Below are 481,413 nucleotides of genomic sequence, written 5' to 3' on the forward strand. Positions count from 1 at the left end.
CTCATGGCCTCAGAGGCCTCAGTCTGCCCATTAGGGGGCCTCCTATATTGGAAGGCCTCTTGTATAGGGCCTCAGCAGGCCCTCCTGTTTCCCTGCAACCCCCAAAAAGGGCTGGAAGGCCTTCCTGGTTCCGCACATTTGGATCACGACCCCCAGGTCCCACCCAACATGCTTGGCCAAACTCCAAGCTCGGAAATGGCAGACAGAGTGCCTGGAGCCTCCGATTCTCCCAGAACTTACCCTGTTGCAGCCACATGGCCATGGAGTCATGAGTCTGGAAGGACTACAGGTCACCTGATCCATTCCCCTGCCTCCCTCCCAGCTCCAGCAAGGAGCTCCAGGGCCTTGGGTCAGTTGCTCAGCACCAGCACCAGCTTCCCTCCCCTCGTCCCATGGCCGGCAGTGATAGGGAAAATTCGAGTGACCCTTCCCAGGGGTGGGGACCCTGCCATGTTTGGGCCACCCTTCCTCCTCCCTGCTTGCCAGCTATCCGCTCTGTGTGCGGCACCCATGAGAGCGTGGCATCCACGAGAGTGTGGTGTGTGTGCTGCAGAGGCAAGCAGACCTGCATTACGTCTCCACCATGAGGGCGCTGCCGCTTGGCTCTTCTCAGACTCCGTTTCCTGAGCAGTAACTGAGAGACAATAATGACATTCCTCTGAGAGGGCTGGGCTGTTTAGCAACAGCAGCATTTGTGAAGCTCTTAGCACAGAGCGGGCACCTATTAAACCTAGGGATGATTATTGTCATCGTTTGTCATTATGTAGCCCAGCTCCAGGCTATTTTCATTTTGCTCCCAGCAGATCCCTGGGACCTGGTCCCTTCCCCCCGACCCCTGCCAACTCCCTCTCCAGTACATTGGCTGCCCCTGTGCAGATCAGAGGCAGGCAGCTGGGTACAGGTGCTCCCCACACCTTCTCCTGGCTGAAGACTTCTTAGGATTTTGGCAGGAAATTAATGAATCTTCCACAGGGTAAGAAAACAAACCCCTGGTCTCCGCTCCTCCTGGCAGAGACAGGGCAGCTCCTGGCACCCTGGATCCCAGCAAACTGGTCGCTGACTGACGGAGGAGGCCTGGTCTCTGCAGTGGCCAACTCCCAGCTGAAGTGGACGGGGAGACAAGGTCAGGAAGGCCAGTCCACTCCCACCTCCTCCCAGAAAAAGTCTTGAACAAGCTTTATTTTGATGGCTCGGTGTAGTGACTAATGCCTGTAATCTCATCACTTTGGGAGGCCGAGGCGGATGGATCACCTGCAGCCAGGAGTTGGAGACCAGCCTGGCCATCATGGTAAAACCCCATCTCTACTAAAAATACAAAAATTATCCGGGCATGGTGGTACATGCCTGTAGTTCCAGCTACTCCAGAGGCCAAGGCATGAGAATCGCTTGAACCTGGGAGGCGGAGATTGCAGTGAGCCGAGATCGCACCACTGCGCTCCAGCCTGGGCAACAGAGTGAAACTCCGTCTCAACAACAGCAACAAACAAAGTTTTGTTTTGAGGTACAGATTTCTAGAATTATCACATCCCCCCAATGCCTGTTTCTCATGAACTGACCTCTGCCTAGAACCGCCCCATCGCAGAACATAACAGACACTGATTTCCCTAGTGCTGGTTCCGTTGGGCGGGAGTCAGGACCTGAGCCCTGGGCCGCCTGACTTTCTCACCCAGGGAGCCTGGTCGCTCCTCCCCTTGGCTGGCACACAGCTTCTCACCGGACAGATGAGCTAATTCAGTGCATCTCCAGCTACCCGAGGTGCAGGACCTGTGGGTTTTTTTAATTACCAGTCTGTGACAGATCAACACCTTAAAATATTTTTATTAAGATATAATTCACGTACTGTAAAGTTCACTCTTTTAAGATGTGCAATCCCGTGGTTTTCAATGTATTTCAGAACGTTGCACAGCCATCACCACTACCTAATTCTGCAACATTTTCATCAGCCCAGAAAGAAATTCATACCCTTAGTACTTACTCCTCATTTCCTCCTTCACCCAGCCCCTGGCAATCACTAATCTACTTTCTGTTTCTGTGGATTTGCCTGTTCTGTACATTTCATATAAATGGAAGCATGCAATATGTGGCTTCTTTCACTTGGCACAATGTTTGCGAGGTTCATCCATGTCATTGCATGGATCAGAACTTCATTCCTTTTTGTAGTTGAATAATATTCCATCCCATAGGCTGGGCGTGGTGGCTCATGCCTGTAATCCCAACACTTTCGGAGGCCGAGGCAGGTGGATCACCTGAGGTCAGGAGTTCAAGACCAGCCTGACCAACATGATGAAACCCCATCTCTCTAAAAATACAAAAAATTAGCTGGATGTGGTGGTGCACGCCTGTAATCCCAGCTACTCAGGAGGCTGAGGCAGGAGAATTGCTTGAACCCAGGAAGCGGAGGTTGCAAGGTTGCAGTGAGCTGAGATCGTGCTACTATACTCTAACCTGGGCAACAAGAGTGAAACTCTGTCTCAAAAAAAAAATATATCCATCCTATAGATATACCACATTGGGTTTTTTTCTGGCAGGAGTGGGGGGTTTGTTTTGTTGTTGCTGTTGTTTTGAGATGGAGTTTCACTCTGTCACCCAGGCTGGAGTGCAATGGTACAATCTCAGCTCACTGCAACCTCCACCTCCCAGTTTCAAGCGATTCTCCTGCCTCAGCCTCCTGAGTAGCTGGGATTACAGGTGTGTGCCACCACACCCGGCCAATTTTTGTATTTTTAGTAGAGATGGGGTTTCACCATATTGGCCAGGCTGGTCTTGAACTCCTGACCTCAAATGATTCACCTGCCACGGCCTCCCAAAGTGCTGGGATTACAGGTGTGAGCCACCTTGCCCGGCCTAGATATACCACATTTTGTTTATCCGCTCATCAGTTGATGTACATTTGGGCTGTTTCCACTTTTTGGCAATTGTTAGTGATGTTGTAACAAACATTTACGTGCAAGTTTTGGTGTGATCATACGTTTTCAATTCTCTTGAGTATACACCTAGGAGTAGAATTCCAGGTTGAACTTTTTTAGGAACTGCCAAAGTGGTGTTACCATTACTGTGTTTGCAAAAACAAGATAAATATTAATTATTAGAAAAAATAAATTTGAAATAACATACAAAACGCAAGGCTAATTTTTATTATTAAATCAAAAGGCATAAAATTAGCTTGTCAAATTGCTACGACCGTTTCTAAATGCTTCCTCTCAGTTTCTAGACTTGCTTGGTCAATGATGGGTAACACACAGTTCTTAGACTGGCACTAGCCCTCGGACCACACTTTGAGTAGCCTGGACCGTCTGCATCCTCTCCACTGCCTCCAGCATAAAGGGCAGCCCCTTGGTGTGGGGTGCAAGCCCCATCCAACACTGGCCCCTCTGGCCTCATTTCACACCAGCCACACTGTGTGCCCGTTCTGTACCCAGGACTCCCTTCCTGGCCCCCTTGGACTGATTGTTTTGAGATGGAGTTTCAGGCAGATCACAAGGTCAGGAGATCGAGACCATCCTGGCTAACATGGTGAAACCCTGTTTCTACTAAAAATACAAAAAAATTAGCCGGGCATGGTGGTGGGCGCCTGTAGTCCCAGCTGCTCAGGAGGCTGAGGCAGGAGAATGGCATGAACCCGGGAGGCGGAGCTTGCAGTGAGCCGAGATTACACTACTGCACTCCAGCCTGGGTGACAGAGGGAGACTCCATTTCAAACAAAATAAAAGTGATGAGAAGCAAAAGCTGTGTAAGGCTGGTGGCTCCCCTGGTTCTTGGGTTATGAAGTGGCAGGGTCTCTCTTGAGCTGAGATTTGTAGTTCCTGGTTAAATGCCAGGGTTTAATGGGCGTGCTAGGGAAAATGTTTTTTAGTGAGTGGTAAATGTCTCCCTGGTGCCTGCGGTGGTAATTACTTCAATGGCACCATCTCTCTTTAACATGCTCCTGGCCAGGGGGAAGGGAGGGGCTCTGAACAGAGGGACCAACTCTGGAAGCTGTGGCCAAGGGCATCTCTTGGAGGAAGCCGAGGGAGGGAGGAGGAAGAGACAGAGGTGAGCCCACACCTGGCCCAAGCCAGGATGACAGCGGCCCGGGGGGCCAGGGTTCAGGGCAGCCAAGGCAGGGATGTGTGTCATGTGTCCGCGCTTCAGGTCTGATTATTGGGTCATTATTGGGTCTCTACCTGGATGAGGTTACAAGGAAAAAATTTTTAAGTTTTTATTGAATTATAAAACACATACCTAAAATGCACGGGTGATAGTGTTTATTTAGCAAGGCAAATTTTCACAAGGTGAACCTTACAGCAAAGCAGCTCCCAGAGCAAGAAATAAAACAGAACAGAACAACCCCCGCAGAAGCCCAAAAGTCCTTCCCAGCCACTCCCCACCCCCAAGGTGACCATTGTCCTGACCTTTGTCATCATGTCCGTTTTGCATGAAAACTTTGTAATGTCACTGGGGATGGTCAATGCTAAGGAAATCACATATATGGGGGACTCAGGGGGCACAGAGGAGGGACATGTCACACAACCCACAGCTTGGAGAAGACTCCAAGAGGAAGTGATGTCTGAACCAAGTCCTGGAGGATGAAGAGACGTGAAGGCAGAGGTGGAGAAAGGGGGGGTGCGTGCGTGTGTGCATGTGCACGTGTGTGCGTGTGTGCGTGCGAGTGTGTGTGATGTGTGTGCATGTGTGTGCATGTGTGTGCGTGTGCGCGTGTGTGCATGTGTGTGCACGCACGTGTGTGCATGCATGTGTGTGCATGTGTGTGCGTGTGTGTGCATGCGTGCGTGCGTGTGTGCATGTGTGTGCCGTGTGTGTCATCATCCTGGTTTGTTGGTTCCTTCCATCTCTGGCTATTAATCTTCTTTCCATTCTGCAAAATTACATGAGTTCAAGAAGAACTTAGGGGCCAGGCGGGGTGGCTCACACTTGTAATCCCAGCACTTTGGGATGCCGAGGCGGGAGGATCACCTGAGGTCAGGAGATTGAGACCACCCTGACCAACGTGGTGAAACCCAGTCTCTACTAAAAACTACAAAAATTAGCTGGGCATGGTGATCAGTGCCTGTAATCCAAGCTACTTGGGAGGCTAAGGCAGGAGAATTGCTTGTGCCCAGGAGGTGGAGGTTGCAGTGAGCTGCGATCGTGCCATCACACTTTAGCCTGGGTGACAAGAGCGAAACTCCATCTCAAAAAATAAAAAAAGAAGAAGAACTTAGGTTAGCTTGAGGTTTCTCAGTATCCACACTATTTATTGACATTTCAGGCCAGATGGTTCTTTGTTATGGGGTCATCCTGTGCACTGTAGGATGTTTGGCAGCACCCCTGCCCTCTACCCACTAGATGCCAGTGGAAATTCTCCTCCCAAGTTGTCACAACTAAAAATGTGTCCCAATGTTCCTGGGGGAGGGGGACAAAATTGCCCTTCTCTGTCTGAGAACCCCAGATTAGCTGAAGAGAACTACCAGTGGCCAAAAACGTGGTGAATAAAGGACGTGGGTGAGCTGTCAGGAGGATCCGGGCAGAGACTGGCCTACCCTGTGCCTGGAGGCAGGGAGATGAAGAGGTTGTGCTTGGGAGGGCCTGCCTGACCCCCAGCTCCAACTCTGGTCAGCATCTCCCAGCAACCAGTGGGGACCTAGGAGGTTGCAGGTGGTCAGCCCTAGGACTGGGAGCAAAGAGGAGAGACAGGGAGGTGATGTCTGAACCAAGTCCTGGAGGATGAACAGATGCAAAGGCAGAGGTGGAGAAAGGTGTGTGCGTGTGTGTGTGTGTGTGTGTCTGTGTCCCTGAGTGGCCCAAGCCAGGAGCAGGACTTGCTCCCTGCTCTAGGGAGATAAAGGGGAGAATATCACAACGGAAGGGCCTTCCTGCTGCTGAGATCGGATTTCAATTAAAATGATTAGCTCTGTTTATTTAGACTCCACAGCTGCATACAATCTATTGCGTGTTATTGCGAGTTTAAAGAAATAAAGGAGGGGCATGGGGGGAGGGGAAGCATTTCAGCCCAAATTGAAAAAGTCCTCCTGTAATTACGAGACTGGAGAATATCCGCGGAGGGGATCAATAATGGGAAATCTAAGTGCCACTGTTTGCCGAGATTACAGTTTTGAATCGCTCCATCTTGGATTTTAATTTTCTTTCTCATTGTCGCATCACCCTGAGCTGTGATCCCAGCCCCACCTCCCAGCTTCAGAGACGCAGGCAGTAGGGCTGAACCAAAGCAGGGAAGTCAGGGCACATCTGACCTTCTTACAAACCTTTTATTGCTGTGTAACAAATGACCACACACTTAGGAGCTTAAGACAATACACGTTTATTGTCTCACAGTTTCTGTGGGTCAGGAGCCTGTTGATGGTTCAACTGGCTCCTCTGTTCAGGGTCCTGAGAGGCAGCACTCAATCTGTCTCCTGGGACTGGGTCTCATCTGAGGTTCAGGGTCCTCTTTCAAGCACATGGGATCGTTGGCACAATTCATTTCCTTACAGCTGTAGACTTGTGGCAGCTTGCTTCTTCAAAACCAGCAGGAGAGAGGCTCTGATGTCCAGGTCTTCTTTTAAAGTGCTTACTGAGCTGGGTGCAGTGGCTCATGGGCTGGGGGCAGTGGTGCACACCTCTAATCCCAGCACTTTGGGAGGCCGAGGAGGGTAGATCACTTGAGGTCAGGAGTTCTAGACCAGCCTGGCCAACGTGGCAAAACTGCATCTGTATTCAAAATACAAAATTAGCCAGGCATGGTGGTGCATGTCTGTGATCCCAGCTACTTGGAAGGCTGAGGCATAAGACTCGCTTGAACCCGGGAGGTGGAGTTTGCAGTGAGCTGAGATCACACCACTGCACTCCAGTCTGGGTGACAGAGAGAGACTCCGTCTCAAATAAGAAAATAAAATAAAATAAAATAAAATAAAATAAAATAAAATAAAATAAAAAGTGCTCGCCTGATTAGGCCAGGCCCATCCAGAATAATCTCCCTTTTGATCAACTTAAAGTTAACCATTTAGGGACCTTAATGACATCTGCAAAACCTCTTCAACTTTGCCATATTCTTTTAAGAGATGAGATCTTATTCTGTCATGCAGCCTCCACCTCAACCTCCCAGGCTCAAGGAATCCTCCCACTTCAGCCTCCTGAATAGCTGGGACCACAGGTGTGTGCCAGCATGCCTGGCCAATTTTCTTTTGTTTTTAGTAGAGACAGGGTCTCACTATGTTGCCCAGGCTTGTCTCAAACTCTTGAACTCAAGTGATCCTCCTGCCTCAGCCTCTCAAAGTGCTGGGATTACAGGCGTGAGCCACTGTGCCCAGTCATCTTTGCCATATTCTATTAAATAGAAGCAAGTTTCATGTCTCACCCACACACAAGGGGAGGGAATCATACAATGGGTGTGTAAGTCCTTGGGGTTCATCGTGCAATTCTGCCTAACTCACCTTCCATTGAGCTCTCTCTCTCCAGCCTCTCCTCCCCACATTCCCAAAGCCAGGCCTTGAAAAGACATCCCTTCCTGAGCCATCCTCACCACCACTTGCCTCCCTAGTCCCAGCTTGCTGAACTGACCCCAATAAACAATCCAGCAGCCAGCCTTGATTGAAAGTCTTCCCAAATAGGAGAAGAAATGAAGAAAACAACCAAGAATATGACATAATCCTCTGACTTTCTGTCCAGTGCTCTTCCCTGTAGACCAGGTTTGCTCCCACTGGTCTATGGTCTCCTCTATGTCCCAAACACCAGCCAGGATTCCTGGCTGCCCTGGCCCAGCAGCCTTGACCTGTTACCGTCCTTCTCAGGCTACTGAGCACAAGGTGAGATGCAACTGAGCTCTTCCATGGTGGATGAGGAGAGGAGCCCACTGTCATCAAAAGACCCACACTTCTATCATGTTGTTGCCTGGCTTCCAAGTCTAAGACGGCTGCTTCAGCTCCAGCCATCACTCCCACCATCCAGCCAACAGGGAGGAGGAAGGGAAGGAAAAGGACATGTGCTATGCTTTGAGTGTTTGTCCCCTTTGAAACTCAAGCCGAAACTCATGTTAAAACTTAATCTCCGGTGGAACAGTATTAAGAGGTGGGCCTTTAAGAGGTGATTGAGTCACAAGGGATAAATTCACGGGTTAATGAGTTATCCTGGGAATGGGTTAGTTATCACCAGAGGGCTGTTACAAAAGTTAGTTTGGCTGTTTTTTCTTGTCCTCTCACCCTGTGATGCCCTGTGCTGCCTCGGGACTCCATATAGAGTCCAAATGAGCAAGAAGGCCCTCACCAGATGCAGTCCCTTGACCTTGAACCTTTCAGCCTCCAGAACTGTAAGAAATAAATGTGTTTTCTTTACAAATTACCCAGTTTCAGATATTCCATTACAGCAACAGAGAACAGATGCCAGCTCCCTTTACACATCTCCTTACACCCCATTGGTCATAAGTTAGTCACATGGTCACAAATGACTGCAAAGAGTGCTGGGATATGTAGTTTTATTATGAACAGCCCTGTACGATGGGAGGATGTAGGAGTGGATGTGGAGATTTCTGGAAATCTCTGTTCTAACTTCCCTCTGCCTGGCTTGTGTATGCAATCTAAGGGATGGGATGTTTCTTTTGAATCCAGATCCTTACCCTCCCTTTCAATAGCGTGGCCTATGGTTCCATTGCTATTGATGGTTTCATCAAACCCATTATTCATGCATTCGTTCCTTCACTCCTCTACCTACTCATTTGTTCACTAGTTCATTCATTTAGTCTCAGAAATTCTCTTCCTATGTCTTTCACAATACCGGGCATTTGGTCAGCATTCCAGACGTGCAGAGAATGGTACAGACTCTGCACTCAAGTTACTCAGAAGCTAGCAGGGAAAACAGCCAAGGAAATGTATCATTTTAGCACCATGGCATAGGCACTATGAGAATGTGCAGAAGTCATGTAAACACTGTGGCCCTCATCCATGTGGGGCTGTGTGCAAGGTTTGCAGGGGAAGGTGACACCCCATCTGAGTCTTGGTCAAACAAACTGGCTGGGAGCAAAAAGGAAAAAGCATTCCAGCCCACAGGACTTTGAAGAACAGTGCTGGCCCTGTCCGTGGTGCTGACCCACAGGCCCAGCCTGGAGCCCAGTTTCAAGCTGAGATCAAGCCAGTCCCTGTTTCTCCCACCAACCTACCCGCTCTAGGCTGGCACACAGGGGTGGGCTGGTGGGATGGAAGTGAGGTGGTATTTAGCTACATACTTCATTTTCATAATGACCTTCCCGTTTCTCCTCGCTTGTCAGTCTGTGACCATTAAATTCCTCATTAGCAAACGAGATTTGGATGAGCCCATTAAGATGAGGGATGGCCTCACAGTGCAGCTGCCTGGGGTGAGCTAGAACTCACCTTCTCCCTCCCTATTAGAAAACAATGCACCTCACATTCTGTGCACATTTCTCCAGGTCTACTACCTAGTCCACACAGGCCCCTTGGAGTTATTCAGAGGACCAGCTTAAGGGACGGCCAGGGCACAACAGAAAAGCAAACAGCAGGACAACTGTTTGCTCACACATATACCCAGAGCCACCCAATCAGGGTCTGGGCGTTTGCTGCTTCATGTTAAAGCTCAAATTCCCAAATGTGACGTTCAAACCCTTCCCAGTCCTCTCTCAGTCCACCTCTCCAGCCTCTTCTCCTATCCTCCCCAAGTGCCTCTGCATTTTGGCAATGACAGATGACCTGATGCTGTGGCATGCTGGAAGTGGTTCATACCAGCACCCAGCTTGTGAGAGCTGCTTTGTACATACTCAAAAGTTTTGCAAGGCAATTGGCAGCTTGAAATCAGCCGTGGTGAGAGTATTTACACCACAGGAATCAGCAAATGCCACAGTTAAGGTTTTCTGGCTTTTTTTTTTTTTTTTTTTTTTGGTCAGAAATCTGGATTTTAGGCCAGGCACGGTGGCTCACACCGTGCACTTTGGGAGGCCTAGGCGGGTGGACCACTTGGGGTCAGGAGTTCCAGACCAGCCTGGCCAACATGGTAAAACCCATCTCTATTAAAAATACAAAAAATTAGCCAGGCGTGATGGCAGGTACCTGTAATCCCAGCTACTCGGGAGACTGAGGCAGAATTGCTTGAACCCAGGAGGCAGAGGTTGCTGTGAGCCAAGATCGCGCCACTGCACTCCAGCCTGGGTGACAAGAGCAAGACTCCGTCACAAAAAAAAAAATAAAAAGAATGAAAGAAATCTGGATTTTAAACATTTGCCAACACACCCCTGTCTGCAGGCCTCTGAGCATGTCACGCCCTTGCATAGCCCCCTCGACCTTTAATGCTGTTCCCTCTGCCAGGTTCCACTCCTTCTTCCTGGAATGCCTCGCCAGTCCCTCTTCCCTGCCTGGTGAAAACCTAGACATTTGTTCAGGCCCCAGGGAGTCATCCAGCTCCCCATTCAGTGTTCCCACAGTGAAAGGGTCTTATGCCCTAGGCAGGACTTCTCGTCTTCTCTTCCACCTTAACCAGGACTTCTCATTCGCTTTCCATTTTGGGGACCACAGGTGAGCACCACCATGCCTGGGAAGGGAGCTAAAGGAAAAAGCAGAACTATGGGGGCAGGAAAGTTCACAATACCCCGGGGCAGAAAGTACAGCTGGTTTCATGGGGACAAAGAATATGTCCAGCAAGCAGCTGCCCTTTTTATTATTATTATTAGTATTATTATTATTATTTTGAGACAGAGTCTCACTCTGTCGCCCAGGCTCGGTTCAAGCGATTCTCCTGCCTCAGCTTCCCAAGTAGCTGGGATTACAGGCGTACGCCACCACGCCTGGCTAATTGTTGTATTTTTAGTAGAGACGGGGTTTCACCATGTTGGCCAGGCTGGTCTCAAACTCCTGGCCTCAGGTGATCCACCCACCTCGGCCTCCCAAAGTGCTGGGATTACAGGCATGAGCCACCGTGCCCAGCCACAGCTGCTCTTTTTCTAGGGCCACCTGCTCTCTGGATTCTGCATACAACACCCCTTATGGCTTCCCTCAAATAATCACCCTTTGCCCCTGGTTTGCATAAAATCTCAGGCCAATCAACCACAAACCAGAGCATCTCTGAGTCTCAGTCCCAACCCCAGGATTGTCCCAGGATAGTCTAATCATCTGAGGCCATCAGGCAGGGTGTGGAGCTGGGAAAACAGCCCATCTCCCAGGCTGGAGGGCAAACTCCATCAGCACAGGGAACATGTTTCTTCATCTCTAAGAGAAGATCATGTTCTAGCTAAGAGAAGGTGCTTAGTAAATATTTGCAGAATAAATGAGTCACCTCACAGTTTGGGTCCTGCTCCGACGAACACATGACCCAGCTGGTCCCTGGAGAAGGAGGCAAAGGCTTTGAGGCATTCAATAAGGCAACGCTGCACACTCAAGTCACGAGGCTTCCTTGCCCTCCAGTTACTAGCTGTGTGACCTTGGGTGAGTCACTTAACCTCTCTGTGCCTCAGAGGCCTCATCTATAAAATGAGGGTTTCAATTTTGCCTAACTTAGAGCCGTGGTGAGGATTACAGATGATCTTCCTGGAACAGCTGGAGTGGCTCCTGGCGCATAGTAGACACTCGACACAGCGGAAGCTGTTGTTCCCTGTTCTATGCTGAAACCACAGGACAGGGTCCCTCTCTGCTCCACCAGCAGGCTTCCTCCCCAGGTCTCATGTGACTCCAGCCAGCCACACACGCTGACCCTCTGCCAACCCAGCCAGACCTCTGTTCTCAGGGCGTTAAATGCAAGGGGAAGGCCACGTTGACAACCAACTGCAGCCACGCCTCCTCTGCCCTCCCCAGGAGCCTGGGCTGAAGACTTCATCTGCTGTAATTAACAAGCCAACTGCAGCTGTCTTGCTCCATTAATAGCAGATCAGCCTGTCGGGCGAGGGCTGACAGGGAGGTTGTGAACAGAAAGGTAAGAAGGAAGTGGGCCAGGCACGGTGGCTCACGCCTGTAATCCCAACACTTTGGGAGGCCAAGGCATTCGGATCACTTGAGGTCAGGAGTTAGAGACTAGCCTGGTCCATGTGGTGAAACCCCGTCCCTACTAAAAATACAAAAATTAGCCAGGCATGATGGTGGGCGCCTGTCATCCCAGCTACTCAGGAGGCTGAGGCAGGACGATCGCTTGAATCCGGGAGGTGGAGGTTGCAGTGAGCTGAGATTGCGCCACTGCACTCCGGCCTGGGTGACAGACCAACACTCCATCTCAAAAAAAAAAAAAAAAAAAAGAAAGACGTGGACAGGACCAGGGGCATGAAGCAGTGGCATCCAGCCTGCCTTTCCACCTCCACCCCTTCCCTTACCCCTTCTCCTCCCTCCACCCCTGAGGCTGACTTTCCAGAAGCCACAGGCTACAGGGAAGGGGAAAGATGACTGAGTGACGGGAACAGCCCAGACCCACCTCCAAAGTGCTCCTGACAGCAGGTGGGGGTTAGGAACAGAGCCATGGCTTGGAGGCCCAGACTGTGGAGAGCAGCCATGCCCTCTCCAGAAACCCTTCCTCCCCAAGACTCAGCCAGGCAGGAGACTGGTTAGGGGTAAGGGCCACTTCTACCTCCATTCCTCTTTTTCCAAAGATGTTGCGATTCCTGCGACATGGGAACACGCAGCTGCTGGTGAGGAAGAGGTGGCTTCTTACCACTTAGGTCAATGACAGCCACTTCCTCCCTTTTTAACAAGCAGGTACATCTCCTCCCCATCCCCCAGCATTGAGTCTAGATTCGCACAAATTGTTTTGTTACTGTTGCTTGCACACACCAGAGAAGAAAACAGAAGAAAGAAGGAACACAGTGACCCAGGCCCCACCTGTGCTGAGGGGCTGCTGGCCTCTGCGGGTGAGTTCCTGGTGTGTCTCCTTCCCCCAAATCCCTCCCGGGTCTGGCTGCTCTAAGCACGTGTGTGCTCACAGGCAGGTACTTGTGGGCTCGTCTCTGATGTATGCAGCACACAGACCCCTCGAGTCCCTGCTTCTAGCCAGGAGCCGTGTCTTTAATCTCCTCACCTTGGGAGGCATTGCAGCACTCTGGTAATTGCTTTTGGAAACATGGTCACCAGTTTAATTGGTAGAACTTGTCCTGGGCGGTGTAACACCACCAAGCAACCTCAGGCCTATCTGTTTCTCCAGATGCCTTGGCAGGCACGTGACTATACGTGCATGCAAGCTCACCTGTGCATTGGAAAGTATGTCTGGGCTCAGCTGTGCATTGGAGAGGAGTGTCTGGGCTCATCTGTGTGTTGTGCAGGCTAGCTAGAGTGTGTCTCCAACCTCAGCTAAAGGCATGGCCAAGATCTACGGGATAAGGGAGTGAAGGGCTCCTGAGAGCTAGTGGGACAGGATGGAAGAGCACCAGCCCAAGCCCTGGGGGACTTCTCTGCCTTGTGACCAGAAAGGGGAGAGGAGATCTCCCACAAAGCCATCCAGACACCACCTTTGATGGGCTCCTTGCACTGTGCTGGGGAGGGGGTGGGCTGTATATCTTGCTCTGTGCCCAAGGAAGACCGCCTTGAACCTGTTGAGCTCAGCCAATGGGGTGCCCAGGCAGAACACTGAGAGAAGGAAGGGAAGATCGTGAGCTCAGCGCATTCGTTTCCCTGAGAGGCGGCCACGGGCTGAGGGCATTGCTCGGCTGAAAGTCCCAGCCCCATCAAGCAGACCCCTCCTCACTGCAGCGCTGTCTTGGGTCTGGTGACCCCCTCCTCTCCTCCGTGGTAGTAACAGTCCCCGCTGACACTCGCTGGAGCTCCACACTCTCCTCTCTGGTGTCCTGCACCTGCCCATGCCTGCAAACAGACCTTTTATGAAAATTACCCTCAAAACACACAGTCTGGCTGTGCCTCCACTTCCTGCTAGGACCTCGAAGGATCCCTCAGGTGGGAGGCGAACAGCATTTGGGGGAGACAGCCCCTCCTCTCCTGATTGTTTCTTCTCTGGTTTCCTTCTCTGTTGGGCCCCCATGGACAGATGAGCCCAGGGTGAGGGTGGCACAAAGTTATCTCGGGGGGACAGGGACAGCCCTTCTGCCCCTCGAACATTTCCCTCCCAAGCCTCTGCACCAGCTCTCCCACACCCCAAGCCAGGCTGGCCAGCCCTAGGCAGGACACAGAGGGGACCCACGACCACTCAGGCCTCCTCACAAGGGCCGCTGGCCCACAGCTGGAAGGAGGGAGCAAAGTAGGAGGTCAGGCGCGTTGGCTCATGCCTGTGATCCCAGCACTTTGAGAGGCTGAGGTGGGCAGATCACCTGAGGTCAGGAGTTCCACACCAGCCTGGCCAACATGGCAAAACCCCGTCTCTATTAAACATACAAAATTATCTGGGCGTGGTGGTGTATGCCTGTAATCCCAGCTAATTAGGAGGCTGTGGCAGGAGAATCGCTTGAACCCGGGAGGCAGAGGTTGCAGTGAGCCGAGATCATGCCATTGCACTCCAGCCTGGGCAATGAGACTGAAACTCCGGCTAAAAAAAAAAGAAAAGAAAAAAGAAATAAGGGAACAAAGCAGCACCTGGGGGCTCCACTGAAAAATGAGAGGGGCAGAAGGCAGGAACCTCTGGCAGAGGGAAGAGCAGGTGCCCAGCGGGCAGGACGGGCTCACAGACAGGGTGAGCAGGAGGAGCAGACACACAGGCAGCAGCGGGGGACAGAGGAGAGGCAGGCAGGGCTGACTGAGTGTAGGCTGCGGGGCTCTCCATGGGGTCCACTCTTGCAGCCCAGGGAGCGGGTCAGGGACGCGGCTTCAGCCGTCAGATGCCAGAGATTCCCAGGAGCAGTTACCAGGGAGCAAATCGCTGTGCTCCCGTGGAGATGCTGCAACCCACCCGCCTGCGCCCACCCAAAGGACACTCCACCCACACGACCCGGGTTATGAGATCACCTCCATTTCACCCTGTGCCCCCATGCCACGCCCCAGCCCAGCCCACACCCACGCCCTCCATCCCGGCACTAACACCAGCAAGGCCAGAGGTCTGCCCCGCCCTCCTCTCCCTCCTGCAGGGGGTCGGAGCCTGGGGGAGAGAAGCCCGCCCACGGGGTCACCAGCCTTCCCCTGGGGGACTCTGCCTAGCAGAAGGACCCACAACCCGTCCAGCACTACTGCTAAGACGCTCGTGTCATTCACGCCCGGGACGCTCGTGATTTATGGACTTTAATTTCCCCAGATCCTCAGTGGCTTCCCTCCTTTCCCTCTGGCCTGTCAGGGTGTTTGTCTCCCAGCACCCCCAGCACCCCCCTCCCTGGTTTTTAATTTGAAGCATCTGTCTGGAGCATCCCGAGGAGGAGACGCCTGCGAGGCTGAATGCATGAAGCAGCTGACAGCTCTATTGATTTCCTCTCTCCCACCGCATAATGCAAGATATATACAAGCCGATAGGCCAGCCCTCTTTGAAGGGTCTGTGCCCTTTTTTCTCACTCTGATGTCCCCTCACCCTGGCACATGTTGATCTATAGGAGGGGTGCTTGTCCCTCATGCTGAAAATGCATTCTCCTCTGCCTCAGTGTTATTTTTCTCACTGTTGGTGGATGAGGCCTCATCTGTCCTTTCTGTGCTTGCAGATTGGACACCCAGGAAGCAGTTCTTGGAGTGAAAGGGGCCAGTAGGGAAAAGCAGGGGAGCTGGGGAGGTGTCATCTGTCAAAACTGACTCTGCCCCCCATGGAGGAGATGGTGCGGGGCTTTCGGAGTGGCCCTCCCCAGCCTCACAGGTCTGGGCAAGGAGGGCTGCTTTCCACTCCAGCCCACGCCTCCACCAGGTTGCAGGTTTTTTCCTCCAAATCCATTGGCAACTCTTGCCTGGGAATCACATTCAATTAACAGCCACAGAGCCGGCTGCTGGGCTAAGCATTTTTCTATTCTTGGTGCCTTCTGGTTTCTCATAAGCAGGGCAGCTGCAGACAGTTGTGCAGGCTGCACACAACTGGCCGCAGTGGCCTGGATCCTAGCAGGAATTAATACTCAACAGAAACTGAGGCTCAGAGCTCTCAGGAGACTCATTCAAATTCTCCCAGCCAGACACTGAATTTGAATCTAAGACTTCCTGCCTCCAGGAAGAGTTTTCCTCCCACCCTATCATACTGCCTCCTCCAGGAAGACCACCTAGATTGATACCACTCAATCTGATGCTTCTTTCATTCTTGTCACCCTGGAACTTATTTGCTATGAGGGTTTGCACATACTAGCAGGCTCCTCTGGAGGTGTTGGGTTTTCAGGACAAAGCAATATTCTACTCCTCTTTGTGAATCACCATCGATGTTACTCCTGGAGGACTTTCCTGGCCTGTATCACCCCTTCCCCAGCCTGTATCAGACCCCCATGGCCTCCATCTGGTCCCACAATTCCAAACACTTCCTACACCTAGGGCCCAACCTCATCACTGCCTCCCTTACTATTCTGTGTGTCCCTTGAGATGGGAACAGGGACAGGATCTTATTTGTGCATCTTCACCACTTAGGTACCTAGAGGCACCTTAAAGACGTGCCCCATGCCTCTCCTCCCTTCTCCCACCCCAGCTCCCCACCCCATCCCGAGGCTTCCCACTGGAAAAGGTGTCCCCACCCGCTCTGGGCTGACATCAGCTGCCTTGCCTCCCAGAGTAGGGACGAGGCTCCTGGTAACTAGAGCCGACTGCACCCCGCCTTGCCACCCGTTGAGCCCGGGCAGAGGCAGCACCCAGGGCTGTCCTCCTTACAGCATCCACAGAAAAGCTTTGAAACCCTAGGCTAGGTGCAAATAAGACAGTAGCCTGAGCCCATGAGTTACCTGGCCATAGGCACAGAACAGAGATATCCATTATGAAAAAGAATGTCCTCGTGGTTTTGGCCTTCTAGTCAAGCGGCTCTCAACCACAAGTGGCATTGCCCTGCTTTCCCCCGGGGACATTTGGCAATGTCTAGAGACATTTTCGTTTCTCACAATTGTGAGGGTCTAGCATTAACCAAGTAGGGGCCTGGGATCCTCACAAGGCTCAGAAGAGCCTCAGCCCCTAAACAAAAAGTGAAAGTGACCCCATCCACAAAGGTCAACCATGTGGGGCGTGAGAACCCCTGTTCCAGTCTGCCTGGCCTTTCTTCGTGGCTTCTAGCTCAGCAGCAGGGAGAATGTTAAACCTGTCTACCTCTCAGGGGCTCACAGACTCTTTGGGGGCCAGGGGGAGAGTGAGTAACCAGTATCCCTTTAAACTCACCATCTTCAGTTTCTAAAAAAACACCAGTGGGCCGGGTACAGTGGCGCAAGCCTGTAATCCCAGTACTTTGGGAGGCCAAGGCAGGAGGATCGTTTGAGGCCAGGAGTTAGAGTCCAGCCTGGGCAACACAGGGGACCCCATTTCTAAAAAAAAGAGGAAAGAAAGAAAGAGAGAGAGAGAGAAAGAAAGAAAGAAAGAAGGAAAGAAAGGAAGAAAGGAAGAAAGAAAGAATATAAGACCACATGCTTGTGGTCCCAGCTACTTGGGAGGCTGAGGCAGGAGGACCACTTGAGCCCGAGAGGTCGAGGCTGCAGCGAGCAGCGATTGCACCTCTGCACTCCAGCCTAGGCAAGAGAGCAAGGCTCTGTCTCAAAAAAATAAATAAATAAAGCACCAACTCACCCCGCCACCCGACTCCCCATCCTTTCCCAGGTAAATGAGTTCAGTGCCAGGGACCAGAGTCCCGGCCTGCTGACAACCTTTAAGGTTTAATAAACAACTCCCTTCCGAGATGGTTTAAAGGCCAGCCCTGCCGGCAGCCAAAGGCAGGGGCCTCTTGGAGATTAAATGAGATGGTGGATATGAAAGCACTCCACCAGGTATGAAATCGCATACAAATATTCCCGATAATTTATGGACATTTCTCTCCGCCTGAGCTCCCAGGAGTCGCGCGGAAGGGGCTATTCCGTTTCCAGCCGCGGCCTCAGCGCCCCCGTGCGGCCGCCAGTGGACACAGCACCCAGGGCGGGCCTTGCCTGAGAGGTGCGGGTTGGAGCTTTGCGAATCACCCCATAGAAGCTTCGCTGCAACCCTGCGAGGCGGGAGAGAGGCGACAGCACACACACTCCCACCCCCAAAACATACACACACGTGCACGCACACACACACAGAAACCAGGAAACTAAGGCTCGGAAGATCACCGCTGGGCAGTGAAGGAGGTGCTATGGACCCCAGGGATGGGCCCTTGGGTGACGATGACCACAGCGGGCATAAGTGAGGCTGGAAGGGGAACTCCTGAAGGCCCTGAACTCCAGCCCAACTCCCCCTCCAGCCTCTTCTCCCCGACCCCCTGCCCCAGACCCTCCTTACCTCTGCCACACTGAACTTCCCACTCATTCTCAGAAACACCCCGCATTCTCCTGACCCTGGGCTGACGTCAGCTCCCTCCCTCCTTCTGTCTGGAAGTCCTTCTCCGGGCAAGCTGCTGCGCACCCCTCTCGGAGGCAGCAGACTGTGTCCCCTCCTCCACGAAGCCTTCCAGGACTCCCTCAGGAGGAATTAGACCCCTAGCCTCTGGGCATCCTCCACAGCTTATTATGGGATCCCAACAGTCATGAGTGTTTGGAGCAGGAACCGCATTCTGCTTATTCCCAAGCCCAGCCCGATGTTCACCAAGTGAACGGAATGGATTGAATGGGGGAAAATCCTGGAGGTTGGGAAGTCTTCCCAGCCATGTGCCGTGCCAGCCCTCTGCCCACCTGCGAGCTGGGGCATTGGGGTTTTTTTGACCCATCCTGGTCCTCTTTCCAATGTGTCCCTGAAAACTGAAGAGAGAACTCTAAACCATTTGGCCTTCAGAGGTGGCCAGAGTGGGGCTGCTGGAGGGAGGAGGGGAGGCCCGGTGACTTCTGAGGCCCTCTCTGCCCAGAGCCAGCAGAGTGAGGGAAGGGAAGGAAGGAAAAGGGTTGGATTGTGTCCTGTAGCTCCGGACATGCCCTCTGAGCCTCTCCTGCCTCCAGCCATGCTGCAACACACTGCTTGAGACCCTCCCTACCGCCTCTTGACAACAGCAATAGCCCTCACCATCCCACAGCTGCCAGCACTGGACATTCCAGCCTACCAATGGCCAGAGCGACCATAACAGGCAGCCTGGGCCATCCTGCCCTCGAGTCCGGGGCTTTCCTCTCCTGCAGGATCCACCCTAGGCCCTGGAGAGTTTTGTTTCATGTGTATATGGGAGTCATCAGGGAGGCTCATGTCCAGGTCAGCATCTGCTCAAGGTCTCAGGCTGTGGCACTCAGGGCCTAGGCTCTGCCCCCCTTGGTCTCTGACAGTCCCCGGCCACTCCAGGACATTTGGGGCTCATCTTCCCATGGAGCAGGGAAGCGTGCCCTCTGGGCACCTTGCCTCACTTTTAGTAGCTGCAGCTTATTTTGCTATTTGTCCCCCTTGGGGAGCTGGAGGTCTTTGGTACTTGAACAAATTTGCCATTGTGTTTTGCTACTACACGTCTATGGTCCCTTAAATTATACAACTCAAGAGGGTGAACATCTGTCTCCCTGGGATCGCTGCCAAAAGGGAGGTGCAGCTCCTCCTTCTATCCCCGTCCTTGTCCTGTCGGGCCGGCAGTGAGGCAAGAAGCACCAGTCATTCATTCAACAAATAGTTTTTGGACCTACTACATGCCAGGCACTGCTTCAGGCACGTCAGTGTCTCCTTCTGGCTCTCCCTGAATTCCTCCCTCCATCCACCACCCCTTTATATGGTGAGTGATCTCAGATGCCGCATCCAGCCGGATCATCCTGCAATGTTAGCATTGAGCACTTACTGTACAGATGGGTACTGCACTTCGAGAGTTATCGACAGAATGCTGAGCCCTGTCCTTGCCTTCAAGGAAAAGTGGTAAGGTGGGGCGTAGTGGCTCACACCTGTTATCCTAGCACTTTGGGGGGCCGAGGCAGGAGGATCCCTTGAGCCCAGGAGTTCGAAACCAGCTTGGGCAACCTAGGGAGACCATGTCTCTAAAAAAGTTTTAAAAAATTAAAAATAAAAAGAGTGGTGCGCATGTATGAAAAGTTAAACACCTCCACGCAGCCTACGGAGAAGTGATTGCAAGGAACCACTGTATGAGCGGCAAGCAACATAAGTCAAGGGTGAAGGGTCCTGCCTGAAAAAGGGGAGGCGGGAGCTGAGCTCGGAAGGACCAGTGGCACTTGGCATCAGAGTGGACAGCAGAGCAAATACCTGGAGGGCAGAAAGTGCCCAAAAGTGCCCCTCGGCTTGGCTGAAAGGGTGGTTGCTTGTGGAGGAGCAGTGGGGTAGAAAAGACCAGAAAGGCATCGCCTGAGATGGGAAGGGCTGGCAAAGCCGGGCTCTGAGGTATGGGAAAATCCTTCTCAGGTCAGAGCTGAAGCACTCGTGCTTCTCAGATCGGATCCGACCTTCAGACATCTAAAATTAGGCTTCTGCCAATTAACTTTTCCCACTGCTAGAACCCCGACACATTTACAGTTGCAGAGACATCGTTCAGCTTCTTTAAAAGACTCTTCAGTGTTATTACAATATTTTTGTGATCTCTCTGCAGCAAGGTCTATTGGTTCCTGTATCTCCAGCACCCCCAGGAAGGTGCTCAGCCTGAGCTTGTTAATGGAAGGGCAGGAGGGAGGAAGAAAGGAAGGTTAAGTTAAATAAGTTCTAAGTAAAGCTCATGGCAAAGTGTTCTTTCCCTTCAGGAGGGCCGCTCTGTAATAATAAGCACGAAGCAATTACATTCTGCCGTGTGGTTATTAAATTTTGGGGAAACAAATATAATAAAATGTAGACATTTGTAGGGAGGTTGGAGATAAAATAAAAATGGAGGATAAAAATAAAATCGATAACCGCAGGTTGCTCAGAGTCTAACCTAAAGGATGTTAGGGGGAGAAAGGAACGCTGCCCTCCCCAGGCTTCCCAAGCCTCCCCAGGAAGTGGCCGGAGCCTGGGCTGGGGAATCTGCCCAGCAGGGGTTCAACTCCTGAGTCCACCTCTCCCCTCTGGGGCCGCGGTGAGACCCCGCAAGAGCAGGAGCACTCCCACTCACCATCAGCCCTAGGGGTGAGACACTTAGCCAGGGGCAGCGCTGCGACAGCTTTTGGAAGTATTATTATTATTATCATTATTGCTAGAGATGGGGGGGGGGAGGTCTTACTAGGTTGCCCAGGCTGCTCTCGAACTCCTGGCCTCAAGCGATCCGCCTGCCTCGGCCTCCCCCAGTGCTGGGGTTATAAGCGTGAGCCACCGCGCCCGGCCTTAACTTGCTTTCATTGTACACCAATTCCTAAGGGAATTGGAAGCAGCAAGCAGGAACGCTCCCTCTTATGGAAAGAAGAGCCCAGGGCCCTGGTCATGACAGGTTCAGGTGCCAAAAAGGAGACGGGAAGAAAACGTGAGGCGCCAGAACAACAGGTTCTACAAGGTGCACACGAGGGTCCCTGCCATTGAATGAAGAATTTTCTGTGTGGATGCCCCTGCGCAGGTCCAATGAAAGCCGTGGAGAATAAGCGTTAGCTCTTCAAACTGAATCTGAGCTAAAACCTAGCAAAGCCAGGCTGGGGTCTGAGGGGTTGCGGGGGAAGACAGGAAGGGGTGGACGGGGAAGAGGCGGGGGTCCTAGGAGGAAGGGATGGGGAGGAGCGAGAGGAGGGAGGCGGAGGGAGGGCGGCAGCCAGGATGGTCCATTCCATTCTTGGAGCTGCACTGTTGACTTCGACCACAAGGGGGCAGGGCTGCTGAAATTGGAAGTGCGAACGCCTACATGAGTCTTGATCCTCGGCAGGCACCGTACCCAGTTTCCTCCGTTGGGAGGGTTTAACTGCCCGGAAACGGAAGTCTCGTTCTTTTTCGTCCTTTTCCCCGGTTGCTGCTTGCTGTGAGTGTCTCTAGGGTGATACGTGGGTGAGAAAGGTAATCTGGGGCAATCCACTGCCAGGTGAAATCTGGGGACCCCAGGTCCGCGTGGAGGGTGTCGGGGAGGAGAAGGGGAGTGCGATGGGGCCGATATTTCGGGGGAGAGCGGGAAAACGGGGTTCGCTGCCAGCCCCCGCGCCGTGTTAACGCCGAGGACTGTTTCCCGCAGGTCCTGGTCCGCGCCAGAGCCCAGCGCGCCTCGTCGCCATGGTGAGTACAGTCCCTGCCTGGCGCCTTCCCGGGGTGGGCTCGTGGGGCCCCGGGGCGAGGGCGAGAGAGCCTCCCAAGGATCTCCTGAGGCCGGGAGAAGCTGGTGGACTGGGCCATCGCCGGGAGACGTGTCTCTTTCCTCTCTGTTCACCCGCTTCCTTTGTGTTGCAGCCTCGGAAAATTGAGGAAATCAAGGACTTCCTGCTCACAGCCCGACGAAAGGATGCCAAATGTAAGTGGTTGCTCCGAAGGTTCAAGAAGAGCGGTGCCTAGCCTGGCACCGCTCCGGGAGCGTCTTCCCCGGAATGTCAGGCAGGAGACGGTTAGGCCGTCTGGGTGTGTGCCTGGCCCTCTGGGAGCAGTGGTTTCATCCTGTTTCCCATGAGAAAGACCTGTGGGGGGCACGTTGAGGCCCTGGAATTTCTAGGACCATCTTTAGCTAATCGCGATCATCTCAGAGGCCGCCCTGAGTTCAGTTTTCTTTCGTATAATATAGTAAATTGTCGGAACGGAATCTCCACTCCGCGAAAGCCTCAAAACACACGTCCCATAAACACTGTTTAGGTTCTCTGCAGTTGTGCAAAATCTTAACACAAAATCCATTTTGTAATAAAGTGCTGGATATTTGCATGTAATGTATCGAGCACGGCACACTGTGTAGTATGGTCGTTTACCTCGTGATCCTGTGGTCGCTGGCCAGTGTCAGAAGGTATCATACCTATCTAATCCAGAAAAATATTTAAAAAAATTTTTTTTTTTCTTTGAGACAGTCTGGCTCTGTCGCCCAGGCTGGATTGCAGTGGTGCGATCTTGGCTCACTGCAATTACCGCCTCCCAGGTTCAAGCGATCCCCCTGCCTCAAAGTAGCTGGGCGCGCCACCATGCCTAGCTGATTTTTGTGTTTTTGGTAGAGACAGAGTTTCACCATGTTGGCCAGGCTGGTCTCGAACTCCTAACCTCAGATGATCCACCTGCCTCCGCCTCCCAGAGTGCTGGGATTACAGGTGTGAGCCACTGTGCCCCGCCAAGATCAAAATTTGAAGCAGGGCTTCTACTGAATGTATATCGCATTACCACCATTGTAAAGTCACAGAGTTTAAGTTGGACTGTCATAGGTCTGTTTCCCAGCTTGTACATACAGGGGAAAGAAGGTGATTAATGAAAAACCTTAAACAGCAGGTTTTCGATGGATAGGTGCCAATCTCTGCTGCCCACTTACTTAAATTTTTACACCAAGTGTGAGAGGTAGTTGTGTTACTCCTTTGTGATACTTGAAGGAGATTGGGGGGGCTTGTGTTTGATACAAGCTAGGTCTTGAGTTATGTTGTTACTTTAACCCAGTCATCTTTTTTCAGCTGACTGAGAATCAGGTCACATGTGGAAGTGAGGTTGCATGGGACAGGCCTGTTAAGGTGGGCTAAGACACCAGCCGTCTCTAATGCTCTGCCAGCCGTGGTGCCAGACGGTGGTTGGTGTACAGGGAGAGTCTTTCAATGAGTTGGGGGTAGGCAGAGATGGGGGTCATATTTGTGTCCCCATTACCCAAAACAGGCTGTCACCTTTGAGGTAGTGACCACCTGTGGGGACAAATAGCATCTGGTGGGAATGATGACTGTTGGCTAGTGTTTTGTGTAAAGAGATGAGGTTATCAGGTCAGTTTTATTTCAGACCATATGGGGTCACTGCCTAGTTTGAAGCCCAACTCTACCTGCAGGTAACTTACCCTTCTCAGCAAGTTAAACACGACACCACCGTTTGATTGTGTTTTAAAAGGGTGGTGGTCCGGGCGTGGTGGCTCATGCCTATAATTCCAGCACTTTGGGAGGCCAAAGCGGACAGATCGCTTGAACCAGGAGTTCAAGACCAACCTGGGCGACATGGCAAAACCCCATTTCTACTAAAAATAAAAAAATTAGCCAGGCATGGTGGCACACGCCTGCAGTCCCAGCTACTCAGGAGGCTGAGGCAGGAGAATCAGTTGAACCAAGGAGACGGAGGTTGCAGTGAGCTGAGATTGTCTCACTGCACTCCAGCCTGGGTGACAGAGCGAGACTGTCTCACAAAAAAAATTGGGAACCTTCATTTTAGATGATGTGGCTTTAAAGGTAGTGGTCACAGTCCCCTGGGGACAGTAAAGTGTCAGTAGCTGTTTGTTGAAAAAACTTTTTAAAATGGTTGTATTAATTTTTAACGTGTAATAGGCATAGCGTAAAAGTTACCATTTACACTGGGTATGGTGGTTCCCATCTGTAATCCCAGCACTTTGGGAGACTGAGGCAGATGGATGAGACTAGCCTGGGCATCATAGTGAGACCCTGTCTCTATAAAAGAAAAAAGTTAGCCGGGCGTGTGCTGGTGGTCCTAGCTACTCAGGAGGCTGAGGTAGGATTGCTTGAATCCAGGAAATTGAGGCTATAGTGAGCCACGATTATGCTACTGCACTCCGGGCTGGGCAACAAAGCATAATTGTACAGTTCAGTGGCATTCAGTAAATACACATTGTTGAGCAGCTGCCACCATCACCGCCCATCTCCAGAACTTTATCTTCCCAAACTGAAACTCCCTCTGTTAAACACCAGCTCCCCATTCTTCCCCAGCCCCTGGCAACCACCTTCCAATTTGTCCCTGAATGTGACTGCTCTGGATACCCCATACAAGTGGGTCTGCTATTGCATATTTGACCTTTTGTGACTGGCTTCTCTTCACATGTCCTCAAGCATGTGTCAGAATTGCCTTCTGTTTTTTCTTTCTTTTTTTTTTTTTTTTTTTTTTGACATGGAATGTCACTCTGTTGCCCAGACTGGAGAGCAGTGGCGGAATCTCAGCTCACTGCAAGCTCCGCCTCCCAGGTTCATGCCATTCTCCTGCCTCAGCCTCCCAAGTAGCTGGGACTACAGGCGCCTGTCACCATGCCGGGCTAATTTTTTTTTTTTTTTTAAAGTAGAGACGGGGTTTCACCGAGTGAGCCAGGATGGTCTCTATCTCCTGACCTCATGATCCACCTGCCTTGGCCTCCCAAAGTGCTGGGATTACAGGCGTGAGCCACTGTGCCCGGCCTGCAATTTGCTTTTTTTAAACAGGGTCTCACTCCTGCCCAGGCTGGAGTGCAGTGGTGTGATCATGGCTCACTACATCCTTGATCTCCTGGGCGCAAGTGATCCTCCCACCTTAGCCTCCAGAGTCTCTGGGACTACAGGCATGCGCCACCACACCTGGCTAATTTTTGGTGTTTTAGAGATGGATCTGTGTTGGCCAGGCTAGTCTCCAACTCCTGGCCTCAAGCAGTCCTCCCACCTTAGCCTCCCAAAGTGCTGAGATTACAGGCAGGAGCCACCACACCCAGACCGGAGTTTTCTTTTGAAGGCCGAGTTTTCCATTGTGTGGGTAGGCCACGGTTTGTTTATTCGTCTATTGATGGACATTGGGTTGCTTCTACATTTTCGCTAGTGTGAATAATGCTCTGAACATGTGTGTGCAAATATTCTTCTGTGGTTGCTATCTGTTCTTTGGGGTATATACCTAGAAATGGAATTGCTGCACATATGGCAATGTTGAGTAAACTTTTTTTTTATTTATTTTTTTTTTGAGATGGAGTTTCGCTCTTGTTGCCCAGGCTGGAGTACAGTGGCGGAATTTTGGCTCACTGCAAACTCTGCCTCCCATGTTCTCCTGCCTCAGCCTCCTGAGTAGCTGGGATTACAGGCGCCTGGCTAATTTTTGTATTTTTAGGAGAGACGGGGTTTCTCCATGTTGGTCAGGCTGGTCTCGAACTCCCGACCTCAGGTGATCCACCCACCTCAGCCTCCCAAAGTGCTGGGATTACAGGCGTGAACCACCGCACCCAACTGAATAAACATTTTGAAGAGCTCCATATGTCTTTACAAGTGGTGTTCAGCTTAGTTCAGCTGCTAGGGGCAGTGTTATACTGAAATAGGTTAGTTTGGATGAATATCCAGGTGTCTGGATGTATTAAGAACGAGAGTCCAGGCAGCCCGTGCCTTGGGCAGGCTCTGAGTCACAGTGCTGCTTCCTCTGATGTGCCCCATTCCTATAGTAGTTACTGGCAGAAATGGAGTTGCCGAATTGCTAGGACAAGATCATCTTGTGTGCGTCTGCCAGGTTAAGTGCTGTGTGCTGTGTCTGGCCAGGTGCTTTCGTTGAAGTGTTAGAGCCCATGTTCAGCCCTCAGCCACCTGCTTCTTGATTGGCACATCACTGCTATTATAACAAATCCTGGGAGTATCTCTGAGCAGTTTTTAAAGAGTTGGAACAAGGCATTCAGTGAATACATGGAGTGGTAACTACTCCTGGGAAGGGGTTGTCTCACAGCAGCCAGATGGCCATGCATTGATACTGCTAGTACATAACCAGAGTGGTGCACGATTCAAACCCCACACAGCTGAATTTGAGGTACACAGTAGCTGTTTCTTGTCTGAGCCATGATCCTGAAATAGAACTTGGCAGCAGGAAAGAACCCAGAAAATGGATTCCACATAAATTCAAGGAAAACCCTGGGTGCGTGTTGTGCGCAGTGGCTGGAGGCATCCTGAAGAACGAGCTCTTACTGGCCCAGAATGTCATCTCACATGCGGAGGCCTGATTTCCGGGAGTGGAGTGCTGAAAAGCGCTCAGTCCCAGCAGACAGCCCGTCTCCTTACTTTATCACTGCTTCTATCCCTTTTTAAAAAGATAATAGGCCAGGTGCGGTGGCTCATGCCTGGAATCCCAGCACTTTGGGAGGCCGAGGCCAGCGGATCACGAGGTCCAGAGATTAAGACCATCCTGGCAAACATGGTGAAACCCCATCTCTACTAAAAATACAAAAAATTAGCTGGGTGTGGTGGTGCACGCCTGTAATCCCAGCTACTCCAGGAGGCTTAGGCAGGAGAATCGCTTGAACCTGGGAGGCGGAGGTTGCAGGGAGCCAAGATTGCGCCACTACACTCCAGCCTGGCAACAGACCGAGACTCTGTCTCAAAAAACAAAGTAGAAATAAGAAAGATAATAAGGTTGATAGAAGATATTCTGTAATGTTGTGTTCAGTGTACCCAATAAAAGTCCCAAGTTGGAGGAACGGGTAATAGTGTTTTCTGTTTGCACAGAGGGATGGTACTGGAGGTGGGTGCTGTCTCCTGCATGCTGCTTACTGCTTGAGTGTATTTGCACATGGACTGTGTCACATCTGTTTTCTGTGATACAATTTAATTCCTGATTCTGGTCTCCGGTAGCTGTCAAGATCAAGAAAAATAAGGACAACGTGAAGTTTAAAGTTCGATGCAGCAGATACCTTTACACCCTGGTCATCACTGACAAAGAGAAGGCAGAGAAACTGAAGCAGTCCCTGCCCCCCGGTGAGTGAGCCTGAAGTCACTTCAGGGGCGGGTGGGGTTTGGAAGGTTGCTGTGTGTGGCCATGTTGTATCTTGTTTTGAATCCCTCTCAGATTTCAGAGCCCATTTTATGGTCTAAGAATCTGCTCTTGCTGTTGGGAGTGTGAGGAATAGTTGTGATTCTCAGATTATATACAGTACCAGAAATCATTTCCTTAGCCAGAAGAGCGGTTAGAGCTCATTTAATCCTGTTCACGACCCTTCGAGGTTGGTGCTAGTACTGATAGTCCCCATTTTTTACAGGGGAACAGATGAAATATAATAGACCAAGTCTTTTTATCGAATATAATAGACCAAGTCTTTTTATCAAACACTAAATATTTTAACCGAAACTTCGCTGGTGGATCTAATTTCTGAACCTTGTGTGCTCTCTTTAGCTTAAGTACAAAATTTAGACAAGCAGCAGCAACTCAGATGTGTCTTCTGGATGGCTTACTTTTGTCTCTTTCCCTCTAGGTTTGGCAGTGAAGGAACTGAAATGAACCAGACACACTGATTGGAACTGTATTATATTAAAATACTAAAAATCCTAAGTGTCTTTCGTCTTTGCGGATGGGAAAGGGAAAAATGCTACCTCGTAGTGGCTTCTGATGGGAACAGGACGCGGGTTCTGTTGCTGCCTTCCTGTGTCTTTTTTTTTTTTTTTTTTTCTTTCTTTGAGACGGAGTCTTGCTCTGTGGCTCATCCTGGAGCACAGTGGTGCGATATCAGCTCACTACCACCTCCGCCTCCTGGGTTCAAGCGACTGTCCTGCCTCAGCCTCCCGAGTGGCTGGGATTACAGGCACACATCACCACGCCTGGCCAATTTTTGTATTTGTAGTAGAGACAGGGTTTCACTGCCTGCCTCAGCCTCCCATAGTGCTGGGATTACAGGCATGAGCCTCCGTGCCCGGTGCATCCCTAATCTTGAGCATGATCTCAGTCGGCAAATGAGGCCATCTGTTTTCAGCCTGTTTGAAAATAAGATGTGGGGAGGCCATGATGGAAATAGCACGTGGGGTTAAACATAACTGGCAGATGTGGGAGCGATGGTGGGGCATGCCATTCAAACAGGTCCCAAAATGGGTGCAACAAGGTATAGCACATCTACCACTCGCTAACTTGACTGACTTGGAGAAATGACTACACTTTTGCCTGTTTCCTCAGTTGGAAAATAGCCATATTAACACCTCTTTCATTGGCTTGCTGTCAGGGTACTGGGATGGGGGGAGGTGCATGGGTTGGGGTGGCCACCAGGTGGTGCTGTGCCACAGCGGGCAGCCCCTCTGGAAATGACTGGCATCATAAAATCTGTCTTCATACCCGAGGTAGTGTTTTTTGTTTTTTTAAGATCTCTACCTTTTAAAAGCGTGGCATACAGTGTGCTTGGTATTGTGTTAGGCATTTAGACGTGCTCAGGTTGTAAGGTTGAAGTGCCAGTCTTTGAATATTCTGTAAGGATTGTGAGGGTGTGAGGTGGTTTTGAGTCTGGTCACGGGTCTTGTTTCCTCCGGGAGAGGGTGGGTACACCAGCCCTCAGGCCCAGGTGCGGCACTGTGGGCGGCTTTCAGCCTTTCCCGTTCTGTAAGCATTGCAGATTCCCAAGGAAAAGCGAGCCTTTACCATGTGGGTTTTCTTTGTTCCCAGCACATCGTCCAGAGTTTCATCCCAGCTCCTAGGAGACAGGCCTTGCAGGGGTGTGTCCAGCCTTGTCTAGAGAAGGCCGCCTTTCATGCAGTGCTTCCCAGCCCTGGCTTGTGACTCAGTCATCTGGGGCACTTAGGCAGTTCACTGTGGTGGCCAGGGCTGACTGGAGATTGCGATTGCGGTGGTCTGGGGCATAGGTGTGTTTCCAAGCTCTCAGGTGGGCCTCTGCTTTGCTGGGGCTTCAGCAAGCCCTTAAGTGCTGCATACCAGGTGAATGGGGAGGGGGGAGGTGATGGGCTACAGCTGCTGGTGTGCCGACTGTCCTCCAACTCCCTGCTGAGTCTGTGGGAGGTCTGTCTGTTGTGCTTCAGCTTTTTGACACCTCTCTGGGTCAGCAGGCCTCCGGGGAAGCAGCTAGAATGGTCGCTGTCTGGCTGGGTGCAGGTGGGCTGACAGGTTTGGATATTCCAGGCCGCATTCCGGTGGCTGTGGAGATAGCCCTGAGGGACAGCCTTTGCAGTTTGTTTCTTCCAGTGCCGTGTGCAGGCCTCCAGCCTTCTGGGGCTCCCTTGCCCCGGGTTCAAAGTCAGTCCTCGGTGACCACCCACTGCCTAGGAGGCAGGCCCTTCCCACCTGGGGGGCCTCTGAGGGCAGGGGCTGTAAAAGCAGCTACCAGAAGAGTCCACTTTCCCCAGCAACTGCAGGGACTGAGTCAGAGACCAAGACCTTTTAAAAGGAGGTTTTCACCCAAAGAAGTTCCCTCCCCTGCCGCAGTCTCCAAGCTGATCGCCTGGCTCCTGCAGTTCTCCGGCTCCCTGTCCTGTTCTGGAACTTGCTTGCTTCCCCTTCCACTGGCCTTAGTCCCTGATCTCACAGGGTCCTGTTCCTTCTGCACAGAGGCCTCCCCCAGCACCCCCCTCTTTGACTCCCGATCATCCTTCAGCTCATGTCACTGTCCTTTGGGAAACAACCCTGACGCCCACCTTCCATCCCCTCTCCCTACAGCAGGGACTCTGACATTTCACAAGGCCTGCAATCGCTGTTTGCAGGATACAAGTCCACCTCACCTCGCCTACTAGGCTGTAGACGCCATGCAGGCGGGAACGTGTGTTTTATCCATTACTGTATCCTCTAGAACAGAGAACGTGCTCAAGAAAATTTGTTGAAAGACACCCCAATGAGAGAAGAATGGCTGTTTCCAGCCTTCCGGGCCCCTCAGCTTTGGGCTCCTGCAGGGCCCCAGAACCGTGGGATCACGGCCACGAGGAGAGGCCCCGAGGCCAGGACTTCCTCTAATGGACACAGGGCCTTTGAGCACCGGGTGACTGGGGCCCCACTCCCCAGCAGCCATATGTGTTTGCGAGCGTTTTCAGTCGGTCCGCATCCACCCGGTCCCTTCAGCCAGAACCCTAGGAGCCCCGCCCCGTCCTCCCGGGGCTCCTTTCTCACCCGCGTCCCTGCCGCGGTGGATACGCACCCCTCAGGCTGGCTGCCCAGCGCGGTTTCCACGCCCAATCTGCCGCGACCCCATCACTCCACCGCACCTACCCCTGACTCCTGCTTGTCCTGCAGCCTGGGCTCCTCCCTCCGCTGGCCAAGTCACGCCAAGCAGTTTGCGGTTACAGGACGGGTGGGGGCCTCTGCATATGTGCAGAGTACGGAGGGCCCAGGGACGCGAGGCTCCCCGATGGGCAACCTCCCCTGCCTTTGCTTTTCCCCAGAGCCCCCTCCTGGCCTGCGTTCGGCATCTTCTCGGGTCGTCATCGCCCTCTGCGGTGCCTGCGCTCGGGGTGAGGGTTTTTGTCGGCTTTTGTTACATCACCGATGTAACAGTGCCTGGACGTAGTAGGTGCTCAATAAATATGTTGTTGAATGCGCTTCAGTCTCCCCGAATGCTTGTCCCTTCCGGGCGCTCTCATCGCTCTCCTACCTTCCCCGCTACACAGCTCGAAGGTCCCCTCCTCCGGGAAGCTCACCCTGTCCCACTTGCCAGGAAGAATCAAGCAAATTTTCTGAGTGAGACACCTTGTCCTCACTCAGGCGTCCTGCAGGCGGCTTCAGCGAGTTGTTGGGGCAGATGCGCCGGGAGCTCCCGAGGGCAGGGACGGCGTCTTATTTCTCTTTTTAAGTCCACAGGGCTTGCACAATAGATGCCCAAAAAATGAGAGTGAATTTAGAATGAGTGACCGAGTGGCTGAAGATTGCCTCCTTCCTTTCCCAGTCTGTCGGTTACTTACCCTGTGACAAGCCCTTGGGACGGGCAGTCGCCCCTCTCTGGCCTATGACTGCTGGCTGCCCCCACTGACACCTTATACCCTTGATCTGATCATAAATAAGAAGCAGCCCGGGGACCTCGAGACTGAAACTGATTTAGAGACTTCTGGGAGCTTTTTTCACTTCCCTCCTCCCATCCGGCCAGGACAGATCCCCGCCCAGAAAGGGGCTGTTGACTGCAGCGGGCTGCGCGCCCAGAACTGGGACTGGGATCGCGGCGGGGCGGGGCGGGCGCGGGCCCAGGGAGAGGCGGGGCCGGGGGCGGGGCGGGCACGGGGCCCCGGCCGGGAGGTGAGCGCAGCTGTCGTTCAGCTTGTGGGTAGCACTCGGGCCGAGCCATGCAGGCGGCGCGCGTGGACTACATCGCTCCCTGGTGGGTCGTGTGGCTGCACAGCGTCCCGCACGTCGGCCTGCGCCTGCAGCCCGTGAACAGCACCTTCAGCCCCGGCGACGAGAGTTACCAGGAGGTAAGTTTACGCCGCCCCAGACCGCAGCCACGCGCGCCCCAAGTCCCCGCACTACCCCCTCTCCCCTCGAGAGCCTGCACTTTCCCACGTGCCTCTCAGACCCCTTCTCTCCCCGCGCAGCCCTTTCCCGTCTCCCCTCTCCCCTTTTCCCCCACCCTCCCAGGCCCGTGGCCCGCGTCCCCTCCTGTCTGGGAACCTGGGGGCCGGGAAAACTGAAGAGATCAGAGTGAAGCGAGCGTGGGGAAGGGGAGGAAGGGCGCAAGACCGCCTGCGGGGTGAGGGGCTGAACGCTGAGCGGGCAGGGCGGCGCGGGGGAGGGGTAAGGACAGGGGCATTCGTCTCGGGGTAATCCTGGCGCGCGAGGTGCGGGGATGCTGAGGGGTGCCCCGAAGTTTTCGACCGTCTGAGATTCCAAGATGGGGCGCTCTCTTTCCGGGGCTGAGTGGCCTAGGAAAGTTTGGCAGAAACTGAGTAGAGTCTCCCGAGTCGGTCTTCGCAGCACCCCTCCTCCCCAGCCCCGGCCTGCAGGGTGGGAGTCTCAGCTGGAAGGCTGCAGGGCTTGGGGAAGCGGTGTGGGTCACTTCCCCTCTAGCGCAGAGAACCCACAGCTGCTTGCGCTTGTTCCAGGGAAGGAAGGTGGCCTCCGTCAGCCCATCTCACACTGTTGTCCTGAGGACCCCCTTGCATTGACAGTCAGCTTCTCTGTGTCCCCTGGTCCTAGACTGGCCCATTCCTGTTCCCCCACGCCCCTCTCTCTACCTCACACCTTTAAGCCCTGAATTTCTGGCCTAGGGCAGTCACTCCCGGCTTCCCCGCCCTTTCCCTACTCTGCTGACCCTTGGCAGGATTCTGCACCCCACAAACAGGGCCAGGGCTCCCCAGACCTCCCTGCCCAGACAAACAAAGCTGCAGAATCTCCCAGCCCGTCTCAGGTCTGGTCACGCCTGCTCTGGCCCCGGGAGCCCACCTGTATCAGTTCCTTGTGTTGGGTCAAAGATTCTGGGGCCAGTGGACCAGGATGAGGTCCATTTATTCAGAGCCAGGCGCCCATCTCAGGACTTTGGCCCCCGGCGGCCTCTCCCTGTGTCAAGTTCTCCAGATATGGGACAGATCAGGGCAAAGCAGGGCCTCTTGGAGGGAATCCTGATCCAGTGTGAGGTGCCCAAGCGCCAGTGACAGGGAGTCTAATAATAACCCCTGACGACCCGGCTGCCATCAGGCCCAGGCAGATGGTGCCTGCCCTACCAGAGGGAGGGGAGCATCAGGACCCCTTCCTGGGGTTCAGTGGGCACTCAGGAGCAAGACGGCAGTCGGTGGACCCACCCCCCTCCCCCAGAGCCCAGCCTGTGGGAGTCTGTGTTCCCTGAGAATGTGGCTGCCTGGGGATAGCTCCAGGGAATCTTCCTCTCCCAGAGAATGCATGAAAAGAGGCGGATATGATTTCAGAAACAGCCGTGTGTGTGTGTGTGTGTGTGTGTGTGTGTGTGTCCCCATCCCAAACCCTGTGCCCCACATCCCACACCCGGGGTCTCCAGCCATAGTTTTCTCCTCTCCACTGGAGGAAATCTAAACTTTTCATTGGGTCAAGAAGACCCCTAGGTGGGGGTAGGGATGGTAAGGGGACTCCCTCACCCTGATGGCCCCAGAGACAGTTCCTATCAGCCCAACAGCTGTGGCTGGTGGATCCTGGGCCTGCCCACAGCCCCCTCAGTCCCATGGGCAGGTGGCAGTTGAGCCAGATGAACCTACCTCCAGCCTCTGCCCCTCCTCCCAGGATTCTGGCCCCGGCTCACTTTGTGCTGGGCATCAAATGGTTCCAGAGGGTGTCCCTTCCCATCGGCCACTGCTCCTGGGCAGCTGACACCAGCCCTGCCCACTGGCTCCTGGTCCCGCTCACCCCCTCACCACCACTCAGATCGCTGAGTAGGAGATGAGCGTGGTGGGCCAGGACCGGAAGTCTGGCTCTGGGTGTTATTTAAGGTGGCTCCTGTTTTTGGTAAGTTCCCCTGTTGTGACCACAGGTCTCTCCTGGATGTCTTCTTTCCTCCTGAGCACCAGTCACTAACAGAGTCAGGTGGACCGTCGGTCATCCCAGTCTTCAGCAAGCTTGACTGGAGCAAGTGCTATGCCAGGCGTGGGGTGACCGTGGTAACCAAGGCAGCAGGTCTTCAGGAGAAATTGCTGGGGATTTTCTGCGGCTGGGCTCTGGGCGCAGTGCTATGGCAGACACCAAGCAGTTTGAGGTGGGGCTCTGCCCTCCAGTTGGCTGGGGTGGATTCCCAGTTCTTTCCATGTGTGACCACGGGTAGGTGTCTTAACCTCTCTGAGCCTTGTTCCCTTCATCTGCAAGAATTAGATGAGATATTCCACATATCATGCCTAGTACAGAGAGTCCCATAGCACATAACAGGAGCCAGTGACACAGATCATTCAATGGAGTGGCTGAGAGGTTCAGGAGTGTGTCTCAGGACAGTACCCTGCTGGGGAATGGAGAGGAAGGAGATCTCTTCCACAGACTCTGATTGGGGGAGACTGAACAAAACGCCTGCAGAAAGGGCTTCAGCTCATGCCCCACATGTTCAAATGCACAGTGCTGGCTGTGTGGGGTGTGGGGGGTGGGTGCGTGTGCATCAGAGACTAAGCAAGGATGGAAACAGGCAGGTGCTGGCCTTAGGATGTGGGTGGTGCGGGGGATCTCAAAGGCAAGGGGGTTCTTGGAAGTGCAGAGATGGTGAAGAGCAGGTCACCTGGTGAGCTGGGATTTCCTGAGCAAGTTCAGTGTTCCAGAACCTTCCTGAGGAAGTAGGGGCTCTCACTCACTTTCTGGGGTGTTTGGGAGCCGTGAAAGCCCCCAGTCCTCCTGATAGTTGATCCTCACCCCTCTCCCCCCAGTGAACTTGAGCCCAAGTCCTCGCAAAGGCCACTTGGCCTGTGTCACCAGCCTTGTGGGGAGGCTACCCTCCAGTGAGTAGAGGCATGAGAGGTGAGCACCAAGGCAGGGCTGTGGACGAGGGCACCTTGGCCCTGGCGGGCACCCAGCTCTGGGCTGCCAGATGTGGCTGTATGTCTGGAAGGAAATCAGCCTAGACCTGCAGCCCAAGTCTTCTCACCTTTGACAGATGAGGGGGATTGGATTTGGAGACGATTCCTACTCTAAAGAGATGATAAAAGAACTAATGAGTTCATGGATTATGAAGCCTGTGGCCAGTGCCTGGCACACTGGAAACTGCTACAATCACTGCTTAGGAAGGAGAAGACTGCAGCCAGCCGGTGTCCACTGGGCAGTGTTGGGGAGAAGGGAATGGGCACCTGGCACTGAATCCAGCAATGTCTCTCTGAGCAAATGAACGAGGCACTTCGGTGTCCCTGCCTGAGCGTGAGTGCCACCATCACCATCCAGCCAGCCCCTCAGGGGAGACCAGACACTGATGAGCTCAGTTCTTGAAACATCTTAGTAAGCTCCCAAAGGCTGTGCAAATGTTAGTTATTGCTACTGTCAACAGGCAGGTGGCCACATGTGTGCTTCCTGTTCCAGCTTCCCTTGCCCAGGATCAGCCGACCAGCTGCTCTTTGGGGACATGTGTTAGGAGGCAGAGGAGATGTTGTTAATTTTTTTTGTATTTAGGCATGTATTTCCACGTGTTCTCTCATTGGTTGGTTCCGTTCATAGATTCGCCAAAGTACAAAGTGGAGGGTACACAGTTGGGGACTGGACCGGAACTACAGGACTTCCTGCTTCTGACCTGGGGGCAGGTCTGAGGAAGAAGGACCAGGCAGCAAGCCCATCCCAGCCGAGATCTGAGAAGAGCTGAGGTTGGGATGAGGAAGCCCCATTCATCCAGTGTGAAATTGAGTCACGGTCATCAGACAGTCATGCCGCGCCTGGGAGAGGGCTTAATCTTTCCCAGTGGGCCTGGGAGGGAGACTCTCCCTCTAGGTGCTCCTAGTTTCCCTCTCCCAGCCTCCCCCTGAGACCGGCACACCTCTCTCTATGTCTTCTGGGGCCAGGGCTGTTGCCCCCTCCCCTGCCCAGTGCAGAAGCCCCTTGGGTCCCGCTGCCATGGTCACTGCGGCCCCCAACTTGGGTCCCAGCTTGGCACTCTCCGCTCTGGGTTTTTCATGACACAGTGACAAATCAGAAATAATTGAAGTCCCTTTGATGAGGGGAGAGGCAGAGTCTGAGCACCAGTGTGGGAGCTGGGGGCCTGGTGTTGCTGTGGGACAAGGAGGTGGCTGCAGGGCACAGTGGGAGGCGTGGGGAGGCGTGGGAAATTGTCTTGGCAAAGCTCTGTCCATCTGAGCAGGGGGGCCTGGAAGCAGAACTCTTGGCTCCCTCCTCCATTCCCCTCCACCTCCATGCACATGGGGACATGCAGTGTTAATTAGGAGCAAGAAAATAATTGCCCATTAGGAGCAGCAGGTGCCACCAAGCTGGCCCTGGAAGAGGGTGCTGCTGGTTAGGGGGAGGGGGGTGGGCTCCTACCTGCTCCTCTTTTCCCTCCTCCTTCCTCCTCCCTTGCCCACCTTCCCTCTTCTTTCTTCTTCCCTTCCCAATTCCTTTTCCCCCTACACCCTCTCACCCTGTCCCACCCACCACCCCCAGTTTTTTCCCAGCACCTAGGTAGGGTTCCCAGGAGGGTTTGGGAAGTAACTCCCTAACAAAAGGCTTCCAAAGGCTGGGCAGGGTGGCTCATGCCTGTAATCCCAGCAGTTTGGGAGGCCAAGGAAGGAGGATCACATGAGCCCAGGAGTTGAAGACTAGCCTGGCCAACATAGTGAGAGCCTGTCTGTATTTTTTTTTAAAAAAAGGAAATCAAAAAAAAAAAAAAATGCCTCCGAGTTTGGGTTTCTCAGGCCTCGCTTTCACTGGAGCTGGACAGCATTATCAGAAACCTAATTGAGGCCAGCTGCCCAGCTTGGAGAGGCCCCAGGCCACAGGGGCTCAGCGGCTGCCGAAGGGGGAGACCGGGAGGCTGGAGGAGGCTTGAGAGAGTGAAACGGGGGAGCAGGCTACATCACCCACAGCCTGATCCTTCTCGGACGAGCCTTCCTTGCTGGGTGGGGACATTGGTAGATTCAGGAGCTTTTCCCACTGGGGATAAAATGATAGTGGGACTGTTCAGGAGGCAAACTCAAAGGGTAGCTGGGGGCAGGCTGGATGGTAACTGGGCTTCAGGCTACACAGGTTTGTCTGGGGCTCCCTTACATTTTTGTGTTATTAGGAATAACTTGGTTGGGCGTCGTGGCTCACGCCCGTAATCCCAGCACTTTGGGGAGCCGAGGCAGGTGGATCACTTGAGGTCAGGAGTTCGAGACCAGCCTGGTCCTTTTGTAGTAAAAGTACAAAAAAATTAGCTGAGCATGGTGGCACATGCCTGTAATCCCAGCTACTCAGGAGGCTGAGGCAGGAGAATCACTTGAACCTGGGAGGCGGAGGTTATAGTCAGCCGAGATCACGCTGCTGCACTCCAGCCTGGTGAGAGAGCAAGACTCCGTCTCAAAAAAAAAAAAAGTACAAAAAAATTAGCTGGGCCTGGTAGCACATGCCTGTAATCCCAGATACTCAGGAGGCTGAGGCAGGAGAATCCCTTGCACCTGGGAGGCGGAGGTTGCAGTGAGCCGAGATTGTACCACTGCACTCCAGCCTGGCGACAGAGCAAGACTCCGTGTCAAAAAAAAAAAAAAAAGAATAACTTACAGGAAAGAGTGCAGTCTTAAGTGTGCAGTTCAGTTCAATGAATTTATACCCTCGAGCACCTGCGTGCGTGGTATGTGTGTGTGTGAGCAACACCATCCCAATCAGATCGTATTCCTGACCCCCTAGAAGCCCCCTTCGTGCTCTCTTGAAATCCGCACCCTCCCAAAGGTAGCAATGATTCGGTGATTCACATTTCTCTGGCTACTCATGAGTATCTCTGACTTTGAACTTCATATAAATTAATCCATACAGTTCTCTGCTGTTCCATGTCTGGCTTTCTCTCTCAACCTGACTTCTGGGAAATTCATCCCAGAAATACCGTCATGTGTGGCTGGTTTCCTTTTCATGGCTGTATAGTATTCTAAGACTATAACACATGTTCTATATCTTTTCTCTTGTTGGTGGACGTTTGTGTCTTTTTGGGTGTAGGCTGTGACTGCTGTGTGAAGCTGCTGTGAACATTTGTGTATCTTCTGAGGGACACAGCCCTCCTTTCTGTAAAGCAGAATTGCTGGGTCATGGCATGCATGTTACACAATGATTTGCAATTTTTTTTTTTTTTTGGCTTGGTTGGGGTTTTTTTTGGGAGGTTGGGTTACTTTTTTTTTAAGAAATGGGATCTCAGCATGTTGCCTAGCCCAGGCTAGACTCAAACTCCTGGGCTCAAGTGATCCTCCCATCCCAGCATCCCCAGTAGCTGGGATTGCAAGTGCATGCCACCAGGCCTCGCTGGTTTGCAAATGATTAAGAGGATCCCTGGGCTTTAGCAGAGAGGCCTCAGGGGCTGCCAAGGGGCGGCCAGGACAGAACGTGGCATTTCTATCCACTCCTCACTCAGATGGAGCTCTGTGTTGCAGGGCTCTGCTAAGCAAGTCAGTTTGAAGAAAAAGTTAAGCTACTGGAAAAAGTTTGAGAACTTCTGTTGACACTAATCCAGTGCTGCCCAGACTTTAATGGAATATATGTTGCCTGGGATCATCTCTAGAGGCAGGTCTGATTCACTAGCTCCAGGGCGGGGCTAGAGATTCTGCACCTCTAACAAGCTCCCAGAAGATGTCAGGGCCACAGGTCACAGGGTGGTAAACTTTACTTCAAGGAAAGAGGCTCTCAACTCCCAGCTGTCTTGGCCTCCTCTGCCTGGGCCTGGGCTGCAGGGCCCTCTGGTGAAGGGGCATGGACTGAGGACCAGAAGAGGGGCAGTGACTTTCCACCATCTCTTTCTATCCCTGGGCTTGCTGGGGTCAGTCCCGGGGACAGGCCATGCTAATGAGTGGTCCAGGTGGGGAGAGCCCCAGCCCCAGCCCCCTGCCACACTGTGAGGTCTTTGGGAGAGGGAGGTGCCCAGATCTACTGGGCCCTGGCTTCCCAGCTGCCACTTTTTTTTTTTTTCTAGAAGGGATCTCCCTCTGTCACCCAGGCCGGAGTGCAGTGGTGCAATCATGGTTCACTGCAGCCTCAACCTCCCAGTCTCAAGCGATCTTCCCACCTCAGCCTCCTGAGTAGCTGAGACTACAGGCAGATGCCACCATGCCCAGCTAATTTTTTATTTTTTATTTTTTTGTAGAGACAGGGTCTCCCTGTATTGCCCAGACTGGTCCTGAACTCCTGGGCTCGAGCAATCCTCTCACCTTGGCCTCCCAAAGTGCTGGGATATAGGCGTGAGCCACCACACCTGGCGGAAAGCCACATTTTCCAAAGTCAAATCCATCTGTTCCCCTCCCAAGTGAGCCATCTCTCCTGCCTTTTTCTGGGCTGCCCCCATCACTTCAGCTGAGAAGTCTGTCAGCCAAGAGTGACCAGCAGAGCAGTCCATGTCAGAGGCCCGAAGACCTGCCCGCATCTCACAGGGCTGGCAGCGTGGCCTCCAGCAGGTGTCTGTCCCCCTGGAAAATGGCCCCAAAGCCCCAGACTGCAGAGCCCGGCCTTGGTTTGTCAGGTCTATCTCTGTGTGTGCCTGTCCCTGCACAAGTCTCGTCTCCCCCTTAGACCGCAGGGTCCTGGAGTACCCCCTTCCTGCTGATTGCCACCCCCTGCATAGGACTCCCTGAAACAGGCTTTCCCCAGCAGCACCCCCAGAGCACTAGGGATTCGGGACTGGGAACCCCTATTGGGGGTGCATGGGAAGCAGGGGCGGCTGTCAGCTCAGGAGCCTGACTTAGAGCCAGGTCCAGCCCTGGCTGGCGGCCGCCAATCCCGGTGCCATCTGGTGCCTATCTGGCAAAATCAAGAGATGAATGAGCAGAGAGTGGCACCAGGCCTCCTGACAGACTGGCTCCCATTGCAGGGCCCCGAGGTGCTAGGCAGGCCTCAGGCCCCTCCGGCCCCCTCAGAATTCTGGCTTTGCTGCTGCCTCTGGCACTGGAGGTTCAGCTGTCCCTGGTGGGGTGCAGTGGAAGGGACTCCAGAAGTTGCATATCCTGACTATCCCGCCCCCTCACACATCCCCCAAGCATGGAGCTGGCTTCTCGATTCTCAGGATGGACCCCAACACCTAGAACAAGCTCTTCACATTCTGGTAGAGGATGATGCCCAGCCTGGGACAGCGGGGTCCTTGCATGGAAGAGGCAACAGATACACAGGGCTGTCCTTCCAGGCCCTGCCTCAGTGGCACTCAGCGCCCGAGGCCTCTGGGTACTCTGGTCTTGGACGGTATCCCTCTCCTTGCCTTTTTCCCTTGGCCATGGAGCTCACCACCCACAGCCCTCCCTGCTAGCTGGGGATTCCTGCCTTGTCTCCTGAGTGGCTCGGACTCTTCATCAGCAGGGCCTGGTCCGTATCTTCATCCAGGGTCTGAACCAGAAACCGGAGACCAGCTCTGGCACCCCTCCCTCACTGACCACGAGGCCCACCACTTGGCCTCATGCCCTGTAAGCTCCATCACTCCCACCCAAGTGCCTCAGCGCCGGGCCCTCTGTTTACAGAGTAGGAGCTTGAACCCTAGGTGGAGCTTGGAAGGATGGACGAGAGATGCAGCTCAGGCAGTGGGGCACTCAGGGCCCAAGGGCAGGGCACTTCCAGAGCCCCGCACTGCAGGGATGAAGAGTGACAACAGGCCTCTGCTCTCTTCCAGTCGCTGCTGTTCCTGGGGCTGGTGGCCGCCGTCTGCCTGGGCCTGAACCTCATCTTCCTTGTGGCTTACCTGGTCTGTGCATGCCACTGCCGGCGGGACGATGCGGTGCAGACCAAGCAGCACCACTCCTGCTGCATCACCTGGACGGCCGTGGTGGCCGGGCTCATCTGCTGGTGAGTGTCCCTGGACGCTGGGCTTGGGGTGTGTGACTCAGTCTGCAAGGGGCCAGGGACTGTTTGACCATGTTCTGACGGAGCTCCAGCTACCTTGATGGAAAAGCTTGTCCCCAGATGAATGTTGTCCCTTTTTTTTTTTTTACCAAGCATCAGGAATCAGATGCCTGGGGTGGTGATGGGGTCTCCAGAAAGGTCTCCCAAGTGGCCCCCCACAAACCCTGCCCCAATGTGGGTTTGTCCTGTGCCCAGCAGCTGTGCAGGCAGCATTTCTGCACCGACACTGGGCATCTCCAGTCTCTGTCCCTGGCCCCTGCCAGCTGCTGCCCTGGGTCTGTGAGGTCAGAAGAAAGTTTGACTCCAGCACAAATCAATTCCATCTTCTTGTGAGATCAATAGCTTTTAGTGCCGTTAGCCAGTTCTTTGGTTTGGATGAGGAAGGGAGAATTTCTTTTATTTATTTATTTTAAAGATGGGGTCTCACTCTGTTACCCAGGCTAGAGTGCAGTGGTGCGATCACAGCTCACTGCAGCCACAAACTCCTAGGCTTAAGCAATCCTCCCACCTCAGCCTCCCAAGTGGCTGGGACTACAGGTGCACACCACCATGCCTGCCTGGCTTTTTTTTTGGGGGGCGGGGGGTGGGCGGGGAAGAGACAGGCTTTCATCAAGTTCCCCAGGCTGATCTCAAACTGCTGAGCTCAAGTGATCCACCTGCCTCAGCCTCCAAAAGTGCTGGGATTACAGGCGTGAGGCACTACACCTGGGCTGAGACTATGTTGCTCAGGCTGGTCTTCAACTTCTGGCCTCAGACATTGCTCCCCCCTCAGCTTCCCAAAGCACTGGGATTACAGGCATGAGCCACCATGCTGGGCCTTAAAGTGAGGATTTATAACTCCCGTGCAGGAGTCCATACCCAGCCCACCACACTGCCTGGCCACTCCACCCCAGCTGGCGTCCACATGCATGCTGGCTGTTTTCAGGAGTTGTTGCGTTTTTCTTGTTTTTAAATCTATAATGATTTTTCCAAAAGCCTCTAGTGTCCACGCAGAGACGCTTCTGGGGTGTGGTCACCCCAGAGAGTAGAGTCTCCCACTACCTGGCAGCAGGCTGGCAGCCAGGCAGGTCCTGGTCAGCCTGGGGGTGAGGATGCCTGGGCTCTCATACCCAGGCAGCTCACCTTGCCACTGCGAGTTTCTTCTCTGTTGGAAGATGTTCTTGATCTCGTCCTGCCTGTAGTGGGAGGCTCACCTAAGCCAAAACGCAGGCGAGACGCTAAAGCAGCCTTGTGGGGCGGACAAAGCTCTGAGCACAAGGAAGGGGACCAAGGCTGCTGCAATACATGGCCGGGGCTGAAATAAGAGACTCAGAGGACAGAGTTCTGGACAGGCCGGGAGGTCACAGTCGAGTGCGGTTCCCAGTACAGTGGAAGAGCTTTGAGAAGTGACTGGTGTTAAAAATCCTCCTGCATGGCCGGGCGCGGTGACTCATGCCTGTAATCCCAGCACTTTGGGAGGCCAAGGCGGGTGGATCGCCTGAGCTCAGGAGTTCGAGATCACCTTGGGCAATGTAGTGAGACCTCACCTCTACAAAAATGAGCCAGGCATGGTAGTGCATGCTTGTAGTCCTGACTGAGGCAGGAGGATGATGAGCCCAGGAGGCAGAGGCTACAGTGAGCCATGATCGCTCCATCGCACTCTAGCCTGGGTGATGTGAGACCCTGTCTCTTACACACACACACACACACAGATACACACATACATGCACACACACAGATACCCACACGACAAACTTGTTTTGGAAGAATACTTTGGAACAGTAAGAATGGCATGAGGAGTCAATTCTTCTAATATGGAAGAATTATCTGCAGTGTAGGGAAAACTCAAGGTGGAAGGAATGTGCGTGGCAGAATCCATCCCACAACATTCTGGGCGTGACTTGTACCAGGCAAGAGGGCACCAGCAGTAAGAAAACAGGCACCAAGTCTGCTTTCATGATCTGTCAGCAGAGGCTGAGAACTGTGTACCAGTTTGCTTTGAATCATTGCAACTAAAGAGAGAGGGCTGGGCGTGGTGGCTCACGCCTATAATCCCAGCACTTTGGGAGGCCAAGGTGGGTGGATCACTTGAGGTCAGGAGTTCGACACCAGCCTGACCAACATGGTGAAACCCTGTCTCTACTAAAAATACAAAATTAGCTGGGCGTGGTGGCGAGTGCCTGTAACCTCAGCTACTTGGGAGGCTGAGGCAGGAGTATCATTTGAACCCGGGAGGCAGGGGTTGCAGTGAGCCGAGATTGCGCCATTGCATTCTAGCCTGGGCTACAGAGTCAGACTCCGTCTCAAAAAAAAAAAAAACAACCAAAAAACTAAGGAGAGAGCTCTGAAGGAAAGGAGCAGGCATAGAAGTGGATGGCCCACCTGAGTCCAGGCGTTCCTGGGTGACATGGGCACCCAAACCCATAGGATGAGAAGGCGTTAACTTGGCAAAGGTGGGGGCAGGGGAGGCGGAGACACCTCCAGGCAGAGGGAAGAGGAACGTGCAAAGGCCCAGAGGCAGGAGCGAGCATGGGGCTAAAGGAAGCCAATGTGGCCAGAGCAGAGGGAGCAGATGAGGGGGTTGGGGGCACTGTCGAGGGTCGGGGTGAGCAATGAGTGGCAGTGGGATGGGGAAAGTGTCACGGGGTCAGAAGACACAGGGGGCAGATGGGATTCAAACCATGAAGCAACTCATAGGCTTTGTGAGGGGTCGGGGTCTTTATTCTAAGAGCCAGGGGAGCCACTGCAGGGGCTCTGCAAAGAGGTAGCGTGACCCGATAACTCAAGTTGAATGTAACCCAGGCCGGCGGGAGTATTCGGAACAGTGGGACTTGAATGTGAAGAAGTGGCCACCGGGTGACCGAAGAGCTCAGAGGCCTAATGAGGGCAGTGAGCGACCTTGGGATTAGCAATAGCAGGAGCCACCACCACCTGCAGGCCAGAGGGACACAGGGAGAGGCTATGTCACCAGGGAAGCTGGAGCCACACAGCCTGCCTATCAGCGGCTGCAGAACGAGGGGAGCAGGGCCCTGGCTGCCTTACCACCACCTCCAGTCTCCTACCAGCACCTCCATCGGCAGAAGCCAGCTGGCAGGGGAGCCCGAGACATTCCGTGTGAGGGATCAACCCCTGTAATGGAGAACAGGGCAGGGGACAGAGGAGGGACAGGTCCAGGCAGAGGGTCGCATAGATGCGGGCAAGAGTAAAATCAGGCCATCAGGGAGGCCCAGCTGGAGAGCAGCGGGCTTACACCTGGGCGTGGGCAGTGACCAGAGGGGAGTGCCCAGAGGAAGAGTCAGCTAGGGAGGTTTGGGGAGGAGCTGCTGAAGTTCATCTGCAGGTTTCTGGCTTAAGCCCCCGGATGGGGTGGCAGTGCTATCCTCCAAGGCAAGGGACATTGGCAGGGAACCGGGAAGAGAAGCAGACAGTCAGTTTGGTTGTACACAGATTGAGTTTAAGGTGCCTTTGAACCATCCAAGTGCAGTTGGAGTTATAAAGCCAGGGTCATGAGGGTGGCCAGTGTGGAAGTCACACACATGGGTGACCTGCCATAGGAAGCACAGAGTGAGAAGAGAAGGGGGCTGGGGCCAAGCCTGGAGGAAGCACAGTGTTTAACAGCTAGGACGCAAAAGGTGCCTGTGAAGGAGACCAGGAAAGAGTGTCCCACAAGGAAGGGCTGGGAATGCCACAAGGGCACAGGAGTCACTGGGCAGCGTGTTCCAGGAAGAGGAACCAAGCTGACCACTGCACGTGGGAGGGGGGTTGGGAAAAACCCTTGGGTTAAGTGGGAGGTCATTGGTCGCCTTCCTTGGAGCTGCGTCCACTGGGACACAGGAACAGCCAGATTGGTGTGAGTTATGGGAGGGGCAGGAAGGAGAGTCGGGACAGCAGCAGGAGAAGGGATGGAGGTAAAGGTTGGGGCACTGAGGTGGGAGGACACATGAGCTCTGCTGATGTGATTCCACCTGAAAGCGGGGGATTGAATCCGCAGAAGAAAAGACCAACAAGGGGTTCCTGAAAAAGCAAAAGGGATAGGAGGATATACCTCTTTGTTCTCCTCTATTATGGGGGAAGGGTAGTGATTTTATATTTGGGAAAGAGTAGTGTGAACACACCAGGGGGAAAGCAACACCACCAACTCGCTTATTCTCCCTCAAGCAGAACAGTTTTTCCTATGGCCCAGGTGGGATCAATGACCCCAGGAGAGACCAGGAGAACCTCATTAAACAGCCAAGGCGATTTTTCTTTCTTTCCTTTCTTTTCTCTTCCTTTCCTTTCCTTTTTCCTTTCCTTTCCTTTTTGACAGAGTCTCACTCTGTCGCCCAGGCTGGAGTGCAGTGGCACGATCTCAGCTCACTGCAACCTCTGCCTCCCAGGTTCAAGAGATTCTCCTGCCTCAGCCTCCTGAGTAGCTGGGATTACAGGCACTCGCCACCATGCCCCGCTAATTTTTTTATTTTTAGTAGAGATGGGGTTTTGCCATGTTGGCCAGGCTGGTCTCAAACTCTTGACCTCAGGTGATCTGCCTGCCTCAGCCTCCCAAAGTGCTGGGATTACAGGCTTGAGCCCCAAGGCGATTTCTGATCCCCAAAGATGAGGTGTAATTTCACAGCCCCTCCTGGCCCATCGCTGATAAACCCACAGGGCCCGAGAGAATAGAAGGATGGGAAAATGCTGGCTTCATATTGAATCCCTGGAAAACACTAAATCGTGACTCAGAGAGCTAGAAAAGGATGAACACAAGGAGTCGACAAAAGGGCTTCTCAGAGCACAATACAATTGGTTCATTTTCTTTTAAATAAAGTTACAAATTGGAGGGTCACGGGAAGACAATTCATTTAATGTATAAATATCTCAGCTGAGCACTTGGTGAAGCTCCTCCCCTCTGTGTGGATACAGTTGCATTTTCTATGATGGTGCATTTAACTGGGTTCAAAGCTAGTTACACAACTCTGGTTGAACCCAATGAATATTGACTTATGCAGTGGATTTCTAAACTGTAGAGGGGGTGTGTGTAAGAGAGAGACAGAGATACGTAAAGCATGCAGGAACCTTGTTTTTTTTTTTGTTTTTTTTTTAATGTCTCCTGCCCCCCCATCTTGGATGATACAGGAACCTCATTTTAAAAGGCACATTCCCAGACCACACTGATGGAATGGGCCGGGCTGCTTATCTGCACTTAACAGGCTCCCCAGGTGATTCTGTTCCCGTGGTCTGAGGACCACATCCTGAAAAACACTAAATTAGGAGTTGAGGGCGCCCTGGAAGGAGGTTTCTTTTCTTTTCTTTCTTTTTTTTTTTTTTTTTTGAGATAGAGTCTTGCTCTGTCTCCCAGGCTGGAGTGAAATGGTGCAATCGTTGCTCCCTGCAACCTCCTCCTCCTGGGTTCTAGCGATTCTCCTGCCTCAGTCTCCCGAGTAGCTGGGATTACAGGCATGCGCCACCACGCCCAGCTAATTTTTGCATTTTTAGTAGAGATGGGGTTTCGCCATGTTGGCCAGGCTGGTCTTGAACTCCTGACCTCAGATGATCTGCCTGCCTCAGCCTCCCAAAGTGCTAGGATTACAGGCATGAGCCACTGCGCCTGGTAGGAGGTTTCTATCACAGTCCTCCAGGGGGTTCCGTCCTAGATCCTGTGTTGTTTAAAGAACAACAGAACAAATATAAGTGTGGACGTGTACATTCATCTCCCCCCACCCCAACCCAAATGAGCATTTTGGATGAAAACTCAGGAGGCTGCTTAATCAATCTTCAGATGGTCTCAAGTGGTGCAGGTCAGATGGAATATGATGGATGACAAGAGTCAAGATTTGAAATGATTTGTTCATGCTGGAATGTTGGACTAAAACCAACTAGATGAGATTTCACAGGGATAGATTTAAAGTTCTGCTTTTGGTTAAAACAACACAAAAATCAATACAGCACTATAGGAAGGAGGAGAGACTGGGCTTAACAGCAATTCTTGGGAAGAAATTCAGGGGCTGTTTGTAGACCACAAGATCAGTGGGGGGCGGGGGGAACCAGGGCGGGTGCAAGTTCAGGTCAGTGCCCTGGGAAGTGGAGGACCTAAGGCATGACCCCTGCTGCGCTCAGAGCTGATGAACAACCTGGACTTGAGTGACTCACTCAGGCCACATTTAAGAGTGACATTAACCAATTAGACTTTCATTTGGAGGACAGTGATGGCATGGGCAAGGGTCTGAAACCTTAGTCCCAAGAAGGACACCTGCCCACTTGGAGAGCATGAGGTGAGAGGGTTATGAGGAAGCCAGGTTCAGCTGTCTGATGGGGCACGGTGCAGAACTGGAAACTTCTTCCAGGCTGCCCTAGAAGACAAATGAAGATCCAGGGGGTGAGTGGTTTAAGGAGGCAGGTGTCAGCTCAGTAGAAGAAGGAACATTCTATAAGTTGGGAGTTCACAGTGGAAGAACAGACTGTGACATGGGTGGCCTGAGGATGTTGGGGGAAAGGGTGGAGGATGTCGAGAGAGTCCACAATTCCTGGAGGTGTCAAGAGAGACCCAAGGTTGGCAATGAGTATGTGATCTCAGTAGACCTCAGCGATTCCCAGGCCCACCTGTGTCAGAATCCCCTGGGGGCTGGTAAAAGTGCAGGTAACCTAGGCCCTCCCCAGATCTACTGCATCAGCATCCCTTGGGCTGGCTACAGTCTCCCAACTTTTGGAGTCTTAGGACTAGAGGACAGTATTTTCCTATTGCCCAAATAAAATGTCCTGTAGAACCAGCCTGCCAGGGACCCTGAACCTTCACCTCCCCACCCCCAGCCCCACCTGCCAGAATGTGAGATGTCATCCACCTACTCACCGCAGCCCCCAGGAAAGAGTTCCTCAGCTCAAGTCAAAAACCTGCTCTCCATAGATGTTCACAGCAGCTGTATTCAGAATTGCCAGAACTTGGAAGCAACGAAGATGTCTTTAACAGGTGAATGGATAAGCTGTGGTCCATCCAGACAATGAAATATTATTCAGCACTGAAAAAAATGAGTTTTCAAGCTGGAATAAGTCATGGAAGAATCTTAAATCCATATTACTAAGCGAAAGAAGCCAGTCCGAAAATGCTCCACACTGTATCGTTTCAACTCTATGACATTCTGAAAAAGGCAAAACTAAGGAGAAAGTGAAAAGGTCAAGGGTTAAGGCCAGGTGCAGTGGCTCACGCCTGTAATCCCAGCACTTTGGGAGGCCAAGGCAGGTGGATCACCTGAGGTCAGGAGTTCAAGACCAGCCTGGCCAACATGGTGAAACCTCCTTTCTACTAATAATACAAAAATTAGCCAGGCGTGGTGGCGGACACCTGTAATCTCAGCTACTCAGGAGGCTGAGGCAGGAGAATCACTTAAACCCAGGAGTCGGGGGTTACAGTGAGCTGAGATAGCGCCATTGCACTCCAGCCTGGGCAACAGAGCGAAACTCTGTCTCAAAAAAATAAAAATAAAAATAAAGGGGTTAGAGGGGAGGGGGTACTTAATGGGCAGAGCACAGAGGAATTTTAGGGCAGTGAAACTACCCTGTATGATATGGTAATGGTGGACACGTCATTTTTTCATTTTTTTTTTTAATTTTTGCAGAGATAGGGTCTCACTACGTTGCGCAGGCTGGTCTCCAACTCCTGGGCTCAAGCGACCTATCCGCCTCAGCCTCCCAAAGTGTTGGGATCACAGGCGTGAGCCACCACACCCAGCCAACACATGTCATTATCCATATGTCCAAACCTATAGAATGTGCAACGCTGAGAATGAACCCTAGTGGAAGCTGTGGGCTCTGGGTGATGATGTGTGCATCTGGGCTCATCAGTTGTAATGGATGTACCACTCTGGTGCAGGGTTTTAGGGTGGAGTAAGAGGCTGTGCGTGTGTGGGGCAGCAGATATATGGGAACTCTCTACTGTCCACTTAATTTTGCTGTGAACCTAAAACTGCTCTAAAAACAAGCTTTTTTTTTTTTTTGGAGACAGAGTCTAGCTCTGTCACCCAGGAGGGAGTGCAGTGCCATGATCTTGGCTCACTGCAACCTCCACCTCCTGGGTTCAAGCAATTCTATGCCTCAACTCAACCTCCTGAGTAGCTGGGATTACAGGCATGAGCCACCGCACCCAACCCTAAGCTTATTTTTTAATATAAGCAAACATTCTCCTCTGTGTATCACCTCTAACCTCTGTTTGGGATCTTGCTTATAGTGCTGCGGTGGGCGTTGGTTTCTATGGAAACAGCGAGACCAACGATGGGGCGTACCAGCTGATGTACTCCTTGGACGATGCCAACCACACCTTCTCTGGGATCGATGCTCTGGTAAGGCTCCCGGGCAGCTGGCCGGGTACAGGCACAGCCCACAAGGTCAGCGTGGTCAGAGCAAGGGCCCCCGTCAGATCCCAGCTAGCTCAGCTGCACACGGAGGGGCTGTGTGACGCCTGAGGGCTGGACCCCCGCCTGCGCTGCAGTTGCCTCTGCTGGGGCAAATGGGCAATTGTGCGTTCCAAGCCTGCAGGGGTGGCAGGGATGGGGGTGAGGACTAAAGGAGGCAGCTGTGGGATCAAACCCCATTTTCCAACAAGCCGAACACTTTCTGATTTGTCAAAGGAGACCTTGAACATGGAAAATCAGCCCCACTGCATTTTTTGTTTTCATTTTAAGTGCTGCATATGGAGTATTGCAAGGTCCAGGAGATGCCAAGAGGAAAAAACTCTCTTCAGAGACAACTGAGGGCTGGGCGTGGTGGCTCACTCCTGTCTTCCCAGCACTTTGAGGGAGGCCAAGGCATGTGGAGCTCAGGAGTTTGAGACCAGCCTGGGCAACATGGCAAAACCCTGTCTGTACCAAAAATACAAAAATTAGCCAGTTGTGGTGTGGTTCCAGCTACTTGGGAGGCTGAGGCAGGGAGATCACTTGAGCCTGGGAAGCGGAGGTTGCAGTGAGCCAAGATCACGCCACCACACTCCAGCCTGGGCAACAGAATGAGACTCCATCTCAAAAATTAAAGAAAAAAAAAAAATTGAAGAGCCCCGTGATGTAAGGTAGTGGAGACCTGCCCCAGCTCCTCGGAGCTCTGGCTTCCAGGCAGTGACTCCAGGTGGGGGCTCACAGTGAAGGATGCTCTGGCCTGGCCAGAGGAGGTGTCAGACTCTTAGGGGAAGGGGAAGGCTACTCTGCCAAGCCAGGGCTGGATTTTGTGGCAGACGCTGCCTGATACACACGAGCCTTTTGCTGGGGCTGCCACCCCTCTGCTGGGGACCTGGCCCAGGGAGGAGCACGACAAGGGTGGACATCTGAGGACTTGGTTCCCTGAAAACTGCCTCTGCCTTTTCTACCCCAGCTGCCTGGAATTGGAGTTTTCCCACAGTTTGACCTTGGCCCCCACACACGTCATTCTCACTCTAAGCACCAGACCTTTTCAGCTGCTTATCCGAGCAGCCTCTGCCACAAAATCCAGCCCCAACAGGAGAATTTGGCCATTGCCCCGGCATCCTCCAGAAGAGGATTGGACCCCATTTGCCCCCCTCCTGCTCCCTTAAGCTCCTCTAAGGCTTTAATCCCTCAGTCAACAAGGGGGGTCGGGGGTGTCACCTTAAAGAGACAGCTGTGCTGCTCCTCCGTGCCCAAGTCAATTGTGGGAGGAGGCCCTGGCCTCCAGAAAGGGGCTGAGGGTGGCTACAAAACCAGGGGCCCTGGTCCTTTGCAGAGTTCATTCCACCGCCCGTGTCCACTGGGACCCATCCCCTTAGCTGAGCGCTGAGTCCCAGTGCGGAGATGCTAGTCTGGAACAGCCTTGCGCGGTGAGCTGGGGCGGCTGGGTTGGAGGAGCTGAGGGACAGCCAGCTCAGGCCTGGGAGGCAGAGGTGTGGCCTGCCTGGGGAGAACTCTCCCTCTGGGCACCCACCCTTGCCCCAGGCCCTGGTGGGGAAGGGCCCCATGGTCACTGCCCTCTAGGCTCTCTCTGCCCCTCCCTGCCATCCTGCTGCCTGCCTCCTCTTCACCCACCAGCACCAGGATCACTGGAGGAGGAACCTAGCCCCGAGAGGAAAATCCCCTGCCCTGCCCAGGAAGGCACCAGGGCCATGACCTTCACGGGTTTAGAGAAACTCCCAGAACTCCCTTATGGGAAAACATCAAGTCCTAGAAGTCCCTATCCCACAGGACGAGAGCTGCCAGGGAGGGGAGCTGGAACGGGCCCCCAGGCTGGGGCCTCCCACCCCATGGCCTGATGGTGCTCCAGGGCCAGGTTTGGACATTTCACAGCAGGTTCCACTCTCTGAAATCCCTGCTCCAGGGCCAGGTTTGGACATTTCACAGCAGGCCCCACTCTCTGAAATCCCCTGTGTTCCCAAAGAGAAGGGTTCTGTATCCCTGGAGATCAGCCCCTCGTCCTCTCCGTTGTTACCGAGAAGTGAGGTCAGGAGTCCCAGGGCTTCACACTGGTCCAGCCAGCCCATAGCTGCCTCCAGCCTGTGGGTGGTCACCTCCCCCTCTGGCGTGAACCCCTAGGGCCCAGGTGTAGCTGCTGCCTTGCCTCCAGGTGGAAAGGTGGCACTGGGTCCTTACTAGGACCTGTGAGGCTGGTTTGGGCCTCAGAGTGGACACCCAGCACACCAGTCCTCAGGGCTCCAGGGGAGGCAGCAGATCTTAGAAGACTTCCCAGATCCAAGGGGAGAAGTCCGGATATCAGATAAATGACTAGTGAGATAATGTCAGTGAAAGTGCTGGTAGACTGTAAAGTACACTCAGCTGTATGACTGTGATTATGAGTGCTATTAATTACTGTAATCACCTTGGGGTCAGCGGGAGGCTGGGATCCAGGACGCTGTGGGCGGCAGAGGCAGATGGGGGACTCGTCGACAGGTCAGGCAGGACCTGGATCTGGGCCTTGCCAGAGGCCAGATCATGCAGCTGAGTGGCCAACAAGAAGCCCTCTAGGGATGCACCCACAGAGTGGGGTGGGCCCTGCTCCAAGTCCTCCTTTCCTGGACTGGAAGCCCCATACCTATGCACGTCCAACTAGAGGGACACCTGTGCCTTGGTGGGTAGGGGCGGTGGTTCAGGGATCAGGCGGTCCTGGGAGGGCTGCACGCCCCAGTCTAGGGGAGTAGAGAGGAGTCGTTTTGGGATACCAAAACTTCCTGTACCTGGTAGCCAGCACGGCCCCTCCAGGCTCTCTCATGTGAGTCTGCAGCAGGCTGATGGGCAGCCCTCAGATGTAGAAACTGAGGCACAGGGAGGTTGCATTGCTGACCCGAGGTTGAAAATGTGTATGTTTCAGAGCAGAAACCAGAACCCAGGCCTCCTGGTCTTAGCCCCTTACCTCCACTGACCTGGCCCATCCACACTTCCAGATAAGCTCACTGAGCGCTGGAGAGTCCTCCCTCCCAGAAGTTTTCATACTTGAGCTTGCATCAGAATCACCTGGAAGGGTTGGTAAACACTGATTGCAGGGCCCTGCCCCCAGAGGTTCCGCTTCAGCGGTCCTGGGGCAGGGCTGAGAGCTTTTGCTTTTGTGAGTGAGTTCCCAGGGGGTGCATCTTACGCCCCTAGTCCCGGGACCACACTTGAGAACTGCTCTTTCCTCTAGACCGTGGTCTCCGCCACCTGTAGCTCGTCCCTAAGTCTGCCCAGCCTGGAAAACTGACCTGTCCCTCCTGTTCTCAGAGCTTTCCGTGAGAGAGAGCCTGATTCCATCTCTGGGTCATCCCACCTGTCCCTGCGGGGAGTATTATGTCCTGAAACTTTAAGGAATTGGGGATGGTATAGAGAAGTGGGGAGTTGTAAGTAGGTCACTGCTGTCATTCTTATTTTTTAAAATTTTAGGATCTTTTGAGCCTAGGAGTTCAAGAACAGCCTGGGCAGCATAGCGAGACCCCATCTCAAAAAAACAATTTTTTAGTTTTGTTTCCTGTGGGAAAATATCAGGAAGAAAGAGAAGGCATGACAAATACAAATACTGCCTTCTTTTTTTTTCCCCCTAAGGAGGAGTTTAAGAAATAGAGAAGTTAACTGTGAGAGAGTAGAACTGTGAGGGAGAAAACAAGTGGCCTCACAGAAAAAGTTTACAGATAATTTTTTAACAGCCCTTTACTCTGAAGTTTGTTTGATTTATAGAAATATAGAAATATAGAAATGTCACCTATTACTGGGTTTGTTCAGAATGGCACTATTCTTTGATGATAGTGCCATTTGTATAAATGTTTCCAAAGTGGTTGTACATTTATCTTATTAAATTGAACAGCCAAGTGTACTAGCATGACATTTAGTTACTGAATGTACTTTTACATGGTTTGGGGTCTTTTCCCCTGTGCTTCGGGCTGTCGAATCTGCACATGGTAGAGTGTCTCCGTACTCTGGTATCTCTTAGTCCTTAACCAACTCGTAAGAACCAAGCATAAGCCAGAAAACGGAACAAGCCGCTGACACTGAAAAAATAAAACAAAATGAAACAAAGAGAGCCATTCTCTTTTCTGGAACTAGGAACTCCCAGCGTAGCGCAGATGTAAAAGGCCACACAGCTGATGTGAAGTCCCCATAACACAGAGAACACCGTTGGCCTCCGAGAGTGGAATCTAATCGGCCTTGCTGATCTCACTGTGGGAAGTTTCTGCCTCTTCTTCTGTGTCGTTTTTATCTCCCAGACCCGTGGGAGCTGAAGGCTGCCGAGTGTGGATTAGTGCACACTGCCCCACTCCCGGCCCGTTGTGCTTCTTGGTTTAGTGTGACAGTTTCAGAACAACAAAGCCCTTTCTCCGCTCGCTGCCAGCAAGGGCGTGCTTGGGGCTGCCAAGCTGCACCCCGGGGTTCTGCAGGCACCCTGGGTCTGGGCTGTGGGAAAGTCCCGCTAACCAGTACGAGCCCTGCCTGTGCTCTTCAAAAGCCAGCTAGGGTTGACCACTTGGACCATTAGAAATGGATGCACATGGCCGGGCGTGGTGGCTCATGCTTGCAATCCCAGCATTTTGGGAGGCCGAGGTGGGTGGATCACTTGAGGCCAGGAGCTCGAGAGACCAGCCTGGCCAACATGGTGAAACTGTCTCCACTAAAAATACAAAAATTAGCCGGGCATGGTGGTGCACACCTGTAGTCCTAGCTACTTGGGAGGGAGGCTGAGGCAGGAGAATCACTTGAACCCGGGAGGCGGAGGTTGCAGTGAGCCAAGATTGCACCACTGCACTCCAGCCTGGGTGACACAGAGCGAGACTCCATCTCAAAAAAAAAAAAAAAACAAAAAAGAGAAAGAAAGAAATGGATGAACGGGCTACTCTGGCACACTGCCTAGAGGGTAGCCCTGCTCTGCAAGGAGCAGTACCTTTAAATATAAATAAATAAATAATGTTTTTAACTGGATGGCCAGCCGTCAACTTTCTATTTCTGTCTTGCATTGGCAGATGTTTCCTTCAGGGTCCACTCAACCCCAGGCCCTTAGGGCTCAGCCAAGGGACAGGAGCCTGTCTGCCCACCCAGCAGGACACACATCCAGGGGAGGATGTGAATACAAGGAGAAGGCGCCGGTTTCCTCCTCCTGCCTCATGTCCAGGCTCCTCAGAGACAGGATCGCAGCTGTTTTTGTTTTTGCAAAGTCCCATTGTCCTGCCTTCACTCAGCGTTCAGGACCCGGTGTGCTGCGGCTAGTGCCACAACAAAGCTTTTCTCTTATAGAACAATTAGAAATCCTATTGTGGGGATACAAGGTCAAGGTAGCAACATAGAGTCTGTTTCTCTAAAAGAGAATTTGTAAGCCAAAGTGCTGAAAGTTTTAAGAGAATCTTCAAAGAATAATGGATTATTTTGTTGGTTTCTCCATCTGGGTGTCTCTGTATATAGTAAGGTATAGTAATGAATGCATACGTTTATTCCAGCCCTTTACAGCAGGGGCCACGTGGTGGGCACACAGGATAGCCTCCTTAGTAGAGAGCAACAGAGGCTCCAGAGGGCAGGGATGTGCCCACACTCCCAGCGCCAGAGGCTAGACCTGGCCTCAGCCTGCAACACATAATGGTGTGCTCCTTTGGCGCCAGCATTCTCTCTCTCGGAGCCCAGATCCTGTTTAAGGCCAGGTCAGGGACTGCCCCCTGGTTTGAGGGACATGAGGACTGGGTGGGTAGTGGCGGCCTCTGTCTTCAGTCCTTCCTCCAGGGGCACAGGCTCGAGATCTTCAGGCCTGGGGCAGCATGGTGTGTTCATTCATGCCTAAGCAGGCCAGGCCAGCTTTTTTTTTTTTTTTTTCGACACAGAGTATCACTCTTGTCGCCCAGGCTGGAGTGCAATGGTGCGATCTTGACTCATTGCAGACTCCGCCTCCCGGGTCCAAGTGATTGTCCTGCCTCAACCTCCCAAGTAGCTAGGACTATAGGTACATGCCACCACACCTGGCTAATTTTTATATATTTTTTTGTAGAGACAGGGTCTCACTGTGTTGCCCAGGCTGGTCTCAAACTCCTGGGTTCAAGCAATCCGCCTGCCTCAGCCTCCCGAAGTGCTGGGATGACAGGCATGAGCGTAATTATCGCACCTGGCCAGGCCACCTTCTGCTGCCTGCAAAGACCTCTTCCGGGATGAGAATCAGAAGCTCTACCTCCATGGCTTTTGCCCCCTGCTCCTCCCTAGGTTTCCGGAACTACCCAGAAGATGAAGGTGGACCTAGAGCAGCACCTGGCCCGGCTCAGTGAGATCTTTGCTGCCCGGGGCGATTACCTGCAGACCCTGAAGTTCATACAGCAGATGGCGGGCAGCGTTGTTGTTCAGCTCTCAGGACTGCCCGTGTGGAGGGAGGTCACCATGGAGCTGACCAAGCTATCCGACCAGACTGGCTACGTGGAGTACTACAGGTGAAGGACCGGTGGGAGGCAGAGGGAGGGGCAGCAGCGGCTACATCAGCTTTGTTTATCCAAACCTGCATGTTGAGCTCCAGGTGGAGAAGGGCCACTGGAAAGTATTTTTTTTTTGTTTTGTTTTTTTAAGACAGAGTCTTGCTCTGTTGCCCAGGCTGGAGTGAAGTGGCACGATCTCAGCTCACTACAATCTCTACCTCCGGGGTTCAAGAGATTCTCTTGCCTCAGCCTCCCTCCCAAGTAGCTGGGACTACAGGTGTGTGCCGCCACGCCAGACTAATTTTTGTATTTTTAGTAGAGACAGAGTTTCACCATGTTGGCCAGGCTAGTCTCTCGAGCTCCTGGCCTCAAGTGATCCACTGGCCTCAGCCTCCCAAAGTGCTGGGATTACAGGCGTGAGCCACCATGCCCAGCCCACCAGAAAGTCTTGATAAGCCATTGGCCAAAATCAGGAGAACATGGGGGCTTACAGGGGCCACGTGGTGAGCATGCAGGATAGCCTCCTTAATAGATAGGCAGCAGAGGCTACAGAGGACAGGGATGTGCTCACACTCCCCGCGCCAAAGGCTGGACCTGGCCTCAGCCTCCCGCACACGGTGGGGTGCTTCTCTGGGACTAGCATTCTTCGTGGCTGGTGCAGGGTGGAAACGCCACATGCTTCATAGGTTCCTCGCCTGCCAGAGTTCATGGGACAGGATTTCTTGTATCCACAGACACAGCCACAGGGTTATGGGGGGTTGAGGAGATGAGCACCCGGCTAAGGGTGCTAAGAAGTTGCCATCAGGGGAGGCTCTGACCTACAAGTCATTGTGCTCCCAGGGCCTGGGCCTAAGCGTGGAGGAGGCACAAGGGAGGAATGAGGCTGTGTCCCCAGACTCACTTTTTTTTTCTTTCTTTTTAAGACAGTATCTCACTCTGTCACCCAGGCTGGAGTGCAGTGGTGTGATCATGGCTCATTGTAGCCTTGAACTCCTGGGCTCAAGTGATCCTCCCGCCTCAGCCTCCTGAGTAGCTGGGACTACAGGCATACAACCACACCTGGCTAGTTTAAAAAAATTTTTTTTTGCAGCTGGGACTGGTGGCTCACACCTATAATCCCAGCACTTTGGGAGGCCAAGGCAGGCAGATCGCCTGAGGTCGGGAGTCCGAGACCAGCCTGACCAACATGGAGAAACCCTGTCTCTACTAAAAAATACAAAATTAGCTGGGCGTGGTGGCGCATGCCTGTAATCCCAGCTACTTGGGAGGCTGAGGCAGCAGAATTGCTTGAACCCAGGAGGTGGAGGTTGCAGTGAGCCAAGATCATGCCATCACACTCCAGCCTCAGCAACAAGAGGGAAACTCCATCTCAAAAAAAAAAAAAAAATTTTTTTTTAGAAATAGGGGTCTTGCTTTGTTGCCCAGGCTGGTCTCAAACTCCTGGCCTCAAGCAATCCTCCCACCTCAGCCTCCCAAAGTCCAAGGATTACAGACATGAGCCACCATGCCCAGACCAGCCTCACTTATGTAGAACCTGAGTGATGGGGACTGAGGGGCACCACCCTCACTTAGGTGTACAAACTCATGCCCGTGTCATCTGACCTCTGGGGCTTTGTTTACATCTCCCCTGCCTCCCCATTTGCCAAATCCCAGCCTAGCCAGAGGCACTGGACACAATCGGCGGAGCAGGGACCTGCTGCCCCTCTCCAGGTGCAGGGTCCAGCGAAGTTTGCTCCGTGGAAAGCACAGGAAGGAGGCAGCAGCCCCAGCCTTTGGAGGGCTCCCGGCTGAATGATGGCCTGGGCTTGTGCTCCCAGGGCCCGGGCCTAGCATGGAGGAGGCACGTGGGGAGGGGAAGCATGAGTCAGGAGGAGCGAGTGTCAGTTCTTTGGATCCCTCCCCGCACCCTCCATTTGTTGGCTCCTCTTCAAGCCATTGATGAACGTCAGAGCCTTTAGCTCAGGGTTGCACAACTTACTTCTGTTTTCTGGATTTGTGTCCCCTTGTGTCATAAAGCCCCACTCCAGGAGGTCACTGCTGGACTGAGTCCAGGGGCCTCTCCCCTTCCCAAAAATAGGAGGTGGCAGGTCCCTGAGCAGAGGGAGCTCATGAAGTCCCCAGCTCTGGGGGTCCTCCCCACACCTTGCCTCCCCAGCCCGTCCAGTCCCTGCATCTCCGCCATGTCCTGGATGCTCTGGATTGAAGGGACCTTGGCCCCACTCCCCAGCAGATGGATGCTCATGGGCAAAAGAGCCTCCCTCCCAAGGGACAGAAGGAAACTGCCAGCTCTAAGGACTGTCTGTGACCTCCTGTGGCCCCAAAACAGGGGTGTCTGATGATTCTCCTGATGCATGGGCCATTCATTGCCTGAGCCTTCGAAATCTTATGTCAGGCAGGGGCAGGACCCATTTTAACGTCACTCTTCTCTGAGCACACCTAGCAGAGGACTGTGTATGTTTAAGGGCCTCATGTGGGCATTTTGTTAATGACACTGATGGAATTAAGTCAGAATTTACATATCAAAGGCGGCTTATTGTTAAGGCGATGGTATTAAAATAGTGGAAGGATGGTGTCAACTGCACATCAGCTATTTCAGCGTGGGTGATTGACAGGACCCCCTGTGAGTCCATCCCCAACTCCCCACTGCTTATTCGGGTTGAGGCAGAAGAGGTTTGGCTCATGCTGTAATCCCAGCACTTTGGGAGGCTGAGGTGGGTGGATCACCTGAGGCCAGTAATTCGAGACCAGCCTGGGCAACATGGAGAAACCTCATCTCTACTAAAAATACAAAAATTAGCTGGACGTGGTGGCGCACGCCTGTAGTCCCAGCTACTTGGGAGGCTGAGGCAGGAAAATTGCTTGAACCCAGGAAGCGGAGGCTGCAGTGAGCCGAGATTGCGCCACTGCACTCCAGTCAGGGCAATAGAGTGAGACTCTGTCTCAAAAAAAAAAAAAAAGCAGAGGTCTAGTCCAAGGTTGGCACCTATGGCGCCTGAACATCAGTGATATTCTACCCCTTCTCCTGTCTTTGCTTCCATCTGTGGCTTCTCCTCTCACCTGAGCTGCTCTGCAAAAAAAGCCCTCCCCTGAAGGGCCCCTGTCTTTGCTTTTGGGATAGTCCTTGAGCATAACCATGCAGCAAAGCAGATATTTCCTAGCATTTTTATACAAGGCGGGGCGAAGTATTGGAGGAGATAAAAAGCCAAGGGGCTCCTCTCTTTGAGAGGCTACGGTTGAGGGAAGAGGGAGCCGGGGTGGGAGTGGCTCTGGCAGGCAGAGCCGAGTTCTTGGTTAGGAATACATCCCCCAGTCCTCGCCCAGCTCCTCTGGGAAAACACATCCGCCTAGAGGAGATGTTTCCAGGAACCCCTGACAACATGAGGCGTGGAGGCAGGGAAAATACATTGAATCACAGCCACAGAGAGTGGGTTAGAAGCACCCCTAACTGGATTTCCTGCTGCTCTGCAGAGCGGAGGCGAGTGGTGAGAAGAAATCTTTAAGTTTGAAACATGAACTGGGTATTTCGAGAGGTGCCCTGTAGCTGGCTGTGTCCCTTGCAGGAAGCTTGATGTAGACAATGTGGAATTTCTGGGCCAGGCTCTCCCCACCAGGGGCCTTGGCTTTCTAATCTGTACTAATCTGTAGAATGGGATCCAGCTCACACCTATGATCCCAGCACTTTGGGAGGCTGAGGCAGGAGGATCTCTTGAGTCCAGGAGTTTGAGACCAGCCTGGACAACATAGACAGACCCGGTATTTATAATACGTGTGTGTGTGTGTGTGTGTGTGTGTGTGTGTGTGCGTGTAAAAATAAGAATGTGATCCAAACACTAGATGGTTTGCGAGGTTCCTTCCAGCTCTGAGCTAAGTCTAAGGAAACTGGCTTCTTGGTGGCAGCAGGCTCTGCCCACTCCCCAAAGCCCCCGGCTCCATTCCGGGGAACCCCAGAGACCTAGTGTGTGCTGCCCCCTGCTCGTGCAGAGACAAGGACTTTGATTAGTCCCCTTCTTTTGGCAGTAAGCCTCAATTCGGGGAGTCAGAAAGAACCTCCCTTGGCTGCCAGGCCTCCAGCTTGCTCCCTCCCCTCTCTCCCTCGGAGCCTCTTTGCCACTTTCTGCCAGCTCCAGGGCACTCCCTGCCCACGCTCCAAACTCCGTCTTCCCCTTTATGATGTCAGTGAAGCAGAAAACCATTGCTGGAGAGGAGAGGTCAGCGACTTTACTTGGCTCTTGCAGCAAGAGAAATAATGATCCAAATACTTCCCTCTTTGGGGACGGGGAAGCCCCTGTCTCTGTGCCCGCCCCTCCTCTGTCCACTCTCCCGCTGGTGCCCAGCACAGGGTAAAGGGCATGGCTGCCAGGGGAGACCACTGGGCCTTGTGAGGACCACCTTGGGGACCTGTGTGGAAGGGAAAGGAACGAGGGCACTTTGTTTGGGGTCTTCTCAGTGTCCGTTGGCTTAAGATACTTTGATTCTTCAGCCTGTTCTCTGGAGAAGCAGGAGGGCAGGGCCTTTGAAGTCCTTGGCTGCCTTGCCCCATCAACCTTTATATTTAGCAAGCACTTAATCCTTCCTCTGGCCCTGTGAGATGAGGGGTTCCAGCTCCCTCTACAGATATGGAAACCAAGGTCTCAAGGGGTGAAGTGGCTTACCAAGGTCTCCCAGCTGGGGTGTGACTGCCTTTCCCCATCAGTCCAGCCCTGGGGACAAAAAGGCCAGAGGAATGAAGGGCTTGGAGGAGGCTGGAGGTCTGCAGGGCTGTAGGTACCCTGACCTGGACTCCCGGGTTCCACACTGAGCCCTCTGATGGTCAGAAACGAGCCCACTCACCTGGGTATCCCTGGTGCCAAGCTCAGTGCCTGGCACAAATGTTGTTTAAAAATGAACCTGAAGTTTTTTGTTGTTGTTGTTTTTGAGATGGAGTCTCACTCTGTGGCCCAGGCTGGAGTGCAATGGCGCCATCTCAGCTCACTGCAACCTCTGCCTCCTGGTTTCAAGTGATTCTCCTGCATCAGCCTCCCGAGTAGCTGGGACTACAGGTGCCCGCCACCACACCTGGCTAATTTTTGTATATTTTGTAGAGATGAGGTTTCACCACGTTGGCCAGGCTGGTCTCGAACTCCTGGCCTCAAGTGATCTGCCCGTCTTGGCCTCCCAAAGTGCTGGGATTACAGGCGTGAGCCACTGCGCCTGTCCTGAACCTAAAAGTCTTAAGTTATGGATCCCATCCAGCAAGGGGGCAAGATGGGAGGCCTTGGGGAGCCAGGCTGAGTGTTTGTCAAAGAGGCAGGCACCTTAGGGGCTGTGTTAGATCTGTGGCTATAAACATCAGGCCTTGGCTGGTCTGATGCTGTCTGAGAGTTCTAGAAGCAAAGGGAAGCAGGGTCCTAGGCGATGCCTGCTGGGAGGCCGCAGAAAGACACTTCAGAGCTGTGCTGTCCAGGGTGGTAGCCCCAGCCATGTGTGGCTATTGAAATTAATTAAAATTAAGTAAAGTTTAAAATGTATTTCTTCAGTTGCACAAGCCATATTTCAAGTTCTCGGTAGCCACCTGTGGGTAGTGGCAAAGAAGAGAGTGGACAGCAGGGATTTAGAACAGCTCCTCCACTGGGGAAAGTTCTAGTGCACAGTGCTGGTTTTGACACTCAGCCTAGAGGTGAAGGCAGGGGGTGTGAATTGACAGCTTTGTCCAGGCAGCAGTGGGGGTGCAGCTCCCGAGGCTTCAGCCCACGCATGCTGGGTGCTTGCTGGCTCTGGGCAGCATGTCCATAGTAGAGGGTCCAGTGTGTCCCAGGGCTGCCGTGCAGGCCTCTCACGTGGCCAGCAGGTCAGAAGTTCCACCCTGCTGCTCCTGACCATCCCTGCCCCTCTACCCAGGTGGCTCTCCTACCTCCTGCTCTTTATCCTGGACCTGGTCATCTGCCTCATTGCCTGCCTGGGACTGGCCAAGCGCTCCAAGTGTCTCCTGGCCTCGTGAGTATCCCTACCCGTGGACCTGGGACAAAGAGCTGGGCAGGATGCCATCATCAGAGAGAGACGAGGGCCTGGCCAGCTCCAGAGTGTGGGGAAAATAGCCAGGCTGCCTGAGGCCACCTTCTGCCCCGTCCTCAGCACTCAGCAGAGGAGACAGACAGCAGCCACCAACTCACCATCTGGTCACCAAACGAGCAAGCATTAGGCTTTCCTCCTTCTCTGGGCCTGACTCTGTTGAGCAGCTAAGAAACATGGGTCCGTGCATGAAAGCCTCTGGCCGTCTTAGCCAACACTGCCCCCTTAGCCTGTGCTCTCACGCCTGGGTCTCTTTAGCCTCAAGGACCTGGGCTCCATGGTCCTTTCCTAGTAGTGAGCAGGGCCCACGTCAGGGCAGGGACTGAGGCTGCCTTTGGATCCATTGCAAGGGTCTGGGGGCAGGGTGGGTGGGGTGATGGCTGAGAGGAAGGGGACCCCGCCTGCCAACGTTGTCGCCTGCCTCTCTCCTAGGATGCTGTGCTGTGGGGCACTGAGCCTGCTCCTCAGTTGGGCATCCCTGGCCGCTGATGGCTCTGCGGCAGTGGTGAGTTGGGGGAGGGAGTGGGTGGTGGGTGGTGGTTGGTCTGCCAGGACACTCTGGTGTGTCTCCAAGCAGGGCCAGCTTCCGGTCCCAGCTCCTAACCTAGAATCCCAGAATCTCAGAACCAAAGGGACTTGCGTCATCTGAACCGGCCCCTCTCGTTACAGATGGGGAAACAGGCCCAGAGAAAGGAAGGGGACTGCCCAGGGTCAGAGCCAGGATAAGACACTCATGCTTCATACCCAGAGAGAAGCCCCCGGCTGCCCAGGCATGCTTAGGCTTACACGTGCTTAGGCTTAGGCGTGCCTGGGTGACCAGGGCGCTTCTCTCTGGGTGTGAAGAACTGACCGGGTCTCCTGAGAATGGGTAGGGGTCCAAGCCTCAGACTGGGGAATCCCTCCCGCATCAGAAGCTGCTGCTTTGCCAGCTCCCCAGGCCCTGGGACTGTAGAATGTGGTGTCTGACTTGCCTTCCATCCCAATGTCCCAGGACTCCCGCGGTCTGAAGCACACATGCTGTATGTTTCTGGATGTGATGTCTCAAAATGGCTTAAAAAAAAAAAGTTGGGGGCTTCCTATGCGGGTCCACATGATCTTTAAAGGACCTAACACTGGCGCTAAGCTGTGTGCATGAGGCTGTTCATTCACTCAGCTGACATTGTTTGCTGGGTGGCACTCGATGGTACAAGTTGCCTGGGGTTGCGGAAGCCAAGAGGACGTGATGTTTGCTGTTGACAAAGTTCCAGCCTTTGGAAGCAAGACTCATAGGCAGATCACTGCAACCCCAGGCTTTGATACAGTGGAGGTGCAGTGTGTGTGTGTGTGTGTGTGTGTGTGTTTGTGTGTGTGTGTTCATGCACATGCACGTGATAGAAGAGAACACAGTTTACCAGGGGAATTCAAGGAACCCCTCACTGATTCAAAGTCCACAGACTAACCCTGGGACATGCATCTGTTCTGCCATAGTGACCTGAGGCTTGATAGGATAAGATGGGGGTGGCTTGTACAAGAAGCTCCCTAACCACACTCACACCTCGTCCAGTGACTTGGGGGCTGGCCACTAGCTCTGGGCGTGGACACAATGCCCTCAGGGACTCTGGCACTGCCTGACTTAGCACCTTAGGCAGAGGCTTGTGCAGAAGGGAGAAGAGGGGGCATTTTCTGTCTTTGCCTCCTGCCACCCCAGTGCAGTGACCACGGACCAAGGAATGGTCGAGAAAAGGCCCAAGTCATGTTTGAAAGCATGCAGGAGCTGGGACGGCTGTAAACAGTGCCACTGCTGGCCAGGGTGATGCAGGCAGCTGCCTGGCCTCCAGCCTCTCCTCTGGGGCCAGGGCCACGCACAGGGAAGCTGCAGGGAGCACACGGCGAACTCCTCCAGGGCCCCATCCCGCTTTCTGGGCAGCCTCTGCCTTCTGGAGGCAGCGGTGGCTTCCAGCTTGCCGCTGTGAGCTGCCCTGTGGTGGCCGCCCCTCCCAGTGGGGGCTCCTCCCTCTCACCAGGCTTCAGTGTTCACGAAAACCAGAGGCCATTTAATCTCCCAGCTGGGCGCCCTGGAATGCGGGGAGCTGGGGAGAAAGGCCATTTCCCTAATTCCTCTAGTCAGGCCCCTGAGTGCGAGATGGGGAGCAGGCGGTGGAGCTGAATGGGCTTTTGACGGGCTGGAGATGCTGCTGCATTTTAATAGGAAGCCGGGTGAGGAGGAGCCAGGAGGGCGGGGAGGGCGGCCGGCTGTCCCGGGGTTGTTGTGGAGAGCTTTTGTGTGGCCTCCCAATGCCACCCTGCTCTCTGAGGCCTGTTTTGACAGCCATGGGGCCAGAGGATTGACAAGGCCTCCCTTCCCCACCCCCGACCCCTACCCCTCCCTGTCCCTAGAAAGGACTCCATGAGGACAGAGCACTGCCCTGGAGATCTGCTCTGGGTGAGGCAGGGAGAGGAGGGAGCAGCGGAGCTCCAAGCTTCCAGGCCCTGGGGCCACCCCTCGTGGTCAGCACTGCGAGTCAGGAGGTGTCTGGGGTGAGGGGCTAGAGCAGGCAGAGAGGCTGGGAAGCCCTGGAAGAAGGAAGGGGAAGGAAATGGGTTCAGCTGTGAGGGAGGAGGCAATGGCTGTCACAAGTGCTTTGGCCACCGAGCCTGGGGACAGAGAACTTCAGGGGATTCCTCCAGCTAAGGGGCAGCCAGGCCTGCCCCTGAGTCAGAGGGTGGGAGTGTGGCCTCTGCAGCCACCCTGTCTGGGCCCACATCCTCCCTTCACCCCTTCCCAGCAGTGGAAACCCAGGAAAGTTCCTGAGGTTTTCTGTGCCTCAGCTTCCTCCTAGGTGAACACAGAGAATAACAGGACTTACCTCAAAGGGCTGTTGCTAGGGAAAGATGAGTGGGTTCATCCTGGGAGGCACACAGAAAATGTCCAATAAACAGTGGCCACCACTGGCTTCCTGTGCATTCATCGTCATCATGCTAGGGTCACGGGGGTCCCTTCAGACCCACACCTCCATTCTCAGGAGCTGCCTGCAGGCTCAGCCATCACCTGGGCTGGTTACTGGGCAGCCTCTCCCACCTGCCCCAACTATGCTCAGTGACCTCCTTCCTGTCCCCTCTCCTGCCATCCCTATCACCATGGCATGAGTAATGCACACGTGTATTAGTCCATTTTCACACTGCTGATAAAGACATACCCAAGACTGGGCAATTTACAAAAGAAAGAGGTTTGATTGGACTCACAGTTCCACATGGCTGAGGAAGCCCCACAATCATGGTGGAAGGCAAGGAGGAGCAAGTCACGTCTTACATGGATGGCAGCAGGCAAAGAGAGAGGACGTATGCAGGGAAACTCCTGTTTTTAAAACCATCAGATCTGCCAGGTGTGGTGGCTCACACCTGTAATCCCAGCACTTTGGGAGGCTGAGGCAGGGGGATCACCTGAGGTCAGGAGTTCAAAACCAGCCTGACCAACATGCCAGAACCCCATCTCTAGTAAAAATACAAAATTAGCCAGGCATAGTGGTGCATTCCTATAATCTCAGCTACTCGGGAGACTGAGGCAGGAGGATTGCTTGAACCCGGGAGGTGGACGTTGCAGTGAGCCAAGATCACGCCACTGCACTCCAGCCTGGGCGACAGAGTGAGACTCTGTCTCAAAAAAAAAAAAAAAAAAAAATCAGGTCTTGTGAGACTTATTCATTATCAAAAGAACAGCGTGAGAAAGACTTGCCCCCGTGACTCAGTTACCTCCCACCAGGTCCCTCCCATAACATGTGGGAATTCAAGATGAGATCTGGGTGGACCATTTCGACATGCACACACACAAGGGCATCACACACATACATGCACACGCACACAGGTGCTTGTCTTCATTAATAGGAGAGTTGACTCCTCACTGAGTCCCACACCCCAAACCATCCTATGCACCTATCCCAGGAGATGGAGGCTCCAGGGTGGCCAAGGGGTGTGAAGAGCAGGCCTGGCCTGGGAGGGGAAGGAGGAGAGAGGCAGGAGGAAGACCATGTCACTGTGGAGCCTTGGACTGGAGCCTCCTGTCCCTCTCCTTTCTTGGTTCCCAAACTTCTTGGGGGTGACCCAAACTGAGATGGTGGCCTCGCTCTTTATTTCCCCAAGGCTTCCCCATCCTCCACTTGGGCCTGGCTGCACTCTCTGTCACTCCAGCCAGGGGGTGGGGGCACACCACCAGGCCTGCTGGCGCCGCAGCTCTGATAGGTAATAATAGGCCAGGTTGATGTATTATGAATGCTGGTGGTTTGTGTATAAAGCATTTCTCCCAGGGTCTTAAGTGCGTGCGTGCGTGCGTGCATGCGTGTGTGTGTGTGTGCGCGTGCGTGCATGTGGGGCTCTCGGGAAGCTCTGTATCTGGAGGGGTGTGTTATTCCGCACCCTCGCTATACACACATTTTCTAGACCGTAAGTGCTGTGATGCACTAACCTCTAGGTGCTAGAACCCTGCACGGCACTGAGTAAGTACTCCATAAATGTCTATCAACTTAGCAAGTTAGTGAGTGATGCTCTATTGTGGACCCCTGAGGCAGTGGCTCCTGAAGGAGGACGGGGCCACCGGCAGAGCAGGGCACTCAGAGGGGTCCCCTGCCCGGGGAGCATGTGCCAGAGGAGGGGGACATCCCTAAGGAACAGGCCAGAGGACCTGAGCTCTCCCTGGCTGCTCTGGAAGGCGGAGGCCCCCCAGTTTATCCAGTCCCTAGAGCACCCCAGGCCAGATCTGGGGTGCGCCTGGCTTGGAGGCCATGTCCTTGCTGCCGCCTCTCCTGGGGCCTGCGTCTGCTCCCACCCTGCCGCATGGGCCTTAGCAATCACTTAGCCAGGCCGTGCTGTGGGGCCAGGTCCTCCAGCTCATAAGTGGCAGCCGCCTCTCAGCTCCATGCCCTTCCCACCCCATGTCTTGGCAGGTGAGCACCTGCACCCAAGGCTCACAGATGCTTCAGCACCAACCTCATTCTTTAGAAAGAGTTTGGGGGAGGCTTCATAGATTGAACACCCGTCCCTGTAGCACTTGATCATAGCAAGACAAAATGTAAAACAGCAGATGAGGCCATGGTGTAACGAACTCCCACACACACAGCCTGCAGCTGCCCTGGGGCCCAGGATGCTGGCCCCCAAAGGTCTGTCCCAGAAGAGGCATTCGGGAATAAGAGTAACAGCATGCGCTCTGCCCCAGTCACTTTTCTGAGCACTTTACTTGCATTGGGTGAATAGCATTATCATCTCCATGTCACAGATGAGGCAACCGGGGCACAGGAAGAATAAGTAACTTGTCCAAGGCAACAGAGCTAGGAAGGGGCAGAGCCAGGTTTGAACCCAGGAGGCTGGCTCCAGACTGTCCTTTGCCACCTGGGAGGGAGCTCAAGGGGCTGGGGTGATGGGCTCCCGGCTCCTCCCAGGGCCCCGCTGTCCTGATACCTGATTTTCCTCCACCCCGTCCCTCTCTCCCTCACTCAGGCCACCAGTGACTTCTGTGTGGCTCCTGACACCTTCATCCTGAACGTCACGGAGGGCCAGATCAGCACAGGTAACTACACACTCTCAGGCTGCTGCTGTGGATGCATAGGTGGCCGGACTCTGTGCCCCTACTTACCTCTTTCAGCCCTGTAGCCATCCAACCCCTCCTCAACCCTGAACTTCAAGTCCAGCTCATGCTCTAGGCCATTTCCTAGAAAGTGCCTCCCTTGGGAGCTCAGGGACGGGGAGGGAGGTCTGGCTTGGCCACCAAGGATGATAGAGATCTCATCTGGTCATTTGTGAGCTGCCTAACGTTATGCCGTTGCCCTGCAGAGGTGACTCGCTACTACCTGTATTGCAGCCAGAGTGGAAGCAGCCCCTTCCAGCAGGTATGGCCCCCCGAGGCCTGCCCTCACCCTGCCCACAGCCGCTCCCCCTTGACCCTAAGCCTCACCACTGACCAAGATGGCGGAGGTGGCAGGGCCTTGCTTGCCTCACTGTGGTCCTCTCCTTAGCTGCTTCTGTGAGGGGGGCGTGCTTTTGGTCGTGGGTTCTAGATTGGTGGTTAACACATATGCAGCTCAATGCGGGAGCTAGTTCCCATGCAGATGCTGTCCAGGAGCTCTGGGGTGGGGCCGAGATTCTGTACTACTCACAAGCTCCCAGGTGAGGCCAGGGCTGCTGGTCCAAAGACCACATCTGAGCTGCAAGCAGGGAGAAGACTGTGCAGCTCTCAAGAAGCCAGAGGAGTAGGGGGAGACTTCCTGCAAGTGGAGGGGCCTGTGCAGCTGCAGCCAGGTGGGGGGGTGGGAGGGGCAGGAGCATAGGCCCCTCAGCCACTGTGGGGCTCCTGGGAGACGGAGCCTCACTGTGGGGCTCCTGGGAGACGGAGCCTCACTGTGGGGCTGTGTCTTTCCTGGCTCAGACCCTGACCACCTTCCAGCGCGCACTTACCACCATGCAGATCCAGGTCGCGGGGCTGCTGCAGTTTGCCGTGCCCCTCTTCTCCACTGCAGAGGTAAGGCAGCTGTGCAGGAAGAGGGGAGCCCCAGATGAACCCTGACAGCCCTTTCCCCTGCCCCGGCCCCAGGGCCAGGCTGTGCACAGCTTGCTGCTGGCTCTCTGTTCTCCCGCCCCCGTGACTCGGCTCCCTCCCTTGGCTCTAGAGGCCCCTGAGCACAGCTGCTGTGGTGGTTTTCTCCGCCAGCTCTCCTCCACAGCCCCTCGGCCTCTCTCGCTCTCTTCCCGCTTCAGGAAGACCTGCTTGCAATCCAGCTCCTGCTGAACTCCTCAGAGTCCAGCCTTCACCAGCTGACCGCCATGGTGGACTGCCGAGGGCTGCACAAGGTGCATGGGGACCCTGGGGTCACGTGGAGAGTGTGAGGGCACCCAGCAGGCCACACCTTCCAGAGAAAAGCCGGTAGAGGCCGAGGGGAGCGATGGCCTGGGTCCCCTTCCGGCCCAGGAATGGAACTGAAGCCAGATAATGGGAAGGGAGGGGGTGCCTGGCTTCTCCAGGGGCTGAGACAGGGAGACTCAGTACAAGGGACCAGGGGTTCGGGATGGGAGGGTTGGATGCGGTTGGCTCTGGGTCACTGGGGGACCCTGAACAATGCAAGGGAGGCTGTTCCCCATTGTCCAGACTCCTAGCCATTTCCTCAACACATCTGTCTCCCTGGGTTGCAAGTGGATGTCCCAATCCCATTGCCAGAGTCTTCTTTCCAGGAACTTGGAATATCAGACAGACACAATGATGCAGGGAACACATGGGGAGCACGTGAGAGCCCCCCACCCAAAAGCAGTGAGCCAGTGTATGGCGACAGCTTTCACATCCCAGATGGATTTAGTGCAGACAGTCTTTGTCATCATCACAGCTGTCAGCTCCATGCTTGGCCCTGTTCTGTGCATTTTATATCCAGTATGTCATTCAGTTCTCACAGTTATACTGTGAACCACACGTTATTTCCTAGGAAATTGACTTGCTTGTGCGTGTGTATGGATAGATCCATAGATACAGCTATGTGTGTGTGCACGTGCGTGTGTCTGTGTGTGTGTGCGTGTGTGTGCACTTGTGGTGTATATGTCTGTGCGTGTGTGGTGTGTTTCTGCGGTTGTGTGGGTGCACATATGTGATGTGTGTATGTATGTGTGTGGTATGTGCATGCTTGTGCGCATGTGTGCTGTGCATGCGTGTGTGTGGTGCATGTGTATGTGCCTGTATGTGTGTGTGGGGTGTGTGGTGTGTGCGTGTGTGTGGTGTGTGCATGTCTGTGATGTGTGTGGTGTGTGTGCATGTGTGTTGTGTGCACATGTGTGCACATGTATGTGGTGTGTGTGGTGCATGTGTGTGTGCATGTGGGGGGTGCATGTGTGTGGGGGGTGTGTGTGCGTGTATTTATAAAGTGGCTTACTGAAGAGTCCCGAGTTGGCACATCAGGGGCTTGGGTTTAGATCCTGGTAGTCTGACCTCAGAGCTAAGAACATGGCAGTCACCCCTGTCTCCTCTCTTCTTCCCCTTCTACATCTAATCCCCAGCAAGTCTTGGCAGCTCTCCTCTCAGCTGTACCCTGAATCCATCCATTTCTCTTTCTCTCCATGGCTTCCACCACGATCCGGTCCTGCCCCTCCAGCAGACAGTGGCCTCTTCCCACTTTCTCTTGCCCCCTCACCACCCATGAGCTTTCACACATGCAACCAGAGCAGTCCTTTTGCAGACTAGGTTGGATCACATCCCTTCCACTCCCACACCCTCCAATGTCTTTCTGACTCCTTTTAAAAGTCCGTACTCCTCTCCCGCATTGCAAGGCCCAGCACGACCCAGCCCCTGCTGGCCTATGTTCTCTCTCTTTCCTGAACAGGCCAAGCCTGTCCCCTTTGCCCCCTCTTCTCAAGGTGTGCTGCTTCTTGCCATCCTGGCCTCAGCTTCAGTGCCCCCGTCTCTGGTTCCCCACCCTGCAACCTCCTCCGCCCTGTTCAGAGCCAGCTTCTTAGTGCCCAGCTCACAGTAAGTGCTCAGCAAATGTTTCCAGCGTGAACCCAAGAAGCCCCATTGTGTTAGGCTCCAGAGTGTGGACCTTTAATGGTGCTGCAAGGCGCTCGGGATGGGGAGCAGCCAGGAGACCCCAGGTCCAGGCTCGGGGGAGAGGGACTTCCAGAGGAGAGCTCGGCCCGCAGGCTTTGCCCCCGCTCCTTCACTAGCTGCATGTCCCTCCTCTTCCTCCAGGATTATCTGGACGCTCTTGCTGGCATCTGCTACGACGGCCTCCAGGGCTTGCTGTACCTTGGCCTCTTCTCCTTCCTGGCCGCCCTCGCCTTCTCCACCATGATCTGTGCAGGGCCAAGGGCCTGGAAGCACTTCACCACCAGGTGGGCTGCCTAGTAAGGAGGGGAGCCTCCCACAGCCTGGAGTTCTGGGAGAGCAGCAGACAGGGGCCTCTGCTCTACGATTTAGCTGATAACCCAGGACTGAGGAGGGCAGCAGAGGGCCCGGGCATTCAGCCCAACAGGCTGGCTGACTTCTACAGAAGCTTCCCCAAGAGTCCACACAGACCCTCCAAAGGAGTTCGGTGGGGCCCAGAGCAAGAGCTGGGGCCCAGGGTGGTGACAGCCCTCAGGCCACAGTCTGGCCTCCCTTCTCCTCTCTTCTCACCAGGACTTTGCGATCTGGAATGAGGAGAGTTCTTGGTGCTGGGAGGGGTGCCCCAGGAATAGCAAGAAGGATACATGGGGTCACTGTTTTCAGGGAGCCTGCAGTCCCCTTGAGGAGATGGGCAGGGACACATGGTGTACAGGCACCTGGTGAGCGGATTAGGCAAGAGGACGCAGGGTAGTGGGGACCCACATGCGCATGGTCAGCGTGGTGGGGAGCCTGGAAGAGCTGGTCGTGAAGCTGGGAATGGGCCAGAATGATCTGCAGGAGGCAGGCTGGGGACCGCGTTTTAGAGGAGTCTCAAGGAGACACGCGTGGCCAGAGAGTCCTGGGAGGAAAGGCAGGGAAGTAGGACAGGACCTGGCTGCCTCGGAGCCTCCTTCACCCTTCACAGCCGGCCATCTTCTACCCATTGTTCTAGAAACAGAGACTACGATGACATTGATGATGATGACCCCTTTAACCCCCAAGCCTGGCGCATGGCGGCTCACAGTCCCCCGAGGGGACAGCTTCACAGCTTCTGCAGCTACAGCAGTGGCCTGGGAAGTCAGACCAGCCTGCAGCCCCCGGCCCAGACCATCTCCAACGCCCCTGTCTCCGAGTACATGTACGGCCTGCACACACACCCAGGCTGGGTAGCACTGCCCGGACAGCATGTTGGGTGGGGTCCACAGTGCCGGGTGTGGGGAGGAAGGCATCCAAGGCCACCCGTGGTCCCCACTACAGCCACAGGGTGCCTGGAGGGAAGGCCCCCGGGGAGCATCTAGTCACCCCTCCACACCCACATGTGCTGGGGGAAGAAACCACTGATGTCAGCAGCCTCTGCCACAAGCTGGTGGGACAGGTCTCAGGCCCAAAAAGCTGCATTTCTCCAGGCCATGCTGCTCCCAGCCTCCGTTGCCCATCAGCCACTTGTCCCCAGGCTTCCCAAGGTGCTCTTCTCCATATCTGCCCACTGCACCCCCTCCACTCTATCTGTGGTTTGGTTCCATCCCCCACCTCCCATGTGCTCACCCATGGGACCCTCCTGTAGAAATCTACACACACCCCCACTCCCACACCATCCCCTCCTGAGCTCTCCTCTCATCCCCGCAGGAACCAAGCCATGCTCTTTGGTAGGAACCCACGCTACGAGAACGTGCCACTAATCGGGAGAGCCTCCCCTCCGCCTACGGTAATTGGGGCTCTGGCCCTTCCTTGTTGGGGTAATACATAAAGACAAAACCTCCTGCCAACCCAGTGAATCCTGTCCACAAAGGCAGAAAAGAATGAAACTGTTCTGTTATTGAATATGCACTAAACCAGACCGTCGTGGGTATCCCAGGCAGTCCGCTAAGGAGATTGCAAAGATGCAAGAAATCTCACTCCTTCCCCTAGCCAGGCAGGAACAAGACACAGCCCACTGCATACCTGTCATCCAGCAAGAGGACTTGACGGCACTGTTTGTCACAGTAGTCCACCTTAATCCACTTGCTAATTGGGGTGGCCATCCTGGTTAAGTAATTGCCTTTATTTATTTATTTATTTATTTTTTGAGGCAGAATCTCACTCTATTGCCCAGGCTGGGGTGCAGTGGCGCAATATCGGCTTACTGCAACCCAGGTTTCAAGCAATTATCCTGCCTCAGCCTCCCAAGTAGGTGGGACTACAGGTGCGTGCCACAACGCCAGGCTAATTTTTGTATTTTTAGTAGAGATGGGGTTTCTCCATGATGGCCAGGCTGGTCTCAAACTTCTGACCTCAGGTGATCCACCCGCCTCGGCCTCCCAAAGTGCTGGGATTACAGGCATGAGCCACCGCGCCCGGCCAGCTAATTGCCTTTATCCAGAGGAAAAATAAAACTCCTATTTCCGTGACAATCAGATAGCTACAACTTGGAGCCAGGCCCCTAAGTGAACTGTCACTGAGAAGGAGATGAGGTGCTGTCTTCCTGATGTTTGTACTTCCAAGAGATGGCTCCCAGACCTGAAAAAACCATACCTGGATTGTAACACTGGCAAGGGCCATATTCAGCCTTTAAGAAGGTTTGCAGACATCTCAAAAGACAGAAATTATTTACAATGATAAGTTTTCTAAAGGAAATACTGCAAGAAGAGAGGGGGTCTCTTTCCCTTTTTGCTCCAGAGAAAATTAAGGAATTTTTTTTCTTTTTAGATTTCTGTTTACCTTAATCCTTGGTCTCTTTTGGGCTGGACGGTGGGTTGGCTGTGGTGGCGGGTCTGGGAGGGCTGAACCCAAACACAGCCTTCCTCAATCCGTCTCAGCTCCCCATGTCCCTAGGACTGTGCCCAAGTAGGGCCAGTGCCTCTTGTCCACCCCACCACCTCCAGCCAGAGTACCTGAGATACAGCCTCAGGGGAGTAGCTCAGGGTGGGCAGGTTGAGAAGGAAAGACTATGCTGTCTCATCCCAGAGAAGTATCCAAAGGACACAGAAATACTGGCTGAGACAAAGAAAGCTGTAAACAGACAGTGAAGTGACCGCCAAGGTTCAGGGACACGGACTCCAGTGCCAAAGGCCTGGGTTCAAATCCCAGCTCATGGCTTATGGCCTCTGTGACTTTGGACAAGCACTTTGCTGCTCTGTGCCTCAGTTTCCCCATCTATAGAATGAGTATGGGAATACTAGCACATTCCTCCTCGGTGGTGTGTGCAATGGGCAAATTGATTGTTATCAGAGCGTACGTGCGAAGCATCCAGTGAGTGCCGTAGGACAGTGAGCTGTTATTTGTGACTTTCTTCCACCCCACCTTCTCCACAGAGCTGTGGCATTTATCAATTTTATTTTATTTTTTATTTTTTATTTTTTTTTGAGACGGAGTCTCACTCTTCTGCCCAGGCTGGAGTGCAGTGATGTCATCTCAGCTCACTACAACCTCCACCTCCCAGGTTCAAGTGATTCTCCTGCCTCAGCCTCCCTACTAGCTGGGATTACAGGCATGCACCACCACACCTGGCTAATTTTTGTATTTTTAGCAGAGACAGGGCTGGCTGGTCTTGAACTCCTGACCTCAGGTGATCCACCCATCTTGGCCTCCCAAAGTGCTGGGATTACAGGCATGAGCCACCGTGCCCGGCCAGAGCTGTGGCATTTATAAGAAAGGACAAGGGGAATGAAAGGCCAGAAGTCTGCCATGGGGTGGGCAGAAGGGTCCTGGAGCCAGGCATCTCCCTTCATTGGGCCTGGCGAGGCATTTCAGTGCCCCGACCCAGATAGTTTGGAAGGGGACATCCAACAGGAAAGCAGAAGCACTGGGGCCCAAATACCTGGGACCAGCGTGATAGACCTGGGCCCTGAGGACCCAGGAAGTGCACGCACAGGCACCCAGGGAGTCAGCTTCCCGGTCATGGCGCTTGGTGAAAATCATAGTGTCAGACCCGAGAAAAGAGCAAGTGGAACCCAGTCCCTGTCTTCAGGAAGTTCCAGTCTATAGAAGGGGCACTCAAGAAGGCTGCCTGTAGAAAGTGCTACAAGGTACTTTGGGACCAGAAAGAAGGAGCCATCTTTGCTGCTGCTCTAGGGGATTCCAGAAGGTTCTATTTAATAGGTGGCGTTTGAGCCACAGTGTAGAGCAGGGGCTCACCCAGGGGCAGTTTTCCCCCCTGGGGACATTTGGCAATGTCTGGAGGCATTTTCATTACCACGCTTGGAGGCTGGGGATGGGGGCTGGATGCTATTGACATCTAGGGAGTGGAGCACCCACCACAAAGCACGGTGCAGCCCCAAATGCCCATAGGTTATGGGGCCTGTCCTCTGCGTGTGGGATGTTCAGCAGCATCCCTGGCCTCTACCTGCTAGCAAGCCTGCTGGAACCAATCCCCCTGTCATTCACTCCTGTGCCACCACCTTGGTGCTTTTGCCTGGAGCACCTCACCTGCTGTCCCATCCCACAGCTTTACAAACACAAGCCCCAGCCTCATGTCGTTCTTTCTTCCTGGGGTCCCCGGGAGTGGGCTGGTTGAACCTGTATTCAAAGTCAGCACCATTTATTATTTATGTTTATTTTTTTGAGACAGAGTATCACTCTGTGACCTAGGCTGGAGTACGTGGTGCAATCTCAGCTCACTGCATCCTCCACCTCCTGAGTTCAAGCAATTCTCATGCCTCAGCCTCCCAAGTACTTGGGACTATAGGCACGTGCCATCACACCCAGCTAATCTTTGCATTTTCAGTAGAGACGGGGTTTCGCCATGCAGGCCAGGCTAGTCTCTAACTCCTGGCCTCAAGTGATGCACCTGCCTTGGCCTCCCAAAGTGCTGGGGTTACAGGCATGAGCCACCACGCCCAGCCTAAAAGTCAGCACCTTTTAAATGCCAGCCTAGCTTCTCTCACTAATCAGAAGCCTCCCGGGTTCCTTTTTCCAACCACCAGCTGCCGTGGCCCCAGGAATGCAGATTGACTTTAATATTAATCTAAGCACAACGTAATTAGGGGAAATCTGCTGTGAAAAAAGAATTACTCTATGCACTGTGATGCCAAATAAAAATGATTTTCAGATTCCCTTCTGTTTGAAAGATCCAGGCCACTCATCCTGCCGTTAGCAGAGATAATCAGCAACTGACCTTATTTGCAAGGCTCAAGGACAGAAAACCCTTCCTCCCTAGATTTAAGACCTGCCCAGAAACACTTATTGCTTTGGCCAAGTTGACTGCCCAGTCCCACCTAGCCCAGCCTGCCCTGGGAAGACCCTTCCACCTCCATGCCCGGTAAGGGACCTAGAGAGACATCTAATGATGCCGCAGACCAAGGAACCCCACAGCATGGAGGGTGTGGGTGTCTGCCCCAGTAAAGACAGCACAGCTGGCTGCGCCCCACCCTCCCCGGGGCGCCTGCTCTAAACACTCCTTAGCACCGAGCAAGTTCGAGAGGTGGATAAACTCCTCCCTCTGCCGAGCACCCTCTCTGGGACAGTCAGGGGACCTCACTGGGTGGGTGATGTCACGCCTGGTGATCGGGATATACAGCCTGTCCCTTGCTGGAAATGTTTCTTCCCCCAGCTCTGCCTTCAAGGAATAATCTCTCCTGTCCTTTTAGGCACTGTTTCTTGGACTTGATGAACAAAAATGACCCAGGGCAGTTAAAGATACTGACGTTGAGACTTCTCTTCAGACTTACAGAAACAGAATATCTTGGGGAAGGAGCCTGGGAGATTCTAAGTTTAACAAACTTATTATCATTCAAGTTGGGAAATATTGCTTTAAGAAGGAGGGTCTTGGCCAGCACCATGCCTCATGCCTGTAATCCCAGCACTTTGGGAGGCCAAGGCAGGTGGATCACTTGAGGCCAGGAGCTCGAGACCAGCCTGGTCAACATGGTGAAACCCCGTCTCTACTAAAAATACAAAAATTAGCTGGGCATGGTGATGGGTGCCTGTAATCCCACCTACTCGGGAGGCTGAGGCAGGAGAATCACTTGAACCCAGGAGGCGGAGGTTGTAGTGAGCTGAGATTGCACCACTGCACTCCAGCCTGGGTGACAGAGTGAGATTCTGTCTCAAAGAAAATAAAAAAGAAGAAGGAGGGTCTCATACTTGCGTATGCATCAGAATCGCCTGAGGGACCCACCCTGTTTCTGATTCAGAAAATCTGAGTTGGAGCCTGGAGATGTGCCTTTTTTGTTTTTTTGAGACTGAGTTTCACTCTTGTTGCCCAGGCTGGAGTGCAGTGGCATAATCTCGGCTCACTGCAACCTCCGCTCCCCAGGACCAAGCGATTCTCCTGCCTCAGCCTCCTGAGTAGCTGAGATTACAGGCCCCCACCACCACGCCCAGCTGACTTTTTGTATTTTTAGTAGAGACAGGGTTTCACCATGTTGGCCAGGCTGGTCTTGAACTCCTGAGCTCTGGTGATCCACCTGTCTCGGCTTCCCAAAGTGCTGGGATTACAGGTGTGAGCCACCGTGCCTGGCCGGAGATGTGCGTGTCTGACATATTCCTAGGTAAAGCTGCTGCTGCTGCCCTGGAAACCACGCTTGGAGAACCACTGCTCTGAGGCCAGCTTCTTCAGCCTCAGTGCTATTGATGGGCAGCGTCATTCTCGGTGGGGGGTTCCTGTACATTGTAGGACGTCTAGCAGCATCCCTGGCATCTACTTGCTACATGCCAGTGGCAGCCCAGTGCCCAGTTGTGACAACCAGAATATCTCCAGACATTGCCTAATGCCCCTGGGAGGTAAAAACATCCCTGGTTGAGACCCACTGGGTCGAAAACCTCATGCTCCCTCCTCCCCAACCCCAGCCCAAGTGGAAGCATTCCATTCCCCCTGATGTGAATGGCCTGGACCCCTGAAGCTTCCCGGGTCAGGAGAGTGGCAGTTTCTGGAAGCTTGTTAGAAGTGCAGAATCTCAGGTCCTGTGGACAAGATCCCCAGGTAGCCTGTGTGCAGGGTATAGAGTGAAAGGCCCTCTCCACTGCCAAGGACGAGTAACTAAGTTCTGTCAGGCACCTACTCTGTACTGGGTCATGCTCCTCCAACTTGAATGCACACTGGAATTGCCTAAAGAGCTCTAAAAACACTGATAGCTCTTTAAATTCATTTTATGTTATGTGTGTGGTCTTTGTTTTTTTTTAAGAGAGAGGGTCTCGCTCCGTTGCCCAGGGTGAAGTGCAGTGGTGTGATCTTAGCTTGCTGCAACCTCCACCTCTTGGGCTCAAGTACCTTCTCCTCCTGCCTCAGCCTCCCAAGTGGCTGGGACTACAGGTGCATGCCACCATGCCCAGCTAATTTTTTGTATTTTTGATAGAGACAGGATTTTGCCATTTTGCCCAGGCTGGTCTCGAACTCCTGGGCTCAAACGATCCTCCTGCCTCTGTCTCCTAAAGTGCTGGGATTACAGGTATGAATCACCACCGTTATGTGCATTTTGCATCAACAAAAATATACATATTTATATACTAGTGGATGTGGCCTGGGCATCGGGATGTTTTTAGGCTCCCCAGGTGTTTCTGGCGAGCAGCCCAGTTTGAGAGCAGCTGTGTTATTAAGGCTCTTCCCTGCTCCATATCATTTCGCCCTTTCAACGTAAGAGCTGGGTGCTCTTATGTCCATTTTGCAGGTAGGGAAACTGAGGCTAGAAAAGGCTGGAGAACCTAAGCCAAGGTCACGGGGTAAGATGCACAGCTGGGATTTGAACCTGCTTCTCTGAGTCTCTGGGCCTCTGCCCTCAGCCTGCTGGCTGCTGACTGCTCCTCCGTGCGCTGGTGGACCCTGACGCTGCCCCCAGTGTGAGGGGACAGGCTGGATGCTGGGGGTGTGTGCTGGGGCGGAGTGGACATTGGAGGACAGCTGGTCTGTGTGTGCATTTTTTATTTGAGGCTGGGAGGCAGAAGTCTTGATGGATGTGGGGTGGAGGCACGGCCGGGTTTCCCTCTGACACCCGACCCAGTTCCACTCTGAGAAGTCCCCGGCACCTTTGCTGGTGCAGTGCTTGGCTGACTCAGCTCTGACCATCCCCTCTCTTCTCTCTTGGCAGTACTCTCCCAGCATGAGAGCCACCTACCTGTCTGTGGCGGATGAGCACCTGAGGCACTACGGGAATCAGTTTCCAGCCTAACAGACTTTCGGGGGTTCCTGCCTCCTTTTTCCGTTCTGGTTTTTAATTAGTGCAAATACAAGCTGCGTTTCTTTAATAGAAACCAAAGGCATCTGGAGCCCGAGAGGCCTCCTGCTGTGGCAGAGGAGCAGCTGGGATTCCCGACCAAAGCCCCAGGGGGTGCAGAAGACTCACCACGCGGGCCAGCCTCTCTCTTTTGCCCTGCTCTCCACACCAGAAATGCCCCCAGGTGCTTGGCTGCCTCAGAGGTACCATCCCTGAGCTGGCTGCCTGGCCCTGCTCACCCCTACGCCTCGCCCTTGCCAGGAGGGGAGTGGCAGTGAGGAGGGGGCCAGGTCAGGCACCACCATCAAGAGAGCTGTGTGTTCTCTCTGGTCCCACAACGATGACTCTGCCTCTTGTCAGCCCAGCCAAGAGCCCAGACGACCCCTCTGTCCTCGTTCCCTGTCCTCGTTCCCTGCAGGTAACATGAGAAGGGCTGATCAGGAGATGCTCTTTAAGAAGTTCGCACCCCTGCTGACACCAGAACAGCCCAAATCAGAGTTCCCAGGGCCAGACAGGCTCTTCCTGGGCCACAGAGGGGAGGCATCAGGAAAGCTCTGCAGTGGGGGGCTGGTGGCTCCGGGGCTGGGGGATCACAGGCTGGTGAACCCCGGTGGGAACAGAGGTGAAAGCCTGCCACATTCCGCCTGTCTCCCTAACCCTCCATTGCCTCGCCTCTATTCCAGAATCAATGCTGCAGAATGTGTTAGCTGCAGATAGGCATGGTCTCAGGTATGAACAGACACTTTGAAACGACTTTAGGTCTTTCTTTTCTCCAGTGTTTTAAACATGTTGATTATCCAAAGAATTGAAACTCCTAGCACATCCAGTTTTTACAACAGATTTGCAGCTCATTCCTTACCCTGGTTAGGTCACTACTTTTGCAGATTTTGCTGGCACTGATCTGGAGATCTGCAGATCTGGAGGAGACGGGAAGGAGTCGATTCTTAAATAAGGATCAGTGAGGCATCCTGTCCCAAGCTACTGTTTGGTGGGGATCTGGGTTCATCTCACCCACAGAGGGAGGATCTTTAAGAGGAGAAAAAAGCCAAGAGGGAAAGCCAGAGTTCCCTGTTCTAGGGGACTAGCCAAATGCCTACATCAGCTGTCCCCTCCCTGTTGTCTCCAAGTAAGTTTGCCAGAAAAGGTTTTAGCAAAGTGCTACAACTGTGTCTTTATAGGAGGATAGGCCTCTGCCCTGCCCCACCCCCACCACCTGTCCCCACCCAGTGTCCCAGGCCACAGGAGCTTATTGGCCAGGAGGGAATAATGTCCCCCAATACTGCCTGTTGAGGGACCAGAGTTGGGGTCTTTGGTGCTTCCAACCTCCTGCCAACCTGGAGTTCACAACACCAGAGCCCCACGGCCTCGCACACTGAAGCAGGGGCGTGCGGTGACTCGGTGCTTCTGTTTTGGAAGAACCACCTGTCATCAAAACATGGACAGCAGGGTGTTCTCAGCTCCCAGCGAAGCCTCCACAACAGAATGGGGCCACAGGGCAGCCGGGACTCCCTGTCTCACCTACATTAACCCATGCATACTGTATGCCATAAACTCACTTTGGTATATCCGCGTCACATGCAGAGAGGAACTCTGCGACGTCAAAGTGTTGCTTCTTAAAGTTTCATTATTGGCAACTAGAGGGTTGTTTTTAATGCATGGAAACTAAACAGATTCCTCGGGGAGTTCCTGAAGGAACCAGGTGGGCAAACCTTTGCTTATATACATGCGGCCTCACCTGGAAGAGAAATAAACCACTTGTACTAAAATGTGCGTTCCGTTTCTGACTTCCACAGCTGCAGGAAATAACGAGGGTATTGAAAGATGGAGCGCTCCCCTCCGGCAGGGTCATGTGGTGGGAGGCTTAGAAGCAGATTCCAGTCGCGATTTCCGTGCCAGGACTGAAAGAGGGGCTTGAACGAATGTCATGGTGCTCTTGCGTGGCTTCCAGCTGCTCTTACAGGACCAGGGACAGGACTTATTTCTGCCCTGATCTTTCTCCAGAATTCCCCCTAAGGGTCACTGTTCTTTTTTTGTTCTTTTTGTTTTGTTTTGTTTTGAGACAGAGTCTCGCTCTGTCACCCAGGCTGGAGTGCAGTGGCGCCATCTCGGCTCACTGCAACCTCCACCTTTGGGGTTCAAGAGATTCTCCTGCCTCAGCCTCCCAAGGAGCTGGGATTACAGGTGGGTGCCACCACACCCGGCTAATTGTTGTATTTTTAGTAGAGACGGGGTTTCACCGTATTGGCCAGGCTGATCTCGAATTCGACCTCAGATGATCCGCCTGCCTTGGCCTCCCAAAGTGCTGGGATTACAGGCGTGAGCCACCTCACTCAGCCGTTAACTGCATCTCAATACCCAAATGAGATTGGCTTTGGGGGGCTTCCATTGTCTCGGAGCTGGAGTGGGACCTGACTTGTAGGCCGGCCCTGCATGAACTAGGAAGGAAGCCTTGGGAATGCACAAGCCGGAGTGTGGTCTGATCACTACGCGTGTCATCTCCCTTTCTCATCTCAGCTGCATTAGTCTCTCCCGCAAGGGAAAGGAGTGGGGTGGGGAAGTGGGTTCTGGGCCCCTGTTTTGCCTGCCAGTCTGCAGGCAGGCCCACCTTTACCCTCCTAAACGTCCTCTGAACAGCCATTCTCTCAACAGCAACCTGACTGCAGACCCAGAACAGCCAGCTTAGGAGGAGAGACTGGAGCTTAACCTGCTCCTGGAGAGAGACAGCAGCAAACTCCACCAGACCCCTTTTGCCTGGAACAGCAGGTGGAGCTTTCACCACGAGTGTCCCAGGCTGTCATTTGGAGCCCACGACCTACCCACGGGGAGCAGCCAACAGAGTGGTTTCTTCTCCAAAGCTAATTCATCTCCAACGAGCTTTCTCCCCCTCCAAAGCTGTACAGTCTTAAATTTAGGACCAGCAGGGGTGTTTCCACAATCTCTTAACTCCCCACATTGCAGATCAGTCAAGAAGCCTGGTGTGTCTGTTGACAGATATACCCATATGGAAAATTTTACCTTCCTTTCTTCCCCTTTTCATTCATTTAAAAATGGATTGCCACCAGGCGTGCTGGCTCATGTAATCTCAACACTTTGGGGGTCCACGGTGGGGGTCAAAGGCGGGAAGATCTCTTGAACCCAGGAGTTCAAGACTAGCCCAGGCAATATAGTGAGACCCCATCTTTAAAAATAAATACTGCAGGGTGCAGCAGCTCAGGCCTGTAATCCCAGCACTTTGGGAGGCTGAGACGGGTGGATCATTTGAGGTCAGGAGTTCGAGACCAGCCTGTCCAACATGATGAAACCCCCATCTCTACTAAAAATACAAAAATTAGCCGGGTGGTAGTGGCGCACACCTGTAATCCCAGCTACTTAGGAGGCTGAGATAGGAGAATCGCTTGAGCCTAGGAGGTGGAGGTTGCAGTGAGCCGAGATCGCGCCACCACACTCTAGTCTGGGTGACAGTGAGACCCTGTCTCAAAAAATAAATAAATACATAAATAAATAAATAATGGATTGATTGATTAACACAGGAGCCAATGAACTAGAGCCAGTGAGCCCAGCCGGCCAGCTGCCTTGGAAGGCCTGTGGGTATAAAATAGTTTTTATATTTTTAAATGGTTAACAAAAAAATCAGACATTTGCAACTATTTTTTGGCTTTTGGTTTGTTTTTTTTTCCCCTCCTTTTTTTTTTTTGAGTTATTAAGAAAAAACAACAAAAAACACAACCAAAAGAACTGACGAGAGGAAGATAAAGCCTCGGGATCAGCCAGAGACCGAGTGGCATATGGGATGAGGCACAGGTCAGGTCTAGCTGGGTCTGTGGAGCAAGGTGGTGGGAAGTCCCAAGGCCTTTGGGCCTGTGGGGTCTGCGGAAGGAGAGGAGGTCACTTAAGAAAATACATATACTGTACACATCTATACGACGCGTCCCATGTTGGGGGAGTGGGGCGAGGTCATGGGAGCTGGTCCACTCTCTCCTCGGACCAGCCTCCCCGCAGGCTCACTGGCTTGGCCAGCACAGGGACCCCTGCAGCTGGCTGTTGTCTTCTGTGGAGCGAGGGAAGGTAACAGTTTAGCTCCCACCCATGGTGGGCAGAGGTCAGCGGAGGTCAGAGGCATGGAGATGGCCACCGCTCAGCTAGGAAATCCCTGTGCCTGGTGCTCGTGCCCGTCATACAGTCTGCTTTGCTGTCTTCTTTCTACTTTTTCCTTCTTTTTCTTCTGGGACGGTGACTCAGGGTCTTTGGTTGAGGATTTTTTTGAGACAGTGACTTGCTCTGTCGCCCAGGCTGGAGTGTAGTGGCACAATCTTGGCTCACTGCAACCTCCACCTCCCAGGTTCAAGCAATTCTCATGCCTCAGCCTCCCAGGTAGCTGAGATTACAGGCGTGCACCACTACGCCTGGCTAATTTTTGTATTTTTAGTAGTGACAGGGTTTCACCATGTTGTCCAGGCTGGTGTCAAACTCCTGACCTCAAGTGATCCACCTGCCTTGGCCTCCCAAAGTGCTGGGATTTCAGGCATGAGCCACCGAGCCCAGCCTGCAACTAATTTTGATGGTCGAGAACACTGTGAACCTCAATTAGGCAAAATTTATCTCCCTCCCCAAAGATTCTGTTCTTCTCAATAGACCTGTATTACCAAAAAATTGTACTTAATTATTATAACATTTTTATTTCATCAAGTAGAAAACTGTGGAAATTGGCCAGGCACTCTGGCTCACACCTGTAATCCCAGCACTTTGGGAGGCCGAGGCAGATGGATCAGTTGAGGTCAGGAGTTCAAGACCAGCCTGGCCAACATGGTGAAACCCTGTCTCTACTAACAATATAAAAATTACCCAGGCAAGGTGATGGGTGCCTGTAATCCCAGCTACTCAGGAGACTGAGGCAGGAGAATCGCTTGAACCCAGGAGGTGGAGGTTGCAGTGAGCTGAGACCACACCACTGCACTCCAGCCTGGGCAACCGAGCAAGACTCTGCTCAAAAAATAAAAAATAAAAAAATCTGTGGAAATTGGTTTCCTTTCTTGTCACATAGGTACCTATGCCAGGTATGGTGACTCACACCTGTAATCCCAACACTTGGGGAGGCTGAGGCAGGAGGAGCGCTTGAGCCCTGGAGTTTAAGACCATCCTGGGCAACATAGCAGGACCATGTCTTAAAATAAAATAAACATTAAAAAAGTAAGTACTTACATGTTACCTTTCATTTTGCCTCTTGGCCCAAAAAGCCTAAAATATTTATTCCATTTTCTAGTAGTTTACAGTTTGCTGGCCCCTGGCTGAGCACAACACCACGTTGTCTAAATTCCGGGACTACAGAAGTATCTAAGGCAATCAGGGTCCTTGACTTCATGTAGTTTAGAAATTAGCAAGGAAGACAAGTAACATTATCAACACTGACTTGCTTACATACAAATTCAGGGTCTCATCTGGACATTTGGTTAAACTCCTTGAATCTTGGGCCTCCTGTTTCGGCTTGTCTAATTGTCATCGTCTTTCTTCCTTTCTTTTTTTCTTTCTTTTCTTCCTTCCCTCCTTTTCTTTGCCCCTCTTCTCTCCTTTTTTCTTTTTAATTTTCTTTTCTTTCCTTACAGGGTCTTGTTCTGTCACCCAGGCTGGAAGGCAGTGTTGTGATCTTGGCTCACTGCAGCCTCCACTTCCTGGGCTCAAGCCATACTCCCATCTCAGCCTCCCCAGTAGCCGGGACTACAGGCACACCACCATGCCCGGCTAATTTTTGTATTTTTTTTTTTTTGTAGAGATGGGGTTTCACCATGTTGCTCAGGCTGGGTCTTGAATTCCTGGACTCAAGCAATCTGTCTGCCTCAGCCTCCCAAAATGCTCAGATTACAGTCATGAGCCACCATACCCGGCCCATCATCATCTATTCTGATTACAAAAGAATGTGTGTGGTGAAAACATTTCAAACTTTACAAAAATGTGTGAGAAAGTGAAAATCCCCCATAATCCATCAACCCAGAGCAAAATACCAGGACCAGTTTGGTTCACATTCTCCAGGTTTTGTCCTAATGGATGTGCAGAAATACAGTCACACTATACATATTCTTCTGCAATTGCTTTTTCTACCTCGTGCTTTATCTTGGACATCTTCTTTTCATTCTTTAAAACGTCTCTCCACTTTTGGGCCAGGTACAGTGGCTCATATCTATAATCCCAGCACTTTGGGAAGCCGAGACCAGCCTGGGCAACATAGTGAGACCCCGTCTCTACAAAAAAAAAAAAAAATACAAAAATTACTGAGGCATAGTGGTGTGCACCTGTGTGTGGTCCCAGCTACGCAGGAGGCTGAGGTGAGAGAATCGCCTGAGCCCTGGTAGGTCTACAGTGAGCTGTGATCGTGCCACTGCACTCCAGCCTGGTGACAGAGCAAGGGCCCTTTCTCAAAAAATCAAAATAAAAGAAGTAAAGCAATGGGCTCATGCCCCTGGGAGCCAATGGTTTCCCCACATACCCATCACCCAAAAGCAGCTGGTCTGACAGAACAACAACAACAAAAATGTGTCCCACTTTCAACCACCAATGCAGGAGTACAGAGAAGAGCGGAGACTGTGTCAGCACCAGAATCCCATTGAGAAAAAACACTCTGGCCGGGCACGGTGGCTCTCGCCTGTAACCCCAGCACTTTGGGAGGCTGAGGCGGGCAGATCACCTGAGGTCAAGAGTTCGAGACCACCCTGGCCAACATGGTGAAACCCTGTCTCTACCGAAAATACAAAAATTAGCTGGGCATGGTGGCAGTGAGAGGTGAAGCCAGCTGGACTTCCTGGGTTGAGTGGGGACTTGGAGAACTTTTCTGTCTTACAAGAAGATTGTAAAGTGCACCAATCAGCACTCTGTAGCTAGGACTGTAAAACGTACCAATCAGTGTTCTGTAGCTAGCAAGGGGATTGTAAAATGCACCAATCGGCACTCTGTAAAAATGCACTAATCAGCGCTCTGTAGCTAGCAAGAGGATTGTAAAACACACCAATCAGTGCTCTGTAAAATGCACCAATCAGCACTCTGTAAAATGCACCAATCAGCAGGAGTCTAAAAGTAGCCAATCTCAGGGAGGATTGAAAAAAAGGGCACTCTGATAGGACAAAAATGGAACATGGGCGGGGACAAATAAGGGAATAAAAGCTGGCCACCCCACAGCCAACCACAGCAACTCACTTGGGTACCCTTCCACCCTGTGGAAGTTTTGTTTTTTCTCGCTGTACGATACATCTTGCTGCTGTTCACTCTTTGGGTCTGTGCCATTTTTAAGAGCTGTAACACTCACCATGAAGGTCTGCCACTGCACTCCAACCTGGGCGACTGAGCAAGACTCCATCTCGAAGAAAAAAAAAAGAGAGAGAGAAAAAACACTCTTCCCGCCTGCCAACAAATTGTCGATTTGATGGGTGCTTTCTGGAAGCACAATGCAAATGCCTTCCTGAGGCTCACACGCACGAAGCAGCACTCATGTTTGTCTTTGAACAGGCGAATGCAAGTCAGTGCCCATGGTCATGGTAGTTATACACAAGTCTGTCACCCTGTTTCAGAGGAACTTCACAAGAGCTGTTAAGTCCTAGGTGATCAGGTGGACAAACGGGTGCTAGTAACCCATCAACCACTGGGGAGGAGCTAATGGGGAGAAGAGCACTCCATTGCTGATAGGTTTGAAAGAGTTTTTGCAACATCTGAGGGCAAGGTCAGGCAGGCAACTCAAAGTCTAGACTGATGAGGCCTGGATCTGGGAGACAACACATAGATGCCGTCACTAATGCTATGGAGAGAGTGGAAGAGCCCAGAAAGAGTGGGCAGAGTCCAGTATGGGACCCCAACATTTGAGGAGCAGGCCAGGCGTAGTGGCTGAGCCTATAATCCCAGCACTTTGGGAGGCTGAGGCCAGCCGGGCCAACATGGTGAAATTTGAGACGATCGAGGCCAACATGGCGAAACCCCATCTCTACTAAAAAAATAAAAAATTAGCCGGCTGTGGTGGCACATGTCTGTAGTCCCAGCTACTTGGCAGGCTGAGGCACGAGAGTCACTTGAACCCTGGAGGTCGAGGTTGCAGTGAGTCAAGATCACTCCACTGCACTCCAGCCTGGGCGACAGAGCCAGACGCCGTCTAAAAAAAAAAAAAAAATTAAGGAGCAGGCAGAAGAAAGAGCTGAGAAAGAATAAAGAAGCAGGAAGGAAACCGGAGAGCTGGTGTACGGGAAGCGATGAGGGGAGGCCTCGCGGAGGGGCACGGGGTGGTCCTCACCGACAAACCACCCCAGGTAGAACAAGGGCTAGAGAGCACAAGCGACTGGGCAAAAGGTCTTAGCCTTTACCTGGCTCTCAAGGGAGAGGTTCCTCCTCCTGTGGAGGCGGGAAAGAAGAGCTGACCAGGGAGAAATGTTTGAAGTTTGTGGTTGACAGCCTGGCACAGCCTCTTCCAGGACTCCCTCAAACTCCGGATGCCCTGTGGTGACCCAGAGCCCCACACCCTGACTCCGCAGTCTCCCGGGTCTCAGCCAGAATGGGAGGAGAGCAATCTGATTCCACCTCCCCTGCGATTCCTGGCAGTTGCCCCATCCCTCTCCAGCCTTCCCATCTCCACCGTTCCTAGCAGATGTGCTGTGCACTAGGGGCTTTTCAGGCAAAATAGAGGCGCCTTGTCAGAGAAGCAGAAGGTGCTAGCCACCCAGGGCTTACAAGGATGTGGGGTCTTCCCAAAATGCCTTAAAAGAGTTTCTGGCCAAGTGCAGTGGCTCATGCCTGTAACCCTAGCACTTTGGGGGGCCAAGGAAGGAGGATCACTTAAGCCCAGGAATTTGGGACCAGCCTGGGCAACATGGTGAAACCCTGTCTCTACTAAAGATACAAAACTTAGCTGAGCATGGTGGCATGCACCTGTGGTCCTGGCTACCCGGGAGGCTGAGGTGGGAGGATCGATTGAGCTAGGAGGTCGAGGCTGCAGTGATTGCACCACTGCACTCCAGCCTGAGGGAACGAGTGAGACTGTCTCAAAAAATAAATAAAATATTAAAGAGAAAAAGGGGGTCGGGTCTGGTGGCTCAAGCCTGTAATCCCAGCACTCTGGGAGGCCGAGGCAGGTGAATCAGTTGAGGCCAGGATTTTGAGACCAGACTGGCCAACATGGTGAAACACCATCTTTACTAAAAATACAAAAATAAGCCGAGCATGATGGCAGGCATCTGTAGACCCAGCTCTGTAGGAGGCTGAGGCATGAGAACTGCTTGAACCTGGGAGGTGGAGGTTGTAGGAAGCCAAGGTCGCACCACTGCACTCCAGCCTAGGGACAGAGCAAGACTTTGTCTCGAAAAAAAAAAAAAAAAAAAGAGTTTCAACCTTTCCAAAGTCTCCTTTTCCAGTTGATCCCAGAAATGCACTCGGATATGGCTCCTACTCTGTCTTCCACTCTCCTATTTTGCTTTCTTTGGACACGGACTACGAATGACTTTTTTTCATTCTGGGGCCCCTTATTTCCCAAGAAAAGCCACACCTGCATGAGTGGAGTATGTCCCTTGGCAAGAACAGCTGCCTCTGGTTAGTCAAATATTGCTCAGAGCTCTAGAAAAGCAGAAGGCAAGGGACCTTGAGGAGGGCTCAGCAGGACTGACCCCAGGACTACAGTTCCAGAAAAAATACAAGGGAGTTTGGGCATGGTGGCTCACGCCTGTAATCCCAGCACGTTGGGAGGCCGAGGCAGGTGGATCACCTGAGGTCAGGAGTTCGAGACCAGCCTGGCCAACATGGCGAAACCCCGTCTCTACTAAAAAATACAAAAATTAGCCGGGCATGGTGGCGCGTGCCTGTAATCCCAGCTACTTGGGAGGCTGAGGCAGGAGAATCACTTGAACCAGGGAGGCGGAGGTTGCAGTGAGCCGAGTTCATGCCACTGCACTCCAGCCTGGGCGAAAGAGCAAAACTCCGTCTCAAAACAACAACAACAAAAAGAATGCAAGGTAGCCTTGCCCTGGGGTGGCAGAATGGCAGAGAGAGATCTGGTCTGCATTAGCAAAAGTGCAACTAGTGTTACTTAACCGCTAGCAACATGAGGGCTTGGTGGGCTTGCCATTGATGTGATGAATTCCATCCTGGGAAGCTTTTACAAACCAGGCCCTCCCACAAGCACTGTGACTATGAAGATGAATAGAATGAGGTTTCCACTTTCTAGGCACTCACAGTCCTGGAAGGAAGCTGGCGAGGCAGGCAGACGCTTTGGTAAGGGGGTGCCGCAGCAGCGAGCCGGCAGAACGTGCTGCCTGCATCTCACTCCTGCAAACCACGTGCAGCTTGTTTTCAACATTGGCGGGAAGAGCAGATGGTTCCTACCAAATGTTATTGTATTGCACATTATGAGCCAAGCAAAGTTAAGTCTAAAAAAGTGACTAACGAATCTCTCATGCAGGATTCCAAATAATTTATCTAGATACTCTGCCTTCGAGAAGGTAGCACAAGGCTGGGTGTGGTGGCTCATATCTGTAATACCAGCACTTTGGGAGGCCAAGGTGGGTGAGTCGCTTGAGCTCAGGAGTTTGAGACCAGCCTGAGCAACATGGTAAGACCCTGTCTGTACAAAAAGTACAAAAAAAATAGCCAGGTGTGATGGTGCACACTTGTGGTCCCAGCTACTCGGGGGGCTGAGGTAGAAGGATTACTTGAGCTGGGGTGGGGCGGAAGTTGCAGTGAGGTGAGATTGCACCACTGCACTCTAGCCTGGGTGACAGAGGGAGACCCTGTCTCAAAAAAAAAAGAACGGTAAAACATAGGCTGGGTGCAGTGGCTCACACCTGTAATCCCAGCACTTTGGGAGGCCAAGGCAGGAGGATCGCTTGAGCCTAGGAGTTGGAGACCAGCTTGGGCAACATAGGGATGACACAGGGCAGGTAAGGCCCAAATTGAGGCTTAGCCCGGGAGGGTTCTTGGCTTTGCCCAGGAAAGAATTCAAGGGTGAGCCAGTGGCAGAGGAAAACTGCTTGATTGAGGTGGCAGTGCTACAGCTCATGACTGCTCCTGCAGAGCAGGGCTACCTGTAGGCAGTGTGCAGAGACTAGCAGCTCAGAAGCAGTTTTGCAGTCATATTTATGCCCATTTTTAATTACATGCAAATTAAGAGGTGGATCATGCAGACATTTCTAGAAAAAGGGTGGTAACATTCAGGTCATTGGGTCATTGCCATGGAAGGGGTGGATAACTTCCAGGTGTTGCCATGGCAATGGTAAATTGACATGGCACACTGGTGGGCGTGTCTTATGGAGAGCTGCTTCCGCCTCTTCCCTATTTTAGCTAGCCCTCAGTCTGGTCTGGTGTCTGAGCCCTGCCTCCAGAATCAAGTCCTGCCTCTTACCTGTGGCTACAAAAAATGAAAAAAATTAGCCGAGCATGGGTATGTGCACCTGTGTTCCCAGCTACTTGGGAGGCTGAGGAGGGGGGCTCGCTTGAGCCCTGGAGGTTGAGGCTGCAGTGAGCCATGATTACACCACTGTACCCCAGCCTGGGCGACAGAGCGAGACCAAAAAACAATGTGAATGAACTTAATACCACTGAACTATACACTGAAAAATGGTTAAGATGGTAAATTTTATGTGTAGTTCACCACGCACACAAAAATTGGGACTAAAGGGGGACACAGCAGTGGAACGGGTTGTGGCAATGCCTGGGGATGTCCAGGGCCAGGGGCGGCTCTCAGCAAAGAATTTCTGCTGCCAATTATGCTGTGATTGGGTGAAGATCTGAGAGGCACCGCAATTGTTTTCAAACTAGGTCCTTGTGAATACTTCTAATTATATGACCTCACGCCGAGGCAGCCGGCCAAGGGGTAACTGTTTGGCCAGTGAACAGAGCTGCCCTCTGTGGTCGGTGGCCTGCAGCCTTCTGGGTGAGGGTGGGGGTGGGGAGCCTGTACTAAATTGTTGGATAATATGGTAAAGGTGGCTGCAGTTTCCTTTCAACTTTTCCTATTTCCCCTTCTAACCCACTTTCCCACCCACAAAATAATGTGTCTTCAGAGAGCCCTCGGCTTCCCAGGGCTGGAGGTGGAGTGGAAAGGGTTGCATTATGATTGCAACCCCAGCCAGCCACTACCTCATCATGGAGTGGATCGTTTCCTATTCTTGGAGACTTTGGGTCTGATTCACCTCTGACCACACAAAGCCATTTCAATGCGTCTTTCAGGAGCTCCTCCACCCAGCCCCTGTCAGGACCCTCAGCACCCACCCCTAAGAGTTCTTTGTCCCGAGAAACTGGTGCGAGCCAGAACGGATCAGGAGAGATTGGTGGCAGCAGTCATTTAGGTGCTTGTCTTTGGTTAGTGCGGCCCTGCAAGGTGCCGTCTCATTGGGAATTTCCTTGCACCTGCCCCACTAAAGGCAGGTGGGTAGTGGTGACAACACATATATGGAGAAGTTGGGAAGTGGGAGAGAAACGTTTGCTTCCTTCCTGTCCTTTCACAGATCCCAAACCCGCTGAGGGCTTCCCATGGAAAGCTGTCTGGGCCCCTCAGCCTGCCTCTCTTGGGACCCCCCACAGACTGGCCCTGGCTGACCTTTGCAAATTCCTCTCTCATTTTTCCCCTGCAGGGACTCTCAACCCCAGCCAGACTGATCCACCCACCATCCTCGCAAAATGCCTTTCTTCCATGACGACTGCCCCTTCCTTCCTTGCTCACGCCATGCCCTCCCCCAATCTGGAACGCCCTCCCCACTCCTCTTCCCTGCAACTCATAACCATTTTTCAAGGCCCAGTTCCAACCCCAATCCCACTTCTTGGATGACGCACTCCTCTTCTGTCCCAGTCCAAATTTCCGATGTCAGCATCTGAACTCGGGATAACCTCATTCCCCGAGCTGCCACTCATTCAGGCACCAGTAGCTCTGGACGGGGGCTGGACACGCCCCTGTGTTGTCTCTCACTTAATCCTCCCCATTATCTAATAAGCACCGCCACTGTCCTGCCACTTTGCAGATGAGGATAGCTGAGTCTTAGAAAAGGAAAGGAACTTGCCCAGGGCCATGAGATTAGTAGGTAGCCAATCTGGGATTCAAATTCATTTTTTTCTAGCCCCAAATTCCCTTGTTTTAATTTACATGATCGCAATTGCCTTAACTCCCTGAGAAACATGACTCGTTTCATTCATTCAACCATTCATTCAATGAACACAGTACATTTCGTGCCAATCACCCAGCTAAGCTGTAAAAATCCCCAGCTTTGCCGGGCGCGGTGGCTCACGCCTGTAATCCCAGCACTTTGGGAGGCCGAGGCAGGCGGATCACAAGGTCAGGAGATCGAGACCATCCTGGCTAACACGGAGAAACCCCGTCTCTACTAAAAATACAAAAAATTAGCCGGGCGTAGTGGCGGGCACCTGTAGTCCCAGCTACTCGGGAGGCTGAGGCAGGAGAATGGTGTGAACTCGGGAGGCGGAGCTTGCAGTGAGCCGAGATCGCGCCACTGCACTCTAGCCTGGGCGACAGAGCGAGACTCCGTCTCAAAAAAAAAAAAATTCCCCAGCTTCTACTCCCAAGGAGTTTCCATTCTGGTGGTGCGGGAAGATGTCTTTATTACAGAAAGTGGAGGAAGGATGGTAGCAGAGGGGAGGGCAGAGTTATAATTCCCACTGAATGGATGCGGAAACTGAAGGAAGGCAGGACAACACAGTCGGCCAAGATGGTAAGCAGAGCCCGCCATCACCACCCAGGGATCAGGGCTTCCCAAGCACTGACTATTCTTCCTTGCATTTTCTGGGTGCCTTGCTCGATGCAAATGCATACAAACGTAGGCTTGGATAAGCGCCTTGGCAACGCCCCTACAAATATTCATGATCATTATTAGTATGTTACCAACCTATTGGTTAATTCTTCTCCTAACTCAGGAGACCTCCAAAAAGAAGAGGGATGGCCTGCGCTTCCGACGTGGCAGGAAAGGAGTCACGTGCTCCGGGGTCCTTCCGCGTCGCCCCGCGCGTCCGGAGCCAGGCCGGGGTTGCCAAGCAACCGGTAAACGCCGCCGTTTGAGGAGCACCGGAGCCGCGACCGTGGATTGAACGCTTCCCCAGAGACCCAGAAGCAGAAGGAGCGGACCCAGGGTAAGGGGCGGGCGCCAGGAGGACGTCGGAGGCTAAAGACTAGAGTGGAGAGTGACAGGGAGAGACTTACAGGGTAATAACCACCAAGAGTGCCAAACATTCCTCTTGGGGGGCTTCCTTCTGGGATAGCTCTGCCAGATGGTGGCTGCCAGGACTAGCGCTCCTAGTGCCCTCTTCCCCTTAGTCCTCGCTGCCCTGGATCCGCCCCAAGTCGCAGGACCCTGCAGCCTCTGTACACCCTGCCTCATACCCTCCTACCCACTCAGGTCCTGATACAGTCCTTGTCCTGGAGTGGACTGGAGACCTCTGAAGGATTTACAGCTGAATGGATGGAAAAAAAAGAAGAAAAACAGCCTCCGGCTAGGGTGATGGGAAGATGGGCCCTTTAAGAGGAGAGCTTTCTGCTCAGGATAGAGGGATGTAAATTAACAGTATTGCACACCTGCTAGGTGGCAGGTGTTTTAAGTGCTTTCTTTCATTTCTTCCTCAACCTGGGAGCTGGCGTTCTCGTGTGATCGAGGTCATACAGTTGGTGAGTTCCTCCGGAGCGTGTGCAGTTCCTCCTTCCTGCTCAAGGTCAAGGTTTACCACATTCTCTTGAACCACAGAAGTGCGTCTTCTCCCAGCTTTCAGACCCTATGTGTTTTCCTCTCGAATCCTTGGTTTCAAATCCTTTGCTTGTTTGTCACGGTCAGCAGAGGAGGAACAGGGGAGAGAGCTGTAGAGAGAAGCCTGGTAGGCGCTGGTATCACAGTCACTAACGCAGCAGGTGACAGGAGTCTTGGGCCCCTTCTATGTGCCAGTCCCTGGGGACGGGAGTGAATAAAAGACCACAGTCTTTCCGTCAAGGAGACCACAAGGTAGTTGTGAGGGCAGGTAGTCACTGACCCCCATCGGTCTCCAATTCTGGGGACCTCTTCCCAACTCGTCCTGCCCTCAACCTTCACTTTCCTTGGGGGGCTCAGCCATGCTTAGTGCTATCCTGGGGGAAAATAAATGGGGGCTTTCTAGGGAGGTCTGCCTCTTTTGAGGGTAGAGTGAGTCCCTCAGGACCCCGGAATTCCAGAAGGTGCACAAGGACATAAGAAAGAGAAAGAAAGCTGGGTGCGGTTTTCACACCTGTAATCCCAGTGCTTTGAGAGGCCCAGGAGGATGGATCACTTGAGGTCAGGAGTTTGAGACCAGCCTGCCCAACATGGTGAAACCCCATCTTTACTAAAAATACAAAAATTCTGGCCGGGTGCAGTGGCTCACGCCTGTAGTCCCAGCTACTCGGCAGGTGGAGGCAGAAGAATTGCTTAAACCTGGGAGGTGGAGGTTGCAGTGAGCTGAGATCAGGCCACTGCACTCCAGCCTAGGTGACAGACTGAGACTCCGTCTCAAAAAAAAAAAAAATTAGCCGAGTGTGGTGGCATGCACCAGTAGTCTCAGCTACTCAGGAGACTGAGGCACAAGAATCGCTTGAACTTGGGAGGCAGAGGTTGGAGTGAGCCAATATCACACCACTGCACTCCAGCCTGGGTGACAGAGCAACACTGTCCCAAAAGCAACAACAACAAAGAAAGAGGGAAGGAAGTCCTCTCCTGCCAGGTGCCATGCAGGGCCCACCACTCGCAGGAACCCAGTAGGGGCTGTACCAGGGACCAAGAAGAAGAGGAAAATGTTCTCATCTCCTTATTCCACTAGGGAGTTCAATGTGGAGGGCTGACCTTCCAGCTTGCCTCCTTCCCAGTCTCCCACGCTGACACTCCTCCTCCCCATCACTCCCTTGGCCTTCCTCCCAGCTTGGAAAACACACTTTCCCTTAAGCCACCGGAGGTTCTCTCCAGGAATTACTTTGCTCATTCTCACTGCACAAGACGAGTTTTGTTTTTATAGTGAGTGAAGGTTCCCATCTGACTGCCTCCCCGGGGATGCGGGAGACGCCTGAATCTTTGATGTCTGGACCACAGCGTCCCTGATTCTGCGTGTTCCTGTGTTTGAGACTCACAGTGGTGTTCTTCACGCCTCTGGGACTCTAGGTTCCCACGGGGGGAGGATCTCCCCCCAAAACTCCAGAGGGCAGTGACACTGCTCCCGTCCCCGCTCTGTCACCCCATGCAGACACTCCTGCTCAGGCCTTGCTTGGGGAAGCCCACCCTCTAGCACTAGTCTCACAAGAGGTTGGGGGAGACCTCCTGAGACGCCCTTTGCTGACCTTGCTATTCATCTGTGTGCCCTGCTAGCTTGTGAGAAGAGCTTGCTCTGGGTCCTTGAATGGGTTGTCTTCCCGTCACCAGGCCAGTCTTTAAATGTCCCCTCTGTCTGCCTCCAGACACAAGACAATGCCTCTGTTCTCACTCGGGGCTTGGCCTTGGGAAACACCAAGAAGGAAAGCAAAGCTGTTAAAAATCTGATCTGGGCTAAAGAGGCTATTTCTGTCTTCCTGGAGTTTCCTCATTCTCTTCAATCTCCTTGTGTCCCCTAGGAGCCAGCTGGCTTGCAGCAATTTCTTTTAAAAGTCAGAGACAGGCAGCCCTAATTGCCTGAGTCCTGCAGCCCCATGTGGGAGGCACAGTTGCTTCACACTGTGTTGGCAAAGGGGAGGATGCCACGGGATTTGCATGCTTTTTCACAAGGCCGTAGCTTTGTCCATGTGGTAAAAACACACTGGGGCACCCCGCTACAATCTGGGCTTCTCATCCCACCCTGTGCCCTCTAAGCCATTGCTCCCACCCAGGAAAGAGAATTTCCAAACTACAAGAAAGAGAAGAAAACAAGGCTGGGTGCGGTGGCTCATGCCTGTAATCCCAGCACTTTGGGAGGCCGAGGTGGGCGGATCACTTGAGATCAGGAGTTCAAGAACAGCCTGGCCAACATGCTGAAACCCTGTCTCTACTAAAAATACAAAAATTAGCCGCGAATGGTGGCATGTGCCTGTAATCCCAGCTACGGGAGGCTGAGGCAGGAGAATCGCTTGCACCCGGGAGACGGAGTTTGCAATGAGCCTAGATCTTGCCACTGCACTCCAGCCTGGACGACAGAGCGAGAATCCATCTCAAAAAAAAAAAAAAAAAGAAAAAAGAAAAAAAGAAAGAAAATGCCACTTTCTGCAACAGTCTGGTTAAGGTTGAGTTGCTCTGGGGCTAGGAGTGGGATGGGGTGGTACTGTCTTCAAGACACAATGTATATGGATGCAAAGGGTTAACCTTCCTACCCTCCTTCTCCCCACCTGCTGCCCCAGCTGCTCCAGGGCCCAAGTTCCCCCTGGCACATGCTTCTAGGGGCACACAGCTCCTGCCCTGCCTCTCAGGGGCCAGCGGCCAGGACCCACTGGTCTGGTGCCTTGTAGCCCTGGAGGCGGGAGAGGGTAGGTAAGACACAGGTCTGGTAGTCATGTTCACCTAGGGTGATTGTGAAAAACACGAATTGCTAGGCCCTGCCCCAGGCATCTAGTTCAGCATTTGCAGGAGAGAGGCCTGGGAGTCTGTGTATTTTTAAGGAAGATCCCAGGTTTCAGAAACGCTGGTTGAGAGATTAAGTTCCCTCACTTTAAATCAATGGTCCTCAAAGTTGGCTACACATGGAATTGCCTGGAGAATTAAAGAAAAAAAGCATATACTGATGAGAGATTCTGATGTAGTTGTTCTGGGGTTCAAACAGCATTGTGATTTCACAAAGCCCTGCAGGTGTTTCTAAATGTGCAGTCAGGACTAACAATCACTGCTTTAGAGCCAGACATGCCTGGTGGTTCTGCCTGAACTGAAGAACTGTGACCTTTGGCCCTGTATTAATACTTCATCTCTCCAGGCCTCAGTTTCTTCATCTCGAAAATGGGCTCATGCCTATAATCCCAGCACTTTGGGAGGCTGAGGCAGGAGGATCACTTGAGCCCAGGAGTTTGAGACAAGCCTGGGCAACATAGTGAGACCCTCAACTCTACAAAAAAAAAAAAATTAGTCTGATGTGGTAGTGTCTGCCTGTGGTCCCAGTTACTCAGAAGGCTGAGGTGGGAGGATTGCTTGAGCCTGGGAGGTTGAGGCTGCAGCAAGCTGTGTTCATGCCACTGCACTCCAGCCTGGATGACAGAGCAAGACACTGTCTCATAAAAAGAAATGTTAGTGAGAATTGTGATCACTCTTTGGGAGTGGTGCTGGGCATGCAGGAAGCACGCCTGGAAACTGTTGTTCATAGTGCTTGCAACCTGGTCAGTCTTTACATATTCTGGATGCAAGTTCTTTATCAAATAGATAATTTGCAGATATTTTATCCAAGTCTGTGGCTTCTCTTTTTGTTAACATTGTTGGCCGGGCATGGTGGCGCATACCTGTAATCCCAGCTACTCTGGAGGCTGAAGCAGGAGAACCACTTGAACGCAGGAGGCGGAGGTTGCAGTGAGCAGATATGCCACTCCACTCCAGCATGGGTAACAAAATGAGATTCCATCTCAAAAAAAAAGAAAGAAAAGAAAAGAAAGAATGAATAAGACCTACTATTTGATAGGACAACAAGGTGACAACAGTCAGCAATAACTTAATTGTACATTTAAAAATAACTAACAGGCCGGGCGCGGTGGCTCACGCCTGTAATCCCAGCATTTTGGGAGGCCAAGGTGGGTGGATCATGAGGTCAGGAGATCGAGACCATCCTGGCTAACACGGTGAAACCCCATCTCTACTAAAAATACAAAAAATTAGCCGGGTGTGGTGGTGGGCACCTGTAGTCCCAGCTACTTGGGAGGCTGAGGCAGAAGAATGGCGTGAACCCGGGAGGCGGAGCTTGCAGTGAGCTGAGATCGTGCCACTGCACTCCAGCCTGGGTGACAGAGGGAGACTCCGTCTCAAAATAAATAAATAAATAAAAATAACTAACAAAGGATAAATTCTTGAGGGGATGGATACCCCATTCTCCATGATGTGACTATTAATATCTAGTATTTGATAGCACAACAGGGTGACTATAGTCAAAATAATTTAATTATACATTTAAAAATAGCTGAAAGAGTATAACTGGATTGTTTGTAACACAAAGGATAAATGCTTGAGGGGATGGATGGATACCCCATTTCCCATGATTGTATATTGTATATTGCATGCCTATAGCAAAACATCTCCTGTGCCCCATAAATATATACACCTACTATGTAACCACAAAAATTAAAAATTAAAAAAAAATAGCAAAACCTGCTCACAGGCAAACCTGCTCACGTAATCCTGTTTTTGAGATAGAGTCTTGCTCTGTCATCCAGGCTGGAGTGCAGTGGCACAATCTCGACTCACTGCAACGTCTACCTTCCAGGTTTAAGCGATTCTCCTACCTCAGCCTCCTGAGTAGCTGTGATTACAGGCACGTGCCACCATGCCTGGATAATTTTTGGTATTTTTAGTAGAGATGGGTTTTCGCCATGTTGGCCAGGCTGGTCTTGAACTCCTGACCTCAAGTGATCCACCGGCCTCGGCCACCCAAAGTGCTGGGATTATAGGCATGAGCCACAATGCCCGGCCTAATCTCTTGGGCGTTGAAAGGCCTTTGGTTGTAAATCTACCAAGGCAAGCTCTCCTTCAGTTTATCTTCCTCCCACCAGCACCAGCCACTCATCCACATCTTTTGTCCTAAGGCTCTGTGCAACCCCAGGAGCCTTGCACAGATCCTCAATCTGAGCCCCTGGAAACTTGCTATCAAAGGCACAATTTCTGAAAGTGCAGGTGGCTGGCAGACGGAAATCTCTGCTAATTCCATGGTGTGATATGGCAGGTACACAGGTCAAAGCGCCAACCACTGAACTCATTGAGAAAGCCCTCAGACCCAGTGGAGTCTAGTGATGTCATGGGGGAGTCAGAAAGGTCAAGGGCAATATGTGGGAATGGCCCAGCCCATTGCATTTTTACAACTTCTAATCAGCATCAGTGAGAAACCCTTCCTTGCGTGGCCTGTGAACCCCGCCTCTGATGCTGCTGGAGCACTTTCATTTCACTTCTCAGCATCCTGTGGGTGTGTCAGGTCTCAGAAAGACTAAGTGGCCCTGCCTAGGTCACGCAGCTGGTGACGGGAGGCCCAGAACTTGAAATCAGGGCCGAGCCCAGCCCACTTCCCAATTCCCTGCTGTGTCCCATGACCAGTAGCACGCGTCAGAGGCTTTCCCAAAGGCCTCCATGTCCCGCCTGTTGGGGAAGCCCCTGGCTTTCTCTCTGTCTGGGATTGACTCTCAGCTCTGTCCTGGTTGGAGAGAAGAGATTTCCAGGATGGTACCCAGACAGTGGTGGAGGCCAGAGTCTGGCAACCAACGAGCCTTTTGGACAATTGGGTGGGGAGTTGGGTCATTGGGTTGGAGAGGAGGGGTTCAAGAAGAGGCCCAGGGGTCTCAAATCTGTGTCCTGTGTGTTTCATGCCCAGCATGGCAGGGAATTTAGTCCAACATCATCACCATCAATATTTCCTCCTGCCCTGTCAATAAACACTGATTCAGTAAAAACCGTATTGTACCACGTGCGATGGCTCATACCTGTAATCCCAGCACTTTGGGAGGCTGAGGCAGGTGGATCACTTGAGCCCAGAAGTTCAAGACCAGCCTGGGTAAAATGGCGAGACCCCATCTCTACAAAACAATACAAAACTTAGCCAGGCATGGTACTGCACACCTGTGGTCCCAGCTACTTGGGAGGCTGAGGTGGGAGGATCACTTGAGCCCGGGGGTTGAGGCTGCAGTGAGCTGTGAGCACACCACTGCACTCCAGCCTGGGTGACAGTACAAGCCTTTGTCTCAAAAAAAAAAAAAAAAAAAAGCCCTAAAAACAAAAGACGAAAACTGTATCATTTGGTGGGTAAGAGCTTTGGAATGGGGGCAGACCAGCTGCAGCATGCATTAGCTATAGGACCTTGGGCAAGTCACTGATGGCATCTAAGCATCAAATGCCTTCAAAGAAAATGGTGATTTTATTTATTTATTTATTTTGAGACAGAGTCTTGCTCTGTCACCCATGCTGGAGTGCAATGGTGTGATCTCGGCTCACTGCAACGTTCTCCTCCCGAGTTCAAGTGATTCTCCCACCTCAGCCTCCCGAGTAGCTGGGATTACAGGTGTGCACCACCATGCCCGGCTAATTTTTGTATTTTTGCAGAGATGGGGTTTCACCATGTTGGCCAGGCTGGTCTTGAACTCCTGACCTCAGGTGATCCACCTGGCTTGGCCTCCCAATGTGCTGGGATTACAGTTGTCAGCTACCGCGCCTGGCCAAAATTTTTATTGCCCTCCTCAGAGAGCAACTGCAATAACTAAACAGGGTAATGCTTAGCATATAGTCGGCACTCAGGATTTTTTTTTAATGCGGATGCAGCTTCTGGACAAATTCCTAGGATCTCCCCACCACCCCTTGCTTCCTGCCCCAACCAGATTGAGAACCTGGAGCTGTCCTGGCAGGACCTGTGGAGATAGGGAAGGGGCCGGTGGGGTCCCTCACCCCACACCCTCCCTCTGCCCCCCAGCAGCCGGCACCATGGAGATTGTGTACGTGTACGTCAAGAAGCGCAGCGAGTTCGGGAAGCAGTGCAATTTCTCGGACCGCCAGGCCGAGCTGAACATCGACATCATGCCCAACCCTGAGCTGGCCGAGCAGTTCGTGGAGCGGAACCCAGTGGACACGGGCATCCAGTGCTCGATCAGCATGTCGGAACACGAGGTGGGTCCCTGCCCCAAGGGCCCTGGCCTGTCAGGTGTGGCCAGGCAGGGCGGCCAGCTGGGGCCGGTGAGTGGTTCTGTGGGTCCTTGTCCACCTGAAAGCCAGTTAGAGTAGACCAAATGCAGATGCTGGAAGTGAGGGCAGAGGCTCCCCCTGAGTTCCACGCAGTGCTCAGGGTCAGAGGAAGACCCAGCACCCGCCTTCCTCGAGCCAGGGAAGTGCAAATCACAATGTTCCCTCTCCCAAGAGCTCTTGTTTCACCTCGAAGACACTTACCAGAGTTGTTTTGGATGTTTGGTGTAGCTGGGAGACATTTTTTTTTTAAACAGGGTCTCACTCTATCACCCAGGAGTGCAGTGGTACAAACTCGACTTACTGCAACCTTCGTTTCCTGAATTCAATAGATCCTCCCACCTCAGCCTCCCTGGTAGCTGGGACTACAGGTGTGCACCACCACGCCTGGCTAATTTTTGCAATTCTTGTAGAGATGAGGTTTTGCCATGTTGCCCAGGCTGGTCTCAAGCTCCTGGGCCCAAGTAGTCCTCCCGCCTTGGCCTCCCAAAGTGCTGGGAATACAGGCATGAGCCACTGTGCCCAGCGTGGGAGAGATATTCTGAGGGAGCAGAGATTCATATCTACAGGCAACTACCCAGCTTGAGAAAAGGGAAGTGTCCCACAGAAAGTTCCAGCCAGAGGGGCCTCCACGATAAGAGAACTTATCTTGAGGGTCATGGTCATGTGTTCAGAGGCCAAAAATTCCCTGTCTCTATGAACTAAGTGATTCACCCTAATTAGGTCAACAACTGCTGAGATAAAATGATAACGAAATCACTTGATTTGGCCAAAACACGTCCAACAGTCAGGTGGGTGTGGGTGGTTTCAGTGACTCACAGTTCAAATGAATTAGGTGCTTCTCTCCCAGGACCAACTGCTCCCCCGGGGATGAGAAGGACTGTGGCCATGGTGTAGCCAATAAGCAGAATGGCCGCTATGTGGGCCACACCCTGGGGGCCCTCCTGTCGTTTCCAGCAGCTCTGCCTTTTCCAGACTTGTTTTGTTTTGTTTTGTTTTGTTTTAACCTTTCCTATGGTGCTGATCCAGATTTTACCTTTTGTGAGAGCTGGCTTAAAAATGGAAAGGAGATGGGAGTGACTTCATGAGGATGGGGTTTCCATCCTGGGTGATGTAAGAGTTTTGGAACTAGGTGGGGTTGATGGTTGCACAGCACTGTGTATAATAACGCTGCTGCAGTGTACGCTTTAAAGTGGTTATGTGGTAAATTTTATGTTACATGTATTTTACCACAATTTCTTAAAAACAGGAAGGGCTGGGTGTGCTGGCTCAAGCCTGTAATCCCAGTACTTTGGGAGACCAAGGTGGGAGGATGCTTGAGGCCACGAGTTTGAGACCAGCCTGGGCAACATAGTGAGACTTCATTTCTACACTTTTTTTTTTTAATTACCCAGTTGTGGTGGCTCGCACCTGTGGTCCCAGTTACTTGGGAGGTGGAGGCGGGCGGATTGCTTATGCCCTGGAGTTCACAGCAGCAGTGAGCTGTGATTGCACCACTGCACTCCAGCTTGGGCAACAGAATGAGACCCTGTCTCTAAAAATAAATAACTAAATAACTAAATAAATAATTTTTAAAAAATAAAGTGAAAAGAAGGCAGAGGCGAGAGGATCACTTCCGCTCAGGAGTTTGACACCAGCCTGGGCAACATGGCGAAACACCGTCTCTACAGAAGAAAAACAAAAACAAAAATTAGCCACGTGTGGTGGTACATGCCTGTAGTCCCAGCTACTTGGGAGTCTGAGGCTGGAGGATCCCTTCAGCCTGAGAAGTCAAAGCTGTACTGGCCGGGCGCAGTGGCTCATGCCTGTAATCCCAGCACTTCCAGAGGCTGAGGCCAGTGGATCACCTGAGGTCAGGAGTTCAAAACCAGCCTGGCCAACATGGTGAAACCCCGTCTCTACTAAAAATACAAAAATTAGCCGGCCATGATGGCGAGCACCTGTAATCCCAGCTACTGGGGAGGCTGAAGCAGGAGACTCACTTGAATCCAGGAGGCGAAGGTTGCAGTGAGCCGAGATTCCGCCATTGCATTCCAGCCTGGGCAACAAGAGCGAAACTCCTTTTCAAAAAAAAAAAAAAAAAGCTGTAGTGAGTCAAGATCATGCCACTGCACTCCAGCCTGGGCAACAGAGTGAGAGACCCTCTCTTAAAAAAAAAAAAAAGGAAAGAAGGGAAAGTGGCGACACCCACGTGTAAAACTGTCCTCCCTGCTAGAGAGGATAGGCAAAGCAAATCCAAACTTGGAGTTTTAACGTTCAATTTTTGTGACACTGACATTGTCAGTGATAGGGTGGCATTGTTAATGATAGAGTGAAGAAAGGCTATTCACTTTTTCTTTTTTCTTTTTCTTTTTTTTTGAGACGGAGTCTCGCTCTGTCGCCCAGGCTGGAGTGTAGTGCTGTGATCTCGGCTCACTGCAACCTCTGCCTCCCAGGTTCAAGTGATTCTCCTGCCTCAGCCTCCCGAGTAGCTGGGACTACAGGCGCCCACCACCACGCCCGGCTAATGTTTTGTATTTTTAGTAGAGACGGGGTTTCACCGTGTTAGCGAGGACGGTCTCGATCTCCTGACCTCGTGATCTGCTCGCCTCGGCCTCCCAAAGTGCTGGGATTACAGGTGTGAGCCACTGCACCCGGCCAATTATTCACCTTTTCTTTGGATTCTCACAGAGCAGATGGACAGGCTTCTCTGGTCCATTAGAATTCAGATAAGGTCAGAACAGGATTTTCATGACCACAGCTACCAGTTGCAAAGCTGCTTAGCTCCACAGGGTTGCGCTGTTGCAGCTACCTGTGCCCACCTGATCACCAGGAATTTCCTTGCCTGCATTTGAAAATACTGTGGCTCCGGCCAGGGCGCCTCAGCATCCAGCCCTGGGAGCCCCCGTGGGACCTGGCTTGCAGAAGTGGCCGAGGGTTTGGGAGTATACCAGGGTGACGTCTTCCCTCCTGCGGCTCTCTGTTTAGGCCAACTCAGAGCGGTTTGAGATGGAGACCCGGGGAGTTAACCATGTCGAGGGGGGCTGGCCCAAGGACGTGAACCCCCTGGAGCTGGAGCAGACCATCCGTTTCCGGAAGAAAGTGGAGAAAGATGAGAACTACGTTAACGCCATCATGCAGCTCGGCTCTGTAAGGCTTCCTCCTGCCCCAGCTGCAAGAGCCCCATCCATCACTGCAGCTCCCCAAGGGATGCACTGCCCCAGCTGTGCCTGGCCATCGCTGTGAGGCTCGTGTGAATGCTGGGGGGAAGGGGACCAGCTGCTACCTCAAGGAGCCTTCTGTCTGGGAGCAGGCAGAGGTCCCAATCACAGACCAACAGGGAAGGCAGGGAGGTACAAGGGCTGACCAGGCATCAGGAGGAGTCTGACCTTGGGCAAAGGTGACTCCCAAAGTGCCCCACCCAGCAGCCAATAGGGATCATTCATTCATTTGACAAATTTGGACTGAACTTCAAGCCTCTGCCAGGCACAGTAGAGGTTGCAAAATGAATCTCATAATTGTTCTACATACTTGCCAGTGCAAAAAAAAAAAATTGTTTTAAGGAAAAAGAAATTTAAAATTTAAATTAAAAGAAAAAGAATCTCTTATACATCCTGTCCCAAAGAGATTGCAGTCCATTGGAGGTCAAAGACAAATACAGAGACATCACCAGATAACATAAAAAGAAAGAAATGCTGAAAGAGAAGCATGACTTGTCCTTTGACTCCATGAGGAGGGAGGGTCAATCTCCTGCTGAAGGGAACAGGGAAGGCTTCCTGGAAGAAGTGGCAGGGCTTGGTTGTCCTTTGGTGGACATTTGCAATAAAGGGGAGGGCATTCTGGATGGAGGAACCAGCTGTCTGCAAGGACAGGAAGAAGGAGATGAGTGCCATATACACACACACACATATATATATATAGAGAGAGAGAGAGAGAGAGAGAGAGATTAATAATTTTATTTGGGCTGGGCTTGGTGGCTCACACCTGTAATCCCAGCACTTTGGGAGGCAGAGGCAGGCAGATCACTCGAGCTCAGGAGTTTGAGACCAGCCTGGCCAACATAGCAAAACCCCATCTCTACTAAAAATACAAAAATTAGCCAGGTGTGGTGGCACATGCCTGTAGTCCCAGCTACTTAGGAGGCCGAGGCAGGAGAATTGCTTGAACCCGAGAGACGGAAGCTGCAGTGAGTCCAGATCGCACCCCTGCACTCTAACCTGGGCAGCAGAGCAAGACTGTGTCTCAAAATAATAATAATAATAATAATAATAATAATAATAATAATAATTTTGTTTGTCTAGCATGGTGTTCTTCAACCTTTTCTTCATTATTGGCCTTCATGTTTTTTCTAATGGCCTTCTGCCTCCATAAAATGTTTGTTGTTGTTGAGACAGAGTCTCATTCTGTCACCCAGGCTTGAGTGCAGTGGCGTGATCTTGGGTCTCTGCAATCTCCACCTCCCGGGTTCAAGCAATTCTCCTGCCTCAGCCTCCCAAGTAGCTGGGATTACAGGCGGCTGCCACCATGCCCAGCTAATTTTCTTTTGTATTTTTGGTAGAGATGGGGTTTTACTATGTTGGCCGGGCTGGTCTCAAACTCCTGACCTCAAGTGATCCACCCGCTTCGGCCTCCCAAAGTGCTGGGATTACAGGCGTGAGCCACCGCACCCAGCCCATCAAATGTTAATGCTATAGACATACTGTATATCTGTTCATGCGCTGCATGTATTTCCATGCTTTGTACCTAAAAAGCAATATTATTTTACCCCCAGGAACCAATTGAAAATTCCTCCATTGAAAGCACATGGTTAGGTGGATGGGAAAAGCCCCTGGCTATGTCCTGTCCCTCCCAGACTCCATTGCAGGCCTGGGCAATCTGAAAGGACCTCCATTTACTGCGGAGAACTTCCAATGTGTCCCCCCTAGATCATGGAGCACTGCATCAAGCAGAACAATGCCATTGACATCTATGAAGAGTATTTCAATGACGAGGAGGCCATGGAAGTGATGGAGGAGGACCCTTCAGCTAAAACCATCAATGTGTTCAGGTAGCGCCATAGCCAGGCAGGTGTCTGGCCACCCTCCGTCACCCCCATGCATGGGCGCCTCCAAAGGCAACTCCTTGCCATCGCTGCATGCCCTGGGTGCAGCACTGTCTGTGCTCTGAGCTTGATAAGTGACGTGGTGATAAGTCACCCAGCAGAGAAGTGGCCCTGCTCTGGGGGCGGGTCTGGTTGATGGAAAGGGAGTACAGACTCCAGAGAAAGTGAAATTGCCCAGCTGCGTACAGGTGGGGCATGTTCCTGCAGGGCAGAGTAAGTACAAGTACCAAGCATGAGCAGCTAGCAGCACTGTGGGCACACAGGCCCCCGCCGCGGCCTGCACTCATGCGAGTATATCCATGAATAACTCCAGAGGATAGAAGTTTGACACCAGGGATTCATCCCACAGGTTGTGTGTGTGTGTGTGTGTGAAATCACCGCAGGCGTGGATATTCACTGCAGAGGGTGTATGCCAGCCAAAGACTAGAACAAGCTAAGTCCATCCATAGGGGACTGGTTCTAGCAGTTCTGGCACACCCACACGACGGAATGCCATGCACCTGGTAAAGCGAGCGGGGCAGTCTGGGCATGGTGGCTCACGCCTGTAATCCCAGCACTTTGGGAGGCCAAGGCGGGTGCATCACCTGAGGTCAGGAGTTCAAGACTAGCCTGGCCAACATGGCAAAACCCCGTCTCTACTAAAAATACAAAAATTAACTGGGTGTGGTGGCACATGCCTGTAATCCCAGCTACTCGGGATGCTGAGGCAGGAGAATCACTTGAACCTGGGAGGCGGAGGTTGCAGTGAGCCGAGATCGCACCACTGCACTGCAGCCTGGGCAATACAGCAAGACTCTGTCTCAAAAAAAAAAAAAAAGCAGTGCAACTTCTTATGTGCTGATATGGAGTCATTTCCAGGATTCAGTATGTGAAAACCAAACCAAAACAAAGCCGGTGCAGAACAGGGTGTGCAGAGTGCCACTTTTTGTGGCAGTCCCCAACTTAAACCATTTTTTGTCTTTGCAAGGCTGCAAAAGCAATGCAAATCCAGGAGAAACCGTACTTCAAGTACCCATACAACCATTCTGTTTTCCACCCTCAGTACAGTATTCAGAAAATTACATGAGCTGTTCACCTCTTTATTATAAAATAAGCTTTGTGCTAGGTGATTTTGCCCAACTATAGGCTAATATAAGTGTTCTGAGCACATAGGCTGGACTAAGATGTGATGCTGGGTAGGTTAGGTGTATTCAATGCATTTTCAGCTCCTGATATTTCCAACTTACTATGGGTTTATCAGATGTAGCCAACATCATTAGATAAGGAGCATCTGTATATGTGTATAAATATATGCATATGTGTATGTGTGTATATATGTGTAGATGTATGTTTACATGCCTGATGTGAGGAGAACATCTGTGATTTTGGACTTCTGGCATCCGGAACTGTGATAGAATCAATTTCTGTTGTTTGAAGCCACGCAGTTTGTGGGACCTCGTTGCAGCAGCCCCAGGAACAGAATACCCCATCCCAGAGCACCTTTGTAGGGTGTACAAAAGAAGCTGATAGGAAGGAGAGCTTGGGAACAGGGATGGGGAGAAGCCTGGGGAAGAAGGACTCCTCGGCCTTGAAGTCTGGTGGAAGGAGTTGCAGAAAGTGGGTGGAAGTGAGAAAGACCATGCTCTGTGGCCTCGGTTTTGACCATGAAGAAAAAAGCAAGGCCGTCCAATCAGATGAGTGGAGATGAGCAGGAGGCTGGAATAGAGCAGCTGGGGAAATGCGGAGGGGAAGCCTGTGGACCTGGGGCAGAGGACAGACCTTGGGTCTGGGTGATGCAGGACTAGGGGTGTGAAAGGTGTTTGGGAAATGACTTGCCTCAGATCCCAGCTCTGGGGAATTCATTTCACTACCACGACTGACTTAGGGGCCTGGGAAGTACCTAGCCCAGTCCCAGCACAGCAAGAAAGAACTCTTTTCTGAGGCAGGGCTGACTCATGGTGTGCAAGCAGGGCCAGTGGCTGTCAGCAAGGGGTGTGCAGGAGAGGGCATGGCGGGGCAGAGGCTGCCCTTCCTGTTGCCCTCCAGCCCTGCTGGGCTCTAACCTCGTATATGGACCACCAGAGCAGGATGATGCATTAGAAATCATCCGAGGGGCCGGGCACTGTGGCTCACGCCTATAATCTTAGCACTTTGGGAGGCCCAGGTGGGCATATCATCTGAGGTCACGAGTTTGAGACCAGCCTAGGAAACATGGTAAAAACCTGTCTCTACTAAAAATACAAAAATTAGCCAGGCGTGGTGGTGTGCGCCTGTAATCGTAGCTACTCGGGAGGCTGAGGCAGGAGAATTGTTTGAACCCAGGAGGCAGAGGTTGCAGTGAGCCGAGATTATGCCACTGCCTGGGGGACAGAGCAAGACTCCATCTGACAAAAAAAAAAAAAAGGGGGAGAAATTGGGGAACCTCACATCCAGCCTTCTGCTCTCTTCCCTCTCCCCTGCAGGGACCCCCAGGAAATCAAGAGGGCTGCCACACACCTCTCCTGGCACCCCGATGGCAACAGGAAGTTGGCAGTGGCATACTCCTGCTTGGATTTTCAGCGGGCACCTGTGGGCATGAGCAGCGATTCATACATCTGGGACCTGGGTGAGAAGCAGCGGGGTCCTGGTGGCCTGGGAGGGCTGAGGGCTGGGACCAGCACAAGTGGAGGAGCGGGAGGGAGGGGCAGGAGGTCAAGGACACTCACGCGGTTGGTGCCTCAAGGGAAGGGCCCGCAGTCGAGGAGGAACACACTCTTCTCCTTCCTCTCTTGTCTGGTTTCAGGCAGAGCCAAGCAGAGTCAAATCAGAAGCAGGAAACCCCCACCAATTCCAGATTCTTAGTTCGAGGCATGAAGACCTGACCCCATGGGATCTCAATTCTTAGCTCCTAAGGAGCATATCAGGCCGGGCTCGGTGGCCCATGCCTGTAATCCCAGCACTTTGGGAGGCCAAGGCAGGTGGATCACCTGAAGTCAGGAGTTCAAGACCAGCCTGGCTAACATGATAAAACCCTGTCTCTACTAAAAATACAAAAATTAGTTGTGCTTGATGGTGGGTGCCTGTAATCCCAGCTACTTGGGAGACTGAAGCAGGAGAATCGCTTGAACCCAGGAGTCAGAGGTTGCAGTGAGCCGAGATCATGCCACTGCACTCCATCCTGGGCAACAGAGTGAGACTCTATCTCAACAGCAACAACAAGACAGAGTGCCCAGCAGACTGAGAAGGGACTCAAGGGGCGGCGGAATGGAACTTGTGCCTTTGTCCCATCTGTCCTGACACTTGCCTTTAATTCATGGCCTGCAGGGGCAGCGTGTCCATTTATTAGCACAAACCATTGTCTACAGAAGGGCTGGCAAGACACAGGCAGGGACAGGGTGGTGGTGGCTTCACGCTCTCCAGCTTCCCTTCGTTGTCAGCATTATTAAAATAAACATGTAGGTGCCAGGCAGAGAGCTAACGCCCGACATTCCAACAGCTCAGCGAGTTCTGGCAGCAGCCCTATGGGGTGGACTCCGTCATTATCTGCAGTCCACAGACCTGGTTGGAAGAAACCGGCAGAGAGTTGACTTTGTGTAAAAACTTTAGTATCAAAACCTCGTTTCACACCAAACCTAGGAACTGGACTAGAAATATAATTATCACACACATACGCACACCCCAATCCTGTTCACCAAAAATAAAAACCATCAGCAAAGCCCCTAGGGTCAAGAATGCCAGATTCTGGCCAAGGTGGACCAGGGGGTGCAGGCTGGGGAAAGACTGGAGGGGCTTCCAGGCTTCCCCCTCTGCCACCATGCCCCCGCTACCCACCCGCAGAAGGGGTGAAACTGGTTGATCCTGTCCTTTTCTTTCCGGGCCTGGTGGGGATAATTTTTTTGTGCTTTATAGAAAACCCCAACAAGCCTGAACTTGCTCTGAAGCCATCGTCTCCACTCGTGACGTTGGAGTTCAACCCCAAAGATTCCCACGTACTCCTGGGTGGCTGCTACAATGGACAGATAGGTAAGGAGGGACCTAGGCTTTTTTATTTTTATTTTTATTTTTTTTAGATGGAATTTTGCTCTTGTTTCCCAGGCTGGAGTGTAGTGGTGCAATTTTGGCTCACTGCAACCTCCGCCTCCTGGGTTCAAGTGATTCTCCTGCCTCAGCCTCCCGAGTCGCTGAGATTACAGGCACCCACCACCACACCTGGCTAATTTTTTTGTTATTTTTAGTAGAGACAGGGTTTCACCATGTTGGCCAGGCTGGTCTCGCACTCCTGACCTCAGGTGATTCACCCACCTGGGCCTCCCAAAGTGCTGGGATTACAGGTGTGGGCCACCACACCTGGCCGGGACCCAGATTCATAGTCAGAGCCAATCCTGCTGCTATAGGGCAGAGCCCACATGGCAGCCTGGGCTCGGCCACAGAAGACTAAGTGGGGTGAGGGCCTCCCATAGCTGACCAACTGCAGACACGGGTGAGGCAGGTTTGGCTGACACCTCAGCAGTGTCTCCTGTTACTACTGTAAGTCTAAAATTAGCTCAAAATAAACAGTTTTAAAAAACTATAGTTCAAGTAAAATCAGAGAATATTTGACTAGGGGCCGCCATAAAGGGATGATGAGAGCGTTGGGGAGCCCTATTTTGGGAGAGGTTTCTGGGAAACCTACATGCTAACGGATATGGGTAATACTGGCCTTATAGAATGAGTTGGGAAGTATTCCCTTCTGGAAGTTTGTGAAGAATTGATATTAATTTTTTTTTTTTTTGAGATGGAGTCTCGCTCTGTCGCCCAGGCCGGAGTGCAGTGGTGCAGTCTCAGCTCACTGCAGCCTCCACCTCTCGGATTCAAGTGATTCTCCTGCCTCAGCCTCCTGAGTAGCTGGGACTACAGGCTCATGCCACCACGCCTGGCTAATTTTGTCTTTTTTCAGTAGAGTTAGGGTTTCACTATGTTGGCCAGACTTGTCTCAAATTCCTGACCTCAAGTGATCCTCCCTCCTTGGCCTTCCAAAGTACTGGGATTACTGGCGTGAGCCACCATGCCTGGCCGCTATTAATTCTTGAAATGTTTGGTAGAACTCATCAGTGAAGCCATCTGGTCCCTGGCTTTTCTTTATTGGAAGCTTAAAAGTTACAATTCAGTCTGTTTATTTGTTATAGATCCTCTTCACATTTTCTGTTTCTTCTTTAATTGCTTTTGGTAGTTTCTGTCTTTCTAGGAACTTTTCCATTTCATCAAGTTGTCTAGTTTGTTGACATTTAATTGTTCACAGTATTCCCTTATAATCATTTTCTTTTTCTTTTTTTTTTTTTTTTTTTGAGACAGAGTTTTACTCTGTTGCCCAGGCTGGAGTGCAGTGGTGTAATCACTGCTCATTGCAGCCTCGACCTCCTGGGCCCGAGCAATTCTTCCACCCCAGCCTCCCGAGTAGCTGAGCCTACAGGCATGTGCCACCACACTCGGCTAATTTTTGTAGTTTTTTTAGTCACAAGGTTTCATCATGCTGCCCAGGCTGGTCTTAAACTCCTGGGCTCAAGGGATCCGCCTGCCTTGGCTGGCCTCCCAAAGTGCTGGGATGAACCACCACACCTGGCCTGATTTCAGTCTTTTAAAATTTATTGAGACTTGTTTTATGGCCTAGCATATTGTCTATCCTGGAGAATGTTCCATGAGCACTTGAGAAGACTATATTCTGCTTATTGTCCGGTGTAGTTTTCCTTTTTTTTTTTTTGGGACGGAGTCTTGCTCTTTCGCCCAGGCTGGAGTGCAGTGGCGCGATCTTGGCCCACTGCAAGCTCTGCCTCCTGGGTTCACGCCATTCTCCTGCCTCAGCCTTCCGAGTAGCTGGGACTACAGGTGCCTGCCACCACGCTGGGCTAATTTTTTGTATTTTTTTTTAGTAGAGACGGGGTTTCACCGTGTTAGCCAGGATGGTCTCGATCTCCTGACCTCGTGATCCGCCCGCCTCGGCCTCCCAAAGTGCTGGGATAACAGGCGTGAGCCACCGCACCTGGCCTGTCCAGTGGAGTTTTCTATAGTTGTCTGGGAGGTCTTGTCTATAGTGTTGGTCAAGACTTCTATTTCCTTGTTGATCTTTCACGTAGTAATTATGTCTATTATTGAAAGTAGGATACTGATGTCTGCCATTATTATTGTTGAATTGTCTATTTCTCCTTCAATTTTGTCAGGTTTTGCTTCCTGTATGTTAAGGCTATGTTATTAGGTACATGCACATGCTTATAATTGTTAAGTTTTCCTAGTGAATTAACCCTTTTATCAGTATATGATGTCTTCATTTGTCTCTAGTAGCATTTTTCATCTCAAAGTCTGTCTTTGAGATAAGCACTCCAGCCCTCTTTGGTTACCATTTGCATGGTATATCTTTCCCCATCCTTTTACTTTTAACCTGTTTGCCTCTTTGAATCTAAAGTATGTCTTGTAGCCAGGTGTGGTGACACGCACCTGTAATCCCAGCTACTTGGGAGGCTAAGGCACGAGAATCGCTTGAACCTGGGAAGCTGAGATTGCAGTGAGTCGAGATCATGCCACTGAACTCCAGCCTGGGTGACAGAGCGAGACTCCATCTCAAAAAAATAAAAATAAAATAAAAAAATAAAGTATGTCTCTTGTAGATTACATGTAGCTGGCATACAAGTGAATCATAGTTTTGTTTTGTTTTGTTTTTGAGACAGAGTCTTACTCTGTCACCCAGGCTGGAGTGCAGTGGCGTGATCTCGGCTCACTGCAACCTCCGCCTCCTGGGTTCAAGCGATTCTCCTGCCTCAGCCTCCCGAGTAGCTGGGATTACAGGTGCATGCCACCACGCCCAGCTAATTTTTGTAGTTTTGGAGAGATGAGGTTTTACCATGTTGGCCAGGCTGATCTCGAACTCCTGGCCTCAAGCGATATGCCCACCTCGGCCTCCCAAAGTGCTGGGATTACAGGCATGAGCCACCACGCCCAGCTTGGATCGTGGTTTTTTCCTTTTAATCTATTCTATCTATCTCTGGTTTTAAGTGGAGAGTTTAATCTATTTACATTAATTTAATTACTGATAAAGTTTACATCTGCCATTTTGCTTTTTTTTCCTATATGTCTTACATCTTTTTGTTCTTTCTCCATAACTGCCTTCTTTTGTGCCACGTATTTTCTAGTGTACCATTTTAATTCCCTTATCATTTCTTTTTTTTTTTTCTTTTCTTTTTTTTTTAGAGACAAGGTCTCACTCTGTCACCCAAGCTGGAGCGCAGTGCTGTGATCATAGCTCACTGCAGCCTCAAACTCCTGGGCTCAAGCAATCCTCCCACCTCAGCCTCCTGAGTGGTTGGGACAACAGGTGCACGTCACCACACTCAGCTACTTTTTTATTTTTTAATTTTTGTAGAGATAGGGTCTTGCTATGTTGCCCAGGCTGGTCTTGAACTCCTGGCCTCAGGCAATTCTCCCACCTTGGCCTCCCAAAGTGCTGGGATTTCAGGCGTGAGCCACCACACTCAACTTAAGCTATTGATCTTATTGATGATCCTGTGTATGTGATGAGTCATTTTTCTCTTGCTGCTTTCAAGAGTCTCTGTCTTCAGCTTTGATTATGATGTTTCTAGGTATGGATATCTTTGAGTTTATCCCACTTGGAATTCATTGAGTTTCTTGGATGTGTAGATTATTTTTTTAAAAATCAAATATGGAATATTTACAACCATTATTTATTCAAATATTCTTTCCTACCCTTTCTCTCTCTCCTCTCCTTCTGTGACTTCCATTATGTGTATGTTGGCATGCTTGATGGTGTCCCATAGGTCTTTAGACTCTGTTTTTCTTTGTTCTCTTTTCTTTCTATTCCTCAGACTACATAATCTCAATTGACCCATCTTCACGTTCAGTGATTCTTCTGCCTGCTCAAATATGCCATCCTGTAGCTTCTCTGCTATATTTTTATTTTGGTTAATGACTCCAGAATTTCTATTTTGTTCTTTCTTTTAAAAATAATTTCTGTCTCATTTGGATGTGGTGGCTCGTGCCTGGAAACCTAGCACTTTGGGAGGCTGAGGTGGGTGGATTACCTGAACTCAGGAGTTCAAGACCAGCATGGGCAACATGGTCAAACCCCATCTCTACTTAAAAAAAAAAAAAAAAAAATCAGCCAGGTGAGGTGGAGTGCACCTGCAATCTCAGCTACTTGGGAGGCTGAGGCAAGAGAATTGCTTGAACCCAGGAGGCAGAGGTTGCAGTAAGTTGAGATTGTGCCACTGCACTCCAGGCTGGGCAACAAAGCGAAACTCTGTCTTCAAAAATAATAATGATAATGATTTTTGTCTATTTGTATCTTTTATTTGGTGAGAGATCATCTCATGCTTTTCTTTAGTTCTTTTGATGTGACTTCCTTTAGTTCTTTGAACATGTTTAGCATAGCTGATGTGAGGCCTTTGTCTAGTTAGTCCAATATCTGGGCTTCTTGGGGACAATCTCTATTTATTGCTTTTTTATTCCTGTGTTTGGGCCATACATTTGTATTTCTTGGCATGTCTTATAATTTTTTTTTTATTAAAAACTATACTTTTTGTATGATTTAATGTGGCAACTTTGCAAATCAGATTGACATACCTCCCAGAGTTTGTGTTGTTGCTGTTTGTTGTAGTTGTTCTTTGTTTCATTAATACATTTTCTTAGCTAGTTCTGGAAAGTCTGTATTCCCTGTCACGTGTGACCACTTATAGTCTCTGCTTAGCTTAGTGATTAGTTAATGATTGAACAAAGATTTCCTTAAGCATTTGTCACCAAAAAATCTCCCCTTCTCTGCTAAGGGGCTCTGTGTGCGTGTGTGAGCATGCCTTTACACTCAGCCAGGCAGTTGTCAACTCTGCCTTAGTGTCTGTGCAGAGATGAGGTCAGCCAGAGAGTTTAGGGCTTTATCGGTTTTCCTGAGCATGACACAGCTCTGGGCGTGCACACAGCTCTATCCATGCTTGTGACCTTCTAGACTCCCAGGAATATGTCAGATCTTTTCAAAGCCCTGTGGACACATCATGCTTCAGCTTTTCCTTTTACTTATTTACTTTTGTTGTTTAAATGTAATAGAAGTTGAGCACAGTGGCTCACGTCTGTAATCCTAACACTTTGAGAAGCTGAGGCGGGAGGATCGCCTGCATTCAGGAGTTTGAAACTAGCCTGTGCAGCATAGTGAGATCTTGCCTTTAAAGAGAGAGAGAGAGAGAGAGAGGAGAGAGAGAGAGGAGAGAGAGAGGAAGGGGGAAGGAGGGAGGGAGGGAGAGAGAGAGAGAGAGAGAAAGAAAGAAAATAGGGACAGGGTCTTGCTATGTTGACCAGGTTGGTTGTGAACTCCTGGCCTCAAGCAGTCCTGCCTCAGCCTCCCAAAGTACAGGCGTGAGCCACTGTACTCGGCCCAGCTTTTCCTTTTAAGCTTTTCGGTAGGTCTATTCCTTTCCCCACCTGTTATCCACTGCCTCAGGAAGCTGCAAAGTTAGTCAGTTGCCTGCAATTACACCCTGATGAAAAGACTTTTCACACCAGGCAAAGGCTGAACCAAGTCAATTACAGCCAACCTTGCAAGAGGAGCCTTATCAGGGAACCACCAGACCGGTCAGATAATGACAGTTCTTTGGGCATGAGACTTGAAAGGAGCTCCAGCCTCATTCTGCTCCCTCTTGTGGCGCCAGGCTGCTGTTTTTCATCAGGAGTGCAGAATGTGAATTTTCAAGGCCACCACGGAACTGCAGAGTGTGCGATCTTAACTAGGGCAAGTGAAAATGCCACTGTTCTTACCAAGATTCTGCTGTTTTTCTTGAATAAACATTCTCCCGACTGCCCTAAGCCTCTGGCTAATTTCCAGAGTTCTGAAAAAGTTGATTCTGACCATTTTTGCCAGTTTTCTCACTGCTATTATGGAGGAGAGAATTTTTGGAGGTCCTTACTTCACGGATTTTGCTGATGGCACACCTGGAAAACTGATTTTTGTTTGTTTGTTTCTTTGAGACAGAGTCTCGCTGTGTCACCTAGGCTGGAGTGCAATGTCACGATCTTGGCTCACTGCAAGCTCCGCCTCCCAGGTTCATGCCATTCTCCTGCCTCAGCCTCCCGAGTAGCTGGGACTACAGGTGCCCGCCACCACGCCCAGCTAATGTTTTGTATTTTTTTTTTTTAGTAGAGACGGGGTTTCACTGTGTTAGCCAGGATGGTCTTGATCTCTTGACCTCGTGATCTGCCTGCCTCGGCCTCCCAAAGTGCTGGGATTACAGGCATGAGCCACCGTGCCCAGACTTTTTTTTTTTTTTTTTGAGACAGGGTCTTGCTCTGTCACCCAGGCTGGAGTACAGTGGTGTGATCTCAGCTCACTGCCACCTCCGCCTCCTGGGTTCAAGCGATCCTCCTGCCTCAGCCTCCCCAGAGGCTGGTGCATGCCACCACGCCTGGCTAATTTTTGTATTTTTAATAGAAACAGAGTTTTGTCATGTTGGCCAGGCTGTTCTCAAACTCCTGGCCTCAAGTGATCCACCCACCTTGACCTCCCAAAGTGCTGGGATTACAGGCGTGAGCCACCAAGCCCAGCCCAAACTGCTTTTTTTTTTTTTTAATCTCCAGTGAGATCAGAAGTCACCTGCCTGGGTTGGCTCTGAATGTCCCTACCTGCTCTGTTCCCCTGAACCTGGAGTCGCCAGACACCCAACCCATGACTACACCCAGGCCAGTCTTGACCCTGGGCGTAAAAAGCATTCCCCACTCCTCTCTGCTCTGTATGTTCTTATACTTTTGCTGCTTCTTCGGGAGTGGGAGCCAGGATGGCTGAGAAACTCCTCCTCTGAAGCTGTCTGTAGTCAGCTGCTTCCTAAGGCCCCGATCTCCCTCTCAGACCTGCTGCCTCCTGCCCAGGGGAGCTTTCAGATTATGGAATAGACCCGGGCTCCCATAAACGTCCCTGCCAAACTATCTGGGTGCCAGAGCTCTAAAAGACTGAGGCAGAGCCACTTTGCCATGATTAATTCAAGAGCCTTGACTCAGTCATTATTCATAACCTCTTTCAGTGGTTTTTCATGCCAGCTCATACCAGCCCAGACTCTGGTGCTCCGCTGCTCCAAGAAGGGCCCCTCTAGGGCCATGTGGGACCCAGTGGGACCTACTCTTGAGCACTGCTTTGCCAAAGTAGAACAGGCTTATCTTTTATTTTTATTTATTTTTATTTTTTGTTTTGTTTTTGAGACAGCCTTGCTTTGTTGCCCAGGCTGGAGTGCAATGGCATGATCTCAGCTCACTGCAACATCTGCCTCCCAGGTGCGAGTGATTCTCATGCCTCAGCCTCCTGAGAAGCTGGGATTACAGGTGCCTGCCACCACGCCCAGCTAATTTTTTTGTGTTTTTAGTAAAGATGGGGTTTCATCATGTTGGCCAGGCTGGTCTTGAACTCCTGACCACAAGTGATCCACCTGCCTCAGCCTCCCAAAGTGCTGGGATTACAGGTGTGAGCCACCAGGCCTGGCCTATTTTTATTTTTTGAGACAGGGTCTTGCTCTGTCACCCAGGCTGGGGTGTAGTGGCACGATCATGGCTCACTGCAGCCTCAACCTCCCAGGCTCAAGCAATTCTCCCACCTCAGCCTCCCGAGTAGCAGGCAGCCTCCCGAGTAACAGCCTCCCGAGTAGCATGTGCCACCATGCCCAGCTAGGTTTTAAATTTTTTGTAGAGACGGGGTCTCACTATGTTGCCCAAGCTGCTCTTGGATTCCTGGGCTCAAGCAATCCTTTTGCCTCGGCCTCCTAATGCGCTAGGATTACAAGCATGAGCCACTGTGCTTGGCTGAGCAGGCGTATCTAAGAAAACATATTTCTGGGCCAGCTGAGTTCAGGGAAAATGCCTTGAACTTGGAGAAATACTAAGTCAAAGCTTACGAGCTAAGTACTTTTGTTATTTTACAAAACGGCCTTTCCTAGAAACAGCTCTGAGTGACAGGGTGAGCCCTCATTGTGCATTCATGGGAAAATGGAAACGAAATCTAACAGGACAAAGGACAGATAACCTTTCCATCTTTCTTGGCAAAGCACTAATAACAGATCACAGTAAAGGCTAAAGCTCCTCTGTGAGTTTCTTTCCAACAGAGGCAGCAGAGGTACAAAGGATAAGAGGAAATGGGCTAATGTAGCAGAGAGATTCACCTAAATGGAGTCTTTCCACGTGCTTTTCCCTACGTTAGGGACTCGGCTCTCCTCTCGCCTGGCTCCCTCCATCCTGAGGCTCATCTTCCATCTCAGCTACCTGTCACTTCCTCCAGGAGGCCTTCCCTGACCACCCTCATGTGTTCCCCTGCCACTATGCCTGTCCTATCCCCAGAGGCTTGCCCAGGGCCAAGTGTTGGGTAGGGAGTCAATGCCTGGGAGGGGCTCAAGGAACTGAATGAAGCTTGCACTCTGGGAGTCTCTCCAGAGAGTCTGTAGAGGCTGGTAGGAAACTCAGGCTGATTTGAACCAAGCCCTGATTCTAGAAAACCACATACCTGCCAAACCAGAAGCAGCAGCCCCCTCTCTCCCCTGCTCCCTGCCCTAAGGAAGGAAGCCTGTGCCCCCTTCCACTCCTTCTTCATCTCCTTCCTCACCAGCCTGCTGGGACACCCGAAAGGGCAGCCTGGTGGCGGAGCTATCCACCATTGAGTCCAGCCACCGAGACCCTGTGTATGGCACCATCTGGCTGCAGTCGAAGACGGGCACCGAGTGCTTCTCAGCTTCCACGGATGGGCAGGTACCCACCAGCCAGACACTGGAGAGAGGAGGGAAGGGAGGGGCAGTAACTGTTCCCTGGTTCCCCATCAGAACCCCTGGGGACATTTCCTTTAACACATTTTATTTTGAGATGGAGTTTCACTCTTGTTGCCCAGGCTGGAGTGCAATGGCACGATCTTGGTTCACTGCAACCTCTGCCTCCCGGGTTCAAGCAATTCTCCTGCCTCAGCCTCCCAAGTAGCTGGGATTACAGGCGCCTGCCACTATGCCTGGTTAATTTTTTATTTTTAGTAGAGATGGTGCTTCACTATGTTGGCCAGGCTGGTCTCGAACTCTGACCTCAGGTGATCCACCCGCCTTGGCCTCCCAAAGTGGTGGGATTACAGGCATGAGCCACTGCGCCCAGCCTAACACTTTATTTTTAAGTTGAGTAGTGATAATACATGCCCACGGAACAGAATCTAAAGGGTGCAAAAAAGAAAATGCCTTCCTCTCACCTCTGCCTGCACCTCCTCCCCTCCCTCCCTCTCTTATGTCTGCCTTCAGAGCTAGTCTCTGCGTATGCAAGGAAACACACCTCTCTCTTCTTTACTCTTTCTTTTTGCACACTTCACACACTATTCTGTACTCGATGTTTTCCATTGTGTGTACCTTGGAGATAGTTTCATATTTCATACACCGCTGCCCCATGCCTATTAATAACTGCATCATGTGGGTGTACCATAATTTATATATGGATTCTAATATTTTGTTGCTACCCCCCAAAAAATACAGCAAAGAGCATCTTTATACACAGATTGTTGCACACATGCGGGGATATATCTACAGCAGACATTGCTGGCAGTGGGACTTCTAGGTCGGAGCACACATGCATTTTTAACATTGCCGGATATTGCCTTATTGTGGGGAGTCTTGGCATATACCGATTCTTGGCCTTGCACCTGGAGGTTTTGATTCAGTAGGTCGAGGGCGAGGCCTCAGCATCTGGGTTGTATGAAGCTTGCCGGCGACTCTGATGATCAGCCAGGTGTGGGAACTGTGGACAGAACAGCAATCCTCAAAGTGTATTTGCTCCCACGAATTGCCGGGAGCTCCATCCTTTGTGGCCCAGTGGCTGACCCCAGGACGGTGGGGTGAGGGCGGAGAAGGCAAAAGCCAGGGGAAATACAGGGCCTCGAAGTCTCACTGTCGCCCCTCCTCCCACCAGGTCATGTGGTGGGACATCCGAAAGATGAGCGAGCCCACTGAAGTTGTGATCTTGGACATCACCAAGAAGGAACAGTTGGAAAATGCCTTGGGGGCCATCTCCCTGGAGTTCGAATCTACTTTGGTGAGTGTCCCTTGCTGTCCCTTCCCCGACTTGCATTGACAGGGCAGCCAGGGCTAAAGACAGGCCATTGCTAGGATATCAGGTGCTCGTGGAACCCAGCACCAGCCCAGGGAGGCCACCCTCACTGCAGCCATCCTAGACGTGTGTGGCCTTTACAACAACTTTCCAGCAGGGGGCAGCAGAGCTTCTCGAAGAAGGACACCATAGTCATCATGGCACCAAGTCATCTTTTGGCCAGTGGCCCAGCTGAACACAGAGGGCAATCTTTTGACAGAACAATTCCAGAAAAGCCCTGTTTTGTGGGGAAGGTCACGCCCAGGACCAACATCGGGAGGCCTGGACTCCAACCCAGGTCCTGGCCCTGCCTGGCACGGGGTCCCTAGGCTGGTCACCTGCCTTCCTCTGGGGAAGGAAGAGGTACTGGAGAGGAAAATGAGGTCAAAGCAGGCTCCTTGGAAAACCAGAGCACAAGCATGGTCTCGGTGTTCAGTCACTGAGAATGACAAAGAAATATCAAAGTTCAGGTCGGGCAGGGTGGCTCACGCCTGTAATCCCAGCACTTTGGGAGGCCAAGAATTTAAGACCAGCCTGGGTACATAATGAGACCCCCCCCACCGCCCGCCCAGTCTTTACCAAGAAAGAAAGAAAGAAAGAGAGGGAGAGAGAGGGAAAGAAAAGGAAAGAAGGAAGGAAAGAAGGAAGGAAGGAAGGAAGGAAGGAAGGAAGGAAGGAAGGAAGGAAAGAAGGAAGGAAGGAAGGAAGGAAGGAAGGAAGGAAGGAAGGAAGGAAGGAAGGAAAGAAGGAAGGAAGGAAGGAAGGAAGGAAGGAAGGAAGGAAGGAAGGAAAGAAGGAAGGAAAGAAGGAAGGAAGGAAGGAAGGAAGGAAGGAAGGAAGGAAGGAAAGAAGGAAGGAAGGAAGGAAGGAAGGAAGGAAGGAAGGAAGGAAGGAAGGAAAGAAAAAGAAGAAAAATATCAATGTGAGGCAAGGCGCCGTGGCTCACACCTGTAATCCCAGCACTTTGGGAGGCTGAGGTGGCAGGATCACTTGAGCCCAGCAGTTCAAGACCAGCCTGGACAACATAGCAAGACACTGTCCCTACATAAGAAAAGAAAAAAAGGGCCAGGCACGGTGGCTCACACCTGTAATCCCAGCACTTTGGGAGGCCAAGGCGGGCGGATCACCTGAGGTTGGGAGTTCGAGGCCAGCCTGACCAATATGGAGAAACCCCATCTCTACTAAAAATACAAAATTAGCTGGGCGTGGAGGCGCACGCCTGTAATCCCAGCTACTCGGGAGGCTGAGGCAGGAGAATTGCTTGAACCTGGGAGGCGGGGGTTGCGGTGAGCCAAGATCGCATCATTGCACTCCAGCCTGGACGACAAGAGCGAAACTCCATCTCAAAAAAAAAACAAAGAAAAGAAAAACAGGAAATATCAGTTTGAGCATAGTGCAAATGTGTTAGAGGAGGGAAGCTTCCTAGAAGCAGTAAAGGAAGACTTCCTCGCTAGAGTAAGAAGACAACTTTCCCTTGTTGTTGGCTTTTGGTTTGGGCTGAGTCTTGGTTTACGTCTTAGTGCAGCCCAGGCCTGGTTCCCCCTTGGGGGTGTCACTTGTTTGCTTCGGGGTCATGGGCCATCATTCCTAGGGCTTTGGGAGGCCCTGGCCTCGAACATACCTGGGCAACCCTAGCTCAAGGCTGAGAGATGAATGTTGATGGAAGGAGGAGACAATTCCACTGACCCCCTCCCCAGAGGACAAGGCACTGGGCAGGGAGGTTGGGGTGGCGAGGGCTCAGGAAAACATTCTGTCCCAGAGGCAAGGCTTTCTAGGCCAAGTGCTAGACATGCAGCCACATCACTACTAGGGCCATCTCCTCCATGCCTGGCCCTTGCAGGGTGCACACTGTGTGTTGGACACTTGTGGCTGCCTGATTTAATAAGCTTGTGCAGTCGCCTACAACCATCTCGTGGGGTAATGTTATTATCCGTACTTGCCAGACACACACGATGAGTCTTCATGAGATTAGGTTGTGAGTCCTAGTACCTGGTAAAGCTGGGACTCAAACCCAGGGCTCCAACTCTGAGGCCCAGAGTGTCCACCTGCAGCCCACCATGAAGTCTGAGGCTAGAGGCACGATGGGCCACTCAGATCTGGGTGGCCTTTCTCTCTGGCTCACTGACGGGCGGCGTGCAGTCGGCTTGAATACTTTCTTCTCTGGACCTCTCAAGCTTGGTCTTTCCACTTGCCCTTGACGCCCAACTTGAAGCCCAGGTTTTTGTTTTGTTTTGTTGAGACATCGTTTTGCTCTGTTGCCCATGCTGGAGTGCAGTTGTGTAATCTCAGCTTACTGCAACATCCACCTCCTGGGCTCAAGCCTCAGCCTCTTGAGCAGCTGGGACCACAGGCACATGCCACCAAGCCAGGCTGATTTTTTTTTTTTTTTTGAGACAGAGTCTCACTCTTGCCCAGGCTGGAGTGCAGTGACATGATCTTGGCTCGCTGCAACCTCTGCCTCCCAGGTTCAAGTGATTCTCGTGCCTCAACCACCACACCTGGCCATGTTCTGGGTATTTTCTAGAGATTTTATATTTATCATTTTAGTAATTTTCTGGTAGAAGAAAACTGCATAATAAAACAATATGTTTTTTAAAAAAATAAAAATAAAAAAGCTGGGGGGCCAGGTGCAGTGGCTCAGGTCTGTAATCCCAGCACTTTGGGAAGCCGATGTGTGCAGATCACTTGAGCTTAGGAGTTTGAGACCAGTCTGGACAACATAGGGAGACTCCATCTCTACAAAAATACAAAAATTAGCTGACCCTGGTGGTGTGTGCTTGTGGTCCCTACGTGGGAGGCTGAGGTGGGAGTACTGCTTGAGCCCAGAAGGTCAAGGATGCAGTGAGCTGAGATCGCACTGCTGCACTCCAGCCTGGGCAATGGAGCCAGAACCTGTCTCGAGAAATAAATAAATAAACTAGGAGTTCTTTTTTCTTTTCTTTTCTTTTTTCTTTTTCTTTTTTCTTTTTTTTTTTTTTTTTTTTTTTTTTGAGGTAGGGCCTTGCTCTGTAGGCCAGGCTGGAGTGCAGTGGCATGATCTCGGCTCACTGCAACCTCTGCCTAAAACCTGGGAGTTCTATAGGGGCAGGTTCACCAGCTGCAGAGGACATCTGAGCCCGTTGACAAAGGCCCTCCCCTCAGTGTGCCCCTCCCCTACCTCACTCAGCTGTTCTTTCCATTTGGAATGCTGAGGACACAGCACCATTGTAGGCTCAGGCCCTGCTGGTGGAGGTTGTTCAGTCTAGCCCAGAAGTTAAGACAGAACAGTAAACAAGGAAGGGCATTGCGTGATGGAGGGGGTCATGCTCAGAGACGCGAGGGGAGCACTGGACCAGGAGTCAGGAGACCAGCCTTTGTGCATTCAGTCCGCAGTGAAGTGAATAACTACTAAAGCTCAGTTCGTGGGCGATGGACCCATGTCAGACAAGCTCGTGCCCCTCAAAGAGCTCACCCACCAGTGGTAGGGGGACGAGTTACATCACCGACTGCCAGGTAACTTCCTGAGTGCTGGTTGGTCACCTGCTCTGAGTTCTCAGGGACACCAGCCTGGACAATGCTATGACAAATGTCACTGTCTTGCCAGGGAAGGCTCTGCCCATCCCATGAGTGATCTGGGTGGGCCACCCTGCATCCCCTCCCTGGGTCTTCTTTACTCTCTCTGTAAACAAACATTCAGGATCTTTATGGCCAAATGCATCGAGGACACAGTGGTGCTCTGCAGAGGGGGCTAGTGACCTGACAACCCTCCAGGACTGGAGGAGCCAGGGAGGGCTTCATTCAGCACAGGCTCCTTGAGCAGCTTCCAAAAAGATGGGGTCTGAGGAGCCCGGGAAGAGTGGGGACTGCTCTCCAGGAGGGGCCACAGCCCTTGCCAAGGCTTGATCTGAGGGCCTTTCTAGCGCCTGCAGACCCCCCAAGCAAGCTCCTGTCCATGCCCGCTAATCCCAGAATTGATGGTTCGTGGAGTCTTCCCCTCCTGTGTCACTCCTTCCACAGCCCACCAAGTTCATGGTGGGGACCGAGCAGGGCATCGTCATCTCCTGCAACCGCAAGGCCAAGACGTCAGCTGAAAAGATTGTGTGCACCTTCCCGGGCCATCATGGCCCCATCTACGCCCTCCAGAGAAACCCCTTCTACCCGAAGAACTTCCTGACGGTTGGCGACTGGACAGCCCGCATTTGGTCTGAAGACAGCCGGGAATCGTCCATCATGTGGACCAAGTAAGAGGCGATGCTGGGGACAGGAGGGGATGCAGGAGACAGGAGGGGATGGAGGGAGCCCAGCTGGGCCCCGGAGAGTCCCGAGCCTCCATATGTAAAATGGAGAAAAACCTTTCCACAAACACCCGAGCTCGTGTTAGCAAGTGACTTGCTCCAGCCACTCCACAAAGTGATAAGCTTCAAACACTCAGTTACTAAAAATAATGGCCATGGCTTAATTTTATTTCCTTTTTTTTTTTTTTTTTTTTTTGAGACAGTCTCGCTTAGTTCCCCAGACTGAGTGCAGTGGCGTGATCTCGGCTCACTGCAGCCTCCACCTCCCAGGTTCAAGAGACTCTCCTGCCTCAGCCTCCTGAGTAGCTGGGACTACAAGCACCTGCCACCATGCCCAACTAATTTTTGTATTTTTAGTAGAGATGGGATTTTGCCACGTTGGCCAGGCTGGTCTTGAACTCCTGACCTCAGGTGATCTGCCCACCTCGGCCTCCCAAAGCGTTGGGATTACAGGTGTGAGCCACCGCGTCTGGCTGGCTTAATTTTCATAATCCTCAAACTATCCCCAGGAGGAGGCAGCATTGCTCTTCTCTTCATCTCATTTTTCATGTTAGGGAACTGGGCTACAGAAAGGCCAAGCCACTTGCTCCTGCTCTCCCAGCTAGTGAGGAGCCGAGATTGGGTGTGAACCAAGGAAGCTTGGCTGGGAAATGCGGGTGCCTTGGCACAATTCAGCAGTGAGGCATAGCCTGTCTTGCTCAGTGCCACTCCTCTGAGGAGAGCAACAGACAGGGAGCTTGAGACAGAGCTATGAGCACAATGGTTAGACCAGAGAAGCTTAGACTATCACATCCCCCTCCATTCTTCTTAGGGCCCATTTACCTTGTCTAAAAGTGCCCTTTCTCCTCCTCCCCTTCATCTCCTAAATTAGGTAATAAGCCCGAATTCTAACCACCCCCTTGAGTCATTCACCACCGAGCACTGCCATGTGTATTGTGCATTGCATGTATAAATAATTACTTTTTTCTCTTGCTAAAAAAAACATCCTGGGGTTCCTTTCCTGCCCACAGAACCACAGACTCCTGCAACGTCAAAGCCACCAGCAACCCTAATGAGCATCTTTGGTTCCAGTGCTTCCCAAATCTGGTTGCATCAGAATATCTTGGGAGGAGTTTTTGTTTGTTTGTTAAAATGCTTTTGAGATGGAGTCTTACTCTGTCACCCAGGCTGAAGTGCAATGGCGAGATCTCGGCTCACTGCAACCTCCACCTCCCGAGTTCATGCGATTCTCCTGCCTTATCCTCCTGAGTAGCTGGGATTACAGGCGCACGCCAGCACACCCAGCTAATTTTTGTATTTTTAGTATAGACAGAGTTTCCCCATGTTGGCCAGGCTGGTCTCAAACTCCTGACCTCAGGTGATTCGCCTGCCTCAGCCTCCCGAAGGGCTGGGATTACAGGCATGAGCCACCGTGCCTGGTGGAGGAGTGATTTTTTTAAAATCCAGATTCTCAGCCCCAACCCTGGGGGTACTAACATAGAATCTTGGGCTTAGCCCAGGAATGGGTTTGCTAAGGAGCAACCCCAGGCTTGTGACTCAGCCAGTCCTTGCTTTGGGAGCAGAAACCTGGTTCGATGTCCTCATTCTACAGGGGTGGGAACGCTGGCTGACAAGGGCAGTGCATTGTTCCAGGCCTCATAGCAAGTAGGGGGTTCCCAGTAGATGTGAAGCCCTTTACAGGCTTTAGGAGCCTTCCCAATGTCTTCAGGTCCTGCAGGCTGCCAGGGCTGTGTGAAAGGAGCAGGGTGTCGAGCACAGCACCCATAGGCCTTTCGCAGGGCTGGTTCCTAGAGGGACTTGGTGGACCTGTGTCGTAGAACCTGGGTCTCCCTTGTCCTCCTCCTGCATAAGGTTAAACAAATTTAGCAAATAAGAATATTTGACCCTGGGCCAGGTGCAGTGGGCTAATGCCTGTAATCCCAGCACTTTGGGAGGCTGAGGCGGGAGGATCACTTGAGGTCAGGAGTTCAAGACGAGCCTGGCCAATATGGTGAATCCCCATCTCTAATAAAAATACAAAAAATCAGCTGGGCTTGGTGGCTAACGCCTGTAATCCCAGCACTTTGGGAGGCCGAGGCGGGTGGATCACCTGAGATCAGGAGTTCAAGACCAGCCGAGATTGCGCCACTGCACTCCAGCCTGGGCGACAGAGTGAGACTCCGTCTCAAAAAAAAATAATATTTGGCACTTAGTTAAATCTGAATTTTAAAAAAAAAAACTATTTTTTTTTTAGTATAAGTATGTCCCATGCAATATTTGGTATATACTTATACTAAAAATTATTCATTGTCCAAAAATCTCCAGATGTTTCTTTTTTTGGGGGGATGAAGTCTCTTTGTTGCCCAGGCTGGAGTGCAGTGGCACGATCTTGGCTCACTACAACCTTCACCTCCTGGGTTCAAGCAATTCTTCTGCCTCAGCCTCCTGAGTAGCTGGGATTACAGGCGCCCACCAACACCCCTGGATAATTTTTTTATTTTTAGTAGAGGCAGGGTTCTGCCATGTTGGCCAGGCTGATCTCAAACTCCTGACCTCAGGTGATCCACCATTCTCGGCCTCCCAAAGTCCTGGGATGACAGGCATGAGCCACCGCGCCCGGCCCAGATCCTTTCTTTAGTCTTGATCATTTCTCCCACTGTGGTCTGGCTGTCAACACACTAGGTTTGCAAAGGTGACTGGGAAGTGTAGTCTGCCTTGCTCACCAGGGGCCCAGCTACAACTATATTGCAATGGAGGAAGGGAGAGGAGGTCTGGGTGAAAATCTGAAGGCTGCACTGTGTGTGTGTCCCTTTTAAAAAAATGTTCCGTCTTCACTGAAGAAACTCTTGAAAACCCAGATGAAACCAAGTAGGAAGTGACACTCTCCTTATCTCAGCGGTAGCAGCTTTTCTGGGCATGTCCTTCCTCTGACTCCCATCCGTGAGTCCCAGGGCTGGGACCAGGTCCAGCAACACGTGCCTGCTGCCTGGAGTTAGCAGCAGAGAAATGCCAGTGGCCAGCCCACGGGAAGGACTGTGCCCAGAGCCCTTTCTTTATTTTATTTGAGACAGGGTCTCACTACGTTGCCCAGGCTGGAGTACAGTGGCACAAACATGGCTCACTGCAGCCTCGACCTCCTGGGCTCAAGCGATCCTCCCATCTCAGCCTCCCGAGGAGCTGGGACCACAGGTGCTCACCACCACACCCGGCTAATTTTTTTATTTTTTGTAGAAACAGGGTCTTTCCATGTTGTCCAGGCTGGTCTCAAAATCCTGGCTTCAAGCGATCTTCCTGCCTTGGCCTCCCAAAGTGCTGGGATTACAGGCACATGACCAGCCCAGAGCCCTTTAAAGAACAGCCTGTCAGACACCTGAGGTCAAGAGTTTGAGAGCAGCCTGGCCAACATGGTGAAACCCCATCTCTAGCAAAAATAAAATATTAGCTGGGTGTGGTGACGGGCGCCAGTAATCCCAGTTACTCGGGAGGCTGAGACAGGAGAATTGCTTGAACCCAGGAGGCAGAGATTGCAGTGAGCCGACATCGTACCACTGCACTCCAGCCTGGGCAACAGAGCAAGAGTGTCTCAAAAAAAAAAAAAAAAAAAGCAACCTGTGAGCTGTGGATGAGTGAGGTCAGCACAGCTAGAAGTCAGACACAAGGAAGAACTTCCTACCTAGCAAGACTCTGAGATCCTGGAGCCCAGAAGGGACCAAGTGAGCCAAGCTGTGGCTCAGAAGCCTCTGTCCCTCCAACCATGATGTGGTCTACCTCCCACAGGTACCACATGGCTTACCTCACTGATGCTGCCTGGAGCCCCGTGAGGCCGACCGTTTTCTTTACCACCAGGATGGACGGAACCCTGGATATCTGGGACTTCATGTTCGAGCAGTGCGATCCCACCCTCAGCTTGAAGGTCACGCGCATGTCCCTCCTTGTGCATCCAGGTCCTCAGGGAGCCAGGTCCCGGCGTGGGTGTGAGTGTGGGGTGCTGTGAGCACGTGTGCAGTGTGTGGCCAGGTGTGTTTGGGCCTCTGTGGGGGAGCCGTGTGCAGGCTGACTGCAGCGATTGCTTTTGAGCGTGTGCTCCTACAAAGGTTAAGGGGCCTGGGGGATTTGGCATCCTGGTAGCACAACAGAACCACCTGGGGGAAATTTAAAAAGAAACAAAAGCAGGTACCCGGCATCTCCTACCCACAGGCCGATTCCTTCAGAGCCCCTGGGGTTTGGCTGCTGGACCTTCCCCTTCATGTCAGGGTGGCCAGAGCTGAGCCCCACTGGCTGGGGCCACGGAAGGGTGGGGGCATTGGGGAACCACAGGGTGACTGTGAGGCGGAACTGAAGGGGTGGGGCGGGAGATGAGGCAGGGAAGCCAGGAGCCTTGACAACCAGTCTCCGAGTTTGAACTTCATCCTGTGGGCAGAGGCGTCCTGAGGATGTTTGAATAGGGCCAAGTGGCTGAGCCTCCCCAGGGGCCAGTTAATCAGACACACATAACTTTGCTCCTCTCTCCTCTACCTGGGTCTGCCCGGCCCCTTCAATAGGTGTGTGACGAGGCCCTCTTCTGCCTCCGGGTGCAGGACAATGGGTGTCTCATCGCCTGCGGCTCCCAGCTGGGGACAACCACCCTGCTGGAGGTCTCGCCTGGGCTCTCTACCCTCCAGAGGAATGAGAAGAACGTAGCCTCTTCCGTAAGCACCGGGTGCCTGGGGAAAATCCCTCCAGCACGTCCCGACCTGGCCCCACAGCAGAGCAGGCTAGTCAGACAAATAGATGGCCCCGCCCTCCCACCCCCAGAACATAGGTGCACATTTTGGGGGAAGCAGTGTGGGCTCCATAAATAGGTGTTGGTGTGTCCATTTGCCTTTGCTCAACTGCTGGGTAGCTAAGTGGCCTTCAGTAAGTCACGTCACTCTCCAGGATTCAGTTTTTTACCTGTAAATCAAAGAGGTTCGACTTGGTCAGTTTGTCTAGTTTCAAATAACACTTTTTTTTTTTTGTGGAAACTTTCCAATGAAGGCTTAGTATTGTATTATATTATATTGTATTTTAATTTAATTATTTTTATTTATTTATTTATTTTTGAGACAAAGTCACGCTCTGTTGCCCAGGCTGGAGTGCAATGGTGAGATCTAGGCTCACTGCAATCTCTGCTTCCCAGGTTCAAGTGATTCTCCTGCCTCAGCCTCCTGAGTACCTGGGATTACAAGTGCATACCACCACGCCCAGCTAATTTTTGTATTTTTAATAGAGACAGGATCTCACCATACTGGCCAGGCTGGTCTTGAACTCTTGACCTTAAGATGATCTGCCCACCCTGGCCTCCGAAAGTGCTGGGATTATAGGCGTGAGCCACCGTGCCCAGCCTAATTATTTTATTTATTTTTATTTTATCAGTTTATTTTATTTTACTTCATTTTGAGACAGGGTCTTGCTTTGTTGCCCAGGCTGGAGTGCAGTGGCACAATCATGGCCCACTGCAGCCTCTACCTCCCAGGCTGAATCGGTCCTCCCACCTCAGCCTCCTGAGTTGCTGGGACCACAGGCATGCACCACCATGCCTGGCTCATTTTTTAATTTTTGTAGAGACAGGGTCTCCTTATGTTGCCCAGGCTGGTCTGAAACTCCAGGGCTCAAGCAATCCTTCCACCTCAGCCTCCCAAACTGCTGGGATTATAGGCATGAGCCACCACGCCCAGCCTGAAGACTTAGTAGAATGCTAATAGGGAAGCCAGATAGAAGGGGACTTGAAGAGGGGGACTGAGATCCATTCCTACATCCTTTCCCCAGTGGACAGCCCTGCAGGCAACCCCCCAGAACCATGGGGAACACTGTGGAACTGAAAACCCCTAGTGCTAGGGCCGGGTGTGGTGGCTCACGCCTGTAATCCCAGCACTTTGGGAGGCCGAGGCGGGCAGATCACCTGAGGTCGGGAGTTCGAGACCAGCCTGACCAACATGAAGAAACCTCGTCTCTACTAAAAATAGAAAATTAGCCAGGCATGGCGTCACATGCCTGTAATCCCAGCTCCTTGAGAGGCTGAGGCAGGAGAATTGCTTGAACGTGGGAAGCAGAGGTTGTGGTGAGCCGAGATCGTGCCATTGCATTCCAGCCTGGGCAACAAGAGTGAAACTCTGTCTCAAAAACAAAACAAAACAAAAAAGGAAAACCCCTAGTGCTGAGGCCTGGAGAGCCTCCTGGCTCTGCCTGAGACTGGGATCTCACCATTGAGCTGGTCCTTGTTGGGCCAAAGCCGCCATATTTCATAGCTCCAAAGGGCGCTCTTCTGCCTGTGGTTCTGGAACTCCATGCTCCTTGGCATTGAGTAACTCAGTGTCCCTGCTGCAGCCTTCCAACCCCAATATTCAGCCCTCCTTCCTTGACACCAGCCCTGGGTACAGACCTCTACAGTACAGGGACTGTATGGAGAGCAAGGAGAGCTCAGCAGAAGCCCCACCTGGCCCCAGCACTGGAGTCGCTTGCCATCCTGCCCTCTCCCCACCGGGCTCTCTCTGTCCCTGGGTGCCCAGATGTTTGAGCGTGAGACCCGGCGAGAGAAGATCCTGGAGGCCAGGCACCGGGAGATGCGGCTGAAGGAGAAGGGTAAGGCGGAGGGCAGGGATGAGGAGCAGACCGATGAGGAGCTGGCCGTAGACCTGGAGGCGCTGGTCAGCAAGGCCGAGGAGGAGTTCTTCGACATCATCTTCGCAGAGCTGAAGAAGAAGGAGGCAGACGCCATAAAGCTGACGCCAGTGCCTGTAGGGGCCTGGACAGGGGTTGGGTGGGTTGGGGACTGGGCGGGACACATGGCACTTGGGTTCTGCTTCTGCTTGCCGACTTCCTGGGTGACCTTGAGCAAGTAGTCTTACCTGCTAGATCTTAATTTATTCACCTGGCAAGTGGGAAGAATTATTCCCTTCCTTCCAAAGCATCCCAAGTCTCCAAACAGACTTCAGGCTCCTTACAGGCAGGAACCATACTCCATGCCTCCTGGTATCCTCCCCTCCCCCCAGAGAGGGCACATGGTGAAAATGCGTGTTGAGTGACTGAACGAGGGAACATGTGTGTTGAGTGACTGAACGAGGGTCCTAGAGGTAAGTGAGCTGTCAGAGAGGAATGGGCCTTGAGACCCCTGGAGGGAAGGGCTGGGACATTAGCGGTGTGCACGTCATGCTGGCTTACCCAGGTTTGGTGTCAGGAGTGTGACCTGTGGTCAGCTCATCTGCCCATGGCCCCAGCTCTAAAGCACTTTCTAGCTGTATCACCTGAGCTGGTCGCTTCACTTCTGGCTTCCTTCATTTCCATCTGGAAAATGAGGAGATGTTGCTATAAAGATGGTGTCTGGTCATCTTCCAGGCCCTCTTTTGTACCAGCGGAGAGAGGAAGAAAAGACATTGCCTGTCTGGGTCACCTCCTTCAGGCCCCACAGATAAGATGCCAAGATATGAAAGAGCCAAAGAGCAGCGTGGAAGGGAAAAGAAACAGCGGGTATATGCCAGGATTTACCCTTGTAGGCAAGACTGGCTGCAGACTTGGGGATTGCAGGCACTGCAAAATGAAAATGTGAGGGCCCTCGTTTAAAAAGTATTAATAATTTTAAAACAGTGACAATAGAGCGTTAAACCAAGCGTGGGCCCTGCTGAGACAGGGTCCAGTGTATCTGCACAGAGCACCCACCCATGACGCCTGCTTGAAGAAGAGCTGTATGGCAAGTTCTTGGTCCCTGATAGAGTGGACAGAGCGAAGGATGGTGCATGAGCACACAGGGAAGATAACTGGTTCCATCTTGTGATTTCTTCCCTCTTCTGCCTCCCTCCCCCTGGGTCTAAAGCTGTGATTTCCACAGGTGCATTTTGCATTTGGGGGTACTTGGTTATGAGATGTTTTCTTCTCACACTGGGTAATACAGGTGGGGCAGAGAGCTCCCTCCACTTCTGGTGGAGGCAAAACTAGAATCCTGGATTCTGACGCCTAATCCAGGGCTCCTCCCACTCACCACTCCTGGCCTATCCAGCCCTGCAGAAGGCAAAGATGACACTGGCCACCTTTTACAACGCAATGGTGGCTGGTAGGCACCATGCTTTGTGACATATGTCCCAAAACGTGCTCCTCACCATGGCTTGAACATTCTACATGAAGAAGTTGAGCCTTGGAAGGGGTTCAGGTTCACAGAACTTGGCCCCTTCCTCCTCCTGCCTGCCACACACTTCCTGTCTCTCTCTTAGTCTGCAATTGGCCCAAAACGCTGGTGGTCACAAAGTACCGCGTGGTACTGAAGCTGTTTTACATAGGCTGGGTCCTTATGCCCACTATTTCTAATCCTGGCCACAGCCCTGCAAGGTGTCCTGTCCTCTCTATGGGTGAGGGGGCCAAGGAGACTCAGGAGGAGCTAGCCCGAGGCCTCCCAGTCTGCATGTGGCAGAAGCCAGGCGTGAACCCAAGTCTGCCAGATTCCCCCAGCTCTGCCCACTTTCCGCACTGTCTGGGCCCTCACCAGCCGCAGAGCTGGCACCCGGGTTCCAGGGTGCTCAGCGACCCAGGCTTCAGCCATTTGGCTGCTTTGGTCCTCGTGGGGTTCACATCCCAGGGGAGTGGGGAAGGCCTGTCCCCTACCAACACCAACACTTCTGTGCTGTCTTCCCCTGCAGCAGCAACCAAGTCCAGAAGAAGACCAGGTGGTGGAGGAGGGAGAGGAAGCAGCGGGGGAAGAAGGGGATGAAGAAGTGGAAGAAGACTTAGCCTAGAAGTCAGCCTTCGACTGCGGCGCTATCCCTGTGTGCCTTCCTTTCCCACCTCTTGGTATTGCCCCGCTCTCACAAGTGGGAGGCTGAGCTCCGCCTTAAAGCAGCACTGGGTGGTGGGCTGGGAGCATCGGGCCCTGACTCCCCAGCCCCTACAAATCACTAGCCCCCACTGACTCACTGGGCACTGAGTCCTGAGCCACCCCTTGGAGAGAGGGAAGGGGCGGGGCTTGTCCCGGAGCTGGCTGCCCCATTGTCTCAGCCACCCTGAGCCCACCCCAAGGCCGAGGCCACCTTAGTCCTAGTCCTGGATGTCTCCTGGGATTCAGCTTCTCACAGGCTCCCCAGCAATCATTTTCGTTTGTAACCTTGCAGACCCTCAACCAGACTTGCATGGCCATGGCAGGGCCTCGGGAAGACCTTCAGGAGTGGGGAAGGGTTTCTCCTCCATGATCGACCCTCCTCGTCCACCTACAAATCAGGAACAGAAAGTCTGTCCACTTTGAAAATACCTTTCCAGGCAGCTCCCTGACCATTTGGACACATTGCCACGACAGGAGCCTCCAAGTATGTGGGAGGGGACGGGCGGGACGAGCTTGGCTGTTCTGCTGCACCTGAATGCTTTCTGTTATCCTAATTCTTGTAAAATTAAATGAATCGTAACAATGCCACGAGTTAGTACGTGTGATGCATCCTGCACCCAGAGCCTGTCACGTTATCTCGTGTAACTCATTCACGACATCCCTGGAACTGTGTGCTCCCATCACCTTTATACTACACAGGAGGTTCCAGGAGCGGTACAGGGACGTGCCCAAGTCTCAGAACTCGTGACGGGGCACAGCGGGGACGGGAGCCCAGGCAGCTCATTCCTGACCCTGCACGGTCATCAACTGTGGGCCAGGTGCTGTGCAGGCCTCTCGGGGACTCCAGGGTGGGAAGTGGGCTGCCCTGGGGGTGCCCTGAAACCGCAGCTCAACAGAGCAGTCAGTGACCATTACCAGAGACATTGGGAGGTCGAGAGGGCACTTCAGTGCCAACCTTGCACAAGGAACAATGCCCTGACCATCATCATCCTGTGGATGGCAGGTGACCTTGGCAGGGACCCAAAGTGCCCTTGAAAAATGCCCTTGAAAAATGTGTTGGTCAGGTTTCGTGGCTCACGCCTGTAATCTGAGCACTTTGGGAGGCCAAGACAGGAGGATCACTTGAGCCCAGGAGTCAAGGAGGATCACCTGAGACCAGCTTGGACAGCATAGTGAGACCCCCATCTCTAATTTAGAAAAAGAAAGAAAAATGGCCATGTTAAGAATCTCCTTGGCTGGGTGCAGTGGCTCACACCTGTAATCCCAGTACTTTGGGAGGCCAAGGTGGGAGGATCACTTAAGCCCAGGAGTTCGAGACCAGTGTGGGCAACATGGGGAAACCCCATCTCTATAAAAAATACAAAAATTAGCCTGGTGTGGTGGCGCACCACTGTAATTCCAGCTACTCAGGAGGCTGAGGTGGGAAGATGACTTGAGCCCAGGAGCTCGAGACTACGGTGAGCCACAATCGCACCACTGCCCTCCAGCCTGGGCAACGGAGCAAGGCCCTGTCTTGAAAACAAAATAAAATGGCCAGGCGCGGTGGCTCACGCCTGTAATCCCAGCACTTTGGGAGGCTGAGGCGGGTATATCACCTGAGGTCAGGAGTTCAAGACTAGCCTGGCCAAAATGGTGAAACCCTGTCTCTACTAAAAATACAAAAAACTTAGCCAGGTTTAATGGCACATGCCTGTAGCCCCAGCTACTCGGGAGGCTGAGGCAGGAGGATCACTTGAACCTGGGAGGCAGAGGCTGCAGTGAGCCGAGATCATGCCATTGCACTCCAGCCTGGGCGATAAGAGTGAAACTCCATCTCAAAAATAAATAAATAAAATAAAATAATCTCCTTGAGGAGGGACCCAGGGCCAGCTGCCCCCCGTACTCAAAGAGAAAAATGGAGCTGTCGACTGTGGTTAACCTTGATAAAAACAATAATTCAGGTTATGCTGAGTGCTTGATCTTCACAAGTGCCCCAGGAGTGATCTCACATTTCAATCCCCACGTTATGGATGTAGCAGGCGAGAGAGAGAGAGGGAGTAACTTGCTGAGTCCAGTGGGAGTGGGTAGCAGAGCTGAGACTTCAGCCCAGAGTCACAGCCCTACAGCTTACGCCATGCACACTGCACTCCCAGGACCCGGGTAAGAGGAGTGGGCTGGGCCATTCCAGCATCAGACGGAGGGGGCCACGAGGGAGCAGCAGGCCCCTCGCTGAGCAGGGACACACACAGCCTCAGTGCCGTCCTCAGGAACGCCCTGCCTAGAGCAGCGATTCTCTACTGGGGAAGATTTTGCCCCCAACAGGACATCTGTCAATGTCTGGGGACAACCGGTGAGGAGAGTGCTTCTGGCATTGAGTGGGTAGAGACAGGGACCCTGCTCAGCATCCTGCACACAGGACAGCCCCCTACATTTTGGACAGTGGAGTCATGCTAGAGAGGCCCAATTTAGAGAAAAATCTACCCAAATGGAGCATCCCAAGAGAAAGTACAGGCTCTGCACACACTAACCTGAGCACACCGAAGGCCCCTGTGAGAGGCTGGCACCATGAGCTCGAAGGCAGGAGGACCTTCTTTCACTGAACTGGAATTTTGACCTTTGGCTTGTGCCTGCAAAAGGAGGCTGCCTGATGGAATCAGCAGGTCCCTTGTGGGTGCAGAGAACGCCACTGGGCAGGGACAGCATTTGAAGAGGCATTTGAGGAGTGGCCGTGGAAGAGGAAAGGAGAGCCCCACAGACGGCACCCGGCAAAGGGCAGCACGAGCTCAGCGGGTGCGGTGCCAATGCTGCCAACCCGTACGATGACCTTCACTGACCTCTCACGCTGGCCTCACCAGGAATCTGTTGTTTAGTCCCTTCCTAAGAGGAGGCAAACCAAACCACGAGGCATCACTGGGGCGCCAGAGGTGCCTGGAAAAACCCACCCCGTGGGTGTGGACTGTGCACTGGGACCACGCTGGAGCCGGTTTGGGAAGTGCGGAAGCAGCGGCCGGACTCAAGTGTCCACAGCACAGTGACGTCCTTCCTGTCCGTGCCACCCGGAAAAGGGGGTGCTTCCTTGGCCTCTTTTGCTCAGCTGACTTAATGAATGCACCGCTTAACCAAAGATGCTTCCACTGTGACCACAACAGCCCAGTGGCTCTTGGGAGAATCACTGTCCCCTTTCCCCACCGTGTGGCTGCTGGGGACTGTAGGCCCCAAGGCAGGACTCTGAGGAGGGACCCCCTGCCCTTTATAAGTAACAAAATTAAGTGTTTCCCGGGTCCCAGAGGCCCCTGAGATGTTACTGATGCCCAAGTAGGAGGCAAAGGTGACTGCTGGCCTGACGCAGTGGCTCACACATATAATCTCAGCACTTTGGAAGGCCAAGGCAGGAGGATCACTTGAGCCTAGGAGTTCAAGACCAGCCTGGGCAAACTAAGGAGACCTCATCTTTATTATGTATATGTATGTATGTATATATATATATATAATTTTTTTTTTTTTTGCAACGGAGTTTCCCTCTTGTTGTCCAGGCTGGAGTGCAATGGCATGATCTCAGCTCACTGCAACCTCTGCCTCCCAGGTTCAAGTGATTCTCCTGCCTCAGCCTCTCAAGTAGCTGGGACTACAGATGCCAGCCACCACGCCTGGCTAATTTTGTATTATTAGTAGAGACGGGGTTTCACCATGTTGGCCAGGCTGGTCTCAAACTCCTGACCTCAAGTGATCCACCCGCCTAGGCCTCCCAAAGTGCTGGGATTACAGGCATGAGCCGTCGTGCTCGGCCTATTAAAAACTTTTTTAAGTGACTACTGATGGCCTACCAGGGTCAGCATCCAGAGACCCCCCAGCCAGCCTCTCTGTGTGCTGACGTCCTGGGGACGCCTGCAGCACTGGTGGGAAGTGTAGATAGAGGCAGTGTTTTCACGGCATTTCCAGGCAGGGAAGTCTGAACCCAGCTCAGGCGCTTGCCATCCGGGTAACGTTGCCTACACTCAGCCCTGTGCCAGGCACTTGCCATGAGTGGAGAATAAACCAGATGCAGGCCCCGCCTCCCAGAGCCGGTACACCAGTGGGAGGCAGGGAAAGCTGATAGATAGGCAGATACCTACAGAACGACAGTTGTGCAAAGTGCATGTTAAGGAAGAGTACAGGGTGCCGTGAGAGGGATAACAGGAAGAACTAACCTAGACTCTAGAGAAGAAGGAGCTGGCCAGGAGGCCTCCATGAGAAAGGGACAATGCAGCTGAGACCTTAAGAACAAGCATGAGCAGAGATGTGTGTACACGTGCGAGTGCATCTGTGTGCATGTGTGATGACGTGCGCATCTGTGTGGAGGGGCACCCCAGGCAGGGCAGCTGCACACACAATTCCGGAAGGAGGAAAGAAGCCGGTGCTGCTCTGTTAGACCAACAGGGAGTCATCAGTGTGACCGGAGTGAGTAAGGGCTAGAGCCTGGAACCAGCCAGCGACAGCAAGAGTCTGCTGGGGCAGGTCTTGATGTCAAGGATTTTGACCTTGCTCCAAAGATCACTGAGAAGCACGGGTGCGGCTTGATGAAGCCTTTGCTGGTGGAGGGAGGCCTGGAGGGAGGCACCTGGGGGTCGGTTGGGAGCACATTGTGGTGTCAGGCAAAAGAGATGGCAGCTTGGAGTGGGGCGATGGCCACGAAATTACTTACCTCTCTGCACCTCTGCTATCTACCTTCAGGAATTGTTTGGGTGAGTAAATGAAATAACACACTAGCCACTGGGTTCAAAATAAGTGCTCAATAAACGCCTATCACCTCCCTCACTTAGAAGCATCTGACGACCACCTGGGACAGGCCTCATGGCTGGTGGCAAGTTCTAGGTTAGTACAAGGAGCTACTAGAATGACTTGTGAATTTGTTTCTTGGGGTCCTTTCAGCATCTGCACCCCAAATTTGGAAGAGGATGCTGGGGCTTAAGAGAAAAGTCCTCAATCCATGCTTTGTTTTCCCAATAACTCTCTTCCATTTCCCCTCCCAAGTCGTACCTCCAGGAGCCAAGCCTGGGAGTAGCCATGCCCAGAACACAAGGAGGTGGGACTTTGCCCAGGTTGCCCTAGAGCTCTAGAGGGCCAACGGGCTTTAGAAAGGGCTTATCAAAACCAGTGGCTTCCAACTACAGGTGGGTTTGGGGGGAAATGGAGAATGTCATATATCTCTGATTGAAAAAATCAGGCCGGGCACGGTGGCTGACACCTGTAATCCTAACACTTTGGGAAGCCGAGGTGGGCGGATCACCTGAGGTCAGGAGTTCGAGACCAACCTGGCCAAAATGGTGAAACCCTGTCTGTACTAAAAATACAAAAATTAGTTGGCCGTGATGGCACATGCCTTTAATCCCAGATACTCGGGAGGCTGAGGCAGGTGAATTGCTTGAACCCAGGAGGCAGAGGTTGCAGTGAGCCGAGATCGCACCATTGTTCTCCAGCCTGGATGACAGAGCAAGACTCCGTCTCAAAAAAAAAAAAAAAAATCATTGCTACTTGGAGATGGTCACCGATGCCATCTACACTTGCTTTGGCAGCAACAGCCTTCTTATTAAGCAAGAGAAGTTTTGCCCATTGGAGGGCTCACTTCAGGCAACTCAATGAAGATTTCAATGAGCTCACAAAAGCCTGAGCCCAGGTAGGTTTTTAGTAACCTTTAATGTATGCGGTTTGACCATGAACAGGAGTTCCTCAGCATCCCTGAGTCTTAGGACCCTCATAGGTAAACAAAAGATTCTAGTGAAGATTAACCATGACAACACAGATTCAGCACCTAAAGTGGCTACCAGCAGATTGCAGGTGCATACTAAACCTTAGTTTCCTGGGCTGAGGTGAAGCTGAAGCGGTAAGTCCCCCTTTCTTTCTTTCTTTCTCTCTCTCTTTCTCTCTCTCTCTCTCTTTCTCTCTCTCTCTCTCTTTCTCTCTTTCTTCTTTTTTTTTTTTTTTGACACAGTCACGCTCTGTTGCCCAGGCTGGAGTGCAGTGGCACGATCATAATTCACTTGCAGCCTCAACCTCCTGAACTCAAGTGATCCTCCCACCTCAGCCTCCTGAGTAGCTGGGACTAGCGGTGTGCACCATCATGCCTGACTTCCTTATTTATTTATTTATTTATAGAGACAGCAGGGTGGTGGGAACAGGGGCGGTCTCCCTATGGTGCCCAGGCTAGTCTCGAACTCTGAGCTCAAGAGATCTTTCTGCCTCGGCCTCCCAAAGTGTTGGGATTATAAGCATGAGCCATCACATCTGGCCTAAATCCCTTTTCTGATGAGATGTCGGCTGTTTCCAAGGATCTTAAATGTCTGCACGTGGGTCTAAATCAAATGCTCCTGCTGTGTGTGGGCAGGTTTGCTCAAGTAGATTTTCTCACTCATTCATTGACTAAACTCTCACTAGATACTGTACTGGAAATATGAAGTTAAGAGCCAGCTTGGCCGGAGGCAGGTGGCTCACGTCTATAATCCCAGCACTTTGGGAGGCCGAGGCAGGCAGATCACTTGAGGCCAGGAGTTTGAGACCAGCCTGGCCAACACAGTGAAACCCTGTCCCTACTAAAAATAGAAAGAATTAGCTGGGCATGGTGGCGCATGCCTGTAATCCCGGCTACTCGGGAGGCTGGGACATGAGAATCACTTGAATCCAGGAGGCAGAGGTGGTGGTGAGCTGGGACAGTACCACTGCACTCCAGCCTGGGCGACAGAGCCAGCCCCTCAGCTCAGACAAACGGACAGATGGTTCTGATCTCCAGTTGTGAGTGCTGTTACAGAGAAGTATATAGAAAAAAGGACCTGGGCCGAGCGCCGTGGCTCATGCCTGTAATACCAACACTTTGGGAGGCTGAGGCGGGTGGATCTCTTGAAGCCAGGAGTTTGAGACCAGCCTGGCCAACATGACGAAACCCCATCTCTATTAAAAATACAAAAATTAGCCAGCGTGGTGGCGCCTTCCCGTAATCCCAGCTCCTCAAGTGGCAGAGGCATAATAAGAATTGCTTGAACCTGGGAGGCAGAGGTTACAATGAGCTGAGATCACGCCACTGCACTCCGGCCTGAGTGACAAAGCAAGACAGAGGAGAGAGAGAGGGGCAGAGAGAGAGAGACCGATCTAATCCAGTGGGATGCAGGCTGGCACCCCTGTATTTGTCAGGACTCTTGGTCACATGTTTAAGAAACCCATTCTAGCTAAAGCCAAGAAAGAATATTTGTTGGCTCAAGAAACTTGGAAGACCAAGGCTAACAGCTTCAGGTGTTGCTGGATCTAGCAACTCAGATGTTGTCATTTGGTATCTCTCTGCACAGCTTCTTTCTTTGCCTCAGTTTTATGAACTTCTGCTTTAGTGAAGCTGCTTTCATTGGATAAGGGGAGGGATTAGATATGACCCCACCCCCCGATTTTAGTCATTTCAGCCAGTAATCCCAAAGGCAGGAGAGAGCTCCTCCCTCCCAGTATAACAAAATTCCAGGGAAAGGCTCTGATTGGCCTAATGTGGGTCATAGCCCATCCCCTTGGACCAATCACTGTGACCACAGTCAAGTCTGGGTTGCATGCCTTCTGCCATGGCTGGGAGTGGAACAGGATGCTGTGATGGGCTCCATCAGAATGACATGGACTAGAGAAGAGGCAGTTCCCCCAAGGAAAGGGGAGGTGACACATAAGATGAGCTTGGAAGAAGGAGTTAGCCAGATAGATAAGTGGAAATGGAACTCCAGGACAGAGTGGCAGGAACAAAGCCCAGAGAGGAGAGAAGAGCTGCTCACGCAGAGGACTGCACTTGGTTGAGCACGGCCAGAGCAAGGGTGGTAGAAGGGGACGAGCCAAGAAGAGGCAGGGAAGGCTGCAACTACAGGCTAAAGAGCCGACCCCAAACAGAAGGCAATGGGGCACCATGGCAGGATTTCAAGTAAGGTCACGACACCCATCTGTCCTAGAGCAGTGAGGGAATGGAGTCAAACTGGAGGCAAAGAGACCACGCAGTGTACGTGGTCATCCAGATGAGAAACTGAAGTCCCAGGCTGCAGGCAGCAGTGATGGGAGTGGAGAGGAGGGACAGAAACGGGTTCCAGGGCAGGACCAGGATGCAGAGCGCATGGACTGAGCATACATCAAGTGCCTGGGTCTCTGCCCGTGCAGGGCTTACTTTGATTCAGGCTCTGTCAGGGCATAATGAGAGTTCTGTGGACCAGGAGAGGAGGGGTCTGATATGGAGGATGACGAGAAATTTGACAGAGGTAAGCTGGAAAGGGTGTACCAGGTTGGAGGACTGGCATGAGCAAAGGCCCCAGTGTAGGACCTGGCTCTAGCATACATTTGGGAATAAGCAAGTGGTGAAGGTGAGTGGAAGGCCGAGCCCACAGAGCAGAATGAGTTTAAATGAAGCCGGGCAGGAGGCTGAAAGGGGTTGTGGAGAGTAAAGTGTCTGCCTTTACTTCTGTGTTAGAGAACACAGGAGGTCTCTGCCTGTCAGATCGCTCCCCTTTCAAAGATCTCTGCCTGACAGATCTCTTCCCCTTTCAAAAGTGGGGCTGGGGCCAGGCACGGTGGCTCACACCTGTAATCCCAGCACTTTGGGAGGCCAAGGCAGGTGGATCACCTGAGGTCCGGAGTTCGAGACCAACCTGGCCAACATGGTGAAACCTCGTCTCTACTAAAAATACAAAAATTAGTCAGGCGTGATGGTGGGTGCTTGTAATCCCAGCTACTTGGGAGGCTGAGGCAGGAGAATCGCTTGAATCCGGAAGGCGGAGATTACAGTGAACCAAGATTGCGCCATTGCACTCCAGCCTGAGCGACAGAGCTAGACTTCATCTCAAAAAACAAACAAATAACAACAACAAAAACGGTGGGGCCAGGGCATAGCAAGAGGCCATGACATGGTCCAGGTGAGAAGGGGTAAAAACTGGAGCCCAGGGAATGGCAAGAGACGATGAAGAGAAGAAATATTTGCAGAAGTAGAATCTGCAGGAGTTGAATGTAGAAGATGAGAAAAAAAGATGCGGTAAAAAATGCCTTAAAGGCAATGGGTATAAAGGGGATGGTGGGCCGGGCGCGGTGGCTCACACCTAGAATCCCAGCACTTTGGGAGGCTGAGGCGGGTGGACCATGAGGTCAGGAGATCGAGACCATTCTGGCTAACACGGTGAAACCCCGTCTCTACCAAAAATACAAAAAATTAGCCGGGCGTGGTGGCGGGCGCCTGTAGTCCCAGCTACTCGGGAGGCTGAGGCAGGAGAATGGCGTGAACCCGCGAGGCGGAGCTTGCAGTGAGCCAAGATCGCACCACTGCACTCCAGCCTGGGCGAAAGAGCAAGACTCCGTCTCAAAATAAATAAATAAATAAAATAAAATAAAGGGGATGGTGGTTTAATTGACAAAACCCAAAAGTCAGGCAGAGGACATTGTTTGAGAATATACCTGACTTTGTGATGAGTCTTCGTGTAAGATGGGTGGGGACTTGTTACTTAGGAGCTTCTTATTTATTTATGTATTTATTTATTTATTCTTGAGATGGAGTCTCACTCTGACGCCCAGACTGGAGTGCAATGGCACGATCTCAGCTCACTGCAACCTCTGTCACCTGGGCTCAAGCAATTCTCCTGCCTCGGCCTCCCGAGTAGGTGGGATTACAGGTGCCTGCCACCATGCCTGGCTAATTTTTGTATTTTTAGTAGAGACGGGGTTTCACCATTTGGACAGGCTGGTCTTGAACTCCTGACCTCAACTGATCTGCCCGCCTTTGCCTCCCAAACTGCTGGGATTACAGGCATGAGCCACTGCGCCCAGCCAAGAAGCTTCTTATTTTTACCCATCAATCGCTATAGGCCCAGCGCAGTGGCTCACATTTGTAATCCCAGCACTTTGGGAGTCTGAGGCAGGAGGATTGCTTGAGCTCAGGAGTTTGAGACCCTGCCTCTACAACAATTAAAAAAAAAAAATGAGCCAGGCGTGATGGCATGCGCCTGTTGTCCCAGCTACTCCCAAGGCTGAGTTAGGAGAATCGCTTGAGCCCAGGAGGTTGAGGCTACAGTGAGCTGTGATGGCACCACTGCACTCTAGCCTGGGCCACAGAGTGAGACCCTGTCTTGAGGGGTGGGGAGGCAGAAGAAAAAAAAAGAGAAAGAGAGAAAGACCTTGTCTCAAAAATACAAAAACAAAAACAAAAAACACCCCACAAAAACAAAAATAACTATGGGGCATTCTGGGTGGGACTGATGCATGTGGAGGAACAGAAAAGAAAAAGAAAAATAGTGACAGCCCAGTTGACCAGGGGCCTGTTTGATTGATCCAAATAGGTTCTTTTCAGGAGCCTAAAATGCAAGCACAACACACCCCTAAAACTTACCCGATTCTCTTTCGAGAGGCTGAGGTGGGAGGATTGCTTGAGTCCAGGAGTTCAAAACCAGCCTGGACAGCACAGTGAGATCCCTGTCTCTACAAAATACAAAATGTTAGCCAGGCGTGGTGGTGCGCACCTGTAGTCTCAACTACTTGTGAGGCTGAGGCAGGAGGATCACTTGAGCCTGAGGGATTGAGGCTGCAGTGAGCCATCCATGATCGTGCCATTGTGCTTCTGCACTCCGGCCTGGGTGACAGAGTGAAACTCTGTCATAAAAAAACAGAAACAAAAACAAAAAACCCGACCCGATTCTTGTCACAGTATGCCCATTTGCAAACTGTCCAGCCTACAGCCTAGGCCAAGGAACAGGACAAAACCTGGGATCCCGGGCAGGAGAGTTTGGTTTCCACCAAGTTTTACTTGGTTTATCTATTTATTAAACCCAAGGCTGACGGCTGCTTCTTGCTGCTGTTTATTAATAACGATTCCCAACACAGGCTCCTCAGGGGCAGCCGGGGAAGCCAGTCCCAGGGCACAGGCTGGCATCACACTCTGCCTCTGAGGGACCCCAGGCAGTCTGAGGCAGCCCTGGGGACATGAGTGCTTCCTTTCCCAGCCCCTTCCCTGGAAAGTGAAACCCATCGTGGCTTCCTCTCCCAGTCTTGGGGCTGCCGGGCTCAGCTTCGGTGGGGGCAGAGGACACAGAGGATGGACATCAGAATTGGGAGAGGCTCCAACATCCCCCAGGAAACTGAGGCCCCAGGGAGGCAGGAAAAACCAGCTCCAGGTGGCTGGCCGAGTTGGAGGCGGAACTGGGACCAGAATCCAAGTTTTCCCAGGGCCTCCTGAGGACAGGAACCTTTCCCCTGTGTTCCCTGGGAGTGCAACCGTTGTTATTGTCGCCAAGAATGGAGGCGGTAGCGTCAGACCTAGACTTTCTTGCACAGTATTGTGGCTCTTCCAGCAGCAGGCGGGGAGCCAGCAGGGCACACGGACCCAGCCATCGTGACCTAGATTCTGGGTTCAGGGGTAGAGACTTGTTTGCTAGTGGGTCGCACTGAGTCAGGCTCTTCTGTAGCACACCCCAGGTAACAGAGGTGCTGGGCGGCCTGAGCAAAGGGACAACTTTTTGCCACCCATGCCAGTGGGCAGTGGGTGCAGACACTCACAGCACAGGCACCTGCTGCGATGCACGCGGCGCCCACGGAAACCCGAGGCTGCCAGCCGCCGCCCTGGAGACCCCAGAGACAGCGGCAGATGCGTGTGCTTCAAGGGGCAGCGTGGCTGCTGGGGCGCTCCCTAAAGGGCAGTGGCACGGGGTCGCGCCGCGAGCAGAGGGGCGCGGGTGGGCGCGCAGGAGTTAGCGAACTGACACGGAGGCGCCAGGCGGACGCACGGACGCACCGAGGGCCGCAGGGCCGCACAGCCGGGCACACATCGTCGCGCAGCGGTTCAGGCTCGGGGGCCTCCTCGGCGGAGGCGGCCAACTCTCACCCTCAGCGCGGGGAGGGGCGGGCGCCGGGGGCGGGGCGGCGCCGTCCGGGCCCTCCCCCTGCCCCGCCTCGGGTCGGCGTCCTTAGCCGCTGGCGCGTTGTTGGTTTCGGGTTGTCAGGCAGCGCGCGAGGCGGCGGGCAGCTAGCAGCTGGCGGACGCGACCCGGAGGCGGTGGGGGTGCGGCTGAGCCATGCCCGGTGGCGCGGCCTGAGCCCCTCCACCTGCTGCAATCATGAAGGACAGCGGGGACTCCAAGGACCAGCAACTCATGGTGAGACCCTTTTAGACCCTCCTCCCCACCCCGCTCCGTGGTCTACTTCAGTCGGCCTCCAGCGACAGAGTCCTGTCCCCTCGCCGCCACCCCACTGAGAGGACAGGCAACGACCAGGGCCGGGACTCTTCAGAGCAACTTTCCCCAAGTCCTGCAGGATGGGTGTCAAGAAGGGACCATGGCCTTTTTAGACTTTCCTGAGCCTGAAAATTACCCCAACTTCAACCCCACCCCCACCTTTCCACCCTCCCATTGGGAGATCCCGCCCCCAAAGCGTGCGCAGATGAATCTCGGCTCTCTCATCCAGAAACGCCAGGGGCAGGGAGGGCTTGACCTAACTGCCCCCAGAAGGAGGGTGGCGGTTTCCCAGTTAATCAGAGGCTGCTCCAGCCCTGGTGAGGTCAGGAGTTTAAAGGGATGTGGGGGTCACCAGTAGGAAGACAAGGGCCCCTGGTGTCAGGATGGGGCCCGGAGTGCCTGGTTCTTGGGCTGCAACACGGATGCTGCCCAAGTCCGGATTCGAAGTAGTTCAGAGAAGTGCTAGATGCAGCTACCATGGCCCCACAGAGCCCTGGGGCCTGGGACAGATGGGGAGGTGAGAGTGGGGGCTGTGGAGGGGAAGGTGGAATTCCTGATCATCAGTGGTGCCTGGGCCAGAGCAACAAGGGAGATGACTCAGTGACCTCGAGGCCACCACTAGGCTGTGGGTGGGTGGGTGTCTCTCTCAGCAAGCCCCTTCCTCATCCCCTAATTTTTGAGGTCTGGGGAAGGGCCCTCATCACCAGAAGGTGGGCAGTAAGGTAACTGGAGGATAATGTTGCTCCCAGAGTCCCCTACCTCTCAAGGGTGGGCTTGCTTCTCTGAAAGGAGCCTCAGCTCCAGCCCCCAAGCAAGCCCTGGGCTCTAGGACATCCTCTCTGGCTTTTTAGAATGTGTCTCTTTGAAAATCACTGGCCTTGGCATGTATTGTGTGCCCCGGGGAGCAGGGATGAAGGGTCCTCCCCTCCCGCCAGTGGAATTTGGCTGAAGATGCCACTAAAGGTGACCCGTCAGGTAGTGTAGTTCCCTCTGAAAGTGCCTTTTGTTTTGTTTTGTTTTGTTTTTCTTTTTTGAGACGGAGTTTCACTTTCTCACCCAGGCTGGAGTGAAGTGGTGCGATCTCAGCTCACTGCCCCTCAAGTTCAAGCGATTCTCCTGCTTCAGCCTCCCGAGTAGCTGGGATAACAGGCATGCACCACCACGCCCAGCTAATTTTTGTATTTTTAGTAGAGACGGTGTTTCGCCGTGTTGGCCAGGCTGGTCTCGAACTCCTGACCTCAGGATCCGCCCACCTCGGCCTCCTAAAGTGCTGGGATTACAGGCGTGAGCCACCACGCCAGGCCTGAAGGAGTCTTCACTCGGCCAGAGGGCCGTTCATTCTATCCCCACACCCAGCAGCTGTTGCCCTTTGATCAGCACAAGACGTGCTCCCCACTCCACCCTGTTCTTTAGGGAGATCCACGCACAGGATGAGACCCATTTCACACTGGCTGGAGGACAGGCAGATGGGGGTGGGCGCTCTAGGTGACACTCTCCTCGGTGTAGGAATGTGGTCACAGGCTGTTGGGATGATGGGGGACATTCCCTGCTCCATCCCACCTACCAGGCCTCATCCCAGAGCCGTGCCTGCACCTTCCTCTGCAGCACGTCATTCGCGGAAACACAGAGAGGCTGCTCCAGTGCCAGGGCCCCAAGTTCAAGCCCAGGGGAGCTGCGAGTGTTTTATTTGGGCGTGAGGCTGAGGCAGGCTGGAGGAGCAGACAGCTCTCTCCCCTGGGGCTCTCCCGGAGGCCAGGGCTCCTGGGGAGACTCATCAACTCAGACACAGTCCAACACTCTGTGGACCTGCTGCCCTCTGACCTAGGTAGAGTTTTACTTAGGACAAGGGAGGCCTGAGATGGCTGAATGCTAGAGAAGCCAGGGGCTTGCTTGAGGTCTCTCTGAGGCCCAGCATGGTCCTCTCCCTCTAATCCCAGGGGCTTGGTTTTCCCTCCCAGGTGGCGCTTCGGGTCCGGCCCATCAGCGTGGCAGAGCTGGAGGAAGGAGCTACCCTCATCGCCCATAAAGTGGATGAGCAGGTATGCAGGGCTCTGCAGCAGGAGCTGCAGGGCAGAGGTCTGCTCAGATGGCTCAGCTCACCTGGTGAGGGCAGAAAGGGCCCCTGTGGCTTGCAGCACCCTCCTTCCTCTACTCACTGAACTCTTGGCTGTGCTGTTGATGACATCACCAAGGAAGCTGGGGGCTCTTCTTCCAGGAAGCCTTCCTAGATTGATCCAAGGACAACTGGGAGCTTCCCTAGCCTGGGTGGGCCCTGATCCTTTACCTTTCACATGCTCATTGCTTGACTTTCCCACCCTAATATGCCTGCTGCCCACAGAGCACATATATATATGGTTGAGAGCTAAAGCTCGCCTCTAGGGTGTAACGTGTGGCAAAATCCTCGCTCTCTGTTTGCAATCTTGGTCCTCATGTCACCAGGATGAGGAAGGCAGGGCACACGAGGCAATAAGTGTGTATCAAGTACCAGCAGCATGCTGGGTACTGTTCTAGAAACTGGGAAACTGTGGTGAACAGAAAAGGCCCTGTCCTCTCTCCATTACCTTAAGTCTAGTGTGAAGAGATGAGGCATTCATCAAAGAATTGCATCACAAACAAACGAGTTTGCAGCTAACAAGGGCTTCAAAGAAATGCTTAGTGGCATGAGAGTAGGTAAGAAGGGGATAAGACCTAAACCTGGAGGTCAGCGAGGGCTTCCTTAAGAAACTGTGCTTGACACTTTGGGAGGCCGAGGAGGCCAGATCACGAGGTCAAGAGATCAAGACCATCCTGGCCAACATGGTGAAACCCAGTCTCTACTGAAAATACAAAAATTTAGCTGGGCGTGGTGGCACGTGCCTGTAGTCGCAGCTACTCAGGAAGCTGAGGCAGGATAATCGCTTAAACCCAGGAAGTGGAGGTTGCAGTGAGCCGACATCACGCCATTGCACTCCAGCCTGGGTGACAGAGTGGGACTCTGTCTCAAAAAAAAAGAGAAAAAGAGAAAAAAAAAAAAAAACTGTGCTTGAGCTGAAAACATAAGGGGTGAAGAAGAGGTCATTAGTAGCATGCATGAGGGGAGAAATGTTGACCTGAGGGGCTTGCATGTGCAAAGGGCCTGTGGTGAGAGGGACTGGGATGCAACTGGGTAGCTGAGAAAAGGCCAGAGTGGCTCAAGCAGGAGAGTAAGGGGCAAGAGGTGTGAATGGGCTGGGCCAAACCACATACTCTGTAGACCATGGCCAGGATGTTTGTTTGGGTAGGCAGTTGAGGACTCGTGCTGGGATGTACACAGGCACAGTGGTGGGGGCAACAGGAGTGGGCTTGGTGCCCAGGTAGGAGCATCGTGGTGGTAGGATGTGCTAATGGCTCAGAGAAGTTGGGTGGCACTGTACAATGCAGAGAAAGGCACACGTGAGCACCTGATGGGCCTGGGCTCAGGTCCCACGGGCTGGACTCATGAAGCCCTGGGCCCAGGATAAGCAAACCAGAGGCAGATGGCACACTTCCAATGCCTGTTTACCTCTGGGCTCCCCAGGGGCAGGGGCCCACTCAAGCCTCTTTCTTCAGCAGTGATGATGGAACTGTGGGCACAGTAGAGCCATGGGTAGCAGCATCCTCATTTCTTTGCCCATATTCCTTCTTGGAAAAGGGTGGGCTTCCTCAAAGACCTTGGGGAAAGCAGGGGATGACTGGGAAGACCTCGTCTAAATGGGTCAGACCCAGCTGGAGCAGAATGAATGCACATAAACAGTGGTTCGAGGAGGTTCTGCCATTTGCCAGCTGTGCAGCCTGGGGGGTTGCTTCCAGGAGCTTCAGTTGCCTCATGTGTAAGTGGAGACAGACATCATGATGCCTTCTTTAGAGGGTCTTTGTAGGCTAATGTACGCACATGCTTACCCAGTCCTTGGCACATAGGAAGAGTTTCATAGATGTCAGTTATCAACGTCTGCTAGAGACTGAAATTCCCCAGGGCTGCTGGGTTGGCTCAGGAGAGGAGCCATAGAGTTCAGGAGGAGAAACCTCCTTCCAGGCAAAGCCACTCTGTTTGTCCAACTTGTCCCGAAGACATCAGGTCCTCGGGGTTGGGACAATGCTGACTCTCTCTCTGCTACTCCTGGCTCCTGGCCTGCGTGGGGGCTGATAAATATTAACTGGTGCTGATGGGAACGCTCCCTGTCAAGGGGACAGCCCATTGTGTGCCCACACACGGCAAACACTGGTTCCTTTCTATCCCTGCGTGTGGAGCAGGAGGGGCTCCCTCTCTGGGTCTGGCCTAATCCAGCCAAGATACGCCTCCACTGCCTCCACCTCCAAGAAGGCCTCTGAGCTGGGTGGTTCTAACAGGGCTGCTCCTTTGTCAGCTGGAGGTGCGGAGAGTCTTGTCTGGGCTGGCACTGAGGAGAGCTCTCCATGCAAACTCCCTGTGGGCTTCTGGCCCTAAGCTCCTTCTGTCCCCAGTGGGTTCAAAGTTTGGCTTGCACCAGGGATCCAGCCCAGCCCTTCTAACGGAGGACTGTAGTTTAGGAGCAGCCATAACTGCCAGGCTGGGACCCTTCTAGTAACAAACACTGTCCCTCTGACAAATAAATGCCTGGCAAGTAGGAGACAAGATACATGAACCCAGGAAGCAAAATGCACATGGACCCCCCCTTACCCTTGTCCCCGACCTGACCAGTTCCCCCACCTCCTGACCTTCACCTGACCCTAGTGACCCCATAGCTCGCTCACAGCCCTGGCCCAGAGGGAGGCTTGGGGGTCCAGTCCTCGTCAGCTTCTCTGATGGGGCCAGCTGGCCCGTCAAAGCTCTGTCCTTCCTCCTAAGGCCTGGAGGCACCATGGACAGGTGGGTGTATTTGGGAGCTGAGCCAGGACATGTTCGTCCTGAGTGGGGAGAGGTGGACCGGGGACACAGTAACCCGCTGGGCTGGGCCACCGTGAGGGGTCCTGGGGCAGCTTTCTTTAGTCTAGGCATTGTTCTCCTGGGGACACTTCAAATGAAGGAGATTGTGGCAACGAGGCTTGGCAGAAGGGGACATTCCCACAGGCGGAGAGTCCTCTGGGACAGGAACCCAGGGTGCTTGGATTCTGGGGAAGCTGGAGTTCGGATTTGGATTTTTTTTTTTTTCTTGTGATGGAGTCTTGCTCTGTCACCTAGGCTGGAGTACAGTGGTGCAATCTTGGCTCACTGCAACCTCCGCCTCCTGGATTCAAGCGATTCTCCTGCCTCAGCCTCCCATGTAGCTGGGATTACGGGCGCGCGCCACCGTGCCCAGCTAATTTTTGTAATTTTAGTAGAGACAGGGTTTTGCTATGGTGGCCAGGCTGGTCTCGAACTCCTGACCTCAAGTGATACACCCGCCTCAGCCTCCCAAACTGTTGGGATTACAGGTGTGAGCCACTGTGCCCAGCCGGTTTGGATTTTTAATGGGGATAGTCCAGTTGCCTTGGAAGGCCAGTGATTCCAGGACCCCGTTCAATTCCATTAGTAGTCACAATGCCTTCTTTAGAGGGTCCCTGTGGCTAACGGAGGCACAGTGCATAACACAGTGCCTGGCATGTGTCTTCACAGGGGTTAATAAATGTGAATGTGTCTCAAGGGCTGAAATATGGGATGGCTTCGGGTCCCAGAGGTAAACAAAACCTGGCCCTTGAGCCTTCCTGCTCCCTCTTCCTGTGTCAGAGCACTCAGGACGGTTCCCAAATGAACACCTCAGTGTGTGTGTGTGTGTGTGTGTGTGTGTGTTTGTGTGTGTGTGTGTGTGTGTGTGTGTGTGTGTGTTCCTGGAAGTAAGGTGGGAGCTCCATGTCTTAGTAGCTCCTGGGGTGAGATCAGACCCTAACGTGTAAACACAGGAAGCGGGGAAGTACCAGGTGGGCCTGGTTTAATTTACCTCTGGGGCCCCAGAGGAGCCAGGGACAGCCTGAGAGGCTGGTGGGGCCTCAGCGTTCCAGGTGGGGGAAAAAGCTACAGATCAAACAGCCGTCTCCTCCAATCCCCCATCCCTCCCAAAGCCTGCAGCCCACAGACCCTCCTCCTAGCTCTCCCAGGCTGTTTGTCTGCAGGAGTTAAGTCAGCTGACCATGTGTATGTCCCATCATTAGCATTTACCTGCTGCCACCCCCCTCTGCTCCCGGGGTGCTGTAGAGCCAGGTAAGGGCTCCCACCAGGCCTAGCTGTGGGGCCTAGGCCAGGAGGGCTGGGTGAGGGTGGGAAAGGAAAGAGGAGCGAAGGCAGAAGGGCCACCAGGGGAGATCTGGCCGGACAGCGTGACTCCTGGGATGGAAAGGAGAAATGTAGGCAAGAGGAGCCCTGAGCTCCCGAGAACAGAGGCTATACAGCCTGGGACCCAGGAACCAGAGCACCCAGGCTCTCTCAGCCCTGCCATGTCCTGGTCGCATACTGGTGGGCAAGTTGAAACTCTCCCTGGGCCTCTGCTTCCTCATCAGAAGACAGGAGAACAGGAAACCTGCCCCACCCACCCCGAGAGCTGTCGAGAGGATTAAAGGAGATAATGTAAGGGGGAGCGCAGCCACGCAACTGGGAGGCTGTTGGGAAAGATAAATAAAGTATAAGGTGACAGATGTCAGCTGCCCGAGCCCAGAAGTGCTGCGGGAGCAGCTGTCTTTAGCCCACCTGCCTGCCTGGGGGCAGTGAGGTGGGAAACTCCCTGCACACCGACCATCTGGACGCTTCTTGGCCCTGGTTCCCCAAAGAGCTGAGCTGGTGGAGAGTGGCTAGGGGAGGGGGTCAGGATTCTTTACCTCTCCCCGCTTAGCCACCTGCCTGTGTCCCCAGCCCCTCCCAGCCCCAGGCAGCCACTAAAGTACTATCCATCTCCATATTGCCCCTTCTGGACATTGAATGTGAATGGAATCATGCAGTATGTGGTCCTAATTTTTTTTTTTTTTTTTTTTTGAGACACAGTCTGGCTGTCACCCAGGCTGGAGTGCCGTGGCGCTATCTTAGCTCACTGCGACCTCTGCCTCCCAGGTTCTAGTGAGTCTTCTGTCTCAGTCTCCCAAGTAGCTGGGATTACAGGTGTGTGCCACCATGTCTGGCTAATTTTGTATTTTTAGTAGAGACGGGTTTCCTCATGTTGGCCAGGCTGGTCTCGAACTCCTGACTTCAAGTGGTCCACCCGCCTTGGCCTCCCAAAGTGGTGGGATTACAGGTGTAATCTTTATCAACTTCACTCCTTATGATACAACTTCATTAAGTGATACAACTTCACTCCTTATGTTGTGCATAATCCTCTAGGTTGCAAGGATCCTTACACTCAGCATCTGGATGGATACAATCCACTGTGCCTGGCTGGTCCTAATATTTTTGAAGTTCAAGTTCATTCACATTATAGCTCCTATCAGAACTTCACTCCTTTTTTTTTTCTTTTTTTTTCTTTTTTTTTTTTGAGATGGGGGTCTCACTTTGTCACTGCCACCTTGAATTCCTGGGCTCAAAGGATCCTCCCACCTCAGCCTCCTGAGTAGCTGGGACTATAGGCACATGCCACAGTGCCCAGTTGATTTTTTTAATTTTTAGTAGAGGTGTGGTCTGGCTATCTTGCCCAGGCTGGTCTCAAACCCCTGGGCTCAAGCAATCCTCCTGCCTTGGCCTCCCAAAGTGCTGGGATTGCAGGTGTGAGCCACTGTATCCAGTCACCTGAACTTCACTCCTTTTGCTGGCTGAATAATGTTTGAGGTGTGGATTCACCGTGTTCTGTTTATCCTTTCATCAGTTGATGGGTGTGTGGGTTGTTCTTTTTGGCTCTTGTGCATAATCCTCTAGGTTGCAAGGATCCTTACACTCAGCATCTGGATGGATACAAGGAAGGGTGCTTGTTAACCTGCAGATTTATGGGCCCATTTCCCCACAGATTCTGACTGTGCGCGTGTGGGAAGTGCCTGAGAATCTGCATTTTATAAGCTCCCTGGGTGACTCAGGTGAAGGTATCTGCAGACCCTTTGAGAGACACAGCCCTAGTATATTCTTGGTTATACACACTCCCCATCCTAAGCCTCCAGGTCTCAGAATCGTATAGCCAGGCAGGAATCTGACCAGGACATCAGCCAGGTGTGGCTGTGTCCTAAGCAGCCAGCTGGGCTTTGGTGGCTTTATGAGCTCAGCAGGGTCAACTTTGGCCTTCTCCATCCAGCCTGAAGGCTGACAGGCCCCAGGGACACCCTTCCTGGGATCAACGTTGCCTTTATTGAGGACTCCCAGGATGGTATGTTTACAACTAGAAACATGGCCAGCAACAAATTCTCCTTTAAAGAAACAAACAAACAAACAAACAGAAACAGAAACAGAAACAGCCTTACAAGGCCTAGAATCAGGATTTGTTGTGGTTTAGTTTTACCTGTAAGAATGAAGGGGCTGTGGCCTGGCTCCCTGGGCTGCAGATAAAGCCAGAGCCAGATTATCTGCTGAGGCTTCCTGAGTAGGATAGGGGTGTTGGTATAATATGATTTCTCCTCTCAAGGCTACAGCCATGTTGGTCCTCCTGACTTCCAACTGGGAAAAACTTGAGGCCCAGAGAAGTGTTGGAGCTTCCTAAAAGTCACACAGCAATGTCAAACTGAGCCTCACTTGTGGCACCCCCTCCCTCGGAGATTTTTGCCACTAGCCTTGGAGGCTGTGGGAGGAATGGTCTAAGTCAGTGGTTCTCAACCAGGGCAATTTTGCCCCCAGGAACATTTGGCAGTGTCACAACCGGGGGAAGGGTGCGACTGGCATCTAGTGGGTAGCGGCCAGGGATACTGCTCAACATTCTACAATGCACAGAACTGCCCCCACAGCAAAGAATGATCCAGCCCAAAATGTCAACAGTGCCAAGCCTGAGAAAGCCTGGTCCGTGCTCAGGCATTTGGAGGCCAGAAAGAATCCTGTTAAAAGTGCAAAGCTGATAAATGCAGCTGCAGCCTAGTAGTGTGACATGCTTTGTGCAAAGTATTTCTCACCTAGATGCTTGGGATGAGCCTGGTCCCCCGATAGGGACACAGCTTATGGATGAGACCTCCTCTCCCTGGCCTGAGGCCCCCACTTCCCTACGGGATCTTGAGTTTCCAGCTTAAAAGACTCCGACTCCGTCTGGAACTCTGGAAAGGTCAAAATCTGCATTGAACTAAGAGCAGGGCTGGGAGAGGAGGCCGTGGAGGTGGGGTCTCAAGCCAGAGCCTCTGCTGAGTTGGGAGCCTGGAGCTGCAGCAGCAGATGGGCTTGGAGGGACAGAGCTCTGGCTTGAAGCTGCCCGCCTCCCATGTGAGCAAAGTTGCCATTGAAACCTCCCAGAGACAGGCACCCAGTATGAGCATGAGAATGCATTCCCCGGGGGGGCTGTGAGAGAGAATGCCCATGCTGAGCCCACCTGCTTAAGGCTGGGGGAGGAGCTGGCTGAAGCCCCACCTGGGGTGTGGCAACACTCAGCTCCCTATGGCAGGTGAGCCTGCCTTGGATGTTGTATTAGTTTGCAAGCTGCTGTAGCAAAGTGCCACACACTGTGTGGCTTCAACAACAGCCACTTACTGTCTCACAGTAGGTGGAAGTCCACAATCAACATGGCAGCAGGGAAGGGTTTGCTCCAGGCCTCTCTCCTTGGCTTTATGCTTATTTATTTATTTATGAAACAGAATCTCACTCCCTGACCCAGGCTGGATTGCAGTGGCATAATCTCCGCTCACTGCAACCTCTGCCTCCTGGGTTCAAGAGATTCTCATGCCTCAGCCTCCCAAGTAGCTGGGACTACAGGCGTGTACCACCACACCCAGCTAATTCTTGTACTTTTAGTAGAGATGGGATTTCACCATGTTGGCTAGGCTGTTCTTGAACTCCTGACCTCAGGTGATCGACCTCCCAAAGTTCTGGGATTACAGGCGTGAGCCACCATGCCTGGCTCCCCTTGGCTTTAGATGAGCATCTTCTCCCTGTGTCTCTTCCTAGCAGCTTCCCTCTATGCAGACCTGTGCCCAAATTTCCCCTTTTCATAACGACACTCGTCATAGTGGATAAAGGGCTCCCCCTACTCCAATGTGACCTCATCCTTCCTCAACTGATTACACCTGCAACAACCCCATTTCCAAATAAGGTCACATTCTAAGGCACTAGGCATTAGGGCTTCACAACATGAAATCTCGGGGGGACACAGTTCCACCTCTAACAAGCGGGTACTCCCCCCAGCCAGGCAGCTGTTTGTCCACTCGTGCCCTTGGAGAAGCATGGTGGGCAGGCTGGGTTCTGAGACCCACAACTCTGAATCTGCCCAGCTCTGCACTTTGCAGTGAGGCTGTGGGTAATTTACTTAACCCAACTGATTCCTCATCTCCAGGCAAGTGATAATAAGAGTGCCCTCTCTTTTTTTATTTGTTTGTTTTTGTTTTTTTGAGACAGAGTCTCGCTCTGTCACCCAGGCTGGAGTGTGGTGGCACAATCTTGGCTCACTGCAACCTCTGCCTCTCAGGTTTAAGTGATTCTCCTGCCTCAGCCCCCCAAGTAGCTGGGACTACAGGCGCGTGCCACCATGCCCGGCTAGTTTTTGTATTTTTAGTATTTTAGTAGAGACGGGGTTTCGCCATGTTGGCCAGGCTGGTCTCGAACTCCTGACCTCAAGTGATCTGCCCACCTCAGCCTCCCAAAGTGCTGGGATTACAGGCATGAGCCACCGTGCCCGGCAAGAGTGCCCACTCTTAAGCTGTCAGGGAAAACACACGCCAAGCCCTTGGCACCATGCCTGGCACAATCACCACTCCCTATAAACGAAAGCTTTATTCAGCAAACGTCTCTTGGACATCTGCTGTGTGCCAACCAGGGGGGCCTTTAGAGGGAGGCTCAGAGGATGTACAGAAGCCTCCCCTAGTAGGGACTGCATGTGCTCACGGGGTGGGGGGGGTGCCTGGGTGGGTGGGGCATGCGTGTGCTGGCCTCTGTAGATGCACACGTCAGTTCTCGGATCTGTGCAGTGAAGAGCCTTGGCACATTGAGTGGAAGGTGAAGCTCCAGCTCTCTCTTCCCGACCCAGTGTTTCTCACAAGAAACCCCAGTGATCTGAGCTGAGAACCAGTGCCACAGCCTGCCCATCGCCTCTTTGCCTTGCTCATGTAATAGTCCGAAATTCTCTCTCCACTCCACCTCTCTCATTCTTTAGGACTCAATGCTAGTGCCACCTCTTCCAGGAAGTCTTCCTCTAGGAGTAGGATTAGGTGCCTCCCTGTGCTCTGGCACTTTCCAGGTTATTGACATGATCCTTGAGGGTCGGAAGGCAGGAAACCTGGCCTCCTTTTGCACTCTGTCCCTGAGACCTTGCTCAGCAAGCGTGTTGACCTGGCCTGAGCACCCCATGCTGGTCTCCCTGGCAGCTCAGAGCACCTGTCCCCACCCCTCTCCAGCTCAGCTCTGGCTCACCTGGAGGAGGGGCACAAGGGCTCCATTGTGTGCTAGAGGGGACAGGAATAGGGTGATGCTCTCGAGGGTGGGGCGGGGGCTGGAGCCCGGACAGATGGAACCCAGACAAAGCCCTCTTTAAGCGGGGATCGTGGCAGCTGTGCTGACAGTGTACTACAGGAGCCTGGTTAGCTAAAGGAACCAAATGCCCAGGACGCTGTGAACTTGGCAGTGTCTGGAGGTTGTATGAAGGTCATGGGTGGGATGGGCATTGGTGCATGCCACTCACCCTCCCTAGCACTGAAGGCCCCCCTCCCAGAGGGTGCTCCTCAGGCCACTGGTCCTCCCCGTGTCCACAGGAACACCGGCATTGGGATGAGAGCGGGAGCAGCTGGCTGGGTTCTGGTTGCATCCCATGGGGACCCATACCGGGGAACTCAGAGCCAGGTTTTACCTTCAGTGGGGTCTGACACCAGAGCAGGGCTCATGCTGCAAGCTTTGGGGCCTGGGACAGGGGCCAGATCCTAGAAGAGGCTCACTGTGACCACCTAGCTTCTGGCCAGCTGGCAGGGAGCCTGAGTGAGTGGCCTCATTCTTTTCCCCGCACAAAGCCCCCGGTCCATCCTATCTAGAGCCCTCTCCTGTAACTGGCTGACCTGAAATCCCATCTGATTGGGAAAGACTTCCACATGAGGCTGCCAGGGTCAGGCCTCCTCTTCCCGCTTCCCTCCTCCACTGAGAATCCCAGAAGGGGCCTTGCCAGATACCTGATGGTCATAGGTTAGTTTTGATGCATTGAGCACAGGTATGAACCTATCCCAGGAGTCCAGGTGGTGAAGGAAGGGGGTTTGACCCAGGGCACACGTAGAATGCTGAGGGAGTCTGGTGGGAGCCCCAGGGCTGTCATCCTCCTGGGACTGGGCATTCTAAATCCGCAAGCTCGATCTGGGTGGACCCAGAGGGACCCACGAGGATCTCCTGGATCCATGGAGCCCGGCTGTGCTCACAGCTCTGCTGCCTGCTGCCCCCTCACCAGCCTCTCCTCACCCCAGAGCGGCCACCCCTCATGCCTTGTCTGTTCCCAAGCCCTTTTTGGGACTGTCACCAGCCCTGGCTCCCCTGCTGACCCAGGAAGGGAGCATAGCCCCTGTCTCTGCTTCTATGGGGCACCCCTATGACAGCCCACCCTCCTCAGTACCCTGCCCGCTGTTAGGACTCAGTTTACCTCCTTGGACAGTATCTTATCCCCGGTTGAGTTAGGTAGGGCTAATGCACACCCTGGGTGTTGGGGCTTCCTGGAATTACAGGAACTACTGAGGGACAGGGCAGGAACTCCCCTACCTGCCCCACCCCACAAGGCCCCTCGTGGGAGTAGGGGTGGAAGTGTGTGCGTGAGAGGCAGTTTAGAAGGGTAGCCGGAGCACCAGCTGGGACCCAGACTGCCAGGCCCCAGTCCTGGCTCTGCCATTTCCTAGCAACATGACTTTGTGCCTCAACTTCCCCATCTGAGAAGAATCATCGTGATGATTCAAATTGAAGTGCTCAGTCACAATGATCCATTGTGATTATGTGCTGGGAGGAGGGGGCTGCCCATGCCCTACCTCCCTCGCCACCTTCCCTCCCACTGAAAGAGGGGACCGATGAGACACCCATTCCCTACCTCCCTCGCCCCCTTCCCTCCCACTGAAAGAGGGGACCAATGAGACACCCATTCCCTACCTCCCTCGCCCCCTTCCCTCCCACTGAAAGAGGGGACGCATGAGATGCCCATGCTGGCTGAGGCTGCCGTCATGCACTCCGTTCAGCACCCACGGCCCCAGGGAGCATGCTCCCTTCTCATGAAGAGCACGGTGGTGGCTCATTTTCCCCTGGCTATCACAAGCCAGGACCCCAGGGAGCCCAGGCGTCCCCAGGCGCAGAGCAGCATTTAGAGGCGCCAGCTGCCTCTCAGGGGGCACCTCCGCGGTGCAGTGGTTGGGGGTGGTGCATGAGGACAGGGACTATGGTCCAAAGGGACCTCAGGCAGGTGCAGGGCCTGTGGAATCCCAGTGACCTTCTCCACGGTGAGGGTGGAGTTGTGGGTCTCGACTTGATGGCAGAGTCATGGGTGCGGGGAACAGGTGGCCACTCTCAGTCTCCACCCCTGCCCTCTTAACAGCCCGTTGAACAAAGACTGTTGAGCTCTTGGCACATGCCCAGCGCTGTGCCCAAGCACATTACACGTTGTTCCAGGGTCTTCCCAGCGCTGCAGGTGGATCATGCTGCTGTCCCATCTGACAGAGGAGGAGATGGAGGCTCAAGCAGGTTATACCAGGCCCGACCACCAATAAGAGGTCACAGGGCCCTCAGTGCCTACCCTGATTCTCCTTTGCTGCCCCTGCTCCTCTCATCCTAAATCCTCCAAACTCAAGCCCTCCCACGCATCTTTGAATGTCTCCCGTCATTTCCATGAATCTGGCATTGTCTCTATCCCCTCCCATACCCTAGACTAGGGCCCCCAGCAAGGACGCAGCCTCCTTCCTCTGCATCTCTGCATAGAGCTCGGGACAAGGCTGAGTACACACCAAGTGCACAGGGGCAGAGGCAGGGGCAGAGTGGAGCAGGCCCTGAGATAGTTCTAGAAAATGGGCCCCTCGGTTACCTTTGGAGGAAGGGAAGAACCCGGCCAGGACCCTTCTGTGTCTCAACACACGTGCCAGCAGGTATGCGCGCGCGTACACACACACACACACACTGCTGCCACTCCTACCCTGCAGGGAGGGGAGCCCCAGCTGGGATTGGCCCACCCATGGCCTGTCCTGGCTGCCAGCCCAAGCCCCTCTGCCTCCCTTTCCACCCTTTCCACTCCCGGCTCAGGCTCAAAGCTGCAAAGGGCCACTGGAGCAGTTCCCTCACAGCCCTCTCAGCTGCGAGTGGAGATCCCCAAGCCCAGCGTGCTGACCTCATCCCTCACCCAGCTGCCTGTGGCTCTTTGCTCTGTCCCAGGCTCTGCCCTGGAGGGGTGAGGCGGAGCAGGCAGGGCTGTAGCGAGGTGGATAGGAGTCAGTGGACTTTGAACTCAGAGCCTGGTTGGCACCCTGGGTCTCCCCTTGCTGATGTGTGACGACCTGGGGGGTGTGACTCCTTTGGACCCTGATTTCCTCATCTGTAAGGTGGGAGTCATAGCTGGCCTTAGCCTGGGGTCATGGCTGGGGTTAAAAGAGACTGTGTGAGGCCGGGTGTGGTGGCTCATGCCTATAATCCCAGCATTTTGGGAGGCCGAGGCTGGCGGGTCACTTGAGGTCAGGAGTTTGAGACCAGCCTGGCCAACATGGAGAAACCCCATCTCTACTAAAAATACAGGTGGCACACGCCTGTAGTCCCAGGTACGCTGGAGGCTGTGGCAGGAGAATCACTGAACCCAGGAGGTGGAGGTTGCAGTGAGCCGAGATCACACCACTGCACTCCAGCCTGGGCAACGAGCAAGACTCCGTCTCAAAAATAAATAAATAAATAAAAGAGACTGTATGTGTGGGTGCTTGCAACAGGTCCTGACACAAAATGAGCCCTGACAGATGCTGCCCGTTCTTCTGTTGCACCTCTCTGGCAGAGGCAGCATGGGGGGTGTTGAAGTGAGGGGCAGGCCCCCAGGGTCTGGGCTCGTGGTAGCCTGGGCATCACCTGTGTGTGCTCTGCTCCCCTGGGGCTGTACTGGCCTTGCAGAGGCAATTGCTCGTTGTCAGGAAGGTGTCCCCTTTGGGCATCCAAGGGCAGATGATGGCGAGCCTGACCCGACATGGGAAAGCTGAAGAGGACAGGAATGGGCTCTGGCTCCGAGACCTACCTCCAGTGGGACCTGGGCCCTGGACTCCGGCCTCTGGCCCCTCCCATCTCTTGCCCACATCCTGAGGCGACGAGGGCTAGATTCAGAGCCCAGAAGGGCTTTGTTAACTCTGATCGACAAAGGGGTTAACTTTGTTAACCTTCCTGAGGGTTGACCTCATCAGGGCCCGGGGTTCCCAGGTGACCGTGGGCCTCCCTCTGGGGACCTTGCAGATGGTGGTTCTCATGGACCCAATGGAGGATCCCGACGACATCCTGCGGGCGCATCGCTCCCGGGAGAAGTCCTACCTGTTCGACGTGGCCTTTGACTTCACCGCCACCCAGGTGAGGGAGGGCCTGGGCTGGAGACACGCAGGAGCCCCTCCCCCACCCTTAGCCCCACTCAGGAGGGGCCCTCCAGGGCCCCTGCCTTTGAACCTCAGCCTCCACTCCACCTGCTCACCCTCTGTTCCTTGAGCCTTCCCCATTCAGGAAGGTTCTCATGCACACAAGGCACACACACCCGGCCTCCTGCAAGGATGCACTGGGGTTGGCACTCAGACACCACCCTACACGGTACAACTCGCTTGGCTCCTACTGAGCTGGAAAAGGAGCTTGAAGGCCATCTGGTGTGGGGAGGACAGGGGCAGAGGGTGGGTTCAGCGAAGCTGACACCCTCCTCGAGGACCCCCATCTCGCCCATCTGTGGGATGCTCCCAGGAACAGATGTGATGCATCCTCAGGGCGGGGGGCCAGGAGCCAGCTGCGCAGGAAGGCGTCTCAGGTGTCCTGGGCTCTCTTTCAGCCTGACGTCCCCCACTGTGAGTGTAAGCAGAGACATCCCCTCCCCCACCCCCCACCCCCACTTATCTTGGGGCTGGGGCTCCAGGGACAGAAACCTCTCCTATCAGAGGTCAGGAAGAGCCAGTGGGTGCCTGTGCTGTGCCCCGCCTGTGTCCCGGCCCCTGACAGGCTTCCTTCCTCGCAGGAGATGGTGTATCAGGCCACCACCAAGAGCCTCATCGAGGGCGTCATCTCAGGCTACAATGCCACTGTCTTTGCCTATGGCCCCACAGGTAAGGGGAATGCCCAGACTGTGGGCGAGGACCGCAATGCCCCTGTAATCCCCGTCACCCTCCAACTAGTCTGACCCCAGCTGGAGCAGGAATCCAGGATGTGGTCGCTCCACATCTCACCCAGGGCCCTCCAGCCCCAGAGGCCCCAACCCGAGCCGGGGCATCATCCTCCCCACTCCCCACCACCTCCCTGGCCCTCTGAGAGGGCCCAGCCTTGAGGACAAACCCCGGTTTCCAGGAGTGCCTGCCCAGCAAGGCCTCCCTCCCAGCCCCACCCCGGTCACCCTCCACCTTGTTCTGCCCCAGGCTGTGGGAAAACCTACACCATGCTGGGCACAGACCAGGAGCCTGGCATCTATGTTCAGACCCTCAACGACCTCTTCCGTGCCATCGAGGAGACCAGCAATGACATGGAGTATGAGGTCTCCATGTCCTACCTGGAGGTGAGTCCCCCAGCCTAGGCTCAGATGGGGCTGGCCTCCCTCCCTGGGGCTGGTCACTGTGCAGCTTCCCGGGGCGCTCATCACTGCTGCCCTCCTGCATGCCTACTGTGAGCTCCACTTTACAAACATCGCAGGCTCATCAGAGAGGTTAGGCAACTAGGCCAATGTCACACAGTAAGCGAGGGAGCGGGGATTCAAACTCAGGACCCTGCAGCTTCAAGGCCAAGCTCCGCCCTGTGCCACGCTCACCACCTCACCATCCTCACAGGCCCATTCCTTAGAGCAGACCCTGTCTGCCCTGCCAGGCTGCCTCCAGCGATTCTGTGTATGTGGGTACAGTGAAAACTGAACATACATGTACAGTCTGGAACCTGTGGGCCTTTGCCACCCAGCCACAGCCTCCTGGTGCCCACCCCATGGGAGTGCTATCACCAGACAGTGATGGGATGTCAGGGACTGGGGAAGCACACAGAGTCCAGAAGAGGTGGGAGGCTGGACTTCATCTGGCTCCTCCGGGAGCTGATAATCTCCTGGGTGACATCTTAAGGAGGCAGTGAGGCACAGCACCAGCAGCTGCTGGCCAACAAGGTGTTGATTCAGCCAGCAAGACTCGCTTTACGGGGTGGGGGTGCCCCCAGAAGGAGCACAGGGGTTGCCTAGCAATGAACAGGGCTCCTCACTGGGTGGGGGAAGGGGGTTCTGGTCATTTGTCAGGTCCCCATGCAACTAGGTCAATGTCACACAGTAAGTGAGGGAATGGGGATTCACACTCAGGACCCTGCCCGGTGCCCAGCCTGTCTGGAAAGGGGTGCTCCTTGGTTTCAAAGCCTCCTGTAACCTTGGCTCCAGCAGCCCGATGTTTCCTGTGGATGCTGAAGCCCCTGACCCCATAGGAAGGAAAGGGCCTTTCCTCCTAATCAGGGCTCTTCTGAGAAGAGCCTGGGCTCAGGAAGGGTGAACTCTTGTCCCTTTCCTGCACGAAAGGAAAGGGGACTCAGCCCTGGCCTTGACCTCCTGCCCTTAGTCTCCCTTCCCCCACCCCTCCCCCACCTGTCCCGTCAGATCTACAATGAGATGATCCGGGACCTGCTGAACCCCTCCCTGGGCTACCTGGAGCTGCGGGAGGACTCTAAGGGGGTGATCCAGGTGGCCGGCATCACCGAAGTCTCCACCATCAATGCCAAGGAGGCGAGTTTTGTGTGGCCAGCCTGGAGCCGCTGAGAGGAAGCTCACCGCCTGAGGGGCAGGAGGGGCGGGGACAGAAGCCAGGGAGCTGCTCCCCACTCGGCTGAGGCTGGGACAGACAGGAGAATCCTGAGTGGCAGCAAGGAGGGGACTCACACCTGCCCCAATGCCCCCACCACGCTGACCCTGGGAGAGTAACCAGGCAACACTGCCTCTCCATTTACACAGAGACCCTGACCTCCAGAGAGCCGAGGCCCACGCCAGGCCTCTCAGCACACGGAGCCCAGCCCACTCCAGCCTGCCCTTTCCCAACTGCTCAGACATAGGACCCTCCCTGCTAGCCCCCTCAGGGGCTCCTCTCTGCCGGAGCACCTACGGCAGTCGCTAAGAGCTGCCTCTCCTCCCTCCCACCCAGATCATGCAGCTGCTGATGAAGGGGAACCGGCAGAGGACCCAGGAGCCCACGGCCGCCAACCAGACGTCCTCCCGCTCCCACGCGGTACTGCAGGTGACCGTGCGCCAGCGCAGCCGGGTCAAGAACATCTTGCAGGAGGTGCGGCAGGGCCGCCTGTTCATGATCGACCTGGCTGGCTCAGAGCGCGCCTCGCAGGTGAGGCTGGGACCTGGGCTGGGCAGAGGAGGGAGGGTTGACCCAGGCAACAGCGGAGGGCAGGAATGGTGACTCCCATGCAAGGCCAGCACCACAGGAACAGGGGAGACAGGTTGGGAGGTGGGGACAGGGACGCTGGCATCTCAGCTTCGTAGGAGTTGGAGCGGGGAGGATGTCGCAGCGAGGTGGAGGGGATGAGTGGAGACCCCCGGGTTAAGGAAGTGAGGAACGTTCCAGAGGAGCAGGGTTGGGGGGAATGGGGTAGGGCATCCCGGGAAGAGCCAAGGAGCTCTGGTGGGAAGGGGAAGGAGGATGGGGGTTTCTCCAGGGAAGGAGACTGTGGCTGCCCTAGGGGAGGGATCCAGGAAGACAATGAATGGGCCCAAAGGAGTAGTTGGAGGCAGGGAGAGACAAGCATCCCCTGACTGGGAGGACTTGACACATCCTGGGAGAGGACCCAGCCAGTCACATCACAAAGAGGAGAAGGTCCCCGTCACCCATTTCTGGCAGCATCTTTGTCCCCTCTCATGAAGCTTGGCTTTGTGGCAGCACCTTTGTCCCCTCCCATGAAGTCCTGCTTGCCGAGCTCTGCAGCCTTGGTGGCAGCACCACCCAGCTGGTGTAGGTCTGGGCTCCCTCGTGCAGGCAATCTTGGGGGTTTTATGGTCACCTGAGCAATGAGGCTGGGTGATGTCACCATTGCTGGCACTGGAACAAATGCAAGGGAAATGACAGTGCCAGAAAGAATGAGCAGTCTTTTGTCTTTGAACATCTGGGGTCGGATCCGAACAGGGCAGGTTCAAGAAACTTACCCCTCCCTTCCAGTAAAGCCTGGGGGGCTTCCTGGAAGGCACACAGGGGAGAGGCCTGGGAGGAGAGAGAGTGCCCTTCAGCCACTGGAGCGAGCTGGTCCCGGCTTCTCCAGGCTGGGCAGAGCCACCTCCTAAGGGGAGCTGCAGGCAGGGCCTCCTCGGCTTTGACATGCTCCTGCAGGCCCAAGAAAAGGAGAAGAACCTGCCCTCCACCACCATGCACATGTGCACGCACTTTCCTCCTTGCTCCCTGGAGCACCCTCTGGAGCACCAGTGGTCCTGCCGGCTCCCAGCTGAGCTGCCTGGAAAGCAACCTCCCTCCCATCTCATCCATGGCACTGTGTGTCAGGCCGTGCCACGGCACCTGCCCTGAGGAGAACCGGCCATCTCAGCCCTCCTCAGAAGCTGTCAGCCCATCACTCTTGTTCAGAGGCCTCTGGGTCTCTTAACCTTCTCCAATGCCCTCAGTGGCCTTGGCAGGAGGACGGCCACAAGGTCCTTGGGGGTTTATTACCCAGGATCACCAGGTCATTCATTGGTGGGGTGGCTGGGGAGAAACCCAGTCCCCTGCCTCATCAGGCCACACGTGTGCCCTTTGCTCGCCCCCTAGACACAGAATCGTGGGCAGCGTATGAAGGAGGGGGCCCACATCAACCGCTCACTGCTGGCACTGGGCAACTGCATCAACGCCCTGAGCGACAAGGGTAGCAACAAGTACATCAACTATCGCGACAGCAAGCTCACCCGGCTCCTGAAGGTACCAGCCACAGCTGGGCCTGGGCACTGGGCACCAAGGGTGAGGCTGCCAGATTAAACAAATGAAAATACAGGGCACCCAGCTAAATTCCAACCTCAGGATACACAGCAAAATTTATTTTAGCGTAAATATGTCCCATGAAATATTTGGGATATTCTTATGCTAAAACAAAGTAATTGCATATCTGAAATTCAAATTTAACTGGGTATCCTGTATTTTATCTGACGACCCTAACCAAAGGCTGGGCAATGGGAAGGAAAAGGAGCACGTGATACCCCCACCCAGGGCTGTGGGTCAGAGCCGTCTAGATTTGGGGGTGCAGGTGGGCAGTCAGCCTCATGGCCCCACAGGTCAGCTGTTTGGGGGTGGCCTCCTTTGTGCAGGGGTGTCCTTGGCCTTAAATTATAGCAGCATCACTGAGCGCCCACTCCTGGCTGGTCTCTTGAATTCAGTACTTCACTCTATTAGCTCCTTAGATCTCGTCAACAACTCTATGAGTTTGAGGGATTACATTTGCAGATGAGGAAACTGAGGCACAACTCAGTTAGGTAATGTTCCTAAGGGCTCACACTAGTAAGTGCTGAAAGTAGGATCCAGTCAGAGGCCTCCCTGATCTAATATCAGAGTCACCGCTTACTTAACATTGCCAGCAGCTGCCGTCATGACTGCACCTAGAAGCCGGGGAGGTGGGGACAATTGCAAAAGGACTGCCCCCTTAAAAAGCAAGGAAAGCCGGGTGTGGTGGCTCACGCCTGGAATCCCAGCACTTTGGGAGGCCGAGGCAGGTGGATCACTTAAGGTCAGGAGTTCAAGACAAGCCTGGCCACCATGGTGAAACCCCATCTCTACTAAAAATACAAAAATTGCCCAGGCATGGTGGCAGACGCCTATAGTCCCAGCTACTCGAGAGGCTGAGGCACGAGAATTGCTTGGACCTGGGAGGTGGAGGTTGCAGTGAGCTGAGACAGCGCCACTGCACTCCAGCCTGGATGACAGATCGAGACCCTGTCTCAAAAAAAAAAAAAAAAGAACTAAAGAGGTGAATGAGCTTTATTAAGGTTACACAGCTGGTAATTGCTGGAGCAGGGCTTTCTTCCTCCCAAGCCTCACACCATATGACGCTCAGCAGCCGGGTCCCTTAAGTGTAAAGAGACAGAGAGATTGCACTCGCCAGGGAGGGCATCGTGAACAGCCTGGCAGGAGGAAGGCCTGAGGAGGCAGTCCCCACTGACCACAGCCACCTCCCATCCAGGACTCTCTGGGAGGAAACAGCCGCACAGTGATGATCGCTCACATCAGTCCTGCGAGCAGTGCCTTCGAGGAGTCCCGGAACACCCTGACCTACGCCGGCCGGGCCAAGAACATTAAGACTAGGGTGAGGGCCCCTGGACCGTCCACCAGGACACACCTTCCTGGGCTGAGATTCAAGCCCCCGGGCTGATCCCTGCCACCCCACTGCACTCTCTGGAACCAGCCACTGCTGCACTGGCCTCATTCCCTAGTTGATCGTCACCTGTACACTTTCCCTGCACCTCCAAACCCTGCTCCTCTGCCGGGAAGCCGACAGCTCCCAAGGGTCCCCGCTTCCTCCAGTCCCAGGACTGTGCTCCCCCTGCCTCATCCCCTCTTCTCTTCCCTTCCTCGTCTTCAGATGCTCATTTAGACCTTTGCATTTCCAAAGCACCTCTTCATGATGGTCATCACAGGAGGCAAGCTTCATTGAGCACTTGCTCTGAGCTGTTTCACATGCTACCTCCTTTGATCCTCAAAAAACAGCAGTATTATTGCGGTTCCCATGTACAGATTAGGACAGCAAGGCTTAAGGAAGTTAAGTGACTTCCCAGCTGGCCAGTGATGGCGCTGAGGATGGAAATGAGATCTGCCCCGTTTCCAAGTCCGTGTCCTCACCTGTCTGTAAGCATGTCGGAACCCTTGCCATCCGCTTAGAAATCCATTTCCACCTGTTCGTGTGTGGAGGAGTGGGAATGGATTCATGTATGATAGCATGTAGGGAACATTCTCCCAACACCTAACACTTGCCAGCTGCTGCCCTGAGGGCTGTAAGTTTTATTCCAACCCCTCAATGGGGGACGGGAGACACATTCTTGAAACAGCTCATTGATGGTTCAGAATATTCCTAATAGCAGGTAAATGATGCCAATGGTAGGTGCTGGGGCAAGACAGGAACAGGAGGTGGGGGTGGCCTGGTGGGGTCCAGTGGAACTCTCTGGAGACTGTGAGTGGGACCCTGAAGGCTGGGAGGACATTCCAGAAAGGTGGGAGCAGGGAGAGCACAGGTTCCAAAGGCAGGAAGGGGATGGCGTCTGTGGTGGGTATGGGGAGAGCAGGACAGGTCTTCAACTGGAGTGGGATGTTCATGCAGGAGCGGTGAGCCCAGAGAAAATCAGAGAGATGGGGGTGGCCCTTCAACAACGGGTGGAGGAATGAGGACGTTCCCCGCAGGCATTAGGAAGCCACTGAAGGTTGATGAGATCTAGCAGTGAGTGTGACAGGAGGTTGTGGAAGTGGAGGAAAGGAGGCCATTACTGTCACCCAGAAAGACTGGGGGAGGCAGGGGGAAGAAAGGCCCTGCAGGCAGGCCTCGGTGAGTGCACCTGGGGTGACTGCATCCCCTCCGCTCCATACGTGTTCCCTGCAGGTGAAGCAGAACCTCCTGAACGTCTCCTACCACATCGCCCAGTACACCAGCATCATCGCTGACCTGCGGGGCGAGATCCAGCGACTCAAGCGCAAGATTGATGAGCAGACTGGGCGGGGCCAGGCCCGGGGCCGGCAGGATCGGGGTGACATCCGCCACATCCAAGGTGCGCCTGTGGGTCTGTGTGAGTGGCAGCCCCCTCCGGCCAGCCTCACGTTGCTCTGGGATCAGGCCATGTTGTGTTCAAATCCAGAATCGGGCTCTTTCTGGCTGGGTGGTTGAGCTAGGCACTCACCAGCTCTGAGCCTCCTAGCATTCAGCTGTTAAATGGGGTTGTGATCTCTGCTTCAGACAGTTACCAGAGATCACAAGCCGATTTCCCAACCCCACCTTGGAAGAGTAGGTGGGATCCCACGAGGGAGAGGCACGTGAGCAATGAGCTGCGCAGGGCGCACACTAAGGGCTGTGGCGTAGGGCTGCGAGGTCATGCCTGCACCCCCGGAATGGGCTCCGTTTCCTTGTAGACCTGCATATTTGCTATGATGGTTTTCCAACAGACAGTAAAGCTTTTTTTAAAAAAAAATTTACTAATATAAAGAGAGAGGCAGACAGTAAAGATTTTTTTTTTTTTTTGAGACAGAGTCTTGCTCTGTTGCCCAGGCTGGAGTGCAGTGGCATGATCTAGGCTTACTGCAACCTCTGCCTCCCGGGTTCAAGCGATTCTTCTGCCTCAGCCTCCCAAGTAGCTGGGATTACAGGTGCCCGCCACCACACCTGGCTAATTTTTGTATTTTTAGTAGAGACGAGGTTTCACCATGTTGGCCAGGCTGGTCTCGAACTCCCGACCTCAGGTGATCTGCCTGCCTAGGCCTCCCAAAGTGCTGGGATTACAGGTGTAAGCTACTGTGCCTGGCCACAGACGGTAGTTTCTAGGGGCACCTTTTTATAGTTGGCACAGAGGTGCTGTAAGGGTTAGCAGGAGCCCAGTTCATACCAAGGAGCTGGGAATTGCTTTTGGGCAACAGCTTGAAGACTCAATGTGGGAGTGGGGTCTGGGAGGATGTAGTAATCTAGGGGGTCTTCCTGGAGGAAGCAGTTGGACAGGAAGTGGGAGCACTGAGTTGGGAAGAAAAGGAGGGGAGGGGCCCAGGTGGGCCCAGGCTTTGCTAGCTGAACTTGCCGCCTCCTCTACCTTGCCCACCCTCACCCATCGGCAGCTGAGGTCCAGCTGCACAGCGGGCAGGGTGAGAAGGCTGGCATGGGACAGCTTCGGGAGCAGCTCGCCAGCGCCTTCCAGGAGCAGATGGATGTGCGGAGGCGCCTGCTGGAGCTGGAGAACCGCGCCATGGAGGTCCAGATTGACACCTCCCGACACCTGCTCACCATCGCCGGGTAAGCCCCCCTCCCAGGACCCTCCAGGCCCCACCCCTGTGCCTGGGACAGAGGAGCACGACCTGTGGCTGTACAGTGTGCCCTGCCCCCATGGCCTGAATGCCCTGTCTCTCTGGGTGGGGCTGCGGCAGCTGGAAGCATGAGAAGTCCCGCCGGGCCCTCAAATGGCGGGAGGAGCAGCGAAAGGAGTGCTACGCTAAGGACGACAGCGAGAAGGACTCAGACACAGGTGATGACCAACCAGACATCCTGGAGCCACCCGAGGTGGCCGCAGCCCGGGAGAGCATTGCAGCCCTGGTGGACGAGCAGAAGCAACTGCGCAAGCAGAAGGTGTCCAGGGTTTGGGGGGACAAGGAGAGTGGGTTTAGGGGACAGGGTGAGCAGGTTTGAGAGGCAAGGCGGAGGGGCCAGGGTGGGGGTAGCCGTGAGACTTGGGAACTCAGGCCACAAATCCTGTGTGACTTTGCTAAGCTCTTTAACTTCTCTATGCGTCACATTCCCCACCTGTAAAATGGGAGCAGTCCATGGTGCAGCCCTCATGGGGTTGCTGGGAAGATTACATAAATGCCTGGCACATACCAAGGACTCAAAAAATGGTAACTAATGTTATAATTAGGGTTTTTCAGGCTGGGCACAGTGACTCACACCTGTAATCTCAGCACGTTGGGAAGTTGAGGTAGGCAGATCACTTGAGGCCAGGAGTTCGAGACCAGCCTGGCCAACATGGCGAAATCCCGTCTTTACTAAAAATACAAAAAAAAAAAAAAAAAAGCCTAGTGTGGTGGCTCACGCCTGTAATCCCAGCTACTCGGATGGCAGAGGAATAAGAATCACTTGCAACCCTGCAGAGGTTGCAGGGAGCCGGGATAGCGCCACCGCACTCCAGCCTGGGTGACAGAGAGAGATCCTGTCTCAAAAAAGAAAAATAATAATAATAATTAGGGTTTTCCCAATAACAGATCTTTGCCTTCTGTTCTGGGACATACCCAGACCAAAGGGGCTTTAGGGTATCATGAGCCCTGAGGGGGTCACATGGGCTGGGGTTGAGCAGTTATCCCCCAAGCTGGTTCCAGGGGTGGTTTGCGGTCAGGATAGCAAGAAAGTGGACACTGAGGGGCCACCTTGGAGCAGTCCCTGATTGTAAGGCCCAAGATTCAGCTTTTAGGGTTGGCCTCAGGCTGGAGCTCCAGACAGATGCCTGGAGTCCAGGCGCTGGAGGGTCGAGGACGAGCTGGGCAGGCGGATCGGACCCCTCTCCCCGCTGCCAGATGCTGACCTGCGCCTCCTGCAGCTGGCGCTGGAGCAGCGCTGCCGGGAGCTGCGCGCGCGGGGCCGGCGCCTGGAGGAGACGCTGCCGCGGCGCATCGGCTCCGAGGAGCAGCGCGAGGTGCTCAGCCTGCTGTGCCGCGTGCACGAGCTCGAGGTGGAGAACACCGAGATGCAGTCGCACGCGCTGCTCCGCGACGGTGCGCTCCGCCACCGCCACGAGGCCGTGCGCCGCCTGGAGCAGCACCGCAGTCTCTGCGACGAGATTATCCAGGGCCAGCGGCAGATCATCGACGGTAGGGCCCACGCCCCCGCGCATCTGAGCCACCCGCGGGGGGGCCGCTGGCACTCACTGAGCCCTGCCCCTTCCCCAGCAGACTACAACCTGGCCGTCCCGCAGCGCCTGGAAGAGCTCTACGAAGTGTACCTGCGGGAGCTGGAGGAGGGCAGCCTGGAGCAGGCCACCATCATGGACCAAGTGGCCTCCAGGGCCCTGCAGGTGGGTGGGCGCCTGGGCGGCCTGAACATGGGCACATGTGCCCAGGGAGGGGCTGATGACCAAGGCAATGCCTTCAGGCAGCTGGAGGGGACAGGACCAGGCTGGCTGGCACCCCAGGGAGTTGACTCCCTTTCCTTCTTACCCCACCCAAAGCCTTGTCAAGCCTGAGTAAGACCCTCCTCCTTGGGCACTCCTGGGCATCACTTGCTCCCACCCAGGGTCTGAGGGTCAGGGCTGGCCATCTGAGATATCACAAATGGCTCCAGCTGCCCTCCCAGGAGACCAAGCATCAGGCAGTGCCACTGGGGAAGCCTAGCAGACCACAGCTTAACCCCGAGGACCCAAACACAAGCCCACTGCCCTTCTGGGGCTCCCAGGCCATCTTACAGCCCTTGTCACCCTGTAAGCCTTTGTGACTCTGTGCTGATTTGGTCCAGGACCAAATCTTCTAACTGTCCACCCTGGCTCCCTCCTCCCCAGGACAGCTCCTTGCCCAAAATTACCCCAGCAGGAACCTCACTGACCCCAGATTCTGACCTGGAGAGTGTGAAGACATTGAGCTCTGATGCCCAGCACCTGCAGAACAGCGCCCTCCCTCCCCTCAGCACAGAGAGGTGAGATGGGGGCCACCTGCCCCAGCCCCCACCCTGTGCCCTGTCCCAGAGAGGCCAACCCAGACTAAGGCTAAATGGGGAACACAGAGCAGCAATGAGAGGGAGCAGGTGGCCCAGGTCTGGAGCCAGGACTCCTGGGTTCTCTCTCCTTTCACACCAACAGCTTCTCCCCTGGGGTGGGGGTGGGACCTCGGTGAGATAGCCTGGTCTACAGCCACTCATCTTCCTCTGCCAACTTCAGTGAAGGCCACCACGTGTTCAAGGCTGGTACTGGGGCCTGGCAGGCAAAAAGCTCCTCTGTGCCCACCCCACCTCCCATCCAGCTCGGCAGCCTGGTGACGCAGGAGGTGAGCTCTCAGTACCCGATGGCCCCACGAGCTCCACTGCAGCGGGTGCGGGACATGGGGGTGGACAGCAGCAGTTGGGATGGACCCTTTCCCAAACGGCACCAGCTTGAGGCCCCGCTGTCTCTGCTGAGTGGGGCATGGGGTCCCTGCTGTGTTTAAGGGTTTCCTCCTCCCAACCACTCCACCCCACAGGCCCCGGCTCAGGACAGCCTGGGCAGCTGGATCAACTCTTCCCCTGACAGCAGTGAGAACCTGTCGGAGATCCCCTTGTCCCACAAAGGTATGTGTGCCCTCTGCTGCCCGGCCACCTCACCTGGCCTTGTCTAAACTGTTCAGATCACCCAGCTCAAAGCCCTTTCCTGCCCTCTGCACTGCCAAGTGCAACCAAGCATTGGGTGCTACACATTCTGTAGAGGCACCATTGCCCCTGAGGATTAGTCAGTCAAGGACACTTAAGAGTCTTCTCTAAGTCAAGGACATTTAGAGAGATGGGGGCAGAATCGGAAATTAGAAAAGAGACATGTGGCATGGAGACTTATGTCCCCCCTCCCCCGCCGCCTCCGCTCAGTAATCACTGTAATAGCAAATATCGATTCAATGTCTGCCCCCTGGATAATGTAGGTTGAGCCCATTTCCTCAATTAATCCTGGAAATAACCGATGGCATTAGTTTTACCATCCCCCATTTGCAGATGAAAGTGAGGCTCGGAAATGGGCCCAAGTTTCTTACATAGCAAACCCCTGGAAGTGCTAGGATTGAAACCCAGGAGGTCTGGCTCCTACCCACGTCTGCCATGTCAGAGGAGGGTGTTGAGAGGTGGCCTTGATCTCGGGTTGTATGTTCCCCGTGTCCCGCTGCAGAGAGGAAGGAGATCCTGACTGGCACCAAGTGCATCTGGGTGAAGGCCGCCCGGCGGCGCTCGCGGGCCCTGGGAACCGAGGGGCGACACCTGCTGGCACCCGCGACAGAGCGCAGCAGCCTGTCCCTGCACTCACTGAGCGAGGGCGACGATGCGCGGCCACCAGGCCCACTGGCCTGCAAGCGGCCGCCCAGCCCCACACTACAGCATGCTGCCAGTGAGGACAACCTGTCCAGCAGCACGGGCGAGGCCCCGTCCCGGGCAGTCGGACATCATGGGGACGGCCCCAGGCCCTGGCTGCGTGGCCAGAAGAAAAGCCTGGGCAAGAAAAGGGAGGAGTCGCTGGAGGCAAAGAGAAGGAAGCGGAGGTCCCGATCCTTCGAGGTCACCGGGCAAGGGGTGAGGCGAGGCGCAGGGGTGGGTGTCTAGGCACTCCCATAGCAGCTGGAGGCCTGAGGGCTGGATTTCTCCAAAGGCTCCAGGGCACCTCTAGCCTACCCCATACCTGGAGGCACCACCCTCCACAGTCTCTGTCCCCAGCCTAGCATAGTAGCTGGGACAGATCCTGGTAGCAGATCCCTGTGCCGCTCTCGGCCTCACCCCACTGTTCAACCATCACAGCTCTCCCACCCCAAGACACACCTCCTGGGGCCCCATCAGGCGGAGCGCATCTCGGACCACAGGATGCCAGTGTGCAGGCACCCAGCCCCTGGTATCCGGCATCTGGGAAAGGTCACGCTACCTTTGGCCAAAGTCAAACTCCCTCCAAGCCAGAACACGGGTCAGTATGGGCAAGGAGGGGATGGGGAGGGGAGGCCTCCACCAGGCAGGGGAGCAGAGAAGACACATTGCATTTCCTGCGCCTCTGGCTGCCCCTTGCTGGAAGCATGGTTCTAGCAGAATACTCATGGGACTGGCATCCTGGGGTGGTGCCCCTAGAGAGTTCAAGGCCACTGGGTGATGGGAGAGGAGTTGGGGAGGCATTCCGAAACCACTGATCCTGCCCCTTTCCCTGTTGCAGGCCCGGGGGACTCCTCACCCCTGGCTGTTCCCCCCAACCCAGGTGGTGGTTCTCGACGGGCTACCCGTGGGCCCCGCCTGCCCCACGGCACAAGCACCCATGGCAAAGATGGATGCTCCCGGCATAACTGAGGGGCCCTGCCTGGAACTGGCTCTCTCACCTCCCAAGACTGAATGGGGTCTAGCAGGGCATGGGAGGTGGAGGCTGGGCAGATGGAGATGACCAGGAAGTAAGCTCAGGATCTCAGCAGGCCAGGGCTCCTGAGACCCAGGAACTGGGGTCTCTGCCCAACCCTCCCATGCTTTCAGTGCCACTGGGGAAAAGAGGTGAGGCCAGGGGACATGGCCAGGACGGCTGGGCTCCCTGGCTTCCCAGCCCTGGACAGAATGCTGTTGCCAAAACCTGCACAGCCCTGAGGCCAGCCTCGGCCTTGGTAACGGAGGAAAGCAGCTGACAGTGAGACGGGGCTCCTGGCCCACGTGTGGGGCACGGGCATCCTGGATGGTTGGGGAGGCGCCGACAGGCACTTCACGTATTACAATTGGGGATGTGGGTGAGGGAGGGAATCTGGTTTTGTTACTTGGCAGTGGTTTTTTCTCACCCTTCCTTTTTAACAATAAAATCCCATTTGGGTCTTGATGGTTGTGTTGGAAATTTGACCTTGTCTGGAATGTGGGGTGGCCATGACTAAGATTCAACCAACTCCCGCTCCCCCTAGTCCCCATCTACCCCTGGCTCGCTATATAGCACCAACCTACAAATACCTGGGGGAGAGGGGTTTTTCTCTAGATCCTGAGGCCTCTCCCCATGGTGGGGCTAGCAAGATCCGTTATGTCCCTATCCCACTGGCCTTCACACCTGCCCAGGCACCCTCCCAGGAGAGGTCAGGGACCTGAGGCGGCCCAGATGCCAGAAAGTCTCACAACCCAGATGAGGCGGTTGCCCCTCGAGGTCAGGGCTCAGAAACTGCCCAGCTAAGCCCCTCAGCCTCAAAGTGAGGAAACTCCTGCAAGGGGAATGGGGTGCTCCCTGACTCCCCCGCAAGGGGAATGGGGCGCTCCCTGTCTCCCAGGCAGGTGGGTTGCTGTGACCATGTGGATGCTTTTACCTGCCCTAGTTCTGTGTCTGGGTGGGGGGAAAGCTCAACAAAGGGGAGTGAAACCCCTAAACCCCCTGGCTTGTGGGACCCTCCCTGGGTTGTTTTTACCCAGAAACTGAGTGGTTCAATCATCCCTTTACCACTCTGAGCATCGGTTTATTCAGGACCAAGAACGTTCCTTCAAGTCAGCTGTGAAATCAGCTCTTGAAACCAGGCATCTTGTCTACCACGCCTCACCTGGACTCCACCCCAGCCCTAGGGTGGCCGGCGCCTGGCCATCCAGGGGACCAGGCTTGTTGCCACCTCCAGGCTCGCCTTGCCCTTCCCAGACCCACAGGGACCACCTAGGCCAGGCCTTTATTCCCAGACCCCGAGGCTACTTGGGGGTCCGGATAAGGGTGTGGTATACGGGCTTGACGATGAGGTGCAGGTGCAGGGCGTTCTCAACCAGGTACTCGGAGTTGCGCCGCTGCAGGTCGGCGTGCGCCAGGAAGTCGCCGGCCTCCTCGCTGCTCTGGTGGAAGCTGTAGGCGTGGCGGACCAGCAGGCGGCCCTGCTGGCGCGCCCCCACCAGCACCGTCTTCTGGAAGCTCACGCCCGCCGCGTCGCCGCCGCTGCTGGCCGGCGTCACCACCAGCCGCGGTCGGCCGTCCTCCGGGCGCGCGGCGGGCAGAGCAGTGCCCGCGGCGTCCGCGTAAACGGGCCGCAGGCTGACGGGCAGCCAGCGCGGCGAGAAGAGCACGTTCCAGGTGACCCGGCGGCCCGCGTCGTGGCCACTCGGGCCCAGCTGCGTCTGGAAGCTGGTGCTGCGGTCGTCGCGGGCCGGGTTGTTGATGACCCACGGGGCGCCCCAGGCGGGCGCGAGGTAGTTGCGGGGCAGGAAGGCGCTGCCGTTGACGTCGAAGAACTTGGCGTAGTGCAGCGGCGACGCGGCGTGGAACTGGTAGGCCTGCAGCAGGAGGTCGGCCACCGCGGGGCCGTGGCGCGCCAGGGCTGCCGAGCGCGCCTGCAGCTGGAACAGCTGTGCCGGTGGGATCATGGGGTAGCGTATGGCGCGCAGCGCCCGCTCGGCCACGGCAGGGGGCGGCCGCGCGCGACCCAGCCAGGCCTCCAGCGCGTGGAACAGCTCCAGTTCATCCTGCAGCACCAGGTCCGAGCGTTGCAGGAGCTGCCAGAGCAGCTCGGGGCTCACGGCGCCCCACTCGGTGCTGGCCGCCACGGCCGACAGGTTCCAGGCCAGGAACTGCAGGCAGCTCTCGCGCAGGGCCTCGTCCCCGGTGCCCACCGCGTAGTGGTACCAGCCCACCGCCGGGCCCGCGCCTCCCGCCAGGTGCGCGCGCATGTAGTCGGCCACGCCGCGCTGCAGGGAGGACACGCCGTACTTGGTGGCCAGTCTGTGCAGGGGGATGGCCTGGGTCAGCAGCACGGTCAGCTCCCCGCAGTACAGGTACCTGCGGGAGAGACCGAGAGGTGGGGCGGGGTCAGGGCGGTACCCACCTCCCAGGATAGATTTTTTAGAGTCCACAGGGGACCCGGCCTGGAGTTGGAGCTTCACTGTCCGGGTGCAAACACAGTGGAAGCCCCACCCTGAGGCTTCCCATGTTTTCCTTTCAAGGACCCTTCCAGGCCATTCTTACTTCACAGGCTCTTCTTTCCGTTTCCGCGGTGATGTAGAAATTGCCTGCATTGACTGTGCCTCTACTAGGCGTGCAGCCCTAGGCTGGAACAAAACAGACGTGGCTCCTGCCTTTGGGGTTTCCAGTCTGGTTGGGATCCATGGCCTGCCTTCTCCTTGCCATGAGTCTGGGCAAGTCACTTAACTTCAGTGAACCTTAGGCTAATCAATCACCTAGGAAAGGGGGAGTGGCACACACCCCTCAGGGTTACTGTGACAACCAGAGGAGAATAAAGAATCTTGCTACAGGCCAGGTGGGTGCTAGTGGCTCACACCTGGAATCTCAGCACTTTGGAAGGCCAAGATGGGAGGATTGCTTGAGGCCAGGAGTTCAAGACCAGCTTGGGCAACATAGCAAGACCCTATCTCTACAAAAAATAAAAAATGTTAAAACATTAGTCATGTGTGGTGGTGCACGCTTGTAGTCCCAGCTGCCTGGGAGTCTGAGGTGGGAAGATAGCTTCAGCCTAGGAGTTCAAGGCTGCAGTGAGCTATGATCATCATGCCACGACACTCCAGCTTTTTTTTTTTTTTTTTTTTTTTTTGAGATGGGGTCTTTCTGTATTGCTCAGGTTGGTCTCAAACTCCTGGACTTGAGCAGTCCTCCCACCTTGGCCTCTCAAAGTGCTGGGATTACAGGTGTGAGCCCCCATTTCTTTTTTGCAGCCTCACCTTTCTTTTTCCTCTCCTACTGTTGGTGATCACTTCTGCTGAGTATCTCTTCGTCTTACTTCTGCCACTGTCCCATGGCTCACCTTTCCTGCCAGTCCCCACCGGCACACGGCACCGCACTTGCCTCTATAGGAGTGTGGCAGCCACTGCCAGCCATCTTCCCCAACGTCCATTTCTCCCCTTTCCCCTGCGTGATTGCCTCTGGGAATAAAAGACCACATTTCCCAGGCTCCCTCATTCTGGCCTTGGCCATGTGACTAACTGCTGGTCAATGGGCGCAGTTTGGGATTTGCAGGAAGGCTGATTAAATGCAACTGATTCCGGGTTAACAGGAAGACCCTTTTTGCCCTTCTGTCTTATCCCCTTTCCTGTTGCCTGGAACTTGGAAGCAATGTATGGAATTCTGCAGGCATCTCGTCTGAGCCGTTAGAACAGAGTTACTTTCTTAGACACTAGTGTGAATGGCACCCCCTGAGCAGCATCACGGCAGGAGGCAGGAGGTGGAGAGAGCCGTCTAACTTTTTCAGCTCCCTAGCCCTGTGGTTCCAAACCTGGCCAAACACCAAAACCACAGCGATGCTTTCAAATAAAAAATATTCGTCTATAATGGAATATTTAGGAAAATAAAAAGTAAATAAATAAAATAAAATAAAAAATGATTGCTGGCCCTAACCCTAGACCTGAAACTGACAATCCAGGTTGGGATCCGTGAAACTGTAGTTTTTTTGTTTGTTTGTTTGGTTGGTTGGTTGGTTGGTTGGTTGATTTTTTTCAGACAGAATCCTGCTCTGTCACCCAGGCTGGAATCTAGTGGCACAATCTCAGCTCACTGCAAACCCAAACTCTGCCTCCCAGGTTCAAGCCATTCTCCTGCCTTAGCCTCCCAAATAGCTGGGATTACAGTCGTGTGCCACCACACCCAGCTAATTTTCTATATTTTTAGTAGAGACAGGGTTTCACCATGTTGGCCAGGCTGGTCTTGAACTCCTGACCTCAAGTGATCCACCTGCCTCAGCCTCCCAAATTGCTGGGATTACAGGCATGAGCCACCGTGCCCGGCCCCAAAACTGTAGTTTTTAAAAGCTGTCTATGGCCAGGTTTGGAAACAGCTCTGAGGGGGTTACTAGGAACCGAAAGTGACATCAAACTGCACAGATGACACGGGCAAAGACAGGGAGCTGTACAGTGGAAGAAGGGATGCAGGGGTCACTGTCATCCCAGTGATGTCCGGGGAAATGGACATAACAACCTCTAAGGGCCTGGGCTTCCCTGACCCTGTAGGTGGAGGAGCCGGGGGCTGAGGAAGGGATGAAGCCATCCCCTAGTCTTCCGCGTCCCCACCTGATGAACTTGTCGAAGACAGCGGCGCAGTCCTGTGGCTCCTGCAGCACCGCCTCGCTCTGGTTACTTAGCAGCTCCAGGAACAGCTCACTGTGCAGTCCCAGCAGCAGGCGGTGGGCGTGGAATACCCGGACCTCATCGGTGCCCGCAGCCTGCACCCGCAGAACCACATCGCTGGCGTTGCCCTGCCGCAGCAGCTCCTGCAAGCGCTGGAGCACCGCCTGGGAGTGGTTGATGGAGGTGCCAGCTGCCTCCCCGCCAACATCGGCTCTCTGTGCTGCAGCAGGAAGGAACACAGCATAGCCTGAGAAGGTGCCCGGGCCCAGAACCTCAGTCAGGGGTGGAGAGGGACCAGCTGGAGACATATGCATGGGTGTGAGCAGAGGGCAAGGTGGGCCTAGGCGGGTTGTATGTGCATACCTGTTTGTGCCCACGAGGCGCGTGGATGCATCGGTGCACATACAAACGCACCCTGGGTGGGAAGGTCATGCCAATGCAAACCCCAAGAGGATGCTCTTGGAAGGGGGTGCATTCAGGCAGGGGGAGGTTGTGCTCAGGTTTAGGACAACATGCCCAGAACTCATCTCCATGCTGCCAGCCCCCCAGGCAAGGGTTGAGGAAACTCGTGGTCCCACCCTTCTCACTTCCTAAAGAATTATCCATCTAACCCCTTGGAGCAGTAGTCAGAAGTGGTGCATTCACTAACAAATATTTATTGAGCACTTACTATATGCTAGACATTCTCCTAAGAGCTTGGGATGTGGCAGTGGACAAAGCAAGCCAAGTTCTTATGCTCATAAAAGCACGAATTGACATATCAAACGGGTAAGACACACACAAATAAGCACTCCAGTTTTAAAGGAGCCAGCCAGGGAACCAGTGTCAAGGCAGGCTCCAGCCCCGCAAAGGCCCTTGAACGGAATGGGCCTGGGGTACTGGGAGCAGAGAGAGCATTAGGGAGGCCACAGCAGTAGCAGGAGAGAGGGGCGGGTGTGAGACGAGGCTGCGGGTGTGGAAGGGAAGCTGTTTTCCAGGCCCAGCCCTGCCCTCTTGGGTCCTGATCTCTGAGACAGAAGCCGATTTTCTGGGGTGGCCAGCAGGGGACAGGAGAAAGTGCGAAGGGCCAGCTGGTGCTGGAATAGAACTTCCTGGGTAACTGAGCATTGAGGCTGGCCAGGCCGGCCCTTTGCTTATGCTCCAGGATGCCCCGACAGTCAGATGGGGATATGCACTCAGTTATAGAAACTGTCAGCAGCTTTCCCAAGCCGAGAACAGCGAGGGGAGCCTCGCAGAGGGAGGCGGGCGGGGGCCTGATTGCAGCAGATGGGCCGCAGCCACATGTGCACGCACAGCACATGCAGGCCCGTGGTGCACACAGGAGAGAAGGCTCACACAGGAGCAGAGCATCTGTGCATGAGAGAGGGAGGCCGAGGGACAAAGGGAGGGTGAAAGAGAAGCGGGTAGTATGTTTCCCAGCACGGCCTTCCCCAGCTGTCACTTTGAAGGACCTGAATGCTGATGGCGTCCCCATTCAGCCTCTGCCCAGGACAATGGGCAATGGAGGGTCCTCTTGTCCTTAAGAGCCCTGCCCACCTGCCTGCCAGGCCCCTCCTTCCTTCAGACAGATGAGTCCGTGGAGCTGTCCGGTCCACCCCGTGCTCTCCCCAGCAGCTGGACACCGCCCCCTCCTGGCCGGCCGCGTGCAGCCAGGGCTGGGACGACCTGCCGCTCCACCCTGCCCCGCACCTGGCCCACTGCCCGCTCACCTGCATGGGTGACCAGGCCCACCAAGGTCAGCATGGCCCAGAAGCTGCCCCAGGACCCAGGCTTGGAGTAGCCTCTCCTAGGCATCTTTATGCTCAGCCCCCAAGTCCACTGGAGGGACGGTGAAGCCCAGACCACTCTGCTCACATCCCTCTTCCTTATATAGGATCCGGCACAAGGGGACGGCACCCCCCTTCCTGCTTGGCCTCCCTCCCCCACTCAGCCTCCTCCATGGATTGGTGGAAACTGGCCCCAGCTGTTGCCCAGGCAACCACTTAAGCCAGAGAGCGGCAGCCCCGGGGGCTATTGTGCTGCCTGTGGGCCCCCAAGGGGAACAGATCCGGAACCCTCCTCCCCCAATCTCCTTACCACCCAGCAGGGCTAGCCGTGCCTCTCCCTGGAAAGTTTCAGGCTCTCTGCAGAATAGGCGAGGGGCTCCAGGACCACTGGCAGCCATTGGCCTGAGGGTCCCCAGTTCCCTCCCCCAACCCCAGGCCTCGGCCCTGGCACAGAGCACACTTGGCAGCGTCGTGCCTGGAGCACCATGGTGAGCCGGCTGCAAAGGAAGGGCCTGGAAGAGGAAAGGAGAGGCGGCTGAGGCTCCCACCCCTCCCCCACTCCCATTTTGGGGTGGGGCAGCTCCTCAGAGAGAAGCTCAGAGATCTCTCGAATAGGGGCCCATGGGCAACTGATGTCAGTTTCATATTCTTTGTTGAAGAAGGTTCCTGGAATGCTGTGGGGAGGGTGATGGGCTGGCAGGAAAGTTCTGTGGGGACTGTGACTGTCGCCTCCCCCAGGGGCAAGCTGAGCCAGGTGGCAGGGCTGGGCATAGAGCAGATGCACCCTGCCCCGTGCACCACTGCATGGGTGACCCCTGCCCAGAGCGGGGCTGGCCACCTTCTAGCTCTGCGCTCCAGCCAGCCCAAGGCTGGGGACTGTCTGCCCTGCTATTTCCTGACTTGAATTCTCCTTCCCCAAGTGGCCTCAGGTCTCTGGGTTCACCTCCTTGGAAGGCTTGTTTTACCAGCTTCTGTCTTATTTCCCACTGTAATTTTTCCTTTTCCAGGCTAAGGAGGCATGCTGCAGACCTGGTGTTTCACTCCCAATGTAAGGAAACTGAGGCAGGGAGCTAGGTTGCAGTCTCAGTTGGGTTAGTGCAGAGGAGTGCTCTTCTAAAAACAAAGGCAACAGAGAGAGGAAAGTGAGTCTGGAGCTCAGCAAAAGCGCGCGCGCATGTGTGTGTGTGTGTGTGTGTGTAGGGTGGCATGCTGTGAGTCCTCACCTTTGCAGGGAGCCAGCAGGGTCTGCCCCAGTTCTTCGTGGGAGGGACTCCTTTGAGCTTGGCTAACCGAAGTGGGTGACTCCCAAGGGATCTGACTCCGAGGCAGGGCTCTAGGTTGGGGATGAATTAAATCTTCCTCTCCCTGGCTCTCTGGATCCCAGGGGCCAGCTCGATGCATTGATTTCTGCCTCTGGCTGGCACAGAGACCCAGCAGCTCCACCCCCTCTCTGGAGCCGCAGAGAGAGCAAGAACTGGGTCTGGCACCTGCCTCGTCCGGGTTGGCAGAGTTGGAGCTCTCCAGCCCAGCGGAAACCCCTCCAGCTGCCCTGAGTTTCATGCCTGGCTCCCCTCGTCCAAATCCACTATCCCTTGCCCACTGGCTGCCCGCCTGCCCTTCCCATGGGCTGTACCATGTCCTGGCTCAACCCAGCAAGTCCAAGTCTCCATGCAGCAGGGCAGCCCTGGTCCCTGAGGGCATCCCAGCTTCCAAGCACAGTGCTTTCGATAGGAATGTTATTGATGATAAGAGAACCCGCTACTCAGAAAACTGTCGTTTGATATTTGTGCCTCTCAACTCCAGCCTCCTTCAGCCTCTGCATCAGTCATTCTTTGTTTTGTTTTGCTTTTCTAGAGGCAGAATCTCTCAGTCACCAAGGCTGGAGTGCAGTGACACAATCATAGCTCACTGCAGCCTCAAACTCCTAGGCCCAAGCGATCCTCCTGCCTCAGCCTCCCAAGTAGCTGGGACAAAGGCAGTGCCACCACGCCTAGCTAATTTTGTGTCAGTCATTCTTGAAGGGTAGCCACCTGCATTAGAATCTCCCATGCTCCACCTTGGAACCAGGATTTTCAGGGGCAGGGTCTGGCTGTCTGTATTTTCTAAGTACTCCCAGACAATTGTTATACGCACCCCAAGACAAGCGCTACCTACTAGAGCTAGATTGGTGGCATTTCAAGTGTGAAGGAAGCTGGGAGGCCCTGGATCATCAAGAAGACCCGGAAGAGTCACCTCTGACTCCCCATCTCTGACAGGCCCCACCTCCCATTATTTCTAATCTCCCTTATCCCTGGCCCTCTTCGAATGATTTAGAAACTAGCTTTCCACATAGAGGCATTCTCTGTTCTCATTTTCTTTTTTTCTTTTTTTTTGAGACGGAGTCCTGCACCATTGCCCAGGCTGGAGTGCAGTGGCACAATCTTGGCTCACTGCAAGCTCTGCCTCCTGGGTTCACACCATTCTCCTGCCTCAGCCTCCCGAGTAGCTGGGACTACAGGCGCCCACCACCACGCTCAGCTAATTTTTTGTACTTTCAGTAGAGACGGGGTTTTACCGTGTTAGCCGGGATGGTCTCAATCTCCTGACCTCGTGATCCGACCGCCTCGGCCTCCCAAAGTGCTGGGATTACAGGCGTGAGCCACCGTGCCCGGCCTCTCATTTTCGTAACAGAGCATTGCTGGAGTGTGTGTGTGTGTGTGTGTGTGTGTGTGTATGGTATGCATGTGCACATGTGTGTATGCAGTGCGTGTGTGTGCATGTGCCTATTTATATGTGTGTGCGTATTGTGTGTGTCCATGCATGTGCGTGGTGTGTGTGCATGCATATTTGTGGATATGTGTGTGTGGTATGTGTACATGCATATGTATGTGTGGGGGAGTGTCCTGGGGCGGGAGAGAGGAAGCCAGGTATTTGCCCTGAGCCCTTTTTTTTTTTCTTTTGAGATGAAGCCTCGCTCTGTCGCCCAGGCTGGAGTGCGGTGGCGCCATCTCAGCTCACTGCAACCTCCACCTTCTGGGTTCAAACAATTCTCCTGCCTCAGCCTCCTGTGTAGCTGGGATTACAGGTGTGCACTACTATGTGCAGCTAATTTTTGTATTTTTAGTAGAGATGAGGTTTCACCATGTTGGCCAGGCTGGTCTCGATCTCCTCACCTCAGGTGATCCTCCCGCCTTGGCCTCCCAAAGTGCTGGGATTACAGGCGTGGGCCACGGTGCTTGGCCAAGTCTTTGAGAGGAAGAATCTGCAGCACTGCATATATATATATATATATATACACACACACACACACACACACACACACACACACACACACACACACACACATATATTGGCCCCATGGATCTGGGAGCGCCATAATTCCTTGAAGGCAAGTCTGATGAATTCACAAGCCAGCACCATCCTAGAGAGGAGTGTTACTTCCCGCCCCAGACGGGAGTGTTTATAGCCCAAGCCATGTGTCTGAGGTCTTATGACCAGGAACCTCAGAGGCAGGATTTATTTTTCGAGTTCTGAGTTGTGCTTGACTTTTCTTTTTTCTGATTTTTGTTGTTGTTGTTGTTAGATATGGGGTCTCACTCTTTCACCCAGGCTGGAGTGTGGTGGCACTGTCATAGCTCACTGCAGCCTCAAATTCCTGGGCTCAAGCAATCCTCCAGCCTCAGCCTTCCAAGTAGCTGGGACCACAGGTATGAACCACTGCACCTGGCTACTTGACTTTTCTTTCCACAACCCCATGTTGTGTTTTTGTTTTGTTTTGTTTTGTTTTGTTTTGTTTGAGATGGAGTCTCACTCTGTCGCCAGGCTGGAGTACAGTGGTGCGATCTCAGCTCACTGCAACCTCTGCCTCCTGGGTGCAGGCGATTCTCCTGCCTTTGCCTCCGGAGTAGCTGGGACTACAGGTACCCACTACCTGTAGTGGCTGGCTAATTGTTGTATTTTTAGTAGAGACGGGGTTTCACCATGTTGGCCAGGATGGTCTCGATCTCCTGACCTCGTGATCTGCCCGCCTCGGCCTCCCCAAAGTGCTGGGATTACAGATGTGAGCCACCATGTCCAGCCCATGCTGTCTTTTTGGGGAAGTTTTTCCAATTGTGATAAGTGATCCCTTTGGACAAGGAATCTCTAGTACTGTAAAAGCAACGGAAAACTCTTGCAAGCTTGGGACCAGATAAAGAGTTTCTGAATCTGCAAAGGGGGTGATCAGACACTGGACTGTGGTAACACCTCAGAGGGGTGGGCTCCAGACGCAGCCTGGCCCTACCTGGCACCCTCCCTTGCATCTGTAGTGCCTCCTGTCCTGACTTAGGGTTCCCTGAGTCACTGGGCCACTTGGACTGGGGACAGGAGATCATGGGTTTAAGTTCCAGGCCCCGTGTACACAGGGGAGCACATAAAGGTAAATATGAGGCCGGGCATGATGTCTCACACCTTTAATTCCAGCACTTTGGGAGGCTGAGGCGGGTGGATCACTTGAGGTCAGGAGTTCAAGCCCAGCCCGGGCAACATGGTAAAACCCCGTCTCTACTAAAACTACAAATATTAGCCAAGCTTGGTGGCTGGTGACTGTAATCCCAGCTACTTGGGAGGCTGAGGCAGGAAAATCGCTTGAACCCGGGAAGCAGAGGTTGCAGTGAGCTGAGATTGCACCCCTGCACTCCAGCCTGGGCAACAGGGTGAGACTCTGTCTCAAACAAACAAAAACTTAAATAAGAAGGAATCCTTGGCCAGGTGTGGTGGCTCACATCTGTAATCCCAGCACTCTGGGAGGCCGAGGCAGGTGGATTGCATGAGCCCAGGAGCTCGAGACCAGCCTAGGCAACATGGCGAAACACCGTCTCTACAAAAAATACGAAAATTAGCTGGGCGTGTTGGTGCTTGCCTGTAATGCCAGCTATTTGGGAGGCTGAGATGGGAGGATCACTTGAGCCTGGGAGTTCGAGGCTGCAGTGAGCTATGATCACACCACTGTACCACAGCCTGGGTGACAGAGTGAGACCCTGTCTTGAGGGGTAGGGAGGCAGAAGGAAAAAAAAGAGAGAGAGAGACCCTGGTGCTCAGGCCTGGTGGCTCTGGCTGGACTGATCAGGGCTGAAGACTTCAGAGACCAAAAAGGTCAAGGTGTGGCCGGGTGCGGTGGCTCACACCTGTGATCCCAGCATTTTTGGGAGACCCAGGTGGGCATATCACCTGAGGCCAGGAGCTCAGGACCAGCCTGGCTAACACGGTGAAACCCCGTCTCTACTAAAAATACAAAAATTAGCCAGGCATGGTGGCAGGCACCTGTAATCCCAGCTACTTGGGAGGCTGAGGCAGGAGAATCACTGGAACCCAGGAGGCAGAGGTTGCAGTGAGCCGAGATAGCACCATTGCACTCCAGCCTGGGTGACAGAGCGAGACTCTGTCTCAAAAAGAAAAGAAAAAAAAAGTCAAGGTGTGCGGCTGGGTCTTCATAACATCTTTCACCTTGCCCAGGCTGGCTCAGAGGTGACTGCCTTAGTGGATAGGATCCCTTCCACCGTGGGCTAGCAGCCTACCCTGGTCACTGACACCACACCATGTAGGAAAGAATCGCCACCACCAAGAAGGGGCCTCTCACCTCTGTATAGGCTGTGTGCTGGCTGATGACGTGGTTGCCCTGTCCTGTCTGCTGCTGCCACTGAGCTGGACATCTCCAGGCTCCATCTCTTGAACCATGGATCCCAGCGTTGTTAGCAATGAGTATTATGATGTTGCCCATGGAGCAAAAGATCCAGTGGGTCCCCACTTCCCTGCAGGACATCACTGCTGTCCTGGGTACAGAAGCATATACTGAGGAAGACAAATCAATGGTGTCCCATGCACAGAAAAGCCAGCATTCTTGTCTCAGCCATTCCAGGTGGCTGAGGTCTCCACAGGTCACAGGGGGAAGCTGGGACCTCCGAATAAGGCCATCCAAGGACTCCAGCAGTTTCCGCCAGGTGAATCCAGCTGCCTCCCAGAACAGGCCTTCTATGGGGTGGGATGGTAAGTTGCTGGAAGGACGTGCATGGGGCATCATTGTAGCAAACTCAGTCCCCCTCCTCCATCTCTCCCTCTCCTCGCTCTGAATCCAGGGAGCTCTAGTTTTCTGTGTAGCCTGTGTGACAGCCTTGGTTGAAACCCTTGTGTTCCGTCTGAAGAATATTTAAGGTTTCCAGTCAAGTGTACATCCCTCAAAGAAACAAAGTGGGCTTGGCATGGTGACTCACACCTGTAATCCCAGCTCTTTGAGAGGCCAAGGCAGAAGGACCACTTGAAGCCTGGAGTTCCAGACCAGCCTCGGCAACACAGCGAGGCCCCAAACTCTCTCTATATCTATACATAAAATTTAAAAAACAAAGTGTAGGGACAGGGTGGGCACTCGGTAAATGTTGGCAGGGACCCTCCTTGCCCCTCACCCATGGCAGCTCCTTGAAGAGAGGGTCAGCCTCCTCTCACCCCTAGCCTCCTGCTGCAAGGAGGTGGTGGCCTGGGGCGTCATCTGTGCTACTTGCACTTTCTGGGGCTGGGGTCCCAGCACTCCACCAGAGGACCTGCCCTGAGCGGGCAGCTCCGTCTCCAGTCCCACTGTGCCACCCAGGGTGCCTAGCCAAACCATGGGACTTTCAGGCTTGCAGGGTCAGGATGTGGCCACCAGGGGGCAGCAGGGCCTGCGCTGTGAGTATCCGAGGGGGGGTTGGGATGGGGAGTTCCAGGCTCTGATGTGAGATCTAACTCCCAGAGCTGGGAAGCTCCCTATATTTCCTGCCATATTTTCTGCTGCATTCCCAGAGGACAGGCCATGGGAGGTGATTCCAGGGGGGCCTGAGCTCTCCTCCCGAGACCGTCCACGGGGCATCCATGTCCCGGGTACCTGCTTGTGGGCTGCTCTGGTCACTCTTCCTCTAGGGCAGGAGAGCCAGTCTGGCCTCTTCTGAGTGCACACCAGCAACGGCTGTTGTTTATTTGCCAGGGATTGATATTCTTGAGGGATGGTCCATTTCACCAGGGCCAGGGAAACAACAGCTTGCAGGACTGTGGTTTCCCAGCACCGGCTGCAGGCAGCCTCGTCCGGCTGCTCCCAGAGGATGCCCCACCCTGTGCACGGCTGCCTGCCATCCTGCCCCTGGGGGTAGCCTCCACCTCCCCCACCATGGCCACTGCAGGACTGACCCTGTGCACCTGGTCCCCTGAGCCTCTTGGGATCATAGCCCTGTCTGTGGCAGCCTTACCACTCCTACCTGGCACGACTTCCCCAACTCCTCACAGAGGTGCCCTACTCTCTTCCCTTTCAGTCTGGATGCTCATAGAGTCAGCACCCTGAGTCCTTCTGCCTGTCCCCAAAGTCCTCAGCCCCAGGTTTGACCCCAGCTGAACACAGGCCAGCTCACAGAGTGCCCCGGGGCACGAGGCAGCCCCCCAGAACCCCCATCCTGCCATCCTGCCTCTTCTCCTCACTTCCTGCTCCCCCAGGCATAGACATACCTGTGAACCCCATGCCACCCTCAGCTCGTCTCTCCTGAAGCTGAAGCCCCTGCCCAGCCCGACCCCTTCCCCTGCCTGTGCGCCTTAGAGCACCCTGGTTTGCTCCACCAGCATCTACTCTAGCTCTTTCCCCGGTGCCTCCGCCCACCAGTTCCTTCCTCCTCCTTCCCCCGCCCCGCCCCCTGCACTAACAGGCTCAGTGTCTGCGTAAGGATCCTGGGGCAAACAACCACTTGGAGAGCCAAGGGGTGAGAGGTACAGCTGGCGATGCTGACAGGGAGCTGCGGGGACCCTCAGAAAAAGCCACAGGTGACCCAGGACTCAGGGCCCCAGAGCATGGGGCTTGAGGGACGAGAGACAGGTAAGGCATCTTGAAGTGGGGTGTGCTGGGGGCAATAAGGTGGAAAGGCAGGAGGGAACAGGAGGCAGGTTAGGGACCTAGAGGGTGGAGTAGGGGCCAAAGCTGAGAGTGAGTGAGCAGTGAGCCCCCCGGCCTCAGCAGGAAACGAAAAGCTGGAGTTCAGCCTGAAAGAGACGCGCAGTGTGGCTTCAGGGGAACAGGGGCCAGAGTGGACGGTGCTTATCCTAGACCAGCCACCTTACCCCTGTGGACTGAGTTTCCCCATCTGTGGACTTGGGCCATTCCAGCTTTAGTGGTGCTCACCTTTGAAGAGGGTATCTTTAGTTTAGAAAAGAGGGGGCCCTACCAACAGCCTCTCCTTAGAGGGGGACAGCTGTTGAGTGGAGCTGTGCAGACCTGGGGCCTCCACTGTGGACCTCCTAGAGAGGTCCCTGTGTGTGGCTGGCATCACCCGGGTCGGAATCACCCAGGTTGCTGATTACAAGCACGGCTGCTGCAACCCCGCTTCAGACCCTCTGGCCCGGAGGCGGCCCAGGAGCCTGCACCTCGACAAGTGCCCCCTGTTTCAGAGCCCCTGCTAGGCCGGGTGAGGGCCCATGGGGAGGACCCATGGGGAGCAATGGTCTCTATGGCAGCAGGCCGTGCTGCCAGGGACTTCCCATCAGTGGGGGAGCCGGGCCACTGAGGGAGTGGGGTGACATGGGGTGGGGGTGAGGGTGGTCTTGGCAAGAATTCTCACAGCAACAGACAGTGCACTCAGCTGGGTCTGACTAGAGGGTCTGCACAGAGCAGGGTGACTAGAAAGACCCCAGGTCAGGGCGGGGCTGCGCCCAGCCAGGTTAGAAATAGACCAGAGGCTCTGACTCTGCCCATCCGCACCTTCTAGCTGGCCAGCCACGAGTGACCCTGCTGCCCACGCCCCACGTCAGCGGGCTGAGCCAGGAGTTTGAAAGCCACTGGCCAGAGATCGCAGAGAGGTCCCCGTGTGTGGCTGGCGTCATCCCTGTCATCTACTACAGTGTCCTGCTGGGCTTGGGGCTGCCTGGTGAGTGGGGAGCTGGGGTCTGGGGACTTGGGCTTGGCCAGAAATGGGGATCCTCCTTCAATGGGTGCCAGTCCTCTGTGTTTGACCCCTGAGGCCCTGGATCATAGACCCCTGGTCTTTCCTTGCCATTGTCAGGGTGTTCTGGGTCACTGGAGGGGAATACAAGTAAGGGGCTAGGATTGGGGGTGCTCACAGCTAAACCCAAGTTTTCCCCAGCAGTGAGCGCACTCTTAGGATAACAAAATTCACATAGGAACTGGCTCAGCTCAGTACAAAGCTCCCCGTGCTGCCCATGCCTTCAGAGAGCAGAGCTTGGGGCAGAGGTGGGTGTGTGGATATGGGAAGGACGGGTGGTCTCGGCCCTGGGGATTTCCCCAAGTCTGATAGCTAAACCCATGCCTGTGTCTAGGGACGCCTCCATTCTGGAGGACACAGAAAACCTAAAAAGGACTTGGAGGACAATGCCATAGGACAGGTAGCTTTTTTTTTTTTTTTGAGATGGAGTCTCACTCTGTCACCCAGGCTGGAGTGCAGTGGCATGATCTCGGCTCATTGCAGCCTCCACTTCCCAGGTTCAAGCAATTCTCCTGCCTCAGCCTCCCAAGTAGCTGGGATTACAGGCATGCACCACCGTGCCTGGCTAATTTGTATATTTTTTTAACAGAGACGGGGTTTCTCCATGTTGGTCAGGCTGGTCTTGAACTCCTGACCTCAGGTGATCTGCTCGCCTTGGCCTCCCAAAGTGCTGGATTACAGGCGTGAGCCACCACACCTGGCCAGGACAGGTGGCTGCTGAGGACCCTTCCATGTGCACTTACCTGTGCATAACCGGGGTACAGCCAGTGGCCTGCAGTGGATGGACAGGGCAGAGCTGGCCTGGGTGGCCTTCTGGGCAAAGTGGGGTTTCAGAAGGATCTGGAAGGAGAAAAAAGAGAAGCCAGCGCAGCCTCTGCACATGCAGATGGGGAGGTGCGATGGCGACACCTTGGAAAGCAGAGTCTGAGCTCTCTTCTGATGCCTCTCCCCTCCCTCACCTCGGCTGCCCTCAGTCAGCCTCCTGACCGCAGTGGCCCTGGCGCGCCTTGCCACCAGGACCAGGAGGCCCTCCTACTACTACCTTCTGGCGCTCACAGCCTCGGATATCATCATCCAGGTGGTCATCGTGTTCGCGGGCTTCCTCCTGCAGGGAGCAGTGCTGGCCCGCCAGGTGCCCCAGGCTGTGGTGCGCACGGCCAACATCCTGGAGTTTGCTGCCAACCACGCCTCAGTCTGGATCGCCATCCTGCTCACGGTTGACCGCTACACTGCCCTGTGCCACCCCCTGCACCATCGGGCCGCCTCGTCCCCAGGCCGGACCCGCCGGGCCATTGCTGCTGTCCTGAGTGCTGCCCTGTTGACCGGCATCCCCTTCTACTGGTGGCTGGACATGTGGAGAGACACCGACTCACCCAGAACACTGGACGAGGTCCTCAAGTGGGCTCACTGTCTCACTGTCTATTTCATCCCTTGTGGCGTGTTCCTGGTCACCAACTCGGCCATCATCCACCGGCTACGGAGGAGGGGCCGGAGTGGGCTGCAGCCCCGGGTGGGCAAGAGCACAGCCATCCTCCTGGGCATCACCACACTGTTCACCCTCCTGTGGGCGCCCCGGGTCTTCGTCATGCTCTACCACATGTACGTGGCCCCTGTCCACCGGGACTGGAGGGTCCACCTGGCCTTGGATGTGGCCAATATGGTGGCCATGCTCCACACGGCAGCCAACTTCGGCCTCTACTGCTTTGTCAGCAAGACTTTCCGGGCCACTGTCCGACAGGTCATCCACGATGCCTACCTGCCCTGCACTTTGGCATCACAGCCAGAGGGCATGGCGGCGAAGCCTGTGATGGAGCCTCCGGGACTCCCCACAGGGGCAGAAGTGTAGAGGAGGGGGCCCAGCTAGGGAGCTCAGGGTGGCTCATGGCCACATGTACTGGGGCCTTTGAGGTTGTACCCAAAACACGTTTATCAACAGCTTGCTTTCCTTGGGTGGGGGTGGAGGCTCCTCCTTTGGGTGTGGCTCCCAGGTAGAGAGGAGGACAACTTAGCCAGCTCTTATGTTTGCTTCACCAGCAATCCCTATTTCCTGGGAAGATGAAAGGGCACTGCCAGGCACAGGCTAATAGCATCAGTGCTGTGGGCATTCCTTTGCGGGGGGCATTTTGCCTGGCTCATCGTGAATGCCAGATTAATGTTGGTTGAATGGATAGAAAAACGGACAGATGGAGGCCGGGTGCGGTGGCTCACGCCTGTAATCCCAGCACGTTGGGAGGCTGAGGCAGGCGGATCACGAGGTCAGGAGATCGAGACCACAGTGAAACCCTGTCTCTACTAAAAATACAAAAAATTAGCTGGACGCAGTGGCGGGCGCCTGTAGTCCCAGCTACTCGGGAGGCTGAGGCAGGAGAATGGCGTGAACCCGGAAGGCGGAGCTTGCGGTGAGCCGAGATCCCGCCACTGCACTCCAGCCTGGGCGACAGAGTGAGACTCCGTCTCAAAAAAACAAAAACAAAAACAAAAACAAAAAAGGACAGATGGATGGATGGATGGATAGATGGATGGATGGATGGATGGATGGATGTGAATTGTCTCCAGCCCACCCCCCTTTCCTGGTGCCTGCTTCTCATTCCCTGAATGGATCACCTCTCCAGCTCCTAGTGGCAATGCCAGAGTTTGAAAAGGAAGATATCTTCAGGACTTAAGGCATTTCTTAGGCTGGAGGAAACAAAGAAATTGAGCTGAGCAATGGGAGGGGGCTGCTTGGGGGATAAAAGCCCCCAGGGCCAGTCAGAAAGGGGTGATCTTAAATCAGATGTGAGGAGCCCAGGCCTGTGTCTGTCCAGCCACAGGAGACACAGCCCCTTAGGTCTCAAACACCCTGGTTGGATTCCACATTACTCCCTGCCCTAAACCAGTACAGGTTCATGGGCCCAGAACCAGCACTGGGGCTATAGTTTTTGTTGTTGCCAATGAGGAGAAAGAAAATGGTCTCTTAACCCAGGGTACTAGGAGAACAGGAAAGGAGGACCTAGCTGGAGATGACCCTGAGCTTCTGCTGAGCCCCCCGAGCTCACGCCCCTTGGGGAAAGGTCTTTTCCTCCACCACTGGGAGGCGGGAGTTGGCAGAGTCCATCAGAGCCATGAGGAGCTCTGCTCCCCACCCTCAGCCTCTCCAGGGAGGCTCTCCAGGGCCCCTCTCTCCTCTCAGCACCACCATCCCGGAGAGGCAGCTGGGAGAGATCAGCAGATGGAACTCCCAGCTGCTCCAGGCTGTGGGTAAACACATTAGCAGCTGAGCTAGGACCACTTTCTGCTTCCTGGTCAGGCTGAGCTGACCTTTGTCCTGAATGGGAGGTTCAGACCTGCCCCCACCCTCTTAGTGGGATGACATCAGTCAAAGAGCTGTTTGTGCACCCAGCACACAGTCAATGCAGAATCAATGCTTGGCTTTCCACTTTGCCTCTCTGCTTCTCCCCAGAGCAGGGATGTCCAGACAGGGAGGTTCAGCTAACCCAGAAAGAGGATAATGTGGGTCTCCAATGCATTTGCCATGATTCTCAACTCCAAAAAACTCTGAAAACCAAAACATGTTTCCGAAATGTGCCACAAACACGTTTAGCGGCACAGCGTGACCCGGTGTGAGGTGATTTCTGGTCCCGAAGTTGTCCTGTGATTGTGAGTCCTGCCAGCCCCACCAGGGACTGTTAGTGGAGTGATCATGTACTGCTGTCCACACCCCACGGAATCGTGATCGAACGCGCACCACTACATGCACACAGCACCTTCCTCTGCTCTGACGTATTCTGAATTCCAAGACATGTGGTGCCGAGTTCAGAGAAAGGACTGAAGACCTGTAAGCCCAACACTTCTGCTCCGGGGTGGTCTACACTGACCCTGAGCAGGTGTTAAGGATGGAGGACCCCCTCACCCGCCCACACCTCCATGTGCACACACAGATGTATCCCCAGGCAGGGTTGATGCACCTGCGCTTTATTCTTTGCTTAAGGAGGAGGGGGATGCAAATGCAGGTACCCGGGGAGGGAGAAGGTCCACCGGAGGACCAGATAATGTCGGCCCCAGCCCAGCCTGAGCCTGCCCTACAGAAGCGGGCACGGGAAGAAAGCACAAAGTTCCATGGATGAAGAACTAAATGGAACAACCTGCAGGGACCCTGCAGGAGAGAACCCAGTATCAGGGAAGAGCATCTGTGTCTCCATGGATGGCAACAGCAGCTGGGTCTAGGCCAGAGGCAGGATGCCTTCCTCAGCTGGCTGGGGGGCTGTCTTTCAGGAGGCCAGCTGCAATATTAGCTCAACTGTCTCTGAGCACCAGTGAAACCAGGAACTTCCAGAAACTGTTGGGGAGGCTCTTTCAAGACACAGTTTTGTTTTGTTTTGTTTTGTTTTGTTGACATGGAGTCTCGCTCTGTTGCCCAGTCGCTCAGGCTGGAGTGCAGTGGTGTGATCTCAGCTCACTGCAACCTCCGCCTCCTGGGTTCAAGTGACTTTCCTGCCTCAGCCTCCCAAGTAGCTGGGACTACAAGCGCACACCACCACATCCAGCTAATTTTTTTATTTTTAGTAGAGACGGGGTTCCACCATGTTGGCCAGGCTGGTTGAAACAATTTTGCATTGAGCCACCATAACCCCAGTGTTAATATTGCTATAACCTCACTTGTACCGACAGGCTGGGGCAGTCAGTGACTTTTTCAAACAACCCTGCATATGGAGTATTGTAACTGTTTTACAAACTTAGGAAATTGAGGCACAGAGAGATTAAATGGTATGCCCCTAGCCCAAAGCTGGTCAAGAGCAGCACTGACACTCAAACCCAAGTCTCCTGGTTCCTGGTCCATTGTCTGTTCCACCCCACACCTTGCAGGTGCTCTCAGATGTAGAAGATTAGAGGCAGACCGCTCTCGGGGATCTTTTGCATTGCTTAGAACTTTCTAGTGCTGGACTTATCAGATTTGAGAACCAGTATCACATTTTCCTAATAAAATGCATTAGGTGGTCAGGTGTGGTGGCTCACGCCTGTAATCCCAGCACTTTGGGAGGCAGAGGTGGGCGGATCACTTCGGGTCAGGAGTTCGAGACCAGCCTGGCCAACATGGTGAAACCCCATCTCTACTAACAAATACAAAAACTAGCTGGGCGTGGTGGTGGACACCTGTAATTCCAAGTTCTCAGAGGCTGAGGCAGGAGAATCGCTTGAACCCAGGAGACGGAGGTTGCAGCGAGCTGAGATCGCGCCATAGAAACACCATGGAACTCCAACCTGGGCAACAAGAGTGAAACTTCGACTCAAAAAAAAAAGAGAAAAAACACATTAGGTAACAGTTTCTTTTTAGCATTTGTGTAACCTTTAATAAAATAAAGTGATAATCACCTTGGTAAGCATGTCACTGAAATGTAAATGAAAAGTATTATTAAATCTGCCAAACTGGCTTCTAGAGGAGAGAAAGACTTAAATGGTTTCAGTTTCTCCTTCTTCCCTTCTCCCTCCATAGCCTACCCACTCATCTGCTGAAATATCTTAGCTAAAGAAAATCCTTTTTGAAATTCTGAGTTTCTTTCCTAACAATTCCCACCACAGGTTTGATGTGCTGTTTGATCTTACGGTCTATCATTTGTCCTTTGTTAATATCTGAGGATGGTTATTGCTCACATGTCTTTCATTTCTTCCCAAGGGTATATATGATTTTTGCTGTTTGGAAGTTGGTTGACAAATTGTTTTCTGGACTCTATTAGTTTTCAAGGGCTGCATTAAAAAAATACCGCAGACTGGGTGGCTTAAACAACATATGAGTTTTTGTTTGTTTGTTTGTTTGTTTTTGAGATGGAGTCTTACTCTGTCGCCCAGGCTGGAGTGCAGTGGCACAATCTCGGCTCGCTGCAACCTCCACCTCCTGGGTTCAAGTGATCCTGCTGCCTCAGCTTCCCAAGTAGCTAGGACTACAGGCATGCATTACCACGTCTGGCTAATTTTTGTATTTTCAGTAGAGACAGGGTTTCGCATGTTGGCCAGGCTGGTCTCGAACTCCTGACCTCAAGTGATTCACCTGCTTCAGCCTCCCAAAGTGCTGGGATTATAGGCGTGAGCCACCCTGCCTGGCCAGAAATGTGTTTTCTTACAGTTCTGGAGGCTGGAAGTTCAAAACAATGTATTGACCAAATGTAGTGGCTCACACCTATAATCCCAGCACTTTTGAAGGCTGAGGCAGGGGGATCACTTGAGCCCAGGAGTTCAAGACCAGGCTAAACAGCATAGGAAGACCCTGTCTCTACCAAAAATACAAAAACAGCTGGATGTAGTGGAGGATCACCTGAGCCTAGGAGGTCGAGGCTGCAGTGAGCCAAGACCACGCCACTGCACCCCAGCCTGGATGACAGAGTAAAGGGCGACCTTGTCTGAAAAGGAAAAGAAGAAGGTGTTAGCAGCTTGGGTTTCTTCTGAGGCCTCTCTCCTTGCCCTGCAGAAGGTCACCTTCTCCCTGTGTCCCCAGTACCTCAAAATGGGACGGCATTTGAAGATAGGGCCTTGAAAGAGGTGATGAAGTTCAAACGAGGCTGTTACGATGGGCTCTCATCCAACCTGGGGAAGGTCTTCAACATATGAATTTGGGTTGGGGGAAACTATGGGTATTTTAAGGACAAATGTTCCTTGGCTGTGGATCCAGGCTTTAATAAAAGTCACTTTTCTCTTGGCTGTATACGAACTATCCCCACCTTTCTCTTCTCCTTGGCTGGCGTAACAGGACTCAAAGCCAGTCTCGTATCTTTAAACATGATCTCTCCTTTCTTCCTGGAAGATCTTGAAGTTTTTGAAGATTCACCCTTGTTGAACAGGTACCTGGAGGTGGGCCTTTTAATTTCCACACTGAGAGTATCTTTTCATTCAGAAAAGGTTATTTTCTTTCTCGTTCGTTTCCTTCCTTCCTTCCTTTCCTCCCTCCCTCCCTCCCTCCTTCCTTCCTTCCTCTCTTTCTTTCTTTCTGAGTGGGGGTTGCACCATGTTGCCCAGGCTGCTCCTGAATTTCTGGGCTCAAGTGATGTGTCTGCCTCGGCCTCCCAAAGTGCTGGAATTACAGGCCTCTTTTCCTTTTAGGAAACAGGGTCTCGCTCTGCCACCCAGGCTGGAGTGCAGTGGCACGACCACGGCTCACTGCAGCCTCAACCTCCCAGGCTCAAGCAATTCTCTGGCCTCAGCCTCCCAAGTAGCTGGGACCACAGGCATGCACCACCATGCCTCGCTAATTTTTTGTTTGTTTGTTTGTAGAGACGAGGTCTCCCTATGTTGCCCATGCTGGTCTCCAACTCCTAAGCTCAGGCGATCCTCCTGCATCAGCCTCCCAAAGTGCTGGGATTACAGGTGTGAGCCACGGCACTGGCCTTCTTGACTTTCTTAATCACAATTGGGTTTCGGGCCCCCTTTTCCCTCGGCCACTCTTATGTGCTCTCTGGCGGGGTGTCCTGCTGCCACTGGCACCTTTCCTGGCTTCCTCATTGCTCAGACCTCAAACAGCTCTTTCCCTCTGTGTTGGGTTTCCCAGTCGCTCCGGTTTGCAGTGCTATCACTGCACACTCCCCCTTAGCAGCACGTTTCTTTCTTTTTTCTTTTTTTTATGAGATGGAGTCTTGCTCTGTCGCCAAGGCTGGAGTGCAGTGGCGCGATCTCGATCTCAGCTCACTGCAACCTCCGCCTCCTGGGTTCAAGCTATTCTCCTGCCTCAGCCTCCCGAGTAGCTGGGATTACAGGTGCGTGCCAGCACACCCAGCTGATTGTTGTATTTTTAGTAGAGACAGGGGTTTCACTGTGTTGGCCAGGCTGGTCTCGAACTCCCGACCTCAGGTGATCTGCCCGCCTCGGCCTCCCAAAGTGCTGGGATTACAGGCGTGAGCCACCGCGCCCGGCCTGAGCAGCACATTTCTTTTTGTCTCTGGAATGGATATCAACGCAACCAGGTTGCTTCCGGGGCATGGTCTCAGGCCCCACCACACACGCAGCCTCTGCCCCTCTCTCTGACTCCCATGCTCACTTTGGTCCTCCCCCATGAGTGCTCTGCTCCTCTTCCCCTTCCCCTCTTTTTTTCAGTCCGAAAGAGGAGGCATGCTGGCTGGATAAAAGGGAGCCACATCTGTCGCTTCTGCTCTGGGATCTTTCATGGGAGCTCCAGTCCACAGACATGAGTGTCCCTCGATTCTGACAAGGTGACAAGGCTCCCTTCCTGTCACCATGCCCGGGCCGAGGAGGTGGCTTTACCAGTGGTGGGGTGGGTGACATGATGGGGACGGGGAGACAAGCTTCCAGAGGGATCGTGCAGAATCCATTCAGCACCCTGGCCCAGAAAGCAAGACCATATTTTCCAAATTAAGCATTTAGCCAGCTGGGCACAGTGGTTCAGGCCTATAACCCTAGCACTTTGGAGGCAAGGCAGGAGAATGACTTGAGACCAGGTGTTCGAGAGCAGCCTGGGCAACGTGGCGAAACCCTGTCTCCACCAAAAATAAAAATAAAAAAAATTTAGCCGGGCATGGTGGTGGGCACCTGTAATCCCAGCTGCTCAGGAGGCTAAGGTGGAAGGATCACTTGAGCCCAGGAGTTTGAGGCTGCAGCGAGCTGAGATCACACCACTGCACTCCAGCCTGGACGACAGAGCCAGACACTGTCTCAAAAAAAAAAGAAAACATTGAGCACTTTGGTTGGCCAGATTACAGAGGTGCTGGCTGGCAGGGACCAAGGGACAGCCCTTGGCATGGGGGTGTCTTGGAAATCTTGCTTCCCTGGCCTCCTTGTCGCTGGGGGTGGCCTGAGCTCCCTGGCGGGTTTTCTGCCCACCTCCTCCTTTTGCATGTCCCTGTCAGCTCAGACAGCAGGGGGCGCTGCAGGACTGGCTGGACGGTCGGGCCAGGGAGTGGGAGGGCGGGCCTTTAAGCCAAGGTTCAAAGGAAGATCGAGTTACTGCAAAGAAACTGCCTGCCCTGGGCCAGCAGCCAGCACCGAGTAGTTGGGTGGGAGGGCTTTGTACCCTCTGTCAGTCTCCTCCACCCTAAAGCCACGTCTGCCACGCTGGGGCTGGCCAGCCACGGGGCTGCAGGGCCCTGCAATTTTCTCAGATGACTTTGGTGGTTTCCTGTGCAGAGTGGTGTGAAGGGCCCTTTCATCGTTCATCGCCCTCCTCTCTCCACTCTCCTTCGCAGGGTCCTGCCAGCCCCTCCTGCTGGCCTCGGGTTCTGCTCACCTGCCTTCCCCACTCTGGGGAGCTTGGCCTGCCAGGCTGCGGAGCCTCAGGGCTTCAGTCAGCGTCTCTGGGATCCCAGGACCCCGTCCTCCCAGCCTGGCGTGAGGGGCCGAGTCCTCCCATCCCCCAGCTGAGCCTGGGCAGGACTTGGGTACCCCCACTTCCCACTGCTCCTTCCAGCCTGCCCTCTCTCCACGGTGCTGGAGGTGAAAGAGTTAATCACATCTGTGGCGGCTCCTTCCAGGACTCCTCCAAGATATATATTTAGCAGGCGGGGCGGGGTGGGGCGGGAGAGGCGTGCCAAGATGCCCTGGCACCGCAGCCCCTGCCTTACCACACCGCTCTTCGGAGGGAGGGGCAGGCAGGCAGTGCCACAGGAGCCGGGTAGGATGGAGGAAGGGACCCATCTAGATGGAGGGAAGGGGCAGGTACGGGAGTTGGCTTTAAGTGGCTTTAACCACAGCCTAGGGAAGGCTGCGGTCTCAGAGAGGACTTTGAGGCCCTGTGTGTGGGGTTGGGGGAGGAGCTTGCTCTGTATCCATGAAAGAAGGGCCCAGTGACTCTGTCTCCCAGGGATGTCGAAGGATTGTGGAAAAGGGCTGGAAACAGCTTAACGGTGAAGGTGATGGGGCAGGGCTGGCTAGAAGAGCTTCTACCACCTATTGAAATGGCTGGGACCCCTGACCAGGGAGCACCGTGGGAGCATAGCCCTGGCCAGTCCAGGTGACCACCCTCTCAGAGCTGTGCTTTCATTCTGGGACAGCAGCTCTGGTGTGGCCAGTGGAGACAAGGGCAGACAGGTTTTTCTATGTCCTCCTTAGAGATTATTTCCAAGGACTCTGCCCTCAGGGAGAGCAATGTATTCAGTAGGTAACCACTAGGCGGGACTGGTTGCTAAGGGCTGTATTTTGACTCTAAGTGGGGAAACCTGTGATTCACCTTATTCCAATTCCTCCAAGTACCTGGGACCTCTGGAGGTTCAGTTCACAAGGAAGACGTTTGGTTTGCTCGCTTGCTTTTTTAACGGGAGTGTCTGTACCCTTCCCTAGGTCCCAAGAATAACTCTGCAGATCTTGGCTTCCCAGCCTCAGGATTGTCCCCAGGGACCAGGACAAAGGGCTTGGTCCTATTGGCTTGTCTCCATGGCGCCTCCCTTCTTCTTCTTCCCAGGTGAATGGATCAGCTCAGTTAGACCCAAGAGAGCCTCATGCTTGTCCTAGACCTCATTTTCCCGACCCAGTGGCATTCCAGCCACACCTGCTGAGGCCTTGGGTACCTGCGCATCAGAGTAGCAGCTCCTCCAGCTGGCAGAGAAAGACTTGATTTGCCACAGTTAGCGCGGCCCACTGTGGAAGCAATCCAGGGTTCGCTCACCACCCAGCCATGCCAGCTGATGCTGTTTTGATTCCCCTAACCAGGGGCAGTCACTTTTCTAGAACTTTCTGTGTCATGAACCCTCAAGGGAGGCAGCTAATGCAACCCTTTCCCAAAGGGCCCTCTCCTAATACCTGCAAATTATAAGGACACTATTTGACTTGATATTATTTCTGGAGGAAAATAAAAGTCAATAAAGGCACATAAACTGCTCTGTGATTTGAGGCAAAATGAATACAAAAGCCAGGCCCTTCTGCCACACCCACTCACCACGTGATCTTAAGAGAGTCGTTTCTAATCTCAGAGTCTCAGTTATCTTGCCTGTAAAATGTGGAGGTTGAGCTACATTAAATCTATGGTCACTTCTCTTACCCAGCTTCGTCCAGGCACGGTGGTTCACGCCTGTAATCCCAGCACTTTGGGAGGCCTAGGCAAGCGGATCACTCAAGGTCAGGAGTTCAAGACCAGCCCGGTCAACATGGTGAAGCGCCATCTCTACTAAAAATACAAAAATTATCTGGGCGTGGTGGCGGGTGCCTGTAAGGGCAGGCGCTGAGGTGGGAGAATCGCTTGAACCCGTGAGGCAGAGGTTGCAGTGAGCCCCGATCTCGCCACTGCACTCCAGCCTGGGTGACAGAGGGAGACTCCGTCTTTAAAAAATAAATAAATAAAATAAAATAAATGCTACCAAACTTACAATTCCCCGTGAAGCACCTAAGCCTTAGTTCAGAGTAGAAGCAGGAGAAACAGAGCTCACTGATGGGAGGCACCTAACAGAATACAGACAGCCTGTGAGCATCTCCATGTGCCAGGCACTGGGCTCTGTGTTTTTTTGTCTGTTTTTCTTTATTTAGAGATGGGGTCTCGCTATATTGCCCAGGCTAGTCTTGAACTCCTGGCCCCAAGCAATCCTTCGGCTTCTGCCCCAAAAAGTGCTGGGATTACAGGCATAGGCCACCACACCCACCTCCCAGGCTCACTTTCTTTCTTTCTTTTTTTTTTTTTTTTTTTTGGAGATGGAGTTTTGCTCTTGTCACCCAAGTTGGAGTGCAATGGCACGATCTCGGCTCACTGCAACCTCCGCCTCCTGGGTTTAAGCGATTCTCCTGCCTCAGCCTCCCAAGTAGCTGGAATTACAGGTGCCCACCACCACGACTGGCTAATTTTTGTATTTTTAGTAGAGACGGGGTTTCACCACGTTGGCCAGGCTGGTCTTGAACTCCTGACCTCAGGTGATCCACCCGCCTTGGCCTCCCAAAGTGCTGGGATTACAGGCGTGAGCCAGCACACCCCGCCAGGCCTAGTTTCTTATATGCACTGTCTCATTCCATTCTCACAATAACCCTACGAGGCAGGAATTCTTGTTATTTCCATTTTATACATGGACATACTGAGGGCCAGAGAGTTTAAGCAATTTGACCAAAGAACACTAGTTAGTGGGGAAAACAGGATTTTAATCGGCCGGTTGCTCTCTGCCTTCTGTACATCTCGCCATTGTGTGCAAGGCATAGGGAGATGCTAGAGTTAGCAGAGCCTGGATCTAGAAGGCAGGTTCAAGGTGAAGTCAGTCAGTCTTTTGTGTGTCTCAGCACACAGGAGCACATACCCCTTAACTCTAATGCTGGGAGTTAGATAAAAACGATGAGTAGTTTGGTGTGGCCGGGACCTAGTGGGTAGAAAGGGGGTGATGGAAGATAACGTTGGAATGATGGGCTGGTACTGACACTGAAGGTCTTCATACAGCACACTGAGCTCCTGATGGTTCTTAAGGGTATGTTCTAGAAAGATCCTGCTGGTGGTATTAGGGAGGATGAACTGAAACATCAGGAGGCCGGAGACCCCTTAGGAGGCCAGAGGGATAGCCCAGGCGAGAGACAGGGAGGCCAGGGAGCAGCTGGAGGGCTACCAGAAGCCTCTGCAGGGTACACTGGGTTTGGAGGAGACCTGGGGGCAGAGGGAGGGAATGCTCACACCCTCTGTGGTCCCTGGAACACTTCTAGCAAGAAGGAGGATTGTGCAAGAGGCTTAGAGAGAGAAGCAGCAGCGCTCCACTCTGTCATGACATAATCCCCTAGGAGATTTGAGAATGGGGGCTTCAGCTACCCCTCCCCGTGAGCATCCTGTGTCCATGGGGGCTTAGCCCTGGGTCCAGAGTTTCAGAGGTATCCCTCTGGGCTCTGGACATGTACCCAGAGGTGGTCGGAAGGGAAGGGTGATTGAGATGGACAGAGAGGCACTGCCCTGGCCGGCCTGGTAGCCTGGCCCCACCCTCTGAGGCTCTTCTTGCTTGGGCCCCCTTGCCCCACTTCTTTCTTTCTTTTTTTTTTTTTTTTAAGACAGAATCTTGCTCTGTCTCCCAGACTGGAGTGCAGTGGCACAATCTCGGCTCACTGCAACCTCTGCTTCCTGGGTTCAAGCAATTCTCCTGCCTCAGCCTCCATGTAGCTGGGACTACAGGCGCCCACCACCACGCCCAGCTAATTTTTGTATTTTTAGTAGAGACAGGGTTTCGCCATGTTGGCCAGGCTGATCTCAAACTCCTGACCTCTGGTGATCCTCCCACCTTGGCCTCCCAAAGTGCTGGGATTACAGGCGTGAGCCACTGCACCTGGCCTATTTATTTATTTATTTATTTGAGGCTGAGTCTCGCTCTGTCGCCCAGGCTGGAGTGCTGTGGAGTGCTCCCTGCAACCTCCGCCTCCTGGGTTCAAGCGAATCTCCTGCCTCAGCCTCCCGAGTAGCTGGGACTACAGGTGCCCACCACCACACCTGGCTAATTTTTTCTATTTTTAGTAAAGATGGGATTTCACCATGTTAGCCAGGCTGGTCTCGAACTCCTGACCTCAAGTGATCTGCCCGCCTCGGCCTCTCAAAGTGCTAGAATTACAAGCATGAGCCACCGCGCCCAGACTCCCTTTGCCCTTCTTCTGATGCCAAGGGGCGCAGGGTCCTGTCCTTACAGGGCTCGAGTGGCTGCATGTGAGGAGGCTGCTCCACACCAGTGTCCACGCCAGAGCTCGGCTCAGTGGCCTGGAGGAAGCTCCCACGGTGATGTGGAGTCTCCAGCTGCTCTCCTGCCCGTGGACTTTCCACCTCATATTTCTGGAGTTCTGGACTCTCACCAGCTCTTCCACACTCCCTCACTCCTCTACTCCAACGTGGAAATAAACAGAGAACATGAATGAGAAGGCGCAAAGGCCATGATTCAGGGCTTGCTGGGTAACAAGGGGGCAGCCACCACCACCTGTGTTTGAGAGGGACTCAAAGGCGGGCGGGGTAGGGAAGCTCTCGGGTGGCGTAAGCCAAAAAGTATCTGTGACAGAACTCCATCGATTCAGAGGATTATTTGCCAAGGTCGAGGACGCGCCAGAGGAAGAGAAACACGAGTTGCAGTAGGATCTGTGGCCTGTGCTTTTTCCCAGGAGATTTGAGGACTTCAACATTTAAAGAGGGGGCTGGCCGCGGTGGCTCATGCCTATAATCCCAGCACTTTGGGAGGCTGAGGCAGGAGGATCACCTGAGGTCAGGAGTTTGAGACCCGGCTGGCCAACATGACGAAACTCCGTCTCTACTAAAAATACAAAAATTAGCTAGGCGTGGTGGCAGGCACCTGTAATCCCAGCTACTTGGGAGGCTGAGGCAGGAGAATCTCTTGAATCCAGGAGGCAGAGGTTGCAGTGAGCCGAGATCACGATACTGCACTCCAGCCTGGGCGACAAGAGCAAGACTCCGTCTCAAAAAAAAAAAAAAAATTTAAAGAGGGAAGAGCAGGAAGGAAGGGAAGGAAGAAAGGACAAAGGGAGGGAGAGCAGGCAGCAGGGGAAGGAAAAGGAAAAGGGAGGGAGAGCAGGCAATGAGGGAAGTTGTTATGTTCCTGTGAGGCTTTGATTAGTACTCACTGAATCCACATTTTACACAGGAAAAGAGGTGTGCTTAATAAATATATGTTTTACGTAAGATAAAGTAAGCATGTGAGATGACAGCTGGCTATTTGGGAACAAAAGGAAGGTAAGTTTTTGTTTGTTTTTGTGTGACTCAGCCAGGCATGGGGGCTCCCACCTGTTATCCCAGCACTTTGGGAGGCCGAGGCAGGGGGCTCACTTGAGCCTAAGAGTTCAAGACCAGCCTGGGCAACATGGCAAAACCCCATCCCTACAAAAAATACAAAAAATTAGCAGAGTGTGGTGGCATGCACCTGTAGTCCTACCTACTTGGGAGGCTTGAGGTGGGAGGATCACCTGAGCCGGGAGGTCAAGGATGCAGTGAGCTGTGATCGTGCCTCTGAATGCCAGCATGGGTGAGAATGAGACCCTGAAAAAAAAGAAGAAGAAGGAGAAGAAAGAAAAAAGAGAGAGAAGAAAGGAAAGAAAGAAAGAGAGAAAGAAAGGAAGAAAGAAGGAAAGAAGGAAAAGAAAGAAAGAAAGAAAGAAAGAAAGAAAGAAAGAAAGAAAGAAAGAAAGAGAGAAAGAGAGAAAGAAAAGAACAGAAAAAAAGGAAGAAGGAAAGGAGGGGAGGGGAGGGGAGGGGGAAAGGAAAGGGAAGCTTCAGGTTTACCTTGATGGAGGCTGTGGGCCTAGGAAGCTGGAAGCAGCTCACTAGAAGAGGACAGGGCATCCTATGGGATTGGTTAGAGGGGCATACTTGGCTTTACTTTTTTTTTTTTTTTTTTGAGACAGTGTCTCACTCTGTTGCCCAGGCTGGAGTGCAGTGGTGCCATCTGGGCTCGCTGCAGCCTCAACTTCATGGGCTCAAGCAATCCTCCCACCTCGGCCTCCCAGGTAGCTGGGACTACAGGTGTGTGCCACCACACCTGGCTAATTTTTATATTTTTTGTAGAGATGGGGTCTCACTACATTGCCCAGGCTGGTCTCAAATTCCTGGGCTCAAGAGATCCACCCGCATTAGCCTCCCAAAGTGCTGGGATCATAGGTGTGAGCCCCTGCATCCAGCCCATATTTGGCTTTTTCTTGGAAATGGGGATAAATTGGAAGCAGGGATGAGAATTAGGGAAACTGTCGATTACAAATCAAGTCCTGGCCAAGTGGAGTCAATTGGTTGACTTCTTGGACCAGTCATTAGAACTGATCGCCTGACTTCCGCAAGTATGACTTGTAGCTAGCAGACAGCAGGCTGGCTTCCTGGGCTGGTCGTTGTAGAGGATGGCGGGGCTTCCTGGGCTGGTTGCTGCAGATTGTGGGTCAGAGATCTATTTTTATGTCTGGTCTGGCCGCTGGCCATTTGTAGAGTCAGTCTCTCACCAGCAATCTGTGATTATCATCCTAGTTTTTCAGACAAGTAAACTGGGAATCAGAAAAGTGAGCTGACGTAGCTAAGGTCACAGAACTAGTAAGTTTCAGAACCTGGACAGGAATCTGCCGGTCTCAGCCTTCCGCAGGCAAAGTTCACAGCTGACTCATTTTTGCCTCCTTGTCTCCCACTCTTAATTACCCCAGTACTTTGGGCATGTTCTCAATAAGTATTTATTGAATGAATGAATACAAATTTTTATGACGTCAGTGAGGAAACCAGAGAGGAAAGCCAGAAGAGAGTGAGGGGTCTTCGCTGAGGAGGCCCCTGTAATGAGAACGACGCCGCTGGGTTCTCTTGGCCACCTCTTCTCTGGCATCCTGCAAGAATCCCAGGTCCTTGGTTGGAGCCTGGAACCACTGGCTGAGAGACTTGTGGGTCTGGGCCAGCTTGGCCAGGAGGGACCTGGCGTTGGTTTGGAAGGGTGAGAGTCGGGGGAGCCTGCACCCCACGGGGTTACATTGTTATAATTAACATACTGGGGACGGCTGTCGGATCTCACTGAGAGGAGGGGCAGTCAATGGTGGGGAAGGGCACTTCCTCCCAGGAGCCGCCTGGGGATCCAACCAGGTGGGGAGGGTCAGGAGCCTCAGGCACTACGGAAGGCAGAATTCTAAGCCCGTCCCATGGACTCCATCCCTGTCCCCAGAGTTACTCCCTTGACCATATTATAGGGCTACACAGTGAAAGGGATTTATGGTGTAAGAACGGTACCCCAGGGAAACAGCGGTGGCTGGGGAGGTCAGGTGGACCTGGGGGGCCAGGTGTCCAGGCTGCCTGTCCCACCATGTCCCGGACTGGCCTCATGGCCCTAGGCCCCTCCCTAAGCCCCAGTTTCTACATCTGCGAAGTGAGGCGCTGGCCCAAGTAATCTAACCCTACCTGTTGTGATCCAGATTCTTTTGAGCCCCAGGGAGGCCAGGATTAAGGCCGGCTCCCCTGGGTTCCAGCCGATCAGGGGAGTGTGGGTGGTTTCTCGGGCCTGTGGAAGGAAAGAAGCCGAAGAAATCACTCTTGAAAAGTGGCCGCTATACGAGCGGGCTGGCTGGGTGATCCCTGTGGCATTCTGGTCCCTCTCCCTCCTGCCTCAGTTCCTCTATGACCTCAAGATGGAAGAGCCACACCTACAAAGAAAAAAAGACTATCTGTGAGAAACAGGTGTGCGTGTTGATTTTTCCAAGGGCTTGGCTCAGCTTTGGGCTGAAAATCCCCAGGCCATCCACAAGGGGTGTGGTCACAACCCAATAAAGACTTCAGTCTCAGAGCCTGGGACCATCCCATCAACCACAAAATATTATACAGGAGGAGCATGAGCCAGGGAGGGGAGTTGGCCCCTCACCGCCCCCACCTCAGTAGGTGGCCCTTCTGACTCTGCGCTGCTGCTGCAGGAGATGGCAACACGAGGGTCTCCGCATGCAGCCTGCAGGCGTCTCAGCTTCATGTCCTCAGCCTCCTCTCTTCCTTCTTTTCTCCAGAAAGGAGGCCAGCAGAAGGCTTGGGCCCTGAAAGCTAAAGGGAAAGGAATGCAACCTGGGCTGGGCAGGAGCAGAAGGAGAGAGGAAAACAGTAGAGGGTTTTTTTGTTTTGTTTTGTTTGAAACGGAGTCTCGCACTGTCACCCAGGCTGGAGTGCAATGGCGCGACGTGATCTCAGCTCACTGCAACCTCCTCTTCCCAGGTTCAAGCGATTCTCCTGCCTCAGCCTCCCAAGTAGCTGGAATTACAGGCACCTGCCACCACCCCTGGCTAATTTTTTGTATTTTTAGTAGAGAAGGAGTTTCACTGTGTTGTCCAGGCTGGTCTCAAACACCTGACCTCATGGTCCACCCGCCTCGGCCTCCCAAAGTGCTGGGATTACAGGCGTGAGCCACCGCACCCAGCCAACAGTAGAGGTTTGAAGATGTGAAGATGGAGTCCCTGGGAGAAAGGGGGCCTTAGTGGTTTAGAAGCCAGAAGGTTTAGAGGAAATGGGATGAAAACATGCAAAAACGAAGGAGTTGCGAGACAAAATGCTTCCCTGACAGAGCTGCTTGGTTGGTAACAACTCAAATTTGGCAAAAGGCACCTTGGTTTCATCCTAGCATCTACAGTGCTTATGGTCCTTACTGGGAGGAGAGGGAGCCAGGTCCAGAACCCTCTGTTGCCTCTCTGAGGTTCTAGCAGCAGTTCCCAGGCTCTCTCCTCCAGGCTCTGGTCAATCGGATACCTTCCTTTGGCTTCGAAAGGGCAGACACATCCAGCCACACCAGTCTTACTGCCCTTGCTGTGCTAAATCCTGTCCAGCTGACACCGCAGTTTCTGGGCCCCACGGAATCTTGGCTCCCCGGGCTCTCTGACCACTCACACCCCTTGTTCCTGCAGACAGTCCTGCCATGCCTCTTGCTATCCCAGAGGGAAGAAAAGGCCACAAGACCAAGTAGTTGACTTTGCATGGGAGTTTCGAATTAAGTTGTTTGACTGCAAAGAGGAGGGCCCTTTTCAAATCTTCCAGGACCTGAAACTCGACAAGGAAGGGGAATGCCAAGGTTGAGTCTGAGATATCAGCTCATGAGCCAGAAGGAGAAGGGAGCTGCGCAAATGGTTGTTCTGCTCAGTGGGGCCCCAGGGCGAGGCCCTGCAGCTAAGAAAACGCTTTTGGTGGTTTTCGCTGCAGGTGCCTACATTCTTGTGTAACTGTAGGGGAGAGGGGCCTGGGTGAGGGGAGAGGAGGCTCCCGCTTGGCCTTGCTACAAATAATAGCATTGAAGGGAGCTAGAAGCACGTTAAGCAAAGCCCTGGAAACGCGTTAAGGGCAGACTCTCAAGGAATCTGGATGCCCACAGCCAGGCAAGAGGCCAGGTTGAGAGATGGTTGTGGGATGCCCCGTGAGCAGGGTCCTCCCCCTCCTCTTTGCCCTGCCCTACCCTGCCCAATATCAGGCTATCTGCGGGGGACAGGCCAGGAGCTGCCTCTCTGGGCTGGGCACCATCTGGGTGGCCAGGAGGTGAGCCCGGGAATGCCCAGGAAGAGCCAAGTCCTGAAGTCACTGTGCCCAGGCCTGCCCTTCCCTAAGAGGGGGTATGGGGGGAGTGGGGAGGCAAGCAGGTGGGAGATTGGAGAACTCCAAGGCTGTCTTCAGGGCATGAGACCAGAGTTTGAGGGTGGGGGAGTATCAGGGAGGCAGGTTGGGGCCATTAGTGGGTGAGATCCCTGGTAGTGGGACCAGGCAGGCTGTATTTATCCCGTCCTTCCTTCCTTCCTTCCTTCTTTCCTTCCTTTCTCTTTCTCTCTCTTTCTCTCCCCCTTCCTTACCTCCTTCCTTCCTTTCTCTCTTTCTTCCTTCCTTCTTTCCTTCCCTTCTTTTACTTTTTCCTTCCCTTCTTCTTTCTTTCCTTCTCTCTTCCTTCCTTCATTCCTTCCTTTCTTTCTTTCTTTCTTTCTCTCCTTCCTTCGTCTCTCTTCTCTTCTTATTTTCTTCCTCCTTCCCTTTTCTTTCTTTCTCTCTTCCTTTCCTTCTCTGTTCCTTCCTTCCTTCCTTCTTTCCTTCCTTTCTCTTTCTCTCCCTCTTCCTCTCCCCCTTCCTTACCTCCTTCCTTCCTCTCTCTTTCTTCCTTCCTTCTTTCCTTCCCTTCTTTTTCTTTTTCCTTCCCTTCTTCTTTCTCTTTCCTTCCCTTCTTTTTCTTTTTTTCTTTCTTTCTTTCCTCCTCTCTTCCTTCCTTAATTCCTTTCTTTCTTTGTTTCTTTCTTTCTCTCCTTCCTTCCTTTCTCTCTCTCCTCTCATTTTCTTCCTTCCTTCCTCTTTCTTTTTCTTTCTCTTCCTTTCCTTCTCTCTTCCTTCCTTCTTTCATTCCTTTCTTTCTTTCTCCCCTTCCTTTCTTCCTTCCTTCCTTTCTTCTCTCCTTATTTTCTTTGCTTTTTTTTTTTTGTTTTTTTTCTTTTTCTCCTTATTTTCTTCCCTCCTCTTTCTTTCTTTCTCTTCCTTTCTTTCTGTTTTTATTTTTATTTTTATTTTTTGAGCTAGGGTCTCACTTTGTCACCCAGGCTGGATGGAGCACAGTGACACGACCACAGCTCACTGCAGCCTCCACATCCCACCTCAGCCTCCTGAATAGCTGGGACTCCAGGCACACGCCCCCGCACCTGGCGAATTTTTAAATTTTGGTAGCAACTTGGGGTCTCACTATGTTGCCCAGGCTGGCCTCGAACTCTTGGGCTCCCAAAGTGCTGGGATTCCAGGTGAGAGACACCGCACTGGCCACCAGGCTGTATTTCTTTTGGGTTCAGAGTGCTCCGCACAGTCTTGAGCCCCCTCTTCAGGATGTACGGTCTCCATGGGGCTCTGAGGGTGTTTGATGAAATGTACAGGAAGCCATTGGCTTGGGCTGAGCTCCTGCACGAGGCCCAGCAGACCAAACCGAAATGGAATCATTCATGCTGAAGTTCTGCGTCACCCAGCTGACACTAAGTTGTTTATCTGACATTCTGAGACATCAGGAGAGTGAGGGATAATAGCCAGATCCCCAAACAGGCCAGTTTTAGCCAGCATGATAAGGAAGTCCCCTCTGCTTTAATCTTACAAGGAAAATAACTTTGAAATCTGATGTTTGTTCTGTTTCTGCTTTCAAAGCCAACCTCTACTGCTCAGCTCAATCCGAACACTCATTCTATAGTGTAAGGTGAGATATTGCCCAATTCTAGAATCCAAGTAAAAGCCAATTAAGATCTTTAAATTTGTTGTAATTTTGTCTTTTGACAAGAGAAAGGAGCTTTCAGGGGGAGGGGCCATTTCCTCTCTGTCTCTAGATCTCCTGTGTATATGGGAAGAGCTGGGACCAGGCCCAGCAATTACCTCACCATGGTTGGGTGCAACCAAGTGGGGCAACTCTTTGGCCAGAAAGCAAAAGTCTTTTTAGCTTCAATGTAGGCCATTCTGGGTCCCAGACCCACAGCTTTGGACATTATGGGAATCAGAATTCTTAGATGGCTTCACAATCTCTGTCCCTGGGTGTGTTACTCCCTTGATGATATTATATTATATGGCAGAAGGGATCTGCAGTGTAATTAACATTACCAATCAGTTGATCTCCAAGTAGGTCAGTTATCTGAGTGGGCTGGATCTAATCCCACGAGCTTATTAAAAGCAGAGAGTTTCTCCAATAGCAGAAGGGAAGTCAGAGAGATTCTAAGCACAAGAAGAATGGGATGCACGTTCACTGGCTTTAAAGATGCAGGAAGCATTACATGGAAAGGACTTGTGAACAGCCCCAAGGAGCTCAGAGAGACGCCCAGCCAACGGCCAGCAAGAAAACAGGAACCTCAGTCCTGCAACCACAAGGAAGTGGGTTCTGTCAACAACCTAAGTGAACCTGGAAGTCGATTCCTCCCTAGAGCCTCTGGATGAGAGCCCAGGCTGACCAACACCTTGATTTTGGCTTCCTGACATCCTAAGCAGAGATCCAGTGAAGCCTGCCCCAGATGGCTAACCTACAGAACCGTGAGCAAATAAATGGCTGCTAAATTTGTGGCAATTTGTTATGCAGAAATAATACCTAATACAGGTGCCTGCACAGTGAAGGTTCCAGGGCATGGATGTTGATCCCAGGGGAGGAGGCAAATGAGGCCTTCTGATTTCTCCCACAGCCTTGAAATTGCAGCCTCACCCTGCACTCTGGCTGTGCCCCTCCTCCACAGAGAACCGTCCACATCTTTGCTCGCACGGTTTCTGCCAGAGGCCCAAGCTTCTGTGCTCAGGCTGGGAAGTTTGGGCATGAACTATGTACAGATAAACCAATTGCAGGGGAATCGCACAGCTTCTTATTATCATTATCCAGGTTTCTTATTAGTTTTCTTCTCTGTTAATTTTCCCCTGTATTTCTGCCCAGTTCTGATGCTGTTGGATCTTCCAATCCTTGGCAAAAGGAAAATCCTTTTTAGCAAGTTACTCAGGCAGGACTCCCTAATTAAAGACCCAGAGTGGCCAGGCGCGGTGGCTCGTGCGTGTAATCCCAGCATTTTGGGATGCCAAGGCGGGTGGATAGCTTGAGCCTAGGAGTTTGAGACGAACCTGGGCAACATAGGGAGACCCTGTCTCTACAAAATATAAAAATAAATTAGCTGGTCCTGGTGGCATGCACCTGTAGTCCCAGCTCTTGGGAGGCTGAGGTGGAAGGGTGGCTTGAGCACAAGAAGTTGAGGCTACAGTGCACTATGATCATGCCACTGCACTCCCGCCTGGGTGACAGAGTGAGACCCTGTCTCAAAAACAGAAACTCAAAATGACTTGCTCTCTCTCCCGGTCTTGTGACCTAAATGGCTTGATTTAGGACGTGTGGCAGAGATGGTTAGCTGTCTACCAAAATCTGCACACCCCTTTCATAGCACAGTATTGTCACTAAGAGCAGAGACTACATTTCCCAGCTGCCTTTGCAACTGGGTGTGTCCACGTGACAAATTCCTACCAGTAGAATGTGAGCAGAAAAGCTGTGCAGCCCCTCTGAGCCAAGGCATCAGAAGCAGGTGTGCTTCCTCCATCACTTCCCTCCTCTTTGCCAGCTGGATATAGGTACCAACGAGACCCTGGGGAAGGGGAGAGCCCTGAGATGGAAGGAGCCTGGGTCCCTGAATCACCACGTGGAGGAAAGCCACTGACCAATCAGGAACGCTCGTCTTGGTCTGTTATGTGACTAAGAAATAAATTCCTAAGGTATTTGAGCTATTATACATTTGGGAGTCTATCTGTGACTGCTTTTTAGCTTACCCTTCATAATACACATCCCTCTTTGGCCCCCAGTGTAAATCAAGTTGCACAAGGTGCTGACTAAACTCCCAGGATGAAAACCTTCAAATATCCCTGTACCTCACTTTCCTCGGCTGGCTCCCATCCCTGTCTTGGTTCACACTGCTTGCTCCAAAGTCTGGCTGACTCAGCTGGCCTGGGCCATCATCCATCTGCTGTCAAAGAGTGCCTGGCTCACAGCAAAAAGAACATTTATTCCCCCAAAACATAGGGTTCTTTTTTTCAGCAAAGGTGGTGCAGCAATATATTTGGAGACGCAGACTGCGAGTCAGCACATGCTCCCGGTTCCCTTGGGACACAGTCAGGGAGCTCATGTCTTCAGCCCCAGCTCCCCCAGCAAGAGCCTCCAGTGGTCGGAGGAGAGGAGAGAAGAGCAGTGGAGAGGGGGAGGAAAGCAGAAAGAGGTGACAATTCTCTCAGAAAGCAATTAAGCATTTCGTGGTGGCCCCAGGGACAACCTCAACTTTTTGTGTTTTTCCCCCAGAGAGACTGAAGAACTGGGGGGAGGAGAGCATCCCTAGCTACAGTTATTGAAAACTCTGCTTGGTAATGTGGCATTGAGAGACTCTGAGAAGCTGGCTTCAGGAAGGTGGCCCCACACTGCCTGCCCACCACCTGGGATGCCACCTGCCGCAACGGTGTTGGTCTCTGGTCAGGGCTGGGGTAAAGATCAGCAGTGGCTCATCTTCCCTCTGACACAGCAGCATGGGACACCTGGATGGAACTGAAATGGGGTCCCAGATACAGCAAACCTCTCTCCCTGTCCACTTCTGAAGTCCAGCTCGGGATTGCCGGCCCCAGCAGAGCAGGCAGGGGAGCTTTGACTGTGGATGGTGTTTGAGCCTAGACTAGGCCCCAGGGTCTTCAATGAAGCTCACAGATGGAAAAGCCCAGCAACCAGGGGTCAGAGGCCCTGGAAGTTAGAAAATTACAAGTCCCCATCCTTCAAGGAGCTCCAGGATGACTCTGCCTCAGCAATTTCCAGTGCAAATTTACTTTTTGTTTGAGTCAGGAAATAACAGGCTGCAGACTCCCTAGGGGCCCAGGAATCCAGCCACCAGCTTCTCCTGGCTTCTCTCATCCTTCCGTGAGCAAGACTCAGCCAGACGTACAGGGTGGCCCCGAGCTTAAATTACAACCACCTGACCAGAGCTGCCCCGCAGATGCCCAGACCCTGCTTAGAGAGGGTCCCTGTGGAGAGAGGGGCTTCCCCAGGCCTCTGGCTGGTCGCATGCGTGGCCTGAATTCTCCATGCACAGGCAAGAGGCTGTCTCTACTTCCCACCCTAGGCAACTCTTAGCACTAACCCTGAAGTGACGATGAGCCACGGAGCCAGGGTGGAAGCTACACAGTGCGTCTCACGTGACTTCCAGTGAGAGCTGTTCCCAAGTTTACCATCCCTCGGCGGTGGCTCACCACCCTCTCTGCCCAAAGTCCTCTCAATAGCCTAAGTCTCTTCCCTCCACTCAGCCTCATTGCTCTCATTTTGTCACTTAGAGCTTAGTGACATTTTGCTTTCTTCCAAATCCTCCTTCTTGCAGTCTAGCTGGGTCCTTTCATGCCTAGTTTACAAAGATGTCTGGCCTGATCCCTATCTGCCAGCCCCTATCCCTCCCAGGGGGACCAGGAAGCCTGGGTTTGACAGGTGCAATGCACAGGTGCCGGGCGCCCACTGGGAGTGCAGGAGGCCAAGGTCTTCCCAGGACTGGCAGCTCAGATGGCCCAGGCAGAAATAACCTGAGCCTGCTGCCCTTTCCTTCTTGGGAGTGACTCAGCGAGAAGCCGGAAGATAGAAACACAAATCTGGTCCTGGATCTTGCAGAGCCAGTCACAGGCAAGGCCACAGCCTTAAGGCTGTGTACGGAGAGGACCTGGAGCCAGCCATAGGGCTGGACGCTGAAAAGACGCTCAACCTCATTTAGCAGGAGACAAGTGCAAATGAAAACTATACCCAGACCCCATTTTCCACAGAGCAGATTGGCAGAGATGCAAGCTTTCAGGACACACTCACTTGGCAAGAAGGGGAGGCCATTCTCCCGCTTTGCTAGCAGGCTGTAAAATGATACAATCTCCTCGGAAGGCAAGTTGGCAATATCTATCCACTAAGTGCACAAATTCTTTGACCCAGCGATTCTACCTGTACAAACGGAACACCTAGCTATGCGTGCACATTTATGACATGACCCAGGCAGCATTGTTTGTAATAATGACAAAGGATTGGAGGCTCCTACATAGGTGACTGGTTCCACACTTGCGGTGTCCCCATGCGATGGATCACAGTAGGCAGAACAGATAATTGGAACCATTGATGGACGAGTATGGAACCGTGTCCTAGATACATTGGAAAGAGGAAAAACAAAACAAAAGAAATTGAGGAGCAGAACGGGCTGTGGGGCTGGCTGGTTTCAATTCTCGATGAATGGATGAAATGGCACACTCCCATTTGGGTAAAGGAGGGTAACAGAGAAGCAATGTCTATGCTGGTCTAATGTGTGTGCTAAGGAATATCTCCGGATGGATACCCCAGATTGGTTTCATTAGCTATACAGAGGCAAGCATATACCTTTTTGTAACTTGAGCATTTTAAAATATGTTAGCTGGGCCGGGTGGCACGTGCCTGTAGTCCCAGCTACTTGGAAGGCTGAGGCAGAAGAATCACTCGAAGCCTGGAATTCAAGGCTACAGTGAGCCATGATGGGGTCTATGAATAGCCACTGCATTCCAGCCTAGGCAACACAGTGAGACCCTCATCTCTAAAAACAATAAAAATTCAAAAAATTTTTTTGAACTAGGCAAACATGTTACTTATTTTAAAAAAATAAACAGTTTAAAAGGTGAGGCCAGGCATGGTGGCACACGCTTGTAATCCCAGCACTTTGGGAGGCCGAGGCAAGCAGATCATGAGGTCAAGAGATCGAGACCATCCTGGCCAACATGGTGAAACCCCGTATCTACTAAAAATACAAAAATTAGCTGGGCATGGTGGCACTTGTCTGTAGTCCCAGCTACTTGGGAGGCTGAGGCAGGAGAATCGCTTGAACCCGGGAGGCGGAGGTTGCAGTGAGCCGAGATCGCGCCACCGCACTCCAGCCTGGCAACAGGGTGAGGCTCTGTCTCAAAAAAAAAAAAAAAAAATGGTGAACCCCTGGCTCGGTAATGGAATAAAATGACACCAGTACTTGAGAGGCAAGCAAGTTCCAGGATAGAACGAGGTGGTGGAGGGAAGCGATCATTCCATTTTACATTCATATTTTGCAAACAGTTTCTCCTTTTCTGTTGCTGCTTTCAATCCAGAGGCAGTCCTTTCTTTTCAGATGAAGAAATGGAGGCTCAGAGAGGGGAGGTGACTTTGTGGAAGTCACACAGCAAGTGGCTGAGCCAAGACTCACAACCAGGTATTTTTGTTTTGTTTTGTTTTGTTTTGTTTTTTGAGATGGAGTTTTGCTCCTGTTGCCCAGGCTGGAGTGCAGTGGCACGATCTCAGCTAACTGCAACCCCCACCTCCCTGGATTCAAGCGATTCTCCTGCCTCAGTCTCCTGAATAGCTAGGATTACAGGCACCCGTCACCACATCTGGCTAATTTTTGTAGTTTTAGTAGCGATGGGGTTTCACCATGTTGGCCAGGCTGATCTCGAACTCCTGACCTCAGGTGACCCACCTGCCTCGGCCTCCCAAAGTGCTGGGATTCCAGGCATGACCACCACACCCAGCCTTGTTTTGTTTTGTTTATGAGACAGGGTTTTCCTTTGTCACCCAGGCTAGAGTGCAGTGGTGCAATCTCAGCTCACTGCAACCTCTGCCGCCAGGGTTCAAGCAATCCTCCTGCCTCAGCCTCCCTAGTAGCTGGGACTACAGGTATGCACCACCACACCCGGCTGATTTTTGTATTTTTAATAGAGACAGGGTTTCACCATGTTGGCCAGGCTAGTCTCGAACTCCTGACCTCAGGTGATCCTTCAGCCTCAGCCTCCCAAAGTGCTGGAATTATAGGCATGAGCCACCAGGCCCGGCTGCATCCAGGTTTTCGGGCTCCCCATCACATGGTTTTTTCTACCTCACTCTATAGCAGACAAGACCTGGGGTCTTGGGTCACTGCTATCCCCATTTCCACCTAGAACATGATCTAGACCACAGTACATATGGGCTCAGGAACCAGCTGTCAGAGAATGGCGTCAGATTCTAGCTCAGCTACATCCTACCTGAGTGACTTTTAGGGGAGTTACTTTTTGGACTGTGCTGTGGTCTGTTTGTGCCCCACCTAAATTCATATGTTGAAACTTACTCTCCAATGTGATGGTATTAAGAGGTGGGGCATTTGGGAGGTGATTAGTGCTCTTATAAAAGAGGCTGGAGTGCTGGGTGCGGTGGCTCATGCCTGTAATCCCAGCACTTTGGGAGGCTGTGACGGGTAGATCACCTGAGATTGGGAGTTGGAGACCAGCCTGACCAACATGGAGAAACCCCGTCTCTACTAAAAATACAAAATTAGCCGGGCATGGTGGTGCATGCTGTAATCCCAACTACTCAGGAGGCTGAGGCGGGAGAATCGCTTGAACTCAGGAGGTGGAGGTTGCAGTGAGCCAAGATCGTGCCATTGCACTCCAGCCTGGACAACAAGATGAAATACTGTTTCAAAAAAAAAAAAAAAAAAAAAAAAAGAGGCTGGAGGGAGCTTGTTCACTTTTGCCCTGTGAAGACACAGCAAGAAGGTGCTATCTTTGAAGCAGAGAGTGAGGCCAGGTGCGGTGGCTTATAGCGGTAATCCCAACACTGTGGGAGGCTAAGAGGAGAGGATCACTTGAGCCCAGGAGTTTGAGACCAGCCTAGGCAACATGACAAAACCCTGCCTCTACAAAAAATCCCAAAATTAGCCAGATGTGGTGGCACATGCCTCTATTAGGGAGGCTAGGTTGGAGAATTGCTTGAGCCCCAGGAGGTTGAGGCGGTAGTGAGCCGTGATCACACCACTGCACTCCAGCCTGGGGGACAGAGCGAGACCCTGTCTCAAAAAAAAAAAAAATTTTTTTTTCCTTTTTCTTAATTCACCTCCCCTTCCTTATTTCTATTTACTTTTAAATATTAATATATAGTAAAACTGGCCAGGCACAGTGGTTCACACCTGTAATGCCAGCACTTTGGGAGGCCAAGGAGGGCAGATCATTTGAGGTCAGGAGTTCAAGACCAGCCTGGGCAACATGGTAAAACCCTGTCTCTACTAAAAATACAGAAATTAGCCTAGATGTGATGGTGGGTGCCTGTAATCCCAGCTACTCAGGAGGCTGAGGCAGAAGAATCACTTGAACCTGAGAGATGGAGGTTGCAGTGGGCCAAGATCGCACCACTGCACTCCAGCCTGGGCCCTGGGTGGCAGACAGAGTGAGACACTGTCTCAGAAAATAAAAATATATAAATATAAATAAATAAATAAAATTAATATATAGTAAAGTTGATTTTTGTTGTTGTTGTTGTTTCGATTTGCATAATCACCTTCACAATCAGGATACAGCTAGTTCCATCGCCCCAAGAAACCTCCTCAAGAGTCCCCTTCAGGGAGCCACATTCTTTCCCCACCCCAGCCTCTGCCTAGAAATGGCTAACATGTTCTCTGTAATTTTGTCTTCTTGAGAACGTCATAGAAATGGACTTTTACGTGATATAACCTTTTGACTGGCTCTTTTCTTTAGAATAATGCCTTTGAGGTTCATCGCAGGTGTTGTGTATATCAATAGTTCATTTCGTTTAATTATGGGGATACCATAGTTTGTTTATCCATTCATTCATTGAAGGACATTTGGGTTGTTTCCAGTTTTTGGTGATTATGAATAGAGCTGCTATAGATATTTGTGCAGAGGTTTTTGTGTGAACAAAAGTTTTCATTTCTCTAGGCAGTAATTCTCAACTGGAGGCAATTTCGCCTCCCATGGGACATTTGGCAATGGCTCTGACATTTATGATTGTCAAGGCGAAGTGCTGCTGGTATCTAGTTGGCAGAGGTCACGGATGCTGCTAAACAACCTATAATACATAGGACAGTCCCTACAACAAGGAATGATCTGGCCCAAAATATCAATAGCACTGAGGCTGAGAAACCCTGGTCTTGGGAATACACAGAACTGAAGTTGTTGGTCATGTGGTATGATATGGTTTGGCTGTGTCTCCCCACCCAAATCTCATCTTGAATTGTAGTTCCCATAATCCCCATGTGTCATGGGAGGGACCTGGTGGGAAGTAATTGAATCATGGAGGCAGTTAGCCCCATGCTGCTGTTCTCATGATAGTGAGCGTGTTCTTACGAGATCTGATTGTTTTATAAGGGGCTTTCCCCTCCTTCGCTCTGCACTTCTCCTTGCTGCTGCCATGTGAAGAAGGATATGTTTGTTTCCCCTTCCGCCATGATTGTAAGTTTCCTGAGGCCTCCCGAGCCATGCAGAACTGTGAGTCAATTAAACCTCTTTCCTTTATAAATTACGCAGCCTCTGGTATGTCTTTATTAGCAGCATGAGAGCAGACTAATGCATGATACGTGTATGTTCCACTCTATAAAAAAATTGCCAAACTGTTTTCCAGAGTGACTTTACCATTTTGCATTTCCACCAACAATGTTGAAGGTTCTAGGTGCTTTACATCTTTGGCAGTGTTTGACATTGTCTATCTTTTTAATTTTATCCATTATACTAGACATGTGGTGGTATCTCATTATGCCTTTAATTTGCATTTCCTTAACGGCTAGTCATGTTAAATATCATTTCATGAGCTTATTTGCCATCTGTGTATCCTCTTTGGTAAAGTGTCTATTCAAATCTTTTGCCCCTTTTAAAGTTGGATTTCTTTATTTCTTACTGTTGAATTTTAAGGGTTCTTTATATATTATGGATGCAAGTTTCTTTGTGGAATATGTGATTTGCATCTTCTCTCATTCTATTGTTTGTTTTTCCATTCTCTTAGCAGTGTCTTTCACACAGCAAAAATTTTTAATTTTGGTGAAGTTCAATGCCTTACTCCATTTTGTGCTGTTATAGATACTACAGACTGCCTGGGCATGGTGGCTCACGCCTCTAATCCCAGCACTTTGGGAGGCCAAGGCAGGCAGATCACTTGAGGTCAGGAGTTTAAGACCGGCCTGGCCAACATGGTGAAACCCCGTCTCTACTAAAAATACAAAAATTAGCCAGGCACAGTGGTGGGTGCCTGTAATTCCAGCTACTCGGGAGGCTGAGGCAGGAGAATTGCTTGAACCTGTGAGGCAGAGGTTGCAGTGAGCTGAGATGGCACCACTGCACTCTAGCCTGGGCAACAGAGCAAGACTCTGTCTCAAAATAATAATAATAAAAGTTAACATTTGAGGAAGGTGTGAGATTTAGGTTGAGGTGCCCCCCCCCACTTTTTAAAATACGGATGTCAATCATTGCAACCATGTGTTGCAAAGATTGTTCTCCTTCATTAAATTACGTCTTTGTCAAAACTGATGGAATTGACGTCTTTGTCAAAAATCAGTTGGGCTTATTTGTGTTTGGTCTATTTCTGTGTTCTCTAGTCTCTCTCATTGACTGCTGGCCTCTACCCATTTGCCAATACCACATTGTCTTGATGACTGCCACTTCACCATAAGTCTTCAAGCAGAGTAGTGTGATTGTAAGTCCTGTTGCTTTATTATCCTTCTTTATCAAAATTGTTTGGTTTTTCCAATTCTTTTGCCCTTCCGTAGACATTTTAGAATCATCTATCTATATCTACAACCTTTCCTTCTTCTTCTTTTTTTTTTTTTTTTGGGACAGTGTCTTGCTGTATCGCCCAGGCTGGAGTGCAGTGGTATGATCTCGGCTCACTGCAAGCTTCACCCCCTGGGTTCACGCCATTCTCCTGCCTCAGCCTCCCAAGTAGCTGGGACTACAGGCACCTGCCACCACGCCCAGCTAATTTTTTGTATTTTTAGTAGAGACGGGGTTTCACCGTGTTAGCCAAGATGGTCTCGATCTCCTGACCTCATGATCCGCCCATCTCGGCCTCCAAAAGTGCTGGGATTACAGGCGTGAGCCACCCGTCCAGCCAACCTTTCCTTCTTTTTAACTTATTTTTACGAGGCATAGGCTTATGATGACCCCATTTTACTCTTTGTTCTAAGTAGGATTTTGACACTCAGAGTTCTAGGTAGAACCTTTGGGTAGGTTCCAAGGAAGGGAGAAATGCTGCTTTTATAGAAAACTCAAAAAAAAAAAAACAGCCATTCACCTGCTTCTTGGGAGAACAGATTGCCTTTTGCCTAAGGAACATGAAGTGTGCAGATTTGCTTTCTTTTCTCACTGTGGAGCTGGTCTGTGCATTTTGTTCTCCACTAGTTTGCAAGGCCAAGTTATATTCACTTTTTTTGACAGCAAAATGGTAAGAACACTTCTGACTCGTCTTGGAAGATATTATTTATCCTTCTGAAACATGTTTTTCATCAGGTCAAATAACTTGCCTGAAACTGCTCATACAATTTCTTCTAAAAGTGGAGCAAGAGTTCATCTTGTCTTGTTCTGGGATTGTCAGATCTGAACACATTGCCCTCCAATTCTCTGGTTTCTAGAACAGACGAGGCTGCCACTCAACACCAAAACTAAGAGAAGGATTGAAGTGAGTGGGAATCACTAAAAGAGTCCTACTGGCCTTCTTCCTGGGACTGGGGAGCCAGCTGTCCTTTGCCCCTCCACTCCCAGCTCCCCGGTCCTGGACCTGGGAAGACTCCCCTGCTCCGGCCCTCCCTGCATCCCTGAGAGGCCTGGAGAGCAGAGGCCTCTAGAGCTGGTCGCTGTCTTGTTTACTACCTGAAACCAGGCCTCTGAGTTTTCTGCTTGTGCAACAAGACGATCTGCTTGAGGAAGAGAAGTCATGGGCCACTCATTAAGACAGCCAGTCCCAGGGGAAAGAGAAATGGGTGAGGCCTGGGATGTAGGAGCTCCTTCTGGCTCTGTCGCTGGCTTACTGCTATACCTGGGACAAAGAATGACTTCCTTAAGCCCGTTGTGCTCACCTATAAACTGGCAACTATGCGATCTGACCTGCTCATCTCATGGAATTGTTGCAAGACTCAAATGATCAAGCAAGTTTTCTAGGAAACATCTGGAAAGAGGCAGCCCAAACTGTTCAGAATGGCTTCTCTAGGGAAGAGGATATGGGAGCGAATGGAGAGAACTGCGGTTATTCCGCTTTTGTCTTCGATTAATTCTGATCTTGTTTCCAAATGTTTTAACAAATACGGATTCCTTTTGTGATTGAAAAAGTTTGTAGGCCAGGCATGGTGGCTCTCACACTTGTAATCCCAGCACTTTGGGAGGCCGAGGCAGGAGGATTGTTTGAGCCTAGGAGTTTGAGACCAGCCTGGGCAATGTAGCAGGACCCCATCTCTAATTTGAATAATAAAAAATAGGCCAGCACGGTGGCTAATACCTGTAATTCCAACACTTTGGGAGGCTGAGGTGAGAGGATCCCTTGAGCTCAGTAGTCTGAGACCGGCCTGGGCAACAGAGTGGAACCCCATGTCTGTAAGTAATTTTAAAAATTAGCTGGGCAGTCGGGCGTGGTGGCTCAGCGTGTAATCCCAGCACTTTGGGAGGCCGAGGCGGGCAGATCATGAGGTCAGGAGATCGAGACCATCCTGGCTAACACGGTGGAACCCCCGTCTCTACTAAAAATACAAAAAAATTAGCTGGGCGTGGTGGCGGGTGCCTGTAGTCCCAGCTACTCAGGAGGCTGAGGCAGGAGAATGGCATGAACCCGGGAGGCAGAGCTTGCAGTGAGCCGAGATCGCGCCACTGCACTCCAGCCTGGGCGACAGAGCGAGACTCCGTCTCGAAAAAAAAAAAAAAATTAGCTGGGCATGGTGGTGCACACCTATAGTCCCAGCTACTTGGGAAGCTGAAGTGGGAGGATTGCCTGAGTTCAGGAGGTCAAGACTGCAGTGAGCCTTCATTGTACCACTGCCCTCCAGCCTGGGCAACAGAGCAAGATCTTGTCTCCAAAAAAAAAAAAAAAAAAGTTTGTAAATGTTCACATGTATGTTAATGTAATAATGTGTTTTGTGGTCTTCAAAAGTCTCCAGCCCTGCTAAGCTGCCAGTTACCCTTCTTAGCCTGTGTTGTGGGTTGCTTAGCTCAGAGTCGCTTGCTTCGGTTTCACAGCATGATGGGCTGAGCCCATGGATATCTGAAACCTGAGGGTGTTGATGAAATCAGCTAGGATGTGGACCTGGGTTGAGGTCCCCTCCATGGCTTCCTGTTGACTGTGAGTCTGGCTCCTGCCTCCTTCCTCTGAGCCTCCCAGGCATGGAGCATGTGTTTCTCCCTGGCTATCTGGCCAGCCCAGCCTGCAGGCAGGCACTGTGGTGCCAGAGAGAGCGCTGCTGCTGAACAGAATAGAGTCAGCACAAAACACATTAAAAAATCAATCGCTGGGACAGCAGCCCACCAGAGAAAGGGACCTGGGCGCAGAGGCCATCCTCCCAAGGAGCTGGTGCAGCTGGGGGCTCAGGGCATGCCAATGGCTCAGCAGGTGCAGTGGCCAGCCTGGCCAGAAGTACTCCAGGCACAAAGACACAGCCAGAGGCTGGCACAACTTCACCGGGCAGCAAGGAGCAATGGGGTCGTGTGCCTCTATACGTGTTTAGTTGCTGTTTGGAAGCCGCTTGCAGGTGGAATGCGTGTTCTGATCTCCCCATGTGGCTGAGATCCGTCCAGGGCAGGCCTTCGCTTCCCCAGAGCCCCTCCCACATCTGAGAAAATAGCTGGGGGTGCCGCCCGTGGAGAACCCAGGATACCCCAGTAGCAAGAAAAGGCACCCAAGAAAGAGACCACCGCTGTTCCTAATGGGGCAGTCCTGACTGTCACTCTGACCAATGACAGGAGGGCAGAACCCCTAGGACCTCTCTCTGTGGAGTGGGGAGAGAGGGCAGGGACGGCAGGGAGCCCAGCCTCTCTAGCCAGCCCCACCAACCAGGTCGCATTCACAGATGAGCTCATTAGGGGCTCACTCAGGAATTCACCTCCTGCCCCCAGGCTCTGCAGACATTTATGGTGGGGGTAGGATTCCTGTGTGCTGAAAACAAATTCTGTCCTGTCCTCCTACCACTACCTGGACCTGCGGGGGAGGGGGCACAAGTTGTCCTGCGCTAGCGGCTGTCCCGAGCCTCAGGGGGGCTACAGCTGCTCAGTGAGCAGGGTGGCCCCTGAGAAGGAGTGAGGAGGACCCAGTCCTGAGTCAGCACCACTCAGACCCCCACCCTGCTCCCCTCCTGAACAAGTTCAGCACATGGGGTTGGGACACAGACACAAATACCCCATCCAACGAACTCTCTCTGATTGGAAACACAAATCTCTCCCCTCTTCCATCAGGATCCCAGACAGAAACCATCTCATGCAGAGAGCATCCTGAGGCCCCACCTCCTCCCCAGTTCAGGGCTCAGCAAACTTTTTCTGTAAAGAGCCAAATAGCAAACATTTTCAACTACATTCGTGACCATGTGGTCCCTATCACTATTCAACTCTGCCAGTACAGCACGAAAGCAGACAGACAATAAGGCAACAAATGGGCATGGCCACGTTCCAATAAAACTTTATTTATACAAACAGATGGCAGGCTGGATTTGGTTTGTGGACTGTAGTTTGCTGACCCAGCTGTAATTCACCAGGCACGTCCTAGGGCAGGTCTGAGCACCCTTTAGGATCAGCCGTCCTCCCAAGGAGCTGGGACCACAGATGTGTGCTACCATCCCGGCTCATTTGTTTATTCTTTTATTTTTATTTATTTAATTTTTTGAGACAGGGTCTTTCTTTGTTGCCCAGCTAGGGTGCCATGACATGATCCCTGCTCACTGCAGCCTCAACTTCCCAGGCTCAAGCAATTCTCCTGCCTCAGCCTCCTGAGTAGTTGGGACTACAGGCACATGCCACCAAACCTGGCTAATTTTTGTATTTTTTGTAGAGATGGGGTTTTACCATGTTGCCCAGGCTGGTTTAAAACTCCTGAGCTCAAGCAATCTGCCTGTCTCAATCTCTGAAAGGGCCAGGATTACAGGCATGACCAATCATGCTCTGCCTGAGTTTGCTCTTTTTATCCCCATTTTACAGGTGAGGAAACTGAGGCTCAGAGAAGCAACAACCTGCCCAAGGGCACATAAATTTAGCTGTAGTCAAAAGGAAAACACAGGGCCAGGCGCCGTGGCTCACGCCTGTAATCCCAGCACTTTAGGAGGCTGAGGCGGGCAGATCACTTGAGGTCAGGAGTTCGAGAACAGCCTGGCCAACATGCTGAAACCCCATCTCTACCAAAAATACAAAAATTAGCCGGGCGTAGTGGTGCACACCTGTAGTCCCAGCTATTCAGGAGGGTGAGGCAGGAGAATTGCTTGAATCCGGGAGGCGGAGGTGGCAGTGAGCTGAGATCGCACCACTGCACTCCAGCCTGGACGACAGAGTGAGACTGTATCTCAAAAGAGAAAGAAAAAAAAAAAAGGAAAATATGAAAGCCAATATACAAGAAGAAAAGGACAGGAGTGGGTGAGGCGCCTTGGGAGGCTCCACAGACAAAAGGCAGGTAAGAAGCTGTATTGGGATAACTATGGCTTCATGTTTTCCAGAGGAAGAGGGGGCAGTGCCTCTGAGCCACCACGGGCTCAGCTGGGGGCCTGGGGGCCTGTCTCTTGCACACCTGCCGGGCTTTCCTGGGAAGCTGACGGCCCTTGGTGGAAAGGTTCCTTGGGGGTTTGTGGGATGAGCATCCCAGTGGCTGCATAAGGGGTTGGGTAGCGTCGCTCACTATTTAATAGTCTACCTGGAATCTCAGAATGTGACCAATTTGGAATTAGGGTCTTTACAGATAGAATTAAGGTAAGGGCCAGGTGCAGTGCCTCACACCTATAATCCTAGCACTTTGGGAGGCCTAGGTGGGCAGATAGCTCGAGCCCAGGAGTTTGAGACCAGCCTGAGCACCATGGCAAAACCTTGTCTCTACAAAAAATACAAAAATTAGGCAAGTGTGGTGGTACACACCTGAGTCCCAGCTACTCAGGAGGCTGAGGCAGGAGCATCGCTTGACCCCAGAAGGTGGAGGCTGCAGTGAGCTGTGATGACTGTGTCACTGCACTCCAGTCTGGGCAACAGAGTGAGACCCTGCCTCCAAAAAAAAAAAAAAAAAAAAAAAAAAAAAAAAAAAAGGTAAGGACTGAGATAAGATCATACAAGATTAGGATGGGCCCAAAATTCAATGAGAATGTCCCTATAGGAACCAAAAAAGGACATAGTGAGACTTACAGGAGAAGGCCCTGTGACAATGGGGCAGAGATTGGAATGCCAAGGATTGCTGGGAGTCCCCAAAGCTAGAGAAATGGAACAGATTCTTCCTAGGCACCTCCAGAAGGAACCTACCCTGCCCACACCTTGATCTTGGACATCTGGCCTCAGAACTGTGAGAGGATTGAGAGGATAAATGTCTCTGTCTCTGAAGTCACCCAGTTTATAGGAATTTCTTTCATCAGTGACAGGAAATGAATATTTTATGTGTGAACTTTGGTTTTTTGTTTTGTTTTGTTTCTTTTTGAGACAGACATTTGCTCTATCACCCAGGCTGGAGTGCAGCCTCCTGAGGAGCTGGGATTACAGGTGTGGGCCACCACATCTGGCTAATTTTTGTACTTTTAGTGGAGACAGGTTTCGCCATGTTGGCCAGGCTGGTCTCAAACTCCTGACCTCAGGTGATCTTCCCGCCTCGGCCTCCCAAAGTGCTGGGATTACAGGCATGAGCCACCATGCCCAGCATTTATGTATGAACTTTGGAGGGTGGTTCCCAATGTCCCTGGTTCCCAGCCACTCTGAGGTCCCCAGTGATGATTGTAGAGTGAGAGAATGGACAGAGAAAGGGACAAATAAAGAGAGAAACAGCTGGCGGGGCAGGGAATAGCTTGGAAAGCCGGGGAGCAGTGCCAGTTTAAGGGAAGCCACTGCAGGGGGCCAGGAGGGGGGCGAGGCCAGAAAACACACAGAAGAGGTGAGGCTGGCTGTGCATGGCACCGGCTCCTCTAGGCCTGAGAAATGCAAACAGGCAGAGCTGTGGCCAGTTCTTTATCCAAGAGATAGCCAGTTCAATGAAAGGCTTATTTGGACGGCTTTGGCGCCTGTGCCTGCACAGAGGACAGTCAGAAGCCACCCCCATGAAACCACCCAACTGCCTGGTCAGGGCTGTGGTCAGGATATGGGAGGGAGGCCAGGCTGGATGGTGGCCAGGGACAGGACTCTGTATCTTGGCCCTGGTCTTGGTGGCCCAGGGCTCTAATCCCCATTGCACCAGGCAACCCAGCAGCATCTGGAGAGCTGGGGAGGGGCTAAGGTTGCTCAGCGGCTTTTCTTTTCAGGGGTCTCCGCTGCTCCCCACACTCTCCAGCCAAAGCCAGGACCCCTACATTGTCACAGTGACAAACCTTCTAACCTGGGCAGCTCAGGAGGCTTAGGAGTGGGACTGGCCCTCATTCTGGGTGGTAGCGGGCACCACTTCCTCCCCTCCCTGTCACTGCCCCATTGATGGGTAGAGTCCCTTTCTCCACCACCCCATTCAATCTGGGATGTCTTGACCAAGAGAATATGGTGGTGTCAGCATGTGACTCTGTGCCAGATGCGCCGGGAGGCCTGGAGAGGACTAGCAATGTCTACCTGCTTTTGAAGCCAGGAGCTTACATTTGTGAAGCCTGGGGCTGGGTGCAGTGGTGCATGCCTGTAATCCTAGCATTTTGGGAGGCCAAGGCAGGAGGATCATTTGAGTCCAGGAGTTGGAGACCAGTCTGGGCAACAGTGACACCTCATCTCTACAAAAAATAAACAAAATTAGCTGGGTGTGGTGGTACCGATTTGTGGTCCCAGCTACTCAGGAAGCTCAGACAGGAGGATTGTTTAGACCTGGAAGGAGGCTGCAGTGAGCTGAAATTATGCTACTACACTCCAGCCTGGGCAACAAAGCAAGACCCTTTCTCAAGAAAAAAAAAAAAAAGCAGCCCCAGCCAGGCTGTACTGCTGAGAGGCCACGTGGAGGAGCCCTGAGTCACCACCTTGGACACCCAGCCTGGTTGAGCCTTCAGATGACCACAGCCCCAGCTGCTATCTGCTTGCAACTACCCAGAGATCCCTGAGGAAGAACTGGCCAGTTGAGCCCCATCAACCCACGCAACCATGAGAGAGAAAAATAAATTGTTGTGTTAAGCCACTAAGTTTTGGGGTAGTGTGTTCACACAACTGTTCCCTTTCCCATCCTCATTCACTGGCTACTTCGGGGCCACAAGGACCCCCAAGCTCCAGAATCCATAGTCCCTCATTAATGATTTGACCTAGTGGTATCCCTGGTGAGACCAGCCTGGGTGGCAGGGTAGAGTTGCTGGGTGGCACTCTTTCTGGGGTTGATAGAAATATTTACATTAAAATCCATAAATATTTGTAAAACGGCTGGATGTTTGCAGCACTCTGAGGAGTAAAACAGCACACAATACCTTTTATTTGAAGAGCAGTAATGAGTGTTTCAAGCACTCTAATATATTTCATCACATTTCACCCATGACAACCATGAAAGGCAGCCGGGCAGGCATCCTCCCTTTTATGATTGAGCAGGAAACTACATTAAGACCACACAAATAGAAATGGCAGAGCCAGGGCTGGAAGCCAGGTTGTCTGGCTACCGGTCCGCAGGCCTCCTTTCCCTGCATCCCTATTGTCTGCAAACCATCTGGAGAGCAGTTTTCTTTTTTTCTTTTTATTTATTATTTATTTATTTTTCTTTTCTTTTCTTTTCTTTTCTTTTTTTTTTTTTTTTGAGACGGAATCTCGCTCTGTCACCCAGGCTGGAGTGCAGTGGCACAATCTCAGCTCACTGCAATCTCTACCTCCAGGGTTCAAGCAGTTCTCCTGCCTCAGCCTCCTGAATAGCTGGGATTACAGGCAGGTGTGCCACCACACCCGTCTAATTATTTTGTAATTTTAGTAGAGACAGGGATTCACTATGTTGGCCAAGCTGGTCACAAACTCCTGACCTCAGGTAATCCATCCACCTCAGCCTCCCAAAGTGCTGGGATTACAGGAGTGAGCCACCACACCCAGCCTATTTATTTATTTTGAGACAAAGTCTCACTCTGTTGCCTAAGCTGGAGTGCAGTGGCACGATCTCGGCTCACTGCAAGCTCCGCCTCCCAGATTCAAGTGATTCTCCTGCCTCAGCCTCCTGAGTAGCTGGGATTACAGGTGTGCAGAGCTAATTTTTTATATTTTTAGTAGAGATGAGGTTTCACCATGTTAGCCAGGCTGGTCTCGAACTCTTAGCCTCAAGCGATCAGCCCACCTCAGCCACCCAAAGTTCTGGGTTTACAGCCATGAGCCACCACACCTGACCTTATTTTATATTTTAGAGAATGGGGTCTGGCTATATTGCTCAGGCAGGCCTTGAACTCCTGGGCTCAAGTTGTCCTCCTGCCTCTGCCTCCCTAAGAGCTGGGATTACAGGGGTGAGCCACCACGCCCAGCTGGAGAGCAGTTTTCGACTCGGACAAGCCCCCTTTCCCGGGCTGGAGGAAGGACAGGCAGTAGCCATGAGCCCTGGAGTCAACTTCCTGGATCCAGCTGTGGCTCTGCCCTTAGTTAGGATAACCTGGCAGCTAGTTACTGAAGCTGTAAAGGGAGATGCCATTTATCCAGCTGTAAACGGAGATTCACTGCTGGAGAGAGCTCTACTGCTGAGACCTGGTGAACCGGCTCCTCTAGGCCTGAGAAATGCAAACAGGCAGAGGACAGGCTTTGGGGGCTGCCTCAACTGACAGAGCACAGCGGAAGTGACCCTCTGTGATGCTGAAAGCCAGATCAAAGAATGTGTGGTGTCTGCCTTGCTCTCCAGGAAGCAGTCGGACTTCCCTAAGGCTGCCACACACTGAGGAAGCCCTAACTAGCCACAGGGAGAGGCCCTGAGGCCACATAAAGGAAGGAGGACACACAGATGCCTGCCTGTCCCCTGCTACCTCAGCCCCATGCTGTCCCAGCAGCGTGCACTGCCTGACTGCACCTGTCTGAAAGACCCAGAGCTCTAACCTGGTCTCTACAAAAAACAAACAAAATTAGCTGGGCGTGGTGGTGCATGCCTGTAGTCCCACTACTCAGGAGGCTGAGACAGGAGGATCATTTAGGCCTGGGAGAAGGCTGCAGGGAGCTAAGATCATGCCCAGCCAGGCCCTGCCTGGACTCCTAGCCCAAAGAAAGCATGGGAGGTAATAAGATGGTTGTTGAAGCCACTATGTCTGGATGTTATTTGTTCCACAGCAACGTCACATAACGGGGACAGGGTGGCTGGGGTAGAGTGGGTTGAAATGTGTCCCACCTGCTCCCCTAAAAGAAAAAAGAGGGAGAGAGAGAGATGTTCACCTGGAACCTCGGAAAGTGACCTTGGTTGGAATAAGTGTCTTCACAGATGTAATTAAAATGTGGATCTTGAGATCAGATCTTTCTAGTTTAGGGGAGGTCCTAAATTCAGTGACCAATGTTCTTATGAGACAGAAAAGGAGAAGACATAGGGAGCCATAGAGATGTGGGAGGCACGATGAGTCCATGGGAGCACAGAGGCAGAGACTGGAGTGATGAGGCCACAAGCCAAGAAACACCTGGAGCCCCCAGAAGCTGGAGGAGGCAAGGAAGCATCCTCCTCTTGAGTCTTCAGAGGGAAAGTAGCCTGGCTGACACCTTAATTTCAGACTTCTGGTCCCCAGAATGGTGAGAATGAAATTTCTGTTGTTTTAAGCCACTACGTTCATGACAATTTGAGTTTTTTGGGTTTTTTTGTTTTTTGGTTTTTGGTTTTTTTTTTTTTTTTTTTTTTTTTTTGGACAGGATCTCGCTTTGTTGCCCCGGCTGGGGCGCTATGGCATGATCTCGGTTCACTACAACCTCTGCCTCCTAGGTTCAAGCAATTCTCCTGCCTCAGCCTCCCAAGTAGCTGGGATTACAAGTGCCCACCACCACACCCAGCTAATTTTTGTATTTTTAGTAGAGACGGGGTTTCACCATGTTGGCCAGGCTGGTCTCAAACTCTTGACCTCAGGTGATCCACCTGCCTCAGCCTCCAGAAGTTCTGGGATTACAGGCGTGAGCCACCACGCCTCGCTAGTTCATGGTAATTTGCTGTGGCAGCCCGGGGGAATTAGCACAGGGGGCTAGAGGTTCCCACGCTGCTGTCATCACAGTGACTGTATTTTACAACTCCTAAGTCAGATGCGGAACTGCAAAACAGGATGCTCCTCAGGGAAATAAGAGGACAGCAGCTTTGTAATCAGGTGTCCTGGGATAATGGAAGATGCCTACTGGCCACAGCTAGAGTGAGGCCCAGAGGGCCAGAAGGCTTAGGGCAAGAAATACCGGAGAGGCTCGCCATCAGGATGCAGTCTGTCTCTCACAGCTCCTTACAGAAAAGCTCAAATGAAACAAAAATAAGCAAAAGTATGATTGACCCATGGGGGTCCTCAGTCTCTTCATCCTAGAGTTTAGATCATCTCTCTCCAATACCCACAGTGCATCTTTTTGGCAGAGTGAAGGTAGCCAAAAACCCTTCCCCCAAAGATCTTGTGTGGATTTGGGATTAAATCCCCACCTGGATAGAGTTGGGTGTTTTGTTTTGTTTTGTTTTAGAGATGGAGGTCTCCCTTTGCTGACCAGGCTGGCGTGCAGTGGCACGATGATAGCTCACTGAAACCTTGAATTCCTGAGCTCAAGCTATCCTCCTGCCTAAGCCTCCTGAGTAGCTGGGACTGCAGGTGTGCACCACCGCACCTGGCTAATTTTTAAATTTTTTTGTAGAGACAGGATCTTGCCATCTTGCCCGGGCCATTCGCAAACTCATGGGCTCAAGCGATCCTCCCACCTCTCCCAAAGTGTTGGGATTACAGGGGTGAGTGAGCCACCGCACCCGGCACTGTGGAGTTGGTTTAACCAAAATACAATTCTCACCATAAATACATTTTTGACTTAAAGATATTTCCACCTGTATGGTGGCATTGCACCCGGCCTCGACTTAGAATTTTTCAACTTTACAATGATGTGAAAGCAATGTGCATTCAGTAGAAATCGTACTTCAAGAACCCATACCACCGTTCTGTTTTTCACTCTCAGTACAGTACTCAGTAAATTACATGAGCTATTCAACACTTAATTATAAAATAGGCTTTGTGTTAGATGAGCCCAACTATAGGCTGAAGTTAAGTGTTTGGAGCATGTTTAAAGGACGCTAGGCTAAGCTATGATGATTGGTAGGTTAGGTTTAACAAATGCATTTTTTTTTGAGAGACAGGGTCACTCAGGCTGGAGTGCGGTGGCACAATCATAGCCCACTGTAACCTTGAACTCCTGGGCTCAAGCGATCCCCCGCCTCAGCCTTCAGGGTAGCTGGGACTACGAGTGCGCTCCACCACACCCAGCTAATTTATTTTTAAGTTTGTATAGAGTTGGGGTGTCATTTTTTTTTTTGAGCTGGAGTCTCACTCTCTCACCCAGGCTGCGGCACAATTGTGCGATCTCAGCTCACTGCAACCTCTGCCTCCTGGGTTCAAGCAGTTCTCCTGCCTCAGCCTCCCGAGTACTTGGGATTACAGGAGCACACCACCACATCTGGCTAACATTTTTCTATTTTTGGTAGAGAGAGGATTTCATCATGTTGACCAGGCTGGTCTCGAACTCCTGGCCTCAAGTGATCTGCCCGCCTCGGCCTCCCAAAGTGCTGGGATTACAGGCATGAGCCACCGTGCCCGGCTAGGTGTCTCTATCTTGCTCAGGCTGGTCTCAAAATCCTGACCTCAGGTGATCCTCCTGCCTTGGCCTCCCAAAGTGCTGGGCTATAGGCGTGAGCCACCATAAATACATTTTTGACTTAAAGATATTTTCAACTTATGATGGCTTTATTGGGCTGTAACCGCTATGTGAGTAGAGGAGCATCTGTTCTTCCCCTGAAACTACAATCCTGTATGTATCTTAATGACTGGTTGACATTTCTGTCTCCGTGATTAGATGAGTGTCTAGGGGGCAGAGGTGGTGACTCAGTTTCCCTTGTAACTTTTGCCTGGCTTGCTGGAAGTATTCATTAAGTATCTGTAGAAATGGGCCTGACACATCGGGAAGCTACAGTATGAAGGGCCAAAGGGACTTACCTGAGCTCACCTCGCTCACTGGAGGCAGAGCTGGGACTAGCAACCAATTCCCAATGCAGTCTTTTCCTGGCATGCACGTCCAAGTGCCTGGTTTGGCGGAGGAGTCAGTGAGCACCCGGAATGAGGGGCTGGGTGGTGTTTCTTGGAGGGGTGCCAGGACTCTGCCTAGAAACAGAGCTTTCAGAGAAATGGTGGCTTCTGAAACATAGAGGAAGACACGGGGCATAGAGATGTTTGGGATAGTCAGGTGGGAAAGTTCTGGAGCCAAATCGGCCTTAGGAGGATAAAACATCCAAGGAAGAAATCAATGGAGACAAATTCTGTCGGCAGAATCCAGAATCCACTGAAAGCCATGAGGACCCTCCAGTGAGAGAGGGCATCCACAGCTTGGAAAAATGGCCTAGGTATCAAGGGCTTTCGAAGTGACTTAAGGAGCTGGGTGTGGTGGCTGGTATGTGCCTATGGTCCCAGCTACTCAGGAGGCTGAAGCGGGAGGATCACCTGAGCCCAGGAGTTCAAGTCTGCAGTGAGCTATGATCATGCCATTGCACTCCAGCCTGTGTGACAAAGTGACACCCTGTCTCAAAAAAATAAAAATAAAGGCCGGGCCTGTAAACCCAACACTTTGGGAGGCCAAGGCGGGTGGGTCATTTGAAGTCAGGAGTTTGAGACCAGCCCAGCCAACATGGTGAAACCTCGTTTCTACTAAAAATACAAAAATTAGCCAGGTGTGGTGGCAGGCGACTGTAATCCCATCTACTCAGGAGGCTGAGGCACGAGAATCGCTTGAACTCAGGAGGCAGAGGTTGCGGTGGGCCAAGGTCGCACCGCTGCACTCCAGCCTTGGTGACAGAGTGAGACTCTATCTCAAAAAAATAAAATAAAATAAAATAAAATAAAATAAAAACAAATAAATAAATACACAAAGTGACTTAAAAGAATTGCCCGCCTATGCTGCTATCTGCTGATGATGTCATTGACAAGGCAGGTCAGTCTAATCATCACTCTTTCCTCAGCTTCCATGATCATGATTTCTCCCAGCACCTCAGTAATGAAGGTGACACTGACTCATATGTACACAGGGCTTTTCACATCATGAAGCCTGGGTTGTCGTTTAAATTGTGCCCCTCACCGCCCCTGCCCAAAGATATCTGAAGTTCTAACCTCCTGAAACTGTGAATGGGGAAGTTCTAATCCCCTGAAACTGTGAATGTTACCTTGTTTGGAAATAGGGTCTTTGCAGATAAAATCAAGTGACAATGAGGTCATAGTTGATTAGGGTGGACCTAATCCTATAGGACTGGAAGTGAGGAGACACAGAACATAGGGAGGCCATGTAACAACAGAAGCAAGCAAGCACGGAGGCTCACGCCTGTAATCCCAGCACTTCGGGAGGCTGAGGCAAGAGGATCGCTTTAGCCCAGGAGTTCGAGAGCAGCCTGGACAACATGGCAAAATCTCATCTCTATGAAAAATACATAAAGCAGCTGGGTGTGGTGGTATGTGCCTATGGTACTAGCCACTCGGAAGGCTGAGGCAGGAGGATCACTTGAGGCAGGAGCCTGAGGCTGCAGTGAGCTATGATTACACCACTGCACTCCAGCCTGAGCAACAGGGCAAGACTCTGTTTCCAAAAAAACAACAACAGCAGGCCGGGCACGGTGGCTCACGCCTATAATCCCAGCACTTTGGGAGGCTGAGGCGGGCAGATCATGAGGTCAGGAGATGAAGACCATCCTGGCTAACACGGTGAAACCCCGTCTCTACTAAAAATACAAAAAATTAGCTGGGCATGGTGGCGAGCGCCTGTAGTCCCAGCTCCTCGGGAGGCTGAGGCAGGAGAATGGCGTGAACCCGGGAGGCGGAGCTTGCAGTGAGCTGAGATGGCGCCACTGCACTCCAGCCTGGGCGACAGAGTGAGACTCCATCTCAAAAAAACAAAACAAAACAAAACAAAAAAAACAACAGCAACAACAACAAAAAAGAGACTGGGGTGATGCTACTGCAAGCCAAGAAGTGCCAACAATTGCCTGCGGCCACCACAAGCTGGAAGGGACAAGGAAGGATTCTTCCCGAGAGACTTCAGAGGGAACATGGCTTTGCTGACACTTTGATTACTGGGGTGAGCCACCATGCCCGGCCAATAGTTGACTTCTGTGTTTCCTTTTTATTTATTTTTTTGAGGCGGAGTCTTGCTCTGTCGCCCAGGCTGGAGTGCGGTGGTACAAACATGGCTCACTGCAGCCTTGACCTCCTAGGTTCAGGTGACTCTCCCAAGTAGCTGGAACCACAGGCACATCATGCCTGGCTAATTTTCCTATTTTTAGCAGAGGCAGGGTCTCACCATGTTGCCCAGGCTAGTCTTGAGCTCCTGAGCTGCTGACAGGTGTGAGCCACCGCACCTAGCAAGTTGACATCTTGACTACAACTTCATGACACCTTCATCCAGAACCCTCACTTAAGCCACTCCCTCATTCTTGATCCACAGAAATTGCATGTTATCCTACATGTTTATTGCTTTACACCACTACACTTTGTGGTAGATAGCTAATACCTTTATCCTATCCCATCAGAGACAGCATGCATAGTGGTTAAAAGTCAACTATTGGCCAGGCGCGGTGGCTCACGCCTGTAATCAGAGGCCAAGGCAGGTGGATCACCTGAGGTCAGGAGTTGACCTGAGACCAGCCTGGCTAACATGGTGAAACCCCATCTCTACTAAAAATACAAAAAATTAGCCAGGTGTGGTGGCACGCGCCTGTAGTCCCAGCTCCTCGGGAGGCTGAGGCAGGAGAACTGCTTGAACCCGGGAGGAGGAGGTTGCAGTGAGCTGAGATCGCCCCATTGCACTACAGCTTGGGCAACAAGAGCAAAACTCTGTCTCAAAAAAAAAACAAAGTCAACTATTGGCTGGATACAGTGGCTCATGTCTGTAATCTCAGCACTTTGGGAGACTGAGAGGCAGGAGGATCGCTGAAGGCCAGGAGTTCAAGACCAGCCTGGGCAACATGGCAAGAACCTATCTCTATAAAAAAAATTAAAAATAAAAAATTTAGCCAGGCATGGCGTGCCTGTGGTTCCAGCTACTCAGGAGGATCTCCTGAGCCCAGGAGGTCGAGGCTGCAGTGAGCCATGTTTGCACCACTGAGCTCCAGCCTGGGTGACAGAGCAAAACCCTGTCTCAAATATTGGCTGGGCATGGCAGACACCAGTAATCCCAGCACTTTGGGTTGCTGAGGCAGGAGGATCACTGGAAGCCAGGAGTTCAAGAGCAGGCTGGGCAATACAGTGAAATCCCATTTCTACAAAAGAAAAATCAACATCACTTACTAGCTATTGACCTTGAGTAAGTTGCTTCAGCCTTCTCTGAGTCTCCTCTTGTGAAAGGATAACTGTATCTGTCTTATAAAAGTGCCGGAAGGCTGGGTATGGCAGCTTATCCCTGTAATTCCGGCACTTTGGGAGGCCGAGGTGGGTGGATCGCTTGAGGCAGGGAGTTGGAGATCAGCTTGGCCAACATGGCGAAACCCTGTCTCTAATAAAAATACAAAAATTAGCCAGGCCTGGTGGCTCACACCTGTAGTCCAGCTACTTGGGAGGCTAAGGCAAGAGAATCACTTGAACCCAGGAGACAGAGGTTGAGTGAGCCGCTGCACTCCAGCCTGGGCAACACAGTGAGACTCTATCTCAAAAAAACAACAACAAAAAGACTGCTGGGAGGACCAAAGGAGTTAATATTTAACTTCTAATGGTCCCTGTGGCATAGTAAATGTGAGTCATTATAATTTGCATGGGTGACTAAGAAGCTCAAAAGAGGCGAAAAGACAACTCCAGGGCAACACAGCCCGTGACTCATTGGTCAGGCTGAGTCCTGAACCTGGGTCTCCTGGCTCCCTGCACAGTGCTCATGGTTCAACTGAAACCTGGAACTAGAATGGCCAGTGAAATCCGATGCTCTGTGTGACTGTAACTTCTGTTATTCCCTCCTGTGTGGCAGGCTGTTTCAGCAGCCGTGCACTGTCTCCCATCCAAGTACTAATCAGGCCCAACCCTGCTTAGCTTCCTAGATGAGACGAGATCGGGTGCGTTCAGGGTGGTATGGCTGTAGACGCAGCCATGCACTGTCAACAGCTGGCTATGCACCTGTGCTGGGGTGGGGAGGGCAGCCAGTTGGGTCAGACTGTGGCTCTGTGCCTGACCCTGAGAAGAGAGAGCCCTTGGTCCCTGCAGGAGGGGTGTTAGGAAGGTGCGCTAGGGCAGGCAGACAGCAGACTGCATAGCGTCTGAGAGGGGCTTTTCTGGATCACATTTCATTGCCAGAGCAGCTCCAAGGACAGGGAAGGCACCGAGCTGCTGCTTGTAGCCCTGGTTAGGAAATGGCCAGGAGAGCAGGACAACTGTTTTGAAAGGCAATATGACATTAGGGCAAAAGGGCTGCTGGGAATAAATCCCTGCTGCACAGGCTGCTTTAGTTTAAGCCGACCAAAATGACCTAGGACAGGCCAGGCGTGGGTGCTCATGCCTGTAATCCCAGCACTTTGGGAGGCCGATGTGGGTGGATCACCTGAGGTCAGGAGTTCGAGACCAGCCTGGCTAGCATGGCGAAACCCCATCTCTACTAAAAATATCAAAATTAGCTGCCCGTGGTGGCGGGCACCTGGAATTCTAGCTACTTGGGAGGCTGAGGCAGGAGAATCACTTGAACCTGGGAGGCGGAGGTTGTAGTGAACTGAGATCCCACCACTGCACTCCAGCCTGGGCGACAGAGCGAGACTTCATCTCAAAAACCAAAAACCCCAAAATGACTTATGACAAGCGGAGGCCCGGGAGCCACAGTTCCCCTGGAAGGTCTACTCCCTTCTTTCTTCTAAGTCTGTGGCTTCTGCCCCACATCTGAGAACAAAAAGCAGTGAATGGCCAGAGTGATGCAAAGAAAAAAGAGCAGAAACAAGACAAGCTAGTGGCCTGTGCAATTCACCTTTGAATGGGCAATATTCTCTATGAAAATTGGATGCAAAGAACCTCCAGGTGTGCTTGTAGCTTTCTAAAGACTCCTCATGGCTAGGTTTTCCTTAACGGAAAACATCAAGGAAGGTTACTGAGTGTGGTTTCTCTGAAATTGCCATCAGGACCTAAAATACCCCATAACGAGGAGCTCCGATCCTTTCGGCTGATTTACTTTTTCTCCGGAGCCTTACCATTTTCTAGAAAGAGGAAGTTAGGAGTGATGGGGCAAGACCAGACAACAGCAGATAATCATTCCATGATAATTGCCTTTGATGTCCCGGAAGAGACAACGTGCAAAGAGTCAGCTCCCAAAATATCTTGATAAGATCTTGCCTTTGGGGTTGGCTCATTTTCTCTGTGCTCTCTGCCCCTCCCTCCCTAGGGCTTCGCTTTGTGTGCAGCTAACCAAGGCTTCTCACAGCAAGCCTCCCCACCAAGGATTCCATACTCAGGCCGGGCGCGGTGGCTCACGCCTGTAATCCCAGCACTTTGGGAGGCCGAGGCGGGCGGATCACGAGGTCAGGAGATCGAGACCATCCCGGCTAAAACGGTGAAACCCCGTCTCTACTAAAAATACAAAAAATTAGCCGGGCGTAGTGGCGGGCGCCTGTAGTCCCAGCTACTGGGGAGGCTGAGGCAGGAGAATGGCGTGAACCCGGGAGGCGGAGCTTGCAGTGAGCCGAGATCCCGCCACTGCACTCCAGCCTGGGCAACAGAGCGAGACTCCGTCTCAAAAAAAAAAAAAAAAAAAAAAAAGGATTCCATGCTCTCTGACTCTCACTGCTTCTCTCCCCATCAAACCTCCTTTCCCAGGAGTTGGTTTAATCGTATTGCCATCCTACCACACACAATCCGATCACAGCTACGGCTCCTCAGCCCCCAGACTCCACTTTAACCCTCCTGGGAAGCATTTGCTTGTTTTGAACATGGATTTGGGCCAGGTGCGGTGGCTCATGCCTGTAATCCCAGCACTTTTGGGAGGCCGAGGTGGGTGGATCACCTGAGGTCGGGAGTTCGAGATCAGCCTGACCAACATGGAGAAACCCCATGTCTACTAAAAATACAAAATTAGCCGGGCGTGGTGGCGCACGCCCGTAGTCCCAGCTACTCGGGAGGCTGAGGCAGGAGAATCGCTTGAACCCAGGGGGCGGAGGTTGCGGTGAGCCGAGATCACGCTATTGCACTCCAGCCTGGGCAACAAGAGCAAAACTCCAACTCAAAAAAAAAAAAAAGAAAGAAAGAAAGAAAGAAAAGAAAAGAAAATGGATTTGTATTTCATTGGCTCTCAAACTTTATTAGACGTAACAGTCACCTGGAGCACTTTGATAAAATAAAAATTCTGATAGACAGGTTTGGGTGAGTGTCAAGAACAGTGCAAGGTTAGAGATAACCAAGCGCACGCGTGCTTGTGTCTTTCCACAATGTCAGGCTTTTACTGACGCATTTCAATCACAAAAGCCATGAGCTACATGGAGTTCCCAAGGAGGCAATTCTCCTTAGTACTTCCCGTTCGCCTGTACTTAGAGCCGCACATATGGGTCCATCAATACTGCAAACCATACATAATAATACACTTAAGCAATATATACACGTTATACATTAACCATTCCACAACAAACAAAGTAGCATTTAACATCGAGAGGAGAGAGATAGGAGAAAGAGTTAACAAACCAGTCCAGCAGGAGCAAAGAAGACAAAAGGAGTCCTGGTCTGGGCCCTGCTCTTCAGTCCTGCAAGGAAGAGTCTTTGATGTGGTAGAGGCTTCGAAGGCAGAGACTGGGTTGTTATCAGGAGGCAGTGCAAGGCTGTGCTAGGACCACTAGAAGAAGGCCTGCTCTTTTTTTTTCCCTGAAACTGAGGTTTCACTCTTGTTGCCCAGGCTGGAGTGCAATGGCACAATCTCGGCTCACTGCAACCTCCGCCTCCTGAGTTCAAGCGATTCTCCTGCCTTAGCCTCCTGAGGAGCCGGGATTACAGGCATGCGCCACCACACCCAGCTAGTTTTTGTATTCTTAGTAGAGATGGAGTTTCTCCATGTTGGTCAGACTGGTCTCGAACTCCTGACCTCAGGTGACCCACCCGCCTCAGCCTCCCAAACTGCTGGGATTACAAGCGTGAGCCACCGCGCCTGGCCGAAGGCCTGCTCTTTTAATGGTTACAGAATCCTTTGGTGAGAACTGATCGTGAGAGTGTGCTTCTTTGTCCATCCTTATCTGGTTGGATGCAGTCTTTGTTTGTTGATTTATTAAGCAAAACTTTTCTGGGGGTCAAGGGACAGGGTCTCACTCTGTTGCCCAGGCTGGAGAGCAGTGGTGCGATCTTGGTTCATTGTAACCTCTGCCTACTGGGCTAAAGCGATCCTCCTGCATCAGCCTCCTGAGTAGCTGGGACTACAGGTGCACGCCACCACACCCAGCTAATTTTTGTATTTTGGTAGAGACGGGGTTTTGCCATGTTGCCCAGGCTGGTCTCAAACTCCTGGGCTCAAGCAATCCATCCTCCAAGGCCTCTCAAATTGCTGGAAGTACAGGCATGAGACACGGCACCTGGCCAAGCAAAACATCTTATTCTCGTTGGGAAAGTACTCTATGAAATATAAAATGAAATGTTTTTCTAAGGTGGAGTTACTTATATTAAGGGTGTTTTATACAGTGGGTAATAGTCTTTTTAAAATTCATTCATTTTTCGTTTTTTTGAGACAAGGTCTCACTTTGTGACCCAGGCTGGAGTGCAGTGGCAGGATTTCGGCTCATTGCAACCTTGACCTCCCGGGCTCAGGCGATCCTCCTCTCTCGGTCTCCCAAGTGGCTGGAAACACAGGCATGCACCATTATATCCAGCTTATTTTTGTATTTTTTTAAGAAACGGGGTCTTGCTATGTCACTGAGTCTGTTCTCAAACTCCTCGGCTCAAGCAATCCTCCTGCCTTGGCCTCCCAAAGTGCTGGGATTATAGGCATGAGCCACCACACTGGGCCAGGTTATGGTCTTAATAAAGCTTACAGGAGATTGCGAAGAAGGTGAATCTAGAACTCCCAGGAACCATGTTTTCATAGGGATGACTTCAGACAGGCATGGGAAGTATTTTGGGAAGGGGGAAAGAGGGCACAAGAAAGGAGGCGATGCCTAATCCTTTAATTATCTTTTCAATAGTGGTAAGGCAAAAAACAGGGAAGAATAGAGAAAAAGAAATGTAAGGCTCTCGTTTTCTTTTCTTTTCTTTCTTTCTTTCTTTTTTTTTTTTTTTTTTGAGATGGAGTCCCACTCACTCACCCAGGCTGGAGTGTAGTGGCATGATCTTGGCTCACTGCCACCTCTGCCTGCTGGATTCAAGCGATTCTCCTGCCTCAGCCTCCTGAGTAGCTGGGATTACAGTTGCCTGCCACTACGCCCAGCTAATTTTTGTATTTTTAGTAGAGATGGGGTTTCACCATGTTCACCAGGCTGGTCTTGAACTCCTGGCCTCAAGCAATCCACCTGCCTCAGCCTCCCAAAGTTCTGGTATTACAAACGTGAGCCACCACGCCTGGCCAAGGCTCGAATTTTCTTTTTTTTGAGATGGAGTTTCGCTCCGTTGCCCAGGCTGCAGTGCAATGGTGCGACCTCAGCGTACCACAACCTCCACCTCCCAGGTTCAAGCAATTCTCCTGCCTCAGCCTCCTGAGTAGCTGGGATTACAGGCATGTGCCACCATACCCGCCTAATTTGTATTTTTAGCAGAGATGGGGTTTCTCCATGTTGGTCAGGCTGGTCTCTAACTCCTGACCTCAGGTGATTCACCCTCCTTGGCCTCCCAAAGTGCTGGGATTACAGGCGTGAGCCACCACACCCGGCCAAGGCTCTAATTTTCTAGAAGGTTTCATTGTGGACCCCTCTGTGCCACCTCACCTTGGCCCTACCCTACGCTGATCCCTGTTTCTCCAAGAAGCAGCCAACCTGAATCCTTCATGGGGCATCCACACTGTTTGTATTGTGGCTGTTTCTCCTTTCATTCCTCATAGTTAACATCCACAATTCTTAAACTTGCCTCCCTGGTTCCCAAGGCCAGTGTGCATCACTGCATTAGTCCGTTTTCATGCTGCTGATAAAGACATATCCGAGACTGGGCAATTTACAAAAGAAAGAAGTTTAATGGACTTAGAGTTCCACACGGCTGGGGAGACCTCACAATCATGGTGGAAGGCAAGGAGGAGCAAGTCACACCTTACATGGATGGGAGCAGGCAAAGAGAGAGAGCTTGTGCAGGGAAACTCTGACTTATAAAGCCATCAGATCTCATGAGACTTACTCACTATCATGAGAACAGCACAGGAAAAACCTGCCCCTATGATTCAATTACCTCCCTCCAGTTCCCTCCAGCAACACCTGGGAATTCAAGATGAGATTTGGGTAGGGACACAGCCAAACCATATCAATCACTAACCACATTTGGGTGATGTGGATGTGAAACAGGCTTGGAGGCTCGTCGGCTAGAGATTCCGATTCAACAGTTCAGAAAGGGGCCCAGGAATCCGCTTTCTAAACAAACAATGTAACTGGTTCTGAAGCTGTGCACTGATGCTGGAGGAAGTCGAGGGGCCGGCTTCATCACCGTTTTTGCCAGCTGCTTTCCCCACGACAGAATTGCGGAACAGAGGATGATGAGCCTGGAGCTAGCAGCACCCAATCACTAAGGTCCGCTACCAGAGGCTCTGGGATCTGTGGTTTCATTTAAGCTCCACAGCAAGCCCCAGAGGCAGGGGTCATTGCCCCGCCTTTGTTGTTGTTGTTGTTGTTGTTGTTGTTGTTTTGAGACAGAGTCTTGCTCTGTTGCCCAGACTGGAGTGCAATGGCACAATCTCTGCTCACTGCAACCTCCGACTCCCAGGTTCAAGCCATTCTTCTACCTCAGCCTCCGGAGTAGCTAGGATTACAGGCACCCACCACCAGGCCCAGCTAATTTTTTGTATTTTTAGTAGTGACAGGGTTTCACCATGTTGGTCAGGCTGGTCTTGAACTCCTGACCTCAAGCAATCCACCCGCCTCAGCCTCCCAAGGTACTGGGATTACAGGCGTGAGCCACTGTGCCCTGCCCATTGCCCCATTTTATAGATAGGCAAGTTCTGTGCTCTTTGGGCTCCTCTACTGCCCCTCTAGCTCTAAAACTGTGATTCCATGTGGGGAAGTCAAAACCCAGGCTTAAGCCCGGGCACAGTGGCTCACACCTGTAATCCCAGCACTTTGGGAGGCAGAGGCGGGTGGATCACCTGAGGTCAGGAGTTCGAGACTAGCCTGGCCAATATGGTGAAACCCCATCTCTACTAAAAATACAAAAATTAGCTGGGCGTGATGGCGGGCACCTGTAATTCCAGCTACTCGGGAGGCTGAGGCAGGAGAATCGCTTGAGCCCAGGAGGCGGAGGCTGCAGTGAGCTGAGATGGCACCACTGCACTCCAGCCTGGGCAACAAAGCAAGACTCCGTCTCAAAACAAACAAACAAACAAGCAAACAAACAAAAACCCAGGCTTAAGCTTTATGCCCGTCACCACGTGACCTTGGTAGGCTCCTCTCACCCTGGCCTCCAGCTTCCCCGTAAGGATAACGAAGTCAGCCCCATCGTCTGGGGGGTGCAGCTTCTCAGAGGCCAACCCTGGGGCGCTTTGCTTTGTTGGAAGTTGAGTTTGATTACAGCTCTAATCATTTGTCCCCCAAAGTCAACTTTCTTTTATTGCTTACACTGCAGAATCATCCAGTCTCAATTAAAAAAAGAGATCCCACATAGTCCAGTGGTTAAAAAAAAAACCAAATTTTTTTAATAGGAAAATAGACCCTCAGAGGAAATTGGTCACTGGGTTTAACTGGGAGGGATTGTCTCGTGCCTGTGAATGGGTTAATGTATCAGGGTGGGCATGAGGACAAATTATAAAACCAAAGGAAAATGCCGAAAGGCCATGTGAGTGACAGCAAGAATGAAGGCTATTGCATCCGAGGCCTGAAGTATAGACCCAGGTCCCACTTTAGCATAACCACGGCTGCTATTAAGACCCTCAAACGCACCATCAGTGGTTCTGAATTTTGCATAATGATTGAACTCTGCCGTATCATCAGAGGGGAGGAGAACGGCGTGGAAACCAAAGGGCTGAAATCTCAGCCCCTGCCAAGCCTTCTGGGGCTCCATCACACTCCCAGAATAGCGCGGCTAGGTTCCCGGCAGCCTCGGGCTGCGCCGCAGCTGGGCTTCCGGAGAGCGAGACGAGTCAAGCCTCAAGCACTGCCGGGGACAGCTGGGACTGGACACCACCCAGAAGCCAGCTGGCTGGCCCTGCCCTGCCCTGCTGGAGGCACCATCTCTGGTGAGTGGGGGCATGTCTGACTCCCCTGCGGCTCTCCCACCATTACCTGGGGCCCCAGCTGAGTCAGGGGTGGCCTCAAATCCCAGGCAAGAGGGTGGCATCAGTGAGTGGGTCTCCTGAAGTCTTTGGTGGCAGTGGCTGGAGAAGGTGTTAAAGGGCTGAATGGCCCTGCAGGTAGGGGAGGCTGCAGTGTGTGCCAGGCGGATGTGACTTTAGGAGGCCAGTGGCCACCAGCAGAATAGGGATGGGAAATGAAGATGGGCGGGCAGGGAGACACAGCCCTGCCACAGGCCAGGCAATTGCCCCGTGCAGTGCGGTCTTGAAGCTGGCGTCTGAAGGTGAAGGGATTGTTGGAAGAAGGGAGGGTGGCCAAGCCCGTTTCCAGCTTGACAACAGTTATGTGTTTTCCAGTATCCTCCTTCATTCATTTATTCCCTTACAAGTATTAATTGAGGCAGGGCCCCAGGGGAAACACAAAGATGGGTCAGGCACACATCTTCCCTTCCCAAGAGCTTATACCTTGGCTGGGGACATAAAGCATGACAGAAATAACCATCGATAAGGCAGAAAATGTCAGGGCTATATAAGAGATAAGAGAAGTGTACTGGGGAGCACGGTACAGTGAGGTGCAAGTCCAGCAGGCTAAAGGAAGATAGTTCTAATCTACAGCTAGCCACTGAGTCTCTATGAACCTCAGTCTTTAAATATATAAGATGGAGACAATAACATCTGCCTTATGGAGGCTTATAGGGTTGTAAGCATCAAATATATATAAAAGGTGCTTGAAATTGTACAGCAATATACAGAGGTAAGCTATTATGGGTATCGTATTATCCAACTAGCCAGCATCTCTCTGAACTTCTCCGCCTGGAATTCTGGGAGCCACAGGGAGCCCAGGATCTGAGTACTGGGTTCTTGTCAGCAGCAAAGCAAAGTCTAGACCCTGAGGCCTCCTTTCCCCTTATAGAAGGCTGACAGCCTCTCTCAGCTCTTGGCCAATCAATCCAATTGATCCACAGATATGTAGTGCCCATTTTTTGGATGTATAAAGCACTGTGCTAGGGACCATGGGCGTGGAGAGGCATGAAATCCAGAGTCCATTCCCTACAGACCTATCATGAGCCAGGGAGGCAAGATCTCTGTTTATAAGATACACCTGGCCGGGCACGGTGGCTCATGCCTATAATCCCAGCACTTTGGGAGGCCAACATGGGCGGATCAGCAGAGGTGAGGAGTTTGAGACGAGCCTGGCCAACATAGTGAAACCCTGTCTCTACTAAAAATACAAAAAAAAAAAAACTAGCTGGGTGTGGTGGTGGGCGCCTGTAATCCCAGTTACTTGGGAGGCTGAGGCAGGAGAATCGCTTGAACCCAGGAGGCAGAGGTTGCAGTGAGCCAAGATTGCACCACTGTGCTCCAGCCTGGGCAACAGAGTAAGAATCCGTCTCAAAAAAAAACGAAAAAGATACATCTAAGGCAGAGCCATGTAAGAGTAGCAAATGCATGCCAGAGGTGGGATCCCAGGAGAGCAGAGGGAGGAAGAGGACTACAGGGTGGGGGGTACCAGCAAAAGCCTCTGGGAGGAGCCAAGGGCTTTAAAGGGGGATGGAATCAAGAGGTCGAGAGGAGGAGAGAGGCATCCTGGATTGAGAATACGGGACATGTGAGCGAACTCACAGGAAGGCAAGTGCGGGGGCGAGGCAGACTCAGAGCAGGCTTCTCAGGCTGGAGTGACCATTTCCTGTGGGGGAACAGGAAGGAGAAGAGGCTGGAGTCAAGGCTAGGTACAGGTTGCAGAGGCCTTGAATGCCAGGCAAGGGAGCCTGGACTTTCACATAAAGGCACCAGGAGCCAGTGAAGGTGTTAGGAATGAAAGGTGTTGGGGTGAAGTCAGTGAAGGTCCTGCCCCGGATGGGGGTTTGCAGGGTGACTGGAGAAGACTGCCACCAGGGGCCATCACTCTGGGGGCTGGTGTAGCCACTGCAGCAAGGTAGAAGGAATGCTCCCCCCGAAATGCTCACAGATTGGGGTGAGACGCTTCCTGAAGGTAGGGGAACAAATTGCAGTGAGGGCTACACGTTTCCATTTTGATTTTGATAGAGGCAGGCTGACTGAGTGGCCTGGATCCCTGGACCCTTGGCCTTGATGTCTGGTTCTCAGGATTTGCGCAGTCTGTGGATGGAGGCTGACCAGATCAGAGCAGCTCAGGGGACCCCGTTCTCTCCTTCCACAGGGAGTTGGTTAGCGGCCACTGAGCCCTGGGCAGGGAGGGGGATGAGGGAGGAGCAGATTTTGCAGCCATGGGGGAGGGTTCAGCATCAGGTGACATTCCAGTGGACTCTGCCCAAGGCCTGCTTCCGGGTACACTTCCAGAGCGATCACCCATGGGCAGCCAGTTGTGGTGAATGAGGGTTTCACTCGCCTGCTCCCTGGCCCTGGCTTCCTCCTTCTTAAGGGGCCACGATGGGACCCGAGTCCTTTCAAAAAACTAGGCAGTTCCCGCTGCTCCAAGCAGAAAGTCCTATGAGCCTAAGAGAAAAAGAGATTTGGCCAGACACTGCAGCCAGGGCAGGAACCAGTTAATATGAGCCTGGGAGCAAGGAGAGGTGAAATGCTGTTTACCAGCAGCCGGCTGTGGGTTGCAGGGCACCCAGCCACCTAGCACAGGATTCCAGGCCCCAACTTGTCAGGAAGCAGGAGCCCCACCCTCAGCTCAGTGAGGGACTATTCCTCCCCATCTGGGGCCTGGCTGCAAGACCTAGGGCTCTCCACTCCCCAGGTAGAGGGAGCAGGCCTTCTACTCTGTGGAGGAGGAAATGGCTCCTGTTGGAGATTCTGCAGGGTGAGACTGCAATCCAGAACTCCTGCTGCCCAGGCAAACTGGGAAGTCCCTCTAAACAACACAACTGACCTCTGGCTCTCCCTGGGTAGGCCTCTCCATGCCCAAAGCCGGGGTGCCAGGGCCTCCTGCCCTCATCTCTGATGCAGGGCATTGCAGCCCCATGGCAGGTGACTTCTCCAGTAGGCACTGGGGCTTGCCTGCTTCTCAGAAAGTGGGGTACGGGAGGCAGGGCAGGGGTGGTGCTGTTTGCAAGGCTGCTGGTGTGAGGGGGAAGATCGGCCGTGGCCAGCCACAGAATAACGGATATTCCACAAGCATTTACTGAAAACATTTACCCACACCCGTCTGAGTGCCAGATGCCAGGGAAAACAAGATGAGTGAGACATGTCCCTGGCTCTCTAGAAGGGCACAGTGTAATTGGAGAAAAAACAATTTAGAAGGCTAATTATGATACACTAGGATAAATGATAAATAAATGAATGTGTAACAGGCTGTGGGTAAATAGGGCAACTCACAATGGGTCTTTCGTGGGAAGGTGAGGATCGCTTCACAGAGGAAGGAACATTGGAGCTGAGCTTTGGGGCAGGGCAGATTTTTTAAAACTTTTTGGTCACAAAGAAAAAGGATGGTAAGAGGCATAAAATGTTCGAGGTGGAAGGAACATCACACAGAGCATGGCATGGCAAAGCTATTCCAATCATGGTGAAACAGAACTGAAAGAATGCCAGCTTCTGCAAGAGTTTGGGTTAAAAACCATTAGGCCAAGCACGGTGGCTCATGCCTGTAATCCCAGCACTTTGGGAGGACAAGGAGGGAGGATTGCTTGAGCCTAGGAGTTCCAGACCAGCCTGGGCAACATAGTGAGACCCCATCTCTACAAAAAAATGCAAAAATTAGCCATGCATGATGATGCACTCCTATAGTCCCAGCTACTCGAGAGGCTGAGGCAGGAGGGTTGCTTGAGCCTGGGAAGTTGAGGCTGCACTGAGCCGAGATCGCAGCACCGCACTCCAGCTGGGGTGACAGAGTGAGATCCTGTTTCAAAAATAATTGATTAATTTAAATTTAAATTATAAATAAAAACTGTCAGACCTGTCAAGGCTTAGAGGGAATGACAATCATGCCAGGAAAGGGGAGGCTGATCGCTGGCTCCCTGTAAGCACCAGGCTTGTGTGAGGAACATTCCAGACACAGCTTCATTCTGGGGGTGATGTTATCATCCAGTTTTACAGTTGAGGAAAGCAGGGCTCAGAGAGATGAAGCAACTCATCCAAGTCACACAGCCGGCAGGTGGCACAGGTGTTCCCACCTTTGGGCCTTGTCAAGACCTCAGACATCTCTGAAGGAGGCTTTCCAACGAACAAAGGGTTTCTCACTCTGCCAGTAGGAATCCAACTCAGGTGGGGGTGGAGGTAGTTGGGTGGTGGACACAGACATGCTTCTCCGCAATCCAGAATCTTTTTTTTTCCTTTTTATTTCATATATTAAAAAAAATAAAATAAATAGGCTGAGCGCAGTGGTTCATACCTGGAATCCCAGCACTTTGGGAGGCCGAGGCGGAAAGATCGCTGGAGCTCAAGAGTTCAAGACCAGCCAGAGCAACACAGTGAGACCCCATATCTATTTTCTTTTTCGTTTGTTTCAATAGAGATGAAGTCTATGTTGCCCAGGCTGGTCTCCAACTCCTGGGCTCATGCGATCCTCCCACCTAGGACTCCCAAAATGCTGGGATTATAGGCGTGAGTCACTGTGCTGGGCCTCAAGATCTCTTTGAACAGTAGCACTCTTTGAACACTTCTCAGAGTGTAGTTTTTTGGTGAAAACAGAGTTTGCAATGGGTTCTACGCCTACTGGGGTATTAAATCAAAGTGAAGGACATTTGGGGGCACAGAGGACCCTGTGGCTGGAGTCTCGGAAAGCAGCGCCACCTCCCACAGAACTTCCCTTCCAGCATCACAGGCTCGCTGGGTCCAGCAGCCCCCACCAGGGTCTGACTCATGGTGGAGGGGTCTCATGCCTTCTCCAACTCTTGCCTCCCCACTCTGGACCAGCACAGGCCCCCGGGACTAGAGCAGAGACCAACAGGGACCCTGAAGGCTGAAGCCCATGTCATCGGCCCCAAAGGACTTGCTTTGTCCTTTAAAGGCAAATCCTGCCCAGGAAGTGAGACGGAGTGAACACAAAAAGAGCAAACAGCTCTCAGGAAACCTCCCTACATATCCGCCGCCATCTACCATGCAGGGCTGGCAGTGGGCAGGGCTCCGCTGCTCCGTCCAGGCCTCAGATGCCCCAGCCTTTCCCCCGCCTGGGTCGGGAGGGAGTGGTAAAGAGTTGCCTTTTTGGAGAATCTAGGTAGGGAAAAGAGATTCCCAAAGCTTGAAAATAAATTGAAACAGATCTGCCAGATCCACAATTCATCTTTGGCTTCTTAAGGTCACAAGCAGTCTCGGGGACTATTTCCATTCCACCTTCCTCTAGCTCTTAGCTGGCTTTTCACATATGCTAATGAGCGGCCCCTCCCAGCACACTGTGTTCAGCACCAGTTGCCTGCTTCACGAGAACTAGTCCCAGCCCACAGTCACGGATGCCCCTCGCCTAGGTCTGACCCGCCGTTTGCCTTTCTAGCGTTGGCACTCAACTGCTTGGACCCTACAAGCGTTTGCCTCCCTGGCATGGGGGCCTCTGAATCTTAGGGTGGGAGGTGGAGCTACGGAAGGGAGCCCAGGAGTGAGCAACAGATCAGCAGCAGCACTGCGCCCCTCTTCTTAATATTGAAGAGACTTGAAACAATTCAGTCTTCGCCACCCCAGACCAGCCCGTGAGGGCAAGGCCAGGAAGGGATACAGGGTTCTAGAGAACCAGGGCCTCACCGCCAGCTCCGGCCGCTAAGCAAACATTCCCTCCAGGAGTCCGAGAAGCCGGTGTGCGAGGGGAGGAACCAGCCTGAGGTTTATCGCTCCAGCAACTCCGGGTGATTCATAGAGTTTAGACTCCCGGTTGTCGTAGACCGCGGCAGGCACGCAAACAAGCAGCCCGGGAGATACCCTCCCCTTTCCCAGCCCCCGCTCCTCCACCTTGCTACCCCCTAGCCCGTGACCAGCTGCCTCCCCTCCCCCTCGCGGGCGCTCAGGGTTGAGCAAACACTCCGGGCCGCCCGCCCCGCCACCAGCTGGCTCCGACCGGCGCACCGCTGGCGATCCCCCAGGCAATTCGGCGTCATGAGAACCGGCACCCCGAGACTCGGCGCCCTGCCCTCCCTCCGCGTCTCCAGGGCCCTGGCCAGGCCCAACAACCTCTCCCTCCTCTGTGCGCCTCAGCCCCTACGGGCCTCTGGCGCGGGCTAACTAGGCCTCGCTGCGGGCCCCCAGGACTGCGCACCCCACCCCCCGCGAGGCCAGCAGCCCCGGGGGAAGGCGGCCGGAAAATCTCTTGTTTATCGGGCTGGATAAGTACCAGCCTGGATTCGCTTCCCAATTTCTGCGGTCCAGCTTCAGCAGATTCCTGGGGCCGGAGGGGAAAGGGTGGCAACCCACAGATCCACCCCGGAACAGGGAGTGGGGGGTGGGGCTGGTGGGAACCTGACCTCCTGGAAAGGACGGACTCGGAGTCAGAGCCAACGTGTCCCGGAGCGCAGAGGCCCAGGGGGTCGCGCTAAACACTGTACCTCGGGGAACAAAACCGTGAAGGCTAATTAGGACAAGTCGGAGCAGGGAACGGGGACGCCGGGAGGGGAGAGCGCGCTCCGAGTTGGGCAGAACCTGGAACGGTCACAGGAAACCCGGGCGCGGGGTAGTCGGGCCGAGGGGGACCTTTGCCCACGGTCCAGAGTGGTCTGGACTCGGCCCACGCGTGAGAGGAGCGCTTGGTGACGATCCCACGTACGCTTGGTGACTGGTGGAGGTCCCAGAGAAGGACCGTGCGTGCAAAAGGCGAACCTCGGTGTGCGGTGTGTCCACGTGTGCAAGCTGGGGAGGGGAGGGGGCGCAGAAGGCGTGACAAAGACGGACTCTGTCTTGAGTGTGCGCCTCGCTCCGGCCCGCTCCCAGCGAACTGTGCCTGAAGTGTGTCTCACGGGAGGGCCAGGACGAAGGTGACAAAGGCTAGGTGTCCCCCACGGAGACGCGCCAAGGTAGCCCCGCGCGTGTCCGTAGGCGCGCTCTCTGGAAGACGCGGTGGGGGGTGCGCAGGGCTGCACCCTCACACCAATTGCCCCGGCGAAGGCCGAGCCCAGAAAGTGAGTGCGCGTGAGTGTGCGCGCGCCCGCATGCGGGGGCGTGGCAGTCAACAGCAACAACCCACACGCCGGCAGGGCCAGAAACTCCCATCTCCCTCACCAGCCGGAAAGTACGAGTCGGCTCAGCCTGGAGGTGAGTCGGGGCGGGGAGGGCCGGGCAGGCTTTGTTCCTGTGTAAACGGAGCGCACGTACCTGGAGCGCGGCGGGCGCCCGATTAGCGCCCTGAATGGAGGTGATGTAACGGTGATGCAGGCTCCAGCCCACCCTCGCCGAAAGCAAGGAGCCCTGCCTGGGGACAGGCCCGCGCGAGAGCGAGCAACCCAGCGCGCCTGGCTCAGCCTCGGTCCCAGGGAGAGGCAGGCCCTGCGTCCCGGCCCGGGCCCCGCCATCCCAGCCAGGACCGGGCCTGGCCCAGCGCCCCGCGCCGCGTCCCTCCCACCCCCGCCCGCCCCCCGCCTGGGGCTGGAGTTGGCCCCAAACGCTGCGCTGGAGCGGGGCCGGCGGCGAGTCCCAGGTAAGGGCTGCTGCCTTCCCGCTCCGCCGCCCGGAAGAGTCGGGTCGGGACGGCGGGGAGTGGGCGAGGGCAGAGGCGGGGGGACTGGACATCCTGCGGGCTGGGGACGCCGCGCCAACTCCGCTCGGTCGCTGAAAGTTTTCAAACCCGAGCCGGCTGGGGACTGGGGGGGTGGGGGAGCCCGGCGCTGCGGCTCGGGCTGGAGGGAGGGGAAACCACTCCATAATCGGGGTCTCCAAGAGGAGCCCCTCCACCGCCTGCCTCTCGGTGGGAGTCCGCGGTCACTCTCTCTCGTGGGTGGCGTCCTCTCTGCCGCCTGCTACTGTGGATGTGGAGGGCAGGTTTCTGTGGCCCTAAAAATGGGAGAGAGTGACTGGTTCCCTTGCTCCCCATTCCAGCCACCCAGGGAGCGCAGGTGTAGACCCCAGTACCGTCGACCCAAGTAGGGACGAGAGGGTTCAGAATCCCCCTGAGGGAAGTTTGGAAATTCAGACTATCAAAGCGCCTCCCCTTCTGGTAGCCTGGCCCCTAGATCCCGAACCCCCACTCCCGGCTGGCTTTTCCAGCGTCCTTTGCACCTCCATCCCCAGGCCCGCAGTGTTACACGCTGGAAGACCCAATCACTTACAAACTCCACGATCAAGATCCTAAAGCCCGGGAGAGGAGACTGTTGGAAGTAGGGTTTTGTGCTCCTGGAGCTTCCTCTCCCCGCCGGCCCCCCACCCCTGTGCCTTCAACTGGACTGGGGGAGGGAGTGCATTGGGGGGTGGGGCGCATTCCAGAGTGACATTCCAGAGCAGACCCTTGAAGATTTCCAAGTCTCAGAGAGCTCAGGGCATTTTGGCCCAAATGCCTGGTCTTGGTGCGGGGCAGGGGCAGGGGGATAGGGGTGGGGTGTCTAGGCTGAGGTTCGAGGAACCCCAACCCACCCCCCACCAACCTACACACTGAGGCCGCTCCTTCCAGGCACAGGCGTCTCCTGTGCGCCTTCTTATCGATGGGGTAAACGCCTGAGCGCCCTGCACAGAGGGGTGAGACAGTGGGACCTAACCAGGGACTGGGAGAGACCGATAGGAGTGGAGGCAGGAAGGCTGTCAGTCGGGCCATCGTCTTTCCCTATAGGCTCTTGAGTGTGTGGGATGGGAGGAAGGCAAGTGCTCTGTGGTATCCCTGGGGGAACCTCCCTGAAGAGTGCCCTGGTCACAGCACCCTTGAAGACAGCCATTGGCCATGGGTCAGTGTTGAGTTTGGTTGGCCCTGTGACGCGCTGGAGCTCTCTTTCCAGTGCGGTATCCTTGGCCCTGGTGGGTGGAGGGGGTCTCAGGCTTGTGTGTGGATGATGCTGGAGCGAGGAAGGGAGTTTTGCTCTGGAGAAGTGAGAAGGCCTGGCTGTCTCCCCGGTTGCTGGATGAAGCCACTTGTTGCTGGGGGAAACCAGTCAGGGCTGCTTGGGCCTCTGGGCCTCTGAGCCTCTGAGCCCACCAGGCCTCTGCGCCCCCTGGAGAGAGAAGGAGGGAGGAGGGAGGTTCAGCAACTGGACTGCACTGACTCACAGGAGAGCTGGGGGCAGGGTGGCTGAGCCTGGGGAAAGGCCGATTTCGGAGGCGATTAAAAATATTTGTACAACTGATTCCAGGGAAGTGAAGCAAAAGGCCCTTTTGTCCAGAAAATAATCTGAGGCTGGAGCTGGGCTTCAGCTGTGGGGTGGGGGAGACTCAGGGCGGAAGGAGGTTCCCCTCCTACCCCCCTCCTTGAACCCTCTGAGAATCTTTAAGCAGAAGATGCAACTCCAACATGGAGGGGACAACCCTGGGTGTGGAGAAATGCACCTGGGACCATCCAGAGGTGACTTCCAAATGCCCACTGTGTTCAGGCACAGCACCAGCTGTGGCAGTGGATTCTAGAAGTCTTGTTCACCAGCTTCAAAGACCTTACAGCCCTGGAGGGGAGACACGGACATGATTTGAACGTTCAGGGATCAGAAGGCTCAGTCTTAGTGCAGGGTCTGGGGACCCACAGGAGGCAGAAGTTTCCTCCAGGGTCCTGAGGAAAAGCCTCTGACCAGAGCTGAGTCCATCTTGTCAGTCCCTTAGCCACCATCTTAAAAGGTGGCATTGGGCCGGGAACGGTGGCTCACACTTGTAATCCCAGCACTTTGAGAGGCTGAGGTAGGTGGATCACCTTAGGTCAGGAGTTTGAGACCAGCCTGGCCAACATAGTGAAACCCTGTCTCTACTAAAAATACAAAAATTAGTTGGGCATGGTGGTGGGCACCTGTAATCCCAGCTACTCGGGAGGCTGAGGCAGGAGAATTGCTTGAACCTGGGAGTTGGAGGTTGCAGTGAGCCGAGATCATGCCATTGCACTCCAGTCTGGGCAACAAGAGTGAAGCTTCGTCTCAAGAAAAAAAAAAAGGCTGGGCGCAGTGGCTCACGCCTGTAATCCCAGCACTTTGGGAGGCCGAAGCGGGCGGATCACGAGGTCAGGAGATTGAGACCATCCTAGCTAACACGGTGAAACCCCGTCTCTACTAAAAATAGAAAAAATTAGCCGGGCGTGGTGGCGGGCGCCTGTAGTCCCAGCTACTCGGGAGGCTGAGGCAGGAGAATGGCATGAACCTGGGAGGCGGAGCTTGCAGTGAGCCGAGATCACGCCACTGCGCTCCAGCCTGGGCGACAGAGCGAGACTCCGTCTCAAAAAAAGAAAAAAAAAAGGCATTGGCTGAATGTGCACTCCCGGCATCAGAGGGCTGGAGCTGTGCTCTTCTGAGCTTCTCTTTAACTCTCTGAGGGTCCCTGTCCTAGGCAGTGGATGAGAGCCACGCCCAGAAAGCCCAGGTTTCCCACCTGAGTCCATGTATTTCTGTCTTCCCACCTGCCCTTCCATTTCTGGGGGAACCAGAGAAATAAGATATTTCAGGATGGGACCAGGTTGTTTCCTCTGAGGCTGTTAAGTTACTCAGCAACTTACTAAAAGCAGCAGCCTGGCTGCTGGGCAGCAGCATGGTACCTGGATGCGGTGAGGGGCAGGTACAGGCTCCTCTCTCATTCCTTGAAAGTTTCTATATTGAGGGGGTTGGCAGGAGAAGCAAGACTTGAAGGGTCAGGTGCAGAAGGAAGTTGCTGGTCACCAACCACAAAATCAGGGGGAAACTGGAGGTGGGGGCTTAGGGACAGAGAGCTGTGAAGCTTTCCTGACCCTAGCCCAAGTGCCTGTGGGCTTCTTGGAGCCAGCAGGGTACAGGCAAGTATTTCTAGGGCAAGATGGATCAAGAAGAATGAGTGACATTGGTCCCTGGCTTGGTTTTCTGTAATGACATGCCTGTTAGATTTGAACTTGTAGTATGGGCTTTAGTATCCTTTTCCCCCACCTCCGCCATCCAACCAGTCCTTCGATTGTTTTTTGGAAAGGATCTTTCAGAGCTGGCCATTATGGCTTTACCTTTGGCCTTGACCTTTAAACTGGAATGAATGTGCCCCCCAACAAATCGATTGCCTGTGCATTTTTGCCAGACTCTTTTCCTAAAAGCGCAACCCTGGCTATGCCCCCATGATGCTAAAAGCAGCCTTCAGTGGCTGCCTGTTGCCTTTAGGATAATGCCCCCAGCCCCACCCCTGTAGCATTTCCAATGTGTCAGCCAGCAGCTGCAGCCTCCCTTTGCAGACTCAGCTGATACTTGGCAAACTGAATTCTTTTTTAACTTGCTCTGGACTTGGGCTCAAAGGGCTTTGATTCACACCATCTTTTCTGCCTTGCACGTCCCTCTCCTTGTTCCCTTCACCTGCTCAGTCCTTCCTCACATTCTTCAGGGCTTAGCTTTTGGGTGTCCCTGTCTCTTGGCAGTGTCTGGGACCTGGTATGTTTTTTTATTAGATTCTGAGTAAAACTCTGCGGAACAGTCTTTCTCTACTCTGCCTGTTTCTCTTCTGTGTTCCTGTAGCCCCTGTCTCTCTCCTGCAGGTAAATTCCGTTGTGTGGCCCTTAATCATATTCTTCCTTGTGTAATTTTTGTGAGTACCTACCTTATCTCTCTTGATAGATTTTAAATGCCATCAAGTCAGGGACTACGTTTGTTCATGTTTGTATTTTCCACAGCTCTGGGAACAACAGGGCCTTTCCTTCCCAGGCGCACAGTCAATATTTGCTGATTTGGAGTAATTGCCTGTTCTAAACTGGGCCCTGGCCGAGGGAGGTGGGGTGAAAAGCCCTTGAAAGTGCAGGTGTCCGGAGTCTAAGTGGCAGTTCTGAGGGTTCTCTTCCCTACGTCCAGCTTCAAGCCCAAGTTCTGGCTGGTTTGGCTGTGGAGCCCAAGATGAAGTTGAACATTTAGGATCCCACAGCTTGTTGTTATCCATAAATTATCTCCCAGGAGTGGGTCCATATTACGCCTTCCCTTTTTTGTTGTTGTTGTTGTTGTCGTTGTTGTTTTTGGTTTTTGAGATGGAGTCTCGCTCCGTCACCCAGGCTGGAGTGCAGTGGCGCAATCTCGGCTCACTGCAATCTTCTGCCTCCCAGGTTCAAGGGATTCTTCTGCCTCAGCCTCCTGAGTAGCTGGGATTACAGGCGCACGCCACCACACCTGGCTAATTTTTGTATTTTTAGTAGAGACGTGGTTTCAGCATGTTGGTCAGGCTGGTCTGGAACTCCTGACCTCGTGATCTGCCCGCCAAAAGTGCTGGGATTACAGCATGAGCCACCGCACCCAGCCTACTCCTTACCTCTTAGCCCTCTCTTACTCCTCTTTCCAGCACTTGTAAATAAAATGCAGTTGGTGCTTTATTGATTTACAAAGTCCCCTACAGAAGCTTATTTAAGTCCTGCATTAGAAGTAAAGAGAAACTAGCCATTAGAACGCCAGTTATTTAGGAAAACAACAGTACATTTACATGAGATAGTTAATTTTAAGAGTTAATCTTAAGCAAGCTTAATTGAAAGATGAGGTAGCTGAGATGGCTAAGACGACCTAAATATTTTCAAGTGGCATGGAGACTATTTGAAGGGACTTTGAAAATGGATCCTCTTTATTGTGTCCATTTCACTTAATTTTATGAGTTGCATTGCCCCTGATTTAGTAAGTGTTCTTTCACATAACAATTATGGACAGAATTTTTTTTTTTTTTTGCTTCTGTGTTGAAAAGAGGGACAATTTCTATCAACTGTGGGATTTAGGGCTTTTGTTTGCCTATTAGAAATTAAGTAGCCAGGAATGGTAGAAAACAGTAAGGAGGTAAACCATGTATAAACAACCTCACAATCCCCCTAAAAAAGGAAAAAGGGTGGCAGCCTCACAGAAGAGAGTTAGATAATGCCATTCCCCTGCCAGCCACTAGTGGTCACTGTCAGACCAGGAAAGCTTGGTTGCTGTTTTCCCAGAGAGTTCCTGATGAAGCTGGGTTACAACTAGTTATTTGAACACGTGGGGTGACTTAAATGTGGACTACCTGCATTCATAGAATTTTGAAACGTATAACCTGTTTCTTTAAGCATTTAAATTTTCTTTTTCTTTTCTTTTCTTTTCTTTCTTTTTTTTGGAAACAGTCTCGCTCTGTTGCCCAGGCTGCAGTGCAGTGGTGCAATCGCAGCTCACTGCAGCCTCGATCCCCTGGGCTCAGATGATCCTCTAACCTCAGCCTCCCAAGTAGCTCAGACTACAGGTGCATGCCACCACACTCTCTGCTAATTCATATATATATATATATATATATATATATATATATATATATATATATTTGTTGTTGTTGTTGTTGTTTGTTTTCATACAGAGTCTCACTCTATTGATCAGGTTGGAGTGCAGTGGCGCAGTCTTGGCTCACTGCAACTTCCACCTCCCGGGCTCAAGCAATTCTCCTGCCTCAGCCTCCTGAATAGCTGGTATTATAGGCGTGCACCTCCACGCCCGGCTAATTTTTGTATTTTTAGTAGAGACGGGGTTTCACCATTTTGGCCGGGCTGGTCTCGAACTCCTGACCTCAAGTGATCCACCAGTCTTGGCCTCCCAAAGTGCTGGGATTACAGGCGTGAGCCACTGCACCCAGCTGCTAATTTTTGTGTTTTTTATAGAGACGGGGTTTCACCATGTTGCCCAGGCTGGTCTCAAACTCCTGGACTCTAGCAATCTGTTCACCTTGACCTCCCAAAGTGCTGGGATTATAGGCATGAACCACCGTGCCCAGCAGCATTTAAATTTTCAGTGTTAGGTTTCCTCCAAGTACATTTAAAACTTTTGATTGGAAAAAAACTCATTGATTTGGTCTTTAATATTTCTTAACCTGTTAAATCCATTACCTCCACTTCACGTGGGAAAATCCAATTGGTATTGGGAGCAGGAGTTTGGTTTTCTTCTCTGGCACAGATCTGTGGCATTTGGTAGAGCGGCAGTCAGTAGATGGAGTGAAAATTACCTTGCTGGTGTTAATAAAAGCTAATTTTCTTGCCTTCTAGCTACAACGTCTTAAAGTCTTCTATTAAAGATTAATTCCTTTGGGTTTTGCATTGCCCTTGCCTGGTTCTTACTTTTAAAATGTTAATGCTCCGAAGGAAAATTTTTGCATTAAGTCATTAACTCCTTAGCTGGGGACTTCGTTTATTTCACCCTTGACTTCCGCTTCCGAGCTAGGCAAAAAATGGAGGATTCTGAACTGGAGACTTGGCACTAAAAGTGGGAAAATGACTGTCTCTTCATTTTTCCTGGCTGTTGGTTATGCCTGCTGCAGCTGCTTGTTAAGTCTATTGAATGAATGAATGAACACATAGCTGACTGGCTGTGGATTTAGGCCTCACAGGAATGGAGTTTAGGGGCATAGCAGCTGACCTCCTGAAGCCTGAAAGTCCCAGGGCAGAGAGGAGGTACTGGGTGGGTGGTATGCTTGGTCTTGACTTGTTCACAAGCCCCTTCATCCTCCACCGTGGCCGCCAGAGCTCAGGGAATATCTGAACCCAGGTTATGTTTGGTGGAAGGGAGGGAACTGAAAATTCAATGACAGGTTTTTCTTTTGCCATGGCTAGGAATAGGGCTGACAAATGGGCTTCATCTCATTTGCCTCTGTGGCCAGTTGAAATGCCTCTCAGGGGTTCTATGTTAAGAAGGATTCTGAGGTCCAGAGAGCCTCACGGTCAGCAGCTAGCACTATCTGCCTGGGTTTAGGTTGGGGGAAGCAGCACCATGTATATTGGAGTCTGATCTTGGAGGACTAATTTTGTCCCTTTTCCTTCTGTCTCTAGGGACCCAACCAGAGCCTGGCCTGGGAGCCAGGATGGCCATCCACAAAGCCTTGGTGATGTGCCTGGGACTGCCTCTCTTCCTGTTCCCAGGGGCCTGGGCCCAGGGCCATGTCCCACCCGGCTGCAGCCAAGGCCTCAACCCCCTGTACTACAACCTGTGTGACCGCTCTGGGGCGTGGGGCATCGTCCTGGAGGCCGTGGCTGGGGCGGGCATTGTCACCACGTTTGTGCTCACCATCATCCTGGTGGCCAGCCTCCCCTTTGTGCAGGACACCAAGAAACGGAGCCTGCTGGGGACCCAGGTATTCTTCCTTCTGGGGACCCTGGGCCTCTTCTGCCTCGTGTTTGCCTGTGTGGTGAAGCCCGACTTCTCCACCTGTGCCTCTCGGCGCTTCCTCTTTGGGGTTCTGTTCGCCATCTGCTTCTCTTGTCTGGCGGCTCACGTCTTTGCCCTCAACTTCCTGGCCCGGAAGAACCACGGGCCCCGGGGCTGGGTGATCTTCACTGTGGCTCTGCTGCTGACCCTGGTAGAGGTCATCATCAATACAGAGTGGCTGATCATCACCCTGGTTCGGGGCAGTGGCGAGGGCGGCCCTCAGGGCAACAGCAGCGCAGGCTGGGCCGTGGCCTCCCCCTGTGCCATCGCCAACATGGACTTTGTCATGGCACTCATCTACGTCATGCTGCTGCTGCTGGGTGCCTTCCTGGGGGCCTGGCCCGCCCTGTGTGGCCGCTACAAGCGCTGGCGTAAGCATGGGGTCTTTGTGCTCCTCACCACAGCCACCTCCGTTGCCATATGGGTGGTGTGGATCGTCATGTATACTTACGGCAACAAGCAGCACAACAGTCCCACCTGGGATGACCCCACGCTGGCCATCGCCCTCGCCGCCAATGCCTGGGCCTTCGTCCTCTTCTACGTCATCCCCGAGGTCTCCCAGGTGACCAAGTCCAGCCCAGAGCAAAGCTACCAGGGGGACATGTACCCCACCCGGGGCGTGGGCTATGAGACCATCCTGAAAGAGCAGAAGGGTCAGAGCATGTTCGTGGAGAACAAGGCCTTTTCCATGGATGAGCCGGTTGCAGGTGGGTCTCTGTGGATGCCCCCAGTGGCCCCTTTCTCCATCCCATGTCTTTTACTGCAGGACAGGGAGCCAGTCTCTTGAGCAAAATGGAAAGTTTTTGAGGTTTTCTGTAGTTTTCTGCCTAAGTGTCTCTAAATTCCATTTAATTTAAAGATTTTTTTTTTTCAGTTGGGCATGGTAGATCATGCCTGTAATCCTAGCACTTTGGGAGGCCAAGGCGGGTGGATCACTTGAGACGAGGAGTTCGAGACCAGCCTGATCCACATGGTGAAACCCCGTCTCTACTAGAAATCCAAAAAAATTAGCTGGGTGTGCTGGCTCATGCCTGTGATCTCAGCTACTCGGGAGGCTGAGGCGGGAGAATCACTTGAACCTGGGAGGCGGAGGTTGCAGTGAGCCAAAATCGAGCCACTACACTCCAGCCTGGGTGACAGAGCAAGACTCCATCTCAAAATAAATAAATAAATAAGATTTTTTTTCTATATTCATATAATTCATGCATACATTCTCACTGTAAAATTTCAAACATTACAGATAAAATGAAATTTTCCCCAGCTGCCTCCCCAGTCCTACCCGTCCCATCCTGTTCCATCCCCAGAAGTGACCACTATTGACTGATATAATATCTATGTGCCTTTGTTTCTCCATTTGTAAAATGGGGATAATGTCAGTACCTATTTCATAGGGTTCTTGTGAGGATTGAATTAATTAGTGCCGGCTGGGCGCCATGGCTCACACCTGTAATCCCAGCACTTTGGGAGGCTGAGGTGAGTGGAGCTTGAGCCTAGGAGTTTGAGACCGGCCTGGACAACATAGTGAGGCCCCGTCTCTACAAATAATTTCAAAAATTAGCCAGGTGTGGTAGTGCATGCCTATGGTCCCAGCTCCTCAGGAGGCTGAGGCAGGAGGATTGCCTGAGCCCAGGAGGTTGAGGCTTCAGTGAGCCGTGATTGCACCACCACATTCCAGCCTGGATGATCTCAAAAAAAAAAAAAATTACTTAGTGCCCGGCCCATGAAAAGCACTCTTGAAGAATTAGCTATTTGCTGTGTGTGCGTGTCTATTATTTTACATATTTTACTAATACTATCCTTCCAGAACTTGTTTTTCTATTATGTATGTATCCATAATCACCTTAGTTTTCTTTAAAAGGAAGTATTTTTCAGGTAATTTTTTTCTCTTTTTTTATTTTTTGAGACGGAGTCTCGCTCTGTCACCCAGGCTGGAGTACAGTGGTGTGATCTTGGCTCACTGCAACCTCCGCCTCCCGGGCTCAAGAGATTCTCCTGCCTCAGCCTCCCAAGTAGCTGGGATTACAGGCACGTGCCACCACACCTGGCTAATTTTTGTATTTTTAATAGAGACGGGATTTCACTATGTTGGCCAGGCTGGTCTCGAACTGCTAACCTCAAGTGATCCGCCTGCCTCGGCATCCCAAAGTGCTGGGATTACAGGTGTGAGCCACTGCACCTGGCCTTTTTCTCTTTTTAATAAAAGTATTTGGGGTGCCGTGTAGTGGTCTCAGCAGCGCCCTTGTTAGCTGTACAGCCCACTAGCATTTCCTCAGCACCTGCTCTGTGCCAGCCCCTGTGCTAATCCCCTTACCGATGTGGCCCATTGCACGCATCCCACCTGCTCTTCCTCAGCCTGCTGGCTGCAGCCCCTCATCTGACATGACCTGGAAATTTGGGGGTGCCATCTCAAAGTCCTGACCCTGCCCCCAGACTGTGCTGATCTGGAGGCCTGGGGGCTTCAGACTTTCTTAACTGCCCGGTTAACAAGCACCGGCTCTGGGGTCTCTGCTGGGAGGTCAGAGTCAGGCAGTGGAAGTTCCAGAATCAGAGACATTCCTTTCTCTTCTACACACTGTGAAATCCTCATAATCCCTGCTTTGGAGAAAGAGATGACCCTTGTCCTGCCGGGCACTTGATCTTTGATCTGCCCACCTGGGCTGAGGTGCTGGCCTCACCCCTGGGTGGCCCCTGTCACACGCACGGTGTGCATGGCGGGGGTGGAATTGGCAAAACCCACCAGAGAGGTGGGGCTTACAGACAAGTGCTGGGAGGAGCCTCAGGCCCCGCCCCCACACTGAATGCCGGTCGGGGCCAAATGGTTCTCAACCTTGGGGCTGAGTTTTTACTTCCTTTTTTTTTTTCTAAATGGAAAAATCAATAGAGTGAGCCCAGCCCCAGCACTTAGGAAACTCTATATAGGTTGCGGTCCCTCAGAACTGCAGGGCCGTCAGCCTTGCCGGAGCCAGACGTCCGCTGTGCCGTCCTCACAGCAAGGCCTGCTCCGAGGCCCCGGGGTGCGTCAGCAGCCCTCCTCAAACACCCTGGGAGTGCCCAGCAGGGCGGAACACACCGGGAAACCAACACCCCAAAGGCACAAGGAAGTATCCCTGGAGCTAAAAATAGTTCTGGAAACTTGCCAGGGGGCCACAGGCTGGGACGTGCGTTAAGGCTCCCTGGCCAGGCTCTGGGTTGGTGTAGTGGGGAAGGGGCGCCCAGGTCGGCCCTGGGAGGACATGAACAGGCTTAGGCCGAGGGCTCTCAGATGTATTTACCTCTGTGCCTGGCAGCTGGCCCGTGGTGACAGGCAGAGCTGGAGGCTGGCCATCTTGGAAGGCGGCCGAAGGCCCATGTGTCCTCTTGGCCTCTGGCCCCGGAGGGCGGATGGGGATGTGGAAGTTGCTGACAGAGCATTTTCTGAGCTGTTGGGTCAGGGGCTGGGGTGTCTACAGTGCAGGGAAGCTCAGCAGTGTTGTTCACTCCCATGCATCTGTACAAAGGGGTGCTAGGCTTGGGAGGGGGCCCCCGTGTTCACAACCTCACCCCCAAGTTGGCCACTCCTGGGTTAGAGACTATGCCAGGGTTGGCCTGCCCCCTTTACCTCTTCCCTGCCCCCAGAGAGCCTTGCTTGGTTTGTGGGAGGTGGGGAAGGGAGCTGAGAGCCCTGGGATCTTCAAACTGTTCCTGCTTTTCCTTGTAGCTAAGAGGCCGGTGTCACCATACAGCGGGTACAATGGGCAGCTGCTGACCAGTGTGTACCAGCCCACTGAGATGGCCCTGATGCACAAAGTTCCGGTAAGTGGGTTCCCCAGGTCCCCGTGACACGTCTGGGCTACAGAGACCAGCCTCAGCAGGCCAGTGGGAGAAGGCCATGTGGCCAGAGCTGGGTTGGGTGGAGGTGGTAAGGGGAAGGCAAGCTTCTCCATCTGGTGCTTTTACCTGGGGAATCCAGAGCCCCAGTTCTTAAATTCCTTGTCCTGGAGTCAGTGTACCCACCACCTTCAGCTGCACTGCAGTGGGACCCGCCCTGTGTCACTGGGGCATTGCACACAGGTTGTGTCGGGATGCTATAGGGAATGCTGGGTGAGCTCTCCCTGGTGGGAGCTGCCAGCTTTACCCTGGAGGGCTTGGGGAGGGACAAAGGAGGGTCTCAGCCAGGTGCTCCCAAAATAGACAGGGGTCCAAATGTCACAGGTCTGGATAGGTGTTTACTTCTCAACCACAGCTGTGCCAAGGGGGCCCACACTCTCCTCCCTCTCTGGCAGGCAGCAAGTCTCGACCTTACACCTCCCCCTGGGTTCTGGAAACTAGAAGCATCGTTAGCCAGGGGAGGGGGAGGGAGCAGGAAGACGGTGGGTTGGATTCTACTCACTCCTATATGTGTTCCTCCTCCCGGCTGGCAGAGGCTGTGGGGAGAGGTCAGTGACCCGTCTTGGCAGGACACTGGGAACAGGAAACAAGGAGGTCAGCTGGGTGGCGTTCTCATCCCCCTCCCCGCCCTCTCTGTGAGAGCCGCGGGGCAGGGGGAGGTGAGTGTGGCTGAAGCTTCCAATCCCAGCGCCTCCCCTCTCCCTGAGCCTGAACCTGAGCCTGGGCAGAGGAGAGCTTCCGGAGCACCAGGAGTGGAGGCTGCGGGCTGTCAGCTCTGGCGGGGAGTGGGCAGCCACAGAAGCCTTTGCTGAATAGCTTCCTTCACTGTTGCTGCACCTCACTCCCCAGCGCGTTTGGAGTCTGCTTCCTGGGGGATGATCTGGATTAACAGGGATATTTTATCTGACCGGTTCTCAAAACATGGTACCCGGACCACCAGCACTAGCCTCACCTGGGAGCCTGCTCAAAGTGCAAATGGGGGCCAGGCACAATGGCTCACACCTGTAATCCCAGTACTTTGAGAGGCTGAGGCAGGTGGATCACCTGAGGTCAGGAGTTTGAGACCAGCCTGGCCAACATGCTGAAACCTCATCTCTACTAAAAACACAAAAATCAGCCAGGCATAGTGGCACATGCCTGTAGTCCCAGCTACTAGGAAGGCCTTAGCCAGAGGATCCCTTGAACCCGGGAGGTGGAGGTTGCAGTGAGCACAGACTGTACCACTGCACTCCAGCCTGGACAACAGAGTGAGACTCTGTCTCCAAAAATAAATAAATAAGAAAAAAAAAAAAAAGTGCAGATGGGGCGGGGCCAGAGCTGGGATGGAGCTGACTGTTAGCATCCGTTCAGGGCGTCGGCACCATGGGGGCACTATCCAGCGCAGATCTGCAAGCCCAGCATTCAGCACTCCCTCCCCCAGCCCCAGCTGTTGCCAGCTGCATGGGGCCAGCTGTGTTGGGTGGGGACTGTGTAGGGTCCAGCTATGAGTTGGTGGAGTCTGCGTGGGGACTGTGTAGGGTCCAGCTATGAGTTGGTGAGGCTTAACAAGCAGTGCAGGTGATTCCAATGCACACTCATCTGTGGTTTTGGACCACAGATGTAGATGTTCCAGGGACCACATGGACAGGGGCCATTGCAGACAGGCCTGAGGACCTCCTGGGCCTGATTGACTTGAAGGCTAGTTTGGGGTCTGGGAGCTACAGAGATTTGGTGGCAGCTCTTTCCCATAGGGCTAAGACAGATGGGGCCAGGAATACACCTTTCCTCCAGCATAGGAGCCGGAACAGGTACCTCAGGACCCTCTTCACCCCACAGCTGGTGTCTCTCACCCACATGGGAGCAAGACCCAGCGCCAGGCAGAGAATTCAGGTTTCAAGACTCCAAATCAGGGCTGGTTGCAGTGGCTCATGCCTTTAATCCCAGTGCTCTGGGAGACTGACATGGGAGAACTGCTTGAGGCCGAGGGTTCGAGAGCAGCCCTGGCAACGTAGTGAGACCCCCCCCCCCCGCCCACCATCTCTACAAAAAAAAAAAAAAGACTCCAAATCAGACCGGCCAGACTAGATGCCTAGAGAGATGTGTGGGCACACCCAGAGCCATGTCCTCCGCCAGGGAAGCCAGCAACTGTGATGCTGGGGGTATGGTAGTGACAGGCGGTCGACTCGGGGTAATATTCTTGGAGGAGCCGGGCATGGTGGCTCACACCTATAATCCCGGCACTTTGGGAAGCCGAGGCGGGTGGATCACGAGGTCAGGAGATTGAGACCATCCTGGCTAACATGATGAAACACCGTCTCTAATAAAAATACAAAAAATTAGCCGGGCACGGTGGCGGGCTCCTGTAGTCCCAGCTACTCGGGAGGCTGAGGCAGGAGAATGGCGTGAACCCGGGAGGCAGAGTTTGCAGTTGGCCGAGATCACGCCACTGCACTCCAGCCTGGGCGACAGAGCGAGACTCCGTCTCAAAAAAAAAAAAAAAGATTCTTGGAGGAAGGGGGCCTGGGAGCTATGTCAGACAGGTAGTAGCAGCTCTGTGTGGCTGACTCTCCACTGGCCCTAGCATTTCCCTAAACAATTGGAAGTAGGAGGGTCTTGAGAAGGGGATCCCCCTCTGTGAAGCCCCAGCACCATCCAAGGTCAGCAGGGGCCTCGTTCCCATGCCCAGAGGCAGGGTGAGATAAGGGGCTCAGGTCTGGCTGTCCCAGGCTGCTCCTGGGGCCCAGCCAGAGGGGGCAGAGGAGCCGAGGGGGGAGTTGGGGGGGATCTGGCAGTCCCAGCCCTGCAGGAAGTGTTTGTGCATCCGCCCCGGCGGAACCTGGCTCCCAATCCCCGACTGTGAGACCGCCTGTTCTTCCTTCCAGTCCGAAGGAGCTTACGACATCATCCTCCCACGGGCCACCGCCAACAGCCAGGTGATGGGCAGTGCCAACTCGACCCTGCGGGCTGAAGACATGTACTCGGCCCAGAGCCACCAGGCGGCCACACCGCCGAAAGACGGCAAGAACTCTCAGGTCTTTAGAAACCCCTACGTGTGGGACTGAGTCAGCGGTGGCGAGGAGAGGCGGGCGGATTTGGGGAGGGCCCTGAGGACCTGGCCCCGGGCAAGGGACTCTCCAGGCTCCTCCTCCCCCTGGCAGGCCCAGCAACATGTGCCCCAGATCTGGAAGGGCCTCCCTCTCTGCCAGTGTTTGGGTGGGTGTCATGGGTGTCCCCACCCACTCCTCAGTGTTTGTGGAGTCGAGGAGCCAACCCCAGCCTCCTGCCAGGATCACCTCGGCGGTCACACTCCAGCCAAATAGTGTTCTCGGGGTGGTGGCTGGGCAGCGCCTATGTTTCTCTGGAGATTCCTGCAACCTCAAGAGACTTCCCAGGCGCTCAGGCCTGGATCTTGCTCCTCTGTGAGGAACAAGGGTGCCTAATAAATACATTTCTGCTTTATTAACTCTTGCTCTGGGATTGTGGTTTCTGACCTGGCCTCCTGGTTTCTGATGAACGTCTCCTCCACCATGGCCTGTGGGTGACTTCTCTTTCTTCCCTCCAAATCCAGCTCACATTTAAAGCTGCTGCAGATTTTTCCTGTGCAGTTAAGTAGCTGATGCCTCTCCCCAGTGAGTGGTTCTTTAGCAGGTCCTCTGTCTGTATTGTGTGCGATCAGAATGAACACCCAGGCTCAGTGCGTGCCTAGGATGCAGTCCCGCACCTGGGCTTGTCTGAGGCCAGGCAGCTTTCCTCTGGGAACCCCCCTCCAGTGGCTGTGGGGATAGGACTGGGAAGGTGAGCCTTGAGCCAGGTGGCTCTGTGTGTAAGGGAAGATGAACTCATTTCAGCTTCTCCTGGGATGAATGACAGTGAAGATCCCATAGCGGACAAAGTGGAGACTCATTCTGCTCCATGCTTTGAGATCACACCGTGTGATACGTGCAAAGGAATGGCCTAGAGAGGGTCAGGAATTGTTTACAAATGGGTTGACAAAAGTGCAAAGGGTTGGGCCAGGTCCTGGTTGGTTTCGTTCCCGAGCGGTCATTAAAATGTCCATTTATGCGGGGTGCGATGGCTCATGCCTGTAATTCCAGCACTTTGGGAGGCCAAGGTGGGAGGATTGCTTGAGCCCAGGAGTTCCAGACTAGCCTGGGTAACATAGTGAGACCTTGTTTCTACAAAAAAAAAATTTTTTTTTAATTAGCCAGACATTAGTCCTAGCTACTCAAGGGGGTGAGGTGGGAGGATCTCTTAAGCCCAGGAGGTCGAGGCTGCAGTGAGCTTTGATTGCACCATTACACTACTGCCTGGGCAACAGAGCGAGACTCTGTCTCAAAAAAAGAAAGTCAGTTTGTTCGGTACTTATACTAAGCAAAAGCCTTTCCTCAGCAGCTCATTTTTTAATTTAATTTAATTTAATTTTTTTTTTGAGACAGAGTCTTGGTCTGTTGCCCAGGCTAGGGTGCAGTGGCACAATCTCGGCTCACTGCAACCTCCGCCTCCCAGGTTCAAGCAATTCTCCTGCCTCAGCCTCTTGAGTAGCTGGGATTATAGACATGTGCCACCACACCTGGCTAACTTTTTGTATTTTTAGTAGAGACAGGGTTTCACCATGTTGCCCAGACTGGTCTTGAACTCCTGGCCTCAAGTGATCTGCCCACCTCAGCCTCCTGGAGTACTAGGGTTACAGGCATGATCCACCACTCTCGGCCCATCAGCTCATTTTAATCCCCAAGGCTGCCCTGGAAGGTGGGAAGGACTAGTATTCTATCCCTTTTCCAGATTCAAAATCCCAGAACTGTACCATTTTGGGGTGAGACAGGGCCTCAGAGTAGTTCTACCGCCCCCTTTTACAGGTAAGCGAACTGACCCAGAGAGGCCAGGCCAACACCAACCAGGTTTTCCTAAGACTCTGACGTCCAGCAGCCTCTCTCCGTGGCCCACCCTGGGTAAGCCAGTCCAGTGGGTGGCACTTCCAGCCATGTGGTTGAGACAGCAGGGTCCTGACCTTTGGACGCTGGCTCAAGACTTTGCCAGGGGGCTGCCAGGCCGGCCCCGGGGAGCCTGCTCCTCCCAGGCTTGGGAATGTTTCTCCCCAGCTAGTCAGAAGCTATTTTCTGATACCGGTTGTAGGGGAAAAAATGTTTTTGTTGAAAGGGAGAGAAAGGTTGCTGGGAAAAAAAAAATAAACTTGAAGGGGAGAGAAAGTTTGCTGGGAAGAAAAAATAAACTTCTCCCAAAATTCTCCTTCTATGCTCAGATTGCATTAGCCTCCTGGGGACTGAAACACTATTTTTAAGTAAAAACCAGTTCTTGGGCCCCACGCAGTAGAGTCCCCTTTGACTCTTGTTCTTTCTGGTCACTTTAGGCTCAGTCCCCACAAAGTAAAACGAGATGGTAGAAGCCCTCTTCCCGGGACTGCACGGCATCCTGATCCTCATTCCTCTGTACCCAGGCTGGACCGGGCCCAGCACCTTTCCCATCCTTGTCATTGGAGCTGGGAGGGGCCGGAGGCCACCAACCTGAAGCAGTGGACCGAGTGGGCCCCCGTGAAGCCCTGAGTGTGTGACTGGAGCGCCTAGGGCCACCTCCCTTTCCTGCCCAGCCCATCTTCCTGGTCCCCAGGTGGCTGCAGCTACAAGGAGCTGTCCGCGGGCCCCCAGGCTGCCTCCAACTCCCCTCTTGACACGCCCCCCTCCCCCCAAATCATAGTCCCTGTGTCCCCAAGCTGTGGTTCAGATTGCCTTCTTCCCCTCTGTGAACAACAGGCCTCAGTGCCCCGTCTTGACTCTGGACCTTCCTGGCCCTGCCATCTTGGTGTCTGGCACTGGCTTGTCCCACCCTCTGCCTAGATGGATCTCCTCCATGAGTCTTTGGAGCCAAGCCAGGGCAGAAGTTGGCCCTTGCCCTTCTCACCAGGGCCTCCTGCCACCACCTGGACTGTGGAAGGCCACTGAGATGGGGGCAGAGCTCAGCCCGAGGCTTGGGCACACTGCTTCTCTCCACGGCCTGTGGGTCCTGGATCTGAGCCCTTGGGGTGTTTCACTCAAGAGCCACTGAGCCGTCCCCATCTTCCACAAAGCAGTTTCCACAAGCAAGCCAGGGCCAGCCCTGCCTGCACTCTGCCCGCAGTGCCCCTCAACGTCTGGGATGAGGATGAGCCTGCTGAGATGAGGGCAGCTCTCTCCATCCAGCAGTACCTCATGGAGTGCTCACTAAGGAGTTAGGAATGGCAGGCCACGCTGGCATCTGGGGTTCAAGGTGGCTCCTGTGGCAGGAACAGGTGTCCATGACCCTGATTACCTGGATCTCACAGGTTCTGGGAATGCAATAGGGGCCTGCTGTGGCTATTCCAACATCTCTGGTCAGGGCCTGGAAGTACCTTAGGACACATGGGGTTGGGGTCAGGACTGCATTCTCAGGGACCAGTGGAGAGCCCTGGACCAGATGAACTGGAGTCTAGGCCTCTCTCGTGACTGGGACTTGTGGGACGTGGGAGGCCTGTGAGATCCAGGACTAAAGATTATGCTGTTTCCTAATGGGCAGATATGTAAGTAGGTAAGTGGGATCCTCAGGTAAGCGGGATCCAGAACTAAAGACTGTGCTATTTCCTGATGGGCAGATGTGTTGTTTCTACCTCATCTTGGGCAGCACCTGGATATGCTGGCGCTGGTTCATCACTGGAGGAGCCTCTTGTATTTTGAGCCCTCGGACATGCTCCAGAGGGTCCTGACGGTCACCCAGCAAAGAGGGGGTACCTCCATGGTGCTGGCACCAAAGACAGAGATGGGCACAGCTCCAGGCTCGTGAAAATGAGCTCTCTATAACATTGTCTTCCTGAGGTTTTTCCTGCCCTTATCCAAGGTGGGCCCTAAAGCTCAGTCCCCAGCCCAGCAGCACCTCTGGGTGCCGGGGTGGAGGATGACGACCAGAGCAGCTCTCTGGAGAGGTGCCCTGTAGTCAGTCCCACAGCTCTCTGGTGCTACCCCCGTCCCCAGCAGCCTGTGCCTTTGTCACTGGCATACTTTTCCAGAGCTAAATTGGGCGAGCAATCCCTGCAGAGTAGGATTGCAGCTCTGACTGTGGCCCCCGACCTCTCTGTGTTGCCTGTCGAAGTCCATGAACAGAATGTTATTTCCCTCCAGTGGAAGGGAAGCAGGGAGCTCTGTGGACCTCACGCTGCCCTTGGTCTAGCTTAGCGGCCCCAAGATCCCTTAGTGAATCAAGGCGCTGTGTTGCTTTCCTATGTGATAATTTCAAAGGAGTCCCCGGCAGGGCCTGATACCCAGAGGCTGCAGTCTCCAGTGGACGTGGGTGTGTGTATAGCCTGAGTCCTCTGGGGGTCTGCGCGTGAGGCTCAGGGAGGGATGGGATCCTAAAAGATGCAGGCCTGCCTGTATTCAGGAGTACCCACTGGCCCTGCTTACTCCCGCCCGGGCCAAGTGGAGAAGAAGTTAGATGAGTTCTTAGGAGGAGAGAGGCAGCTTCTTTGAGGTGGTCGAGTGGCATCACAAACAAGCGTTGAATGGAAAAAGACTAGAAGAGGCAGAGCCTGTCACAGGTTCACCATCATCCAGCCAACACTATGGGAAATCTCACACCCACCACTGTCAAACCGAGGACTTTGGACTTAATAACTGCTCAGAATTAAACGACCTTACCTTCCATGGGTGAGGGCTTACTGCCATTGAATTCCTGTGTGTTCATAAATTCTGGGAGTTACTAGTTTTTTTTTTTTTTTTTTAATTATTTTTAGAGACAGGGTCTTGCTACGTTGCCCAGGCTGGTCTCGAACTCCTGGCCTCAAGCGATTCTCTCATCTCAGCCTTCCATGTAGCTGGGATTCCAGGTGCCTGCTCCCCCACCCCCGACCCTGCCTCTGGGATTTTTTTCATGTGTATTTCCCTGCTAGACCTCTTGCTTTTTACACCAACAAATGCTGTTTGATTCCAACTAACCTTTTTCTCTGTTGGGGATTTATTTTAAGGGGAAAACCAGGCCTCCAAAAACCACTGAGCTCTCAACCCGTCAAGGCCAGAGAACTCTAACACCTACACAAGATGTGGGTGGGGAGGGAGGCGACCCCAAAAGTATCCCTGTTGCTGCCTGGCATGGCTGGAAGAGGCAGCCAGGATACCCATTGGGTGAAATTCTCAGTGCACAGAACCAGGGATGGCTGGTAAATCCCCTGGGCCATGAAGACCTGCCTGCCGAGTGCCTTTCCTGGCTTTCCAGTTTACTCATGGCCCTGCACTTGTTCGTCAGCCCCCCACAGCTCATAGAAGAGAGCAAGCAACAGAGGCTAAGTGCCTGCCCTGTGGGGGTGCTGCTTGGAAGGGTCTGTTGGCCCTCCAAGCCATTCTCGCCAAGGGCAGCATTTTCACTAGCCCCCGGAGGATGCGCCAAGGTCAGGCACAGGTGCCAGGAACCAGGATTTGTTTCCTGTCTGCCGTCTCCACTCTGGGCCCTCCAGGAAGCTGCAGCCCCTGTTCACAGCAGCTGCATGAATTATTTAGCATCTGCACCAGACCGGGAGTGCTCTGACCTCATCCTCCTTGGGCTCAGGGTGCGGTTCTGACCTCATCCTCCTTGAAAAAAGGTTGTTGATAGGCAGAGGCTGGAGCGGTGCGTCCCTCTGGGGTGCGGGTGATTAAAAGGGAGACACCAGTACCCTCAGAGAAGGAGGTGGGGAGCAGCGACCCATGCCCTTGTCGCAGGAGGCAATTCTGCAGCACGCAGAAAATATGACTTTGGAATCAGAGGCTGCGGGTTCACATCCTGGCTGTTAGTAGTTCTGTGACCTTCAGCAGCTCCCTTGGTCCTTCCTCAGTCTTCTCATCTGAAAAATGGGGGTACCAGCCCCCTGAGTTTGTGTTTGGTGTTCTGTCCCCTCCAGATAACCCCCACGAAAGTCACAGTCAAGGCAGAGCGTCCAGGCACCATCTGCCCAGTGTTTCCTGCCCAGACAAGCAGGTCTTCTGGCCAGATTTCAGTTTGGCACCTCCTGGTGCCACATCTTCCCTTCCCTCTATGCTGCCTCATGCCCTGGGTCCCCAGAGTGGGTGGCTTGGCAGGTTGCCACGATTGGAAGAGGATGCTAAGGAGAGAGACCCTTGGCAGTGCCCGCGCCCTGACTGGCAGGGGAGAAGGGCTAGCAGAGGCGTTAGGAGGGTCGCCAGGTGCACAGGAAGCCTAAGAAGCTAGGCTGAAGATCTGGGACGGAGCTGCTTTCTGCCAGCAAATGTCCACTGTCTACTGGGTGGACGGGAGGGAGTGGAGATGAGAGCGATCTGGTCTCTGCCCTCCTTTGCCAGGTCAGGCCTGAGGGCTGAAGTGGGAGTGGCCATGTGAGTCCCAGCAAATGCGTTTTGGGATTAAGCACGCAGGTGCCTTCAGCAAGCTTCCCCGGGTATCCCCTTCCCAAGCGGCACCTTCGTGGCAGGCAGGGCATCTCGGACCAGGGCCTGGCTCCAGCTAGCTCTGTGGCCTTGGACAGCTCCCTTGACCCCTCGCCCCCGCAAGGGTTTCCTCATCTGTAAAATACACCCCGATGTCTCCAGCTCTGTCTAAGCCCTGGAGTTGGTGTCCCCAGCAGTGGAGAGGGGACCTAAAGCCCCAGGGCTCTGCCGCAGATGCACCCCCAGGGGTTCCGACTCAAAGTCTGGAGCAGAACTGGGCAGACACAGGGTGACCGCCTGGCTGTGCTTTGGAGAGAGAAGTTGGGTCCCGTGGGGGTGAATGGGGCCGGTCCCAGACCGGTTGTCCGCCCCATCCGCCGACCCCTCACCTCCGCAGACTCCTCCAAGCCAGGGGCCTGGAAGTGGCTCCTTCTGATTCACCTAAAGGCAACGGTGGCTTGCCTCACCCCCAACTCCACCGACGGCAGGAGAGGGTCCGCGGGGGCCCGGGCCCAGGGAAGGTTTTACGCTCCGTCCTTAACCCAGCGTCCTAACCTGACCCGGCTGGGAGAGGGGGCGGGGCCCCGGAACCCCACCCGCAGACAGCCCACTCCCCCGCACGCACCTGGGTTGGGGGAGGTGGGGGGCGGTGGGGGGCAGTGAAGGTGGGGGGAGGTGGGGGTGGGCCCGAGCAGCCGGCGCGCCCACGTGCCTCTCCCGCGAGGGCCCGGCCACCCCAGCTCCAGCCAACCCGAGGCCGCCTCTCGTGCCCCACCCCAAGCCCCGCCCCGGCCCCTGCAACCCGATCCTCGCCGCGGGGCGGCGGCCGAAGCCAGCTGTCCCAGCTCCTGCTGTAGCCTGGGGGCCGGGCCGCCGCGCTCCGCCCATCCCCGCCCTCAGAGCTGGGCCTCGCAGCCGCTAGGGATTGCGGGGGCCGCATTTATCCCTGTGTCTCTCAGGCCCCGCAGAGACGGGGGTGGGGTGGGTGACGCCAGGGAAGCAGGCCCCTTTTCCCAAGGGAAGAATCCCCTTCCGGAGGCCCGCCGGGCCATGGAGTTTCCGCGGGTGGAGGTAGTGAGGCCAAGGGCACGGGGAGCCCTGTCGCTGCCTTACGTCTGGCTCTAGGCCGGGGTTCCTCGGCTCCACCAGCGACATTTGTGGCCGGATCGCTGTGTAGTGGAGCTGGCCCGGGAACTGCAGGATATTGAGCGGCATCCCTGACCCCCTCCACTGGATGCCAGGAGCACAGCCAGCCCCCTAACCCTACAACCACAAATGTCTCTGGACACGGCCAAACGTCCCCTGGGGGCAAACTCTCCGGGTGGAAACCCACTCCCCGAGGGTTTTTCGGTGGGCATTTGAGGCAGCCACACGGGCTGGGGGCCTGGAGCTCGAGGTCCCTGCAGCCAGGAAGCTGGTGCTGGCCTCCCCTTCTCCCCGGCGCTGCCAGCTGCTTCAGGCTGGCCTGGGAACTGTGACCCTTGGCCTGACAGTATTTCGGCAGCATGTGACCTGCCAGGCTTTCTCACCGTAGGGTGCCCCCACCCTGATGTGGGTGCTGGCACAGGGGATGCTGGGGACAAGCCCATCACTAGCAGTCAGGCCAGCTGGGGCACCGGAAAGAGACTCAGGCACTGGGTGTCCATGGGCAGCCTGAGGTTCCCAAGAGAAGCTGGGCTGAGGCCGCCGTGTGAGCCCAGGGGCTGTCCGGGCTGAAGGTCAGGGGGCATCCTGGCCCACAGGGTCCACCCCTTACGCGCACACACACACACACACACACACACACACGCACACACTGGGTGGGGCGTGGGAAAGACAAAAGGAGTCGGTCCCAGCTGGGGAGGATCCCGCCCTGTCCCTTCACCAGGCCCATTTGGGAGCGGTCATCAGAGCCAGGAAGGTGGTGAGAGGGCTGGGGCAGGGCACTGTTGGCCCCAACCCCCACTGCGTGCCACCCTGCCATGCAAAGCAGAATTTTCAGAAGAATCCAATTGCAGACTTAACGGGGGAGGTTTTAGTAGCTCCCCCTCCCCCTGTGTATTCACAATTGACTGTATTTGCATAGGAAATCTGGAAAGAGACAAAAGGCACCATAGCAGATGTTAAAGTGGACCATTGGGGGAGTTGGCCGGGGGCGTGGGGGGAAAGGGGGTCGGATGTGGGGGTGGGAATCCCCTGGTACCAAGCAGATGAGGGACAAGAAGATTTTTTCTGTCTCGTTTTGCTTTTTCTTTCTCTCCTTCCTTTCTCTCTTTTCCATAAAAATAAATTACATATTTTTAAAAAAAAATTCTTCTGAAAGAAAGAAAAGGGGCCAAAGGTAGCAGTGGCCCCCCACCAGCAGCTGCAGTGGCCTGCGACGTCCCTGCCCCAGCCTTCACAAAGACCAGACTGAGCTACCCTCGGCCACACTCCCTTTCCTCATCTCTCCCCCTGAGAAAGATGGGCCAACTTTTAGCCTGCCTAGATTTTCAACTCATTCTCTCCTTGGGAGGGTTTTCAAGGAGGCTGGGGCGGGGAGTGTGTGTTCATTGCATGTATGTGGCATGGGGCACCCACCCTCCACCCAGCCTTGCTGAATGATTCTTCGAAGGCTGAATTAGATTTACATCCGTGGAGCAGATTGGTGTGCTGTTTCTCAGCGTGTAGCTCATCATTATAAAACATGCTGTGTCCCATGGGGCAGACAGCAACAGACATGGGAATAGCATTTGGCTCATTAATTCATTCATTCATCAGGTTTTCATCCATATTTATCAAAGGCTGCTCCGTGCCATCATTCTAATTAACATCAATTCCCACACTGATCTCTCTCCTAGTATCCAAGTCTGTCTGGCACACAATTCTGTCACCTCCTCCAATCTGAGGCTTCCATCTCCACAACTCACTGCAGCCCGGTGTCCTGGGTCTCTGAGGGGAATCTCTTACTGTGTGTGCCAGTTCCTCAGCTACTTGACGGTGTCTGTAGATAGTGACCTGCTCTGAGGTCTGCAAGGGCAAAGTCACCCCCATCCCTGCATCTGTGTTCATGTCCCTGTGATGGGGATGATGGTTCACTGATGGGAACTTTGGTCACCTGGGGACAGCTGTGTCCTGGCTTTGAAAGTGAGGCTGGTTGGCCATGCATCATGGCTCACACCTGTAATCCCAGCACTTGGCAAGGCCAAGGCGGGGGAATTGATTGAGGCCAGGAGTTTGCGACCAGCCTGGCCAACATGGTGAAACCCTGTCTCTACTGAAAATACAAAAATTAGCCGGGGTTGGTGGTGCTCACCTGTAATCCCAGCTACTTGGGAGGCTGAGGCAGGAGAATCGCTTGAACCCAGGAGGTGGAGTTTGCAGTGGGCAGAGATTGTGTCACTGCACTCCAACCTGGGTGACACATTGAGACTCTGTCTCAAAAAAAAAAAAAAAAAAAGGAAAGAAAGTAGGCCAGGGAGATGGCCGGCCTGGGTTGCGGTGGGGGACTCTCTCCTTTGGTCATAGTCAGAAAGGTTAAGAGGGTGCTCTCCTGGGCACCCGTGAAGTGCCAGGTGTTCTCATAACCCCCGTGCACTCCAGTTCGTAAACTTGTCTGATTCTAGAAATCATCTGAATGCATTTGTTAAAATGACAGATTCCCAGTCCCCAACTGGAGAGACGCCTTATTCAGCTGGTCCGAGGCAGGCCCCAGAATCTGCATTCTCAGCCAGTACCCAAGGTGTTTGTTACATCAGTCAAACTTGGGCCCCACTACTGTAGGGGAGGCTGAGATGGGTTAATGCTGCCTCCACCACTGCCTGGGGGAGTCGGGAGAAGGAGCTGGGTGATTGAGTGACCAGGAGGCCTTTCAAGTCATCACCTTCTCACCTTTTCAGTGGTGGAGGTGGGAGCTTGTGTAGGGACTGTGGTGCAGGGTTGGGGTAGGAGAGAGAAGAGTCAAGAGATCTAAGGCTGTGGTCCCCCAGCTTCCCCCATGACTGAGGACCCATTTGAGGACAGGCTGGACGTTTTTCTGTATTTTTCAAGGGTTCTGTTCACTCTCCTTCCCGAATTCCTCAAGGGGGAGGGTGAGCAAGTGGGCTGAGAAGGAGGCACGGGGCTGGTGTCCAGGATCCCCGGGCCACTGTCTCCGGCCGTTTCCCTGCGTCTGATAGAAGGGGCCCCTTCCTACCCAGGCCCCTGGGATTTCTGCCTCTCACCTTTTAAGGCAATCCTTTGTTTTCCCGTCTTTGTTTACATGTTTCCCATGAAACCATGAGCTCCTGAAAAGGACATATTGCGGTATTTTTATCTTCATGTCCCTATCTTTGGACCCAGTGCCTGGCTCAATGGGGGCAGCCATTAATATTTGTTGAACAAATTGGCAGTGCCTGGGCACTGAGCGCCACCTGGCGGCGTTAGCGGGCATGGTGGTGCTTAGATATCAGTTGGAGCGGCGGACCTAGGGGGACGCGTCCTGGTCCCCTGGTTTGGGGCGGCCCGTCCAAGTGTGAGGTCATGTAGGGGTGGGGTAGGGGTCCCTGAACAAGGTCTGGTGGGGAGGCGAGGGGTGGGCCTTTGAAAGCTGTGACTCTCTCAGGATAACAAGGGGCAGGTGGGAAAGGAAGCCATGGACGCTCGGGATGGAGAAAGAAGAGGTCTATTCAACCATCTATTCATTCATTCATTTATTCACTTTCAGAACCAACTTTATGGGCAGGATTCAGCAGGAGGCTGGGACTTGTCATGCTGAGTCCTCCCTGAAGGGACTCCCTCCTTGTCTGCAGAGAGCTTAGGTAGTCCGGGGTTGGAGAATATCTATCTCCCTGAAGTGGAATGGCCAGCCGACTTCTGCACTTCCTCCACCCCGTCCTATGCACGGTCTGGTGTCTGAAACCTCTTTTCTCCCACTGCAGTGCCCTCCCACCCTCCCTCTTCCTCAGGGCGTGGAATCTCTGCCAGGGCTCCACTCATGGACTCAGGCATGGATGTTTTTATTATTCTTCTTTAGAGACAGGGTCTCCATGTGTTGCCCGGCCAGTCTAGGACTCCTGGGCTCAAACCATCATCCTGCTTCTGCCTCCTGACTGGCTGGGATTGCAGGTGTGGGCCACCATGCCTGCCCCCAAAGGCCCCCGAAGAATTTTCATGTGCACCCAGGCTTGAGACTTCTGCCAGAATCTGTGTAAGCAAATGTGGTCAGCGGGACCGGGAAACTGCATCGGAGTTATGTCTCTTTCTGCTTCACCCCACAGAGCTCTCTCCAGGTCGCTGCTGTTTTTGCTACACCCTGAGTCCCCACCCCAACATATACACTCTGACCTCCTGCGATGGTTGATATTGAGTGTCAACTGGATTGGATGGAAGGATGCAAAGTATTGTTCCTGGGTGTGTCTATGAGGGTGTTGCCAAAGGAGATTAACATTTGGGTCAGTGGACTGGGAAAGGCAGACCCAGCCTCAATCTGGGAGGGCACCATAAAAGCAGGTATGTAAAGAGCAGACTGGCTGAGTCTTCCAGCCTCCATCTTTCTGCTGTGCTGGATGTTTCCTGCCCTCAAACATTGAACTCCAAGTTCTTCAGCTTTTGGTTCTTGGACCTGCACCAGTAGTTTGCCAGGGGCTGTTGGGCCTTTGGCCACAGACTGAAGGCTGCACTGTCAGCTTCCCTGCTTTTGAGGTTTTGGAACTTGGACTGGCTTCCTGGCGCCTGTGCTTGCAGATGGCCTGTTGTGGGACCTCACCTTGTGATCGCGTGAGTCAATACTCCTTAATAAACTCTCCTTTATATCTACATCTATGTTAGTTCTGTCCCTCTAGATAACCCTGACTAATACACCCCCAAAACTACCCATGATAAAAGTTGACTCTCCTATTCTCTAGAAGCTAGAGATCTGAGCAGTATTTATTTATTTTTTATTGTTTGAGATGGAGTCTTGCTCTGTCACCCAGGCTAGAGTGCAGTGGCACGATCTAGGCTCACTGCAACCTCTGCCTCCTGGGTTCAAGCAATTCTCCTGCCTCAGTCTCCCAAGTAGCTGGGATTACAGGTGCCTGCCAACATGCCCGGATAATTTTTTGGTATTTTAAATAAAGACAGGGTTTCACCATGTTGTCCAGGCTGGTTTCAAACTCCTGACCTCAAGTGATCCACCCGCCTCAGCCTCCCAAAGTACTAGGATTACAGGTGTGAGCCACCGCGCCCGGCCACTCAGCAGTATTTAAGGTTGCAACCTTGGGTTCCTGCACCCATGGCCAAAACACATGTTCACAAAGGGGTCACTGCCAGCTGGTAGCCCTGGGGCAGTGTCCCTTGAACCCAGAGCCTTAAGGTAAAGCATGTAACCTTACTCAGGGCAGGGGAGGGAGGCTTGAAACCCAGGTTCCTGTCTTTGTCCTCTCAGTCCTAGAGGCAAGGCAGGCGTTCCCCAACTCCCCACCTGCACCCTAGCCCCTCCCCTCTCCTGGAACAGTCCAGCGGAGGCAGGCAGTGGAGTCACGGTGCTGCAGCCTGCTTACGCTAATGCCGCAGCTGGACAGTCCCAGGTCAGCCTCAGGGCTACAGGCCTTCTTGGGCATTGAGAGCCCCCTGGGTCTCCTCGACTGCCAACCAGGAGCCCAAGAGACCACAGAGGCCAAGCCGTGGCACCCTTGGTCCCTCCTGGGTGGCCTGGTCTGAAGGCTGGGCTCTGTGCCATTTCCTCCTCTGTGACATCTTTTTAAACATTTTTATAATTTTTTTAGAGACAGGGTTTCTCTCTGTCTCCCAGGCTGGAGTGCAGGGGCACAATCATAGCTGTCTGCAGCCTCCACCTCCCGGGCTCAAGCGATCTCTTGCCTCCGTCTCCCAGAGTGTTGGCATTACAGGCTTGAGCCACTGCGCCCAGCCCTCCCCTGTGACTTCTGCCTCTCTCTCTCCTTTCATCCACTCTTCCTCTCCCTTGGAGGGCTTCACCCTCTGGAGCCTTCAGATAATCTTCCAAAGGGGCTGGAGGCTTCCCCTGTTCCTGGTCTACTGGCTGGGGGATCTGGAAGGATCCGCATACAGATGCCTCTCCACTTCTAGACATGCAGAGATAGGAACAGATTTGCCTGTCCAAGAAAGCAGGCAGTTCTAGCAGCCAACATCAGATGGCAACAGGGGCTGCTTGTGATTAGCCAGTTTAGACTTTGCCTGGGTTCCAAGGAGAGCAGCTTCTTTAGGGGGCTGCCGACTGCACCCCTTGCTGGCTGCTGGGTCCCACTGCCTGATTTGCATCCCCTGGCTCCAGCCACTTTGGGAGTTAGGAACAGGACTGTGGGACCCCCCTCAAGCACCTCCCCACAACCCGCCTGCTCCAGGGCTAAGTTTCACCATCTGGCTCACCCCAGCTCCATTCTGTCCAGCTTCTGCTCACTCCCCTCCCTGCCACCCTAAGTTTTTAGGGCCACAATGTGTCCACTTGGGGCCAACCAGTTATGGGACAGACAACCAGGGATGGGTAGGGGGTGGGGACAGAGCCAAGGTGGAGTGAGGTTTCTTTTTTTTTTTTTTTTTTTTTGAAACGGAGTCTCACTCTGTCGCCCCAGGCTGGAGTGCAGTGGTGCGATCTCGGCTCACTGCAACCTCTGCCTTCTAGGTTCAAGTGATTCTCCTGCCTTAGCCTCCTGAGTAGCTGGGACTACAGGCGTGCACCACCACGCCAGGCTAATTTTTTGTATTTTTAGTAGAGACGGGTTTTCCCTATGTTGGCCAGGCTGCTCTCGAACTCCTGACCTCAGGTGATCTGCCCACCTCGGCCTCCCAAAGTGCTGAGATTACAGGCGTGGGCCTCCGGCCTGGCCCTGGAGCCAGGGTTCTGAAGCCAGGTGAGCCATCAGGAGTTGGAGCAGAGAGAAGATGCTGGGGTTTGGGGTGCCCTGGAGCCAGATAGGAATCTATTGGGCACACCTGGGTCCAGGCTAGGCCGGTACTGGCCAGTAGACCTTGCCTTCAGCTGTGTTGACATGCAGCACCTACACACAGCACTCAATTCCTCAACCCCAGAGAGGTAGGAAGCCCCATTCCTTCTGTTGGGAGTTTCTACTTTGGTACTTGGTTAGTTGACAAGCTTCCCTGTTTCCTCTCACTTTGCAAGAAGGAGGGAGTTAGCTCTTTGAAAAACTAACAACTAATTAGTGCCAGGAAGGGTCTAAGGGGGTCTGGCAGCGGAGGTGACAGAAAAAAAAAAAACAAGGGGAAAGGCTAGCAGAGGTCCCCCCCTAGGGAGTTACTGCACAGTGGGCTGGAGTTTGGGGTTCAATATGGTGGACAAATGTGGGTTCTTACAGGCAAGTGACCTCATCTCTCTGAGCTGTGAGGCATATAGATTCACGTGTGTACATGGTGGGAGTTCAACAAACACCTTCAAACAGCCCTGAAGGTTGCACAGGTGCATTCACATCTCTGATCTCATTTTAGGCCTCCCAGCAGCCTGAGGAGTACAGGGCAGGCTGGAGCGCTGTGTTCCCATTTCACGGCCAGGAAACTGGCTCCAAGCAAGGACGCACCTGCAGCTCAGGGCTCTGACCTTCCCCGCCGTGCGGCACCATTGTCATGGTCGTGGGGCTTCCCTGAGGCAGGCACCCTTTACCCGCCTCCCACCCCATCCTGATCCATGATGCTATCCCTGATAATTACCTGGGATTCATCGGAGACACCAAAGGGCAGTGCCAGACAGAGGCCGCCCTCTTCCCACCACCACCTCTATACATCCCTGGAGATGGGCGTGGGGTGAGGTTGAGAAGTGGCTTGATGCTGTACTGATTTTTTTATTTTTCCTTTCTTTTCTTTCTTTTTTTTTTTTTTGAGATGGAGTCTCGCTGTTGTTGCCCAGGCTGCAGTGCTGTCGTGTGATCTCGGCTCACCGCAACCTCCACCTCCCGGTTCAAGCGATTCTCCTGCCTCAGCCTCCCGAGTAGCTGGGATTACAGGCAGCTGCCACCGTGCCCAGCTAATTTTTGTATTTTTAGTAGAGACGGGGGTTTCACCATGTTGGCCAGGCTGGTCTCGAACTCCTGACCTCAGGTGATCTACCCGCCTCAGCCTCCCAAAGTGCTGGGATTACAGGCGTGAGCCACCACGCCCAGCCTGATTCTTTTTCCAGGTATGCAGACCACTGGCCTCTCGTTGAATCTGTTTTTTGTTGAGTTGTAACTTTGTTGAAATGCACAAATCTTAAGCGCTTCTGGTGCCTTGCTGAGCTCCACAGGCCCCCGGCTATTGAGCCAGGTCCCGTGCCAGGCTCCTCTCTCCAAAGCAGAGAAGTTATTTCCAGGCCAGGCCCCTGTGATTGGGTTTGGGGCCTGCATGGAGCAGTGGCACCGTGGACAGGAAACCCTGGGGGACGCTGAGGCTCCCAGGCCTCTGACTGTGACCACCACACATCTGCCTACAGCTTCCTCTTTCTCTTCCTCTTGACCACGGTACACCCAGGACCAAGCAGGAGAGCAGGTAACCAGTCATCGTGACCAGCTGGTGTGGACTGTGTATGGCCCGGGGACCGTGGGACATGCTGGGGCATGGGGTGCTGAAGCTGCCTCAGCCTCTGGGGGGTGCAGGAGGAGTGGGGAAGCTTCCCCAGAGATGGGCAGGAGGCCAGGGCATGGTCAGTCCCCAGGCAGCGTCAGGCTCTTGCAGCTGGTCTCACCCAGGCTCCTGGGGAAAGGAAGCGAGATCTTCCTAGTCCCAAACCTCTGTCCTTTCCTAATGCCCCTCCCCCTGCAAATCTCATTCAGACCCTGAGTACACAACTCAAAGTACACACAGCAAGAGTACCAAGAGGCAGTAAGTTCCCCCCAGAGGTCAGCCTACCCCCACTCTCCATCCTGTGCTCAGCAGCTGACAAGCTGTTCATCCCAATGAGGGGGCCACAGTCACGCCGCCCTGATCCCGCCTCTCAGCTCTGCGTGCCCAGCCTCTGGGCTGCCCTTGAGTGGCACCCATGGGGCCAAGGCCCTCCTTGCTTCAAGCTCAGGGGGAGGAAGGAACAGAGTGGATGGGGAACAGCCCAGGCTGCCCTGGCGGGAGGGTGGCTCTAGAGATTGGGCTGCTTTCAAAAGGGAAGTTCTGCTGAGAAACTACAGCCCATCCACTCCCCACATCTTTTCTGAGGACTGGGTGGTTCACAGGACTCAATGCTGCTGCTGCAGGTCTTCCCAGAAAGCACCCCTCATTGGCCTCTGAGCACGTGTGTCCACACCAGGAAGAGACTCCAGAGCTGATCAGAAGTTTTGTGGCTGCTGTGGGACCACTTCTCACCCTCACCCCTGGGAAATGGGCCTCAGCCCTGTGGCCTCATCTCCTCCTCCCCCTGAGTCATGTCACCTGATGGTTATCGGGACACAGCCGGAATGTGCAACTTCCGGCAAAAAACTCTCATGTTTTGTGGTTATTTTGCACCATTTTGTTTCTTCCTTTGGGTTTGTGGACAGGATGGGGTGAGCAGGATGGGCGTGGCAGGGTCTAAGTCCCCTGATCCCTTCTCCTTTGCAGTAAGTCAGGTGTTTCTCTATGTGCCTAAGGAGAATTGCATCCCATAGATTAAAGTGTAAAGCGCACTTCCTGTGGAATCCAATTTTCCTATTACCTTTCATCAAAAGTAGAGATATATTCCCTCAGAAAAAACTGACCTGAGGATGTTAAGGAACACTGACATTTCAGTATTTGTATAATCATAATAATATTTATTCCCACAGAGGAGCTGTCATTATTGACGTTTTACAGAAGCCACAGGCTTTGCTCAAGTTCATTCGGTGGTAAGTGGACAAGCCACGCCAGAACTTAGCCTTCTGCTTCTCTGTCTGGCCTGGACGTTCAAGATTGCAGCAGCGCCTTTTTGGTCATGGTTGAATCAAAAAATAATTTTTGAGAAACTTTGCAATGATCAGGCCACATAAGCCACCGAATATGACACATCTCCTGCATTTTTATGTTCAGCTCAACAGTGTCATGATCCAAAGTGTCTTGGATCTTTTTTTTTTTGAGACGGAGTCTTGCTCTTGTCACCCAGGCTGGGGTGCAATGGCACGATCTTGGCTCACCGCAACCTTTGCCTCTCGAGTTCAAGCGATTCTCCTGCCTCAGCCTCCCGAGTAGCTGGGATTGCAGGTGCCCGCCACATTTTTTTTATTTTTAGTAGAGACAGGGTTTTGCCACGTTGGCCCGGCTGGTCTCGAACTCCTGACCTCGTGATCCGCCTGCCTCGGCCTCCCAAAGTGCTGGGATTACAGGAGTGAGCCACCGCGCCCGGCCCGAAGTGTCTTGGATCTTAATGAGGTTTAGTTAATCTATGACTGCATCATCATGAAAATTTCCACAATGTCCACCAGGCTTTGTCATTGAATCTTCCAGCAGCAGAGCCCATAGGTCTCCTTGGCTTCCTGACACCTTCGTGGGCAAGGCGCCCCTGTGTTCAGAAGGAAGAGGAAAGTGACAAATTCCAAAAAGGGCCAGAGGGAAGGATATTCTTGGGATCCCATAGCTGGCACAGGGCTCCATGTGGGTGGACACTCTGAGCTTGGGGACTGCAAGCTCCCAGGTGACGCATTACACATTAGGAGTGGCATTTCCTGTGCCCACCTGGTCATTCTGTGCAAGCTGGGGCACCTACTCAAGGCACGTGTGTGAGACTGTGTGTGTGTGAGTGTATGTCACTGTGTGTGAATGTGTCAGTGTGTGAGTTTGTGTGTGAATGTGTGAGTGTATTTCAGTTGTATATGTAAGTGCGTTGTGTGAATTTGAGTGTTTCAATGTGTGAATGTGTATGTGTGTTTGTATCAGTGTGTGTGAATTTGTGTTTGTGTGTGAATGTGAGTTTGTGAATGTGTGTGGGTGAGAGTGCCTGTGTGTTTGTGTGTGTGTATATGTGTGTGTGCATGAACGTGTGTTTGTGAATGTGTGCGTATGTGTGTGTTTGTGAATGTGTGTGGGTGTGTGAATGTGTTTGTGTGAGTGTATGTGTGTGGGTGTGTGTGAATGTGTGTGTATGTGAGTGTGTTTGGGTGAGTGTGTGTGTATGTGAGAGTGTGAGTGTGTTTGTGTGTGTTTGTGTGTGGGTGTGTGAATGTTTGTGTGTGTGTGTGTATGTGCATGAACGTGTTTGTGAATGTGTGTATGTGTTTGTGTGTACGTGTGTGTATGTGTTTGTGAAAGTGTTTGTGAATGTGTGTGTGAGTGTGTATATGTGAGTGTATGTGCATGAACGTGTTTGTTTGTGAATGTGTTTGTGTGTATGTGTGAGTGTGAATGTGTGGGTGTGTGTGAATATGTGTGCATGTGAGTGTGTATGTGAGTGTGTGTTTGTGAATGTGTGTGGGTGTGTGAATGTGTGTTTGTGTGTATGCGAGTGTGTTTGTGAATGTGTGGGTGTGTTTGTGTGTTTGTGAATGTGTGTGGCTGAGTGTGTTTGTGTGTGTTTGTGAATGTGTGTGGGTGAGTGTTTGTGTGAGTGTGTATGTGAGTGTGTTTGTGAATGTGTGTGGGTGAGTGTGTTTGTGTGAGTGTGTATGTGAGTGTGTGTTTGTGAATGTGTGTGGGTGAGTGTGAGTGTGTGTATGTGAGTGTGTGTTTGTGAATGTGTGTGGGTGAGTGTGTGTGGGTGTGAGTGTGTATGTGAGTGTGAGCGTGTGTGTGTTTAGAGTCTGCACTCTGTGTGGATCAGGAAAGGGGTCCTTGCAGGCTCGCTGAGTCCCTGCTCTGTGCCCAGCCCCGAGTTGGCTCCAATGGGGCTATATAGAAAGGAAGGCATGGCCGGAGGACCTCTGTGTCAAGTTGAGGACACATTTCCAAGACTAGGAACCATTCAGGGACTCTGGAGTCACGATGACAACTCCCCTTCCCTCAGCCCCGAAGCCCAGGCCTGGACCTCCAAGGGACTCAGGGAAGGGACTCAGGAAAGGGGAGTTCCCCCTGGCAGCCTCCTCGTGGGCACCACCGAGGGTGAGAGGAGCCAGCTCAGCGGGTCCCACCCCCAGGGTTGCCCACCTTGACCACAAGGAAAGGAGGGAGGAGTTATTGGGCCTTCCACTAGGAGGAGACCCGGGGAAGTGAGAGTCGGGGATCAGTCCTGCAAGCTACGGAGTCACTACAGGGAGAGGTCTCATCACTAGAAATAGCCGAAGAACCTGCAGCCTCAACCAGCGTTAAGGAGGACGTGCCGTTTCTAGGGAGTCTTAGTCGGGGCTCACCAGCTTCCTGCATTTTCTGACCGGCTCCAGGAATAGAACCAAAAGAAGCTGAACAAGGAAGCAGCGCGGCACCAAGAAAAGCAGAAGTCGGGGCCTTGGAGGCGTGACTTTCCCCTCGGGTCCAGGTAGGGCCTGGAGCTGCTGCAAGTGCCGCCTGTGCTGGGGAAGGGACCATGTGGCTGCCTTGGGCTCTGTTGCTTCTCTGGGTCCCAGGTGAGAGTTTCCCTTCCCGGGAAAGTCTGCGGCAGGGAGGGAGGGTGCGAGGGGCAGGGCCGCAGGGCAGGTATCACACGAGACGCCCCGAGTCTGGACTCCGTGCAGAACGCAGAATGCGGTGCGCTCTGTCTACCACATAAGATGGACAGATGAAGGTCCACACCCCTGGGAGAGGAAGGAGCCAGGGCCTCTCCCGGCTCTGCACCCACGTACCTTGGCTGAACCACAGCGGGGCAAGTGATAAGGGGTGGGTGCAGAAAAGGGACCTTTTAGGTTTTCAGTTGAATTCTTACAGGAAGGGGGACGAGAGGCAGGATGTGTCAGGGTGGGTGGAGAGTGGCAGCCACTGACTGCGAGGGGCATGTGGTGAGGGTGGGGGAGATGCCGGGCTCACTGGGTGCAGGGTATGGAGGAGGGGGGTGTGGGGAGGGTGGGGGAGATGCCGGCCTCACTAGGTGCAGGGTACGGAGGAGGGGGTGGGGCGGTGAGGGAGATAGGGTCGGGGTGGGGAGCAGATCGATAGTCTCTGGAATGCGGAGATTTAACCAGGGCAGCCCAGCGGCTGGGGCCTGAGCAGGGGGAAGTCCCGAGGCAGCCTTGGCTGGGGTTAGCCCCTGCATGGGCCTGAGAACCAGGGGTCAGTCCTCTCCAAGAAGGGGATATGGGACAGAGGGGACAGAAAAGGTGGTGGGGAGGGCGAGGAGGGAAAAGATCGGGCAGAGAAGCGCTGAGATCTTCTTTAGGGAGAAGCGTGGAGTTGAGTCTTCCCTGTCCAAGCGCAGGGATTCCTCCCGCAGAGTCACCTGCTGTGCCTTCAGTCACGTCCACCGCTCTCCTCAGACAGCTCCTGTGCAGACTCCTCAGGCCTAGTCCTAGGGTATTGTACGTCTTTGTGGTTGCTTTCCTTACAGATCGGAGGTTTTCTGCAATTATATTTGCTAACTACTTGTCTGTGGGAAGGTTATTACTTTTGGTGTCTTGACTTGGAAACGGGTCATCCTCCCATAACAGGTGCTCCTGCGATTCTCTTGGGTGTTCTTCTGTTTCATAGGGTCGGTGTGCATGGGAAGGTTTCAGTTCCTGTCTAATATCTGTTTCTCTTTCTCCCATTGACTCATTGGCTGGTACAGCCGGAGTGAGGCCCAGCGGACATAGTGGTAGTGGTTGTCCCTGCCTTGTTGCTGACTCAGGGAAAAAGGACCAGAGCTTCTCATTATTAGGAAGAAGGGATCCACCAATGACTATTCACAAAGCATTTTTACTTTTATTTATTTATTTATTTATTTATTTATTTATTTATTTTTTGAGATGGAGTTTTGCTCTTGTTGCCCAGGCTGGAGTGCAGTGGCGCGATCTTGGCTCACTGCAACCTACGCCTCCCAGGTTCAAGTGATTCTCCTGCCTCAGCCTCCCGAGTAGCTGAGATTACAGGCATGTACCACCATGCCTGGTTAATTTTGTATTTTTAGTAGAGATGGGCTTTCTCCATGTTGGTCAGGCTGGTCTCAAACTCCCAACCTCAGGTGATCCACTCACCTTGGCCTCCCAAAGTGCTGGGATTGCAGGCGTGAGCCACCAAGCCTGGCCAACATTTTTATTTTTTTGAGACAGGGTCTCCCTCCGTCACCCAAACTGGAGTGCGGTGGTGCAATCACGGTTCACTGTAGCCTCCACCTCCCGGGCTCAAGTGATCCTCCCACCTCAACCTCCCCAGTAGCTGAGACTACAGGTGTGTGCCACCACACCCAGCTGGATTCTTAATTTTTTTTAGGGACAGGGTCTTACCATGTTGCCCAGGCTGGCCTCCACCTCCTGGGATCAAGGGATCCTCCCATCTTGTCCTCCCAAAATGCAGGGATTACAGGCATGAACCACCACACCTGGCCCCTACAAAACATTTTTTATTTTATTTTTATTTATTTTTTTGGAGACAGAATCTCACTCTATCACCCAGGGCTGGAGTGCAGTGGCTTGATCTCAGCTCACTGCAACCTCCGCCTCCCGGGTTCAAGTGATTCTCCTGCCTCAGCCTCTTGAATAACTGGGCTTACAGGCACCCACCACCACTGCTGGCTAATTTTTTTGTATTTTAGTAGAGACGGGGTTTCACCATGTTGCCCAAGGTGGTCTCGAACTCCTGAGCTCAGGCAATCTGCCAGCCTTGGCCTCCGGCCCCCACAAAATACCATTTTTATTATTTATAGAAATTATTATTATTATTATCCTTTCAGCTATGAAGGAGGTGAACTACATTAGGAGATCTGGTCAGATGTTTGTCTTGATTTATTATGCTGGCTTCATGGAAAGAATTAGGGAGATCTCCCTGTTTCCGTGTTCTCTGCAAATGTTTACATAAAATTGAAATTATTTGTTCCTTGAAGTTTTTAGAGAACTAGCTTGTAAAACTGTCTGAGTTTTGCTTCTTTTTTTTTGATGGAAGGGAAAGAATTTCTTAATAACACTCATCATTTTTGGTCTACATTAAAAAAAATCTAGCTGGGTGCAGTGGCTCACACCTGTAATCCCAGAATTTTAGGAGGTTGAGGTGGGAGGATAGCTTAAGCCCAGGAGTCCGAGACTGGCCTGGGCAGTATAGCAAGCAAGACCCCGTCTCTTAAAAAAAAAAAAAGTCTATTCTTGGCCTACATTGATGATTTATATTTTCCTAAAAAATCATCAGTGTCGCCCAGGTTTGCAGACTTATTTGCAGAGATTTGCAAATTTTTCTTTTGAATTTTATATCTGCGTCTTCTTTATTTTTGGTCTGACTACCTACTAGTCTAATTAATTGTTTGAGGCCAGGCACGTTGGCTCACGCCTGTAATCCCAGCACTTTGGGAGGCCAAGGCGGGTGGATCACTTGAGGTCAGGAGTTTGAGACCAGCCTGGCCAACATGGTGAAACCCCGTGTCTCCTAAAAACACAAAATTAGCCAGGCATGGTAGTGTGCACCCTGTAGTCCCAGCCACTCGGGAGGCTGAGACATGAGAGTCACTTGAACCCAGGAGGCGGAGGTTGCAGTGAGCCGAGATCATGCCACTGAGCTCTGGCCTGGGCGACAAGAGCGAAACTCTGTCTCAAAAAAATGAAATAAAATAATTAATCATTTACCCCTTACAAAAAAATCCATTTATTAATGTATATACTAACTCCACTGTTTTTCTGTTTCTTAATTCACTGATTTCTGTGAATTCACCAGTTCGTGAAAGATGACCTGGTTCTTTCTGTGTTGTGTGTGGGTGTGTGTGTTCCTCTTCTGACCTCTTGAGTTGGACAATTCAGTCATTTACCTGAGAGTTAATGGGTCAAGATTCTGTGATCTTCAAGGAAAACGTTAAGACGACAGAGGAATATCCTGGTAGAGGACCCTGGCCCCAAGGTGGTCCCCAGTCTCCTGTTTATGATTAGAGGGGTTTGGGGTGGTGATTCAGGTTGGAAGAGAGAAAGCGCAGAAACACAAGCCTGGGAGCACTGGGGATCCATGTGATCGTTCCAGGTAAGTGGGGAAGTAAATGGAGGGTTTTCTGACACTTCGCAATCTCTAAATTATAATGACACCCTCACAGGTGGAACAGAGCTTTGGGGAGATGATTGGGTGACAGTTTTTTATCCAAGATTTCAGAGAAGAGAAGTTAATCAGGAGAGAGAGAAAGAGAGAGAGCTAGAGGGAGAGAGAGAGAGGGAGAAAGAAACTAAATCCGAAGGGAAGTCAGACACTGGAGGTAGGACGAGAGACAGGATTGGGTGCAGTGGGCAGAGGTGGTGGGGTCACTGAGGTCAGGAGAGAAGCCAAAACATGGACAAAGAAAGATGACGATTCGCAGCCCAGGAGAGGCAGGGAATCGGGTCAGGACAGGGAGCAGGAACAGTGTCTTGGGTGAAGGAGGGCTGGGAACTGACAGTTTTTATTTATTTTTTTTGAGATAGAGTCTCACTCTGTCGCCCAGGCTGGAGTGCAGTGGTGTGATCACAGCTCACTGCAACCTCCACCTCCTGGACTCAAGTGATCCTCCCGCCTCAGCCTCCTGAGTAGCTGGGAATACAGGCACGTGCCACCATGCCTGGCTAATTTTTTGTGTTTTTGGTAGAGATGGGGGTCTCACCACATTGCCCAGGCTGGCCTCAAATGCCTAAGGCTCAAGCAATCCTCCCACTTTGGCCTCCCAAAGTGCTAGGATTACAGGCATGAGCCACTGCACCTGGCCTATTTATTTATTTGAGTCAGGGTCTCACTCTGTCACCCAGGCTGAAGTGCAGTGATGCGATCATAGCTCACTGCAGCCACAACCTCCTGGGCTAAAATGATCCTCCCACCTCAGCCTCCTGAGTAGCTGGGACCACACGTGTGCACCAGCACACCTGGCTAATTTTTGTATTTTTTTGTAGAGATGGAATCTCACTATGTTGCCCAGGCTCCATTTACTTATTAAGTACTTAATATGTGTCAATTTTAGTGATTTGTGTTTTTCTAGAAAATAACTTTCATCTAAGTTTATGAATTTTATGTAGAGAATTTCTGCAAAATATCTTGACTCTTCATTCTTTCTTCATCTATGGTCCTTTTCTCTTGTCATGTCTTATTTAGTCAGCCCAGAGGTTATCTATTTTTATTAGCTGGAGTCATGTGAAACCCTGTTGTCTTGGTCAAAAAGTTTAATATCAGCCATTTCATGTGATTCAACCTAATGTTATTTACCAGGCATTTTATACCTGTGATCTCATTTAACACCCTCAAAGGCCATATGAGTCAGGGACAATTGTCACCACTCTATAGACAAGGTGTCTGAAGCTCAGAGAGGTTAACTAACTTGCCCCAGAACACACAGCTGATACGTAATAGGGTAGAGATGTAAACGCAGATGGTTCTGAGGATCTTTCTGCTTTGTCCTGGCAATTGCTGCTGAGAGCCTCAGGAAGCATCACACCTGTGACAAGCTTAGAAAGGCCTTCTCTGCAGGGGGATGTGTACATCCAGGCGTGGAGAGGTTTGGGTGGGACTCTGGGAGAGGCACAGAGGAGCTTATCTTTGGGCAGCCGTGGGCTGGGTGTGGAGCTAGTGGGGTCCAGGAGAAGCTTGCACTGAAGTTTTTGTAGAGGGCCTACAGGTGCAAGGCACCTGTAGACGTTGAAGGTATAAGAAGGAGACCCCTACCAAAGTCTCATGTGTGAGGAGATTTAGCATCTGAAACAGTAAGTAAAATTAAAGAGTTCTGGCCAGGCGCAGTAGCTCATGCCTGTAATCCCAGCACTTTGGGAGGCCGAGGCAGGTGGATCACCTGAGGTCAGGAGTTCGAGACCAGCCAGGCCAACATGGTGAAACCCTGTCTCTACTAAAAACACAAAAATTATCCGGGTGTGGTGGACGCCTGTAATCCTAGCTACTCGGTAGGCTGAGGCAGGAGAATCGCTTGAACCCGGGAGGCAGAGGTTGCAATGAGCCGAGATCCCGCCACTGCACTCCAGCCTGGGCAACAGAGCAAGACTCCATCTCAAAAAAAAAAAAAAATCAAAGAGTTCTAACCCAAGGAAAGAAGAGCAAGCCCCCATCCCCACCATCCTTGAACAATATGGGGCCTAATCACAGAATTACAAGGGCATTGAGACACTGCACACACAACTGCCCAGCAGGCCTGTGCCCATCTGCCTGGGGCAGGGGCCATGTGTCCTCTGCTTGGCAGCCAACACTAGCTTCGAGCCATCACCTTACTCTCCTTGCTTTGCATCTGATAATTATTTGGGAAAATGTCAGACATAATTTTCAAGGAAGTTCATTTATTTCCGAGATTTAAGTCTAGGAGAGCTGGGCAAACTAAGGTAAGACACAGGATGAAAGTTTTCGTCAGCAAGCCTTCTGCGTTTGTGACTCTTTTTTTTTTTTTTTGAGACAGAGTCTCACCCTGTCACTCAGGCTGGAGTGCAGTGGTGCCATCTCAGCTCAACATAACCTCCGCCTCCAGGGTTGAAGCGATTCTTGTGCCTCAGCCTCCCCAGTAGCTGCAATTACAGGCGCATGCCACCACGCCCAGCTAATTTTTGTATTTTTAGTAGAGACAGGGTTTCACCATGTCGGCCAGGCTAGTCTCGAACTCCTGGCCTCAAGTGATCCACCCACCTTAGCCTCCCAAAGTGCTGGGATTACAGGCATAACCCACTGTACCCAGCCAGTATTCTTGTCAAAATGGCTTGACAACCCTATTACTGCCCGGGTTTGCCCCTTGGTGGGACCAGATCAGTGTGTGGGCCGGTCTTCCTCTTGCAGGGTTGCCCAGGGCTGGGGTGGCCCTCCCGGGAGTGCAGGTGCTTAGGGGTGAGTTCTCATGCTCCTGGCAGGTTTGGAAGCAGGAGGCCCCTGGTGGGTGAGAGGGGTGGGAAGGGTAAGGGAAAGGAGGCAGGGGGCTGGAGAAAGGGGCTACTATGAGCAAAATCTTGAGGGTGGTAGAGCAGAAAAGAGAATACTCAAGCTGTGATCTGGCTGATGGGGCTGATATGAGGTGAAGGAGTCAGGGGCTGAGGGCTGGGGGTGCTGATGTGGAGTCGGGGAATCTTTGGAGGAGGTGACTCCAGGGCACCCAGCCTGAGCTCTTCCGGTCTCCATGGAAAGCCTCTGCCCCATTCCCACCTGTGTGCGGAGGTAGCCTCTCATCCTCAGTCCCCGCTCCTGGGTGGACAAGGCCTCTCTGCCTGCCGCTGCCTCCTCCACACCCCCAGGGTCCATGCGGCCCTGACCCCAGGGCACCCCTGACCAGGCTCATCTGAGGAGGAGCTGGGACTCTGGCTTGTGTTTTCCAGGATGTTTTGCTCTGAGCAAATGCAGGACCGTGGCGGGCCCCGTGGGGGGATCCCTGAGTGTGCAGTGTCCCTATGAGAAGGAACACAGGACCCTCAACAAATACTGGTGCAGACCACCACAGATTTTCCTATGTGACAAGATTGTGGAGACCAAAGGGTCAGCAGGAAAAAGGAACGGCCGAGTGTCCATCAGGGACAGTCCTGCAAACCTCAGCTTCACAGTGACCCTGGAGAATCTCACAGAGGAGGATGCAGGCACCTACTGGTGTGGGGTGGATACACCATGGCTCCGAGACTTTCATGATCCCGTTGTCGAGGTTGAGGTGTCCGTGTTCCCGGGTGAGCCCCTCCTTCCCTCAGCGCCTAAATAGGCTCAGGTTGGAATTGTTGGGGCAGGAATCAGATCAGAGACGTGAAGCAGACAGTGTGTGTGTGTGTGTGCGTAAGAGAGAGAGAGGTGGGGGCCAGGGGAACACAGTCAGGGGGTCTCTCCTGGAGCAGCTGACATGTCTGCCCAGTATTGAAGAAGGGAAGGGTCCAGTGACAGGGAGGCTGAGAGAGCGTTGCCTGTGAAGGAGCCAGGAGCGCACCTGTGGCTCAGCCCCAACGGAAGTGCAGCTGAGTGGGGGAGGGGTGGGGCTGAACAGAGAGGCTGGGGGGCCAGATGGGAAGCTGCTGTCCTCAGGGGGAGCCTTACCACATGACAGGTCAGATTTGCAGTGTAGACAGACTCCTCTGCAGCATGGAGTTTCGCAGGAGCACCTGGACCCTCATCAGCAGGATGGAAAATCAGGACCACTGGGAGTGGCACCCGTGTCCTGTTCAGAAATGCCCAGTTGGCCCAGGAGGGTCCTGGAGAGACTCTAGCCCCAGGGTCCTGCATCCTGCCCCCTTCCTTAGTGGGCAGTTTGTGTGAAATCAAACCAAAAAGGCATCCTGAGTGGTGGGAGAGCCAGAGGACAGCTCCCTGGGTCTGACTTGTGGTTTTGCCACCAGCATCAACGTCAATGACACCTGCAAGTATCACTGCGGCCAAGACCTCAACAATCACAACTGCATTTCCACCTGTATCATCCACTACCCTGTTTGCAGTGGGTGCCACCCACAGTGCCAGCATCCAGGAGGAAACTGAGGAGGTGGTGAACTCACAGTAAGCACCCTAGCCCCTGAGACATGGAGGGGGCCCTGTGCTAAGAGGAGGAGCCCAGGGCGGGGACCTTGGCCATGTGGGCCAGCTGGAGGTGTGCATCGCTCCCTTTGCCCCAGGCCCAGGTTGGAAGCCATAGTCTGAACACCCCGGCTTGGACCTGCCCTTGGCTTTGGAAGGGGGCTCAGGTAGGGGGGAAGTTGGGGGGCAGATGGAAGGAAAGTGATAGTTACTGACAGCTGGTAACATCCTACGAGGCCCGTGTTAGATGCTTCACATGAGTATTCTCACTTGCCTTTCACTGCAGCCCTGTACTGTTGTCATTCCGTGTATTAGTCTGTTTTCGCACCGTTGATAAAGACATACCCGAGACTGGATAAATTATAATGAGAAAGAGGTTTTAATGTACTCACAGTTCCACATGGCTGAGGAGGCCTCACAATCAAGGCAGAAGGCAAAAGGCATGTCTTACATGGCAGCAGGCAAGACAGAGAATGAGAACCAAGCAAAAGGGGTTTCCTCTTATAAAGCCATCAGACCTCGTGAGACTTATTCACTACCACAAGAACAGTATGGAGCAAACCACCCCCATGATTCAGTTATCTCCCACTGGGTCCCTCCCACAACACGTGGGAATTATATGGGAGCTACAATTCAAGATGAGATTTGGGTGGGGACCCAGCCAACCCACATCAATCCCCATTTTACAGATGAGTAAACTGAGACTCAGCGAGGTGAAGCAATTTGCCCAGTCAAGTAGCTACAAGAGGCTAAGGCTAAGCTTCCAATTCTGGTTTATGTGACTCCAGAGCCTTGAGTTCTCCTCTCTAAATAGTGGTTCTTAACCTTTTTCGGGTTCACCAACCCCACATAGAATCTGACATCTATGGACACTCTCCCCAGAAAAACACATGCAGTCACAAACCTTTTCTGGGATTCACGGACTCCCTATTCTAGCACAAAACCCCACAATTCCATCCTGGCACTATCCACCCAGAGTTAGTGCAGACCCCACAGGTGAAGAGCTTCCACATCTAAATCAGATCCCACAAGACCGCCCTGATTTAGATGCCAGTCGAACTTTGGGGATCCCCAGGCCACCACACTTCTGACCAACTGGATGCAAATTTGGGGGTTCCCAGGACCCCCCCAGGTTCAATAATTTGTTAGACTCAGAACTCTGGAAAGCATTATACTTACAATTACAGTTTTATCATAAGGATAAAGGATAAAGATTAGGACCAGCCAATGCAGAGACACATAGGACAAGGCTTGGGAGGATTCCCAAACAGTTTCTGTGCCCTCTCCAGGTGGAATCAGGGAGCATCACCTGCACCCTCCCTGCGGCACCTCAATATATTTATCAACCAGGAAGCTCCTCCAAGCTTTGGTGTCCAGAGTTTTTATTGGGGTTTCATTACATAGGCATGATGTGATTGAACTGTCTCCACCTCCAGTCCCTCTTTGGGAGGTTGGGCTGGCTCAGGGCTCCAAATCTCTAATTACGTAGTTGGTCTTTCTGGTGACCAGCCCCATCCTATTGTCTCATCTCTTACCAAAGTCCAGGTGTGATTCATGAACAACAAAGACACTCCTAATTTTTGGGACATTCCAAGGATTTAGAGCCTCCCTCCTAAGAGCTAGGGACAAAGGCCAGCCAGATTCTTTACTGGACAACATCCATAAACCCCTCCACAGGCTTCTGCCAACATATAAGACAAGGCAAAATTCAGGCTTGAACATGCCACTTCCAGAAGTTTAGCCTGTAGATACACATAGGTGGCAGCGCTGAGTTCTGTGGGGCCTGAAGGTTGTGCAGTTTGCGGGGTGGGTTGGTGGGTGGGTAATCTAAGAAAAAGATGAGAAAATTATGAATGCAAACGTAGGCATGAAGGAAAGGGCCCAAGCAATGGAGGGACCTGAAGCTGGGCTGCATCAGCCTCCTGGTCAATCTGCTGCTGCGTGGTCAGGTGTGAAAAGGTGGAGCTGCAAGGCGATTTATAAGCAACGTTTACCATTGCAAAGGACTGGGGAAATGCCCATTCAGTGGGAACATTTAAATAAATCACAGTCTATCCATGTGTTGGAATACCCTGCAGCTATAGGAAAGAGTGAGGGACTTCTTTATGTACTGACGTGGAAAGACCTCTAAGATGTATTGCTAAGTAAAACCAGAATAGTGTTAGACGAGGCCTCCTTTGTGTGAAAGAGAAAGGAGATCCCGTACATTCGTATTTGCTTGTATACACATAAAGAAACTCTGGAAGGTTCTTAAGAACAGCACGTGTGTGTATGTGGGGAAATTGGGGAATGTGTAAATGGGGGGTGTGTAGAAAGGGGGCTTTATACTGTCTATTTTTTTTAATTGACCTTATCTATCTACTTAAAAAGTTAGAGAAGGAGACCAGGTATATTGGCTCATGCCTGTCATCCCAGCATTTTGGGAGGCTGAGGCAGGAGGGTGGCTTGAGCTCAGGAGTCTGAGACCATCCTGGGCAATATAGCAAGATTGAGTCTCTACGAAAAATTTAAAAATTAGCCGTGGTGGCCTGTGCCTGTAGCTGGAGGCTGAGGCAGGAGGATCACTTGAGCCCAGGGGTTCAAGGCTGCAGTGAGCCATGATCACCACTGCACTCCAGCCTGGGTAACAGAGCCAGATCCTGTCTCAAAAAATAAAAATAAAAAATAAAAATAAAAAAGTAAGTTGGAGAAGGCAAGTTGGCCCCGCCCTTACCATCCTGTGCCTCCTCCAGGCTCCCGCTGCTCCTCTCCCTGCTGGCATTGTTGCTGCTTCTGTTGGTGGGGGCCTCCCTGCTAGCCTGGAGGATGTTTCAGAAATGGATCAAAGGTGAGTTGGCTCCCCACACCCCTCTGCCCCACCTGGGGTGGTCAGACCCTGACCACAGACGCTCATCTTCAAAGCTATGTCCACGTCCCACAGTATTGCTATGACATGTGACACCCAGACCACACATCCTAGGTGATCCTACAGGGCAGGTCCCATGGGAGGCATCCTTGTGCGTGGTGGTTACAGGCTGTGAGAGGTGGCTCCCAAGCAGGAGGCTTTCCCACTTCCAGGCCAAGGGTGGTTGCCCCATGAAGCAATGACCCTCTTCTGTTTAAAACCCTGGCATGGTGTGCTGGGTGCAGTGGTGTGCATCTGTAGTTCCAGCTACTCAGGAGGCTGAGATGGGAGGATTGCTTGATCCCAGGAATTCAAGACCAGCCTGCGCAACACAACAAGGCTCCCGTGTCTATAAGATAAAATAAACCCTTGCATGGTCTCCCCCACCATAAAAAGTCCAGGTATCTACAGGAGTCACTGCCCTCCACGATCTGGCTCTACCCACCTCCCTCTCCCCATCCGCGCACCCTGGAAACCAACTTCTTGTATCTCCTTTAATGACAGCCTCAACCTCAGCCTCTCCTCTCCTTCTGGGTTTGCTCTGGGCTGGAGGGCCTCCCCTGCCCCCTCTCCCCAGCTCACTCCCAGTGGACTCCAACAGTGGTCCTCAGACTTTCTTTTCTCTGGGACCTTTTCTTTGACTCCAAAGAGTGGCTTGGGGCCCCTCCTGGCTATACCTCTGCTGTCACAGCCTTTTGGGAACCAGACTGTCATTGCTGGTGTCCTCATCTGCCTTCCCACAGGCATGTGCTTCAAGGAGGTACAGAACCAATATTTGTCAAATTAATGTGTTATTCAGTATCTCCAGCTGCAACGGGCACCCCAGGGGCCTCCAGGCAATCTCTAGTCCAGCTGCCCTCCTCTGAGCTCAGATTAAAAGAGAGAACAGGAACTCTTGGCACTCAGTAAGTAGATGCTCAATAAATAGCTGATAGGCAAATTGAATAAGCACAGGAACAGAGGAACAAGTGGAGGTGTGGCCACCAGTCCTCTAGATTGCAGATCCCTGGCCGAGGTCAAGTGTAAGCCTGAAGCTTCCTCCCTGTTCGGAGAGTTGAAGATTCCACAGGCAGAAGATTCTCAGGGGAATCTTTGTCCAAAGCCTTCCAAGACTGCAGTGAGACTGGGGTGGGAAGAGATGGGGTTATCCTGTCCCATAGCTGCAGGATAAGCTGCTGCATGCTTGGTGGGGGGCACTGCTCACACATATCCCCAGTGCCTCCTGTGGCGCCCAGGCTTTTGGCGGAGAAATCAGCCTCAGTAGATCTGTGCAGGGTGTATGGGAAGAAAACCACTTCCTCTTTCCCATCTGCTTTGTGTGTGTCATTTTCTGGTAATCCCATCCTAAACTTCAGCACCCACGTGGATGCCACTGGGTTGTCTCAGTTCTGAGCCCCTTTCGGTTTCCTTTGTGCCCTTTCACCCAGAAAGTCTCTGGCTCCTCAAAGAGCCTCCTCCCCCCTTGAAAAGGATGTATGTGATTATTGTAGGAAGTTTGAAAAATGAGCAAAAGCACAAAGAAGGAAATAAATCCCCCATCATCGATGATAACTAAAAACCCCACCACCTAGAGAAAACCAGCCACTGGCCCCTGAGGTATATCCTTCCAGTCTTTTTTTCTATGCCTATGTAAATGCATCTATGATTTCTTTTTTTTTCTCTTTTTTGAGACAGAGTCTCACTCTGTCACCCAGGCTGGCGTGCAGTGGCATGATCTTGGCTCACTCCAGCCTCGACCCCCCACTGCCCGGGGCTCCAGTGATCCTCCTGCCTTAGCCTCCCAAATAGCTGGGACTACAGGTGCTCACCACCACGTCTGGCTAATGGTTAAATTTTTTTTTTTAAGAGATGGGGTTTCACTATGTTGCCCAGCCTGGTCTTGAACTCCTGAGCTCAAGCCCAGAGTGCTGGGATTACAGATGTGAGCCACCACACCCAGTCATGCATCTGCGATGTCTTAACAAATTGGCCTCATACCACTCATTCTCTTTTAAACCTACATTTTTGCACTTAACATATGGTACCATGTTCCCAGCTAGTAAATGTTCTAAAAATCACAGACGCAGAGTTTACTGGTGTCTTAAGCTTCCTGTAACCCATCCTCAGTAACAAGATAAAGGCTTTCTATTCAAACATTTTTGACTCTCTGTCCCCTGCTTTGCAAGTCCGTGCCCCATCCCCTGACTGTGTGGCTGGGGCTGACTTCCCCTTGCCCTGCCTGGAGCCTGACACCTGCCTCATCACACCTACTCCCCACTCTTTCCCCCAGCCCACATTTGTCGTTCATTCATTCGTACAACAAAGCTGTCCTGAGCACCTACTGTGTGCCAGGCCTGTGCTGGGCCCTGGGGACAACATTGTGACTGGGGTAGACTGGGTCTTACCTTCAGTGAGCTTCCCCTACCGCTGGCTCCCCCAAACCTTCTCACTACCACCCTCCTTCCCGGGCGTTGAACTCCTGTCTCTTCCCCACCAGCTCTTTTTCTCCTTCCCATCAGAACACTTGTCCCAGGTGGGGACAGGGAGGGCAGTGTGGTGCCTGCGCACAGCACTTGGAAGCAGGGCACTTCGCACCCCAGAGTACCCGGCTGCGCACTCCATTAGGTCAGCTGTGGCTCAGCAAGCCCGTCACTATACGTGGTCTTGTGTCTCCCAACCGTGGGCTCCTCCCCTTTAATTCTGGGGGAGGAGCCCACAGATCCCCACAGCATCCAGTGCAGTGGGCTCTGGGGTTGCCTGGCTGTGGACCTAACCAAGGGCATCAGCAGCGTGTGTGTCACCCGCTGCCCACGTGGTCCGGGCTCCTGGGGTGAAAGGGTTAGGGTGTACAGGGCTGTGCTCATAGGCAGCACCCTTATAGAGCAGGTGCCAGCAGCCAAGGGCTGTGTGAGCCTGAGCTGGCGTCCCTGGGGCTGACAGGCCTCCTTCCCTACGGCCTGGGGCAGCAGGCAGGTGGGCTGTCTGGGAGGGCAGACCTCAGGCACGGGGATGGGAGCAGAGGCCCCAGCAACTTCCCACAGTCTGATGCAGCCCTAAGCCCCAGATGCACAGGGCTTTTCAGTGGCATCCTTCCTCCCCTGGAAACATTTGTGTGAGATCCCGTGTTGAGAGCTTGTTTTGGTCCCTCTCCTCCAGCTGGGAGCTTTCTTTCCTTTCTTTCTTTCTTTTTTTCGTTTTTGAGACAGAGTCTTGCTCTGTTGCCCAGGCTGGAGTGCAGTGGCATGATCTCAGCTCACTGCAACCTCCGTCTCCCAGGTTCAAGCGATTCTCCTGTCTCAGCCTCCCAAGTAGCTGGGACTACAGGGCGTGTGCCACCATGCCCAGCTAATATTTGTATTTTTAGTAGAGACAGGGTTTCACCCTATTGGCCCGGCTGGTCTCGAACTCCTGACCTCAAGTGATCTGCCCTCCTCGGCTTCCCAAAGCACTGGGATTACAGGCGTGAGCCACCGCACCCGGCCCAGCTGGAATCTTTCTATTTCTCCATTTATTCACTCATCCTGTGCTCGTTCATTCATTTACTAAGTCACTAATTCACTCACTCAACAAACCCTTGAGTTCCTACCATGCTTCAGGCCTGAAGGGATAGGTCCCCAGGGCTGAGGTCTCTAGGGAAAGGCCTTTTCCCAGAAGGCTTGTAAGGTCCTCCATCCTGGCCATTGTTCCGGGATTCAACCTCCTTCCTCTCCTCTTGTCTCTAGCTGGTGACCATTCAGAGCTGTCCCAGAACCCCAAGCAGGTAAGGGGGCTTTAGCAGGAGGTGTATCAGGTGGCTGGGCGGAGGGTACAGAGGCTGCTGGGGAGTTGGACAGTCCCATCGGCCAACGGAGGTTGGATGGAGCGGGGAGCTCACCCAGAGCAGGACGAATGATGCTGGGAGATGTGGTCACTAGGTCTTGTTCTGAGTCCTGGCCAGCCTGTCCCCTCCCCACCAAGGCAAATGGAATGAAGGGAGGCCCTCCCAGCCAAGCTGACCTGGGGAACATTAAACTACTGGACGGAGTGGGGTGGAGGCAGGAAGGGGAAGGTGGGGGCTGAGGTGCTCAGAGCATAGAGGAAGGGGAGACACATGCAGAGACGCAGGGACAGAGGCTGCAGGGCTCCGTGGACACCCACCTGGGACCTCCTGCCCACCCAGGCTGCCACGCAGAGTGAGCTGCACTACGCAAATCTGGAGCTGCTGATGTGGCCTCTGCAGGAAAAGCCAGCACCACCAAGGGAGGTGGAGGTGGAATACAGCACTGTGGTAAGTGCAGGAGCCCGGCTTTTGGGCATGCGGCCCCTGGGCTGTGCCAGGGCACCCCTGGGAGGGTGGGCAGAAGGGGAAGGAAGGGGTCGGCTTGGTGATCTTGTGCCTGTCAGGGACAGGGCCACATGGAGATGGAGCAAGTGTAGATTTTGCCAGAGCAGAGGTCCTTAGGAGGGCTTGGTGTCATTGTGGTGGGGGGTTTTTGGGGGTGGCCAGCAGCTATGGCTCTGACAGTCCGTGAAGTCCAGCATGGGTTAAGCACCTGCTGTGTATCGTGAGCCAAGCTGAGAACCTGTGACTTCTCACTGTTTTGGTCTCATCATCTCTTTGACATCAATTCTGCTTTCGGGTTTTTGTCTGTGACCCGCTGTGGGTCAACCCTTGGGCGCAGCCACCTTCAACTGGGATGATGGGATGGGGGCTGCCTCCCTGGGTCGTGACCCACCTGCTAGTGGGAGAGTTCAAGCAGAAGCTGGGGGTCACTTGGCAGAGAGGATCGGGAGGGATGTAAGCATCAGCAGGGAAGCTTAAAGTGCCCCCAGGCCTGGGAGCTGAAGAGGCCCCTCAGACAAGTCGTGTGGTGCCATGGAGGGCTGGCACCAGGGTGACAGGGGACATTGTTGCTGGTCTGCCTGGAAAAGTGGCCCAACTCCCTGGGATATCTCCAGCCTGGTACCGTTCTCCCCAGGCCGCCGTTTTGCACCTGACAGGAGAAGAGGGGATCCAGACCTGCCACTTCCGGGTCCCCTGATAGCCGCACCGTTCCCCAACCTCCCGCCAGCTGTCTGCATGAGGATGAGGGTGGTCTGGGGGCCCAGGGTCCTGGATGGCTCCTGGCCAAGTTCCTTCCTTCCTTCCTTCCTTTCTTTCTTTCTTTCTTTCTTTCTTTCTTTCTTTGGAATCTCGCTCTATCCCCCAGGCTGGAATGCAGTGGCACAGTCTTGGCTCACTGCAATCTCTGCCTCCCAGGTTCAAGCAATTCTCCTGCCTCAGCCTCCAGAGTAGCTGGGACTACAGACACCTGCCACTACACTGGCTGATTTTTGTATTTTTAGTAGAGACGGGGCTTCACCATGTTGGCCAGGCTGGTCTCGGACTCCTGACCTCAAGTGATCCGCCTGCCCTGACTTCCCAAAGTGCTGGGATTACAGTACTGAGCCACCACACCCGGCCAGCTCCTGGCCAAGTTTCTGAGCGCCCCTGCACTCAAGCCTGACTCCTTCCTTGCATGACATGATCTTGTGTCCACGAAGCTGCATGGCCTGGGACCAGCAACAGCCTTGTTCTAACTTGTTGTCTCATGATTTAAAGTGGATGGCACATGGTCTTACTCTTCTCCCAGCCCCCTTGGTACAAGTTGGGACTCATGCCCACAGTACAGCAAGTTAATCAGAGCTGCAGGGCCAACGCAGTACCCCTGTACTGGCTTCAACTCCACCTAGAGAACGAGGGGTCCTCTGCAGAAAGGGATCCATGGCTGCTTCGTTGTGAGAACTTTCCTTTTTTTTTCTTTTCTTTTCTTTTTTTCTTTTTTTTTTTTGAGACAGAGTCCCACTCTGTCGCCAGGCTGGAGAGCAGTGGTGCAATCTTGGCCATTGCAACCTCCGCCTCCCCGGTTCAAGCGATCCTCCTGCCTCAGCCTCCCAAGTAGCTGGGATTACAGGTGTCCACCACCACGCCCAGCTAGTTTTTGTATTTTTAGTAGATACTGGGTTTCACTATGTTACCCAGGCTGGTCTCAAACTCCTGACATCAAGTGATCCACCCGCCTTGGCCTCCCAAAGTGCTGGGATTAAGGGCGTGAGCCACTGTGCCTGGCCTCAAGAATATTTCATTAAGAGAAGCACAGAGGTGTCTTGGGGGAGCCCAGCCAGGTCTCAGGGCCTCAGTTTCTTCCCTGTAGAATGGACCAGGCTGGGTCAGCCCTGAGGAGCCCCCGGAGCCTCCTGCCTCTGATGCTGGGGATGTTGTGCTGCTGCTTGCCCAGTTGGGGAGGAGCAGCTGGGTGGACAGGATCATAGAGAAAAAGAGGCCAGGACAGTGGAGCCTCTACAGTGAGGCCTCCCCAAAGCCCCTCAGGTGTCCTCCCTCCTCCATCCTATGTTGGGGGTCCTTTCTTCCCTTGCCTCTCCCAAGTCTTCAGTTTCTTGGTTTCTCTCTGCAGGCCTCCCCCAGGGAAGAACTTCACTATGCCTCGGTGGTGTTTGATTCTAACACCAACAGGATAGCTGCTCAGAGGCCTCGGGAGGAGGAACCAGATTCAGATTACAGTGTGATAAGGAAGACATAGGCTTTTGTCCTGCCTCGCCATCGGAGCTCTCATGGGCCCCAGGAAGTCCAGGGACAGCTCCCTTATACCTGGCCCACGTCCTTCTCAGCCTGCCCTCGACAACAGTGACCAACAGACAGGCAGCTGGGTTTCCCAGGCCATCCCTCTGTTGCCATCAGCTTGATTGGCTTCCCCGAGGGCCAGCAGGGCTGGGGGCTCCGGAGAGCAGCAGGAAGCACTCCCAGCCACCAGTGCCTGTCACCTCTTTCCCCTTTGCCCCTGCTTCATCCCAGCTCTGTGTGTGGAGGACAAAGCTTCTTCCTGCGTGGCTCCAGGAAAAGATGTGGCTCACGTAGGTGGCACCTGCCAATAGCTTTGTCAATCACAGCCCCATAGGAACGTCTGGAATTGCTTGGGAGTTGGGGAGAACTGTCAAGAAGAGTGAAGAGAGTGCCAAAGCGGAGATCTGTTCACCTGGGGGCCATGGAGGGGGGACCCACTAAAGATCAAGATCAAAGATTCTCCCCATCTCACAGACAAGGAAACTGAGGCCAGAGGGAGGAGAGAATTGCTCATGGCTCCAGAACTGGTGGCAAGTTTCTCTGGACTCTTAGGTTTATTTTTAATATGAAATATAAAAACAGTTTCAAATATCTTATTGAGGGAGAAGTAAAAACTTATTTAAACAATGCCTGCTATGTGTCTGCAATCCTCTGCAAAAGAAAGCTCCCAGCTTTGATACCAGATGAGTGCAGAGAAGCCTTGTGGGTGCAGTGGGTTGGGGACATCCTAAGAGAAGTCCTCACTGAGTGGGAGAAGGTGGGTCACAGCTGCTTCTTGCCATGATGTCTGTTTGCTTGTGTGTTTTTTGAGATGGGGCCTCGCTCTGTCCCCCAGGCTGGAGTGCAGTGATACGATCACAGCTCACTGCAGCCTGGAATTCTTGGGCTCAAGTGATCCTCCTGCCTCACCCTCCTGAGTAGCTGGGACTACAAACACATGCCACCATGCCTGAATTTTTTTTTTTTGTAAAGATGGGGTCTCGCCATGTTGCCCAGGCTGGTCTTGAACTCTTGGGCTCAAGCGATCCTTTTGCCTTGGCCTCCCTGAGTGCTAGGATTACAGCATGAGTCACCATGCCTGGCAGTTTGCATGATGGAAAACACAGCAGTTTTCTTGTCGGGAGATTTGAAATTTAATGCAAAGAGTTGTCCAGGCTGTCTTGAGTCTGTGGCAGCTGCCAACAGCTTTATGTTTTTATTTTTTCATTTTAATTTTTCTTTTTTAGAGGCAGGGTCTCTCTGTGTTGCTCAGCCTTGAACTCCTGGAGTTGTGCAATGTGGACTCCTGGATCTGAAAGGTGAGGCTGCCATGAAGCCTATAATGTGGGTCGGGGCTTAGACATGTGCCTGGTACGGAGGGGAACCCAGAAATAGTTGTTGACTTCACTTGAATTGAGCCCGGTCACGTTTCAGTCCTGATCTGCAGTAACCCTTCTCAGGTTCCTGTTTCCAGAGACAGAATTCCACAGGGTGGTTTAAAACACAGAGGTTCGTGGCACCAGACTGACTCTAAGACTCAGGGGATTGTTCGAAGGACCCCTTCTCCTCAATGGGAGTGAACTTTAATTCTCTGAAATAGTATTTTCTCTTTAATTCGGTCTAAATTTCTATCAATTAGAAGTAAGTCCTCTGTAAAATGCAAATGTCTAGGCTATCAGTTGGTTGTCAATGCCGGCTGCTATAACTACCACAACCTCCACAATAAAACTGGGTGGAGTGGCGGGGTGAGGCTGGGGCAGGAGGGTATTGCAGCCACAGCCACACGCTGGCCCCAGCCCCCTGCCCCGTCAATCTCTAAGGCTTGGTGGTGGAATAAGTTCCCCGGTATAAACCATTTGCCCTGTGGAAGGTGGCAGCCCCTTGGGAGTCCTTCATGTCATTTCCTTGCCAGAGAGTCTCAGTTGGGACCACCCCCATTCTCCAAGGAGGCCTCATAGCAGGAGGGAGCGGGCTGGCTTGCAATAGTCTTCTGGAAGTCTTACTGTCCAACTCCCTTCCAGGATGCTCTGCATACCAAAGGACACTGGGAAGAACCATCTTTGTCAAACCAGAGACAGGGTCTTCATCTGTTGCCCAGGCTAGAGTACAATGGCACAATTATTGCTCACTGCAGCCTCGAACTCCTGGGTTCAGGCAGTTCTCCTGCCTCAGCCTCCTGAGTAGCTGGAACTACAGGCATGCGCCACCACACCTGGCTAATTTTTTGTAGAGACAGGGTTTCATCATGTGGCCCAGGCTGCTCTTGAACTCCTGAGTTCAAGCAATCCACCCACTTCAGCCTCCGAAAGTGCTGGGATTATAGGCATGAGCTACCATGCCCTGCCCACACTCAAAATTTACAGGAGAATATACAGTGAAAAGTTGGTCCCTTTATTTCTGTCACCAGGCATCCAGAGATAAACAAGGTTAATAGTTTCTTGTGTTTCTCCCCTGAGATAGTTAATCATTTGCACATATATCCATGTATATACGGCCTATATGTATATGCTCCTCCCCATTCCCATATGTGGGGATATCCTCCCCATTCCCACCATTCCTGCACAGTAGTATTTTCATGTCACAACCATCTTGGAGATTATTTTACCTTCTTCTATAAATGCTGCAGAACATCCCATAACATTCCATTGTTTGTACCATGACATACACATGCCATTTTGCACATTTTCATAGACAGCTGAAGGGTAAAGTTGGAGAAATTCAAAGTCCGTGCACTTGTAATTTTGATAGATATTGCCAAGCATATGGCAACTTTAAATAGCAATCTTTGGCCAGGCATGGTTGCTCACGCTGAATCCCAGCACTTTGGGAAGCTGAGGTGGGTGGGTCATTCGAGGTCAAGAGTTTGACACCAGCCTGGCCAACATGGTGAAACCCCATCTCTACTAAAAATACAAAAATTAGCTGGGCGCAGTGGCATGCACCTGTAATCTCAGCTACTTGGGAGGCTGAAGCAGGAGAATTGCTTGAACCTGGGAGGTGGAGGTGGCAGTGAGCCGAGATCATGCCATTGCATTCCAGCCTGGGCAACAGAGCAAGACCCCATCTCAAAAATAAATAAATAAAAAGGAAAAAAAAAGAAATAGCAATCTTTTTATTTATGTATTTATTTTTTGAGACAGATCTTGCTCTGTCACTCAGGCAGAGTGCACTGAGAGTGCAGTGGCTTGGTTACAGCTCACTGCAGCCTCCACCTCCTAGGCTGAAGCAATTCTCCCACCTCAGCCTCTGGAGTAGCTAGGACTACAGGCTCAGGCCACCATGCCCGGCTAACTTTGTTTATTTTTTTCTGTAGAGATGAGGTCTCACTAGGTTGCCCAGTTGGTCTTGAACTCCTGCACTCAAGTGATCCTCCTGCCTCAGCCTCCCAAAGTGTGGGGATTACAGGTGTGAGCCACCATGCCCAGCTTGAAATAGCAATCTTTAATTTCCACCTTACTAGTTATCCCTCTACACCCAAAACTGACGTATTAATTTTTACCAAGTGTATTAGTTTGTTTTCATGCTGCTGATAAAGACATACCCAAGACTGGGCAATTTACAAAAGAAAGATGTTTAACTGGACTCACAGTTCCACCTGGCTGGGGAGGCCTCAAAATCATGGCAGAAGGCAAGGAGGAGCAAGTCACATCTTACATCAATGGTGGCAGGCAAAGAGAGAGCTTCTGCAGAGAAACTTCCATTTTTAAAACCATCAGATCTCATAAGACCCATTCACTATCAGAAGAACAGCATGGGAAAGACCTGCCCCTGTGATTCAGTCATCTCCCAAAACAAGTTGGAATTATGGGAGCTACAAGATGAGATTTGGGTGTGGACACAGAGCCAAACCATATCATTTCACTCCTGACCTCTCCCAAATCTCCTATCTTCACGTTTCAAAACCAATCATGCCTTCCCAACAGTCGCCCAAAGTCTTAACTCATTTCAGTATTAACTCAAAAGTCCACAGTCCAACATCTCATCTGAGACTAGGCAAGTCCCTTTCACCTATGAGCTTGTAAAATCAAAAGAAGTTTAGTTACTTCCTAGATACAATGGGGGTATAGGCATTAGGTGAACACAGCCATTCGGTGAACACAGCCATTCCAAATGGGATACATTGGCCAAAACAAAGGGCCTACAGGTCTGATGGAAGTCTAAAATCCAGTAGGACAGTCAAATCTTAAATTTCCAAAATGATCTCCTTTGACTCCATGTCTCATATCAGGTCACGCTGATGCAAGAGATGGGTTCCCATGGTCTTGGACAGCTCTGCCCCTGTAGCTTTGCAGCGTACAGCCTCCCTCCCAGCTGCTTTCATGGGCTGGCGTTGAGTGTCTGCAGCTTTTCCAGGTGCACAGTGCTGGCTGTCAGTGGATTTACCATTCTGGGGTCTGGAGGATGGTGGCCCTCTACTCACAGCTCTACTAGGCAGTGCCCCAGTAGGGACCCTGTGTGGGGTCTCTAACCCCACATTTCCCTTCCACACTGCCCTAGCGGAGGTTCTCCATGAGGGCCCTACCCCTGCAGCAACCTTCTGCCTGGACATCCAGGCATTTCCATACATCCTCTGAAATCCAGGTGGAGGTTCCCAAACCCCAATTCTTGACTTCTGTGCACTTGCAGGCTCAACACCACATGGAAGCTGCCAAGGCTTGGAGCTTGCACCCTCTGAAGCCACAGCCCAAGCTCTATGTTGGCCCCTTTTAGCCATGGCTGGAGCGGCTGGGATGCAGGGCACCAAGTCCCTAGGCTGCACAGAGCAGGGGAACCCTGGGCCTGGCCCACAAAACCACTTTTTCCTCCTAGGCCTCCAAGCCTGTGATGGGAGGGGCTGCCATGAAGACGTCTGACATGCCCTGGAGACATTTTCCCCATTGTCTTGGGGATTCACATTTGGCTCCTCGTTACTTAGGCAAATTTCTGCAGCCAGCTTGAATTTCTCCTCAGAAAATGGGATTTTCTTTTCTATCACATTGTCAGGCCATAAATTTTCTAAACTTTTACACTCTGCTTCCCTTATAAAACTGAATGCCTTTAACAGTGCCCAAATCATCTCTTGAATGCTTTGCTGCTTAGAAGTTTCTTCCGCCGGATACCCTAAATCATCTCTCTCAAGTTCAAAGCTCCACAAATCTCTAGGGCAGGGGCAAAATGCCACCAGTCTCTTTGCTAAAACATAACAACAGTCACCTTTACTACAGTTCCCAACAAGTTCTTCATCTCAATCTGAGTCCACCTCAGCCTGGATTTCATTGTCCATATCATTATCAGCATTTTGATCAAAGCCATTCAACAAGTCTCTAGCAAGTTCCAAACTTACCCATATTTTCCTGTCTTCTTCTGAGCCCTCCAAACTGTTCCAACCCCTGCCTGTTACCCAGTTCCAAAGTCACTTCCACATTTTCAGGTATCTACAGCAGCACCCCACTCTACTGGTACCAATTTACTACATTGGTCCATTGTCACGATGCTGATAAAGACATACCTGAAACTGGGCAATTTACAAAAGAAAGAGGTTTAACAGACTTACAGTTCCACGTGGCTGGGGAGGCCTGACAATCATGGCAGAAGGCAAAGCAGGAGCAAGTCACATCTTGTGTGGATGGCAGCAGGCAAAGAGAGAGCTTGTGCAGAGAAACTCCTATTTTTAAAACCATCAGATCTCATGAGACCCATTCACTATCACAAGAACAGCATGGGAAAGACCCGCCCCCAGGATTCAGTCATCTCCCACTGGGTCCCTCCCACAACACATGGGAATTATGGGAGCCACAAGGTGAGATTTGGGTGGGGACACAGAGCCAAACCATATCACCAAGACTATATAAGACCTCTATGGAGAGAACAATAAAATTCCAATAAAGGTTACAGAAGATGATCTGAATAAATGGAGAGATCTTTTAGGCTCTTACTTCAGGTGACTTAATGACACCAAGATGTCGAGTCTTCCCAAATTAATCAATATATTTGACCGGGTGCGGTGGCTCACACCTGTAATCCCAGCACTTTGGGAGGTCGAGATGGGCGGATCACCTGAGGTAGGGAGTTCAAGACCAGCCTGACCAACATAGAGAAACCCCATCTCTACTAAAAATACAAAATAGCCGGGCTGAATTAGCTTGTTGGGAACTGTAGTAAAGGTGACTGTTGTTATGTTTTAGCAAAGAGACTGGTGGCATTTTGCCCCTGCCCTAGAGATTTGTGGAGCTTTGAACTTGAGAGAGATGATTTAGGGTATCCGGCGGAAGAAACTTCTAAGCAGCAAAGCATTCAAGAGATGATTTGGGCACTGTTAAAGGCATCAGTTTTATAAGGGAAGCAGAGTGTAAAAGTTTAGAAAGGTTGAATTAGCTATTTGTAGACCTTTATTCCATTGAATGCATTTTAAAATAAGCTTATTATGTTCCTCAAAAAAATTCCTTTTTATTAGGAGTGTATTGAATGTATTGATTTTTTTTTTGAGATGGAGTTTCACTCTTTTTACCCAGGCTGGAGTGCAATGGCACGATCTCAGCCCACTACAACCTCCACCTCCTGGGTTCAAGCGATTTTCCTGCCTCAGCCTCCCTAGTAGCTGGGATCACAGGCATGTGCAACCTCTGCCTCCCAAGCTCAATAGATCCTTCCACCTCAGCCTCCTGAGTAGCCATAGATTTGAGGAAATAATGAGGAGCCAGAGGAAACTGTCCCGTCTCAGACTAGAAAAGGGGTGGCCTGAAGCGGAGATGGGGAGGGGAGAGAGCGCGAGCTGGTGGGACCCAGGGCTGGGCCGACCTGGAGTTGCCAAGAGAATCTGCAGGAGACACTGCTGCCCAGTACAGCAACCACAGGTGAGCATGGAGCCCTCGGGACCGGCCAGTCCAAACTGAAATGGGCTTTGAATCTACGACTTACTGCAAACGACAGGATGTCAACTATCTCATTGATAACACAATGAGTACCTATTGGACTGAAGGACTTTGTGTGTGTGTGTGTGTGTGTGTGTGTGTGTGCATATACATTTTTTTTTTGAGACATAGTCCCAGGGAGGAGTGCAGCAGCATGATCATGGCTCACTGCCCCTTCAAACTCCTAGACTTATGTGATCCGTCTGCCTCAGCCTCCCAAGTAGCTGGGACCACAGGCGCATGCCACCAGGCCTGGCTAATTTTTTTGATTTTTTCTAGAGATGGACTCTCACTTTTTTGCCCACACTGGTCAAACTACTGGGCTCAAGACATCCTCCCCTCTCGGCTTCCCAACAGGTTAAGATTACAGGCATGAGCCACTGCACCCAGCCTGATAATATTTTGGGGGTAAATAAATATTGGGGTGAATAAATAAAAATATTATTTCAAATATCAGTTATCCAAATTGATTATGTAATATTTAATCAAATTGATTATTGATTATTCAAATATCAAAGGTGACTTTGATCTTGAATTCAGTTAATTGAGCCTTAGGAGATTACGGACCCCTGTAAATCCAAGCTCCCTGCTCCTTTCTATTCACTGGCATTCTAGACTCATTCACCACACACATTAACTAACAGACAGATGCCAGCGTCGTGCTTTACCTGTTAAACAGTTACGAGTCTGGTTGGTACAGCCAGACTGTCTCTGTCTGCATGAGCCGGGTACAGAAAGGGGCCACTCCAGTGTTTTACAGATGGTTCTAATATGTTATTACTAAACACTTGCCACAACAGCTTGCATAGGCAGCTGAGGTCACTCGGTCACCTCAACATTCTGTGATCAGCCACATGAGCTGTTGGGTTTTACCAGGAAAAGAGTGACTAGTTATGCTTCTCTTTTTTAATTTTAATTTTTTTTTTTTTGAGATGGAGTCTTGCTCTGCCACCCAGGCTAGAGTACAATGACACGATCTCGGCTCACTGCAGCCTCTGCCTCCTGGGTTCAAGCGATTCTCCCATCTCAGCCTCCAGAGTAGCTGAGATTACAGGCACATGCCTCCATGCCCAACTAATTTTTGTATTTTTAGTAGAGACAAGGTTTCACCATGTTGGCCAGGCTGGCCTCAAACTGCTGACCTCAGGTGACCCACCCGCCTCAGCCTCCCAAAGTGCTGGGATTACAGGCATGAACCGCCACTCCCAGCCTCCTCTTATAATTTATTTAAAAGGCCATGGTGCTTTATAGAACAGCTTAACAATTACTGAGAAGAAAGAAAGAAGGAAAGAAAGACAGAGAGGAAGAAAGGAAGGTAATTCACATGCAGAGAGAACATTCCACTTTATTCTTTTTGTTTTTTTCAGGGAATGGGTGAGCTGAGGGGTTTATTCACACAACAGAATGCTTTGCAGCAGTGACAACAGATTGCCTTTTTTTATTTTATTTCATTTTATTTTATTTGAGACAGGGTCTTGCTCTGTCACCCAGGCTGGAGTCCAGTGGTGCAATCTTGGCTCACTACAATCTCTGCTTCCCAGGTTCAAGTGATTCTTCTGCCTCAGCCTCTCCAGTAACTGGGATTACAGGTACATGCCACCATGCCCGGCTAATTTTTTTGTACTTTTAGTAGAGACAGGGTTTCGCCATGTTGGCCAGGCTGGTCTCGAACTTCTGGCCTCAAGTGATCCTCTTGCCTCGATCTCCCAAAGTGCTGGGATTATAGGCATGAGCCACCATGCCTGGCCACCTTCTTTATTTTACAGAAGAGCCACGGGCCAGAGAGGCTACTTGAAATGACAAATGCCACTCCATTGGGTGATAATATCTGAACCTTGAATCTAGGAATTCTGGATCTTAGCATTAAAAACAACAACAATGAAAAAAAAAACCTTGTATTTTGAAACAATTTCAAACTTAAGGAAAAATTGTGGAAAAGGTACAAAGACCTCCCGTATGTCATTTTCCCAGATTTACCCTTTTTTTTTTTTAATTTGCCACTTTTTTGTTACTCTGTTTCTATCTATGCGTTTTTCCCCAGAACCATCTGAGAACAGGTTGCTGACACTGTCTTTGTCTGCATGTGCCGGGTACACAAAGGTGCCACTCCGGTGTTTTCTGAAAGTAGCTGGTGAAGCCTTCCCGTAGTTGTGCCTTGTCTTTGTTTTACAATCCAAGTTCACCTTCAAAATACAGCGCCTCACTTGGCATGTCCAATGCCAACATGATAGATATTCGGAGGATTAAATAATGTTAGGTTAATCATCAATATGTTCACAATTGGTCCAAGGAGGTGAAAGACATTTTCTAATTAGCCCAAGCCTTTTAGAAAGATGACTCAGGGCTGAATTATCCACAGTTTAGAAAATGACCTCACAATTATGTTTCTTTGTTTTTAAAGTTTACTGTTTGGGCAAACACCAGCCCTGGTTTGTAGACCTGACTCTGCCTGGGAACCAAACATAGAGATTTGATAGCCACGTATCTCCACCCTGTGGCCATGCGGGGAATCACACATGCCTGGATTCCCAAGCCTGTTGAATTCGTTGGGGTTGGTCTGTCAACGCCAAAGGAATTCTGTACTTTCTGGGTCAATGCAGCTGAGAAGCGGGAGGGCTTGAAACAGGGGAACAGACAGAAAACTCCTGCATGGCTTTCCAGCCCCTCTGCACGCCCAGTCCTTGGATGTTTTGTGCCGAAAGAAAACTCAACTCCTTGGCCGGGCACGGTGGCTCACGTCTGTTATCCCAGCATTTTGGGAGGCCAAGGCAGGCGGATCACTTGAGGTCAGGAGTTCAAGAGCAGCCTGGCCAACATGGCGAAACCCCGTCTCTACTAAAAATACAAAAATTAGCCGGGTGTGGTGGCGGACACCTGTAATCCCAGCTACTTGGGAGGCTGAGGCAGGAGAATCGCTTGAACCTGGGAGGCGGAGGTTGCAGTGAGCCAAGATCGCGCCATTGCACCCCAGCCTAGGTGACAGAGCAAGACTCTGTCTCAAAAAACAAACAAACAAACAAAACAAGAAAACTCAACTCCTCTCTAACTTTGAGTTTCTTTATTTCATATCCAATTGTCCCTTCCCAATTCCTAGATTTTCCCACCCCGACTGCAGTGTGTCAAAGGCAAGGGCAGCCACCCCACCTGTGGTTGGTGTCATGGGTTTGGGGTCAGATAGAACAGGCCTTAAATCCCACCTCTGCCCTTGTGACCTACATGGTCTGGGGCTGCCATTCAAGGCCATCTGGGTCTCAGTTTCTTCATTTGTTCCAGCAATGGTCCAGTGCCCCTCCAGTGCGTTCACCCTCACCAGGCTCTGAAGCAAGCTCTTATTTATTTATTTCTATTTTGAGAGGGAGTCTCAGTCACTGAGGTTGGAGTGCAGTGGTGCGATCTAGGCTCACTGCAACCTCTGCCTCCCGGGTTCAAATGATTCTCCTGCCTCAGCCTCCCAAGTAGCTGGGATTACAGGCACCTGCCACCACACCTGGCTAATTTTTGTATTTTAGTAAAGATGGGGTTTCGCCATGTTGCCCAGGCTGGTCTCAATCCCCTGACCTCAGGTGATTCACTCACCTGGGCCTCCCAAAGTGCTGGGATTACAGATGTAAGCCACCGCACCTGGCCACTCTTATTTATTTATACAGACAGGGTCTCACCATGTGGTCCCAGTTGGGCTTAACCTCCTGGTCTCAAGCAAATCTCCCTCCTCAGCCTCCTGACTGGCTGGGACCGCAGTGTGACCCACTACACCCAGCTGATGCAAGCCCTTAACAAAAGGCCCTGCCATTCTCTCCCTGGGCATCCTCATGCTGTTTCGTCACCTCTGGGACTCTTTCTAAGCACCCCTGACCTGCATCCTCATTGTCCAAAATTTCTTTGCTGTCGATTCTTTCCTTTGCTCCTGTTCTCGGGTCCTTTGAATTTGACCTTTGGACTCTCCCCTTTGACCTACATTCTGCAAATCTGGCCACATGGTGCATTGGAGCCCGGGACCTACTCCTGAAGCCCAGGCTGAGGGCAAGCTCTGGGTTCCTATGTGTCTGGTAAGGAAAGTGGGAAATGGGAACAGCAGGTTCTACCTTCCAGGAGTGTTGAGAGTTACAGGAAAGAATTGAGTAGAGTCCTTGATCCCAAAGTATTCTCTCTGTATATGAATTACCTCCCTTTCTTCCTCCCTTCCTCTTTCTTTCCTGTCTTCTTTTTTTCTCTCTTCTCCGTAATTGTTAAGCCATTCTTTTTTTTTTTTTTTTTTTTTTTTGAGATGGAGTCTCGCTCTGTCACCCAGGCTAGAGTGCAGTGGCACGGTCTCGGCTCACTGCACTCTGCCTCCCCGGTTCACGCCATTCTCCTGCCTCAGCCTCCCGAGTAGCTGGGACTACAGGCGCCCGCCACCACACCCGGCTAATTTTTGTATTTTTAGTAGAGACGGGGTTTCATCGTGTTAGCCAGGATGGTCTTGATCTCCTGACCTTGTGATCCGCCCACCTCGGCCTCCCAAAGCGCTGGGATTACAGGTGTGAGCCACCGCGCCTGGCTTGTTAAGCCATTCTATAAAGCACAATGACCTTCTTAATAAATTATTAAAGCATAACTAGCCACTCTTTTCCTAGTAAAACCCAACAGCAGATGTGCCTGCTGTTGACCAGGTGACCGAGTGACCTCAGCCGCCTATGCAAGCTGTGGTGGCAAGTGTTCAGTAATAACATAATAGAACAATCTGTAAGGGTGGCAGCCGTACCACCCAGATGCAGTGGCTCATGCCTGTAATCCCAGCACTTTGGGAGGCCAATGTGGGTGGATCACTTGAGGTCAGGAGTTCAAGACCAGCCCAGCCAATATGCGAAACCCTGTCTCTACTGAAAATACAAAAATTAGCTGGGGTGGTGCGTGCCTATAATCCCAGCTACTTGGGAGGCTGAGGCAGGAGAATCGTGTGAACCTGGGAGGCAGAGGTTTTAGTGAGCTGAGATTGCACCATTGCACTCCAGCCTGGGCAACAGAGTGAGACTCTATCTCAGGAAAAAAAAAATATATATATATATATATATGGTGAAGCACGATGCTGGCATCTGTCTGTGAGTTAATGTGTGCAGTGGAAGAATCTGGAATGCCAGGAAACAAAAGGGATGATGGGTTATGAGGAAGGAGCAGGGCGCTTTGACTGACAGGTGTGGGTAATCACCTGACACACAATTAACTGAATTCAAGATCAAAGTCACCTGCAGAATATCAATGGGCTAAGCTGCTCTGCCTTCCACAGAAGCAGAACAGGATCAGAAAACTCCCTCTCTAAGCATTCCGTACCTGGGTTAGCAAGAGTGTCACGAATGTCCAAACTTGCTAGATTATCAATCTCACAGGCCATCAGCTGACCCAAAGGACATGGGGTCAGGAGAAAGTTCTGCATAAGATTCTCTACAAGTGTCAGAGAAAGAGCTCTGGGAAATGGGATTTTGGGGCCATTTTCACTCCCATCACAAACGAAGTAGAAGCAGCTTCATCCCCACTGAGACTGTAGCTGGCCTCTCAGAGCCTCAGGAAAACCTTGGAGTGTGAGGGGAGGAGGGGGAGCTTCATGACGAGAGAGCTGAAACTCCATAATCAACACGGTGTCAACTGGAACTTTCTCCTTAGCCTCTGGATTTCACATTTCCCTTAGGAGAATCTAATGTCTACCTCTTTATTTGGCAGTCTTATATGGAATTTATGTAGAATGTTGCTTTGAATCTTCTCAACTAATTCCCATTCTGATTTTTTTCAACTTAAAAATTTTTATTTTTATTTTTTGAGACAGGTTTTCACTCTCTTGCTCAAGCTTGAGTGTAGTGGTGCAATCATAGCTCACTGCAACCACAACCTCCTAGGCTCAAGCAATTCTCCCACCTCAGCCTCCCAAGTAGCTGGGACTACAGGCACATACCACCATGCCCAGCTAATTTTTTTGCTTTTGCTTTGTGTATGTATGTGTGGTTTTGTTTTGTTTTGTTTTGTTTTGTTTTGTTTTGTTTTGTAGAGACAGGGTCTCACTATGTTGCCCAGGCTGGTCTTGATCTCTTGGGTTTAAGTAACTCCCACCTCAGCCTCCCAAATTGCTGGGATTACAGGTGTGAGTCACTGCACCTGACCCCATTCTGATTTTTTAAAAATTTATGAATAAATAACCTATTTAGACATTTTGAATCAGAGGTACGTGGACCCAACTAATCATGTGGTTACTATCAGGAAGCCAGGACCAGGAATAGTGGTTAGAAGAAGAACCAAGTCATCCATTCATCCATCCATCCATCCATCCAGTAACGAATATGTATGATATTTTTCCTATATGGGGACACAGTCTAGAAGGAGCTTGGAGACCAGTTGGGGAGCCTGATAACATTAAGTGTCAAAATGTTACTACAAAATGTCCTGAGTTACAATGATAGAGAAAGTCAAGGAGTCCTGGGAGCAGGCAGGACAGGCACATCCCACTGTGGTGGAGGGCAAGTAGGCACCTGTGTAGCTTCCTGAAAATGGCTCTTGGATGGTGGATGGAGTCTTACAAGATAAGCAAGCCGGGTGCCTCTAAAGCAAAGTGCATGGCAAGAGGTTTGGATGAGGCAGGGCCTGGGGAGGAAGAGCTGGCCACTCCTTCCTGTTGGAGCAGAAAGGGGAGGCCTCGAGTGGTGGGAAGTGAGGGCGGAGGGAGAGGCCAGCTCACAGAACATCAGCTTCACTGACAGGCTTCAATTTCATTTTGCAAACAATTTAGAAGCCATTAAAAGTTTTTTTTTAGGCCAGGCGTGGTGGCTCACGCCTATAATCCCAGCACTTTGGGAGTCTGAGGCAGGCAGATCACCTGAGGTCCGGAGTTCGAGACCAGCCTGGCCAACGTGGTGAAACCCTGCCTCTACTAAGAATACAAAAATTAGCCAGGCGTGGTGGCGCATGCCTATAATCCCAGCTACTCAGGAGGCTGAGGCAGGAGAATTGTTTGAACCCAGGAGACGGAGGTTGCAGTGAGCCAAGATCACACCACTGCACTCCAGCCTGGGTGACACACTGGACTCGATCTCAAAAAAAAAAAAAAAATTTTTTTTATATTAACTACAGAAAAAAGATCTATTTGTTGTAAAAAAAAAAGTTAGAAAATACAGACAAAAAGAAGAAAATAACAATGTTCATATATCTACATTTTTTCCTTATAAAATATGGGTTCAAATAACATATACTCTTAAAATTTGTATCATGTTCCTTTTATGGATGTAATGTAATTTATTTAACCATATCTTTACTGTTGGGGATTTAGGATGTTTCTAGTTTCTTGCTATTATAACCAATTATGTGACCATTCTTGCACATAATTATTTCTTTAGGATACACTCTTAGAAATGTCTCGGCCCAGGGGTAGTATATTCGATAGGATTTGGGTGCAATTTATTCTCCTATCAGCCTGGTATGGAAATATCCTTCAGCATATCCCATGGCCAACATTGGGAATGGTGCCTTTAAAAAAATGATTTAAACTTCTGCCAATTACAAATAAATAGTTCTCATTGCTTTTAAATAAATACCATTAATTCTGGCCGGGTTCTGTGGCTCACGTCTGTAATCCTGGCACTTTGAGAGGCCAAGGCAGGCAGATCACTTGAGGCCAGGAGTTTGAGACCAGCCTGGACAACATGGTGAAACCCCGTCTCTACTAAAAATACAAAAAGTTAGCCAGGCATGGTGGTGCATGCCTGTAATCCCAGCTACTCGTGAGGCTGAGGCAGGAGAATCGCTTGAGCCCAGGAGGCGGAGGTTGCAGTGAGCCAAGATCATGCCGCTGCACTCCAGCCTGGGTGACAGAGCGAGACTCCATCTCAAAAACAAACAATCAACAATAACAACAAAAAGAATAACATTAATTCAGAAAAGTGTGTATCGTTCCATATCCAGATGATGTCTCTTAACACACACACAAAAAGAAAAGTAAAAATTATTTAATTAGCCAGGCGCGGTGGCAAGCTCCCATAATCCCAGCTACTGGGGAGGCTGAGGCAGGAGAATTGCTTGCACCTGGGAGGCAGAGGTTGCAGTGAGCCGAGATCGCGCCATTGCACTCCAACCTGGGTGACAGAGCAAGACTCCATCTCAGGACAAAAAAAAAAAAAAATTTTAAACCCATGTGCAATGGACAGAAAATTAAAACAGTACAGGAAGTTATAAAATTAACAAAAAAGTCTCCTTCCTCCTACCCTACCCCTAGTACCATTCCACAAAAGTGACTACTGTTAGCCATTTCTTACACAGCTTTCAGAAAACTTATTATTATTTCAAAATTATTTTCAAAAGGGCTAATCCAGGCGCAGTGGTTCACATTTGTAATCCCAGCACTTTGGGAGGCCGAGGCAGGCGGATCACCTGAGGTCAGGAGTTCAAGACCAGCCTGGCCAACTTGGTGAAACCCTGTCTCTACTAAAAATACAAAATTAGCCAAGTGTGGTGACACACACCTGTAATCCCAGCTACTTGGGAGGCTGAGGAAGGAGAATCGCTTGAGCTCAGGAGGCAGAGGTTGCAGCGAGTCAAGATCGCGCCACTGCACTCCAGCATGGGCGACACAGCAAGACTCCATCTCCAAAAAAAGTGGGGGGAGGGGCTCATAATTCTTCATACCTCACTTTTGCATATGTCCTAGAGACCTTGTTATACAAGTACACACAAATCTACCTCATTCTTTTATATGTGATTCCACAGTTTTAATTCATTCCGTTATTTACTCATTTACTTGATGACTTTTATTGAATACCTACTATATACCATGGAGCTATACAGCAGAGACATAGCAGTGAAGAAGATAAATGAGGCCCCTTCTGTCTGGTCCTTGTATCTTAGTGGGCAGTAGACAGAACAAACAAAACAAAAGCAAGCTTCGTTCAGATCATCACAGAACTGCTGTGTGAAGATCTGAATTGTGTACAGCTGAGAGTGATGAGAGGCAGGAAGGGCTGCTTGCATAGGGAGGTCATGGAGGGACTTCCTGACATTTGAGCTGAGACTTGAGAAGGAGCCAGCCACACAATAATATAGAGTGAGAGCATTCCTGGCAGAGGAAACAGCTCAGGCAAAGGCTCTAAGGGGGAACAAGGCTAGTGTGTCCCAGGCTTAGGGTGCCGGCCAGATGAGTACAGAGTAGACAATGTGGGGAGCTTGGTGGGAGGCAGACGCAGAAAGGCAGAGGCAGGCAGTGGTCAGATCAGGGAAGGGTTAATACGCAAATGTGTGGATTTTGTCCTAAGTGGAAACTCTGAAAAATTTCAAGCAAGGGAGTCACACAATGGCACCTTGGAATGGGGTGGTGGATGTGGCCATTGGAGAAGGTGGACAAGCTCAGAATGCATTCTGGCCGTAGAGCCAACCCAACAGGCTGAAGGATTGGATGTGGGAGGGAGTGAAAAGAAAGGAATAAAAATTGCAGGTGACTTCTACGGTTTTCACTTGAGCAATTGGGAGGGCAGTAAAGGTGGGTCCCTTTACGGAAATGGAAAGACTAAGAGAGCAGCAGTTTTGGGGTGGAATTGGGGAGAGGAAACAGGGACTCTGTTGGGCGTACAGATGCTCAAATAAAGATGACAAGCCCCCTATTGGCTGTATGAGTCAGGCGCTGGGGGAGGGACTGGAGCTGTAGGTGCACAATGCATGCCGATGTATCTGTGTGTCATACAAGGCCCCATGTATGACTGCGTGTGTATACACATGCACAGATGCACACATTGTTATGTCATCCCAGACCATGTTTTTGTATTTTTGTACCTGTATCTTGGTATATATCTGAGTATATCTTTTTTTTTTTTTTTTTTTTTTTTTTTTGAGACAGAGTCTTGCTCTGTTGCCCAGGCTGGAGTGCAGTGGTGTGATCTTGGCTCACTGCAACCTCTGTCTCCCGGGTTCAAGCGATTCTTCTGCCTCAGCCTCCCAAGTAGCTGGGACTACAGGCGTGCACCACCACACCCAGCTAATTTTTGTATTTTTAGTAGAGATGGGGTTTCACCGTGTTGGCCAGGCTGGTCTCGATCTCCTGACCTCGTGATCTGCCCACTTCAGCCTCCCAAAGTGCTGGGATTACAGGCGTGAGCCACCACGCCTGGCCTATCTGAGTATATCTTTAGGAGAAATTTCCAATAGTGGAGCATTAGTCAAAAGGTCCATGAATTGACTTTTTTTTAATAGATCTTGACAAATTTTCCTTCAAAAAGCTCTTGCCCACTGTCATGCCAAGCGTCAGGTTCCAGCCCATGTTGAGGTCTGAGGGGAGTGGGTGGATGGGTGGCGAATAGCGGAAGGAATATTTAGGGGGCTGTAGGCAGGTAAAATATGGTTTTATTCAGCAGCTTTTTCATCAGCAGTTTTTTTTATATACTTTAAGTTCTAGGGTACATGTGTACAATGTGCAGGTTTGTTACATAGGTATATATGTGCCATGTTGGTTTGCTGCACCCATCAGCTCGTCATTTACACTAGGTATTTCTCCTAATGCTATCCCTCCCCCAGCCCCCCACCCCTTGACAGGCCCCGGTGTGTGATGTTCCCCACCCTGTGTCCAAGTGTTCTCATTGTTCGATTCCTACCTATGAGTGAGAACATTCGGTGTTTGGTTTTCTGTCCTTGTGATAGTTTCATCAGAAGCTTTCTCATACAATTCACCTTTATCTCGGCTGCCTGCTCCAGCTTTGCGGCTCTTGCCATTCCCAGGCTTACAGCTGCATTCCCTGGCCTACAAGCCTGGCTCTCCCTTATGGGGTCAGCAGTTTTACTCTCTGCCTCTGGGCACAAGCCATGCCGAACCACATGTACAGCGTCAGCAGGGCAGTTATACCTTTTACAGACAATAGTGGCTCTGAGCCACTTACACAAACAGATTACATAACAAGTGGAGTTATGCGCCTGCGCGCCAGACTCCCTGAGTCACGCTGGCCCTGATGTTTGCCTCTGCCTGTTTTGTTTTTGTTTTTGTTTTTGTTTTTTGAGACGGAGTTTCGCTCTGTCGCCCAGGCTGGAGTGCAATGGTGCAATCTCGGCTTACTGTAACCTCCGCCTCCCAGGTTCAAGCGATTCTCCTGCCTCAGCCTCCCGAGCCACCACACCCAGCTATTTTTTTTTTTTTTTTGTATTTATAGTAGAGATGGGGTTTCACCATGTTGGCCAGGCTGGTCTCAAACACCTGACCTCTGGTGATCCACCCGCCTCAGCCTCCCAAAGTGTTAGGATTGCAGGCGTGAGCCACCGCACCTGGCTAACCTATTCTTGACCAAAGCACATCCATGTACCTTACACCCACTTACCTTCCCATCAAGAACACTCAACGATGTCCCTTTCCCTACACTCTCGCCAGTATTGGATATTTTCACACTCTATTTTCTTTTCAATCTGATAGAAGAAAATAATATCTTATAATTTTCAGAATTTGCATTCCTTTATTTGCCATTTTAGTTTTTTTCCTGTGAACTATCCATTTGCCCATTTTGCCATTGAGCTTTTAATCTATCTTACTGAGTTCCTCCGAGTGCTTTGTAAATTAAGAAAATAAGCTCTCTGTCAAATTGCCTGCAACATTTCCTTCATAGCTTGTCATTTTTTAAAAAACTTTCAAAGGTGTTTTCACCCAGTGATGTTTCATCTTTTTTCTGAGGTCAGATTTCTCAATCATTTGCTTTATAAAGTTTGAGTTTTCCTTAGGATGCTCCATTTCAAGAGTCTAATAAATTCACCCATTATTCTAAAACTTTTGTAAATTTCATTTTATATTTTCAGTTTATTCTAAAACTTGCAGTTTTCAGTTTATTCTAAAACTTTTAAATAGTCTAAGACTTTAGAAAGATTTCAGTTTATTCTAAAACTTGTGTAGTTTCTTCGTATTTAAATCTTTGATCCATTTGAAACTATTTTGGCTTACAGAGTGCGGTATGAACAGAACTTGAGTTTGTATAAGACTTAGCCAGCTGTCTCTACATCACTGATTGAGTAACCCCTCGTGTCCCATGCATAGTCCTAGGCGCCACTGTGCTGGATCAGAAGCGAAGGGAGAAGGTTAAGTGACTCACTCAGTATTTGACCACAACACTGCTTAGCTCAAAAGTCCACCTTGCTGCCCCCTTTTAGTTAAAATGAGCCTGTTAGTGAGACCCTTGATTTTTTTAGCTTTTTTTATTTTTAGTTTTTCTGGGTCATAGTAGGTGTATATATTTATGAGGTGCCTCGGGAGCATTCTGGACCATCACAGACGCTTTGGGTAACTCTTACATTGGAGGGTAAGCCCATCCCCTTCTTAATCAATACGGAGGCTACCCACTCCACATTACCTTCTTTTCGAGGGCCTGTTTCCCTTGCCTCCATAACTGTTGTGGCTATTGACGACCAGGCTTCTAAACCTCTTAAAGCTCCCCAACTCTGGTGCCAACTTGGACAACATTCTTTTATGCACTCCTTTTTAGTTATCCCCACCTGCCCAGTTCCCTTATTAGGTGAGGCATTTTAACTAAATTGTCTGCTTCCCTGACTATTCCTGGGCTATAGCCACACCTCATTGCTGCCCTTTTCCCCAGTTTAAATCCTCCTTCGCATCATCCCCTTGTGTCTCCCTACCTTAATCCACAAGTATAGGACACCTCTACTCCCTCCTTGGTGACCGATCATGCACCCCTTACCATTCCATTAAAACCTAATCACCCTTACCCCGCTCAACACCAGTATCCCATCCCACAGCACACTTTAAAAGGATTAAAGCCTGTTATCACTGGCCTGCTACAGCATGGCCTTCTAAAGCCTATAAACTCTCCTTGCAATTCCTCCATTTTACCTGTCCAAAACCCGGAAAAGTCTTACAGGTTAGTTCAGGATCTGCACCTTATCAACCAAATTGTCTTGCCTATCCACACCGTGATGCCAAACCCATATACTCTCCTATCCTCAATACCTCCCTCCACAACCCATTATTCTGTTCTAGATAAATGTAGCTGACCCCATAGATCCTAAATCCTTTCCCCACTCCTCTTTCCATTCCTTAAAAAACTCATCCCAACCCTTTTCATTACACACAGCTGAAGTACAGGACTGTGTGGTCGGAATTCTTACACAAGAGCTGGAACCACGCCCTGTAGTCTTTCTGTCCAAACAACTTGACCTTACTGTTTTAGCCTAGCCCTCATGTCTGCGTGCAGCGGCTGCCACTGCTTTAATATTTTAGAGGCCCTCAAAATCACAAACTATGCTCAACTCACTCCGTACAGTTCTCATAACTTCCAAAATCTATTTTCTTCCTCCCACCTGATGCATATACTTTCTGCCCTCCGGCTCCTTTGGCTATACTCACTCTTTGTTGAGTCTCCCACAGTTACCATTGTTCCTGGCCCAGACTTCAATCCAGCCTCCCACATTATTCTGGATACCACACCTGACCCCCATGACTCTATCTCTCTGATCCACCTGACATTTATTCCATTTCCCCATCTTTCCTTCTTTCCTATTCCTCACCCTGATCACACTTGGTTTATTGATGGCAGTTCCACCAGGCCTAATCACCACTCATCAGCAAAGGCAGGCTATGCTATAGTATCTTCCACATCTATCATTGAGGCTACTGCTCTGCCCTGCTCCACTCCCTCTCAGCAAGGCGAACTCATTGCCTTAACTCAGGCCCTCACTCTTGCAAAGGGACTACGCGTCAATATTTATACTGACTCTAAATATGCCTTCCATATCCTGCACCACCATGCTGTTACATGGGCAGAAAGAAATTTCCTCACTACACAAGAGTCCTCCATTATTAATGTGTCCTTAATAAAACCTCTTCTTAAAGCTGCTTTACTTTCAAAGGAAGCTGGAGTCATTCGCTGCAAGGGCCATCAAAAGGCATCAGATCCCATTGCTCAGGGCAACTCTTATGCTGATAAGGTAGCTAAAGAGGCAGCTAGTTTTCCAACTTCTGTCCCTGATGGCCAGTTTTTCTCCTCATTGGTCACTCCTATTTACTGTCCCACTGAAGTTTCCACCTATCAATCCCTCTCCACTCAAGGCAGATGGTTTTTAGACAAAAAAAAAATCTCCTTCAAGCCTCACTAGCCCATTCTATTCCTGTCGTCATTTCATAACCTCTTCCATGTAGGTTACAAGCCATTAGCCCGCCTCTTAAAAACTCTCATTTCCTTTCCATTGTGAAAATCTATCCCCAATCCACCACTCTTGACTCCCTCTTGGAGTGGGTAGATGATCTTTGCTGACAGGACACACTCCAATACTCTCACCCTTATGAAGTCCTGTTCTTTACTTTTATACTCACTCTTATTCTTGTTCCCGTTCTTATGCCACCCTCTCTACCTCTTCGCAGCTATCTCCACCACACTATCAATCTCACTCACTCTCTCCTAGCTGTTTCTAATCCTTCTTTAACAAACAATTGCTGGCTTTACATTTCTCTTTCCTCCAAAATCAATGAGGCCCCGACTTACTCACTGCTAAAAAAAGGGGGACTCTGTATATTTTTAAATGAACAGTGTTGTTTTTACCTAAATCAGTCTGGCCTGGTATATGACAACATAAAAAAACTCAAGGATAGAGCCCAAAAACTCACTAACCAAGCAAATAATTGCGTTGATCCCCCTTGGACACTGTCTAATTGGATGTCCTGGGTACTCCCAATTCTTAGTTCTTTAATACCTATTTTTCTCCTTCTTTTATTCGGACCTTGTGTCTTCCATTTAGCTTCTCAATTCATACAAAACACATACAGTCCATCACCAATCATTCTGTGCAACAAATCCTACTTCTAACAACCCCACAATATCACCCCTTACCCCAAAATCTTTCTTCAGTTTAATCTCTCCCACTCTAGGTTCCCATGCTGCCCCTAATCCCACTCTAAGCATCCCTGAGAAACATCGCCCATTATCTCTCCATACTACCCCCCAAAATTTTCGCCACCCCAACACTTCACCACTATTTTGTTTTGTTTTTCTTATTAATATAAGAAGACAGGAATGTCAGGCCTCTGAGCCCAAGCTAAGCCATCATGTCCCCTGTGACCTGCACATATACATCCAGATGGCCTGAAGCAACTGAAGATCCACAAAAGAAGTGAAAATAGCCTTAACTGATGACATTCCACCATTGTGATTTGTTCCTGCCCCACCCTAACTGATACGCTATATTCTCCCCTGCCCTTAAGAAGGTACTTTGTAATATTCTCCCCGCCCTTGAGAATGTACTTTTTATGCCTATCCCAAACCTGTAAGAACTAATGATAATCCCACCACCCTTTGCTGACTCATTTTTTGGACTCAGCCTGCCTGCATCCAGATGAAATAAACAACCTTGTTGCTCACACAAAGCCTGTTTGGTGGTCTCTTCACATGGACGTGTGTGACAATCTCATTGAGTTTTGAGTTGCATTTCTCTGATGATCAATGATGTTGAGCACGTTTTCATATACCTGTTTGCCTTTTGTAGATCTTCTTTGAAAGATGTCTATCAGATCTTTTGCCCATTTTTTAATTAGATTATTATATTTTTTCCTACTGTGTTATTTGGGCTCCTTACATATTCTGGTTATTAATCCCTTGTCAAATGGGTGTTTGCAAATATTTTCTCCCATTCTGTGGATTGTTGCTTCATTTTGGTGATTGTTTCTTTTGCTGTACAGAAGCTTTTTAACTTGATGTGATCCCATTTGCCCATTTTTGCTTAGGTTGCCTGTGCTTGTGGAGTATTACTCAAGAAATATTTTCCAAGTCCAATGTTCTGGAGAATTTCCTCAGTATTTTCTTTTAGTAGTTTCACAGTTTGAGATCTTAGATTTAAGTATTTAATCCCCACCCCCTTTTTTTTGTGAGACAAGGTCTGGCTTTATCGCCCTGTCTGCAGTACAGTACCATGATCTCAGTTCACTGCAACCTCTATCTCCCAGGCTCAAGCCATCCTCCCACCTCAGTCTCCCCAGTTCCTGGGACTACAGGCACATACACCATGCCCAGCTGTTTTTTGGGGTTTTTTTTGTTTGTTTGTTTTAGATGGGGTTTTGCCATGTTGTCCAGGCTGGCCTTGAACTCATGAGTTCAGGTGATCTGCCTGCCTTGGCCTCCTAAAGTGTTGGGATTACAGGCATGAGCCACCACACCCGGCCTCTTTAATCCATTTTGTATATGGTGAAAAACAGAAGGGTCTGGTTTCATTCTTCTGCATATGGATATACCATTTTCCCAGCATGATTTACTGAGGAGACTGTCCTTTCCCCAGTGAATGTTCTTGGCACTTTTGTCAAAAATGAGCTTAGTGTAGATATGTAGATTTATTCTTGGGTTCTTCATTCTGTTCCATTGTTCTATGTGTGTTTTCATGCCAGTACCATGCTGTTGTGGTTACCATATCTCTGTAGTATAATTTGAAGTCAGGTAATGTGATTTCTCCAGTTTTGTTCTTTTTGCTCTGGTTGACTTTTGCTATTCTGGGTATTTTGTGGTTCCATATAAACATTAGAATTATTTATTCTATTTCTGTGAAAAATGTCTAATATTTTTATAGGAATTGCATTGAATCTGTAGATTACTTTGGGTAGTATGGACATTTTAGCGATGTTGGTTCTTTCAATGCATTAACATGGAATATCTTTCCATTTTTTTGTATCCTCTTCAATTTCTTGCATCAGTGCTTTAGAGTTTTCATTGTAGAGATCGTTCACTTCTTCACATTTATTCCTAGGTATTTTATTTTATTTATAGCTATTGTAAATGAGATTACTTTCTTGATTTCTTTTTCAGGTTGTTCATTGTTGGCATACAGAAATGCAAATGATTTTTGTGTGTTGATTTTGTGTCCTGCAACTTTACTGAATGTGTTGATCAGTTCTAATAGCTTTTTGGTGGAGTTTTAGGTTTTTCCAAATATAAGATCATATCTGCAAACAAGGATAATTTGACGTCTTCCTTTCCAATTCAGATGCCTTTATTTATTTATCTTGTCCAATTGCTCTAGCTAGGACTTCCAGTACTATGTTGAATAACAGTGGTAAAAGTGAGCATCCTTGTCTTGTTCCAGATCTTAGAGTAAAGGATTTCAATTTTTGCCCATTCTGTATGATACTAACTGTGGGTCTGTCATATATGGCTTTTATTATGTTGAGGTATCTTCCTTCTATACCCAGTTTTTTGAGGGTTTTTCTAAATCATGAAGGGATGTGGAATTTTATCAAATACCTCTTCAGCATCAATGGAAATGATTGTGTGGCTTTTGTCCTTCACTCTGTTGATATGATGTATCACACTGATTTGCATATGCTGAATCATACTTGCATCCTTGGGATAAATCCCACTTGGTTATGATAAATGATGTTTTCAATGTGTTGTTGAATTTGTTTTGCTAACATTTTGCTGAGAATTTTTGCATCAGTATTCATCACAGATGTTGGCCTGTACTTTTGGTTTTTTTTTTTTTTTTTTTTTTTTTTGATATGACTTTGTCTGGTTTGGGTGTCAGGGTAATACTGGCCTTGTTGAATGAGTTTGGAAGTATTCCCTCATCCTCTATTTTCCAGAATAGTTTGAGTAGGATTGGTATTAGTTCTTTAAATGTTTGGTAAAATTCAACAGGGAAGCCATTGAGTCCCAGGCTTTTCTTTGCTCAGAGACTTTTTGTCATGGCATCCTGTTACTTGTTACTGGTCTATTAAGGTTTTGGATTTCTTCATGGTTCAATCTTGGTAGATTGTATGTGTTTAGGAATGTATCCACTTCTAGGTTTTCCAATTTATTGGCATATAGCTGCTCATAGTAGCCTCTAATGATCCTTTTAATTTGTTGATATCAATTGTAATGTCTCCTTTTTCATCTCTGACTTTATTTATTTGGGTCTTCTCTATTTTTTTCTTTTTTAGTCAGGCTAAAGACTTGCCAATTTTGTTTATCTTTTCAACAAAATGACTTTTAGTTTCATTGATCTTTTGTATTTCCTTCATTTCCATTTCATTTATTTTAGTTTCATTGATCTTTTGCATTTGCATTTTCTTCATTTCAATTTCATTTATTTCTGCCCTGATCTTTATTATTTCTTTATTTCTACTAATTTTGGGTTTGCTTCACTCTTGCATTTCTAGTTCTTTAAGATGCATCATTAGGTTGTTTATTTGAGGTTTTTCTACTTTTTTTGATGTAGATACTCAATACTGCTTTCACTGTATCCCATAGATTTTATTGTGTTGTGTTTCCATTTTCATTTGTTTCAAGAAATTTTTAAATTTCCTTCTTACTTTTTTTCATTAACCCACTAGTTATTCAGGGGCATATTGTTTAATTTCCATGTTTTGTATAGTTTTCAAAATTCTTCTTGTTATTGATTTCTAGTTTTATTCTTTGTGGTCACTGAAGACACTTGATATGATTTCAATTATTTTGAATATTTCAAGACCTGTTTTGTGGCCTAACATATGGTCTATCCTTGAGAATGATCCATGTGCTGAGGAGAAGACTGTGTATCTGCAGCTGCTGAATGAAATGTTCTTTTAAATATCTATTAGGTCCATTTGGTCTATAGTACAGATTAAGTCCAACGTTTCTTTGTTGATTTTCTGTCTGGATGCACTGTCCAATGCTGAAAGTGTAGTGTAGAAGTCTCCAGCAATTATTGTATTGAGGATATATTATTTTAGCTATAAAGATATTTGCAATATATATCTGAGTGCTCCACTGTTGGGTGCATATATACTTACAATTGCTATATCCTCTTGTTGAATTGATTTCTTTATTATTATATAATGTTCTTCTTTGTCTCTTTTTATAGTTTTGTCTTAAAATCTATGTAATGTGATATAAGTATAGCTATTCATACTCTTTTTTGGTTTCCATTTGCATGAAATATCTTTTTCGATTCCTTTAATTCACCTATTTATGTCTTTATAGGTGAAGTGTGTTTCTTGTAGGCAACAGATCTTGGGTCTAGTTTTTCTTTTTAATCCATTCAGCTGCTCCATGTCTTTTGACTGAAGTGTTTAGTCCATTTACATTCAATGTTATTATTGATAACTAAAGACTACTCCTGCCCTTTTGTTACTTGTTTACTGGTTGTTTTCTGGCCTTCTCTTCCTTCCTTCTTTCTTTTCTTCTTGTCTTCTTTTTACTGAAGCTGATTTTGTCTGGTGATATGTATTAATTTCTTACTTTTTATTTTTTGTGTATCTGTTGTATGTGTATGTTTTTGAGTTGATATTACCATGAGGCTTGGAAATAATATCTTATAACTCATTATTTTAAGCTGATGACAACTTAACACTGATTGTAATAACAAGCTAACAAACAAGCAAATATAAGGCTAATAGAAAAAAACTCTACACTTGAACTTCATCCCCCCACTTTTTAATTTTTTGTTGTTTCTATTGATACCTTATTATACTCTCAATGTCTTAAATGTTGCTTTAGGCTGGGTGCGGTGGCTCACACCAGTAATCTCAGCACTTTTGGAAGCCAAGGTGGGCAGATCACTGGAGCCCAAGAGTTCAAGACCAGCCTGGGCAACATGGCAAAAACTTGTCCCTCCTAAAAATACAAAAAATAGCCGGGTGTAGTGGTGTGCACCTGTAGTCCCAGCTACTCAGGAGGCTGAGGTGGGAGGATCACTTGAGCCAGGGAGGCAGAAGTTGCAGTGAGCCAAGGTCATGTCACTACACTCCAGGCCTGGACAACAAAGTAAGACCCCATCTCAAAAAAAAAAAGCATAGTTATTATTTTTTATATATTTTATAGGTTCTTCTTTTAGTCTTTCTACTCAAGATATAAGTGATTTACACACAATTTCAGGGGTTAGAATCTGTTTTTCTGTGTACTTACTATTAATAGTGAGATTTGTACCTTCAGATGATTTCTTACTGCTCATTAACATCCTTTTCTTTAAGATTGAAGAACTCCCTTTAGCCTTTAGCACTTCTTTCTTTTTTTATTTTTATTTATTTATTTGTTTTAAGATGGAGAGTCTCACTCTGTCACCCAGGCTGGAGTGCATGGCACAATCTCAGCTCACTGCAAACTCTGCCTCCCGGGTTCAAGTGATTCTCGAGCCTCAGCCTCCCAAGTAGCTGGGATTACAGTCATGCACCACCATGCCCTGCTAATTGTTGTATTTTTAGTGGAGACAGGTTTCACCATGTTGTCCAGGTTGGTCTCAAACTCCTGACCTCAAGTCCCTTTAGCATTTCTTATAGGACAGGTCTAGTGTTGATAAAATTGCTCAACTTTTGTTTGTCTGAGAAAGTATTTCTCCTTCATGTTTGAAGGGTATTTTCACTAGATATACTATTCTACGATAAAAGTTTTTTCCTTCAACACTTAAATACCACTCTCTCCCAGCCTGTAAGATTTCCCTCAAGAAGCCTACTGCCAGAAGTTTTGGAGCTCCCTTTTATGTTACTTATTTCTCTTCTCTTTCTGTTTTTAGGACCCTTTTTTTTATCCTTGACTTTTGGGAGTTTTTTTATTAAGTGTCTTGAGATAGTCTTATTTGGGTTAAATCTGCTTGGTTTCTGGAACCTTCTGGTATTTGAACACTGATATCTTTATCTAGGTTTGGGAAGTTCTCTGTAATTATCCCGTTGATAAAACTTTCTATCCTGATCTGTCTCTACCTTCTCTTAAGGCCAGTAACGCTTAGATTTGCCCTTTTGAGACTATTTTCTAGATCTTATAGGCATGTTTCATTCTTTCTCATTCTTTTTCTTTTGTCTCCTCTGACTCTGTATTTTCAAATAACCTGTCTTCAAGCTCAGTAATTCTTTCTTTGGCTTGGTCAATTCTGCTGTTAGGAGATTCTGATGCATTCTTTGGTGTGTCTATTTCATTTTTCAGCTCTGGAATTTCTGCTTAATTCTTTTTTATTATTTTGATCTCTTCATTAAATTTATGTGATAGGATTCTGAATTCCTTCTCTGAGTTATCTTGGATTTCACTGAGCTTCCTCAAAACAGCTATTTTGAATTCTCTGTCTGAAAGGTCCCTGTTTCTCCAGGATTGGTCCCTGGTGCCTTATTTGGTTGTTTGCTGAGGACATGTTTTCCTGAATTGTCTGACTGGCCCTGTGGCCTGAGTCACATTTCAGCTGAAGTCCCAGGCTGCTGCCAACACCTCCATGGCCTGGCAGTCTTCCACTGGAGTTCAAGTTACACTGCTCACCAGAGAATCACACGCATTCAGTGTGTGGACTCCATCCTCACAATCAGATGCTCAGTGTCCAAAATGCTGGGTAAGAAACATCCTGAAGAACACAAATCTGAGATACAGCCTCTTCCAGGCCTGCTCCAAGGCTCCAGACCAATGCATGAAGCACAGCCTGAGTCCACGTGCCTGAGGGAACAGACCTCCAAAGCCTACATTGGGAGCTTCCACCTGGCAAGGAAGGTGTGCTAAGGGCAGAGCTTCCGGCCTCCCTGTTATCTCAAATGTGGACCTATCACTGGGGCCCTAGTACTGGGCCCAATACTTGCCTCCACCCTTTGTCAATGCGAACATCCTTCCTCCTGGGGACAGAGATTTAGAGGTTGACTTTAGAAAAAGCCACTCTCTATAGATATTTTGAAGCAGCAAGTCCCCCCAGCTTCAAATTTTGTGCTGGCTGAGGCAGCCCAGCCTGGTTGGTGACTAGAATGGCCTGAACTGGGAGTCATGGAAACTGACTCAGAGTCATGGAAAGTTGGGGCTGAAAGGGGAAGAAGAGGTCATGCACCATCCGTCTTGCAGCTATAAAAACTAAGGTTTAGGTTGGTGAGGGGGTGTACCCGAAGGATGACTCAAAGGGTACTTCACGGGTAAAGGAACTCAGCTCAAATAAGGTGACTCAAGTCTATTTACAGCCTTGTCCAGTGTGGACTCAAGAATAGCCTGGCCTACCACCCTGAGCTGTCAGGGAGGACAGATGAGATGGACATTGTGAAAATGGGGTACTGCCAGCCTTTAAAATGCGGCGAGTGCACAAGTCACGCAGTGCTGTTATCAACTCATGATATAAGTTCCTCTTCCCTCCCCCGACTGCCTGTGTTGAGTCTCAAATTCATCCCACTGCAGGGAGGTCAGAAAAAGTTCAGAACTTCTTTCTGACCTCCCTCTTGTGGGATTTAATGAGGACATGAAGTGGTGACATTGAGGTGGGAGTTAAGGAGAATGTGCTGGGCTTGGGGCCCAGCAGATGGACATATGTTACCTGTGCCCCTGGGGATGATTCTACCTTCTAAAATGGGCCATGGAAACCTGGTTTCATGTGGTTGGGTCAATCCCCCCAGTGCTTCTGAGGTTGATGAGTTAAACGATGCAAAGGCCATGGTTGGGAGATCTCCTCTTGGGATACGACTTTGGTGAATTTACCTGGGTCTGGTCCTCATTCCTGCAAATCTAGAACCCGACCACCATCCAGACAAGAAGAGAGACTGAGACCCTACAATAACTCAAGTGATTTATTTTGGGGACACTCCTTTCCAGGAAGCTGAATGCTTGTGACCCTCATCTGTTTTTCTGATTTCAGCTGCCTGGGAGGTTGCCTGAGCAGGCAGGAGGCAGCTCATGGGCATGGACTTGAACTGATGCCTCGAATGGCCTGCCTGGCCTTTGTCTTTCTTTATGTTCCATTACCAAATATTCTGCTCCTGGAATCACAGCCTTTGTTTTTATTTATTTATTTATTTATTTATTTATTTATTATTTTAAATGTTTTATAGAGATGGGGGGTCTTGCCAGTACAGGCTGGTCTCAAATTCCTGGGCTCAAGCAAACATCCTGCCTCAGCCTCCCAAAATGCTGGGATTACACAACAATGCCCTAAAATAAGACTTTCAGGTGAAGCTTATGCATGTCTTTCCTGCTTGGTGAGTAGGGTATGATTAGAGTTGGATTTTTCCATCCCATATTCACTCTACAGAATCAATTTAGTGTTCTGCTTATCTATGGGACATTGATGTCATGTGATGGGTGATGTCATGTGATGGGTGATGTCATGTGATGGGTGATGTCATGTGATGTGTGATGTCATGTGATGGGTGATGTCATGTGATGCATGATGTCATGTGATGGGTGATGTCATGTGATGGGTGATGCCATGTGATGGGTTATGTCATGTGATGGGTGATGCCATGTGACAGGTGGTCATGTGACAAGGTGATCCTGTGATGAGTGGTCATGTGATGGGTGATGTCATGTGATGGGTGATGGGATGGGCGATGTCATGTGATGGGTGATCATGTGACAGGTGATGTCATGTGATGGGTGGTCATGTGATGGGTGATATGTAATGGGTGATGTCATGTGGGGGTGGTCATGTGATAGGTGATGTCATGTGATCGACGATCATGTGATGGGTGATGTCATGTGATGGGTGATGTCATGTGATGGGTGATCATGTGACAAGTGATCATGTGATGGGTGATGTCATATCATGGGTGATGTCATGTGACAGGTGATCATGTGACAGGTGATCATGTGATGGGTGATGTCATGTGATGGGTGATGCCATGTGACATGTGGTCATGTGACAGGTGATGTCATGTGATGGGTGATCATGTGATGAGTGATGTCATGTGATGGGTGATGTCATGTGATAGGTGATCATGTGATGAGTGATGTCATGTGACAGGGATGTCATGTGATGGGTGATCATGTGATGGGTGCTGTCATGTAATGGGTGGTCATGTGATGGGTGATGTCATGTGATGGGTGATGTGATGGGCAATCATGTGATGGGTGATGTGATGGTGATCATGTGACAGGTGATGTCATGTGATGGGTGGTCATGTGATGGGTGATATCATGTAATGGGTGATGTCATGCGGGGGTGGTCATGTGATAGGTGATGTCATGTGATGGGTGATCATGTGATGGGTGATGTCACGTGATGGGTGATATCACATGATGGGCGACATCACGTGATGGGCGATCATATGATGGGTGATGTCATGTGATGGGCAATATCACGTGATGGGCGACATCACGTGATGGGCAATCATGTGATGGGTGATGTCACATCATGGGTGATCATGTGATGGGTGATTGATGTCATATGATTCCAGGGGGAGCACCTGTTCACCAAGCAGGGGAGAGGCTGTGAGTTCTCTGCCACGCTGGTAACACAATCTCTACTGGGGCTTCCTAGTGCTGACTGCTGCAGGTGGCTCATCATAGCACACCAAGGGCCACCACAGGGACACATTACCAAAGGAAACCCCAGAAGACACAAAACATCCCCTTCTTCCTCCATAAACTTGGGAGCCAGATGTTGGGTGACATCGTTCACCATCTCTGGCTGCTCTGGCCTTGCTGGAACCCCCTGTTTTCTCTTTCTCCTCTTGCATCATGATAAATGGCCGATCATTAATGGATGAAAAGTGGTGTCTCTGACACAAAGGCTCAACGAGGCGTCTCTGTCAAAGGGTCACACTAGATTCTATATCCACACACAGGAGACCTCTGGACTGGGGACCCTGAGCAGTGCCTTGGAGAATTCTGCAGCTTCCTGCTCTCAGGCCTGTGGCCCCATCTCTCCTTGATTGATGCCCCCAAGGATGCCCTGAGGTTAGAACACTCCCTCCGTGGGTGTGTTCTTGAGGCCACCCAAAGTGGGGAGCTGTGTCTGAGACTCCACTTACGGCCAGAATACTCAAAGGCGTTATCTCCCAGGTAAAATGGTGGACCAGAAACTACCTGCTTGTGAGTAAGTAAGGAAGGAGAGCCAAGGTAAAGCCATTAGCATTTGCAGACCAGTTGTTCCCTGACAAACATAGATTTAGAACAGAAATTGGCAGCTAAATAAAGTTTAGTACTTGTATTACTCAGGGTTCTCTAGAGGGACAGAACTAATAGGAGATATATATATATATATGAAGGGGAGTTTATTAGGAAAATGAACTCACACAATCACAAGGTAAAGTCCCACAATAGGCTGTTTGCAAGCTGAGGAGCCAGGAAGCCAGTCCAAGTACCAAAACCTCAAAGGTACGGAAGCTGACAGAGCAACCTTCAGTCTGTAGCTGAAAGCCCAAGAGCCCCTGGCAAATCACTGGTGTAAGTCCAAGAGTCCAGAAGCTGAAGAACTTGGAGTCCGATGTTCAAGGGCAGGAAGCATTTACCATGGGAGAAAGGTGGAGGCTGGAAGACTTAGCCAATCTAGTCTTTCATGTTCTTCTGCCTACTTTTATTCTGGCCACACTGGCAGCTGATTGGATGGTGCCCACCCGGATTGAGGGTGGGTCTGCCTTTCCCATTCCACTGACTCAAACGTTAATCTCCTTTGACAATACCCTCACAGACACACCCAGGAACAATACTTTGCATCCTTCAATCTGATCAAGTTGACATTCAGTATTAACCATCAAAGTACTTTTTTTTTTTTTGGCCAGTGGTACAGTTGCCTGGGTTAGTACTGAGACAAAAGGATGATGGTGGGGGATGCTGGCTTGCACAGGACTTCAGCTGTGAGGAGCCTGTGTCCTCGCGGAGGCTTCTGTTTGCAGAAAGAAAGTTGCCATGGCCCTGGAGGAGATGGAGCTGAGAAGCTGAGGAGGGGGAGAAAGGGTCAAGTTCCTGATGCTGCAGCCCACAGAGACCCCTCCAACCTGCCTCAGGAGAGGGTGTGAGGGCAGGAGCTTGTTGTGTTCACAAAGATGGAGGCACAGTGGTCTAGAAAGACCCAGGAGGAGGCTCAGAATGGAGCGGGGTCCAGCAAGACTTCTGCAACAGGCGTTTTTGTCTCCTCCTACCCAACTCCACTCCAGGATGGAGCCATCACCAGGTCTGGCCATCCACCCTTCCAAATGTGAATCAGGGGAGGATAGTCCCAGCTGGAAGCTGGTCCCAATCACCTTGTCAGTAATTAAGCTAGGGGTGGTCACCAGAGTCTGAAGCAGCCAATGAGACATTGAGGGGATGTGATGGGGGTGGGGACTCTGGGAAACTTCTGGGATCAGTGGTCTGGTTTTCTTCCTCAGAAGTCCTTGTGTCTGGTGTCTGGGCTGATCTCTCTCTGCTGCCTACTTCAGAGATCTCTCTCTGCTGCCTTAGGATGAAGACAGTTCTGAGGCCATGACCACAGAGCAAGAAGGAACTTGTATCAACCAATTCCAAGGACACCACCAAGGCCAAACAAACAAACCAAAAGCCCCAAATCAGCAATTAACAGTGAAACAAGAGAGGAAGCAGTGGCTGCCATGATCAGTGGCTGACCTTACAGAGAGGCTAGTATTTAGGGGATGAACTGCAGGGCTTGGGGGAGCAATAGGCTTAGACCACCCAAAATGGGCGCTGTGTCTGAGACTCCACTTAACGATCAGAATACTCAAAGGCACTACCTCCCAGATAAAATCTTGGACTAGAAACTACCTACTTGCGAGTAAGGGAAATGATTTTTTAAAAAAATAGTAATAATTGAAAAACTGGAAATTCATATGCAAAAGAATGACACTGGAGCCTTCCCTAATAACATAGACAAAAATTAACTCAAATGGATCAAAGACCTAAATGTAGGATCTAAAACCATAAAACTCTTAGAAGAAAACACAAGGCAAAAGTTTCACAGCATTGGATTTGCCAGTGATTTCATAGACATGATGCTGAGGGGACAGGCAACAACAACAACAACACAGACAAATGGAACTTCATGAAAATTTAAATTATGTGTTTTTGACTCATATCTTTTTTTTTTTAAGAGATGGGGGTTTTGCTATGCTGCCCAGGCTGAAATGCAGTGGCTATTTACTGGCATGATCATGGCGCACCACAGCCTCAAACTCCTGAGTCCAAGTGATCCTCTCACCTCTGCCTCCTGAGTAGCCAGGATTACAGGTGCAAACCACCATGTCTGGCTAAAATTTCAAAATTTGTGCACCAAATGACAATATCAACAGAGTAAAAAGGCAACTCACACAATGGGATAAAATATTTGCAAATTACATATCTGATAAGGAATTATATCCCAAATATAGACAGAACTCCTAAAACAATAAAAAAAAAAAAGGCCCGATTAAATGGGCAAAGGACTTGACATTTCTCCAGAAGAAATCTACAAATAGCCAATAAATACATGAAAAGATGCTCAACACCACTCATTATCAGGAAAATGCAAATCAAAACCACAATGGGATATCACTTCACACCTGTTAGAATAGCCATTGTGTGTGTGTATATATGTGTGTATAAAAACATGTATAAAACAACAGAAACAACAAATGCTGGTGAGAATGTGTATATATATATGTATAGAAACAACATGTATAAAACAACAGAAAACAACAAATGCTGGTGAGAATGTGGAGACACTAGAACCCTTGTGCACTATTGGTGGGGAGGTAAAATGGTGTAGCTGCTATTATGGGAAATAGTATTGAGGTTACTCAAAAAATTAAAAATAGAACTATCATATGATCCAGAAGTCCCACTTCTGGGTATTTATCCAGAAAAACTGAAAACAGGATTGCAAAGTGCTATCTGCATGCCTATGTTCATTGGAAGCAGCATTATTCACAATAACCAAGAGATGGAAACAGCCTAAACGTCCATCAATGGATGAATGGATAAAGAAAGTGTGATATGTACATACAATGTGATGCGGTTTGGCTCTGTGTCCCCACCCAAATCTCATCGTGTAGCTCCCATAATTCCCACATGTTGTAGGAGGGACCTGGTGGGAGATGACTGAATCATGAGGGCAGGGCTTCCCCGTGCTGTTCTGGTGGTAGTGAATGGGTCTCATGAGATCTGATGGTTTTATAAACGGGAGTCTCCCTGCAGAAGCTCTCTCTCTTTGCCTGCTGCCATCCATGTAAGATGTGACTTGCTCCTCCTTGCCTTCCACCATGATTGTAAGGCCTCCCCAGCCATGTGGAACTGTAAGTCCAATAAACCTCTTTCTTTTGTAAATTGCCCAGTCTTGGGTATGTGTTTATCGGCAGTGTGAAAACAGGCTAATACACAATGGAATAATATTTTAGTGGGGGATGAGAACAAAATATTTTATAGTGTGCTTGAAAGTAGGCTGAGAACACAGTTTTTTCTTCTATTTATTTTCTTTTAAAAATTATTACTATTTTTAATTGACACATAATCAGACATTTATGGGGCACATTGTGATATTTTGATACATGTATATAATGTGTAATGATCAAATAAGGGTAATCAGCATATCCATCACCTCACTTTTGTGTTGGAAACATTCAAAATCTACTCTTCTAGCTATTTGAAAATATACAATAAGTTGTTGACAATTATAGACATCCCCTAGTGCTATAGCACACGAGGATTTATTCTGCCTATGCAGCTGTACTTTTGTATCTGTTAACAAATCTCTGGCTATCCCCTAACCCCCAACACACTGCCCCACCTCTAATAACCACTGTTCTATTCTCTATGTCTTGAGATCAACTTGAGAACATGCAGTATTTCTCTTTCTGGGCCTGACTTATTTCATTCACATAACGTCCTCCAAGCTCATCCATGTTGCCACAAATGATAGAATTTTGTTCTTTTTTTTTTTTTTAAACGGTGTCTTGCTCTGTCGCCAGGCTGAAGTGCAGTGGCAGGATCTTGGCTCACTGCAACCTCCACCTCCTGGGTTCAAGCGATTCTCCTGCCTCAGCCTCCTGAGTAGCTGGGACTACAGGCACACACTAACAGGCCCAGCTAATTTTTGCATTTTTAGTAGAGACAGGGTTTCACCATGTTGGCCAGGATGGTCTTGATCTCTTGATCTCGTGATCCGCCTGCCTCGGCCTCCCAAAGTGCTGGGATTACAGGCGTGAGCCACCGCGCCCAGTCGAATTTTGTTCTTTCTTACATCTAAACAGTATTCCATTATGTATATGTGCCACGTATTCTTTATCTTACAATGGAATATAATTTTATTCAGCCTTAACAAAGAAGGAAATCCTGCCGTATTCAACAACATGGATGCATCTTGAGGACATTATGCTAACTAAAATAAGACAGTCACAGGTTAAAGGCTGCATGGTTCTGGTTACATGAGGTAACTAAACTAGTCACACTCATAGAAGCAAAAAGTAAAATAGTGGCAGCCGGGGGCTGGTGGAGGAGTGGGAGGGAGAGTTGCTACTCAATGGGCATGATTTAGTCATGCAAGGTGAGAAAGTTCTAGAACTCTGCTGTACAACAATGTGCATATAATTAATCATATTTTACCACACACCTAAGAGTTTGTTAAGAGGGCAGATTTCATGTTAGGTGTTTTTTGTTTGTTCATTTTTTACCACAATTTTTAAAAAGGGGAAGAAGAAGGAACCCATGTCTGCCTCTCTGGTGAGGGCCCTTCCCGCTGCTATCTCTTTACTGCCCCTAGCCAGCTGCCCTCGGCTCTGAACTTCCTCTGTGGCTATGCAGTTGTTCAGAAGTAAAGGCCTGTGGGAAGGGCCTCATGGGGAAGGAAAAGCTGTGCTTTTTTCTTAAAAGAGCAAGATCCACACCTGCCCACTAACTTTTTTTTTTTTTTTGAGACAGAGTTTCGCTCTGTCCTCTGTCACCCAGGCTGAAGTGCAATGGCACCATCTCGTCTCACTGCAACCTCCACTTCCCGGGTTCAAGTGATCCTCCTGCCTCAGCCTCCTGAGTAGCTGGGACTACAGGTGTACACCACCACACCCAGCTAATTGCTGTATTTTTAGTAGAGACAGCAGTTTTGCCATGTTGGCCAGGCTGGTCTTGAACTCCTGACCTCAGGTGATCCACCTGCCTCAGCCTCCCAAAGGTCTGGGATTACAGGCGGGAGCCACCATGCCCGGCCTCACTAACTTTTGGTTCCATTAAGTGTGAAAATCAGCATATGCCGAATCCTCATGGTCTGTGGCTATTTAAGGGCATGACGGCTTTGGCTCCAAGCTCCCAATGGAAACATATTTGCTGGAAAATGCAATGCCAGCACTAGTGACTCATTTATTGACTTCCGTCTTTCTCCCTACCCCAGAGAATGGGCGTATTAGGCAAGCCTTGCTTGTCAGCTTGTGTTGGAACCCCAAGGGGTATTCCTAGAGATGTGTACAAGGGGTGGTGGTGTAAGGGCGTGCGCGGTGGGTGGTAGTTGGGCAGACAGACAATAGATGCCTACTTTACTCCAGTGGATTCTCCTTAACAGAGCCACGAGAATAACAACCCAGCCACACTAGCTCCAGAGAGATTGACGGATTCATTGAATATCAACAGGAAGAAACGGTGGGAAAAGAATGACATCACGTTGACAAGCGCCCATGTCCCCTCGCCCCTGAGTCCAGCTGGTGAAGCACCATGCTTTGGCTTTCCCTCCCGCGGAGCGGTGCCGTCCTCCCTGGGTCTGGTCGGATCTTCGGGAAGCTGGATCCAGGAAAGCATTCCAGGAGGTAGGGCCCTGGGGCTGGTGGACTGTGGGTCTTGGTCCCTCACAGAATGACTCAGGGGATCTTAGCCGGGCTCGAACTCTCCTCTCTGGCCATTATGGAATTTTCAGGCCCATCATTGGCCAGAGACCTAAATTCAGTTCAAAGTCAGAGAAAGTTTCTCTTTGGCTGAAGGACAAGAAGAGGGGAGGCTCTGGGTGCCATGCTAGGGACCAGAGGGTCCCCTCTCCTTTATCCACTGCTGACAGTCAGTACTCCCTATTAGAACCAAGAGCAGGTTGGAGGCGTCCTCATGGGTGTTCAAAGGGCAACATGCCGAACATGTGTGGTGTGTTTGCTTGTGGGCAGGTGGGGGCGGGAGCACATCTCACATGGGAAGGTCCCTTTGGTGTGAGGGTCCCTCAACCATACAGCACAAAGTGACCACATTCAAGGGCCTCATCGCCGTGGGTGAAGCCTGTGAGGAGACAGAACCACTTCCCTAGGACAGTTTTCATTAGTAACATGATTTCAACATCACCGAAAAGGGAGGGTGCCATTTCCTGCGATGGTTTTCGTTACTGCCCTCCCCACCTGGAGGTGGTTCTTGAGGCCTGACAGGCTCTTTTGGGGAGGAGACCCAAGCTGTCATGCTGAGGAGGCTCCCAAGCTGCAGCCCCTCGGAGGTGGGGGAATAGGCAGGGAGCTTGGGGAGCTAGGAGGAGGAAGAGGTGGGAGGGGGAGGACAAGCACCGGGCCGGGCCAGGGAGGTTCCCATTGCCTCCTCAGCCCTGTGGACTCAGAGCCATGTCCTCCCTGGGGACAGGGTCCATCCAGCCCCTCATGCCCTAGAACCAGGAACTCATCCCAGAATCACCCTCCTTGTGTGTGGGATCAGAGAGGTTTCCTATGAACATAAGTCATTAAAACCCAACTTTGCTAGAAAAAAAAAAATTTAAAAACACGGATATATCAGGTTCTCAGGCAAAGACGGTGTTGAGTTGGTCTCCGGAATGATGGAAGTCTAGGGCTGGGGGGGTCTCCCCCAACCTCTTTCTGTACTTTGGTCCCATGCTCTGTGCCCGAGTTATTCCAGCAGTGGGGACAGAGTCGTCCAGTGCTTGAGCTCCATCTCTACAGCTCCTGACCAAGAGAACAGGTGCTGGCACCCCAGGAGGTGATGGTGGCTCAGGAGAGGACCTGGCTAAGTCCCTGAGCTGTGCAGAACAGGGAGGTGCCCACCAGCTCCAAGGCCAGGGCGGAGGCCCAGGGCCCCTATCTCAGTCACTGCATCCCGAGGACTCGTAGATGTTCCTTCCACAGCCCGAGTCTCTTCTGGAAACGTGGCCAGGGCAGGAAGGCTCTGCAGATCCATCTCTCTAAGTGGCCATGTCTTTAGTCAGAGGTTCGGAGAAGTTCATGTAGATAGGCTGTTCCCCTGGCTCCTCAGGGACCCTCTGAGACCCCTTCAACCAGAGGATGGCAGTGACCAAGATGAGCAAGATGGGCACCTTCACAAATACCAGGAGCATGTAGTGGTTCCTGGGGAAGGGGATGCAGTGGTCAGAGCCCTGGGCATCCCCAGGCCATGTCACTCCCATCCCCTGACCCTGTGAGCCACCAGCCAAAGCCTGTGACCCTGGGCCGGGCAGCCCCACTCTGAAGATTCCTGTAAACCTCCTCCTTGGTTCAACCTCAAGGGGTCCTCCAACAGTCACCTTGGCTGGTTTTGCACGGGGCCCATCTTCCTTTCTAACATCACCTTCTGGGACCCTCTTTGCCCAAAGTACATCTCAGCTCAACAGAAGCGCCAGAGGTCACCAAATACAGGTTGTGTTTCCTGCCTCTGTTCCTGCTAATGCTAGCTCCAGGCTGGTAAATCACCCTTCCTGTTCTGTGTCCCTTGATGTCTTGCACCACAGAGGGTGGTATCTTATCTCCCCCTGGCACCCATTAGGCCACCAATGCAAGGTTGACTGATTGACTGGGAGAATGATGCTCACTGAGAAGAGTTCTGCAGAGCGGTTTTCTGGTGAGAGCTAGAGTGGGGAGATGGTGGATTGCAGTGATGGGGGCAGGAGAGAGATGGAGGGTGGGCTTGGGGCCTTGACTCTGGCTAGAACAGGTGCTGGCATTTGGTGACAGGCAGGAGTTCCCAGGCTTGGCTTCCCCTTAGGAGGGACCCCAGGTAGGGGCAGGAGAAAGAACCACATGACTCACCTCTTGTGGGAGCCGATGAACACTGCCATATTGCTGTTGGTAGGTGAGCTTGCTGTTGTGGAAGCCGCTCCCTCTAGACACAGGCAAAGTCAGCCATGGGTTATTAGCACAGTTGGGAGCTCATGCATGGGTCACAAAGCCACGCGACCCTGCCAGCCCTCACCAGAAGACCCTTTTCCCTGGAGTAGGAGGATTTTTCTCTCCTGCTACAGCCCCTCATGCTTCTACTGAGTCACTTCAATCTCAACACACAGACATTTTTCCTCATCATGTTCAGATGTGGCAAGAAAAATTAAAAATTAAACAGGAGTAAACACTGTAGTTTATTCTGGGAGAGAGAGGTTTTTTCATACTTTCTTTCCACCTATCCTGCAAGTGGGACTATTGGATGGGGAAATAAATTTCTGGTCTTTTCCACTGGAGTGGTGCCTGAGCAGGGCTTAAGGAGAGAAGATTCTGGAAATGGGCTGTCCAGAAATTGGGGTAGTCCAGAAAAAGGGAAAGGGGACTCCAGAAGGCTCATGAAGAAAAGGGCACACTCCAGTTAACTAGAGAACATCGACTATGAGAAACGGAACATTTTTAGGAGCAACCATATAGGCAATTTGTTGGGGGCAGTCTGGTCAGGGGGGCCCTGAGCCCAGCCCAGCACTGAGTATCCATGACCCAACAGTGATCTTTTATTTCAGTCCTCGGCCCCAGCAAATTTTTCTCAAAGGTCCCAGGCTGTCCAGGCACGGTGGTTCACGCCTGTAATCCCAGCACTTTGGAAGACCAAGGGAGGCAGATCGCTTGAGGCCAGGAGTTTGAAACCAGCCTGGGCAACATGGTGAAATCCCATCTCTACAAAAAATACAAAATGAACCAGGCGTGGTCATGTGCCCCTGTAGTCCCAGCTACTCAGGAAGCTGAAGTGGAAGGATTGATTGAGCCCAGGAGGTCGAGGCTGCAGTGAGTCAAGTTCACCCCACTGCACTCCAGCCTGGGCTACAGACTGAAACCCTGTCTCAAAAAACAAACAAAACAAAATAAAACAAAACAAAACAAAAAAGTCCCAGGCTTTGGCCACACTAGGTGGGCTCCTGTCTGAGCTGCAGGTAATTCCAATCACAACAGTTCCTATGGAGCCCCTGATCGTTTTACAGGCTGGTACCCCTGTAGATCCCCCACCCAAGACTCCGGAACATCTCTCTCCCTAAAGCTCCACACTGGCCACTGTTTTTTGTCTCTTTGTACCGCCTGCATGTCTTGCTCAATCCCCTCTCTGCCCCCATAGATATTCTGGGTTTCCCCTACTTGGCAGCCCTGGGGAAGTCTTGCTTGACCCTTTCTGGACTCCTCTTTACTCAGCTGCAGCCACTGTGTCCATGTGCCTCTTTGGTCCCAACCCCAACAGTACACAGGCTTGTTCTAAAGCCGGCATTGTCTATTTCCACATCACCACCAAATGGACCCGAGTGGACACTGAGCTGATGAAGTACTGAGTAGGGGTGTGCGGGTGGAAGTGGGGGTTGGGGGCTGCTTCCCAGACTCCAGCAACAGCAGCAGGATGACCCCAGAGTCTATCAGTAGAGTCCAAGGCATGGAGGAGAAGCCAGGGCACCCAGAGTGGTCCCTGACGTTGCCCGTGATGGAAGCCATCCTTTTGCTTTAAAGCGTCCACTGTCACCCATGCACCTCCCTGGGGCTTTCTTACCCCGTGCTCATCTTACACAGCCAGATAAAGTAGCGGAGCAGGTGGCTGGGGACCTAGAGAGGAGGGTGTTGTAAGACACCCAGAGCTACTCTGGGTTGGTGCAGTTAGTGGGACTCAATACTAGGACCCCCTGGGCAGCTCTAGGTTCCTTCTCTGCCATGTCATGAGCAGGGCTGGGCCACCAGTCACCAAAGCTGAGGTCCCCATTCCCACCCCCATCCCAAGCCCCACCTGGATTCCTTGGAGAGACCTCAGGGACTGAGATAGCAGAGCGATGCTGGCCACCACTCTCCCTTAGTTTCTGTCACCTCCTTCCCAGTCAGTTTGTCTGCCTGTCTGTCTGTCTGTCTCTCTCTCTCTCTCTCTTAGGCTCACCATCATTCCCTTTCAGCCTTGGAGGGGAGCAGGTAAGAGCACTGACTTTCCCAGCCCTGAGCTCCAGGGCCTCCTTGTGTAGATGAGAAAGTTCTTACCTGGGTCAACGATCACTTTCACTTGAGTCCCAAGGTCAGGTCCTCTTCTTTCAATCCCACACCAGTAAACATCTGCGTCATCTCGCCTGAGCCCCTCCATGGTCACAGTGAACGTGCGGTCTTTCTGATTGTCCTTGATGGACACACGGTCACTCTTCTCTCCTTGCTCCGACCCTCTGGTTTCAATGAGGATCTTGCATGTATCCCAGCGCACCCCTCGGCACCACCACTTAATGTAGGTCTCCCATCCTTGCTTATAGTGGCATTGAACCGTCAGGGACCCCTGCTCTGGGGCTCTCACAGACTCTGGGCCTTGGATGGAGAAACAGCCTGGAAAACAGAATCCCAAGATACAGCTCATTGCACCGGCACGAACCCCTGCTCTGGGGCTCTCACGGACTCTGGGCCTTGGATGGAGAAACAGCCTGGAAAACAAAATCCCAAGATACAGCTCCTGTTGCCTGAGCCAGTTTGGTGTTTAAGAGTCCCGAGTGTGTCTCTAGCACACCCGATTCCTCATCCCCATCTCCCTCTCAGTCCATTCCCCCACCAGCTTCTAGACCTGCTTAGCATGTGACACCATGGTCTCCTACCACCTTCTTTCCTTGTCCTCTCAATGCTGTTTTCATCGGAGCCAAATATTTAACAACCAGCCCTCTGGGGGAAAAAATCTCTGGTTTAGGAGCTGGGCACGGTGGCTCACACTTGTAATCCCAGCACTTTGGGAAGCCAAGGTGGGCAGATCACCTGAGGTCAGGAGTTCGAGACCTGCATGGCCAACATGGTGAAACCCAGTCTTTACTAAAAATACAAAAATTAGCTGGGCGTGGTGGCAGTCACCTGTAGTCTCAGCTATGCGGGAGGCTGAAGCATGAAAATTGCTTGAACCCGGGAGGCGGAGGTTGCAGTGAGCTGAGATCGCACCACTGCACTCCAGCCTAGGCAACAGAGTGAGACTCTTGTCTAGAAAAAGAAAAAGAAAAAAAATCTGGTTTTAATATTTGCCAAATTCCATAGTGTAAATACTCCCACGGTGGCAGATGTCAGGTAATCCATGTGATGTCACTGGACACAGAGCTGGGAAAAGATGTCCCAAGCCAGCTCCTGTGAGCCAGCCCCAGCACACTGCGGGGGTACCCAGGGTTCCCTCTCCAGCCTTCATCTTGTCTCACCTGACAAGCCTCCATGGAGGGAGTCTCTCCATTTCCATGGCTTTAATGATTACCTGTTTCCTGATGATTCCCAAATCCATATTTGCAGCTCAGACTCCCCTTAGCTAGCCCACCATTTACAAAGACACACTGGATGTCTCCACCCCAGATTCCTTCGTTGCAGAATTGAATGCACTTCCTCTCCCACCCTGAACTACTCTTCTTCAGTATTTTTTTCTAGTGGAGCAATTGGATGTGGCAAGAGTAACAAAGGCCTGGTGAAAGCTGAACAGGTTAGAGGTGAGCATAATCAAATGGCAGTCCGTGCCTCCGCTGATTGACTCCAGTTAGGCTGTGTGTAGATAGGCTCTTTCCTTGGCAATGACACGGGTTTCTTGATCACGCAGAAGTGGATAAACAGGCAGAGAATCACAGGGGAAGCCTCTCTTGACTGTCTCTTGGCCTCAGAGCTTCAGGCCCAGGCCAGGGGTCTCTGCAGGGTGGAGAAAGCCAGGTCTATTTCTCCAGGCAGATGCCGCCTCCTCACAGCTTGGGCCTTCTCCTTGAAGCTGTGTTAGTTTTCTTGAACTTTGCATTCGTGGTTGGTAGAATAATGTCCCCCATAGCTGTTGGCATCCTCATACACAGAACCTGCGAATATGTCCCCTGACATGGCCAGAGGGACTCTGCCGATGTGATGAAGTTAAGGACCTTGAGACAGGAAGAATATCCCGAATAATCTCCATGGATATTCTAAGTGAAAGAGGGTTGAGGGAGAGTCCAATTGGAAGATGGTCTGTTGCTGCTTTGAAGTGGAAGAAGAGGCCACCGGCCAAGGAAAGCAGATGGCTTCTAGAAGCTGGAAAATGCAGGGAAACAGATTCTCCCCTAGAATAGGGGTTCCCAACCCCAGGACAACAGACTAGTAACAGCCCATGGCCTGTTAGGAACCGGACCTTACAGCAGGAGGTGAGCGGTGGGCAAGCAAGCGAAGCTTCATCTGTATTTACAGCCACTCCCCGTTGTTCAAACTACCACCTGATCTCCGCCTCCCATCAGACCAGCGGCCGCATTAGATTCTCATAGAAGTGAGAACCCTATTGTGAACTTCGTGTGTGAGGGATCTAGATTGCACACACTTTATGAGACTCTAATGCCTGATGATGTGTCACTGTCTCCCATCACCCCCAGATGGGATCATCTAGTTGCAGGTAAACAAGCTTAGGGCTCCCACTGATTCTACATTATGGTGCAGTGTATAATCATTTCATTATATATTATAATATAATAGTAATATAAAGTATACAATAAGTGTAATGCGTTTGAATCATCCCAAACCATCCTCACCCCACTCCTGATGTGGAAAAATTGTCTTCCACAAAACCGGATCCTGGTGCCAAAAAGGTTGGGGACCACTGCTCTAAAGAAACCCAACCCTACTTGCACCTCAATTTTAACCAGTAAGACCACGCCAGGCTCTGGTCTTCAGAAGCATCAATGAGATGATGAAATTGTGCAGTTCTAAGCCATAGAGTTCATGTTAATTTGTTACAGCAGCCACTGGAAATTCACATGGCATTCAATCAGCAGAACCAACTTGATTCTCTTCAAACCAGCAGCTCCACCACCCAGCCTTCAGGAAGAGCTTGGCATCTTCTTTCATGCTGTCCTCTCCTTCAGCCCCCGAGCTGATTGGTAGCCAGTTTAGTCAGCTCTATCCTAGAGATGCTCCTCAGTTTTTTTTTTTCTTCTTTCAGTCTCTGCCATCGCAGGCCACAAGGACAGCATGACATCAGAGAGAGTGTGAGCTTTGATGCAGAAAGACTTGACACTGAACTAGTTGGGAAACCCTGGCAGAGTTGCTTAACCTCTGCAAGTATCGCTTCCTTATTCATAAGACAGTCATGCTACGCTCTACTTTGAAGGTGGTAATAGGACTTGGATGTGTGTAGGCTGGGCAAGGTGGCTCATGCCTGTAATTCCAAAGCTGTGGGAGGCTGAGGCAGGAGGATCGCTTGAGCCCAGGAGTTCCAGACTAACCTGGGCAACATGGTGAAACCCTGTGTCTGCAAATGCAAAAGATTAGCCAGGAGTGGTGGTGCATGCCTGTGGTCCCCACTGCTTGGGGGGCTGAGGTGGGAGGATCGCCTGAGCCTGAGAGTTCAAGGCTGCAGTGAGTTATAATCGCCCACCACTGCACTTCAGCCTGGGTGACAGAGTGAGACACTGTCTTCAAAAAATTATTTATTTTTAAATTTAAAAGAAGACTTGGATGTATGTCCAACGCCAGACATTTGGGGTTTGCTCTGTCAGTGACAGCTCATCAACAGGTCAGAACTTCATCTGTGCCTGGATCATGGCAGTGGCATCTGGAGAGGTCTTCCCAGCCCCAGCAGCATCCTCCCCAACTCTCCTCTCCTGAGGATTATGGCCTTCATAATCTTGTCTTTTGTGTTTCCAACCTCATATCCAACTCGCCACCCCCAAGATGTCCTGCACACTGACAGCTCCCTCAGCTTTCCTCTCCATACTGCTGCCTGAGTTGGGTACTGAGACTGTCTCCTCCTCCTCATCAGCTGCACTTGCCCTGAGCATCTAAAAGTCTTTTCGGGGCCGGGCACGGTGGCTCATGCCTGTATTCCCGCACTTTGGGAGGCCAAGGTGGGTGGATCACCTGAGGTCAGGAGTTCAAGACCAACCTCACCAACATGGTGAAATCCTGTCTCTACTAAAATTACAAAAATTAGCCAGGCATGGTGGCAGGCACCTTAATCCCAGCTTCTTGGGAGACTGAGGCAGAAGAATCACTCGAACCTGGGAGGCGGAGGTTGCAGTGAGCCAAGGTTGCACCACTGCACTCCAACCTGGGTGACAGAGTGAAACTCCGTCTCAAAAACAAAAAACAAAAACAAAAACAAAATACCCAAAAACATAAATTGGATTTGTCAGCAATCACTAACAGCAGAAAAGAGATGCTGCTGCATTGAACAAAGTGTCATCAATCCCAGCTTCAGTCATTCAAACTGTAAATGGCTCACGATGTAATTAGTCCCGTTTAAAAAAATATTTGGGGGTTTCTCTAACCACAGAATATGATGGCTGGAACTATTAATCAGGCTTCTATATGTTGTCAAGAGTTGGTATGAGGAACGATAGAGATGGAAATGACAGGGCAGCCGTCAGCTTGGAGCAGAGCCCCGTTGAACGGGCTGAAGGGTGGAAGTCCAGCCAGGACTGGAGTCGGGTCTCAGAACTCCCCAGCCATGCTCTTTCCTGTTGTCCCTCCGTGGACTGCTCTATCTGTGCCAGATGGTCAGTCCCTAGGCACCAGCAGAAAACTGTGTGGCCCACACACATTGCACACCCTGCGTAAAATTCTAGATTGTCCCCTAATGCCCTCTAGGTGTCCACCAAGGTTTGCCATGGAGAAGATCATCTAGCCCTTCCCACTTTCCACCTGGGTTCTTGAGAAGTTTTTTCTTTGAAAGTCTCAGCTCCTGAGCCTGGCGTGGATGGCCTTCATAATCTTGTCTTTTGTGTTTCCAACCTCATATCCAACTCGCCACCTCCAAGACATCCTGCACACTGACAGCTCCCTCTGCATGAATCCACCATTCTTTCTAAGCCTCCATCTCTCTGCCCAGGTCCCCCAACACACACACACACACACACACACACACACACACACACACACCCAACTCTCTAGAGTGTTCTCCTCTCAGCTCTGCTCCAGAGACTGACCTTCCTTCTACAAGGCACATCAAGTGCACAGCTTCGTGAGTCTTTCTCTAGTCACCAGAGAGAACTGCTTCATCCTCCGCACACGCCTCCACCAATGCCTTATTGTGTCCTGCAATTGCTCATTGTTTATGTGTATGTCTCACCCACTAAGCCATCTGGAGTCTTTTTACTTTATTTTTTTTTTGAGACAAGGTCCCACTGTATCACCCAGGCTGGAGTGCTGTGGTGCGATCATAACTCTGCAGAATTGAATACCTGAGCTCAAAGGATCCTCCAGCTTCAGCCTCCCAAGTAGCTGGGACTACAGGCACGGTCACCACGCCCAGCTAATTTTTGTTCATTTTATATAGAGACGAGGTCTCACCATGTTGCCCAAACTGGTCTTAAACGCCTGGACTCAAGCAATCCTCCCACCTTGGCCTCCCAAAGTGTTAGGATTATAGGTGTGAGCCATGGCCTCAAGCCTGGAGTCTTCTTTAATGGCCAGTTCTCCTCCTCTTTTTTCTTGATGTCCTCAGGCCCCGAAGCACACGATGTCAGTCCCCAGTGCACCTTTGTCGAATGACTTCACAAAGCCACCTCTCATTTCCCTGGATGTGGAAGGACAAATGCCCTCTGCCTCCTGCCCTGCCCCTGTCATACCAAGCGCCCAAGGCCCCAGCCCCACTCACCTGAGAGGCTGAGAAGGAGCAGAGCAGGGGGCAGCCACATGGCTCTGCCTTCCCGGCTCCTCGTCCGCCTGATCTGCAACCAGTGGCAAATGCAGATCCCAGATGCACTCTGGAAGTTCTGCCTGAGCTCTGGCTTGCACCTTCTGCACATCTAGACCGCCTTTGACTTTCTTACTCATTCACTTCCTTTTATAGAGTGGGTAGTTCCTGCTTTTAATTATTAAACGAAAGAGGTGTCATTTTTTGGCAGGGCTGCGCCACAGGGCTTAAGCATCGTCACTATGTAAAAAAGAGGAGGGAGGGGACTGTGCAGGGTCTTTAGGGTAGGGGGAGATACGTCTGCAGAAGGGGTGGGGTGGGGGGCGTCTGGCCTAGCAGGCCTTGGGTCCAAGGGGTATAACACTCTGGGAGTCAATTTCAGAGCTGTTCTATACCACAGTGAACACCCAACTCAGATGTCGGATGGGTCATGCTGGGCACACCTGAACATGCATTTGTTCAGGTGTTATAGCCAAGTGCATAAACATGCAGACTGTTGGGTCAGACAGACCTGGCTCTAACCCCACGAGCACCACCTACAAGCTGCGTGACTGTGGACAATGCAATCAACATCTCTGTGCCTCAGTTATTGTATCTATTAACTGGGCTCATAATGTTTGTTGTTGTTATAGGAGTTATTAAGAAATTATTTTAGGTAGATAGGAAAAGGGGTGCTTGGGAAGATTTTTTTTTCTTTTAAAGCAGCTCCATAAATGTTTCTTGTCTAGAAGAAAAGCCCTGGCTCTTAGAGCTGGGCAGGCAAGCTTTGATATGCAAATACAGGCCATTAGAAACTGCGTCCACCCAAACATGGAGACTCCCGCCTCTTCTTCTTTTCCCCACGTTCCTGGCAACATGGCCGCCCCTACATACACCCATGTGTGTAGAACATCATGGCGCCTGTATTTGCATATTAAAAGGCTAGGGTAGGAAGGCTAGTTTTTTCGTGGGCTACTTGAATGACATACCTGGTCAAACCAATCCCCTGGGCCCTATGCAAATCAGGTACCGCCTCCTCCAGCCTCCTCATATAACTGGCTGTTTTCCACCGTACTCGAGGTTCCCTCTTTCAGCTTGGAGCCCGCCTCCCTCAGTCTCAGAACAGGGGGAGCCTCTTCCTTCCTTCTTTCTTGTCTATTAAATTCTCCACTCCTTAAAACCACTCCACGTGTGCCCATGTTGTTTTATTCAAACCAGTGGGAGACCAAGGACCCTAGTGTTCCTCCAGTCATCAGAGCCATACCATTTTGTTGCATTGGCCGGGAATCCAAGGTACGACACTCATCGGAGTGGTAAGTATGGGAGTGAGCTTAAAATCTCTTCTATCATTCCGAGGCACTCTTAGCCTCTATTTTAAAATAAAATAAGTCAATGGGCATCCGTCAGCCGGGTACATACACTTAGTGTTGGCTGCCATACTGAAGACTCGAATGTGAGGCTTGCTGCTGAGAACACGGAGAACCCCCCAACACCCCTGGGTCATTGGGAATGTTGGCCATGTTTTAAATCAGCTTCTTTTCACGGGAAGACCTCGCCATTGTGCAAGGCTGGGAAAAGTTCTAAGGCAACTAACAATTTCTGGCCAGAGCACACCCTGGCATGATTCAAAGGCCCCTGGACTGGACCCAGCCTCTGGCGGCCCATTCTGGGTGTTGGCAAAGAATCCTCAACTATCTTGTCACAAAACTCTCCTTCCTTCTCTATCTGCGGTCTCTTACACTTTCTTTGTGTGAAATGTGTAGCGAGTTTTACAGCCTAGGAAAGTAATCCTGTTAGGCAAAATCAGGAAGATGCCCTTGCAATCTTCTAGGAACAGAGTTCTCCCCTTTCTCCCACCGTGAGGTTACTCACTACCACGTCTCTAGTGAGCACATAGTATTTCTAAGCCAACAGTGCCACCTAGTAGAAATAGAAATCCTCTACATAAAGCATATTTTTTCATGGCAAACCGCAGCTTCTTTTTGCATGATTAGAAATCAGGCTCGGCCAGGCGCGGTGGCTCATGCCTGTAATCCCAGCACTTTGGGAGGCCGAGGCGGGCAGATCATGAGGTCGGGAGATCGAGACCATCCTGGCTAACACAGTGAAACCCCGTCTCTACTAAAAATACAAAAAAAAATTAGCCAGGCGTGGTGGCGGGCGCCTGTAGTCCCAGCTACTCGGGAGGCTGAGGCAGGAGAATGGCGTGAACCCGGCAGGCAGAGCTTGCAGTGAGCCGAGATCGCGCCACTGCACTCCAGCCTGGGCAACAGAGCAAGACTCGGTCTCAAAAAAAAGAAAAGAAAAGAAAAGGAAAGAGAGAGAGAGAGAGAAAGAAAGAACAAGAAAAGAAAAAAGAAAAAGAAATCAGGCTCTAGGCCTCTTCTTGAAATGGGAAAGTTCTGCCTTTAGCAGTTAGGAGTTAAGAAGTCTTCCATAGCCAAATTTTAGTCTCAATATTGTCCCATTGGCAGGAAAATGGCCATTCGGTTCCTACATTCCTTTAAGGCACCTATTCTGTCTCCGATTAAGATGGTACTTAATTAGTAAGGGGATTTTTAAGTCCAGAAGTTAACCAGAACCATTTTTCTAAGGGTAAATGCTTTAGCACAGGCCATAATAATAGCAAGATATAAAGTTCAATCTAGCACGCCCCCTCCCTTAAAGAGGCTTTGCCCAATTATGTAGTTTTTCTTTTTTTTTCTTTTCTTTTCTTTCCTTTTTTTTTTTTTTTTTTTTTTTTTTGAGATGGAGTCTTGCTCTTGCCACCCAGGCTGGATTGCAGTGGTATGATCTCAGCTCACTGCAACCTCCACCTCCCGGGTTCAAGTGATTCTCCTGCCTCATCCTCCCAAGTTGCTGGAATTACAGGTGCCCGCTACCATGTGTGGCTAATTTTTGTATTTTTAGTGGAGACAGGGTTTCACCATGTTGGCCAGGCTGGTCTTGAACTCCTGACCTCAGGTGATCCACCCACCTTGCCCTCCCAAAGTGCTAGAATTACAGACATAAGTCACCACACCTGGCCCGTAGTTTTTCTTAAAATCGTTGTTTTTTTGTTTTGTTTTTTAGGGAAGCACACAGGTCACACAGGAGGTCAAAAAGAAATAAAAGACTAAGGTGCTTGTGGAAGTGTAAGTGGGCCCAGAAGTCTAGTTTCTCTGGTGCCATGGCTTGGAGGGTCACGCCTGCAGTCATGGCCAGCACATTTAAATGGGTGCCAGGATCCAGGAACCAGGGAAAGAAAATAGTTGGGGGAACGCCCCCTACTGTGTTCTCCATCCTGGATCACATACTGAAAGGAAGGAGACTAAAATAATGCTTTTATTCTCACTTCTCTTTCTAGATGGGTAACAGATCGTCTTCTCTGCACTCCAACCTGGGTGACAGAATGAGGCTTCATCTAAAAAAATTAATATAATGAATCACATTAATAGAATAAAGAAGAAAACCCACATAATCATGTAAACGCACAAAAACCACTATCTGAAATCCATTACTTTTCATGATAAACTAGGAATTAAAAGGTGCCTATAAGCAACCCATTACAACCCATGGCAAAATCTTTCCTTTAGAATCAGGAAGAGGACAAGATTGCTCAAAATCACTACTTTGATTCAACACTTTGATTAGCCTGCACAATACAACAAGAAAGAGAAACAAAAGACATGAGAATTAGAAAGAAAAACAAAGCTCTAAATTATTCTAGATTAATTGATTATCTACATATAAAACTGAAAACAATTACTAAGATTTTTTGCAGAGTTGCTAAATATATATAATCAGTAAGGATCAATTGTTTATCTACATGCATGCAATGAATAACTTGAAAATGCAATAAAAGATGCCACAAAATGGGGCGGGGCGCGGTGGCTCATGCCTGTAATCCCAGCACTTTGGGAGGCTGAGGCAGATGGATCACGAGGTCATCAGTTCAAGACCAGCCTGACCAACATGGTGAAACCCCGTCTTCACTAAAAATACAAAAAAATTAACTGGGCATGGTGGCAGGCACCTGTAATCCCAGCAACTTGGGAGGCTGAGGCAGGAGAATCACTTGAAACCAGAAGGCGGAGGTTGCAGTGAGCCGAGATTGCACCACTGCACTCTAGCCTGGGCAATAAGAGCAAAACTCTGTCTCAAAAAAAAAAAAAAAAAAAGCCACAAAATAAGAATAAAAACATAAAATATCCAGAATTACACTTAACAAATATATGAGCAAATATCAAGGAGAAAATAATAGAATGTTATTAAAAGACATTTTAAAAGCTCATAAATAATTAGAATTACATACCATGTTCATAGACAGAGAAATTATTATAAAGATAAATTTCATACATTTACATTTAAAGTCTCAACATAATTTTTTTTCTTTTTTAGTACGTTGACTGGTTAATTCTAAAATTTCTGCAGAAGAGGAAATGGCCAATATTTGCAAAGACATTCCCAATATCAAAGAACAATGTATAGTGACATGACTTACCAGATAACAAGACATTTAAATACAGCTATAGTAATTAAAACAATGTTGTCTTGGTTCCAAAATAAGCAATTAGGCAAATTCAACATAATAGAGTGGTTAGAAAAAGGTCCAAGCAGACATAGAAATAAACACCTGCCAGGGGTTGCATTGCAGATTGCTGGGAAAATGTGGATAATGCTTATCCAAATGGAAGACAGAAAAATGGATTATTATCTCAGCCTAGAAACAAAATCATTTAGAAATGGGTCAAGGACTTACCTGTGAAAGGGAATATTTAAAAAATTTTAGAAGAAGATATAGGATAATTTTTTTTTAATTTGGGAGTATCCATAATTGGTTAAGCAAGATGAAAGTATAAACCATTAAGGAAAATGAATAATTTGTACATTAAAGTGAAAATCCTGTTTCTCAAAAGATATCATAAAGCCAATAGCCCAGGAAAGTATATGTGGAGCACCAGTAACTAACAAAAGACTTGCAAAGAACTTCTACCAATTGGATCATGAGGTCAGGAGATCGAGACCATCCTGGCTAACATGGTGAAACCCCGTCTCTACTAAAAATTCAAAAAATTAGCAGGACGTGGTGGTGGGCGCCTATAATCCCAGCTACTCGGGAGGCTGAGGCAGGAGAATGGCATGAACCCAGGAGGCGGAGCTTGCAGTGAGCCGAGATCACGCCACTGCACTCCAGCCTGGGCAACAGAGCGAGACTCCGTCTCAAAAAAAAAAAAAAAAAAAGAACACAGACAAACAACAGAAAGTAGATGAAGATTAGAAGAGGCATTTCTCAAAAGAGAAAATTCAGATAACCAAAAAACACATGAGCATGAGTTTAACATTAGTAAGCAGAGAAATTCAAATTAAAACAATGAGATACCATTTCATACCCATTAACTTGAACAAATTTAGAAAGTCTGATAAGATTCAAGCAGGAGCACTGCTGATAAGAAGCAAAAATTGGTGCAGTTACTTTGGAAAATAATTTGCGCTTGCCTAGTAGAGCTGATTACACACATGCAGCAAAACCTAGCAATTATTCCCTTAGAACTCTACTCTAGGAGACACTTTTGGACAGACAAAATTAGGATATATGTTCATAATAACGTTATAAGTAATGGCAACACAAAAAGAAGAGAAGGAAGAAAAGGAGGAGGAGGAAGAGAAAAAAGAAGAGGAGGAGGACCAAGAGGTAGGAAGAGCAGGAGGAAGAGGAGGAAAAAAAGAGGGAGGAAAAGAAAAAAGAAGAAAAGGAGGAGGAGGAGGAGAAGTAGGCAGAAGAGTAGGCAGAAAAGAGTAGAAAGAGGAGAAAGGAGGGACAAGAGGAGGAGGAAGAGGAAGGGGAAGACGAGAGAGAAAGGATAGAGAAAGAGAAGGAGGAAAATAAGAAGAGCACAAAAAAGAGAAAGAAAAGAAACAACCTAAATGCCTGTTTAAGAAAGAGGGATGTGCGAGTTATGGTATGCTCATACAACAGAATGTAGACCAATACAAAGAAGTGACACATCAGTGCGTCAACACATCAACATGGATGAATCTCAAAAATAAAGTGTTGAATGGTCCAGGCACTGTGGCTCACACCTGTAATCCCAGCACTTTCGGAGGCTGAGGCGGATGGATCACGAGGTCAGGAGATGGTAAAACCCCTCTCTACTAAAAATACAAAAATTTAGCCGGACATGGTGGCACATGCCTGTAGTCCCAGCTACTCAGGAGGCAGAGGTGGGAGAATCGCTTGAACCTGGGAGGCAGAGGTTACAGTGAGCCGAGATCGCACCACTGCACTCCAGCCTGGGTGAAAGAGTGAGACTCCATCTCAAAAAAAAAAAAAAGTGTTGAAAGATAAAGTCTGATTGCTTAGAAATAAAAATGCCTAATACTATTCACAGAAAGTTCAAAAATAAACAAAGCTAAACAACATACCCTTTGGAAATCCATATGCATGTATGTGGCAAATCCCTTAAAACAAGATGATGATGAACATAACAATCGGAATGTGAGCCAGGTGCTGTGGTGCATGCCTGTAGTCCCAGCTGCTCCAGAGGCTGAGACAGGACCAAGGCTTGAGCCCAGGAGTTCAAATCCAGCCTGGGTAACATAGTAAGACCCATCTCTATAAAAAAAGATACAATAAAATAAAATGTAGGATGTGGTTTTCTGAGAGAAGGATAGAAAAGAAATTGCATAAGATCAGCAAGCGGTTTGGGGCTTCATGAGTATGAATGATGTTCTATTACTTAAACTGGATGGTGGGCACACACAGGTTAAAGAGTATTCTTGGTGTAAAGTGCATGTATTCTTTTGTGTGTCTGATACATCACAAGAAAAAAGCCTCCAAATCTTCTGATAGAAACATGGATTTGTTGGTCAGAAGGCCATTCCCATATGTAAGAGGGAGTATGTTGCTTGGCGCGGTATTGATGGGCATCAGAGTTACTGTTTCTCACAATCCAGCTGACTCTGCCTCCCCACCGAGCTTCTCTGAGCCCTGTTCACCCACAGGACAGCCCCCAGCTTGTTTAGGAGCAGGGGAAGCTCCAGGAGGATCAGGAGCAGGATGTGGAGACTGCTGAGGAGGGACCTGTGGGGACACGGTGACAGGCAGTGAGTTACCTCCCCAGGGGAAGACCTGGTGCCCTCCACCTTGCCCCTATCTCCAGTGCCAAGGTACTGTGGGCACAAAAATCAAGAACTAACCTGGACATAGCAGCCAGATACATAAGACCAATGGCCTCTAATTATCACCCTAAGAATTGCCTTGAGATTCAGGGCTGTGGGCTGAGGCAGGGCAGGGCGATAGCAGCAATGTGAGGGGACACCCAGGGACCTGGTAGGACCTGAATCCACAAGAATCTCTACCAAAGCCCTTTGTGTGCAGGAGCAGACTCTTCAGAGGTGCAGGAATCAATAACCTGGATATCTGTCGAATGCCTGCTCCTCTCCAGATGGCATTTCCCACAAAGGCAGGAGCCCTGTCTAGTCCTCTTCACAGATAAACTGGCACCTGCCCTGTGGCTGCAAACATCTATCTGTAAAATTTATGGTTGTTGAGCGGCGGCTGCTAGTGTCTGTCCTGGGTCCACTGTGATGGCCAGGTGCCTCCCAGGGAACAGACATGTTGGACAGGCCTTCCCAGGAGGCGGGAACCCAGGTCTGTCCACACTCAGAATGGCTGGTTCTCCTGACATGATGGGCTCAGGGTGTCTTTACCCTGGAAAGGGCAAGGAGGCTAGTCAGATACAGGATTTGCCTCCTGTCTGTCCCGGAGGGCATCACCCCTTCTCCACCTTCTCATGCCTTAAGCATATTCCTTGACTCTCCCAACCCTCTTACAGATTTCCGTTCCTTTCTTCCTATCATGCCCAATAGCACCAGAGGCCGAGCGGAGAGTGACAGGGGAATCTTGGTGGACCTGGCACCATGAAGGGGTCACTGCACCCTTGTCCTGCCCAGCCCTCCCTTCATTTACACTCTCAGGGACAGTGTGCACTGCAGTCATTGGTGCTGATGCCCCCGACTCACATCATGGGACTGTCGCCAGCCCAATGCAATCCCGGGCCTTCCCACCTGCCCAGTGTTCAGGTCTGACCTTGACCCAGCTTGGCAGTAGCTGGCCCTGCCACGGGGACCTGACCTGGTCTCCCCTTCTGCTCTTACTCATCCCTTTCATTCTCCCCACAATGAGCAATGTGACCCCTGACACACACACACGGCCCTGGGGAGGCACTGCTGAACTCCCAATGGCTCCTGCTGTCACAGGATGGCACCCACCTGACCTGGCCTCTGCACACAGGTCCTGGCAGCCCCTATCACCCGGCAAGTGGCTCCAACCTCCTGGCTCCAGGTTCACCTCGGTGCTGCCACCCTCCCGACTCGGGTCTTTGTCCAGACCCTCAACCTCCCACTCCTCTGCCTGCCTCCAGCTGACAGGTTTGCCTGCGTGTTCCTTGACCTTCCTGGGTTATGGTGGCTTCCTTTTTAGGGGTCCTCATGACCCATTTCACATTTCCCTCTTGTGTTTATCACTGTTTTGTTGGTGGGTTTCGTCTGGACTGGTAGCTCATGGAGAACCAGGGCAGTATCTTGTCCTGATCACAGCTGTGACTTGCTGTCATCCTGGGGTCTGCCAAGGGCAAGTCAACAAATTGCTTGTTGAATGAATGAATGAATGCATGACTCTCTCGAGTCTTACCTGCCTTCAGAAAACTTAATTGTCTGATGCTGGTGTGCCATATCCAGCTCAGGCTGGGGAGGAGACAGAGAATGCTATCTGCAGGCCCTGGAGCCACTGGATCCAGAGAGGGATCTGCTTCCTGTGTTTTCCAGATCCAAGTCTAAGATGCCCCCCTGGCAGGACACATGCACCTGCTGCTCTCTCTGCCTCAGGGCTCCTCCTCCAGGGATCCTGGCGCTCACCCCCCTCCTTTCTCCTGATCCCTGCTTGCTCAGCGCCTATTAGAGGGGCTTCATCACAGACCCCTCCACTCCTGCAAAGCAGTCACCCCACTTCTCTTATTTTACTCCGTGGCTCTTTTCACCTCTGTCTTTTACATTACCTCTGGAACATATTCATGTATTTTTGCATTTGTTTATCATTTCTATCCCCCACCTGGAATATGGGCTCAGTGTAAACAGAGCTCCTTGCCTGGGTGTTCACGGCTGGACTCCAATGCCAGGTCAGTGTCTGATACACCAAAAGCTCCCATAAGCATCTGCCGAATGGAAAAAAGGGTTAAGAACCCCCCAGGCGAGGCCCTCCTTGACCAGGAGGACTCATGGGAATCATCTGCCTCACAGGGGTCTTGGGTGTTGGCCAGGTCATCATGGCGACCCTGGAACTGAAATGGTGGGCAAATGATAACATCTTTCGTCTGTATAGACAGACATGGTCTACACTACTGAGCAAAAGACTCACTTAACTACCACATCAAGGAGTCATAGCCCTCCATCCGTTTCCAAATTTGCACCAGTTAAAACCCACAGCCCTGGAATGAAGGAGAGGTCAGGTCCCCTTGAAGAAGGAGGAAGGGTAGGCCTGGTTATGCTACCACAGTTCACACTGAGAATCTTCTACCAGCTCTCCCAGAGGGACCTAAAGACACTGGCCAGGATGTGTCTACCTGAAGGAGGGAATAGTCAGGCTTTGGGGGAAATTCTGGATCCTTTTCTGCAGGGACCCCCATTCCGAGAGGCCTAACATGGGGCTTGGTCCACTATTCTCAGCAAAGGCCTGTGGAAATCAGGGAACAATGGATTTCTCACTCAGGTCTGACTGAGTGGGCCTGATACATCCCAAACCTACACATTGTCATTTATTAAAGTTTGAAAGCATCATTGAATCGACACACTCAGCAAATGGAAGCAGCCGCATATTCTACACTCCTGGACCCAGGGAGTGTGGGCCATTATGGTGGCAAAGGTGCAGGGGAGTCCTAGACCTGCTTCTCCCTGTGAAAACGGTGGAGGAAGCAGTGCCAGGCTCCTGGAGAAATGGAAGGGTGCAGGGAGGGCATCCGGGCACTCAGAGGTATTGCTGACGGCCCGAGGCTTAGCTGGCCGGGGCGTGCACATGAGACGTGGACTCACAGCTCAGGGCGTCCATGTCCGTCAGGTTCACATGTGACACATGAGGATCGGGCACAGGGAAAAGGCTGAAGGAGGCTCACAAAGGATTCCAGGAGATGTGGAGAGAGCAGCCCGGGAGGGAGTGGTCAGGAGGTCATTCCAGTCCCCCAGAGGGGCTCTGTTGCAGCACAGGGCCTTGATGGACAGCAGATGCTACTGGTTCTCACCCTTGGGCCAATTCTGCCTGCTTCTAGAGCTTCTCTGAGGTCTGTTCACCCAGAGGACGGCACCCAGCATGCTCAGGAGCAGGGGCAGCTCCAAGAGGACCAGGAGCAGGAAGCGGACATTGCTGAACAGGGAGCTGTGGGGACACGGTGACAGGCAGTGAGTCACCTCCCCAGGGGAGGCCCAGGTGCCCTCCACCATCCCCTGACCCTTGTGTCCCAATCCTGTGACCACAGCCAACCACATAAGCACCCCCCTGGACAGTCCATCCCGTCTCAGCATCACGGCCCCTAACCCTCAGCCTCGGATTTACCCTTGACCTGAGGACTGTGACACAGGAAGGGCAGGACCATGAGAGGACGTGAGGTCACGCCAGGGATCCAGGCAGGGTCTGTGTCCAGGACGCAGCTGTCTACCTCTGTGCTCCCCATGGAGGGTTACCCAGCTGGGGTCCCGGAATTCACAAAGGGTTATTTGTTTGGTGTCAACTCTCCTGTACACAGCGTTTCCAGGAGGGCAGGGACCATTTGTTTCATTCACAGTGAGTACCTGCTGCCTACCCGGAGTCTCCAATAATCTGCCCTACAACTTCAGTGGTTGTTGAAGGAATTAATGAATGGACAGCTCAGCTCTCAGCTCCTCAGAGGACTGGGCTTATCAAACAGGATGAAACTCTGGCCAGGGCTGCGAGAGAGGCAGGGGAGAGGACCAGGGCCACCGGACCCCAGAGCATCTGCCCCCTTCCCTGGCCTGGCCAGGTCCCAAGGCTCCTCGCAGGACATTTGCCTCACTCCTCCCTCCACCTGGACCCTTCTTCCTCCAGACCCCAGAGTGCCCAGCCCCCAACCCTTGAGGTCTCTGTGCTCATGTCCTCTAATTCTCAAACCCTCTTCTGATCATCGTCAGTGAAATAGCAACTCCAACACCTGCACACGCTCTCCCCAAACCCAAGAGTCAAACATCTCATCCCAGCATTCATTACCCTTTGCTGTATTTGTACATCAGCCTCTGTGCTGACTTGCTCAATGCGTGAATCCACGCAGTAGAACTCAACTTCCACCAGGGCAGGACAGTGGCTGTGTGGTTCCCTGCTGTGACCCAATCCCAAAAGGAGCGCCTGACACTTAATAGAACCTTCACGTTTGGTGTGGGAGGTGCGAACAAAGAAGGGACTGGAAGAAGGGACATCCGAGTCCCCTAAACATCACACGCAGTGGGGAGGCCGCCAGCGTGGCCCAGTCCTATGCGCAGGCACCTTACCCAGGGTGTGGGCTGGGTTCGGGGCTGTCCTTTCTGGTCACGCTGGGCCAGGTGTGCACGGGCAGCTTCGTGGGAGGACCTGAGGTGCCCATGGAGCTCTGGGGGCTGGAGGCTGTGGTCGTCCCGGCTGTGGGTGAAACACAGGTCAACCTTGATGACATCACATGGGTCTCCCACTTACTCTCACCTGTTCTGCTCCAATTTTCACAGACAAGGTCACCAATGATGTGCTGGACAGATGCCCTGCATCCATCATGCCCCACGGCCACACCCAGGCCTGACCAGGGTCCTGGGCCTCTCCTTGTCCCATCCCTAGGTACTGCAGAGCCAGGACACCATTTCAGATGTGAGAGCTGCCCTGCTCACCTGTGGCAAAGGTACGGGTCTCCAGGTTTCACCCCAGCCAGGGAGGGACAGGGTGACCTGGGGGAATGGGGTGATGTTTACTCTGCGAAGGGTGACCCAGAGTGACTGCGAAGCCAGGGCCCTGGGCACAGCAGTGGCTGGAGAGAGGCTGGAAGTGAGGACAGGAAGTCAGTGGGGTCCTCCCTGAACGATGGGACCCGAGTCCACTCAGCCCCAAATGGCAGCCATGCTGCGGCCCCACAAGGCCATTGGACCATCCTCTCAGCAGGAGGGAATGCCCAGGAAGAAAGATCTAGAGAGGGGATGCCCGGTGAAGCCTGGGCGGCGGCCCGTGGTGAATACAGCTGGATAAGGGCCCTTTCCTCCTCTCCCTGGCGCCCTCAGGTGGGATCTTAGCTCCTCACTCCTAGATAGGAAGGCACAAAGGGCGCAGGAGGGACACGTCGCCCCCGGGGAAATGGAGAACAAGAAGATGCTCCGAGGAACCTGGGACATTGTCAGAAGAAAACGATGGAAAAGCAACCACACTGAGGCCACTGGGTTTGTGTCTTGTGAGACAGGAGGGGGCCTTTGAGGGAAGAATGATCTTCGGCACGGGAAAGGGCCCTCAGGTCCGTGCCAGTCTCAGCTCATTTCCATCCACAGGTCCCTTTGCCTGAGGGGGCAATTTCTGGGGTTCCCTCCTGTGGTAAAAGGTGCCAGAGAATAAGGGGGACACACAGGTCAGCCTCAGGGGCAGGATGTGGTTCCCAGGAGCATGAGAACCCCACCCAGGGCTCTGGGGCTCCTTCCTGTGTCCTCCAGTGGCTGCTGCAGGAGCTCCCAGGACAGGGCTGTGAGGCTGCGGCCTCAGGACCCTCCAGACAGGGCGGCATCCATGCAGGCCCCAGGGCAGGGGCAGCCTTGAGTGAGAGGAGCCAATGATGGGGGGGTCCAATTCCCCGTGGGGAAGAGCGAGTTAGACCCAGGCGGGACAGTGGGCACCCTTCAGTATGGATCCGGCCCTTGTCAATACAGGGAGGTAGCAAGGACCCCAGAGTCAGGGGTGGCCTCACAGACCCCACCCAGGAAAGTTTCAGGCCTGAGGCCGTGAGGGAGGGCCCACAGCGGGGGGTCTCCAGCCACAGGGCCAGGGTGCTTTTGTGGGCGCCCACCCTCCCAACACACACATGCAGGTGCACACACACACAAACCACACCACAACTCCTATGCAGGCACGCATACACAAAGACGCACTCACACTCATCCACACACAGCGGCACACAGTGTCCTGACTCACCAACCCCCAGGCTCACACCCTCCTGTTCCACTTCTTTCTTCAGGGACAGAATGACCAGCCCTAGGCTCAGGCAGGCCTGGTGCTGAGAAAAGGAGGGGCTCACCCGGGAACACGGACACCTCAACCTCGACAATGGGATCATGAAAGTCTCGGAGCCACGGTGTATCCACCCCACACCAGTAGGTGCCTGCGTCCTCCTCTGTGAGATTCTCCAGGGTCACTGTGAAGCTGAGGTTTGCAGGACTGTCCCTGATGGACACTCGGCCATTCCTTTTCCCTGCTGACCCTTTGGTCTCCACAATCTTGTCACATCGGAGAATCTGTGGTGGTCTGCACCAGAATTTGTTGAGGGTCCTGTGTTCCTTCTCATAGCGACACTGCACACTCAGGGATCCCCCCACGGGGCCCGCCACGGTCATGGGGTGGCTCAGAGGAAAATAGCCTGAAAAATACAAGCCAAAATCCTGTCTCCTTACCAGAGGGGCCTGGTCAGGGGTGCCGCAGTGTCAGCCCCTCATGGACCCTGGGCGTGTGGAGAAGGCAATGGCAGGCAGGCAGCCTTTGTCCACCCAGGAACAGGGACTGAGGGTGGGAGGCTCCCTCTGTGCAGAGGTGGGAAGGGCATGGGAAGTTTCCATGGAGACTGGAAAGGCAAGGCTAGGGAAACACTGGGTGTGTGCGGGCCTGTGTGTGCATGTGAGTGTGACTCTGTGTGTGTGACTGTGTGAGTGTGACTGTCTGTGTGAGTGTGACTGTGTGTGACTGTGTGTGCATGTGTGACTGTGTGTGCATGTGAGTGTGACTGTGTGTGCATGTGTGACTGTGTGCATGTGTGTGTGAGACTGTGTGAGTGTGACTGTGTGTGCATGTGTGTGAGACTGTGTGAGTGTGACCGTGTGTGCGTGTGAGTGTGACTGTGTGTGTGATCGTCCCAGATAAAATTTGTGATTGGATAACTTTGGCAATGACAGTCACAGCATCACCTCCCACCAGGGCTTCCTGTCTCGGGCACAGAGGAATAGGCCTCCCCCGTGCTGTGCCCTGCCGCCTGCTGTCCCCTGGTGAGGCAGCTGCTGACCGCTCCTGGGTGCTCCTTTGCCCTCCTCCCCTCTCCCTGCCCCACTCCCCTCTATGACCGCTACTCCAGCGCCTGCACCCCTCCCTGCCCTCTCCCACTCAGGACAGAGCTCCCCAAGTCCAGGGTCGGCCCACTCACCTGGGACAAGCAGGAGGAGCAGAGCTGAAGACCGCCACGAGGCCCAGGCCCTGGCAGTCATTCCTGTAACACGAATGTCACCTGCCACTGTGCAAGACCCCAGGAGGGGACAAAATGTAATCTCCTCCCAGCAGATCTGAGCTTCGCTTCTGCTTTTCTTCTGCTCTCTGCTTCCTTGTCCAGCCCTGTCTCAGGTCTGAGGCTGGAGAGGGTCAGGGTACAGGAAGCTCAGGGAGAGAGCCGCCTGGGCTGAGGCCGGTGCTGACAGCTCTGGGATGGTGCTAGTGGCTCCTCTCAACCCTGACGTCTGGCAAAGTCCAGGGTCCCTTGGGTGGCGATGCAGCCACTTCCCCACAGCCCACAGCTTCTGGCTTCAGTGTGTTACTCACACTGCAGAAGGCAGAGCCAAGCTGGGCCATTTCCTACCACATGGGCTGCTCCACCCTCTGTGACATGTCACTTCCTGGTCAGGATGGACAATCTTGTGGTTGGAGGCTAAATCTGCCACCTTCTTTAGCCTTGGAGGTGACCAGAGAGAGGTTGTGTCCCTTAATCTTCAGCTAGGTCCCCGCAGAGACCTCTGCCCCTAAGACCCCCAGCTCTTCTTCTGGCCTCAGAAGTTAGCGCTATGAACCCAGACACCATCTGCATGTCCCTTTTTGGTGCTGAGTCCCCAACCAGGTTAAAATCCCACAGGCTTGGGGAGTTTTCCTCTTGTGCCCCTGCCCCCAGACCTACACACACAGCGGCATCACCCACCCGAGACCCTCCTTTTCCATCTTGTCTTCTTGCCAAAATCCATGCCCCAGTGGGAATCAGGGCAGAGAACTGAGAATAGAGAGAGAGTTCAGACATGTGAAGATGCTGAAGTGGGACTTTGTGGAGGATGTGAGGCTGCGACTGAGCCAGCACACACCCCAGGGCACACGGAGGGGTGTTTGGTGACTGAGAGGACAGTTTGTCATGAGCAGCGGCTGCTGGTGTCTATCCTGGGTCCACTGTGATGGCCAGGGGCCTCCGCAGGGAGCAGACATGGCAGACAGGCCTTCCCAGGAGGCGGGAACCCAGGTCTATCCACACTCGGCATGGCTGGTTCTCCTGACGTGATGGGCTCAGGGTGTCTTTACCCTGGAAAGGGCAAGGAGGCTAGTCAGACACAGGATTTACCTCCTGTCTGTCCTGGAGGGCATCACCCCTTCTCCACCTTCTCATGCCTTAAGCATATTCCTTGACTCTCCCAACCCTCCTACAGATTTCTGTTCCTTTCTTCCTATCAGAGTCAATAGCACCAGTATGTGCACACAGCCATGAGGTTGAGTGGAGAGTGATGGGAGTCTGGGCAAACCTGGCACCATGAAGGGGTCTCTGCACCCTCGACCTGCCCTGTCCTCCCTCCATTTACACTCTCAGGGACACAGCATGCACTGGGGTCATTGGTGTTGATGCCCCCAGACTCACATCATGGGACTATCTCTAGCCCAGTGCAATCCCAGGGCCTCCAATTAGCCCAGTGCTCAGGTCTGGCCTGGGCCTGGCTTTGAAGTATCCCGGCTCTTTCATGGGCTGACCTGGTCTCCCCTTCTGCTCATACCCACCCCTTTCATTCTCCACAGAATCAGCAATGTGATCCCTGACACACACACATGGCCCTGGGGAGGCGCTGCTGAACTCCCAATGGCTCCTGCTGTCACAGGATGGCACCCACCTGACCTGGCCTCTGCACACAGGTCCTGGCAGGCCCCAGCACCTGGTAGGTGTCTCCAGCCTCCTGGATCCAGGTTCACACTGGTGCTGCCACCCTCCCCACTCGGGCCTTTGTCCAGACCCTCAACCTCCCACTCCTCTGCCTGGCTCCAGCCGACAGGGTTGCCTGCGTGTTCCTTGACCTTCCCGGGTTATGGTGGCTCGCTTTTTAGGGGTCCTCATGACCCATTTCACACTTCCCTCTCGTCTTCCTCAGTCTTTCTGTTGGCGAGTCAATGTCTGCTCCCATCTAGGGTGGCCGCCCCTTGAGAGCAGGTGCAGCCTCTTGTCTCATTCACAGCTGTGCCCGTTATCATTCCAGAGTCTGCCAAGTGCAGTTTAACAAACTGGCTGTTGAAAGGATGAATGGGTGAATGGATACATGACATCCTGATGTCCCACTGCCTCAGAGGACTTAGTCATCCAAAGTTGGTGCACCATTTCCTGCCCAGGCTGGGGAGGAGACAGGAAATGCTGTCTGGAGGCCCTGAAGCCACCTGACCCAGGGAGGCATCTGCCCCTGGCAGGACATGTGCACCTGCTCCTCTCTCTGCCTCAGGGCTCCTCCTCCAGGGATCCTGGCGCTCACCCCCTCCTTTCTCCTGATCCCTGCTTGCTCAGCGCCTATTAGAGGGGCTTCACCACAGTCCCCCTCAGCTCCTGCACAGCAGTCACCCCACTTCTCTTATTTCATTCCGTGACTCTTTTCATCTCTGACTTTTATATTTCTTCTGGAATTTATGCACGTATTTTTGCATCTGTTTATCATTTCTATCCCCCGCCTGGAATATGAGCTCAATGAAAACAGAGCTCCTTGCCTGGGTGTTCACGGCTGGACTCCAATGCCAGGTCAGTGTCTGATACACCAGAAGCTCCCATAAGTATCTGCTGAATGTAAAAATAGGTGAGGACCCCCAGGCGTGTCCCTCCTTGACCTGGTGGACTCATGGGGATCATCTGCCTCACAGGGGTCTTGGGTGTGGCATCCCTGGAACCGAAACGATGGTCAGCTGATAACGTCTTCCTTTGTCTGGATAAGCAGACATGGTCTGCACTAGTAAGCAAAAGACTCAGTTAACTACCACATTAAGAAGTCACGGCCCTCAACCAATTTCCATATTTGAGTCAGTTAAAAGCCACAGCCCTGGAATGAAGGGGAGGTCAGGTCCCCTTGAGGAAGGAGGAAGGAAAGGCCTGGCTACCATGCCACAACTCACACTGATAATCTTCTACCAGCCCTCCCGCAGGGACCAGAAGACACTGGCCAGGATGTGTCTACATAAGGAACGGAATTGTCAGGTTTTGGGGGGAATCCTGGATCCTCTTCTGCAGGGACCCCAGTCCTGAGAGGCCCAGCCTGGGGCTTAGTCCACTATTCTGAGCAAAGGCCTGTGGAGATCAGGGAACAATGGAGTTTTCACCCAGGTCTGACTTAGTGGGCATGATAGGTCCAGAATCTATGTATTGTCATTTCTTAAAGTTCGAAAGCATCATTGAATTGACACACTCAGCAAATGGAAGCAGCCACATATTCTGCACTCCTGGACCCGGGGAGTGTGGGCCATTATGGTGGCAAAGGTGCAGGGGAGTCCTGGACCTGCTCCTCCCTGTGAAAACGTTGAAGGAAGCAATGCCAAGCTCCTGGAGAAATGGAAAGGTGCAGAGAGGGCATCAGGCACTTAGAGGTGTTGGTGACAGCTCGAGGTTCAGCTGGCCAGGGCGTGCACATGAGACATGGAGTCACAGCTCAGGGCGTCTGTGTCCATCAGGTTCACGTGTGATTCATGGATCAGGCACAGGGAAAAGGCTGAAGGAGGCTCACAGAGAATTCCAGGAGATGTGGAGAGAGCAGCCCGGGAGGGAGTGGTCAGGAGGTCATTCCAGTCCCGCAAAGGGGTTCTGTCGCAGTGCAGGGCCTTGATGGACAGTAGATGCTACTGGTTCTCACCCTCTGGCCAACTCTGCCTGCTTCCAGAGCTTCTCTGAGGTCCGTTCACCCAGACGACGGCACCCAGCATGCTCAGGAGCAGGGGCAGCTCCAGGACCAGGAGCAGGACGTAGGGGCTGCTGAACAGGGAGCTGTGGGGACACGGTGATGGCAGTGAGTCATCTCCCCAGGGGAAGCCCAGGTGCCCTCCACCTTCTGCCTGTCTGTGAACCCAGGTCCTGTGGCCACACAAATCCCTGTGAGGACAAACTCTGTATATGACAACTCCTCTAAAGAGATCATTAGACCCTGACCTTCAGCCTGAGAGTCCCTGGAGTCTCAGGACTGCCTATAAGGAAGCACGTGGCCGTGAAAATGGTGCATGAGGACAGGGAGGGATCCAGGTGAGAACCACACCCACAAGATCTCTACATCCCGGGGTTATTCACTGGCGCATGGAATCAGTCATGTAGTTTGATGCCTGTATGGCCATCATTTCCCGAGAAGGTGAGGACTATTCATGTTATTCACAAGTAACTGGTACCTGCCCTCTGGTTGCAAATATCAGCCTGTAAAATTCATGGTTGTTGAAGGAATGGAAGGAATGAATGAATGGCCCAGCTCAGCTCTCAGCTCCTCAGAGGACTGGGCTCATCAAACAGGATGAGACTCGGGCCAGGGCTGCAAGGGAGGCCAGGGGAGAGGGCCGGGGTCACCGGGCACCAAAACATCTGCCCCCTGCCCTGGCCTGGCCGGGTCCCAGGACTCCCTTGCAGGACATTTGCCTCACTCCTCCCTCTGCCTGGACCCCTCTTCCCCCAGACCCCAGAGCGCCCTGCTCCCAAATCCTGCAGGTCTCCACGCTCATGTCCTCTAATCCACAAACCCTCTTCTGATCATTGTCAGTGAAATAGCGACTCCAACACCCACACACATGCTCCCCAAACCCAAGGCACAAATATCTCTTCCCAGCAGTCATCAAACTTCGCTGTATTTGTCTGTCAGCCACTGTGCTGACCTGTTCACTGTGTGAATCCACCTGGTAGAACCCAAACTCCACCAGAGCAGGACTGTGGCTGAGTGGTTCCCTGCTGTGACCCTATCCTGACAGGAGCACCTGGCACTTAGTAGGACCTTCACATTAGGTGTGGGAGGCGTGAGCAAAGAAGGGACCAGAAGAAGAGAGACACAACCATCCCATCTCTCCCCAGCCTACAGGAAAGGCTGCCCAGGTGGCAGTCCTGGGGGCACGAACCTTACCCTGGGTGTGGGCTGGGATCAGGGCTGTCCTGTCTGGTAGAGCTGGGCCAGGTGCACGCTGGGACGTAACGGGAGGACCCGAGGTGCCCGTGGAGCTCTGAGACTGGAGGCCGCTGTCAGGGCTGCAGGGGCATCACAGGTCAGTCTCGGCGACCTCGCCTGAGTCTCCCACTCATCATCACCTGTTCAGCTCTGATTTCCACAGACACGATCACTCAGTACATGCTGGACAGATGCCCTGAGTCCAACACGTTCCACGGCCACACGCAGGCCGGACCAGGGCCCTGGGCCCCTCCCTAGTCTTATCCCCAAGTACTTCATAGCCAGATGAGCACTTTCAGAGGCAAGAGTCAACCTGCTCTCTAGGGGAACGTGAGAGTCTGTGGAAAGAAGACCTGGCTGCAGACCCCATCCCAGCCAAGGAGGGAGGGGTGACATTCACTCTGTGAAGCGTGACCTAGAGTGACTGCGGAGCCAGGGCCCTGGGCATGGCAGTGGCTGGAGTGAACTGGAAGTAAGGACAGGAAGTCAGTGGGGCCCTCCCTGAATGATGGGACCCGAGTCCACTCAACCCCAAATGTCAGCCAGGCTGGTGGCCCCACAAGGCCAGACACTTTCAGGGTGGGGCACACAGAGGAGTCTCCAACAACAGGTGCAAATGTGCTTTTGTGCATGTCAGCACACACACACACGGGTGCACACACACAAACACACCACACAATTGTGCAAGCACACACACACCACACCTGCGCACGCACACACACACACCACAAACACAACTCACACCTGTGCATGCGTGCGCACACACACACCTGTGCATACACACACAGCAAACCCATGCATGCACACACAGACACTGTGTCCTAAGTCACTGCCTGCAACCTCACACACTCCTGTCCCATTTCTCACTTCAGGGACAGAATGACCAGCCCTAGACTCAGACAGGCCTGGTGCTGAGTGAAGGGGGCTCCCCTGGGAACACCGACACCTCCACCTGGAAGACAAGGTCTTGGAAGACAAGATCTTGAAATTCTTGGAGCAATAGTCTATTGACCCCACACAAATATCCACCTGCATCCTCCTCTGTGAGGCTCTCCAGGGTCACTGTGAAGCTGAGGTTTGCAGGATGGTCCCTGATGGACACTCAGCCATTACTCACTCCTGCTGACTCTCCAGCCTTTACAGTCTTGTCACATAGTAGAAAAAGTGGTTGTCTGCACCAGTATTTGTTGAAAGTCCTGTATTCCTCCTCATACTGACACTGCACATTCAGGGATCCCCACTGCGGTGTCTGTCATGGTGCTGGGGCCGCCCACAGCAAAACAGCCTGGAAAATACAAGCCAAAGTCCCAGCTTCTCCTCAGATGGGCCTGGGTCAGGGATGTTCTGGGGTCAGGGCCTCTCGGACCCTGGGGTTGTAGAGGAGACAGTGGCAGGCAGACAGCCCTTGTCCACCCAGGAATCTGAACTGAGGGGTGAGTAGCTCCCTCCCTGCAGAGGTGGGAACGGGGAGGGGGGTTTCCATGGAGACAGGAAGGGCATGGACTGGGAAAACACTGTGCGTGTGCATGCCTGTGTGTGCACGTGCATGCATCTATGATTGTATGTGTGGTTCATCAAGATGGCATTTCGGATTGGATAACTGTGGCAATGACAATCACAGGCACCTCTCCCCCAGGGCCTTCTCTGTCGAGGATGCAGTGGAACATGACTCACCTGCGCTGTGCCCTGGAGCCTGGCACTCAGCTAGTGAGGCAGCTGCTGACAGCTCCTTGATGCTCCTCTGTCCTCCTGCCCTCTCTCCATGTCCCTACTTCCATGTCCAGGGCCCACCCACCTGAGACATTCAGGAGGAACAGAGCTGCCAGTAGCCGAGCAGCCCGATCCCTGGTGGCCTCTTCTCAGATGTCACTTGTCACTGCATCAGGCTCTGGTAGGACAAGGTGGAGTCCCCTCTCCCAGGGTCTGAGCCCCACTTCTGCTTTCTTTCCCTATCTGCTTCCTTGTCCAGCCCTGTCTCAAGTCTGAGGCTGGAGATGGGAGATTGCAGAAAGCTCAGGAGAGAAGCTCCCTGGGCCGGTGCAGGCACGCCTAGACTCAAGGGGCCAGGGACCAGGGGCCAAGGTGCAACCAGGATCTGAAGCTCAATGGGCAGTTCCAACCAGAGCAAGTTTCATCCCTAAAGACAAGTGCCCAGGGCAGGGGGCATCCAGGCAGGAAAGAGGAGGACACATCTGATTCTGGCCCATGGCTTCCGCTATATTGAGAAGCAGCACACACACTGCACGTTGAACTTCTCACTTCTGGGAGAGGAAGAGACACCCAATGTCCCTACTGAACATGTTCACCTAGGCTGGAACTTGGTTTGGTGACAATCTTCAATGCTTCTTATTTGTGAACAAGGGAAGCAGTCTTTGAAGCACTAACTATAACCAATGCCAGACCTAAGTTAGATTATCTATATAACTTGTGAACCAAAGTGTATCTGAGACAAGTCGCAATTAATTTTGGAAGTTTATTTTGCCAAGGTTAAAAGTACATCCATGACAGCCTCAGGAGGTCCTCACAACATGAGGTGGTCAGGGCACAGCTTGGCTTTATACATTTTAAGGATACATAAGACATCAATCAGTATATTAGATTGGTACAAAAGTAATTGCAGTTTTGCCATTACTTTTAATGCACTCCAGCCTGGGCAACATTAGTTTTAATGGCAAAAATCACAATTACTTTTGCACCAACCTAATATGTAAGATGTACGTTGGTTCGGTCTAGAAAGGCAAAACAACTCAAAGTGGGAGGGGGCTTCCAGGTCACAGGTAGATAAGAGACAAACAGTTGCATTTTTTTGAGTTTCTGATTAGCCTTTCCAAGGGAAGCAATCAGATATACATTTATCTCAGAGAGTAAAGGGATGACATTGAGTTACATCTGTCCTTTGTCCGTAAGGAATTTCTTTGTGAACGAATTGTGAGGGAGGTATGTAGCTTTTTTTTTTTAAATCTTAGTAGCTATCTTTTTTAGCAATAGAACGGGAGGCAGGTTTGCTCTAAACAGTTCCCAGCTTGGCTGTTCCCTTTGGCTTGGTGGTTGTGGGGTCTGGAGATTTATTTTCCTTCCACAAACTTCAGGGCTGGTTGGCAGAAGTATTGAACCCATACATTTATACGTATCCTTTTATTATCTGCCCCCTTGCAGACAGTGTCTTGCTTTGCTGCCCAGGCTGGAGTTCAGTGGCACAATCATAGCTCCCTGCAGCCTCAAATTCCTGGACTCAAGCAATCTTCCCACCTCAGCCTCCCAAACCGTTGGGATTATAGGCGTGAGCCACTGCATCCAGCCACAATCTTCTTTTTAGAGCTCAATTAATTATACTTTATTGCTTTTTGTGTACCAAGAAATTGATCTGTGAACTTCCCTCATTTAAAATATACCGCAATTTTGTAACCTTGTTTTTTCATCTCTCTCTCTCTCTCTCTCTCTCTCTCAAAAATAGAAGTGGCCCAGGCCCCTCTGGACCTTAGGGAGGCCCTGAAGGCCAGAGAGGAATAAAGCAGATATGTCTGATTCCAGTCCAAGGAAAGACATTCACTTTGGGCTTTAATCTTTGCTTAATTATTTTTTCCTTTGCAAAAGAGAAAGAGACTCAATTTCCTCAGTGGGTGGCTCTATGATATTGGATGTGCAGCTTGTCGACTCCTTAGGCGTTGTATTCTAAGTTTCTCTATGGCAGGCCTTGAAAACCAAACAATTAATCAACTCCGGGCAATGTCTATGGAGAGGTCACTCTGCATGTGAGAGGGGGACCTCCCCAGCCAGAGTCTTCCTGAGTTTCTGTGTGGATCTTCCTGAATCAGGTCCTTATGTGCAGGCTTGAGAGTTGAAGAAAGAAATTCCCACAGGGTGCGGTGGCTCACGCCTGTAATCCCGGCACTTTGGGAGGCTGAGGCAAGCGGATCACTTGAGGCCAGAAGTTTGAGACCAGCCTGGCCAACACTGTGAAACTCCATCTCTACTAAAAATACAAAAATTAGCTGAGCACAGTGGCTCATGCCTGTAATCCTAGCACTTTGAGAGGCCGAAGCGGGTGGATAACTTGAGGCCAGAAATTCGAGACCAGCCTGGCCAACATGGCAAAACCCTGTCTCTACCAAAAAATACAAAAATTAGCTGGCGTGGTGGCATGCGCCTGTAGTCCCAGATACTCGGGAGGCTGAGGCACAAGAATCGCTTGAACCCGGGTGGCGGAGGTTGCAGTGAGCTGGGATCGAGCCACTGCACTCCAGTCTGGGAGACAGAGCAAGTCTATCTCAAAAAAAAAGAAAAGAAAGAAATCCCCACAGGGTCACATACACACGTACTCAAACCTAAAGCCCAATGTCCACTCTCAAATCACCATTGTCTTTGCACTGGTTCCCTGTTGAAAATTTCAACCTGTCAGCACAGCCAGGGACCAGCACAGACTGCTTTCAGTTTCGAACTGTTTCCTGAAAAGCAAAAGGCACTGGAGGAGTGAGAGGAGAGGGAGAGTGATGGGTGGAAGGACTTCGAAAACAATGACTCCCTGGAGTTTCTCAGTTTGGGTCGCCTTGGCCCCCTCCGCCTAAAGCACCCTTCTCATTCTGTTTCCTGAGTCTGAGGATTCTGCTTTTCCCTTTTGCCATCCCTGGGCCACTCTGTCCTCTTCAGTGTCCTGGTCCAGTGAAGAGACTCTAGGGCATTAGTGCCGGAGAAATGCTGACACGATCACTTATACTGTATGCTTTCGGTCAGATTCTTTACTCTCTCAGAGCTGTTGGCAAGATAGCTGGAAGGAGGAGAGATTAACTCTTTCTTTGGTGGAAAAAAAGATGAATAAACTGTAACCAAAAAAGAAAGTCAAGCAAACTTTCAGAAGTATAATCTCATGTTTTGGTTTTTAAATTCTTTGATGGAAGTGTAACATACAAACAAAATAATACAAATCGTAAATGTCGGCTCAGCAAAATTTGAGGAAATGACTACCCGTGTCTAACAGCCACCCAGATCAGACACCCACGCCCTTGAGGAGTCTCCTTCCATATGGTATTTGGGTGGGCCTCTGTGATCCATAGATATGAGCCACGGGCTATGACTTCCAAGAATAAACCATCAATGGTACTGTGCCTTGCTCTCTCTTGGATCACTATCTCCAGGGAAAGCTGGTGGCTGTGTCTTGAAGACTCACAAGCAGCTCTTTTGAGCAAGGAGCTGAGGCCTCCCACCAGCAGCCACGTGAATGTGCGATGTTGGAAGCAGATCCTCCAGCCCTGGTCCAGTCTTCAGATGACTGCAGCCCCAGCCAACATCTTGACTAGAACTTGATGAAAGAGAGATCCTGAGCCAGCAACACCCAGCTAAGCAACTCCCAGATTCACGGCTCTCAAAATCATGAGATAATGAACATTTGCTGTTTTCAGCCGTGAAGTCATGGGGGAATTTGTTATTTATCAACAGATATCTAATATAGTTGGGCCACACTTGCCCAGAGCCAGTCTCTGCAGCCACATCCAATCCTTATTCATTTATTCACTCAGCAAGTATTTTCTTTAATGCCAACATTTGTCACCACACTCTGTAGCTGGATGCTGGGGCATTCGTGGTGAATGAAGCTGGCCCAAATGCTGCTGTGATATAAAGGGAGATGGATAGAAACCACCCGAAGGAAACACATTAACAGCATTTGGCAAACTGTGGAGAAAATAAACAGGGACCCATAATCAAGACAATTGGGGTGATCCCTGCAAAGGGTGATCAGAGGCATTTCAGAGGAGGCAACATCAGAGGTGAAACCAAAAGGATAAGAAAGAGCCAGAGGTAAGAAGATCTGGGGGAAGGGATTCAGGGGGAGGAACAGCAGGTGTTAAGGCCCTGGGGAGGGATGCACACTGTGGCTAGAACATAAAGACCACATGGGGACAGGGCAACATGATGAAAAGGAAGAACAAACGAGTGGCTGGGTCCCCTCAGACCAAGTAGGCCAAGCAAGGAGAGTGGGTGCTATGGTTTGGCTGTGTCCTCCCTCCAATCTCAAATTACAGCTCTCATAATACCCATGTGCCATGGGAGGGACCTGGTGGGAGGTAAATAAATCATGGTGGCAGGTCTTATGTTGTTCTCATGATAGTGAATAAGTCTCACAAGATCTGATGGTTTTATAAAGAGGCATTCCCCTGCACATGCTCTCTCTCTTGCCTGCCACCGTGTAAGATGTGACATTGCTCCTCCTTTGCCTTCCACCATGATTGTGAGGCCTCCCCAGTCAAGTGGAACTATGAGTCAATTAAACCTCTTTCCTTTATAAATTAGTCTCAGTTATGTCTTTTTTTTGGGGGGGTGGGGACGGAGTCTTGCTCTTGTCACCCAGGCTATAGTGCAGTGGCACAATCTCAGCTCACTGCAATCTCCATCTCCCAGGTTCAAGCAATTCTCCTGCCTCAGCCTCCTGAGTAGCTGGGATTACAGGCACCTGCTACCATGTCTGGCTAATTTTTGTACTTTTAGTAGAGACAGGGTTTTGCCATACTGACCAGGCTGGTCTCGAACTCCTGACCTCAGGTGATCCACCTGCCTCAGCCTCCCAAAGTACTGGGATTACAGTCATGAGCCACTGCGCCCGGCCTCAGGTATGTCTAATACCTTACTTTTGGGAGAGGAAGAGACACCCAGTGTCCCTACTGAACATGTTCACCTAGGCTGGAACTTGGTTTGGTGACAATCTTCAATGCCTTTTACTATCTGTGAACAAGGGAAGCAGCTCTTTGAAGCACTAACTACAATCAGTGCCAGGAAAGGTCTGAGGGAAGGCAGCTGTGGGGATAAGAAACACCCCCTTCCTGCCCCTGCACCCCTTTCTCCTTGTTAGTGCCCATCTCACCTGCTGTAGTCAACTCTTCATCGTAAGGGTCTGGGCCAGAGCTACCACCACCAGCAAGCTTCCTGGCTGACAGGTGGCTTAGGCACAGGAGAAGGGTCTGAACAAGGTACACTTCATCTCTGCCCAGACTTCCAGCTCTCAGAGAGCAAGAAGTTTATGTTTTCAAAAGACAGCATGTTTTTGACGTTGCCTGCAAAGGGTGTTTAAAGGAAATAAGAGAGATGTGAAGAGGGCTGGGTTAGATTGGTCAAGAGAGGAGCCTTTTCCTGGGTAATGACTTCCCAAACACGTGTGACAAATCCACTTAGACATGAGCCAGAGGACATGTTAGAGGAGGCTGGAGGGGAGAGGCAGTTGTAGAGGGTGAGATGAGAGTTTTTAAGCTGAAACTAAACATTGTCCAAGCAGTGGCCTTTTCATATCCACATCCCTCTTTTTCCACATCCCCCATCGCTAAGCCCTGGGAACTGCTCATTTGTCATCTATTTCTGTACTTTTGTCATTTTGAGGGTGTTATAGAAATGGAGCAATACGGTACGTAAACTGCAGATTGGAGCTTTTCACTCAGCATAACCTCCTCGAGATTCATCCAAATTGTTGCGTACATCAATAGCTTGCTCCTCTCTAGTGCTGGAGTGGCATTCTGTGGTAGGAATGAACTGCAATTTGTTGAACCGTTCACCCCTGAAAGGATGTCTGGCTTGCTTCCAGTTCAGGACTATTATGAATAAAGCTGCTGTGAATTTTCATGCACAGGTTTTTGGGTGAACATAAGTTTCCATTCTCTGAGATAAATACCTAAGAATGCGTTCACTGGATCATATGGTCCTTGCATGGTTGGTTTTGTAAGAAACTGACAAACTATTTTCCAGAGTGTTTGCACCATTTTACATTCCTGCCAGCCACATAGGAGTGATCCAGTTTCACCACATCCTTCAGCATTTGGTGTTGTTAAGGGAGGAGGCCACTCCTCATATTGTCTTATGCCCAATTTCTGCCTCCAAAGAAAGAAGAAGTAAAAACTAAAAGGCAGAAATGAAATCCACAAGCAGACAGCCCAGCACCACACCCTGGGCCTGGTAAAGATAGACCCCTGACCTAATCGGTTATTTGCATAAAAAAGCACTGTGAAGATCCCTGTCCTGTTCTGTTCCGTTCTAATTAACAGTGTATGCGTCCCCTAGTCACGTACCCCCTGCTTGCTCAATCAGTCAGGACCCTCTCATGCAGACCCCCTTAGAGTTGTGAGCCCTTAACAGGACAGGAACTGCTCACTCAGGTAGCTCAGCTCTTGAGACAGGAGTCTTGCCGATGCTCCCAGCCGAATAAACCCCTTCCTTCTTTAACTCGGTGTCTGAGGAGTTTTGTCTGTGGCTCTTCCTGCTACATAGTCACTATTTTTTTATTTTAGCCACTCAGATAGGCAAATATATCCATCCAAATAACTCTCTCCCAGGGCTAATTCCTAGAGAAAGTAAACAACTGGCCTGCAAGTCTGCCTTTGATATGCAAACCAAACCATTCCCTATTCCATGCCCCCACCTGCTTCCTTTCAGCAGGCTCCTGCAGTCTGGGATATTTTCTTTCCCCTGCCCTAAATCACCCCAGGGCCAGGTACCAGACAACTAGAGACCACTCTTGTATCCTAGCCCATCAGAATAATTCAAACTACACACTCCGAAGCCTGCTGTTTGCTTACCTTACCTTGCCTATCACTTCCTCTGAAAACCATGATAAAGGCTCCCACATACATTTCCTCTCTCTCTCTCTCTGCCCCTTCACCCGCCCTCGTGCTTCCCCGTGTGGCCCTACATGGCACACTGCACCTCCTGCTTCTAGGGGTCTTTGAGTAGAAACTTATTTCTTTATGACAGTCATTTCCGTATCTGCATGCCTTACCATATCTGGTTAAAACAAATCCTGGTACATTTTTTTGTTTTGTTTTGAGACAGGGTCTCACTGTGTCACCCAGGCCACAGTGTAGTGGTATGATCATAGCTCACTGCAGCCTCCATCTCCCAGGCTCAAGCATTCCTCCTGCCTCAGCCTTCTGAGAAGCTGGGACTACAGGTGCGTGCCACCATGCCTGGCTAAATTTTTTTTTTAAGTAGGCATGAAGTCTTGCTATGTTGCCCAGGCTGAGTTCAAGCAATCATCCCGTCTCAGCCTCCCAAAGTGTTGGCATTAGAGATGGGAGCCACCATGCCCAGCCTCAGGTACATTTTTAAACATGTCCTCAATACATTAACCTGGTCCCTGAAAAACTCAGAGGGGTCCCATCATATAACAGTAAACCAACTTAAACTGAACCAGTTGATGGCCCAATCACAGTTTTGTTTTGTTTTTGTTTGTTTGTAGGGAGTTCCCTACAATCTACTGTCAGGAAAGGAAAAAAATCCAATATGGTTTATGAGCAGAAGAACTTGCAACAGTATGATTTCCTCTGTGCAGGATTCAAAAACAACCATGTCCTTGCTCAGCACACTAAAGCAAGGGAGTGATTACTCCAAGAAATATTCAGATAGTATTTAACCCTGACAGTAGGGGAAAGACAGTTATGAGGTCAGGGAGAGGCATATGGGGGGCTTCAAACATCTTAATAATGATTGATTTCCTAGGCTGAATGGTGGGTACACATGTTTATTTTTAGTCCTTGAACTGTATAGATACCTCATATACATACTCTTGTGTATGGGATGTATTTTATTTATTTATTTGTTTATCTGAGACAGGGTCTCCCTCTGTCACCCAGGCTGGAGTGCAGTGGCACAATCTCGACTCAATGCAACCTCCACCTCCGGGGCTCAAGCGATCCTCCTGTCTCAGCTTCCCAAGTAGCTGGGATCACAGGCATACACCACCACACCCTGCTAATTTTTGTATTTTTTTGTAGAGATGAGGTCTGACCATGCTGCCCAGGCTGCTCTCAAACTCCTGGACTCAAGTGATCCACCTGCCTTGGCCTCCCAAAGTGCTGGGATTGCAGGTGTAAGCCACCGCACCCGGCCTACATTTTTTTTTAACTTTTAAAAAGTATCCGGTGATAAGATGGAAAGAAATATGAGGGTCAGGGTCAGAAGTCCTTTTTGCAGTCAGAGGGGCTGTGTCTCTGGACAGGGTTCCAATGGGCATGGGGTGTTGCAAGTTCTCCTGTTCATGACTCTGTCCAAGGAGTCCTCCAAGGCCTGTTCACCCAGAGGATAGCACCGAGTATGCTCAGGAGCAGAGGCACCTTCAGGAGTGGGAGAAGCAGGAAGCAGGTGCTGCTGGGCAGGGACCTGTGAGACGGAGAGAGTGACTAGTAGTAAGCTGCCTTCTCCGGGGAGTCCCAGGCTCTGCCTCTCCCCCGCCTTCCCTCGAGGTCTCGTCCTGTGCCCTCAAACCCAATGTCAGCATCAAGCCTGGTGGGTACCAGGGTCAGGCAGCCCCATGCTGAGGGTCACAGGCTCCTGACCTTCATTCAGCTCAGAATTAACCTTGAGTGTCAAGACCCAACAGATGCCGGAGGTGAGGGATAGAGAAGAAGAGAGATATGTTAACCCAGGCAGGAACTGGCTCCCAGAAACAACTTCCTGAACAGATCCCTCAGCCACTGATGCCCGCAGGAACTCAGCTCTTGCTGGGAACAACCTCAAGGATGAAATACTCCTTTACAACCATCTTCACTCAAATTAAATATGATCACAAGAACAGCTCTTTTGCTTAAACGGCTTAACAATCTCAACCCCAAGGAGTGAACTCTCCAAGCTCAGCCCATGGCCAGTCGTCTCGCTCCGTGGGTCCCACTACACTGCTCCCATTCCAACTCCTCAGATGCTGCATTCTCTCCCCAAAATGGGCCGCTGTGCCATCTCTCCACCTTCCCAGCCCTCTACCTGCAGGGCTTGTCTGATGCCCTCCCTGATCCTCTCTAAGACGAGTCCCTGTAACAAACCCTGTTGGCGCCCTGCCCCATATCACCTTTGCCCACTTGAGCTCCTGGCAGCTGCAGGCAGTCTTGGCCCCACCAAGGATTTCCCAGCTCAAGCTCCCCATCTCTGCCTGAGGTTATCTACAAGAGTGCACACATTTTCCTGTGCAGAGCAGGCCAGATGGGCCACAGAATTCATGCCCCCAGGAGTGCCTGCTGCCTGGAAGACTCTGTCTCCAGTTCTGAGGAACGTTCTACACAGTCTCTCATAGGGTGCCCAGAGGGGTTAATCTCCAGTGACTCCAGTTACTACGGGGATAACCCCTTCATTACAGCACATTTCACCGCCCTTCCCCTTTCCTGGTCTCACTTTCTGCTCTCTCAATGTACTTCTTGAGATTACCTCTCAATAAACAAATTGCTCCTAAGTCCTTGTCTCAGGACCTGATTTGGGGGAAACCCAAACTAAGACAGTCCCTTTGTTCTTTGTTTCTGTGGAACATCTTGTATTTCCTTGATAGCCCAAATCATGCCCCACCAGCTTCCCACACACTCTGGCACCCTATCTCTTTACACCTGCTTTATTTTCCTCCACAGTAATTATCATTCGTTGACATATTTCCTTGATCTATCGTCTCTCTGTCTCTATTACATATCTCTCTCTGCCAGCTATCATCTCCATCTGTCTTTCCAGTCAGCCAGCCAGCCATCTCTATCATCTTTCATATCATATCTATCATCTGTCTGTTTATCTATCTATCCACCTATCTATCTATCTATCTATCTATCTATCTATCCATCTATCTGTCTGTCCACCTGTCTGTCTGTCTATCTATCTATCCATCTGGCCATTGCCTGAATCTACCTATTTGCAACTTCCTCAAGAGCACAATCTTGCCCCTTTGTTCACTGTTGCATCTCTAGAATCTCCATCAGTTTCTGGCGCATAACAAATAAACACCTGTTGGCCGAGCACGGTGGCTCACACCTGTAATCCCAGCACTTTGGGAGGCCGAGGCGGGCAGATCACGAGGTCAGGAGATCGAGACCATCCTGGCTAACATGGTGAAACCCCCGTCTCTACTAAAAATACAAAAAAAAAAATTAGCCGGGCCTAGTGGCGGGCGCCTGTAGTCCCAGCTACTCAGGAGGCTGAGGCAGGAGAATGGCGTGAACCCGGGAGGCGGAGTTTGCAGTGAGCCGAGATCGTGCCACTGCAGTCCAGCCTCGGCGATAGAGCTAGACTCTGTCTCAAAAAATAAATAAATAAATAAATGTTGAGTGGGTGAATAATCAAGGAAACCTGTGTCTAGGAAGCCCCACCCTAGGAAAGAAGCTGCACACATGGCAAAAGACACTGGGACACGTGCATTTTACCCTTGGCATTGGCTGGGCCTGGTGGGAGATGCAGGTGTCTTCACAGAGTTCTCAGTACTGGAGGCTGAGGATAAAGAACAGAGGTTCAGTGCCCTACGCCTGACTCTTCCCAGCTGAGTACCTGGTACCTGCATGGTTCTGACTTCATAAAGCAGAGGACGCTCAAGGAGGCAGCTGGACAGATGTTCTAGGACCATCGTCTTCCAATAGGCAGACCAAAGCCTGACTGGAGTAACAGAGCATCCCCCCAACCCCATCCCAATGGATGCCCTGCTCTGGGGCCGGGTGGGCATTTTATAAACCCAGACCAGAGGATGACCACCTTCTCCCATGTTGGTGTCCCCCATCTCGCTGAAAATCAACATGCCGAAGGTTAGGCTTAGGTTCCAAAACCCCCATCCTTGCCAGTGTATCCACACACCACCACTACCCTCCAGCACACACTCTCTGTCTCACACACACTCTCACACCTGCACACACACTCTCACATGTGCACTCACGCAACTTCACAAATACACTCACACGCCCACTCACTCACACACGCCTGCTCTCACACACACTCTCACATGCACACTCACACACCTGCTCTCACACACACACCTGCTCTCACACACACTCACACACACCTGCTCTCACACACACCCACACACCAGCTCTTGCACACACTCACACACTTGCTCTCACACACACTCACACACTCACACACCTGCTCTCACACACACTCCCACACTCACTCACACCTGCTCTCACACACTCACACTCACACACACTTGCTCCCTCACACACTCACACACACTCACACACACCTGCTCTCTCACACATTCACACACACCTGCTTTCACACACACCTTCACACCTGCACTCACTCTCACATGTTTGCACACAACTCACAGTCACACACTGAAACACACTTACACTGTCCCACTCATTCAAACACACATGTATTTCCCACACACATTCACACAACATACTCTGTCCTGAGTCTCTGATGCACCACACTAGGCCCAGTTCTTCTCTCCTGGGCCAAAATTTCTGTGGCTGCTCTGCAGAGATGGCCTCAGATGCCTGAGAAAAGAGGCTCTTACCCGATGAGACCAGCACTTGAACCTGGAAGAAGGGATCGGGCAGGAAACCAGACAGGCCATCTTCCTGCAGTATTGTTGCAATCCCACATCGGTATTTTCCTGCATCGTCTGCCGTGAGGTTCTCCAAGGTCACGGTGAAGGTGAGGTCTCCAGGATGGTCCGTGATGATCACTTGGTCACTCCTCACCACTCCCTCAGACCCTCCGGTCTCCACCATTTCATGCCAAATTGGCAAGCATGGTTGTCTGCACCAGTATTTGTTAAACGTCTTGTATTTCTCTTCATACCGACACTGAACACTCAGGGATTCCCCCACGGCGCCCATCACGGTGCTGGGGCCACTCACAGTCAGACAGCCTGGAAAACACAAGTCCGTTTCCCCGTCTTCACCTGGAAGAGTCTGGACCAGTGGAACCTTGAGTGTCAGGTCCTCTGCACGCCCAGTGTTGCCTGAGGCTGGAGGAGGGAGGAGTCGGGAACCAGGGAGCTATGGGCTATTTGCAGGGGGAGACCCAAGGAGATGCCCGGTGTGGGATCCTGAGACTCCAGAGGCCATGCCAGCCTGGGTGTGCTCAGCCATCTTATAATATCAGGGGGAGAGGCTTGACCTCGGTGGCCTCAGACAGGTTCTGGGTCCCCCAGAAGTGTCAGTCCTGAGAAGAAACACCTGTCCTCATCGAACACCAATGATTGAATGAAGCCACTAAGTACACTCTGAATAAATGGATGGCTGGAGAGATAGATGGATGGATGGATGGATGGATGGATGGATGGATGGACGGATGGATGAAATAGGAAAGGAAATAATATTGAGAACCAGGAAAAACCAGAAGCAGCCCAGTATGGAGGGCAAGGAGGAAGCCTGGGGCTTCTGGTTCTGCCCCTTTCCCAAATCATCTGTGGGCCTCATACTTGCCATCCCTGCCCATATAGATGAGGCCTCCTGCTCCCAGGTCTGGGTCACAGAGAATATGGGGGCTGCCCATGGGGATATCAAGGGGCCATGTAGAAAGGAGTTGTTCTTGTGATTCAAGGACATTTACGCCTGGAATTTTCCCCCGGGACAGAATCCTGCAGCAACACTCGCCATTGCCTAACATCTGCAGGGCTCCGCTCCACAGGGACACCCATCAGAGCTTCCTTCCCACCCCCAATTCTCTGCAGCACCCACCCGCCTTGGCATGTCCTGGGCCTCTTCTCCAGGTCCTCTGCCCCCTCCAATATTTCGACATTACTCTCCCTCTTCGAGTCCCCTCTCTCATTCCTCCACCCACTCTGCAGGCTCCGGGTCCAAATGATTGGGACCCAGCCCCATCAACTCTCTGCTTCCTGCCTCGGGGGCCTCACCAGTCCTAAACAGCTGCTGTCTCATCTGCTCTTGACAGGGAGGTGGTTAACTCAGGACAAAACGGCTATTGAGAAATGGTTTTGGCAAAATACCAAGCTCCTGAAAAGGAATTGTGGATGTAATCTGTCTACCTATCAACTATCTATCTATCTATCTATCTATCTATCTATCTATCTATCTACTATCTATCCATCCATCCATCTTTCATCTACCCACCCATCCATCTAGGTAATATATTGCCATCCACTGATGGAGAGGCTTTGCTATATTTTTATTGTGAATTAAAAGAAAAATCTGGCCAGGTGTGGTGGCTCATGCCGATAATCCCAGCACTTTGGGAGGCCGAGGCAGGTGGATCACCTGAGGTCAGGAGTTTGAGACCAGCCTAACCAACACGATGAAACCCTGTCCCTATCGAAAATACAAAAAATTAGCCGGGCGTGGTGGTGGGTGCCTGTAATCCAGCTACTCAGGAGGCTGAGGGAGGAGAATCACTTGAACCCAGGAGGTGGAGGTTGCAGTGAGCCGAGATCGCACCACTGCACTCCAGCCTGGGCGACAGAGTGAGACTCTGTCTCAAAAAAAAAACAGGAAAACTTTATCTTTTGCATCTTCATTTTCTTATCTCACGTTTTCTCACTTTATTTCCCAGAAAGCAGGCTCGAGTGGCCCACTGACCTATTCTGCATTAGAAAGCTGTCTGCCTCTCTGAAGCAGTGATTCTCACCTGGGGGGCAGGGGGGCGGGGAGGGGGCGGGGGGGCAGGGGGGCGGGCGGGAGAACATTTGGTAATGACTACAGATATTTTTGGTTGTCCCAACTTAGGGTGGGGAATTGCTGCTGGCATCTGGTGGGTAGAGGCCAGGGATGCTTCTAAACATCTTACAATGCACAGGACAGCCCCCAACACACAGAATAACGCAGCCCCAAATGTCCACAGTGTTGAGGTCCACGAGCTTTCCCAGGGAGCTAACTGCCTGCCAGGCACAGGCTTAGGAGCAAGGAAGGGGTGGGCACACCCAGTCCTCTCCTGAAATCGCTGCTGCTCTCAGCTCAGGCTCTGGGGGCGCTGTTAGCCTGCTCTTTCAGGTCCTTAAACTTCTCTCTTAATGATTTGGGGCTAATTCCACAAGGAGCAAAAACATTGTGGGGCACACACTGAATCCCACCACAGAGCCTCCCTCTCCTTGGATATTCAGTCCAGACCCTGACTCTGAGCCAACATGGGCAGCCTCCTCCACCTCCACCCCCACCATCTTTTACGGAGCTTCCCGCCTACCCAGCCTTGCAAAGAAACTGACTTTCTCCCTCCACCATCATTTACGGAAACTCTCGGACCAGGGCTGACCACAGGTTCCCAGCTGTCTCACCCTTCTGGGGGCCCATTAAGTAGCAGCCCTGGGGCCAGCCCAGACCTGTGGGGACACCCAGGGTTCCCACGTGGGGATGCAGCATATGCCTCCAGATATGTAAGTGAAGCTTTACAAGGAGGCGCAGCAGACATTGACATTGAATTAGAGAAGGAGCAATGATCTTGGAAATAAAAGTATTTAGGTTTGGACCTTGACTGTGCCTTTTATAAACTGTTTAATCTAAATTATTTGCACCTCTAAGAGCGAGCTTCGGTCTCTTGTTTTCATCAGGATTGCAATAAGAATTAAATGAGATAGTGGGAAACAAGATATGTATTACAGTGATTAGCCTAGTAAGTACTGGTTTTCTGTCCCCTATTCCCCCTTCTCTCTGATGGATCGTGGTGGCATTCCTGATCTTAATAATGACGGTAATAATGATTAAAGTTGCCAAATCTACTTAGGGCTTACTGTGTGGGAAGCAGTTTACCGTTTAATCCCCACCCTATCCCGATAAGGAGATTTGAGAAGCTTCTATGCACACCTCACTCCCTCTTTCTTGATATCATTTCTTCCTCTTGCCCCTCGCCAGCCTTTTCTCATGCCTGCCTCACCCTGACCCGCCAGAGCAGACCTCCCTGCACCCAGGACCTGCCCTGCTCATCTGGGACACAGAGAAGGAGCAGAGCTGAAGGCAGCATGGCAGCCCCAGCCCTCTGGGTCATCTCACCAGCATGGAAGTCCCTTGTGGCAGCAGGGTCTGAGGCTCTTTTTCCTTCTCACATCTCTCGTTTCCTTCTCTGGCCTCTTCTGGGTTTGGTTCTCAGAGCTGGTGAGAGTATGGAGGAAGCTGGGGCCATGGGGCACTATGTGGTCAGGTGAAACAATTTTGAGAACTTGCTGAAGTTCTTCCTAATAAAACATGTTTGCATTTGCTGTTCCTCTTTCTGTTCCCAGTAAAGACAATGTCCCTCCCATTACCCACAGCTGACAGGCCTGCCCTTCTCCAAATCACAGCATGGCCCAGGACCAGTGAGACTGGGCCAGCTGCCATCTGGATTTTCTGGGCAGGTCCTCCCCTCTGTGAATGGCCAGTTTTCTGTGGCCAGCATGAGCCGCCCCAGGGTATGGCTCAGCCTTCACTGGATGGATGAGACTGGCTATTTGCAGAGCCCAGTGTAAAATCAAACCTAGGTTTCCAAAATTATTAAGAATTTCAAGATGGTGACAGCCAAGCATGAAACGTGGGACCCTTCTAAGAGCCGGGCCTGCGAGACTGCACAGGGTAGGGGCACACCCACGATGCCCGCTGGTCTATCTCTGATCCTTGGTGGTACAGATAGGCTGGGTGCAACCTCAGAGGCTCTGACCTCTTAACCCCTCACTCTTGCTCTGACCTCAGCAGACCCCAGAGGTCCCTGTCTTGGCCACGTGCCTGACTGTTTCCACAGACCTGGCACCACGCAGAGCTTGGTGGACCATCTATAAGCCTTGCTTTTGACCTGTGTGGCTCTTCCTGTCGCCCAAGATGACCACATATAAGAGTTTCAATATATCAAGAGCTAACTCGGGGGAACCTGGCCAGAAGTGTGCCTGATATACACAGAATGGCTGTGGAGGATTTATAAATGCAAGCACAGCTTCAGAAGGCCTCACTCAGGGACTTAGATTTCTGGAACTAGGAGACTCCAAATTCCTGGCATTCTGTTATCAAATGTCTCCTCCTTGGTGTTTCAGTAAATGTGTTTCCTGCTTGTTCATTTTTTGCTGCATGTGGAGTCCTCATATTTCTGTGTGTGTTCACATGTGTGTATATGGGTGTGGTATGAGGGATATATGTGTAGTGTGTGTGGTGTGGGTAGTGTGTGTAGTATGTGTGGTATGTGTGTATGTAGGTACATGTGATGTATGTGCATGGTGTGTGGGATGGTGTGTGTGTAGTGTGTGTGTATGTGTGGTGTGAGTGGTGTGTGTGAGATGTGTGTAGTGTGTGTGTATGTGTGTGGTGTTTGGGGTCGTGTGTGTGGTGTGAGTGGTGTGTGTGGTGTGGGTGGGATGTGTGTAGTGTGTGTATGTGTGTACATGTGGTGTATGTGTGTGATGTGTGGGGTGGGGTGCATGTAGTGTGTGTGTTTGCATGTGTGTGTGGTGTGTGTGCACAGGTGGTGTGTGTGTAGTGTGTATGTGTGTGCACGTGTGTGGTGTGAGATGTGTGTACATGTGGTGTATATGTACAGTATGTGGGGTAGGGTGTGTGTAATGTGTGTGTGGTGTGTGTGATGTGAGTGGTGTGTATGAGATGAGATGTGTGTAGTGTGTATGTGTGTACGTGTGTGTGGTGTGTTGGGTGGTGTGTGTAGTGTGTATATGTGTGCATGTGTGGGAGTGTATGTGGTGTGTGCGTGTCCATGTGTGGTGTACGTGTGTGGTATGTGGGGTGGTGTGTGGTGTATGTGTGTGGTATGTGGGGTGATGTGTGTAGTGTATGTATGTGTGTGCATGTGTGGGCGTGGAGGGTGTGGGTGGTGTGTGTGTACATGTGGTGTATGTGTGTGGTGTGTGTATGTGTGTGCATGTGTGGGGGGTGTGGGTGGTGTGTGTCTACATGTGGCGTATGTGTGTGGTGTGTGGGGTGGTGTGTGCATGTGTGGGCGTGGGGAGGTGTATGGGTGTGTGTGTGTGTACATGTGGTGTATATGTGTGGTGTGTGGGTTGGTGCGTGCATGTGTGTGGAGGGGAAGCAGGAGCTGGGAGTGATAAAGATGTCTCCCCTTGCAGCCTGCAGAGCCGGTTGCGAGCCCCGCCCTCTGTGCCTAGCTCTGGGCGCTAAGGAAAGGCTTGCCTGGCCCTCCCTGACTCTGCGTCAAGGGCTGCTCAACGTGCCTTTCTTGGGAAGAAGGGATCTGAGTCTGTGAAGGAGATGACGCACAGCTGCAGACTTTTCCAGAAAACATTCTCGCCATCCTTGTCTGGACAAACCACCGGGTGCACAGGGTTGTATTAGTCAGCTCTTTCTGGCTCACATTGCCATAGCAAAACTCCTAATCCCAGCATGCTGTAACCACAGAAGCTTGTTTCTCGCTCGTCTATACGCAAGCGGTGAGTCAGCATTGCTTGGGCACCAGGCTGCGGAGCCCAGTCCGCTAGAGGAGAGGGAAGGCACCGGGTGGCTCTCTGAGCCTCTGCTCAGAAGGCGCACATGCGGCTCCTGCTCACCGTTCATCGTCATAGGGTCAAGCCTGAAGTCAGTGGGAAGGAGAAGCACAGTCCTCTTACAGGACAAGGCGGCAAGTCACTGACCACAACCACAGAACCCACTACTGGAGGTTCCCTAACCGGGCTGGAAGGGTGCCCCGCAGCACACCGACTCCGTGCTTCTCGCTCATCCAAGGTCGGGGCAGGGAGAGGCTGCAGGGTCTGCTTAGAAACAGCCTGTGTGTGTTTCATTTTTTTAGCTAGGACCAGACAGTTTGCCAAATGCAAAGGACATGGCAATGCCACAGGGAACCCACCTTTGAAGCAGATGTACTCTGGGCCCTGGAGTCCCCCAGGAGATGACAAATTCCTTGAAGAGATGACCCACATCTGGGACATCCAGGCTTTTTCCATGTCAAGGCCAGCATCTGGAGCCGCTGTCCCTTCCCCAGCAGGCCCTTGTCCTTCTGTCTCTGAAACCTGTCCTGGAAAATGCTGTCCGCTCCAGGAGGGCAGAGCTAGGGGAGGACTGAGAATAATGAACACTGGCCATGAGGCACAGGAGGGCGGGGAGCCCGGGGCCCTGCCTGGCACTGCACCACACTGAGACCCCCACCATCGCTGCCCTTGAGGGACAGCTCTTGGGGCTTCCAGAAAGTTAAGATCTCATCAGTGAGGGGTGCGTTCTTAGGGCAAACTCGGGGCATGTGATGTGTAGGACAGTGTGAGTAGCCCACACATTTCTCTCTGCCTTTCGGGGCTGTGCTTGTCTTTCTGCTTCCTCGAAAACCGTCATCCTCCCTTCTCACTCTCCCAGGATGAGCTCAGACCACACCTCTCCTGGAAGGCATCCCTGCCTGCTCCAGGCCTTCCAGACCCCTCCCTCTGGGGTTCCTGTTACCTGCAATGCTTATTTCTGTATTTAATCTCATGTCCCTGTGCTGTCATTGTCCTGTTGCATGGCATCCATTTCCAGGTGAGGCTGTAGCCTCCACAAAGGCAGGACCAATCTGGGCACCCGGAGACGCAGACAGAGCTCGGCCCCAGCCTTGTGAGCTGAATTGGAGGGTGAGAGCTCCGATCCTTCCATATTTTCCAGGGGAGGGGATCAGGAATGTATTAAGGCATTGGGCCTCTCTTCTCTCACCTCTACTACCCGACGTCAATCCATTTGGGGAGTAGTTCTCAGTATCTTGTGCATCATGGTGAGAATGGGCAAGTGCCCAAGGATGGTGGACCCCACTGCCCACTTTCTTCCCTCCCCACTGGCACTCAAGGGAGACGTCACCAAGAGGGCAGCCTCCTGACCGGCTCTGGGCAATGGATGCCTCTTTGGGATCTTGTTACAAATACAGGGCTCTCTAGGGAGCAGGGTGTGGGGAGGGTCTTCCCAACATGGGGGCTGGGGTGCTATAGGGAGCCCGGCTCAGAGAGGGTCTCTACCTGACTCTGATGATGTGGGCCATGTAGCACAGTGAGGAAGGTTCTGGCCATAAGCTGGGAGCCCTGGCTCAGATTTTAAGGTCTGCTGTTCACTAGTTATATGACTTTAGGCAAATCAGCAAAAGTCTCTTAGCATCAGTCTCCTCATCTGTGAAATAGGAATAAAAATATTCACCCTGCTCAGTCCCAGGAGTTGAGCAAAGGCATTTGAAGGTGGTGGCATCCCTCTGGGAAACTTTCCTCTTTTGATCTTCTACGTACCATGCACTCTGTATATTTAAATCCTGCATACCCATCCCAACACCCCTGCCAGGTCACTTTTAAATAAGATGACTGGAGCTGGAAAGACGAACTAAACTGTCATGATGGGAAGTGGGGAGGTCAGGATTTGAACCCAGGTCTTCGGTGGGGTCCCACCTCTGGCTCTCATGATGCAAGGTACGGATTGCAACACTCAGGCAGGGGTGAGATGGGTTGAGAGATGGCAAGTGGAAGAGGCCTCCAAGTCTTATTTCATTCAATATCTGTTTGCAGAATAGCAGGAAGTATCTTCAGGGGAAATTAACAACACAACAAAGTCTGCTTCTGGGTGTCTGCTATGGATTGATGAGTTCCCCCAAAAATTCATATGTGGAAGCCCTAACCCGTAATGTGGTGATATTAGGAAATGAGCCTGTGGGAGGTAATTAGGGTTAGATGAGGTCATGAGGATCAGGCCTTCATTGTGGGATTAGTGCCCTTATCAGAAGAAGAAGAGAGATCTCACTTTCTTTCTTAGTCCATTTAGGCTGCTATTTTAAAATACCATAGACTGGGTGGGTTATGAACAACAGAAATGCATTACTCACAGTTGTGGAGGCTGGAAAGTCCAAGATCAAAGTGCTAGCAGATTCAGTGTCTGTTGCGCACTCACCTTCTGGTTCATAAAGAGTACTTTTTTTTGCTGTGTCTTCACATGGTGGAAGGGGCAAGACAGCTCTCTGGGGTCTCTTTTACAAGGGTACTAATCCTGTTCATAAGGGTTACACCCCCACAACTGAATTATCCCCAAGGATCCACCTCCTAATACCAACACACTGGGAATAAGTTTCAACACATGAATTCTGGAGAAACACAAACACTCAGACCATAGCACTCTCTCTGCCATACGAGGATACAGAAAGATGGCAGCCATCTGCAAGTCAAGAAGAGAGTCCTCACCAAACACCAAATCTACCAACATCTTGATCTTGACTTCCCAGCCTTCAGAACTATAATAAATAAAGGTCCCTTGTTTATAAACCACTCGGTTTATGGTATTTTGTTACAGCAGCCTGAGCTGACTGAGACAACGTCCTGGTGTCTGTCCCAATGCTTCACCGTTCTGGCTTTTCAGCATGAGTCACCTGTGCTCCTTCTCCCTGGAGGAGCCCTGTCTGGGGCAAGACCTTTGCAGAAACAGTGAGGCTTCTTGTCACTTTCCTCATTTGGAAATCAGGGATTTGGATGACAACTGGATTCCACCAACTGAGGTGTCTCTGAGGCCATTTGAAAGGCCCAGTTAGACAGAGGTTATCTTCCACAGCTCTTAGCCACTGCTGTTGGCAAACAAGGATTAGAAGAAACAGGAGACTTTCATGAAGCAGAGTTCCAGGATATGTTTTCTAGCTTCCTGGGTGACAAGAAGCAGTGAGGGCAGTGACAACTTCTTCATCTGACTTCCATTAGGAAGATTCCTTGGATTGCAGCTTCATAAAATTATTCTCTAGCTTCCTGGATGTGGAAGGCAGTTGCTTGGCAGATACCAAGACTTCATGCTCCCTGTTTGACCCTAGGGGCCTCAAAAGCAGGCTGTTCTGGATGTGAGGGAGGAGGGAGGGACAAGCTTAGGAGCTGCTTCTTCGGCCCTTTCCACAATATTATAAGCACCTAATTCTCTGCATACCTTCTAGTGCCCACCTAGAATGGGCACTAGACCTGAGTGGATACATACTCTTGGAAGGATCCAATCCCAGCAATAAGGTTGTTATTAACTAAGATAAAGGAAACCCACATTATACAGCTCCTCCTGTCTCTGGGTCAAGGGAGAGCGGGCAGGCAGGAGAGTCATCTTAGAACCGCATGCCATGTGTTCTCATTCCATCCAGCAGGTGACTTGTGCCAGGCACTGCTATCTACACTGGTGAACAAGACTGAGGCCCTGCAGGGTCCTGATGGGTACTAGAGGCTCTGGTTCCAATATGAGGAGGATGAACACTTCAGCACAGTTGTCTTTTTAGTAGACGGACCAGGAAATCAGAGGAGCTCTCTGTTACTCCATAAGGGCTGTGGTTCTCAGTAATAACTAATGGCTGTTGTTCTCAATAATAACTAATGGCTGTGGTTCTCAATAATAACTAATGGCTGTGGTTCTCAGTAATAACTAATGGCTGTGGTTCTCAGTAATAACTAATGGCTGTGGTTCTCAGTAATAACTAATGGCTGTGGTTCTCAGTAATAACTAATGGCTGTGGTTCTCAGTAATAACTAATGGCTGAGGTTCTCAGTAATAACTAATGGCTGTGGTTCTTAGTAATAACTAATGGCTGTGGTTCTCAATAATAACTAATGGTTGTGGTTCTCAGTAATAACTAATGGTTGTGGTTCTCAATAATAACTAATGGCTGTGGTTCTCAGTAATAACTAATGGCTGTGGTTCTCAGTAATAACTAATGGCTGAGGTTCTCAGTAATGACCAAAATCCAGCAGCAATGCATTATAGTCAATGGTAGAACACTGCTGCATTTTGGTCATTCCTTGAAACCCATTTGCTTGAAACTCAGTTCTGCTACAATTGCAGGGATGTATGCAGGAAAAATATTAACTCAGCAGGCTTAGGTTGTCCAAAGCCTGCACCTTCCCGAAAAAAGTTTAGCCCTTGCTTTGCTTCTAGGAGATAAGCTCTAAACCCTTGGAATATCCTGCCTGGTTAGATTGTCTTTTTTTATCTGGGGGCTTTGATGCCATGCTGGATAGCTCATGTTAACCATGTGATTATGGTGGGGGCTTCTAGCCATGCTAGATGGTTGATGCTATCAATGTAATTCATGGGTGGGTAGGGGGAACTTTGAGCTATGTAGTTTTAATTTGATCTCTGGCGACTTAGGCACTGAGGTCAGTTCTACAGGTGTTCCATGACTATGTGACTGACCCCAGTGAACTCTCTGGATACCAAGGCTTGGGTGAGCATCCCTGGATGGAGCACTTTGTGTGTGTTGTCACACATTGTTGCTAGGATGGGAGAATTAAACACTGTCTGCAAAATCCCACTGGGAGAGGACAGCTGGCAGCTTGCACCACGCACTTTTTACCTTTACTGGTTTTAATCCATATCCTTTCAGTGTAATAAACCATAACCATGCATATAACAGCTTTTCTGAGTTCTGAGTCCTTCTAGTGTAGCCGAGTCCAAAGCTCAAACTGCTTGCCAAGCAACAGCCAGTAAGTCGAGAGACAAGCTGTTGGGGCAAGGAAGATGGCTTTACAAGGCAGCAAACCAAAGAGATGGTGGACTCATGTCCTAAAGAGCAATCATAAAAGGCATGAACCTCAAGCTTCTTTTTATATTGGGGAAGGCAGAACAAGGAGGAGGTTGAGCCGGGTAGTGACAGGTGACCACAGACATCTGGGTGTCAGCTGAGGAGGTTGCATTAACTTCTTTGTTCTTGGTCAGGTCACAATGCTCCTATAAATCGTTAGCATAACATTGTTACTGTGTGTATGTCTTCCTTATTGCTTCAGGGGTGTTGCAAAGGGACTATTATCATCCTTGCTTTAAAGTGAAACTATAGCCAGGTGTGATGGCTCATGCCTGTAATCCCAGCAATTTGGGAGGCCAAGGCAGGCAGATCACCTGAGGTCAGGAGTTCGAGACCAGCCTGGCCAACAGGGTGAAACCTTGTCTCTACTAAAAATACAAAAGTTAGCCGGGTGTGGTGGTGCACACCTGTAGTCCCACCTAGTCAGGAGGCTGAGGCAGGAGAATTGCTTGAACTCAGGAGGCAGAGGTTGCAGTGAGCCGAGATCGCGCCACTGCACTCCAGCCTGAGCAACAGAGCGAGACTCTATCTCAAAAAAAAAAAAGAAAGAAAGAAAGAAAAGAAAAAAAGTTAAACTATACACTAAATTCCTCCCACAGTTAGTTTGGGTTATATGCTAAAGATATTGCAGGGTAGGGGTGTGGTCAGGAGCAAAATGGAGTTTGTTATTCTAGACCTCCTTTTCATGGTTATGCTAGTGAATCATTAAACCTGGGAGTGGTATTGGGTACCCCCAATAAGAGATGGAAAGTTTGACTGAATTTTAGTGCAATATGATAACAGAGGGGAGAGCCACCTGTTGTGATGATAGGGAAGCGGGGTAAGGTACCATCAAGCTAGCTTCCAGTGAAAAAGAGTGTTTACCCAGGAGTACTAGGTCCCACAGGTACAGGAGGGAGTACGGCAAATGAGGTGAGAAATTCTACTCAAATAGTGGCCAGGCACAGTGGCTCATGCCTGTAATCATTGCACTTTGGGAGGCCAAGGCAGGCCAATCACCTGAGGTCAGGAGTTCGAGACCAGCCTTGCCAACATGATGAAACCCCATCTCTACTAAAAATACAAAAAATTAGCTGAGCGTGGTGGTGCACATCTGTAATCCCAGCTACTCGGGAGGCTGAGGCAGGAGAACCGCTTGAACCCGGGAGTTGGAGGTTGCAATGAGCCGAGATCATGCCGCTACACTCCAGCCTGGGCGACAGATTGAGACTCTGTCTCAAAGAAAAAAAAAAAAGAAAAAGAAAAAGAAAAAGAAAAGAAATTCTACTCAAATAGTGATCTTGTTGGGAAGATGTCCAAGTTAATTCAGTTACAGAGATCAACATCATATATCTTTCATTTCATTAGACTTGTCAACATCTTTCCAAGGAAATTGCTTTTGGATTTGTCATGGATATTCGATTTTGCTTTATTTGTTTGCTATCATTTTTGTAATTAGTTTCTGCTACATTAGACCCTTTATCCATCAATACCACAGTGTTTATTCAAATATATTCCCACTACATGTCTATGAATGTTATTGATTATTGAGTATTGACTAGAGAAAGAATCTCTTATATGGGTAGCAAGAACAGAGAAGTTAGCTTATAGAAAGAATTAAATCAGTAAATTTAGACGCAATTGTGCAAATTAGCTAGTCTTGACAGGAAAGAGAAACTTTGAGATATTCGACAAAATAAGAAAGGAAAATGGCAGAATGAGAATCGATTTGCATTCTTTCAACCATAAGAATGAGGATGTTGATCTGGTTAACTGCCTCTTGCTAGTAGATCTGGGGAGGAATTGGAAAGACAAAGATTGAGGTCGTGAAGGGGAAGAATAAGACAAGTAAAGCACAGTCACGTTGAGCTGCTGGTTTTGGTGACCTATGGCTCCCCGGCGGCTGTGATTGGAGTCTGAAGCTGAGAAGTCATGAGGCTAAATGTCCCGATTGTCTTGCCAAGCTGCTTAGACCTTGCCACTTAGACCTTGTTGCTTAGAAGGAGACACCAGAAACCAGGAACTTGAGGCTGGGATAAAGCAGATGCTTTCTCTCCTGGTGCTCTGGGAAGGGAGTTTGAAGTAATCTAGGCAGCTTGCTGCTTGTGCCTTCATCCTGGCGGGCAAAATCACCTTGAGTGGAGGTAGAACACGTGTATCTGCCAAACTGTGATTCTCTAAGGGCAAGGATTACATCTCTGTTTTTTTGTTTGTTTGTTGGTTTTTGAGACGGAGTCAGGCTAGAGTGCAGTGGCGCCATCTTGGCTCACTGCAAGCTCTGCCTCCCGGGTTCACGCCATTCTCCTGCCTCAGCCTCCCAAGTAGCTGGGACTACAGGCGCCCGCCACCACGTCCTGCTAATTTTTTGTATTTTTAGTAGAGACGGGGTTTCACCGTGTTAGCCAGGATGGTCTTGATCTCCTGACCTCGTGACCCGCCCGCCTCGGCCTCCCAAAGTGCTGGGATTACAGGCGTGAGCCACCGCGCCCGGCCCCCAAAAGGAAACTCTTGATTTGACCTCCTGCAAACTCCCCAGCCTGATCCTCTTCTCATCACAGTAAATTACACCCATGGTCCCCTTTTTCTCAGACCAAACTCCAGTCACCTGGGCAACATCCTTGGCTCATCTTTTGCTCGTGCCCCAGCCATTGTGTTAACCCAAGACCCTCAGATCTGTCCACTTTTCTCCATTGCCCTCCCACCCCCCTCTTTCTCCCTGATTACCACAGGGCCTTCCCTCTTGAACAGGCACAAGAGCTCCCCAGTCTGACTCTTGTCCCTATTCACTGTGGCTAGATTGCACTTTTAAAAACAGTTACCAGAGGCGGGGCGGGTGGATCACCTGAGGTCAGGAGTTTGAGACCAGCCTGATCAATATGTTGAAACCCCGTCTCTGCTAAAAATACAAAAATTAACTGGGCGTGGTGGCATGTGCCTGTATTCCCAGCTACTCGGGAAGCTGAAGCAGGAGAATTGCTTGAAGCCAGGATGCAGAGGTTGCAGTGAGCCAAGATCGCGCCACTGCACTCCCGCCTGGGTGACAGAACGAGGCTCCGTCTCAAAAAAAAAAAAAACAAGCAAACAAAAAAACCAACAATGAATATCATCAATACAAAAACCACCATACTGACAATATTAGTACGGGGAAGAGGATGGTGGGAAAAGAGGAAGATACAGAAGTCCTCATCTTTTGCTGCAGAGAGTCAATAGAAAGATTCAATAATGTTGTTAAAAACAAGATGAGAACGTGGGAGCTCAGAGAGTGTTATGAGTTGGTGGGGTGTCCACACTGGGTGGGGGCTGGGAGCAGCGCTGGTCAGAGCCTGGGCAGCAGACAGGACATGGGTCAGCCCAGAGAGGGGCGGCAGAGCTCATGAAGGGTGAGGCTGGGGGTGGGGGAGTCTGGATAATAACCATGATTTCATCATTTTCTAGCTGAGTGATCCTTTATCTTTGAGCCTGTAGACTGCCTTCACGGCACTTACCCAGGTCTTTTTCTTTATTTCGGTGATAGTTGTACTTGAACAGTGCCTGATACTTAGTGGATGCTTAGTAAATGTTTTCGCTTATTTTTTATTTTTATTTATGTATTTTTTGTGACAGAGTCTCCCTCAATCACCCAGGCTGGAGTGCAGTGGTGCAATCTGGACTTACTGCAACCTCCACCTCCCAGGCTCAAGAGATTCTCATGTCTCAGCCTCCCAAGTAGCTGGGATTATAGGTGTGCGCCACCATACCCAGCTAAGTTTTGTACTTTTAGTAGAGATGGGGTTTCACCATGTTGGCCAGGATGGTCTCAAAGTCCTGGCCTCAAGTGATCTACCCACCTCGGCCTCCCAAAGTTCTGGGATTACAGGAGTGAGCCACTGCGCCCAGCATTTTGGAATGAATGATGGTGGGGAGTGAATAAGGGTCTCACCTGGGTACAGAGATTGACCTGACAGAGGGCAGTTGGGTGATCCTGGTTCATGTTCCCAGAAGGGAATTTCTGTTATTTAGCCTCTGTCTTAACCACCAGATGATCCCACTGGGCAGGGGGCTCAGTCATTAGAGTCCAAGACTGAGCACCACCCTGGGGACCCAGGCAGGCGGTACTGAGGACCCAGCCATCCCCAGCTCACAGTTCTAGCTCTGGCATCCAGTTTATGGATTATGTCACAGTCCCCAAAATGTATGGGTGATCTCCCCATATACCCCAAATTGAGAGTAGCAGCCAACTGCAATACTCTTAAAAGAGGTAAGAAAATGTAACAATCAACACTAATAGAAAAGTCTTACAGTGACGAAAGGAGGCTGTGTTTTCCCATCATCTTCAATCGTACTCATCCAGGAATCTCCTGACTTCCCTTCCCCACAAGTGGCAGGAGAGCAGCTGGCACGGCAGCCCGGAAACCTCTGCTCTCTTCTGTACTCATCTTCCCTTAAGTTGGCCCATTACCAGAGTTTGGTTCCGTTTTTCTGTTTTCATGGGTTTAGGATTTTGAAACCCATTATTGACTGGAGACTTGAACCCCACGGAATGCAAAGACAGGTCCGTTAACATTGCATGTGGCTCACAGACCTGAGATCACGAATGTCCACTACGGCATAGGTGCCTCTCGGGGGAAACACATTCTTCTCATGTTTTCTACTGCATTGGAGACCTCAGAAGGAAGAAGGGCTCTGTCAGGCCCCAGGGACTGTGCAGAGAAGGGAATAGCCCCAGGTGGCACGGCTGCAGGAGATAGGGGACTAGGAGGCTGTTCCCTGAAGCTGGGGCCAGCACTGCCTCTAGAACCACAGTCAATTCCCCATAGAAATGTTGTTTTTCTGCCAGGTGCGGTGGCTCACACCTGTAATCCCACCACTTTGGGAGGCGAAGCGGGAGGATCTCTTGAGGTCAAGAGTTCGAGACCAGCCTGGGCAACGTGGTGGAAGCCCATCTCTACAAAAAAATTTAAAAATTAGCTGGGGGTGGTGGCATGTGCCTGTAGCCCCAGCTACTCTGGAGGTTGAGGCAGGAGGATCGCTTGAGCCTGGGAGGGGAAAGTTGCAGTGAGCAGAGATTACACCATTGCATTCCAGCCTGGGTGACAGAGCAAGACTCTATCTCTAGAAAGAAAAAAAGAAGAGAAAAGAAAATGTTTTTTCTTCTGTGGGAGGGCCTTTCGCCCTGGACAGGACGTCAATGGGCATTGGGACTCTCATCATCGGGCTGACTCCTCCTCCTTCAAGACCTTCTTTGTGGTCTGTTTACCCAGAGGACGGTCCCCAGCATGCTCAGGAGCAGAGGCAGCTCCAGGAGGAACAGGAACAGGAAGTGGGTGCTCTTGAGCGGGGACCTGTGGGAACACGGTGACAGGAAATGAGCTGCCTCCTGGGTCAGAGGTCTCAGGTCTTCTCAGCTCTATGCCCAGATCCTGGCTTCCAATGTCTATGTGAGGGTAAGCCTGGAACCCCAGACAGGCCAGCCCCTTTGGTGGGGCACAGTCACACTGCTCACCAGCGAGGCTCCCAGTCCTCCCTACACCTCCAGTAAACTCAGCCTGGCATTCAAGGTCCCGTCTGCCAACTCCCATCCGGCCTTTTTGGCTGGTCTCCCATAACTCCTCCTCACCTATCTTGAAGGGGTTTAGCATTCCCTGTCTCTACTTACCTCGGCTTCTGCTGCATTCTGCACCCAGAGGGCCTCTCCGCCCTCATCGCTGCCTGTGCAAACGCTACCCACCTTTCAGGTATCAGATCTGACATCATATTCTTGAAGGCCTTGGAGGCTGACCTTGCTCTGACCCTCTTCCTGTGGACCAGCACCTGGCCCTGGGGTTCCTTATGTTCCCTGTTACTTTCTATGGATGTGTAAGGCCCAGAACCTTATTGACCATCAATTCCACCCCCTCACCATCCTCCACCCACTTCCCAGGGTCTCGACCTCCCAACTTGGGCCTTCGTTGTTTCTTTCACCTCAGCGCAACTTGAAGCCACTCTCAGCTCACGGATAAATTTTAAAAATCAGGCCAGGCGTGGTGGTTCGCACGTGTAATCCCAGCACTTTGGGAGGCCAAGGCAGGTGGATTGCTTGAGCCCAAGAGTTCAAGACCAGCCTGGGCAACATATTGAGGCCCCATCTCTAAAAAAAAAAAAAAAAAAGACAGAAAAGAAAATTCAAAATTATATCCAACTCCAGAATGCCGGATGAGCCCTCAGATGATGGGACTGAGGGTATTTGGGGGAGATGGAGGAGGGGCTATACAGCAGGCCACGGGTCAAAATGCCCCCAAAGGTCCTTCCCAGCATCTTCACTCTTGGGGCTCTCCTGCTACACCTCTGGAGTCCTTTGCCCTCTGTCCCCTGACAGCTAAAGTCCCATCAGTTTGCACAAAAGCATGGAGGAGGAAAAAAACAAACAAAAAAAAAACAGTCGAGGAGTCCTAAAGCCAGCTCCGTGGGTGGAGCTCTGCAGATGCATTCTCAGAACTCAAGATCGAGTGAATAAAAAAAAAAAAACAGAGTTGAACTGCAGAGGGAACTGGCAGACCTTGAGGAGTAGTTCCAGGAGGACTGAGCCAGAGACACGGGCCTCTGCGCTGGGCTCTAGCAGGAGCAGGACGGTCTGTGGTTTGGGCTCTGGCCTTGACCTGGGGGGCTTGACCACAGCAGGCCGTGATGGAACCCAACGGCTAGCTATCAGGTGCCGACCTCTGGGGACTCCTCTGGACACCTCCAGGGCTGGTGAGCATCAGACTAATCCTCCAGACCCCTCTGCCAGCTTGGGAGGGTGAGAACGCCAAACTTCCAGCTTCCCCCTTTCCCTCTAGCATTTTCCATTCCCCTACTCTGGTGTCTTGGGAGAGAGAGGCTGGAACAATATTTGTTCTTGGGCAGAAACTAGGAGCAGATGAGAGAGGTGTCTCTCCTAACCCACTAAAGGCCAAACCTCGATATGCCCTCTTGACCCCAGGAGGTGGGGAGGGCATGTTCAGGCCCCTCTCCTGCCACCTTCAGTCATGTGGTGGCTCATGTCTGTGCTGCAGAGTTTGCCTTCATGTAGCCAACACTTAGATGGGAAATCTTATTTTCCTCAAAGGTAAACTGAGATTGGGGCAGGCCATCGGAGGTTTGCAGTGACTTTACTGATACAAAGACGAAACAGCAGGGGCCTATGGGGGTCCCAGCCTGAGTACCCCCAGAAAACAGGGCTATCAGAGTTAACAAATAAAAGCATAGAATGCTCAGTTAAATTTGAAGTTCAGATAAACAACATATGCTTTTTTAGTATAAGTATAGCCCATGAAATAGTTGGGATATACTTATGCTAAAAAATGTTTTGTTGTTTGTCTGAAATTGCAGTGTAACTGGGCATGCTATTGTTGTATCTGGCAACCCCTGTTAGAGGAGAGGCCATGGGGCCAGGCCTGTGCGAAAGTGGTGGGACCTGGCTCCACCTACCTGGTGAGGGGGCTGCTGGTCTTCTGGGTGGCTGCAGCTGTGAAAGCCAGGCTTGCTGTTGTGGTTGTCCATTCTGAGACTGCAGTTTGTGTGCCTAAACATACAAAGCAGAACACGGTTCACCCCTTCCATGGATGGCCCAGCTCTGGCTGTGGCCCTAAGGCTTCTCCACCTAGGAATTAAGGAGCCTCTGCCTTGGGGTCCAAGACTGTCTGGTCAGCATCCAAAATATTACATGAATTATCTTCTAAAGAGAAGTTACTGAATTATTACCATGTGAGAAATTCTGAGGAGCAGACTAAGGAGGGAATTTGCAATCATCAGTTGCATGGCACAGCTTAGCACACTCGATAGCATTCCGCTCTCCTCGGGCTAGGCTAGCTCTTTTCTGAGTCTCGGCCACAGCCGAGGTGAACTCCTTACCGCCTGTTCTGGAGTGATTCGGCGGCTGAGCTGGTGGCCCCCTCGCTGAGCCACTTCTGGAGAGCCCCGGATTCCTGGCTCTCTGCAGCCAGGCCCAGCGCCCTCCACCTCCGCTCTTCCCTCTCTGGCCGTTTCCTGTCTTCCAGCAGCTTCCCAATCTCACCCTCCCTACCCCTGTTGAAGTCTGGCTATGTCTGATGCATCCCAGCCTCTGCTGTGTGCCAATTCCTGCTGGACCACACCCTACTCACGCTGACGGTGTGTGTAGTGAGTTTTGATATTCAAAGTTTGCTTCAGGAGCAATCTAATAATAAGAGATCACAGCATCATATTTGTCTTTTTATATCATTTTTCTGGGATTAAATCAAGGTATAACTGACACATAATAAACTGTAAATATTTAAAGAGAACAATATGTTAAACTCTGATGTATGTGTATACCCGGTAACACCACCACCATGATCAGGACAGTCAACACATTCATAATCCCCATGCCCGCCCTCCCCCTTACTCTGTCCCCAGGTGTTAGGGACTGAACTGTGGACCCCTAAAAATTATATGTTGATATGCTAGTCCCCAGTACCTCAAAATGTGACTATATTTGGAGATAGGACCTTTCAAGAGGCAATTAAGTTAAAATGAGTTTGTTAGGGTAAGTCCTAATGCCATCTGACTGGTATCGTTCTCTGAAGAGGAGATGAGGACACACAGGGAGACACCAAGGCATGCGAGCACAGAGGGGCAACCGCAAGAAGGGGTAGCAAGAAGGCAGCCACCTGCAAGCCAGGGAGGGAGGCCTCAGGCTCAACTGAACCTGCCAACACCTTGATCTCGGACTTCCAGCCTCCAGAACTATGAGAAATACGTTTCTGTTGTTTACGCCACCCAGTCTGTGGTATTTTGTTGTGACAGCCTTAGCTAAGGGATGATCCATTTTCTCTTACTATCTATGAGTTGGCATTTTCCAGAATCTAATATAAATGGAATCATACAGTGTAAATCAGCTTTTGAGCTGGTTTCTTTCACTCAGCATAACTATTTTATCATTGGTATATCAGTAGAACATTCCCTTTTATTGCAAGTTGTATTCCATTGCATGAGTATTTCACTTTTTTTTTTTTTTTTTTTTTGAGACAGAGTCTCTCTCTGTCACTCAGGTTGCAGTGCAGTGGCATGATCTTGGCTCACTGCAACCACTGCCTCCCAGGTTCAAGCAATTCTCTGCCTCACCCTCCCAAGCATCTGGGACTACAGGTTAGTGCCACCATAGCCAGCTAATTTTTTTTTATTTTTAGTAGAGATGGGGTTTTGTCATGTTGGCTAGGCTGGTCTCAAACTCCTAGCCTCAAGTGATCCACCTGCCTCAGCCTTAACAAAGTGCTGGGATTACAGGCGTGAACCACCACGCCCAGCCTGTATTTCACATTTTTAAAAAAATCCACTCACTTGAATTGTTTCCAGTTTTTTGCTATTACAAATAAAGCTGCTATGAACATTCACATACAGGTCTCTGTGTGAACATAAAACTTTCTATTATTTTGACTAAATATGGAAGTGCTGAGGGGCTGGATCATCTCTGGCGGGCATACATTTCATGTCTGAAGAAACTGCAAACTCTTTTCCCAGGTGGTTGCATCATGTGCATTCCCACCTGCAGGGTATGAGGGCTCCAGGTACTCGAGAGTGTTTCCAACACTTGGTGTCAAGGTCAGTAATGTTAACTTTTGTTACAGGCCGAAAGAATGAGAGTCATGACCAACACAGTATAGCACTGGAGGCTATATGAGCGAACAGAAAACTGTTCTCATGAAAGCAGGATGTTGGAAAACTGGCAACGGTGTCTGCTGCCCGAAGGGGTGCTGAGGGCAGTCACACCCCAAGTGCTGTGTTCCTTGTGATTATCTATAGGAACATCTGAAGCCTGTTGTACAAAGAAAGCTATTGTGTGTACCTGTAATAAATCAAGCAGCTGACCAACCATTACCTCTCCCTCCCTTCTCTTTCTACCTAATAAATACGAAGGGCTGTAGAAGCTCAGGGCCCTTGTTCACTAGAAGCAAGGAGCTCCCTGACCCCTTCTTTCAAAACAGATCTCTTTGTCTTTGTCTTCATTTCTGCATTCGTCCCCCCTTTGTTCAATCCCCTAGCAACCAACAGCGACAAGTGGTGGCCGGGACAGGAACGTGAGCAAAGAAGGTCTGCTGGAGCAGAGAAAGAGAAACTGACAAGACGAACGAGAAACCCTGGAACAAGTCTGCCGGCAGCCAATAAAAGGTCAGTGCCCTAAAGAGGTACTGGGAGCGGCAGCAGATACAAGATCAGTGCCCTAAAGAGGTACTGGGATATCAGGTCAGTGCCCTAGAGAGGTACTGGGAATGGGAAGTTTTCTGAATAAGGGTAACATGGGGCAGAATTTGTCTATTGAGGTGCAACATTATGTGCATTTGCTTAAAGTTTTACTTAAACAAACTGGTGCTCAGGTTAGTTCTCAAACATTAATTAAGATGCTGAAGAAGGTCACTATACATAACCCGTGGTTTCCACAGACAGGCAGTCTTGATGTAGAAATTTGGGACAGAGTAGGACCAGGATTAAAACGGGCTCACCAAAAAGGTCTTAAATTTGATCTTTTTGTTTTTTCTGCTTGGAGTTTAGTCCGTGCTGTCCTCCTGCCATTATCTTCTTCTTATTCTGCTAGACAGCAGGAATCATATTCCAAGTCTAAAAATCTGAAAAAATATTTTGTCCCACCCACAGTACCAATTAAAAATAATAAACAGGAGAAGGAGGATGAAAACTGGCCTGTGTCACCCCCTCCAGTAGCAGAAACGTCTGTACTGCCTCCTTCAGTAGCAGAAATAGAGACCCCAATACAAAGAATTTTATGCTCTGCTGCTATAGCTGGAAAGCCCTTAGGACCTTGCGCTTTTCCTATTTCCATAAGGCCCGATCCAAATAATCCTCAGCAGTTTATTCATGAACACACCCCACTACAGTTTAAGTTGCTGAAGGAATTGAAAGCGAGTGTAGTTAATAATGGAGTACAAAGCCCATTTACTTTAGGATTGCTAGAATCTATATTTGGTGCTATGCGCCTTCCACCCTTTGATGTAAAGCATTTGGCTTGCACTTGTTTGTCTGCTAGTGCATACCTGACATGGAATTTAAATTGGCAAGAACTGTGTGCAGACCAGGCTAGACAGAATCATGCTGCTGGACACGGAGACATTACAGAGGATATGCTGTTAGGTAATCGTCCTTATTCAGACCTGGAACATCACATGGCACTCCCAGACACTGCTTATAAGCAGTGTGCCTTGGCTGCTAAACATGCCTGGGCCACAATTCCTGAGGAAGGGGTCCCAGTACAATCTTTTTTACATATCATGTAAGGGTGGCCAATGCACATTTTCTTGCAAGATTACAAGAGGCGGTGAAGCATCAGATTCCTCATACTGCGGCTACAGAAATGCTAACCTTAACTCTAGCTTTTGAGAATGCAAATGCAGATTGTAAATGTGCACTGGCATCTGTGAGATGTACAAAAAACTCGGGAAATTTTCTCAAAGCTTGTCAAGATGTGGGAACTGAACTTCATTGCTCTACAATGTTGGCTCAAGCAATGGCTAATTTAGTAGTGGACAAATCTAAAAACGGCCAAGGAGCAAATCCTAAAATGGGAAAATGTTATAATTGTGGAAAAATCGGACACTTCAAAAAAGAATACCGTCAGACCTTTGGGCAGAAGGGATCTTATAATGCAGCCCCCCACCCCAGAAAAAATGCCAGGACTTTGCCCTCATTGCAATATAGGAAATAACTGGGCTAGTCAATGCCACTCAAAATTTCATCAGAATGGCACCCCCCTGTCGGGAAACGAGAAGGGGGCCTGGACCCGGGCCCTATAAACAATGGAGGCATTCCCTGTCCAGCCCACAGCCCCATCTCAGGGATAGGTTCCCGGAGGCACATTGATTCCCTCTCCCCAGGAACACCTGGAAGCTCAGGATTCGATCTCCCAGTCAGAGAACAGGTAACGTTAGTGGGAGGAGACAAACCCACCAAGATTCCCACTGGTATTTGGGGACCTTTGCCAACAGGATATATGGGATTAATTTTGGGTAAAAGCTGTCTTAATTTACAGAGCATTACCTTAGTCCCAGGAGTTATTGATTCTGATTATGAAGGAGAAATTCAAGTAGTGGTAATGTCACAAGGTCTTTGGGTTTTTGAACCAGGAGAATATATTGCTCAGCTACTGCTTATTACCTGCCAGTTACACCCTTCTTTACGGAGGTTGGGAGTTCGAGACCAGCCTGACCAACATGGAGAAACCCTGTCTCTACTAAAAATACAAAATTAGCTGGGCATGGTGGTGCATGCCTGTAATCCCAGCTACTCGGGAGGCTAAGGCAAGAGAATCTCTGGAACCCAGGAGGTGGAGGTTGTGGTGAGCCGAGATCGTGCCATTGCACTCCAGCCCAGGCAACAAGAGCGAAACTCCATCTCAAAAAAAAAAAAATTGATATTATCCGGTCCTGAACTCACCAAAGGGCCATCTGAGCCTGAAATTTTCTTCGTGAGAAGATGGCAAATGACAAATTCTATTTCATTAAAAGATATAGAGCTATTCCAGTTATCTATTTCTTCTTGTGACTGGTAGTTTGTGCCTTTCAAGGATGTTTTTCCATTTCATTTAACTTGTTGAATATATTGGCATAAAAGTTGTTTACGACACATATTCCCTTATTATTCTTTTAGTAGCTATAAAATCTGTTGTAATGTTACCTCTCTCATTTCTGATGTTAGTAATTTATATCTTTTTCCTGATCAGTCTAGGTAGAGGTTTAACAGTGTTTCTGATGTTTTCACAGAAAACATATCTCATTTCATTGATTTTTCCCTATTACTTTTGTTTTCGATTTCATTAATTTTTCATTGTGGTCTTAATATTATCTGTGTTCTGATGTTTGCTTTGAGTTTACTTTGATCTTTTTTTTCCCTAGTATCTTGAGCTAAGGCCATTGACTTGAGGCCCTTCTCCTTTTCTGATACAGGGACTTAGTGCTATAAAGAAGTTCCAAGAAGGCACTGGCAGGGATTGGGGTCTCTGGTTACCAGGGAAGGGGGTCCCTTTGGCCTGTGGGCTGAAACTGGAACCATCACCCTGTCATCTGTGGGCAACAGACTCAGGCACTGAGCTGTGCAGAGAAAAAAAAAATGTGCCTAGAAAGACTTAATCCCATCCTGGAGGGAGCCCTGGGAGCCATGGGGTCATTAAGAGATCCCCTCAATCCCAAGCGGTCCTTCAGGGTCCTATGAGACCTGTCTTAGTCTACTTTTTCTTGCTTATAACAGAATATCTGGAATTGAGTCATTTATAAGGAAAAGGAATTTGTTTCTTACAGTTATGGAGGCTAAGATGTCCGAGGTTGAGGAGCCACATCTTGTGAGGGCCTTCTTGATGGCAGGGACTCTCTGCAGAGTCCCAAGGTGGCTCCAGGCACCTCGTGGTGGCGGAACTGAGTATGCTAAGTCAGGTCTGTCTGCCTTTTCTTATAAAGCAGTTCCATTCCCATGATAACCCATTCATCCTTTAATCCACGAATGGATTAATTCATTCATGGGAACTCTGCCCCCATGACCCAGTCACCTTTTAAAGGCCTTGTCTCTCAATACTGCCACATTGGGGATTAAGTTTCAACACGAGTTTTGGAGGGACAAATATTCAAACCATAGCAAGACCTCAGGACTCAGACACCCTCTGTCACAGGTCACTCTGAGTGACAGTTAATTTACTCAAGTGGGACCTCAGGGACCAGGACAGAGCAGGACCTGAGAGACACACACGTATATACACTCCCTCTTACCTGGGTTAATGGTCACTTGAACTTTGACCCCAAGATCAATTCCAGGTCTCTCAGTCCCACACCAATAACTGTCAGCATCATCTCTTTTGAGATTCTCCATGGTCACGGTGAACACGTGGTTTTTCTGATTGTCCCTGATGGAAACTCGATTCTTCTTTACCTCCTGCTCTGATCCATTTGTTTTAACAAGGATGTTACAGTAATTCCAATCAGCTCCTTGACACCGCCACTTCAAGTAGGTCTCCCAGCCTGAGCCATAAGCACACTGCACAGTCAATGAGCCCTGCTCCGAGCCATTCACTGTTGTTGGACCAGTGATTTTAGCGGCAATGGAGTAACCTGGAAAACGCAAATTCATGTGTCGTCACCTCCCACCCCAAGGGCAGGGCCACAGCCTCGTGCATTGGGAGTAGCAGCCAAATCCAACTGCCTTATAACAGTCAAGGAAGCAATACATTTTCCTCAAGACAAATCTTTGTCCTTCAAAATTCCACTGGGTCAAAGTCACCAGGAAAATCACTGAAGAGCACAACTGCAGATCCCCAAAGAAACACAAATGTTGGCATTGAGCAATAATAGCTTCCTGCAGTTCACCCCTCTCTCTTTCCCTATGGCCAGCAAATCTTTATATTCCAAGGAATGCTCTTTGGCAACCATCTTTGTGTTATACTGGTCTGATGGGGAGGAAATGGCAGAAGGCCCTTTTCCAGAAGAATGATTGCTGCCTTGATGCTTGGCTGTTCCTAGTGGTTCTAATGGTTTCTGGTGGCTCTGCTGTAGTTAATCACCCTGAATGAATCCCTTTGAAATCAACCAAATAGTGATGCCAACTGGTCTCTATCTGCTATGGGATCCACATCACACAGATCTCCATTTCGCCATACAGTGTTATAAATTCCACTTCCAAAATTCCTAGGAAAAGCTAACTTTTAAGATAAACACAAGTAAAGGTTAGGTATAAACAGAGCAGCACCCATTCAACACCCTTCTGCATCTTATAAGTTCTTCTCTAAACATAATGGACATGATTCAAGTCAGTTAAAGGGTGAGGAACGGGCATACCTAATTAGCTCCACTTTTCAAACAATTTGATCCAGGACAAGACTAGTCTCCATGAACTTGTCAGCCTAATCTTTCACTTGAAAACAATTCAAAACAGTGGAAATACCTTAAGTGAGAGCTTTGCCAGAAATTCTTTAAATTCAACTGACCTAAAGGGAGACCCATCTAAAGAAACGATTGATTTTGATGATTTATGCACTGGCAATAAACCATAGCTGTGATTAGTGCAGCATAAACTTGAGATGGAACTAGAAGCACATTGGAGCACTTGAAGAAGCCCTGGGGGCAATTCCTGTGGCAGGAGAGAGGTTGTCTCTGAAACGCCAAGAGACACCCAAGGTCGTGGGTAAGAGCTCAGGCTGTGCCAGAGTGCTTGGGTTTGAATCCTGGCTCTACCACTGATAAGTTTTGTGAACCTGGGCAAATTAACCTCTCTGTGTGATACGGTTTGTCTGTGTCCTCACCCAAATCTCATCTTGAATTGTAGCTCCCATAATTTCCACATGTTGTGGGGGGCACCAGTTGGGAGTTAATTGAATCATGGGGCGGTTTCCCCCACATTGTTCTCGTGGTAGTGAATAAGTCTCATGAGAGCTGATGGTTTTATAATGGGAAACCTCTTTCACTTGGCTCTCATTCTCTCTCTTGCCTGCTGCCATATAATACATGCCTTTCACCTTCCACCATGATTGTGAGGCCTCCCCAGTCATGTGGAACTGTGAGTCCATTAAACCTCTTTTTCTGTGTAATTTACTCAGTCTCGGGTATGTCCTTATCAGCAGCGTGAAAATGGACTAATACACTGTGACTTCGTTTTCTATAAGTGGGAATAGTAATGGCATCTACCTCTATGTTACTATATTATGTTTGTTATTATTATTATTATTATTATTACCCCTGGATGAATGAAAACTTTAGACTTCATTGGAATGTCTTGAAAAACCAGGGTCACCATGGTGGGAGCGGAAGACAATTTCACCATAAACAGGCAGAGCTCCACAACCCAAGGAATTCCTGGAACAGAAATTGGACTCCATGCCCAAATCTGCTTTCTATGGCATCTGAAGGGAACTAAGAAACTACACACGACCTCCTGGGGAAAGATGGGTATAGGGGCTTCATTTGTTCACTCTGAAAAAAGTTCTACATCAGAATGGAAAGACAACAATTAAGGTAAATATTTAAAGAAAAACTACATCTGGAAGTTATTTATAAGAAATAAGAGCTGGGTGTGGTAGCTCACACTTGTAATATAACAACTTTGGGAGGCTGAGGCAGGAGAATCGCGTGAGCCCTGGAGCTTGAGAGCAGCCCTGGCAACATAGCGAGACTAAATAAATAAATAAATATTAGCTGGGTGTCGCACCACATGCCTGTAGTCCCAGCTACTCACTCAGGAGGCTGAGGTGGGAGGATGGCTTGAGCCTGGGAGGTCAAGGCTGCAGTGAACCCTGATCCCAGCACTGTACTCCAGATTGGGTGACAGAGCACACCCTGTCTCAGAAGGAAGGAAAGGAAGGAGAATATATCTGAAAATTGTTTACAGAATATAAATTTGAAGCCAGGCATGGTGGCTCACACCTATAATCCCAGCACTTTGGGAGGCCAAAGTGGGAGGATCACTTGAGCCCAGGAGTTTGAGACCAGCCTGGGCATGAAAGTGAGTCCTCATCTCTACAAAAAAAAAAAAAATAAAAATAATAATAATAATAATAATAATCTATTTTAAAAGAAAATAAATTTGAGATTGGAAGGAAAAATTTTCTTACAAAGCTTGATCTGAGTATAGATAATATGAGAAGCACATAGATTTGTTACATTTTAACAGAAATGAAAACACTACGTATCAAAATTTGTTGACATGACAGCCAAAGCTGTACTCAAATATAAATCCTTGGGAAAAAGGTTTGATGCTTCCTCAAAAAGTTAAACATAGAATTAACATAGGATTCAGCCATTTTACCCCTAGATATATACCCAAGAGAACTGAAAACATATCTCCATACAAAACTGTGCTATGAAAGTTCATAACATTATTACTAACAATTTTTAAAAGGTAGAAACAACCCTAAGGTTCATTGACAAATGACTGGAGAAACCAAATGTGGTATATCCACTGTGAAATACTATGCAGCCATGAAAAAGAATGAAGCTTTGATTTGTGCTACAACACAAAGTAACCTTGAAACATCATGCTAAGTGAAAGAAGCACTCCAGCCTGGGTGACAGAGCGAGACACCAGCTCAAAAAAAAAAAAAAAAAAAAGTTCTTCAAGAATGGACTCACTCATTAGTTCCTTCCTTCATTGATATCTGTTCATTCATCTGTTTATATGGAACAGTCAGGGTTGAGAACCACTGTTCCAACAAGAAGCTATACTTGTTTTGTTTTGTGTGTGTTTGTTTCTGCAGCATCTAACACAGAACCTGTCAGATAACAAAAACTTGATTGCTATTTAATGAATATGGGCATGGATGGATGAATTGGCGCTGTCATTTTCCCTGACATGTCTCCTTCCTGAGAACAGAGCGTCTCTGTCTCCAAGCCAGCCGCTGTCATTCCAGTGCCTTAAAGCTCCAGCCACACTCACCTGGGAGGATGAGAAGCAGCAGAGATGGGGACAGCCACATGGTCCTGTCTCCTCTCCTCTCCTTGGTGATCACAGGTGTCTGGTGCCCTTCAGGGACTTGAATCCAAGCTCGGAAGTCAACACCGCAAACCTACTCGAATCTCCTTCAAGTCTCTTGCTCACTTCCTGTTACATCTGTAGCTACTTCTCTTTTTACATATTAGGAGAAAAGAGGTGTCATTCTTTGAAAAGACTAAGGTACAGTGTATGTTGCAAGGTGTGCCCAAACTTTTGTGCATGTGGAAAAGAAAATGTGTCCGGGACTGGTCAGGTTTGCACGGGAGTGCACGTAGGAGCCAAGGAGCAGGAGGAGCCAGGAGGAACCCAAGCATTGAGGAGCTGCGGGATCTACTGCCTGGAGGAGAGGACGGACAAGGCCAGCCATGAGGAGTGCAGGGAGAGGAGCACTTTGGGAAGACCACAGTGCACAGGACTCACACCCAGCCTTGCTGGAGAAAGCCCATGCCCCAGGCTTCTTCCAGGCAGCCCCACTGTAAGACATCTCATTGCCTCTTCCTGCCCTGGGCTGTCTGACCCACTGCCCCTTCCCCCAGGAACACTTCCACTGGGATCATGAGTCACTCTGAAGCCACTCTGAAATCACTCTGAAGCCAAAGCTGGGCTCAGTGGGGAAGGTCAGGAATGGAGAAATTGCCTTTTCTCGTTAGCCTCCTCTTGCCCTGATTTCATCCTCCCTATCCCTGCACACTTTCCCCTGGCTGCTGTTGTAATCTACTTGTTCTGCTGACGCCCGAACTGACTTCTTTCCCGGTCTCTCCCCACTTTCTTTAGATGGTCCCTTCCCTCTTTCTCTCCCTTTCCCTCCTGAATCGATTCATTTTTTCTCTCCTGTTTTATATTTTCCATATCTGTGGGCTTTGTTCTACATTTGGGGAGCTTTTTATATTGTTTATTTCATGCTTGTACTTTCCCTTCCAATCCTTGGATCAAATATTGATTTTAGAGACTGTATTTTTATTTCGAAAAGTTTTTTTGGTTCTTTGATTACTGATGTTTTCAAACTCTCTTCTGTTCCTTGAACTATATCCCTCCACTCAGTGGTCACATCTTTGTTTTGTTGTCTGCTTCTTCTATATTATGAGCCTTCCTCAAGTGTCTGCTGATTCTTGGTTATCCAATCATAGTTGAGAACAAGATAAAGTGTAGCTAACTGAGACCTCAGAGTATGTAGGAGTAAATAGTATATAAAATAGCTCTGGTGGCTCATGCCTGTAATCCAGCACTTTGGGAGGCCAAGGCGGACAGACCACCTGAGGTCAGGAGTTCGAAACCAGCCTGGCCAACATGGAGAAACCCCATCTCTACTAAAAATACAAAAATTAGCCAGGTGGTGGCACACGCCTGTAATCCCAGCTACTCAGGAGGCTGAGGCAGGAGAATCGCCTGAACCTGGGAGGTGGAGATTGCAGTGAGCCCAGATTGCACCACTGCTCTCTAGCCTGGGCAAAAAAACTAGTTCCAAAAAAGACACTTGTACACGCATGTTTATAGCAGCACAATTTGCGATTGAAAACATAGGGAACCAGCCTAAATGCCCATCAAGCAATGAGTGGATAAAGACAATGCGGTGTACATATACACCATGGAATACTATTCAGCCACAAAAAGGAACAAAATAATGGCATTCACAGCAACCTGGATGGAGTTGGAGATCATTATTCTAAGTGAAATAACTCAGGAATGGAGAACCAAATATTGTACATCCTCACTTATAAGTGGGAGCTGCGCTATGAAGATACAAAGGCACAAGAATGATACAATGGATTTTGGGGACTTAGGGGAAAGGATGCAGGGGATGAGGGATAAAAAACCATACATTGGGTACAGTGTACACTGCTCCAGTGAAGGGTGCACCAAAATCTCAGAAGTCACTGCTAAAGACCTTATCCTTGTAACCAAAAGCCATCTGCTCCCCAAAAACTATTGAAATAAAATAAAATATAAAAAGAAAGAGAAAGAAAAGAAAATAGTTCCAATTTATCATGCCAAATTGTTTGAACCCTTGATTCTTTCTTGACTTACAAGCTACACTTTAAGGGGCGTGGGCAGAGAGCGGTCTTCTAAACTCTAGACTGAAGAGGATTGAAGTTGAGCTCCAGCATTCTCACTGCCATGGCTTCCCAGATATTACATTAAAATAAAGAATTCCTGCTCTTTTGCCTGGGGGTCAGTGCCTGCCTCCAGGCATTTGGGGTATATGTAAAGATGTACATGTTTGGCCGGGCACAGTGGCTCACATCTATAATCCCAGCACTTTGGGGGGTCGAGGCGCGTGGATCACCTGAGGTCAGGAGTTCAAGACCAGCCTGGCCAACATAGTGAAACCCCGTCTCTACCAAAAAATACAAAAATTAGCCCAGCATGGCAGCGCACGCCTGTAATTCCAGCTACTTGGGAGGCTGAGGCAGGAGAATCACTTGAACCTGGGAGGCGGATGTTGCAGTGAGCCGAGATCACACCATTGCACTTCAGCCGGGGTGACAGAGTGAGACTCCATCTCAAAAACAAAACAAAACAAAACAAAAACATGTTTGTGGAACTGCTCCATGAACAAAGCTCCAATTGGGTCCCCAGTCTCCATTCCCACTTCTGACCCACACTCTTCATCACACCTGCTGGCTCTGAGTTCAAAGCCTCCCCTGAGTTTTATCAGGTGGGTCAATTAGAAGTAGGAGTTGCAAAATGCAATTTATTTTATCTGCCCTTTACTCTGAGGGTACACCCAATATGCCCCAGACCACCATACCCCTAATCTTTTGACACGGCAGGCCCCTAAACCAGTGTAGGGTTTATCTCCCAGCCTCTGGAGCACATCCAGTTGCTAGCCTCTTCTTGTTATCAGGTGCAATTAGCATGATGTCATAAACACAGGGGACTACCTTTATGTTCTGGGCAATGGCTGGACGATTCAGGTTTCTTAGAACAATACTACAAGGAGAAGAAAATTAACACAGTCCTGGAACAAGACTGTGAAAGTATACTGTTGTCCATGCCAAGCGAATGCGCCTGCCTCTGTTCCTCCTTCCTGATGGTGGCGGAAAGGATGCTTTTGCCAGATCAACAGTCACACACAACACACCAGGTTATGCTCATCTATTCTAGTAAACCTGTCACTGTTGGCACAGAAGCTGGAAATTTGGCTATTCCTTTAATATGGTGGTGGGTTTGTTGTTGTTTTGTTTTGTTTTGTTTTGTTTTGTTTTGTTTTGTTTTGTTTTGTTTTGGAGACAGGGTCTCACTCTGTTGCCCAAGCTGGAGTGCAGTGGCACAATCATAGCTAGCTCACTGCAGCCTCCAACTCCTGAGCTTCAGTGATCCTCTTGCCTCAGCCGAGTAGCTGACACTACAGTTGTGCAACATTGCACTGGCTAATTTTTTAAAACACTTTTCGGTAAAGAAAGGATCTTGCTCTGTTGCCTAGGCTAGCCTCAATCTCCTGGGCTCAAGTGATCCTCCTGCCTCAGCCTTGCAAAGTGCTGGGATTACAGGTGTGAGCCACCATGCCCAGGCTCTTGGTTTAGTTTTCCCTAGCCCATTGACCTTGGTAAATTAAAGGCAGATCTAGTGGGACCATGCCTTGTTTTCTTTGTCTTGGGGGGTGGCACTGATCTCTGTGTTCCTGGCAGAATGTGATATTGTTTGGGATTTACTATCTTGGCCACAGCAGAGGGACAGCCTCAGCGGCTTCCCCTTGGCCTTCCCCAGTCTGATCACTTTTACCACACAGACCAGAGAGTCAGTATTCATATGCACTGGTTGCTAAGTGTATCCACTTCTATCATTTCTAAAAATCAGGGCAAGAACCACTGGGATGCCTCTCTCATCTCTAGGATCTTGATTTTGCCTCTGGTTCTACTCAGGACTCGCTGCCTGGTCCAAGTGCTCAGCTTGTCTCAGACTGCCCAGTGACTCCACCTGCCCTCTTCCCTTCTGGAATTCTCTCAGCCCCATTGCTCCTATGGAGCTCAGTTATGTAATGGCATCTCCTCCCGTGAGCCTGGCCTACAGAGACAGCCACTGCTGAGCTTCTCCATAATGCTAATGCCCCATCACCAACATAGTTCTTATTTCCCTGGTATTGGAGTATCCTCCAGGGCATCCCAAGGATAACACTCATTAAATACTAATTTAGTGAAACTAGCATATTTTACCTAAAAACACAATCAAATAATTTCATGTGAGTCTTTTTAAAAACAACCTTGTTTTTTTATAGCAGTTTTAGGCTCACAGCAAAATTGAGCAGGAAGTACAGAGATTTCCCATGTACCTCCTACCCTCACACAGGCACAGCCTCCCCCATTATCAACATCCCCCACCAGAGTGGGACATCTGTTACAATTGGGGAATCTATATTGACACACCATGACCATTTGAAGTCCATGTTTGCATTAGGGTTCAATCTTAGTGTTGCATATTCTATGGGTTTGGACAAATGGATGATGAGAGCATCCTATAGAGTAGGTTCACTGCCTTGAAGATGCTCTGTGTTTCCTTGAGCCTTTTGATCCCTTCTTCCACCCTTCCATGACATCTTTACATCATTGAATGTGGGGTTTTGTTGCTTCTAAGCTTCTCAGGGCCATCCCAGCAGTGTACTAGGACCAGTCTCCCAGCTTTGCAAGTGGTGAGTCCTCCTACATTGCATGGATGAGTACCTCTATGTTGAAAAACCCTTCCTGGCTCAGCACTATAGTCCACTGCCCTGGGATCCACTCTCACACACACTCTTCTAACTGGTTCATGCCAGCGTATATTAGTTCTCCTTTTCCCTTAGCAGCCCAGCGTGTCCCTAGGTGGGCCAGGCTGACACTCAACGTTGGTTATCGGTCAGGAAGAGAAATGAGGGCAGATTCCTCAAGTAGATCCTTAGGGGGCAGCAATGTCTGGTGAGGCATCTGCTTCATTGGAGACCTCAGCATCAACTTCAACAGGGGAGCTGTTACCTTCTAACAAGCATCAGGCCGCTCTGCAGTGGGAGGCTCGAGGGCTCAAATGAATTGTCAAATGTCCCATCTTCAGGTTCCTACTTTTCCCTACAGGAGCCTGACTTGTTGAGGCTAAGGATTGAGTTTTCACTGAAATTTCACTTCTCTTAAACTTAGGTCTTGGCCTGTGTATTAGTCCGTTCTTATGTTGCCAAAAGAGACATACCCGAGGCTGGGTAATTTATAAATGAAAGAGGTTTAATGGACTCACAGTTCCACATGGCTGGAGAGGCCTCACAATCATGGCAGAAGGCAAATGAGGAGCAAAGTCACGTCTTAAATGGCAGCAGGCAAGAGAGCTTGTGCAGGGGAACTCCCCTTTATAAAACCATCAGAACTCATGAGGCTTATTCACTATTGCAAGAACAGTATGGAAAACCCCGCACCCATTATTCAATTACCTCCCACTGGGTCCCTCCTGGTGGGGATTATGGGAGCTACAATTCAAATGAGATTTGGGTGGGGACACAGCCAAACCATATCAGCCTGATCTACGGCACAATTTTTTCTCCAGATAGAGGGAATGGGGATCCCTTCAAAAGCTGCTAAGGAGGGTACCAGAAGCCCGCCAAAGGCATGGTCTAAAATGTTCACAGCACACTATGCATCATGGCCCTGAACTTGAAACTAGCTGAATGCCCATAAATAATACATTTGAAAAAATCATAAAAACAACAAGAAAAGTGTTTCAAATTGTGCACTTTAAATATGTGCAGTTTATTTTATCCCAATTATACCTTAATAAAACTGGGAAGGAAGGAAGGAAGGAAGGAAGGAAGGAAGGAAGGAAGGAAGGAAGGAAGGAAAGAAGGAAGAAAGAAAGTCTGTCTATGGTCCCTGAAGTCCTGCCCCCTCCCATGCGTTCTTGGCTCTAGGCAGCAGCACCAGGGCTCACCAAGACACTCCAAAATCCCAAGAGAAGGTGCAGCTTCAAACATAAACAGAAGGCCCGGATCACACCTGTAATCCCAGCACTTTGGGAGGCCAAGGCAGGCAGATCACTTGAGTCCAGGAGTTCAAGACCAGCCTGGCCAACATGGCAAAACCCCGTCTCTACTAAACATACAAAAATTAGTCTGGTGTGGTGGCACATGCCTGTAGTCCCAGCTACTCGGGAGGCTGAGGCAGGAGAATTGCTTGAACCCAGGAGGCGGAAGTTACAGTGAGCCAAGATCACACCACTGCACTCCAGCCTGGGTGATAGAGCAAGACTCTGTCTCAAAAATAAATAAATAAACAAACATAAACAGATATTGCTCAGGGGCCTCCTCCACTTCCTCCCCAAGAACTGACCCACCACGCCCTCCTCTGCTCCCACTGGCAAAGCTTTCTGCTGCTCTGCCTCTAATCCCCCACCCCTGCAAAGCCCTTTGCAGGTGAAGATATGATGGGCTTTGTCTTAGGAAGGCTAAACTGACAGGGGGTTAAGGAGGGAACACAGCAGGGAGTCGGGAAGCCCCAGGGCCATGGACCAGGCACAGTAATAGACCAATCTTAGAGTGAAGAGGACACGGAATTTAATTTTGAGCACATCTGAGCTGTTAACAAAGTGGGTATCTCTATGAAACAACCAATAGGCACTGGAAATGACAGCCAAGCACTGAGGCAGGAAATCAGGTGACAAACTGCTTTTGACAGTCTTGTGCATAGAGGTGACTTTAGAGTGCAGGTGAGGACACTCCCTGGAGAGAAGGGCTCCAGAGGAGAGCATCAGGACAGGCTCCTGCAGATGCAGGGTGGTGGGGGCAGGAATGGATTAGGCAGTGAGAGCAAGGAGGGGCTTCAGCAAAGAAGGAGGAGAGGAAGAGGGAGCAGGTGACAGAGGAGGGAGGGGACCATCTAAAGGAAGAGGGGGGAGTCTGGGAAAGTCACTTTGGGGATCAACAGAGCAAGCAGTTTCGGTGCAGTGAGATTGGCCAAAAGCCAACTGCAGGGAAAATGTGCAGAGATGGGGAGGAAGGAACCAGGGCAAAGTGGGGCTAGAGAAAAAAGGCAACTTCCCCTTCCCCAACTACCTACCACAAGCCTCCAGTTTGGAGTGACTCAGGACCCCAGAGGAAGCTTTCCTAGAGAGGAGCACTGAGTCAGGCTCCAGAAGAGATAACAGCCCAGGGCTGGAAGGGTGGTTTGAGATGCCCTGCCGTGGGGCTGCCTGGAAAGAGCCTGGGGCACAGGCTGTTTCTCCAGCGAGGCTGGATGGGAGCACTGTGCTGTGTTCTTCCCAAAGTGCAAAGCCAGCGCGCCTCGATCAATCCCTTCCCTCCACGCTCTGAGACAAAGCCAGGGCGCCTCCATCAATCCCTTCCCTCTACGCTCTGAGGCAAAGCCAGCGTGCCTCCATCAATCCCTTCCGTCCACGCTCTGAGCCTTACTGTACTCCCTGCCCTGTGTTGTTGGCAGATGCTCCTAAATCACAGACAGCTGCAGATGGAGCCCAGGCCAGGCCTGGACCATTTACTTCCCCAGTTCATTGAAGACGTATCATCACACCACACACACTCCAAAAAGACAGCACCACGTTTCTCTTAATTCATGAATTTAGGAAGTAACTAAAGAAAAAAAAAGGAAGCAGTTGAGAAAACAAACAAAAAAAATGATTTAGACAAGTAGGAAGCAGTTTGCCTCTGGGTTCAGTTACAAGTTGCTGGAGGGCAGCTGGTATTAACTCATCACCAGGGAGAGAGCACAGACAGGCAGGGGCATGTAGTGCTCACTGGTCCTGTTCCTTCTCATCCTTCCAGGTAAGTGGGCCTGGGGATTAAGGAACTGGAACCCAAAAGGCTGGGCAGGAAACAGAGAGGGTCTGTGCTGGAGGGAAGGAGACAAGCTGGGGAAAATGCACTCATCCATGCACTTACATATAAGAAAGCAGGAAGGAAGGAAAAGAGAAAAAAAGGGAGGAATGTTTTGTTATCTGACAGTTACTAGGTTAGGTGTTGGGGAAAGAAACAAAAAACATAAATGGTGTCAGGTTTCTAGGATTCTGATTCTTCTCAACCCTGGCAGATGATAGATAGATAGATAGATAGATAGATAGATAGATAGATAGATAGATAATTGATAGACAGACAGATAGATGATAGATGATAGATAGATGATAGATAGATAGATAGATAGATAGATAGATAGATAGATAGATAGATAGATAGATGAGAGAGAAGTAAATGGATGGATGATAGACGAGAGACAGATAGATGCATGGACAGGTGGACAGATAGATGAAAGAACAGATAAATAGGTAGATACATACATACTTATATACTTGCACATATACACATATACCCAAACTTAAATGCATGAATCCCTGAGGAACTTTAAAAGAGCACAAATACTCAGGTTCCAGCTCAGACCCACGCAGTCGTGGCGGGGTTCAGACATCTGGCTAGTTTAGAAGCCTCCACAGCTTGTCATGAGTTGTAGCTAAAATGGAGCAGCTCAGAGTTACAGGGAGGAAGACAGGCAATAAGGCAAGGATGTCATCGCTCTCTGGAATGTAAGTCAACCCCACACATCAGCCTGCTTGAGCTTCTGCTCTGGACGAGCCAAAGACCAGACCATTGTTCAAGGTTGTAAGTACAACAACTGAGACAGATACAAAGTGGTCTGGTGGCACCAGGGCGGGGCTGAACCAACCCTTCAGGGAGGGGAATAAGGGCTTAAGTCCATCAAGCAAGGAAGAGACAACTTCCTGGGCAAAGGGAGCAACTTGTGCAAAGGTATGGAGACAAAAATAGCATGGTGCTTAGGCAAAGAAAAACAACTGTGCACTGAGTGTGTGCACAGGTGTGTGAGTGTTGGGGGTGTGTGTGTGTGTGGGGGTGTGGGTGTGTTTGGTTCCATGAAACTTTATCACATGTGCAGACTCACAGGAGAGGGTTTTTAGGGGTGTGGGGTGCAGTGCCAGTGGGCGGAGGAGTTGGGGGAAGCCAGGATGTCTACCTGTTCAGCTCTGGGATTTTAAAATAAATCGGTGGCTGGCCGGGCGCGGTGGCTCATACCTGTAATCCCAGCACTTTGGGAGGCCGAGGAGGGCAGATCACCTGAGGTCGGGAGTTCAAGATCAGCCTGACCAACATGGAGAAACCCTGTCTCTACTAAAAATACAAAATTAGTCGGGCGTGGTGGCGCATGCCTGTAATCCCAGCTACTCGGGAGGCTGAGGCAGGAGGATTGCTTGAACCCAGAAGGCGGAGGTTGCGGTGAGCCGAGATCGCACCATTGCACTCCAGCCTGGGCAACAAGAGCAAAACTCCGTCTCCAAATAAATACATAAATACATAAATAAATAAAATAAACTGGTGGCTGCAGTGAGAGCCAGGGATTGGTGGGGAAGTGGGTGTCACCTCAGGGCAAAGGAGGGAAGGTTTCCAAAATGAGAGGGTGTTCAGTGGTCGCTAGGATGGCGCATGAACAGACCACTGTGTTGGGCAGTTGGAGCCCTCAGGAGAACTTTGTCAGAGGGGTGACAACAAAAGAAATACTGCCGGGGAATTAAGGAACAAATGGATGTGAGAATTTGACAATTTGGGGGCTGAGGATAAAGGCTCCTGGTTGGTCCCCAGGGAGGTGCCGGAAGCCCTGGGCAGTGCCCAGGGAGGGAAGATCTGGACGTTGGGTTCTGTCTTCCAGAGTATTTCTCCATCTATGGTCCTAGAGCTGTGTGGGGCACAGAATGGGACTCACTGACAGTGCAGTGTCATTATGACCAAGGCTGGGAGACCTACAGCAAGTAGTGGTGCCACGGGAAGGACTGGCAGTCCTGCAAAATCCTCATTACAATCACAGGATCAGAGCAGACAGCGGAGAGAGACCGAGTGTCCATCAGGGACGATCAGAAACATATACCCTAAAACTTAAAGTATAATAATAATAAAATTTAAAAAAAGAAAAGAAAAGAAAAACCGTGTGTTCACCATAACCATGAAGATGCTCTGGAGGTCCGACACTGACACCTACTGGTGTGGGATTGAGAGGACAGGCACTGACCTTGGGGTCCAAGTTGAAGTGACCATTTACCCAGGTCGGAGCAGCTCCCTCCTGTACCAAACTCTGGTGCTGACCCGAGAGGATTCAGTGATGCTGTCTTGACATTGTCCTGGGACTACGTGTGTGCATGGGCTTGTGTGTGCTTGTGTGTGCCTGTGTATGTGTGCCTGGGCTTGCCCGTGTCTATATGTGTGCTGTGCATAGATGTATGTGTACGAATGGGCCCGTGTGTGTCTGTGTGTACATGTCTGTGTTTGTGGGCCTATGTGTGTGCATGTGCATGTGTGTGTGTTTGGGGGGAGGGGTTACACCAAGATTCTGGAAAGACTGGAAGACAGAGCAAGCCTCAGTATCTCTGTATGTCTCTATCTGCTATTATCAGAGGGAGCCAAGCAGAACTGGGTCAGCTTGGGCAGGCACAGTGCAGGGTAAGAAAGAAGGCAGGTTCTCTTCTGCAAGTCACTTGGGGCAACCCGTGCCCCCTCAGAGCAGCCCCAGCCTGACGGGAGGACTTGTCAGGTGTACAGGGAGGGGAATGCAAGAAAATCGCAATCCCAGAAGTCTCAGCTCCAGGACAAGCATGTAGTGACCAAGAGCCCATTGGTGACCCTCTCCTTGGAGCCACCTCTCTCTCGTCCTCTCCCACCTCTGGTGACATATGGACAAAGGAAGGCATGGGAGACTCTGACCCATTCCTGAAAGAGGGAAAAACAGAACCCGGCATAGTGCAGAGCCCTCCCACAGGCCTCCCCTGGCTGCCCCGAGCCTTTGAGGATACTGAGAACTCACAACAGGGGGCTCCTAGAAAGAGAGTCCGGCTGTCATCCTCACTCCACAGCCCAGCCCCCAGAGCCATCAGTGTCATCTCCGCCGTGGGCACCAGAGAAACTGTCAGCTCCCCATGCACATGCATAGATGCTGCAGCTCAATCATATATCTGTTACTTGTGGGCCCATTTACAAGGCAGGGAAAAGTCCTTTTCAGCTTAGTATATGCGGATGTGGTGTGCCTGTGTGTGTGTGCAGTGGGGAAGTCTGGTTTTAGAATGTTTCAGAAATTGACTTAAAAAGAGAACAAAGGCATGAGTGGAAGGAAAGGAGGAGCTGGGGGAGAGTCGGAGGCTGCAACCCTCCAAGCCTAGTGAAATAAGGAAGCTTTGGGGAGGCAGGAAAACTTCAGCTGGAAACAGATGCTCTGCCCAGCTGCAGGGGAGAGGAGTCCTGAGTCCCCAGGCAGGGCCCAGGGAGGGGCAGCTGGCTCTGAGGGTCACTTTGCTACACAGCAGGCAACAAACAGCCTGCTGGAGCCCAGGCTGAGACTCAAGAGAAGGGCTGGCTGGCTCTGATGTAGAACTTCAGGGAAGCAGAGTGTGGTTCTCAACGCTCAGCTGTGCAACGCAGGACTCTGGGACTAAGTTGAATATTTGTAAATTGCCTGCATAGCTTCTCGCCACAAGTCCTTCCCAGGTGGTGCAGTGATGTTTGTTTGTAAGTGAAATAATATTACATTTTAGGTAAGATACCAAAAAGATACAAAACAAAACAACTGTAGTGCTAAGACTAAATGCTTCACGATCCTTGGAGGGGTAAGAGGTGACGTGAGCCACGGGGAAGCCACCTAGGTCACCCTCAAAACTATCCTTTGCATGTCCCACAGCAACTCCAAGAAAACAATCTGAACCTAAGACAACAGACGCAGCTGCACCTGGGACAGCAGACACAGCTGGGCCTGGGACAATGGACACAGCTGTACCTAGAAAAGCAGAAACAGCTGTGCCTGGGAAAAGGAACACAGCTGTGCCTGGAACAGCAGACCCAGCTTCACCTGGGACAGCAGACACAGCAGAACCTATGAGAACAACCACTCCAACAGTTCTGGCCTCCTGGCCTTCTCTCACCCAGAGCACCAACAGCACCCAGCCCACGGCTCTTACCAGCCCCCTCACCAGGTGAGCAGAGCTGGGCTCCCACAGACCTTTCCCTAGGCTGCCCCATGACTGCTCCTTCAGATGCTCTCACCAGGGACCCTCATGTGGCGCTCGTCAGGGGAGAAACAGTGAAGTCTGTAGTGGGCCTTCCCCTCCCTGTCTACACCTGAGCACTGCAGGAGATTCTCCCTGATGAGCTGCAACAGGCTGAGCTCCAGAGAGCAGGCTCTGGGCTCCATGCTTCACCGAGTCCCTCAAGCCCCAGGAGGCAAAAGCGAGGTGAAGCTTTGGGTGCTCTGGAAGGGCAGCTGTCTGGGTGGCTTTCCTGTGGCTGCTGTAACTGATCGTTACAAACTTTGTGGCTTAAAACAACACAGTCTCATGATCATACAGCTGTGGAGACCAGAAGTCTGAAATGGGTCTCACTGGGCTGAAATCAAGGTGTTAACAGGGCTGGTTCCTTCTAGAGGCTCCAGCGGAGGGCCTGTTCCCTTGCCTTTTCCAGCTTCTGGAGGCCACCCGTGTTCCTTGGCTCATGGCCCCCTCCTACCCAAAGCCAGCAAAGGTCGGTGGAGTCTCCCACAGAGCATCGCTCCACTGTCTCTCCTGCCTCCCTCTTTCATTTATAAGGACGCTGGTGATTCCACTGGGCTCAGCCAGATGATCCAGGATAATCCACCCTGGGTCACCTGACGAGCAGTCTCAAATCCACCCACTGCCTTAATTCCCCCTTGCATGTAATAAAACATATTCACAGGCTTTGGGGTTATGACATCGTGGGTGGGGTTCACTATTCTGCCTACCACAGTCACAGGCAGGGGTGTGCCCATCGCTCCAACTCTCCAGCCAAGGCTAGGGAAGGGCAGGGCGGGAGAGCGGGAAGCTGGGCCTCTTGCTTTTCTTTCACATTCCCAGCATGGTAGATGGGTGTGGACATCAATCCGAAGCCCACCTCCTTTCGAGGGATCAATAGGATGTCTCATCACCGCGCAAATGCGGCTGCCCCTGTTTAACCCCATCACAGCCTGGTGCTTCAGGATCCCTCAAAGTCCAGGGTCAAGGCCCATTCTCTCCCTGGATCCTGCCTTCCCTGCTCCACCGGCTCCCTTCTCCAGCCCAACTCCGTTCCTTTCAAAGGGTCTTGTTCCCTGGAGCCTGCCAGCACCGATCCTGTGTTCCCTAGGAGTCCGGAAGAGGCGAGGCACTGGGGATGCTTCCTGACCTGGCCTTCGTCTCGCTCCACTGTTTGCAGAGCGGTTGTTCTGCTGAGTGGGGATGGCAGTGCCAGGACTTCTAGCGAGACGGGAGAGGCACAAGGGGAAACTTGGCGGGAAGAGACCAAGGGTGCGGCGGCTCCACGGGGAGTGGAACTTGCAAGAAGAACACAGTGGTTTAAAGGGTATTTTTAGGATGTGCAATATGGCAGGCCTGCTCTCACTCAAGAAAACTCTGAGTTAAATTCACATGACTCATCACTGCTTCCATGCCCTGGGCTGGAGGCCAGCTTCGGGGAGAGAACAGGGATGGCCTGAGGGAAAGGGCCCTGGCACTGGGTGTAGGGGAGTGGATGAGGAATAAGACTGGGGAATCAGACTCTTACACGCTGATGGGGACTCCCCAGAACCCACTCGTTTAGCTAGACCAAATATTAAACATGTGGGTGATATGAGGCAGCAGGTCTCAGATCTGCTGTCATAAAGTGGGTCCAAGCAGGAGGAGACCCCTCCCAGGAGAACCAAATAGATAAATAGCCAGGTTGTTAGAAGTGGGGGAATCTTCCTGTGCTTCAAAGAGGTAATAATAATTAGATTTGAGCTTGAAAGATGGGCAGAAGTGACAAAGGGAGACACAAGGCAGAGAGAGGAGCAGAAGCAGGAATACAGGACACAGCAGACCCTCGAGCTTGGCGGGACACAGGTGAGTAGCAGGGACTGTGGGAAAGAAGACCAAAGGCAGGCCTGGCTGGGTGCAGTGGCTCACGCCTGTCATCTCAGCACTTTGGGAGGCCAAGGCAGGAGGATGGCTTGAGCTCAGTAGTTCAAAATCAGCCTGGGGTATATAGCGAGACGCCATCTCGGCAAATAATGTTAAAGGCTGGGCAGTCACGGCCAAGGGCAGCGAAGGGGCCGGGCCCCAGACTGAGCCTGTGGGAAGGCCACTGGAAGCTCAGCCTCCGGGTGGCATGACTTTGCCCCTTGCATGGGGCTTCCCTGGTTGGGGACCAGGCAGCTGACCAGGGTGGCAGGTGTTGGCTCAGGGAAGAGGCTGCTCACTCTTGGCATCTTGACCCCTTTGTCCAGGATCCTGCTCTGCAACATCCACTTCCTGCTCCCGATCTCCCTGAAGGGGCTGCTGCTCGTGGGCCTGCTCTGCACTGTGCTGCAAGTGAGCAGTGCTAAGGGGGCCTCCAGGGGGAAATAAAGTCACAGCCTGAGCCGGGGAACCGCAGCTCCCACACCATCAACACCCTCGGAGGGGGCAAGCAGAACCTCTGGCCTCCTATCAGGTAATAAGCAGCAATTGCAGTTCCCCAGGAGACAAGGGTCCCTGCAGAGATGAAATATCCCTCATCCTGGCCTCAGGAAGGCAATCCCACTCCCAGCTGGCTCTGCACAGCACAGGGATGCTGACGGGGCCTCTCTGCCTTCTGCCACCTCTGCCTCAGGAGCAGATAAAAGAAAGGACATCCCCCTTGCACACTGATTCCTTGGAGGCATCTGCATCTCACCTTCATGGATCCTCCCTCAGGCCTCCTTTCCTTGTGGCTCCAGGATGACCCTGTCAGAGATACTGGACTATCGTTCAGTTGCAGAGGCCCCAGGGCCTGTCTGGACTTTTCCATCCCAAGAGGGGCTCGGCTCTATCCCCTTTGTGCCTGTGACCCTCTCCATCCCCCACCCGGCTCAGAACTGGCACAGCCACCACCAACCACTCCTGATTCAACCCAAGCTTCGCCCTTTCCACCTCTCGAGCTGTGCAACAACAAATGCAGGATGCTCAGCCCTCATGTGTCAGTCCCCTCAATTCACTTGTAATTAAATAACAACACACCTCTTTTTCTAATTTTCAAAGGTGTATATATTTCCCCTCAATAAAGTTGTTAGGATTATTTTTCTCTTCCACTTACATTCTTCCTGAACTCTGCCTGCTCTTTTTTCTTCCATATTTTACTTTAAATACTTTTTTTTGAATTACTATATTTCTTTTCTTAGCTCCTTTTTTTGGAGAGATCTTGTTGTCTTAACTTCTCTAAGAAGGAGGGGAATTTTCCATCTGAACTCTTCCTCTATTGCCTTGAGCACTTCCTCTCCTGAGACGGGTTCTTCAACTGCCATTTGCTAGTGTTCATTTCTTCTCCTTGATCTCATCAGCTGTGAACAGGTGCTGGTGTGCTTTATAACTTTTCTCTGAATGAGGTTGAAGATTGGCCAAGAGTAGTGTCAGGAGCCATGGAGGCAGAGCCATGGAGGGCAGAGCATGGAGGGCAGAGTGTGGAAGGCAGAGCCATGGAGGGCAGAGGGTGGAGGGCAATGTGGAGGGCAGACCGTGGAAGGCAGAGCCATGGAGGGCAGAGCATGGAGGGCTATTGACACAGTGGAAAGTTTGTTTTCGGGAACACTCACCACTTGCCACATCTTGACTACCTGTGTCCATATGGTTCATGTGTTGAGAAAGGGCAAGACCTCAGGCTCCAGCAGCCTGCATGCTGCTAAGCATAAGAGAACAGCCTGTGTTGTTGCAATGTGAACCATGGTCACACAGGCTGGTTGCTATTGTCATCTGGAGGCTTCTTCACCCACGAGTCTGGAGCATGGGCTGGGGTGATCCAAGACAGCTCTGCTGGGACTGTTGCCCAGAGACCCTACATGTGGCCTCTCTGTGACAGCTGGGTTCTAAAAGGGAATATCTGCAGACCTTCCAGAGGGCAAGCGTTTCAATAGACTGAAGAGGGAGCTGCAGGGTTTCTTCTGACTTAGCCTTGGAAGCCATACGGAGGCCCTCTTGCATTCCCCATGGGGGCAAATATTGGTTCTTGCAGGGTGGAAAAATATTTTTACTCTTTCTAGATACAAAACAGAGATATAGATGGATGGATGGATAGATAGATAGATAGGTAGATAGATAGATAGGTAGGTAGGTAGATAGATAGATAGATAGATAGATAGATAGATAGATAGATAGACAGGTGAATGGATGGATGTACAATACATCTTTGGTATTAACATTTCATGAGGGGAGATATTTAGGGATATTCTTTTTTTAGGGATATTCATTGTTATCTTAGGATAACAATGAAAAAATGTTGAGAAACACTGTTCTAGTCCACAAGTTGAAACAGTCACAACCCAGCCAGACCCAAGGGGAGGGGACCTAAGCCACAACTCTTCATGGAAGGAGTATCAAGAAATTTGCAGCCATGTTTTTAAACTGCCTTGTGGAAGAATCATAATGTAGCGCCTTCATGTCACATATAAGAATAGCGGGACGTGAAGGGGTGAAGCCACCTGGTCCCCAGTCACAAGGCCAGAGAGCAGAGTTGATTCTGCCTCTGAATGGCAGCCTGGAGCTGGCCCACACAGCATCCCTGCAGGCCCATCTGTGCACTTTAGAAGGTCACTTCCCAAGCCTGCTGGGGGCACCATATGGTCCCAAGAATAAAAATGAGGCCCTGAAACACCTATCCTTTACTCAGAGGTCACAGTCCAGCAGCCATTACTTGCACAGACATGTCTTGTTTGGGTTCAGTGGGTGAATGGTTAAACAAATTATTTTACACCCATGCAATGAAATCCTGCTGAGCAATAGGAAGGAATCAGCTATTGGTTGTGGTAAGTGCAACCACTTGTATGGATCTCAAGGCTCAGTGAATTAAAAAGTCAATCTCAAAATATTACATACTGCATAATTTCATTTGTCCTCAAAAGGATGACACTGTAGAGATGGAGAACAGATTAGTGGTTTCCAGGGGACAGGAATGGGATAAGGGTGCAAATACAAGGGACAGCATGAGGGAGATCCTTGTGATGATGGATTGGTTCTGTATTTTGACGGGGGTGGTAGTTACCTGGATCTGTAAAATTGCATGGAACTCTACACAAACATATCCATAAACCAATGTATGTTAAAAACGGTGAAAACTGAACAAAGTCTGCAGTCTAGCTAACAGTATTGTAACAATGCTGGTTTCCTGGTTTGGGTCTTGTCCTACAGTTATATAATACATCACCATTGAAAGACACTAGATGAAGGATTCACAGGACTCTATGTTATATTTGCAATGTTAAGCCTATAATCATTTCAAAATAAAAGTTTCAAAAATTAAAACCTCCAGGGGCTCCCTATGGCCTCCAGAACACAATTCAAACTTCTTGGTCTGCCATGAAGCCCTTTCAGACTGAGGCTCCAGCCCCATATCTCACTCCTCCCTCACATGCACTCTGCACACATGGTAATGGTAACGTAGCTCCTGAAGGTCCTGGTATCCACCATGCTCTATGACTCTTCCCTACCATTGTCTGGGACAATCATCCCCCAGTCTTCTGCCCTATTTTTATAACTCAAGCCCTCAATTTTCCTTCTCCGCTTGGCCCTCATGGGAGTGCCTCCCTTCTGTGCCCCCACAGAGCACTGTGCAGAACCCTGACACAAATTCTAACACACCGCATCGCTATTGTTAGTCTACATCTTAGACTTCCCTTCTAAAGGAGTAGGGACTCTGCATAGTTTAAGTCCTTATCTGTAATGCCCAGAACAATGCACCATAGACACACAATAAAAGTTTATTGAATGAATGAGTAAATAAAGGGAAAAAAGAAAGGAAGAATAGGGGAAAAAAAGGGAGTAAGGGAGAAGGGAAAATTCAAAGCATGGAGAAGCCACTGTTTGTTTCTCCTGCACCTGCTGTCTGCCATCTGTCTACTCTTTCTTAACTCTTCTCTTCTGGCTTCTGCTGTCATTGCTCTGTTGATCTGCTCTTCTGAACTTCATTAGTGACCTTGTGAATGATAAGTTCAATAGCCTCCTCTCAATCCCGGTCCTCCTCCACCTCTCTAGCTCTGCTCTCCTCCTTGAAACATTCATGGCTCTTGACTTCTCATCTTCCACCTGTTTGATTCTGCTCCAGCACCTTGATCAATGTCTTCCTCCTACCCTTTGTCTTTAAATGCAGGTGCCCCGAGGGCTCTGTCCTTGGTTCTGAACTCTTCCCTCCATGTTTTCACTTCTTGCTGGGTTCCAGTTAATCTCTCTACACACATTCCTCTCCAGCCCTCAACACTCTGCTAACCCACATCTCTAGCTATCTGCTAGACCTCTCTGCCTGATGATTCCAAACACACAGAAAACTAAGCTCTGCATCATCCAAGCCTGCTCTTGACTTTCCTACTTCTGTCAATGATGCCCGATTCCTCTGGTTTTCCAGGCTTAAGACTCCGGACTCCCAGATTCTTCCTTTCAGACTTTGCTACATCTGCTAGGCAAGTCCTCCTAAAGCACATCTGCAATCCCATCTTGTTCTGCTCAAATCCATCCCACCATAGCTAATCAAAGTTTAAGTAAGAGTTGAGTCCTAAGCCTCCTGAACCTGCCACCACCTGAGTTCTTCTAGATTAGTTCCATCTGGCCTGCCACAGGAAAATTTCACTCCATTGGAATCTTAGACACATCCTACCATGAGCATCTGTATGTGAACAGTACAGTCCATTTGCTGATAGGTCTTCTATAAGTGACTATTGTTATGAAGATTATTTCCCGCCTCTCTGCTTTCACTTATGCTGTTTCTCTGTCCTCTCTCTCTCCCTGTTGCTCCATCCCTGCTCCGCTGAAATCCTATACCTCCTTCAACATCAACATGAATGTCACCTTCTTTCCCTGACCTGGCCAGCTTGGCATGATATTCTCCTCACCAACCCCCTGACATCAGGAAGCATCTCTTGTGGCTCTAGAGTTCTTCCTATGCTGTAATGACTTGGGAGCTTATCCTTCTCATAAAATGAATCATAAGCTCCTTTCTTGCTCATCATCATATTTCCCGGGTTAATATAATTAATATGGGCCTTGTTAGATTGAATTTCTCTTTCAGCATGAGTCCTGGGCCAGCCCCATCTTTCCCCTAGTCACCATGCATGATGGAGCTGGGAGCCCCACCAGAGCTCAAGTTCAGAGCACGGCAGCTCTGCCTAAGCACTCGGCACTCAGAGGGTCACTCCATGTGCTCTGGACACTGGCATCACTAGCTCAGGATGAGCTCAGGCCTGGGGGCAGAGGGGGAGCACTGGTCCAGATGTAGGTAGCAAGTGGAGATGGTGATGCTTGCTTGTGGCAGACTGTGGGAGTCCTCCCCACAAACTTTAGGGAAACAGAGTAATTGACAAACATTCAGAAAACCAACTGAGCTCATTCCCGAGCCAGGGGTCACCAGTAGTGGTGATAGCACTGTGCACTTCAAGTGTGGACAAGTATCCTTCACCTCTGTGCCCTCCATCCTGTCTTTGAAAAACGATATCTGCTCTGCCTGTGGAAAAGGTTAATTGCTAACAGGTGGTCTCAGCCAGACTTCTAAAGTGGACAGAACTGACTCTGTTGACCTTGTGCATTGGACACCTCCAGGTGGGGGAATTCCAGGAGTGATATCAGGGGCACCCACCAGCTCCTTCTCCCTTTACTGTTTCAACTCGCCCCAGAACTTTAACCTGGAGCAGCTCATCCACGGCCCACCCAGGCAGAGATGTTCTGAGCCCAGCCACACACTGCCTGGTTACAGGGAGAGAAGGGGCCTTAAAGCCAGGGAGACCCAAGGGGCGTCAGAAGACGAGAGGAGCCCTGAGCATGTGGGACACTGGGCAACTGCATGAGCAAGCTCTGCCGGGACCAAGCTCCCTTGGGGTTGTCCCAGAGAAGAGATGGAGCTCTGTGAGCCTAAAGGCTGGGGCTGTGAGGGGTGTGTCCTCAGGGAGACTCCTGTCTGCAGGAAGGAGGTAGTTATTGCCCTGGGGGAAACTGGCCTGAGAAGCATTTGTGCCAAGAAGAATGAAGGGCCAGGCTCCTCCAGAAAATTTTTTCCCTCCCTTCCTCCGTCCTTTTCTCTCTCTCTCTCTCTCTCTCGCTCTCTCTCTCTCTCTCTCTCTGTCTCTCTCTCTCTCTCTCTCTCTCTCTCTCTGAGACAGGGCTCTCTATGTTGCCCAGGCTGGCCTGGAACTCTTACGTTCAGCCGATCCTCCTGCCTCAGCCTCCTGAGCTGGGATTATAGGCACTCGCTATGGTGCCCGGCCAACTTCCAGGGAATTCTTGCCCTTGGGAAGTGGGCATGAGGGCAGGGAGGCAGGGGACTGGGGAGGAGAAAGGAGGACCCCCAAGCTGCACATTGAGGACTCCAGAGGAGTGTCCTCTAAGAGCCAGGACCCTCCTTTGAGGCACAGGAACAATAAATCCCTCCAGAGTCCACAGGTCTCTCGCATCCAGTCTGAAAGGTTGACTCCCTGCACGGGGCACTCCTGGGGATGGGGCTCTGCAGGGCTTCGGGTCAGCCTGGCTCTATCTTCCAGGAGGAGCCCACTGAGGCCTGTTCACCCAGAAGACAGCACCCAGCATGCTCAGGAGCAGGGGCAGCTTCAGAAGGACCACGAGCAGGAAGTGAGGGCTGCTGAGCCGGAACCTGTGGTGGACACGGTGAAAATGAGTCACTTCCCCGGGAGAACCCCCAGGACCCTTCTCTCCCCACCTCTCCCCATGCTCTGACTCTGGAGCCCAAATAACCCAGGAGCAGCCAGGGAAAGGACCTATGCCAGGGCAGCCCCTTCTGTGGCCCCCATCCCTCCTTCTCCCTCCATCAAGGACTGCCCGGGGGGTCTCATCAAGGAGAGGTGATGGAGTGAAGACAGAAGAGGGACCCACTTCCAGGAGTGCGCTCCACAGCACCCTCTCTGTCCCTGTCCCACTCACAGCCTCCACTTTATCAACTGACTTCTTAAAACCAGTCCCCACTCTCGCTTTTTTTATTTTCTGAGACAGAGTCTCACTCTGTCACCCAGGCTGGAGTGCAGTGGTGCAATCATGGCTCACTGCAGCCTTGACTTCCTGGGCTCAAGTGATTCTCCCACCTCAGCCTCCTGAGTAGCTGGGACTACAGGCGCACCACCACACCTGGCTAATTTTGTATTTCGTAGTAGAGACAGGGTTTCACCATGTTGCCCAGGCTGGTCTCAATCTCCTGGACTCAAGTGATCCACCGCCTCGGCCTCCCAAACTGTTGGGATTGCAGGCGTGAGCCACCACACCCGGCCACCACTCTCACTGTTCCACTCCAGCTCCTTGTTCCCTCCCCTCAGGGTCTAGCAGCAATATCACAGCCCTTTCTGGATATCTTTGGGAGAGGAGAGAGAACTGATTCAAACCCCAGCCTGGAGCTGGCCCATCTCCCCACAGACCCCACAGACAGCTCCTGGTGGCAAAATCCCCAGCTGAGCAAAGACCTTTGAAAAGGGCCACAGAACTGGGACCCCAAGTCCGGAGCTGGATGGGGAAGGAGACAGGAAGGAGTGGGGAAGGGAGGAGGGGCTGCACGTCCACCTGAACTCAACCTTCGACCTGAGTCCCAGTAGCTGCCCCATAGGGAAAGGCGTTCACAGCACAAGTGATATTTCCCACTCAGCATCCACATGCAGCCTCAGAGAGTATGAGAATCAGGACCAGAGATGGAGAGAAACAGCAGACAGTGACGATCTCAGGTCACGGTGCGCCACCCCCACCCCCCAGCTTCCACCCCAGGGTTGCTCCCTCCATGGCCTCCAGGCCCTGCGTGCTTACCCTGAATTTTGGGTCAACACCTCCCCGGTGCTGAGGTTTCGCCCAGGGTTCACCACCAGGAAGATGGGAGGTGTGGCTGGATGTGTGGTCCTCCTTGGGGTTGTAATTGCTGTTGGAGATGAAAATGATGCATCAGCCGTGCCTGGGCTCCCAGCCATGCACAGAACACCCGTATGGATGTCATACAGAATCACCCACTCACAGAAGAGGCTGGAAAGATCTTCTGAAGCCAGATCCAGGGCACCTCCTGGGTGAAACCCCTCAGGGACAAAAAGAGCCCTTACCAGAACCAGCCATGAGAGTCCCCTCCAATAAGTGCCAGGTCTTTCTCTGCATCTCAGAGAAAGACTCTTACCACTCTGCCCACTCTGCCCTCATCCCACTCTGCCTGGGGTGAGGGCAGGGGTCTCTCTGGGCTTCCGCAGCCAGATGTGGAGTTCCAGGAGGAGGAGGGGAAGGAGGAGTCTAAAGGAAGATGGCTCAGCCTGTGGCCCAAGAAGCCTCGTAGAGACCATGAGAGGGGGCTCTGAGCACCCTTCATGTGGACACTCTTTTTTTTTTTTTTTTTTTTGAGATGGAGTTTCACTCTTGTTGCCCAGGTTGGTTGGAGTGCAATGGCACAATCTCAGCTCACCACAACCTCCACCTCCCGGGTTCAAGCGATTCTCCTGCCTCAGCCACCCAAGTAGCTGGGATTACAGGCATATGCCACCACGTTTGGCTAATTTTGTATTTTTAGTTGAGATGGGGTTTCTCCATGTTGATCAGGCTGGTCTCGAACTCCTGGCCTCAGGTGATCTGCCCTCCTTGGCCTCCCAAAGTGCTGGGATTACAGGCGTGAGCCACCGCGCCCGGCCCATGTGGAAAGGCCACTGTAGGCCACCCCTAGGGAGGGGATAGGTTGACACTCGGCTCCTCCTAAGGACTTCAGGTGACCACCAGACTATTGACATAGTCTACTCCCTCATTGCCACTGGACTCCCAGCTCATGATCTCCCTAAAGCAGTTGTCCTGGAGGCTCAGCCCTTCACCGGTGCCCGACACAGGCTCAGTGTGATCCGATAAGCCGCGTTCAACCTCTCTGTTGCTGGAGATTCGTTGATGGACGTGGCATGAGCCCCACCCCGTTGGAGGGGCAGAGACACATAAACAGACGGACTCACTTCCGCTGGAAGCAGCCCTGGGAAGGAGCCCCAGCAGGTGCAATGGGAGCACAGGGGAGAAGCCTAATCCACCCCCAGGCCAGCAGTGAGGAAAACATGGGCGGCACCTAGCAGAGGCGAATGCCGGACCATGGGATGCTTTTGGGAAGTGAGAGACATGATAGAGTGTGAGTCTGAGGACAGGAGATGGTGTGGATAGCTAAGGGGCAGGGGGCAGGGGAATTTGGTTCAAGAGGGATGGGGAGGCAGAAAACCACAGGACAAGGAGCCAGCCCCAGGAGGATCACCCTTGGGCAGGATGGGGAAGCCTGTCCTCAACCCGAAAGGGAAAGGGGAAGAATGAGTGTAGATTGCATGAAAGTTTGCAAGTGGAGAAGGAAAGAAACTGATGTCCTGTGTGTTCTCAGGAAGGTAGATGTATGGGAGAGTAATGTTGGAAACTCTTAACTTCTACTGGCAGCCACAGGCACCATTTTCTCACTTTTTTTCCCCAGCAGCGCTAGAGCAGGTGGATTTTAGACAGGGCGACCAACTTTCCCAGGACTTTTCTAGCCTTAGCACTGAAAATCCCACATTTGGGAAACCCCTTAGTCCTGGGCAAACTGGGATGATTAGTGACCTTTATTTTAGGATTGATCCAGGGATGAGGGTTTTGTCAGGTAGATAAGGAAATGGAATATGGGAGTTATGAGTGCTGCTAAGAGAAGAAAATGTCAGGCTGGGCATGGTGTCTCACTCCTATAGTCCCAGCACCTTGGGAGGCCAAAGCGGGTGGATGACTTGAGGTCAGGAGTTTGAGACCTGTCTGGGCAACGCGGGAAGATGCTGTCTCTACTAAAAAATACAAAATTAGCCAGGCATGGTAGTGCACACCTGAAGTACCAGCTACTCAGGGGGCTGAGGTGGGAGGATCACGAGCCCAGGAGGCGGAGGTTGCAGTAAGCCGAGATCGCTCCACGGCACTCCAGCCTGGGCAACAGAGTGAGACCATGTCTCAATAAAAGAAAAAAGAAAATGTGATCTATTGCAGGGGCTCAAAGTGGTCTAGGAAGGAAGTGAGGTCAGAACGGGAGTGATGGGGGCAATAAATTGGCGGAAATGGAGGGATCAGAAGACAGAAGGTCACTGTGAGGTTGAGAATAGGGACAATGGCATGAGGATGGGGGAGAGCTGATTGATGAAAAGTTGTCAGAAAATAGAATGTCTGAGTTTAAGACTCTGGGCAGCGACCAGGTCGGGTGATGACAAGCTCTGAGGTGTTTCCATGGGGTGCAATTCTGAAGAGAGTAGAAAATAAAGGACACCAAGGTTGAGAATGTCAAGGAACCCAAGGCAAGATTGCCAAGTTATTCATTAAAGCCTGCCAAGATAATGGCAGAGGTTGGAGTGGAGGCACTGGCAGGACTCCGTTGAATGAGGGGGAGCAGCCTGGAAGCTGATGGTCGGCCTTGTCAAGCACAGGTAGAGGGTGGGCATGGCCATCTGGCACAGCATTTAAAGGAAGCAGGTGGAAAGTCATAGGGCGGAAGTTGTGATGTGGGCAGGAAGAATTGGGACACGGCTCCATGGCCCTCTAGCATAGGGGGAGTAAGAGAAAGAGTAGCTTCCACTCAAGAAGCTACTAAACAGGAAGGTCTTCCCAAGCAAGACATATTTCAAAACAACATGGTAGGGGGATGTTCTGTGAGGAGGCTGCAAATGTACAGGAGTGTTTCTTCTTTGGTACAGGCTTCCCAAAGGGCACGGTGGAAACAGCTTTGGCTCAGCATGAAGGGGCCTCCTCCACGCTGGATAATGGGGTGAGGCCCAGGCCCTATGGGAGTGATGGCGCCTGAGCTGTGCACCCCCCAGCCCACCCAAGGCTGAAGGATCAGCCGCCTCTCTCCATGCCCATGCCATAGGCTCCTCCCAACACCACTGTGACTGAGGACAAGACAAGACTTGGACGCACACTTCAGTGTGCCGCCCACCCTTGTTCCCTTGTCCAGTCGCACCCCAAACCCTGCTGCCAAAGTGAGGGGAGCTCTTACCTGGGGAAACATACACCCTAACCAGGTCCGAGGGATCGCGTGACCATGAATCCAGGACCCACACTGTCTGAATTTTGCACCAGTAAGATCCAGCATCATCTTCATTGAGGTTCTGCATGGTCACAGTGAAGGCGAGAGCCTCCGGGTGGTCTCTGATGGACACGCGGCCATTCCTCTCCACCTTCTCTTCTCCCTTGGTCTCCACAATGCTCTCACATGACGTGTCGTACTGTCCTCGGCACCAGTACTTGTTATATCCCTTGTACATGCTCTCATACTGACACCACACTGTCAGAGAGTCCCCCGCAGTGCCAGTCACAGAGCCGGGGCCCTTCAGAGACAAACAGCCTGGAAAACACAAGCCCGAGTCCCAAGTCTCCATCCAGATGGCCCCATCAGCAGCCGTCTGTCTGAAGCTTAAGGGGAAGATTGCCAGGGAGACCTGGGTGTTTCCTGGGAGGGGAACCTGGAGGAATACTTGAGCTTAGGACCTAAGCCAAAGAGTCCCTGTGAGAGCAGAAACCTGTCCCCTGTGAGAGCAGGGACACCAAGTCACAGCACAGGGGCCCCAGCACCTGGAGACCAAAGCTGGAGGCAGGAGCAGAGAGGAGCTGGTCATCCCACCTCGTCCTGGGCCCTGCAGCCTCTGCCAGGCATGAGATTTGGTCATATACAAGATCACTTCCCTTTGGAGTGAGACCCATATATTCTGGGGTCTTCTGAATCTCAGGCTTATTCTTTAAAAGCACAACTTGCGGTTTCCTCCACTTTCAGAGTGTTCTTGTGGGAGGAAAAATACTCTCCGGCTCTGATCTTAACCACTCTCCAGAAAGAATCAACATGGCACTGGGAAGAGGGGTTGTCCCCAAAGGAAGCCCTGATAAGCTTCTTTACCTGAATTTGGGACACAAGATGACCCCCCCGACAATAGTCCCCAGGTCTTGGGAGTCAGAGGTCACCATGCATTCAGAGGAAAGAGGGAAGCTGCTCTCTGTAACCAAGTGAGGTGATTTGGGTCCTGGGAGGAAAGTGGGGTTTAGAATCTGGGAGGCAAAGTGTGAGAAGTTGATACGGAAGCAAAGAGAAGGGACAAGAAAGGCTGTAGGTAGGCAGAAGTTCAGGCATTATGGGATGTGATGCTCAGCAGAGCCCCCCAATATCTTAAGCAAGTGCTGAAAAACTGACAAGAGGCTTTGTTTGAACTTGAGTGTATGTGCATGTGCACGTGTGTGTGGGTGTGAGAGAGAGGGAGAGAAAGAGAAACAGTGATGAGGCTGAGCTTTGCACCCCCTCAGAGTAACCTGAGTTCACAATAAGAGGATGAATACGCGCAGGGGCCACGGAAGCTTAAGCCGTTAGAATGAGCAGAAATTGTGAAAGAGCCCCTGGCATCTGTGGGTCCTATGACTATCTGGGCTCCTGAGCTAACTACATCTAGATCTGAGGTGATTGAGGATGGAGGAGCCCCTGACTTCTGGCTTTCATTCATTTCCCTCCCCTCCTCCCACCATCTGCCTTTCCTCCCCACTCTGTCTGCAGCTGGCTCTGTCTGTCATATGCCTTGGCAGATGTGTGAGCTGCCACCACGCACACCTTCCTCACCCCACCAACCATGCTTGGCCTGAGACAATCTCACTGTCACTATCTCTTCCCACCCTCCTGGTCCCTTCCACACTCAGTAGCACCTGTCACCCCCACCCTGACCCCTTCCCAGCCCCTACCCCAAACCCTGCTCCAAACCTGTGTTTTCCCGCTCTGTGCTCCCTTGACCACAGCAAAGTGGCTCCTGACCCCGCACCTTCTGAGCACTCCCCATTTCTCTGCTGTCCTAATTCTCGTAAGAACCTTCCTCGCTCTGGATGCTGTGCCCTCAGGAATCTTCCCATTCCCAAATCCCTGCTCCCCACCTACGTTCTCCCCCAAGAACCTGTTGCCCCGCAGCTGCACACCCCTCCTGAGATTTGAGAGCTGGTCCTCACCTCCTCCCTTCCACCTGCCCCCAGCTTCCTCCTGGAGGTGGCACATCCCAGCAGCACCTCCTTCTAGGTTCTGGACAGAGCTCAGGACTGCATTTCCCACAGTGGGAGCTTGGCAGGGTACAAAGGGCTTGTCACAGCCAAGAGTCTGGTGATGGAGCCGGGGCCTGCTTGTGCTGCTTCCTAAAGGGATCCTTGCTGGAGAGCTTGGGGTTGTTCTTCTTCTGCTAGGATCAGAGCCAGTCCCTTCAGAGCTGAATGTGTCCTAGAATTCCTGCCACTCCAATCAAGAAGATGCCAGCAGCAGATAGGAAGTCAGACTCAAGAGAGCTTTCCAGGCTCCTTCCAGCCCAAAAAGTCTTTAATTCCTCAATTGCGTAAGAGCTGGCCTGGCCTTCTGCCCCTGGCCTCTGGAAAGAGGCTTTCTCCTCTGGAATCTGTCCTCCACTCTCCTGATTACAACCTGGGCTCCTTCAGCCCTGCTAGGAAGCAAATGTTTCACTCCTCCTCTCAATCACACACACACACACATACACACACACACACACTGGGGAGAGCACAGCTGAGGGAGGAAACCATGGGACCATTTTGTCCCTTCCAGAGCCCAGAGCCACTTACTTTTAGCTCCCTCTGGACTGAGCTGTTTCCTTCCCCAGGTCTCTATTGGGTAAATCTCCAGGTTTGGGGGGTCTTTCTGGTTCACAAACTTTACAACTTTTCAAGCCATTCTAAGCCAAGCAAACATCAGTCCCTTTGAAGAGGCAGAATCTCATCCTGAAAAGCCTAAAAGTGCTATTGGGAACCCCAAACCTAGCAAATCTGGAAGGTCACCCTAGAAAAGAAAGGGCCTTCTGCATTCATGATGGCTATTCTCTCCAGTAGGCAACCTTCTCATTGAAATGAAACCAATTCAAATTAATCTTCTGAAAAGACAGAAGATGGTTCTTAAAATGTGGAAATCACAGCTGGGCGCAGTGGCCCACGCCTGTAATCCCAGCACTTTGGGAGGCCGAGGCAGGCGGATCACAAGGTCAAGAGATCGAGACCTTCCTGGCCAACATGGTGAAATCCTGTCTCTACTAAAAATACAAAAATTGGCCGGGTGTGGTGCCTCAAGCCTGTAATCCCAGCACTTTGGGAGGCCGAGGCGGGCGGATCACCAGAGGTCAGGAGTTCGAAACCAGCCTGGCTAGCATGGTGAAACCCCGTCTATATTAAAAATACAAAAATTAGCCAGGCATAGTGGCGGGGGCCTATAATCCCAGCTGCTTGGGAGGCTGAAGGTGAGAATCACTTGGACCTGGGAGGCGGAGGTTGCAGTGAACCTAGATCACGCCATGCACTCTAGGCTGGGCAACAGAGAGAGACTCCATTTAAAAATAATAATCATAATACAAAAATTAGCCGAGCATGGTGGTGTGCACCTGTAGTCCCAGCTACTCAGGAGGCTGAGGCAGGAGAATCACTTGAACCTGGGAGGCAGAGGTTTCAGTGAGCCAAGATCGTGCCATTGCACTCCAGCCTGGCAACAAAGCGAGACTCCGGCCAAAAAAAAAAAAGGAAGTCACTTGTAAAGACTTATATTTCAGAGGTAGGGCAGCAGTGTGGATAAGAGTACTATCTAAAGCCCAGTAAGCAAAGCCACCTCCAAAATGGAGGTAAAGCAAGGCAACTTGCAGAGGGGAGAGCCTGGATAGGTGAGCTTAAAGAAAAAGATAAAGGCCAAGGTGAGCGGATCACTGGAGGTGAGACCAGCCTGGCTAACATGGTGAAATCTTGTCTCTACTAAAAATACAAAAATTAGCCAGGTGTGGTGGCATACGCCTGTAACCCCAGCTACTCGGGAGGCCGAGGCACGAGAATTGCTTGAACCTGATTGGCGGAGGTTGCAGTGAGCCAAGATCACCCCACTGCACTCCAGCCTGGGTGACAGAGCCAGACTCCCTCTCGAAAAAAAAAGAAGAAGAAGAAGAGGAAAGAAAAAGATGAGATAAGGGGTGTGGCTGATTAAATCACAGACCCTCAGATGTAGAGCATGGCTTATGGTTGCTTAGCCCAATTTTCTACTTAATGTAAAAATATAACAAAAGCAAATTTTCATGCAAAGTATTGGCAGATGACACCAAATTACTGTTGTTTGAAAGAAGAACCAGGACTGGATTGGGAAGGAGTGGGTAGATCCATGCTGTTGATAACATTCTAGTTCATGGATTGGCCAGTGAGCTCACAGATGTTTGTTAAGTTACATATAATTAAAATAAAAGAGGGTCTTGAATGGACCAGTGATGAGAGAGTGTTCCATGACCCATGATCTAATTCTGGGCACCTGAAGTTAAGGAAAAAGAAGGTTATGCTAATTCCAAGATACTTTCCTCTGTCCTGCTAGAGTGTTACCTGAATGCAAGATTAGCATTTCTCAAGGAAATCCAGCATGTTCCTGGAAATAATTGATGGAATTATATAAATGCGTCGGTGCATTTGTTGAAACATGTGCTTGCTGGTTGCTTGAGGTTAATGGGAGCTACTAAATATTGGACAGCAATCAGTTCAGAATGGAAATACCAGATGATGTGGCAGAGAGGTCAGCTATTTTGTCACTATTACTAGGTTAGCCTTATTCTTGACACCTCCATGGCCAATGGAAAGAGCTCTGTGGAGGACACAGATCTGGACTTCATTTCCAGCTTGTCTACTTAGTTCTTATGTCATCAGATCTCCCTTCATCATCTTATTTATAAAGTGGAGTCAATGCTATTTGCCCTGCCTGGGTCACAAAACTGCTCAGAGGGTTAAATTCTATCATCTATTTGGAAGTGTTTATAGGTTATAAAAATGTGTAATAAATAGAATTCTAGTTTTGCTCTTTTTAAATTTTTTACTTTTCTTTTTTTGTAGAAATGGGGTCTTGCTATGTTGCCCAGGCTGATCTCAAACTCCTGGGCTGAAGCATTCCTCCTGCTTTGACCTCCCAAAGCACTGGGATTACAGGTGTGAGCCACCTCACTCAACCAACGTTTGCTTATTTTGTATTTGAATTTGCTTCCTTCCTCTTTGTCATTTCCCCTCCCTGCTAGAATTGCCCTTTCCATCTCTCTTTCCCAGTTAAGATTTTCAGAGGGACCTGCGCAGGTCACATTGCGAGTCTGAGGATGGGGAATGAGATAGGGGTGGAAAGAGAGATGGAAAGGGCAAAGAAAAAGGAAGCAAATTCAAATACAAAATGAGCAAACATTGGTTGAGTGCAGTGGCTCATGCCTGTAATCCCAGTGCTTTGGGAGGTCAAGAGAGGAGGATTGCTTGAGCCCACGAGTTTGGGTCCATGTCACCTACCTGGTCTTCTTCCTTTAAATCGCTGTCATTTTCACTCACCCTTCTAGAAAGAATCTTGTCATTACATTGGGCAATTTCTATGTTTTGTGAGGGAACTCAACCATAAAATTCATTCTGCAAACATGAAGAATGTCCTCTAATTTTTAGCCTAAATTTATTTCCCCAGAGACAAATGTGTTTTCCTGCAGTTTTGTATTTTGAATGTCTATTAATAAGAGTTTCTCTTCTGAAGTCCAACCTTTGCAGGACAGTTTCATTTACTTGTTTACACCACACCTTGTTCCGGGAAGGATTTAAGGTAGATGTTGAGGATGGCATTTTTTTTTTTCAGACAGGATCTCAACTCTATCACCCAGGCCAGACTGCTGCAGTGGTGCAATCTCGGCTCACTGCAACCTCCGCCTCCCAAGTTCAAGCGATCCTCCTGCCTCAGCCTCCCTAGTAGCTGGGACTACAGGCATGCATCACCACGCCCAGCTAATTTTTGTATTTTTAGTAGAGACAGGGTTTCACCATGTTGGCCAGGCTGGTCTCAAACTCCTGACCTCAGGTGATCCACCCACCTTGGCCTCCCAAAGTGATGGGATTACAGGCGTGAGCCACCACGCCCAGCCCATTAATTATTTCTCACAAACCATTCCAACCCCTTTACACTAAGCTTCGTCAAAACAGAACTATTGTTAATTCTTGAACTCTCCATGGTCTTTAATGTCCTCACACTTGCACATAAGCTATTCCTTTCCCACTCAGCCAACTCATTCATCCTGCAGGATGGACTTCCAATGAAGCCTCAGTGACATCTCCCACCCTTCCAAGAGCAAAGTGAGGGGTTCCTGTTGCATACTCTCATCACCACATGAATGAGTCTCTACAACAGTAATTTCCACATTGTATTGTAGTTAGTTGACTCCCTCAGTTCAGAAGTTACTCTTAATTACAGCACCCAGAACAGTCCTGGCACATATCTGGTGCTCAGTAAGTGTTTGTAGGATCCGTGGATGAATGATTGAATGTATAGAAGGATGCACAGGTGAATGAACGGATGTATCTTTCCCTTTTCTGTGGACACTTCACCTCTGGTTTGAACCCAGGACAGCTCTTCTACCTACTGTCCTGCCCCCTGCAAAACCAAGTCCCCAAAGCCACAGCCCCACTCACCTGAGAGGCAGAGAAGGAGTAGAGCTGGGAGCAGCCACATGTTCCTGTCTCCTTGGCTTCCGTCCTCAGCAAATCTAGGTCCCAGCTGGAATCCAAGTATATGTAACGGAGCCTGGGTCATCCACTTTCTACTTGTCCAAGTTTCCTTTGTGTTCTCACTCATCTATTTCCTCTTTTGCCTTTTAAAGAATGCTTCCTAATTTTAAGCCTTACTTAGCAGAAGAGAAAGGGTGGCAAGAGACGTTTCTGAGAATGGACCAAGCACAAACAGGAAAATCTGTTGGCCTTCATTTAATGTGAACGTAATGTTTGAGTCACCCCCTGAGATTTCATGACTCGGAATTTCATGAAAGTCAGTCCCAGTTTACGAAACCTCTCCAACAGAGAAAACTCTGTTCCCTGCCTCTTTCACTCTTCTTCCTATCTGGGATTACTTCATCGATCTAAGGAGCTTCCCTTCTCTATGGCTGCCTACTTTTGAATCATAAAACACCCTCTACTTAAGGAGCTGTGGTGATCACTCCCCATGTCTTTCTCAACCGTTATCTCCATGCGGATGACTTCACACCTCTTCCTCTAACCCAATATCCCAATATCTCTCCTGGGCTCCAGATCCTACTTTCTAACTTCCTATAGGGAAGCTCCACCTGGTTATACACTGTTAACCTAGTTCAGTATATGGGTCATGGTCAACAGCATAGATTCTGAAGTCACACAAACTCAAATCTCATCTCCATCATTTATTAATCATCTGACCTTGGGCATGTTGCCAAATCACTCTCCTCCTCAGTCTCCTCATCTGTAAAATAGAGTACTCATGACAATTCTTTCTCAAAGGGTTGCCACAGGAAATAAATGAGTTAATGTAAGTAAAGTGCTTGATACAGTGCCTGGAACATAGTAACTGCCCAGTTAATATTAAATACCTTTAGAATAGTCCTGGACCATTGAAATAGCTTCTCATCTGGTCCCTCCACTAGCTATACATTCTCTCTAATCCAACTTGCACATCAGAAGATACTCTTCTCTAAGACATAGCTATCTGAAAATATAATTTCTTTCCTTCTCTTTCCCCAGAGATACCCATCTTTGATACCCACAGCCTCTAATCTTTACTATCTTTTAGAACTCTACTGGATCATCTGATATTTCAAACTTTTGTTGTAAGAGCACAACTTCTTATCTTTTCTGTACCACCATATCTGATGAAGTATTATATAGCCAGGCATGGTGGCACGTGCCTGTAATCCCAGCTACTTGGGAGGCCAAGGCAGGAGAATCACTTGAACCCAGGAGGTGGAGGTTGCAAAGCAATGAGCCAAGATCACACCATTGCACTCCAGCCTGGCAACAGAGAGAGACTCCATCTAAAAAAAAAAGAAAGAAAGATGAAAGAAAGAAAGAAAAAGAAAGAAAGAAAGATAGATAGATTATATATAGAATAGAGCCCTGGATGGAACAATAAAACACCAGGACCCTGGTCCCATGTGTGACATGAGCCACACACTTGAGGGATCCAGAATGAGCAGAGCTGACAGTAGCCACAACATTGTGTCTTAGTCCATTTTCTTCTACTATAACAGAATACTACAGGCTAGCTAATTTATAAAGAACAAAAGTTGGCAGGTGCAGTGGCTCATGCCTGTAATCCTAGCACTTTGGGAGGCCGAGGCACGTAGATCACTTGAGGTCAGGAGTTTCAGACCAGCCTGGCCAACATAGCAAAACCCTGTCTCTAACAAAAATACAGAAATTAGCCCTGCATGGTGGTATGAGCCTGTAGTCCCAGCTACTCAGGAGGCTGAGGTGGGAGAATTGCTTGAACCCAGGAGACGAAAGTTGCAGTGAGCCAAGATCACGCCACTGCATTTCAGCCTGGGCGACAGAGAGAAACTCTGTCTCAAATAATAATAATAAAAAAGAACAAATTTGTTCACCTTCCTAGCTTTCTGAAGATGAGAAGTCCAAGAGCATCGTAGTGGCATCTGACAAGCGTCATTCCATGGCAGAAGACAAGACAGCAGGCAAGCCTCCTAGACAGAGAGAAAAAGGGGACTGAACTCAGCCTCTCAGGAAACCACTCTCACAATAACTAACCCACTCCGGAGATAACAGCATTAATCCACTCGGAGGACTGAGCTCTCATGGCCTAATCACCTCTTAAAGACCTCACATCCCAATGCCATTACATTGACAGTTAAGTTTCAACACGAGTTTCTGAGGGAACATTCAAACCATAGCAACCCTTGTGCCATTTATTCAGCAGAGACAACAGTTGCAGGCTTCAGTTCTTTCCACCAAGAGGACCAAACAAATCTTCAGCCTTCTTGGTTCTGCTTTTATAATGTTTTCTTCTGGTTCCTTTTTTGAAAATCTTATCCCTACAGTTGTTTATAAAATAAAAGAAATGGGAATAAGCAAAGGCATGTGTTGATGGTTGAAAAACTATAAACTCACCATGTCTAATATAGGCACATTTCATTATAATCCAATTAGAAAATCCAAACTCCGACCACCTAGTAAGACCGAGTTGACACAGAAGCTATCATCTGGTTCCAAACTGAAGTCAAATCCAATAAAAGGAAATTCCAGGTATTAGAAATGTAAAGGGAACTAAAAGCCAGGTCTGTGAGCAGGATCTGATACCAAGAGGCTAATGGGGACCAGTCAAAATGAATTTGGGCCTTAGGAGGAGAGGGGCTGCTGTTTAAATAGCCACTCAGGGACAGAAGACAATGTCTCAGGTCTACACAAGACAGGGAGTGGGAGCAGAGCCCCCTGCCAAAAGCTAGGATCCATGAATGGTCATTACGCCCATGGAACAGGATGAGGGGAGACCCCATTGATGGGCTCATGGGAGTATCAAGGCATCTCCACTCCCTGTAGTTATAAGGAGTTACCTTCCATGAGAACAAGCACCTAAGTTGCACTACACAGGGGTGTGAGATCCAAAGTACAACTTCCCATCGTGTGGGAGTGTGGACAAGGACGTCAATATAAAACAGGTTGGCAAATGATGAGACTTGTAGGGCCATGGAAGAGATGAACACACACCAAAACCACACCTCCAGTTCACCTTGTGTTTTTATACACCCCATGAGCTAATGATCATTTTCACATTATTAATGGTGGGAATTTTTTTTTTAATTCATGACACATGAAAATTGTCTGAAACTAAAATTTCAGTGTACATAAATAAGTTTTACTGGAATACAGCTACACATGTTCATTTATGTATTATCTATGGCAGCTTTCATGCTACAACAGCAGAGTTTGTTACAGGACCAACGAGTTCATATGCCCATTGCACTGGAACAAACCAATACACCAAGACAACAGGGTTTGCAGCAGAGAAAGAGTTTAATGATCACAGGGTAACCAAGCAAGGAGTTGGGAGGGACCCTCAAATCCATCTCCCTGAGAAGTTCTGGGCTGGGACTTTTAAGGGGATTGTAGAGGGCAAGTAACTGGAAAATTGGGATCATTGATTGGTCAAGGTAGGATGGATGAAATCATCATGATCTGGAAACAGCCTTCTTTGGTGAATCAGCTTCTCTTGGATTCCTCTAGACCAGCTGGCATCAGTAGTTTCACTGGTATACAAGACCTGGTAAAAATATCTCAAATGGAAAACTTAATGTCTCACAATGCTTAAGATGTTACCTATGGTACAATTAAGGGGGACTATAGTCTTACAACCGGGTCTGTGTGATTCTGGGGGAATAGGCAGCAAATATGAAGAAGCAGGACAGAGAGCAGGCTGACCTCATGATTAATGCCAAATGTGCTGCAAGCTTGGTTTATTTTCATTTCTCCCCTTCCCTTCTTCCCTGATTAATTTTATAAAATTTATAGGAACAATTCCAAGTTGAGTAGTTGTGACAGAGACCGCAGAGCCCAAAAAACCTAAAATCTGTACTGGCTGGCCCTGGCAAAAGGAGTTTGCCATTCTCTGGCGTTGACGATGGACCCCTCCCCACTTGCAACCAGCAATCGTTCCCACTGGCAATTGGAAGCAGAATCCTGAAAGCAGAGCACTCTTGGGCTAGTCTTCTTGAGGGTAACAGAAGCTACTTTAGGTGGTGTGAGGATTTACCAGGGCAGAGACAACCTAGAGAGTGATCTTAGGCCAGATGGAGGGTCCAGGTAGAGTCTAGCTCAGCCCTGGTGAAGATACAGATGCTCCCGCCTGGCCCCATCTGCCTCATTTGGCAGCCCCACAAGTTGGCACTCTTCTGCTTTCCACTTAGTGCAGCCCCATAGGACCCCAGAAGAAGCAGGTAGCTTTCACCTGAGGACTTCCCCTGGCCCTCTAAGCAGCAGTTCCTACCTGCTCCTCCAGCCACACATGGGATTTCCTACAAGACAACTCCATTCCCTGCCCCTGCTTTAATCCTGCTGTGCCCCATCCCCTCAAAACACCTCCACCCTGACTCCACCGACACCTCAAACTCAGCCTGATGAACATCTAACCCTTCTCTCTCGCTGACCTCCCCAACAACTACTAGAACAACAGCAACGTGCTTCTCTTCCTTGACTCCCCGGACTGCCCCAGCCCAGAACATTCACCTCCTGCTCTTCAGGCTGTCACTAAAGCTGCTGCCCGTGGAACTGCACAGAGCTCAGGAAATTTCCTCCTCCATAGATAAGAGAAGTGAGCAAATTAAAAGATGATTCTTACTAGCTTTAAGGTTACTTCTGATATGATTAGAATAGTAGAGGATTATAAAAGGGAGAAGTTCATAAAGAAAGAGGGCAGCGATGTGCTATATTAATGTATATAGAAAAGATGCTCCTAAATTAATCAATTTATAAAGACAGAGTATATTTCTGCCAAGAATGGGAAAAGTCTTCTGTTTCTCAAGGACATAAGCTGGAGGAGGCTGCACCCTTCAGGAACCTTCTTAGCACTGTCTTAATTATTAAACACATACTCATGCAATTCTAATCCTTTAAACAACCCTGTGAGGTAGAACTTCTATTATCCCCATGTTTCAGAGGAGGAAACTGAGGCACAGAGGGGCCAATCAACCTGCTGAAGGCCTTATGACCCATTAGTGGTGAGCCACTCTATGATGGCGTTCATATGAAGCTAGGATTGGAGGGCCCAGGTTGCCTGGCTCCAGGATCTGTGTCCTTATCTCCCACTACCCAGCTGCTTGTAGTAAATTAATGCAGAAACAAGGCACAAGAGGTCATGATGGTTGCTCTGAGAGAATTAAACAGAGTGATATGGCCAAGAACCACCCAGGACGGTCTGAGAAGCCTCTGAGAAGGTGACGTTCAGAATGAGACTGTGCTGGCATTCAGAAGAGTGCACCAGATGCAAAAGAAGAGGAGGCAAGGCCGGGCATGGTGGCTCCCACCTATAATCCCAGCACTTTGGGAGGCTGAGGCAGGCAGATCACCTGAGGTTAGGGGTTTGAGACCAGCCTGGCCAACATGGTGAAACCCCATCTCTACTAAAAATACAAAATTTAGCCTGGTGGTAGCACACGCCTGTAATCCCAGCTACTAGGGAGGCTGAAGCAGGAGAATTGCTTGAACCTGGGAGGCCAAGGTTGCAGTGAGCCAAGATCACACCACTGTACTCCAGCATGAGCGACAGAGTGAGACTCTGTTGAAGAAGAAGGAGAAGGAGAGGAAGAGGAAGAGGAAGAAGAAGAAGAAGAAGAAGAAGAAGAAGAAGAAGAAGAAGAAGAGGAGGAAGAAGAAGGACGAGGAGAAGAAGAAGTGGTGGGGAGGGGGAGGGGGGAGGGGAGGGGGAGGGGAGGGGAAGAAGGAAGGTAGTAGTAGTCAGGAGAGTGAAATCAGGAGCACCTAGTGATGCAGGAGGAAAACCAGGAGAGTCTGGGCTGTAGACTGAATGCTTATGTCCCCCCAGTTTCATACATTGAAACCCTAATCCCCAAGGTGGCGGTATTTGGAGTTGGGGCCTTTGGGATATGATTAGGCCATAAGGGTGGGGCTCGCATGAATAAAATTAGTGCCCTTATAAGAAGAGACACAAGCCAGGTGCAGTGGTGCAAGCCTGTAGTCTCAGCTACTCAGGAGACTGAGCGGGGAGGATCACTAGAGGCCAGGCGTTTGAGGCTGCAGTGTGCTATGATAGTGCCTGTTAATAATCACCACACTTCAGCCTAGGCAGCATAGTGAAGCCTGTCTCTTAAATTTTTTTTTAATTAAAAAAAATCATAGAATCATAGAAGAGATACAGGAGAGCTTGCTTTCTCTCTCCCTTTCTCTGCCATGTGTAGATAAAGAAAGAAGGCAGCCATCTATAAGCCAGGAAGACAGCCCTTACCAGGAACTGATTCAGCCAGCATCTTGATCTTGAACTTCCAGCCACCAGAACTGGGAGAAATGAATTTCTTTTGTGTGAGCCACCCAATCTGTGGTATCTTTGTTATAGCAGCCTGAGCTGACTGAGATAGTCTGAAAGCAAAGAAAGGAGAAAGAAGGGAGGAAGAAGTGCTCAGCCGAGTCAAGGGCTGCTGAGGTCAAGTAAGATGCAGAAAGAGAAGATGCATTTGGATTTGACTGACAGTAAGGTTGTTGGTTCCCTCGTCAAGGGCATGTCTGTAGAGTGGTGAGCAGAGAAGACAGGTGGGCTTGACTACAGAGTAAATGACAGATGAGGAAACAGAGTCAGAAAATGCAGATGGTGGCCGGGCGCGGTGGCTCATGCCTGGAATCCCAGCACTTTGGGAGGCCAAGTCGGGTGGATCACTTGAGGTCAGGAGTTCGAGACCAACCTGGCCAACATGGCGAAACCCCGTCTCTACTAAAAATACAAAAATTCCCTGGGCGGTAGTGGCGTGTGCCTGTAATCTCAACTACTCAGGAGACTGAGGAGGAGAATCACGCGAGCCTGGGAGGTGGAGGTTTGCAGTGAGCCAAGATCACGCCACTTTACTCCAGTCCAGGTTAGAGAGCGAAACCGTGTATTAGAAAAAAAAAAAGAAAGAAAGAAAGAAAAAAGAAAAGAAGAAAAAAGAAAGTACAGACACTGTTTTATAAGAGGCTCTGAGAAGGAAAGTGGAGAGAGAGGAAACAACAGCTGGAGAGGGCTGGGGACAAAGGGGAGCGTTTGTTTAATCAAAGTCCTCCAGTATGCTGAGAGGTGAGTAGGCAGATCTTCTGGAAAACCTGTCCTGGTTGATGGGCAGATATCTCCAGGACATCATTGTGTGCTCACAGAACTTGAAATCCAAGCACAAAGATGGAGTTAATTACAACAAACTAAAATTACTCGGGTGTGGAAAAAAAAGACAACAACACTGAAAAAACTGAAACAAAATTACCAAAAACATCAAGAGCTTACACAGATCAAAATGAAAAATATTCAAACTAAAAGAAAAATTGGCAAACACCATCAACCTACAATTCTCAAAAGAAGAAATACAGATGGCTGACATTCAGAAGAAAAAGCACTTAATCTCACTGAAAATCAACCACATGGATATACTAAAACAACAAAATTATAAATTTTTCCAGATTAGCCAAGAGGTTTTCTAAGGTAATGCTCAGTAAAGGCAGGCAACAGAGTGGTGGAATCCGTATGCTGTCTATAGGTGATGTAGTGCTCTAATTCTGCAAAGCAATTTAGCAGTAAGTGACAAGAACTCTAAAAATGGGCTTTCTCTTCGCCCAGTAATTCCACTTTTCATATTCTATTCTAAGAAAAAAAAAATGAAAATGTGAACACATAGTAGTAAAAAATTTAAGAGACCGTAATTATCCAACAAAAAGAAACTATCTAACTATTGGGCCGGGCGCAGTGGCTCAAACCTATAATCCCAGCACTTTGGGAGGCCAAAGTGGGTGGACTGCTTGGGACCAGGAGTTCGAGACCAGCCTGGCCAACATGGCAAAACCCTATCTCTACTAAAAATATCAGCCTGGTGTGGTGGCACACACCTGTCATCCCAGCTACTTGGGAGGCTGAGGCAGGAGAATCACTGGAATCCAGGAAATGGAGGTTTTAGTGAGCTGAGATCGTGCCACTGCACTCCAGCCTGGAAGACACAGCGAGACTCTGCCAAAAAATAAAATAAAATAAAATAAAATAAAATAAAATAAAATAAAATAAAATAAAATAAAATAAAAATAAAAAACCCTCTTGAGAGACAATCAAGATAAAGTTCTACAAACTGAAATTACCAGATGAAAAGTTGCATTTTGAAAAATGAGAGAAATAGGTGGGATTTGACTAAAACATTAGAGATGAAGAATAATGTGAGTGAAATCTTTGAGAATGCGATGACCAAGGAGAGAATTTTCCCAGGTCCAGCGTAGCGCTTGAAAAAACACAAGCAAGCTTTAAGAAGCAACTGCCAGAAAAACAGAAACTGAGAGAGATTCTGAAATCCAGGCACTCGTGTGGGGAGATTGCAGAAGTTGGTGGTATGGCTGAAAGAAAATGAGGAAGCTTTGAAATGTGATTCAGTGGCTTCCTGCTGTAAAATCTTCACTGTCTCCTCTTAGCTGTGATCAAATCCAGACCCCAGCATGATTCACACAGCCCTGCAGGACCCAGCCTCCTTCCATCCTCCCGGCTCACACTTTTGCTCCAGCCATTCCAAAGCACAGTATTTCTAATTTCCCAAATAGCAGCTGCTCCCTCGAGCCAGCACGCCTGCATATATGGTGTTTGTCAAAGCCCTTCCAGCCTCCCACCTGCCTTCCTTGATACCTGGAGCCCCTACACATCCTTCAAAATGCCGATAAAGCTTCCCTGCAAAGCCAGCTCTGGCAGAGTCGAGCTGCTGCCTCTGTGCGGCACAGTACCTGGGTTGCATCATTCTGTCTTACGCCCCTCTCCCAGCATTCTTTTCCGGGTGAATCTGCCTTCACTGTTGCTTTGTGTAGGGCACCACAGGTGCGGTGGGTTGAGTTAATGTGCCCAAGCAAAGTCCTGTCTCATATCATTTCTCTGTTTAGTCCTTTCTATCTCATTTCCCATTTCCAATCCCCGGCATCCGTACACTTGTGTGATTGTCAGGTATACATGCTGGCTTCGTAGGAGTGTGTTTAAGTTTACATAACTGGCTGGGCGCAGTGGCTCACAGAGGCTGAGGAGGGAGGATCCCTTGATTCCAGGAGTTCAAGACCAGCCTGGGCAACATAGTGAGACCCGATCTCTACAAAAAAAATTTAAAAATTAGCCACGCATAGTGGCACACGCCCATGTTCCCAGCTACTCAGGAGGCTGAGGCAGAAGGATTGCTCAGGCCCAGGAGTTTGAGGATGGAGTGAGCCATGATTGCACCACTGCGTTTCAGCCTGGGCAAAAAGAATTTATGTAACCAGCTTTATGCCATCGATCTCATTCTGGTTTTAGCTTTTTCACTCAGCACTGGATTTTTTTTTTTTTTTTTTTTTTTTTGACGTTATCTCGTCCTGTGGCCCAGGCTGGAGTGAAATGGTGCGATCTCAGCTCACTGCAGCCTCTGCCTCCCAGATTCAAGCAATTCTGCTGTCTCAGCCTCCCAAGTAGCTGGGACTACAGGTGCACACCACCATGCCCAGTCAATTTTTGTATTTTTAGTAGAGACTAGGTTTCACCATATTAGTCAGGCTGGTCTCAAACTTCTGACCTCAGGTGATCCATCCGCCTCAGCTTCCCAAAGTGCTGGGATTACAGGTGTAAGCCATTATGCCAGGCCTCAGCACTGGGTTTTTAAGCCCCATCCACGTTACCATGGGGCCGTAGAGTTTGTTGACTAGAACTGGAGCTTGTATACTACAGGAGGTGCCGGGTTTACTTGTCGGCCCCTCCCCCATGTTGCACACCTGGGCTGCCCCCAGCTCCCTGCTCCCCAGACAGCACAGCACTGAGCATGCTCTAGCCTGGCCTCTGAGGGCCTGCATGAGAGTTTTTCTGGGCTCTGCCTGCCTCAGCAGGATTGCTGAGTCCCAAGGTAAACACACACTTAGCCTGACAGATTTCTCTCCAAAAAGGCCACGCTTGGCTTGTGAGCGTTCTTTCGTGACCAGAGCCTACAATCACAACCTGTTTCATGAAGCAGAGCAGGCTTTTCGCAAACTGCTCCCGAAGTGCAGTCTCCCTTTGATCCTGGCATGAGTGTGTTGGGTCAGGTGAAAATGCAGTAAGTCCTCGGGCCTTCCTGAGAGTCCCCAGTCTAAACCCTTGAGTCCAGATTAAGGCCAAGCCAGGATCCTCGGTTTGACTCAACAGCAAGAGCTGGAGCCATCTTCCCCACATTCCACTGCGTGGCCAGCAATGACTTCTTGCTGTCAACACAACACTGACGGTTGTGGGGGAGAAGGGGCCCTGAGGACTCCCAGCCACCCCCAATTCAGACTCCAGGCTTCTTCCTGCAATAGCTCCTTTTGAGGACCAGCTGCGCTCTTCACTTAAAGTATTTTGCGGCCGGACGCGGTGGCTCATGCCTGTAATCCCAGCACTTTGGGAGGCCGAGGAGGGTGGATCACCTGAGGTCAGGAGTTCGAGATCACCCCAGCCAACATGATGAAACCCCATCTCTACCAAAAATACAAAAAATTAGCTGGGCGTGATGGCAGAGGCCTGTAGTCCCAGCTACTCAGGAGACTGAGGTGTGAGAATTGCTTGAACTCAGGAGGCAGAGGTTGCAGTGAGTCAAGATCATGCCACTGCACTCCAGCCTGGGCCCAGAGTGAGACTGTGTCTAAGAAAAAAAAAAAAAAAAAGAAGAGATCTTAAACAATATAGGGTCTGGATAGATAGTGCTGTGACAAGCAACCCTAACATCTCAGTAGCTTAACACAATAAAGGTGTATTTCTCAGTCAGATCATAGACAAAGGAAAGTCAGGCAGATCTCTAGGTGGCAACTGGAGGACCTGGGCCCTTCCATCAGCGTCATCACCTTCATGCTGGTTTCTATGGTCACCATGGAGCATGTAAGAAATTGCACAGGTATCTAAGGCCAGGCCCAGAGTTGGGTACCAGACTTCCACCACATCCAGGGGAACCAGACACTGAGGCTGTCTGGTGGGACGTCACAGAAACAATGTGAGCCCTTGTATGCCTGGCCCTTAAAACCATCCCATGCACTTAACGTTTCCACGAAGATGAAGTAGACAGACTTTTCCCTATCCCTCCCACCAAGTAGAACTAAGCCCTGATCTTGGGTATAAAACAAGCATGAGGGCCAGGCATGGTAGCTCACACCTGTAATCCCAGCACTTTGGGAGGCCGAGGCGGGTGGATCACCTGAGGTCAGGAGTTCGAGACCAGCCTGGTCAACATGGCAAAACCCTGTCTCTACTAAAAATACAAAAAATTAGCTGGGTATGCATAGTGGCGGGCACCTGTAATCCCAGCTATTTGGGAGGCTGAGGCAGGAGAATTGCTTGAACCTGGGAGGTGGAGGTTGCAGTGAGCCAAGATCTCACCATTGCATTCCAGCCTGGGTGATGGAGCAAGACTCCATCTCGAAAAATAAAAAATAAAAATAAAACAAGCATGAGAAGGGACTGAAAGGTGGACAGACAGTAGGGTCCACGGAACAATGTAGCAATGAGTTATCTGGGTTTTCTCTTTCCTTTATGTATCCCAGACTTGGAGACAGCCCTGATGGAGAGGCCACCAATGCAGAAACAATAACAGGCACAGAAAAACAACAACAAAAGCTGTCCCTCTCTCTCTAGAAAAAAAAAAAAAAAACAGGGAACGAGCAACCCAGCAATAGAGAAGAACTTAGACAATGACTCCTCTACCCTACAGAACACCCCAGAAAAAATGATGGCCCCACCGCCCAGGCCAGCAAAGGCAGAGTGGGAGCTTAGACATCCACCTCCACCCAGCTGTAACCAGGCACCCAATCCCCCTGCCAGGTGCTGTCAGGGAAGGCTGGGTAGGGAACCTGGACTTCCACCCCCACTCAGCAGTGAGAAGCCCAACTCCCTCCCGCGGGGGTGGCCTCAACCAGGCCACATGGGGAGTAGTGAGAAAGAAAAGGGACTTTTTATCTGAGGAATGCGAGCCCTTTTAAATGGGCAGACTCAGAGAGGCATTCAGATGTGACAGCAGTCACGTCTCACTCCCCACTTGAGCGAAATAATTGTCTCTGGAAGCCACCTGCGATGCAGGCCCTAGACGAACGGACACCACATAGCCATGAACACCGTAAACACCACGCACTGGACGCCATAACTCACACCTGAGCTCAACAATGCACTGCCAGTCACCGACCGATGTGATTTCTGTGAACTAGTAAGAATTCACATCAGACAACTCCAGACTGTCAGCCCCCTCCTTGCTTCCTTTTGCCTTTCAAAACTTGCTTGTAGGCCAGGAGCGGTGGCTTACGCCTGGAATCCCAGCACTTTGGGAGGCTGAGGTGGGTAATAATTTGAGGGCAGGAATTCAATACCAGCCTGCCCATCATGGTGAAACCCTGTCTCTACCAAAAATACAATAATTAGCTGGGCGTGGTGGTGCACACCTGTAATCCCAGCTACTCAGGAGACTGAAGCAGGAGAATCACTTGAATCTGGGAGGCAGAGGTTGCGGTGAGCCGAGTCCACACCACTGTACTCCAGCCTGGGCGATAGAGCAAGATTCTGTCTCCAAAAAAAAAAAAAAAACCTGCTTGTAACAAAAGCCAAGCAGACCACTCCCAAAGGCAACTTGGAAGTGCGTCTCCGACAGCTGTCCTCACTTCAACTGAAATTAACTCTTTAAAATTGTATTTTGTGCCTCAGCTTCTTCCTGTAGGTCTTTTGACCCCTCTTGGCCAGGGGCACATCAATGGAGGCCCAGTAGAAGCCGGAATTCACATCCTCACCCACTGGGGTCCATGAAGCCCCACTTGCAAGCCCGTCTCAACGCTGGGCTACGCCACCCTTCTGTATATTCCCATGGTCCCCTCTACATTTCCACCAGGAAACCAGGTTATTGTACTCACCAATATCCTTGTCTGGATATTGGTGGCTGGGTGCAGTGGCTTACTCCTGTAATCCCAGCACTTTGGGAGGCCAAGGCAGGCAGATCACTTGAGGTCAGGAATTTGAGACCAGCCTGGCCAACATGGCAAAACCCCGTCTGTACTAAAAAAAAAAAAAAAAATACAAAAATTAGCCAGGTGTGGTGGTATGCGCCTGTAATCCCAGCTACTCACGAGGCTGAGGCAGAGGTTGCAGTGAGGTGAGATCCCGCCACTGCACTCCAGCCTGGTCGACAGAGTGAGACTTTGTCTAAAAGAAAATAAAATAAAATCCGTGTATATGTGGCTGCGTTTCTTACACAACACCTCACATTATTCAAAGAAATCTGAGACACCCACCCTCACCCCCGCTGCCTCGCTCTCAGGAAATAAGCACAGGAAAACTAAATCACTGCATGCCATCAATGGGGGAGTGTGTAAGTGACAGCAGATGTGGTGCTTCCAATGAGGCCAAGGGATAGGGACGATTGGAAAATCCCAAGCAAGGCCTGACCTGCCAACTACAGCCAAATGGAGTAATACCTTCTCCAAACACAGACAGGACTTGGGTGGCAGCCACTGGTCTTTTTTGTTGTTGTTGTTGGATTTTTTTTAGATGGGGTCTCGCTCTGTCACCCAGGCTGAAGTGCAGTGGTGCAATCTCTGCTCACCGCAACCTCAGCCTCCCAGGTTCAAGCGATTATCCTGCCTCAGCCTCCCGAGTAGCTGGGATTACAGGCACCCACCACCATGCCCAGCTAGTTTTTTTTTTTTTTTTTGGATTTTTAGTAGAGTCGGGGTTTTACCATATTGGCCAGGCTGGTCTTGAACTCCCGACCTCAGGTGATCCGCCTGCCTCGGCCTCCCAAAGTGCTGAGATTATAGGCCTGAGCCACCGCGCTCAAACTGGCAGCCACTGGTCTGAAGCAGGGAAGAACTAGGTCACCTCAAGTGTCCTGTGAGAGACCACAGTCTGTGCCGAGAGAGAGGAAGTACCCGTACAGGCCCCAGCATAACGTCCCTCGATTAGGAATTCCTTCTGACTTGCTTTTGTTGGACAGCCCTTCCTCCACAATTAGATGAGAGAAACTTGCCTCCTTGTGAGATGAGACCAACGTTATCATTAGACCTCCCCATGGGTGGAAGTTGCATTTGAGTCCTATGATTCCCTACACCAGAAAAAAAAATGATTAATATAAAAAAAAGGAGAAAGGTCAGAATGCTCCTTTCCCCTGCTGGATCAAGGCTCTGAGACAGGCTGAAGGCAGAAATCCTCTGTCATTCCTGTCCCCTTCTCAGCTACCAGGGGAGCGTGACCCGTTCTGGGGCTCCAGACACTGTTATCACAGAAGATTTGCTCTTTCTGGCAGGAAGCAAAAACGATGAGACTAGTGTTGTCCAAACTGAGGGTTGCAACCTGGTTGTGGGTCTTAAGCAGATTTTTTTCTTACAAGTAGTGTGAGAGACCAATGGAATCTCAGATTCCCAAACTCACTATGCCAAAGGGGAAGAGAAGCTTAGGAACTGGGTCACCAATGCTGTCTTCCTCTTGTTCCCAAACAGATGGCTGCAATGGCACAACCCTGTACTCCCGCTCTTCACATGTTTACTTTATCTTAAGTCAAATGCAGATTAACTGAGCTGCACACAAGACATCATTGACTTTTCCCTCCACTTCCTCTTTCCAGGTGTAAAATGTAGTTTTACCAAAGCTAATCAGAGCCTCACGGGAATGTAACCATTTGCTTCCCTGCCTCCCCTCCCTCCCTTTTTTCCCTCCTGCTTTCTCTTCCTCCTTCAAAGACTGAAGTTCCCGGTCGGGCACAGTGGCTCACACTTGTAATCCCAGCACCTTGGGAGGCTGAGGCGGGCAGATCACCTGAGGTCAGGAGTTTCAGACCAGCCTGGCCAACATGGTGAAACCCCATCTCAACTGAAAATACAAAAACATTAGCCGGGCATGGTGGTATGTGCCTGTAATCCCAGCTACTCGGGAAACTGAGGCAAGAGAATGGCTTGAACCCGGGAGGCGGAGGTTGCAGTGAGCCGAGATCATGCCATTGCATTCCAGCCTGGGTGACAGAGCAGGACTCCGTCTCAAAAAACAAAAAAAAAGTTCCTAAAACCTCCTTTGGAAAATGCATCTGTGATCTGTTTTGTTTTGTTTTTTTTTTCCTGGACAACCTTGGCTAAACAAACCTCTAATGCACTGAGACCTGCCTCAGTCATGTTTTGGTCTGTAACAGGGTATGTCAGGATCAATCAGAGCACATCTCAGGTTATAATGATAAACACTGAGATTTTATTTTTTTTTTCTGTATGCGTATACAAGTATTGCCAAGTAACTAACTTTCTCACTGTGAGTCATGGTCAAAAAATACTAAAAGTCACGACATGGGCCGAGTGAGGTGGCTCACGCCTGTAATCCCAGCACTTTGGGAGGCCAAGGCAGTTGGATCACCTGAAGTCAGGAGTTTGAGACCAGCCTGGCCAACATGGTGAAACCCCATCTCTACTAAAAATACAAAATTAGTAGGGCGTGGTAGCACGTGCCTGTAATCCCAGCTACTCGGAAGGCTGAGGCATAAGAGTCCTTAAACCCGGGAGGTGGAGGTTGCAGTGAGCCGAGAACACGCTACCATACTCCAGTCTGGGTGACAGACTGAGACGCCGACTTAAAAAAAAAATTCATGACATCAATTATGTGTGAGCATTTTACTTCAATCCAGAATAAAGAACAAGGGAACTCTCCCACCACCCTCTGTCTCTTGGTGCCCAGAAACTCCATCGAGCACGTTCTGGTCCAGAAAAAAAGAGGGGGCCCTGCAGTGGCCAACCCTATGTCTTGCTCCATTCAGCCTGCTGTAACTGAAATACTACAAAGTGGGCAGCTTAAGCAGTCATTTATTTCTTACAGTTATAGATGCTGGACATCCAAGATCAGGGTGTCAGCCTGGTCAGGCTCTGGCGAAGGCCTCTTCTGGGTTGCAGATGACTGCCTTCTCTTTCCATCTTCACATGGCAGAGAGGGAGGTCTACAAAGCTCTCTGGAGTCTCTTTTATGAGGGCACTCATCCCATTTATGAGGGCTCCAGTTTCAAGACCTAATCGCTTCCCAAACCCCCAATACCATCAGCTTCATGGTCAGGATTTCAACATATGAATCTTTGGTGGGGGAAGAAGGGGGACACAAACTTTCAGTCCATCATCCCTGGAACAGGCAGATAATGCCAGCATTTTCTTCATCAGTGTCATGGACTTGGCGTTATGCAAGAGCAGTGTCGATCAGGAACGGGAAACAAGAAGGTTTTTGTGGTTATGACCGAAACCATCTGCTCACATCAGCCCATTTGTGGCTTTTATTTCTTTTTTTAATACTCAATTTGAGCAGAGAGCAGGCTGAGAAAGGAGTGCTGGCATCAGGAGCTGGCAGCGTTAGAAGCACCTATGCAGAGGGACAAAAGCCCCAAAGTGAGCGACTGCTGGGCTTCGAGCCCCAGTGCCCCCCACCTCACCACGCCCATGACTCCTGCATCTTCCTCCGAGACCCACCCTGCACAGCTGACTCACTTGCCTTCGTCTGTGCAAATAACTTCCCCATGGGTCTCCTTTTTCATTTGCTTCTCTCCCCTTTATTTCAGGCTACTAAGGGATGCAACGTTGACGGTGCTAAGCAGAGCCTAGAATAGGAGAGAGGGCTCTCCAGAAAAGACCTGGAACATTAGAGATGAGCAATGCCACTGTTAGGAGCCCATGGGTCCCGCCCTAAGCCTCCGAGGCCTCTCCTTCACCTTCATATCCACACCAGACAGGGCTGGTGAGCGAATTCTGGAGGATTCAAGGCGAGAGAGAGTCCCCTGTGTTCTTAACTTCGGGGAGCTGAGGTCACAGATACACTTGAGATTGTAACAAAAGCTATACACCCATGCCCTAGGAAAACACACACATACACTGAGTTTCGCATATCCTATTAAAAGAATCTCCAGAGTCTTTCTATGTATTCCTAGCTAGGACCCCCCACCCTGGCAGGGCGCGGTGGCTCACACCTGTAATCCCAGCACTTTGGGAGGCCAAGGCGGGTGGATCACATGAGGCCAAGAGTTGGAGACCAGCCTGGTCAACATGGTGAAACCCTGTCTCTACTAAAAATACAAAAGTTAGCTGGGCATTGGTGGTGGGTACCTGTAATCCCAGCTACTTGGGAGGCTGAGGCAGGAGAATCCCTTGAACCCGAGAGGAGGAAGTTGCAGTGAGCCAAGATCGTGCCATTGCACTCCAGCCTGGGTGACAAGAGCAAAACTCCAACTCAAAAAAAAGAAAAAGAAAAAAGAAACAGATGAGAGAGATATGACTCTGATGCTAGAACAGAGGAGGAGCCTGCAGAAGGTGTGCAAGCACACATGTGCGCACGTGCACACACATACCAGCTGTCAGACACAGTCTGTGCTCTTTGGGAAGGAGGGTGGGGGTTACAGGACACTCCCATGTGACAAAACAGCAATCATCCCATGTCCCCTGGGTGCATAAAAACATCTCTCTTTGCACACCAGCACACAGCCACATCTTCCTTGCTGGGGTTCTTTGTGACCACTGTGAAAAAGCATTTGCCAGGGCTGTCTTGATGGTACACGGCGCTCCTCTCCTGACCTCAGGTGGTCCACCCACCTCAGCCTCCCAAAGCTCTGGGATTACAGGCGTGAGCCACCGCACCTGACCCAGACCCTGCATTCCTTTCCCCACTGGGCTTCTCTAATGTTCAGAACAACTCAAATCCATTTGTGCATTCTGCTGCCGCATATGGAGGCCCTGCTAAGTGTGAGTCCTACTTTGTGTTTGCAGCTGCAGACCTCATGCTGAGCAAGACTTCGCCTGGCCCTGGAGGGGCTCCCCACTACACCCTGGGTTGCCTCTGTGCCCTCTGGACTACCAGGCCTGGCTTAGTCGCTTTCCTTGGGCCTCTGTTTGTTATCAGCAGAGCCCACCCATCTGAGGCTGGAGCCTGAAACTCTAGTCATCCCTCTGATTCCCTCATCCTCTCCCCAGTGCACCCCAGCCCCACCCACCTCCCCTTCCCCAGCCACTAGGCCTGCTGTTCCTCATGCTCCCACCAGCCTCCCCCACCCCACTCCCCGGACCCAGGATGTCCAGGAGGGGCAGATGTGTCACTGTGTCTCTTTGCTCTCTCTGCCTCATCTGCCAACATTTGGGGAGCTTCTGTCAGCTGGACTGAAACTGGCTTTCATGTTTCTTACTACTCCCTTGCGTCTCTCTTTTCTACACCTCAGTTTTGTTGTTTTCCCATTGCATCAATGTTTATACGTAGAGCTGTTCAGAAAAAGCAGAAGCTGGAGACAGGAAAACTACTAATCACAACAGAAACTTTGTGGCTTTAATTCTCATAATAATTAGCATCACAGGGCACCCACCCAGTTTCTCAAGAGCCTACAACTTCCAAAAACAGACAAGTTAAGTCACATTTTTATGTATCATTGTGTCTTCAAATATACTAATCCAGCAGATTTATCTGACATCAAAACAGGGAGTTGGATGTTCAGAGGGCAAATCTTACCCAAAAATTGCTGACACAGCCCCTAACATGTTACATTATTATTAATTGGACAGTCACTTAATGAGCGTCTACTAAGTAAAGGCGCTGTGTATACAAAGAAGAAGGAGAGATCATGATTCTGTCAGGATCCTGGGAGTGGGCCAATGGCAGGCTCAGTTGGTATAACAGAATAATCTAATGCAGGGGAAATTTACAAAGAGAAGGAAAGAGTTAAGTGAAATCAACAAGAGATGGAGAAAAAACAGGACTAGCAACAGCAGTAGGGCCACGACACCTCTAACACAGGGAGAGGTGTCAGAAATAACCAGAACCCACAGGAACTGTAGGACAGGACCATGCCACAGGGGCTGTGACCTCAAAGTAGGAAAACGGACACTCCAGCCCAGCAGGGTGGCACCTGGGCAGGAGAAACTCTCACCTTCCTTTCTCCTGCTGGCACCACCCATTGCCATTCCTTGGAAAGAAAATAAATCTTGGGACCCCAAACTCACTAAGCCAAAGGAAAAAGTCAAGCAGGGAACTGGGTCATGCAAACCTACCTCCCATGTTGGTTCCTAAATGAGATGGTGACAAGGATGACAGGCTACCAACCTCCCTCACATTGTGGTCTTTAAAGCGTTTCTGTTAAATTTCCCCATGCCAATGTAAACTGATAGCTTATCTTCACAGGTGCGAGACACAGGACAGAACTCAAAGTCATTCCTCTGCCCACCTGAGACAAACGCATATCTGACTGTTTCCTCTGCCCTGTTGTTTACGTTATCTTAGGTAAAAATGCAGATTCACTGAGCCAGACAAAGGCCTGAATGGCTATTTTCCCCACCTCCCCTCTCACAAGAAAATTGTGTATTTCTCAATATCCCACCCTTTCCCTTTTAAATATTGAAGCCCCCAAAATCATCTTCAGAGAAAGGTATAGACCTGTCTCCCAGGCGCGTTTCCTTAACTTTGGCAAATAAACTTCCTAAAATGATTGAGACTTGCCTCAGTCATTTTCCTCCATTGACAACCTGAGCCCAACCAGAAGCCAGAGTGAGGTTATCTATGTTCCCCTCTCCAATAAGAATAGAAACCCCCACTCCAGAGCAGGTGCGGTGTCTGACTCATCTTCATATCCCAGCAGTAAGTACAGTGACCAGCTCACCGCGGGTGCTCAGTAAATGCATGCTGTGTGAAGAGATGAATGAGTGAATGTCCGTCCACTCAGCAACCTTGCAGCCAGGTGTGGTTGCTCATGTCTGTAATCCTAACATTTTGGGAGGCCAAGGCGAGTGGATCACTTGAGACCAGGAGTTTGAGACCAACCTGGCCAATATGGTGAAACCCTGTCTCTACTAAAAACCCAAAAATTAGCCAGGTGTGGTGGTGCGTGCCTGTAATCCCAGCTACTCAGGAGGCTTGAACCCAGGAGATGGAGGTTGCAGTGAGCCAAGATTGCGCCACTCTACTCCAACCTGGGTGACAGAGCAAGACTCTGTCTCCAAAAAAAAAGAAAAAGAAAGAAGAAAGAAAGAAAGAAAGAAAGAAAGAAAGAAAGAAAGAAAGAAAGAAGAAAGAAAGAAAGAAAGAAGAAAGAAAGAAAGAAAGATTCTTACAAACTATAAGATACTAAATTATCTAAAATTATTTCAAAATAAAGAAGGAGGTTTTGATGCTATATGCAGGTAAGAAAGGTTGGAATTAATCTCTGGAATAACACACATGATTTTCTCAATTCCTGTACTAAGCACATATGCATGGCTCCAGAAATAAGCAGAAAGTCTTTGCCATTTCAACTGTCCCCCACATACTTACTATGTTAACCCACTTCTCCATCAACACTTCTGCCCCAGGCAACTAGAAGAGAGAGAAGGAAGGTGGTGAAAAGCAGCTTCATGGTTCTGCCTACTGAGCTCTGCTCTCCCCTCTATACAGCCCAGTCCTCCTAGACTCTGGGCTGACCATGCTACAGAGAGCAAGTGCTGCATGCTCTGCCTTCTGCTTTGGTGCCTCCCTATCTCTTCTTATGGTGGTCTCCATTCACACCTGCAATCATTGTTTATTCTACTGCTTTTTTTTTTCTTTTAAGAAAGAAACTGAGATGATAAGCAGCAACTACTTGACAAGCAAGTGTTCAAACACAATGCTATGGCAATCTCCTCAACATGCTTGAAATATATGAAAAGATAGAAAATCTCAGCAAGGAAATAGACACAAAGAAGTAGCAAGTGGACATTTTACAAATGAAAAATATGATAACTAAATTTTTTAAATTCAGCTAATGGGCTCAACATCAGGAGGGAGAGGACAGAGGAAAGAATCGGTGAACTTGAACACAGAACAATAGAAATTGTCTGATCTGAGCAAAAGAGAGAAAATAGACTTTAAAAGATGAACAGAGCCTTAGGTAGCTGTGGGACTGTAATAAAAGAGCAAACATTCATGTCATTGAAGTTCCAGAAGAAGAAAAGAAAGAAAGCAGAGTTGCAAAAAGGTATTTGAAAACATAACGGCTAAAATTTTCCCAGTTTCAGCAAGACATAAAGCTACAGATCCCAAGATAACTATCCTCAAAGTCAGTCAGAGCCTGGGTCTAAAAACCATTTTGAGCAGATTCCTGGAAAACTCAATCTCCAGTCCAAACATTCTTCTAACCTCAGACCTCCTTGCCATCCCTCTCCTTGATATCTGCACTTGAGCCGTCTCAAAGATGCATCCAACTCAACAAGTCCAAAGTAAACTCACAATTATGCCCTCCAGAAAGGAGTCCCATCACCTTACACTGTTTCCTAGTTTTCATCCCTGACCCCTCTGTGTCTTCATCCCCACACTCTGTCCTGCCTGGAGCCCATTCAATGTTGCCTCCTGTTAAAGCTCTCAGATTTGTCCATCTCTCTATCTCCTTCTCTGCCAACCTAGCCCAAGCTACCATCGTCTGTCAATAGCCTCCCAGGTGGTCTGCCCACGTTCACTCTTAGTTTTTCGCCACTGTGCAGCCAGAATGGTATTTTTGCAAACAAATCTGATCTTGCCACTCCCCCTGTAAGAAACATTAACAGCCTCCCAGGGCTCTTACAACTCCTCTACTGGACCTCAGTTTGGCCCCTGCTGACCTCCCAAGCCTCAAGCCATAATAACCTCCCACTTAATCCCCAAGGGGCAACCACAAAGATTTTGGTTCCTCAGACAGAACACATTCCCTTGATTACAGTGACTGTTCACACACTGTTTCCTGGGCCTAAAATGCTCCTTTCCTCTCTTTGCTTGGTTAACTCATACTCTTCCTCCAAATCTCAAATAAATTATCATTCATTCAACTCAACAAATATTTACTGGACACCTACTACATGCCAAATACCGTGCTAGGTGCTGGAATGCAGCAACAAACAAATCAAGCTTCTGTCCTCAGGAAGCTTACATTCTCCTAGGGGGAGGGGGAGAGGAGAAAATAAACACATATAAAATGTACCAGGTGGTCATAAGTGCCCCGAAGACAAAAAGGGTAGAGGGAGTGAGGGGAGGCAAATGCTATTGTATTAATATCTATAGAGAAGGTATCTATGATAAAGTGTTATCTTATTTTAACAGAGACCTGAAAGAAGGGTGGGAGCCACACTGACAGCTGCAGGTGAAGAGTGCAAGGTAGGCCGGGTGCGGTGGCTCACGCCTGTAATCCCAGCATTTTGGGAGGCCAAGGTGGGCGGATCACGAGGTCAGGAGATCGAGACCATCCTGGCTAACACGGTGAAACCCCGTCTCTACTAAAAATACAAAAAATTAGCTGGGCAAGGTGGCAGGCGTCTGTAGTCCCACCTACTCGGGAGGCTGAGGCAAGAGAATGGTGTGAACCCCAGGGGGCGGAGCCTGCAGTGAGCCGAGATCGCGCCACTGCACTCCAGCCTGGGTGACAGGAGACACCATCTCAAAAAAAAAAAAGAGTGCAAGGTAGAGGGGGCTGCTGTGCAAAAGTCCTGGGGTGGGAGCAGAGGCCACCATGGCTCAGGAAGAGGGAATGAGGGCAAGAGTGGAATGAGACGAGATCAGAAAGGAAACAGAGTCATCATTTAAGGGCCCATAGGCCTTAATAGGGAGTTGGATTTGACTCTGAATGATGCAGGGAGCCATTGGAGAATTACGTGACCTGGCTTACTTTAAAAGGATCACACGGGCTGCTGCGAGGAAAAAACAATTGACAGAGGTAAGGCAGGAAACTGGGAGACATGAATAAGCAATTGTAGCCTTCCAGGTGTGAGACAACGGTGGGCTAGGCCATGTGGGGGAAGTGGATGGGGTGAGACATCGCTGGAGCCCAGTTGAATCAATGCCCCTAATGGAAGTTCCCAGAGCACCTCCTTCTTCTATGGTGGTTGTAATGGGACATTTATTGGTGCACATTTGATTAATGTCTGTCTCCCCCTACTGGGCTATAAGCCTCAAGAAGGCAAGAAATGGGTCTTCTTTGCTCACCATTGCATTTCCAACATCCAGTGCCCACAATATATGCTCTATATAGTTTTCTTGAATGAATGAATGAATGAATGAACAAATACCCCAAAAACAAAAGCACAAACACACAATCCTTTAAGTCTACTTGGGAAGCCCAGCCTTCCCTGCTCTCTTGAGGCTCTGCAAGAAGCAGTCATGCAACATCCACTCCATGCCCAGCACCTTCCAGGCACAATATTAAAGAAGTGCAGGGGCCAGGTGCAGTGGCTCACCCCTGTAATCCCAGCACTTTGGGAGGCCGAGGTGGGTGGATCACAAGGTCGGGAGTTTGAGACCAGCCTGGCCAATATGTGAAACCCTGTCTCTACTAAAAATACAAAAATTAGCTGGGCATGGTGGCAGGCACCTGTAGTCCCAGCTACTCAGGAGACTGAGGCAGGAGAATCGCGTGAACCTGTGAGGTGGCAGTTGCAGTGAGCCAAGATCACACCACTGCACTCCAGCCTGAGCAACAGAGAGAGACTCTGTCACAAAAGAAAAAGAAAAAGAACAAGAGCAGGGCAGTGTGACATTTGCTACCCAGGTTCAGGTCCAGGGTCTGCCAGCCATGGCCAGAGACATAATAATTGCTAAGAATTACTGAGTTTACTTTGTTTCAGAGACCACTTTAGATGCTTTCTGTTATTACTTTGCTTAAATCCCGTGCAAGTCAAACAAAGTAGGTATTATTATTATTATCCAGATGCATAAACTGTATGGCACAATCACACATCCCTGGGTCCTCCCAGGAGGGCCACCACACTCTGAAACTCCAGTCTTTTCTATTTTTCAGAGACGGAGTCTCACTCTGTCGCCCAGGCTGGAGTGCAGTGGTGCAATCTCAGCTCACTGCGATCTTCACCTCCCAGGTTCAAGCGATTCTCCTGCCTCAGCCTCCCAAGTAGCTGGGATTACAGGTGCCCACAACCATGCCCAGTTGATGTGTGTGTGTGTGTGTGTGTGTGTGTGTGTGTGTGTTTAGTAGAGATGGAGTTTTGCCATGTTGGCCAAGCTGATCTCGAATTCCTGACCTCAGGTGATCAGCCTGCCTTGGCCTCCCAAAGTGCTGGGGTTACAGGCATGAGCCACCGCACCTGGCCTGAAACTCCTTTCCAAACCTAAGTTTAGATTTCCAATGCCACTGAAATCTCACCTAAATTCAGGGCAATCAGAGGGAGAAGCTTCTACACACCCCAAATCTCAGGCTGTCTCTCCATCTCCTTCCCTTGGTCAAGTGGCAACCTCCCAAGGACGGCCACAAGGCACCCAGAGCCCAGCTGCAGAGTCCACTGGCTCTGTGGGAGTCCTGGAGATAAAGGACACCACCGTCCCCTCTCAGATGCCCCAAGCTAAATGGACCCAGCAAAGCCTGGCCCAGCAGCTCCAACTGCTGTCTGTGGGGAAGCTGGCTGAAAGAGCTCCGGGGCAGGCTCCGTGTCTTATCTGTCCTGCAAATCCAGAGCTGTGGGTGCCAGGAGCCAAAGCCTCATTTCTGAGCCTGGTTTGTGTCCTAGCTTAGCCCAGATCCTAAAAGTCAGGAGATGAAGGAATGGCCATCATTCTTCTTGACTCAACTGCATGTTTGAGAACTAAGATGCCAGGACTCACAGTGACAGGAGAGGCAGTGCAGTCCCCCAGTGCATAGCAGCTGCACCCTGAGGCTGGTGTGTCTGAGCAAAGCCAATGCAGAGCTGCGGGCCCTACAGATCCCATGGGGAAGGAGGGAGAGGGGAGGGCAGGGGAGGGTAGCAGCTGAGGAGGGTTCTCACTGCCTCGCCTGAAGCTGAAACCTAGCATCCAGTGGGTGATAGTGCCTGGCACGTTGCATTTCCCAGGGATGGAAAAATGTACTTTTGTCCCCTCCAATCAGTTGGAGGTGTGCCTGGAAAAGTGAGTTGAGAAGGATGGGGCTGAGCTTGGGCCTCCTGGGCTATCACAGCCACTGAGTACTGAGTGAAGAGTGATGGCTGATGAGAGAGGGAAGCGAGGGTGGGTGTGCGTGTGCCAGGCTTTCACAGCTCCAGAGCTGAGCTGCTCCAGAGCTCATATCGATAGAGACAGAATAACTTCATCCACAGGATTCTGCCTGCTGAGAATCAGAAACAAGTTCCCTCTTCCTGGCCAGCCATGCCAAGAGCCCTCAGCTAGACCCGTCAGGATTCTAGGTCCCTAAGGGGCACGGAGCCTCCATGGACTGTCCTGTTTGTGGTTTTAGCCTCTGGGAACAGTTGGCTCCCATCTGACCCAGCAGCAGCCAGAAAACATCACCACACTTGATCCAAGAACCCACCGTTGGGGCCACCAGGCAACCAAGCCACCAGGCTGAAGTTGCAGGCAGCCCCTAGCCCTCTCTCCTCACCTCTCCGTCACCCTCTTCCTCCTCCTTTCCTGCCATTCGCCATCTATCAAAATAAAAACTCAAATTTTAAGGACAAATCCTAGAAAATGAGTGAATACAGAACATCAGGGAAGAGGAATGTAGCATTAGTTTTATCCCTTAGGCCTTGAGCATTGATGAGTTTAAAGAAGGAAAAATCAAGAAGGAAACTTGAGTGAAGAGAGGCAACGAATGGGGGAAAAGCTGGGCAAGATGTTAGAAGGACCGGATTCTAGTCCCAGTTCACCACTCACCTGGGGCACCAGACGTCACTGTTCTCACCTGAGGTCCTGGTTGTGCATAGGGTTGTCTCTGGGCATTGGAGGGGAGAACCAGGGAGCCGGCCCCCAGGACCACCCCTGCATCACTTAATGCAGCTTCCAGATTACATTTTATTTTTAGTAGAGACGGGGCTTCACCATGTTGGCCAGGCTAGTTTTGAACTCCTGGCCTCAAGTGAAACACACACCTCAGCCTCCCAAAGTGCTGGGATTACAGGCGTGAGCCACTGTGCCTGGCCTCCAGATTACGTTTTATTTCAACAAGAGTTTCTGCAACCAAAAAAATTAGAGTATTAAATATTTTCTACAAAGAGTATATACGACCTGTAAGTTATAAAGAATAATAAAATGCACACCTATGTGCCCCCACCCAGCTTAAGAAAGAGAATAACTTTAATTTTTTTATTTATTTTTTGTTTCCTGATTCAAATGTAACATATATTGACTATAGAAATTTTGCAAGATCCGGAAGAGAGAAAACAAGTATCACCACAACTTCATTATCTTTTTGCAAACATTCTGGTGACAATTCTTTCCTGTTTATCCTGGGTGTGTATCTTTTTTCTGAAATTGAGATCCTATGGTGCAAATTGTCCCCTTTTTTCCATCATGGCCATCTTCCTTGGATCAGCTAATTTCTTGGCACCCTTTCACCTCCAAGATTTCAAGTTAAAAACCCCCGGATTTTTTGTGGGAGTGGGATTCAGAGTTGATTTTCCAAAAAGAAGCAGTAGTAGGAATTGACAGATTGGGGAAAATCTGTCCTGTCTGGCTTCTACCTGAAACATACACTACATTAAGAGGTTGATAAAGTGCATCCTGTCATATCTCGCCCAGAGCGGTATCTCAGGATTAATGTTGATTGATGTTTGTGTCTCATGAGGCTGAAAGCATGAGGCATCTCTGGAGATAAGAAGGAAAATGAAAGCCAGTGCTTTCAGGATTAAAAAAAAATGCCTTAGAAGGCTTCCCTGCAGCTCCAAGCCAAGCACCGGGGCCTGTGATAGATTCTCAGTACACACTGCGTGCCTGTATCTCATCGTTGTGCCTGTTCAGTCATCATTTATCCAGAGGATAAGGCACGGTTCTATAAACCTACCTAGAACACACTCAGGCAAAAGGGGACATACATTAGAGGAATACGAGGCTATCACCCATCATTCAAAGAAAATCCATGGGAAAGGCAAGGATCCTGTTGGGTGTCGGGGTCAACTGGAACCGGGCAATCAAACAGCCCCTGGGTTCTCTCTTCCTTGTCCTCTCTGGGCTCTATTCTCTCACCCTAGAGACAGCTTTCTCCAGGAGGAGGGAAAATGGCCACTGACACCTCTCACGTTTTCCATCTTAGGAGTTTTATTCCCAGAGAAAGCCTTACTTCCTTCCTTAGCCTCAGTTAAAAGTAAAAAGAAACCCTGCCTGGGAAGAACTGAGATTGGCCTGACTTTCATCAAGTGCCCAATCCTGGACCATTCCATTGTGTCCAGGGTCACTGAAAGTGGCAGCACACCCCACTGAATTGCAGCCATGCAGTTAGGGGATATCTGAGCCTAAGAGCAGTCGCTGATCCTAAGCAGGAGTTGAAATCATGAAAGTGGCTGCAAATCACCCAGTGAGTGTATAGAAGGAAAAGAAGAAAGCAGGGCAGAACACTGGGCGTAAACACAATTTAAAGAATGGAAAGAAGACAAGGAATCCAGGAAGAAAAGTGAAAATGGCTATAAAAAAAAGCAAATAGGTGGAAAATCCAGACAGCACAGAGCCACAGGAGCCAAGAAGGCTGGAGTTTGGAGGAGGACGGAGTACCCACCAGCATGGAAGTCCAGGAAAACATGCAAAGGAGAATGGCCCTGGGGTCTGGAAGCAGGAGGGGCACTGGTGATCTCTGCAAATGCCATTTCCGTGGAGGGTGGGAGTGGAAGCCAGGTGAAGACCAGCAAATACAACCTGAGGGTAGTTCTTGAGGAAAATAGTTAGGGAAGGTGGGAAAGGTGGAATAGGAAGCGGGAGAGGCAGAGGAGACAGTCCCTTCCACCTTAACCACATGGGTTTATAGATCAGACCTCCCTTGACACCAAACCCTTTGCATGCAATCCCCTGTTATTCAATCCAATGTCACATTAAATGTCCATGCTATACACTATAAGAAAGTATTTCTAATAATAATAGCTAATACTTATAATAAATCACAGAGGCCTGACTCAAGCTCACGTTCTCACCTATTCTTTCTGCTCCTTCCCCACTGGTCCACTAAAGTAAAGGAGTACATTTTTTTTTTTTTGAGTCGGAGTCTCGCTCTGTTGCCCAGGCTAGAGTGCAATGGCACGATCTTCAGCTCACTGCAACCTCTGCCTCCCGAGTTCAAGCAATTCTCCTGTCTCACCCTCCCAAGTAGCTAGGATTACAGGCGCCTGCCACCATGCCCAGCTACCTTTGGTATTTTTAGTAGAGATGGGGTTTCACTGTATTGGTCAGGCTTGTCTCTTTGCCAGGCTGGTCTCGAACTCCCGACCTTGTGATCTGCCCACCTCGGCTTCCCAAAGGGCTGGGATTACAAGGATGAGCCACTGTGCCTGGCCAGTAATGGGGTAATTTGTCTAGAGGGAGATGATAGAGCAACAGAGGCCAGCTCCTCCCAGACTTACAGCCTTCCCCTAAGAAAAATGAGTGCTCTCTCCTTCTATTTCTACCAAACATCTACCTCCATTCTACCAACACTCTCTCCCAGCTCTCTGAAGGAGAAATAAAGCCCTGTCTGAGTTATGTGTGGAGGCACAACCATTAGTTTTGGACAAAACAGCAATTCTAGATAATTGCAATGTTCAGGGTGTCTGCCCCCTACCCAATGGCCCCTCTCTGGAGTCCAAATCTCCCCTTCTCTGCTTCATGCTGTAGGAAACTGCAGAACTGACAATGAGGTTATGAAATGCCTGGGCGTATAAAAGGCAGACAGTGCTAGACTCCAGGAGACTATTCAAGGCTGGCTTTATTTAGTGTGTCCCACAGCCACTAATTGCCGGGCAGATCCTGATGCCATAGCTGATAGAACAGCACAAGGCAGCTAGGACACCCGCAATGTGGCCTTCTGGAAATGGGACCAAAAGCCCATTCTCATAACTTGTCTTAAAAGTAGGTTCCCCTCTGGTTCAGCCACAACCACTGCTGGTGACCTCACTTCAAACCTGGCTGTGCTGCACTGGGGCTGCTGACACACACCTGACTATCATAAGTCGCTGTCCTTTGTCATATTCTTCCTGCTGGTGCAATATTTTTCTTCCTGCCTATGGCCTAATTTTTAGGGCAGGAAGATGAAAATAAGACCTTCCATCTGTTCCCACTTCTAAAATATTAGGTGTAAAGAAATATTCTCTCTGAATTAAAAACTTTCCACGTTGAACCACTAACTTGAAAGTTACTCTTTACTTTTTTCTTTCCCCTTTCCCCTCTTCTTTTCTTCTCCTTTGATTCCTTTTTACTGAAATCCATCCCCAGCCTCTCCTCTCTCTCCACATTACCCCCATCCCTCTTCTTCAGTTCCCTCTATTACCCATCTTCTCTCCTTTCCATGGTCCAGACCACAGCAAGGCAAAAAAGGCACGTAGGGCACAAAATCTAAGGAGTCTTCCCGAGGTGCAGGCATGACCCTGAGAGTGACTGTCCGTAGACACCTTTGTCACCTCGCCCTAGATCCAGCCCTTTTCCTTCCCTATGTCTCTTACTTTACATCATTCAAATAAGGATTTGTCTTCCATCTCTCCCTATTCCTTTGCTCTTTTGGTCACCTGGTAGAATGTTTATTCCTTATACATGTAACAACTATATTATCTAGAATACTCATTCAGCTACTGTATTGAAAGCCAACTTATGTAGGGCATACACAAGATAGAAATCTATTTATTTTTCCTCCAACATTCAGGGGTAAGCAGTTCAAGGCTGATATGGCAGTTCCACAGCCTCAGGGTTCTTCCAGCCCATGGCTCTACCATCCAGCACTGGGCTTCCATCTCAGCATCAGATGGCTGCTCCAGCACCCACCACCACCCCTACATCCCACCCAGAGGAAGGGAAGAGAGGAAGAGGAGGGTTTGCTCCAATCTCTCTCTGGGCTTGACTTCTGCTCTCACATCCCGTTGGCCAGAATTCAGTTATGTCGCCACACCTCCCTGCAAAGGAGGCTGAGAAATGTTTTTAAATTTTGTGCCCAGCCAAAAATTCTGTTACTGAAAAGGGGAGAGTTGGAGGATAACTAGAAATATTTTCCATGTTTTATCGTACTGAGAAATTGCATCTTTTCTTACTCGAAATATTAGGGAGAGGAAAACAATAGCTATCCCTCTCCTATTCTTTTTCTTAATAGTGCTGCTTGCATTTTAGATGAAGTGCATTTACATGCACTTGTATAATAAGTGGAATTTATGGCAGAATAGTGACGATGTTGATGATGATGATGACGAAGACAAAGACAAAGATGAAGGCAACAGTCGACACCTACATATCACTGTCTAAGTGCGGATGCTATTATTCTAAGCCTTTTTATGAAGCCCTCCATATTAACCCACTTTACCCTTACAACAACCTGAGATATACATTATTATTATCTCTATTTTACGGATGAGGTAATTGACACAGAGAAGTTGCAGTGACAGAGCCAGTAAGGGATGAATCTAGATTCAAACCTAAGTCGTCTGGCTCTAGAGGGAAACACTGTAAACAATATAAATAGATGTTATTCCTGGTGGTAGCACTGGAATATGTTGCACAGTTTTAGGAGACCCCATGGCAGATGGCACCATGCTGTGCTCTGGAGGTGACACTGGGGTCATTAACACCATCTTCTACATGAACGTGCAATGTGGCGGTCTAGGTCATGTCCTTCCTCCTCCCCTAATAAGTCTAGACTCTCTTCTTAATTCTGTCCAGTGCTCTCCTCCTGCGCAACTAAAGTTCTTCTTCATCTCATTTGGGAAACTAAAGCCCTTTCTGAATGGTTTTCCAGGGCACGTTGATTGATGCCATCAGTTCAGGAGTTCCTGAACTTGTCTTCATGTCAGAGTCACCCTTAGAACCTTATAATAATGCAAACCCCCAAGCCTCACCCCAGGATACTCTGAATAAGAAAGTCTGGGCTCGGCTCAGTGGCTCACACCTGTAATCCCAGCACTTTGGGAGGCTGAGGCGGGTGGATCACGAGGTCAAGAGATGGAGACCATCCTGGCCAACATGGTGAAACCCCATCTCTACTAAAAATACAAAAACTTAGCTGGGTGTGGTGGCAGGTGCCTGTAGTCCCAACTACTCGGGAGGCTGAGGCAGGAGGATGACTTGAACCTGGGAGGTGGAGGTTGCAGTGAGCTAAGATCATGCCACTGCACTCCAGCCTGGGCGACAGAGCGAGACTCTGTCTCAAAGAAAAAAAGAAAGTTTGGGGAAATCTGTATTTTTGATCCCTGATATTTGAAGTCTGTAAAGGAAAATAGTAGTATATTCATTATTATGTTCAATTAATATTAATATGCTGAATCTGATATTGAATCTCCTCTGCAGTGTCCCACCCTGGTGACACTCAGCCTTTGTACAGTGCTCACACTAGTCCCAGGTCTGCAACAGCAGCTCACATTGACTGAGTATCCCAGGCACCGGGACAAGGATGGATGGATGATCTCATCAAATCCACCCAAAATCCCTCAGGGCTCAGTGCAATTACCCCCAACCACAGGGAAACAGACTCCAAACGTTAAGTGTGTGCCTCAGGTCATAAGCTAGTAAGTGAAGTGCTCTGGTGCATGTGGGCCTGGTGTGCTGACTTCAAAGTGAGCATGATCACCTGCCGTGCAGTCCTGCTCCTGGGCTGCAGCACCTCCTCCCAGCCGTGCTTTGACCTCTCCTCATTTCTTATACATTATTCCTTTTTTTTTTTTTTTCGACAAAGTCTCACTCTGTCTACCAGGCTGGGGTGCAGTGGTGCAATCTCAGCTCACTACAACCTTCACCTCCCGGGCTCAAGCGATTCTCCTACCTCAGCCTCCTGAGTAGCTGGGACTACAGGTGCCTGCCACCATGCCTGGCTAATTTTTGTATTTTTAGTAGAGACAGGGTTTCACCATGGTGGCCAGGCTGGTCTCGAACTCCTGGCCTCAAGTGATCTGCCTGTCTTGGCCTCCCAAAGTGTTGGGATTACAGGCGTGAGCCGCCGCACTGGCCTCCATTTTTAAAATATGAAAACTGCAACTCAAAGAAGTCAAGAAAGTGGTCCAAGTCAAATAACTTACAAGTGGCTCAGGTAGACCTTGAAACACATTTGTCTGAGCCAAAATCCCAGTTTCCTCTCCATAAGTCACACGGCTTTCCTGCAGAGCCCCGCAGCCTCACGACCCAACCATATGTGACCTCAGCATAGGCAACACATGCAGCTGACCTTAAATAAATGCTTCTGGCCGGATGCGGTGGCTCACACCTGTAATCCTAGCACTATGGGAGGCAGAGGCGAGCGAATTGCCTGAGCTCGGCAGTTTGAGACGAGCCTGGGCAAAGTGGCAAAACCCCGACTCTACTAAAAATACAAAAAAAAAAAATTGGCTGGGTGTGGTGGTGCACACCTGTAGTCCCAGCTACTTGGGAGGCTGAGGTGGGAGGATTGCTTGAACCCAGGAGGTGGTGGTTGTTGCAATGAGCTGAGATCACGCCACTGCACTCCAGCCTGGGCGACGGAGCGAGACTCTGTCTCTAAATAAATAAATTAACTACCGCTTCTCACATGGGAAGATGAAGAGAAACTCTTGCACACAGACAACAGGAGACATGTATGTGAAAGTTCCCTGCAGTGCTGGTCACAGCAGATAAAAACCAGGCACAGCACACATGCCCTTCAGTGGAAGAATAGATGAAAGAAATGTGGGCTATTCACTCAGCAGAACGTTATGCAGCAGCCAAAACAACAGACATGCCACAATACAGAAGAATCTAAGCAACGTAATCTTAAATCAAAAAAGCAACCAGCCAGGCACATTGGCTCACACCTGTAATCCCAGCATTTAGGGAGGCAGAGGCAGGAGGATTGCTTGAGCCCAGGGGTTCGAGACCATCCTGGACAACATAGCAAGACCCCATCTCTACAAAAAGAAAGAAAAGGCCCGGTGTAGTGGCTCATGCCTGTAATCCTAGCACTTTGGGAGGCCAAGGCAGGTGGATCACCTGAGGTCAGGAGTTCAAGACCAGCATGGCCAATATGGTGAAACCTCATCTCTACTAAAAACATAAAAATTAGCCAGGCATGGTGGCACATGCCTGTAGTTCCAGCTTCTCAGGAGGCTGAGGCAGGAGCATCGCTTGAACCTGGGTGGCAGAGGTTGCAGTGAGCTGAGATTGTACCACTGCACTCCAGCCTGGACAGCAAAGTGAGACTCCATCTCAAAAAGAAAAAAAAAAAACTAACATTTTTTAAATGCATCTTTAGGAATGCATATAGATGCAATAAAACTACCTAAAAATGAAAGCAAAGGATTGATGGACAGAGGAATCAGGATGATTCTCAATTTGGGGAGTGAAGTGGGATGAGTATATGGTTAAATGTAGGTTATTGCCAAGGCCCTAGCTTTTGCTTTGGGTTTACAGAGCCTTATTACATTGGAATAAACCAATGAATGAAAGTGGACTGTCCACGGGTGAATGATGAGTGTCTCAGAATTCCATTATGATGATTGACCCAATTCTGAGCACCCTGAGGTCCAATTTAAAGAAAAGCTAGGTTAACCGATGAAGAAATGATTTGGCATGATGCATTATCAGCTCTTGGAAGGAGGGATTGAATTTTCTTCCTAGTTTTGATCCTCAGCTATGTGCCTTGAGGAAAACAATCACGAACGACAGCACAAAAGAGCCCAGAGAGAATACGTGAACTTGAACCCACTGATCACTGCGAGCAGGGCAGGTTGTTTAAGAGGGGATTCCATGGCCAAGTGAAGTGTGACTTCAGCAAACGCTCTCAAAACTATGATGCCTCCCACACAGAGAGCACACATGTGTGCATGCGCACACACCAGCCGCTGCTATGGAAGAAAAACACCTGTAACACCCACAGTCCAGGAGAAAACCTGAAGAGCAAATGCTTCTGCAAAGGTGACATGTGCATTTAAAATCACAGTATGATGCAAATGACATATCTTCTCTCCTAAAAGTATATTTCTCACATGGAAAAAGGGCTATGCCACATGAGAGAGAGGAAATAGAGCAGAAAGAGTGGCTGAGAGAAGTCCAGGTAAATTTTGCTGGCTTTTTATAATTCGACTGGCCCTCCCTGAAGACTGGGCAATAGAATTTCCTCCTCCCTGGGGCTGTTGAGCTTGTCAATTCTCTGATGACACAGTCACCAAGTTCTGAGACCCTGCTGGAGACAAATGTCCACAAGGAGGAGGCAGCGAGCTGCAAAGAGCCTGGCACTCAGTGAAGGAGCCTGCCTAGACGCAGCTTCTCCCACAGCCTGCAGCTGCTGTTCTCTGTGCTACAGGAGAGCACTACCGCGCTGATGACCATTAGAAGGACCACACGCTGAAGTCCCAGCTACTTGGGAGGCTGAGGTGGGAGGATCACTTGAGCCTAAGATGTCGAGGCTGCAGTGAGCTGTGATCACTCCACTGCACACCAGCCTGAGCAACAGAGACTCAATCTCAAAAAAACAAAAACAAAAACCAAGAAGGACCACAAACTCCCGGAGTCCTAGCCCATGGGGATAGTCGGATAGTCTCTTTCTCTTTCTCTCTGTCTTTTTTCTTTTTCCTTTTTTTTTTTTTTGAGATCGAGTCTCGCTCTGTCACCCAGGCTGGAGTGCAATGGCACGATCTCAGCTCACTGCAACCTCCACCTCCCAGGCTCAAGCAATTCTCCTGCCTCAGCCTCCCGAGTAGCTGGAATTACAGGTGCCCACCACTATGCCTCGCTAATTTTTTGTATTTTTAGTAGAGACGGGGTTTCACCATGATGGCCAGGCTGGTCTTGAACTCCTGACCTCAGGTGATCTGCCCACCTCAGCCTCCCAAAGTGCTGGGATTACAGGCATGAGTCACCGCGACCGGCTCCATGGGGGTGGTCTTAATGCCACAGGTTCCAGGTAAGAGTGGCTATTGTATGTCCCAGGAATGAGGGTGTTGGGGCAGATATGGCGATGTCACTGAGCACTTTCTGTACACTTCTGGAGAGGCAGACCCCCTTGGCGTCTCCTCCTCCTGATCCTGACTGAGTGGCAGGATAGGTTGGAACTTAGCGTCAAGAAAGTTCAGTGTGCCAGAGAGTTTTTCCAACTATGGAGCTAAAAGCACCAAACAAACCTCCACAGTCCCTTCCTGAGCCACAGTTCTCGGCTGATGATTCTATAAGCAGAAGGCAGCTGCAGGATGGCGGAAAGCGTATCAACGTGGGGCCAGACCACTAGGGACTGAATCTTGGTTCTGTCTGCCGTCTGCAGGATCCTGGTGATGAACTTAATGTCCCAGACTCTCACTTTCATCATCTATAAAATGGGAAGAATTATAGCCTCCTCCAGGGGAGTATTGGATAAGATTAAGTAGATAATACATGCAAAAGAGTCGATGACATCATGCGACACATTGGTGTCACAATAAAGGTTCACTTGTTCATCATGCATCCTTGTATCTCCCGGAAAGCACCCAATGGAGAAGGCAAACGACATGGCAGCAGAAGTCTGGCATCATGGGCAGGGCCTGGGCGGCCTTACAGAGGCTCTCTCTTATTAGAGGCTGCTTCTCAATGGTCAAAAAGGTGGCTCCTTGGGATGCTGGGACAGGAGAAGTTATCACTGGGGGACTTTTCTAGGGAAGGAAACGTTTGTGCCTAGTGGCCACTTCCTGGGTGAAGCCCTCCCCGAGTCCCACCTTCCTCCTCACCTCCAGGCAGAGCAAGCGGTCATCCTCTCCTCCAGACTTCTGGCACGCTCATGTTATTCACAATGACAGCTCCCATATTGAGCACTCAGTATATACCAGGCACTGGGCTTAGCACTTACCATGCATTCTTTCTTTCTTTCTTTTTTTTTTCTTTTTTCTTTTTTTTTTTTTTTTTGAGACAGGGTCTTGCTCTGTCGCCCAGGCTGGAGTGCAATAGAGCAATCTCGGCTCACTGAAGCCCCTGCCTCCCGGCTGAGGCGATTCTCATGCCTTAGCCACCCAAGTAGCTGGGATGACAAATGCTCACCACCACACCCGGCTCATTTTTGTATTTTTAGGAGAGACGAGGTTTCACCATGTTGGCCAGGCTGGTCTCGAACCCTGGACCTCAAGTGATCCACCTGCCTTGGCCTCCCAAGGTGCTGGGATTACAGGCTTGAGCCACCCAGGCCCGGCCGCATTCTTTCATTTAATCCTCATAATGACACTTTGAAAGAGGAAAGTGAAGATTAGCAACATGAAATAATAGACAAAGCTGCACAGATAACACACAGTGGAGTCAGGATGCAGACCCGGGTCTGCTGGGTCCAAGCTTGAGCTTTCAGCCACTGCACTACAATGCCTCCCTCATGCACCATCATGACCCTTATCCCATGATATGATCTTTCTGCACCTGTTAGTCACAAGCGGTAGACTGTCGGCTGTTTAGAGTCAGGAACTGTAGCTCTTTTGTCTATTTATCCTGAGTGCCTAGCACAGTACCTGGCTAAGAATGAATGAAAGGAAGGAAGAATAAATGAACAGATCTTCTCCAAAGCCCCAAGGAAGGAGACAGCACCATTGTTCCTCCTAGGTCAATACAACTCAAAACCTCCATTCCCATCCAAGCATGCCAGAGGGGGAGGGGATAGGTGGCTGCATATGGAGGCTGCCCCTTCCCTGCAGTGCACCCCTCACCCATTCCAACAGCCCAGAGCTTAGTCATGGGAGAAACGTTGCAGTGAACCGAGATTGCGCCACTGCATGGGCAACCAAGCAAGACTCTGTCTCAAAAAAAGAAAAAAGAAAGACGACAATATTATTGTATTATATTGTATTCTTTCTAAGATTACAATGTAATATATTGTATTTAATATATTGTATCTAAGAATAAATATTATATACTGTAAGAAAAAGAAAGTTATCTAAATACAAAGAAGCCATCCTATATAATATTATTTATTAATATATAATATCTTATTCTCAAATACAATATTGTTCAGCCTTAGAAAGAAATTAAATTCTGACACATGCTACAACATGGATGAACCTTGAGAACATTAAGCTAAGTGAAATTAGCTAGTCACGAGAAGAAAAATGCTGTGTGATTCCACTCTTATGAGATACCTATATTAGCCAAATGCATATAGACACAGAGAGTAGAAAAGTGGTTGCCAGAGGCTGGGTGGAAGGGGAATGAGGAGTTGTTGTTTCATGGGTATAGAGCATTAGTTTCACAAAACAAAAAGAGTTCTGGAGATGAGTTGTAAGACAATGTAAATGCACTTAACACTACTGAACTGTACACTTAAAAATGGTTAAAATGGTATATTTTTTATTACGTATATTTTACCACAATTTTAAAAAATTTAAAAGAGAACAAATATATATATATATATATATATATATATATATATATATATATATATATATATATATAGTTGTTGTTGTTGTTGTTTTGAGACAGAGTCTCTCTGTCTCCCAGGCTAGAGTGCAGTGGCATGACCTCGGCTCACTGCAACCTCCACCTCCCAGGTTCAAGCAATTCTCCTGCCCCAGCCTCCCAAGTAGTTGTAATTACAGGCACATGCCACCACACTCGGTTAATTTTTGTGTTTTTAGTAGGGACAGGGTTTCACCATGTTGGCCAGGCTGGTCTCGAACTCCTGACCTCAAGGGATCCACCCGCCTCAGCCTCCCAAAGTGCTGGGATTAGGCATGAGCCACCACACCTGGGCAACAAAAATATAATTCTTGGAAACTGAAAAGAATTTTGCTAAAAAGTAATGCATTGTAAGTATTTTAAAGATGACAGTAGGGAAATATCCTAGTTCATAGAGCAGAAAAGACAAAGAGATGGAAAATGATCATATCTGACTACTTGGGAACTTCAGAAAATACAGTAACAATTAAGGGGAGAAAAAAATTAAATCAAGAGAATTTCCCAGAGAGGAAAGGAGACACACATCTTCAAATTGAAAGGGTAGACTGAGTACCCAGCACAATAGATATAAATAGGCATATGGTTATATAAATTCATGCAGAATATCAGAAACCCATAGATTAAGAAAAGATTTTAGAGGGCGGGCACAGTGGCTCATGCCTGTAATCCCAGGACTTTGGGAGGCTGAGGTAGATGGATCACCTGAGGTCAGGAGTTCAAGACAGACCATCCTGGCTAACAGGATGAAACCCCGTCTCTACTAAAAATATAAAAATTAGCCGGGCGCAGTGGCATGTGTCTGTAATCCCAGGTACTTGGGAGGCTGAGGCAGGAGAATCGCTTGAACCTGGGAGGCAGAAGTTGCAGTGAGCCGAGGTCACACCACTGCACTCCGGCAAAGACAGAGAAGAAAGAAAGAGAGAGAGGGGGAGGGAGAGAGGGAGGGAGGAAGGAGGGAAGAAATGAAGGAAGGAAGGAAGGAGGGAGGGAGGGAGGGAGGGAGGGAAGGAAGGAAGGGAAGGAAAGAGAAAGAGAGAAAGAAAGAAGAAAGAAAGAAAGAAAGAGAGAGAGAGAAGAATAGAAAAGAAAGGCTTCCAAAGCAAAAAAATACATACTAAATACTAAAACAGGCCATCCCCAAAGGCAGAGGAATTAGTCTGGCAAAAGACTTTCTATGAGCAGCACTTCAATTAGCAATATTAACTCCTAAGAGTATCCAGGAAGACAATGCAATGATGTCTTCAAACCCCCGAGAAAGAGCCTTCAACCTGGAATTCCAAATCCAGCCCAAATTGAGTAGGAGCAGAACAAATACATTTTCAGATATGTAAAGACTCAGGAAGTTCACCTCCCATGCTCTCTTTCTTAAGCAATTATTTAAGTAAATTCTTAAGTCACTTCTTTGAATACTTATTCATGAGGAATAAAGCAAGAAAAGTAAACCAAGTTCATGAGAGAGTAGACCAAGAAAGCAGAATAAATGAGCCACAGAAATACTGAATCCGTGTAAGAATAGAACTAAAGGAAAATGTCAGAGCTATAGCTACGCAGCAGGCCCAGAGACAACCAGTTCTTGGAATAAACAGATAGAACACTGTGTCAGAGAGGTTTGTGAGATGACGTAGATGAGAGCTTAGAAAATGAGCCTTGAGCATCTGTTGAAGTCCCTGAATTCAATGTTTAAAAACAAATTAGAGCCAGGAACAGTGGCTCATGCCTGTAATCTCAGCACTTTGGGAGGCCAAAGCAAGAGGATTGCTTGAGCTCAAGAGTTCAAGACCAGCCTGGGGAACATGGTGAAACTCCATTTCTGCAAAAAATTAGCCGGGCATGGTGGCTCATGCCTGTGGTCCCAGATATTCAGGAGGCTGAGGTGGGAGGATCAGTTGAGCCTGGGAAGTCAAGGGTGCAGTGAGCCATGTTCGCGCCATTGTACTCCAGCCTTGATGACAAGGTGAGACCTTGTCTCAAAAAATAAAAATTTAAAAAGTAAATTAGAAACTCAGGGGGAAGAAGTAAAACAAAGTCATTATCTAATACAAAGAAGCCAATCCATATCAGAACACAAAGTCACTGAGATTCAAGAAGAGAATGGAATGCATACCAAAGAGTGGAAAACTGGAAGATATGAGGAACATAATGAAGAAGACATGCATTTTCTTTCTCAACAAGCAAAAATAGAGGCAATCATAAACTTAAGAGAAAACAATAAGTATATAAAAAGACAAAGCACAGATTAAAACTGTGCCATGATTTTGAGCAATGGGTGTATTATTAAAAAGAGTGAGCATAATGTCATACCTTAAATTAGATCCTGGATCAGAATTAGGAAATTGGGTAAAAACTTAGGAAATGCAAGTGAAAAATGGCCTTCCATAATAGTGTATCAGTATTGGTTCATAGCTGTGACAAAGACACCATAATAATGTAAGCTGTTCCTAGCAGGAGAAACTGGGTGTGGGATACACAGGAGCTCTCTGTACTAACTTTGCAACTCTTCTACAAACAAAATAATTCTAAAATTAAAAAAAAAAAATTAAAAAGCCGGGCAC

General features: G+C 51.0%; 13 protein-coding genes, 8 long non-coding RNA genes and 1 pseudogene across 77 annotated transcripts, besides 59 other annotated features; 12 read left to right on the forward strand and 10 right to left on the reverse strand.

The window, feature by feature from the left end:
- Positions 307 to 807: an enhancer, noted in NCBI's record as "H3K4me1 hESC enhancer chr17:72178385-72178885 (GRCh37/hg19 assembly coordinates)". NCBI's record gives its function as "activates a minimal SCP1, AML or CMV promoter by ChIP-STARR-seq in primed H9 embryonic stem cells {active_cell/tissue: H9 hESC(primed)}" and the evidence as "EXISTENCE:reporter gene assay evidence [ECO:0000049][PMID:30033119]".
- Positions 14,490 to 14,990: an enhancer, noted in NCBI's record as "H3K4me1 hESC enhancer chr17:72192568-72193068 (GRCh37/hg19 assembly coordinates)". NCBI's record gives its function as "activates a minimal SCP1, AML or CMV promoter by ChIP-STARR-seq in primed H9 embryonic stem cells {active_cell/tissue: H9 hESC(primed)}" and the evidence as "EXISTENCE:reporter gene assay evidence [ECO:0000049][PMID:30033119]".
- Positions 14,991 to 15,491: an enhancer, noted in NCBI's record as "H3K4me1 hESC enhancer chr17:72193069-72193569 (GRCh37/hg19 assembly coordinates)". NCBI's record gives its function as "activates a minimal SCP1, AML or CMV promoter by ChIP-STARR-seq in primed H9 embryonic stem cells {active_cell/tissue: H9 hESC(primed)}" and the evidence as "EXISTENCE:reporter gene assay evidence [ECO:0000049][PMID:30033119]".
- Positions 17,971 to 18,020: a silencer, noted in NCBI's record as "silent region_8926". NCBI's record gives its function as "represses an Ori minimal core promoter by ATAC-STARR-seq in GM12878 lymphoblastoid cells {active_cell/tissue: GM12878}" and the evidence as "EXISTENCE:reporter gene assay evidence [ECO:0000049][PMID:35858748]".
- Positions 20,975 to 21,478: an enhancer, noted in NCBI's record as "H3K27ac-H3K4me1 hESC enhancer chr17:72199053-72199556 (GRCh37/hg19 assembly coordinates)". NCBI's record gives its function as "activates a minimal SCP1, AML or CMV promoter by ChIP-STARR-seq in naive H9 embryonic stem cells {active_cell/tissue: H9 hESC(naive)}" and the evidence as "EXISTENCE:reporter gene assay evidence [ECO:0000049][PMID:30033119]".
- Positions 21,739 to 28,716, forward strand: RPL38 (ribosomal protein L38). 2 transcript variants are annotated; one of them, NM_000999.4, is made up of 5 exons: positions 21,739 to 21,806; positions 21,979 to 22,019; positions 22,191 to 22,251; positions 27,248 to 27,370; positions 27,865 to 28,716. In NM_000999.4, the coding sequence occupies exons 2-5, from the start codon at positions 22,017 to 22,019 to the stop codon at positions 27,888 to 27,890; spliced, it is 213 nt and encodes a 70-aa protein (NP_000990.1). In that variant the 5' UTR covers positions 21,739 to 21,806; positions 21,979 to 22,016; the 3' UTR covers positions 27,891 to 28,716. The 2 variants fall into 2 exon arrangements, with proteins under 2 accessions (NP_000990.1, NP_001030335.1); NM_001035258.2 differs by having other exon boundaries at positions 21,739 to 21,771.
- Positions 22,487 to 22,991: an enhancer, noted in NCBI's record as "NANOG-H3K27ac-H3K4me1 hESC enhancer chr17:72200565-72201069 (GRCh37/hg19 assembly coordinates)". NCBI's record gives its function as "activates a minimal SCP1, AML or CMV promoter by ChIP-STARR-seq in primed H9 embryonic stem cells {active_cell/tissue: H9 hESC(primed)}" and the evidence as "EXISTENCE:reporter gene assay evidence [ECO:0000049][PMID:30033119]".
- Positions 22,992 to 23,495: an enhancer, noted in NCBI's record as "H3K27ac-H3K4me1 hESC enhancer chr17:72201070-72201573 (GRCh37/hg19 assembly coordinates)". NCBI's record gives its function as "activates a minimal SCP1, AML or CMV promoter by ChIP-STARR-seq in primed H9 embryonic stem cells {active_cell/tissue: H9 hESC(primed)}" and the evidence as "EXISTENCE:reporter gene assay evidence [ECO:0000049][PMID:30033119]".
- MGC16275 (uncharacterized protein) lies at positions 28,041 to 31,382 on the reverse strand. The gene is made up of 2 exons (NR_026914.1): positions 30,585 to 31,382; positions 28,041 to 29,743 (listed from the first exon to the last, which is right to left on the reverse strand). It is a non-coding gene; the product is annotated as an uncharacterized protein MGC16275 (long non-coding RNA).
- Positions 28,554 to 28,603: an enhancer, noted in NCBI's record as "active region_12701". NCBI's record gives its function as "activates an Ori minimal core promoter by ATAC-STARR-seq in GM12878 lymphoblastoid cells {active_cell/tissue: GM12878}" and the evidence as "EXISTENCE:reporter gene assay evidence [ECO:0000049][PMID:35858748]".
- Positions 31,509 to 31,668: a silencer, noted in NCBI's record as "silent region_8927". NCBI's record gives its function as "represses an Ori minimal core promoter by ATAC-STARR-seq in GM12878 lymphoblastoid cells {active_cell/tissue: GM12878}" and the evidence as "EXISTENCE:reporter gene assay evidence [ECO:0000049][PMID:35858748]".
- Positions 31,632 to 80,081, forward strand: TTYH2 (tweety family member 2). Of its 3 annotated transcripts, none has more exons than NM_032646.6 (14): positions 31,632 to 31,777; positions 40,546 to 40,718; positions 48,949 to 49,060; positions 55,355 to 55,575; positions 61,435 to 61,530; positions 62,038 to 62,110; positions 67,072 to 67,141; positions 67,405 to 67,460; positions 67,997 to 68,089; positions 68,326 to 68,418; positions 70,295 to 70,437; positions 71,142 to 71,327; positions 71,816 to 71,894; positions 78,190 to 80,081. In NM_032646.6, the coding sequence occupies exons 1-14, from the start codon at positions 31,649 to 31,651 to the stop codon at positions 78,268 to 78,270; spliced, it is 1,605 nt and encodes a 534-aa protein (NP_116035.5). In that variant the 5' UTR covers positions 31,632 to 31,648; the 3' UTR covers positions 78,271 to 80,081. The 3 variants fall into 3 exon arrangements, with proteins under 3 accessions (NP_116035.5, NP_001317382.1, NP_443101.1); NM_001330453.2 differs by lacking the exon at positions 31,632 to 31,777 and adding an exon at positions 33,691 to 33,773; NM_052869.1 differs by lacking the exons at positions 31,632 to 31,777; positions 40,546 to 40,718; positions 48,949 to 49,060; ... (1 more) ...; positions 61,435 to 61,530; positions 62,038 to 62,110 and having other exon boundaries at positions 66,427 to 67,141.
- Positions 33,927 to 33,976: an enhancer, noted in NCBI's record as "active region_12702". NCBI's record gives its function as "activates an Ori minimal core promoter by ATAC-STARR-seq in GM12878 lymphoblastoid cells {active_cell/tissue: GM12878}" and the evidence as "EXISTENCE:reporter gene assay evidence [ECO:0000049][PMID:35858748]".
- Positions 42,033 to 42,566: an enhancer, noted in NCBI's record as "H3K4me1 hESC enhancer chr17:72220111-72220644 (GRCh37/hg19 assembly coordinates)". NCBI's record gives its function as "activates a minimal SCP1, AML or CMV promoter by ChIP-STARR-seq in naive H9 embryonic stem cells {active_cell/tissue: H9 hESC(naive)}" and the evidence as "EXISTENCE:reporter gene assay evidence [ECO:0000049][PMID:30033119]".
- Positions 62,943 to 63,837: an enhancer, noted in NCBI's record as "OCT4-NANOG-H3K27ac-H3K4me1 hESC enhancer chr17:72241021-72241915 (GRCh37/hg19 assembly coordinates)". NCBI's record gives its function as "activates a minimal SCP1, AML or CMV promoter by ChIP-STARR-seq in naive H9 embryonic stem cells {active_cell/tissue: H9 hESC(naive)}" and the evidence as "EXISTENCE:reporter gene assay evidence [ECO:0000049][PMID:30033119]".
- DNAI2 (dynein axonemal intermediate chain 2) lies at positions 92,295 to 132,945 on the forward strand. 17 transcript variants are annotated; one of them, XR_007065390.1, is made up of 16 exons: positions 92,431 to 92,479; positions 92,905 to 92,938; positions 99,868 to 100,061; positions 103,101 to 103,262; positions 105,038 to 105,159; positions 107,655 to 107,797; positions 109,081 to 109,194; positions 117,779 to 117,918; positions 119,107 to 119,229; positions 123,280 to 123,503; positions 127,314 to 127,449; positions 128,078 to 128,224; positions 130,064 to 130,291; positions 130,890 to 131,021; positions 132,182 to 132,332; positions 132,650 to 132,945. XR_007065390.1 is itself a non-coding variant. In NM_001353167.2 (15 exons), exons 2-14 carry the CDS (start codon positions 99,879 to 99,881, stop codon positions 132,275 to 132,277), a joined length of 1,950 nt encoding a protein of 649 aa, NP_001340096.1. In that variant the 5' UTR covers positions 92,295 to 92,406; positions 99,868 to 99,878; the 3' UTR covers positions 132,278 to 132,332; positions 132,650 to 132,945. The 17 variants fall into 17 exon arrangements, 4 of the variants coding, with proteins under 4 accessions (NP_001340096.1, XP_011523427.1, NP_075462.3 ...); XR_007065393.1 differs by having other exon boundaries at positions 92,441 to 92,479; positions 99,871 to 100,061; XR_007065388.1 differs by lacking the exon at positions 92,905 to 92,938 and having other exon boundaries at positions 92,295 to 92,479.
- Positions 98,243 to 98,302: an enhancer, noted in NCBI's record as "active region_12703". NCBI's record gives its function as "activates an Ori minimal core promoter by ATAC-STARR-seq in GM12878 lymphoblastoid cells {active_cell/tissue: GM12878}" and the evidence as "EXISTENCE:reporter gene assay evidence [ECO:0000049][PMID:35858748]".
- Positions 102,686 to 103,281: an enhancer, noted in NCBI's record as "H3K4me1 hESC enhancer chr17:72280764-72281359 (GRCh37/hg19 assembly coordinates)". NCBI's record gives its function as "activates a minimal SCP1, AML or CMV promoter by ChIP-STARR-seq in naive H9 embryonic stem cells {active_cell/tissue: H9 hESC(naive)}" and the evidence as "EXISTENCE:reporter gene assay evidence [ECO:0000049][PMID:30033119]".
- Positions 107,159 to 107,659: an enhancer, noted in NCBI's record as "H3K4me1 hESC enhancer chr17:72285237-72285737 (GRCh37/hg19 assembly coordinates)". NCBI's record gives its function as "activates a minimal SCP1, AML or CMV promoter by ChIP-STARR-seq in primed H9 embryonic stem cells {active_cell/tissue: H9 hESC(primed)}" and the evidence as "EXISTENCE:reporter gene assay evidence [ECO:0000049][PMID:30033119]".
- Positions 114,622 to 114,856: a silencer, noted in NCBI's record as "fragment chr17:72292700-72292934 (GRCh37/hg19 assembly coordinates)". NCBI's record gives its function as "represses an EF-1alpha promoter that drives an FKBP-Casp9 reporter gene in an ReSE screen in phorbol 12-myristate 13-acetate-treated (for megakaryocytic differentiation) K562 erythroleukemia cells {active_cell/tissue: K562(+PMA)}" and the evidence as "EXISTENCE:reporter gene assay evidence [ECO:0000049][PMID:32094911]".
- LOC105371891 (uncharacterized) lies at positions 128,318 to 135,323 on the reverse strand. Of its 4 annotated transcripts, none has more exons than XR_934971.3 (4): positions 135,171 to 135,323; positions 130,716 to 130,838; positions 129,759 to 130,246; positions 128,318 to 128,468 (listed from the first exon to the last, which is right to left on the reverse strand). It is a non-coding gene; the product is annotated as an uncharacterized LOC105371891 (long non-coding RNA). The 4 variants fall into 4 exon arrangements; XR_934970.3 differs by lacking the exon at positions 135,171 to 135,323 and adding an exon at positions 134,865 to 135,024; XR_007065896.1 differs by lacking the exon at positions 135,171 to 135,323 and having other exon boundaries at positions 129,991 to 130,246; positions 130,716 to 130,929.
- Positions 144,102 to 144,321: a silencer, noted in NCBI's record as "silent region_8928". NCBI's record gives its function as "represses an Ori minimal core promoter by ATAC-STARR-seq in GM12878 lymphoblastoid cells {active_cell/tissue: GM12878}" and the evidence as "EXISTENCE:reporter gene assay evidence [ECO:0000049][PMID:35858748]".
- Positions 144,287 to 173,881, forward strand: KIF19 (kinesin family member 19). 9 transcript variants are annotated; one of them, XM_017024150.2, is made up of 20 exons: positions 144,287 to 144,449; positions 146,486 to 146,566; positions 159,937 to 160,047; positions 160,691 to 160,778; positions 161,085 to 161,221; positions 162,284 to 162,409; positions 162,822 to 163,016; positions 164,439 to 164,624; positions 165,838 to 165,960; positions 167,245 to 167,410; positions 168,462 to 168,636; positions 168,768 to 168,966; positions 169,928 to 170,198; positions 170,277 to 170,401; positions 170,882 to 171,015; positions 171,257 to 171,362; positions 171,555 to 171,642; positions 172,223 to 172,620; positions 172,843 to 173,002; positions 173,243 to 173,881. In XM_017024150.2, exons 1-20 carry the CDS (start codon positions 144,411 to 144,413, stop codon positions 173,371 to 173,373), a joined length of 3,039 nt encoding a protein of 1,012 aa, XP_016879639.1. In that variant the 5' UTR covers positions 144,287 to 144,410; the 3' UTR covers positions 173,374 to 173,881. The 9 variants fall into 9 exon arrangements, with proteins under 9 accessions (XP_016879639.1, XP_016879640.1, XP_005257086.1 ...); XM_017024151.2 differs by having other exon boundaries at positions 170,280 to 170,401; XM_005257029.2 differs by having other exon boundaries at positions 164,439 to 164,585.
- Positions 146,452 to 147,366: an enhancer, noted in NCBI's record as "NANOG-H3K4me1 hESC enhancer chr17:72324530-72325444 (GRCh37/hg19 assembly coordinates)". NCBI's record gives its function as "activates a minimal SCP1, AML or CMV promoter by ChIP-STARR-seq in naive H9 embryonic stem cells {active_cell/tissue: H9 hESC(naive)}" and the evidence as "EXISTENCE:reporter gene assay evidence [ECO:0000049][PMID:30033119]".
- Positions 150,911 to 151,205: an enhancer, noted in NCBI's record as "tiled region #11842; K562 Activating DNase matched - State 1:Tss". NCBI's record gives its function as "activates a minimal TATA promoter and a strong SV40 promoter by Sharpr-MPRA in K562 cells {active_cell/tissue: K562}" and the evidence as "EXISTENCE:reporter gene assay evidence [ECO:0000049][PMID:27701403]".
- Positions 155,436 to 159,403, forward strand: LOC107985078 (uncharacterized). Its single transcript, XR_007065897.1, has 3 exons — positions 155,436 to 158,205; positions 158,389 to 158,603; positions 159,244 to 159,403. It is a non-coding gene; the product is annotated as an uncharacterized LOC107985078 (long non-coding RNA).
- Positions 170,311 to 170,841: an enhancer, noted in NCBI's record as "H3K27ac-H3K4me1 hESC enhancer chr17:72348389-72348919 (GRCh37/hg19 assembly coordinates)". NCBI's record gives its function as "activates a minimal SCP1, AML or CMV promoter by ChIP-STARR-seq in naive H9 embryonic stem cells {active_cell/tissue: H9 hESC(naive)}" and the evidence as "EXISTENCE:reporter gene assay evidence [ECO:0000049][PMID:30033119]".
- Positions 172,145 to 172,194: an enhancer, noted in NCBI's record as "active region_12704". NCBI's record gives its function as "activates an Ori minimal core promoter by ATAC-STARR-seq in GM12878 lymphoblastoid cells {active_cell/tissue: GM12878}" and the evidence as "EXISTENCE:reporter gene assay evidence [ECO:0000049][PMID:35858748]".
- A 595-nt stretch (positions 173,882 to 174,476) lies between the features above and the next one.
- On the reverse strand, positions 174,477 to 181,388 carry BTBD17 (BTB domain containing 17). 3 transcript variants are annotated; one of them, XM_017024622.2, is made up of 5 exons: positions 181,076 to 181,388; positions 180,882 to 180,965; positions 180,163 to 180,364; positions 178,030 to 178,306; positions 174,477 to 175,792 (listed from the first exon to the last, which is right to left on the reverse strand). In XM_017024622.2, the coding sequence occupies exons 3-5, from the start codon at positions 180,248 to 180,250 to the stop codon at positions 174,718 to 174,720; spliced, it is 1,440 nt and encodes a 479-aa protein (XP_016880111.1). In that variant the 5' UTR covers positions 180,251 to 180,364; positions 180,882 to 180,965; positions 181,076 to 181,388; the 3' UTR covers positions 174,477 to 174,717. The 3 variants fall into 3 exon arrangements, with proteins under 3 accessions (XP_016880111.1, XP_011523093.1, NP_001073935.1); XM_011524791.3 differs by having other exon boundaries at positions 180,818 to 180,965; NM_001080466.2 differs by lacking the exons at positions 180,163 to 180,364; positions 180,882 to 180,965; positions 181,076 to 181,388 and adding an exon at positions 179,796 to 179,929.
- Positions 175,016 to 175,888: an enhancer, noted in NCBI's record as "H3K4me1 hESC enhancer chr17:72353094-72353966 (GRCh37/hg19 assembly coordinates)". NCBI's record gives its function as "activates a minimal SCP1, AML or CMV promoter by ChIP-STARR-seq in naive H9 embryonic stem cells {active_cell/tissue: H9 hESC(naive)}" and the evidence as "EXISTENCE:reporter gene assay evidence [ECO:0000049][PMID:30033119]".
- Positions 179,621 to 179,670: a silencer, noted in NCBI's record as "silent region_8929". NCBI's record gives its function as "represses an Ori minimal core promoter by ATAC-STARR-seq in GM12878 lymphoblastoid cells {active_cell/tissue: GM12878}" and the evidence as "EXISTENCE:reporter gene assay evidence [ECO:0000049][PMID:35858748]".
- Positions 179,751 to 179,800: a silencer, noted in NCBI's record as "silent region_8930". NCBI's record gives its function as "represses an Ori minimal core promoter by ATAC-STARR-seq in GM12878 lymphoblastoid cells {active_cell/tissue: GM12878}" and the evidence as "EXISTENCE:reporter gene assay evidence [ECO:0000049][PMID:35858748]".
- Positions 181,389 to 185,566: 4,178 nt separating the features above from the next.
- Positions 185,567 to 190,661, forward strand: GPR142 (G protein-coupled receptor 142). Of its 3 annotated transcripts, none has more exons than NM_001331076.1 (4): positions 185,567 to 185,855; positions 187,529 to 187,695; positions 188,582 to 188,740; positions 189,790 to 190,661. In NM_001331076.1, the coding sequence occupies exons 2-4, from the start codon at positions 187,602 to 187,604 to the stop codon at positions 190,659 to 190,661; spliced, it is 1,125 nt and encodes a 374-aa protein (NP_001318005.1). In that variant the 5' UTR covers positions 185,567 to 185,855; positions 187,529 to 187,601. The 3 variants fall into 3 exon arrangements, with proteins under 3 accessions (NP_001318005.1, NP_001318006.1, NP_861455.1); NM_001331077.1 differs by having other exon boundaries at positions 185,567 to 185,809; NM_181790.1 differs by having other exon boundaries at positions 185,567 to 185,809; positions 187,529 to 187,643.
- Positions 186,181 to 187,169: an enhancer, noted in NCBI's record as "H3K4me1 hESC enhancer chr17:72364259-72365247 (GRCh37/hg19 assembly coordinates)". NCBI's record gives its function as "activates a minimal SCP1, AML or CMV promoter by ChIP-STARR-seq in primed H9 embryonic stem cells {active_cell/tissue: H9 hESC(primed)}" and the evidence as "EXISTENCE:reporter gene assay evidence [ECO:0000049][PMID:30033119]".
- Positions 197,577 to 197,676: a silencer, noted in NCBI's record as "silent region_8931". NCBI's record gives its function as "represses an Ori minimal core promoter by ATAC-STARR-seq in GM12878 lymphoblastoid cells {active_cell/tissue: GM12878}" and the evidence as "EXISTENCE:reporter gene assay evidence [ECO:0000049][PMID:35858748]".
- On the forward strand, positions 198,315 to 199,603 carry LOC124904055 (uncharacterized). The gene is made up of 2 exons (XR_007065898.1): positions 198,315 to 198,401; positions 199,067 to 199,603. It is a non-coding gene; the product is annotated as an uncharacterized LOC124904055 (long non-coding RNA).
- Positions 204,827 to 205,721: an enhancer, noted in NCBI's record as "H3K4me1 hESC enhancer chr17:72382905-72383799 (GRCh37/hg19 assembly coordinates)". NCBI's record gives its function as "activates a minimal SCP1, AML or CMV promoter by ChIP-STARR-seq in naive H9 embryonic stem cells {active_cell/tissue: H9 hESC(naive)}" and the evidence as "EXISTENCE:reporter gene assay evidence [ECO:0000049][PMID:30033119]".
- Positions 212,204 to 212,704: an enhancer, noted in NCBI's record as "H3K4me1 hESC enhancer chr17:72390282-72390782 (GRCh37/hg19 assembly coordinates)". NCBI's record gives its function as "activates a minimal SCP1, AML or CMV promoter by ChIP-STARR-seq in naive H9 embryonic stem cells {active_cell/tissue: H9 hESC(naive)}" and the evidence as "EXISTENCE:reporter gene assay evidence [ECO:0000049][PMID:30033119]".
- Positions 212,705 to 213,205: an enhancer, noted in NCBI's record as "H3K4me1 hESC enhancer chr17:72390783-72391283 (GRCh37/hg19 assembly coordinates)". NCBI's record gives its function as "activates a minimal SCP1, AML or CMV promoter by ChIP-STARR-seq in naive H9 embryonic stem cells {active_cell/tissue: H9 hESC(naive)}" and the evidence as "EXISTENCE:reporter gene assay evidence [ECO:0000049][PMID:30033119]".
- Positions 222,311 to 222,605: an enhancer, noted in NCBI's record as "tiled region #691; HepG2 Activating non-DNase unmatched - State 21:Repr". NCBI's record gives its function as "activates a minimal TATA promoter and a strong SV40 promoter by Sharpr-MPRA in HepG2 cells {active_cell/tissue: HepG2}" and the evidence as "EXISTENCE:reporter gene assay evidence [ECO:0000049][PMID:27701403]".
- On the reverse strand, positions 235,655 to 235,765 carry RNA5SP448 (RNA, 5S ribosomal pseudogene 448; annotated as a pseudogene).
- Positions 242,560 to 243,060: an enhancer, noted in NCBI's record as "H3K4me1 hESC enhancer chr17:72420638-72421138 (GRCh37/hg19 assembly coordinates)". NCBI's record gives its function as "activates a minimal SCP1, AML or CMV promoter by ChIP-STARR-seq in primed H9 embryonic stem cells {active_cell/tissue: H9 hESC(primed)}" and the evidence as "EXISTENCE:reporter gene assay evidence [ECO:0000049][PMID:30033119]".
- Positions 244,794 to 245,558: an enhancer, noted in NCBI's record as "H3K4me1 hESC enhancer chr17:72422872-72423636 (GRCh37/hg19 assembly coordinates)". NCBI's record gives its function as "activates a minimal SCP1, AML or CMV promoter by ChIP-STARR-seq in primed H9 embryonic stem cells {active_cell/tissue: H9 hESC(primed)}" and the evidence as "EXISTENCE:reporter gene assay evidence [ECO:0000049][PMID:30033119]".
- Positions 249,022 to 249,161: a silencer, noted in NCBI's record as "silent region_8932". NCBI's record gives its function as "represses an Ori minimal core promoter by ATAC-STARR-seq in GM12878 lymphoblastoid cells {active_cell/tissue: GM12878}" and the evidence as "EXISTENCE:reporter gene assay evidence [ECO:0000049][PMID:35858748]".
- On the forward strand, positions 250,149 to 269,719 carry GPRC5C (G protein-coupled receptor class C group 5 member C). 7 transcript variants are annotated; one of them, NM_001438839.1, is made up of 6 exons: positions 250,149 to 250,202; positions 257,806 to 258,888; positions 261,879 to 261,973; positions 264,910 to 265,059; positions 266,884 to 266,976; positions 267,396 to 269,719. In NM_001438839.1, exons 2-5 carry the CDS (start codon positions 257,838 to 257,840, stop codon positions 266,941 to 266,943), a joined length of 1,356 nt encoding a protein of 451 aa, NP_001425768.1. In that variant the 5' UTR covers positions 250,149 to 250,202; positions 257,806 to 257,837; the 3' UTR covers positions 266,944 to 266,976; positions 267,396 to 269,719. The 7 variants fall into 7 exon arrangements, with proteins under 7 accessions (NP_001425768.1, NP_001353190.1, XP_047292356.1 ...); NM_001366261.2 differs by lacking the exon at positions 266,884 to 266,976 and having other exon boundaries at positions 250,149 to 250,584; XM_047436400.1 differs by lacking the exon at positions 266,884 to 266,976.
- Positions 261,120 to 261,239: an enhancer, noted in NCBI's record as "active region_12705". NCBI's record gives its function as "activates an Ori minimal core promoter by ATAC-STARR-seq in GM12878 lymphoblastoid cells {active_cell/tissue: GM12878}" and the evidence as "EXISTENCE:reporter gene assay evidence [ECO:0000049][PMID:35858748]".
- Positions 262,282 to 262,826: an enhancer, noted in NCBI's record as "H3K4me1 hESC enhancer chr17:72440360-72440904 (GRCh37/hg19 assembly coordinates)". NCBI's record gives its function as "activates a minimal SCP1, AML or CMV promoter by ChIP-STARR-seq in naive H9 embryonic stem cells {active_cell/tissue: H9 hESC(naive)}" and the evidence as "EXISTENCE:reporter gene assay evidence [ECO:0000049][PMID:30033119]".
- Positions 262,827 to 263,370: an enhancer, noted in NCBI's record as "H3K4me1 hESC enhancer chr17:72440905-72441448 (GRCh37/hg19 assembly coordinates)". NCBI's record gives its function as "activates a minimal SCP1, AML or CMV promoter by ChIP-STARR-seq in naive H9 embryonic stem cells {active_cell/tissue: H9 hESC(naive)}" and the evidence as "EXISTENCE:reporter gene assay evidence [ECO:0000049][PMID:30033119]".
- Positions 270,132 to 271,123: an enhancer, noted in NCBI's record as "H3K4me1 hESC enhancer chr17:72448210-72449201 (GRCh37/hg19 assembly coordinates)". NCBI's record gives its function as "activates a minimal SCP1, AML or CMV promoter by ChIP-STARR-seq in naive H9 embryonic stem cells {active_cell/tissue: H9 hESC(naive)}" and the evidence as "EXISTENCE:reporter gene assay evidence [ECO:0000049][PMID:30033119]".
- Positions 271,124 to 272,114: an enhancer, noted in NCBI's record as "H3K4me1 hESC enhancer chr17:72449202-72450192 (GRCh37/hg19 assembly coordinates)". NCBI's record gives its function as "activates a minimal SCP1, AML or CMV promoter by ChIP-STARR-seq in naive H9 embryonic stem cells {active_cell/tissue: H9 hESC(naive)}" and the evidence as "EXISTENCE:reporter gene assay evidence [ECO:0000049][PMID:30033119]".
- Positions 271,124 to 272,373: a biological region, named in NCBI's record as "H3K4me1 hESC enhancer GRCh37_chr17:72449202-72450192".
- Positions 272,014 to 272,373: a silencer, noted in NCBI's record as "silent region_8933". NCBI's record gives its function as "represses an Ori minimal core promoter by ATAC-STARR-seq in GM12878 lymphoblastoid cells {active_cell/tissue: GM12878}" and the evidence as "EXISTENCE:reporter gene assay evidence [ECO:0000049][PMID:35858748]".
- Positions 272,869 to 273,539: an enhancer, noted in NCBI's record as "H3K27ac-H3K4me1 hESC enhancer chr17:72450947-72451617 (GRCh37/hg19 assembly coordinates)". NCBI's record gives its function as "activates a minimal SCP1, AML or CMV promoter by ChIP-STARR-seq in naive H9 embryonic stem cells {active_cell/tissue: H9 hESC(naive)}" and the evidence as "EXISTENCE:reporter gene assay evidence [ECO:0000049][PMID:30033119]".
- Positions 281,170 to 281,279: an enhancer, noted in NCBI's record as "active region_12706". NCBI's record gives its function as "activates an Ori minimal core promoter by ATAC-STARR-seq in GM12878 lymphoblastoid cells {active_cell/tissue: GM12878}" and the evidence as "EXISTENCE:reporter gene assay evidence [ECO:0000049][PMID:35858748]".
- On the reverse strand, positions 282,069 to 285,835 carry LOC124904056 (uncharacterized). The gene is made up of 2 exons (XR_007065899.1): positions 285,611 to 285,835; positions 282,069 to 282,811 (listed from the first exon to the last, which is right to left on the reverse strand). It is a non-coding gene; the product is annotated as an uncharacterized LOC124904056 (long non-coding RNA).
- On the forward strand, positions 284,434 to 302,859 carry CD300A (CD300a molecule). 6 transcript variants are annotated; one of them, NM_001330456.1, is made up of 7 exons: positions 284,434 to 284,716; positions 291,597 to 291,935; positions 292,593 to 292,746; positions 295,497 to 295,591; positions 299,350 to 299,387; positions 299,787 to 299,894; positions 302,062 to 302,859. In NM_001330456.1, the coding sequence occupies exons 3-7, from the start codon at positions 292,604 to 292,606 to the stop codon at positions 302,185 to 302,187; spliced, it is 510 nt and encodes a 169-aa protein (NP_001317385.1). In that variant the 5' UTR covers positions 284,434 to 284,716; positions 291,597 to 291,935; positions 292,593 to 292,603; the 3' UTR covers positions 302,188 to 302,859. The 6 variants fall into 6 exon arrangements, with proteins under 6 accessions (NP_001317385.1, NP_009192.2, XP_005257047.1 ...); NM_007261.4 differs by having other exon boundaries at positions 284,695 to 284,804; positions 302,062 to 302,855; XM_005256990.4 differs by lacking the exon at positions 299,787 to 299,894 and having other exon boundaries at positions 284,695 to 284,804.
- Positions 285,187 to 285,246: a silencer, noted in NCBI's record as "silent region_8934". NCBI's record gives its function as "represses an Ori minimal core promoter by ATAC-STARR-seq in GM12878 lymphoblastoid cells {active_cell/tissue: GM12878}" and the evidence as "EXISTENCE:reporter gene assay evidence [ECO:0000049][PMID:35858748]".
- Positions 285,287 to 285,346: a silencer, noted in NCBI's record as "silent region_8935". NCBI's record gives its function as "represses an Ori minimal core promoter by ATAC-STARR-seq in GM12878 lymphoblastoid cells {active_cell/tissue: GM12878}" and the evidence as "EXISTENCE:reporter gene assay evidence [ECO:0000049][PMID:35858748]".
- Positions 285,707 to 285,836: an enhancer, noted in NCBI's record as "active region_12707". NCBI's record gives its function as "activates an Ori minimal core promoter by ATAC-STARR-seq in GM12878 lymphoblastoid cells {active_cell/tissue: GM12878}" and the evidence as "EXISTENCE:reporter gene assay evidence [ECO:0000049][PMID:35858748]".
- Positions 296,997 to 297,076: an enhancer, noted in NCBI's record as "active region_12708". NCBI's record gives its function as "activates an Ori minimal core promoter by ATAC-STARR-seq in GM12878 lymphoblastoid cells {active_cell/tissue: GM12878}" and the evidence as "EXISTENCE:reporter gene assay evidence [ECO:0000049][PMID:35858748]".
- Positions 297,087 to 297,136: an enhancer, noted in NCBI's record as "active region_12709". NCBI's record gives its function as "activates an Ori minimal core promoter by ATAC-STARR-seq in GM12878 lymphoblastoid cells {active_cell/tissue: GM12878}" and the evidence as "EXISTENCE:reporter gene assay evidence [ECO:0000049][PMID:35858748]".
- Positions 330,528 to 330,777: an enhancer, noted in NCBI's record as "active region_12710". NCBI's record gives its function as "activates an Ori minimal core promoter by ATAC-STARR-seq in GM12878 lymphoblastoid cells {active_cell/tissue: GM12878}" and the evidence as "EXISTENCE:reporter gene assay evidence [ECO:0000049][PMID:35858748]".
- Positions 339,092 to 362,691, forward strand: LOC107985074 (uncharacterized). 4 transcript variants are annotated; one of them, XR_007065902.1, is made up of 3 exons: positions 339,092 to 339,443; positions 350,608 to 350,702; positions 352,736 to 352,940. It is a non-coding gene; the product is annotated as an uncharacterized LOC107985074 (long non-coding RNA). The 4 variants fall into 4 exon arrangements; XR_007065901.1 differs by lacking the exons at positions 339,092 to 339,443; positions 352,736 to 352,940 and adding exons at positions 361,238 to 361,298; positions 362,610 to 362,691 and having other exon boundaries at positions 350,467 to 350,702; XR_007065900.1 differs by lacking the exon at positions 339,092 to 339,443 and having other exon boundaries at positions 350,467 to 350,702.
- Positions 339,235 to 349,536, reverse strand: CD300LB (CD300 molecule like family member b). Of its 2 annotated transcripts, none has more exons than XM_005257027.4 (4): positions 349,372 to 349,536; positions 343,809 to 344,138; positions 341,640 to 341,712; positions 339,235 to 339,570 (listed from the first exon to the last, which is right to left on the reverse strand). In XM_005257027.4, exons 1-4 carry the CDS (start codon positions 349,520 to 349,522, stop codon positions 339,495 to 339,497), a joined length of 630 nt encoding a protein of 209 aa, XP_005257084.1. In that variant the 5' UTR covers positions 349,523 to 349,536; the 3' UTR covers positions 339,235 to 339,494. The 2 variants fall into 2 exon arrangements, with proteins under 2 accessions (XP_005257084.1, NP_777552.3); NM_174892.4 differs by having other exon boundaries at positions 339,235 to 340,961.
- Positions 339,827 to 339,886: an enhancer, noted in NCBI's record as "active region_12711". NCBI's record gives its function as "activates an Ori minimal core promoter by ATAC-STARR-seq in GM12878 lymphoblastoid cells {active_cell/tissue: GM12878}" and the evidence as "EXISTENCE:reporter gene assay evidence [ECO:0000049][PMID:35858748]".
- Positions 346,586 to 346,655: an enhancer, noted in NCBI's record as "active region_12712". NCBI's record gives its function as "activates an Ori minimal core promoter by ATAC-STARR-seq in GM12878 lymphoblastoid cells {active_cell/tissue: GM12878}" and the evidence as "EXISTENCE:reporter gene assay evidence [ECO:0000049][PMID:35858748]".
- CD300C (CD300c molecule) lies at positions 352,696 to 364,176 on the reverse strand. Of its 3 annotated transcripts, XM_017024033.3 has the most exons (5): positions 363,783 to 364,176; positions 362,670 to 363,008; positions 360,922 to 361,048; positions 355,795 to 355,984; positions 352,696 to 352,792 (listed from the first exon to the last, which is right to left on the reverse strand). In XM_017024033.3, the coding sequence occupies exons 1-5, from the start codon at positions 363,841 to 363,843 to the stop codon at positions 352,700 to 352,702; spliced, it is 810 nt and encodes a 269-aa protein (XP_016879522.1). In that variant the 5' UTR covers positions 363,844 to 364,176; the 3' UTR covers positions 352,696 to 352,699. The 3 variants fall into 3 exon arrangements, with proteins under 3 accessions (XP_016879522.1, NP_006669.1, XP_047291113.1); NM_006678.5 differs by lacking the exons at positions 352,696 to 352,792; positions 355,795 to 355,984 and adding an exon at positions 359,134 to 359,797; XM_047435157.1 differs by lacking the exons at positions 352,696 to 352,792; positions 355,795 to 355,984 and adding an exon at positions 359,134 to 359,797 and having other exon boundaries at positions 362,567 to 363,008.
- Positions 357,038 to 357,538: an enhancer, noted in NCBI's record as "H3K4me1 hESC enhancer chr17:72535116-72535616 (GRCh37/hg19 assembly coordinates)". NCBI's record gives its function as "activates a minimal SCP1, AML or CMV promoter by ChIP-STARR-seq in naive H9 embryonic stem cells {active_cell/tissue: H9 hESC(naive)}" and the evidence as "EXISTENCE:reporter gene assay evidence [ECO:0000049][PMID:30033119]".
- Positions 368,874 to 369,374: an enhancer, noted in NCBI's record as "H3K4me1 hESC enhancer chr17:72546952-72547452 (GRCh37/hg19 assembly coordinates)". NCBI's record gives its function as "activates a minimal SCP1, AML or CMV promoter by ChIP-STARR-seq in primed H9 embryonic stem cells {active_cell/tissue: H9 hESC(primed)}" and the evidence as "EXISTENCE:reporter gene assay evidence [ECO:0000049][PMID:30033119]".
- Positions 369,375 to 369,875: an enhancer, noted in NCBI's record as "H3K4me1 hESC enhancer chr17:72547453-72547953 (GRCh37/hg19 assembly coordinates)". NCBI's record gives its function as "activates a minimal SCP1, AML or CMV promoter by ChIP-STARR-seq in primed H9 embryonic stem cells {active_cell/tissue: H9 hESC(primed)}" and the evidence as "EXISTENCE:reporter gene assay evidence [ECO:0000049][PMID:30033119]".
- Positions 375,304 to 385,570, reverse strand: CD300H (CD300H molecule (gene/pseudogene)). 4 transcript variants are annotated; one of them, XM_011525569.3, is made up of 4 exons: positions 385,344 to 385,570; positions 381,980 to 382,336; positions 380,895 to 380,958; positions 375,304 to 375,797 (listed from the first exon to the last, which is right to left on the reverse strand). In XM_011525569.3, the coding sequence occupies exons 1-4, from the start codon at positions 385,402 to 385,404 to the stop codon at positions 375,770 to 375,772; spliced, it is 510 nt and encodes a 169-aa protein (XP_011523871.1). In that variant the 5' UTR covers positions 385,405 to 385,570; the 3' UTR covers positions 375,304 to 375,769. The 4 variants fall into 4 exon arrangements, with proteins under 4 accessions (XP_011523871.1, NP_001392440.1, NP_001311002.1 ...); NM_001405511.1 differs by lacking the exon at positions 375,304 to 375,797 and adding an exon at positions 378,232 to 378,885 and having other exon boundaries at positions 385,410 to 385,570; NM_001324073.3 differs by lacking the exon at positions 375,304 to 375,797 and adding an exon at positions 378,232 to 378,885.
- Positions 386,917 to 387,647: an enhancer, noted in NCBI's record as "H3K4me1 hESC enhancer chr17:72564995-72565725 (GRCh37/hg19 assembly coordinates)". NCBI's record gives its function as "activates a minimal SCP1, AML or CMV promoter by ChIP-STARR-seq in naive H9 embryonic stem cells {active_cell/tissue: H9 hESC(naive)}" and the evidence as "EXISTENCE:reporter gene assay evidence [ECO:0000049][PMID:30033119]".
- Positions 387,648 to 388,377: an enhancer, noted in NCBI's record as "H3K4me1 hESC enhancer chr17:72565726-72566455 (GRCh37/hg19 assembly coordinates)". NCBI's record gives its function as "activates a minimal SCP1, AML or CMV promoter by ChIP-STARR-seq in naive H9 embryonic stem cells {active_cell/tissue: H9 hESC(naive)}" and the evidence as "EXISTENCE:reporter gene assay evidence [ECO:0000049][PMID:30033119]".
- CD300LD (CD300 molecule like family member d) lies at positions 396,704 to 410,344 on the reverse strand. Of its 2 annotated transcripts, NM_001115152.2 has the most exons (4): positions 410,224 to 410,344; positions 406,572 to 406,910; positions 400,279 to 400,372; positions 397,426 to 398,174 (listed from the first exon to the last, which is right to left on the reverse strand). In NM_001115152.2, exons 1-4 carry the CDS (start codon positions 410,261 to 410,263, stop codon positions 398,063 to 398,065), a joined length of 585 nt encoding a protein of 194 aa, NP_001108624.1. In that variant the 5' UTR covers positions 410,264 to 410,344; the 3' UTR covers positions 397,426 to 398,062. The 2 variants fall into 2 exon arrangements, with proteins under 2 accessions (XP_047291002.1, NP_001108624.1); XM_047435046.1 differs by lacking the exon at positions 410,224 to 410,344 and having other exon boundaries at positions 396,704 to 398,174; positions 406,572 to 406,929.
- CD300LD-AS1 (CD300LD antisense RNA 1) lies at positions 402,740 to 412,270 on the forward strand. Of its 2 annotated transcripts, none has more exons than NR_171003.1 (3): positions 402,740 to 402,975; positions 408,580 to 408,806; positions 410,045 to 412,270. It is a non-coding gene; the product is annotated as a CD300LD antisense RNA 1 (long non-coding RNA). The 2 variants fall into 2 exon arrangements; NR_171004.1 differs by lacking the exon at positions 402,740 to 402,975 and adding an exon at positions 402,979 to 403,050.
- Positions 410,248 to 410,377: an enhancer, noted in NCBI's record as "active region_12713". NCBI's record gives its function as "activates an Ori minimal core promoter by ATAC-STARR-seq in GM12878 lymphoblastoid cells {active_cell/tissue: GM12878}" and the evidence as "EXISTENCE:reporter gene assay evidence [ECO:0000049][PMID:35858748]".
- Positions 412,271 to 417,900: 5,630 nt separating the features above from the next.
- Positions 417,901 to 444,057, forward strand: LOC101928343 (uncharacterized). The gene is made up of 4 exons (NR_158152.1): positions 417,901 to 418,009; positions 421,911 to 424,098; positions 424,482 to 424,687; positions 443,588 to 444,057. It is a non-coding gene; the product is annotated as an uncharacterized LOC101928343 (long non-coding RNA).
- CD300E (CD300e molecule) lies at positions 427,946 to 441,799 on the reverse strand. The gene is made up of 4 exons (NM_181449.3): positions 441,643 to 441,799; positions 435,179 to 435,526; positions 431,986 to 432,094; positions 427,946 to 430,834 (listed from the first exon to the last, which is right to left on the reverse strand). Exons 1-4 carry the CDS (start codon positions 441,680 to 441,682, stop codon positions 430,714 to 430,716), a joined length of 618 nt encoding a protein of 205 aa, NP_852114.2. The 5' UTR covers positions 441,683 to 441,799; the 3' UTR covers positions 427,946 to 430,713.
- Positions 449,744 to 450,244: an enhancer, noted in NCBI's record as "H3K27ac hESC enhancer chr17:72627822-72628322 (GRCh37/hg19 assembly coordinates)". NCBI's record gives its function as "activates a minimal SCP1, AML or CMV promoter by ChIP-STARR-seq in primed H9 embryonic stem cells {active_cell/tissue: H9 hESC(primed)}" and the evidence as "EXISTENCE:reporter gene assay evidence [ECO:0000049][PMID:30033119]".
- Positions 450,245 to 450,745: an enhancer, noted in NCBI's record as "H3K27ac hESC enhancer chr17:72628323-72628823 (GRCh37/hg19 assembly coordinates)". NCBI's record gives its function as "activates a minimal SCP1, AML or CMV promoter by ChIP-STARR-seq in primed H9 embryonic stem cells {active_cell/tissue: H9 hESC(primed)}" and the evidence as "EXISTENCE:reporter gene assay evidence [ECO:0000049][PMID:30033119]".
- Positions 453,471 to 453,520: an enhancer, noted in NCBI's record as "active region_12714". NCBI's record gives its function as "activates an Ori minimal core promoter by ATAC-STARR-seq in GM12878 lymphoblastoid cells {active_cell/tissue: GM12878}" and the evidence as "EXISTENCE:reporter gene assay evidence [ECO:0000049][PMID:35858748]".

Source organism: Homo sapiens, chromosome 17, assembly GCF_000001405.40.
Source record: "Homo sapiens chromosome 17, GRCh38.p14 Primary Assembly".
NCBI lineage: Eukaryota > Metazoa > Chordata > Mammalia > Primates > Hominidae > Homo > Homo sapiens.

What these genes read in the sequence shown, in the direction of transcription:
- RPL38 (NM_000999.4), top strand. An exon ending in CCGACGAAAGGATGCCAAAT is followed by an intron (nt 22,252 to 27,247) that starts GTAAGTGGTTGC and finishes GGTCTCCGGTAG; the next exon opens with CTGTCAAGATCAAGAAAAAT. An exon ending in GAAGCAGTCCCTGCCCCCCG is followed by an intron (nt 27,371 to 27,864) that starts GTGAGTGAGCCT and finishes CTTTCCCTCTAG; the next exon opens with GTTTGGCAGTGAAGGAACTG.
- TTYH2 (NM_032646.6), top strand. Translation starts at nt 31,649, where the DNA reads ATGCAGGCGGCGCGCGTGGACTACATCGCTCCCTGGTGGGTCGTGTGG. An exon ending in TCCAAGTGTCTCCTGGCCTC is followed by an intron (nt 61,531 to 62,037) that starts GTGAGTATCCCT and finishes CCTCTCTCCTAG; the next exon opens with GATGCTGTGCTGTGGGGCAC. An exon ending in ACTGCCGAGGGCTGCACAAG is followed by an intron (nt 68,419 to 70,294) that starts GTGCATGGGGAC and finishes CTCTTCCTCCAG; the next exon opens with GATTATCTGGACGCTCTTGC.
- DNAI2 (NM_001353167.2), top strand. Translation starts at nt 99,879, where the DNA reads ATGGAGATTGTGTACGTGTACGTCAAGAAGCGCAGCGAGTTCGGGAAG. An exon ending in TGGAGTTCGAATCTACTTTG is followed by an intron (nt 119,230 to 123,279) that starts GTGAGTGTCCCT and finishes CTCCTTCCACAG; the next exon opens with CCCACCAAGTTCATGGTGGG. An exon ending in GAAGGGAAAAGAAACAGCGG is followed by an intron (nt 131,022 to 132,181) that starts GTATATGCCAGG and finishes CTTCCCCTGCAG; the next exon opens with CAGCAACCAAGTCCAGAAGA.
- KIF19 (XM_017024150.2), top strand. Translation starts at nt 144,411, where the DNA reads ATGAAGGACAGCGGGGACTCCAAGGACCAGCAACTCATG. An exon ending in CTTTGCCTATGGCCCCACAG is followed by an intron (nt 160,779 to 161,084) that starts GTAAGGGGAATG and finishes GTTCTGCCCCAG; the next exon opens with GCTGTGGGAAAACCTACACC. An exon ending in GATCCCCTTGTCCCACAAAG is followed by an intron (nt 171,643 to 172,222) that starts GTATGTGTGCCC and finishes GTCCCGCTGCAG; the next exon opens with AGAGGAAGGAGATCCTGACT.
- BTBD17 (XM_017024622.2), bottom strand. Translation starts at nt 180,250, where the DNA reads ATGGCTGCCAGTGGTCCTGGAGCCCCTCGCCTATTCTGCAGAGAGCCT. An exon ending in ACGGCTAGCCCTGCTGGGTG is followed by an intron (nt 178,307 to 180,162) that starts GTAAGGAGATTG and finishes TTCCTGCTGCAG; the next exon opens with CACAGAGAGCCGATGTTGGC. An exon ending in GTCTTCGACAAGTTCATCAG is followed by an intron (nt 175,793 to 178,029) that starts GTGGGGACGCGG and finishes TCTCTCCCGCAG; the next exon opens with GTACCTGTACTGCGGGGAGC.
- GPR142 (NM_181790.1), top strand. Translation starts at nt 185,567, where the DNA reads ATGAGTATTATGATGTTGCCCATGGAGCAAAAGATCCAGTGGGTCCCC. An exon ending in ACTCCAGCAGTTTCCGCCAG is followed by an intron (nt 185,810 to 187,528) that starts GTGAATCCAGCT and finishes CTGCACTAACAG; the next exon opens with GCTCAGTGTCTGCGTAAGGA. An exon ending in GCTGGGCTTGGGGCTGCCTG is followed by an intron (nt 188,741 to 189,789) that starts GTGAGTGGGGAG and finishes GGCTGCCCTCAG; the next exon opens with TCAGCCTCCTGACCGCAGTG.
- GPRC5C (XM_047436398.1), top strand. Translation starts at nt 250,317, where the DNA reads ATGCAGGCTCCAGCCCACCCTCGCCGAAAGCAAGGAGCCCTGCCTGGG. An exon ending in CCCTGATGCACAAAGTTCCG is followed by an intron (nt 261,974 to 264,909) that starts GTAAGTGGGTTC and finishes TCTTCCTTCCAG; the next exon opens with TCCGAAGGAGCTTACGACAT. An exon ending in AAGACGGCAAGAACTCTCAG is followed by an intron (nt 265,060 to 266,883) that starts GTCTTTAGAAAC and finishes CCCCTTTTACAG; the next exon opens with GTAAGCGAACTGACCCAGAG.
- CD300A (NM_007261.4), top strand. Translation starts at nt 284,765, where the DNA reads ATGTGGCTGCCTTGGGCTCTGTTGCTTCTCTGGGTCCCAG. An exon ending in GTTGCTTCTCTGGGTCCCAG is followed by an intron (nt 284,805 to 291,596) that starts GTGAGAGTTTCC and finishes TGTGTTTTCCAG; the next exon opens with GATGTTTTGCTCTGAGCAAA. An exon ending in GAGGAGGTGGTGAACTCACA is followed by an intron (nt 292,747 to 295,496) that starts GTAAGCACCCTA and finishes TGCCTCCTCCAG; the next exon opens with GCTCCCGCTGCTCCTCTCCC.
- CD300LB (XM_005257027.4), bottom strand. Translation starts at nt 349,522, where the DNA reads ATGTGCAGAAGGTGCAAGCCAGAGCTCAGGCAGAACTTCCAGAGTGCA. An exon ending in GCTCCTTCTCAGCCTCTCAG is followed by an intron (nt 344,139 to 349,371) that starts GTGAGTGGGGCT and finishes TCTGTTTTCCAG; the next exon opens with GCTGTTTCTCCATCCAAGGC. An exon ending in GAAAGTGATCGTTGACCCAG is followed by an intron (nt 341,713 to 343,808) that starts GTAAGAACTTTC and finishes GCCTGTGTCTAG; the next exon opens with AGGGAGCGGCTTCCACAACA.
- CD300C (XM_017024033.3), bottom strand. Translation starts at nt 363,843, where the DNA reads ATGACTGCCAGGGCCTGGGCCTCGTGGCGGTCTTCAGCTCTGCTCCTC. An exon ending in GCTCCTCCTGCTTGTCCCAG is followed by an intron (nt 363,009 to 363,782) that starts GTGAGTGGGCCG and finishes TGTATTTTTCAG; the next exon opens with GCTATTTTCCTCTGAGCCAC. An exon ending in TGAGGTGTCCGTGTTCCCGG is followed by an intron (nt 361,049 to 362,669) that starts GTGAGCCCCTCC and finishes TTTCACCCACAG; the next exon opens with CCGGGACGACCACAGCCTCC.
- CD300H (NM_001324073.3), bottom strand. Translation starts at nt 385,404, where the DNA reads ATGACCCAGAGGGCTGGGGCTGCCATGCTGCCTTCAGCTCTGCTCCTT. An exon ending in GCTCCTTCTCTGTGTCCCAG is followed by an intron (nt 382,337 to 385,343) that starts ATGAGCAGGGCA and finishes TGTGTTTTCCAG; the next exon opens with GCTGTCTGACTGTGAGTGGC. An exon ending in AGGCCCAGCCAATGCCAAGG is followed by an intron (nt 378,886 to 380,894) that starts GTAAAATGCACG and finishes TCCGTCTCACAG; the next exon opens with GTCCCTGCCCAGCAGCACCT.
- CD300LD (NM_001115152.2), bottom strand. Translation starts at nt 410,263, where the DNA reads ATGTGGCTGTCCCCATCTCTGCTGCTTCTCATCCTCCCAG. An exon ending in GCTGCTTCTCATCCTCCCAG is followed by an intron (nt 406,911 to 410,223) that starts GTGAGTGTGGCT and finishes TGCGTTTTCCAG; the next exon opens with GTTACTCCATTGCCGCTAAA. An exon ending in ACCAGCAGCCCCCTCACCAG is followed by an intron (nt 398,175 to 400,278) that starts GTAGGTGGAGCC and finishes GTGTTCCCACAG; the next exon opens with GTCCCCGCTCAAGAGCACCC.
- CD300E (NM_181449.3), bottom strand. Translation starts at nt 441,682, where the DNA reads ATGTGGCTGCTCCCAGCTCTACTCCTTCTCTGCCTCTCAG. An exon ending in ACTCCTTCTCTGCCTCTCAG is followed by an intron (nt 435,527 to 441,642) that starts GTGAGTGGGGCT and finishes TGTGTTTTCCAG; the next exon opens with GCTGTTTGTCTCTGAAGGGC. An exon ending in GTGTTGACCCAAAATTCAGG is followed by an intron (nt 430,835 to 431,985) that starts GTAAGCACGCAG and finishes TGTCCACCACAG; the next exon opens with GTTCCGGCTCAGCAGCCCTC.